The 576716-nt window shown below is 38.1% G+C and overlaps 9 protein-coding genes and 2 long non-coding RNA genes across 28 annotated transcripts in view; 4 read left to right on the top strand and 7 right to left on the bottom strand.

Moving 5' to 3' along the window:
- Positions 1 to 39415, bottom strand: part of LOC103029182 (striatin) — a 54120-nt gene extending 14705 nt beyond the window's left edge. For 3 of the 6 annotated variants that reach the window (XM_007230162.4, XM_007230164.4, XM_007230165.4), the window contains exons 1-5: positions 39009 to 39415; positions 16674 to 16777; positions 12230 to 12303; positions 9929 to 10007; positions 6051 to 6212 (exon numbers count right to left, since the gene is read on the bottom strand). In XM_007230162.4, coding sequence (XP_007230224.3) covers positions 6051 to 6212; positions 9929 to 10007; positions 12230 to 12303; positions 16674 to 16777; positions 39009 to 39227 — 638 coding nt within the window. In that variant the 5' untranslated portion in view covers positions 39228 to 39415. The remainder of the gene's footprint in view (positions 1 to 6050; positions 6213 to 9928; positions 10008 to 12229; positions 12304 to 16673; positions 16778 to 39008) is intronic. The other 3 variants (XM_007230161.4, XM_007230163.4, XM_007230166.4) reach the window with 1 other exon arrangement.
- Positions 39416 to 40373: 958 nt separating this feature from the next.
- On the bottom strand, positions 40374 to 68197 carry heatr5b (HEAT repeat containing 5B). 3 transcript variants are annotated; one of them, XM_049472150.1, is made up of 36 exons: positions 68121 to 68197; positions 63764 to 63967; positions 63373 to 63584; positions 62657 to 62765; positions 62333 to 62482; positions 62008 to 62179; positions 61386 to 61543; positions 60758 to 61055; positions 59548 to 59703; positions 58491 to 58741; positions 57741 to 57852; positions 56994 to 57146; positions 56655 to 56754; positions 56282 to 56395; positions 55274 to 55433; positions 54886 to 55061; positions 54595 to 54700; positions 53939 to 54129; positions 53529 to 53688; positions 52893 to 53082; positions 52461 to 52630; positions 52035 to 52182; positions 51748 to 51927; positions 51355 to 51609; positions 50513 to 50694; positions 49691 to 49759; positions 48131 to 48310; positions 47036 to 47276; positions 46581 to 46814; positions 46324 to 46451; positions 46088 to 46232; positions 45264 to 45536; positions 44037 to 44261; positions 43747 to 43898; positions 42922 to 43135; positions 40374 to 42384 (listed from the first exon to the last, which is right to left on the bottom strand). In XM_049472150.1, exons 2-36 carry the CDS (start codon positions 63887 to 63889, stop codon positions 42077 to 42079), a joined length of 6198 nt encoding a protein of 2065 aa, XP_049328107.1. In that variant the 5' UTR covers positions 63890 to 63967; positions 68121 to 68197; the 3' UTR covers positions 40374 to 42076. The 3 variants fall into 3 exon arrangements, with proteins under 3 accessions (XP_049328107.1, XP_049328106.1, XP_049328108.1); XM_049472149.1 differs by lacking the exon at positions 68121 to 68197 and adding an exon at positions 65927 to 65999; XM_049472151.1 differs by lacking the exon at positions 68121 to 68197 and adding an exon at positions 65927 to 65999 and having other exon boundaries at positions 60806 to 61055.
- Positions 68072 to 83692, top strand: ltb4r2a (leukotriene B4 receptor 2a). The gene is made up of 5 exons (XM_007230158.3): positions 68072 to 68192; positions 75417 to 76085; positions 78495 to 78695; positions 78967 to 79010; positions 81425 to 83692. The coding sequence occupies exons 2-5, from the start codon at positions 75426 to 75428 to the stop codon at positions 81741 to 81743; spliced, it is 1224 nt and encodes a 407-aa protein (XP_007230220.3). The 5' UTR covers positions 68072 to 68192; positions 75417 to 75425; the 3' UTR covers positions 81744 to 83692.
- A 4927-nt stretch (positions 83693 to 88619) lies between these two features.
- ltb4r (leukotriene B4 receptor) lies at positions 88620 to 97373 on the top strand. Of its 2 annotated transcripts, none has more exons than XM_007230156.4 (4): positions 88620 to 88708; positions 92188 to 92718; positions 93408 to 93666; positions 94549 to 97373. In XM_007230156.4, exons 2-4 carry the CDS (start codon positions 92225 to 92227, stop codon positions 94924 to 94926), a joined length of 1131 nt encoding a protein of 376 aa, XP_007230218.2. In that variant the 5' UTR covers positions 88620 to 88708; positions 92188 to 92224; the 3' UTR covers positions 94927 to 97373. The 2 variants fall into 2 exon arrangements, with proteins under 2 accessions (XP_007230218.2, XP_007230217.2); XM_007230155.4 differs by having other exon boundaries at positions 93402 to 93666.
- Positions 97374 to 111259: 13886 nt separating this feature from the next.
- On the bottom strand, positions 111260 to 163879 carry LOC103026719 (sodium/potassium/calcium exchanger 2). 5 transcript variants are annotated; one of them, XM_049472450.1, is made up of 12 exons: positions 163786 to 163879; positions 159284 to 160261; positions 141231 to 141269; positions 138861 to 138969; positions 136078 to 136092; positions 128103 to 128153; positions 123718 to 123798; positions 123264 to 123346; positions 116546 to 116680; positions 116372 to 116461; positions 115610 to 115776; positions 111260 to 114765 (listed from the first exon to the last, which is right to left on the bottom strand). In XM_049472450.1, the coding sequence occupies exons 2-12, from the start codon at positions 160121 to 160123 to the stop codon at positions 114516 to 114518; spliced, it is 1860 nt and encodes a 619-aa protein (XP_049328407.1). In that variant the 5' UTR covers positions 160124 to 160261; positions 163786 to 163879; the 3' UTR covers positions 111260 to 114515. The 5 variants fall into 5 exon arrangements, with proteins under 5 accessions (XP_049328407.1, XP_049328409.1, XP_049328408.1 ...); XM_049472452.1 differs by lacking the exon at positions 128103 to 128153 and having other exon boundaries at positions 163786 to 163878; XM_049472451.1 differs by lacking the exon at positions 141231 to 141269 and having other exon boundaries at positions 163786 to 163878.
- A 19317-nt stretch (positions 163880 to 183196) lies between these two features.
- On the bottom strand, positions 183197 to 186788 carry LOC103042284 (alpha-2 adrenergic receptor-like). The gene has a single exon (XM_007230299.4). It carries the CDS (start codon positions 186638 to 186640, stop codon positions 185315 to 185317), a length of 1326 nt encoding a protein of 441 aa, XP_007230361.1. The 5' UTR covers positions 186641 to 186788; the 3' UTR covers positions 183197 to 185314.
- A 15886-nt stretch (positions 186789 to 202674) lies between these two features.
- Positions 202675 to 234098, bottom strand: dok7a (docking protein 7a). 3 transcript variants are annotated; one of them, XM_015606429.3, is made up of 13 exons: positions 233979 to 234096; positions 233829 to 233874; positions 229442 to 229657; positions 226845 to 227045; positions 224819 to 224938; positions 223140 to 223232; positions 221671 to 222512; positions 218185 to 218233; positions 216950 to 217495; positions 214640 to 214728; positions 211202 to 211271; positions 208873 to 209025; positions 202675 to 205038 (listed from the first exon to the last, which is right to left on the bottom strand). In XM_015606429.3, exons 1-13 carry the CDS (start codon positions 234030 to 234032, stop codon positions 204899 to 204901), a joined length of 2619 nt encoding a protein of 872 aa, XP_015461915.3. In that variant the 5' UTR covers positions 234033 to 234096; the 3' UTR covers positions 202675 to 204898. The 3 variants fall into 3 exon arrangements, with proteins under 3 accessions (XP_015461915.3, XP_007230210.3, XP_049328480.1); XM_049472523.1 differs by lacking the exon at positions 202675 to 205038 and adding an exon at positions 205077 to 206119 and having other exon boundaries at positions 233979 to 234098; XM_007230148.3 differs by lacking the exon at positions 216950 to 217495.
- Positions 234099 to 237991: 3893 nt separating this feature from the next.
- Positions 237992 to 261645, bottom strand: LOC103026220 (hepatocyte growth factor activator). Its single transcript, XM_022681931.2, has 14 exons — positions 261400 to 261645; positions 260401 to 260446; positions 259995 to 260088; positions 257678 to 257751; positions 256314 to 256454; positions 253295 to 253426; positions 253066 to 253176; positions 250393 to 250567; positions 249077 to 249174; positions 246766 to 247009; positions 244617 to 244756; positions 239901 to 240041; positions 239316 to 239458; positions 237992 to 238280 (listed from the first exon to the last, which is right to left on the bottom strand). Exons 1-14 carry the CDS (start codon positions 261466 to 261468, stop codon positions 238092 to 238094), a joined length of 1797 nt encoding a protein of 598 aa, XP_022537652.2. The 5' UTR covers positions 261469 to 261645; the 3' UTR covers positions 237992 to 238091.
- Positions 261646 to 272075: 10430 nt separating this feature from the next.
- On the top strand, positions 272076 to 274883 carry LOC111195153 (uncharacterized). Its single transcript, XR_007429537.1, has 3 exons — positions 272076 to 272561; positions 273678 to 273846; positions 274313 to 274883. It is a non-coding gene; the product is annotated as an uncharacterized LOC111195153 (long non-coding RNA).
- A 10327-nt stretch (positions 274884 to 285210) lies between these two features.
- On the top strand, positions 285211 to 286851 carry LOC111195158 (uncharacterized). The gene is made up of 3 exons (XR_002651495.2): positions 285211 to 285426; positions 285822 to 285893; positions 286634 to 286851. It is a non-coding gene; the product is annotated as an uncharacterized LOC111195158 (long non-coding RNA).
- Positions 286852 to 332032: 45181 nt separating this feature from the next.
- LOC103041974 (phospholipid-transporting ATPase ABCA1) lies at positions 332033 to 575682 on the bottom strand. 4 transcript variants are annotated; one of them, XM_049472171.1, is made up of 51 exons: positions 575546 to 575682; positions 566473 to 566579; positions 506753 to 506867; positions 496929 to 497022; positions 495854 to 495995; positions 494372 to 494499; positions 487874 to 488001; positions 486379 to 486576; positions 477741 to 477827; positions 476110 to 476314; positions 473206 to 473345; positions 470536 to 470652; positions 463170 to 463367; positions 454939 to 455135; positions 452389 to 452565; positions 440435 to 440657; positions 432252 to 432473; positions 425473 to 425677; positions 423725 to 423841; positions 423198 to 423369; positions 421469 to 421600; positions 419765 to 419904; positions 417130 to 417267; positions 413999 to 414201; positions 410901 to 410967; positions 410460 to 410662; positions 409221 to 409269; positions 408161 to 408265; positions 407969 to 408004; positions 407489 to 407631; positions 406013 to 406140; positions 405122 to 405220; positions 403340 to 403532; positions 391307 to 391401; positions 390853 to 390958; positions 388253 to 388327; positions 387498 to 387664; positions 383441 to 383618; positions 378706 to 378821; positions 376293 to 376437; positions 369866 to 369989; positions 369221 to 369350; positions 368008 to 368128; positions 361098 to 361160; positions 359638 to 359744; positions 355395 to 355536; positions 354182 to 354316; positions 349208 to 349311; positions 348269 to 348361; positions 333125 to 333368; positions 332033 to 332194 (listed from the first exon to the last, which is right to left on the bottom strand). In XM_049472171.1, the coding sequence occupies exons 2-51, from the start codon at positions 566499 to 566501 to the stop codon at positions 332096 to 332098; spliced, it is 6774 nt and encodes a 2257-aa protein (XP_049328128.1). In that variant the 5' UTR covers positions 566502 to 566579; positions 575546 to 575682; the 3' UTR covers positions 332033 to 332095. The 4 variants fall into 4 exon arrangements, with proteins under 4 accessions (XP_049328128.1, XP_049328129.1, XP_049328130.1 ...); XM_049472172.1 differs by lacking the exon at positions 440435 to 440657 and adding an exon at positions 435093 to 435315; XM_049472173.1 differs by lacking the exons at positions 440435 to 440657; positions 566473 to 566579; positions 575546 to 575682 and adding exons at positions 435093 to 435315; positions 523600 to 523761.
- Between the last annotated feature and the right edge of the window lie 1034 nt (positions 575683 to 576716).

Genomic DNA, 576716 nt, shown 5'->3' with positions numbered 1-576716 from the left:
TGTTGGTGCGTCAACTTTGAGTGACCGATTCTACATTTTGTAAGTATGGTTTGATGTAGACGACTGTCCATTCTAGTGTAGGTTCGTCCGACTTTGTCCTCTATGTCATGCAGTTTGTTAAAGGTTTTACTGTCCCATTCGGTCTGCCATTTGTTTTTGAAATACGCGAAGATCTGTGGATAGCTGTCTCTGGGAGGGATGGGTCGTGTGCTGATTCTGACTGCAGTGGATGTTCTGGCAAGTCGATCTGCTCTTTCATTTCCTGGGATTCCAATATGGCTTGGGATCCAGCAGTAGACTACGTCAAAGTCTTGATCTCGTAGTACTTTGTCCTTTCTCAGTATTTCTGTAACAATGGGATGGACTGTGTCAGGGTGTTCCAAGGCTTTAAGGCAGGATTTGGAGTCTGTAAAAATGATAAATTTTTTCCGGTTGCTTGTTTGGATGTATTCCAAGGCCAATAATAGCGCATATGCTTCTGCGGAGAATATGGAACTGGAGTTTGGTAGCTGTATACTGTGCTGGTAGTTTGCGCATGTGACTGCTGATATGACTCTTGTTTCAGTTTTGGAGCCATCTGTGTAGACTGTCATATGACGTAGGTAACATCCTCTGGTTTCAAGGAATAACTGGTAGTAGTCATTCGGGTGGGTGTTTTGCTTTCGTTTTTCTGCCAGTTTCAATATTATGTTTGGTGTTGTATACTCCCAGGGGGCTATGGGCTGGCAAGTCTGATTCATCGAATCCATGGGAAGCTCCAGGGCTTCCAGGTCCGATTTGATTCGAAGTCCTAGGGGTCGGATCTGTGTTGGTTTGGCCTCATATTTATTTTCGAAGCGATTCCTGAACGTAGCTTTGTAGGCAGGGTTTGATCTATTTCCATAGAGTTTAACAGCATAGTTCAGGGCCATTGTTTGTCGTCTTAGACGAAGTGGTGGTTCATTTGCTTCCACATATAAGCTGTCTATGGGAGATGTTCTGTATGCACCTAAGGCCAGTCTCAGGCCTTGATGTTGAATTGTGTTTAACGGACGAAGGTATGACGTTCTGGTTGCACCATATATAATACTGCCATAGTCCAGTCTGGACTGTATTAGAGCTCTGAAAAGGTGCCGGAGTAGGTGGAAGTTTGCTCCCCATCTAGTATTGGCTAGCACTCTTATTATATTCAGTGTTTTATGACATTTGTTTCTTAAGTACTGGATGTGGTGTTTAAAGGAGAGTTTTTGATCTAGGAATATCCCCAGAAATTTTGTCTCTTTCTCCAGTTTAATGGCTACTCCATCCAGATACAAGACGGGATCTGGGTGAAGTGATCGTAGTTGGCAAAAATGGTTGCATGTTGTTTTAGATTTGGAGATCTTGAACCCATTTTGGGCAGTCCACCGCAATATGTTGTTTATTGCGATTTGAAGTTTTCGTTCGATAGCTGGCATGTATTTTCCTTTGTAGCATATACATAAATCATCAACATAAAGTGAGCACATGATGTCAGTGTCCAGTACTTCAGTTACTTGATTGATTTTGATGTTGAACAAGGTTACAGATAATATGCTACCTTGTGGTACACCCAGTTCCTGAGTATGAGTTTCAGAATACGTGTCTTTTATTTTAACTTTGAAACGTCTGCCAGTCAGGAAGTTTGCAATAAACGTGGGTAGCCGTCCTTTGAGGCCCATTTTCTTCATATCAGCCAGGATGCCTTGTTTCCACGTGGTGTCATATGCCTTTTCAAGGTCAAAAAACACTGCTACAGTGTGCTGTTTATTCAGAAATCCATTCCTGATGAATGCTTCAATTCTTACTAGATGGTCTATCGTACTTCGGCCACGTCTGAAACCATTCTGAAAACTGCTGAGCAATCCATGTTGTTCCAGCACCCACACAAGTCGTCGATTTATCATTCTTTCCATGGTCTTACATAGGCAGCTCGTAAGCGCTATAGGTCGGTAGTTGTTTGGATCTGTGTGATCCTTTCCCGGCTTTGGAATAGGGATGATAGTTGCTTCCTTCCAACTGGTTGGTATATTGCCCGTTGTCCAAATTTCATTGATTATATGTAATAGTGTTTGGCAAGTGCTGTCCGGAAGGTGCTTTAGGAACTGATAGTGTATTTGGTCTGGTCCTACGGCCGTATCGTGTGCCGTACTAATGGCAAGTTGTAGTTCTTCCAATAAGAAGAGACAGTTGTATGGCTCATGATTGTCTGAGTTAAAAGAGAGTGGGCTTCTAAGTTGTTGTAAGTAGATTTTCCGAAATTCAGGGAGGCAAGTTTCTATGGAAGAGTTGTTCTCGAAAGATCTTGCAAGTTCGTCCGCTATTTCCTTTTCTTTTGTTATTATAGTTCCTTTGCATTGTAGATGTTGAATTTGTGGAGATCTGTTTTTGTTCTTCATGCAGTTGATCATGTTCCAGACCTTCTTTGAGGGAGAGTTCATCTGCAGTTTTGAAACAAAGTTTTCCCACGTGAACCTTTTGGCCGCCCTTATTGTTCTGCGAGCTTGAGCTCTGCTGATTTTTATTTTGATGAAGTTGTCCATAGTGGGGTGTTTGTTGAAATATTTGATTGCTTTTTTCCTATTACGAATAGCAGCTTTGCAGTCTTCATTAAACCATGGATTAAAATGTTTCGTATTTTTTGTTGTGGATTTGGGTATTGTTTGTTCAGCTATGTCTATGAGGGAGTTTGTGAACCATTCAATTGAAGGTTTGTCGTTTAGGTTAAGAATCTGGTACTGTACTTCACAGGAAGTACGAAAGGCTTGCCAATCGGCCCTTTTGAGTTGCCACTTTGAAGGTTTTAGTAGTCTTGTTTCGGTAGTAAAACTGATCCTTAGTGGGTAGTGGTCACTTCCACATTGATCATCCCAAACTTGCCAAGTCGTGTCAAGGAAGAGGTCCGGGGAACAGATTGTGAGGTCTATAGCAGAGTAAGTTCCATGTCCGGGGTGCAGATAAGTATTGTCCCCATTGTTTAAAAGACATAAACTTCTTGCATTCATAAGGTCTTCAATCATTCTGCCTCTGTTGTCCGTCTTCGTACTTCCCCATAACGTGTTGTGTCCATTAAAATCTCCCATGAGGATGACAGGAGAAGGGAGTTGATTTATTAATGCGTCCAAGTCTTGCTGTTGTACATGGATCACTGGGGGTAGATACATCGAGCACAAGGTTATTGGTTTATGCAGGGTCACTCGAATAGCTGTAGCTTGAATGACAGAGTTTATCATAATTCTACTGTGGAGAACATTGTCCCGGATCAGTATTGCTGTCCCACCTGTTGGCCGATAAGTGGACGGACCTGGTGATAGATACAGAATATACTTTTTGCAGGTTGCAATATTTTGTGCGTCCATTTGTGTCTCCTGGAGACAGAAGGCTATGGGATTCAATATTGCCGCCAATTGTTGGAGTTCCGGAAAATTTGCCTTGAAACCTCTGCAATTCCACTGTACGATATTAATGTCAGCTATCATGTGGGTAGAACATGCAATTGGTCCTTGGGTTTACCTCTGGGTGATGAGCTTCTGTGGCGTCTCGGTTTCGGGTCTTGCATTTCTACTTCGTTTGGTGTATCTTTTGGTTTGTTGTGTTGAAGAGTTGGTTTAGTTTGAGAGCCTGAACTCTTCCTCGATTTACTATTGGTTTCTGATTCCATAGCTTTGTGGCCAGAAGTCGTTTTCTGTTTGTGGGTAACCGTTTCTTGTGCACTTAAAATTGGACAGGGTTTTGCACCACAAACCCATGTTAAATCAGTTTGTGTGTCCACATTTGATGTGACCTTTACTGCTGCTGCGTAGGACTTCTCAGGACGAAAGTTCAGAGTTTGTTCTACAAGTCTCCTGGCTTCGAAGTACGGAATCTTGTTGCTGTGTTTTAGTTTCTGGATTTCTTTCTCTTTGTTCCATACAGGACAATATTTGGCAGCCGCACTATGGTCTCCATTACAGTTTACACATTTTGGGGGTTCCTTGCACTCAATTCCATGTTCAGGTTCTCCGCAGGTGATGCATATCGCAGCACTGTTGCAGTTTGTTGCTCCATGTCCGAACTTTTGGCATTTGAAGCATCTGAGCGGGTTTGGAATGTAAGGATCAACCGTTGTTTTTATGTATCCTATGTCCACTTTTTCAGGCAGATGTGCCCTATTGAAAGTCAAAATATATGTATGAGTCTTGAAAGTGTAGTTTGATTTTTTGATAATAATCCGTCTAACGTGTGTAACTCCTTGTAATGACATCTCGTCAGTTATTTCAGAGTCTTCCAGTCCGTCAAGTTCTCGGGTACGTATAACGCCTTTGCTGCTGTTGAGAAAGGGGTGCATAGTCACCTTGATCTTCACACCGGCGAGCTCCGTGGCACGGAGCAGATTGTCCATCTGTGCTTTCTTGGAGCATTCCACCAAAATTTGACCAGATCTCAGTTTTTTGACGTTTTTAACTGTTCCAGCTATACCAAGGATACCCTTGTGGATAGCAAATGGCGACAGTTTAGTAATAGGAGGATCTTGTGTCATGGATTCCAGCAGTACAAAGTGTTGGCCATCGTCTTTCAAAGTTAAGGGTTGATCCGTTTTCTCGTAGTGTAGGTCCAGGTCGATCATCCTTCTTTTAGCATTAGTTCTCTCCATGGTGATATATTGTTTGGTTCGCCATCCCTACTCCCCACCCACCTCGGAGTCCAACTAGGGGACGCACAGAGCCGCGGATCTCCAGCGGATGTGTGTCAGGGATATAGGGATGGTATACTCGAGCAGTCATTAGATGGTATGTCGCTACTCGATTGACCCTTCAGCCGACGCCTTCTGGTCTCACTGATATCCTGGTGGCATATCCGGAGTTTCCAGGGCAGGTCTCGACCAGCCGATTGATCAGAGTGGGCCACTCTGACCACCTGACTATGTGAAGTAGGAGCCAAAGTACCGTGTTGGGTTCTGGGAGCCGCAGCCACCAGTTCCCTCAGACACCAGGATCTCTTCCTCCACAGACACAGGTCGCACCTCACGGCAAACGAGGCGTCCCATTTTTCGCCTCGTACGAAAAGCAAGGGAGTGCTGAGAACCTATTCTATTCCGGGATTCTCACGGAAGGGGGGGGGGGGGGTAGGGGGGGGTATGGTTGTCCTGCCCTTGACATATCAGGATGCCTATGGTTGTAGATACCCTGTTGGCGTCAATTGGAGGATCAATCTAGGCACCTCTTTGGCTGCATCTGCTATCAAGAAGCAGAGCAATCTCCGGGAGGGCCGGGACAATAGAAGTAATGACAATGATAATCTATGTGTATTAGGCAGCAAGTGCACAATCAGTTATCAGGATAAGCATCAGCAGCCGGAGCCCGAGAGAGCACAAATGACCATGATTTCTCTGGGTGGGTAGATTGCACTCTTTCTCCAGATCACTTCTATTGTGATTCTGGCTGGCACAGGTGTCTGTTGGCTACTGTATTAGAGCTGGAGATCTGGCGCTTTCCTTAAAACATGTTGTCTGATTGGTGATACTGCTGAATTGGCAATATCTGGAAAGAAGTGGTGGTGTCGGGTGCATTGCAAGTGATAGTAGAAGTACTGTGGTGCTAGAAGTGAGTGGGTAGGTCAACTGGGCAGAAAAATAGATGCAGTTGTCATGTCAGTAATAAAGGACAAAGAGTGGGCTAATAGAGTTTCATCTACTACTAACATCATTTTCATTAATTTATAGCACTCACTATACTACCACTAGAATAGCATAGTGGATTATAAATCTATAAATTATATTATATATGCGTTTTGCTTCATTGTTTTCTTTATTAGTATTCTTTATTAGATGGTTTACAAAACAACTTATTAAAAAAAAAGAAATTAACCTTGACTTAAATGCAGCATTGGGAATGCTATGAATCAATCAGGTCTGTCTATTATCTGATTTACAGTATAATATAATTAATAAAGTTACTATTGGTGCCAACACCTCTCCAGTAGATGAGATTGTACCAGCCAAAACCTCAACATTCATCACTCTGTCAGTGACTGAGTCACCTACTTCCTCTTCAAGCTGATTGCTCCTGACTCACCCTGCTGTGTTAGCTCCCTTGGGTGCAGTGTCCGTCCCGTTAAGCAGCGGCTCCTGACCGGACCGATCACCTGTGCCGTCACCCGCTAAACCCAGCAGGGCTTTCACTCTCTGAGACTTGACGTCCAGAATTGTGTCCGTGTAGCCCACCTCCTGCAGGTACCTAAAGAGGCAGACAGAGGGCGCTGTGTGAGAGGGAAAAGCATTGAGCCTTTTCTCAAGCATCTGTTTGTGTCTCACTTGATCACATCTGTTTTAAAATATAAAAATATGAAATAAGTACAGTTGTGATGGGAATGTTTCATGAAATTGGACATGAAAGTCATTAAATTGAATTTAATGACCATTATTTTCTCTGGGACAAATGAATTACAACATATCTGTTATCTTTAATAGATTAAAAAGTGAAGGACCTGGTTTCAAGACTTGTTAAATCAATAAAAGGTCATAAATTATTAATTTAGTAGCGCAAAAAAGTTCTAGAATGTCTTTAAACTTCCTGCTAGTGATCACGATAGGCGACAGATGGAAGCTTCTCTGAGATCACATTAAAATGATAAAGCATTTAACCTCAAGAATCCCGTATCAACATGGTGGCGGTAGTATCATGTTCTAAGGCTGGCACACTGAACAAAGTGGATATAATAATGATGTAATACACAACATACTGTACAAATATACATTTTAAAAATTAATATAAGTTAAAAAATATAAATACACCTTCTTAAATGATAAATTTAGTGGTCCAAAAAGTTCCAGAATGCCTTTAAACTTGGTGGCTTGGATGGTAGCTTCTCTGAGCCCACATTCAAACGATAAAGCATTAATCTTTAAGAATTCTTTACCAACTGTTAAGCATGGTGACGGTACCATGATGTTTTCTGTTGCTTGTATATTTTACAAAATGGATATAATAATGATGTATATGATATTAGGGACTGAATGTTCACCATTACACTTATTAATCCCTTCGCAACTCTTTGCAGAATTACTGTACAGAGCACCATAGTTCCAGAGAAAACAGTTCCACTGCTTCACAGCCATTATTAACACATAGTGCTGATAGGTTCATCCATAGGTTGTTCTAGGTCTATACTATAGGCAATATCAATGTATAGGGTACAGGGCTTTCAAAACATCCGTGTCAGCAATGGATGCAACTTAAAGTAGCTGAATGCATTCATTTAAAAGGGTTGTATGTACAGTTCACGAGCTTTGGATAAAACTCTGATTCTTAATTTGTCAAAATTATGAACTTTCAGAGCCCTCTTACATCATAAATCCCCAAAATCAGACCTGATCTGTGAAGAAGGGAAGAATTTTTTTTCAGCTAAACGAGGTGCGACATCCGAGTGCTCGCAGTCCGTGTGCATCTAGGCTGTGAGAACATGGGGGTGGACTACTTTAACAGAGGCACAGCACACTAACAAAGATCAATGAGCCTCCCACTGCCTGTGTTTCCCACTCATCTCACGCCTGCGGTGCTGCACTCTACGGAAGCTCTAATTGGCTGGGGGGGGGAAAGGGGTGAGGGTATGTCACACAGTTGTGAATGAAAGGTTAGGAGTGTGTGTAACGGGCGGTGGAGTGTATGTCGTTTACACTGCAGCTCTACCCTGCCTGTGTGTGACGTACGTGTGTGAGGAACACATGGTGCTGAGAAGAAAGAATGTGGGCAGAAGAGGGCACTGTCGAGCCACACAGTAAACCTAGAGCTGTCTATAGTCGTGACTAATGTGGCTGATTGGATTGTTTGCTCTGTTTGTAAATAGGACAAAGCTCTTTCTTTAAAAGGCAGTGGCCTTTAAACCAGTCCTCAGGGTCCCTATTGTGGTTCAAACTATGTGTGGACTTGTTTGAGAGCCACTGATGGAGAAAATGCATTAGACTTCTGTTCATTCCAGTTTTAACCTTATGTAGCCAGAGAACCCTGACAAATCCAGGACTTAATGAGGTCTAGAAAGCCAAGTAGGGGGAAGCAGGTCTTTAGGGGTCTCTAAAAAGAGAAGTGTGTGTTCTAAGCTTACAGATGAAAGGAAATATTGTTTTTGCCGATTTGCTGAGGTTAAACATTACTGGCCCAACCATATAAGACCTGAGGCACTCCACAGACACAATTCTAAAGTTTGAAAGAAATGTAATTTTTACATACAATTCTGTAAAACCAACAAAATCACATAAAAAAACCACAAATACTTCTTATTTAATTTGATTGCAGTTTTTGGACAATGATTCTTAATAGTAACTGCAATTTTTTGAAGATTTCTTGAAAAACCAAGGAAAAGTAATGCTCTTTTGAACCCTCAATTTTTAATCTATTATATTTAAATGCAAATTAGCATCTCATTGCTGTCATATAAAAAGCTTGTATTGTTGCTCTTTATACTGGGTAAAAATATTTTGGTGAATAAACAATAGAAATAGGCTAAAATATATTTGAATATAATCTTTTGACACCTATGAAATCAGTTTTTATTTTCTTTACCAAATTGTCTTATTGTTTTCTCATGTAAATTTTTAGTCTTTGTTTTCAGAAACAACATTAAACTGGGACTGTATTAACAAAAATATGTACTGACAAGATATAGCTATAATATAACTAGATTATTTTCTACACTGTAGAAAAGGTGCATGCATACATTATGCGTACATCAACAGAAGTTTCACCACAAGAAGGCAGAAGTTGCACTTACAGGGGTGCACCATTTGAAAATCAGTGAAACACACTTGCAATAAATCCGCCCCAAACTTGCCTATAGCATCATGTGAATTGTATTCTGGAACGGAAGATTTTAGAGCTACGAATTACGTTTACACATAATTTTACTACATTATTAAACTGATAATAGCATACACCGTTACACCACCTCCAGATTAACACATCACTATTTTTAAACTGTAAAAATATAAAAAATAAAAAAAGGAGGCGACTTTTCCGACAGTCGTGTTCTGCCTCCTCCTGTCTAGCCGCCTCCTTTCTTTAACCCCACTGAATGAATGGCCAGGAAACTGCTTCCAGTCACGATGACCTAATGATCGTATGAACAGCACAGCAGCAGGTCATAACTGCTTACTGAACAGATCAGCAGGTCCTGGGGTCACTGTAAAGTTTCAGACCTGGAAATCCAGACGGTTAGTCTGACACAATAACTCACCATGCATACTTTACTGGAACTGGACATCAATAAGGTCAGCTAAAGGGCGGTAGCATTGGCCAGTGCGTGGGGGAGGGGAGTAAGGATGTTGTGACTGCGACAAAATCCCTGACCACAATTGTTAAAGCTGATGTTTTCTCCCGCAGTCATTAGATTTCACAATCAAATGCTGATCAAATCCTGAACGTTTAGAAAAGAATAGAATGAGAATAAGAGGGAATGTTTCTTTCTGTTGTTCTGCACTGGAGCTACCAGGCTAATGTGGCTAACAAGCAGCAGTGTGCTGAACATTTTTACAGTGTTAAATTCTGAATTATTATATAATGTTTTGCATTTCATTCTGTACAACATGGTGGTGGTAGTATCATGGTTTGAGGCCATATTGATTCAGCTTGACTCTTTAAAGGTCAATTTTTGTAATAGAGGTGTGTGAATGTGTGAAGAAGTCCTGACCATTGATTTTTCTGCCAACATAAAGACTTAGAAAAAACTTAGTACTAATAACTAACTCTACTGTACTAATAATCCTTTAACTTAATAAAGCTCAAATGGGACAAGTAAATAAACTTAATGTACTATCATTACTTTTATTGAAACTATTACACTCTGAAAGGGGCGTAAAGTAGTTGCTTTAAGAGCGAGCTTAATGGAATTATTTGTGTGGCAATTAATCGCCAGCTAAAACTTAATGAGCGTGAAAGGCCTGGGGGAGATTTGTACTCACTGCCTGAGCAGCTGCCGTCCTTGCTTCCAGGAGAGCTGGTTGTTTAGAGAGCCAGAAGTCTCCTTCTCGTTCGCCTCTTCTGTAAAACAAACAAGAACAGAGGAGGAGAGTGTGAGAGTGTACATATACACAGCTAATAATCCAATGCAGTAAACACTATCAAACATGTCTAATACACAAATATACAGTGATACAGTGATGATGATGATGTCTGGAGCATAGAAAACACTGCATTCCACTTTATAAACTAAATATATGGTGATGGTAGGATCATGGTTATGGACCAAGAGGGCTTGCCATGACTGACACAAATACTGAATATTACAAAGATATGGGCCACCCAACAAGACAATGACCCTTAGCACAAAAGCTGTTCTACTGTTTTAAATGGCTGACTAGAGTCAGATATGATAGTACAGCCAATAGAATAGGACTTTCTTGAGCAAAAAAAAACTAAACTTAAACAGATGTGGGCTAGAGACGTATAAAGTCCCCTCCTCAGCTTTGAACTGTGGATCAGTGATGGCTGATGATGGCTGTCAAAGCTCTACCATGGCTCTCGTAGTCCCCTGAAGTAAACACACTAGAATTTTGAGGACAGATCTTAAAGTGAAAAGGACGAAATGTTTCTTTACTTGTTCTCACATGCCGTGTTACGGTTCTAAGCAGCACATATAGAGCTTTGATCCAATGTAGCGCAACACATGAGCTGTCACACTGAAAACATGGATGACAAAAAGCTGTTGGAAAATACCGTGTTCCACTCAACCTGTATACTCAGAGAACTGATTAGTTGGCGGTAGAGGCGCCCCTCGCATGCAGAGATGACAAAGCCTGACTGCGTCACACAGCAGCCAAGCACACACACACACACACATAGACACACACACACACACACACACACACTTCACACTCGCTTTGATATCTCAATTAATGAGCTGAGCGCTGTGTGAGACTGACGGCTCTCTGAAGGCTTCTGGTGTTTTATGAGTGAGGAAGCCGGGTTGTGCTGATGACATGCAGATGAGGCCTCTGTATGTGTGTGTGTGAGAGTGTGTGTGCATGAGCGTGAGTGAGCGAGAGAAAGTCTACAAGTGTGTGTGAGAGAAGAAACACACACTCACACTGACTCCATCAGCTCAGTCGGGCCTGATTTGAGCAGGAGGTTTAAAGAGGGCAGGTGTAGAACAGCACACCCCCCCCCCCACATCTCCCACACCCCTCCCCTCCCCACGTCCTCATCAACACTTCATGCACTCTCAGAGAAAGCTGCCTTCATGCATACAAAGCAGTCTATAAGTGTGTAATAAGAGGATGAGTCTGATGGCACAAGAGACACTGAGAGGATATCACTGGATAAAAAGCAGGGATAGTGCTTGAATAGGAAAGCTTCCACAGCCTGGACACTGAGAAAGGCCCTGACGCATGTTGGAAAATGAGTCTTGTAGACTTCATTCTGGCCACAAATAGCCAAAGAGCTCTCCAACTGTTAAGCATGGTGGTGGATGGATCATGCTTTAGGCTTATGTCGCAATGTTGACAGTGGTACAGCAAGTGTTTCACTGATAGAGGTAAAGGTGGACTCTAAAGAAGAATTCTGTCTGTACTCTGCAATCATTCCATTAGAGTGTGCTTTGCTTCTTCTTATGTTATCTAATCAGCACCTGAAAACCTTAAGCTGCAAGCTGTGTCTTTCACATGGTCATATGGGAACTGTAGGGGATAGATACAGGTACGGATACAGATATTGAAGGAGCCTTCTGTCCGTACCCTGCATTAATGTTGTCTGTATTTGTGCACCTTTTCTTAAAGCTTAAAGATACAAACAGACAACTATTTTAAGCTACGAAGAAGAAACTATGGCAGAAATACAATTAATGGCTGTGCATCGCTTACACTGATACCTCTCCTAACACTCAACATGGAGTCTGTTAATAGATAACGGTTAAGCAGGAAAACACCAATTTCAAGTTTATTTTAAGATTCTTCTCTTATAGGTTACATTTAAATGATGTTGAACACATAGTTTACAAACATAGTTCCTCACTGCAGACTTTAAAATATTTTGTTATCTTCTGTGATCATTCCTCACCTTAACAGGCACAGTGGTAAAAACAAAGGTTAAAATAGCTAATAATGGATTGTGCTTGATCCATTAGTATTTGATGTGAGGATTTTAATCCAGATCCAGGTCAGGTCTTTTGTTTTTGCCACTGCGTTCTAAACGAATATATTAGGAACATCCATAAACTTAAACAATCAACTGCAGTCAAAAGGCAAATTAAATCAACAGAGACTTACCAGAGTCAAAACTTGGTGCCTTCATTTCACCCAGATTTAGCTCTGTTCCATATTTTAACTTGTGGTATTTTGCCCTGGAAAAAAATGTGAAAAAGACAGGAGAAAGAATTGAAAAAAGAATTGAATTACATGATCATCTTGTTTGTGCATGTGCTGAGTTACTATATATACATTTAAACAATAACTATCGTAAAATAAGGCCAAACAAAAAAGGATGTGTTTCATAAATGTAAGTCATGAGGTTCATACAATACGTTGTACGTGCATTCTGAACATCACAACTAAGAGATCAGACACAACCTGAAGAACTGACCAACCACTGGGCTGCCTAGAAATTCTATTAAATTCCATTTAAATAGGGAACATCCTGCATTCCACAGCCCGGCACAGCCTGGCATTCCTTTCTTCAGCCTATAAAAGGAAGAGCATGTTGCTAGGCAACCCAAACACCTCGACCGTCATCTTTGGGGTTGGGGTTGGATAAGGTGGGGACTAACAAGGTCACAAGTAACACCATAAACCCCACGAGTGTCTGCACCCGCCAAATAGGTGTGCCAATGCGAAAAAATTAAAAAGAAGGGAAAAAAAAAAAGAAAGAAAGAAAAATGTCATATATAATCAGGCTCTCATGGCCGTAATGAGAATGCACTCTATTTTCAGCTGCAACACTGACGTCAGCAGCATCAATGCCACTGATGTCTTCTGCATTTGCATTTGTCTGAAGAGGACGTTCTCCTGAGGGTGTGTGAGGGTGTAGAAAAGAGGAAACATAAAGGAATGAACTGAAGGAACATCACAAACACTCAGATAAGTAAGACATGTTAATGCATGCCTACTGGCAGTGGATGAATTACTACTCAAGCCATACAATCTCCAACCAAATTTAGATTAGATTTAATTCTACACTCAATACATTATATGAATAAAAGTAATGGTACACCCTTTCATTCACATTTCATTCAAAAAGGTATTAAAAAATATTTATCTTGCTTTTGTTGGAGTAACTCTCTGCTTCCCATCACAGGAAAGTTACTATTAGATTTTGTTGCAACACCTCATTTGATTGCATTCAAACACAAAGGAGCAGGATGTCAGGATATTGGAAGGTAGAGGCAGTACACCTGAACTGAACCCAGCCCTACCAGATATTTCCTGGTAATCACTGCAGTTTAACCTGCTCTTACAGTCATCCTTACAAAGGTCAACGCTGCTTTCTTTAACAAGGAGTGTTTTCACACCTGTAGTTTGTTTCTCTGCTCTGAATTGGATAACGAGTGTTTTAACTTGTTTTGTGTGTTTTCCCCTTAGGTTTCACATAATGAAAATGTGCAATAAAATCCACCACATGAGCACATGGTCTCCCTTTATTGGTCAGAGCTGTATGGGATGGGAGCAAAAATGTAAATACAAAAAAAAAAGGTCCTGTGCTTAGGATTAGCAAATGCATTAGGAATATAGCATGGAGCTACAGCAGAGACAGTATAATGTTGGGTAAAAAAGACCATCTCCTCTCACACAGAGTGCGACAAACCACACCAACGAAAACCACAGTCTGTTTTAACTGGACTAAATTGTGCCAGTTTGAGAAAGTGATTTGTAAAAAAAAAAAATAATAATAAAATAAAAAGTCTGTTAGCTTTAAACCTAACAGTGCCCCCAGGTGGTAAGTGGTCAAAATAAACATACGTTTAAAGAAAACATAAACGGCTTCAACACTGTCTCATTAAATAAAAATAGACAGACTGCAACACTTGATTTTCCACCCCTTACAATTAGCACAAAAGGCCCTAGTATACCAAACGGTCAGGTCAGTTTATATCCATTGTAAAAAGCTCGCGCAGTCAGATGCTTCATCCACAGAGGAAAGTCGGGACATTGTAAAGGATCTGACTCATGACTAAGGATGTGAAATCTGATGTCACCACACTGACAGACACCATTTGTTACCATAGCAATTGGTGAAATCAAGGTCAAAGCAAAATCTCTTTAAGACTGAGAGAGGGCTTTTATATGAAGAGATAGAGGCAGAATACAAAAACACACAAAGAGGACAGGACTCAATCAAAGACCGCTAGGGGTTGTGGAAAGCAGCAGACGTGCCATTGTTTTTGATAATGAAAAACTGATCAGTTATGTATCCATATTCACTGATTTTTAGCCAAAATACTGGATCAGCAATTAGAAAATATTCCCCAAATTTAGCCAATCAGAGCATATTCATTAGGAAAGGTCATTACATCAGTTCTGTGCAAGGCTCCTCTGTGACAGGATGTTGCAGTCCACTGTTTAATGGCCAGATGAGACTACTGTGATTGCATAGGTGCAGGCACTCATTAAAGCAAGGGCTGAACTTAGAATTAGACGGCTAGATAAAAGGAAAGATGAATAGATGGCTACAAGTAAAACAACAGATGGCTAGATAGCTAGACAGAAGGCTAGACAACTAGATAGACAGACAGATGAACAGAGAGAAATACAATACAGACATTAAGTGAAACATAATCACTATTTTAAAAAATCAATAAGTTAAACCAAAGCATTAAAGGTATTTTTGGAATAAAAATAAATAAACTACCATATCTCTGAATTTCTCGCCTGATATGCAGCATGTGTGGACAGGTGTGTGCATTTGTATGCAAATGAGAGGGAAAGTAACCGTGACAGACGATACACCAGTGACATCCATTGTTATTTTTGTCTTAGTGGTTGTTGGCACCAAGTTGAGGAAAGGGGACTAATTTCATGTTGTTGCTATAGTAACCCAGCAATCAGAACCATATAGTATATGTGTACAGTACATATTCCAAATATTTTCCTATATGACTAAATATAGGCTAGCTCTTCAGGAGTGTAACCATGTCTACAAACTAAATAAATTACATCTTCTAACACAGGATCTACTTTCCATCCAGCTGCATCTCCCACAAACAGTGTTCCTGCTGCTCCTGTTTCTGACACTATTCAGATTCATTTCAGTGTTCACTGAAGTCACTTCAGCACCAAGCCAAGGGCTGGATTATATATTAATATCACTATAAAATGCAATAGAAAATGTTTAAACTCACTTCCTATTTTATATACAGCATTTATAGGAAGGCTAAAATTTATATTACATTTTTTTTTTATTTTGGTTGATAAAATCCTATTCTGATATTGATAGAAACAGTATAAAAACCATGGCCTGTGGTGTATTTGCTGTGCTAGGCTACAGAAACTTACAGTGATCTGCTGTTTCTGCTTCATTGTACCTTCATTTGCTTAAAGATTACGGAGAATTTATGTTATTTTCAATCTCTTTAGTTCAGTCAAAATAAAATAAAAATGATCAAATAAAATAAAAATCTTTGATGATTTTATTTGTTATAAGGACACATGACTCTTATTATAAAGTAAACAAGAGGTGATTAGCCACGACGCAACCGTCAGTTCAGTGATACTGAAATTCTGAAAAACTGTGTTTAAATGTCATGTGATTGTTATAAAAAACAGTTACTTTTAAAAGTGTCTTTTATACTGTTTATATCGATACTAGAATTATGTTCTAAAGACCAAAATGAAAAGAATATATTGTAATAATTGTTTGTCCATATAATCTAGCCCTACAACAAGCAGAAGCACAAGTCAAAGAGGCCAAAAAAGAGTCTAGCTTCTCCACAAACGCTGTGCTTATACCATTAAATCCCTCTTAACTTCTGCACCTGTGGCTTCAAATCCCTGTTGATAATCCTCTGGTCTAAGGAGATTCTAAATGAAGCAGACAGAGGAAGTACTATCCCCTCCAGCACACAGAATATGGTGACTGCAGCTGATGGCACTGCAATCCACCAATCCAGTAACTGACAATTAGTTGTGTGAAAAAAGCGTTGTGAATCATGGTCTGGACCAAAAGGAGGGTTAATAGTTTCTGAAAAAATACAGAAAGATGAGGCAGGTTATCGCTGCCCATTAAACAATAGAACAGGTAAAAGCAAAAGGGGAAAAAAACCTGTTTTGCCAAAATAGGCACAACAGATTATGCTGGTGACTCCGTATCTATTGTAACTGTAGATTAACTCTTATTCTGCTGTATAAGGCACATGTACTCAAAGGGAGTCGGATTCTGGCACGGAGGCAGATTTTTGCACAACACCTGGAACAGCGTGCCAATATCAAATATAGGCAGCCATAGCTAATGACGAAAGAAAGGTAAACTGCAGTGTGAAACCAAAACTATCTAGACCAAATGTATATGCAATGCAACAAACACATAAACTTTGGTTCAGACTTCAACATCCTAGAATAAAACAGGAAAGCCTCTCAAATAATCTCTTTTTAAAAAACACTACGACCTGGAAAAACCACACCAGAAGGCTGCTTTCTTCTGTCATGTAACAGTAATGGTGTGAATGTATTAGTATATTAATTTAAGCAGCTGATGTGTGAAGTAGAGGGTGGGGGTTCTGACCTCTCCTGCTTCAGCGCATACTCCAGCATCTTTATCCTCCTCACCAGGTCCTTCTTAAGGTTCTCCTGACCCTTCCTCTCACCATGCAGGAAGGCAACCTGAGCCTGCGGACAGAGAAAAAAAAAACAATAGGTTGATTATCTTGATAAATACTGTTTAGAACATACAAGCACTGATCATTTGTACATTTATATTCAATTTAATACATCTTACACTAATCCCCAACACCGGTCTTGTTTTCAACTTTGTTCCACACACACCATTACAGAATATGCTATTAAGTACTGATGCCTGCTGCCTGCAATCAGTGGTAAGATATGAGTGTTTGACAAATACCAAAATGGTGAATGCAGCCGGAATTCAAAGCACAAGACAAGCTGCTGGAGTAGACAATCTAGCTGCTGGAGCTGAATCCCAGCACCAGGTGGAAACAGACCACCTGAGGTAGTTATTATCATTCAGTAATGACACAGTTCCTTTATTAAAGCTCGTCCTAAACGTCCTCCACTGCTGGCTTTCTTCATTACTGTACCTCCCCCTCTTCTCAGGACCATTCTCTGCATGACGCACACAGACTGACTCACACATCACACACAAACCCACATGCGAACTGCTCTGCTTTCACACAGACACACAGCACCCCGGGATGAGTCTCAGGAGCTGGGAGAGGATGAGCAGAGATAGCAGAATCAGGACAGGAGAACAGATCAGTGCTGTCAGAGTTGAGAAGATATTAAGCTATGGTGGAATTGACAGAGTAACTGTTGACCGAGTGACTGACTAGGTGACCGAGAGTCTAAATAGCAAACAGACTGACTACTGAACAGGGGTGCATTTACGAAAGCGATCAATCTTAGCAAACATCTCCTAAAGAGCCAAGCAAAACTTGAATGAGAATGAATAAGAACAAAAAACAAAACAAGAGCCCCTAAATCACTGCGCTCGCCGCTCAATCGAACCACAAACATTGATTCAATACTTCTAAATAAACAGTATTTATTCAATATTATGGCCAAAAAAAAACATTGAAATGTGATTATATATAATCTAACATATTCTGAAATTCAAATAACAAGAGACTAAAAAAAAAAACTACCTGAGCGAGTGAGGGATTGAGAGACTGACTACATGGGGGAATAACTACATGATGGACTGAGTTAGGGGCGGGCAATATGCCCCTAAAATAATATCATGAAATTTCATGGTATCTTTGCGATATGACAAAACACTGAATAAAAAAATATATATATTTCAAGAATACACTACTGCAACAAACGAAAGTTTTATTTTATTTTTGCATACAATATGATATGGAACACCTTTAACTGAGATATTAAAAAAACACAAGAATTTTATCAGATTTGTAACAGCAGTCAATGATCCAGAATGTCATGATACTAATAATGCACTTCAAATATGTCCATATATCCAGGATTAAAGTAAAATAAATGATACTGGACGGATATAATCTGTCTATAGTAGATAAGATATATAATGGGAAATGAGAACAGTGTGAATTTTTCTTTTGCTAAAAACAGTATCAAAAAAAAAAAAAGTAGTAGTGATGTGATAATTAAAGGGGGGTGATATGGCACAACATTTCAGGGTATAATATTGTTCACGATATTCAAATTAATTAACTGACTGATTGAGTGACAGAACAACTGCATGACTGAGCTCTTAGTACCTGAGAAATGAGCGATGAACTGAGTGATGAACTAACAGAGACGGCAGAGACTCAGACACTGACTATCTGAAAGACTGACTACTCAGGAGAAACTTCCTGAGAGCCTACTTGCGTCATTGACATCACAGAATGTGATGCATATTACAGAGACAAAGAAACTGACTACCTGAGCAACTGCACTACCTAGACTTTCACCATATTATAAGTGTGTTGGTTCCCCATTTGATCTCTGCCACACTAGGGTATTATAGCTATAAACATGATGAGAGTGCTTAGTATGATGCTCACACGACTCGAGGCTACGCCTTAGGCTACAGCGTAGGGTATACATCAGCGCAAAGGCAGAAACTGGCCTTAAGCAACTGACTGACTAACTTGAGCAAATGGCTCCCTATAAGACCCTTAGTAACAGACCTACTAAAAAAAAGGCCAATGATTTGCTTCACAATAAAAAAAAAAAAATAGACAACCACTCTGGAGTCAGACAGGGTTCTGAACCTATTACAGGGTGTCACCAACTGCCACATGGAGGCGATTACAATACCCCAGCACCACAGTGACCCAAATCATCTCAATCATTTGTCATGTTCACTTACAGCATCAAGGACATAATAAATCTTTGAGTGTGATCAAATGACTCAGCCTACCTTTTAATATCCCTTATTAAAATAACACCAGCTTTATTCCTCCCACTCTCTTCCCAGCTCACCCACCATCCTTTCTGTAACCTACCCACAGACACAGCCGCCTCACTGGGCCTTGTGCACCATCAATGTCCATATGTCCATTCAAAACACAGCAGAAACCAATGGCCGCACACCTTCATCATTAGAAGCGGTCTCAAAAGCACAGCAAAAAGCATAGCGCTAATTAAATCCTTCTCTCTGCCACTCAGTTAAAACAGAGCATTAAAACTAATCAACAGAGAGTCCACAAAGGAGGAGCACCCAGAGGCCTGAGCCATTCGATTAGCCGGAGTTATTGAGAGAAGGATAAGCTCCTAATAAAGCCTCTAGCAAGATAAGCCTTTAAAAGTCTCTACCAAACACACACACATCCTTAAACAAAGACACACACACACACACAAACACACACAGATTCAAAGCATTTAGGCATTTTATATCAGAGAGAGAGCTACCAATACTACTTGATTATATTCATTAAGAAATAATTAAATGCAATTATTTCAATATTTAAAACTAATAAACTAATACATATTGTATTAAATACCTGCAAGATAACAATTGTCTTTACCAGAGTAAGCACTCCATCATTTGATTGGCTAAAAGGTATATTGAGCTTAATTTTCCTGTAGCGGTATAGTGGTACAGAGCTTAGTTTGCACAGTGGCTTGGACCCCTGTATTTAGATGCTTAAAGAAAATATAAGCATTCAAATACTTCTTAAATACTGTTGGACTGTAATGATTCTACACAGAATCACACGCACCACGCAAAACTTCGGAAACTATAAAAAGAAGTTTCAGTAATTCCTTGTAATTCATGGTAAGGCCTGGTTCAGACGCTGCCGAAAGCTCCGTGCTGTCTGCGCTGAAGCCCTAGCCGTAAACAGAGCGCTCTCAGTTATGTTCTTCCGCTAACGGTCACGTATTAAGCAAAGCGAAGAATGTCTCCACATGAGGCAAGGACAGGACATGTTCTATTCCAGGAAGACACTGACTGCATTATTGAAAGAGAGTGTATAAGGGGCTCTCAGTCTCTTGCTCTCTCTCTCTTGCTCTTTTTCTGTGGCCCCACTTGGGAACTGACTGCCTATTAACAGCAAATTAGGACGGCCTGGCTGCAAGCAAAAGTTCAGAGACACCAGCAGGGGGTAGACTTCCTAATCCAAGCTCCTGCACAACCCGGCTGCCTCTACCTCTAAAACTACGCTTCTAGGTTTCATTCATTAGAAATGTGTATTCGAAACACTGAGGAACACGCACTGCTACATGCTGGAAGTCACAACAACAGAGCAGCAGCTGGATGATATATTGTAGAAACTGGATGGGAAATAGGAGAGTCTTAAGCCTTTTGTCTGTACTTTGTATTCAATGTGTCAGTATTTATGAATAGTCCCTGAAAAATAAAACTGGCAAATATGGCCTGGAATAGAGCAGTACCACTGCAAATCGTAGCAACAATGTAGCTAGTAATAGGTCAAGCTAATTGTTTACACTGTTTCCAGCCATTTACACTGTTGCCTACAATATAGTCCTGGGCAGTGTGACCAAAAATGTATATCAAGTAATTTTTAAGATTTTAAGGTTTCATAGCATATCACAGTATTTTTATTTTATTTATTTATTTATTTATTGCAAGACTTTACCCACAAAATTACACAATATATGAACAACAGACCTAAGAAAGAGATACGCCAATGTTTAAGTATTTAAAAGAGATATTATTCAAAAGCTCTATTGCACAAGTAAGGCACAAGTTTAATATCATTTAATATAAAAGTCATTAGAAGCATTACAGTAATAAAATCAGCCACAATTCACTTCTATCTCCAGTTAACAAACAAATTCAGTTCAGTGTGCATTAATATTATCCTTTAAGCTACAGTATTAATATGTTTAAAGGGTTATAGTTACTTCCTCATATCCAGAGTTTTAGGGAGTTTAATCTCTTGTGCTGAATAAATGGCATCTGGGCTCGTCTGCGGGACGAGACGAACGTTTGTTCAAACTGTGGTTCGATTGCACAATTCCATTGCTCACACTCCAGTCACTGTTGTATGTTAGCTTGTTATGCTAACTGGCTAGCGGTATCTAGTGAGCTGTGTGCTTCTTTGGCGGCGCTGTTTTACACTGTGTGATTCTACACGGTGCTCCGCAGCGCCTCTAGTGGTGTGTGAAAAATGAAAACCGGTTCTAAATTTCCTTCCGGTATACCGAACACCACTACTACATTACATTAAGAGGTCCTGCAATCAGTGGCTCTATCTTTCCTAAATTAACTCTGATGTGCTAAGGAAAAATCCTGTCCACATACTGCTGCTGCCTAAACAGCTTGCCTTCAGCACACAGATACAATGCCATGGCCAGCTGTGTCATGTTCTGTTACACACTACTTCTGTATGCGAAACTTAATAAATATGACCAAATGTTCCAGGTATTCTTTATCTTCACTTCATTTGTGCAACTGTTTCTTTGATAAAGGGCAGTAGTCTGAACTCCTACTGAAGATCCAAAGTTCTCTGGACCCGCCAAGCAGTAAAACCTCACAGGCAGTGGAACAATCCCCTCTAATACTCCATTTCCAATGCAAAGCTGGCCACTCCACAAACAAGGCCAGCTCTCTCCCAGAGATCATAAACACACAAGCGCACAGATGACTGGATTTGATAAGCAGCCAAGAGGATTCCACACATTCCAGCGTACAGGCAAATACACAGCGAGACGTGTGGGCGTGCAGAGAAGCCACAGATAGTGTATCTCAGTAAGGCCTGTCCTTATCAACATGTAGGGAAAAGAGAAGAACCCTAGAAGCTCTAGTGAACCTTTATGAGAAGATCATGCAACACATAAAGCCCCTAGTGATGCTGATGAGGAACTGGATTCCCTACTACTCAAAGTTAAACTCAGCTGAGACTGGCTGGATGGCAAAAGAGCAGTTAGTCAATGGTTGCTTAAACATGGTGTAGGATGTGCTGAATATGAACAGTATAGTAGCTTCAACCTTAACAACAATTGCCCTCCGTGGTCTAGTAGAAGCAACCAGTTTAGTTAATTTGTCCCCATATTCCCAACAATTACAGTGAGTTTAGTGAGTCTATCATCACCTAATAAACAATAGAAGAAGAAAATTAAGCAGTGTTTTGCCCAAATCTGACTCCCCTTTGCACACACGTACACTATGTAAAAGTATAAGCACAATATTATGTGATATTATGTGATTTTACTTATGTATCTACTGTTACTGTAGATTAACCCTTATTATAAAAACAGAAATAAAAAGAAACCAGAGAATAATGAATACGCTCATTCTACTGCGTGATGTGCACACCCTCGTGGGAGCCAGATTCTGGCAGGGAGGCAGAATTTGGTACAACACTTGGAAAGGCAACTTGCCAAATTGACAACATGCTGATATTAGACACATCCTTTCACAAACCACTCTTAATTAAGTATAAAGAGACATAGCCAGCATATGTGAGGACAACAGGACAGAACTGTAGTGGGAATCCTAATATAACTAGACCTAATAAAGTATATATTACATTTTAGATGTGAAAGCCTTCAGGTTTATAGAGACAATCCTTACATGATTTTGATAAATAAGAGCAATGATTAATTTGCTAACAGTGTCTTCATCAACCACAGACTCTATAAAAAACACAGCTTTATAAGTTAAGCATTGTGTTTCAGTGTGAAGCACCTTGTGATTCTTGCTTGTAACTCCCTGACTCACACACAATTAGTAAGCTACTCCCTGAAGGAGTGCTAGAAGCACTGGAACAGCATTCACTGCGTGTCCTTTTTAACATATCTTAAGGTGTGGGAGTCTGAAAGATTAGTGCATGTGACTATGATACAAGAAAAACACTGAAATATCTGAAACAAGTAACTTTGTTAATGGACATATACAGTTTTTGAAAAAAAAATAAGAGACCAATTCAGTTTATAAATTAGTTATTTTATTCGATAAACTACGGATAACATTTCTCCTAAATTCCAAATAAAAATATTGTCATTTTGAGCATGTATTTGCAGAAATGGCAGAGCTTTCAGACCAAACATAATGCAAAGAAAACAAGTTCATATCCATAAAGTTTTAAGAGTTCAGAAATCGATATTTGGTGGAATTACCCTTATGTTTAATCACAGTTTTCATGCATCTTTTAGTTCTACTCCACCAGTCTTACACACTGCTTTTGGATACAGGTTTTTAATTTGGTAAAATCACAGAAACTCATAATTTTTAAGTGGTCTCTTATTTTTTTCCAGAGCTATATTCCGGTATGCACAGGCATTGAAAAATATCTGTTTCTGTGGCTGTGTTATTTAGATGGCGGCTGGGTAACCTATGCAGATACAGTGCCTATCATGTATGCCATAAAACAAACATGGATGACTGAGGATATTTCGTAAAAAAGACAGCAGTAAAACAGTCCTAACTTGCAATGTTTTGGACTGTGGGAGGAAACTAGAGTCCACTGAAAAACACGGGGAGAACATGGAAACTTCACTCAGGTAAGGACTTGAACCCAGGATTCCACTACTGAGAGGCAAACAAGCCAACCACCAAGCCATCATACTGTCTCTTGTGAGCTCAAGAAGACACTTTTGGCTTCACACAAGGCTCACAAACTTTGTTTCTCAGGAAAGATACTGAGGCATAAACACTTTCTGGGGTTTGAAGAGATAGAAGTCTTGGCAACAGTCATCTAACAATGGTGCCAACAGACTGAATTGGTTTTATATTTTATGTATATATTTAAATCATTTATATGCGTCCATTTAACATGAAAAAATCACAAAAAGGAAAGGGCAGCCAGCATTGTCAAACAATGTTAAATAGGTTTAAACATAACGTAAAAAACTCTAGATACAAGAGACATTTCTGCAGATGTATGCATGTACCTACACACTATAAATGGAATAAAAAAAAAGCAATATCTAAAGCATCAGGAGCTGCATTAGCACCCATTTCACACCTAATAACTTTGTGATGTAGCTTTTAGAGCCATTAGATCACTTTCAACTATTGTGCACAACAGTGCTTTTCATACAAAACCACTCTGAGTTATTAAATAACACAGACACTATAAGGCCTTTTAAATCTGCTACTCCTTCATTAACGCAGTATCAAGGGAGAAATAACACATCCAGAGCTGTTCTCCATGTTCTTCATACACTCTGCCTCAGTGCTAAGAGAAGTAGTGAGAAACCGGCCTCAGGAGTGAAGAAGCAGAGCTGAGAGGAAGCAGCCTGGAGGAGGGAGGGAGGAAAGAACACGACACATTTTCTCTACATTCCGTTTCTACAGGGCTAAACTCCCTAATTCAGACACTACATCCAGCACTCCCACTGCTAACATCAGGAAATCTCACCCGCCAGCATTCCACAAGCTGAAGCAGTGAGCAATGAATCGTGCAGACTGCTCTGGTATTAAAGCAACGTTAACTACAGTAAAACTTCAGTATTACATTGATGGTACTCAGACTGCAATAGGGAAAACTAGGGATGCAATCAATGTTTGGTGACAGAAAATAATCAAAATATTGCTGAAAATTACAAAAACTATTGAAATCGATCGCTGACAAATTGATCCATAATTTAGTCATATTGCAGTGTTTACTGTAACATCAGAATTTTTTTTCAGACCATAGAAAAACATATAAACGATATTTCAGGGTATTTTTGCAATTACAATATTCTTGGTAATATAACAAAGAACTTATTTCCTAAACTGACCAAGATCCTCATTTGGAATAAAATAATAGTTTAACAAAAATGAAATAAAGTAAGAGCAAAAATCTACCTCATAATAAAGTGCATCCTATGTAATCAATGCATATAATCCTGCAAACAATTAAAATTAAATACAGTAAGTAAATATACAAAATAGTCTGCTTTTAAGGATATCGCAATTATCACAATATGGAGTTTTTTTTTTATTATCGTGCAAACTTTTTTGGGGGGATATTTTTGCATATTATCATGATATGGCACATCTCTACTCCAGAATCTATCGAGCCTACTCTGGACAGCAGAGACAGTTAACCACGTCAAAATAAAAGTCATTAATTTCAACAAATAAACAGGCCATGTTAAACTTTGTCACTAATACAAAATAACTCACTTTCGAAAAACTAGAAAAAACTATTTTCTGGAATTTAAGGCTAGCAAGAACACAACAAAAATAAAAAATAAAATAAAATAAAAATGTGCAGTTCACAGTCCTTCTCTACAGTTTAAATAATCACTTGCACTCTCTTTATTGTTCGCATTGTATTTTAGAATGTGTGAGGAAAAAACACAACTTTATAATTAACGTCAACCAATCATTTCTCAAAATCGTGAACTCGAGCTCCTCCCGGATTCATGTAATTATGGGTATAACTTCGGGAATTACAAACAATTACAAACAGCTTCAAAAAGGGAAAACACACTGGCTGGCATCCAACATTCTAGCTAACAGTTTGGCATGGTGAAGAAGCAGCCAGACATTAAGTCAGACTAGCTGGATTATAGACAAATCAAACGTCACGCTAATGAAGGGAGGCTTTCAGTCATCATAATCAATTTCTATATGAAGAAGATGCAGCAGGACCAGACTGACTGCATTTTTCATGGGTTTTCCTCGATCTAACACACCTGACTGAGCACATCAGGTAATTGCTGAGCTGATCAGCAGATGAACTGGGTGTGGGATTAATAACCACAAATCTAAAAGGTGGTTACTATGGTGGTTGCTAAGTGTAAGCAAATGCAAGTGTGGCAAGGAGACTGCTATGGTATTTTTAAGGCATTTGTCATGATATTGCTTAGTAGTTGCTTTGGTGTTGCTAAGTATTTGCTAAGTGGTTGCTATGATATTGCATATTGTTGGTATGGTACTGGATAATTTCAGACATTTTTCCTCCTATGGTGTTTTCATTTTGTTGCTACGGTATCTCAAGGGGTTGTTTAGGTGTTGTTGAGCAACAAGCTTAATAGAGTCTACAGTAAAATTAAAGGAGAACTCTGATGTAAAATTCTACTACTTTAAACCTGGATAACGGTGGAAAAAGAAATTTATCGGGGCAAATTATACTTGTGTCACCCAGTCTGAAGGGTGTTTGGGCAAACCGTTAAAATTTCTTGATCTCAGAACACTGTGGGAGAACAAGCCTCCAAACTCTAGCCTCCACTGAGCTTAAAGCTACAATATCAAAAAAGCTAAATCTGATTTTTCTGATTTCTTGTGAAGACTGAGAGTTAAACCTCAGTGTGGAACACCTGTATAACACAGAAACACCACAGCTTTGTTGTCTGTATATCTTGGGTAAATGCTTCTTTGCAGCTGAGCTCAGCCTAATAGAAGCGTGGCAGTTGTCACCCTGTGACCGAAGTGTGACTTCCAACTCCACTGAGACCTTCCTCCAGGTCAGACCACCGCCTGAGGAACACACACACACACAACACGCAGCCTGCCTGCCCATCAACCACACAGTGCATTCAGGCAGTCAGTGCCACACCTCGGTAATAAAGGCTGCCCATATCAATGTCACTTCCCTGTTCAAACAAGTTGCTGCCTTCAAAGCAGCATTCACAAACACTGCCAGCTTGTAGGAGATGCTGGTACAAAGCCAACGTAGAAGGGTGGTGAACTGTATCTGACATCTACTGTTATATAGAAACTATCACATAATAAACATGCCTCATATGATCGATCACAAATATATATATGCAAATATACAAAGTTCCCTTGTCCACTCCGCTGCACCAGCCTCCACTATTACGGTCAAATAGTGTGGTCGAGGTTTCCACCGGTCAAACTGAGTAAAGCGGGGTAACCCACTTACTGACCAGTAACCTTCTCTGAATTATGCAGGCATGGGTGCTTTATCTGGACCTTTAGTGAAGGCTGGAATTTGAAGTACTACTCCAGCTGCCTGTCCATCTGCCAGAGAGAGAGAGAGAGCGAGAGAGAGCGAGAGAGAGAGAGAGAGAGAGAGAGAAACAGAGGAAGGTACACATTTGGGAGAGGAGGGACAGTGTGTATTTGTGTGTTCTCCCACTAGTATGCAAAGCAGAGGTAGAGTATAATACTGAATCTGTTAATAACTGGACAGTGAAGGTTGTAGCAGTATTGTCATGATGCTATAGTAAAAGAGTACAATGTAACTGTAATCAGTAGATTAACTGTATAATCCTATATGACACCTTTAAAATCACGGACTTATATAATAAATAATAACACATCAAAAAAGAAACAGTGATCTACCAGTGATCTTGGAAGCTACTGTAAACATACTGTACATGATATTAGGACATATAACTGACTGTTAAGTCTGGGATAGTTCAATAAATGACTGGCATAGATTAGCATGGAAGCCTCTCTGGCTCAGACCATGCCAATTATTACCTTAATAAATGAGTTCTCAGTAAGGGTGAGAAATTGCCAGATTTCTATGCAATTCACAACCACAAATTGATTTCCTATGTTCAATAAACAGCCAGCAATCACTCTGCCAATATGTGGAATTACCTCATGCAGACACCCAGTGTAAACATAAAGGGAAATACAAATTCTTACAAATCCTTAGATGCAAATAATTAAGGACTTTGTGGCCATGTGACAATGTGAAACATTTTATGACTTCACTAAGCAAACTGTCAAATATAAAAAAATATAAGTCAAATATATAAATCTAACTTAACTTAATATTTGCATCTCATTTTTAAGCATTACAAAGACACACAGCAGCATCTATACTGTTCTTAACAATATCAACAATATATAGTATCGATATTTAAACAATAGAAGAAGAAAAAAAAACAGCATTGTTCCAAAGTTCGACTACCCATTGTTTGCACACGTCATGCAACAGTATGAGTACAAATGACTATGCTTGATTTCTATATCTACTGTAACTGTAGATTAACCCTTATTTATAAACAGAAATATAATAGGACATAATAGAAACAAAAACTGCAACTCCCAAAAACTATAAACTCTCTACGTCAGTATCTGCTGTGATCATGTATGTTTCTATATGTTACAGTATGTTACACATCTCTGCACCTTATCCTCACTATACATATTATTATACCGTATCGGTACTGCACTGTCCTGTCTTTTAAATTGTCTCATCTTTTGTATTTATTGTAGTGTTATAGTTTTATGTTGCATTATCATCACTCTTGCACTTTATATGGTCTATTGTTTGTTGTTCCATGTTGCACCATGGTTCTGGAGAAGGATAATTTCACTACACTGTGTACCTGTACTCAGATGTAATGACAATAAAAGCCTCTTGACTTGACTTGACTTGAAAAGCCTCTGACCATTACCTACATACTGCACTGCAAAACCAGTCATTTGCAGGTATCAGCTTTGCACCCATGTGGCCACTCTCCATTCCACAGCACAACATGACCTTAGTATCACTAACATAATGACTCATCTGCTGTTTTTAGGTAGAAACCTCCTCCTCCTCCTCCTGTATTAGTCTGAAAGGAAAAGGTAATGGCTAATGCTACACGGTTCCAGCTCTATATACCAGGCCGTAGCTGCTGGTCAGTCATGCTGAAGGAGGTCAGTGGGGAATCATTAGAGCAGCCAGACAGTCAGACGTTTACAGGCTAATGAAAAAATAATTGGCCTGCTTTGCAGTCGGACATAAGTGCAGTCCAGTGCTGCTGACCAATCAAATGGTCCTCTGCTTGACTTCAGACAATCGCTGAGAAACCAATCAGCTCTAAGCAAAACAGGTTCCACGTTTACATACGAGCATCAATCATGAACATAACCGAAGAGACCCAAATTGTCAACCTCAGCTAAAAGGAAATTGATTGAACAGTCAGAAACTAGTGGTGGGACAAAATATATCAATATATGTGGGACAATATATCTTACTGTTTTTGCTTGAAATACATTACCAACACGTGGCGTCAATATATATCAATATTTTATTAAAACTTTAGAGCTATCAACTCCTTAAGACTCGCCCCCAATTTGACTTACTAGTTAAGTTACTGCTTTATAATTCCAAATGGTGGCGCTAATCAAATGAAACTGATAGTAAGTTTGAATAACAGCAAGTTTCAGATTAAATTTTTAGGTGAGCCAAGGTGAGACATTCAACCTGTTAAGCATGGTGAGGGTAGCATCATTCCCAGGGAATCCCCAACTGATGTTTATTCTTATGTAAACAAACATGAGCACAAACAAATAAGGAAACACAATGGACAATATTGATGTCAGCAAAAAAGCATTAAATGTCATGTCCATATGTTGTACAATATTCAATAACAATATTTATCATGACAGGCTTGCTGCTAATAATGGTAGATATTTGACTAGTCAATCCAAATTCAAATTGATGCATAAGGATTTTTTTAATCACTCTGAACTGGAATTATAAATTTGTAGTAAAACATACTGAACATACAGAAATTTGCTGTGAAGTTAAATATTAAATATTCACTAAATATGCATTAAATATTCTGTCTTTTAGTACTTTAGTATATATATATATATTTGTTAAATTACACTATAAATACATTTTTATGTACACAAAACATTTTATATCATGCACAATCATTATGCACTATCGCTTACATAATAGACAAATGTTTGCAACATTTTTTTTTTCTGCTAAATGTTTAAAACTGATTACATGAAATAAATATGCATACATTTAGTGCAAAAATTTGTGCTAAAATATTTTGATATTATTTTATCACTCATCCTCTAGTCTAGACTCCAGCAAAAAAAATAGGTGTGAAAATAACCACTGTATTCTGTGTGATCAGTTCAGTTGGTGTGAGAAAGGAAGTCAATGTTAAAACCTGAAAAGTGAAATGATGCAGGCCTGAGTGAGTGATGCAGCGTGCGAGTGTGTGTGTGTGTGTGTGTGTGTTTGTGTAAAGGTCTTTGATGAGCCTGTCACAGCTGTCATGTTCACACTGCACTGCATTTCATAAGAGACTAGGCCACACACTAACCGAGCTCATTTCCTGTACACTGCACTCCGCCTGCATGAGCAGGGCTCTATCGACGTGCTCAGTCTTACGTAACGGAGCTGTTAGCCTGTTAGCACCTGCTGCTACATGCTCGCGTGCTCACACACGTAAACTCACGCAGTTCATCCGAGAGGTCTGGGTGGAGGATTCCCCGCACCTTGGGAAGTTTAGACATGGGCTTCCCGGGTTTGGGGTTCCTCAGGTTACAGGCGATGGGGGTGGGGAGGAGTGGGGTGGTTATGTTGGGTCATGTGACCTTCATGCATCTCTTCTTTCAGTTGGTGTGGCTAGTTTTGTCTTACAAAGTGGGGGTTAATGATTAAGAGCTTGGCCTACAGAGTAATAGATGAGATAGGAAGAAAATAATATGGTACATTGCTGCCATAATTAAAATTTTATGTTGCACCAAAAAAAAAGAAAAAAATACAAATACAGAAAAATACAGATATGGTTTCTGAACTCTGGATTGGTTTTTGATTATTGATACCACACTAATATTTACTTCCTCTTAAGTTTCAGAAACCCAGCCCACCAACAAAAGGCCTGGTCAAAGCTGACAAACCCTTGGAAACTTTGGAAGAACAAGCTTAAATAACACTTTGTTATTTAACAAAATAATGCAGATTACTACAAGATCCAGGCCTCAGATCAGGACCACAGCTTTTCCAGTGCCAGTTTTAGTAAATCCAAAGCCAATGGGAATCCTCGCTAGGCCAAAAGCTAATATTAGCTATTATTGATGCTAGTTTGGACCATCTCCTCTCTACAATGACATCTTCCTCATTAAACAAACTGGACTAAAAAAAGCTAAACCAATCTGGTTTAGATAAACATACTCCACTTTATCCTGTACCAGTAAGACTCGAGAAAGCCAGACCAGAGAAGTGAGTTGGTGCTATGTTAAAAGCAAGCCTGCTGTCTCTTTAGCCTGCTGCCTGCTAGTAACTATGCTCTGAAAGAATAAAACAAGTGGACAACAACACTATCTTATAGTGACAGTGTTTTGTAACAGTGCAAAAACTGTTTTATAGTTTTGTTTAGTTTGCTTCATCGCCCTCAAGTCTCCTGCAAAAGGAATATTGACATTTTTCTCTGAGACAAAACAACATCAGGATTGTAAATTGGCTTGCCAAACAACATTTGAGCATTTCTCGCTCAACCAAAGACAAATCCTTACTATTTTATCAAAAACACCTAAAATACTCAATAAATTACAACAGATACACAAATCAGCATCAGTCTCTTATTTTCCAAAATAAATACAGATTTTATAATAGCTGAAACGTATTATTACTTATTGCCACTATTCCCAGAAATAACAGAATTAACTGACTCAACATCAGTACCTGGCCTCAATCAAATCACATTCCCTCACTAATGTTCCAAAGTCTGGGGTTAAGCCTTCCTAGACAGAGTAGACTCTCTAATAATGTTGCTAATATCTAATTGAATACATCAGAACACACACAGTGTTGTGAAGCACTGCTGCAGCCTTGACTACATCAATAAGCATTTCAGGGAATTCGATCCAGCTAAAACGCTGACCACTCAACCCGCACTTCCTCTACCAGCCCTCCGGCTGCAGCCACTCCCGGATTAGTGACATCATCACCCCTGGAATAATAATAGGCTGCAGGAAGTGCACCCTGCCCGTGACTGAGCAGGGGGAAGCAGGAAGTGTGTCACTGAAAGGGTCCTCAGGCGTTAAAGGGACGAGCGAGGGGCCGACAGGATGAGGAATCCCCATCAGAGTGCAGGAAATCCAGCAGGTCTGTCTCAGCTATCAGAGCAGCCGTGCACTCTGTGTGTCTGAACATCAGTCTGCACACTAAACCTGATTAAACAGTCTGGAGCTCCACTGCAGCATCTGCTATTACTGCATTACTCCCTTCCTCAGCACCACAGTCACGTTACAACCAGAGAGAGAGAGAGAGAGAGAGAGAGAGAGAGAGAGAGAGAGAGAGAGAGAGAGAGAGAGAGAGAGAGAGAGAGAGAGAGAGAGAGACAATGTAAGAAAAAGAGGGGCAGAGGGAGAAAGAAGCATAGGGAGAGAGAGAGAGAAAGGTGGAGACAATACACATCAAAGAAACAGCAAGAAGTGAGAGACAAGGCGAGACAAGAAGTCAGCAAGAGAAAGGATGAGACAAAAAACGAGAAAGAAAGAATGAGTAACAGACACAAAGAAACAGAGGGAGTACAGAGAGAACAGCGAGAAAAGGTGAGACAGAGAGTCAGGAAGAGAGACAATGAGGAACACAAGAAGAAAAAGAGACAGCAAGACAAAGAAAGAAAAAGATAATGAAAATGCAGAGTAAATGACATACAGTAAGTCAAGGAGAGCCATAGATAGAAAGACCGTAAGACACAAAGGTACTGAAAGACAGAAAAAGAGAAATAAAGAGAGAGAGAGAGAGAGAGAGAGAGAGAGATGCAAAGAGAGAGCAGAGAGACACAGAGAGAGAGACAGTGAAAAACAGAGGCAGAGAAAAAAAGAGACAAGATGAGGGTTGATACTAGGAGAGAAAGGTAGTCAGACTAGAGAGACAAGTAGAGAAAAAGTAAGACTGATACAGTGAAACTAGGAGAAAAACAGAGAGAGAGAGAGAGAGAGAGAGAGAGAACAAAAGCAAGCAAAAATTGCAAAGTGAGAAAGTAGGATTTATATAAATGAAGAGATGGGAAGTGAGAGAAAGAAAAGAGCAAAGTAGAGCCTAAAAACAAAACAATGAAAAGATTGACAAAAGAAAGTCAGAGAGAGAGAGTGTGTGTGTCTATCTGAGTCTTGTGGTTTACTACTAGAGGAAGTGTTCAAACAGTGAGTGCCGCTCAGCTTTGCCGCCGAAAATATTTTTCGACGAATCAGAGGGGAGCGTTCTGTTGCGGGTTTTTTTGTATTTTGGTTGAGAGAGCGGAGGTGCAGAGACCTGTACTCAGCAGTTAAGCTCAACACCAGACTCAGACCATCTGACCTATTACTGCATACATTTACACTACAGCTCAGACTCAACTACTTAAAAGAGAATTTCCATATTCATTTTTGCATAATTAGATGTCTAAAGTGACTTGCAAAAACTCATGCGACAGGAAACTAAAAAAAAAAAATAGTTCACTTAAAAAAGTCTCAGAACTTTTGTGCCATGTACAATAAAAACGTCGCACTGAGCAGTGGGATGTGTGTGTGGGGTCTCCTGGTTGGACAGTTCTAGCCTGATTAAGTCCGTCGTGCTCATGGTCTCTACGTGACACGAAATTCAGATTTTTGTCTGTGCCACTACCAGGAGGATTTTACCCATACACCTTTCATGCCTGCCTTGTTTGGTTCAGACTTTTGTGGTGTGAAAGTGGCAAAGAAGCACAATCTAAATCATAGGACCAAAATTTGGTCTGACCAAAAGAAGTGGTCACAGTCCAGATCAACTGAACCATGGTCCGGTTCGTCTGCAGAGTGAGGTTAAGGCAGCCCAGACTGTGTCCCAGAGACGGCCCTCATCTTCAGGCTCAAGTTATTTGGTCAGCTGAGAAATTTGCTTAGTAGATTTTCGTTCCTAACAGAACTTAGCTGAAGTATCAGATTGAACATCTGCACTAAAGCTGTTAAAATAGCTCCTGCTGTGCTGCCATCAGCATGGCATTTTCATATTAATGCACTCTTCCTGCAGAAGTACAGAAGTGGCTGAACAAGGTGCATTCACTGAGAAACACTCCATCACCAAACAACAGCATCTGTATCCATATAATCAAGTTCCCATCACTTATTATCTCCAGCAAACAACCAAAGAAGTTAACTTCAGACACAAACAAGAAGACACAAACAAGGTATTCTTTAATATTTCATTTTCATTTTCATCCTTTACTGACTGACCCAGTGCTTCTAAGGAAAACTACTGAGCTCGCTGATTCACTGCTGTTCAGTATACTGACAATCAATTAAAAATGATAGAGAGAATATCTATATATTTTTAAGGTCCTAAAAATGTGCTTGTTCAAAAAATAAAAAATAAAACATATAATGTGACTATCAAGAAAAAAATAATAAGTAAAGTGATGTGATGCCAATATTGCACGTATATATCTGCAGATGCCAATATACAAATGTATAGCTTACAGAGAGACCAAATACCCTGCTATAACTTTACAAACTAAAAAAAAGTAAAGTAATAAAGAAATAAAGAAAGACAGATTGATGGATATTAAGCGAGACAGAGAGAGAGAGAGTAAAGCACTAAATCTGTTCATCTTCAGTAGAAGTTGAGTGAACGTCAGTGTTCTGAAAGCAGCTTCACTTCAGCACTGCTGTAGAGCAGGTGGGGGGTCAGTCTGGCTCCTCCACTTTCTCTCCCTCACCCAGTCATCCACCACCGCTGTTCCTCTCCTTCTATTCTGCTCCTGTTTAGAACACCCACTCGCTGGTATTTATACCCAGTCTCACAGGAACGCTGCACTTTTATCCTTCTTCTTCCTCACACACCATTACAGAGCTCCTGCTCTCCACACTCTTCCTCCTCACACTCACAGACTGAGCTCCTGTCCTCCTTCAGGATGACCAGGTCAGCAACCCTTCTCCACAGCACTCAATAAACAGCAACATGACAGAGCAGTGCAGGCATCCCAATACCAGCCAAACATCAGTCTGATGTGGCCTTACTCAGATTAAACTCTGATTAATATCTCAGTATCACACAAAATAGAATAGAGCTTCCATTTACAAAGAAAAAGACTCACAATGCACTTACGCAGCTCTAAATGCACTATATCCATTCAGACTATTGTCTGCAGCAGTTTAGCTCCACCCACTCACACTTAAGTTATAAGGAGTGTTTCAGCTCACAGTGCTGTGTGAACAAGGCACCAACCAGAACAGAAGTCATTTATATATATATATATATATCAGTCTTAAAGGAACAGGGAAAAAGCTGTGTTTAATTTTAAGGGATTAACATCAGGTCAGAGAGAGAGAGAAAGTTTAAAACAGAGAAAGACAGAAAAATACATAAGAGTGGGGAGAAAGACGAAGAAAAAAATAAGAAAAAAAAGAGAGAAAATGAACAAACAAATGAACAAAATCTTTAAAAATACAAGAAAAAAGCGAACAGAAAATGAATGAATGAATGAATGAATGAATGAATAAATGAAAGAGAAAGACAAGGGACAGAGAGAGAAATGAACAAAAACAAATAATTGAAAATGAATTAAAGAAACAAGTAAAATAAAATGGTTGAGATAATGAAAAGGAAAGAACAAATAAAAAAAGAAAACAAAAAAAAGAGAGTTGGCAGAGAGAAAGAAAACACTGAGACAATATAAGAGAAACAGAACGAAAAAGAAAGAAAGAAAGAAAAAAGGAGGGCAGTTCTCCTGCAGTTCTAAATGCACCAATTGTGATGTGATGTCACAAAGCATTTACATACAACTGCCTAACTAGCCAACAGCAGTTAAGCTCCACCCACTCACATGAAAAGAGGGTAGCTAATCAGAACTGAGGTAACAGTAAGATAGAGAGAGAGAACAGGTAGATAAATGATAGAAGTACAAGCAGACAGAAAGAAAGAAGGAAGGAAGGAAAGAAAAAGTTTTGACACACTGATTCTCCGATTGTTATGTCACAATGTATTTACGTACATCTGCCCAATCAGTCTATACAGCAGGTTAGCTCTGCCCACTAACACTGAAGACATAAGAAGTATTTAAACCAAATGGGCTTTTTTGAAGGAAGCAGAGGGCAGCCAATCAGAACTGAGGTATTTTTTATACATCAGTCTACATGCATACATAATACATACCGTAATCACATCAGTCTTAAGTAATAAATGAATTAATAAAGTGGGAATTGGATATGGAACAGAGCAGTCTAAATCTGAACTGAGATTTTCTGGCACATTTAGCAGTATAATATAGGACAGACTGAAAAAACAGGCCTCAGAGTGAAGGTCTGTTTTAACAGTCAGATTCAGCCGAGGACGGTTTAACCGGTCATGAAGAAAATTTCAGTAATATGCTCGGCCAGATTTTGGCTTTGTCTATCTAGGTTACGTCCATTACAGAAGAAAAACACATCCCCTTAAATATCCATCCCTGACTGTCCAGACTGCCTACAACAGATACTAAGCTACAGTATTCCTGTGATGACGGAAACGCCGGCCTGCACAAAGGAGAAAGTGAAACTCTGACGTCTGATACAGCTTCATGAATAATCAGCCTGTCCATCATACTGACTCATCATCAAAACAACTGTCCACGTCCTATAGCGTCCAGAACTGCACTAACACAACAATCTCAACAACAGCAGACACTATATATGCTTTAAAATAAAGTAACCAAACATATTAAACAATATCATTATCATTTTTTTGTATGTATTTCTGAATACTATGACCTTTATTCTGCATCAGTTAAATAATCAACAGGCAAATACAGTAAATGCAAATAGGTCCAACATACACAGAACGTAGATCGTATAAGACAAAAAAAAAAGAAAAGAAAAGAAAACAGCAGTATAATCAGAATAGGTATAATTTATCTTTTATATATTTTTAAATTCTTCATATTTTATGAATAATCTTCATATTTACCTGCCAATTTGAACGCACATCTAATGGATTTTCTTTTATTTTAATATTATTTAAAAAAAAAAACAATTTTCTCAAATGCACACATCACTTCACTCCTGGTTCATCTGAAGATCCAAGTGTTATGTTTAATATTTTCAGGTGCAGTTTTTTTTAGAATACAAATGGTTCATTGTATATAAAATCTTCCCATAAATCTACCTGCCCTGATTACACACCTCAAATCACGATAAGATTCTTTGTGGACAATATATCGTCCCAGAAATGATTGCGATAAACAATATAAACGTCATTTTAAGACCATTAAATCCCACTGATATAATGACAATAGAATAGCATAACAAAGCAATAATTCCCTTTTAAAGGCCACAAATACATTGGGAAATATATACTATATTCTTCACCTACTTGGTAAGTACATGTGAAGAAACACAAAAAAAAAAAATAGACAATATCATGATTATCAAATATTATTGAGGTAATGTCCATTTATTGCAAAATAAGCTGATAATGTAATTATCGTGACAGGCCTAGTAACACATGTACCATTGATAGCAGTTTTTTTTTTTATTTACAAGGGATGTGCCATGTTTTATTGTACTCAATCATATCGCCAACATTTTTGAATATCGTGAACGATCTTATACCCTGAAATACCGTGCCATATCACCGACCCTTAATTATCACATAAGGGTACTACTTTTTTGTTGTTTTTAGCAACAGAAAAATTCACACTGTTCTTATTTCCCATTACATATCTACTAGAGACAGATTTATTAGTATGATGACATTCTGGATCATTGAATTCCGTAAAAAATCTGATCAAATTCTTGTATTTTTTAATATCTCAGTTAGGGGTGTGCCATATCATCATATGCAATAAAAGAATATTATTTTTATTTTGTTGCAGTAGTGAATTCTTGAAATATATTTTCAATGTTCTGAAGAGTATCGTTATCGCACAAATTTCATGAAACATTGTGATATTATTTTAGAGCCATATCGCCCTCCCCTATTATTATTTACTGTACATACATGCAATTTAATTCAACCATCTACCAATACATATCAATATATGTGCACATCTACTGACCAATTTTAAACACTGAATCCATTCTGATTCATTACTTGTTACTGGTTAATGTTAATGTAGTTCTCTCATGGGGAATGTAACTACAGATTTACAGGTCAATTTGAGTATCTGCTGCGTGATTTCCATATCTGAAGTTTATTCATTCGAGTTTCTGATTTACCAATCTTAAGCTTAAATATTTCAGATTTTCTCGAGTTTGTTTAGAAATTGTTTCTTATTGATTAGGGGTGTGCCATATTGAATCTTACGCAATAAGTTTGCCAACATTTTTGAATATTGTGAATGATATTATACCCTAAAATATCATGCCATGTCATCCACCTCTATTTATCACATTATTACTTAGTGTAATATAGCACACCCCTAACTGAGATATTAAAAAAATATACAAGAATTTGATCAGATTTGTAACAGAAGTCAATGATCCAGAATGTCATGACAATAATAATGTACTCCAAATATTTCCCATATATCCAGAATTGAAGTAAAATTGACTATACCAGACATAAATAATCTGTCTCTGGGGTAGTACTTTTATTTCTTATTATATATCCAATATAGATTATATCTGTCAAGTATCATTTATTTTACTTTAATCCTGTATATATTTTTTAGTATCATGACATGTTGCAGTACTGTATTATTGAAATTTATATACACATTTTTTTTTATTCAGTGTTGTGTCATATCGCCAAGTGTTTCGTTATAGCAAAACTACCATGAAATATCGTGATATTATTTTAGAGCCATATTACCCACCCTTACTACTGATTCATTTGAACAGGTTCACTTACTACACAGCTTGAAGAAGCAGCACTTTTAATGGAAGGACTTTCGTCCAGTTTAGTGTAGAAACTGAACTGACTGCACTTTCTGAACCAGGTTTATTACTTAAACTCTTTGTGCTGGAATTTACTCTCTAAGCTTGTCTAAACTAGCAGCATTCCTCGCTTTAAAGCTGACAGACACCAGAGACCACCACCACTACCACAGATCCAGCCCTGCCTGAGAGATCAACTGACGTTAGCATTACGCTAGCTAATGTAGCGGTGGGTAATCCAGGTCCAGAAAACAAAAATCCATCCCATTGTTTTGGACCAACTGCCTGGGAGGTTCTGCTGCAGCTGAGCCGCCCAGGCAGTTGGTACAAATACATGGACTGGATTTTTACTTTCTGGACCTGGATTACCCACCTCTACTAACCAGCTCCACCACCAGCAGCTATCCAGTCCGCCCAGGGTCTGCTCTTTCTAAACACGATTTAAACCGATCTCTGGCCGCTAATTCACACCGTACCGCGGTTACTGACCTGTAACTCGGCCCTCTCCACCTCCCACTGCGCTCTCTCCACCTCGAACCGGGCCCACTCGTGCTGGAGGAAGTGCAGGATCCCCGGGATGCTGTACTGCGCTCTGCCCGCCTCCCCGCCGTCGCTGTCGGCCGCCGCTCCTCTGCCTCCCGCCTGCAGCAGCGGACTGCTGCTGTTGTTGTTGTTAAAGAAGACGCCGGGCCCTGCGTGCTCGTCCATGGCCGGACTCGGGCTGGGGCTCGGTCTCCGACAGAAGAGCTCCTCTACCCCGGATATATCTCCCTCTCTCTCTCCGCCTCTCTCTCTGAGTCTCTCAGCCGGAGGATCCGCTCACTACAGGCCGGCCGAGCCTCTGAGAGCAGCGCCGCTCAGCCGACGCTCCGCTCCGCCCACTCCGCTCAACAAACTCATTTTCTGACAGCCAGCTGTCACTCACTACCCGCCGGAGCCACGCCCACCGACACCCAACCGTGTGGCATGATGGGATTTGTAGTAAAACTATCAGTGGTTAACAAAACAAAACAAAACAAAAAAATTATTATAAATAAAAATGTGTATATATAGGCTATTTTTTGTTAATACAAGTTATACTCAAAAAATATGGAAGCCCATTCCCGCCACCTAAAATACCAAACAAATCCAACATGTTTTCTTTCCTCATTATTAAGAAAAAAGTACATTTTATTTTGAGATACTAAGTTGTTATTTTAAGATGATAAGAGGAGAAATGACTCAGTATCTCAAAATAATGACCTGGCATCTCAAAATAATAAAAATGCTATCTTAAAATAATGACTTATTGAGTGTCTCAAAGTACTCAAAGTAATGACTTTGTGTCCCAGAATAATGACTTAATGTCTTAAAATAAAATAAAAAATCTCACAATAATGACTTAGTGTCTCAAAATACTGATTTATTATCTCAAAATAACAAAATCTATATTAAATAAAAATAAAAATAATGAAATCAATTTACTTAATGAGAAAAATAGCTGCTGGATTTTTTTTTATTTTACTTTGGGTGTTTATGTCCTTTAATAGGATTCTGTTTGGCATCAAGTCAGAACGTTTTTCATTGTAGACAAAAGGGTACATTAGGAAAAATGGCGGATGATGATGCAAGTGTTGTAGCAACAGTGTTTGCATATCAGTGCTTCATCACTTCCTGATAGTACAGACCAGGTAAGTATATTAATAGATTGTTTACTAAACTGTTGATCTGCCTTTGTTTTCAGAGAGTATATTTCCAGAGCAACAAACAAACAAATAGCAAAGTAAAAGGATTGGGTATTATAAGTGTCAGATGCATGTACATTATTTTTTTAGACATGGACACACACACACAAATATGACCAAAACATTACAGTTAAATAAAACCTTCTTTATTTTTCAGATCAATTTGTCCACTTTGCCAACAGCCCGGATGTGACTCAATTTATTATACTGTGCAGCTCCACACTCAACATAAAAACCCCAAACAAACAACAATACAGGAACACATTCTAGACTTGGTGAATACCAAAACTTCACACTGTAACATGGTGAATGACTGTGCAGCTTCACTGTAATTGCTTAATGCAATGTCAAGTCTTCCTCTAAAGTGAATAAATTATCATGTGGAACTGTTTACATGCTGTTTTTTTTTTTACATAAACTATTCAAACTAAAGCAAAAACAAAAGCAACAAACAATATGGAGAAGAAGTAAATAAGAGGCATGAGAGAGATGCTCATCACATTTAATCCAGGACAGTGAATAATGTTAATAAAAGTCAAGCTAAATCCAAGTGTCATATTGTCACCGTCAGGCAAAAAAAATGTTCATGTTGCAAATTAAAAATTTTCAAAGAAAGTCAAAAAGTAAAATGTTCTATTCCAAGTTATTTTGGAGCATTTGTACTGGTCCATTCATCACTGTGTAGCATTTTTATTGGCTATTCCATTATTTTGGAGCAAAAGTATTAGTTCATGCAGCATTTTGAAGCATTTCTATCAGTTATTCATCAATCTGGAGCATTTCTACTGGTCCATTCATCATTTTGCAGTATTTACACTAGGAGGTTCATAACTGTAGAGCATTTCTATTGGCTCTTCCATTACTTTGAAGCATTAGTATTTGTTGAAACATTTTCTAACAGTGACAATATAAATGTATGTATATAGCAAATAAAAATGAAAAAGGTTAAAAAAAATAATAGTAATAATAAAACGACTTTACAGTATATCATAGCTTTCATTTTAACTGTAATTCTCTATGTACAACACAAATGGTACTGAATGATTGGTTGTTTTTTTATCATTATTGTTTCCTAATAAGAGTTCTATATCCAATGTAACAGTTACAAAATCGTCCGAAGTCTAAAAGCAAATTTCTGACAACTAATGATCTACTAAATAATGCTTAACTAAAAGGGAGTGTTTTAGCTGAGAAGAGAAAAGGAATTGTGTGATATTACAGCACATTTACTGTACAGCTCTGCCTGTTTTGGTCTTTACAGGATCCAAAAAAAAAAAAAAAAAAACAATGAAGAAAAACTGCTGGAATTGTCAAAAAGAACATTGATGCAATGTGACTTTACAAAAAAGGTGCTTCCATGATATTCGTTCTGATTAAGGTGCATTTCACAAGCTTTCCAGAAAAAAAATGACCACGACAGAATAAACTACATCCCTTTAACGGTTTCACTCGGACATTCACCAGCACACATGATTGACACGATGAAGCATAAACCCTGGAATCCATATTTATAACAGCATAGCTTTACCCCAACTGACACAGTCTCTGTGTAGCACACATTTAATTAAAATTTAACTGGTTTACTTGAATAAAAACATACATCAACAGAGAACTACATGATCTTCCCTCAAATTAACTGGAATTAATTCTAATGGTCAAGTTTTACAGAAGAGTGGTGAAAAATGATTGAACTCAATAAGAAACTGTATCATTCAACTTTGTTTCAATCATCATATTTAAAGCTTGTCCAAACTAAAGTTCAAACTACACAGTAACTTTAAAAGAATGCCTTTTTGAGATGAGCAAGGACAAGTCAGTTGAGAAAAGCTGATTTTAGAAAAAGCTGGTTTTGAGTTTGATGGTGGGTGTGGCTTGCACAGTGGGTTGGGCCTGCCTGGCCGCGGCCTTGGCTTTGCTGCTCGCCTGGTTGGCTCGGATGGCGGTCTCAAGGCGGGTCTTCAGCTCAGGTGCTGCTCCTATAACGGTCTTGAAGGCAGCAGGGTACAGGGGTCCGATGCGCATCAGATTCTGAAGGGCGAACTCATGCAGCCCTTTGGACGGGGGAGGAGCAGTGGAGAAGGCATTTTCATCCAGCAGGTAGGAGATCAGGGTGGGCACCAGAAGAGCCAGCAGCTGAACTCCTAGTATGGAGAATGTGAGGAGGAAATTCATATTGATAAGTTTAACAGCGTTAGAATTGTAATTAATGCAAGAGTCATTGCCTGCACCCTGCAAGAGCAGTACTACAAGATGTTCTTTCTTTCAATAGGCTTCTGGTTCTGTAAGATTTGAGGTCTATTCACAGTTAGTCCATTGTGGATTCTGATGGGTTCATTATCCTGTTTTTATCATCAGCTTTTTTTTTCGTCAGATAGTGTATAATTGATGTTGTATGTCTCCAGGCCTAAACCCTATTAAGCACCTGTGGGGCAGGCAGTTGTCTAACATCCACCAGCGTGAAACTACTCTTTCACGTTGTCCCATAAAAAAAGATATAACAAAATATTTAGCAGAAATGTGAGGGGTGTACTCACCTTTTGGGATATACTCTGTACTGTACTGCTAAAAAACATTAGTAGCAGCCACTTCAAATCCTGAAATGTGTCTGTACCCTTTCACATCGTTATACACTAGATAACAGCAGTAGTTATAGTAGCACGGCCGCAGCATCTACTCACGATTCTGCTCTTCTCCCAGGGCCACCAGGCCCTCCAGCACTTTAACTCCTTCTTGCACAGCCTGGAGCTCAGCAGGGGTCCCTGGCCTTGCACGCTCCGCCCCCTTCAGCTTCTCCACCAGCATAGGAGCCAGAGCGTGGATGTAGGGTGTGGAGAGAGCGCGGCTCGAGTGCTGGAACACGGAGAGGAGGAGCTGATAGCACCGAGCTTGGACCTGCAGAGGGAGAAACAGCGAGAGATGAACACACCAGACCACACAAGTTATATCACAGGTTGGAAATCAACAGAGCTTTGATTCCTATGACTAAATCCTAAAGCGGTCCAAAACTGTTCTGTAAAGGTTCTGTAAAGCCTAGAAGGCCGCCTACACTCGCTGCCTTTAGTTGTTCTGTTTACTCCTTTGAGGCACTGCGAAGCACTGAGTCAAGCAATCCCTACTTCCTCCCTAAGGCTCCATACATTGAATGATTTTAAAACAGAAGACTAAGGACCATACTATGGTGAAATATCTGAATCTCTCTTAATTCTCTTAATACATTATATGAGGCCAGTTTACATAGAGCTAACAGTATAAGCTTATATTATTTGGTAGCTACGGTAGCCTTGTATTTTCACAGTATGAACTTTGGACACCAATCATGTTAGCATAAGAATATGCTTATTATTTTACTTTTTCAGCTATGCCTACATTGTTGAATAATGCATGCATTATGACCATATCTTAGTGTTAAAAAACAGTGAATAAGGAACAGGCAGTTAAGACAATATCTAGACCAACACTTCAAACTGAGACATGGCTCTAAAATTGTATCTGATGCCACCTACCCAAGGGTCACTGGAGTTGAGAGCATTTCTGAAGCGTTCTATGCAGCCCTTCTGTAAGGTGGTGACCCCGACCAATTCAGAACTGGTGGACACCAAGAACAAAGTGATTGCAGTGAGCAGGCTCACTTCATCCATATTGGGCCTGGACTCATCTGAGGGTGTAACAGAAACATGAAAGGACATGACAAAGCCAATGGGATACATTCTGGTACTCAAAATAGCTTCAATACATCTGCAACTGTATATGGGTGGTGTGTGTGTGTGTGTGTGTGTGTGTGTTGTTGGCTCACCAGGTTGGGAGTACTCCAGCACAGAAGCCAGACTGCTCCTGACCAGGCTGGTCCACTGCTGCTGCGTTTTCTCCACACGGCCCAGTGGGGAAGTGATGATGGTCTTAATGCCCTGCAGGGCGGCTGACACAGGCAGAGGTACTGAACCATCGGGGGTTTTCAGGGCGGTCTCCTTCAGCACTCCACAGATGAGGAACAGGATTGTGGGCAGGATGGTCATACTCCCTAAACACATTGAGTTATTACAGAACGGGGTCAAGTTGGTCAACATAAAACAAACAGTACGATATAGATAAGTGCAAAACTGCAACAAATTATTGTGCAAACATACAAGTAGAACACTAAATACAATTAATACAGCAGACTATAGAAAATTAAAGACAGGACAGTGCAGTTCCGGCACAGTACATTCTGAACAAACAGGTATACACAATATAAATTACAGTAATGACAAGCTACTGTATTGATTTAAGTCATGTTACAGCACTACAAGTGGCAGTGATATAATTGCTTGTCAATCTCTGTAAATGTCAATCAATCTTATATTGCAGAAACAGGGTCTTGGCTTTCATTTACAGCTGACTAAAAAATAGAACACATTTGTGTTTCCAAGTAAAATTAACTCAAAATCAAAAATCTGATGTGGGGGTGTGTGTGTAGATGAGAGCTGTGTATAAATGGTTTTGTGTAAAACGTGATTGTAAAGAGTCACTGGGTTTCTAGAAAGGCGCTATAACTGTAATTCATTCAATTAAATTTTTTTGGCATTATTGCTGCCATCACAGAAGTTTTTAAATCTGAAAGCAGCCTGGATGGCCCTTTTCCTAACTGGCCAAAGCTAACTACACCTTTTATTTCCTAAAAAGATCTGGAATCCTGTTTAGCCACAATACTGTGTATTGAAGAAGGATTGGTGGCAGACAGTGGTTTATTTTGTGTTGCATTATGTTTTTATGCTATTATAAACATGCTATTTTATGCTATTTTCTTGCTAAGCCCTCTGTTGTGATAAAAATGCACTAATATCTAATAGCTAGACCTCCAAGGGTTAAGACACACTGCTGATTAACAGAGTGTGAGAGAGCGTGTGTGTTCTGTGGGTGTGCAAATCAAGTACGTGACAGGCCTGAGTGGGAATGTGTGAACCAGTATGTGCTGAAATGTGAGTGTGATTGTGTGTGAGTGCTGTGTGCATGTGTGTGTGTGTGTGTGTGTGTGTGTGTGTACCTGCTGGAGAACACAGTGCAGGCAGTTCTGCTAGGATGCTGATGGTGACGGCCACCAGGCGGTTGCTGTGCTCGGGCAGAGGCTGGGGTTTGGTAGGCAGGTGGCTGGGAGAGTCGCTGGCTTTGGTGTTGACCTGAGGCAGGTGACGCACCAGCAGAAACACCAGGAGTTCCATGGCAGCGAACACCAGAGACTTCCCTGGCTGCAGCTCTCCAGTGTCCCCTCCTTCCGCCAACACACTCGCCGACTCCTTCTCCCCACCATCTTCCACACCTGAGACACAAGAGCAGTTTACACCTGCCTCTGAGGTGTGAATGAAGATGCCAAAGCAGTGAGTAGGCAGCGACTTAATGTATAATCTGGAGCTGCTTATATATAATTAGTCAAGATGCAAAAACTATGCTAAAAACACACTGTGTTATGTAGCATTTTCTGGCAGCACTATTGTAACTTCTTCCTAACAAAGTCATTGGCATAAGAGCACTCTGAATGTCAGGTAACATTAATCCTAAAATGATTCCAAAAAATGCATCCAGGATTAACTGGTATTTTATAGGAATTCCAACGCAACCTCAAATACAATACAACATGCTTCAAAGTTACGAAGGTGTTCTTTTCATTTAAAAGCAGTTTTCTTTTTTGCAGCATATCTTCACTGATTGTGGCCATTCTGAATTACAAGAATATATTTGCATGAGGTCATTATTTGTTTAATGACCCAAGGAAAAATATAACAGAAATGCAGGGCAGTGGATGCTGAATGCTGGCTTTGAAACTACTAAAAAGGTGAGCCAGTGTAAAGGTGTAATACTGTATCTACTCACCCTTGGAGCTCCTGCGCTGGTCCAGGTGGTCTTGGGCTGAGCGGATGGTCTCTTGCACTACTGCAGTCACCTGCAGCTGAACACTGGGAGGGTCCCGGGTTAACAGCAGCCTGTGCAGCACATTTAGCAGCTCTACTGCAAGCAACTAAAAGACATAGATAATCAAATGTACAGTTCTGGCATATGCAAAATACTTTCGACTTAAAAGTATTAAGTTTAATGGCTCTCTTGGTCACCTGGTCCTCTGCGATGTGGTTTCGAGCCTGTGGAGTTTCGAGCAGCGTGCAGAGAGCTTGAAGGCAGGACATCACTCGTTCAATAGGCTCCTCAGGGCGAGGGAAGCACAGGAACTCAATACTGATGCCTGGGAGACAGCAGCAAAGCAGACTGTTACAATACACAAACCTAAACATGGATTATTAAAAAAGAACTACAGTAACTAAAGGGTTAAATAAATCAGACAAAGCTTACAAAGCCAAAAAGAAAGACGTACCCAACAGTAGATGCATTCTGTCTTTGGCCAGCTCATCAGGGTTTTTGATTGGAGCAGGTGGCCCCTGAGGATATGCAGGACTTGTAGTACCAGTTTGGGGCTCCTCAGGACCCTCAGCAGCTCCAAAGTCTGTGTTGCTAAGCCAGAGAGCCACGGCGTGCAGAATGGGAGCCCATGAGTTGCGATAGTGCAGACGTGCGGTGTCTATCGTCTCTGGAGTGTAAAAGGCCCCACCTGCAAACAGACACACAGACAGGTTTATTTTTTTTAACTTTCATTAACAGTTCAGACCTGCCAAACCTTTCCATGGTCAGAGTCATTCAGGAGAGACATACAGGAGCATTACATATCATCTACATAGGCACCACTATGCTGAAAATCCTGCAGCATTGTAAGTATGCTGAGAAAATCCCTATAAATAAATGAGAACATCCAGCAGAAGACAAAAGTCGTACCTTCAGGGGGCAGCTGGCTGGCAAACTCAGCCGGCAGGGTCAGCAGAGCGTAGTCTCTGAGAGCAGCCAGCCACAGCCGGCTCAGCGAGGGCAGCTCTGGCTGCACCAGCGTGATCAGGCTGTCCGGAGGCAGGATATCTCCTTCATCACCCATGTCCTCATCATCATCCTCACCGCTCCTCACAGGACGAGCCGGCCTGGACTCCGCCTCCTTCTTTATTTTCATAGCCACCACATACACCTGAGAAAGAGAGATTATATTACAAGTTATACGTTTAGCTGCCTAAAATATCTGTAAATTACTACAGTTATCATTATTATCATAATTGACTTTACAATATACACAATTATATGCTACACAATTATATAATAGTCAATTGTGTATTAAATATATTACCAGAAGGAAAAACATAAGCTAAATGGTACAGATATGGAACACTCAAAAATTGCCTGAATCTGAATCCCTTTAATAAACATGCATCCCTCATATTTTGAAGGCTAGATATACAGACTGATAGATATTTAGACAGATATTTAGACAGACAGACAGATAGATTGATGTTTATTTCTTTATTCTTATTATTTTCTACATTGTAGATAAACATTAAAGACATCGAACCTATGAAGGAAAGCATACATAATTATGAAGTCAAGTAAAAAAAAAAACATTAAAAAAGTGTTAAACAAGCCAAAATATATTTTATACTTTAAAGTGCCACCTTTTGGCCCAATCTTCGCATTATTCTCTTAGTCAGCTTTATGATTTAGAACTTGAGGAATGGTTCTCTAACTGTCTTAGAGGAATTCCTAGAGGTGCTGAGAACTTGTTACCTGCATTTCCTTCACCCTGTGGTTTATATGTAAGGTGTTTGAGAAGGCAAACACTTTTTTTTTGTCAACTACATACGTGCATATGATATGTGTTCCTTTGTAGATTTTAAGTATTTAACATTAACCTACAAGTAATAAGTGAAATAAAAATAAAAAAAAACAATTATTAATAAGGATCTCCAAAATATCCAAATGTTTGACTGGTATCATATGCCCCCATACGACAGGCAGTGTAAATATTCCTGATGTGTGTTCTCGTCTTACCTCTGCCCAGGCTTTGAGCACAGCCAGTTTCTCCATGGTGGTGGCACTCTCGCTGTACAGCTGGCTGGAAGAGCCCTTGCCAGCCTGCACCTTGTCCAGGGAGGACACCAGCAGATTGTGGACACGGCGGAGGTCGTTCAGGTCACTCACTACACCGCTGCCTATCCAAGCACTACACACCTACACAGAAAATATTAGAAGATGTGAGAAATGTTTAGGAGATTTGCAAACACCTTTATCACCAATGCGGAGTTTAACACACATTATGGCCAAATATATTTGGACACCTTGACTATTTATTGGATTTAGGCCTTTCAGCAACACACACATTGCTAAAAGGTGAAATAAATCACAGACATGCACATGCCTTCAAAGATGGGCACTGCCAGTAGAATGTGTCCTAATGAAAAATGTAGGGTTTTTAAAACCTATACTTATGCTATTTTGTTTCTCTGTACCCCACAGTGTATATGTACAAAGTTTGTATTACGAATATCTTTCCAAAATCTAACAAATGTCTGTTAGATTTCAACAGAATCACTCTCCTCTTGATGTCGAATGAGAGTAATGGTCGTAAAAGTGGGTCAGGTTTACTTCAGCATACATCCAGCCTCGCCCTCTCCTCGAGTCTGAGCAACGTTACAAGCTAAAGTTAAAGTTAAAGTTTGAACTAAATCCAGGGAGTTAAAGATAAATGCAGTGAGCTAAAGCTAAACCTGGTGAGCTAAAGCCTGCAGTATTCATCATATTTCTGTTAGGTGTTTTCTTTTTTAAAGTTGCTGATAATTTCATTTAAAATCCAGGTTTAGTATTATACAAAGCAAAATCTATATCTCAAAATGTGTTCCATGGGACTTTAACTGTGGTATTGTTACACCGTCAGTCAGTCTGCAAGAGTGTTTTTATTGTAAAATTGAAATGATTAACAGCAACAACTCAAGCATGAAACTGTAGATACCCAGAGCAAAGCACCAAGAGAAAGTGCTAAATGTGTAGTGTCTAACATTTTAAGTGATGGTCTAAAAACTTTTATAAAACAAATTATATAAACCAGTAGATACAAACTTAGACACAGGCTGTCCTATGGTGAGCAAAATCAGACAAGCCAAGACCTTGTAAACTGCGACTCCAGCCATTAGTCTACAAGTTCTCATCAATAAATCTACTTCCACAAGGGCAAGCAGAGACACAGCAATCAGCTAAGGTAAGAACATCTCCATTCCAGACATGTCCTCACTTAGTAAAAAAACCCACATATATTCTCTGCTCACTACACACATTTGAAATCACTCTGAAAACACAGAAAATAATAATGCCAGTTCTAAGAAATTGGAAAGTGCACTAAGCATGAGCAATTCTGTTTTCAAAGACTTACTCAAGCAATATTTACTGCGCTCTGATTTAGTTTGTCCATAAATCACAGGGGCACTACATAACATAACTTCAGCAGTGAGGGAAAGGCTGACGCAGAGCATTGCGCAAAAGAAAATAGTAGGACCTGTTTGGATGTGAGAGGATTGAATGGAATGTGGAGATAGAAGCTGCTGGGTTTGATCTTACCTGGCAAGCTTTGGCTGTGATGTCAGATGGAGTATCAGGAGAAAAGGCTGGTCGTAGTGCAGCTCCAACCTGAAAGGTAAAAGCAGAAAAAGTAAAATTGTAATGTAAAGCTAGACTAATATAAACATATATACTGAGAAAGCTACATGGCACTTTCTCCCAACATCACTCCTAGTGTAGTGTTGGTCAGCACAGGAGTCTGTTAATTGATGTGTCAGAGTTGGGGTCGTCGCACTTTCCTCTAGTGATGCTACATAATTGGCAGTTAAAAAAAGGAGGTCATATGACCAGGGATTGGGTAAGTGGTTTTCAACATTGAAGAGGGAATGGGGTAAAATTAGAAATAAGTGTAAGCAGTTACCCAGTAACACATCCCTTTCAAAGGTTAGTTGGCCCCATCATAAGTCACCAATGATGATATGCCAGCCATCTAAACAGGGAGCCCAAAAGTACACAGCTGGCTTCAATCTACTCCCCCTCATCACTCAGCATGATGCTAGACAGGGCAGGCATTTGTTAGCTGATGTAACAAAATTGGCAGTTCATGAGTTTGAACTTGGCCTTTATTGGCTCTTTCTGCCGGATTTATATATAACAGAGCTCTGTGGGGGTGTGGATGTGGAGGAAGCACTGAGGAAGATATGCAAATTAGACCTGTCGCTGATTTTAGGAACTAATCTGTCTATTGTTGGTCATTTCAAGTAACCCTAAAGCATAATTGTTTATTATGAAGGTTACATTTATGGAATTTATAAGACTCTCTTATGCAAAAAGTTTTCAAGTTAGGGTAGAAGGATTTAAACTGTTGCAGATTCGACTCACATTGGCCTGGTACTGCTCAAGGATCACATGACCAGGAAACTCAGGCTCCGGTACTGAGGCAAACTTCTTAATGATGTCCTCCAGGGCCTGCAGGCCGGCCATCCGTAGCTGATTACTGTGATCCGTGGCAGCCATGAAGGCCATGCGGATCAGGTCCGAAAGATGCAACACCAGCAGATCACCTGAGTTACAAATAATCAGACTGGTCACTGTGTAGTCAAAACATACATAAATAATACTCTACAGGACAAACGCTTATATACACTGCCCAGGAAGAGGTTTCTGCCCATTCACAGACTTCTTGCCTGTTTACAGGCCTCTGCCCAGGCACATGCTTCTGTCTGCTTCTGCCCATTCATGTGCTTCTTGTTTCTTCACTGGCTTTTTACACAGGCTTCTTGTCCATTCACAAGCTCCTTGTCCATTCACAGGCTTTTTGCCCAATCATCGGCTTCTGTCCAGGCAAAGGCTTCTTTCCCATTCACAGGCTTCTTGCCTACTTACAGGCTTCTTACTCAAGCACAGGATTCTGCCCAGGCACAGGCTTCTGTCTGCTTCTGCCCAGGCACAGGCTTCTTACTCGTGCACAGGCTTCTTACTCGGGCACAGGCTTCTTACTCGGGCACAGGCTTCTTACTCGGGCACAGGCTTCTTACTCGGGCACAGGCTTCTTGCCCATTCGCAGGCTTCTGCCTGCTTCTGCCCATTCACAGGCTTTTTATTCAAGGACAGGATTCTGCCCAGGCACAAGCTTCTGCCCAGGCACAAGTTTCGGCCTAATCAGATAATTAATAATTAAGAATAATTTTAGTAATTGTACAATAACATCTAGCTCACATTACCTTTAGGGTTCTTGGCTTTGGCGCTGCGGGCAGTGGCCAGATCAAAGTGAGCCTTGTCTGCATTTTCACACAGATGAATGATGCGACATAAGCAGTCGGCTGCAAACACCCGCGTCACCCAGCGGGGGGCAACAGAAGGCTTTGTTTTGTCGTCATCGCCCAGGCCTGTAAACATGGTGTCATCGTCCATCTCATCCTTCTTCTCAGAGTCTTCCTCCTCTTTCTCTACTTCAAATGCCAAGGCACCTCCAACTTCTGCAAAGTAAAAGAGAGTTAACTTCCTTAAGCCAATCAAAGCCAGATTCTTAACGTTAAATTAATTACAAATGACAATTACTGTAACCCTAAGGGTGTACTAGAAACAAAATAGCAATATGTGCAGTGGACAGATACCTGTGCTGGCAGCCAGGACATCTTTGCAGAGTTTGAGCCAATGCGAGAGCTTCTCCACAGCTAGAGAGGACAGCATATGGCCAAGTGTGTCATGGATGTCCGAGCACAGTTTTCTATCTGTCTCCCGGTCCAGCATGCCAAAAAGAACACCCTCCAAACCAGTCTCAGTGATGTTTAGGTCTACAACAAAAAGAAAAGATTTCAGAAGTTACAGTGAATAAGCAGGTGTCTCAACACATTTTTGTTCATATATGGTATATCTGCAATGTATGTCTAATGATACATACTGATAGTGGTGCTTTCTTTGCTGTCTCCAGCTTTCTTGGCGAGGCTCATGGCGTATGCACACACCTCGGCTGCCTCTCTCTGAGCCAACTGCCGCAAACATGCCACCGCAGCCCGACGCAGAAGCAGATGAGAACTGCAGAGGTGCACCTGCATCATACATAAACACACATACAATTATCATCGGCTTATAAAAGATACAGAAATATAATAAACTGAGCTTTATGCACATATAAAACACAAAAATCTAATCCACATACACACAGTTGTCATTATGTTCCAGAAAATATTTAGAGACACAGTTAAACACTCACACAATCAACTCATCAACCCAATCAACCCAGTGCAATTACAAACCAGCAAACACTTTCAATCATCTCTGCACTTCCAATCAGATTGCTATTTGTTAGAAGGAGCAGCAGGCTTACACAGAGGCAGGGCACCAGGCTAGATAAGTTGACGTGACGTGGGGCAAACATGTGCAGCTGCTGCAGGCAAGAGATGGCCGCTGCCTGCACCAGAGAGTCTGAGTGGTCCTGCATTATGGCACAGCCCACCAGACATGAGGAGCGAATGGTCGAAATTGTGGGACTGTTGCCTAGAGTATAAAAAAAAAACAGCATCTCACAGTCCAATCCATAAACTGTTATGCAAGATGAGAAAACATTATGAGAATAAATGGACTGGATATTTTCAACAATGTGGAAACCAACCTAAAAGACTAAGCCAGGTTGGAGGCTAAATAGGTTAAAGGCTAATGATGGGCAAATTAAAAAAGACAGAACAGCGAACCAGAGGAAAACAGGAAAAAAAACAGTATATGTAATGCTAAAAGCTAATGCTATTAAGCTGTTTGTTACCCTGTAATTCTGGGCCCACAGTGGTGATGAGGGCTCCCAAACAGCGGCCCAGACACTGATGCACCTCTGTGTGAGAGGGAGGCACAGTCAGGAGGAGGGTGAGCACCAGGGACAGAGTGGGCTCCACATAACCTCTGTACATCGGCCCACTGGAGTCTACAATGAGAGCCAGGGAGTGCAGCGCCCATGTCTGTAATAACACACAAACAAAAGGGCTTATGAAAAGGCCTTTTTTTTTCTTTCTTTGGACATATAGAGTCTTCCCAGTAATGGATTATTAATAGGGTAGATTTAGACCGCAACAACCATTTAGTTAGTATGGTAACTGCAAAAAACTGTTCACTTTCCAACAATATGATATTACCTTATTTATTTTTCTGGTTGATTTATTTCTGATAATTTATACTATTATATTTTTGATACCACCTATTTTTCACAGTACAACAAAATAAAAATGTAAAATCCAAAATTATACAAAACACTTATCCAAATTTTTAGCCAATAGGAATTAATATAATATGACCCACAGAATTCATCATATTGGCAGTGCTCTACAACAAAGCATCTGTAGCTTTTAAATTCTGTAAATCATGCAGGAATAAGAACACAATGGGGGAAAAAAATGCGAGATCTCACCTGAACCTCATGGGAGGTTCCGTCCTGAGCCAGTGCCAAGAGAATGCTCACACTGGTCTTAAGGTGCTGACCTGACCCGATGCCTCCCACGTATCGGTGCAGACAGCCAAGAGCCAGAGAGTGACCCGTTCTGGACACCACGTCCCGAGCTGACTTCAGTCTGTCAATGCAGCAGAATAATCTATAAACACTCTATAAACCTTTATATTTACTTTATTTTCTTATAATTTATTACATTTTTCTTATAATAGGGAGAATCAGTTCACAGACTCCACATCCTTTACTCAGTGTGAGCAAGAACAAAGCTGAAGCACTACAGTGCCATCTGCTGTCTGCACAAGCATTCTTCAATCTTCAATGTTGTGGGTTAAATGTTTCTGACACTGTGTATGAAACTGTGATGCTCTTACTTGTCAAAACTGTGCTGAGCCATACTGGCGATGAAGGTGGCTTCTCCTACAACCTGTGCCATGCGTCCCAGAGCTTCTCCAGCAGCACAGCGCAGGATGGGGTTGGGGTTATCCAGAGCACCCATCACCAAGGCCAGAGCAGACTTCCGCACCTCCTCCGGTCCCAGCGTGCTCTTATTTTCAGCTAGACCCTACACACACCAAAATACACAAATACAGATAATGACAGAAGGAAAGCATCGTAAGTGTCAACCATCAACAATTACATAATCAATAATGACCAATGACTCAGTTACATTAGCAGCCAAACATGCTCATGCTATCATACTGCCTCCACCATGTTTGACAGATAAATAAGCGTGACATTAAGTGGCAATAAGAGTCTCTTTATTTGAACAAAATCTGAATTTTGTTCCATTTGTATGTAGGTATTTCAGATGGTTTCTAGCTGTCTAATCTGGACATATTGTGAAGTATTTTCATTCACATGATTACCTCTTTTACTTGTAATGAACGGTTTTGGAATTACATATTGAGTTCCCATGACCAGCTACCAAATAAATCCAATTTCCAATTTTTTATTTATTTTTTTTAGATCTGACTTATAATATTATGTGTTATATGTAGACCATATGTACACAAACATAAAGGCTGACCTTTAGTGCACTGAGGACAGCAGTGAAGATGTTGAGTTGGACAGCCTGCTGTCTGACTCCTTTAGCTTGTTTGATGCACTCAGCAAAGTGGTCCAGCATTTGGAGCCTGAAAAACACAGCAGTCATTTCCTGGGCTAACAGCGTCCAGCTGACTGGGCATTCTTCTAAATCTAACATGGCACTCTGACCTTGAATAAAAGTTTATAGAACTTTTAAATGTCTCTGATGTCTTTAGAGTTTTAAAAAGCACAGACAGTTATAATATAAATAACAAATATTTAGTGTTCTCACCTATGTTTAAAGGAGACATGGGGGAAGACTACACCGAAAAGTGCCACAGATGCATCAATAACTGAGACACCCAGTGGGAGCGGGCCTGGGATAGCTTCTCCAACAGGAACTCGCAGGTATATGGAGGAGGGGTCATGTTCCAGAGCACCACTGCCTGATGCACTGTTAGGCTGCAACTGTATGAACAGTCATACATATATTAAAAACCTAGAAACTGCAGTTCAGAGGCTTTCAAAGCCATAAAAGGTTGTAGAGCATTTCAAAATCTGCTCTAGATCTGATCATAATCTCACAATTCTATAGACAAAAAAATAATAAATAAAAAAGATTACATTGCTACTATTATTTCTCATAAGCACGATGACTGTCAATACAAAAGAAACCTCACCTGGTCCTCAATGGATTTGTGGTCAGTTTCCTGCAGCCAGGAGCCCATGAGGACACTGTCATCATAGTGACAAAGTGAACGCAACAAGGAGGTGGTTGTGTTGGCTGAATTATCCGTCAGTGTAAACTCAGCCACCAGCTCCCTCAGAAGAGCACTGAAACTGCCTGTCATGGACATTTAATAATATTAATACTGAAAAAAACATTTTCCATGAATAAAAGAAAAGAAGAAAGAAGAAAAGTGCATCCCAATGGGATTAAATTTAGACAATTTATTTTAAATTGAACATTACAAAAATAAATGTACATCTTTTATTTGTAATCTTATAGAAAGCACTGCCTAAAATCTAAACTAGGCATCTAGTTGCTGTCTACCAGCATGAATTAGAAGGCAGCAGGTGGGATTAACACCATGGGCACACCCATGCTTTAAATGGCAGAGCTTTTGATACAGTTTATATATTTTTCCCTTTCCTTTTTCTGTAGAAAAAACAATATTATTTAATTAAAAATATTTAAAACTGACTTGAGAATTGTATAAAGCATTAAAATGTGTGTTAATTCTTGTATGTTCCTAATGCACATGCAATTCAAACACTGCAATAAAAATAAAATCACATTTTTAGACACAGGTCTAAGAAGACTTGGAAAGTTTTTTTATTTTGTTCATTATTATATCCATATAACATTTTATTTAGTGAGGAGGGCCCATTACTTTTTTTTTTACATTGTATTTATTTAGGATATTGAGGGAAAACATATTTAAACTGCAATAAAATAGTATATTGCTCTTAAATAGGGTGTCACTGCATTAAAAATTACTATTTATTTACCATTATATCAATAGAATAAAACAAAAAGATCTACAGTTATTGTGAGGGGTCAACAAAAGTTTACTGGGAAGCATCACCCAGTTTTAGTACCAGAAAAAAATTACAGTACATTTACAAATAAATACCAGCTTCAGTACCTGTTGATAAACACGAATAGAAATGATACTTAGCAGAACTTGCCTTCATAAGTCTTGGGCGGAAGCAGGGCCAGAATGTCGTAGAGTCTCAAACGCACCATAGCAGCACTGGCCTTTAGGTGAGCTCCATGTACCTTTATAACTGCAGGAATACTGCAAACAGCAACAATGAGATTTTACCACACACTGAAATTGTACAGCTGTCATTACAGTCACTACAACTGTCTAATGTATTCTGTATGCAGTAGTTCTTATCCTTTTTATCCCCTAGGTGTCTGTTTAAAGACATAAATCCAATTATGCAAAAGGACAAACACGTCCAAGTGAATCCAATGCTTCCTAATATCTGACCCGACAACCGTTTGACCTTCTTTACAGTTTACATTATCAGCTTAAAAGAACTGCCACTCACTGAGACATCATGGTCATGGCACATTCAATAGGAGTCATCAGCCTGCGGATCACGTCTTCAGTCAGCAGCTCGGGACAGTGAGCCACGAAGCTTCGCATGGCTGCCAAGATAAGGCCACAGGGGGTGGATTTGCAAAGGGGAAACCAAGCTCAGAAATGCTAATGCAGTTAACAGTGAGTAAAATGGAAGCTTTTGTCAAAGATCAATCACTTAAGATATGGCTGTTTTTTAAATAGATAACAGTATGTTGCGTAGTGTAACATAGTGGACTCCATATTAGAGTGTCTATTTAAAATAACTTAATAATGCAATTTGCAGAATTCTAATTAGCAGAATTACCACAAAGTGCTCCAGCTCTGCCCTCCAGAGTGACCTGCCAGGTGAAGGAGTCTCCTCTGGCTTTTTCAGCCTCCAGCTCTTTCTGCGACCGAGGGAACACATTCCGCCAGAGCAACAGCATCTTAGGCAAGTGGTAGCGCACCAGAGATGATCCTGCATAGAGAGAGAAGTGGTTTTGTTATGTCAGAGTTTGTTAGGTTAGTGGAAGATGCACTGTTGCCACTGGACCTGGCATAACACAGATGATATGCACTTGAGCTACAATGCTAAAGAAGCTAACAAATAATAGAAGCCTATTTCAACAATAAAACATAGATTTATAGACATAGACACAAAATTTTATCTAAATCCACTGTAAACCTACAGATATATTTTTCAGTGAAACAAATCATTCTTATTTTCTATTCCTAACCTATATATAACAAGCCCATATAATAATACCATTATCAGCCCATTAATTATTTTATTTTGTATTGGGTACAGTAAATGATATGATGCTACTACTGCTTAGCACAGTGACTGACTTTATAAATATAGTAGGTATAATACAGAATAATATACAGAGGGATTTTGATCATTGTATACAGTATTGAACAATTCAAGCTTAATTTATTTTTTACAATAGCATACACTATATGGACAGTGGTATTGGGACACCTGCTTATTGATGGAAATCAAGGGCATAAAAAAAATAATTGATCCTGCTGGAGTAACCGCCTCTACTACTGTAAGTAAAACATGACTTACCTAAAGTCATGAGGGCTCCCAGGAGCAGCCAGCCAGCCTGCGTTCGGTGCAAAGAGAGACGACTGTTCTGAGCTGCGGAACGCAACAGATCCTCAGCTATGCTGACCACCATCTAAAGTAAACAGATAAAACATGGGTCAGCTTTACAGTGCTAAGTAAATTATAAAAAATAGGAAAGATGTACAAGATGTAAGTGTGAAAATAATTGTTCTGTGGTTTAATTCCAGGACTTAATAGTCTGTGCTGATCAAGTTTTACCCTCTCATGTGTAAAAAGGCACAAATACGGCATACACTGATCTATTCTAAACCTGAACCTTCAAATATTATCCAGAAGATTATACTACCTTCAAATTAAAAAATATCATCTTGGCAACAGAAGCAGCATTGTACTGACTCACACTCATAAATAAAAGGAGCTGCTGTGTGGGTGTTGGTTAATACTGCTTAATCACTTCTCTGAGGCCAAATGTACAGTCTGATAAAGAGCACATGTGCTTTGAAAGATTATTTTGGAAACAATTAGTCAATTAAATAGAAACCACAAAACAGTGGAGGGCCATAATCACCAGTGAACAACCGTAAATCACTGCAAACTAAGTGCACTGAAGGAGTGGAGTGGAAGTGTGTTTACAGTGTTTATTATGTGCTTTCTGGGAATCTATTATCTGTAAACATACAGGAAATATGGCAATGGCTGTTCTTAACTTCTATCTATTTCTTTAGTCTGATAAACTAAAGAAAAGCAGACCTTGCCCTTGGAGTGGGGGATACCCAGCGGGCACTGGTACACTCCACCCAGCAGAGCAGCCATTGCGAAGCTGTAGCCGCTGACGGCTTCAGGCGAGCTCTTCAGGGTGTTGATGCGCTCGGCACAGCGGTCCAGTAGAGGGGTCAGCTGATAGGGCAGCGCCACGGCAACGCAGCGCAGGCACCACGCTGCTGCCAGACGGGCCGCCATGCTGGGGTGCAGAAGGACCGACGTCACCGTCTCCAACAGACCTGGAGGAACACACAGATAAATTGCACAAGATATTTCTCGTGATAAACCTATATATTATTAAACTGCTATAATATAATACTGTCACTCAAACATCTGACAGAACAAGATCAATATATAACACAATCATTCAAGCCATTCTGGAGCATTTTTATTGGTCCATTTATCATGAAATGTTGATACAATATAATAGGGAAGCCAGATTTGTATTTTTTTTAAGTTAAAAGTTAAAAGGGGCAAAAATGGAGATTTTTGCCCAAATATAATGCAAAATAACTGCCACTCATGAACTTTCATTAGAATTTTTTTTTTTGTTAAGAGGAATTAAAATTTATTATTGCACTAATATTTGTTACATGTGCATACATAGCTTTTCTTGAATTTAAATAATACACAAAATCACATTTTTTGTAGTTAATAAAAAGAAATGTGGCTAAAATTAACCCATTTTTGTTTACATGAAATTGTGGACCCCTACCCATCACATCAAGATGAACAATACGTATGATATGTACAACATGTACGAATATGCTAATTAACATTTAATTTAACTTAAAACTTAAAAAAATCTTTTTTTTTTTGCACTTTTTGAATTTATATTTTACACTTGAAGCAAGAGCATTTATCATTTTCTTATTGATCATACAGCTTAGAGTCCAAGGCAGCTGCATATGCAAAATAATTATATCAAAATATAATCCCTAATGACTCCCTAATGAAACTCTGGATGTGTTTTATGTAGAGTTAATGTGACACCATTACTAGTTAAGGGCTGGTGGGTATGTCTCTGTGTGTGTGTGTGTTTTACCAATAGAAGGCTCCTGTATGAGTGGAGAGGCTGTAGCACTGAGGCTCTGGACCAGACTGCCCAGTTCTTTCAGAGCACACACCATCACGTGCTGACTGGCCGACACGTCCGCAGCCCCACCCTTATTTTCACCACTGCTGTCACTGACTACCGCCTCTGTTACCACAGCAACGCAGAACAGCAGCAGCAGGACAAAGACATTTAAGGGGAAAAAAAAAAAAAAAAGAAAAGCAGATTTTATGTGACCTGAGTGTAGAAAATGTGGGATAAATAATATATATATATATATATTTTTTTTAATTAGCATCATTTCAATCATTTAAATCAGTCATTAGAGAGAAATTGATATTTGGATTATTCTGCCATTTAATTAGTTCATGTTGGTGTGTCTGGCAAGATAAGTTATAGACAAATTATTAGGGGATTGTTAAAAAAAAAATCCTCAATGTGATCTCAACACTAATAAAAAACACGCAAATATCTTTTGCTGCCTATTATAGCAATGAATAGCAGAATAATACAAAAATACCAGAAACAGAAAGATAAATTATCAGTTGATACATTTTCAGCTTCAAAGCAAATCACAGAGTAAGATGCTGAAAAAAACAAGATGTGCAGTCACTTCAAAAATGTCACCCAAAAAAAAAATTTAAGTATGAAATGTGGCAAGGTGATGAGCTGTCACTGGTTAATCTCCTAACTGATAAGTAGTTCTACTTACTTTTATCTCGTAGAACTGGTTAGAACGGGTCATAACATAGGATTAATAGTAAAAAGGAGGATTTCAGTGTTATTCTAACTTTCTAAACATTGTGACTTTCTAAATATAAATTGACCCTCTTCTACTGTAGACAGAAAGAGGATAGTTACATTAGTATAGCTATGCTATACAGTTAAAGAGCAAAAAATAGGCAATACAGTACATGAAAAGCTGAGAAGAAGAACCAGAAAATAGGTGAAAACCATTCACCTCTACATTAGCCAAGCAAGCTTGTTAGCATGCTTTTTATAAACTGCTTAGACTGGCCTATTGGTGACGGCACAAAACAAGCCACAGGAAAGTCAGGACAGATCATTTAGAGAGAAAAAATAAAGAAAACAAAACTGAAGACAGTAAGAAGCACTGCACCACCTCAACCCAGTTTAAATCAGGAAATATAATCAACAAAAAAGAAAGCACGTAAACAAACAGAAAACCTACAGTACTTACTCTGCAATGCTCTGAAACCGGATATTTCCCCCCTATTTTCCTCCTTACCCACTGCCCTCATCTGCTTGTTGATGGCCTGGCAGATCTCCTTGGCGGCAGCAATTTGGGCCTTCTCCCCCAGCAGGCCTCCTAGTGTGGCACGCAAGGCAAAAGAGACACAGCGGCGCGAGTACACTGCCTCTACGTGGGTCTGTGTGGCCCGAGGGTGAGCCACCAGCTCTAATACGTGTGACAGGAAGGTGGCAAAGTTCCTCTCCAGCCACTGACCGCCCAGTGTGGTCACAAACACTACATATGCCTGCAGGAAAAAACAAACAAGTTTAATTATTTAGAATATGGAGGAGCATTTTTTGAATTCTATAATTACATACTGTAGTATTTGTATCTGTTTCTCTGCATATTTTATTATCATCATCTTTCACCCTGTTTTTTAATGGACAGGCCCCCACAGGACCGCCACACAACAGCTATTATTTGGGTGGTGGATTATTCACAGCACTGCAGTGACACTGACAGGGTGGTGATGTGTTAGAACTTAATTCTGTTTTAATAAAGCAGTTCAACATTAAACAAACATTCTGCTATTATAAAACATCAAATATCAGTCATATCTCAACCACCGTCTGACCTGAGTGACTCCAACTCGGACTTCCCTGCTGACTGAACCTCCTCCTTTCAGCATCTCTCCTCCACTCTTCAGGAATCCGGAACCCCCTCGCAGAAAACCTGTGGCCATCAGCTCAAGCACCTCCTCCAGTGTGGCTCGCTTCACATTCTGACGCATAACTGACACATAGCAAACACACACACAAAAAAAATATGATCAATTCACACACTCAGATATTTAACGGGGATCTAAACAATAAGACATTACCCACAGTTAGGTTAGTCTCAGTAAGATTATTAGACATTATTGCAATTTGCCTTTCTTCCATTCTTCTAACAAACTCAATCTAATAGAGTCATGGGCCCTAAATAAAGTAATGGGCCTTAAAGGAATCATTTAATAATCTATTGCTTGTTTAATTTAAAATGTATAATATATATAAAATTCCTCCCACTACAACTAAAACATCACAACTGCTGTGTAACACGCGACTTGCCAATCCGACTAACCAGGCACAAATTAGAGTACTAAGTTTAAATAAATGTATTTAAAATCTTATCAGGTTACGATCCAAATACTGGTCACATGCAACGACCCCGTATAAGCAGGTGCCAAAAATATTATCATTTATCAATTTCATTACCTGCAGCCTGTTTAGGCAAGAGTGCAGTAGCCATTACAGTTCCCAGCAGCTTGGACACAGCCACGCGCACGCCGTATGTAGAGCCTTCAAGAGCTTTGAAGCACAGCGTGGCCACATTCTCCAGCTCTGTGGTCCACATGAACACCGCTTCATTCTGCAGCTCCAGCAAACACTGTAAGAAATAACCATGCCTCAGTACTACAGCTCCAACTATAGATGTTGAAAAACGGGGCAAAAAACCCTTGATCCTGAGAATGGCAACAAATAGATAATCAAATCATTTTAGCAATAACTCTGAACTCTTGTCTCAGAAGACTGTACTGACCTTAGCCACAGCACAGCGCACAGCCATGGACCTGTCAGTGAGGAGAGAGCGGGCATTCTTGTAGATATCTCTGTGGCAGGATGCAGCAGCACCACCCAGGCCACTGAGAACTTTCTGCAGGCTGAGGAGGATCTCACTGCGGCCCTGAGACTGGAAAAAGGCCAAATTTGTGTTTGTAAGTAGAATCTGTCTCTCAGATTAAGTGCAAACATCACTGTTCGATATCTAATCAAGTTGAGTGGGAATAAATCAGTGAATTTTGCGATTACTGGATCACTGGATAATGCTTAAGAGTGGATGTTAGTCTTTGCATGCTTATTTTACCTCTGCATTCTTCAGGGCTTTCAGAAGGTTGTTGATTGTTTCTGGAAAGGAGCTGCCCAGCATCCGGCCCATTCGCTCATAGAAGGCCCCAACACAAGCCACTGCAGCACTAGAAAAATGAAAATGACGGAAAAAAACGCTTTAGGGCAGCTGGCAGTGATAAAAATTCTGATTTTAAAGGACAAAAAAAATAACCATACCTATAAGCAATGTAAATAAGCTTTACACTTAAGCGTATATTGGTATGGTCCCAGTTCCAATAACAGAAACAGTTCCAATAACAGAAAGCTGAGGCTGCAGTTGGCATAGGCTCACAGACACTGGACATTTAAAGACTGAAAAAATGGAACATGATTGAATGAATCTCAATTTCTACTGAGGCACATAGATGGTAGGGTAAAGTCAATCCATGTGCCCAAACTGCAAGAACAGGTGCTGCAGCTGCATTGAACTCTTATATTCCAATTACTAAAGATTACATATTATCTTGTTCTGTTGAAATAAAAAGAGAAAAGCCAATAAAAAACTGACCTATGACATATTTTTCTGTATTAACGCTATAAGATTGCAACCATCCTTGTACGCACAAGCAGCCGGAAAGAAACAAAAAGTTACAGCACCACAACTACACTATTCAGGTGTGAAGCAACAGAAGTGACTGGAAATTGCAGATATATGCTGCTGTCTGAACAGGAAGACCGAAGTTGCAAACTCACAGCTTGGTGGGCAGATAGGCTGGAGTGTCATCCTTGTTTTTGATGATGTCATTGCACTTGTCCAACGTCTGGAAGACGGTGAAAGTGTCGCCGATGCTGTAGAGTGTAGCGAGGTTCTTAGCCAATAGCTTTCTCGTAGGGGGTCCAGGATTGCTGCTGATCAACCCAGTGAGCTGTTCCACCAGTTTCTTCTGCTTCTCCTTCACATCAACCTGTTCGAAGAGAGTTTTTTTTGGTGATCAAACCAAAACTATTTGGCTGATATTTATTTTGTTTTGTTTTATATGGCCAAAATTTATATAAAAGTATTTACTAATTTTGATAATTACTACATAATTCTGGTATTGGTAAGAACATAAAGGGCACAGAAACACATGATGTACAGTCCTACCTTATTAGCTGCTACGAGAACTTTATTGAGGAACCGAAGCCACTCGAATATGAAGACTGGCCTCTTGGCTTCTGTGATCTGGGCCAGGGCATCTTCATTGAGCAGGAGACTGTGTGCCAGCTCCATTAGTGGGCACTGAAAGCAGCCAGGGGGTCTTCTGAAGGCAGGTCTCTTCTACTAAGTGACTGCTTCACCTGAAATACACTGAACACTGATACACTGAAAACAGAGCAATGTGCAGCAAGAAAGAACCATAAGCTTAAGCTATCACTGATTAAGAATAAATGTATAACATTACAGACCAAGGTCTTTTGTTCTGTTCATCTGTATATATTTTTTTAAAAAGGTATTTTTGTTAACACTGTCAGATGCAATTAAAAGCAGTTAAAGAAAAAAAAAGTAAATGTACAGGAGACTGAGTGATCTTTAAACATGCAGTAGAGCTGAAGGTTTGAAAAAGGGGTCCTCAAGAATGTAGCTGACCTTGTAGATTTTTTTGCTTTTTATAAATATCTGATGATGGTGATGATGAATATGTGGAACACATTTTAAGCAAGCAGAAATTGTAGTAAATATTGTTCAAAACTTATTGTTTATTAATATATTAATACATATTATAATATGCCTTTTCATGTGATAAACATATTATTAGATATCAATTAAGCTGAAATGAACATCTCCTATCCAAGGACCACTTATTTTGTAGGCAATAGGCCAGCATATAAATTAATAAAAATAAATAAATAAACGGGTAAAAGAACCTTAAATGTTTGCAAAAAAAACCCATGATCATAAAATATTTGGTACCACTTTAAAATAAGACTACCTTTATAGAGGGTTTATAAATGGTTTGCAATTAGTTTAATAATGGTTACTAATTAGGTTGTAAATGCCTAAAAAATCATTAATAATCAGTTATAACACATACATAGAAAGGGCAACAATATAGATGGCTGTGGGTTCACTATTTGGCAAACAACAGGTCATTGTTGCCATTTCTATGTATGTGTTATTAATGATATTTAATTATTTATTTTGATTATTAATGAATTTTAAGGCATTTCCAACCTAATTAGTAACCCTTATTAAACTAATTGTAAACCATTTATAAACCCTTCATAAAGGTAGTCTTATTTTAAAGTGGTACCAAATCTTTGTTTTCTCATGAAATAAATAATTGTCTTATTGGGACATGTCTATTCAAATTCTCAAGAATCAGTGATATGCACTGCCTAGACAAAAAAAGGCTAATTGGCTATATTTCAAAAGTCTAATAGTCTATATTTCAGCCAATCAGTTTTAGTTTGAGCGGGCGGACTCCTCTAAAGTATAACCATGACTGGTAATAGTAAAAAACTTTAAAAATTCAAGTCTTTCCCGCGGTACAGTTTGTAGTAGTGATTTACGCATTGCCCACAGGGGATTAAAAGATAGCAAAAGGCATGTTAAGATGAGTTAAGGTGGGGTCCAAGTCCGGTGAAATTAATTTAATATATTTTTATTTTTGGAACTTCAGATGTCTGCATTATGAAGGGCAGGTTCCATACAGTGCAACTAAGCTAACTCTGACACTGAATTAGGTGTTACACTGTGTTTTACACACTATTTACTTCACCGTGACATCAACAACACTTATCAGGGGATACAGTTAATATTATAAGACAAGTAAAAACGACTCAATAGAAAAAAAACATATAACATTACAATACATCTAGCTTACTAACCGACGTCTCCAAACCGTAGCTAGGTTACCGCTGTCAGCTGTTAGCTAGTTAGCTTAGCTAAATGTTTATCTTCATTTTCTACAACTTAACTTCTACCATAAATTCCCCATTTAAAACATCATAAAATGAACACCTAGGCAGACTGTCGTCTCCAGTCACACACTGCACAAATATCAGTCTGAAACATGAGCTGTCAAACCAGCTAAACCCGCAGTATTCTCTAGATAAACGGAGGGTCAGCTAATGCTAAAGCTACAGTCAGCTAAGCTAAGCTATGCTACGAATACAAGCAGCAACACAAACCCGAAAAACTTCGCCTAATAATCTAAATTCAACCCGCCAACAGGACTAAACCGATCAACACCCGCTTTATAAATAAATACAGCTTCTAATATTCCAGTAATTCAGTAAATTAAGCGTTTAAAGTTTATAATATTACCTGGTGACAGTCTCCAGCCTCCAAGCTAACCCAGCTAGCCACCCCTGCATCAGGCAGCGTCAGAATATCAATAGAGTTCAGGCCTTTCAAATTAAGAGCTCGAGGAAAATATATTTTTGTTATTTCAGCCATTTCCTTTTTCTGCAAATAAATACTCTAAATGACAATGTTTTTATTTGGAATTTAGGAGAAATGTTGTCCGATGTTTATAGAATAAAACAACAATGTTATTTAACTAATTTTACCCAATTTTGTACATATACATATAAATAGCAAAATCAGAGAAACTGATTCAGATTTTTTTTGTTTTATTTCTATGTTTTAAAACATTTTTATGCATACACAATTACTTGTTAAACATAATATGATTATGTTTTATACTTAAGATTCTTCTAAGTAGAATTAAGTGGTAATTTTATGGAGCCACTAAGGTGATATCATGTTAAAAATTAATGCATGGCCACAACTTAAAAAAATGCATAGGAACGAGAATGTGATGATATGGAATGAGATTTAAAACGTGTGAATGACATAATTAAGTCGTAGCCAGAGAATAATAAAGCTTGCTTTTGTGTAAATTAATGTCCATGGAGAAGACTGAATATTACATCAAAGCTCCAATCCAAAGATAATCTTTTGTAGGAAAATGAATAGTGAATTGATTTCATTTTATTTTCATCTTGGAATGAATTATGTAATTCTTTGATTTGGTATTGATTTTTCCCAAAGTGAAGAAAGTAAGCCTATAATAGGGCATGCCACCAGAAGATGGAGACATTGTAATGGGCGACACCTTATTTCCATGCAGTTTTATGATACTGATATTGTCATTTAGAGCATTTATTTGCAGAAAATGAGAAATGGCTGAGATAACAAAAAAGATGCAGAGCTCTTTTTTTCATATTCATAGAGTTTAGAAATCAGTGTTTGGTGGAATAACCTTGTTTTTTACACAGTTTTCGTGCATCTTGCTTGTTCTCCTCCAACAGTTTTACACACTGCTTTTGGATAACATTAAAGCAATTTACATTGCAGTTCACCTTGGTTTGAAGGCTTGTGATTATCCATCTTTTTCTTGATTACAGAAGTTTTCAACATGGTAAAATTAAAGAAACTCATCATTTTTAAGTGGCCTCTTATTTTTTACCAGAGCTGTATATGTATATAACCCTGGAATCAGACAAAATGGAATGGAACAGAAATATAAAATATATTATTACTGCATAGAGTTCGAGCTTAGGTTTGTAATTTATTTTTGAAAACACGTTTTAAGGTGTTTAATGTTACAGGCTTGTTGTTGTCGCCCGTACCTAGATCTTAATCCACAGACTTTGTGGTTTTGCATTGTCTTGTTGAAAAATACATTAGAACCCCTAGACATGTAATTATATGTTGCTCTAAGCTCTCAGTGGACATTTCTGCATTTATGCTGCATCACAGAAGTCTAAGTCTACAACTACCTACACCATAACAAACCCCTTTTGGACTTGCTGCTCAGAACAGTTTACTTCATTACTATCTCTTAATTGTCCCTGTCCTAATTTTGATTGAAATGCAGGAATGGATGAACATTATAGAAATAAAGTTTAAATTTAGTTTTTTTTTTGCTATTTTACATACTGGCCCAACTTCTATTGATTATTCTTATCAGTGGCGAGTCTTTATATCTTTATACTTTATCTATAATAAATAGTCGTGCCTTGAATGACTAGACTTCCCTGTTAAATATTTTCCCTTTATTTGATTAAGTTACAGGAAGTTGATTGGGAAATGTAAAAGGATGAGATGCAGGTGATTCATTAGCCTCTGTGTGTTTGTGTGCGTGTGCAATCTTTACTATAAGGTTCCTCAGCGTATAGACAGCGAGTTGAGGCATGCATGTGTGCAGATAACATGTAAAGGGAAGAGATAAGGACAGATAAGGAGAAAGGAGAAGGAGGAGTGACGGAAACAGAGACTCCACCTATGCTTTCCTGGAGCGAGAAGCTGCAGTCAGAGAGAGAGAGAGAGAGAGAGAGAGAGAGAGGAGGAAAGTGAAGAAGGGAAGAGGACCAGATATGAAGGAGTATAAAAGATAAAGGGCCAAAAATGAGAGGAGCCTAAAGAATATTCCAGTTTAAAACAGGAAACCACTTTAACCAAGCAGAAGAACAGAAATAGAACAAACAGAAAAAAGAAGTTTTAGACACCTAACCTGACCATCACTTCCATGTGAAGATCCTTGGGCTTGTCCTTCTGCTTTCCAGCTCCTCTCTTTCCTGATCAGGTAAGAGCTGAAACCAAACACTTAATCAATCTCTTAAACTCTAAGGGAATTATTCTAAATGTTCCATAGTAATGTGGAAATAATATGGATTTTTTTTAGTTACTGAATAATTTACACATTGTAATATCTACATATCTTATTTATTAGACTTTAAACTATACTTGTGGGACCAGCTACACAATTTAAAGTGCTTTTAAACTGTCAGGGTTCTGTTTGGAACTGTTTTCTTGAAGAACGCTTGAAGAACTTTTTTTAAGATAACATTTGTGTAGCTTAAATGGTTTAAACATCCTGCTAGACTGTTGCTAAATTTGTTGCTATTATGGTTGCTAGGGTTTTCCTTTGGTATACCTGTTGTTTGCTAAGGTGATGCTAGATGGTTACTATGGTGTTGCTAGGTGGTTGCAGAGGTGTTTCTATTGTATATTGATGTTAGTAGCCGAGCTAAGATGTCAAGCAGAGCACAGGAACTCAGCTATAGTTTAGGCATGTACAAAATGAATGGGAGAGAATGGAAGAAAGAGTTTTGGAAACAATGACAAACAGATGAGTTCACGTCCGTATGGCTGTGGAATAGATAGAGGTTGGGGATCTGCTCAGAAGGAGTAAATGTAGTTTGACCTCATTAATGAGGAGACATGGCACTGATCTCTGAATGAATAGGATTTCTCGTAATGCCAGTTGTGGCACCCATATATGGACAGTTCTACCTTTCAACAAAAAGAGCGGAGGATAGTCAGCATGCTGGTAGGGAGGCTCCACCCCTCCCTGGGGAGATCTGAGCAAGAGCAGTAGCCATAACAAGCAGAAAAATCATGTCACCAAAATCATAAACCAAATGTTACAAACTGTTGATGAGGTTTTAATTAGATTTTATCAGTGAAGTAAAATATGTTGTTCAAATGGAGTGAGGGGATATAAGCACCCGGCCAAATAAACTGATATGCCCTCAAAGACTTTGGTATCAGTTAAGCAGAAGTAGAGTGGATGTGTGTACGTAAACAAAAATGAGTGAGATTACATGAGGACAAAAGGGATAAAAAAAAAAAGATTAAAAAAAAGTGTAGAAATTGAATCAGTGTGCAAAATCTCAAGGCTATACAAGGCCACACAAGAAATTTGAGGAAGAAAAAAATAAATAGGATAACAATGTAATTGCTTGATTTGTAAAATAAATGACATTTTTGATATTTTCTGTCACAACAATGCAGCAGACTATAGATTAGTTTTGAGAATTTAGCATACCCTATTTATTCATGATCACAGTGTATAGCTACATGCATGGAAAACTTTATTTAAAGAATCCAAATAACTTTTTTCTAGTATTCCGAAAAAGCCAGATAAATATTGTGAATGACATGATTTAAAACATTAGCATTGAATCGGTTTACTTTGTAAGCCACTGTATGGCTGGTTGTGAAAGACACCTTTCAACCCTACAGGTGTTTTGTGCAGACATGATAATTGCCTAGTACTGTTTGTAGACATTTTTGTACATTAAGCAAGTTTGGGTTCTTGAAAAACTCATAATTTAACATGTTATGTAAGCCTTCTGGAACATCTAAGGTGGATGAATTGTGTAAAGCTTGTCTGTTAGAATTTAAGCCAAAACAAATGATAACTCAGTTAGCTGTTAGCTATATTAATATTGATACACTCTAGTGTATCTGAACAATAGATTCTCTAGAATTTTTTTTCCTAGAATTTGTATTTCTGTAATTGTATTCGTATTGGTTTATCATTTTAAATAGACTATTTATTAATAATGCTAGTTGCTAACATCTCTTTTGTCCATGGTACGAGCAAACTTGACTATCTAAGCTCAACCAAACTAGACCAAAACACAAATCTGAAAGGCTTATTATTTTACCAGTAAGGCTGGAGAAAGCCAAACCAGCTAAAAAATAAGCTAAAATAAGAGCTTTTATAATGGAAATGGAGCATGTTTCATTCTGAGGTAAAATAAAATTGTTGTAAATAGACTTAAAAAAACCTAATAAGAGTCAAAAAGAGTCAAATACTTAATATTTCCACATCAATCAACTTAAAATACCTGCTAGCGAGTGTTGCTTTGAGTCTTTTGGAAGAGAGTGTCTGTAGTGTTTGTGTAAAACCTGTCTTTCATTGAAACGTCCTGACTTGTTGTAATATGCACAGAATGTGTTGGCAGAAATAGCAGTTTTTCCTATTGCTGACATCCCAGCAGTAATACTGTTAGTGTGGTTACAGCCAATATCTGTTGTTCAACTTGATAAATTAGCTTTTAAATGTTTGTTTAATTGGTTACTGAGGAAGTCTCAGTTCACCCATTCTCCACCACAAATCCGCTTATGGTAATATACTCCTGTATGTACAGGGGTTTACAGAGATTATTGCTACATCCTCCTCATAAACACACATTACCACTCTTCATTAAGAGCAGTAGTGAGTATATTAGCAATGTACTTCTTTTTTTCTTGCTGTTGTTATTATAGAGGGCGTGAGCGTCAACGGGTGTGTACACGCTGTCAACCACACACTGTATTTACACACGTATCTTACCCAAGCCTGTATTCGACTGTGGAATGCTCACATCTGGCCAACCGAAAGACCAAGCAACGTACAAAGCAAAGCTTAGTGTTTTTACACTTTACAAATCAAGTATGACACGTGTCTGGTTTTTAAAACAAGGAAAAAATCACAAAAAGATTTCTCAGCAAACAGAAAAGAAAATAACGAATAATACGTGTCTGATTCTCAGCTCTATTCAAGCCTGGTCTTGTCATCAGGGTGGAGAGAACAGCAAGGAAAACTTGTTTCCATCATGACTCCTACAGTATATGTACACACACACACACACGAACATGAATCTGTGCACTGTTAAAGCTCTGACCTCACACTGATTTAATTCCAGTGTTTAGCCAGTGTTAAATGATTCAGTGAATCACAAAATCTCAAATGCCACACTGAATTAATCCAGTGTTATTAGGTTTAGGTTTAATCCAATTAATTCAGAATCAGCTTATTTTTCACATAGAATAAAATGGTTTCTTTTTAGAAATGACTCATGAGTCATTCTGGATTTAAACTGACTGGAAATGAACAAGTATTTCAACAATATTCTGGTTTTAACATCATATTTTGACTCAAAAAATCTTGGTGAATTGGACATATTCAATGTGCCCAACTGAATCACGACCAAACTAGTTCGTTTACCTATATCAACTGTATATCAATTGCACTCGCCATAGTCAGACGTCAATCAGGCATGTTGTTTTTCACTTAAGGTTTACAGGAGGAACGCTTACATTTTTGTAAATAGGCTACTAAATATTCTTTGGATGCCTCTTCACACTAAACATTATGGGCCCTCTTTTAGGATCTATAGGGGAGCCGTCAAACGTGCAGCATGCTGTTTGATTTAGGTGTCAGTGTGTCTTTGCTATCTTAACAACGGGAAAAGTATGCCTTTCATGGCTCGAAACAAGCAAAAGGCATGTACTAATTATCTTAACCCTTGTGTGGTGTTCGGGTCTGTGGGACCTGTTTTTATTTTTCATTAAATGATACTAAAAAAATATTTTTTCTAACTCAAACTCATTGGCATTGGCTCATTTTTTGTGAAAAACATATATCAAAACACATTTTCGATAAACACACACTGTACAACCCCCCCCCCCCCCCCGCCCCCCCATTACCATTTATATTAGATACAGTATGTTTGGCCAAGGGCTAATAAACATTGCTTCATTTGTAAATTTGAAACTAAAGAAATGTTCTACTCATATCTTGAGTTTAATTCATTTTCTTTTTTCTAAAAAACTAATAAAAAAAGAGTAGCACTTTTTGAAAGGAATGTAACATAAGAAAGGTAAAGGGCAAATATTAACCATGTAAGCTGTTTATATTGCTTGCAATTTAGGTGAAGCAAGCATGTGTAAAGCATTTTAATGTAAAATTGCTTAATTTTGCTGAATTAAATACAAGGAACAAAGTAAACGAGTAACAAAAATATGAACACCACACAAGGGTTAATTAATCATGCGTGTGTGGTGAGACATGCAATAAACCAATCAGCGTGTCACTTGCCATTCCCTTTAAGAGCCAGGTGCACTCTGACTTTGGCGGATTTCTGTTTCAGATTTCTGTTGCACTGCTGTGTGTCCATGTGTGTGTAGTAAGCCGGAGTTTACGTATGTTGGGCATGTGCCTGAGTTGACAATTCACTGCCAAGACAGCAATGAACATCTGTTGACATCTGTATAGATTTTTAGTCAGTGGTCCACCTGTGTTTTTTGCTGCCAAGATAGCAATATGGCAGACCTCATTTGCAGACCACCATGCACTGGGAGTAGGGCCCAATGTCTGTATCATGACAGGTATCTACATTTGTGTCTATATTACACATACATAAAAAATATATCTAGCTTCTAAATCAAACTACAAACATACTGCTGTGTGACACCACAAGAAACACTGATACTGCAGAACCGCTGCTCATTTCCTTCCTCACAAACCAGTGCGTGCATGCGTGTGAGTGTGTTTACATGCTAGGGGCTCTGTAAATTCTCTTTTCTGTCATCAGATTTTTTGCTCATTTTTCAGCCCCTGTGTCACGCTGACAGCTCATCTTTTATCTCATTCAGATCCTCACTCAGACACCCTTCCTCTCTATTTATAATGTATATCTCTCTTTCCAACCCCAAATGGCCCCATTAAGGAGGAGTCTGCTTCCTTTCTCTGTCAAATCATGCTAAGCTAATGCCCCACAGTCACATCTATGGTCACATCTGGTTTGCTTAATTTTGTAAAGACCCCATCAGATGGTAATTAGGAGAGGGTCTTTGTAAACAGGCCCGATTGTGTGTGCTGCACAACAAAGCACACTCTATAATTAGCCTTCTCACCAGAGAGTGCTACAGCCTACTGCTTATGCTAACAGTGTTAATGAGGCTTACTGACCAACATTACATTAAAATTTATGGCTTTAGGCTAGCGTTAATGCTTTTATTTATATCAATTTACAACTACTTCTTATTCTAAAAGTGCTAATGAGGTTTTGTGTGCATTGCTGATGGTGTTTATATAAGTAAAAAATGACAAATGGTGCAATTTCACCAATCAATATCTTAACATTAATGGCAGTTCACTAATGCTCTTTTCCAGATCAATTTACAGGATACTTCTTAAGCTAACAGTGCTGATGAGGTTCTATGAGCATTGCTGATGGTGTTGCATTAATATTTATGACATTTGGCTATTGCTCTTATCCTTATCAACTTATATTTGAATCATCCCTGCTAAAAATTGTGTTCAAGGCCAGCTTTTGCAGCAGTTTCAGATACTCTAAGCTGGTACTTAATGGTTAAGGTGGTTGAAAAGCTGGTTACACATAACATAAACATAACCTATACTGGTAAGCTACCTGGTTAGGCAAATCTTTACAGTAATAATGTATGGTACATTTGATATTGGTCTTATTTTAACCTTCTTTTTATTGTTATTATTGTGGTTAAACAGTGTAGCACATCTTGTTTCCAGTTTCAGTCCCATAGTACATAGTTTTCTTTTTGTGAATTGCTGTAGGGACATATTTCAAAAAGACGTAAGGAAGTTCATGATTGCCGCAGGCTTTAAATCTCTTTCTGCTTCAGGAGACCTGAACTCACCGGGTAATCATTAAATCACTCATGATTCGAACCAGATGTGTCACACTGGAGAGAATAATAAAGTCTGCAATGACGTCCATATAGGAGGTTACCGCCATGTTTGGGCATAGCTTGGCCCTGGAGGAAACTGTTGTGAAATCCTACACAACATTTTAACAAGAGACTCAATCGTTATATTTTGATAGTTGATTGTTAGAGTGCTTTGTAGATTATTTTTAATAATTTACCCTTATTTTCTACCCATTTTGGAAGACCAATTATACAATCTCCATTTATATGAGCCTTCCCCTTCCACTGGCAGCACCACTGACACCAAGAGGGTAAAGCCAGCCACTGCTTTTCCCTGGCAGCCAGTGAACTCAGAGGTAAGCGTTGGATCTCCAGCTCTGATACATCAGCCAACAGACAAGTGCTCTCAGTACAGTTCTTTAGTGAGTACATAAATGTACAAATACTCTGCTCTGTCTAGGGGTTTCACTAGTCAACTACTTATTAAAACAAGTGTCGACAAGAAAAAATTGTCGATAAGAAACTTGTTGACTAATTGTATTAAAAAGAAGTCAACCAGTCGAAAGCAGCAAAAAAAAAAAGAACTCTGGAAGTGTAACGTTACAGATAGGAGTCAGATACTTGTGATAAAACAAGAGCAAAAGGAGACTTAACTAAAACATCAGAATCAAAAAAGGGAAACCTGAGAAACAAATAGACTCCAAAAAAGGCAGAAAAACAATACAAACAAAGTAAAAGGGCAAGCCAAAATTCTGAGTCAAAACCGTGAGAAAAATGCAGTCATACACAGAAAACACAAACTGATAAAGACCACTTTAAGCCCTTTCCATAAACAGCAGAAAGTGGTCCACATAGCTCTGCCAGTAAACCGACCATTTATCTTCTTTTGTCAGTGAGCATGTTTGGGAACTCTGTGATTCAAGCCTGCATGCTTCCAGCATGTTCCGCCTTACTACCATAAGTTTTAGCAACATTTAAGTCAAGTTTAAAATTATAGCATAATTTTGCGTACTGTAACATGTCTACTTTCCTGTTTGAGTGGTGCTAAATTAATCTCCACAATAACATTTTTTAGTTTAAAGACTAGCAAAGTAAAATCAAATCATAAAAAATGCAACACTACAGGTAAGGGATTTGTTTAATAGTGACAAGAAAAGCCTTTCCTTATGCACGTTGGTAAGGAAACTGAAGAGATTGGCATTAACCAGCTGTAAAGCCTTAAGAAACCACTTCTCAATGAGGATAACCGAATAAAACAGCTTCAGTTTGCTGGGAAGTATAAAGATTGGACTTTGGAGCAATAGAAGAAGGTCAGGTGAACAGATGAGTTCAGATTTACCCTGTTCCAGAGTAATGGAGCATCAGGGTAAGAAGAGAGGTGGTTGAAGTTATGCACCCATCATGTCAGGTCTACATTCACAATCTTATGTCCCCAAAGAATGAGATCAGCTGACTATGTGAATATACTGAATGACCAGGCTACCATCAATGGATTTTACATTATTATATATTATATATGCTACCTTTACCTTTATCTTGCACTAATATCTTAATGTTGTTCTTCCAGGTCATCATCATGGCATTAAACAACACAGCCATCACACAGTCCTCTATCACGCTCTCCATCTCTCCAGCATCACCCAACAACCTCACATCCTCCTTCCCCAACTATACCATCTTCACCACATCTCCAGCCACTCCCTCTGAGACCATCATGAGCAACAACAGTGGAGCTCTAGGAGGGGCCCTGATCCTGACCCTCGTCTTCCTCATAGGCGTTCCCGGCAACCTCTTCGTCATCTGGAGCATCATGGCCCGAACGCGGCGCCGCTCCATCACCACCACGCTCATCCTCAACCTGGCCTGTGCTGACGGCTCTCTGATGGCCCTGACTCCATTCTTCATCATCTACCTGGTCAGGCAGGGCTGGGTCTTTGGACTTGCTATGTGCAAGGTGCTGTTCTACCTCTGCTGCGCCAACATGTACGCCTCCATATTCCTCATCACACTAATGAGCCTGCACAGGCTTGTGGCGGTGGTGTGGCCTCGGCACCTGAGAGGACTGACCTCTCAGAGGACAGTGGTGCGGGCGCTGCTGGTGCTTTGGTTTCTGGCCTTAGCCCTGGCTGTTCCCGTTTTGGTTTTCAGAGAACTGACTCAGAGGAAGACTAAGGAGACAAATGTGACTGGCATAAAAAGTCTGGTATGCAGCTGTGAGCACCCCCAGCCACAATATGTAAGTTGAAAATGCTTATATAAAATATACAGTATAGGCCAAAGAAGCTATGTAAGAGGACCAAGCATGATTCTGCAATATTTTCCTTGATCCACAGTGTCATAAATAGCATTTTCACCCACAGTGAACAGCACAGAACAGCGGGTGGTAATAATCGTGACCAGTGGCATCTGCCTAGATCTGTCCATGCCAACATACAAGTGATTTTGGCAAAAATTGTATCTGTATTCAATGCAGACAGGCCCCCACACACATATCCCACAGGTCAGTGCAGTATTCTTTATTTGCCATAGGATTTGCATTGTAACTTGCCTGTCCTTAATCAGGTAAGATACAATAGCAGCCACCAAAGTTATGCATACAAATGTAAAATCAGCCACCACCTCTTTTTGAAGCAGCATTGCCGAGTAGCATCACAGTGTGTGCAGCGACTCGGTTCTGATACATCAGCTCACAGATGCCTTGTGCTGAGCGACATCACCTTTTGGAGAACAAGGCCAATTGTGTGCTCTCCCAGGGCTCTGGTAGCCAATGGCAAACTACATAGACAGGATTCAAACCGCCGATCTCCTGATCATAGTAGCAGTGCTTAGCTCGCTGTACCACTCTGAGCCATTCAAGTAATATTTTTTACTACTTTAAATTACTCTCAGTTTTTATTTATGTATTTTAAGATCTGTAATTAATCAACAAGCATTAAGCAACAGTGCCCACCATAAGAGCTGTCTCTTCTACAATGTATTAAACATGTTTTACTGTAAAGAGACACATTAAAAGGCATAAAAATGGATGAATTGATAGATAAGGCTCAATAGGTGGGTAACATTTACTTATTTATGCTGTTGCTATTTGTTTTATTCGCAAATGTTGACGACAGATAATCACAACTGGTTTGATTAGCAGCAGGAATTGTAGTAACAGTTTGCTAACCTATAATGTGCACAAATATGGAGGCGGAGCTTCTCAACAATAAAAAATTAAAAGTGGTCATTAACAGTCTTTCTCCAGAATCCTATACTTCACCTTTAAATGCCTTTGTGCTCAATGCTGACTTCTGGTGCAACACAGATATTGTCATTGTTATAGCTTTAAAAATAATAATTTTTAAACTACCAACTACCCAAAGGAATTCTGGACAAGTTTAACTGAAACATTTTCTTTGAACTTGCTGTTTCATGCCGTTTTTATATTTAAATGAGTCAATATTTATCATGTTGATGGCTGCTAAAAGATGACTGCCAATTGCCACTGGGCACATTTTTTTCTAGTTAATAAATCATCCTTATATACCATTTCACAAGCTAGCTCAGAGAAGCAGGATGAAATCAGCAGTTGTTGAGAAACAGATTATTGCAAGTGAAGGCAACCCTTTACCCTTTAAGAAATGTGCCAGTATTGGTAATCTACCTCAAAATCAAATATAGGCATATTTATTTTCATTAGAAATTAAAATAATGAGTATGCTTGCCAGCCATACAGCTGACCATGCTCTTTAGGAATGGGTATATTCCTAAAGAGCAGATATTATTTGCAGTGCAGTTTGTTTCAAATATTTTTACCACATTTTATTTTTATTAAAATTGTAAATATGTATTTTTTATTTGGACATTTAAACTATTAATTAAGATATTTTCAATAAAATATCAAGCTATATTATCATGTTGAAAGCTTCCTCAACGTAAGATATCACTGACATCACAACGCTTATACTGTTTTCTCTTCAAGAGACTACAGACACTTGTTGTATGTTCAGTAATTAATAATATTAATCTCACTTAATATTTATCATAGTGTCTCCATACTTAGCTGAGGTAAAGCTTAAACTTTCCACCCTGTCGTGGTAAAGTATCAAGGTGATCAAAATAATTTTAGAAAATCAAAATGTATCTTTGAGACAGAACAAGGTCATCATAAAGGAAAGCAGAGTTTTTTTGAAAATCACTCTTATATTCTATATTGTGAATCATGGGCATAGCTAGCTCTTTTATATGGCTACTCGATCAGCCCTAAAATTAGGCCCAGTACCCCTGAATATGAAAGCAGAAAAATGTGTTTTTGTTGTTTTTAAACAGAAGTATGTCTCTGATAAGCTAAGAAATGTTAAAATTTTGGAAAGTATATAATTTAACAGAATTGTAAAGACAAAAATACAATAGCAATACCAAGCACACACACACAATCATCGATCACTCTGCCCTCAGTGCCCCTAAAACTCTAAATTCTCAGAGCCAACTCACATTAAGCGAACATCATACACCCATAGCAGAAACCCTTGCTTTCAAAAACTACTTAAAAACCATGAATAAGTATTCACAGTTTTGCAGGGTTGTGTATTTTATTTTTAAATAAAAACATTTACATTTAATTTTCTCATAATACTCAGAATTCAGTAAGTTTTTCTTTCTTCAGGCTGTAATGCAGTACGGTATGGAGACGTTTCTAGGGTTTCTGCTGCCGTACGGACTGATTTTGGGCAGCTACATGTGCATCCTTCGCAAAATCCGCAGGACAAAGTTCAGAAGGCGGATCCGCAGCGAGAAGCTAATACTGACCATCGTCATTACCTTCTGCCTCTTCTGGCTTCCCTACCATGTCATCAACATGGTGCAGGTGTGTGTGTGTGTGTGTGTGTGTGTTTGAACGCATACACTCCTTCTTTAGTAAATTCACTCATCAAATTATGAGAAATATGCATATCACGATAATTATGTAATTCAATTGTATTACAGTAAATGGACATGACAATTTATGCGCTCCTCAATATTGCCTATGAAGTTTTTCTTAATGATTAGAAATTAATAATAAATTTAATATTAAGTAAATGACTGTTTAGTCCTGCCTGTTCCTGCTAATCATGATGAAATATGTTTTATACCCACAGGTGGTGGAGGCATTGTCTCCTGAAGGTTCTCCTTTAAAAGAAAAGTAAGTTCCTCTCACACTGCCGCACTGTTCTGACTCAGTATACCTGATAATGGTGTAATATACACTGACATGCCAAAAGTCATGGAACACAGCAAAAAGGATGAAATAATATGTTAAAATTGAGATTTATATGCTTATATTAGACATACGAATCTTAGTAAGAATTCTCAAAATAAGCTTAAATCTTAAAATCTAAAAGAACTAAATCCCTAATTGTCTATTACATATTTGGATAGAAGAATCAGAGTAACTTTATTTTCATTTTATGTGCTTATTTTTTAGTTCAAATGACCTAAAATAAGGCGGTAATTCTAAATTATACTGATTAGGAAAATTTGACTTGTTTTGCAGTGTATACTGAGTGCAGATAAATATTCTTTAGTGCTTGTAATTAAATAAACTTTAAATTGAATTTAAACTAAATATTATATTATATTATTAAACATTATTCTGATGAAATGCTGTCGCGAGACAGATCTGTCACCGCTGTGACAATAGCAGGGAGGATAAAACCACACAGTTTAACTGACTCCCGTCCTCAGCTGAAAATTCCTGGCATTAGGAATAACTTCCTTATTCAAGTTTCAGCAGCTTTCATGATTCATACCAAACTGTTATGAAATCCGTGTTGAAGATATGATGAAATAAAGAGGCAGTCTACCAAAATCCAAATAAATATACAGGCTAATTAATATACACTGAAATTAGTCTTTCAGTAATTGTATAGTTTAATCCTCTTTTTTTTCAGATTTATAGAATTTCTTTTTTTTTAACAAATATTAAAGACCATTTTCACTAATGTTGTAATTGCTACTGTTAACCTGGAATTAGTTTAAACTCAAATAAACTAAGTCTGTTTTTACGTAAAATTACACATTTCCAAACATTACTCGACTACTCTAAGTTGATGAGCAAGATGAACATTCGAACAGAGATCTTTGCGTTTCAACTTATAATAATTATCAACCTTACATAAAATTGTAGATCATAGATCATATTAACTGCCTGACCTCGTGTTGTAGACTGTAAGAGCAAGTTACTGTTTTCTAAGCCACTGTTCACTGTGAGTCAAAAGTATAGTTATCATGCAAAGCAATTGTTGTAACATAAAAACATCATTTAAATTAACTTACAATTTAGTCATAATAACTAAAAGTTTCAAGTCTACTTAACTCAAGTTTTCCGTAAACATTATTTTAAAAACTAAGAGATCGAATGATCACAAATCATCAAGTAAATGAAGTTGAATATCCTGTACAATTTAAATATGTTATTTTTTTTTATTCATTGTAAAATGTAACTGCACATAATGTATCTATATTACATAATCTTTGATCAGGATTGGTTGTTCAAATGATACATTTAATAAATTTCTTTAAAAAAAAAGAAAACACACATATAAAATGCAACAGTCTAATTTCTTCATACTATCATAACAGTGCATTCAGTGTATTCATAACTATTTTTTGATAGTAATTTTATGTAGCCTCAGCTATAGCTGAAGCTGTAGATGCATTATTCTTCAGACATCTGGTTCTTATCACCACCATCAAGAACATTTCTGACTCAGTATATTCCTCTGAAATCTTTGTAAATGACTCTGTTTAAATGTTAACTAAATATTTATTTAAGTAGTATTCTATTTCCATTTTGACCTTTATATCCACAGTATTATAGCTATAACTCCTATCTTGATCTTATCTGGACTTCTCTACCCCTCCCCTAAAAGATTAAAGATGATATTTCCTTTAAGAACTCATAACACGATCAGGATGTATCGTCAGATATTAAGGAAACTTGCTGAATTTAAGCACTGGCAGCTTTTGACAGAAGAGCTTTAGACAGTATTTTTTTTTTGAACTGTTTGGTATGTCACGGTAATCTAAGTAAGATTTAGCCTCATAATCTGTCCACCGCCATTCCACCAGTCCCATTTCAACATCCAGGTAGGTTGCCAGGTATAGAAAACAACAGCATGCAAACAGTGTACTGCAGCCTTGGAAACAGGCAAACTGACTATTTTTCTCCTGAACAGATCATCACTGAGCTTCAGTAAGTGCAGCAACAGTCTGTGTACAGCTGGGTAAGATAGATAGATAGGTAGATAGGTAGAGCTGAGTGATATGAAGAAAAAAAAACACAATATTTAAAGACATTTTTACAGTACATATTATTTATCGCAACATTTTGACACATGGAATGATTAAGCAATGACAGATATATAAAAAATGATATTTATTTACTCTCTCATGCATAGTACAACGGTTTTTATAACATTTTTCAGGCACATCATTTAATTAAACAGATTTTTTTATTGTTGATAAAATGTATCACAATATCCTAAAATATATAGCTCTATTTTAAATGTCCTTCTCCCTTTATTTTATTTTCCTTCTGTCTTCTCCTCACTCTAGACTTGGTCATATCTGGAGGTCTCTAAGGGCTCTCACATCCACGGTGGCCTTCGTCAGCAGCTGCATCAACCCCGTCCTCTACACCCTGGTGGGGAAGTCGTATATCCGGGCTGCGGGCGTGGCCTTCATGGCGCGTCTCTTCGAGGCTGCAGGCCTCGACTCCACATCGCGCAAAGTCCGCCAGAGCAGCCAGAACAGCCGGGACCGGGACAGAGAAAGGGCGGAGAGCGAGGAGCTCCGCAACAAAGAGAGCGACTCCACCACCAGCGGAAACACCAGCTCCAACATCAAAGTCGTTCCCATCACAAATGGAAAGTAGTTGAATGTGAAAAGCTAGTTACACACTTTCTTCAAAAAACAACAGGTTGTGAGATTCGCTTCTGCTGTCTATAACTGCGTTCTGTTACAGCAGCTACCTGTATAATTCTAATTAATTATGGGGATAGAAAAGCTTTACAGAACACTAGCAAAGTGGCGGAGGAAAGTGCCGGATCCCCAGCTCAGATACATCAGCTAACAGATGTCTGCGCTGACCAACATCACCTTGGATGGGAGTGATGTGGGGGCAAAGAGCAAGACAAAGCAAGGCCAATTGAGCTCGCTCAGACTCTGTCTGATGATGGAGAAGCAGAATGATGTGCGATTCAAACCAGCGACCCTTGGATCATCAGAATATACAATTTAACAAGAAAGGTCCTCCTAAATTAAGTATTTCTCAAGTTTAGATCATTGTAGTAATATTACAAGTGGTTAAGTAATGCCTTAACTAATTATTAATTGACACTTGTTAAGATGCTATTGAACATTACTAAATTTTAAGGCTTAAGAATGATGTAAATAATAATCAATCGAGACTCTAGATTAAAATGTGTAATGATGAATTATGTCTTATCTAATGTCAATTAATAATTACTTAAACATTATGTCATGAGTGATATTAATTAAAGTACCTTCACTTTAAAGTAACTGTTACCCGTTAAACATTTATGTACAGAGCTCTGGAAAAAAATAAGAGACCACTTAAAAATGATGAGCTTGATTTTATGATGCTTTGATTTTACCAAATTGAAAACCTTTGGAATATAATCAAGAGGAAGATTGATGATCACAAGCCATCAAACCAAACTGAACTGCTTTAATTTTTGCACCAAGAGTAAAGGCATAAAGTCATCCAAAAGCAGTGTGTAAGACTGGTGGAGGAGAACACGCCAAGATGCATGAAAACTGTGATTAAGAACCAGGGTTATTCCACAACAATAATCTTCATTTTACTTAAACATATAACTATAAATAGCACACTCTGAGAAACTGTTTCAAAAACTGAAGTGGTCTCTTAACTTTTTTTCAGAGCTGTATATAGCATAACTAGAAACTAAGGATGACACAGTACCACCTTCACTTTTTTGACTGTTTTTTTATGTTAGTATAAAGTTAAATTAAATAGAGCAGTTTTTAGATAAAGCATTCAGATTTTTGCCAACATTCTGGAAAGCTTTTCTAACCTTATTACTAAGTTCTACAGAGCTTTTTGATACATCTGCTATACTTGATATTAGTCCTATTTAACAATTCATTATGCCTCCTTTGGCCTCCAGAACTGCATGAATTCGTCTGGTTATGGATTCTATAATTGTAAATGGATCTATTTGCATTGCTCAACTGCTGGAAACTCTACCAGAAGAAACACTGCTCACACCCTCCCACTGACCTGCACTGCTGACCCCAAAGAGGAGGATTCCCTTGACTCATGCTGGTTGCGCTAAATTCCCATCATCCCTGTGATGTAAAAGGCTGCAAGGGACTTCAGATGTGATTTGCCTTATGTTATGGCCCGTCTGTTTGCTCGTGTGATTTTCCCTGATTATTCTATGGCTCTCTATTGTTGTCTTTGTATCCACTGTTATATTCAGTTCTCTCTACAGAAAACCCTGAGAACATCAGTATGTAAATAAGTAAATCACTTATTTTGCCAATTTTAACTATCAATGGATCACTATCTGATGCTAGAGACACTGGTCTGCCTCATTTAGATCACACATAAGTCACATAATGTATGGTATATAGTCGTGTACAGTTTGTGTGAATCTAAATTTCTGCATAATTTCTTAGTGGCTTCATTTCTGACTTTATTTCAGTAGAATGGAAAAGAATAGAATCATTGTGTCCAATTTAATCTGCAGTCACACTGTAATGTGACATTTCAGAACCTATGCAGACATTTTTAAACTTTGTGTGGAACATTAAAAGTAATGCTTCATCAGTCAAAAACTTTTTTGTTTCTAGTCTACAATGTAGTTAAAAGTAAATGCCTCGGGGATCCGAGTGGTCCAGCGAAATAAGGGGCTACTAATATGATTGGGAGATCGCTGGTACGAATCCCGTTCATGTAGCTGCCATCACCTACCGGAGCCCTGAAAGAGCACAGTTGTAATGGCGCTCTCTCCCCACATCACTCCTAGTCTAATGTCAATCAGCACAAGGCGTCTGTGAGCTGAAAAGAAGCGCTGGCTGTCTTCACATGTATCGGAGGAGGCATGTGCTAGTCTTCACCCTCCTTGTGTAGGGGCATTACTAGTAATAAGGGGAGTCCTAACGAGTGGGTTGGGTAATTACCTTTGTAAATTGGGGTGAAAATGAGTTTAAAAAAAGGAAATAAGTCATATGTGTGAGGTTCTGGGATCTGTGGGATGTTTAGAACAGACCAAGGCTGCCCTCTGTTGGACACTTATTAATTGGCACTTACTACAGATGGAAAATAACAATAATACAGTGTGTAAAATGAACTAACTGACAGTGAGAGCTAGCCTGGCACAATATTTTTTAGCTCCACTTATCATATAGAGGCAAGTTGTTGTTGTATAATTATAGTCTGAAGCCTGTTTGTGTTTCTCTGCATACTTTATAAATATTATTCATATTTCACTCTGTTGTTCAATAGACAGGACCACCACAAAGCAGATACAATAGTTTTTAATAGTGGTGGTGTGTGTTGTTCTGTTATGAGTGATTCAGACACAGCAGTGCTGCTGGAGTTTTTAAACACCTCAGTTGCACTGCTAGACTAAGAATAAACCACCAACAGCGTCCTGTCCTGTGGGCAGCGTCCTGTGAGCACTGACTAGGCACTAAAGGACTAGAGGATGACCAACTCAAACTGTGCAGCAACAGATTCAGAGCTTCTGTTTCTAATTTTACTTTATCTACAAGGTGGAGCAGCTATGCAGAAGTGTCTAATAGAGTGGAGGACAGTGAGTGTTTAAAACAGTGTATAAAATTGAATCCACTTGTACCAGCACAACACACACTAACACACCACCACCACCACCACACCAGTGTCACTGCAATGCGGAGAATAATCCACCACCCAAATAATATTTGCTTTAGCTGATCTGTGGTGGTCTATCCTGTGGGGACGTGAACATTGAAGAACAGGGTGAATCAGATACAGGTTTACAGCCTGTAATTATAGAACTACAAAGTGTCTCTATATGATCAGTGGAGCTGATAGATAATAGATAGATAACAGGCATGGAAGTTATCAGTACGTACACACACACACACACACACACACACACACACATACAAGCCCTACACAGTTTTGGCCGCTAGATGGCAGAAAATCCACAATCTTTTGGCCATATAAAAGAGGCCCCCAGTCTTCTTTTGTGTTTAGTTTCAGGTCTGGTCTTTTTTCCATTATCCCCAACAGGACCTCTAACATTGATATTCAAAGGTGACTTATAGAAAGAAACTCAATACAGCTAATATAAATATAATTTTATGTTGCCAATCTTACACTTTCTTTTTTTTTTTAAATACCTATTACTAAAAGCTAAGACTTAAGAGTAACATGTGTCAGGTAGCGAGCAGCAAGGAGATGTGGAGAGCGGATGCAATTGCAAGTATTTAATGAAACCCTAAAATAAACAAACAAAGAAAGAATTAAAAAACTGAAGAACCAAAAAGACACAGGAACATAGAAACAGCAAAACACAACATGGGAACACGTAACCTGACTGACGCTAAAATGTACAACCACAGACAAGGGACACTCAAACAAAGGAAACTATGTATACACATGGAAGGGGACAGGGAACAGGAAACACCTGCGACCGGGTAACAAGGGGCGGAGCTACAAATGAACACAGGTGAGCACAGAGGACAGGGGCGCAGACACGCAAAGAACACACAGGGCATGTGCAGGGGAAGGTAAATAAACAAACATGAGGGCAGTAAAAACACAGAGGCAGATGAGAGACACAAAACAGGATGAGACCATGACAACAAGTTTGATTCATCATGATTAATCACAGATTTTTTTTTTAAACTGATTTAAACCACTGAATTTATTATATATAATTAATATTACTGTACATTAGGGGTGGGCAATATTATATCGTATACAATATATTGTGACACAGAAATATCGTGATATTAAAAATCCATATCGTGATAATAGAGATGTTCTGTTTTAAAAGTAGTCTATTATTTACTGTGAAGCCCTAAGTGTTTTATTGTATAATTGTTTTAGTTTGCAGTTTATATTCATGCACTAAATATTCTGCAATATTTTTTGCTGCATTATATTATTTAATGCTATATTATTTATTTTGCCGCATTATGATTATGCTGTTATACTCTTATACTATATTTTTGAAATTAATTAATTATTTTTCTGTTTTCCTATATCGGCAAATATATCATTATCGCAAAAATACCCTGAAATATCGTGATATTACTTTAGAGCCATATCGCCCAACCCTACTGTACATTAAAACGTGATTGTAATATCATTTGTACAACCAGTAATTGGAGGTGAAGTGTGTTTTTTTATAAACTGCTCAATTGCATCAATTACATAAGTGTGTTTGAGTCAGAAGCTTTGATGTTCTTGTTCTTTTTTCCAAACGCAGGAAAGCATGTTGAAATGAGTGCCTGTGGTAATCAGCTGCATGCGTCAAAAGGGGCACACAGATTTTACGCTGAAGCTGATAAAAAGGTATAGTATTCTTGACTGTTGAATGTTCACAGTGAAGTAGACAACTATACAGATTATAATATATAGCAAGATAGCATATGGGTTATGACTAGGGGCGGGAATCACAGAGCATCTCACGATACGATATTATCACAACATGGGGATTCTGTGATATTTAATATATTGTACGACAATTCTCTACGATAATGTATGGCATCTGTGTTATTGTTAAGGAAAAAATACTCCTAAATACACCTCTCTGTCCTGACAATGATGGATGTTATTATTACATTCACGACCACAATTATTTCAGAACATTAGATCTATGTGATGGTACACTCAAACTCTCATGCTTGGTCCAAACTAAATCGCTGTTTATTGGCTGTAAGATTTACAATGAGTGTCACTGGTAAAATGTGGTCTAAGGGGCTTTAACTCAGGCAGGTTGTAAGGCGCGTGTCAGGTTGACCACGATGCTGCAGGATGTGGTGAATTAGAATTACTGCACATTCAGTGACTCTAGTGGGTGATGTCATACTGATTTTGCTGGGCCATGTCAGTGAGGCCACTGTCTTTCTGACTTTACTTAAAGATGACCAAGATAAGTATTCAAACTGTATTTAACTTGGAATAAATAACTATCGTATCTATTTTATTATTATTTATTATTATTATTTATTATCTTATTATATATAATAAGAGATTGGTACATTTATACATGACATGCCCCTCAAACACCATTTTGCATTTTCTGAGGAGATTTAACTTTGAGGTATTTGAAAATTAGTGGAAAAAATGCCATTAAGCACAAAAGCGTAGGCCACACCTTATTTAATATAAAATGTTTTATTGTTCAAAAACATTTTGGATGCACTAGGCTTTCTGTTTCAGCTGCATATATGCCTATTAAAAATGAATGTACTGTAGTGCAATGTAAATATATAATAAAAAAAAAAGCTTAGTTGGACATTTGGTTAGAGGTCTCTTCAGTTTTTGTGTTCGTGGGGGTTCTCTTAAGTGTATGTGGGGGGGCTGGGGGGGGGGGGGCGGGGAACGTGTGCAGGTGTGATGGATCGTGTATAAACCAATAGGGTGTCAGAGAGCTATATGCTTATACTTCTCTACATTCAACCACAATCAGATTTACTCTATCTGAATGGAAATATTTATCTGGATTGTTTTTTTTATGATGAGAAGCCGGATTAAAAGCAAGCTGAAATGAAATAGGAGCAACAAGGCTATTTTTAAAATGTAAGGAGTAGAAGTATAGATAACATATCTACAAAAGTAAAGAAACAAAGTATTTGCTCTTCATTACTTGAAACCTCTTCAACTGGCACAAGTTGTAATGAGCCTTTATGAAGTCTTTTGCATTAGCAGCATGTCAGTAGAGTTCTATGAACTTGTTTTTGTGGGTAGTGCGCCTTTATCTTTTACCTAACCCCAAAAACGTTATAAAACCACTGCAAGTTTTCTTTCTGCTTGATTTTCTCTTATCTGATCATCAGTTTCATATGACGAAAAACACACCAGAGACACAGAGGTATTTCAGGTGATTTAAATTAAGGTAATGCTCCGACAAAAACCTTTAATAACGAACTACTTTTTGTTTGTTTTATATAGAATAATAACATTTCCAAAGCATTCAAAATATTAGAATAACTATAAATATTCCATAATAATAAAATAATAAATAATAAAAACACGACTTTTTTTAAATCAGAGGCCACAGTAGCTCCAGTGTTTTTTTTCTCCAGTGTGTAATAGACAGAAACAGGGAAGCTCACACTCTGTGGTTATGGCTGAAAAGCAGATTGTGGCAGCATGTAAGCAGGATTTCATAAGAAGCTGCGTTTGCAATGTGATGGAAAGGAAATGCAAATATTGTGTGCTGGCACACAAAGCAGCAACACTGCAGCACAGAGCTGGGGTTTATTAATATACAGTATGTGTAGGCTGTCACAGGGTGAGTTTGAGGTTATAAAAGATAGAAATAAAAAAAATGGAATTTAAAGAAAAAGAGAAAAATAGAGGTATCAGCATTAGAATAACACTAGAAGAACACTGCAACTGTTACAGTTACCCCACTGGCTGATGTGCTCACTGCTCTGTCGTTCTTTCTTTCTCTTTTCCTGTGTGTTGTAAGATTAAGGATGTACTTACACTTAATGTTCCCCGGCCACCTTAACAGAGGAAGAGAGGGCAGGCTTCGAAAAAGTGAAACGCCAGAAAGACACGCCCACACAGCTGTTGAACATCCAGAACAAGTCCAGCTTCGTTCCACAAGGCAACCTTCATCTGGACAGGTAAGTGTTCTCTGTCTTTATATGCTTTATGTGCACATATTTGCTTCTGTGTACCTGTGTAGATAGATAGATACATAGATTAAATTTATTTCAATTAATTTTTTGTTGTCATTACACTGATACAGGGTTGTGCAGTACAACAATAAACTTTTAGGCTAAGTCTCCAGTGTAGTACAGGTAGGACAGATACAACAGTGCAAGGACAATGAACAAGACATGACAACAAGATGCACAGACAATCAGTACACAAGACAATTAATACAAGAAATAGAGAAATGTGCATTTACATATGCAAAAATTGTCACAATAAAGGATATAAATATAAATATTCATAAATATTAGACATACATATTCTTCCATAAAGTTGATATTTTTAAAATGCGTAAACTCTATACATGATAAACAAACGATGTCGTGATATACAAAACCACAGTCGCTCTTCTTATCTGATCTATCAGCTTTGATTGGTGAAAAACACGACAGACCCATTGACACATTGCTGCTTAACAATCGCTGCTTGATGCTTCAGGCAGTTCACTGTTTGTGTAATGATGGGCAGAATGTTAAAGCAGTGTTTAGCGTAAGAGTCATGTCCAGTAAGCCATGTCCAGGCAAGTTATTTAAATAAGATAATGCTGATTTTTTTATGTATTTAATTGAACAATGAATAATTTGTTTGAGGATATTAGGAACAATGCAGTATACTGCATTGGTTGCACTTTGAATAACTGTAAAGCTTAGACAGTTTAAATATATGAGAAATTCTGTAAACATATACTTCTCACTCTTCATTCATCTGTAAACCTTTTACAGCATCATAATTGTTTTCATTCTTTTAAATGACTACCTGAAAGTCACACCTGACTAACTTTGCAATATCTTTTCCATAATTAAAAGAATCTGAATGATATTGATAAATGAATAGGAACAAACTCAATATCCTAAACCAAATAAACAGTATCTATGTGTTTTAGAACTGCATCCTCTTGCCTTTAGTTATGTTAATATTGTCACTTTCCTGCCAACAAAATAAAAACTTCTAAAAAAAAATTCAAATGTCTTTTTTGACATGGTGTGAATCTGGCAGTCGTTATATACATTGATGCAGAATTTTGTAATGAATGGATCTAAATGCATTGAAATGACTTCAGAATAAAAATAAAACTACACAGACTTCTTTTGAAGGATAAGAAAGAGTTTTTCTTTTACTGTGAAGTTGCAATTTGGTGACACGTTTTGAATCAGTCTGTATGATAGTAACAATATTAATGTCAGAAACGTGCTTTGAAGATGACATATTATATATGAGTTCCAGAACACCATCTTAATCATAAGATCATAATAATTGGCATAGAGAGAGATAGAGTATCACGCTCACTTAACCTTTTTAGATACATCAATGGATAAGATGCTTTCAGGGAACCCATCTCACTGTAATTGACTCTTATTGTGGTCAGAAAACTATTCCAAATTTATTTATCCAAGTTTATTATACTATACTGACCCTTTTTAACCCTGTCTTTAGGCCTCATCCCTCCAAATCTAGATTTATAATACTTTATAATAGTTTTTAAAAATGTAAAGGAACCACACATAAATATATTGCGCAACATGAATATTTGATCCCCTGCTAATTTTGTGTGTTTGGCCTTTTCAAAGGCATGAACGGTCTATAATTTTTATATTAGGTTTATTTTAACAGATAGTTAAACGTTCAGTGTTCTGGCTGAGGCCAGGAGGGGCTCAATCAAGATTTTGTGGTACATGACCTCATTTCATCAGCCCCTCAATGTGGTCAAGTCTTCCTGTAGACTTAGCAGAGGAACATTTCCAAAACAGAATGATTTCCCCTCCATGTTTGACAGTAGGGATAGTGTTCTTGGGGTCATATCCAGCATTTCTCTGCCTCCAAACACTGTGAGTTGAGACGATGCCCATATAGATGTTCATTGGCAAACTTCAGACGGGTCTGTACATGAGCCTTCTTTAGCAGAGGGACAGCAGGATCTCAAAGGAAAGCAAAGTTTGTAACTAATGTTTTTTCTTGGTGACTAGTCTCCCAGTTCCCTTGAGATCATTAACAAGTGCCAACTGTGTAATTCTGGGCAGACACCCATAATTCACCTTTCACAGAATCATTCTTACCCCACAAAGTGAGGGACCTCTTGCATGGACCTCCAGAATGAGGGCAGTTGACTATTTAGTTTTTCTTCCATTTTAGAATTATCGCACAAGCAGTTGTCACTTAATCAAATACAACTTAATTTATAACCTTTAATTAATATTTTGTTGATATTCTGTCTTTTTCTGTTTAAATTAACCTACCATTAAAATTAGAGATTGTTTAAATCTTTGTAAGAGGTATCCTGTCTTTGATGCATCATGCTAGGATGAGTCAAAAGCTATTGTGTAACACTGAATTGGATGTAGAGTTCAGTATTGCATCACAACCTGACGCACAATTGTCAATATCCATTTCCACACATCTCCAGTAATTAGTCAAATGGAAACTATACTGATATGCCACAAGTCATTGGACAGGAAGTACTAGGAAGTACTAGGAAGTAGTACTATTACTATGTCCCATGGAAGCTAAAGAACACTGCACTGACCTATGGGATATTTGTATGGGGAGTCTTGCATTGACTGTGGCTGTGATTTCTGTCTTTTCGAATGGGCAAATCTAGCCAGACACCACCGCTCACAATCATTACCACCCACTGCACTGTCCATTGTGGGTTGTAATGCCTTTTATGATGTATTGCCAGCACACACACTAATGTGGATGTTCCATTAGTCTAGCACCAACTTTCAGGAATCAAAAAGTGTACATTATTTTAATTCACTCCACCTTGCCATTAATATGCTGGCCAGTGTTTAACCTCACTCACAAGATATGATGATGAGGATGTTTCCAAGCCATTCCCTGAGGTAACACTTCATGACCAATTTACATACAGCTATTCCATGACTTTTGGTATGTCTCTGTGCTGTAGTTGGTACTTTTGTATAGTAAAACTCTCATCTTGGTCAGAAAACTATTCCAAATGTATTTATCCAAGTTCATTATATAATACTGACACTTTTTAACCCTGTCTTTAGGCCTCATCCTTCCAAAATCTTGGTTAACATGTTATAAGACTTATGTTATAAGGATTTGTAGAAACCCTTCATTCATCCAATAAGCAACATAATTATTTGATCCCTTGCTGATTTTGTAAGTTTAACCTTTACAAAGACATAAACAGTCTATTATTTTATAGTAGGTTTATTTTAACAGAAAGTTCAGTGTTCTGGCTAAGGCCAGGAGGGGCTCATTCAAGATTCTATGGTACATGACCCAGATCATCAGCCCCTCAATGTGGTGAAGTCCTCCTTTACACTTAGCAGAAAAACAGCCCCAAAGCAGAATGTTTTCACCTACAATAAAACTCAACTAACACATTTTGCTCATAATCCTTTCTTTTCTTTTTCTTTAGAAATAACAGATCAGACCCTCCCTGAGAAGCAATCCAAATGGCCTCCCAAGTCATGGGCACAAACATCACAAACCCCGACCCATGTCATTTGGTCTTGGCACATAAGAGTTCCCGTTACATCGGGATAGTCATACTAGTGCTAGCCTTTGTGCTGGGTTTTCCAGGCAACCTCTTCGTGGCGTGGTCAGTGCTCTGCCGGGTCAAGCAGCGCTCCGTCACTTGCCTCCTGGTGCTGAACTTGGCGGTGGCCGATGCGTTTGTGCTCCTTAGTGCCCCCTTGTTTCTGCGCCTGCTGGCCGTGTTGAATTGGGAGTTCGGAGATGTCATGTGCAAGACAGTGCACTACCTGTGCTGCGTCAACATGTATGTGTCCATCTACCTCATCTGCCTGATGAGCCTGGACCGCTGGCTGGCTGTAAGCAGGCCGTTTCTGTCTCAGAAAATGAGGAACAAAAGGACCATCTACATGGCCATGCTGGGCATCTGGATCATGGCCTTTTTATTGGCTTTGCCTATGCTGTTCTACCGCAGGTACGTACAAGTATAGACTTCTTTCTATGCTTTCTGTCTCTTTATTTGTTTGTGTCCAATTTCTATGCATCATTTGTGCTACTACTACTAAGACTCACAATCCTAGCTGACTTTGAGTGGTCCAGCAGACTTAGGCCCTGCCACTATGATCCAAAACCCAGTTCAAGCTATTCGCCATCAGCAGCAGGAGTCTGAGAGAGCTCAATTGGCCTTGCTCTCTCTGGGTGGGTAGATGGTACTCTCTCTTCCCACATCATTCCCAGGTGATGTCGGTCAGCACAGGCATTTGATTGCTGATGAATCAGAGCTGGGTCGCTGCACTTTCCTCTGAGTGTGCTGGCTACCCATTACTGCTACGTCAATAGCAGCTTGAAAAGAGACAGTGGCTGGTTTCATATGTATCAGAGGAGGTAATTGCATTATGTATGGTACTATATAATCATGATATAAGTGGAACAAATTATCTTTTTATCTATTGTATTTATTGCAGTTATTGCTGGGACAACATATAGTAGTTATCATGACAGTCCTATGGTTCATTATCCAAAGCACAACACATCATCTGTCAAACATGGTGTAAGCACGTTACCTGGGGATGTTACCAATATCACTCAGAAAACATTCTACTAAACAAAATTTGTTAACTGTGAACCAATTTGTCTCTTTCTGATCCTTTCCTCCAGTAACAGAAAACTGAAGAATACAAACGTGACTCTTTGTATGCCGCTCCATTCCAACTATGTACATACAGTCTTCCAATACCTGTTTGAAACGCTCATGGGCTTTGTGGTGCCATTCACCTTCATCGTGTCTTGCTACTCCTCGGTAATCTGCCGACTACGCAGCGCCATGTTTCGCGGCCGTGTGAAGGGCAGCCTCCTCATCCTCCTCATCATCAGCGCCTTCTCCATCTTCTGGATACCCTACCATCTGATCAACATACTCGAGGTAAGAGCTGTGCAACATAACATAAGGGTATTAAATAAAAGAGTTTATTCTGCTTTTAAAGGATCCTACTGTATCCACTTTCAGGAAAGGCTTTCCACTAAGGCTTCCTACTAAACTTAAACTGTTATGGTAGCTAAATGTGTGAATAGAACAGTATTCGTCTAAATTAGTCTAAATTGCTAAATTTGTAAAAAGAATAGTAAATGTTTGTCTAATTTGTACTGCTGACGTAAATGTATTATTAGAACAGCATTACTGAGGTAAATTCATTTTTGCCCTGAACCTCTTTTGCTAATGTTCACCATTCACTTTGGATAAAAATGTCAGCTAAATGCTATGTAATGTAATGTAAAATGTATGACTAAACGTCCATGTTTAGGTAGCTACATTTGTGAATAGAATAGTAAATGTATGTCTAAGTTGCACTGCCTTTTTTGTATAGAATAACATTATTAGTACATTTATGTATAGAATAACACTCCTGAGGTTAATTAATGATTACACTTGCACTGTTAAGGTAGCTAAATGTGTGAATGGATTAGCACTGCTGAAACAAATTCCTGATGATTAGCACTGCTGGTGTAAATGTATTGTGCTTTATTGGTTTGTCTTCTGGGATATTAAAAATGTTAAGAGTTCAATAAATATTCTTAAATAGTATTTTGTAACTGACTGAAAACATTTAGGCTATTTAACTTAACTATTGGTAAAACAAAAAAGTGACAAATTTATTCAGTTTCAACCAAAACAAATATGTACATATTGTGTATGTTATAAACTCTATACTAATACAGATCTGGTATACTGTACCTGATGCAGTTAATCAGTGTATGGTAACTACAGCAACCCTCTTCTCTCCCTTCTTCTTCTGTCCTTGTCCAGGTCATCGGGGCTTGGATGGATGTTTGCTCTCTTAAACAAGCGGGGTTGTCCGCTCGCCCCAACGTAACTGCGTTTGCCTTCCTGAGCAGCAGCGTGAACCCAGTCCTCTACGTGTTTGCTGGCAGCTCCTACATCCGCGACGCCGGCTTCAGCTTCATGGCCAGGCTTCTTGAAGGCACCCACTCAGACCAGGCCTCTGTCAGAAGCAGGCGTTTAACTTCCACAGACAACTCCATCTTCACAAAGCTGACGATTAAAGCCGTCCAGAATGGAGAGCGGGCCAGGAACAAGAGCTCTGGAGACGAGGAGAAGACAAAGATGGAGAAGAGCTGTGTGGAGGAGGTCAATACCTTAACCACAATGCATATCACAGATTGACAATGCCCAAGATTACCATTGTACCACAGCACAGGGCAGGCTGCATCCTGTGCAATCCAAGCTATTATCTATTCGCCAAAAAAAAGGGGGCTCCTTTTGTGTTCTTGGTGCAGCTTGAAAATCAAACAGAAGAATCTGTGGAGAGACAAGTGGGACATCTTGAAGGAAAGGGCTTCTACCTGGAGCTTGCGATGTATTTTCATTCTCAATTTTCTGAGCTTTGTGACTTTTTAATTGCACTGTAGATTTGTTTTCTATGCGCTGTGTTATGTTTAGCATTTAAAATAGCATTTAAACTCATTGCCAGAAAACCTCAGAAGGAATCAACGGACAGGAATGAGCAAGATTGATTCAGAATGACAGTATGTCGTGAATCTGTGTAGGCACTGTGGTCATTGCCAAGATCAATTGTTTCAGCAGGACAATGCTCATCCACATACAGCTGCCACCTCAACATCTCAAAATGCTATGGCCAATCACATTGCCAGACCTTGTGTGGGATATCATTGGACATTCCAGTTAGTTTTCAAAGATTACAATCTATAAGACTCTGCTGTTATCCAGTAGAGATCTAGAAGAGAGATAGTCAGAAAAGCCTTTGTATGTAAGATTGATTGTACATCACTTCACTATTCCAACGCATGTTAAGACAGATATAACTGTGTCTACAGTAAAAAAAAACAAAAACAAGTGTAGCACTTTATCTGGATGGTCAATTACGGATCATAGATGCCTCATAGATGCTCACCAAACATTCAACCAACATTCAATTAAATTTCTTTTAACTGTAACATATACAGTATATACTATATACTGAATTTAAATTATTCTCTACGGAATCTAACCCTTTCTGTGACGTGCCGGTTGTTCAGTAAAGTAGTGATTCATTATATTCATAGGCGAAGTAAAATGTTTAATCATTATATTGATTTAAGGCCATATCGCTCAGCACTCCCTTGAATCAAGACAGCCATATTTCCCATACTTGTGGAAAGATGGAATGCAGTCTCCTTATTTAACCCATCTTTACACAAACACACACATAGATTCCCAGAGTCTTGGGCAGCCAACCTTTATATTTAGTTAAATTTAGTATTGATAAATCTAAGTATCACAATATTATGTTTTGTAATACTGTATTGATAGTTAAAAGCACGGTACACTTTAATTTAATTAATACCAATGCAAATATTGGTGTCAGACAGTGGTTCATTTTGTGATGTGTGTTTGAACCACAATCATTTTGTTTACTATCCCATTGTTCTGCCTGCATAAAAAAAGCAAACTTTTATTTTTAGTCAGATTTTATAAATAAACTCCTGGTCAAAAGTTTAAGAACTCCCCCATTTTTTGTCATTCATGTTTGTCATTTATATTCTTCAGCTTCAGTGAATATCCTGAAAAAAAGTCAACTTATAATGTCTTTGTCTCTAGTAAAGCTATGTTGGACAGATTGTGTTATTGCACTCTCTACCTCAGCATTTACACAACACTGCACATTTAGACTTTCATCAGAATGTGGTCAGTACTGTTTCCTTCAGCTTCAATATTCTTTTGAAACTGGAGAAAACTGGTACAGGAAGAGGTCTGGCTGACCCACATGGCAATGTCTTCAGCTCAGCCTAATGTTTGCACAAGTCTTTGTTTCAGCAGTGAAAAAAGACTGACACTGCATTTATACTGCTCCATTGCGCCATCAGAAAAGGACGCACAACCACAAGCCCCCTGCCCCCATTTCAGCTGGCAGCATGAGGGCGTTAACAACAGTGTTCCCTGTGTCGTCCAATTAAATCAAATGTGTGTAGAAATGTGTTTAAATGGAAAACAGTTAATAGTAAAACTTATAAACTTAATTAAATGATATATTAATATTTTCAAAACCCACCATAGACCAGATAATTCTCTGCCACTTTTCTCCACGCTGTACTATGTTGATCTGAGTCAGGAATTAAATGACAATCATTTTTCCTCCATGCCTTACTGGGATGTTTGAATATGGAACGATAGCTTCATACATTGTACTAAGGAGATATATCGGGCAAACACCTGCTCTTCTGATTATATAGTTGTATCGTGTTGAGACAAATACATTTATACAGTTTTAAAGTTCATGTCAGCTTTCCATTGCATCCCCCAGACTCGATGCGCAATGTAAATGCAGTGTCTGAAACTTTTGAGCGTTTATGTATGATAGTGTGTTAATTGAATAATATCAGTATAACATGTCAGTATATGTATCATCCCACCATGTTGTTGCTAATACTAAAATATCATCCAAATAAAGTGTTACCACACATATATAACAGATTATGAACGTTATAACACATATGCTGTCTTTTACTCTCATTTGCATCTATACAGCATCTAGTCTGATCATCTCAGCCCAGATCCACACTGTTACTATACTGCCATATACACCAGATATACAATAAAATATCATACTAATATCTTGTTGTTGCTGTTTGTATGTGTTAGTAGGTACACTACTTTACTAAACTGCTTGTGTCATCAATTATACCTGTCTGTTGAACAGGAGGAACTACTTGTGGTAGCAAACACATTCAATATAGACAATTCAGAGGAAATGATTTGCATCAATATGCAGATATGTACCTAAGAAACCACTAGGGAGGGGAAAAAAAACATCACATGCAATGAGACTTATTCTGATGTTTCCAGGACGTGCAAATTCAGTTAAACCACTTCCACCACAGAATTACTGCTTGAAGCTCATTATCATGGTTGTTTTCAACAAATAAACACCAACAGTGTTTAGCATGCAATGCTAATTAGATCATTAAAGAGTATACATTACACAAGGTACATACAATAACATGCCAAAGTCAACTCATTGGATGGCTTGGGAATGCCTACACCTGTATAATTTGTGAGGTGTTATCTTGTGAGTGAAGTTTGACACTGGCCAGCATGCTCATGGCAAGGCAATGTAAATGATCAGAGATAGTTTATTCCTGGTACACACTTGACCACGCTCACTGGGGGTTCTGTATTCTGTATTTTCTATGTTTAATGTTTTGCCTGATTCCACATCCAAAGTTGAATAGGAATATGCCATAGAAGGTGTTGATCTTCAATATCTGGCTACAATTGTCCATATAAAATATAAGCAACATTCAATGCAGAAATAGAAATATTTTTTATCAGAATAAATTAACAGTCAAATATAGCAGTCACATCATTTTCACGTCTTTAGCCTTGGCTGACAGCCTTATTCTGTATATTCTATCTGCACAGTTCATCAGCTGCTGTAGTTATTCATGCTCTGCAAGGCCTTTGATTTTCATTTCCTGCTACTTCCTGCCTTCAGTTGTATCTTCAGGAAGCCAAATGCTTCTGAATAGCATTTGATTGAATGATTGATTAAATACTCTTTTAGCGTTTGAGCCTGAACACTTCATTGCTCCTTCACTAGATTTTGGTCGTTCTAATGGATGCAGCATTCAGATATAGTTTTCTAATCTCTTCCAGCTAAATGTCATGGAACAGGAACTAGTATTGTATCCTGTGATTTTGTCCTTGCCCATTCAAGCTAAATTAATGCTGCACTGACCTGGGGAATATGTATTTGCTTTTTTTAGATGTGATTTCCAATTGATGACAATTCCAGCCAGATGCTGATGTTCATGATCATGACCACCCACTGCACTGCTGTTTGTCTACTACTGTGGGTGGTACTGCCTTCTATGGTGTATTCCTCGTACACACTTGACACTGTGTTAATAATCCAGGTATGTTAAATGCCTGCATAACTTCAAAAATATAACGTTCCATCCATCTGATACCAACTATCAGGCCTCACTCAAACTCAAACTGATAATCATTGATGCCTTGCAATGAGTATGCTGGCCAGTGTTTAGTCTAACTCGCATTATAACATCTCACAACTTATAAAGGTTTGGCTTTTTTCAATGAAAATATTAATTGGAATCACCAACCTCCGCGCTGTCCACTGTGGGTTATAACAACTTCTATGATGTATTACTATTCCACTTTGGATCTGAAACATCCCATCCACCTCGCAAAGTGTTTCTAAATAAACTGGCTGGTGCATTTAGCCTAATGGCAGTCTCGAGTACTAGAATTAGCAGCAGGAAAGACAGGGAGAACAGGAAGGTAGAAACATTTTTTTTATATTCAAGCCATACCACTAATTTGCTTATCAAACTAACCTTCTCCTAATTTTGCAAATGTCCAGTTCAGTTAGGTCAACATTAGACAACAGTGTTTAAATAAATGGCCTGTGCTGACATTCCTGAAAACACTGTAGTGCAATGATGATACCTGAACACTTTTCCACCAGGACAGTCGAGAGGATTAAAAAGAGTTTATCTTGCTTTTGTTGGAGTATCTGTCTCTACTGCAGAGAAAAGGGCTAAAGAGTGGATGGAGCCCCATCATTCAAGAGAACAGCAAATATCAGCCAATCATTTCTCCAGGAAATTACAGCTCTCACTTATTCCCAAAAAAACATCCTGAAATATCCTGCTATTATTAGAGTCACTGTTACCAGTGAATACAATCTCTCGAGTGTACCTTCTGGTGCTGAAACATGAAACAAAGCTCACATTGTTCACTCCAGAACGTGCTGCATGAATACAGTTAAGAGGAACAGCGGAGGTCAGGTTGAGGCCTGAAAGACCAAGAAAACTGGCTTGACACTGTTTTCTCAGCATGTTTAGCTAAACATGTTGGGGACCACATAACTTTTGGGTGGGACAGATTAATGATGTAGGGATCTGTGATTGGTTAGCAGGGCCTTGATAATGCCAGTTACAGTATGGTGGCAAATTGGCAATGTGGAATTAAGTATAGTAGATATAGCGTGACTTTCTGGGAGTTATCCTAGCAACGTTCAGTGTTCAACAATACAACAGTCTATTCAATTACCACCATTTTTCTTTGTTTGGGGTAGTTAGTTCATGTTGTTCGTGGGGGTTATGTGCAAGTGTATGTGATTGTGTGTCTGTTTATGTGTTATATGTGTTTGTAGGTAAATGGGATTTAGTTATGGTGTTTCCACTGGTTGAGTGTTATTTACCATCTTTGTGTTGGAGGGATGGATGGAGAGAGGATAAGGGGATACGGGAATATTATGAAAAGTCTTTCATGATCTCTACTGTTATAAATAGAGCTTGCTCAGGATAAATAGACAAATTATTCTGCATATATAAATATAGTTAACCCTTTTAAACAGATGTTCTACATGGTAGAGTGGTCATCTTAAGAGTCTTCTTAACACTGTAGTAAGTGGGACCATATGCTATCCAGGACAGTGTTCATTTCAACGATCAAAAACAACTTAATGACTCCTGTAGCCAGCATGCTAGCAATGTGCTTATGTTGGACAAAGTCAATAGAGATGTTAGTCAGTAACCTCCTTTTTGCAACTTATTATGAGATGCTTTTCACATCTAGGTCCTGAATTAGCAGCACAACAAACGGAAAATTAAACCGTAACCAGTGTAATGGGTCCAATCCAATGCAGAGCAGTAAAGCAAAGCAAATCCTATATTTAACTGCAGAAGACCTTCTACTGTGCAGAAATATTCTGATCAGAGACTTTAGTAATTAGAGAAGCTTGATTCAGTTTAATATGGATATACTGTATGCACAAGTAGAGTAGGATTATTATAACACTAATCATTAGATTTGTCAATGATTTGCCTTCAGTTTTGAGTTTAGAGACATTTACACAGAAAAGAGGCTGGTCTTGTGATTGGATATAACTTATTTGTCTATAAAGACTTATAGCAGTAAGGCCCACATCTGCCATACAATAGGTTTCCAGCTTAAATTCTTGCATTAACTTAGCTGTTTGTTATATATATAACAAATATATATATATATATTATATTATATATTATATATATATATATATATATATATATATATATATATATATATATATTCAGGTCATACAAGAACCGAAGAAAGTAAGATTTCTCAAAAAGCACTATAAATAAAAAAAAGAAAAAAAAAAAAGAACAGGATGCCGATTCCTTCCTGTGACTGAGTTCTCTAGAACGCAGCTGCTGGAAAGCTGTTTATCATTTGATTGGGATGCAAGTAAGTAATTCAGAGACTTGGCTCAGTTCCTGAGACTGATATTGCTTAAAGGGAATTTTGCAAAAAGCACAGCTATTGTGAATTTGCTAAGAGGTTCCTGATTGATTCAGCCAGCGTTATCTACTGCAGGGAGTTTGTTGTGGAAGATTCCATTTTAGGACATGAAATTAGGCCAAAATAAGCAGACATTGCTGACTTTTATACAAATACATAATTATTCAGATTAATGTGACTTTCTTGAGAATGCTTCATGCTACAGTGACTAAGGTTAAGACTCATTCAAATATTTTCATAGCTGTTAGCAATTAGAGATTCTTGTTTTTCATTGGACAAAACGATATACCTCTTCTGCACTGTGACCATCACTGTGAGTTGCAATGCCTTCTATGATATATACAGTATTACATAAGTGATACTATGGGCCGTGGAATGTTAGATGCCAGCACAACTTCAGAAATAAGACTCTGAAACATTGATAATTTATGTTGCATTGTCATGAGCATGCTGGCCAGTGTTTAACCTCTCTCAAAATGACAAATAACACCTCATAACTCATACAAGTGAGGGATTTTCCAAGCCGTTGCCTGAGGCAAACCCCTTATAATTACAAACTTACATGTTTACATGTCCCATGACTTTTGGCATGCCTGTATATTAGGAATACTAAACTAAGTCTTGGTCAGAATGCCAGCCATAGTTAATCCTACAGTATGTTAGAAACATTACTTTTTTTTTTATATTTAAAAAAAATCATACTGTGTATTTCTTAAGTCTTTGTGTTACGACTCATTTTGATACTTTTACAGATTTTTTAGTGGCTGGTTTTGACTCTCACCTGTGCTTTGTTTTTTATTGTATTATTTAATTTCTTCTATAATGTATTCCCAGTATACACATGGCATTTGGCACCCACTATCAGGCCTTATTCCAACTCCAGTAATTTGTGTTGCGTTACCATGAGCATACTAGCCGTTTTTCAACTTAATTCATAAGATAACACCTTACAACTTATAAAACTTATATGCAGATCAATGATCAATTTACATGCTACTATCCCATGACTTTTGGCATGTGTGTATTAAGAGTACTAGTCTTATATTATACTTTATGCAGCTAGTTAGTACAGTTTCAGGTAAACTCAGTAGCTCCTGTTCTGCAAAATATCTCCAAAATAAGTGTCTTTTTTATTCCATATATTTGACTGGATACATGCTTGAAAATAAAGGTGCAACAACGTGCTATTTCATTCATGCCATAAAAGAACCACTTTTGTAAGAAAGAAAAAAGGGAAAAGAAGAACATTTAACATGGTGAAGAACCTTTACATTAAAACCTTTCAAATGGTATTTATGTGCTGTGGGAGTGGGAGGAGCTATGATTGATGAGAAGACGTGAATTATGTATGCCAGTTTGTTCATATTCAACCACAGTAAAGAAATGGCAAAAACAGTACAATAGAAAAGATGATGTGGTTCTTAATTCCAGGCAGTAGCTGGCATTTGCTATTTGAGTGTTTTAGTGATGCTAAGTTATTAATAGATCATTTTTCTGCCTCCAAGACTTTAGAAACAGATCCTTTTAGTCCTATCAGTTTGCATACCAGACAACAACCACAACACAGATCAGATCAACAGATCAGACTTTTACTTGCTCATTTTTACTTTTTTGGGAACTCCTTGACAGGTGTCTTAATAACTAGGCAATAGCATTCCAGGTGGGTGTTAGGGTGTTGCTAAGTGGTTGTTAGTTGATTGTTATGGTGTTGCTAAGTTGTTGCTAGGTGGTTGTTATAGTGTTGCTAAGGGATTGTAAAGATTGAGATTTAGAGTGTGTGAAAAGCTGAGGATAAAGGATTTGTCGTCATTTCTCTTTTGTAGCTTGTGGTCTTCAAATGGGTTTTATCAGGTCAGAAATAAACCATAACACCATTAGATCTTTTTGGATCAATACAATCATTCAAAAAGGCGCCATCCTCATAAAGCTTACACGATTTACAGCGAATCCAAGCAGCAATTTACTGTAAATCTAAGACAGACTAGTGAGAGGGTTAATAATGGAACCACCAGCAATACCAAGAGCATTGAAAATGCATGCTTGTGTGAGATATTGTATGTTTAGTGATTCAGTGGGTTGTTCCTGTTTGTTCAGAAAAAGCTGAGATTATCAGAGATATGCTGTCATGCAAATTTGGGTTTTTTCCTGTTTTCTTCACACAATTCATCTTTTGTTCAGAAGTACAAGGTCAGGGAGGGGGAAGGCCTCTGTTTTGAAATATTTTAAATTCCATCGCACTGTCTAGGTGATCCAATTTCATTTCAGGAAAGGTGTCTAGCAATGTGGTCTACTAGAATCTGCATGCATGTGCCTAAGGCTTGTATTAAAATGAATTAAACAAAGTCCTGACCAAAAAAGTCCTGATTTTGCCCTATCTGACCTTTAAAGGAACAATCAGTACTTAATAGTGATCGACTGATATTGAGTATTTATTGGGCAATGCTGATGTTAATAAAAAACTTATCTTAATAATGTTTGCTTCAGTATGCGGGGGAGCCGCTGTGTGAATCAGTTGCTGTGCGGCAGAGTGAGTTGCTCTGGGTAACCAGTCATAAGGACAGTATGTGCATACCCTGTTCAATAATAAAATACACTAGTCAATAATATAAGTTATAACAGATAATTTCCCCATTTGTCAGTCTTTAACATTTTCCTTTCGTTTTTATTTGTTTATGAAAGGTGTAATACATTTATTTAGTTATAGTTCTCATTTTCAGGTAATACAGTTCTCGTTTTCAAGCCCTAATTTAGTGATCTACAGGTGAGACATCAGTTGGATTTCAGGGCACAAAAAATATGTGTGTCAGTTGTCATTCCTATTAACAGCCTGGTGCGCTCTGACTTTAGCTCATTGATATCTTAATAGCTCAGCACTTTTACGTGTCTCAGCAGAGGAAATGCCCATCGACGTAGATATATTCCTAAACGATGACGTTATTTTAATGGCGCAGGCACAAGGTGTGAAAATAGACCTTTTTTATAAGGACAATAAAAGCCCATTTCACATAGTTAAGACTAAATTGATCATAGACATCAAAAACTAAACTCATGTACCTTTATTGTAAAAATTATCAATTCATTCCAAAATACAGCTCACATACTAAAATGTATGTAAGAATATACAGTCTATATATCAAATATATTCATATATATTAATGAAGACATTAATATGACTGTAAATGCTTGTCCATACTGCAATAGTTGTGGTGATAAATTACTCAGCTATGGTTAGTGAACCTTACTGAAGCTCAGTGAATACCTGTTTAGAAGAGAACAGGTAACAGCCTGAAGGGCTGCTTGCAAACTGTTCTGATCTACATCTGGCAACACAGGATGTAAAATTTAAACTGCCTTAGCGCCCCACACCACTGACACTTCCTATTTGTTTGACAAGTGTCTACAGAAGCTTTTAACAAATCAGACATATCAGAATTCAGACTTGCTTGAAACACGAATGGATAAGTTCCCACATGGCGGAACTTTCCATTTCCTTGAGTCTCTGCCAGCGGTTTTTGTGTTTGATCTGAGGCCCAGTCTCTGACTGAGGAATTACTGTATTCAAGTCTCTCCCAGGAGTCTGTAAACTCCTCCACTTTCTGGATCTGCTGTTTTTGAGAGCCATCTTCTATTAACTCTATATAAAAATAGTTTTAAACCTGCGGGACAGTTTTGGTGACATTACATTTTGGTTGAGTTTGCTGACTGGTGTGGCATACTAGTGTCACATGACTGTCCAGCTGCTGTTTTAGCCATCATGGATGAATGGTTAAGAATGAATGTTCCGAAGGCAACTCAAGCCTCACTGGGCTACACTGATTAAATGTTTGTGTTAGATATGAATCATTTTGTGCTGGGTTAATTTGGATGCAAGTTGCAAAAGGTTAAAACCATTTTTTTTTCATTGTGCTGCCCTCAGGCCCTCCCATTGTACTGTAACTTATGTTCTGTTTTTAATAAATGTTAAATGATGTCTCTGCTATTGACTACTGAACTAAGGAGGCTCTGTTTACTGGAACATCAGCACATTGCACTTTCTAGCGTATCTTTGGTTAAAAGAACCAGTGGGGTATAATCTATGGAAGAAATTGAGTCAAACCAATCCTCCATTTCTTGTGTTAAACAGTATATAACTATAACTATGACGCTTATAACTATCCTCTATACAGACAGACTGCAGAAGGAAAGTAAACAGCAGAAGACGCTGACTCGTCTGCTTTAACTGATTCTGTAGATTATACACTCTCTCAGCATGTTTTTGGAGGTTTCTCTTGCTTTTGAGGAAATGAAACCAAGCCTTGCTAATGTTACTGGTTATTGTTTTTGTTCTTGTGAGATGTTGAACAATTTCATGTACACATACAAAAACAATGTCAAAAATATAAAAGATGGCACACTATATAAATCTTAGTTTTTTCCAGTATGTAAAATTTAAATCAGTAGTATTCCCCATTTGAATGGGGACAAAATAATCTAATTAAAGATATTGGTGTCCTAGCACTACCATCACTGTACTATCTAATATAACCATTCTAAAAACAGAGTGGTCAGGTAGTTTGCTGCCTCTAAATGCTCTCTAAATTTTAACAATATTTCAGAAATTAACACAGAAATTACATTTACATTTATGGCATTTACCCATTTGTAGTATTAGTATCCGTTTTATATGGCCAATGGAACCGCAGTCTCCCAGTGGTGTTATCCACTGCGCCACACCAACCACAGAATTTCACACAGCAATTTATTTTCATTAACTGGTAACACTTTACAATAAGGGTCACAATTAACAATACTTAAGACTGTAACAAACATTCTTAAGTGGTTAAGTAATGTCTCAACTAATTATTAATTAATACTACTTAATTAATACTATTTATTATATCTATTATCTGTACTTGCTGTAAAATTGGGAAGGAGAGTAACGTAATTTCAATTCTCTGTATGTCCTGTACATATGCAGTATTGACAATAAAACTACTTGACTTGACTTAAGATATTTATAAAACATTACTACTAATTGTCATGCTAAAGAATAGTGCAAATAATAATGAATTGAGACATTAGTTAAAAATGTTGTAATCATAATATATAATATACAATAATAAATATATAACATATAAAATCATAATATAATGTCTTAACTAGTAGTAACTAATATGTATTTGAGACAAATCTGTTCTAAGTACCGTTGATTAATGTCCCTTATTGTAAAGCGTTACCCATTAACCTGCATTTTCCTACTTTTCCACTTCTGCTCTGTGCAATTACACATTCTCTGTGCTCTGACTTTAGCAGAAAAATGCTCCTTGTCAAACCAAAGTGCACCCCTATATTAAAATTTCAAATTTACAGTCATTGCACAGCAGCACCAGATATTTTAACCTCTGAATTTAATTAAAGCAGTAAAAGGCTCTAACTAGTGAATAGGGCAATAAAAAGGCAGTGGTTTTTTATACTCAGATATAACCCGGATGACTCAAAGAGGAATTTAGATGCTCAAATGGTTCTGTTCTGTCTGACTAAATGGCTCTTCAGACTGGGGAACAACTGTTATATAAAAGGTTTCACTATTGTTATTAGACAAATAAACCAGTCTGGGTACTGTATAGAACTTGTATGAGGCTTTCACACAAGACTTTTTCTGTCCAGACAGGTTGCAGAGATCTGTCAAATGACATGAAGGCGTTTATTGCCCATCATATAAAAGCATTTAGAAGTTCTATAATTGCAGACTATAGTCTTGTATCTGTTTCTCTGCATACTGTATTATACTTCTTTCACCTTGTTCTTTAATGGTCAGGACCCCAAAGGACCACCACAAGAGCAATAGGTATTATTTAGGTGGTGAATTATTTTTAGAGCTACAGTGACACCTGCACCAGAATCCTTTAGTGGGAAGGTAACTGTCATTGACTGCGAAAAATTGAGATAGAATCAACACAGCTTCAGTGGTCTGATTGGAGTATGTTTGAGGATATTGGCTTTGTTTTAAGTGCAAAAAAATCCAATTGTCTTTGCAAAATGGCCTTTATTATTCTAAGTGGGACCTTATTCTAGACAATACCTTACTAAAGCTTAATCCCACTAATAATATTTAAAACTATTTTAATGTTTGTAAATGTATACCTTCAGATGGAGAAAAAGGGAATACCTAATTTTGGAGGTAATATATATTTAGAATAAATATTGATTGATTACTGATTGATTCAAATTAGTGTCAGAAATGTCTCTGACAGTACTGCACTACCACTATTGAACAGTAGATGTCCTGCAAGATCAGGTTTTGACAGTCTGGATTAAAAACATGTGCATGCAGTGTGCATGTAGCCAGATAACATGCTCGTTTGGGAACCTGCACATTTTGTTCAGGGTTTCCATGTTGGCCCATTCACATGTGAATGATGTAAGTAATGGACCCAGAATGACTTAAACATGGGACTCATTTGAGTTGTACACTACACATGGGATCAAGATGGGACCCATGTGCGATTAAGGTGGGCTATAATGATGGGGCCATATCTGAAGGCCCAACTTGGTCGTAGTATCAACAAGTACAAACCCACTCTGTGCTCACACCCACCTAGTCAATATTCCAGGCATGTGAGCCCACATGAACGTGCATGCTGGGTGCATGGATGGGTTAAACGTGGAAGCCAGATTGTGAGTGTAAAACCTAAGAGGTGGTATTAATGTAATGGCTGACCAGTGTCTAATAGAGTGGACAGTGGATAGAGTGTCACTGCAGTGCTGAGAATGGTCCACTACCCTAATAACGCCTGTGCTGTGGTGGTCCTTTGGGGTCATAACCACTGAAAAACACAGTGAAATGTATTTATTTACAGGGGATAATCAAAAATAATGAAACCCACAGTGCTGTATTTATGTTGCTAGCAAGATAGCATGTTGCTGCCCCCCTCTGGTGTGCTGTAAAAGTGCACTGAGCTGAATAATAGCACAGGCAGTGTTTTAAAATCATGTCATGAATTATGAATTATGAAACTATGTGGTTCATTCACTATATGTGATTCGATGGAAGCACCTGCAAGCCTTCACCATTCTAGTAGCATTGTGTGCTAAGATTATGGAAAGAGTCAGAGGTGCAGACATCCTAAACAAATTAATTATTTTAATTGAGAAAGCGTATAATAATGCACTATTATGTACTGCATCAACCTTGTTGCTGTAGTTAAGATGATCTGTCCAATATATATATATATATATATATATATATATATATATATATATATATATATATATATATATATACACATATACAGTACAGAGCAAAGGGTGGCTATTTTAAAGAAACTAGAATATAAAACATGTTTTTAGTTATTTCAGCTTTTTTTGTTAAGTACATAACTTCACATGTGTTCATTCATAGTTTTGATGCCTTCAGTGAGAATCTACAATGTAAATAGTCATGAAAATAAAGAAAACGCATTGAATGATGTAACCTTTGGCCTGTACTGTATATATATGGTAAAATGTAATATTTGTATGTTTATCGAGTAAACTGAATGTAACAATGACAAATACAACAAAAACAGAGGAAATACCTGAGCAACTTCCTAGATACCACAGCTGCCATCAGGGACACCATAGCAACTTCCTAGCCACTGCCTACAAACACCCTATTAACCACCTGGCAACTCCACAGAAACCACCTGCAATACAACAGCAATCAGTTAGCAACACCATGAAAACTACCTGGAATACATTAGTAACCACATAGCAAGTCTTCACTTTTCCAGATTGTGCTGGTAGATTGTGAGCTAAGACTATGGGTAGAGTCAGAAGGGGTGAAGGGTTAGACTCACTTGCAGACTTCTTAAATAAATGCATTATTTGTTAGAGAGAAAACGTCTATCCTCCATGTGAAGGTAATGAGTGATACTTATGCAAGGTAATGATAAATACCTGAGCAACCACCTAGACACCACAGCAGCCATCAGGGATAGGACAGCATCTTCCTAACCACCACCTAACATCACCAACACTCTTGTAACCACTTTGCAACACCTGCAATACCACAGCAATCAGTCAGAAACACCATGAAAACCACCATTTGGTGCATCTAATATTTTAAGACATCACTTATTTGCATTTATTTGATAATGAAAGCAAAAGTGTCCATAAACAACAGCAGTTACAGACAAGAGGAAACCACACTTTTAAATATTATATTGACCTTTATTTATTTTATTACATCCTTCGCATTTATACATAGACTGTTTCTTTTACACAAGTTATATGCTCATATCTGTATATGTATATATGTACACTTTAAGTCAACTACATGAACACCCCGGAGGTGTGACACTGACGTGGAACACTGGGCGTGTGAGTGATGAATGTGTGGGCTGTCATTACCGTCTCTGTGATGAAGAGTGAAGGGAGGGAGGACTTTGTGCAGCGTTCCTCTGCATTCCACATTCATGCTGAGGAAAAGACTTGCAGCAGCAGAGCGGTTTCACTCAGGTCCCTTTTCTAAAGCCGGATGCATTGAGAATGCAGAGGGGCTCCTCTGCACACGCGCAGGCAGGCAGCTGGCCGGGTGACATTTTCCAACTCGCCTTGATTTGCAGGTGATGGATTGAGCTTGTCACCTGCACTTAAAGGCACCAGCAAACTTGCATCAGCCAGCGGTGACTCCATCACCTTCGGGGGGGGGAAAGTTCTAGCAAGTGCAAGTCAGTTCTTTCCTCATATCCTCATATTAAATCCTATAACTGCACGGGTGAGTCAAAGTGACTTGGTGAGATGCAGTTGCATCAATTATTTATATATATATATATATATATATATATAGTATATATATATATATATATATATATATATATATATATATATATATATATATATATATATATATATACTATATAGTATATTCCATCTTAAAGGAAAATGCTTTGGCAGATGGTGTTCCAGCTTTAGATTTTCAAATAGGAATATAGATGTGTGACACATTAAACTGGTAAAGAATTTCATCTGAAAAACAGTGGATACTTGGTTGGACACATTCCCCCACTGGACAGATCAATCTAACATGGTTGTCTTACCTAATGTCATGTTAAGGTGTAGTGTATGGGGTGTCCACATTCTAGGATCTTCTTTAGTGATCATCACATAACATTAAGATGGTTAGACATGTTTCCTTCACAAGTTCATTTTCATTTTAGATTTGCTGAAAATCATTGTTCAGCCACATGTTTTTTTTATCAGGAACGTAAGAAAATGATAGTGTAAACACTCAGACATGGTGGACAGCAATTCCAACACATTTTGTAAACCTTATGGTCAATTTTCTGGGATTTGAATATGGTCATGTCAATAAAGCTTATTGAACTGAACAGAATTGTATTGAAAGTCACTGCCAAACTGTGGAGACATGAGGAGAATGAAAATAAATAAAGTTATGGTACACATACACCTGTTGTACTTGAAAAATTTTCAGTTTCATGTGTCATACATCTACCTTCCCATCTAAAAACTGAAGCTGAATCCAAGATGGTAACATCATAAAAGGTGACAAACAGGTTCCCCCCTTTAGACAAAGCTTGTGCCTAAAATTGGAAATCACCATCTGCCAAACAAACCATTTTCATCTCATATGTGTGTTTACTAACCCTTTAAATAAATATATATATATATATATATATATCAAACCTTAATTGCTTTTTCTACACATCAAATGCAATATATTACATGTGTTTCTCTGAATTATAAGTTAAATAAGAAAAAAATAAATAAAATAAACCCAGACGTGCAAAAAGAAGAGCAAGCTAAACCTTCCAATCATACAAAACGTAGTGGAAAAAAAATGTAAAAGGAGAGAAGGAGCACTTGATTATTATGGTAAAAGGTGCAGGAGATATAAAGGAGGGTTTAACAGTAAAAACAAGTCAGTACACAGTCTCTGTACACTTCCAAGAGGCAATGTGGTTTTTAAAGCCCTCCATTTGTACCATAATTACACATTCCTGTACAAAGAAAACATTAATGTCAACCCTCCAGTTAAAAAAAATGCCAATGAAAATGTCTATGTACAAGTATAGACGTGTACAGTACATCTCAGCAAATTTAAGACTACCTGACTGCTTCTAATTGTAATATTATATCTATACTATATATATACTATATATATATTGACTGTATTTACAGAAGAACTTCCAGCCTTCATTAATTAATGCATATAGTGAATCTCATCATTGCAGTTCAGTGTCCCTTTCCATGTCCAGCCCAGGAGCCGTGTCTGTGTGTGTGTGTGTGTGTGTGTGTGTGTGTGTGTGTGTGAGTGAGGAGTCTATACTAATCTCTGTACTGAAATGTGAGTGGACTGAGTCAGTAGCACTAAGACTATACCATTGATTAGTGAATCCATATCATTGAATTCTGTACAAGTCTGTAGCAGTGCGAAGGCAATCAGTGCCACTGCAGACTGTATCACTTACTACACTCAGTCCGCACAGGTCAGTCCAAACCAAAAAAAAAAGGTTGGGAGACTGTGAGACTCTCAAAATAAATAAATAAATAGATTTCTTTTACAACATGATTTCACACAGAAACATCCATATTGGTCAATTGTTTCAATTGTTTGTCTCTAGCTGTGTTTTTTAACCACCTACTAATAGAGCTGGCGAATGAAACACACAAACAGCCTGGCCATCATCATATTATCAAAGAAGAAATCGGAAAACTGCTAAATGCTGTTAAAGAGAATTCTGTTCTTTACATTTTTATTATGTTTGTATGTAGATTAGGCTGTAGGTTAAGTTTAGGTTAAGATTAAGTTTGGTTATAGCTTAAGGATGTACAGAAAAGCTAAGTTAGGAAAAGGGTTAGGTGTAGATTGAGGTCTAGTTTATTTTATTAATTTATTAGTTTTTTTGTGTAGGGTAAACTGTATTAAAGTGTAGATTAAGGTGTACATCAAGGTTAGGCTTTGGTGTAGATTAAGGTGTAGGTAAGGATCAGGGTTTAGATGTAGATTCAGGTACAGATTAAGGGTTAATAATTTAGGTATAGATTAAAGTGGGTGTAAAGGCTTAGATAAAGATAAACAAAGTACATTTTGCTTGGTTTCAGTAACACTGGATCAGTTTCATCCGCCATCACTTGTGGTGTTTTGTGTTTGTGTTTTCAGAGAAATGCAGACACACCAATTTACAACGGTGTCAACTCTGCTATGGTTTGACTCAGCAGCATAAATCAGCCTTAAAGGTTATCATCTGTATGTAATTTCTACCTTAACTAGAGGTCAAATTTGCTCTAAACAATGTGAATGGAAAAGGAGTCCATTTAAAATTGACCAATGTGGATGTTACTGTGAGATCAGGCCGCAGCAGCTTTGAATAATTTAATATATAATGTATATCATCATGAGATTAAAGCAATATGCACAATCTCACAATCAATTAGGCCACATACATGTACATGAATGTAATGTTATGCATTTCTGAAACAAGGAAAAAACCTACTTCTAACATGTTTTTATTGAACTCGCCAAAATCCACCGTTCGGAATACACTGAGCGCTCCAAGTACGATCCGAGAGTATTTAAGAAGATTATTATTGCACATAGCATCTTCTGCTGAGGAATGCAAGAGAGTACATATCTACAGGCTAGTCTGACACTGAGCTATGCCTAGGAGCATCTATTTAAGCCTTTTTCTGCTATTTGTTATTTGTTTTTTTTTTTGTTTTTTTTTTTTATCCAAGGGAATGATAAGAATGGTTTTCCCTTACATATATAAGAAGAGTTTTTTTCTCTCAGTATCTGAAGAGTCTAATCTAGGTTAACTGACGAACAGTCAATACGTTTGATAAGAATAAGAATGATTTAAAGGATGGGAGGTGGGAGTACTCAGTCAGTACTCACAGTTTGTTCAGAGTTTTTTTTTTCTTCTTTTATGCTTTTGGCAATACTGCGGTTTACCTACCTATCTCTACCTACCTACTATATCAACTGCTGGAGCATGTAAAATTGCAAATAAGCGAAAAAACAATCAAAAAAATAATTTAAATAAGTAAATAAATAGTACATAAATACATAATTAGATAAATTAACATTGGTGCGACCCTGCGCATGTTCCAAAATCCAAAATGTCATCCTGATTCCAAATGCAGCCTTCTTCAGCCAATCTTCATCTACAGAATCTGAGGTGATCCCTGTCACCTGATAGTGTTGAACTCGCAGTCCATGTGTTTGTGTGTGTGTTTTCACAAAAGACAAAAGTTGAGCCACAACACCACAAAGTGTTCAGTGAGAACATGAAGAAGAGTCGTCTTCAGCTGCTGCTGTTCCAACCACTGAAAGTTTGAGGGGGGACCACTTTGATACAGGTGCGAAGAAAAGTCCCCCAAAAAAAGTTTGAGTTTTTTTCCAGAAGCATCGGATTCAATGAATCAAATGCAGTGCATAGCAAATCTCACACATTCCAATTCTCCATCATTTTTCCTGGATTAAAAGTAAGCCCCTAGTACTGAGCAATATTGCTTAATTCCGATAAGATCATTCATGAAAAAAAGATATAGATTATGTATATTTTTACATAATTGGGACTTTTAGTTTAACTACTGTGTTGAGCACAGTAGCATCCTACATTCATTTAATAACTGAACATCTATTGGCTTTCACAATTTTGATTAATTTCAAAACTGACTTTGGTAAAAAGAACTTAATAATAAAAGTTGCATTGACTGTATTCTAATTAAGCGGACAGATTTTATTTTATTTCAGGATTAATTTATTTATTTACATGTATATTTTTTAAATAAATATTTTCCCTCTAATTTAGCAGATCCAATTAACCCACCCAACTCACTAACCAACATCATTAGAAGGCTGAGGGCAAGTGGATGTGAAGACAGACATCGCCTCATACAGCAGCATCACTAGGCAGTCAGTATGCTTTGAGGAAAGCACCAGATCCCCAGCTCTCATACATCAGCCAACAGACTGTTAAATTGCTCTGTAACGGCCAGCATCACAACAGTGTTTCAGAGTGATAAAGGGAGACAGCGCCATCTACCCGTGCAGAGAGAGCATGGTTGAATGTGACCTGGTTCTCTCAGGCTCTGGCTGCTGATGCTGAAGCAGCATGACCCAGGATTTGCACTCACGGGCTAAAGTATTAGTGTGCTAAGCCACTCACAATCTGACACATTGCCCAACACTAGAGGCAAACTTAACTTCAACTGAAGAATTCCCACCTTTCCAAAACCAACAAGTACTAAATGCAGCAGAGCCAGCATCCATAAAGAAGAATCCTCCCGAGAACATCCGCTCCTACTGATTAAAACGCCATGCATGGGTGGTCATCAGGTAACGATGCAAGGTTTACATAGACATGAACGAGGCTTCTGAAGAGGATGGTTCACAGGCTTATTGACTGTCCGTGAACAAGTATGTGTGTGTGAGTGTGTTTGTGTGTGTGTGATTGTAAAGGTCAGATGGAAACGGGGCAGACGATGATTTTGTCCTCCAGCATAACGCTGACCACCAGGAAGACGAGGTACAGGAGGAACATGATGAAGCCCAGCAGCTTGCTCATCTTCCACTTGCAGGCCGCAATGGAGATAATGACGAAGAGGAGCATGAGGAAGAGCAGCACAATGGCACAGAAGAGCCCATTACTGCTCACCACTATGGGCTTCAAGCCGTTTATTAAAGAGTACAAGAGCCATGGGAACGGTAACCTGGGAAACACAGGAAAGCAGAATCACCTGAAATGTCTCACAACGATGGAATGAAGCAGCAGTTTACCACTCAAAACAATGAACAACTAAGAGTTTACAATTTGACTGGTACTACTTTTTAATAGACCACCCTTGCGGTCTATTATAAGAGCTTAACGTGTGTATTAATGGTGTTAATGGGCAGCGATGACCTGCAGGTTCCAGAGAATGAGCCCACATATATATGTACTGTTACTCAGAGGCTCAGAAATATCTGGTTAATGATCTTCCTTCATGTGAGATTGTCCTTCAAGTCAGTGTTTTGTAGGTTCCATGCTTGGCCATGGAAACCCATTCATTGAAGCTCTCTACACTCTGCTGTTTTTAAGGTGATCTTAAGGCCATGTGAAGTTTGGAGATCTGTAGTGGCTGACTCTGCTGAAAGTGTGGAATATTTAGAAGTAAGGACATTTCACGACTGGACTTGTTGCACAAGTAACAGCTCTTGAGAGTGACCAATTCTTTCACTAGTGTCTGCAGAAACAGTCTACATGACTAGGTGCTTGATTTCATACACCTGTGGTCATGGACATGGACGTGATTGGAACCTGAGTTTAATGATTTGGATGAGTGAGTGAATATGGTGTATATTGTATACCTTCACATTTTAAGCATTATTTATGGTAATATTGCAACACAACTGCAAAATGTTCACTACTGGTAATGTTTACACCAAAGCTGCTATTTGATGTTAATATGTAGTAATAACAATTTATTTATACCAATTAAAAAAACTAATTCTAAGACAAGCAGCACAATTGAATATTATAATAATATTTTTCATCATCAGATGAGACTTTCTTACCCCACTGTAATGTCAAAGATGTTGGAGCCTACAGAACTGGACACAGCCATGTCCCCGAGGCCTTTCCGTGCCACAATGACACTGGTGATAAGGTCCGGAATGGAGGTTCCAGCTGCCAGCATTGTCAGACCCATAATCTCTTCTGTGATGCCGATTGTCTCACCAACCTACAGCAGATACACCAATATATTCTTATTTACACATAATATAGTGTGTATATCTCTTTTAAAAAATACATTATTTTATCGTATTACTAATTTAATGTTCTAGTGACTCTGGAGAATATAACATACAAAAACGTACACAGCACTGAAGCAAAAAATGCAGTACTGTTACAACAGATGTTAAGATATTCTATATTGGAGATAAATTGGTGATATTGGGCCGATATAATTTGATATAACTTGATATGTCATGTAAAATGAGAACAGTGTGAACTTTACTTTCATATTAATCAAGTTGTAGCATATACTGTGTGTGTGATGTAACTATTGCACATGCATCTGTTGTAATGACAATATTGAAATAATATATTGTGCAGCCCTAATAAATGCTCTTTGATTTGAGATAGTAAAATCAAGCATTTAGGCTGCAACAATCACATAAACATTTACTGGAAAATCCTTGTGTGTCTGAATAGTGGAAACCAAACTGTAAATTATCTTAAAAGTCAAAGATGCCTACCACAGCTTGTGGAAATAAGTTAAATAAATAATACCGATTAGGCACTTTACTGTAGTGTCTAGTCAGTATCACACATACCTGGTGAGCCCACCACACCATCAAATAGGAGAATGCAGCGATCCAGCAGATTGCTCCCAAAAACGTGATGGGGAAAAACTTTTTGGACGTCTGAAGAAAACAATGAAAACGTAATTACACACTTTTGCATCACTCTAGTGAGACAAGCCCTTGTGCTCCCTCAACACAACTCACGGGTTTCCTGACATCAGGAAGCGTGATCCACAGGGGAAAGACAATAGGAAGGATGAAGAGGTACGTGAAGCGCTTGCGACACGTCTCGGGCCAAGACAAGCTGAGAGGCTGATCATCTTCTTCATCTTCTTCACCCTGTAACAGAACAGGTGAAAAGAGCCTGTCAGTGTCCAGACTGATAGCTACACAGTAGTAACATAAACCTATCTGATTAAAAATCATTTAATTAATCATTTGTAATTGAGAAGTGCTTACATACAAACACGCATACACACACACACACACACACACACACACACACACACACACACACACACATTCACCCTGGCCAATTAGAGTGCCGTAAATTCCTCTGAGATCAATGGGCACTTGTCCAAACAAGCCGAACACACAAGTGCTTGTGTGAAATACTTGTGTGTGAGGATGTATTGTGTATATGTGTGTGTGTGTGTGTGTGTGTATATGTGTGTGTGTGTGTGTGTGTGTGTGTCTCTGGTTTGGTAGAGCATATGATATGCTACAGTAAGGACACAGGGGTCCCACTGAGATGATCTGTCACCTGCTTTGTCGTACCCTTGGAGATGAGAGTCACTGAAACAGAGCAAAAGCAAAAGCACACACTATTCTATCTATGCCCTGTCTCACACTAAATATGCAGACTGTTCCTCTCTCTTCTTTTCTGTCTGTCTCTCTCTCTCTCTCTCTCTCTTTCTCTCTCTCACCAACACAATTCATTTTACACAAACACGCTGTTCTTTTCACTGTCTTCCGCAGAAGAAGCTGAGAGTTGTCAAAAATAGGTCAAGTGGCTGGAACAGTCACTACAAGGGCGGCTTTGACAGCCTGTCTGTACGTGTTCCCAAGAGTTTTCTCTCTTTCTTTCACACCTCCGGTACAAAGCTATTTTCATCTAACATTTACATTTAAATGAAATTATGTGTCGAATTCATTGTACGTGTTACGTCTTGCATATTTTGGCAAGCTGCTTTATCCCAAAATGCCACCAGAAATTCAAGCCGTAACTCCACGTTTTTGTGTCTAGTGTCTATCCTAGATGCCTCAAAGCCCAGCGAAGTTGATGCTGCTTCTGGATGTGGTTAATCTGAGACTTGTGTTTGGCAAAGTAAAGTTTTAAGAAAAACAAGCCATTACCACATTCTTGCTTGTAAAATAAACACATTCTAGTAAATATCACAGCTACAGATCTATATAGTCATCATTGTGTGATGGCCTATCTGAGATGACCTCAGGCCCGGAGAAGTTGATGCTAGTTCTGGGCATAAGTAACAAAAGGTTTCTACTGTATATGGCACAGTTATTTTTAAAGAAATGCAAGACTAAAAAACTAAATTTTGCTAGTTAAACAAACAAGTACTAGTAAATTTTAAATCTACAGATCTATTAATCCATTCTGACTTGTCAAACTGCCAGAATGACGTGAAAAAAACAAAAAATTTCACTCCACACCACGGCTACAAGAGCTTTCTAAAGAATATAGTGTAAAAGCTATGAGTATTATGTTTGTTTTGAATGAAGGCTGAATTAAGCGTGGATGGGTTGGCAGTACTTGAGCACTGTGCCAATCTGTTGAGTGTTGCTGTTGTTTTCCTGTAGGACAGGTGCGCTGCTCCTAGCAGCTCATTAATGGAACTGCTGAATCAGAACAGTCAGCTAGCTGTAACACAGCCTGTGTGTGCCTGAGCACGTCCTGCCTACTGATTACTAACAGTATCTAGTCCTCGCTAAGCATACTGCAGAATGACTTGTGCCTTCTGTTCGCTGTGAAATGCGTCCAAAATGTCAGCACAAAAAGAGCTGTACATGTTGTTTAGCTACAGAGCACTACAGAACAGACAGTATGAACCCAGGGTATTTTATGTTTTGTCTGCTGAACTCAATTTTATTTATTAATATACATCCATTCCTACATTTCAAAAACACACTTCAAAAAAGATGGAGGCAATTTGGAGTTAGAGAATCATCATTTAGAAACAACTAATAGAACTACAGGAGCAAATAATGACTTTGGCAAACCTAGGTCAAGCTTGACAGTACAAAGTTTATTGTGAATCAGAGGCCTTATGTTAACCATGTCCAGAAGTGATGTCAACTTCTCAGGGTTTGGAAGAATCTGGGATTGACCATCACACAGTGGACACATGTACTATGGTCAGACAAAACAGAATTTTTTTTTTTTTTTTTTGCTCTGTGCTCTGGACCAAATACATAAAGTGCCATACATACTGTTATCGGCAAGAGGCCCAAAAGCAAGAGTCTGCAGCATAGTGCAGCATTAATGCAAAAGTGTATATTGAGACCTTAAAGCAATTTATGCTGCCTTTAAGATGAAATTGATTTCAGGGTTCTCCATGCATTATTGAATAAAACAATATAAAACCACACACTAAACATATTTCAAAGGCAAGAATGTGGTAAAAGCAGATACAGTTGCTAAACTAGGCATCCTATAGAATGGACATTTTAAGTGTTTTAAAAAGGAATGACAATAAAACAAACTGGTACATGTATTGCAGTCCTGAAATCCAGGAATGGCTTTATATTAACAAATAAAATGTTAAAAGTTGAGCAGACAAAACATGAAATATCTTTGGTTTATACTATTATTTCGTGGCACTTTACAATGTGGTTTGAAAGTTTTAATGGTTCTTTTACCCCTCATTCACTCTGTCAATAATATGTATGCCTCAAGCTGCTCTTAATTTAATTTCATTTAAATTTCATCTACCAAATCAAAAAGAGCCTTTAAAAAATATAGAACTTTGAAACTTTCACTAAGAGAAAAATACAGCGAATCTAATCTCTCTTGGGCAGACTAAGAATTAAACAAAGACTGAAAGAGAGTTTGATTGACGCTCATTGAAGTGGATTAGCCCTGTAATATTTTTATACATGTTTTTCTCCTCTCCTGAGTGACTGACTTGAGGGCTCTTTTTTCAAGTAAAAATAGCTGCAGTTTGAGCTCAGAACATCCTGCTGTTTGTTTCTTTTTTTTTTCTTGTGACCTTCAAGCTGCTTTGTGGGGTGTGTGCGTGATCAGGACATCCACCAGGAGGAGCAGAGTAATTATCGAGCCGGTGCGCTCTTAGACACACCTGCAGGTGCAAACACAGCGTTGTTACTTCCTGCCAGATGCACGCAGGTGCACTGTGGGATGGCGGGGTGTGGGCTGCTGAAAATAGATCCAGCAGGAGTGTGCCAGAGAGGAGAGCGAGGTGTCAGCAAAACCTCACGCCCACACACACACACACACACACACACACACACACAGGGAATAGTCTCAACAAAAAATGGACCTCTTCATTAAACCAATACAAATATATTAAAGTACAATGATTTGTCTACATTTTTTCTATTTAAATTATATAAACAAGCTATTACTACTATATGTTTGCATTACATTCTACACGCAAGTGTATCCAAAACAGTATGTTGAATCTGTTAAACGTGAATATGCTAAGATTAGTCATTTACTTAAATTATTTAACACTCAAGAATTTTGCATTGGTATAGTGCATCTAAAAAAACTCACTATTTACTATATAGTGTACTTTATTCTGCCATTTCATACTAGTAGCCGAAAATGTACATTTTTTGTGTGCACTGTAACAATTCCCATATATAGCCTATGAACAATATATTCTAGAGGAGAAATAAGAGTGTTGTTTATAATGGTGTATTGTACCATGATAGTGCTATATGGAGTGTTCTGGACTTTTACATATAGAGGATAGAAAATAGAGCACAGTTTTGTATACAGCTTTGGTGTCTGGATAGATTGTGGGTTGATCAAACGCAATTCAGATGGGTGATATTGTGCCAATCATAGTTTAGCATTAAAATTTAAGTGGCATATGTATACACTTAGGTCAAGCAGACCTGTGTCTGACTACGGCAAGTGCAAATGATACATAGGAGTTTGAAAGTGCATTTCTAGGGAGGAATTTATGTCCTATAGGCTAACTTTCCTTATTTATTTATGTTTCACTATCCATAATTAAATTAAATTTGTTTGAAGATTTTGTAACAATATATAGCCTTAACTCTGTCCTTTTACTCCTGTATCTTTATTTTGAGCCCTACAGAAATATATGTGAGTGTGCGTTCACTGTTTATATTTTACTGCAGTACACGCTGTACCATAGAGCTCATGGGGGAATATATGAAACTAGGGGGAACAAACTGTACCTTGCTCTACTGTCTGTTCAAAACAAATGACATGAAAACTAGCTTTATGCACCTGGGAGTGTTTGCAGTGTTTTCCCACTACACTGAACTCATACTAAAGTATAAACTAAGCTGATTCCTTAAATGAACTAGGATTTTCTGTTCAGACTTAAATAGAACACAGTTTGAATGTAAAGTATGGAGCCCACAGAGAAGTCCACCACTACCAGTGATTTGTGTGAGGAAACACAGGGAGCTCCATCAGACAGCTATTACAGTAGCTAACGAGTTGGAGTCACTGCAATGAGAGAATTGACTTCAGTATATTACAGGATACTGAATCCAGTAAGACACTTGTCACTCTCTGCAGCTCTGTTTCCTCTCATTACCTCTGTCAACTCCACAGCCTGATCGTAAAAATGAGTCAACAAATCTTCTTATAAAAAGAACTTAGAAAAGTTTTTTTTTTTTTTATAAAATTATGCTTAACGTCTACCCTGCTTTAGAAATACACGCTAAAATTTGATTGTGACATTATGTTTCCAGACATGTAGAAGGATATGTTTGTGGAATATGTGCTAATGTATTAAATCAGAGTAAAAGATCTCATTTTATTCAGTAAAATCTGGACATTTCTATTGGTTCTACTGGCTGCACGAAATACATTGTACTATATTGTTTTAAAACATACATGATTATTACCAGATGACAGAGATCAATTTTGTACAGCATTGACTTTTTTTATGTGCACCTAATCTGATCAATGTGTTTATAAGCACTTATAATGAAACAATGGGAAAAGTAGTAATTCTGGTAATGAGATTGTTACTTTAAGTGGTCCGAAAACGAAAAAAATAGTATACTGAGTGCAAAGTTGTTTTTAAAAAGCTTATTATTAACTTTTTATATTGCAAAGTGGGAAATCAGAGTATGTGTATACATGTGCTAAAAATCTAGCTCTCTTTTTTGAAATTATAGTAATAAATCTTTTTTTTTTTTTAAAGAATGCTGTGTACATTCTTGTTTACCACTTAAATAATAAGACAACATCAGAAATATGATTATATCTGGATTATTGAGAGTAAAAGTACAACAGTGAAAACAGGCTTGTAAATATACTATATGCGTACATTTAGCTACAACTTAGTTATACTCTTTAATTACATAAAAATCTATGAAATTTGTAAAACAAATAGTGTTTAAATTCATTGCCATTGCCTAGCATTATCTGGAATACAGAAAACTGGATACGTTTTCATTTACATATTTTGAATTTTAAAATATACTGTAAAACTTAACTAACATGCAGTTTCAGTGTACAGTCTGTATCAGTGCACTCTCCACCATTAAAAAGTGCTAGGAGGGAGTTTCATTTGTCTGGATTGGAATGAGGCCCATCTCATCTCTGTGCACAGGTTCAGCACTCACGCTCAGCCTACTCACACTTCATCAGTAGAGCCAGACGACCCATCTAAGCTGCAGTGTGTGGCGTGTACGTGTGTGTGTGTGTGTGTGTGTGTGTACGTAAGGAGCGATTAGGCATATGTTGTGTATGAATGGCAGTGCACATAAACCGATGCCGTGTTTGAGTGAGCTGGAACTGAGCATGGTTGTCGGCCCCTCATGACCTGGTTGTCTTGGTGACATTGAGAGGGCACTCTCCCTGCCTGCATGCAGACTGGGCCATCTGTTCTACTGGCATCGTGCTGTGCCAACAGGGGGCAGAGGGTGAGGGCTCTTCATCATCCAAACGAGAGGGAAGCAGGGGAGTTTGTGTATTTGTGATTTGTGTGCATGTGGTGTTGGTTGTATTCGTGTTTATGTTACATAAATCAGTAGGTGAAGAGTTTGCGTTCCATTGAGGACGAAGTGTAAAGTCAATAAAGCACATATGCACATATACAGTCATGGGAAAAATATTAGGACACCCCATGAAAACCTTTGTCTATTTAAACATATTGAGAGATACAGATAAACCTGTGTGTAATAGACATATTTTTTTGAGGAAACTGTTTAAACACTCCATATTCTAAAAGTATTCCTCCTTCAGCTGAAATAACCTCAATTAGATGCTTCTTATAACTTTCTATATCTGTCTAGCAACCTCTGAAATTGTCTGCAAGATGTTTTTCCCACTCCTCCATGCAGAATTCTTTCAACTATGTGATGTTCAGCTACAGTATAAGGTCATACATATTGGGACACCTGCTCATTTACTGTTTTTTATGAAATCAAAGATATTGAAAATGTATCCAATGGAATGCTTTCTAATAGATTTGGAGCCCTGCTGTAAGAATTTAATTTATCTTAGTGACAAAAGTGATTCTAGAGAGCCTAGTTACACTTCTCCACAGTGGTCTCAATTCTAAGGGGCTTTATATACCTGTCTAGCCTGTGTATGGCATTAGGTTGCTCTCCCCCAGACACACACACACACACACACAGACACACACACACACACACACACACATGATTCTCTGTCTCGCTGTTAAAATGAGACTGTACTGTAAGTATTGTAATTTTGCTGACTCACCGTGTCGCCCTCTTGCCCCGCCGTGCCATTCAGAGGCGGAGTCACTTCCACCTCCACATTGGAGCTGTTTGGAAGATTCTTATCTAGTAAATAAACACAACACCCAGTCAAAACACAGTCATACTCCAGCAGATGTGTAAGTGTGTGTGTGTGTAAGCGTGTGCTGTAAGAGTGTGTGAATGTAAGTTTTGAATATTGATATTGCTGTGCACAAAGAACATCAAAGTAAAATGCTGTGAATGGCAGCATGCTGTTTGAGTTGCGTTAAGATGCTAATATGGTAATGTGGATCTGTTAGCATAATTGGTCTGTCGGAGCTGATATGTGTGTCTCTCTTTGATCAGTATGAGCGAGAAGCAGAAAAGGAAATTCAGAATATTAAAACTGCAATGGAAATCGGTATGGATTCTACAATGCTAGTTGTAAAAGGAGCCTGGCTAACTGTTTAACTCACCAGCCACTCCATTGGCATCTTCCACTTGGCACTTCTTTTTGGCAATTTTGTGCAGGATTGAGGCCTTCTCACGGAACTTTCCTGTAGGGTGCAGAGACACGGTAAGAGTCAGAGTTTGTTTAGAACACCAGGGCTGTTAGGAATGTCCGAATTATTCTGCATTATTAACTTATTTAATACTTAGGCTTATGTGTTATTAAAACTGAGATATTATATAATTTTTTATTATTTTAGGATAACAGCCCCATAGATGGATTTTTTTAGATGATATCCTCTATTTGATAAATAAAGGCTTAACTAAAAACTCGGTCATCTCAGATTATCTCATTAGAGCCAAAAGAAGTTGATGATGCTGCTGGGCATGGTTAACATAAGGATTCGGCTTCACACAGTAGAGTTTAAAGCTGCCGTTGCAAAGTAACTGCCTGCTGTATTCCTTGGCAAAGGTTTTCCAAAGTAATCTCTTGCACACGTGGTTCCATCACTTATTGTTGAATAATTTATCTGAACAGGGCAATAATTATCTAAACAGGGCATGTGAAATGCAAAAGAACCAATCCCGTTCTATTTTGTTCTCCTACTTCTTGTTTTGGAGTGTAATTCTTTCCTTTGGAAAAGAGTTACAGGGGGAAGGGCCAGTATTTAGCCTCACTCATTGCATAAATAATACAAGTGCGGGCAATTCATGCTGTAGTGTTTCCTGAGGTAACACTATAGAGTTACTGACACTTTCCCTCCAGAATATGCAAAGATGTAATTATTACTTACTTACATATATATTACACATAAATATTCTTGTTACACTTTGACACAAGTCTTTTATGATGGACACAAATATATTTCAAATGGACACATGTTTTAGTAAAAATCTTATATATAAACCCATTGTACGAGTTCAGGTCAAAGTCAATAGCAATGATAAGTTCAAAACTTACTTTGAATGTTTAATCAGCTGTTTTATTTTTGAGTGGGAACACAAAACTGGTTTGCATAAAATTGACACGAGGGAAGGGTTAAAGTCTGGAAAATGTGTTTGTCCCAGCGAGTGCATTAGCACATTTCTATTGATGGAAGTGATCCGCCTTCTCTTTGAGTGAAGTCTGTGTTTTTTTTTTTCCAGTAGTGAATGTCCTGACCCATCACTGTGTATGACCTTCCCAACAAAATCATTAATTGTGATTGGCTCTCTGCCCACCCTGCTGTCTGTTGCTATCGGCAACCGCCCCAGCCAGCCACTCTATCCCCACTGACATGCACATCTGCATCACATGACCTTTACATCTCGTGACCTATTCATCACACGTCCTTGGGTTCATATGACTTGGAAGCATCTGCGGGATCAATCTGAGGAAGCTGTGGAAGGAGGATCTTCTAGGTTTTTTTTTTAAGAGGAAGGAAAGATCCAGATGCTTTCAAGGTTATTTGGAGGTGAGTTCAGGAACTCCAGCTAAAACACATCCCAGTGGGTCAAAGCACGAGCGATAGGCTGTGTGTAGCGTGAAGCTCTTAATACTTACGGAAAACAGGAGTCAAATGTAACTAACTCCATTATTAGAACATGAAAGACGGCATGGTGACGAGGAGACGAGTTAAAATTAGAAGCAAACGGTGGCCTTTTCTCTCCAACATCAGAGGGAGCAAAAGCAAGCCGATTTGTCATTCTGCTGGCTGTGATGTGAGTCTAACTCATCCTCAAAGAGACTAAAGCAATTCCGCCATAACCAGACGTCTCAGAACTGTTCTTATTGGATTAGAACGAGAGAGAGTGAGAGAACGCGAGAGAGAGAGAGAGAGAGAGAGAGAGAGAGAGAGAGACGGAGGGAGAGAGAAGGGAGGGAGGGGGAGGGATATCATTATTACATTAGCTCCGTGTTGCTGCTATTGCATAACTCCTCCCAGAATGACTCACTGTTCTTCGCTTCAGTGGTGTGACGTGCATTTCTCACTTCTGTGTGTGTTTCCATGTGTGCGAGTGTGTTCTCGGCTGTATGAGTGTGTGTGAGGGACTTTTCTGCAGCTTCCAAACACAAGCTGATGCTGTATGATTTTACTAACTGCACTTTTCAAACACCCTAATTAAGGATACATATAAGGCTTGAACGTGAACATGCTTTTGATAATTCAGAGGTAAGGGTTTCTCATGCACAATCAAGTGTTTAATTATACAATTTATTTTAATTACACAATCTAATTCCGTACAACCCCAAATTTAGGAAACATTTCAGAAAATATTTTAATATTTTATATTATGTTTTATATGATCAATTTAATTCCATTCATTAATATACATCGATTCATGTATTTCAAGTAGGGTTGCAACGGTATCAGATTTTCACGGTATGATAACCGTCTCAGAAAATACCGCGGTATCACAGTTATCACGGTATCACAGTTTGTTACATATATTATTAAACTGACCCATAAAGAAATTACAACAAAGGTTTTTTGTTCAATTAACTATTTATTGTAGAAACCTGGAACAATTATAATTTAATGTCTCCTTAAAAAAAAAAAAGCTGTACACCATCAGGTGAAGGAAATTAGTTTTTCCACTACTCTTAAGGGCATTAAGAGTGTATATAAAAAAAAATATATATAAATATATAATATATATATATATATATACACACACACACACACACACACGTTACACACATTACATGTCCTCTAAAAAGTAATGGTCCTGTATTTAAAATATTCAGTACAATTATTTAAGTTTAAATTATTTAATATCTGATAAACTGAGCCTGGGTCAGTGTCTGATCAACAACTGTTGTAAACGTCCGTTTTACTGCCAAGTTGGTATATAAGCAGATACTGCAGAAAGAGGGGTTTTATTTCTGACATGATCCTCACAATAGAGATTTCTATTTTAAGGCTTTCACAGCGAGTCTGGTTTTAACATATGAAAAACAGGCACGTCAGAATTTGAAAATGAAAGGCATGTAAATGAATGGCGTCTTTTACATCCAATCCGGCCAGGACCTTTACACGGACACGTGAATCCGTCGTAGCACGCACTTCACGCCTGTACCTGCGTGCCCAAATTTCGGATAACTCAGCGCTTTTGCGGGCGCTTACCGCATGGGTTGTGCACGACTACAAAGAGATTTTATTTATGTTCAGATTAAAATTATAAACTAAACACATACTTTGCGCTGCACGGCGGGGTGGTGTTCTCGGAGATGGGAGAACAGGTTTGACGTATGTCCACCTTTAGCTGTGACTTTACGTCCACATTGATTACAAATCAGATAACCATCCTCGGGTGTGTTCGGCGGGTATCCGAAATAGTCCCACACTGCTGATTTTAGTTTAGCTTTTTTTAAGGCGGACGGAGATAATGTTTAGTCTGATGCACTTTCTGCTGTTCTCACCGCTGTGTGCTGAGGAGCTGAAGCGGAGCAGAGTTGCGCATGCGCGGGTGAGTTTCTCCGCTGGCTTGCGTTTTACCGGTAATAAGCAAACACACACGGTATGATAACCGTGCATTTTAATACCATGGTATACCGTGAAACCGGTTACCGCTGCAACCCTAATTTCAAGCCTGCAACACATTGCAAACAAAGTTGGAAAATTTGACAGCTTATAATGTTGTCATTCCTTCTTATAACATTTAAAAGATGTTCCAGATTTTACTGTATCCCATCCTTCCTGCAGACATGTATTACTGTGTGCAAAAGTATATGGCCATCATGTCTATTTTTTTTTTTTTAAAGTTCTGGAATACTGATTCATCTGACCACAATACACTATGTTTCCACTGTGTAATGGTCCATCCCAAATTCCAGAATTGTTTAATTACCCAAATTCAACTTTCTTGAAATGTATTGCAGGTCTGAAATGAAGGTAAATTAAATAAAAAGAATGAAATGATGTGGTTTTCGTGCTGTTTGGGGTTGTACATAGTAATAACATTTTAAAAAAACATCATGATAATGAGTAGACTGGGTCTTGAATGATTCAAAGGTAAGGGTTTCTCATGCAGAATCAAGTGTTTAATCATTCTGTTCACCTATATGATCTAAATCTGCAGAAACACTCATACAAACCATAAAACAAAACAGGGAAAATGCAAATCTCACACTCAAAAAAAAGAAAGTATTGAGAAAAAAAAAAATTAAAAAAAATACTTAAAAAAACATCACGAAAAAATGGTAAACGGACACGATTTGCACTTATGTTAGTGAAATCTCACCAAGAGAGGTCTTCAAAGCAAGATAGCAAACAGATGTATTCTCTTTAACACACACATACACACACACACACACACACACATACGTGTACATGCACATATACATACACGCATACAAACAAACAGCATAAAGAGGGAAGAAGTGAGGAAGATGAGTACGAATGGAGAATCTACAGAGATAAGATCTTACCTTCTTCGGTCATTGAGTGATAATATTTTAGCTTGCCATACGTCCCCAGCTCTACAATATCACACACACAGAGACAAGTGTAAGGCTACACACACACACACACACACACATACAGGAGGTGTGAGGCACACACACACATACACACACACACACACACACACACACACACACACACACACACACACACACACACACACACACACACACACACACACACACACACACAAGCACACACAGAAGAGGCGGAGGTGAGCATGGCAGAGAAACGTGACATGGTTTACAGGGAATTTCTCCCGGTAAGCCAATCTCACCAACATAAGTGCAAAAGACAGGGTCAAACCCAACACAAAGAAAACCCACACCTTCCCACACCTTCCAGAACATGAAAGGTGAGTAAGTGCATGCTCTCCAGGGTAATCCCCCCGTAAAGAGTGGGTGAGAGACAGTGAGAATGGAGACAAGGCTGCAGTACAACATTTAGTAATCGGAACACATAGACACAAAAGTAGGCCAGTAGAAATACATCTCAAAATAAAGAAACACAACTTAACCCTAAACGCTATATACACAAAGATATTCATGTTTTTATAAAGTAATTGTTGCCGGTCTTGTTTAAAAAATAGAAGATCCCATGAAAACCTTTTCTTCTCTTTTTTGCGCATTCAAACATTTATACAATTAATCTTGATATTTTTTTGTTTAAGTTTCTCCTCAGTTTAGCTGAACCAATTAGCCCGCCCTCTCATTAGAACTGCCCATATCACTTGCAATGATCCTGGTACCAAGAGTGTGAGGACTATGGATGCACTGAAATATGAAACATTTCTGGCCAAATAAAATTATACATTTGACCAAAGGCTGAATACCAAACAGCATATTTCAGTTAATTTATGCAAGTAGAGTGTAAAAATGAACTTAAACCTGTCGTTTTGCCAGCTTTCTCTCTAGGGGTAAAGGGAGGAGGGGCGAGTTTTGAGACTGCCGCTCAACAAATCCTAACATAAGTGCCATTGTTCTATAAAGAATGAAACAACGCTTGTCCCTATTGAGGACAAGCACATGTCTCCTCCTCTCCTCTAGAGTTTACTCAAAATGGATGAATGAAGAAAAATATTAGCTCTGCAGATGGAAACATCTTGTTGCTAAAAAAGTAAACAGAGAATGACCAGACTGGCTGGAGCTGACAAAAAGGCTACAGTAACACTGCATTTACACTGGTCTGCTGTGGAAACGAACAAAACCTTACTCACACTCTTTAGCTGTCTGCATGTTTGTGTTAACAAATACGTTTTCTGTCTCATTTAATTGAAATGCTGCCCTGAGTAATTAATAAAACTGTTGATTTTTAAACAAATGAATATGTTCAAAATGTGCTATGGTTTGTAACAGGACTGATGGGGCAGAAGTTATTTGCATCGATTTTTCCATAGGATATTTATATCCAACTACGGATTTTCACACATTTTCTTATTTAGACTCTGAATTTTGAAGGGATTTTTTAAGTGTAAATGTGTGGACCTTTGAATTGCTGTTATTATTATGCTTTCTAAGAAAAGTTATCAATATGCTGCCATCCATTTGAATTTGAAAAAAACAGACTTGCATCATACACCGCACATCCACGCACACACTAACACACCACCACCATGTTTCACTACAGTGCTGAGAATAATTTACCACTTAAATCATTCCTGCTGTGTTATGATCCTTCAGGGTCCTGATTATTAAAAACCAGGGATAAATTAAGATAATAAACAGAATGAATGTTCTACAACAGCTACAACAGCTGGTTTCACTGCTGTCATCCAAAAACAGGAAGCCGAGGATGCAACGTCCACAATATTACCAAAACCGAAAAAAAAGAAGGGAAATACATAGCCTAGCCTGGCCAAAATCTGCTTCTGCTGAAGCACAGCATGAATTCATGGACCCAACCAGTCCCATGTCAACAGTCCAGACTGGTGGAGGTGACGTAATGTTGTGGGCAATGTTTTAGTAACACATTCTGGGCCCATTAACACTAATCAATTATATTTGGGATGCCACAGTCTTGCTGATTGGTGCATCCTGTTATGACCACAATTTACCCATCTTCTGTATCATGGCTACCACCAGCATAATGATGCATCATGTCACAAAGCAATGTTTCTCAGAGTTCAGCGTTTTTCTGTGGCCTTTCCAGTCACCGAATCAAGATTCAATAGAACTCCTTTGGGATGTGGTAGAACAGCAGATTCAAAGTATGAAAGTGTTCCGAAAAAATCTGCTGGAACTGGGTGACGCAAATAGGTTAACATGGACCAGAATCTAATCTCAAAGGAATACTTTTGACATCTTGTGGAATCCATGCCATGATGAATTGAGGCTGTGTTGAGAGCAAAGGGAGGTATAGGATATAGGAGTATAGTGTTCTTAATAAAGCACTCGCTGAGTGTTCTAATTCTGTGCACTCTTTACCCTTTCAATCTGATATGCATTTACTGATATGAGCGAATTACAAAGCTTTAAACTAAAGCAGATTTAGGTTTTAATTCAGGTCATTACTGAAGTAGTTCCTCTGAGTAACCTCTGTACACTAAGTGGCTTTGATTATATTACTTTTTTATTTGATATCAGTGGCAGGCTGGGAAGTTTTCCTCACTTGGGTGCGATACAGGCTGGTTAATGTAATCAAAAACACCAATCTTTACAGGTAATCTTATAATAAAAAATCAATACTGTGTGTGTTTTTCAAAATCAATACAGTATTGCAAAACAAAGTATATATCTTTTTTTCTTACACACCTAAAAAACTGCAAAGAGAGAAATGAAAAAAAAAAAAAAAAAAACAAGAAGTCTTCTTTCTTTTACAGAGACCACCATACCTCAAAGGGTTAATATAAAGCAGACTATAAAGATCCCACAATCTGTTGCACAATCCGAGTAAATGAATAGAAAATCCCATACATTCTGTAGCATATTGCGTGTGTGATCTGTGTCTCCTGTCCTTGTTAAGGCAGTGACGTTGGTGACCTTGCAGAATGACCTGTAGAGTTGCTGTCACAGGCTGCCCCTGAGGCACAAAGCTTTTAACATTGATTCAGCCAGGAAGGGAGATGTGTGTGTGTGTGTATCTGTGTGTGAGCGTGTGAGTTTATGTGGACGTGTAGAAGTGATTACGAAACGGAGACCCAGGCAGGGAGCTATCATATGATTATTGGTGTTTGTGTGTGTGTGTGTGTGTGAGGGTGGAGATTTCTCTTCTGTGTATTTATATGTGTGTAAATGTATTTGGGCATGCGTGTGTGTGTCTGCTTCCAAAATAGACAAACAGAGCACCAGTTTGGGGGGGTGTCAACAATAAAGATCAATAGGCACTATGCAGCAGAAGGCCAGGGTGAATGGGGCAATGCACGCACATACACACACACACACACTAAATCACTCACACACATAATGTGTATTGTCTGATTTGAACTATATGTATATGATATATATATATATATATATATATATATATATATATATATATATATATATATATATATACACATACCTTTGACATTTCACTCCATGGCTATAAGGATGTAAACGTGTGTGTATGTGTGCCAGAGTGAGCTAGATACACAGTCTGTGCGTCAAGACCAGTCTCAACTCATTAATCGTAAGGGACTCGACACCAATTAATGAGCTCCAACAATTAATCAATCCTGGTCGGCCACAGAGACTCTCCACATGAACAGAACCACACACCATGGACCCTCATTTCTCAAGCTTCTCAGGGAAAGATCTATTTCTTTACTTCTTAAGCTCTAGAATGGGAAAAGTACTGGGACACTTGTTTATTCACTGTTTATTTTGTTGGAGTAACTGTCTTTACTGTCCACAGATTTTTTTTTACTAGATTATAGAGCAGTGCTGTGAGCATTTTATTGCATTCATCGACACAAAAATATGATTGAGGTCAGAAAAAATAATTGGGTGGAGTACCATCATTCCAGGGAACACATACACAGATAACATGTCTATGTGTAGTCTATACGGACAGTCCAAGTGGCAACCAGATGGTTTTGTACACAGGTTCTATATAGATTTATATAGATGTCAGTAACTGGCTCCATTAGGGTCAGGGATAGGATCCCACAGGGGCTGTAAACTGCACAAGGCCTAGACAAGATTAAGGTGGTCTATAAGGAACTGGGTTCCAGTAACAATACACACACAAATCCACATGGAACCCACCTAAATAACTACACACTGATAGTGCTCAAATCTAACACTAAACACACTGGTAAATGAGCTGAGTCATATGTTTTGTGTCCCATAAATCCATAAGATCAGAAGTCAGAACCCCAGCTCTAGGTGCAGATGAGGAAAGACATTAAATCTCATAATACGCAAAGCATAACCTGAGCTCAGTATGGATTTCTTACTCAGAGAAATTTGATGCTTACACTCTAGACTGCCACTGCTGGAGGCAAAGGCATTACAGACAGGGGACATATTGATAAAGATATTTTTTGACACTAAAGCAAAATGGTCCTGAGTCTGCTACACTCTCTTAAATGTTCTTTGAGTGATGCCATATTAAACCATAGTAGTGTTACGCATACTCATTTTAGAAAAACAATTTCCAGAACTTTGCCAGGACATTTTCCTTGATGTCTACAAAGCATTATATGGTACCATATCACTGCTTTCATGCACAAATGCTGTATCTTAAAGACAGCAGTCTTACAGGAGGAGATAAAAGCCTAGGCTTTTAATAACATAACTTAAAGACCAACAAAAGAACAGACAAAATATGTCATCTCAGTGCTTTATCAGCTCCTCGAGGCTAATATACCTAGCATTAATTTTCCTAGGGTATTTTTAGTAAGTTTCTTATTATCCAAGAAAATCCCCTAAATTTAAAACATTCAAAAACATTTCTTTCTGAAATAAAGTGGTCCTTCTAATGCCTCATTTAAAGAACTATTTGTGTAGCAGATTTTACAAGTGTACAATACAAAATCAATTAAATGTGCTGTAAAATACAGCCAAAATCTTCAAATCAGTTCAACTGAATAGGGTAATATCTGTTTTAGAAAGGCATATCTTCTGTTGCACACACAGCAAATTTGGCCAGTAATAAAAGAACACCTTTAATACTGAGTCAAAATTAGCTTTAATTTTACACTGAACATTGTTTCAACATTGCTAATTTGCTGTGACCAATGACACAAAACCACAACGCTAAACTGAACTGAACAAGCGACATGCTGGACACGGCGTTAATTAGCGTAACTGCGGCTGAAATTATATTTAGTTTGTTACGTGCTTATTAGTTTGCTGCCTTCTAAGCTCGTCATGGAAACAGACCATAGTTTGGTTCATATGATGATTCATCACCCACCCTCCCAAATCCCCCGCTGCAATCTGCTTCCAGTCTTTTGATAAACGCTGGCAACTCTGCGTGGTGTACACACAATGGCAAGTAATTAACATTGATTGAACCAATTGTTCTAAACCTCTATGGTCATGCACTGTCAAGCTTTTGGCAGAAAGAAGCCCCCTTAAATCATCTTTTATAAAATACTTTATATAATATACTTCTCTTCTGGTTCAGATTGTTTTTTTTTCTTTTATTTATTTATTTGTATGTTTGTTTCATTTGCTTTGTCTTTTGTCCTCTAGTTTGTTTCCAAATCTCATGCCTCTATAGCCTATAGGGCCTCTCCTTGGTCAGTGGACAGCATCATCAGTCTTAAAAGGTGAAGGCCAGGCCAGCACAGCTATAGATCACTAAATGTGCTCCATTCAGCACTGTCCGGCACTTGAGTGCGCTTGGAGGACAACTGACAGGCTAGGACACTAGGAACTGTCAGGATGTAACAACTGTGCTGAGTAATCGGACATCTTTGAGAAAAAACACACAGTGAATATTTACACTGATTTATTTATCCTCACTCTATCGTCACAGCAAGGGCTGGTGATTTAATGCTGTCTCCTGCAGAGCAGCTTATGTGTATTTCATAAATTATGAAGCAAATCTCATTTAATCTGATCCCAGAACCGTATTGAACAGCTAAAGTGTAAGGTCAGGGTGAACAGCTGTAGAGAACAGTCATCTTCAGGAGCTACAGCAGGGAAAGGGCGAGCGAGTGCTGGACCAGCAGTCTACTAAAAGAAGCGTATTTAAATCTGCATCTTGAACAATTGAATTAAATGTATCCTGACTTACCTAAACTTGAAATAATTAGTTGCATGATTCATAAGTTTAGGTGCTTTTTGTGCTTTGAACCTGTGCAGTGGTGAAATTTGTTGCAAAATAAATATTGAATCAAAGAGATTTGAATTTATGGATCTAAACTAAATACTGGATCTTAAACGTTTAAATCTTTTTTTATTATTATTATTTTAACAGTAAATTTCATCACCTATCAGGGGTAGCCAATATGGCCAAAAGTGATATAACAATATCACTTCTGGGCATTTATTTCATAACTATGGTGATATAAGAAAAAAAAATGTAACAATTTTATGAATGTACTACTGTAAATAAACAAAGGTTTATTTTATCTAAATAAACCAATTTCATACATTGAGTAGAAATCTACACTCTAAAAACAGAGGTATGATATGAGTACTTTTTCTTACTCAAAGGTACACTCTTCATAATTGTACCCTCAAAGGAATAATATTGGTCTTTACAGGGTCAGGTCACAAGTTCACAAGTTCAAAACACAAAATGATTTGATAAAATACAGATTTATGAATTATGCTAGAGCTGCCTGATTTTGGAAAACAACCTTTGTTGTTCTGTGAAATACATTGTAATATAAAAAAATGTAGGAATTGTACTAGATTTCTCCAGAAATCAATAATCCAACATGTTTTGATTAATATTATCCTCTGTGTATCAAAGTTGTAGTTGGAGTAAAATAAATAATATTGGACAGATATAATCTGCCTATGGTACATACACTCTAAAAAACGATATGAGTACTTTTTTTGTACTCAAGGGTACACTCTTCATAATTGTACCCTCAAAGGTACAATATTGGTCTTTACAGGGTCAGATTTGTTCCCTCTGAAGTACAAAGTCATTTCTAACAGCTGTAAGTACAGATTTGTACCATTTATTTGTCCAAAGGGTACATTCAGTATTCTGTATCACTGTACTAATAAACTTTATATATTTTAATTGCACATTTTTTTATTTAAAAGCCAGACAATTTTTTATTATCAAGTTTTTGAGCCATATTTAGTTGATGATAATGTTTATAATCTTTATAATCTTTACTGGCACAAAAATATGGGTACAAAAAAGGACTTTTACTGAAAGGTACTTTTTTGTACTACAATATAAGGTACAGCCCCAGCGACAAGCTATATACCATTTTAGGTACAAATCTGTACTTACTTTTCTTAGAGTGTACCTCACTAAAAGATTGCAGATTTTCTATTTGTATAAATACAGTTTTAGCATGATATGTATAATTTAATCTGCATAACTTGGCATTGCATATTTTGTGATTATACTCATTGTACATGCAAACATGATGCGATGCTGAAACAATAGATTGTGCAGCCCCTAATTTTACCTTTACATTTTGCAAATTTATCAGTCAGGTAAATCAGGTAAAAATCAGGTAAATTTAATTCAAATATTTATGCCAGCTGTCAGAATCCATAGTAAAACTGATGGGTAACCAGCACAGAGATAAAGAAGGGAAAAAAGGCCAGTGAAAGAGACTAGATACAAACACAGACAAACCCAACGAGGGACAAATGGCATCTGTGGTGATTAGAGAGGACACTAAAGGAGGGGGATAAAGAAAACTAACAAATACTTAAAAATACAAATGAAATGGACCAAAAATTATTGGACAGTTATTAGTGAGGACGAACAGGAGCACAAGCCTCACTGGATCTTCAGTCAGACAGACAGCATTCGGACAGGGAGGGGGTCAGGGAAGCTATGATGACAAGATTTAGAGAATAACTCACTCACCAGAATCAGCAAATTCTGAGGAAATAGTAGACAGACAGAAAGGAAGACAAAGAGAGACAGGAAAAGAGGAATAAAGAGATGAAAAAGACTATATAAACAGGCAGAATATGGTTCAGCTCAGACGCGAGGTCGAGAAGACACTGCAGAGTTTGGGGTCAGCACATCAGAATGGAGGCTTCAGGCTCTTTTATATGAAGTCTGGGAAAGGCTTTCTTAAGATCAATAAAACAAAAGACAATCCTATATTCAGCAACCATTAGTTCTTTCCGTCTGCTGCTATAGAAGTCAATTTTTAGTGGTGGAAAGCTGTTAAAGTTGAAAACTTAAAAGACTGCAGCCTAGTTATATACACACTATATGGACAGAAGTATTGGGACATCTGCAGCAGTGTTTCCATCATCCCATTCTAAATTCACATGCATTATTAAGGAATTGATACCCACTTTGCAGCAGTCTGCCTTATTCTCATCTATGCCTACATTGAGAACTTCCGGTAACACAGTCTGGTGCGATTTATTCATATTGATTATAACCACAGAGACAATAATCATACAAAATGAGCATTATGATATGCTCAGTTGGAGGGAGCCACAATAACTGGAAAAAGGTACTTAATTTAAAACATCCAACCAAACGAAGCCATTCATACATTTGCTCTTACCAATTTTAGTTTTAGGTCCAGCTCACTGGATAGTTGGGTTAGCATAGATGGCTACTTTATAATCAGTGTCCACAGTAGTAGATTACTTTAGACTGCATTCACCTTACATACAAAATGACCATAAACTATATGAAATAAATGTATTGTAAACTCAAACAAATTAAAAAGAAGTAAGCTCTTAAATGTAAAAAGGTGAATAAGATGCAGGTTTGGAGCTTTGTTCTTTCTAAACGTTTCCACCTATTTAGAGATACCATACAAAATAATGGTGGAATAATTAGGAGGGAAGACATTTTATCAAATGGCATTTTATAATCACATATTCTTTCACTAGTGTTTATAAAGGCAGACTGCATGGACAGGCATTTGACTTTATACACCTGTAACAAAACCACTAAAAAAGAAACTCCTGAATCCACTTATCAAATGGTGTATCCCAATACTTTCATCCTTATAGTTTTTTATTTTTACATTTATTATGTTAAATGATCACCACTAATCTATCTGGGTTAATCCATCTCTCTCCAAATCCATATAAGTATTTGTTATTAAAATGTGGAGGAAACTTCAATAGAACTTGATTGCAGTACTTAAAAGACCAGGGAGAAAATGAATCCTTCCTCTACATTTGCCTGATGCAAATATAACAAAAACCCACTGGAATAAACAATATGAAATTTTTCATATCATATTTATCTGTTATTCTTTATATCATTTTTCATGAGTTTCATGATGAATGAACCAACAGAATGGACACTAAAATTGAGAAAATTGTTTTGTACTGTTGGTAGGACCAATTGTATCATTATTGCATTTTGCATTGCATATCTAACAAATACTGTAGATAGGAAGTGTATGCATAGCATCAAAAATAAAATACCAGCACATACAGCACTTACAATTAAACCATTACCCAGACTGTCCACTTTATTAAAGCCACTGTCCATTTCATCCAGAGAACCATGTAGTTCTACAATTACAGACTGCAGTCCATCTGTTTCTCTGCATAATTTATTATTCTCCTTTTACCCTGTTCTTCAATGGTCAGTACCCCACATGACCTGTTAGTGTTAGTGTGTTTTGTGCTGGTCTGAGTGGATCAGACACAGCAGTGCTGCTGGAGTTCTTTCAGTGTCACTGCTGTATTGAGGACAGTCCACCAAGCAGAAATAAATAGCCAACATCATGTGGGCAGTGTCCTGAGATCAGCATACTTTCAGCACTGATGAAAAACACAAACTGTGCAGCAACAGATTCAGAGCTTTTGTATCTAATTTTACATCTACAATGTGGACCAGCTAGATAGGAGTATCTAATAGCGTGAACAGTGAGTAAACACAGTGTTCAAAAACTCCAGCAGCACTGCTGTGTCCATGCCAGTGTCACGGCAGTGCTAAGAATGATCCACCACCCAAATAAAACCTACTCTGTGCTGTTCCCGTGGAGTCCAGAACGTTGAAGAACAGTGTAAAAGGAGAATAATAAAGTATACAGACAACAGCTAGTTCTGTTTTAACTACAGAACTACAAATTGCAAAAAAGGAGGCTGTGTTAATAAAGTAGCTAGTCGGTATATATATCTTCATTTATACCACTTCAACACATCTTTTTATTATAAGTGTAGTACAGTATAATGCATAATACATATAATGAAAAATAAAATATTTTCCATGGACAGTCCACAACACAGCTAAGTCAGCATGAACAGTATCATAAAAATAATTAATCTTTCTCCAGTCAACCACTCAATGACTTTTAAAACTATTTCCCAATGAATGGCACACAATATATATATATTAAAACATGTGCATGATATTTTTGAAAAGTAAATATAAGCAAATTTTACAGAAAAAAGCAAAAATAAAAAGAAGCAAAATGTGACGTTAGATAGCAAATAAAAGGTTAATAAATGCACATAGACTCATCCATACACTTCAAACTGTGGTGTTGCCCTAATCTTTAATCTTTTAATTATTTGCTTTGCAAAATGAAAATCTTTTAGATTTAGTTTGATTTAGTTTGAGTGTTCACACAGAGCTTTTTTATTTTAATAATGTGTCCCTCTCATATCCAGTAAATAAAATGGTGTATGTGTGTATGCATGCGTATGAGTGTGTGTTACCTTCGCTAAGCGGATCTAGTGTGTGGATCATTAGCTGGAAGATGCTGTTTCTCATCAGGCTGTTGTGCAGGGAGGCCGAGCTGCCCCCTCGCTGCAGTCGGGGCTTGGCCTACGACAGGAACAGAAGAGGTGAGTCAGTCAATCAGAACACTCTCTGTGCTTCGACAAGATAAACAGTATTATAGAATACATCAAAATTTGATTCATCTGAGCGTGGAATGCTAAACACATTCTCTCTCTTCTCTGAAGCCTGTTTGGAACAGGGGGCTGGGGTTAGGGGTTGAGGTTGTGGGGCAGGGTTTGGGGCCAGCTGCTCTGTGCAAAGCAGCTCTGCCTTCCAGGTTGAGTTAAGGGCACCTTTCAGCTCGCCACCATGGCAACATGTCAGCGCAATCTGGAGGAGTCAGCTGCACCGGCTCAGTCAGGTGTGTGTGTGTGTGTGTGTGAGGGTGAGTGTTTGTGAGCAAGAGGCAGTTAAAATAGTTTGAACATCATGTTTGGCTATAGCTCAGATGAGGACATTCTGAGGGTAAGACAGTAAAAGCTATTCCTGAATGCAGGGTATGTGATACAAATGACATGAAAATGTGAAATATTCAGAATCATTTTTCCACACTGAGTTATGAGTCATGCTAAATGGCTCTTATTTTTGGAAGTCTGATGTGTAGTTAAAAAGGTTCAGTTACAAAAAAGGGGAAATAAAAACTAATTTCCATTTAAAAAAGAGAGGAAGAGGATTTATGGTAAATGTCCACTGACAGCTTCTCACTTTTTAAGGGGTGTGTCTTGAAGTTGTGGATTTAAAGAAGTAGAGAACATTAGACGTTCATACGTTTATTTTAATTAAATATTTCAGTAAACTGTGATAGCTATTAAAATATTTCAAGTTTATTTTTTGTCTATGGCCCTCTTAACTTTGCCTGTGTTTTTAGCTGTGCTCAGCTATAAATATGGAGATGCTCTTAATTGGCTACACCCTGCAGCAGAGATAGAAGAGGGTTGTGGCAGCTGCTGTTCTCTATATGTGCTAGAGAAAACTAGGGGTGTGACACATCATATCGTACACAGTATATTATAAAACAGTAATACTATCATTTAAAAAATCTGTATTGTGCTAACAGCATTATTCGGTATTGAAAGCAGTCTATTTTGTTTTTGTTTTGCCACTTATTGTAAAGTTTTGAATATATTATTATTTATCACTAATTACATGAAAGAACACTAATTACATAAAATAAAACTTCATGCTGGTGAGATATAACTGGGTTGCAGTGAAACAGGATAACAAGTACAAACTGTTGTTAAACAGCCCACCTCCACTCACCACCAGTATTCCAAAATACAGCACTTTTAGCCAATGCTCCCAACAGGCTTACAATCCCAGCAATATGGTGTCACCAGGAGAGCTACCTGAAGGTACTGTGTGTATCTTTTTCAGTGCCACGTTTAAATGTCAGGGCTCTCAGACTTGTACCAATGAAGTGTGGAGCTAATTTGAGCTTAATAATGATGTAAAAAAAAGAGATTTCTTTGAATATAGCCCATAGCACTAGGATTTTAAGCCTGTTGGGAGAATCAGCTAAAAGAGCTGTATTTCAGAATGCTGGGGGTGAACAGAGGTGGTCTATTTGACAAAAAAAATCACTACAACCTAAGCCCATTTCACACCAGATTTAACATTTATTTTGTTGCAGTTGTATGGTCTTGACATAAACTAAATATTTTTCAGTCCTTTTTAAATCAGCAAGTTTTTTTGGCAAGGGGTACTAATGATTTGGCTGGATTTGCATGTACTTGCATCAATAAAACTAATTAATTTTAAAGCAGAAATTTTGATTTACTGAACAATAACGGAAATACAACAAAAACTTTTTAGTGTTTGCCCATTCTGGTGTTTTCTTACCCTACTGAGCATACAGATTTATCTTACCATCTTACCAGATCCATAGGGAGGCTGGTTACAATAAAGAGGATGTTTCTTGTGATATGATTTGTCTGGTTTAAAATGCTTACATGGCAATGCACATTCTGCAATGTAAGTATTGCAAATGTGTAGATTGAGATGACACTGCTGAAACAATTGTGTTATGATAAAACATTAGAAAATACAGTAGATACAATATTCACATTCATGATCAATAAACACTGATGCGCTCAGAAAAAAGACTTTTCAACACTGACTTATGTAAGCAAGTGTGAGCCTTTTTTTCTAAATCAGATCATGACTTCTTTAATCATGAGGTCCAGTATTATGATACGAGTTATTTATGGCTCAATACTGAAGATATGGAATTCAATGTTACACATAACACAAACATTATAGGAAAACAAACACATTGCAAACAACATGCAGACATAGACTGGACCTACCGAGACTTTGCTCTCATCATCCACTGCCACTGGACTAACCTTTACAAAATTAATGATAAAATAACAGAAAGAGAAAGAAAGAAAGGAAGAAAAAGAGAAAGAGAGAGAACAAAAGGCCAGGGACGTGAGACGAGAACAGGCAAACACTAGTGCTTACACGACGTTACAACACCAGACTTAAATACATACATACATACATACAGTAAATACAAGTAGAAACAAACACAGTACAAATAACAAAAAATAACAAATAGTTTACTTTAATTTGTAATTAGAACTGAAATAGTCAGGTACCCTAAAATTACATTAAGCATGTCAGTAATGATTAAATTTCATACGTTTTAAAGAACATTAATGCCACTGTTACTGTGTCGTAAAGAATTTGCTACTCAAAGCAAAAATCGTTGAATTCAGAATATTTTTTTTGGCGTGAAAGAACATCCTGCCAACTTTGAAGCATGGGGGTGGATGAATCATGCTTTGGTGATGTGTTGCTACCAGTGACATTGATCATTTTGCCTGGGTGAAGGGAGGAATGCTTTTCACACTTGAGTTTCCAACTATATGAACAAAGAGTCCTAAATACAGATACAGATATGGAAAGAACCAGAAGCATATATCTGTACATTCATTGCATTTGTTTGTGCATGTTCGCTGAAATCATATGAATATGAAAGGAATTGAACAGAACTAATAGAAATCATGGGCTAGCCAGTATAGCCAATAGTTCAACTTTAATTTTACTAGCATATATTCTTGTTTAAATTGTATTATACTAATGTATAACTAAGAATATCAGTGTATTGGGGTGTATCTGCCCAGTTGTGCCCAAATCTTCTCATACAACTGTAGAATTGTGATGTTTTTTTTTCTTCTGCCATGTCATCAATTCTCACCCGTGGTTAGCAAGACCATTTGATGGCCTGAAAGCATCTCATCTCTTTCCTAAATGATTAGACACCCAGATTAGACACCAATCAGGCAATTTGTATGATTTAAAAATAGACTTCCTTGTTTATCTCGGTAAAGTCTGTGCATTTCTCCTGTAATGGTGAGCAAAAGATAGAGCATGTGATTTTAGATTAGCACTAAGTGCTACATTAGCCTATAGCCAGACTTACTAACAACCTCAGAAGGTTCTTCCGGGCAGGTTTTGAAAGGAGCAAAATCAATCAGGCTCTCTTGACGCAGCACCCCAAACTATTGAGCTGCAGTGTCTCGGAAAGGGTGAGATGCTCGCATACATCATTAAATGCAACGCTGTAGAAACATGCCTAAAAATACACCGGCCCATCAGAAACCAGCAAACCACTACATTCCCCAGCTTATCCATTAAGCAGCGAGTAGGTGGAGGAAGGTTTTAAAGCTATGCTCAGCAACTGCTGGGTGGAGGATGATTTTAGACCTATGGTCAGCATGATAAGGGATAAAGACATTACGCTTGGCTATGAGTTGCACTGCCCCATCAATCTCCAGTGGTATTGCCTTATTCTGTGTTTGTTTGTTAGTTTTTAGAGAACATGTACAAATACAAAAACTCATCTTGGGCAACTTGATCTTGTTCCCCTCATTGAATATAGTGTGTAACACTAATTATATCCACTGGGTGGCAATTCCGTAAAAGAATATCACTGTCTGAAATTTTCAGATGTAGTTTTACTTCAAACTACATGGAAATGTAAGTTCTACAATCAGGTATATTAGTTACATTTTTTGTTACATGGCAAAAACATGACAACAAAATGTATCTTGTGAAAAAAAGTTGCCTGCCTAGGGTAAATTAGCTCCCCACAAACACGGCACAAGATATTATCAATCATATTTCCTAAAGATAAATATCACGTTTCCTTGCTGTAGTAAATTTTATGTTTTATATATATTACATATATTCAAAGCTCATTTTAACGAGTACATTTAGTTTTTACATAATTAGATTTGAGCTACTATAATAATAAAATAACATATTTTTTACCATAGTAATTATAGTTGTACCTCACTGAAGAACCATGTGCATTGAATAGCTATAGCTAGTGCTGTCTACAGAGGTAGATAGATAAAAACATAGCATTTTACATGTATCTAAAGCTTTAACTGAAAGGATAGACAAACAATATTTTTCCACATTTTATTTAGCTTTGTACAGTAAATCTGATTATATTTGAGTTCTAGTGTAATTCAGTGAGTGTTCGGTAATATTGTTTAGTTCATGTCTAGAATTACCCTTACTGGGCCAGTCAACTGTTTAATGTTTGTATGTCTTAATGTTACTGTTAAAGGGTTATAAAATCATTGAAATAAAACATTAAACCTTAATACCCATGGTAAAATATAGTCTAGGCCAAGGAAAGTTCTTGATTTTCCACCTGCCCCTCAAGGCCTCTGCAAACATTGTGTGGTACGTAATTGTGGATATTAAGAGGGACGAAAATGGACACATACAACAAATCTGGCCACTTGCTAATTAGTGACCTGATTTTCTTGAAGCAGAACTAATTACAGGAGCTAAGGCACTCATCACCAGTGAGGCAGCTTAGGACCCTAAACATTCACCAAGACAGAGCTGGCTCAAACTGCGAATCAAAGAATAGCTCTTATTACTCTTATTAGCTCATCAACTTTCTTGCTGTTATTAAAAATTAGATTAATACTCTTTACATAATAAGACATGAGCTAGTAGTACTCATTGGTACTGCTATAGTGCCATAACTATAGCTGAACCCTACTGAAGAAAGATGAAAAATCTAAAATCTGTGCTTTACTGTCTAAACCACCTTTCCATGACCCAACATACATACTGTATATGCAATGCGTTTAAAATGATTAAGAACAAAGATTAAGAAGTAATGATTAGTAGTCAGTACGCCTTAAATCCACAGCTACTTATAGGTCAACCTGAGGTCAACTGAAACTGGCCACAGATCTGACAGGCATGGTCTCAGGGTCACCTTGAGAATGACGTGAGAGCATAAACAGAGCAAACAGAGTGTGGGTGGTTGTGACGACACACTGGGCAGCTGAACGGGCATTTCGTCAGGTCCTCTGAGTGAATTCAGTCATTTTGATAATTAGCACTTCACAGAGCTCATTACCGAAACCTGATTGCAATCAGCTCTTTTTCAGTCGCTGACTGTGCTTAAGCTAAGACCCCAAGTCACTCACACACACCCACATCCACCCACTAGTACAGAATACCAGCTTTATCAGCTACCCCAGTTTGATACAGACTGTTTTTCGATATGCAGAAATAACTGGAAAAAGTAATCTCAGATAAAACCAGGATGATACAATTTTCTGTAGAATCCAGCTAATAAATAAATGTAGTCTGCAACCCACAATAAGTGAACTTCCATCAAAAAATACCTCAAAAGCTCATTCAAAGCTAAAATATCCCTGCTGTTCTTAATGTACATTGATAAAACATCTTAATTGTGCATTTCTGTTGCTGTTGCAGTTCTGGGGCACTTCAGGATTTCACATGCTTAGATTTTGTTGGTAGAGGAACCAAAGTGCAGTCAGAACCTTTCAATAATACAGTAGTGATGACCTTATGAATAATTTTCACTGACGCCAATATTATATATTGAGTTAATATGATGTGAATGTGCTGGTATGGTGATTTAATTTTGTTTTTGTATACAAATTACAATGTCTGAACATTTTTGTTGATTTTAAAATGCTCTTTAAAACTATGCAATTGCATTATTATTCTATTATAAAAGGCATTTATTGCAGTCATTTCTGGGGCAATATATCTGATTCTTATAAACAGAAAGCAGTCTTGGTAAGTCTTGGTATGGGCTTTACTGTTTCCCTTTGCAACTGGGGTGCTGCTAATGGCATTGATGCATGGGCTACTGTGGAACTGGAGATATCCAAATAACAAACTCAACCTTTATCTGCTGACTTTTGAATTGTATACCAAAAAAACAGAATTAGAAAAAAATAGATCTAGTCAAACTAAAGGAGAGCATGGTAGATAAGTTCTGACAGTACAGCTACATCTTCTCACCAGAGAGATCCCTAAATTACCCCAAATTAATGGACTTTAGTTGTATATTTCTGAGCATTGATAGGCCTAATTCATGTGGTTCAAGTATTTAAGAAAATGTGCATATTTTATATACTGTATGTATAACAACAACTTTGGTTCTGGAGAACACTGTGTCCTGCAGATTTTAGTGTTTTTGTTCAGCACCCAACACACTGATCAGCTAATTTTCAAGCCTGAGTTGAAGTGGGTGTGTTAAAGCAGCAGGAGGGGTACTTCAGGATCAGGGTTTGGAATCATCAAAATAAGAAACACAAAAAGGGCTTATACTGTTTGGAAAATGTTTGAAAAAAAAAGATACATTAGCTTGTAGAACTATACATGTAAGATGAAGAGGCAAGGTACAGTACATAACAGGCAGTGAATCCTATATGGTTTAGGCTGTCTGAACATTATGTTCTTTATGTTTATAGTGTTTTGCCCTATTCAGACAGGATTAATTTTACTGTGAGGTGGGGTATACTATTTACTGGTGATTTTACTCATGCCCAAATGCATCCTGTATCATTAAAGAGTCCAGCCTTTTACCTTCTGTAGTACAAGCCACAAAAAATACTTAGGTTAATTTAATCGCATGCAAATCTGAATGTACGTTTGACATCTTTTTTCAAGTAGGAGGTGTTCAGTTTTGTTTTGCCTTCAAGTTTGTCATTAACCACATTTACACCTGGTTACGTATGAGGGTTAAGTGTAAACACACACACAGTGCATTTAAACGTGAGACACATTTGAGCAATATGTTATATTGGTGTAAATGCATCCATCGCTCCAAGACGTATTCAACTTAAAAAACATCTTCCAGTTCAAACGAAATACAGTAATAAACTAGTAATAACTGCAAAACTGAATTTGCATATTCAGTTCAACACATCTGATTTCAGTCTGACAATTGTAAATGCATGTGGCTATAAACCTATACAATCCAGATCATAGCCACATGAAGAGACCAGGTGTAAAAGGGGTTATCATGAAGCATAGTTTAAAGCCAAATAAAAATATTCCAATAATCGTTTATCATGACTATAATGTTAGTCTAAAACACTAGCAGTAGTCACAAGACGCTGTTTGCTGTAGATTGTTTGATTGGTAAAGTATTTTCATTTGTTTAAGGTGACAGGAGTGACAGGCCATAAATCAAATGGCCACTCCCATCTCAGTCATTCATGGGAATTGTTTATCTCAACCATAAATAGGTCCTAAATTTTACAGACATTCTGCAGCAACAATTCTTTACTTCATCTCCCTGTGTAAAACTAATCCGGTCTGAATAAGGGATTTTGTTTCAATCCAAACACAGTACACTGAAGAAAATCTCCATTTACATTTTGAGTTATTCAGACCACATCATTCAGTCTTCCCCATCATTCAGATTCAGAACACCCATACACAAAAGACCCACGTTTTCAAGAAAAGAAAGAAAGCCATGTCCTTGGTGCATTGCCTGTACACTGCTTACTACATTAGCTAATCCCCTCATCTTTATAAATAGCTCACATCGATTGGGCCTCGAATTTCTCTCTCTCTATCTCTGTCCATCCCTCCCTACTGTCCTCACCTTCAGCCAGCCATCACAGGTGACCTTGCTTGAAATCAAATTGAGACAAGAAGGATTTCCTTACACACACAAACACACATACTTAGACAGAAGTGATGGGACACACTTTGTGAAAACTATTCATATACTTGTGTTATAATGTGTGTCTGTTGAACACTGTTGTCACTATCATGTTAGTGGTTGATGAAATGTGGTCAATCATGCACACACAGCTTGTGTAATCTGAAAAATGCAATCACTGTTGATTGCTCATTGAACAAATGAGTCTATATTATTAATACAGATTTATGAACTAATTCAATCTCTTCACTTTTTGTCTAGTTAATGATTGCTCATCTTGCCAACTAGGGCTAATGATTATTTTGGTAGTCGACTAATCTTATAATTTTTTCGATTAGTCGATTAGTCAACGATTATTTCTGCCACGTCCTCCTTCTTTAAAAACGATAAAAAGAGCTGAACATGACATTTTAAAAGCCATTTAAATATCCAGATGTTGTTTAAACGTGGGAAGTATTGATATTTAGCGATTAAATATGTAATCTGTTGTGTTCGGGCACTTCTGGAGACACAGACTACAAGATGAGTGTAAACTGTGTGAGTGAGCCAGTTACCAATCCCCCATTGCGCTTCTCTATCTTTCTAATATAAAGTACCACAGCAACCACCATAATCCACATTGGACTCCCAATAATCACCCAACACCCCCAGTAACCACTAAGCAACATCATAACTGACTGAAATACCACAGCAACTGACTCACTACACTGCTGCACCCATCTGGCATCCACTTAGCAACACCAAAACAAACACCTAGGATTACATAGCAACCACTCTGGAACATCACAGCAACCAACCTGCGATATCACAACAACCCTTAAGAAACAGCATGGCAAGAACCTAGTAACCACCTACAGAATCTACTCAATACAGGTGAGATTATTGACATAATTTTCACTCACTTTATTTGGGGTGGCAACAACATAGCATCCACTTAGCAACACCATGATGACCATAAACTTTCCTAATTTTTCCTAATCTTTTCCAATTTATAAGTAGTTTTAACTAGATGAGGATGAGTTGTAAGACCTGGTTCCTCCTAAGGTTTCATCCTCCAGCTTTGTGAGAGTTTTTTTTTTTTTCACTACTGTTCTCTTTGGTTTGCTCACTTGGGGTAACACGCCTATCTATTTGGTTTATTTTTGTCTTCTTCAGTATTTCTATACAGCCGCTTTGGTACATCAGGTTGTAAAAAAGCCATCACAAAAAATGACTTGTCTTGACTTGAACAGGATGCTCTGGAGCAACACATTAGCATAGTGAGTGCCTAAGAGGTATGAACCCCAGCTGAGGAACAGTATTCCCTGGAGTGATGGAGTTCCATCCAATAATTAAGAGATGCTAATCAATCATCCAACACCCTTCCCTGACCTCACTAATGTTCCTCAGGCTCAATACAATCAATTCCTCTTAGCAATGTTCCTACATCTTGTGCAAAGCCTTCCCAAAAGAGTAGAGGTTGTTCCTGCAGCGCTTTTGGAAAAGAGACAAAACCATTAATACTGAACAATGACTCTTAATTTTAGACCATGTTGCAGAGTTTCCACTAATGTTTTAAGTAGAAGCAGCAGGTCTACATCCTGATTTGTGTAGCACTGCTGTGGTAAATTGATGATAACAATGGCACTGCTGCGGTAAATTGATGATAACAATGGCACTACTGTGGTAAATATATGATTACAATGGCACTGCTGAAGATAATTTATGACAAACAACAGCACTGCTGAAGAAGCAAGATAGCAAGCTAAATGTCTGTTTAGAAGAGCACTATTGGGCTAAATTTGTGACTTGAATTGCACTGCTGATGTAACTGTATGATTAGAATAGCTCTACTATGATAAATATCTACGTAGAATAACATTACTGAGCTTAATGTATGACTAAAAATGCACTTCTGAGGTAAACCTATAACTAGAATGCCACTGCTTAAGTAGACAACCAGCTAACAGTGTGACTAGAACAGCACTGCTGAAATTAATACATGATTGGAGTGAACAGAACTGCTGAGGTAAATGTGTTATGCTCTGTGGGTTTGTCTGCTAGAATTTAAAAATGATAAAATCGTAAAAGAATTACTTTGTATTTTACTTTTCTAATTTACTTTTGAAAAGCAAGACAAACATTCGTTTTGTATTAGTATTTGTAATAGTTTAATTTATTATTTAATTATTTTAAAGGTGAAAAACTGTTTTCAGCCTGAACAAATGTTTTATTGTACAAATATTTTAATTTTGACCAATGTATGCCTTCTGACTTTAGAGCAAATGTTTAACAAGTTAAACTAGTTTAACTAGTATCTACAAACCTTTAGACATATAAGGTTGTTTTTCTCAGAAAGGAGAAAAGCCTTCTCCTGTACTACACTTTCCTTTAATTGTAAGTTCAGAATGCTGTGTAGTCCAGGATTAGACTAGTCCAGTCCTTGTCTACCAAATGGTCAGGTTATACATTCTGTCAGTATATGGTTACTGATACCAGGTTTAAAGGTCGATCTATCCATGCAGTGTTTTAGCCCTAGAGCTTAAAATATCCAGCGAGAAGCTGCAGCTCAAACTGCACATTTACATTCATCACTCAGATCTTTTTATGATGGAGATGAGCTCTGACATTGACACAATGATTTGGAATAACTGTAATTAAATCCAACAGACAGCAACTGCAGGCACAAACGCTCACGCACACACATGTACACACACACTGAAGTAAATGAATGCACTTCACACATATGCAAAGGTGCACTCTTACACAGCTGCACACATACAACACGCACACACACACATTTAAGTTACCACGGTGACAGGCTTTAATTAAAAGCCAATTAACCACTAAAGAATCACAAATATATAGACATTTAGAGATCGTAACAATACGTCGCTAAACAAAACAACTAACTGTGTCTTAGACAAATATATACTGGAATATCTCCTCATGGCCAACATATGCAACAACTTCTATGTTTTTCGAAATCTAAATTTATTTGATTTTAGTTATAGATAAGTAAGATTCATTTAAAATAATAAAAATATTAAAATATTGTGGTGCTCTTTTTCTGTGGTCTGCAGGTCTGAACGGTTCCAGGCACAGAAGGTAACCGTTCCAGGGGCTTTTCCGCACAGATTCAAAACAGAGTGCTTACAAAAGATGAGTATAAGTATGAGCATAAGTATTAGGATGGTTTAGGATGGTTATTTCCAGTACAGAAAAGGGCGAAAGATCATATGTGCTCTGTGGAAAACCCTGTAACGCTTAACGGCCTTCTGGCTCCAGAAACTCCACTTCCAATATAGCACCTTCCTTCCGCTTATGCTCCACACCAACCACACCAAGCCACAATTTAAGGGGATGAAAACTTTTGCAAGGCATTCTGCTCATCATAACTGTACTCATAAATAAAACAACACTTACACATTTGATTTGTCAAAGCCACATAATCTATATGTATTTGAATCTATTGCAGCTCTGTAGAACATAACCCTAATCCAATAAGACAGCAAAATCTATGTACATAAAATAAAAAACGTCTCAACCTAATCTACTCTATGTAGGCAAAATAATCTATGCATATAATATATCGATGTAATCTACACTAAAAAAAATAAAATGGGATCTAGGATGATGCAAGAAAATAATCCATGTCATATGATGGACTGCTGTCCACTGGTTCGGCCATACTGATGAATGATACAGGTCTGCCGTCTGGTTGTAGTATTATGTGCATGATTATACATTACCTAGTATTGTGATTTTCTGTTCTCAGAATGTGAATCTGCCCATGAAAGTCATAATAAATTCCCAATAAGCTGTAGAGGTACCACAAAAACACGCAGTGCACACAGAGCACTACTGAAACTGAGGAACACTCTTTTAAACTGTGATAAAACAAGCCTGATAGGACTATAAATCACTAGTCGTCTACAACAGTTGTTTGTGTTAGATCACAGTCACCAGCCGTAAGCATTTATTAAGGGATTATGGGGATTATAATGATCAAATACACTCACAAAAACACAACTGTGCATAATCTTACACTTCTCTTGGCTTCAGTATACTAACATAACATCTCAAAAAACTCTCTCTCTGTCTTTAATATAGGTAGGATATATATAATATCTACAGCTCTATGCAGGGACATCTGGCATAGTGCATTGTTACACACCACATCTGCATGTGTAGCTCCTTAAATATAGTCTATATCAAATTAAATTATTTATCATTAGCAACCTGACGCTTCCTTCTGGGTGCAACTGTACACAAGGAACACTGCTCAAAGATTACAGCACACTGCAGTAGAAAATAATTATTTATATAATTATTTTTACTATTTTCAATAAATTATTCTTTTTGCTCTGAAGAACATAGACTTACTGTTGTTTACAGAACAGCATGCCCGACAGCATTAGTACTCCAGCAATATGAAGTGCATGGGTGATTGGGGGGGTCTTGAAATCCTTGGATTTAGGCATAGATTACTAGATTACTTCAGATTATGAGAGTCATGTTTCTTTGTTGCTTGCAGAACGGCATGCTATAGCATACACGGTTCAGACAAATGTGTATATGTGTGTTTTGATGAGAGGGCAGAACTGCCAGAAGCTAAATTAGATCGCTCATGCTTGATGATGAACAACAGAAATGCTTCACAGCTAAATTTAATCAAATAAGGTAGCTGGCAGAGAATAACAGGCAGTCAATGGACTGCTCTATGGACTGAGTCAGTTGCACGCTGGATCACTCTGTGGATGAAGGCAGTAATCCTGCACACTCACCGAGTCACATCAGGGTTCCTGAGCTTAGAATAAACAAGAGGCTGCACGCCTACAATCAGAAGATTTAACCAGCGACATCAAAAAGTTTGGGTATCAGCATTTGCTTGACTCTCTCCCTCTAACTATATCTCTCTCTTTCCTTCCTTCCCTCTCTCCCAGTGTCAAGGTCATTACAGCTGCTCAGCCTTCTGCTTCTTGTCTTATAGGGATATTCACATGAATGATGAAATTATAAGGAAAACCTTCAGTAAAATGTAGGTTTAATGCTAGTGGTGTAAGATATGGACAAAAATATAATGTGAGATAATGCTGTTAGACAATATCAATGTGGAATACAATCAATTTTAGGTTCTTAGGGTTTTTAGCACTTGGCTATATTTTCCAGGCTAAGAAATAGGGTGCATTTACTGTGGTCATCAGTCTACAGCCTTACTCTGCCTCGCTCTGCCTCCAGCCTAGTTACATCACATGTAGGATTTGCCTAAAATCTGAGTTTTAAGTTGTTAATGCAATGTTATTGCAGCTCTTTTAAGGTATTAATCGTGCACATTTGTTTACAATAACGATAATAACACAATTTATCTTACAGTCGTACGTAAAACAACAACTAGGGCTCCACAACATTGAAAAAATAATGATGAATTAGTTCTCTTTTCTGTGATAGATATTGCCATGTTAAAAAACTCTAAGGAATTTTACATAGAGTCAGTGATCCAGCATGCCACATTATATAGGTATAACCTGCCTTACGACATGGAAAAATATAGTGTAAATGTAAGGAGCAAAGAAAAATATATTAAAATAAAAAGTCATGATTTTGCACATCCTATGATATGACTATTGCAGATGGCCCAATTGCAATGATGATGCTGAAACAATATCTTGTGAAGCCTTAATATCAGCAGTGATTATTTTATACTTTATGATACAAACCTGGTGGTCAAAGCGCCCATCCCCCCACCAGCCTCTTCAAAGGGTATCTCATTCTACCATAGAAACACTGTCAGTGAGAAAACTTCAAACTACTTCTCAGTGAATATTGACTATTTTTGTACTGTTTATAGGTCAGAAACACTGTTTCATAACAGCACTATTTTTGGATGCTTTCACACCTTCCTTGTTTATTCCAGAGCATCTCAGATTTTCAGTTTGGTCCAAACTTGAAAAGAAGTTTTGAAAGGTGCAAGGAAGCAAGGGTTGAAACAAAGAACCAAAAACAATTCATTTGCTCTGGTCTGAGTCAGTAAATTAGTTTTTTGTTTAATATGGAGCAGTAATATTGTGGTTTTAAAAATCCACATCAAGATAATAGCAGTATTCTGTATTAAAACTATTAAAATATTAAAAGAGCTATAAATTCTTATGGTATACATTTTAAGCACACGTAATGAAAGCCCTAACAGAGCTCTAAAAAGGCTTTGGCTTACAAATTCACTTTACACCCAACTATTTTATTTATCAACCACTGAACACATTCAACACAGCTGAGAAAAAGAACGGCCTGACTTTCTCTATGCTCTTCCCCTTTGCATGGCCTTTGATTCAATTTCTTTATGTACTTAGACTAAATCCTGATTTAGTTAAAGCTTTACAGTACAGCTTTCACAGATCATATCTCCAAAACTCATTTCCATCTCATGTCACGAAGCAACCTAAATCCATTGGGATAATCAGAGCGGCAGCGTTAAATCTCGCCAAGGAAGATCCTTCTCATGATCCGGCAGAATCGCTATACGGTGCTGGGATACATACACACTAACACCGGCAGTATTTTAGCTAAATAACATTGTGCCTGCATCTTAAGCTTAAGCTTAAGCCCCATGATCTTAAATTAAATTTATTTTTGTTTTCAAAGGGAAATAAATAATAATCGTAATTTGTCAAATGTGGCATTTTCCCTATGACTGCAAAACCTATTTTTTGAAGCACATATTACAAAGCTACAAAGCTCCATAGGAGCCTTCTACAGGCATATACATGATTCCAAACCAGAGGCTATTAGACTAGTAACAGTCCCATTTTATGCTGGAGCAGTGAACCGACATACTATGATGTCAGATGAACTTCATTGACAATCGCTTATAATTCCTAACTGGGCAGATTGATACCCCTGTTTAATTTACATGGGTTAAACTGAGATGATTCAATGTGTAATTTTGTCATTATCATTATGGTTCAATTATTTTAACAGACCCACAAAAAGTATTTTTTTTGCAAACTAAGAACATTTATGCCACTTTATGCCAAGTTAACATGGTACTGTATTTAGCATTGTAGTAAAATAAACTGTGTAAATGAATAGTGAATGCTTCTTCTGTATTAATGAAAGAAAAAATAAAGAAAATTGCTTTCTTGCACATGTGCACACTGGGATAACAATGCTGAAACCATATACTGTGCAACTGGGAACTGAAAATTACTGGAGAGAATATAAATTCAGCGTTGTTCTACAAGACCCTGAGTATCTATAAGGATTTTTTTTTTTGTCCAAAAGTAGGACACAATTTTTTCTGCTTAAGCCAGGGTGGCTGCTCTGGCATTTGACATTGTTTAAATAATCCTACATGAGCAGAGAGGGATGCACAGGAATAGCTCTGCCGACCACAATCCCACTGTTTCAGGGCATTATGTTTAAATACATACTTAAATACACACTTTCTTCCTCAAGATGGACTCTACTTCCATTATTCTTATAAGAGCGCATTATGAACACCACCACACATTCCTTCACACTAATCCTTCCCTTAATCCTGCTCATAAATCTTTAAAAAAATGTAAACCAGTAACACTAACTGTGTTAACAATAATTCAGTTCATAACTCTAAGCACATCTCCATCAAATGACCAATCATAAGGGTTAAAGGCAAAATAAGACGTCTGTCACTTGGCATAACTTCAACTTTATGTGTTACATACTCAGCACACTCATGAATACTGGCGCCTCTGAGCGCTCCCGTTGTCCACTCAGCAAGTGATGTCATATTCGTCCCGTGTACAGGACAGTTCAGTGGTCAGGCAGTTGCGTGAGAGATTAACCACTGTTCAGCACAATGCCTGTGCTTCGTCACTTTCCACACAATTACATAATATTGTTCGTAAGAGCTGGGCAAACATCATCTCTGAAAGTAGTCTAGTTCACCCCAACCCTAACAAAAGCTTTATTTTTTTTCCCTAATTTTTTTACTTTTTTCTGGAGATCATTTACATCCGACTATCAGACTGTTGTTACTTACATGTGTATGCCTTTTTCATTTTTCGTGAGTGTTAGTTAGAATTTGCACAATAAATGACAGAAACTATTTTTTCATTGCTTGCTTGGTTGTTGAAGTTACATTTAATTTCTCTATCAATCCACATAGTTAGATCTTTATCTATTACTATAGATAAAGACAACTTTTTATCTTTTTACTAGAATATAACTCATCAGTTTCATGGCGGTGCAAAAATATTGTCACTGTCACTCTAGTTGCAAGTTTAGCAATGTGCTATATTTCACTGAAAAGCATAACAAGCAAACCCGGACAAACCAGAAGTAAAGACACCCCTTTCAGCATTGTCACTGCTATGTGTGTATGCGCAAAGTCACATCGCAGGGCGTACAATATCATATACAGTGTCATCATATTCTTTTTTTTTTGCTGCTCAATGCAAAAGTTGTACATTTTTTCTTGCTTTTTAAAAAATATTCTTATGTTCCATTATTTATTTAACCAATATTAGGGATGCATTGAATATTAAACAACCAAATTAGGTGAAATGCCTAAATATTTAATACCAAATACTGCCATTTTCTTTTAGAAGCAAGAAAAAATACATTTATGCTATTTAATTTATGCAGTGGTAAAAGAAAAGTTACAAAAATGCTTTAAATGCTGGTAGCAGTGAATAAAAAAGTGGATACTGCTACACCATATTCTGGCACTAACCAAAGCAAAGGATGGACTAGCTATATCTGTGAATCTTCTAAAGTGGACTTTTGTACCATTTCTATCTAAAAAGTAACAGCTTTAAAATCACGGTGATGCTCCACTGACGTTTAAAAGAGAAAAGCGGCTTTATCATTGCTTCTACATGCTTGGAACACTACTAAGTGCAGCACTATGTAAGACTGCAAAGTGTTGTGTAACCAGATTCCGATTTGTGTAAAATACTGTAATATAACTCTACTGGAATGGTTCACATGCTTTTTTTTATTTGTGTATATCTTAGCTTTAAAACACCTGTGGAAAGCACAAAGTGTAGTGAAAGTTAACTCCCTACCTATTGGGGAAGGGAGTGAATAAAAAATGCCAGATTTCACATAATGCTCCTTTAAAACGCTTAAACTAAATAAAAAAAGAGCTCAATACAATATCAATATCTCTTCTTCTTAAAGTTTGGTGAGTGTATATTGTAGAGTCATGCTGAAGTGTTTTTATTGATATACTTGAATTCTCTGCCATTAAGCTGCATTACATTAAGGTCACGTGACTGAGATAGACAGCAAAACAGATCATGTGACTGAGACTGATTAGGTATAAGCCTTACAAGTATTTACTTCCCTGTGCCAGGCTGTTTAACAGTCTGAAAGCATTGCTGTTGATATAAATCATCTGTATTTACATAAAAAAAAAATCTTGTTGTTGCCGCCAGGCCTCCTACATATTCTGTGAATCACTGCAAACAGCTCCAAGATATGCAGTGAAGCACGCTCAGCTGAGCTGCAGACTCATGTAGAATGTTTAAAATTTAATAAAATATAATGAAATGAATGACTGGTTGATATCTGTAATGGTTGCTTTCTTGGTTTCCTTAATAAAAGTTTACCCTAGTCCTTGTCCTGGACTCGACAGTATTCTAATAGGATTTATTCCTTGGCTTCATCACTATCTAGGAACCATAGCCTTCGGGTCCTATTAGCATTGCATTTAATGTAAGCTGGTGGGTAAAGTCGTACCTTAACATGCTAAACAAGGATGAGTTCCCTCTGTTCATTTAATCATATAATTAGGATATAATTATGCAAAATCTGATTCAGGATCAAAGGTCTAATTCTTATAAGCCAGACTGAAAGGTCTCTAATTGCTGAATGAGACCAAAATCATTCCATGCTTCAGAGCCAGGTTAAAAACAAAGGGACTGTAGGTAGGATTCCTATAGCTGCAACTGAAAATGGAATTACTATCATAAATGCTTATTTACACCATATAAAAACAGACGCAGAAATGCAGTGTGGTGTTTCATCTGTGCATTACAGCATACTACACAAAAATGACTGATAAGTATATATGTGCGTGTGTATGATTGCGAGTAGTGCTGTCTAACCCACTAAACAAACCGCTACCTGTTGCCAGGCAACATGGAGGGGTCGACTCTTTGGTGTGCAACTTGTGTTGTTGGAAATGTAGCACATAAAAAATACCGGGTGAAATCCCACACCAGAGCAATATCACCCTTGCAGTACCATTCTAACATTCAGGTCTTTTTATTTTGCTGTGTCACCGTAATCTGTCAGTACATCACTTTGTCACCCTCTCACTCAATCACTGCCAGATGGCTGTTCCTGAAATAGACGTATATTAGTGCTGGCTGGCATTGGCAGAATTCAATTTAACTCTATTATATATATATATATATATATATATATATATATATATATATATATATATATATATATATATATATATATATATGACACTGTGACATATATCACATAATATTAAAACCTGCATGTGCAATTGCAACTGTACCTCTCTGTGTTCAGTTACATGTATATATATATACATATATATATATATATATATATATATATATATATATATATATATATATATATATATATATATATATTTATATACAGTGAGTCCAAGAAGTATTTGATCCCTTGCTGATTTTCTTCGTTGGCCCACTAATAAAGACATGATCATTCTATACTTTTAATGGTAGATGTATTCTTACATGGAGAGACAGAATATTAAAAAGAAAATCCAGAAAATAAATCTAAGGAATATATATTAATTGATTTGTATTTCATGGAGTGAAATAAGTATTTGATCCCTTAGTATTCATTAGCAGTTCTGGCTTTTACAGACCAGTTAGACACTCCCAATCAACTTGTTACCTGACCTGAAGCCACCTGTTCTCACTAATCACTTGTGTGAAAAACACCTGTCCACAGAATCAGACAGATCACACAGATTTCAAGTCTCCAACATGGGTAAAACCAAAGAGCTGTCACAGGACCTCAGAGTCAGAATTGTTGACCTTCACAAAGCTGGAATGGGCTACAAAAAGATTAGTAAGGTGTTGGATGTGAAAGTAACAACTATTGGTGCAATTATCAGAAAGTTTAAAGAGTATAACATGACAATCAACAGACCTCGGCCCGGTGCTCCAAAGAAGATTTCGCCTCGTGGGGTGGCAATGATGCTGAGAACGGTCAGAAATCGTCCTGCAACCACTCGGCAGGAGTTAGCAAATGACCTGAAGGCAGCTGGGACCACAGTTTGCAAGGAAACAATTGGCAACACTTTGCGCAACAATGAATTCACATCCTGCAGTGCCCGAAAGGTACCCCTGCTGAAGAGAGCACATGTGGAGGCGCGCCTCAAGTATGCCAATGATCATTTGAAAGATGAACCAAGTTATTGGGAGAAGGTTTTGTGGTCAGACGAGACCAAAATTGAACTTTTTGGCCTCAACTCCACCCGCCATGTGTGGAGGAAGAAAAATGCTGCCTATGACCCCAAGAACACTGTGCCCACCGTCAAGCATGGAGGTGGAAGCATAATGTTTTGGGGGTGTTTCTCTGCCAAGGGTACAGGGCTACTTCACCGCATCACTGGGAAGATGGATGGAGCCATGTACCGCACAATCCTGAGGGACAACCTCCTCCCCTCTGCCAGGGATCTGAAAATGGGCCGTGGTTGGGTCTTCCAACATGATAACGACCCTAAACATACAGCAAAGGCAACAAAGGATTGGCTCAAGAAAAATCACATTAACTTCATGGAGTGGCCCAGCCAGTCGCCAGACCTCAATCCGATCGAAAATCTATGGAGGGAGCTGAAGGTCAGAGTTGCCAAGCGACAGCCCACCAACCTTCATGATTTAGAGAGGATCTGCAAAGAAGAGTGGGCCAAAATTCCCCCTGGTGTGTGTGCTAAACTTGTGGTTAACTACAACAAACGTCTCACCGCTGTGCTTGCAAACAAAGGCTTTGCCACTAAGTATTGAGTGTGTTTGGCAAGAGGGATCAAATACTTATTTTCCTCATTGAAATACAAATTAATTAAAATATATTCTTTAAAATTATATTCTGGATTTTTGTCTTGATATTCTGTCTCTCCATGTTAGAATATATCTACCATTAAAAGTGCAGAAGGATAGTGTCTTTATTAGTGGGCAAACGAAGAAAATCAGCAAGGGATCAAATACTTCTTGGACTCACTGTATATATATATATGTGTGTGTGTGTGTGTGTATGTATATATATTGATCAGCATATGATGAAGCACATGGAGCACGGTAATGGTGGGAAGAAGGGAGGGAATGGAGGAGACAAGAGAAGAGGTCTTGATGTAATGTAAAAAAGTATGCACAAAGGATGTGAATGTGAATTTCATGCGGTTGGTCTTAGACTCACCTTAGGCGGGGCTTCCACCACCTCTACAACCTGATTGCGGTTTATCAGACCCTTGATGAACATCTCCACTTGACCATTGTACTTCATGAAGATCACGTAGCAAGCATAAGCCGTCAGCAATGCGATGCTCTCCCAGTAGCTAATGTAGTTGTCCAGGAAAAAGACGATGAGCATGATCAGGCCTAGGATGTAGAAGGACACGTCCCGGAAGAGGGGCCACCACGTCAGGTTCAGGATCTCCTTTGAGAAGACAGCGCACATCCCAATCACGAAGAGGATGTTGAAGACGGCTGACCCCACGATGGTGCCAATGCCCACGTTGCTGTGTGAGATGAACACACCAATGACAGAGGTGAAGAGTTCGGGGGCTGAACCTCCGGCGGCCATGAAGGTGGCACCGGCTACATCATCGGAGATGGCCAGTTTTTCGGTGATGACAGTCAGAGCAGGGACGAAGAACTCGTCACAGACGATGGCCAGGGCGATGAACATGTAGAGCATGCCAATCATGTGCAGCACCACCGCACCCCTGCGCCTCTGCTCCAGCGAAAACAGGTCCTCTGGATAATCTCCCTGGCTCTCATTGGCCTCAGCCGATGCCGACCTTGGCATGGCCTGGGGCATGTCTTCCGAGAGGTTACCATTGCCATCCACCTGAGTGGAAAGCAGTGTCCTGTGAGGGGCGGGTCCCTGCAACTCCTCCCACTGGGAGGTCGAGCCCCATGAGAAGAAGGCACGGAGGGAGAAGGGAACGGAGCTTATTGCTAGGAGGCCGAGGAGGAGCGTGAGCACTCGGGCGGGTCGCAGCTTCCTCCGGACGCATGGCAATCGCTGACCCATGGCGGTACACTCAGCAAGTAGACTGTGTCAGGGCGTGCCCGGCAAACATATCACATACCATACATGCTGCTGTCGCTGTGCAGGAAATCAAGCGAATCCAGATGTCCTTCAGCACTCCAGTGGCTTCCTCATAGTAGCCTGGATAATGACACCAAACAAAACAAAAACAAGGGGAAATACGGGGTTATTGCAATGCATTGCTCAAATTTAACAATGATTACAATTAATCAACTTGCAATGCATACCTACTGCATGTAGGATATAAACTTTGAGGTAACCTATTAATCTATCTGATCTGTGTTGTGTGTTTACACGACTGAGTGTGTGTGTGTGTATGTGAGAGAGAGAGATAGAAAGAGATAGAGAGAGAGAGAGAGAGAGAGAGAGAGAAAGCCCGCCTGCCTGCGCAGGCCCACGGGAAAGTCTCTCAGTGCTGACTGGCTCCTGTGCTCAGCTGTGTCTGCACGCTCAAGGTCACTATGGAACGATGCAATGTCAAAACCGCCCCCGACCGAAGAGATTAAATGCATCCGACGCCGTTCATCCCAGATCCAGCCATCCACATTATTTATGACCTCAAGCTCACACACGGTTCCTACGTGTCACCCATAACCGACTGCGACTCCAGTATTCAAAGCACCTTTTCCAGAGGCAAGCAAGCAGACAGGTGCTGGGTAGGTTTCCAGGGGTGCAGAAGCACGTCAGCCCTTCTGTGTTACTGTAGAAACTGTTCACTACGAGCTATTATTAGGCTTTACATTAGGCATCACTAGGCTCTGCAGCAAGGGGACGAAAATTGCGTTTTCAGACCCAGACAGACCCAGACACACAGCCAGACTCTCAAAAATCAGCACCCACATCACATCTTGCTCACGGTGCACAAAAATACAAACACATGCCTCTGTCAATTTTTACTCCAGAACTTTATGATTTCTGAAGCTAAATATAATAACAAACATTCACACTATATTTGACTCTGTGTCAGTCATTTCATAATAGTAATATGCTTTGAAAAAATATTTTTTCTGAAAAAAAAAAAAACTCTACACTAAAGAATCAGCACTAACCTATGGAAGCCCATTTCCGCCACCTGAAGAAAAAAAAACGTCCTCAACTAAGTCATAATTATGAGATAGAAAAGTCATAATTATGGGATAGTAAGTCATAATTATGAGATAAAAAAGTCATAATTATGAGATAGTAAGTCATAATTATGAGATAGAAAGTCATATTTTTTTTATCTCATAAATATGACTTACTATCTCATAATTATGACTTTTTTATCTCATAATTATGACTTACTATCTCATAATTATGACTTACTATCCCATAATTATGACTTTTCTATCTCATAATTATGACTTAGTTGAGGACGTTTTTTTTTTCTTCAGGTGGCGGAAATGAGCTTCCATACTAACCTGAGCTTTAATATACTCAGTGTATTAACTTAATTTGTTAATAAGGTAATTTGTTTGTTTATGTTATCAGTGGGAAATTCATACACAAGCCAGCATGTGACAATAAAACCTGTGTCCTAAACACAAAGATAATGATTTCTCAATTAAAAAATAACAAAAAAATTAACCAGCATTAACCTGAGCTTCAACACTTAGGATTATGTTTTTGGACATTAGCCTAGCCTAATGTTATTGAGACTATACTTTCCTGTCAGTGGAAAATCTCTATTCAAAATTCAAGTAATTAATCCCTGCCTGCAAAACTGATCCTTAGTAATGCAAAGGTATATTTAATGTGAAATAGTTAGTAAAAACATTGTGTTAAAACCATCATCTCAGAATCATGAAGCCAAACCCAATGAGAATTCAAAGAGAAGAATTTCTCTTCTGGAAAATAAACATGAAAATGAAATGTTGTGACATTAAAATCATGTCCTGAACACACAAAAAATACGCTTTAAGCTAACTTTCTGTTTCAGTTTTAAACTGCACTTGACTGCATTTAAACCGACCTGCTGTTTCCATTTCCAATGCACTGAAACAAACATCAGAATTTATTTATTCATGCACATTTTACGTTGATTCAACACTGGTTCAATAATCTGGTTTTATACTTATATGCATTAAAAAGGAAGTTGCAGAGTTAGACTGTTTAAGAGAAAGATGCCCCACCCATCACACAATGTTGTCTACTTTTTTGTTTTTAATATTATTGATAAAACATTATAAAGAGGATTCGCTGTTAATGTTTTCTCTACATCGTTGTCACAACCTTATTATTACAGTAACATTGACTGTGTTTAGGTCATAAGAATAAGTAAAAAAAATCCATTCAGTCATGCTCTATTATTCATTTCCTAATAAGAAAAGACGGCAAATACTTTAGAGAATACGGAATTCAACATTGTTAAATGTACTTACACCGTTGTCAAAAATGTAAATGTGTACACACCATGCCTGATTGCGGTCACTCAGCCCATTTTACAAAATCACAGCCAAGCTATTTTGAACAAGAAAAAACGTTTTTCATATGCTTTTTGTCCATTTTTAAGGATAATCAACATCAGAAACGAGTAGAAACCCTGTCAAAAATGTAAAATGAATGTAGTTTAAAATGAAATGAAATGAAAGGTAATTTATTTCCATCATCAACATTGAAAGATGTACCGCAATCAAAGAAATTAATATTCACTCCATGTTGTTTGCCATCAGTGCTATCTATCAAACTCACAATTTGTGTTGACATCAAGATGTTATATTACTGATTCAGCAACTGTTTAGCAGATGCCAGCATTAAACATTAGAAAGAGTCACAATGTTGTCTAACGTTACTTTTTTTGTTTTTAATTCTATTGCTAACAAGTACAAACGTTTTTCGCGTCGTCTTTGCATATTTTCAAGGACAATTAACAATAAACGGTCAGGAACGAGTAGAAACCATGTCAAAATTGTATTGAAAAGCCATTCAAAGCCTTTAAATAAACATTGATTTAATGTCAGTATTCCAATAATAACTGAAGCCTTTTAGGCAATGTCTGTTAAAGAAATGGTTGTTTAAAGGTTGTTTTAAGGTCGTTTTTTCCATCGTCAACATTGAAAGATATACCGCAATATAAGAAATCAACGTTCATTCAGTGTTGTTTGCTCTCAGTGATATCTGTCAGACCAAACGTCAAAACCACCATTTGTGTTGACATCAAGATGCAACGTTAGACTGTTAAGCAGACGTTGTCGAGTTTATACATTAGAAAGAGTCCGAGCCAACAGACAATGTTGTCACAACGTTGTCTACTTTTTTGTTGTTAATACTATTGCTAAAACATTATGAAGCGGTTGTGCTGTTATTGTTTTCTCTAAACGTTGTCACAACTTGACAACTTTACAAAATTCCAGTCAGGCATGCTCTATTATTCATGTTCTAAGAAGAGAAGACATCTAGTAAATATTTTAGAGAATGGTTAATTCAACGTTGTCCAAACGTTAATGTGTTAAACCCAAGTGTCTGAATGATCTGTACGTTTCTAACGGTCACTCAGCCCGTTTAAAAAAATCACAGCCGAGCTATTTTGAACGAGCAAAAAACGTTTTTTGGACGTTTTTGCCCATTTTTTAAAGGATGATTCACATTAAACGTTTAAATGCGAGTAAAATAAGTATCAAAACGTATTAAAAGCACTAAAAACACAAATAAAGGCAGATAAATACCCGGTTTATTTGCTGTACAGGAGCTCGTCAGTCAGTGCTGGTTTGAAATGAGCGGTTAAACCGGTCACTGAAGGACAGACTGTTCTTATAGAGGAAAATAATAAAAATTAAAAATAGGGATAAACAGCTTAAATTGATAAATTATCAGATAAATGTGAGGAAAAATGAGTTAAAATGTGCCACAATATTATAAATACTAAATAAATAAAACAAAACTCCCAATCCGTGGAGTCTGCGCTAGATCCAGGTCCGGACAGTAAATATCCACGCCGGGATTTCTCTTCAACTGCCGGCAAGCAATGCAGAAGAGCAGAGCTGCAGCGCCGGCCGAGCAGTCAAAGCGAAATCGCGGTGCGAATCGTTACTTTCCGGACCTGGATCCAGCGCCTCGGATCAGGAGTGAAGAGTTGCCGTTACTCACATCCACAGACCGTCAGCAGCAGCAGCTCGTTGGAGACCCACGCTCGCGCGTCCTGCCTCGCGCGCCTCTTGCTCGTGTCCGGATGGTGAGGGCGATGATGATGATGAAGATGCTGATGATGTTTGGGGGCGGAGCTCCGCAGCGCGACACGTTTTAGAAGAAACAGGGAGTCCGAATCGGGGTATCGAACCGACTCCTTCGCACTTTAAACGATTCATTTTGATACGGTATTTGTGTACAGGTCCGTTTGGGGCTAAACGGTCACTTTCAGGTTCATTTCTCAAAGAGAGTCGATTCGGAGCAGGATGATCCAGGATGATTCATTCATATCTATACAAAACGACTCGTCTGTTCAGTTTCCGAGAGTCGATTCAGTGACTGAATAAGAAATAATTGCTAATTAGTGGACTTCTTTCTCATAAGGTTCTATTAAGTAGACATTAATGATTCACTGGTCAAGTGTGCTTTATTCTCAGCATCTCTGTCATAAAATGACAATTCTTATATTTATCACATATAAATTAGATTTAGCAACTGATTCAATTATTTCTATTAGATTTAGCAACTGATTCAATGATTTGTATTTGATTTTGCAACTGATTCAATTATTTATATTAAATTTAGCAACTGATTCAATGATTTGTATTTGATTTAGCAACTGATTCAATTATTTACATTTGTTTTAAGTGCTGACTAAATTATTTAGATTTGATTTGGCATATAAATTATATTTAGCAACTGATTCAATTATATATTTAATATAGCAAATGATTCAATTATTTACAATTGATTCAGTGATTTATATTTGATTTAAGAACTGATTGAATTATGTAGCAAATTATTATTTATATTTAATTCATAAATTGATCACACAAAAACTGTTCTTTAACCTGCGTCACATTTTCTTGTTACATGGATCAATAGAAATTGCCAGAATGACCTGAAATAAATAGTGTTTACATTGATTCCATTTATCGTTAAGAAGGTTTTATCTCTCTCCTGTAAAATTGGTGTTTTGGAAATTCTCCTGTACAATTGGTGTTTTTCATTGGACAGCAATGTTATGACAGTTGTTGTAGGTATTTAAAAATAGCAATGGTTTAGGAGGATGGTTTACCATACAGTCCAGCAGTAAAAACAACCAGAAACAGTCCTAATTCAAAATAAAGAAAATATTGGTCGAAAAGACAAAAAATGGTTAACTTTTTAACTGCCTCAAATTGTAGAGCATTTCTAGCCAGCTTTCTGGACTAAAATGCAGACTAAAAAAAGCAATAAAACTCAATAATAAGACTAAATAAGCATGCATTATTTATAGCCTGTACCATAAATTATAAATGAGAAGCAAACTTTATATTATTGTAAAAATATCATCACTTACTAATTGCGGACGAGCCCTGAATCGTGACATTAGTTCAGTAAAAAAAAGCTACTAAAATAAAATCACACCTTCTTATTCAATGTTTTAAAGAAATCAGTGTCATGTATCTGTCCAAAACATTTTGTTAACATCAAGCTTTAATAGTAGACAGATCTCAATTTTGACTTTGATATTGTATAAACATTAGAAATCTGTAGCAGGTGAGTTTTGGTCTGTAGCTCTTAAAATATTGGAATTTTGCATTAATATAATGTTGGTATGTTTAGAAGATGTAAATTTTTGGTTATTTATTATCACAATTTAAACAATTGGAAACTGTATCTTTTTCTAACTGTATATTTTTTTACTTTTTCATAATAGCACACATACACAATCTTAAATTGCTGTGAAATACTAACAAACATGCACACACAAAGTAACATTTTAAACCGAATGATTCAGAGAAAGTAATAACTTTTTCACATGACTCACATAATCCACAATCATATAGCATAAAGAATCAAAATAAATTATGGAGAAACTTGAAAATGACTGTACAATTCAGTGAATCTTTTCCTAATCAAACCGTCGTTCCTAGAGTCACATACACCACACAAACTTCAATCACTTCGACACACACATACACACACACACATGCACACACACACACACACACACACACAGATTTAGAATAAAAAAAATCAAATAAGAGTGAATCAAAATTCTTTATAAAAAATTTAATCATCACTCTTATAATAACACACAGCCAACAGTCTCTTTGTCACGCACATACGTAGATTTAGAATAATAAAGAATCAAATCAGAGTGAATCAAGGTGAATTCTTATGAATTCACTCTTTTAATAGCACACAGCTGTCAATCTCTTTCTCTCTCTCTCTCTCTCTCTCTCTCTCACACACACACCTCTATCACTCACAATAAACATACATTCTCATTACATAAACCTCACAGATTCCTACATCACTCATAACATAAACTCTGACCACTGTCACACACATACTAACAAGTACACTCTCTGTCACTGTCTTGTGAAAACACACACACAAAGCACACCCACACACACTCATGTCTCATTAAAAGAGGCCGCCTGATGGACGCACTGATGAGCAGATAAGATCTGAACGAGTCAGGACTTTTTTACCACTGTAGCATTTTCTCATCCATCAGCATTAACCTGCTCCTCTCTCTCTCTCTCTCTCTCTCTCTTTCTGCTCTCCACTATGCATGAGTAGGTGATGATTCATGCTATTTGATCATCCTGATTCTGATAACTAGTGGGGAAATGTGTCAATGTGTGGGTGTGTGGAATGGCCACTGGCAAGTTTTCCCAATCAGATCAGCTGTTTTTTTCCACAAAGGGTTTGTTCGGAGGCCCGGGCCGCTTGTGGAAAAGGACGAGTCAGTCATGAGACCGCTTTGATTTGGCTCAAATCCGTCCAGGAACAAAACAACAGTGACTGACCCCACCACACACACACACACACACACACACATAGACACAAACACTCACACACCCAACTAACGCCCCGCCGGCTAAATCCGGCTTTTGTGCTCCTCACAGCTCAATAGATCAGTCAGCATCAAGGCGGGGGGCAGCGGGCAGTTTTGTGATGGTCAGTTCTGGTAAAGATAGACAGAGTCCTAAACTTGCACTATAATCACACAGTTCTTGCAGGCTTTTGCTTTGTGACATGGTGTGTCATCATGCTTGAAGTAGCCATTACCTATGAGATGGGTAATCATAAAGGGATGGTCATGAAGGGATGCACATGGTCAGCAACAATGCCCAAAGTGGTTGTGGCCTAGATTGCATAGATTGTTTACACAATGCAGTTTGGCTCCGTGTTCTAAAGTTATTGGCACCACGTTCTGACCCTATCATCTGTAGTTAGGTGTCTCAGCACAAATCTGTCCAGATTTACCTTTACTAACTGCAGCCTCAGCTTTCTGTTCTTGACTGACGGAAGACAACCCTGAAGAGGTCAAGACTAGGCATACTGTTTATTGTAAGATGCTTTTCTGCTCACCCCACTTGATCAACAAGGCCATCAGGGCTATTTACCTCTGCAGAACTGGATGTCACTAGATGTCTTTTTCCTTATTGCACCATTCTGAGAAAACTCTGGAGACTTTTGTGCTGAAAATCCCAGAAGATCAGTTATGCTACACCACATGGGCATGTTATATGGGGACAGGTGGCTTATTTTTTCCTCAGTGGTTTGAGTGATACGATTGCATATGTTTTAAATATGTTTTGGGTGTGTTTACACGTGTATTTTTACGTGGCTTGGTCTTATGCAGATATAATCTCGATTCCTAAGAAGACAGGAATTTTTGGAATTAAGAGATGAGGTGGGTTCCAGATGGATGGGCAGATAGCTGTGCGGACACTTGCACTATAATCACACAGTTCTTGCAGGCTTTTGCTTTGTGACATGGTGTGTCATCATGCTTGAAGTAGCCATTACCTATGAGATGGGTAATCATAAAGGGATGGTCATGAAGGGATGCACATGGTCAGCAACAATGCCCAAAGTGGTTGTGGCCTAGATTGCATAGATTGTTTACACAATGCAGTTTGGCTCCGTGTTCTAAAGTTATTGGCACCACGTTCTGACCCTATCATCTGTAGTTAGGTGTCTCAGCACAAATCTGTCCAGATTTACCTTTACTAACTGCAGCCTCAGCTTTCTGTTCTTGACTGACGGAAGACAACCCTGAAGAGGTCAAGACTAGGCATACTGTTTATTGTAAGATGCTTTTCTGCTCACCCCACTTGATCAACAAGGCCATCAGGGCTATTTACCTCTGCAGAACTGGATGTCACTAGATGTCTTTTTCCTTATTGCACCATTCTGAGAAAACTCTGGAGACTTTTGTGCTGAAAATCCCAGAAGATCAGTTATGCTACACCACATGGGCATGTTATATGGGGACAGGTGGCTTATTTTTTCCTCAGTGGTTTGAGTGATACGATTGCATATGTTTTAAATATGTTTTGGGTGTGTTTACACGTGTATTTTTACGTGGCTTGGTCTTATGCAGATATAATCTCGATTCCTAAGAAGACAGGAATTTTTGGAATTAAGAGATGAGGTGGGTTCCAGATGGATGGGCAGATAGCTGTGCGGACATTTAACGTTTCTTAAGAAAATCAAATACCCATTCATTGAGTTAATTTAATTCCACTTGTGGTATGTCTGTATATATTCTGTTACTCTGCATTCAAACTAAGTAACAGCCTGTAACAAAACTCTTCTGATATAAACCCAGCGTAAACAGGTTGCTCACTTGAGCCCTCTAGTGTATGAAACTGATCTGATTCAGAAACTCATTTCTGATTGGATCTAAATCAGCTTGATCCTCATTGTGATTGGCTAACGAATCAGTTACAGAAACCCAGAATAAAGTGGACACGAGTTATCAGACAGCTGCATTTTACACACACACACACATATACATGTGGATAGTGGTATGTATATGGGGGGAGGTAGTGGATTACTAATGGGATTATGAAGGACTAATCCAGCTCAGAGCACACACTGAACACAGAAACAGATTAGATGACACAGATACGCACATAAGCATGCGCACACACACACACACACACACACACACACATTTTGCGAGTGCAAGTTTCTCTACTTAAATCTTTGTATTTCTGTATTCACAGATCTGATGGGACTTCCCACCCGCTGCTAAATCAGCTCTGAATCAAACAGAACCAGGTCAGGATCAGGGGTCAGCTCAGATTTGATTCCAATAAAAGCTTTACTTCATGTCAGCCTCAGGCAGATGAAACAAGGTATAAACAGACAGACAGACCAACAGGCATCTAACATTTAAAGCACTTTTCAGTTTGATCTGTGTTCAGAATTTCTACTGTTTAATGTTCCTTCGCACTTCACTGCCCATGTAGTTGGCTCTCAATCCAATCTCAGGTTTAAGCTCAGCACCTATCTTTTTCATTATAATGTAACATAGAAGCTAAAGAATGCTGCACTGACCTGTGTGAGGAATCTTCTGCATTAAATGTGGAGAGTTACTTTACTGTCTGTTTTCATGGACAATTCTAGTCAGACACCGCCCACTGCTCTGTCCACTGAGAATGATAATGCCTTCTTTGATACATTCCCAGTACAGATGTGACACCGTGGATTGAGGAATATTAAATGATTGATCTCACCGGCACCTGATTGGGAAAAGCAGGATTTGTTGGATGTTCTTGTGCCAGTGATTCTGCAAATTCTACACGATGGTCTGGGTGGTCCTCGATCAAGATCTCAACATCTCATTCTTGGGAAAATGTTTCTCTTTACATTGCCTGTACAGGAGAAAAATGACTGTTTGAACATGTAAACCCATAATATTAAGGTTAATATGATGCACACTGCTGTTTTTCTAATGAAATTCTCTACCAGTTTGACGTCACACACTTATCTCAGGTGTAATCAGGTGTAATCAGGTGTAATTGAGGAATCTGGCCCTCCAGTAACAGACTTACCCACTTATACAGTGAAGACTATTTCAGTCTGGACCGATTTTTCAACAAGGCACAATACAGAGTCGATCAAAACAGACATCTCATACATACTGTATATCAGTATATTTTAAAGATGAGACAATAAATACCTTCTAAGGCAAAATAATCAAAATAAAATGCAATACAAATTAATAGGATTATTGGCCTTTTGTTTGGACATTATTTGTGATGGGATAATACATCATAACAGTTATCTCTCTGTTGAAACTTGTATTAGGACTGTTTATATTATATAATAAATAGCCTACATTATTTTTGCCATTTCATATATGCAGAACATTATATTTTAGTTTAATATAACTTTTTCGACCTATTTTAATCCGTTTAAATGTTACTTTGGATTTAATGGTAATATTTGAAAACAGTCCCTGTTCTTATTGGTTAATCAGTATTGTATTGTAATCATTATTGGTTAAAACAGTATACAACTTTCTTACATTTGCAACAATCGGTCAATGGAGATATGCAGTTTTAGGTTGAATTTGCAAGTTTATGTTAAAATATTTTTGATTATACTTTACATAACATCTCAGACTGTTACATCACAAAAACAGATTGTGAAATCACAAAAATAGATTGTGACATCACAAAACAGACTGTAACATCACAAAAACAGATTGTGACATTACAAAAACAGCTTTTTACAAAACTAAAAGCAGAATTTTTTTAATGTGAATTTTCGACATTGAAAATGTAACCATGTTTATTTAGATATATTTTGAGGAACAGAAGCAGAGGCCTTTAAATTCATTAGATTTGATTTAACAACTGGTGTTTGTTAACTGTGCCTGTTTAAAATCATGACTGTTGCTCACTCTCTCTTTCCTCCAGAGGGGCAGAGCTGTGGTGATTGGGGCAGCTGTGGCCTGCAGGGTGATTCAGAGTGACGCTCAGGGTGCTGACACTGTGTTACAGTGTGAGGAGATGTCAGATATTCTGACTGGGCGTGAGAAACCTTCACATTTTAATGAGACAATGAGATGAGGCTGTGAGATGAATCTGTATTAGCCTCCAACACATGACTAATAGAGACACTGTGTGATCTCAGCCAAAGTCTCGGGTACTGTTCATACAGTCCAGAGTCTGGGCACTGGACCACATCATTACTTTTTATTAATAAAAGTTTTACAGGTAAAACAAATGATTTTTAACTTGTTTTTATTGACATTTACCCAGCTAACAATTTTTGGATAGTTTCCTGAATGTTACATTAAACGTTCTTAGAATGTTCAACCTGTCAAATTTCCTGAATGTTTTTAGAATGTTTTTAGTTAACATTTTTAAAAGTTTTGTATTTTTAGAGCGGAAGACGAGCCAAAAGAGTCTTAAAGCGGCGAGAGTGCGCAATTGTAGCGCAAAAGCGAGCCAAAGAGTCTAACAGCTGAGAGAGTGCGCAATTGCAGAGCGGAAGACGGGGCAAAGAGTCTAAAAGCTGCGAGAGTGCGCAATTGTAGAGCAGAAGACGAGCTAAAGAGTCTAAAAGCTGCGAGAGTACGCAATTGTAGCGCAAAAACGAGCCAAAGAGTCTAAAACCCGCGAGAGTGCTCAGTTGTAGCTCAAAAACGAGCCAAAGGCTGTGTCTCAATTCAGGGGCCGCATCCTTCGAAGGACATGGTCTACGAAGGTGTGTCCTTTGAAGGATGGGTAGGCTGCGATGGCAGTACTGAAATGGGACAGTCTACCCTACGGAGTATTACCCGCCACAACCAAAGTCAGAGCTGAGACATGAGCCAGAGATTTAGATTCTCGTTTTGCTTCAGACCACAAAATACCAAATTAATTAAGTCCAGGTTAATTAACTGTGTAATTACTTAAATATTTTAAATGTGAACGGGTGGAACTGAACATAAACAAATAAAAGGGCGTTTGAAATGAAGTTGGAAAAAAAGCTGCGAGAGTGCGCAATTGTAGAGCAGAAAACATGCCAAAGAGTCTAAAAGCAGAGAGAGTGTACAATTATAACGGAGAAAACGAGCCAAAGGGCACCTCAGAGACTATGAGGTAATGCTGAGGGAGGAGAAAGTACAGTTCAGTACAGTATATACATCAATCAAGCATAACATTATGACCACCTGCTGGTTTCTACACTCAGTATCCATTATTTTAGATCCACTGATCATTGTTTGGGTGGTGGGTCATCCTCAGGACTGCAGTGACACTGGCGGTGGTGGATCAGAAACATAAGTGCTGATGGAGTTTTTAAACACTGTGTTTTAAACACTCACTGTCCACTCTATAGCCCTATTCGGACATGATTAGTTTCTAAGGGGGTCCTGGGTTAATTTTAATTAAGACGTCCTCTGAGAAAATGACAGGCTGAATTATTTACTGCTTTTCTCTGATCTCCATGGTCATCTGGTAATTTTAAGCCTGGGGGATTAGTTTCTCGGGGGAACGTCTGTAAAAAATATTTCACACTTCTACTCTGTGATAAAACTCTTGCATCCAGACTGAGATGGAAAAAACAGGAGGACCAGTCAGGTTTTTGACGTGACATCACGTTCAGTAGCTCCTCCATTTCCACTCGCTGTTGTGGTTATGTGGATCTCTGTGGAAACACGCACCCAAAGTGTAAAAATAGCTATTTCATTAAACGAGAGGTCAAGAAACTCAGTGATGTGGATCCAGACGGGACTGAAATTACCTTACGACGTCTGAGAAAAACACATACATGATAATTCCGGACGGGAATAAAATCACAGAGGACCCCTCCATAAAAGAGAAAATTACCCCAGGACATCCTCTAGTCCTTCATTAGTAATCACAGGATGCTGACCACAGGACACTATTTATGGACTATTCTTTGTCTTGCAGTGACACGGAGGTGTTTAAAAACTCCAGCAGCACTTTTTTTGTTGTGTCTGTCCCTTGTTTAACAAAGCAATAAAATACTAAAACGACACATAGAAAAAGATGACTCTTCCAGATCATTCTTGTGAAGAGAAGAACGTAATTTAGCAACTGTCAATCACAACATCGGCAGAAATTTAACTTGGTTTGGTTCCAGTCAGCATGCAGACGTGTTCAGTTCTGTCCACAGCTCAACTAATTTATCATCACTAAGCACTGATTTACCAATGCGATGCTGCTATGATAATAACTATAAATAATATTATAAATCATCATCATAAAAAATATTATAACTATCTGCCTTGGTTTGACTTTCAAATGTGATGCTCAAATCTGACCACCAGATGGCACCTTTACACAACTAATAAACCAATAGACTTCAGAAGTAAAGAACCATGAACTGTTTGATATTGAGGTATCAAACAACATATTAACATGACCTCATTTATTTTTCTTAATCAATGTCGAGATATCTTTTTTATCCACCCATTAATATGATTAGCTGTTATGTTTGGATGATTAAATATTTATGTTTTATTTATTTATTATAGGATATTTACAAATTGTTTGTATTCCAATTACAGTGTCTAAATGTATTCTAAATATTGAAAGTCTTGATCCTCTTTAGAAGGACGTAATTGCATTAGTATTGTATTATATTATCAGTATATTAGTTGCATAAAATGGTCCTAAAATAAGAATAATAAAGTGTATAGCAATTAAATAAAAAATACTTATCATGTTATTGATATAACATAGTTATTTTTTTTATTTAATTATTGAAAAGGAATCGTACAAAATACTTATTTACAAATTTCTTCAGTAAGTATTGTTGACAAGCTATACCGTAGTCCAGTCTTACCTACCTAGCTATATATACCTATACATATATCCCCACATAATAAAAATACATATACACATACAGGCTTAACAGGTTTTAATGAATGTAATATATTATTTATGTCTTCAACACCTCAACCTTTTCAAACACACATTTTTTTTTCTGAGAAATACCCAAGTATTTGATTTTAATCATTTTTGTATTAACAGTTTTTGTGGTTTTATAAAACATATACTCATATATTATACAAATTCGATGATATAATGATGATATAAAAGAAGCCCATATTATATGATGGTTATTTCCAAGCTTTCTTTATATGAAGTGTGATGCTGTACGAACACAAAAAACATTATTGTTGCTCTCATGCGTAAAACTTGTCCAGGTGAAGGAAAAAAGTTTTTTAATTCCTCCTCTTTAACACCGCTAATACGCATTTATGTTCTTCTTCCAAACAAAACAATTTTAGCCCCGCCAATCAACAGTTTTAATTACGGTTCTTAGCTTTTCTGGAAGAGCAGCAGCCGCTGAGTGATCTGTGGCTGAGTACTTTCACAGCTCGAGGTGTCCAGGCTGCCTGAGAGAAAACGAGCCTGCCAGACATGATTCATAATGTATAATATGTATCATTTTCACACATGAAAAATGGAGTGTGAGAGAGTGGGGCCCATAAAATCATGGCACAGGCACAAAAGCACATTAAGTCAGTATATCAATAAAACATTCAGCTGTGAAAAAAGCATGTTATATAACTCATCAAGCCCTTTTTGTTTGTTAAAAAACCTACAATCTACAATCTTTTAAAGGAGGCTAAAACATTGTTTTGTGGAAAATATTTTTCATAATGGATTTATACACTTTTATATTTTTTGTGTTTTTTTCTTTACAATATCTTTTTTTAGTTTTTAGTTCATTTGTTAAAAAAAAAATGTATACTGTATCTTGTACCATTTCTGGTTATTGACTGGTCCTAAAGAGTTTAAATGGTGAAAGTAAAGGGTAAAAATGGTGGTGTTCAAAAATGATATACACTAGGGGTGGACAATATGGCCCTAAAATAATATCACGATATTTGAATATTGAATTAAATAAAAAAATAAACAAAATATTTCAAGAATACATTTTATTATTGCATACAATATGATATGGCACACCCCAAACTGAGATTTTATCAGATTTGTAACAGAAATCAATGATTCAAAATGTCATGATACTAACAATGAACTCCATAAATCTCCATATATCCAGGATTAAAGTAAAATGAATGATACTAAACAGATATAATCTCTGGAAAAAAATAAGAGACCACTTGATGAGTTTCTTTGATTTTACCAAATTGAAAACCTCTGGAATATAATCAAGAGGAAGCTAAATGATCACAAGCCATCAAACCAAACTAAACTGCTTGAATTATAGCACAAAGAATGGCATAAAGTTATCCAAAAACAGTGTGTAAGACTGGTGGAGGAGAACATGATGCCAAGATGCATGAAAATTATGATTAAATGCAACTTTATGAAAATGAACTTGTTTTCTTTGCATTATTCGAGGTCTGAAAGCTCTGCATCTTTTTTGTTATTTCAGCCATTTCTTATTTTCTGCAAATAAATGCTTTAAATGACAATATTTTTATTTGTAATTAGGGAGAAATGCTGTCTGTAGTTTATAGAATTAAACAACAATGTTCATTTTACTCAAACACTCAAAAACACAAATCAAAAACACTGATTCAGAAACTGAAGTGGTCTCTTTATTTTTTCCAGAGCTGTATATCACGAGAAATCAGAACAGTGTGAAAAAGTAGTACCCTGATGTGATAATTAGGGGTGGGTTTCAAAAATGTTGGCGATATTATTGCATACGATACGATACAATGTGGCAAACCCCTATAAAACACCCCTTATTTCAGAGAAGTGTGTATACCAAAAAGGCTATAAAGTGAAGGTTAACATTCCTGTATATGTGTAATGATGTGTTCATTCAGAGTAAACCCAAAAGAATGTATTGATGTATTGTTTATAGTGTTTATATGAAATCTATCTATTCTGCAACACTAAAGGTGTGTTATATTGATATTGACCCAAATAAAGGCTTATTTCAATAAGTTCAATATACCAGTCACACAGAAACAGCTAGCGCTGCATCACATCAAAACAGCAGCCGTATGAAGCCACATTATGCCCTGGACCCTGTCAATCCCCAGCTGACCCTGCTGAGGGAAACAGCATGATGCTCTCTGCTGTTACACCATCAGCTCACCTCAAAGAATGACATATTTTCATCTGCTGAAATGCAGCTCATAACAGTTCTGCTATAGTGCAGAAATCATAAGTTTACTTACAAAAACCTTTAGCATATATTATCTATAGGAATAGAGTGCAGAATCTTAGCGTCTGTGTAAACGTTCTGCTGTTTGGAGGGAAATATCAAATATATATTGAATTACATGCAAAAAGATTTGACTGGTCTGCTCCAAACTAATCATTAATGTTTCCCCTGAGCAAACCTTACTGGACATTATAGAGAACGTGAAGGAGAGTTTCCAGCAGGATCATACAGAGGATCGAAGCTGTGGAACAATGTCCTGAATAATCTAGACTTACAGCTCTGGAAAAAATAGACCACTTCAGTTTCTGAATCAGTTTCTCTGATTTTGCTATTTATAGGTATACGTTTGAGTAAAATTAACATTGTTGTTTTATTCTATAAATGGCAAACAACACTTCTCCCTAATTCCAAATATAAATATAGAAATGGCTGAAATAACAAAAAAGATGCAGAGCTTTCAGGCCTCAAATAATGCAAAGATTCAAAACAAGTTCATATTCATAAAGTTTTTAAGAGTTCAGAAATCAATATTTGGTGAAATAACCCTGGTTTTTAAACACAGTTTTCATGCATCTTGGCATCATGTTCTCCTCCACCAGTCTTACACACTGTTTTTGCATAAATGTATGCCACTCCTGGTGCCAAAAATTCAAGCAGTTCAGTTTGGTTTGATGGCTTGTGATCATCCATCTTCCTCTTGATTATTTTCAATTTCCTCTTGGTAAAATCAAAGAAACTCAGCATTTTTTTTAGTGGTCTCTTATTTTTTTCCAGAGCTGTATAAATAGTGAGTATGTGAGTAGCCTGGACTAGCTTAGACTAGCCTTACTAGAAGTCTTATCAGTTGGTGTTGGTGTCATCTACTCTCTGTCCTCTCAGCAAGCTTCCTCTACCCCTTTTCCATTCTCCAGTTTGCCTTATTTCAGCCTTTTTGGCATTTTTTAAGCCTTATTTTCATATTCCTCTAAAGCAGGAAGTGTAGTCATAAAAGACTTTCTGAGGGAGGCTTGTGGTACGTACATTTTTGGAGTGCAAATGCAATAAGTCAAGATTTGTGCTGAACTTTCATTGGTTAATAAAGTCAAAGGTAAATATATGTTCCATTCCATTGAAGTCTTAACCCAACTTTAACATTGTTAAGAATGGTTTGTTAAGAATTAACAGTAGTAATCGAATATATATCTGATACTTATAGCACAATATATATATGAAACAACAGCACATCTTGTTGAGAAATACTTGCAGTGGTTCTGATTGGATGGTGACCTTTTAGTGTGCATCCACACTTCCCAAATAGAGTAATATATTGAACCTAACAGAATCAGATCAAATACAATATGGCTGGATGAAGCTCCTCACTCTCTTTCAGTGGTCTTAGCTGTGTGGGGTTCTTGGAATTGAAGAAGAAGAAGAAGTAGGTCCAGGTTCGGTTTGCAGAGTGTGAGCAGATGGCTATATTTTAATAACGCAGAGTAAAGAGCGGCTGCAGCCAGGCCACTTCACTCCTTACACACACACACACACACACACACACACACACATACTCAGTAATAACCTGAGTGGAGGCTCCAGACGCTGGCAGTAAATCAGGCAGTGGCTGCAGCTGTCGTTCGCTCTAAATAAGGGAAAGATGGACAGGGAGGAGAGTGACCGGAGAGTGGCCCATGCATGGCCAAGACAGAGAAAGAAAGAGAGTGAGAGAAATATAGTGCAAACTCTACCTCCCTACTGTCTCATTATCTTAACCTGTCATCATTTTACCCTTCCATCTTACTCCCACCTACACCTGCACTCCGTCTCACTCTTTCACAACCAGCTCAAGACTTTCTGTCTGTCTGAAGAGGATCTCACCCTACAGTTAGTGTATAATAGAGTGTTTCCACAAATAGAGTGCATTTTTATCTCATCATAAATAATCCATGTTCCATGATCCATTTTGACCTGATCCCAGTCTGCCACATCTGTAGCATCTGTACAGGTTAGTGAGAAAATGATTGTCCACAGTAATACGCTAGGAATGCATGTGGTAGTGGACAGTAGATATTTTGTGCAATGGCATTTTTGAATATGCCTACATCAATGTAGAAAGCGACAAATTAAAATCGTAAATTACTTTCAGTCATTTTTCCCAGGCTAAGAAGTAGTTTGATTGGGTCTGTGTGTGTTCACTGGGGACCTTTACCTCGCTCTGCCTCCAGCCTTGCTACGTCATGTGAGCACTGCAGTCTGCAGTGTGAAGGGCTCCTCCTGTTGCTCATGTGGGCATGTGGGAAATGCAATTTGAGTTTGCAGTTATTCGGGGTGTTATCGCAGCTCTTTCATTACTGTCTCCTGTTTCTCTGCATACTTTATTCTTCTTTCACCCTGTTCTTCAGTGGCCAGGACCCCACAGGACAGACCACCACAGAGCATTAGGTATTATTTGAGTGGTGGCTCATTATTCTCAGCACTGCAGTGACACTTGCATGGTGTTGTTGAATGAGGTGTTAGTCTATGTTGTGCAGGTATGAGTGGATCAGGCACAGCAGTGCTGCTGGAGTTTTTAAACACCTCAGTGTCCTGTTTGTAGTAGAGGTGGGCGGATCGATCCAAATATCGATAATATCGATACCAACGCTGGTATTGGTATTGAGCAATACTTGTGTAAAAATATCGATATTCAAGCTTTTTTCTCTGCCGCACGCACTGACTGCTTCGCGAGATTCACCACAGTCTACTCTCTGGTCTCTTGTTGTTGCACATGCGTCACATGGCTCAGCAAAGCCAGCCAAACCGCCACGCAGGTAGGCTCAGCCTGGCCCCGCCCACTCAGCGCTCTCCTCGAGTCGACACGCCTCTACCTCAGGAGATTTGTGTTGAGTGATATTTTTTTACACTCTGTTTATTTAAGAAAAACTTGCATTTGAATTGCACTGAAAGGAAGACAATTCCTTATTTTTTTTATTGTTTTTCCAAATGACAATTCTATTAAAAAAAAGAAACAAAGAAACAAAGAACTAGAAAAGATGTCTAGTGAGGGGAGAATTTTTATTTTATTTTTTTATATATTTTTTATTTATATATTTAAACTTTGTTTTGTTACTGTTCCATTGTTTCTAAACAAAAAATGTTGATTGTGATACTAAAGTATTTTGTTATCAATGTTTGGTGAAATTATATCCTAGGTTTTTGGATCATTTGGATCTATAAAGCTTAAATATTAAAAAGTATCGGTATCAGTATCGATATCGGCAATACTGGCCCTGCGTTTACTTGGTATCGGATCGATACCAAAATTCCCGGTATCGCCCACCTCTAGTTTGTAGACTATTCTGTGCAGCAACAGATTCAGAGCTTCTGTATTATAGAACTACAAAGTGCTTCTATAAGATCAGTGGACATGAAAATGAATAAAGGGAGTAGAAACAAGAAGATGGTCATAAAGATGTGCTTGATTTGTGTATATTTTGCATGTTTTTTTGTTTTTTAAAAATGAATGGTGCCAGGAGTTTCAGTGTATCTTTCAATTTACTTCTTTCTTTCTTTCTTTCATTCTCTCTCTCTTCCCCTCTCTCTTTTTCTCTCACTATATCGGTGGTATGATTGGATTTGTGAGGCTTACATGCTACAGGCGCTCGGAGAGTTGGCGGTACGAAGTGTGTTTCTGACATTAAACTGCTCACAAACAGAACAATAAAAGCTGCTTATGAGAAAACACCACTGCCACTGTTTACCCATCCTAGAAAGCATTACAGCTTGGTATCTCTGTCTATCTCTTATCTCCCTTTCTCTTTCCTCTCTTTCTTTTTCTCTGTCTTTTTCTTCCTACCATGCACACATCCACAAGCAGGGCGACGGATGTATTGATTGACCATCAATTAATTATTAAAATTCAATACTCTTGAGTCATCTGACTACTGTTAATGTACACCCAAACTCAAACCACTCAAATATCTGTGGTGAGAACAGATATATGCTAAGTGTATGCTACTGTCAGAATGCCAGAACATATCTCATTGACATGCACTGTTAGAAATGCTAAAGAGCTATTGGCCCACTTTTGTAGATAGGATTTTTAAAAAAAAAGTTTAAACGAAGGGGACAAACGCCTTGTTCCTAAAGGATTCAGAACGTCTCGGAGCGAAAATATCTCTGATTAGAGGTTTAAATCTGGCTCAGAAATGGGGCACTGCTGCAAGAGAGACTATAGCATTTAAGAACACACACATAGAGACACAATTCCCTCCTGACCAATTCACCCCTGGGATCATCAGCGTTGACATTGTGATTTACAATGGGACCAATGTCTGGTCAAGCATTTAAAAGAAAATGCTCTATTTATCTGGCAATGGTTCAAGCAAACACACTTCAAAGAAGATTTCTCCATATATATAGTCCAGTTAAGTCAGTAAAGAAGCTAAATAAGGCATTGAACCTTTCACATTTTGAGATTGTTCATAACTCCCACTCCAATATATTTAAACTCCTACTATATCACAGTTAGTTATGATCTTGCAATCTGATTGGCTGAGAGGCCTTCTATACCTGCATTTTCCATTTGCTATTTGCCTTAATCAGTACCAAAAAGTGCACATAACTAGTTGACTAAATGAAAAATGGAGAACTGTTTTTTTTATACCAGATACCATCCTCATCCCACATTAATACTGCCCTCGTCCAACGTTGCTAACATTGCTAACGCTGTGCCAGCAATGCCAGTGACCAGGCTCTGACAATGCCGGTCTCAGTAAATGTTATGTGCCAAACTGTTTCTGTGTGGAAAAGCCACAAACAATGTTCCCCTCCATGCTTAGAACTGTTCAGCCCTGCAGTAGAAAAGTGGCTTTTGACTGAAATATCTCATGATATGCCTTTATTGCTGCCTGAAATGCAGCAATGGCAAAAAACAGTCTGATGCATTCTAGAGACGCATTCTATGAGTGTCAATGTCAGTCTGTCCTACTAACATTTAACATAGCAATGACCAGGAAGCAATCTGATTGGCTGAGGGGCAATCTGTTCCAAACCAGTTCATGTATATATCATTTTATCGTTTTCTGAGACATTGTAAGGTTACCAAAATCTCACAATAGGCCTGTGTGTTCACTGGGGGCGAATAGGAAGCAATAGGAAAAGTAATCTGGAATTCTATGAGAACCAATATCTCACAATAATGGTACTCCAAAGTAGACATTGTACTGTAAGAACATGTCAGTCCATCTTACTAACATTTAGCATAGCAACAACAGGGAGGCAATCGGATTGTGAGAGAGGCGTTTTATGATTACTAATATCTCAAGTTATATATTTACCAGAAACTTCACAATGGCCTGAAACAATCTGATTGGCTGAAAAGCATTTTTGTAGTGCCAACATCTTTCTTTTGTAGTGCCGTTCATTCTATTCTACTCAGTTTTAGCTTAACCACAGTCACATGAAAACATGACTGAATGACTAAGAGATGTTTATGATTGCCAGTATTTTATGATGTGTATTTTCCTGCAACCTAGCAATGGCTAGTAAGCAATCTGATTGTTTGAGAGGCATTCTATGCATGTCACAATAACAGCATTGTGAACTACTTTCTGTATGTATCAGTCAGTCTTGCTAGTGTTTAATGTAGCAACCAGAAGTCAATCTGATTGGCTAAAGGCATTCTACAAGTGCCAATATTTCCTAATAACGACACTCTAAAGTCGACCCTGTCCTGTGGCATGGATGATTGGCTGAGTGGTGTTACATGATTGCCGGTATTTTACGGTAATGACACTCTGCATTAGTCTCTGTAAGTATCAGCCCTTCTTACTTTCCTGCGGCTTAGCAATGGCTGGGGAGGTAAAAATAGAGTAAATATTAATAGACTAGTGACAAAAAAAGATTAAACTTATAATAAATAAATGAATACTGTGTCCTACCAACAAGCAACACAACAAAACAGCAACAACAAACCCAAACACTTGCATTACAGGACTGAATAATACACAAGAAGTCAAGCTATATCACAGCTATTTGTATGGCCTTTGGGCCACAGCTGGGCAGGTTAATTAGCTGATTTATCTGGATCAGGTGTGTTATTGCAGAATAAACACTACAATAAGCAGAACAATGAGTTCTACAGGATCTGTGTATCTGTAAGAGCTGTCTATCACTGTCTTGAGTGTGTATTATTATGTAAACGTAGCCATTATAGCCAGTATATACAAAGACCCGTCATAACGTTAGTAGCACTACAGTGGCATCTATCCAGGAGTGCATATATTAGGCAGCAAATAAAGAGTCATTTATTAAAGACAAAAAAAACCGAAAATGAATATTTCTAAGAATCTGAGACACTTTGATAAGGGTCAAAATGTGAGGCCCTACGGCTACAACACCCTGAGAAACTTGCAACATGCAAATACTACACTGTAGACTCCGCATAGACTTGGTACAGCAGTATGAACCAGCCATTACAGGCTGCCAACATCTTGATGCCAGGTATGCTTCAAATCCTTGGTCAAATCTGTTGTGGTGGCACAAGGGGGACCTACTGACTATTAGGCGGGGGTTGCTAATGCTATGGCTGATTGATGCATGTATCTTGGGAAATTGGAATGCAAATAAGAACTAACACTACACAAGATACCACTAGGACAAAATGTAGCTTATGAATCAATGCCAAAGTACTAAATTAGCCCTGTCGCCTTCAGTTGTCAAGTCAGTGTGACTGAATAAACTGCCGTGGACTATCCTTGAGTAAAAGGAACTGAACTGAATAATAATAATAATAATAAAACTGCCATGCCGGGCTCAAGCAACTACATGGATCCCTCCACACACTACTCTTACTACCCTCCTCGTTTCTGAGCAATTGAAGTTGAAAAATAATGAGCAACACATGACTCAGCAGAGCAGTCCACATCCAACACAAATGGTGCACCTGTCAGGTTAAAGTTACGAACCACATCCTATTCCACATTGAGTTTCTTCATCTTGTTCTTAGTTTCTTTGGGCCTAAAAATAAATAAATTGATTAATTAATTGCAGAAATAAGCTCACGGTAATCTCCAGCAGGACAAGCTGCACATAGAATGTTATACTTTTTATTTCATACAGCTTCTTCAGAGTTTACATAAAAAATAAATCTGTGACTTTTTTTTTTTACACTTAACACTGCAGTAGAAACACCAACAGGTCCACCACTTTGCCTCATTTCTGCTGCTCCATTTTTGATTTGCCTGAAGCTCCAGGCTCTACAACAGCTGGAGTAGAATCAAAGCCAATCAAAGGTCCAGTGAAATCTGCGGCGAGAAAATGCAACACTTCTCGTTCGCGTCGTGACCCTGTTCACGTCGGGCAGTCTTAGGTGGAGCAGCAGTCTGGTCACTCATGCCCTGGAGCCTGAAATATTCCAGTCGTCCTCTTCTAATGCTCTGTCTGACTGTTTAATATCTCTCCAAATCAGAGAAGTCAGAAAGATAAAGAGCAAGAGAGAAAGATAGATGGCTTTGCTGCCTCGGGCGTACACCATCAAAATGGTCTCGAATGTCAGGATATTCTTGAAAAGTTCCAAATGTCTCCATTACTGTAGACTGACCTCAGATCTTTAGATCTATAGAAAGATCTCATTGAGATGATTTAAGATTTTTTTCTTCTCAACCATAATCTCTCGGAGTACAGCAACCTGCACATTTCATGGTTTTCTGCTCTACCAGGAAATAACATCAACTGAAGAAAGACTTCTTAAAGCAACAGTCCTTTAGTTTTGGGGGTTTGGGAATTTAAAGATCTCCTAATGCAGGCTAAAGTAAATTTTGTTGATTTTGTTCATTTCTGAAATAATGTCAAAACGTACAGAGCAGTTACATCAAGCAAACCAACCAGACCACTTTGTTATCAGAATTAATATGTTAGACTTTGCAGGAATGTGTCAGGACACTGATACTATTAATTACACTATTGTGTCCCCTCCCAACTGAGGAGAACGACTGTTTCAATTTAAAAATGGAAATCTTAGGGACTGCTGCTTTAATTAGCTCATTTTTGTCAACTGATGGACATTAAAGCAAGGAAATGCAAGAAAAACACCAAAATGTTCAGGGAAAATAGACTCCAGAACCACTGCCTTAAAGACATGCACTGCAAAAATGATATATTTGCAAGTGAAAGTATCCAAAATCAAGCTAAACTGTCATGAAGTGATTTAAAGGGGAAGCCCTAACTTATTCTTCCCTAGTTGCTCAGTTACTTTTTTTGTGCACAACATGAAGTGAAATAAAACAGCACCACAAAACGTTGGTGTAAAATGAAGTCTCTGGAGCAGAGTTTGTTTTAAAAATGATTTTGTTTTAATTAATCTTGCAGCCTTGCTGCAGCCTATCACATTTTGACAGAGCAAAATTAACATATTTTTACTTTAGCAATGTAAAATGTTATAATAAACTGAAAAAGGAATAAAGCTAGCAAACTGCAAGCCTTTTTAAACATTTTTGCTGTCAAATCAAATTAATCCACTGGATCAATTACATAAAATCGAATTATAAATATCGTTAACAGTTATAAAAAATCAATTTTATTCTGATGCCTGTAAAAATATTATAAAATCAGTAGACAATACTGATTGTGTTTACTTGCAGTTTATAATCTGATTAATGTGTTTCAGTGTTTTGTCACTATCTTACAGGTGCTGTGTTAAACAATCCTCACTTATTTTTACTACCAGGGTCTCGTTTCCACTCATGCACAGACTATGAAATCAGAAAAAAAACTGAATTCATTCAATTAAAATAGCATTACTGAGCTAAAATCCAGCTATTTAGACAATTTTTAGACCTTACTCTCATCTAACAAATTATGCTGTTTACATGACTAGTTGAATAATGAGATAAGTGCAGTGATCAATATCTAATCAGATTATGAAGTGCATGGAAATGCACTCAATAAGAAATTATCTTTTTTTTTCAATTTCTCAAAATGAGAACTCTTAGCCTTATCTACTACATTTAGGATGGTTTCACTTGCCAAGATACCTTTTATATTTTTGCAGCGAGTCCTCCAGAGCTAACTAAGAGTCTCCCAAGGGATTTCTTTAAGGATCCGTATAGATTAGTATCTCGAAGGTTACTTTTCTTATTTTTTCCCAGAGTGAGCAGTGGATCTGGAGTGGTCTAGAGTGATGTCCTCCAGAGACAATACAGGGTTGTTCATCTAGAAGGACTTTTTCCATGGTGAGCAGAGGATCTTGTGGAAGGCTCTCCTAAAGTCCTGGTTGAAGATGGTGTAGATGACGGGGTTGAGGGAGCTGTTGCAGTAGCCGATCCAGAAGAAGAACTTGAAGAGTGCGTCTGGGATCTGGCAGGCTTGCCTGCATATACCGTACATGCTGTAGCTGAAGAAGAATGGGAACCAGCAGATCACAAACACGCCCATGACCACGGCCAATACGAAGGTGAAGCGCTTCTCCCTCACCTGGGATGCTCTTCTCTTGACACTGCTGCTACTGGTGCTGCTCTTCCTGCGGCCACTCCTTTTTCTTCTTGAGGAAAAAAGCTCCCTGGCCCTGCTGCCAGCGCGGGACGTCCTCCTCGGAGGCTCTGCTGCTGTCCCGCCAACTTCTGGACTGTCCATATGACTCCTGCTCGGGGTAGGATCCCTCACCTTCTGACCTTTGTTCTCTGATGAAGAAGTGACCTCCGCTTCTTCGTGGCTTGGCGACATCCTAGAAATTCCCTCTTTACTCTGCCACCCGGGGATAGTCACACTCACACAGTGTCCATTCTCCCTGTCTTCTCCTTGTCTCCCCACCTGTGTGGCTCTGCTGAAGCCGTTCTCAGTCTGTGTGGGGGCGTCCAGGCTGTGCTTTTTCTTCTCCGACATGGTTCTTGTTCTAGTTTTGGCCACTTGATAAATCCTAATATAGACAAGCACCATGATGAGGCATGGCGCGAAGAAGGATGCCACGCTAGACGAGAGGATGTACCAAGTTTCGTCATTCAACTCGCACTGCGGTCGCTCTGACCCCTCCGTCTGGCTGCTGGCGGACAGGAGGGGCGGTGAGGAAATGACGGCGGACACCAGCCAAACCATAAGGATAACCACTTTGATGCGGCGAGGTGTGCGCTTCAGGTTGTACTCCACGGCTCGAGTGACAGACCAGTACCTGTCCAGGCTGATGGCGCACAGGTGGACGATGGATGAGGTGCAGAAGAGCACATCCAGTGCCAGGTAGGCGCCACACCATGTGCTGCCAAACAGCCAATAGCCTGTAAGTTCATTGGCCAAGGAAAAGGGCATGACCAGGGTGGCCACAAGAATGTCCGCAGTAGCCAGGGACACCAGGAACAGGTTTTGAGGAGCTTTTAACGCTCTGCTGGTCAGGACAGCGATGACCACCAGCACGTTGCCCACCACAGTAAAGAGGATGAGGAAAGTGACCAGTGCTGCAAGACTTGCCGCTGTAGCCGAAGAGTAAGGAGCCCCTGCGTCCCAGGAGGAGTTGGGAGGGCCAATGCCGCTCCCATTTGGCCCCTCCATTCTTTATCCCTTCTTTCACATTGGCTTCCTACCTTGGATGCATTGGATGCAGCGCATGGAGCGTGGAAAGCTGGAGGGTCCTCTGGCATCAGGCATCAGGCAGCTCCGTGCGCGCTCGGTGCGCCTGCCGTCTCCAACTCGCTCCTCTCTCGCTATTCTCGCTTGTTTCCACCCGTTTTCCGGTAAGCCCCGCCCTCCCGCGCTCTGACTGGCTGAGAGCAGCAGCTCGCCTGGCGGGAATGGATGGAGCGCACCGGCGAGTGGAAGAGCAGGCAAATCCGAGCACTGGTGGGCGGGGCTTGCCGGAATACGGGTGTAAAATGAGAAGCGCGTCTCCAAAGACGAAGGTGGCGAAGGTGGGGGTGAGGAAGAACGATGTTATAGCAAAACCCATCCACTGGATCTCTTTGGAAAGGGAGGAATGGGTCTAGATCTGGTCTTTAAGGCTGCTTATAGGCTGAGTTAGTTCAAACAAATCTGTCAATCAATCAGAGTGGGTGGATCTCTCATAACTTCCCTGCTGAAAAACCCAGGAACAGACCAGCTTAAGCTGGAAACTTTATTTAGATTCATGGTTTAAGCTGATGTTTGATGGTAAAGGTGGTTGCTAAGCTGGTCTTTGAGCTAAACACATACACAATGGTGGTAACCTAAGAAGGTAAGCTGACCACCTTTCCTTTAGGTATTCAGTTAATAATTAAAAGAGGAATGAGGAACATGGTTGCCAATAGATCTTTTATCCTCAATATGATAGTTCTTATTAGTCACTCAATGTGATGAACTTCTATTCAGGGGAAGATCATTCAAACATGATAATCCAACACTTTGCACTAAAGAAAACAGAAACAAGCTCTTATGACCTACAAAACTGTGGCTAGGCAGTAAACCAGTATATACAATATAACTGAACACCCAAGTAAAGGTAGCCCCGATGGGCATGACTACACACTGATGGTGTGCAAGGGTTGGGGATACATAATGCAAGTCACCAATAGGAAAGATTGTGCTTGTACTTGCTGTGTAATGTGCTAAGAAATGTTAAGTAACCCCATTTTACAGCGTAACCAATCAGGTTGACTAGCATGACCAACATGGTCAAGCTTTATCATATCATGTCCACCAGTTTGGTCAGGCTGTTCATGCTTGTTTTAAGACAGGGCTACTGGTTCCACTAGGCTTCACTCTGTATTTTAAACTAAGTTGTTATTCTAATTGTTATGGTAAGCATGTATTTGAAGGGCTATTTGAATATAAATTGAACATGCTTAAATCTCTCTGAGGTTGAGGATGAGTGCTTCTCTTTGATGAGAGACAGAGGCCTTTAGTAGAGCCTGTTATGAAATAAAAGGTTGTATTATTTGACCACTCTTTGCTTTGCTGTGGATCAGTGTGGATTTCTGTTTTTATGTTATGTTTTATTATGTTTTTAAGCTACAACACACACACTTACAGTAGTGGGTTAACTTGTGGAAAATCTGTCAGCCTTTGTTAAAAAAAACAATTTGTATTATATTTCTTGTAAATGATCAGGATTTGTTATCAGATCTTTATATTGTTCATTATGGATCAGTTTGGAGAGTTTTTTCCTCTGATCCTCTCCCCTGCCCATTCCCCAGTCCTAGTGCCACACCCCAGGTTGCCAGGTATGGAACGTCATAGAAAGCAAACACAGCATGCTGCAGCCTCTGCATACTTCTAAAAAGCTCTGTTACCAGAGACAAAGTAAAATATGAGAAAATACTGGCAATGCTTTTGATAGATGAAGTCAGATTAGAGCCCAGAAGGACTACAAGACAGATGCATTCTAGATGCACAGCTGAAACGTTTTCTCCCAAACAAGAGAGCACTGAACTTCAGTTAAGATCGGAACTACTATCATGATCTAAACAGTGGCGAAACTGAGAGCCTGCAGATTTTTACTACCACAACAAACAGCATAACAAAAATGTACAATATAAACCAAAGATTTTACTCTATACTGGCTCAATTTTCTATGAATTTAAGTGTGTACAACTTGGCAACCCACATGTCTTTATGTCTTGAATGGAGGGGCAGAAAACTCTCTCCAGTGTTTTGAAATTGGATTCTGGTAGCTATTTTACACGCTTGCTGTCATTTAGTACATATTGTTCCCTTTAACCAATGTAAAAAAAAAAGTGTGTGTGTGTTTTTGTGTGTGTGTGTGGGCTGCGAGCAGGTGTTCATGCCACCATCAGACACTTTGACATTCCTAAACTTGTCCTGATGTCTCTCTGGCTCCTGCAGCGTCGTTTCTCTTACATGCTTGGAATAAAGAGCATGGGGCCTGAAGTACACAGCTACTGTGTGTGTGTGTGTGTGCATGCTGTTGAACCCTGCAGCACAACAGGGATTCAAAGCAGACATGACAGGAGGGGACGCTTACCTATGGGGAACTGAAACGGCTTTCTTTGGTCTGCAACAGTATGCGCTGGAAAGGTTAATAGAAAACACTGCACTGCTGTGTTAAAATACTGATAAATGTACATCAATAATAACATTATTAGATGTAGACAATATTAGATTAGGTTCACATTTGGACAAATTTCAGGCTAATCTTTTAAGTGCCACAAAGTGGATTTATCGAAGTTTTTAAATAAATGCATTTAATTAATTATTCAGTTACTTTAAGTTGCACTTATTGCTGATACAAATGAGCAAATGCGTGCATATACACACACACACACACCTTGTCTAGTCCATGTAGAGAAGTACTGCCATAGAATAGCAATCTCTCAGGTGTTTTATTTTTAGTCCCATTGCCACACTTGCCTTGCAGTCTGCCTACTAACACCGATGTAAAGAACAGGTGGTTCTAAAGAGCTCACTGAGCTACAGCATAGTTGTGTAACAGGTCGCCACCGTCACAACAAGTCAGTTCATCAAATTTCTTTCCTCCTCGATATTCCACCATCAACTGTGAGTGGTATTATTAATTATTAACGCTCTGCTGAGTCAATATCTGCAGAGTTCCACACCTGCTGTTAGAGCTATCGGCAAAGTGAGGACCAAACCCATATGAATGCCTGTGGATCAGTACCTGTAGGAGTAATGTGTTGGTGTCCCAATATTTTGTCCATAAAAGCAGAGAAGTGTCCTTTGCATTTTCCCGTACGCTGAGCATCTGTTAGTTTTGTACACAGCAAAGGCCTTGGTTCTGATATCATCCATTGTTGAAACACTCCACAGATATCAATGTTAAATCTGGCAAAAAAAAACCTGGAAAACATCTTTCATCAGGAAAACAAACAAACAAAGAGTGAAGCCTCCGCTCACGCCCACACAATTATTGCTCATCAGATCTGAGCCAAGGTCAAAACTGCCAACTGGCTTCTTCATAGTTCTCACAAATAACAGCGCTGATTTAAACTGCGGGCCACTTTGTGCTCCAGGAAGTATGGTAGGTACACTGACTCTTGTGATTGATTCACCATTATAGCCCATGGCAGTTGCGTGCACAGACATTTTGTGGGGCAAGTGCTCAGGGGCGAAAAAGAGCACTTTTTTGTTTTTTGATGTGTATGTTACCTGGCTGGTGGGACACGGGGGAGAAGAATCTGATGCTGTGCATGCTCAGGTTTTCAAAAGATCATTTCAAACCGGCCTTAGTAAAATCTTAAGAATCATAATATAAAAAAAACCCCCAAAAAACAAAGTTTTAAAATGGCACTTTGGTTGATAAAGGGCGGAGTTGGTGGTGCTTTAGCACCACCTGATGTTTATGTCTGCACGCCTCTGGCCCATGGCATATAATTCACAGTAGTAGAAACAGGATTATGAGGTTTTTAACTTTATCTATACTTTGTACTTTGTAAAAAAGTAATGATTAGGGACAGAGACATGCCAAAGTCATTGGATAGCAGTAAGCAGTAATGGATCACAAAGTGTTACCTCAGGAGATGGCTTACTAATTTTGAGTCCTTCTGCACTGAATGTGGATGTGATTTCTGTGAGTCGGTTGTCTGTTTGCATGGACCACTCTAGCTAACCCACAGGTCAGTGCAAAATTTCTTGACCTTTCTTGCAACAAGGCAAAAGTCATAACTTGTGGCATATCAGTGTATTCATCACAATAGAGATTAAAATGTTAATAATTCCATTAACCACAACTTCCAAGTTAAAGAGTTTTACCAGAAAGTCTTCGCTGGATAGAAGAAACAGTGACTCCAACAAAATCAGAAAAAAAAAAATAAAAAATAGTACCCTTGTACTTTTGTGAAAAATAATCAGCATGTGTCCCAATACTTTTGTCCACTTAATGTACATTTCGAAAGGGAGTACAGATGCACCCTCCGTTTATTTGAGGTCAGTTTAATTTGCTGCCGCTGCACTGCTGTCTTTGATGCATGTATTTGATTCCTAATACGGTCAGGTTGAAGTTCGCAGCTTGTGAGATGTTACATCAAACGTTCCATCAGAGCGTTTAAATAGAGAACAATCCTTTAGCCAGCTGGTCCAACCTACATGACTGTGCACAAACAACACACACACACACACACACACACACACACACACACACACACACACACACACACACACACACACACGCTGAACGACCCACACATCATTACCAAACCCAGTCAGCCTCAAATAAACTCATCTCCACCATCCGACTCCATCAGTGTTCGCTTCACCGTAATAAACCCAACTATTCCTGACGGTAATTTAAAGATTAGCATTAGCTGGCTAATGACCTTAATGAACCAAAATTTAAATGTTTCATAACTACCCCAAACTATCAGCATTGTCAGCATGAGCTGGACACACACACACACACACACACACACACACACTCCACACTGGCTAAGTCTCATGGGCTGGCTCTGTTCCTCACAATTATCTACTCAGAGTTGAGCATCATGCTAATAGGGGGCCATTATTATTATGGAAATTACACAGTGCTCCAATGATACTAATAATATGTACTGGAGGCCTTTATCCAATGTGGAAAATAATTGTCTTGGAACAACATATCTGACCTCAAGTGTGAGATCATTAGATTATGCAGCTTTCTTAAAAGTTTTTCTGTTTTATTTTAAAGGATCATATCTTACTTCCTTGCGAAAAAAGAATAGAAAAAAGAAACTAGCTGCAAACAGAAAGCATGGGGTTCAAGCACTATTAAGTAAAGTCGGGTAGAATATAGAGTCTCAGGGTGCTTTCACACCTCCCGTGTTTGGTCCAGACTTTGTGACCTTTCAATTTTGGGTGCGAAACAAAATAGCAGGTGTGAAACCACATGCCATGAACCACAGTCTGCACCAAATTATCTCTCAGTCTCCTAAAGGGTTCAGATTTCAGAAGACCAATTAATGCAAGTCCGGACATGCTATTATCAAGTATTCATCAACAAAACAAGAAAAGGAACCAGTGTTGTGCCAAAATCTGACCCCACTTCACAGCAGTATTTGTGCAAATGCATATGCTTGCATATCTACTGTATCTACTGTAACTGTATAATATCATATTTCCTTTAGCTTGAACTAAGAGGCTTGGCCAACCCCTAAAAAACAACTCTAGAACATTATCCCTACTCAACCAAACTTTGCAGATAATATTCTTCTGGCAATCACCAAAGCCAGACTCGTCCAACAGACTGCGAGATAGGAAAGCCTGTTCCACAGAATACTGAACATGCTATAGTTCCTAAAGTCTCCTTTTTCCCAATAATATCTATCCCAGGTGATGGTGAAATATAGTATGGATAAAAAAAATAAAATTAAAAATGACTTGTTGCAGATGTGACAACTGAATTCACTGATTACAAGGCATGTCCCAATACTTGTGTCCATATTTTAGTGTGTATGAAGTAAACTTCAGTTTCAAAACATGCTGAATAATGTTACTTTACACCAATGTTGCACGTTAGACATACTGCTTACATTGTCAATGTGTTCATTATGTTAGATATACATTTTTTAGCTGAGATTGTATTGTTTATGACATTTGCACAACACAAAAAGTACCAGTACATACTGTATGTGTGAATTTGTGTGTGTGTGTGTGTGTGTGATGGTCACTACTGGCTCTTGTTCAACCGAATTACTGCACTGGACTTCATTACACTCCATCTTGGTTTTGTTGATTTGTATTGCGCCTTATGAATCATAGATTTCTGTCAACTCCTCTCAGTGCTTCATCTGAATAACGGCTCTGAACAAAGAGCTTACACAAACTAAAAGCACGTGAAGATGAGAAATTCACACACACACACGGGCACACACACACACACAAAGCGTGTCTCTTTCTCTCTGTGTCTCTCCGTCTGTCTAATAAAGCACTCTGGTGAGGGATAATAGATCACGCTGGCGGTGGCTGGCGCCGATGCTACTGATGTCCTCCCTCTGTGGAGGAAGAGCAGATAAATTGGAGCTTGATTGCGATTGCGTCACTGATTAACCTCTGCAGATAAACATCTTATTTAAAGCCTTTTAATGGGCCTGAATCACCAAATAAGTCTGTGAATGTGGCGGGAGCCGGCAGGACCCTGTAGAAAAATAGCCCATTTACAGGCTTCACTGTCCGCAACAAGCGCTGTGAGATAAGTGACGGTACCTCAAGCGCATCTTCTGTTTCAGGTCCCTCACTCAAGTGCGGTTTTTAAGTAGGCCACTTCCCTTTACTGCTGCCGGACTCTGATTTAAAGCCAGATTTCAGACTGGTGAATTGTAATGGATGTGATGATGTTCTATATGATAAAGATAATTACAAACAACAAAAGAGAAATAAAGAAAAAAACTGAAAGATTAGACAAGAAACCTTGTGTATTTGTTTTCAGAGTAAACTTCTATTGTTGACATAATGTAAATCTGCCAGTGGTGCATTAAAGTCAACATTTCATGACGACGGAACCAATAGACATGCTCCAAAGTTGAAAATATTGAACGTTTTTTTTTTTATTTCTCCTAACAGTGGTGATATGACTGCATAAAGTGAGTTATAATAAAACAAATGCATGCGTCTATGAATAATAACACATGCATTTGTAGCAGGAGTATTATTTTTTTTCCAGATTTTTGCCATGCAAACCTTTTTGCTATGCAGTAGTATATTAAATTATAATTAAACCATGAAGAACCTTTATTTTTTATTATATTTATCACTAAACACTTAAATTAAATGCATCATTATATCTAAAAAGCCCTGTGTCAAATATGGACTCGTTCAAGTTTCTGGGATCCATCATTTCCCAGGACCTGAAGTGGGAGCTCAACATCAATGCCATTTACTTCCTATGGCAGCTGCCTACCACAAGAGCTGCTGGCCACCTTCTACACTGCTGCCATCCTCTGCACATCCATCACAGTTTGGTTTGGGGCAGCCACAAAACAGAACAAACACAGACTACAATACACAATTGTGAAAATAATTGGTGCCCACCTACCCTCCCTCCAGGAATTGTATTCTGGAAAGATCAAGAAGCGGGCAGAGAATATTATTAAAGACTCCACACACCCTGCATGCACTCTCTTTAACCTTCTCCCCTCTGGCAGGCTAGACACAAAAATAGCTTCTTTCCCATGGCGATCACTCTTCTGAACTGTTGAGTTATCACCACTTTGGCTATTTTCATTTGCACTATTACTGTTGCAGTTTGCCATGGGATATTATGTCATGTTTTGTATATATGTATTATTATTTTGTATATTATGATGATTGTCTGTTTGCTTAATGTATAGAGAATTATATATAATGTTAATATATAATGTATAGAGAATCTACAGAAGACAAATTCCTTGTTGAACATCAGGGAGTCACCTTTAATTTGCTAAATTATCTCCCAGAAGAAGCAAGAATCAAAAACTGAATGTTAGATATGGTGGAATTCATCTAAAACAACATTTGGAACACAAAAATGTGAGTCATTCTCTCTCTGTTTCCAACTGTCAACTCCAACTGCAGAAAAATTACAGACTACAGCCAACTAGCACACGCTCAGCTATACTAAAAACTACAGAGTTAAGATTTAAATGTCATTTTTGAACATCCCTTTATTGGATATATCTGAGACATGGTTGATTTTAGCTTCAAGGTTTACTCAGGGTAGCCGAGTTTTTGCTCTGTGATGGGTAGAATATGATGTACCTGCATGGCAGAAAGAATAGTGGAGTGTTCTGTGGCCTTCCTTCGGGGACCCACTGAGCTCTCTCAGTAAATGAGAAAGATGGAGATACAGGGAGGAATGTAAGCAGGGGAGTTTGAGCCTGTGCTCAACTGTAGTCAGTGCAAATGTCACATGGCTAAAGGCTAAGACCAGTGTGAATGCTGAGAGAGCAGAAGAGCCAAGCCTACTATGTGCTCTGGAACAGCATGCCAATGTAGAGGCCAGATTTACCCGAATGGGCTGGAATGAGAAGATCCATGTATTTCAGTTGTCCAGTGAACGGTAAATCTTATGCATGATCTCCAAAGCCCTATTCCCGAATGGGAATGGGGTTTTCCAAGGAAAGGTGGAGAACTGTAATTATCACCAGAGTTTCCATGATCAAATTATTTTTGTCTCACTAAACATAAAGGGCATTTAGAACAAAGAGAGTAAGCTAATATATGTAGAGTATAACAACACAATACACTTTTATAGGATGTCATTGGTACATCATAATATTCATATATGAGATTACCAAACCAAAAAGCACCAGCAAAATTGCAGAGCCACATATATATTTAAAACTAAATATAACATAACTGATCAAAATAATCCATGTATGATGATGTCATAAGAAAATCACATCCAATCAACAACTTGCAATTACAGTGTGCTCTGAAAACTGCCTACTGTAACAAATGAGCTTTCTAAAGACTTAAGGGCCTCAACGTTGCTCATTCAAGCAAGTTCAGAGCTTAAGCTTTCAGTGTGTGCTTTCTTCTGAATTTTCTGTATGAAGATAACTGTCTGCGTCTCACCTTTTTAACACACACACACACACACACCTCTCAAACTGTCCACTGCTCCACGTGTGCAGCATGAAGGGTTGAAGAAGAGGCAGTCGGAGGTCATCATTAAGAGGATTAGCAGGAGGTCGGGTGCAGGAGCCTGAGATTTGAAGCAGCAGTAGCTGATTTCGGACTGAAGGATGTGAGGAAAAGGGCACCATTACTACCCACTCTGTCCCCCGTCTCCATCCATTAGACTCAGCAAAGCCTCAGTCCAGCTTCACACTCGCTAATGTTCCAGAGTGAGGAGGAATATCTGCTGCTCTCAGATAGAGAGAGCTGTACAGTACAGAAGTGAGAAATGGAGGAGACAAAAGAGGATAGACAGAAAGATGAGGATAGAAAAATAAAGAAATGAGAGTGAAATTGAGGAAAGGAAAGCTGGAGGAAAATGTGAAAAATGGGAGAGAGGAGTAAAAAAATGATGAAAAAAAAATAAGAGGCAAATAAAAGAAATGAGAAATGAGAACTTCCGACAGAAAGAAAAGAGACAAAAGGGTGAAATAAAGAGACTGAAATGGAGAGTGAAAGAGATGGAAAGAAGGAGGTAGCAGGACAGCCAGGAATGAAGAAAGAGACAAACAAGAAGAGATAGCAGAATGAGGAACATTACAAATAAAATAAAAAGAGAAACAGATGCAGATGCAAAAATTCTGACAGAAATGAGAAGAAAAAAACTCCAGAAAAGAAAGAGGAAATAGTAAAATATTAAGAAATAGATGGAGAGGAAAAAGAAAGGTTAAATGTAGAGAAAGAAATGGGAAGAAAGAAAGGGGAATGTGAAAGGGAGAGCAGAAAAAGAAAGAAACCAGAAAAAACATCTTTCTCTTTCTTCTTTCAGTTTTCTCCAAGATAAAGAAAGAAGGAGCGAGAACTGAGGAGAGAAAGAAATGAGAACAAAGAGTAATAAGAAAAGGGAAAGAGAAAGAAATTGAGACAAACTAAGATGAGACAAAGAGGAAGCAGAGAAAGAGAAAGAAAAACACTCTACCAGAGAAAAATAAGGGGAAAGAAAGAAAAAAGTAAAGAAACACATTAAACAAGAGAAAGGGAACAATAATTTTCAGAGAAACAAATGAGTACAAAGAAAACTAATAAAGGAACAGTGATAAATTGAGAGAAAATGAGAACACATGTAAAGAATGAATGGTGATAACTGGGAAGAGATACAAGAGAACAAGAGTAAAATAGAAAAACAGAGAAAAAATAAATGAGAAGAAAGGGTTAATTTGGAGATGAACAGATGACGAGAAATAGGAAGTGAGAACTGAGGAGAAGAAATGAGAAAAAAAAGCAAAAGAAAGAAACTGAAGTGATAAAAAATGACAAAGGAGAAAACTGAGAGAGTACAAGAGAAAGATGGAATGTTAAGTGAAAATAAAAGAGAAAGTCAGAGAGAAATAAATGTATAGATGGAGAATAAGTGAGAGAACATGTGAGAAAAAGGGATGTAGGGAAGTATAAAGAGAAGGAGAGAGTAAGAAAGTGAGACTGGAAGCGTGAAAAAAAAATCAGGCTAAAAAATATGTTTGCAGTGAAGCCAGCATAGCACATTAATCTATAGAGGAAGCGGCTCTGGCAAGCAGTCCATTATGCTGCATATGATTAAGTGGTCATTTCATTTAAAAACGGGCAGAGGAAGGAATAGCACGGAATGAGGAGAGAGTGAGTAATGCCGAGAGCTGCTGGTGATGCTGGAGTTTGGACGTATGGGAGCTGGAACAGTCTGTCTGTGAGCAGACCACAGCTCTAGTAACCCTCTCTATGGTACCAGTTAATGCCTACAGGTGTACCAATTGAATTGGAAAGAAATGCAGCAGCGCTGAAATTGAGAAAGCTTCCATAGACTCAACAAGCAGCATTCCCATTTACACATTCACAACTCTCCCTCGTCTTAACAGATGTACCCAATCCTCTCAGATTGTTTGAGTCAAACGCCGCCACTGCAGACCCCTTTCAGACGCACAATACGGTGGGTAATGAAGAAGCTGCGGACCTCCACTGACATTCATTTACGCAGTAATGATCCGCCTTCACGACGGCTGCAAGGGAGACCGGTGCATAAGCTAGATTATCCACTTGTACACAAGACCGGCTTGTTATAGAAATTGTGTTTGCTTCAGAATTCAGCAGCCGAGCACTCTGCCGCATACTTGGGAGTGTTTTCAGAAACTGAAAATAGCTGCTATGTGTCACATTTAAAACAATTATGATCACATTCATTCACTTATACTTGTGAAATTGATGTTATGAATTGATGTCTCTCTCAGAATTTCAAAAAGGTTTTCACAGAAATGTAAAACAGCAAATACTATCCAACCATTTATTTGGAATCTGGAGAAATCCCTGTGCACAAGGGACAAGACACACGGTCAGAAAGCACTGGATGATGGTGATCTTCAGGGCCTCAGGCTGTAGTGATTCTCTACTGTAAATCACTGCAAAGGCTCCAAAACACTTCCACAAATCATTACTGTCTGTGAAAAAAAATAAAGATTTCTGTCAATTCTGTTGTCCTTTCTGAGCCAAAGCTCCTTTAAAATGGACTATGGCAAAATTTAAATGGGCAAAATCAAAATTTAAATATATAATATATTACAATTTCATGTGTAAATTCTCCAAAGAAAGGAGGGATATAAACAGCACCAGTATTAATTCACTAATTCATTTGGGATACTTATAATCAGAATCGAGCTTCTTTAATGCTTTTGCGGCTAAATGTGATCCAATATTCACAGCAATGTTCCAGGATCTACTGTAAGACCGTCAAAGAAAAGAAGATTCTATTTCCTATACACACACACACACGAGCCATAGTTGACTCTGAAATTGCCTCTTTATTTCCCTCAATATTTCTCTGTACAGTGTGCTTCACACGCTGTGCATGCACCATGACAAGCGCTAGGCTATTTCAGACTCAACCCATGACACTACTTCTGGTGTGAGTGGAAAAAGAGGCACAGACTAAAGTGAGAGAACATAGAGAAAGAGAGAAAAGAGGCTGATATACATGTAACGCGATTACGCTGCTCCTCCCTGACTAGGCCTGTGGGCTCAACTCAAGAAGCAGGGAGACTGCAGGAGAGATGAGGCTTGTAATCGAGTTGCGTCCAGCAACAACCTGTGACGGCCACACTTACACACACACACACACACACACACAAACACAGCAGTGCCAACATTACACACTCACACGTTCTGGCTCTCTCACAATCACTCGCGCAAAAACAGAGCTGAATTTCAGAGAATTCCAGCCTTCTGTAAGCCAAGACATGTCTCTCTGCCACTGCCTGTTAGTAAAATGTGTCAAGGAATTCATCTAATAAGAAAAGAAAACATGTTCGCATATTATTGTAAGGATAGATTTGAAAGGAATTCATATTTTAATTGCTCATTATAGTACAGAAGACAGTCACTCCCTGTAAAAATCTTCATTCGTCATTTTTGCCAAATACTATATAAAAAATAAAATTGTCCGTATAGTATAATTTGACTGAATCTGGCTGTTGTGCTTCACATTGTGTTAAAATTACATGAGGAAAGGACTTATAGACACTCCAGCTCCGAAGTGACACTGACATGCCCTATGCATGTCATGTGACATGAAACTAGTATCGAGCCTTCCTGACTTTTGCCATGTCTCAGGGAAGCAGGACGTTCCACAGGAAGTTCTGCTTTAATATACATGTGGGGGCTCCTGCATTGAAAGTGGATGTGAATTGTGCTGTTGAGTATCTTGTCTGTTTATACGGACAACTCGGTTCAGTCGGGCCTTCTTAATTATTACCACACTCACTGCCTCACTCCATTAGCATGATGGCCAATGTTGAACTTCTCTCACAAGATAAAACCTCACAACTTATACACGTGTGAATGATTTTTTAAGCCATCCACTGAGATAAAATTCAGGATCAATTACCTACTATACTGCGATACTCTAACTTAAAGCAGGTCAGTGTAAGTATTAACACCGGTCTACCATTTAACCCTTTTGTGGTGTTCATATTTTTGTTACTCGTTTACTTTGTTATTTGTATTTAATTCAGCAAAATTAAGCAATTTTACATTAAAAATGTTTTACACATGCTTGCTTTACCTAAATTGCAAGCAATATAAACAGCTTACATGGTTAATATTTGCCCTTTACCTTTCTTATGTTACATTTCTTTTAAAAAGTGCTACTCTTTTTTTTATTAGTTTTTTAATAAAATGTAAAAGAAAATAAATTAAACTCAAGATATGAGTATAAAATTTGTTTAGTTTCAAATTTACAAATGAAGCAATGTTTATTAGCCCTTGGCCAAACATACTGTATGTAATATAAATGTGTGTGTGTGGAAAATGTGTTTTGATATATGTTTTTCACAAAAAAATGAGCCAATGCCAATGAGTTTGAGTTAGAAAAAATATATTTTTTGTATCATTTGATGAAAAATGAAAACGGGAACACCACACAAGGGTTAAATAATAATTTAAAAATCCTACTTTGGGTAAAAACAAGCAAAAGTAAAGAAATGATTCAGCTTACACTAAAGAATGACTTTATTGATTAAAATGTGTACTAAATTTTCACTGAATAAAATATATTGATTTAACGCACACATGTTAATCAAGTAAAAACCATTCAACATGTTTATTTGTTGGACTAGACACAAAACAATGAACTTACCATCTGTTCCTTGCTGTATCTATTATGCAGAAACCCTTGATTTTACAGACCCTACTCAAAGGCTTCATAAAACCTAGGTACGTAACATAACATGCTCATAAATACTGCTGACATTTATAAGACTAAGTCTATACTGCACATACAGCTGTCTGCACAAGAATTCAGAAATATCAATGAGGTACGAGTGACTTATGAGTGCATCATAAATGTTTTATGAAGCAGTTAAGTAGCCACTTAAACTGAGTGTTGCCAAGTACTATCCTTTCGAGTGGATGCAGGACCTGCTGAATGAACGAAGATACATGCACCGGGCTGCTGATGAAGCACTGTCCAGTGTCAGGCGGGACCGGGTGCGTCAACACATGACAGCTAAAGACAGATCAGCAGCCCTCTGAAGTTTCAGAGTTGCTCTGGTATCTGACATCATTGCCACTGACCCCAGGTTGCCATGGTGACCCTAACTCCCTCGGGCATGTGCGTGAGAAACAATCAGAGTACAAATGCCAGCCGTGTCACAGTAATGAGAGGCCTGGAGATTGCCCTAAACAACCAGCTCCACATCCTGAACGGCTCCTCACTAAACACATCCTTCGGGACAGGCGGAACAGGGGACCGATTCCCAAAGGTCTGTGGACGGAGAAGTCGGCAAAACTGCAGCTTATCTTCCTCTCCAAGAAATCTGCCTACATTTGTTGCAGACAGTCTGAACCAAGACATTTCATTGTTTTGTCTGGTGAACTTAATTTCATTTGTTAATATACATCCATTTCTGTATTTCAGACAAGCAACACATTCCAAAGATGATTTCTCCATATACAGTGCATAATATCATTACACAAAAATAAAGGGGAAGGGTGCAAGTCTAAGCTAAGCCTAGTCTAAGTCTAACATGTGATCTCTGATCCCATTGACAGCACTGTATCAAGAAAGATCATTCAACAATAGGTGACAGAACCACAGTTAAAGGGATTACTGGGCAAAATAGTCAAGCAGCCTGCCAGGAGTTATATTCACAAATGCCACTTACAACTAACATTACTCTTCAGAACTGAGGCCATATTTTAGCCTTATTTTAACACAGTAATAATGTGTATCATGGTCAGACAAATCAGCAGTCCAGCTCTCTTACATTGATGCCATGTGACCAGGACTGAAGGCCTATCAAGATTATTATCAACTACCATTTCAAAAGCCAGGGTCTGTTATGGTATGGGGTGTGTTTAAATTTTTTTTTCAACAAGACAGTGCTTTCTCTTTTATTATTTGGGTTTGTACATATCAAAATATATTTTCACAAAAATATATTTAAAAGACATAAGAGAACTAGCTTATCATCATCAAGCTTCTTTAGAATATCTAGACTCTGAACATACAAAAAAAATCTGATTTTTCCAAGTAACAAATTGGATTTGGAATCGGATACTACTAGAGTGTCTCGACATGCTGGTCATGCAAAGTAGATTAAGATATCAAAGAATTAAATATTTTGTTAAAGTAATACAATATATTCTTAAAGTTAACATTTTTACTTATTATCAAGAATGTAGTTATCACAAAAATACAAAAATATTATGATATTATTTAAGGGGCAAAGATGGATAGATAGATAGATAGATATACATTGAAGTCAAATACTGATTACAGTGCTCTTTAATTAAAATATACTCTCTGTAATTAAATGTAGAGTTGGGCCAAGCACTGATAATATCCTTAATATGCTTATTTTTTGATATGATAAGCTATCATGATATAATATTGTCATGTTGTCCAACTCTATGCATTATTCTTTGATACATCACCAGCATGGTTATGTAGTTATTAGAATCGACTTATCAAACTTATTAAAGTTCCTTTAACTCTAAAAATATGTAATATAATTTGATAACCTTAATCAACCCCTAAACTTGAACTTAAAACTAAACTTAATTTTTTACACTCTTTTAAATAAAGTCCATAAAGTTAAAAAACCTGAAGCCTGAACCTTTGTTCAGTTTTTTATGTCAATCTGGTTCATATAAGAATTCATTACTTTGCTTTTAGGACTGTGAATACATCTTGTTCATTCCTATATATTAACTGTGACCTGTTTAAAAACAACAGCAAACGAGTCCTTATTCAGAGCAAAATGATACGAGACAAAGGACATCATGCATTCATAATGTCAATAATGGAATACCCATACACAGTGCACTAGGCTTGTAGGTGTGCTCTGACTCATAACCGATGTAGCGTGCTGCAGCGCCTTCATTTTTATAACTGTTATTATCTGTATCTGAGGCTAATTATAACGAACTGTTTAACTTATTATCTCTGGGAGGAGTCTTCACAAACGCAGCCAGCGCTAGCCCACTCAACTCATATATAGGCAGAAGTCTGGAAAGCAACCATAAACACACAAGGAAAAGCCAACAGAGACTTTCACAATGATTTAACAGGATTGATATGAAATACATAAAAATACACTAAAAAAGAGAAAAAATTAAAGAAACTAAGACATTCTCCTGCTTGCATTGCCATAAAAACACGGCATTGACATTGACATAACAATTCTGACTGGTTTGAGGTGGCTCGTAGTGCATAAATCAAAACTGGGCCGAGTTACAGTACCTTTCATGTGCATGTTCAAACCCTGGCATAAATCCACCGTATCAGGCAGAGGATCTGAGTCCTTCCAGGTATGGCATGGCATATTCCAAGCACGAACTGGGCCCCTTATGTATCAAAGCATCTTGGAGCTCCCTGTGCAATTTGACACTGGCTATGAATTCCACTCTGGATGATAGAGCAAAAGCTGTACTGGCCTAAAGGACACAAGCAATAACATAAAAACACCACATCTTTACTGGAGTAAAAATACATCTACTCAACGGCTTAGAATAAATACACAATTATTTGTTTACTTATACACAAATACACAAACTATAGAAAAAAAAACTCCAATCAAAGCAGTAGAACACACACATCTTTATAATGCCTCCAAAAAATTTAAATGCCACCTCTAAGGTATATAAATACCTAATATTTTAAATCTGGTTATGATCACCTAGAAATACAGTGTCAATATGTTTTTTATCCACATAAAAAAGTATATATATATATATATATATATATATATATATGATCAGGAGATGGCTGGTTCGAATCCTGTTCATGTAGCTTGCCATCAGCTACCGGAGTCCTGAGAGAGAACAATTGGCCTTGCTCTCTCTCTGGGTGGGTGGATAGTGCTCTCTCCCCACATCACTCCAAAGGGTGATGTCGATGTGTAAATTTGGGAGAAAATGGGATAAAAAAAAAGAAAGAAAGAAAATAGAAAAGGGCCTGGCAGCATTCTGTACAGATCCGGTTGAACACAGAAACCAAATATTTTAGGTTGCCAAATATTTTGAGCATTCCTACACAAAACAGTTTATTTCCTTTTACAGACTTCTTCTGTGGGCATCAGTTATTTTATGTTCAGAGTACCGTGGTTGCTTTGAAGTCCATTGCTGCATGATTGTTGGTACACTGTTTAAGGAGTCATTAACTGTACAAAGCTCCCCTAATAATCATAAATTAAACTATAGCCCTAACAATCGAGTTAAGATTTAAGATCTTTGTAAAAGTATTTCTCTAAAAGCTCAAGTCTCTGGAGATACTCCTACATTTTGCCATATAGAGATCAAATTATCTTCTACTTAATTAACTGTTCATTGTAACAGACATACATAAACCAAATATAAAAACCAAATCTTCACCCAATGTTTAAAAAAATACACTTACAAATATATACTTTTGTAAAAAAAAAATCACAAAGCACTGTCGTTTGTAAGCTGCAACAGCTCTGACCTATGCTCCGAGGTCTACGCAGTTTTGCCCAGTGGGTGATCGTTATTGGGGCTGATGCCGCCTAATTGAGCCATGTGTTTGCAGCTTTGATGTGGTGTGTGAAGCATGTAGTATTTGATTAAGGAAGAAGAGTTTCCGTGTGTGCGTTTCTTTATGTATCTGATTAAGGGTGAGTGGCGTATGTGTGTGTGCGTGCGTGCGAGTGTGTGTGTGTATTTGATTAAGGCAGCGAAGTGGAGTTGTGGGAGCGACATTAAGGAGATGCTGCAGGGCACAGAGTGTGGGGTGACTCAGCTATAATCAGCCATGTTCACACAGTCTGTGTCCACAGTTCTGACACTCATATTATCACACTCACACTCACCCACCCACACAATAAACCACACATTAGCGCACTCGCACTACTACACTATCCCCGCTGATGAAAGCAGACCTTCTGCAGGGGTGGGAGGGTGGGGGGAAGCCACTTACAGTTACACACTACCTCCATTCTCACTAATGTTAATTTCCCTCTAACTGTGGTCAGCTTTGGCTCTGTGAGGAGCTCACAGGCCGGTCCTGAGATGAACAGCCAAATGTGGCCCATGCTTCTGGATGCAGTGGATCGGTAAACGCAGGCTTGTAGTGTAGTCCAAAGCAGGAGAAGGAGGAAAGATCCTGTTGACCAGAGCAGCCCGACTTCTGAGAGGAGAGATTTTTCCAACAGCCTCCTCTTTTTTTTTTGTACTCGCTGTCTCTGAGCGATGTCATCACTGTCACTGTGGTGAAGAGTGCTGGGGTAATTATTATAATGGCGAAGAATGATGACATTATTGTGGTGCACCTCCTCTTCTCCACTGTTCTAATCTCTGAAGTCCTTCCTCACGCCCCAGGGCATGCTGGGTTCCCACTCTGTGAGCTGTCTCTGTTGCTGTGATGTCAATCTGAGCGTATTTTGTAGAGCCTTTTCCTGCAGAGAGAAGACCCAACACAAATACAGTTGTTATTAACAAGAATTGTGTTAATATTAGTGTGCAAATGTGAAATATCTTTACTTTGGCATTTTTTTGAATCTGTATGATCTTTAGTATTTGTATCATCAGACCTTAGACACTGTGTATCAGCCACTAAATTATTTTATTTTGGGCTTGGGGTTCTTTGGGCCAGCCACTGAGTGACTCTACATTATAGGTTAAAGGCTCTTGGAACTAAATGAGTCAATATTAGATTTGGAGGTTTCCTGGGCCAGCCACTGAGTGACTCTACATTGTAGGTTAGAGGCTGCCTGGGCCAGCCAATAACTGACTCTACATTGTAGGTTGGAGGCTCCCTGGGCCAGCCACTGAGCGACTCTACATTTGTAGGTTGACAAATGGATGACTAACTGTGTTTGTGAATTTCAGAAGGACTTTTAAGAAGTTTTGGGTGGAAATGGTTCCTCTGTGGAATTGAGCTGCCAGCCTCTTATTGGCTGGCATTGTGACCTTTAGTATTGGGAGTGCTCTCATTGGTTGTTTTGTAATCATGTGTGTTTTAAAAGCTGGAATGTTATTAACTTTTGTCTTTTAACCCTGATGAAGGCCTGAGTGCCGAAACATGTTGGTTATTCTTGTATTGCTAATAAATCAGAAATTCTCCAGTCAACAAGTGCTGCTAGTTTTTACCATTTGTTGACCAGACAATGAGTGACTCTACATTGTAGGTTAGAGGCTGCCTGGGCCAGCCAATGTCTGACTCTGCATTGCAGGTTGGAGGCTCTCTGGGCCAGCCACTAAGTGACTCCACATCTCAGCTTGTTGTTACAATTTATTTATATCCCCCCTTTCCCCTATGTAAGTGTGGCTAGAGCAGTGAGTTCAGCTGATATGATTGAATGGTGAATGCACAACTGACTGAATGAATGAATGAATGCTCATCACTGAGCTACGATTTAACCTTCCTCACATCAGCTAGCAATCACTGCCTGTGTGACGCAGAGGAGCTGTTTCAGCGACGTTCCTCACCCCTCTGTTCCACTACAGCTGCTGGCAAGCTGCAAGTACCATGAAACCCTAGACGCGTAGTCAAGGCAACAAATGGGGGGAATACGATTACAGATAAGTGGATTCCAGTGATGCTTTTGAGTATGAGAGGGGGACACTTGCACAACATGGCGCAATTTTTCTGCACTGATTAAACTTTAAACACCTGAAAGAGATAGGCTGTTCTCAGTTTTTCCATGAATACAAAACTATTAGATCAGGCAGACAAAAGTTTGGTATTTTAAGTTTGCTTTGTTAGTTTTGTGCTGGAGAAATAAGGCTAATGCAGCTAATAAGTAAAGGAAGCTTATATACATAGTCATTAAAGCAACATTATGTAGAATTTTACTTTAAAAAAGGCTTTTAAGTAGGGCATGTAAGAGACAAAAGAGTCTCTACTGTTGCTTCTTTGGGCTCGGCACGCCAGCTACAGCTTTATGTAATTTAAGAGAACGACCAGGACAATACTTGTGAGAACTATCGGAAATTATGCCTTATATTAATCCTGTAATCCTGTAATATTACTTAGCCACCTCAGTACATAAGCATATGCTTATGTTTATGCTTATTTAGAATACTTTTTCTCCACTGTTTCGTAATGCCTTCTATGGCATATTTCCAGCACACATGTGACACTGTTGCTTGATGAACGATCAATTTACATACTGTTCTCTCATGATTTCACAATCTCACAATACGATATCATCACAAAAACGCTCCCCACGACAGTTGTAAACTGTTCTTCATGCCATCTGTTTACTAAGGAGGATAACATACTTCTAAATAAGAAAATACCAGGAATTATGCATTTATTGTTCTCAGAATTTAACAAATAATATTCTTCACTGCAGGTTTACCCTATTAATTTGATTAGTGCCACTACATAGAGTAATGAAGCAGTAACTTTAGTAAGTCTTAGAGACAAAATTGATATATTGACACCATAAAAAAAACATAATATGGCAAAATTAATGTTTTGTCCCAGTGTACTTAAAAATAATCTTCATAGCTTAAAACACTCATTTCAAACCCTTCCAAACTTTTGACCAGTTCTTTTGCTAAGTAATCACTCTTATAGTAAGAGGTCCTTTGAGGCTTCCCTAAGCTTTCCCTTAAGCCTTTTGTGTTTTGTGAGCACTACTTAACATTGTTCTGACTCAGCGTTATCACTCATTGTTATGCATGACACTGGTTATGCATTTTATTATTAATGAATCCAGGATGAGCACTCATCCAAATGAAAAAACATGAACAACACCCACATATGACAATGTGATGCTGATTTTGAGAGACAACTTGATTGGTAGCTCATACCTGAGGGATAAGCTGTTTATAACTTCTGTAATGAAACTGCAGTGAATTTCTTGAGTTTCCAGAACATTTGCCTTTGTTTTCTGCATCAATGTAACCCCCTCTTTGCATGAATATGTTAAATAAGCCAGTAAGACCAAAGTAATGGAAACATGTATCATATGTATCACATCTGTTTAAGAAATGTCAGAGCTCTCGGCAATACATCACTTAATGTGAACAATCATTAAGCGCTGACTGTGTATTATCAGCAGAGAGCTCTGTTAACATCTCTATTGAGGCTTCTGTGATGCTGATTCAGCATGTATCAGATGGACACGCCATTAGCTAAGTAAAAACGAATCCCCTTAAAAAAACATGTCAACAACTGAAAAATGGCTTAGAGACCAGCCAATATACAGTGGGTTTGAAAGTAAATGATGGATTAAATTAATTAATAAAAATGTTTACTTGCATTTTTAAATTTTCCACTAATTTTCATTAAAACAAATACGATGTAAACAATATTTTACATGTGTGGAGTTTTTTCATATAAATCTTAAATATTAAACATCAAACACTGCTGTCTTAATCAAAAACATAAATGAGAATTGTGTCAATTACAAAAACCCTAAAACAGTTTTTGTGACAGTCAATCTTCACTTACTACATTTACATACCCAACCCCACCCACTAGAGAAAGCCCTCCTTTCAAAAGCTATGCCCAAACAGTAAAACTCATTGACAGCTTAAGAACAATACAATGTTGTTGATACTGGAGAGCAGCTCATCACCACGAGACTCCTGCTAGTTGTGAGAATATAAGTTCCTATGAGAACCAGAGGCTTTTCCTGTATCAGTATTTATACAAGGGTATTTCAAAGTCAGCATGCAACCTCTTATTACAAATATAAGAGGTTGCATTAACTGTTCAAAACAAGCTGAACCTAAACTGTTTATAATTTAATTACTAATTAATTTTTTTTGTAAGCCTTATTTCTTCAGCTTGCTAAACCCGCTATAAGGACAGCAACTCTGCGTAGTGATAGATAAGCTAGGAATTAGTGTCAACCAATTTCCAGACCAAATATGCCATCCACTGTTAATTCAGATCCATATATCCAAATTATGTGAGTTTCAGAGTTGCAGTTCCTCATTCTACCACAAATACTTGATAAAAATACTAAAAATACTCAATAAATGCATTCAATGGTACTTTTAATCATTTTGCAGGATTTACACCACACAGATGAAACAAACTGTTAGTTGTTACATATCTGTGTTAGGCAGAGTTCACATAAGGAAAAGTCTATTTCAATATGTTTTAAAAATCAGAGGTTCATAATTTATGTAAATACATGCAACTGATTATTATTTCCAACCTAAAGACTAAAAATACCAGCAGCTCTGTTGGCAATCAGTGTTCTCCTCTTTAATAAGCGTGTCAGTACCAAAAATCTCCTGTTGAGAGGTGAGTCATCATTATTGCTTACCCCTGATGGTGGTGCCATGCTCCTGCAGCTCCAGCTCCATGTAGTGCAGCTGCTTTTTAGATGTTGGGCTGACGGGAATATTCACATATGTCACTGTGTCTCCTTTCGGCCTGTCTATCACCCCAGAGCCCTCAGGTGGGAACACAAATACTCCTGCAAACACAAACACACCCTGCAGTTACGTGCTAAAGAGATCTCTAAAATCTCCAAATTACAAATATTTAATGAATTTAATACTGTATGTATTGTTTTGCACAAACTGAGAAACAACTAGTGTCATATTTCACTACTGGTGTTTCCAGAAAAATGCTGCTCATTTCCAATAAGCTTTTAAGACACACTGCTTTTAAGGACTGTGGAAACCTTATAAAAGGTGGACAGTCATGGAAACCTAACAAATTAAAACCACTTATCAAAGTCTTTGTGTTTCGAAATGAAATTAAATTCGAACAGAACGGGAAATGCTACCTAGATTAAGCTTGCTGCCATGGACAGTGGCTCAGTGGCTTTGCTTTAATGGCTTATAAACAACAGCTCAAGGCTGACTGCTGTACGATTATCCCATTCAGTCATATCAAAAGTCTTCCACATAATATTTTCAATTAAAGGACTGCCACCAACACTTCTAAATTTAGCATGCCACAACATTATATAGACAAAAATATCAGGACACCATCGTATTTAATGTTTTTCACTAAATACAGGGTACTAAATAGAGTTTATGGTAAAAAGGTAAAAATGTTATGGTAAAAATATCGAATATTTTCACAACACATATTTATCCTGATACTTTGACATGCAGAAAAAAAAACATCAGTAGCAACAGATTGTTAAAAACTGCTACTGAAATTACACAACACTAATACTGTTAGAATTATTTTATTCAAAATCTGCAGTACCAGTATCCTTTATGAACTGACAGTAACAACAAAGTTCTCAAACAAGTATAAAAAAATAAGAAAAACTCACTACAATAGAATAAAATACTGTCATATCCCAGCTCTATTGTCTCTACTGTTCAGGAAAAGCTTTCCACTATATTCTGGAGCACTAATGTTTGGATTTGATTGCATTCAGCAACAATACTGTTAGTAAAGTCAGGATATTGGATGATCACCACCCCACCTCATCCCCAATTGCCAAAGTGCCCCCCAAAAGCATTGGATAGAGGACCATTGTTCCAGAGAACACAGTTCCATTGCTCCATGGCTCAATGCTCCTCTTTTATACAGTGTACTAATTTGTTTACTAATTAATACAGTGTATTAATAAAAACAAATGTTAACTATAATAAAGGTTGAAAGGCAGACAGAAGAACTGATAAAGAGAGAAGCAGAAATGTTATGTGGCTTTCACCATGACCATGACTCATCTATACTAAGCCATTCACTGTAGTAAATAATTGGAACAGGTCATACATGCGGAAACTAAACTCTAGTACATTATATATCAAATTGGCTGCACACATCATTAAAGCGTAACACAACAGTAGGCAAAAGTTTCACGATCCTTACCATCCACTGCGCTGTCCACAGTGGGTGGTAATGTCTTCTATGACATATTCCCAGCACACTGTGGATTGACGGTAAATGCTTACACAAATGTGTGGCATGGAAATGGAATGTCACATCCATCTGACACCCTCTTACCAGTCCTCGCTGGACAGTGTTTAACACTCACAAAATAATACATAATTCTGATGTTAAAATTATATTAGCCCTCTCTTGTTAGCTCAACTAATCCCACTTGTTTTTTCTTGTCGTGTCTTGACGACAGCATAGTTAAGTATTGCCAGTGCAAAATACTTTGTCTGGTCTATTCTCTCTCTTTTTTTTTTTTTTTGAGTGACAGAGATGATTCTCTGGTGTGACAGGAGGTGCTATGTGGGTGCAGACTTATGGCGCACTAGGGGAGTGGGCAGCACCTACAGGTCTCTTTTTATGGCTTGACTGATATTAATGAGTTTAGCTTACAAGTAAAAAAAAAAACATCTTATTTAATCACATAATGAAGACTTTCTGTAGAGTTTAGAGCATATGCTAAAATGTGCAATCTTTGTGGCTTACTGACTTTTTTTTGTTAATACTTTTTCATATGCTTTCAGAAATGTAAAATGGTTTTCCCAGATTTTCCAAGCTTCCCCAAGCATTTTTCTTTAAATATTGTACTGTTGGCGGTATATAAGTGCTGATATATGGATACATATGAAAGGAGCTGTGGTGCTCAGGTATAATAAATCACAGAGAGACTTATCAGTCAGACAAGAAACCATATTTACATGTTAAGTGAGTCTCCTTTCTACTGACACAGAGGAAAAGTGGTCGCTCACCTTCAGTTTCCTGAGGGCTCCTCTGCTGCCCGCAGCTTCCCATTAGCTCATATCGGCTCTTCTCCTCCACCTGAAAGGGAGATGCATATGACCTTTGCATAGAACAGAATACTGTGTGCTGCATACATTTTCACCTGTATTCTGCTCTGCTGACTGAATGAGTAGAGGGTGTTTATTTAAAGCACACCTTTTAATAATCCACCATAATCAGGGTTCAATTTTATTAAATATCAGCCTAAATACTGCAAACTGGTATTTCAGATGGTGCTAAAATATCTTTAGAGATATTACTATTATATGATGAAGGCACTTTAAAAATACTTTTAAAAATATAAGTGCTTTGGTTATTAGTGCTCACACATTTTTATCACAAACATTTTTGTAGATTGTGGCCAAAATGTTTATTCTATGGTGTCATTTAAAGAACCTTTTGTAGTTCTTCAATGGTCAGGACCCCACAGGACCACCACAGAGCAGGTAATTACTGCAGTGACACTAACAGGCTGGGGGTGTGTTAGTCTTATTGTCTTGTGCTTGTACGAGTGGATCAGACACAGCAGTGCTGCTGGAGTTTTTAAACACTGTGACCCTCCTACCTAAAAAAAATATTCTTCGGTTTCAGCTGGAAACAAACCTGTTTGTTCTAACCTATTTATTTCGGTGGAAATGCACAATGGTTAAAAATTAAATGCACACCAGAACGTAGCCCGATTAATTAGACAGTAAGTATTAATCAAAAAAGATGGTGTAAATGCTATGGCTGATATTGTATGTGTATACATATACAGCTCTGGAAAAAAATAAGAGACCACTTAAAAATGATGAATTTCTTTGATTTTACCTTATTAAATACTTCTGAAATATAATCAAGAGGAAGATGGGTGATCACAAGCCATTAAACCAAGCTGAACTGCTTGAATTTTTGCAGCAGGAGTAAAGGCATAAAATTATCCAAAAGCAGTGTGTAAGACTGGTGGATGAGAAAATGCCAAAATGCATGAAAACTGATTAAAAACCAGGGGGATTTTCAACAAAAATTCAACAAAAAAACTTTTTGAATAAGATTTTTTTTTACATTATTTAAGGTCTGAAAGCTCTGTAACTTTTTTGTTATTTCAACAATTTCTCATTTTCTGCAAAATGCTCTGAATGAGAATATTTTTACATGGAATTTGGGCGAAATGTGGTCCGTAGTTTATAAAATAAAACAACAATGTTTATTTTACTCAAACATAAACCTAGAAACTGATTCAAAAACTAAAGTGGTCTCTTAATTTAGTTTTTTTTTCCAGAGCTGTATATTACACATAAATACTACTATCATTATCAACAACATCAAACAACTAACTGTTAATTATTGGTGCCCAAAATATTCCACGATGATCCATCCCAAATTTGCATAATTTATCGAGATAAGAGGCACGGAGGAAGTGAGGGAGGGACAGACGGGGCATCAAAGTGTGAAGTGCATAATAGCAGTAGATGAAAGATGGAGTGTGAGTGAAATGCTGAACTGTAATTAAATTAACAGAGGGAGCTACTCGGGTCCACGCTGATACACACCCACACAGGGCCATTAGGAAACACCACTCCACAGTTAATATGTAACCTGTCTGCACAGGCACAAGCTAAACCACAGGTTTCTAATGTAATAAGAGGTTTACGGTGCGTGTTCATTGAGCCTGTTACAGGGAGGGTGTTTACCAAAAAAAAAAAAAGAGAATGAAACAAAGAGAGAGAGAGAGAGAGAAATGTATTGGTATGAGAGGCTTCTTTCTTTATGACTCTGTCTTGTAGGAGGGTGAGAAAATCTCTGTCCAATCTCTTACACAACACACTCTGCTCAAAACACTGGGCTCAGCACAAGCTTTAACTAGCTTAGACATTTAGGAGAGGACAAACATATCTCTCTCTCTCTCTTTCTTTCTCTCTCACACATCCTGTCTGAAGTGCCAGACCCTTTATTTCACTTGGTGTTTGATGAATAAGACAGCAGCTTGAATGTCAGGATAACAAGACTGAGTAGTCATGATGTTCTTGTCTTATTACTCGTAGGTAGGTAACAAACTGCTGTATCTTAAAATAGACGTACCGTTTGGATTCTACGGTCAGTTTAATTGTCTATTTACAAGGTGATTAAAGAGTATTAATAAATGGGCTGAGAACATATTGATAAAAATGAGTATATGTAAGGAGTATATACTAGTGCAGGGGTGTCCAAAACTTTTTGTTGTTGGGGGCCAGAAGGAGAAATATATTTGAAGTCACAGGCCACAGACTCTGTAATAAAACAAATAATGAAATATACCAATAAATAATACTTTTTTTCTGATTATGTCACTTGCAGACCATTTTACTTGACTTTTACTTTATCTTTGACAGCATTGTGTGAACTAAGATTTTTCAAATTGATATTTAATTTCATGGTGTCTCTTAATATAAAACTCCTTAATTACGGCAACTTTTAGACTCTTTGGCCCGTTTTTCTGTGCTAGAAATGCGCACCCTCTCCGCTTTTAGACTCTTTTGCACAGTTTTTCTGCGCTAGAAATGCGCACTCTCTCCGCTTTTAGACTCTTTTGCCCCGTTTTTCTGCACTAGAAATGCGCACCCTCTGCACTTTTAGACTCTTTTGCCCCGTTTTTCTGCACTAGAAATGCGCACCCTCTGCGCTTTTAGACTCTTTTGCCCCGTTTTTCTGCGCTAGAAATGCACACTCTCTCCGCTTTTAGACTCTTTGGCTCGTTTTTCTGCGCTAGAAATGCGCACTCTCTCCGCTTTTAGACTCCTTTGCCTGTTTTTCTGCACTAGAAATGCGCACTCTCTCCGACTCTTTGGCCTGTTTCTGACACCTAGCATTCAAACTTTGAATCTCACATTATAAAATCCTGCTTAACAGCGGGCCAACTTTCATTCCATTTCTAAAATACTTTATTTCAGTGATTTAGTTCAAAATGTGCAACTCTATATATTATATAGATGTATTCCACACAGAGTGATCTATTGTAAGCGTTTACTTCTTTTATTGTTGATGATTACTGCTTACTGGGCAGTGTGCCAAGTCCTGCTCGAAAATGAAATCTCATTTTCATAAAAGTTGTCAGCAGAGGGAAGCATGAAGTGCTGTAAGAGTTTCTGGGAAAACTTGATAAAACACAGTGGATCAACACCAGCAGATGACATATCTAAAAAAAACCTTTTCAATTCCTCTTTTTTTGCAAATTGTAACTCTTCCACTTAAGAGTAAAATCTATCATAAAAGGTTTTTATCAAGGTTTTTAAAATGTGCAAAAACTCAAAACAGCAGAGAGAAAATGGACAGGAAATCCATTGTAGGTTATTGAATTTTATTGTGTCTCACTATGTGGAGAACAACATCTGAATCAATGGCACTAACTGAATGAGGGTGTGTATTACAGGGTTTTACGGGAGCATTACCTCAGAGCTTCTGTCTGTTGCTCGGCCTTCCATGATCTCATAAGAGGGATCCATCCGCCCTCTCTCCCCATGACTTCTCTGCTTCTTATCTGCACAGAAACAAGAAAGGTCTGATTGACGTTAAATATGCACACAAACAAATGACAAGAGACAAATAAAGTTTTAGTTTAGAGTAAAAGTTTATTATTCTAATTATTACCTTATTTTTAATGTTAGAGCTACACACACTTTCCCTACACACGAATAGAGCTAGCCATACATAAATAGAGCTAGCCATATTCTACCTACACAAGAATATAGATCTACCCACACATTAAAAGAGCTACCTAAGCTCTATGCACACATAACCAGAGTGACCAATTCTTTATCCACACATAAATAGAGCTAACCATACATGAAGGGAGCTAGCCATATTGCACCTGCACAAGAATAGAGATCTACCCGCACATAGAGATCTACCAACAAATAAATAGAGCAACCATAGCTCTATCCACACATAACCAGAGTGATCAATTCTTTATGCGCACATGAATAGAGCTAGCCATACATTTATAGAGCTACCATCGTCTATCCACACATAAACAGAGCGACCAATTATTTACCTCCACATTATTAGAGCTACCTATACATTAATAGAGCTACCAATCTTCTTTCCACACATACACAGAGCAACAAATTATTTACATCCAGATGAATAGAGCTACCCACACTCTACCCACACATGAATAGAGCTAGTCATACATTAATAGAGCTACCCATCGTCTGTCCACACATGAACAGAGCCACCAATTATTTACCCACACATCAACAGAGCTTCCCACACTCTACCCACACATGAGTAGAGCTAGCTATACATTTATAGAGCTACACATTGTCTATCCACACACAAACAGGGATAGTGATGCTCTATCCTCACATGGACAATTCTCTATCTACACTTGAATAGAGAAATCCATGTTATACACACAAGTTAAAACAAACATGTTTAACCCGCACATGAACTGAACTACGCATGCTCTACCCATAAATATGTTCTTCTGTAGCTATGTGTGCTATGCTGGGCATCTCTTATATAACACTGGCAAAAATCCCGTTCACGCTAAAAAAAAAAAAAAACTGTAGCGCAAAATGTTTTTGGCCCTAACTTTTAAGTGGGCTATCACTCCAAATGATATTTCTTTTTTTTCATGTGAGTGAAAGTGCACACTGGGATAGGAAAGATCTGGTACAGTACTTTTTATGTACGCTTATGCTTGACTAATGCTTGAAACAAGTATCACTTTAATTTCGCATTAGGCTGCATGGGACCTTTGCCAAACTTCCATGAAGCTTGTAACAGCTGCTATGAAAGAGAGCATCTGTAGGCGGAGGAAGCACAGGTCTATCAGTGTTGGCTATTGACCCACCGATAGACCTTATCTATCTAGTGGTTCCACGATCAAGTGTCATGATCAGCTTCTCGCTCTCCATATTTCGACTTTTTCATGAGAATGTGAAAAGCAAACACTTATCCAAGATTAGCACGCTGGCTCTGTTCAGTTTAATACATGCAACCCCTGATCCAAGGCTTGAGATCTGTGGAAAGATTCAGCTAAGCCTAGTGCCGGAAGAGAGCTGGAACATTTGGCTGTGAATCTGTGGGTTGGTGCTTCAGATGGCAGAGCTTTCTGGATTGCCCAAATGTTTTAGCCTAAGTGGTGCCATTACTCAAAACTGAGCTTGCCACATACCCCCACAAACACATACTCACACACACACACACCAACTTGCACTCACAAGCACACACCCATAGGTGCATCATCTCCATCTGAGAGTAGATATTAAATGCATTACTACACATCAGGGAGATGGAGGGACACCAAAACAGTGCAATCTCTCTCAGCCCCTAAACCCCGTAATGGCTTTACAGTCGGAGACTCCAGGGCACAGTCCTGAAATAATGACTATGGTGACATCATCCTGTTTCCCATATTCTCTTTTAAGTCTGATTATCTCGTTCACCCACACCTTCAAAACAGCATGAGCGATAAAAAAACACACTAACAATCGATAGAGCTCAGAGAGAGAAGAGAGGGGGCACAGCAGGAAGAGGACACAGGAACAGGACAGGAAGGAAACAGGGCACGCATGGAGAGAGAGAAAAAAGTCTTTTCATTATTAATGTTGGAGGGAAACAGAAGGAAAGGTTGAGGAAAAGTCTTTGAAGCAGGAAAAAGGAGAACAGGTTGGGTCCTTCACTATTTAACTCTCTGCTTGAGTAAAGGAAGGAAGATGTCCAGTTTATCCGGAAGCTTGTGGCTGATCTCTTACCTTCTTCTGTGGCTTCCTTATTACTGATGCTGGTTTCTGGCTGTTCTGAAGTTTCTGGCTGGATCAAGCTGCTTCTATTTTCTGGAGGCGTGGCCTTGGGCAGCATGCAGCCACCCTGTCCTTTCCTACATTGCAGGCAGTTCTCATAGATTGATGAGTGAGAGGCACGGTGGGAAGGAGTGGTGTGACTGATGGTGGATGCAGGAGATGTGGGTGATGCCAGAGCTAATGCTAACATTCGCTCATATTGGCTGGTTCTGACTGATCTCTGGTTATCATTCCCCGGGGGACAATAATGCCCCGGCTGATGAGATAACAGAAGGCTTGGTTTGACTGACACCGTGTCAGATTTTCCTGGGCTATAGTGCACCAGAAGGTCATTCAGGCTGTCCATATAACTCTCAGGGCTTCTCTCCTGCAGTGTTTGATTAGTCTCTGAACTTTCACGTGGCAGGTCCTGCATGCTGGAAGGTGCAGAAGACTCTGTTTCATGCTGTTTAGTGGGACTCTCCATGGCATCTGTGTTGATACTGGCTGATTTTTTACCTGCCAAGATAACATCTAATATTCTGAGAGAAGCACACAAAAATGTCTACATATCTGTTGCTTTTATATGTGGAAAAAAAAATAAATAACCCAGACATTTGAAAAAAGTATGTGAACCCTTGAAATCAACAGTTGGTTGATCTCCCTGTTAGCAATAGCCACAGGAAAGCACTTCCTGTAGTCCAAAAATGCTAATACTGAACTCTAATTAGCTTTTTATAATCCAGGCTCATTTAGATGTTCCTTTAAAAACTTCTGATGCTAACGTTTGTGGTCAGAACACAGAAAAGACAATCTTCTGCTAAATCTTTTATGAAGGTCATAAATATTTCTGCACAGTAGACTAGAATCTGCTAAATTCTCATGATAATCTTTTTGTAATCAAACACATTGCTAGAGATTTTGCCTCTCTAGTAGTTAGGCAGCTGCTTAGAGGAGTCTATAGGTGCAGATTGTTGGGGCATGACATGAGTATTTATAAAGCCCTGAAAATTGCATCACTTGGCCTTTTATATAAATAAAGACTGTAAACTTTATATGATTAAAAATATTAGAGATTATTAACATATTCACAGTAAAGAATGTTGATGAGGGGTGCCCAAACACTTTAATGCCAATGTATGTCTTGCTAAAACAATTTGTCATATAATTGTAGAACCCAGATGACTGCTTTATTAAGGATGTCTTACCTGGCACGCCTGGTTGTAGTGTAGATCCTGACTGAGGAAATGGAGCTTTCTGTTCCAAGACAAAAAACAAACAAAAACTCAATTTATTCTCTTTATATATAAAATCTTTGCATTTAAAACTAAAATGTGTGTTTATCTTTTATACATCTGGCCACATGCTGATTCCCAAACACTGCTAGAAGGCATCACTAGGCTGCAATAAGAAAAGCCCTCAGCAACAGCCCCAATGTATGATTTCAGTACCAGCTGTCTGTTTGAGGGTTATCATTTTAATTCTTACAGGATGATTTTAGACAGAGAGAAAAGGAAAAGCTTTAGAGAAGTGAAACAAGTTGCTCATCATGCCACTTTTAATCTTTCATCTAACACTCAACACCTGCAGTAACAGCCAATCACCACGGCAATGAGTCACAAAGAAATGATAGCATCAAAGAGCCTCACACTTTACACTGTCTGATCACATAATTTCATAAGGGTGTACAGCACTTTGTTCCTGTACTAATATCATTTAATCTGCATTGCTGAACACAAAAGAGTACCGACTGAGAGCAGGAAGGGGGGTTGGGGTAGGAGAGCGGTACTTCTTTATCTGCATCTTCATTGTCATCCTTAAATAGGGTGGCATCACAGCGGCGGTATCTTCAAATGTGGAAACTGGGATTCAAATACATTATCCTCTACAACCCTGCTGCTAAAACAGCTAATGAGAATGAAAAAAAAAACAGAAAGACCTTTTGGATATGTATTAGGAGGTTACTATTTGTACTTGTATTATACCAATAATATGATATAAATTTACGGTGCTACATAACTAGAGAAGTTCATTTCCTGAAGGAAAGTAAAATGAACAAGGGATGGAAAAACAACAAACAGATTAGTAAGGATCAGTATAGTTGTAGATTACAGCTTGGGGGGCTGACATAAAACAAAAACATACAAAAAATAATTGGGAGTGAATGGGACAAATTATTTTTAAAAAAGGAGCGTGAGCTGGTATAACTCAGGAAGTTTGTGGCTGTCAGGATGCAGAAACTCTATGGCTTGGACATGTGTGGAAATGAACGTGAATGAATAGGAATGGGGGAAAAAATGAGAGGCTAAAATAAAACAGCAAATAAACAAGTATGGGTCAACATAAACTTGAATTTCTTCTCGGGAGCCTGCCCTAAAATTGTATATTACAAATGATGTGAATCGGTTAACCAGAATCCCACTGATTCTTTAAGGAAATCTGAAACACTTGAATCAGGAGTTTTGCTGCATTTACACTGATCCACTGCAGCAATGTAAATGAACACACTCCCTTCTTCTAAGGCATTTTGTCATTTAATCAATTACTGTCCAACATCGAGAGTGTTCATTAAGCACTGATGACATCCTTGATATGCTTTAGAAAGTTTAAATATGTATAAATATGAGTATAAATATGTGGAACATTTTTGTACTGCTGTTCTTATTTATCATGGAATGTAAGGAGTGTATTATCAATATTCCAGAAACCAAACATTCTCTCAACTGGATTCCCTTTTACCCCTTTAAATGTCTATTCAATTTCTTTACTAATATTAGAATACTAAGACACAATCTCTGCCTTCTCTACTAGTCTACATAAATAAATGTGGGTTAAGCTGTCATAAACCAGAAGGCTACTGACTGGAATCCCAAGTGTGTGCCCATTGCAGATTCTAATGCCCCTGTCCTTTGAATAACTTTGACTACAGCAACATGACACTCAGGCCTGATTAGGTACATCTGCGTAAGGGCCAATCTTTATTAAATGAAGGCTATAAATATGCAAAAGTAATGTGGACTAGTCTTGCTAATTCACAAAACAGATAATGTTAACTGAAGTATGAGCTGTTAAAGTTAAAGTTAAACACATGAGTTCTTGTTATTATTCATTATTATTCATTGCTGAGTGTTGGGGTCAGAAGCTGAGTCAATGGGAAGAGGGTTCAGGTTCAGGTCAGGCAGAACGCAGCATCACACACTTGTGGAACTCTGCCAGCATAAACTCTGTGCAAGTAACAAGGATGGTGAGAATACTTGTGGGGTCAAGAAACGACACTATGCAATAACAAATTACAGAACGACCACAGATTTAAACTCTGTAATTCTGGTGATTGCCTGCTGTATTACTGATTTAAGCTTAAGGAAATAATGTAAGAATTGTGTAAAGAATGGTAATTTTGTAACATATCTGCCACAGCCCCCTAAATAATCACTTAAATACTGTACCACTTTTAAAGAATGCATTTAGCTCCTTTAAGATCCACCCACTGCATACACATACACAACTGTACTAAGACACAGCTTGTCTAGTCCCTGTAGTGATGTACTGCCAATAAAATAGGTGCCTCATCCAATATTTTTGGGATGAGTTATCATCCAACATCCTGATGTCACCAACGCTCTTGTCGCTAGGGGTGGGCGATATGGCTCTAAAATAATATCACGATATTTTAGGGTACTTATGCGATAATGAGAAAACAGAAAAATAATTAATTCATTTCAGGAATATAGTATAAGAGTATAACAGAATAATCATAACGTGGCAAAATAAACAATATAGACAATATAATGCAGCAAAAAATATTGCAGAAAATTTAGTGCATGCATATAAACTGCAAACTAAAACAATTTTACAATAAATACACCTAAAGCTTCGCAGTAAATAATAGACTATTTTAAGACAGAATAGCCCTATTATCACGATATGGATTTTTTATAAGGTGTTTTATATACTGATTTTATAAGGCGTCCCAATCGTTCAGCCGGTCCCACTTTATAATCATATCTCTAATAACTGTGTAGTTAGACATCAACAATCCATGGAATACCAGTGTAACTAGTGGTGAAATACACTCTGTTACAGATGTATTACATTTGCATGTATGTGATTGTGTGTAAGTACACATGAGTATCAACATCAACACCTAAAGAGTAGAGTAATTACACATGTCAGACTGTGTGGAATAGGTTGTACATACATTTTTATTTCAACAGATCTTGGTAGTAATTATTTCCAGACCTTGGTAGTAATTATTTGGGCTGTGATTATTTTTGAATAGTAAATATTCATATAAATGTTATTGTGCGAAAATGTACAAAATGTTCTGTTTATGTCTAACTGTGTCTGACACTGATACGCATGTGTTACGCATAATTAATCTGTAACAATATGTACTTCACCAGTAGTTACACTGTTATTACTTGAGTTGTTATTGTGTAACTACACAGTTAATAGATATTTATTATAAAGTTTGACCTTTAGATCATATAGTGTAAGTACACATTTTAAATAATGCAATCTAATTATAGACAGAATTATTTTAGTGGGAGGGGTGACCTATAAAACTAAGCAAAAGATATTTAGTAGATAACAGATTAATCATAATTGTGTAGTCTAAGAATTATGTTGATAATAATACTCCACTATACACTTGCTAGTGCTAATTAGTGTGGACTGGGATTGCTGGGATTTACCTTCAAGCCTCCACAGACAGGGCAGGTTGTGAAGAGTGATCTGGAAGCAGCCGGAGGAGGAGAGCAGATCAGACACTCAGAATGTGTTTCTGCGCAGGACGCTCCCTGGCACCCCTGCACCACTTTCTGGGTCCCTTCTGGCCTGTGATTGTGAGTTAGGAAGAGGGTGGACTCTCTGGGAGAATTAGGAATGGAAAATGAAGCAGCTGAGGCTTCAGTCTGCTCTTTAACGGTTTCATCAGTCCGTTCTCTGGATGTAAATCCTGCGGGTTCCTTAGTGGCTGCTCCACTCTGCTCTTTGCTCTGCACTGTAACAGAGCTTCCTGGGGGCTCCAGAAGGCTTCGGGGTGTGTCATAAAGGTAGCGGAGAGAGGAAGGAACCTGGTACTCATGGTTGTGGCTGGTGGGGCAGGTGCAGAGATGTTTCTCAGGGTTAGAAAGTGATGGTAGGCTGAACAGAGAGCCATACTCCTCTTTAGGGCTCCCTATGTCTAGGCTGCCTGTGTAGGATGAAAAACTTCCAGAATAGGACGAGTGACTTCCTGTGGCAATGCCACTGTCAGAAGAGCCCTGTCGACCTATTTCCTGAAGCCTTCGTGAGCAGGAGGGCTTAGAAGGCACTCTGGGAACACCTGCTACGTTGACTGACAGTTTATCCTCTCCATGAGAGGCAATTCTAGATGCTGTCGTAAAGGACGACTCAGTTGATGTGGTTGGAACAGGCTCCGCCCACAGGGTGAGTCGGCTGCCAATGCTGGAATCCGAGTGGCTGGTGTCGGAGTTGTCGGAGGAGCCAGAAATGCTTCGATCGTCTCCAGCCACTGAAGAACTGAAACTGGATGCTAGCAGAACAAAGAAATAAAAGAGAATCACATTAGAGAAACAGGACACAGTTACCTTCAAAATTACTTAAGTTTGCTAGGTTAAGGTAACAAAATAAATTGCTCATGGGGCAGACATCAATGACTGTTAAGCAGTGATTGGAGGAGAACATAAAAAAGGCCGTAGAAATGCTTTGAAAGGCTTGTAGAAATTACATCCTGACTATCAATTTAAACCAGCCCAGTAACAAAAAAAAGATCTTAAAAGCTATTTATTACTTTATTACTACACTACTTTATTAACAGCTAACAGTGTGCACCGTGCTTTAAACCCTACAGATTGAAAGGTGTACATCACAAAAAAAGAAAAACTCTCTCTACACATGGCAGGGAGAGAGGCAAGATAATAATAAACAACAGAGTTTTTATGACAGGGCACAGATTGCTCATATAGTTGGTAAGCTCTCTGGAACAGAGCATGTTACAACACTCTTCTTTATCTTAATGATTAAACTGTGCAGATCACTAGTGGGATTCCCCCTTTAATAGATTGTTAATAACCAACAGGACAGAGAGCATAGATTACATGAACGGAAACACACTCATCTCCTAATGAGAGTTTACAGTAGCATTATGGAAGGCAGATACCTGTGCTGTGAGACAGCAAACTGAGCCTCTTTTCCAGCTCCTCAGCCTCATGGTTAAGCCTCTCTTCCACTGATGCTGCAGTAGTACTTGGCTCTGAAAAACAAACAACCAGACATATAGGCTAAGAAAACTGATCATTTGAACATTAACATTAGCAGAACATTTACTTACTCAGGCCAAGACTAATATAATGATCTATTATTATGCACTAGCTTCTGCAAGAAAGACCCTGTTCCAGAACGACAGCATCAGATTACTAATTAAAGCTCATTAAAGCTCTTTGTTCCTTAAATAGAAGCAATGGAAAGGCATAAACATGAAGCACCACACCAGTATTATTTTTTTTATTTTTTAGCTTTTGTTGGAAGTAACTCTCTGCTGTTCAAAGAATTCTTTTTATATTTGTAATAGATTTTGGAGGATTTGGTTGCAATCGGTAATCAGGGTGTTAGTCAGAATGCTCATTCCAAAAACTGAATGAAGCACCATCATTCCTAAACAAATAAAATGTATTTATATAGCGATTTTACAACTTCAGGTAGTGCTTTTTCACAGCTTTACAGGAATCTAGCAGCGGGACAAAGAGTCAAATAAAACCTAATTTTACATATTTTACAAAACATATAACATGGAAAAAAGTTTCACACGGAAAAGGATTAAATTTTACCAAGTAAGTTTAAAATACCATGCTGTCACAGCATGTGTTTATAATCCAGCATGTGTTTTATTTATAAACCGGGTTGTTGCTGCAGTACACCTCAATGTTTGTCTAGCATTTAAAATACTATTAATAGGTCTAACATGTGGGAAGCATGGCATGCAGCCAGAGTTAGCAAACACACACAAACACACACACACACACATTAGAGAGAGAGAGAGAGAGAGAGAAGGGGAGAGATAGAGAGGCACTGTTGTTCTTTCAAATGTTATAAAAGCAACTTTTAGAAAACTTTGATTAAAAAATAACTAAAGTCAACACACTTTTATTAAAAACACTAAGCGCAAGGTCAATCACCTGGGCATTATTTATTTACTTCTCACCTAATGCTGATTTACCTTAATATCAATGGAAGTACAACCTGAGCTTTTTAATATAAAGAATAATGTTTGGACAGTAATAGCAAAGAGAGGTGGAGGGGAAGAAGTGGAGGGTATAACATGTCCTACTAGTGATTAAGAGTGTCGAACACTGCTCGTATGAACTGTGACTGTGCTCACCCTCCCTCCCGTACAAATTCCACTATTTATTCTCTCTGCGAGTGTAAGAATAGGTGATGAGCTCAGCTCTGATTGGCCAGGCCGAAGTGTGAGATCAAAAATACCCACAAACCTTACCAGGCTGATGTCGCATTGCTCGTTAGCCACTAACGAGGCAGCCAAACAAACTCACAAGCACATGACCTATAACACCCCGCAGCAAACAGGCGAAGATTGAAGCAACACGAGTCAGGGGTAGAAAAAAAACGACATGCAGAAATCCCACCAGAAAAAAACCCTACAAATGACCAAACCATAAAATTCTGCATGCATTTACTATATAATTAAGCTATGATTTATAAAATGTATGATGGATGAAACATGGACAAATATGGACTTACATATTTTTTTTTTTTTTTTATTTTACTGTTAAGTTGCCATCACATGGATTCATTCATATGCAAATACACACACACACAAACCTGGCAGCAGTGGTTTGAGTCCAAAGGGACCTCTGGAAGGAGAGAGGCCACGCACGACGCAGTCGAACAGAAAACTGATCTGTTCCCCTTCAGCACAGGACAAGAAGAACACACCAGCCCCTACACACACAGACACACATACACACAGATAGATATATCATTTAAAAATTACTTACATATTTGTGCCATATATGAATTTCTCTAAGGGTGTTTTCAAACCAGCAGTATTTTAGTGCAGTTAAAATGGGCTTTGTGCGGTTTCTTTCGGTGTGAAAACAGTAATTGCACTTGGGTACAGACCATAACAACCAAACCGAGACAAGCAAGAGGATCTGGTCTTAGTCTTGTCTCAAATGAACTCCAGAGCAGTTTGTTTGTAGTAGAACCATCACCTATCAAGTGTACTCTTCATGTTTAAATGAAAAAGATTTAAGATTCAGGTGCAGTTTAACCTGATTTATTACCCTGATAATTATTATAGCTATTAACAAATGCTAGCTCTGCTGCTGCTCAATGCTAAATGGCTCTAATCCTGAACACAGAACCTGCTTCTCTGACCAATAAGCAGAGACATTGTGCCCACTTAGTTTGTTGTAATGCACTGTTGCACTTTGTGTGAAACCAAACCAAACAAAACCATGGTGTAAATTACTCCATTTAAACCAGAAAAATAAACAATTTTTCTCAGGTAAACTGAGCCTGCAATGTATTTGCTAGTGTACAATGTGTGACTGTGTGTGTGAGTGGGGGTATGTGTATGAGTAGGTGTAATGTTTAGGTTCACTCTCAACAGCAGAGTAGTATGTTTGATGGATGTGTGATGGGAGTCCCCCAGAGTGGAGGTCACCAAAGTGACCCATCCATCAACCTGGCAACCAGACCACCCACAACAAAAAAGCCCCCACCTCACTAACCACATGATATAAACACAGAAAAGCAGGATACACAAAGCAGCAGCAGCATCTTTTGTAGCATGTGAAGCATTTAAATTGTGTTACTGTCCTGTAAATACACACATCAACTCTATTATCCTTGGAGATCAATTCTACCCATCCTGCACATGATCAAACGACCTGCGCTGTAGCTGTGGGAAGCTGCTCAAAGATTAGTCAGAGGGATTGAACATCAGAGGGCAGCACCTGTCCTGCTTACATACCACACACACTTTTCTAATCACCCGTACATATAACATCACCACATATAGCATAAGCAAAAATGTCCAGGCCACATTTACTATAACTGTAAAGATCCATTGATAAGATGAGTTACATATCCATATAATATAATATTTGACGTCTTATAGTGCAAATAAGCTACTAAAATTGGTTTAATAGATCATTTAAACGCTCAGACATTTATAAACCATAGGCCAAATAAACCATAATAAAACTATGAAAATATCTCGTATTAATATTCCACACATAACACAATCATAACCATCTTACAAGCCACATAAACTATATGCAATAAGAAAATGTACATAAAAACTACTCTATATTTACTGTAAGTATCCTGATGAGTCACTACTCCTCCAGGTGCTGTGGAAAAGATGTGTGGCCAGTTAAATCCACCTGCACATCAAGATGTCTGAAGTTCTACACATACCACTCATACCACACCACTGATACTTATTCACAGCCACACATACCATATTTAAACCTAACCCAAGCACACATTTCCAAACTGTCACACCACTGACCTTTCACAACTAGTCCCTTCAGCATGTCAAATTTATTAGACAATAAATGACCTATACTGTCCAATAGAACAGGATTATCTTAACTGACCAAACAAGTAAATATAGTCAAAGTTTAACTGTAGCTTTAATTGATTAATACAAGGACAACATACAGTATAGTACACGTATTCCACTAATTTGAATGGAACCAGCAGGCTAGAGAAAAAAAACAATCTATCCTACTAGAAATGTAAATATACTATCAAAGCATTAATTATGCAAAAGCACATTGATTCATTGAGTATAGACAATAAAGCACATTGATTCACTGAATTCATCCTTACTCACAGTAACCACAGCGAGTCCCACCCTCAAACACGAAGCCATTGGTCACTGGGCCGTATCTCCGCAGGTCCAGAAGATTCCACTGGCCGATGATTACAGGAGGGACGTCCCTGGCGATGACCAGCAGGCTGTTGCAGAAATGAAGCGTAGCAGGACCACTCTCGAGTTTAGTGCCAGGCAGAACAGTAACGTTAAAACTGTGAACTGAGAAACGTAAAGAGACAGAGAAAGAAAGAGACAGAAGTTTTCAATTTGCTGCAAGAGACTGTTATAATATGATTCAACATGTGCTTACAAATTCCCCTTAAATCAAAGCAGAACACAGACACACACAAACTCACAGACTTCACACAATTATGTTAACCTACATTACTAACAGTTTCATGTGCTAAACAGACACACAGGAGTTGACTAAAATCATGCAAACACAAATTGTAATAAGGATTGTGTTTTGTATTTAGTACCAGGGCTAATTTCTAACATCTGTATGAGTGTATGAATATATATATATACAAAAATTGTAATTCTTAAAAAAAAAAAAAAAAATCGTTCAAGTCAAACGAGCGCTGGGGTTAGCAGCTAATGCTAATGATGGTACACCAAGCCTTCCTGCTGGAGAAACCTTACTGAAAACTGACCCTTATATGCTGTCCATCAGTAGAGTGGCTTTACTGCTCCTTTATACCTGACTGGTAGAACTAATAAAAAAGCACCAGTTATAAAGCACGCTGTAGGATTTTAAGTGCGTCTTATAGTCCAAAACACATGTTACTTTTTAAATCTAAGCAAGGTCTGAAAATCTAATTAGGACACTCTTAACCGGACTATTTTAAAATTTGTGAAAACAGACTGTGGTACTGGAAATAGGCAAGCAGCATTTAACTCAGCAGCCACAAAATGCTGACAAAACACTTCCGGAGCAACGCAGAAACCAAAAGATTTAAATAATCTTCATCATCTAGCTGATGTGTATTCATATTAAGTTTTGTCATTATTTGATTTCTCTTTTTTTTTGCTTTTATGTGAAGGCATCTGCCACTTTATAGTAAGTTTTAAACACTAAACATATTACACCTATCTGAGATTTCCATTTGATGTGTCTGTGACTAAATCATTTGTGTACTGTATTCTGAGCCAGTATGTGGAGTGTGTATGAGGTCAGGTAGATTGATGGAGAGCTGAAGCAGTGTGGGCCCGGTTTAACCTGTCAGCACTGAGTTTGATACAGATTCATGAAGGATCGCAAATCAAAACAAAAAGGCACCCACACAAACAGAATTATACACACACACACTGTGACAGCAAGCAGGTGACTTCAGAGCATGCCTTGCCAAACACCTCTCAGCATGACCACCCCCCACCACCCACCACCCAACAACACACACACACACACACACAAACACATACAGGTCACATTGGGGTGCTTGCTTTGTAGATTTAATGGGACTAATGGCTGGAATGCCCCATTCAAAGCCACACTCTTCAAAGTACATTAACAAAAAGGCAACAGCAATGTCTATTTTCTAGATACAAACTCTAGATCAGTGCTTATGGGTGCCAGCTCTGCACAGTTTAATCTGTTTATGTCTTCCATCATTACTAAACCAGTTTAATTAGTTAAACCGGCCTAAACTATAATAATATGCAGAACTTTGGGCTTTGTGTTTCACACTGTGTTTGGATGTTATTACTCACCATTTTGGGGGGCTTAGGTGAGGTTCAAATTACATATTGAAGTTTCTCACAGCCTGTCTCCTATTTTTAAGCAATACTGTCCTGTGTCTACTGTGCTTTCTTATTTTATTTTATTTTATTAGCTTACATTTTAAGAAAAACATATGGAATCGTTTGTGCCGTTTTTTGGGCTACCATGAGGTTCAGATTGAATTCTGTTGAGCTGGAGTCAAGTTTGTTGGGCTGCAATCGAATTTGTACAGATCAACTCCAGCTTAGTTTGGAAGAAAATCCATCAAGTTATAGCTGAGTTCAGAGAGAATTTTGCCAGGCTAAAACTGACCTCATTCACACCTGGCCCCTTCATGTGACTAGTATCTGGATTGTGTCATGGATTTTTTTTTGCCAGATTTGTTGTCACTCAGCAATCAAACGTATCTTTGGTTAATCAGACTAAAATCTAACTGTTGTGTATTGGTTTCACTGCTAGGAGTTTTGGTTGTTGAATGTGGCAAATCGAGCTGAAGTGAGGATTTTTTGTTCTCCTCCAAGCGTGTTTAGCACTCCTGATGCTGGTGGCATTATGTGAAGGCAGGCTGTAATTTCAGATAATGTATAAAAAATAGATGAAATAGTTTTTTTCGTGCTTTAAATGGGATTAAACAGAATGTTGGTGGGTTAGCTAGGCTTGGGCAAAGTTGTGTTGGCTTAAAGTTGAGAACAGACAAAATGTTGCTTAGCTGCACTCATTCGTCAGACTAAGTTCTACGGTTCTTGCATAAAATGTCAATGGCCAGTATGGCATGCTCTTCAGGTAGATTTAAAAGTGCAAGTGGAAAAGCATCTCTAACTATCAGGTAAAAGATTTTATGTTAGTTCAACTGTACATAGTCTGTGACTTGGCCACGGCACTTCATTGTGCTCACCTTCACCCAGGTGGTAGTGAAGCCGTAGATCCCAGGGCAGAAGGGCGTCTTTACTGTCAAAGCCCAGCTGGACGGTCTGGTTTAGACACAGAATGGTCAGTGTAAAGGCCACTCCTTCTCCACTCGATCCTGCCTCCAGACCGCAAATGTGTTCCAAAACAACACTGCTCTTCTCCTTCGCTCCACGTTCCTTAGACACATGCAACACCAGGCAGTCTGTGGGAGGAGGGGGGTAAGGAGGTTGGAACAGACGGGACGGAGAGGGGGGGTTGCTAAGGTTTAAGACAGGCGTCAAACATTCCTATTGTTAACACTCTCAGGAAATGCAACTGAGCAAACATCAGTACCCTTTAATTCCTTCACCCACCGCATCACATGTATGACCATGGACAGCTGGCGCAACAGTTGAATCAACATAATGACCTGTGGGTTCTACCATCACACACCTACCTACTGGAGGACACACTCAAACACCACAAGCTTCACTCTGCACAGAGAATCAAGCATGCCACTCCTCGTACTCTAGATGCTTCTAGAACTCATCACTTAAAACGACTTTTACTTTCTTATAAAGTTAAACCTAGGCCTTTAAAAGGTACTCAAAAATCCACTGGAAGAACATTTATTTTTAAAAGTGTCTTCCCACACCCAGAAGCACTTGTTAGGTTTTATTTATTTTGAGATGTAGCACAAACTGTCTCTTTAAATGGAATACAACACATGATCTAAAATGGGATAGCCTGATAGTTCTGAATGGGGAACATGATAGTACCAAATAACTTACACAAATATAAAACTCCAGAGACTCACTGAGCCACACCTCAACTAACATTGACACATTGAGATGCTGACTAAACATAACTAGTAAAATATTATAGGACTGTTATTAATAACTGAGGTATGCATATAACCCCATAGGTTTCTATTTGAAGACTTAAATCTTTTCCTCAATTTAATAACTCAATCACTCAATGTTATAATCTGTCCAATAATCAGTTTCTTCAATTTTTATCATTTGTTCAGCTTATGTAAAAGGGCACACTCTAGACTAACAGTTTATAAAATTAAAAAACATTAAAAAAAATAAAAAATAAAAAACAATCAACGGAAATGATTGTTAAAATTAGAGCATCATTTATTACACTGAGGGACAAATTATGTTTTTGTTATATTTAAATATTATTTATTATATTATACTGAGGAAACTATTTATTATATTGAGGAAATAACTTACTAACTTCAGAGCAAAATGTATTAAATTGAAGAAATTGATTTCTTCAAATTGAAGGATTGTTAAACTGAGGAATGATTTATTAAACTGAAGAGACAAACTATTAAACTGTGTGTACTATTTATTAAGTTGAGGAAATGGTTTATAAAAAAATATTTAAAAGGGCACATAAATTGAAAGAAATACTTGTTAAAAGAAAGGAATTATTAATATTAAGGGAAAAAAGTAAAGTAACATGGGAGGACAGACACTTTATTAAAGGTAGGGTGTTTAGAAATGTAGAGAATATTTTAAAACTGATGGAACAGACCGTTAAACCAAAATATATTAAATTAACATATTAATTTATTAACCTCTTAAACCCTGTAAGTAAGGCCACACTTCACAACAACACTGCTACCAAAAGTAACAGCAGTTTCATCAGTATAAACAAATACTTCATAAACAGTAACAAGACCCTGATTTTGTATAATGTTACTAGGCCTGTCAATTTTACATTATCGACTTATTGTACAATAAATGAGCATGACCTCAATAATATTTGATAATTTTGACAATTTTGAAATTGTTTATTGTGTTTAGTAGGTGAAGAAAAAAATACAATATATGATTATTTCAATTTTTGGTTGTTTTTAAAATGGTAAAACTGCTTTGTTATGCTGTTCTATTATAATTATGACAGTTAAATTTAAAGGTCATAAAATTAAAATAAATTTGTTTATAGCCATAATTTCTGGAACAATAAACCTTCCACAAAAAAAAATATTATCAGGATCGTCTTAAGTGTAACAAAATAAAAAATCTAACAAATATAATATAACAACAAAAATCTACCAAAAAACTAACGTGCAGCATATTTGGTGCATGTAAACGGCAAAAAAACAATTAAAAGTAAATACAGTACATTGCAAAACAAACACAAAATAGACTGCCTTCGAGAATACCACGATATGGAGCATTTTTATTGTGTACGATATGATATAACACACCTCCAAAGAGATTGTACATCTTTACATATAAAAGCTGCCAGAATGAATCTCAGTAAATAGACATTTACAAGGAGGTTATGTTTGCACCATGTGTAATATAAAAGCTGCATGTAAGGTTGATGTAAAAACAAATATATATGTAAAGGAAACAGGAGCTTAACCATCACTTTAATATGGTGCTGTCTGGCAATGGGAAGAATTGAACTATAAAAGTCAGTCAGAAGGGAGACTTATGAGACTGAGAATAACCTAAGGTTAATATCTAAATAATGTTTTTCTACTCTGATAACCTACTTCAGTGGTTGTGTAGTTAGCTTACTAACCTAGCTGTTACATTTCTCTGAGGGATGACTCGGGTGAACTTTCTGTTCAGACCTCTGACAGACATATCAAATTCAACTTTGTCAGTTGGGCCAAATATCAAATTCCACCCTGCTTTCTACAGAGTGTGCTGCACGGGGTACAAAATAAAGACATCTAGACCAAAGTAGTGCACTGTTTAATATTAGGTAAATATCATAAATAACACTATTAACACTACTAAATAAAAGAATATAGTACTATATACAACTGAATATGGCTTCTGTGATTAAAGAGTGCAGGAAACAGGGCATTAAATACACATTTCAGCATTCAGACACTAAAGTTATAATCTGCAGTTTCCAGTATGGATTAACCTTCAGTATCCTTCATGGATTAACCAAATCAATCCAGTATGGAGTAACCTACAGTATCCTTAATGGATTAACCTACAGTATCCAGTACGTAGTACAGTATGGAGTAACCTACAGTATCTTTTTGCATTAACCTACAGTATCCAGTTTGTAGTACGGTATCCAGTATGGAGTAACCTATACTATCCTTATGGATTAACCTACAGTATCCAGTATAGAGTAATCTACATTATCCAATATGAATTATCTAGCTACAGTATCCAGTATGGATTAACTTCTACATTATTTAGTATGGATTAATTTGCTACATTATCCAGTATGATCCCCTAGCTACTGTATCCAGTATTTTGTACAGTATCCAGCATGAAGTAACTAGTTACAGTATCCAGTATTTAGTACAGCATCCAGTATGGAGTAACCTACTGTATTCAGTATGTAGTACAGTATCCAGTATGGATTAACTAGCTATAGAATCCAGTATGGAGTAACCTACATTATCCAGTATTGATTAACCTGCTACAGTATCCAGTATGGAATAACTAGCTACAGTATGTAGTAACCTACAGTATCCAGTATCGATTAACTTGCTACAGTATTTAGTATAAAGTAACATACAGTATCTAGTATGGATTAACATACAGCATATATTATGGATTAACATACAGTATCTAGTATGGATTAACGTACAGTGTCCAGTATGTATTAACGTGCTACAGTATCCAGTATGGATTAATTTGCTATAGTATCCAGTATGGATTAATTTACTACAGTATCCAGTATGGATTAACTATCTACAGTATCCAGTATGGATTAATCTGATACAGTATCCAGTATGGATTAACTTGCTACAGTATCCAGTATGGATTAATTTGCTATAGTATCCAATATGGATTAACTTGCTACAGTATCCAGTATGAATTAACTATCTACAGTATCCAGTATGGATTAACTATCTACAGTATCCAGTATGGATTAATTTGCTACAGTATCCAGTATGCAATAACTTGCTACAGTATACAGTATGGAATAACTTGCTACAGTATACAGTATGGATTAACTCGCTACAGTATCCAGTATGTATTAACTATCTACAGTATCCAGTATGGATTAACTATCTACAGTATCCAGTATGGATTAACTATCTACAGTATCCAGTATGGATTAACTTGCTACAGTAACCAGTATGGGATAACTTGCTACACTATCCAGTATGGATTAACTATCTACAGTATCCAGTATGGATTAACTTGCTACAGTAACCAGTATGGAATAACTTGCTACAGTATCCAGTATGGATTAACTATCTACAGTATCCAGTATAGATTAACTTGCTACAGTATCCAGTATAGATTAACTTGCTACAGTATCCAGTATGGATTAACTATCTACAGTATCCAGTATAGATTAACTTGCTACAGTATCCAGTATAGATTAACTTGCTACAGTATCCAGTGTGTATTTGGTTCTATAACGGGACCGCTAGCTGAGCTTACCTGCCACAGGCGAGGGTTTACGGAGGACGACCCAGCGGCTTTTCCACTGTAAGCAGAGAGGCGAGAGTTAGCTGGGGGAACTGTAGTGACAGACTGATTAGAAACCGGTTATAAAGTCGTGTTTTCCGGCCCGCTGGATCGGTTGTGTACCTTTTTTCCGTCTCTGAGTTTAACGTGTCCCTCTGCGACCACCGAATCCGTCATCTTCACTTCATCCTTACCGAACAGCTGCGCGCGCCGCTCACTTTCAAAAATAACCGACAGCCGACGGCGCTCACTTTATCCACGCCCGCATTCAGGCAAGTCCCGCCCTCGCCGCGCTACGATTGGGTGTACATGTATAGTGGTACGCGTTCTAACCAATCACAGGTACAGATTTGGATTCCTCTAGCGAATGACGGCGGGTTTTGTATGAATACAGGTGGAGGAAACAAATTTCTAATAACTTAAAATTAACGTAAAAAATATATATTTTAAATAATTATTAATAATGATTAATAAGTATTAATAAAATTAGGCATGTCACAGTTCGATTTTTTGTGTGGATAATATATGATATATATGTTTTATGCAATTTTAAGAATATACTGCAACAAAACAATGAAATAAAAAAAACATATTAGTGTTTTATTTTGTGTAAACATATATTTTGCATATATTTAGTAGAAACAAATATTTCAGAAACTGTAACAAAACCCTGCTTTTGTATAAAATGATAATAGTGCAATAAAATACAAATATAAAAAACCCAAATATTATGTAACAACACATTTATACCACGAAACTAAAAATACAATAAATAGCAAAACAAATATAACATAAACTTTTAAGAAAATAATGTTAAACAGCAGCAAAACCTTTTGACAGGCCGAACAGACAGGTTTTATACAGGAGTTAACTCTACCAATAAATGCTGAGTCTCATTACTTACTGGTGCATCCTGGGAGTTTGAGTTTATATATACTGAAGGGATTAGGAGGTGTAAAATAATTAAAGATACAGTGTAACATTTTTGCTACAGTATTCAATTCAGGTTGTGAGGGTGAGAAATGAAAATATTACATTAAATATTATTAAAGTTTTACACCCAATTTTCTATTTTCAAATTTAGCCTCAAAGTTAAGAAAATTGAACTGATACACACTGACCCTGCAGTTAAACGACCCGCAGGTGTAGCTAATTAACTCCCCAGCCTGGAGAGAGAGAACAGTTTTATTTCAGTAAGTAAATCCCTCTGACTGGCTTTAGCAATGAGCGCTGAAGCTAATATGTTAGGCAGTGTTCTGCTCCCTGAAGCTTCCAGTAAGTAGCTTCTCACACAGCTCAGCTCTTTTAGCTAGCGTTAGCTATTGTAGTTCAGCTTTAACACTCAGATAAAGAAACGACAGCAGGTGGAGAAACTCGACTCAAGCTCCTGTTTTTACTGAAACTCTAAAGCAGTGTCTGTGCTGCTGAATAACTTATCAATATACAACCAAACAATTAACTGTTAAGAAACAGTAAATATTAATATTAAAGGTATTTTTCAGCTGATCAGACAAAATGACATTTAATCCAAAAACCTGATTATGATTAAGAGAATGAAGTGTCATGTGAGTGATCTTGTTTGGGCTGACTCAAGTGTCTGAAACTAGTGAGTTGTTTCTGGATATTTGACCTGAACTGTGTATGTGGGTGAGTGTGCAAAGGACAGTTAGGCTGACACCTCAAAACTGAATGTCCAGTATGTAGCATGTAATGCAGAAGTCAGCGCCTAAGCAGCAGAGATGAGGCCGGAGGACACATAGAAAACAGTAGTAATCAATAAATGATTTAACTTAATCAGTTAGAAACAGTTGCTGAGGAACCGTTTAACTGACCTTTGCACAGTATGTATGGGTGGGATTTTGGGGATATAAGGTCTTGCAAATGTAAGGATCATTGAACTTCTTCTACTGAAACTCTGTCTGAGTGGAAGGGGTTCCCAGAGCTCTGTTGTAATAAATTGCTAATTTGCTGAAGATCTAAGTATCCTGTCTCTCTATCAACTCTACTTCGGGCTTCCATCAAAAGAATCAAGGGGAACGCACTGGAGCAGTTGAGGGTAGTGCTGTTTTTCCCAACATAACTCAGCACCAATCCCAGTTTCCCAACACGTAAATACAGCGTTAGCATTTATATCTCATTATGTGCTCGTCTCATAAATACCACAGTACTGCCACCTTTAAGCTATTATCATTATAGTGGTTGTCATAAAGAATCAAGTGTAAATGATGGAAATATTAATAAATGTGTGTCGTGGCTGAAACGTGTGAATGGAGATGGAGATGTCGAGTGTGTGATGCATAGAAATATCAGGATCCTGTGGAGTGATATTGTATAGTATTGTAACATAATCAGTTTAGTATTATTATTTAAAACTAGATAAACCATGGAAGCTATACTGTATTCAATTAGGTTGAATATGTCAGGTGTAAATGGTGTAAATACTTGTAAATACGTGCCAATATGAGAAAATGGCAAATTCTGTACTTCACTCTGTAATAAGTTAAATGTGATGAAAGGATCATTTTTCCACATTTATATTGCGTTTATTACATTTATTTTTCAAAGATAACAGCCACACTTCTCTGGACATCATCAAAATGTACTTTTTCATTTAGCAATGTTGACTAGTATATAATACTAATTCTACTACTACTACTACTACTACTTATATATTATTATTATTATTATTATTATTATTGGACAACTAATAACAGTACTTATGACAGTAATAAACATTGCAAATTGAGACATTAGTTAAATGAGTGTAATTTTATTATGCCTTAACTAATCAGTTAATAATTAAGACGTTCTGTGGTAAGTATTGTTAATTAATTTACCCTTATTGTAAAGTGTTACTATTATTATTATTATTATTATTATTATTATTATTATTACTTACACACCCCCTGGCACTGAGACCACTATGGAGCATTGAAACTGTAGTCTTTAAAACTTTAGTGCTTCTTTGTTGGGGTGAATGTAACATCCTGACCTTACTAATGCTCTTGTCTCTGAATGCCATCAAATCATCACAGAAATACAATGATCTAGTAGAAAGACTTCTCTGGACAGTAGAGACAGTTACTCCAACAAAAGCTGAATTAACTATTTTTAGTACACTTGGTTTTGGTAATTTAGTAAGAAACAATAAACAAGCAGGTGTGCCATTAGTTTCTTTTGTTCTTTTCAGAATTTTATATAACTTATTAATATGGTAATATAAATAAAATGGTATAATTGTTCATATAACTATTATTTTTTATTATTATTCCAAAATAGTGTCCTCAAGCAAAACAAGAGAATGAACAAAAATCCATACAGTGTATCACATTCATCTGAGGTCACCCAGATACACTGAAGAAAAATGATGCATAAAATTTACTTAAAAAAAACTTTTGCAACTTTCTACATTTGCTTTTTTTAAGTAAATTTAATTTTATGTAAATTTAAGTAACTTCAACTCGGTTTTAAGACTTAAATATCACATAGAGTAATTAAGTAAACTGAACTTCAGTCAATCCTTTCTTTAAGTAAACTTTACTTAATTTCTGCATACAATACTACCTAATTACAATTACTTAATTTATATTACTCAAATAGTTTATGATCCAGTTTATGATATTATAATTCCTGAAATGTTAATATTTTTAGTTAAAACACACATATTACACTGTCTTAACTTATGGATGGCATGTAATACAGTATTTTAGTATACTAAAAATAATGTATTACATGCCATACATGTGTTGAGACAGTGAGACTTGGTCTGCTTACAAAATAAATCTTTGAGAGTATGTAAATATTTGAATGTGTGTTTTAACTAAAATTATATATAAAAATATTGTATTAATTAAGTAATTGTAATAAGGTAATATTGTATGCAGAAATTAAGTAAAGGTTATTAAAAGAAAGGATTGATTCAGCAATAATAAATGAAGTAAAGTTTACTAAAAGAAAGGATTGAAGTTCAGTTCACTTATTTACACTATGCAACATTTAAGTATTGAAACCAAGTTGAAGTTACTTAAATTTACATGAAATTAAATGTACTTAAAAAAGCAAATGCAGAAAGTCAATTTTAAACATCAATTTAGTTGTATTATGTGTAAAATAAAATAAAAATAAAAACACTTGTTTTGAAGATTTACTTCACAGAATATGTCATTAATATAATTTATTTAGTCATAAAGCATTTACATATACTCACAGCTCTTTTTACAAATTCACATAGATATGCTATAAAAGTCCTTTGTTTTCAGTCTTTTTTTTAGGTCTAATGATGTGGTTGATCCAGCCGGCATATTTGGGTACTTTGGTGTAGACACCTGGTTTCCCTGATCTTCCACATCCATCACCCCAGCTGATGATACCATACAGAAAGCTAACACCGTCCCGCACACATGCCAGCGGACCACCCGAGTCTCCCTGCACAAAACACACACACAAACACACACACACACACACACACACACACACACACACACACACACACATATATACATTTTAGCAAATATTACATTACATTTAGCAATACTCTATATATAATATATAATGTCTACTCTATGAAAAAATTGTCTCTGAGATGTTTAAAATCTATTTAAAAACAGTCAATCGTCTGAAATATTTATAAGGTCCATAGACATACAAAATCTACGTCACTATGTCACAAAACTTTGTCTCTTTAGTGACCTATTAATCATTTTCGTTCATTTTTTAAAATCATTCATGAACATCTAAAGTAAACTATGGAGGTATCTAAGGTGGTTCTTTGGTGACCCAGTAACAACAACAATAAAGGTCTAATATTCACTACAGAAAAGGATTAATTCTATAGTGAGATAAAAATAATGTCTATTAAAATCTAAAATTAGGTGGTTCTTAGTATTAGTATTCTAGTCTATAAATGTCTATAAATGTCTAATATCCAATATAAAATGTCAGTTCTTGGCATCCCTGCATTTTCAGCATAATAACTGTTTTTAGATAGTTATAGCATTTTTACAAGCATGCCTATCCTTTATTAACAGTCTGGTCAGCAGGAGGAGCTGTGTACTCAATAACTAAATAAATCACAAACTTGGAAATAAGAATATCATACCGATCCTGGCTAATCACGTTCGGTATACACGTCTGATATTGTGGTTTATGCAATTTATTTGAATCTATTCCTGATTCTGGTCCACTGCCGGCTCAAATCCGAAACTGTGCTACATGTGTCCACACCCCCGTTTGCCTAGTATAATATGGGAATTGCCCAGAGCCGCTTGTGGCAGCACCCTGGTTGCAGAGAATAAGATGGGAATTCTTGTCGGGACGATTTTTCATGCTATTTATCTGTGCAAGTTGATGAATCAATACCAATATATTTTGTTTTGCATTTTTTTAACAATTACTGCTTTTCCCTTAATATTGTTTTATTATTAATATGTAAAGTAATAGTAATATGTTAAGATCTCATACCTGGCATGCATCCACACAGGTGTCACTTCCTGCGCACAGCATCCCTGGCCTCACCTCTGAACCGTACACTTCTGGAGCCGAACACTTCTCATATGGGATGAGCTTCACCATTCCTTCTCTCAGGTCAGAATATGAATTTGCCTCTGATACACACACACACACACACACACACACACACGCACACACACAAAAACACAAAAAATATTATTATTTTAATTAAAATTCAGTGGGGTTATACACTAAAAGTCATGGGACAGCATTCAGTAATTTAATCATGAAATGTTTCTATAGAGGACAGGCTGGGAATGCCAACCCCTGTAAAAACTGTGAGGTGTTATCTTGTGATAGTGGGTGTCAGATGGATGGGACATCTTATTTCTGAAGTTATGTTCGATCCACAGTATCACATGAGCGTACATCTGGAAAAATGCTTTCAGGAACCAAAGTCATATGGCAATTAAGATAAATTTATTAATTTACAGTTTTTGCTATTGTTATAATATATATACACATATTTTAAATTCTCCAGAAAGAACAAATGTATGTCATAAAGGGTAAATAAAAGTACAATAATGAAATACTCACTCTCTTGCATGTGTCCCCAGCCTGTGATGGTGCAGCATGTGTAGTCAGGGAACATCATGAACCTATCTGGCAGACAGATGGGCCGAATGAACTGAGACTTGCGAGCACAACGTCCATTCACCTTCTTTAACTTTACCAGTACTGTCAAAGCAAAAACACACAGATCTGATTTAGAACAGATTCTCATACATGAGAACACAAATCCACATGTATTCACTTGAATTAACCAGCTGTAAGATTGTACAGATGCCTCAGATGCCTCCTCTTATGTTTAATTTAAAACTATGTTCTAGGTTTTATTAGTGACGCAATGTTGCTGAAACAAATATCTGGCAACCAGCTGATTTCAGACATTTGTATGCAACAAAATCCGTTTTTTTCCTGACCTGGTTCTTGTGTGGATCCCTTAACTCTATCAATTCTGCCAGTATATACACTGAGACCCATAAGTCAGAGCACAGCCACATAAGCGAACATTTATGTTTATGTAGGGGTGTAACAATACAAAATCATTTAGAAAATCATGCTTGTAAATCATGATTTGTTTTGATGAGGAAAAGGCAAAAAAGCGAACCAAACAAACAGTACTATTAACCTTAACGGGATAACACACCAGATTAATAATATTAACTAATGCTAATTCTTGTAATTCTTTCTCTCTCTCTTTTCCACTTTCTTTCTTTCTTTTTTTCTCTCCTTTCTGGCTTAAAGATAGTTTATACTTCTGTGTCAAGTCAACTATACTTTGCGCTTCTTTGTCTGTGTGGTTCAGCAGTTTAACTGCAAACAGTGGCTGTGTGCAGCTAGAAACACACTAGAGGTTTAGCAAACCAATCACATCTGCAGGTGTCTGCATTGTGTGTCACACAGTTACACTTTTAGAGAGAGGTGCACCATGCTACACTATAGACTACAGTTTAGGGTACGTGGCTATGCATTAGGTATGCTTAAAATGTGGTGTAGATTCGGCACTGATGTATATATATATATATATATATATATATATATATATTTTTTTTTTTTTTTAGTGCATCGATTTATTTGTTAATGATAGTTAAATCTGGAATATTTTATATAATAATTGCTGTTGAGCTTCAAGCTGTAGCTGTAGCAGTGTTCATTTCCTTCTTTAAGGCTTCTGTGTTCAGGTTTCCTCATGTTTAAGAAATGCTAACACTGTCCATGAACTGTTTTTGCAGATCACTAAGAAAGTTTAATTCAAAAACCATCATAACTACACTGTGAAATTAGAAAGTAAAAAAAGGCTTTAATCTCTCATTTATTTACATGAATTGGTTTGCTAAGATGAATTAAACATTTCAAAAATATTGTTGATTAACGTGATTAAATTTTTTTTAGCAATTGAAACGACTTGGTTTTGAAGAAGTTGTATTTTAAACTGACAGTTGCGCACCTTTCAGTTTGTTCCATCTAGAGTTGTATAATTTTGTGTGAATATATTTTGCATATATTCATATTTTGACTGTATAACAATCTCATCATTCAGAGGATATAGTGGTTTACAGGAGAAAAATATTCACAGAACAAAGCATATAGAATTTTAAATATTTATTTCCCACAAAACATGATAAAGGTTATTTTTTTGGAAAATCCCATTGCATTTTGCTATTATAAATACCAAAATATATATGGGCATAATGAGGACTATAGAATGAGGCATTACTTTATTCTGCCCTTTCTGTGGCAAACTGAGGTTTTATTCTCCAGCAAGACAAGCATACCATTCTACACCAATAGCAGACCTTGGCTAAGACTCCTAACTCTACATTTTAATCTTACTTGTGGATGAGAGAATCAGTCGAATGTCATAATTGTAAAGTAAGGCTAGAAATATACTTGCATACTTGTTGCATTTCTTTTTAAAAGATGCACACATCCATTGCGCCAAAAGAATGCACAACAGGATACACATGGCAGCCATCATGCTTACACTAATGTTTACAGCACATATACATGAATCTCTAGCCTATAGTAAGTATAGTTCTTAGGAAAGACTTCTAATGTTACATCTGTGACAAGATTAATCTGTACATTTCCCTGGATAAGAGTGTCTGTAAATAAATATCTAAGCCCACTTCTATTGTGTTGTTAAAGCTGTCTCTACACCGTTATGCTCTAAAAGCTCCAGCTATGAGCCATCAGCTCAGCACATAATGGACACTTAAGCAGACACTCAAGTCAAACAGTCAGAACATTAACATCACTTATACGTCTGTGGTTTGGAAAATGATTTTATTTGTAATCGAATCATCATTTTCTTTATAGCATCTTGCTCTGTAAACATGCGGCCTGCTGGACTACATGTGGGCATTCAGCCAGTCTCTGCTTCAATTCTTTGTTCACATCTCATACAGAACAAAAAGGCTGCAGCTGCTGAAAACACATTTTCTAGAAGCATTGTCTCCTGGTGAACTATTAATAAATCATTATGTTGCAGTCACACACTGTTCAGCCAAATGGCTGTTTACATTCTACACAGCAGGTTTAGCGCTTTATATGTGACAAGAGAAAAGAAAAGTGAAAAGAATCCACAGCCAGCAGTTTAGCAAAGTCAGTGTCACTGTATGAGTGCTGTTAGGTCTTTTCTTTTCCTCGCCATGACTTGCTTTGTGTCTTAAATCATCAATTTAGGTACAGGTGCAGACTCAGTGAACTTGATTTTTCAAACTCTAGGGGGTGCACCAGAATGCTGTATCAGTGTGGTTGTTTTTTTTTTCTGAATCTGACTCTAATATTTGTGGAATCTGTAAAATAAATGCACATTGTTAAGGAGCAGACTAAAGACTTTTAATACCACTAACTGGATACCCCTCTAAAAAAGTACTTTTAGGTATTTTCTTTGTCTTTGCCAAGACATGGTATCTTGTTTGACTTTTTAGGTTTGTACTGGTAATGCAAAGCTAATCAACTATGGGCTAAATTTCTAAGTGTTTTAAGAAAGCCAATTGATGTTAGATCTGCTTTTTAGCACATCTAACTGGATACCCCTTATAAGAGTGCATTATTCGGTCCAGTACAGTGAGAATAGGATACAGCAGAGCCAAACCCACAAAGCAGAAAAAATTTGATCCAGACCAAATTTAACCACCACTAAAAGTTATGCAGCAACCAGAGAAAAAATGAATTAGTTTCGGTCGTTTTCCCCCTTGGTTGAGCTCCACAGTGCAGGGAAAAAGAGTGGTATTGCCAGATTCCACAGAAACAGGTAACCCCCTGGCATAACTACTGGAAATTCTCATTTATAAATGAGGGAAAATGTTATACTGCACTGCCGTTACTTTTTATCATTGTTGTAAATCTGCAAATCTGCATTTCTGATCTGCCCTAGTGAGTTTTATTACATCTTATAGGTTATGTTTTAGCCATTACAAGGAAAACAATAAAAACTGGCAGAGACATTCTTGGCATGAGGAATGCAAGTATGGAACGCCTTGTGGCTCAGTGGAGTTTACAAGGCTACTAATTATTATCAGCCAATATTAAGTCCAAGAACTTTTAAGGGCAGTTTCCCAGACTAGGATTAAACCTAGTTGTAGACTATATTTTCTTTTCAATTCAAAATCTATGTCTAATTAATATCTGAATAGCTGGCAAAACGTGTGTTTACCTCACAATGAACATTTCTAAATTATACCAAATTGTGTCGTTGTCCCTTCCTGGTGTCATGTGACTCGTTCGAGTTACAAGGTCTTAGGTGTGAATGGGGAGCAGAACTGTTAAATTTGATGATTTGGGTTCAATTCACTCATACTAGCCACTGGTTATCTAACATGGCACTTCATGGCAAAGAATTGTTGCTCTCTACAAAGAGAGCCTACACTGTAAGAAGTCTGCTTAGGCCCTCAAACTGAGCTACAGGTTTTCCAGGACAGCTTCCACTCAGGACAGGCCACACCTGTCCACAGGGTCGATCAAAAAGGAGTTTAGTCCATGTGTTTCTTGTCATATTCAGAGGTTGGCTTCAAAAATACTACACAGTGATTAAGCCTAGTTGTAGACTAAGCGTAATCCCTATTTGGGAAATGTATCGATTATAGTCACACAGTTTGCTAAATATAGGCCTACTGTGCTTCCAATTAAATTTACTGTAATTTTTTTTTATAGTAAATCACATAAATTTAAGTCTTTGAATCTCTGAGAACATGCATTACTGATGGAAATTGCATAATGTCTCTTTATGGCAGTTCTGTGACACTTTTAAGACAAAAGGCTTGAAGTGAATGCAATTCAATATACTGTAGTTGATATCCAATCCCACAAAAAGTGCCTGGAACAGCTTCTAATCCTTTCAGAAACCACAAAAACAAATCTGTTTAATATTACTTAACAACTCAATGTGGTTTGAGGCATGTGTGTGATGGTTTAAGCAAACTTCTGAATCCAAACATGTCTTGGCTGATGGACTACATTTGGGGCAATTGTCACTTTATTGGCTGAGCCCTGGCTTTAAACAAACACTCGGATTCTTTGATGGTTATATAGTAATGAAACATGAGCTTTATCACTGAAGTGGGGAATGGCATTAGTCAGAGAAATGGAATGAGAGAAAAACGTAAGAACTGAAATAATGAAAGTGCTCGTGTATGAGTGAATGTATTTTATGCGGAAGAAGGATTCCTTACAGGCTCTTGCTGTTTTGCTTGTATGTGTGAACTGTGTGAGTGGATAAACTACATTTTAAAGTTCAGTGCTTACCGATGTCGTGTATAGTTGGGTTGAACTGAACGTAGTTGCGGTAGAAAATGTATTTTTCTATGCCAAAGGCTCGAGTGTTGGGTCCTGTATCATTGAAGAAATGCTGGCCGAGGACTACACGCACTGATGACTTCAATGGACTGAAAGAAATAAGAGAGAAAAAAGGGGGATGATTAGAGGCATGGTAGGGACAAAGTGAGAGATGGAAAAAGAGATATTTTTTGTATTTAAATTAAACAGAAATATCATATAAATCATTTTCATCAACTGATAAATCTAATCTAAACAACATCCACACATTACACATTTTCCAAAACACAAAATAAACACATATGTTACACACACATAAACCTAAACATTTTAAACATTTTAACACTAAATCCCTTTAGCAAAAGCTAAATATGTGTCATCTTAATTCTAATCTAAACCTAACCATAACCATACTAGCTCTAATCTTAACGCTAACCTAGCAACAAAATCTTTACTGTACTTAGTGACCTACATCTAATCCCAAACTTAAAACTACACCTACACCTAGCCATAACCATTCTAAATATGAATCCCCAAACCCTAACCCTACTGTCTCTAATCTTAAGCCTAACCCAAACCTAATCATAACAGTAAACTCAGTAACCTACACTTAAACCTAACCATAAACCTTTTAGCATTTCAACACATGGACTCTAAACCCTTAACCTTAACTCTAACATCACCAATTTTAACCCTAACCTAAATCTAATCTAATCTAATCGGTAATCAGTAACCTAACCATAATCCTAAATTCAGTAACCTATGTCTAAACTCACCACACTAACTCAACCCCTAACCTTAACACTAACATCTCTAACTTTAACTCTAAGCTAAACCTAATCATAACAGTAAACTCAGTAACCTATGGTTAAACCTAACCATAATCCTAAATTCAGTAACCTATGAATAAACTCACCACACTAACCCTAAACACCTAACCTTTACCCTAACATCCCTAATCTTAACCCCATCCTAAACTTAATCATAACAGTAAACTCAGTAACCTATGGTTAAACCTAATCATAGTCCTAAATTCATGTCTAAACTCACCACACTAACTCTAAACCCCAAACCTTAACCCTAACATCACTAATCTTAACCCTAACCCAAATCTAAACCCAACCATAACCTCACTGCCATACAAAACGCTTACTCTACTCTATTAACTACACTAAGTCTAATCTTAAATTAACTTAAACCTAACTTTGATCCGAACCTCAGCAACCAAAACATTTAACTAACCCTAACCATACCCTTATAAACCAACACCTACAACTCAACCCAGCCTACAATCAAACATAGCCCAAACTTTAACCCTTTTATCTCTTGGGTTAGGTAACTCTAACCTGAGCCTCAGTAGTCTACATAGAATCAAACTTTCTGTTAGTGATCATGATTGACCACAGATGGTAGATCTGAGCACACATAAAGATAGTTGGTTTGTCTGAGCAATAACTGGATTGACCAATACAGTTACAACCAAGGGAAAATCCAAAGACTTGGGACACTCATAGTTCCCCTGAAACAATTTGACAGTCCGATGAAATCACTAAAAGCCCAATATTACTTTGACATTCATGCCTAGGATGAGTGTACGTAAACTTCTGACCACAACTGTACATTTAGATAAGGCTTGACTGTTTTAAGGGCTCTGTTTATTTACATAAGCACAGAAACTCATCTGGAACATCTGAAATTGGGCAAAATGCTCACAGCACCACAGTTTACATTTACAAATTTGTCATAGACTCATTTGGAAGTCAAAAGTCATGCAACAGCAGTATGTAAATGGAAGCGCTCACACTTGCGCAAGTTGTGAGGTTTTATCTCCTCAATCCACATGTTTGTGGAGTCATGTTTGTCCTGAGAATACGTGATGGAAAACATTACCACCCACAGTGGACAGTGCAGTGGGTGTTAATAACAGTTACCGGAGACATCTGACTAAAATTGTCCATGTAAAAAAATCACATATGCATTCAGTGCAGGAGCCCCACACACATATTCCACAGGCCTTTAGCTTCCATGGGACATGGCAAAAGTCATGGGATACGATAAGGTTCCTTAAGTACTAGTATGTCAGTGTATTATGTCTGTAGCTAAACACACACAGCCATACTTGCGTAAGAAGCAGTGAGCGGCGGAAACGACCCAGCAGGATGAGACCAGGCTGCCGGCGCAGAATTCCTCACCGATGTACAGCGCTGCCATCCAGGGGTGAGAGCCAGGCAGCGACGCCGTCCCACCCATAATCCGCCCCCGAGTTACACGCTTCGCATGCCTCCGCCCACAGCCTGCCGTGGGACCCGGCGCAGAGGTTGGAAAGGGACTCAAGTCTAAAGCCTCAAATACTCTGCGACTCGCTTTGGGACAGAAAGAGAGAACAGAAGAGTCATTTGACTGATTTGAATTGATTCTGATTCATTATAAATGATTCAGTGCCTCATGAAATCTCACATTCATTTCAACTCTATTAAATCAGTCTGATTATTTAATTTACTTAATATAGAAATCTGATTATAGATACTTTTAAATATTTTAAAATAGCAGTTTTCTGTTTGTTTTTACAAAAGCATGTCAAAATGTTTCATTCTAATAAGGATTTTTTCAATAATGTGAGATATGGCCATATCTGACTGTGACTACACTGCCATGCCAAAAGTCATGGGACAGCAGGATGTAAACTCAGCATGAAATGTTGACTTGAAACGGCCCACATGTGTACAAGTTGTGAGGTGTGATCTTGTGAATGAGTTTGAAACCTGGACAGCATGCTCATGGCAAGGTGACGTAAATTATTGAGTTTGAGTGAGGACTGATAGTGAGTGTACTGGAAATATACTGGGAAGTGGTAATAATTGTGACTGGCAGCATCTGGCTAAAATTGTCCATAAGAACAGACAAGTTTTGCAACACTTTAATATGCTGATATATTCTTACATTTCATTTAAGAACCTTTACATTGGCAAATAAGCTTTACATTAAGTGAAGATCATTTAATTTATTATTTTTTACGGATTTTTTCCTCTGCCACTTTTCTTTAACACAGTCTGCCATGCTGTATCTCTCGGCTTGCTGTGTGGGCGTGTCTGTAATGTTTTTTTTTGTTCAGTTGAATCAACAAATCAGTTTTGAATTAGGCAAATACAATTTTTTTCATTCAGTTGCACAGTCCAGTTGCTGTTTTTAGATGTAGTTTAGATTTAGTCGTTTGAAAGGAACCCGTGTGAATTTTATGTAGCTGAGCTCTGCTGAACTTTTTTGCCGTTGGGCGAAGCTGCATTCAATGCAACACAACATCAATCATACACCACAGCATGCGGCAACTCTCTCCATTGAAATGAAAAGGTTGCGCTGAGGCTTCAGTGTTAGTGGACATTTATTTAAGTTAAATTTAATGTATTAATCAAAGTTAATATTAAACCTTACTCTCTATGCTTTTGAATGGTCCTGCATACAAGTGCATTTAAAGTAGATTTTAAAAACCTCATGCCTTCAACCAGTTTCTTTTTGATTTATTACCGTTACATGTTCATTTTTATAAATCAGCACTCAGACAGCTGGGTGACACCCCAGCAGCCAGGAAGGCTGAGGAAAAGACGCTTACTGAAAATATTTCACTTTAAATGTCAGAAATCATCAACTTGAAGACTTTCCAACATGCGATATTTTGAGGCAGCTTGCTAGAACAAGTCCTTGATGAGGGACGATTTCTGCAGAACGTTTTCTGTTTCTGATGTTTGTGATTGTGGACAAAGAATGGAAGTCAAGCATATCACAAACATATCGGTTTTCATTCATTTAGTAAAATCCCTCACAGCTGGAGCTCCAGGGGGATTACTGCAATGCTTTTTTAGTGTTGGTTCTGGAGTGTGCGATTGTATATGTGTGTGTTCAACTCTTTTTGAGGAAGTTATTTCACGTCTTATCATGTGGAATGGGTTTTCAGTTTTCATACCTGAATATGTTAAGAAAGGGTGCTTTTCTGCTTTAATGTTTCAGGGGATTTTTGCTTAGAAACTTTAGCAAACTATGACAATTCAGTTTTGCAGTTATTTTGTCTATATATTATTCTAGTCAAATTCTACTGTACATTGTAAACACACTTTTCATTGGTAAATGACAATAATGGGGGGTTAAGATTTCTAAACTAATTGCAATGTTCAATAATTAGGGTTTTCTTTTGCAATTTTAGGCCCAAACAAATGTTTTTTTTTTCTTCTAGTTGAAATATATGAGCTTTATAGGACCAGGATTGTAACATTAGCTAAGGTAACTTTGCCTTAGTTTTTTTTTTTTTTTTTTTTACAAAGACTGGCTGCCTTTATCTGTGTGAATAATAAGTTACATGAGATTGACTGTGGCTCTTTGTGTCTCAATAATGCTAAATGTATTTACACCGTCCTTCTGAAAAGTTTATTTTTACTTACTTGGTCCTCTGGGGCAAGAGGTCACATTACAGTATTCCCAGGAAATTGCTCCTTTTTGCAACATGTAGCACCATGGCAGTTTGTCACCATCAGGATTCCTGTGTTTCAACCATAACCTCAATCAGCAACCAGTATAATGAATCATTCTCAAGTGTGAGAAGTAACGCTACTTTTAAATAAATTAAATACAACTCCAAAGTATGGAAAATAAATAAATACAAATAAACACATATAAATACATCAAGAGCAGACAGTATGAATTCCAGATATTTCATGTTTTATCTGCTCAACTTTAATATTTTTATTTATTTATTTATTTATTTATTTATTGATATATCAATTCTTGCATTTCAGGCCTGCAACACATTCCTTTGAAAGCATTTACTGTTTTTTTTTTTTATGTTGTCATACCTTCCTGCCCTTAACACTTAAAATGAATTGTGGAACTTAGGATACATCAGTCATCTTGCCACAATACACATTTCAACTGTGTGATATTTCAGAGAAGTTGATGCCACTCTAGACATGGTTAACATAAGAATTCTGTTCAGCACAGTAAACTTTTATGTGGTATTTGTAAATGTAATTCAGTATTGTGGTGCTCAACACAGGCTTGCCCAAGTAATCCCTTGTCCATGCAAGCCATCTGTTAGGCTCATTCTAACCTTTTTCTAACACTTATTCTGTTTGTATGCACATTCCTCCCAATCCCTTAAATTATTTATTGATATTATGAGAGATATTCAAATCCCTTTTAATCTTTCTTTAAGGATCATTGTTTTTAAATATTTTTATAATTTTGTCAGCAAATTAGGAATCTCAAGCCTTTCATGGATACTGCATTAGTACCATATCGTGATTATGACTACTTCTTGATTACTATAGTTTTTTTTTTTGTTACCTTATTACTAGCCCTAAATTGCCAGCATTCAATTGTTTGGGGGGATGTTGCAAGCCTAAAAGGCAGGAATGGATGTACATTAAAAAATGAAATGAATTTGAGCAGATAAAACAGTATGCAGTATTGAAAACAGTTTGAGCAGTATTTTTTATACTGTCCCTATTTATTTTTATGATTTGGGGCTGTAGATTATTGTATTATTTTATTACTTTGTACCATTTTACCCGAACAATGTCCAAATTTGGCATTTCATATTTTATGATAGAACTCATGATAACACATTGTATGAATGTATCCATCAGATAGCAGGAGTATATTTTACTAATTATGTTAATATAAGTATCTTTACTGGTTTGAGTGTTCTGCATCAGACCTGGTCGGACTAAAAGCTTTCTGAGATGCGATATGGTCTTACCTGCAGAAAGAGTGATCCCCCAGCCCTGCTAGTGCAGTGTTGGGGACATTGTTCACGGTCAGCTCATCATACAGCAGGTCAGAGTTCCAGGGCAGACACAAAGCGCCGGAGACTGTGGTGTTAGCAGTGCCACGGTAATGAACGCCCGTGTCCTTGTAGCACGTTTCATCAGGCCCTGAACAAACACACACAAACAGGTGAACGTTACAACTAGAGCAATAATGGAACTGACCTCGCAGGCCCTCTCGGTGAAGGGGGCCATTAAGCAGAGGTCTGCTACTCAGTTTGTGCTTGGCGGGGCCTGACAGAACACAGTATTTCTGCCCAAAACTTCACATCCAACACTGGGCTTGAGTCAGGGCTTGGTTTGCTTTGTAATTAAAGTGATTTTTCGTGTAGCAGATTTGGTCTCTCTCTTTGTCTCACAGTACAGAAGACCTCTGAAACATGAGGAATGGGGTAAACAAGGCCCTGAAAGAAACCAGGGACGAAACTCTACACTGTGTCAAACACTATATCAGTTTCAGTCACGTAAATTATTAGAGGAATAGGGTGAATCTGTAGAAATAATGTTCCTCATTCCAGAAATTAATTCAAGTTGCAGCTGCAACAGCAGCAAGAAGGAGTGTTATTAGCGAGGGTAATAGCTAATCAAATTGAAGTGGACTTTGTAGGCCTCTCACACTTTTAATACACATTTCAAGGAGCCAAGTTTAAGTGTCTAAGCTTTTAACCAAGTTGGATAAATGCAGAAAATGTGACAAAATAGAAGCTTTAAACAGTAAAACTTAAACAATGGTGGGCTGTGGTAGAGTGGTAGAATTTTCTTGTGGTTTTAGGTGAATTGTTGTTTTATATTCATAATTGTAAAGTACTTTTGAAGAGCTGCAGAACAAAAATGAAATGATGTACAATGAAAAAGAGTGGTAAACTTTCACTAGATGTGCATTTAATTTGTGGGCATCAAAGAGCCATTACCAATATGTGGGAGACTCACGAAAAGTCTGTGAAAGGTGGGATGTCTGACACTGTGCCCTTTTATATATGTTCAACAAAAATGTATCAATAATAAAGGCAGTTAAGTTACTACAGATGTGTTCAAACTGATGTTTCTATTTGTATTTAGACACTATAATACATTATGTGCAATAATTTGTCTCCGTTAATGCATGTGACTAGATGTTGAGGTCAGGCCTACTAATTGGGTCTGACAGTAATGGATACAAATCTGGTTTGGGCTTCAGTTTAAATCCCATGAAGACCTCTATCCTTACGCCAGATTCACACTAGACGATTTAATCTATGATTTTTGAGCTGCCAACTGTTTTTAGAGGTGGATAGATTGGAGGCAAATTTTGTTGGCTTGGCATTGGGTTTGTGGCTGTTTGTAAACTGCTAAAAGATGTAATCCAAAAGCTTGCTGTGTGATCGCAAATATCTCTCAGGTTTAATACCTAAACCTGTAGGTAAATCTAAATCCAGTATTGTGAAAAGTGTTGTTAATGGAAGTAAGTGCAGTTACTCTCTGCAGCCAAGGAGAGCACAAGCAAGGCAGAGGGTGGAGTCATACATGCTCGTGTTTCTCCATTTTCTCATCCATATTCTTTTCTTTTTTTTCTGTGTTTTCGCTGCAAATCAGCAAACTTTTACAAACAGACTCATCAAGATCAATAAGGCGTGCAAAACAAAACCACTCAAAGATTTCCAAAAAGACAACAATACAAGTTATGTAGTGTGAAAATACAACAATCTGATGTCACTGCCCAGGAGTTAGCTTATGTGTTAAAATAACTGGCCTTAAATCAACCAGCAAGTACATTTTATTATTTATTTTCTTATTTAAATTTTAAACCTTTACCTTGATTTTTAACTTTTATTCATAATATTTTGTTTCTAAATTATCAAATGAATGTGACAGAGGAACTGCTATTTATAACACACTAAATGTCTGGAAATCTGGAATACCACTAAGGACATATTCCAGGGGCTGTGTGATGTCATCAATCATACATATTGGAAAGTTAACTAAAATGTTAACACAAATTTACTTCCAAAACTAGGCGAAACTGTACATTTGACAGCTCTGGCCCCCCTATGAGGATACTGCCTTACATCTTTTGTATTTCTATCTTGAATGGACCATAGCTTATTATAGTGACTTCATAGAACCATACTAATCTTAAAATGACAGCCTGTAAGTTTTTGGTGAGAATGTGTAATTGGACTGAGTATGTTAAAAAGTACTTTTTAAGTCTCTTTTTAGAGTGGATGAATCTATTGCACATCCTTTTTTTCCTTTTTAATCACATAAACTCTCTTTAGTCCCGATTCTGCAATTTCTTTGGTTTAACAATGCATTAGTGAGCAGATGAAGACTGATTTTGCCGCTCTGAAGTCCTCATGTAGTAGCAGTACATTGGCCTTGAATCAGCACCAGATAACTTAGGTAACCAGCAAAATCTGCTTTAACCAGAAAAAAGTCCCATGGTCGACCAGATCCCTCTGTTTTTAGAATGATTATACAGTATGTCACACTACTACTTTCAATATAAAAGAAAACATCTTAAGAACTGCTGCTTTAGCGGCTGACTATAAGTAAGGAAGTAAATATGTAGGAAATTACTACTCAAATGACCTAAGTATGAAAACATTCCATTGTATTTGGGTACTTACTGATACTGCAGTGTGCTCCACTGTATCCCATTCTGCAGGCGCACACCTCTTCTCCTGTGGCTTCAATCACTCTGCAGGTGCCATCATTCTGACAGGGATTATTCTGGCAGACTATGTGGACACACACACAGAAGAAAGTAGAATAACTGAACTACTCAGAAAAGAGAGTGGGGGTCTGTTTGTGGTGGAGGGGGAGGTGGGGTGGTTATGTATATATGGAAAATCTAACCTCTGTATCGTACACGCTCACAGGACACCCCTTCTCTTAGGCACCTGCACAGCTCCACATTTCGCTTGTGGATTCTTCCCCACGACTCCTCGATATCATAATACCTCAGGTGCAGTGATTCATAGCATTTACCTACCAATCAGAACCAAGAACACTTGATGAATTACTTCTCCACCAATCAAAACAGAGAAGAGACTTGGAATCGGTTTTACCATTGAACACAGTTCAATCAACACAGTTTTTCTCTGAGATCAGATGTAGTAGATCAGTCAAGACACAGTTAGAAAAAAAATGAGCAAATATATAAATCAGTTTCATTTTACATTAAAACTTAAGCTCGGTAAATCTGATCAGTCTGTATATAGTACTGAATCATGTACTGAATCATATTAAGCAGTTACTGATTCATCAGCAACATTTACAGTAGACACTGAATCATTTCATTAAAAAAAACACTGAGTCACTTATTCTGTAATAAATACTGAATAATTTACAGCAGATACTAAGTAATATATAATATGTACTAATTATAACAGTTATAGTAGACGCTGAATTATTTATAATATGTACTAAACCATATGTAGCAGTTGCTGAATCATTTATAAAATATACTGAATCGTTTATAGTGGATACTGAATCGTTTACATTTTTTTTTTTTTAATACTGATTGATTTATGTATATTAGTTACTGGTTCGTTTATGGTTTACACTAATCATTTATAGTGGCACCGAATCACTTATAGTAGCTACTGAATCCTTAAAAATATGTACTTTACCATGTATAACAGTTACTGAATAATTTATAGTGACACTGAATCATGTATAATAGATACTGGATCATTTAGAATCATTACTGCAGAAAATAATTCACAGTAGTTGCTGAATCATTGATAATACATTTATAATACTTAATTATTTATAATACAGTATGTACTAAACCAAATGTAGCAGTTACTAAATCATTTGTAGTGATACTGTATCATTTATGACAGATACTGAATTGTTTATAGTGGGCACTAATTCATTTATAGCAGTTGCTGAATCTTTTATAACAGATACTGAATCATTAATGATCATTATTACAGTCAATAATTTATAGCAGTTACTAAATCATTAATATTGATAATCACAGTGAATAATTTATAATAATACTGAACCGTTTATTATAGAAACTATATGATTATAATATTATAGACACTGGCATATTTACAGTAGATACTAAATCATTTATAGTGGATAGTGAATCAATTACAGTAGAAACTGTATGATTATAATATAATAGACACTGATGTATTTACGATAGATACTGAATCATTTACAGCAGTCGCTGAATCATTTACAATAAATACTGAATCATTTATACTGATAATCAGTAGATATTGAATTGTGTCTAGCAGACAATGAATCATTTCTAGTCATACTGAATCTTTTAAAGTAGAAACTGTATGATTTATTATAGACACTGAAGTATTTAGTGAAGATAATGAATCGTTTAAAGCAGTTACAGAACAGCAATTACATTTACAGAAAGTACTAAAGCATTTATGCCAGGAAGTGAATCACTACCAGCAGTTATGGTATTATTTACAGCAGATACTGAATTAAAAATAGTAGTCTCAACACAAACTCAACATAAGTCTAGGATTTAAAACAAAAAGTGCAGTTCACACTGTGCTCATTTTATTTAGTTTATATCATTCTGAAATGAGATCCAGCATTTTGCCCACAAGCTACACTATGAGTAAGTCTTATCAAAGAAAACAGCACGTAACAGCATGATCTTATAAAACTGAAACTCAAAGCAGATAATTAAAAAAGAACACGGCTGATCTTGTCAAACACGTGTGAAATTCCTCAAATTATAGACATAAACTGAACCCAGGTGTTCAGTTTAACTGAACACTACTCTGAAACTGTCCTATAAGGGAGACAGGCTTGAGGGCCTTTTCTTCAACAACCAATCAGGACACATGACTGACATTTCTCAACCAATAAAAGCGTAGGGTCAGATAAAGGCCAGAGATAAAAGCTTAGAGAGAATCATAAACAAAAGACTATAAAAGGTGAAACCTGATCATTAACCTGATGAAAGAGAAGGAGATAATGGGGCATAATGAGCATCTGTACAGAAACCTGCTCCCCACAGTCCAGTCCCCAATGTTAAAGTGACAGTTCAACAAAAAAACCCTGAATTTAGTCGATTAGATAAGAAAATATTGAGGTTTGGTTTTCTACATATTTGAAGCTAAAATAATAATGCAGCTAACAAGCTAAAAAGTACACATCCTATCCTAGCAACACTATCTAACATTTTAGCCTTAAACTTTTTAACCAGCTTCAGAATCATGTTGATGGTGGAGCTGCACAAAACCTCTCCTCAGAATTATGTAGAATATTAGTGTAGAATCATGCTTTTTTGCTCTACTGCCTCAGTCCACATGATTATTTCACTCCACATTACATAAGGGGTACCCACTATATTCACTGCACGCCACTGGGTTAATTCAATAATATGTGGCCAGCAAATGCCAAAGTGCCTTGATTCATGGCAGCAAAGCATTAACACATTAACATGGCTTTGAGCCTTTCCCCCAGCCCCTGCTAGAACATACAGAAAACATGTGTCCACCATCCGCACGGGTTAGCTTATTACTCTACTATAACGAGCTAAAGGATAAAAGTGATACCAGCAGATGTGTGCAAGCAAAACCACAGTAAGTGCCTCATTTTGGTTTTTTGCATCATTTGTGATTAGATCACCCTGGATGCATGTTAAGGCCAGGTGTGAACAGGTCCAAAGATAAAGGAAAACTAGTCTTAAACTGAAAGTGATTTGTATAGTGGGGAATTCCCATCCAGAACCTGAATTCTGAAGAACTATACCACAGGATCACCCTTTTACACACACTCACTTTTACTTACACTTCCTCAGTACAGATCAGTTGTCTTTTTCGCTGGAAAAGAGGTTTTAATGTATGGTGGGTGTAACGGGTTTGGTGTGTAAGTGCAGTTCACTTACTCAGCTCACACACAGGCCCTGTGAAGACGTCCAGACACACACACTCAAACGTTTGCAGGCGGAGTACTGGCATACACACACCTCCATTCTTACACGGGTTTGGCTGGCACACTCTCTGGTCTCTCTGAGAGCTGAAAACCTCTGAAGAGAATAAGAGAGCGAAAGAGAGAGAGAGAGAGAGAGAGAGAGAGAGAGAGAGAGAGGTTATACACTGGAACACACTGGCCTGCCAAAAGTCATGGAACATAAAACTAGTGTCTAGTGTCTGATTGCTTTTCCCATGGAAGTTAAAGAACGCTGCACTGACCTGTGAGGGTCCTGCACTAGATAAATGAATAAAATCAAATTGTCATTCTGTAGATACAGGACTTTGTAACAGAAACAAGACACAGTTTCATGTTGCACAAAGCAGTTGGACTCAGGAGGCCTTGATCATGACATCATTAGTAAAAATGTAGATATCTGGTCTGATAGCTGCATGTGCACACCTGCGCTCGTAATAAAGTACACATACCGTGGAAAAGGTACATTAATCTGCATCTGCCTGCTCGCATTAACTCAATGACTCATCTAAACACACTGCAGAAGGAGTTTACATCTCTAACTTTACTCACACCAACCGCCACGCAAACCCATCGCTCACGTCCTCACAAACACAAACAAACCCGCAGCCCTGAGTAATCAAACCAGAGTCAGGCTTTACACTGTGAATCTTCCTCAACTTCAGTCCTTTTAAAGCTAATTTTATGTGTTTTTATATTTAACTCATTCTACTGGAGATTTTTGTGTCTCTAGCTTTTACAATAATGTTATGTTTGAAAATCTATTATTATTTAAACATTATATAGTAATTCTATAGTAATATGAAAAATTCCAGTTATTTAAGACATGCATTTTAAATTAATTATATAGAATTCTGGACAAAACGATAAAAGTTATTGTCCACAATATGATATGGACAAAAGTATTAGAACACCTGCTAATTCATTGTTTCTTGTAAAATAAAAGGTATCAAAAAGATGTGAAAAGAATCTGACTGCATTCCTCGACAAAAGCATCATTTTCTGACATATTTCTACCATTTAAACTACAATAATGTATTAACAACTGTTAAATATATAATATAGATGACAAATAGTATTATATATAAATATATACATTTTTAAAACTCTTTATTTGAAATTATTCAAAAAATCTTTAATTAGTAATTTTGTGAATTCATTAAAAGCTTTTAGATTAAGCAACTTAGCAACAATGTTTCAAATATAATTTAGTGAATGTGATTTAACATGGTTTAATGCCACCAAAAGGTAATTTTGTATAAAAAAAAAAAAAAAAAAAAATTAACAGAAAGGTCTCCTCACCGTTAAAGAGGCGTGGGCGTGAACTGCAGTAGCCCCACTTCTGGTCCCGGTCAAAGTTGTGTGTCAGAGAGCACCTATGAAATCCACACATAAACAAACATAAATAAATAAACAGAACAAGAGATGAGTTTATAAGAGAATCAACAGATCATCTAAACACTGGTAAGAACTTGGTTTATAACAAGAACTTTCCAAATCTCAAACCTTTACTGTAGGTATGAGGTTCTGGCAGCTTGTGGTTTGGCTTCTATACATTTGATTTGAAAGTCTGTGTTGAAGATAGATTTGCCATATTTTCCCCCCATACATTTTTCCTCCTTTTTGCAAGATTTTATTGCTTATTTCGATTATTTCTGCTAATTTAGTTTCTAAGTTGAATCTTTGTTATATATTAAGAATATGGTGACTTTGGCACAAGGTTTGGTACTGGTCTGTCATTTTATGGGTCATTTTTATTGGGCCAAACAGCTTTAGGTGGTGATAGTTGGCTTCTATACCAGAGCTGAACAGGACCTTCACTAGAGAAACAGTGAATGAATGAATTAGACGTTGTCATTGTAAGCTTTGCCCACATCTGTTCTGCACCAGTAATGCTCAGCCTGGCTCTCCAATACCCTGCTTTCCACTGTAAAGCTGTCCCGTGTTGATTATTTTACACTACCCCAGATACTATATATCTAAACATGTGACTGTTTTAACCTTTAATGGGCTTTTCACATCTCACTCTTACTTTTACCAGTTTTCTTATTGTTAAGTTATTTACTATACTATATTCAGTGTTGATCAGAGAAGGATGGGGTTCCTCCCGAGGTTGAATAGAGAGTAAGGGAGTGTTTCCTTTCCACTGCCTTCTTTAGCTTACTCAGAAGAGGCTTGGGTCCAGATCTCTGTGAAGCTGCTTTATGACAACATTTGTTGTGAAAAGCACTACATAAATAGATTTGAATGGAATTGATTTGATTTGAACAGATGCTTCAAACACTTCTGCTTCCAGCACATCTGCTGAACATCAGGATATGGAGCATGTGAGCATGTGAGCAACTCTTTCCGACTGCAGGAGCACACCTAACTCTGCCTGATCCCTTTAGATCACTGTAGACTCCTAAAAATAGAAATAAAGCTCGTATAATTAAGAGTTCTCTTTTAGCAATGCCACAGAATGACTACTTTTGGTTGTATAACAAAGTATTGTTGTAAAAGAAAAGAACCTTTTACACTGGCAAAAGATTTAGGACGGCACTGTGTAATGAATCATTAAGTGTTACTTCACCTGTATAAGTTGTGAGGTGTTATCTTGTGAATGAGGCTGAACTCCACAGTTTCACATGTGTATCAGAAATACATCACGGAAGACATCACCACCCACAGTGGACAAGGGATGTCATTAGAACTGATACTTCAGTACGAATTTGAATTTAAAATTGCTAATATCATTGCAGAATCTGTATTCTCTTTTACTAAAAAGAGGCCAAACTGCTGCAGCCATTATAGATAAGCCAAAATATGCATTTTTTCTCCCAAATTAACAAGCAACCCAGTCGTTATTCTGAAAGAACTTCTTTAACACCAGAGACTACCAATTTTGAGGGAGAAAAACCATCATTATTTCCGTGGTTTAATCTATATTATATTATATTACAATGCTAACACCTTGTCTGTACCTTGTAGTCTAATTGGGCATATTTGAATTGACCAATCAAACGCAGGCATAAGTCATTAAAATCCAGATTAGCAATGGCTAGAACTGTGTGTGTAAACAGACAAGCGACTACTTTAGCTACCATGGGAAAGGTCAAAAGTCATGGGACATGATAATATCCCATGATTTTTGGCATGTCAGTATGTAGCCACTCCTCTAAACATTTAAAAGATTGTATCTCTTTTACAATAATGTATTTTAGGAAACTGAAAATACTTCTTTGCAAGAACTCTTTGAAGATCCCTCTGATAAACAAATCAAACTCATTTCATATCAACACCACAAGAGCTGAGCTATCTCAGGGGTCAGCAGTGACACACAGACACAGACACACACAAAAACACACACAAAAATACACACACTCTCTCTCTCTTTACGTCAAAGGTGCCGCCTGAGCATGGAGGTACCTCACTGTGATAGTGGGTGGACCCAGAATGTTTACAATGACATAGCAACCATGTGTATCCAAGAGTTTCTTCTGCATGAGTTTGCATGAAAGTGTGTGTGTGGGAAGGAATCAGTGTGTATGTGTGTGTGTATGTCACTGGGTTACTGAGTGTGTGTGAGTGTGTGTGCGTGTGAGGGAGAGGGTGTCATGTATGGCATGTCGGAACTCACCACTTTCTGCTAGAGCTCTGTGAAATGCAGTGATGATAAACAGTCCCACCCAGCCGGAACGGAAACTTGCACTCCCTCCCATCCATGGTGAACACTTTTAAACACACACACACACACACACACACACACACACACACACAAAATGAGTTTCTGTGTTACTGACAAGATACAAATCATGGCTGCCACTAAACTTCCCATATGTAATCATTAACACTCATTAGAAACAAATAAGTAACAGACCATGGTTACAAAATTCTCTCACAGACACAAACACACACACACACACTGCAAGAAAGAGAGAGAGAATTTATCACTCCATCAGCACTAATGCATCCCAGAGAATCTTCCCCTACAGAAACACATCCTCTCTCATTAAGAGAGATCCAGAGTCGCAGGAGGCGCCTACCTTTTTGAGGGGACATCTGAATCTCCAGACCAGGAGCCTGCTTAATCTGTGCAGAAGAGAGAGAGAGAGAGAGAGAGAGAGAGAGAGAGAGAGAGACAGAAAGAGTGACAGAAAGAGAGACAGAAAAAGAGAGATATATAATAAGTAATACTTTTTGGTTTAAAGTCCGAACAAACATTTGAAGAAAGAGAAAGATACGTAGAAAAAGAGAAACAATAATAAAGTAAAAGTAAAAGAAGGAAGGATAAAAGAGAGGACAGAAAGAAGGAAATGAAAAGGAAAAAAGTAAAGTATGGAAGGGAAGAAAAAAGAGAAAGACAGGAAGCAAAGGAAAAAAGCGAAGAAGAGATTAAAAAAGGAAGTACCAAAAGGAAGGAGTAAGAAAATAAAGAAAGCAATGTAAAGAAAGGTGAAAGAAAAGGGACAAATAGAAAGTAAGAGAAAGAAGGGAAAGAAAGTGAAAGGTAGGGGAAGGATAAGGAAGAAAAAGAAAGGAAAAGGACGGAAGGGAACAAAATGTAAGGTAGGGACAGAAAAAAGGAGTGATGTAAAAAGGAAAGCATAAAGAAAGGAAGAGAAAAAGGAACAAAAAAGAAAGAAAAGAAAAGAAAATAAGAGATGGAAGGAGGAATGGAAAAAGAAAAAAGAAAGGAAGGTAATGAGAAACAAAAAGATTTGAAGAAAAAGAAAGGAACATGAGGAAAAAGGAAGTACAGAAGGAAGAAATAAAACAGAAGGGTAGTAAAAACGGGAAGAAGGAAGTAAGGAGGAGAAGGGATGGAAAAGGAAATGAAAAAAAGAAATGCATGTAAGAAAGTAAGAAGAAAAAGGATGGATAAAGTAAGGGAAGAAAAAGAAAGACATAAGAAATGTAAGTTGGGAAAAAATAAGGAGTACAGAAAGGGAAGGAAGTAATAAATAAAGAAAGTGAATAGTAAAAGTGGTGTAAAGTGTGGGGAGGGGGACAGTGAGGGTCCACTACAGCTTTAATCCACCTACCGCGCAGCTCCGCAGCATCAGCGCGCACAGCACCACACTCCACAAGCACGCGCGCTCGTGGACGCGCATCTCCTCCGCTCTACTACAACTTTACCCAGGGTACTCACACTCCAACAGCGTGCACGCGCTCTTCACTCTCTGAGAGAGAGAGAGAGATAGAGAGAGAGAGAGAGAGAGAGAGAGAGACTTTTGAAGCTCTTTATTTAACCATTGTATAAAGGAAAACAGCACGAGAGGGATGAGAAAGGTAAGCACGTGTGAGAAAGAGAGAGAGGGAGTTACCGTCTCCAAACTGAGTTGCGTCATCTTTCAGTATTAAAAAGACGGAAAGAAAAAAAGAGGGAAACCAGCCTGTCAGATACTAGCCTATCAGACACCAGCCTATCAGATACCAACCTATCAGACACCAGTCTACCAGACACCAGCCTATCAGACACCAGCCTATCAGAAACAGCCTATTAGAAAACACCCTATCAGAAACCATCTAATCAAAAACCAGCCTATCAGAAACCATCTTATCAAAAACCAGCCTATCAGAAACAGCCTATTAAAAACACCTTCTCAGAAACCAGCCAGCACCAGCCTATGAGAAAGCAGTCCATCAGACACCAGCCTTTCAAAAAACAACAAATTAAAAACAGCTCATCAGAAACCAGCCTATCAGAAAACAATCCATCAGAAATCAGCATATCAGAAACCTGACTAGTTGTGTTCTAGAGGGGTGTAAAATTAAGAAGAAAGCCTTCCCTTGACAGTAGAGACAGTTACTCCAACAAAACCAGAATCACGTAATTTCAGATTTTGGAAAAAACAATAAATTGGCAGGTTTCACACTACTTTTCTCCATACAGTGCATATTCACAAGTCCTTTAATTTGAAAATACTGCAAAGCGTGCACTAGATAATAAATATAAAGGTATATTTACCCATCAACGATTCCTGTTGGCAATGTCCCTCCTTTGAAGTCACCTAGGCATCTTCTCATGAACACCCAGACAATACAGACAATGCCTTTAAATGAGAATGAAAAGCCTGTGATCATAACCTTTGATGCAAGATCTCTGGTAATCAGATATGCAGTACGTCACAGAGACATAGATTACGTAATGTGTCCCTGGCCTGAAGAGGGTGAAACCAAGGCATTAATCATTCTTACTCCAAAACTGTGGTTTAGGGTGAATAAAAAACAAGCTTTTTCAACTAAGGTAAACACACTTCACCCACTGCCTCTATTAGCCTAAGGGGTGCCTAAGTACTCTGTGATTAGCACCATTTTTATTTGTTATATACATGTAACTTCTTTGGCTGCAAACTAAAAAAACTCCCTGCATGTTATAGGAAAACTAATTAACAGACAGATTTGAATAATTAGTACAATTAAAGCTGATTGTTCAGTTCATTCATAAACCAATTTGTGGTGAGGAACAAAGCAGGATTTATCAGCATACGTAAAGACACTGCCTCTGCCTCTGTTTACTTAAGGGGAGTCTCAGGGCTCTGTTCTTGTCCCCTTGTTCTTTGTAACATAGCTATATGTTACTTCCTTGGCTGCTCATCTGCAGCCACGATCTCAGCTTTCATTGCTATGCTGATGACAGATATATGGATGCAGTAATTCCACTACCGATCCTCCCAGGCACTGACAGCTGTGCTGAGTGATAATTTACCTAAATCAAACAACTGACGTCTTAGTAGATTCCAAACATGCATAGTGTACAGCTTTTAGTTGATATAGGTGCAGGTATTGTTAGGTAAACTTGCTCAAGCCATTTAAATCTAGCAATACGTGTTCTATACAAAATGCTTAAATTATCTTGAAAAAGGTAACATAAACTGGGGAAATATCACTTCTGTGTAGTCCGTGTTCTGTAGAAACACAGCTCTGGAAAAAAATGAGACCACTTAAAAATTACGAGTTTTTTTACTTTACCAAATCGAAAACCTCTGGAATATAATCAAGAGGAAGATGGATGATCACAAGCCACTAAAGCAAGCTTAACTGCTTGAATTTGTGCACCAGAAGTGGCATAAAGTTATCCAAAAGCAGTGTGTAAGACTGGTGGAGGAGAACATTCCAAGATGCATGAAAACTGAAAACCAGGGTTATTCCACCAAATAAAAAACTTTAAGAATATGAACTTGTTTTCTTTGCATTATTTGAGGTCTGAAAACTCATTTCTAATTTTCTGCAAACAAATGCTCTAAAATACAAGCTTTTTTTTATTTGGAATTTGGGAGAAATGTTGTCCGTAGTTTATAGAATAAAACAACACTGTTCATTTTACTCAAACATTTACCTATAAATAGCAAAATCAGAGAAAATGATTCAGAAACTGAAGTGGTCTCTTGATTTTTTCCAGTGCTATATGATCAATATCTCTCCCTTAACTCTATTAACATAGCAGAAGGTCTTTAATAACAGAAACTATACAATCAGACAATACAATCCGTTCATATTTCATCCATTGTCTGTCGTACCTTTGTCTCTTTTCCCTCTCTTCTTTCTTTCTTAAGTAGAGTTGGGAAACTTCAGAGCCCTGAACAAGTCAGGCCTTCCCCCTGTGTGAGCATGCAACCCCGGATCAAAGCGCTTGACTGAAATCCATCCCCTCACAGCCAAGGTGTGTCAGGCGTTTGTAAAGAGTGTTACTTATGCAAGAAGCTGTGAGGAATGTGAGTGAGTCTCTGCGGAGGTGAAGCGTGAAGAAATGGCTAAGGTCTAAGGTTAGGTGCTTCTGTGAGATTACAGGCTTACCTTAAGTGTTATTAGACTGAAATACTTCACCCAGATAAACGCTAGACGTAATATTTAGGTATTAATGTTGAGGCGTATTATCCACCTACTAGGCTACTATGAATGATTCAGCATCTACAGCTATGTGAAGAATGTAGTTATGTGAGTGTGGAATGGAAGTCTGAACCTGCTGACGCTGACTTTCATAATCGTGTCGATAGCTGGTGAAATGATGGCATAATGTTGAGTTTTTACACCACATACAATATGCCTTGTACTATATATATATATATATGTATCTACATTTTACAACTATTTTTGGCCTGTTTTTTAGCTTGGCCTGATCTCTTCCAACTCCAGATTGTTTGGCACCCTTCTTTTGTTCCTGTGATACAAATACACCCAACCAACCATAAAGCAACCACCTAGGACACTACTTAAGCAAGCATCTGGGATGCTATAGCAACAGCTTTTCTAGTTTATCACGTACAGTTTAATGTATATACAGTTCTTGAAAAAATTAAGAGACCACTTCAGTTTCTGAATCAATTTCTCAGATTCTGCTATTTATAGGTATATATTTGATTAAGATGATCATTTGATGAGCATTTAGAGCATTTATTTGCAGAAAATAAGAAATTGCTGAAACAACAAACAAGATGTAGAGCTTACAGACCTAAAATAATGCAAAGAAAACAAGTTCATATTCAGTGATGTCAGTAACGCGTTACTTAGTAACGCGTTACTCTAATCTGACCCGCGTTACTATTTCCAATCCAGTAATCAGATTAAAGTTACTTATTTAAGTCACTGTGCGTTACTCTCTCTCTCTCTCTCTCTCTCTCTCTCTCTCTCTCCACCTCATCTCCTCCACACACACACACACACACCGCTCCCTTACCCATTCCCCCTCCGCTCTTCCCCAATCACACGCGTCTCGCTTTCTCCCCTGTCTCTCTCTCTCGCGCTCGGCGTGTCTTTAGTTTCCGCCCGTTTTCGTTTTTCGCCAGTTCTTTTTTGCGGCCGCGTCCCAATTCACTAGCCAGGGCAGCGGTCTGCCACAAATTTCCGTTGCTTTAAATGAACACTGTCAGAATTAATTAATTAATTAGGTTATAATGTTTATGTTAAGGCGGCGGGAGGTGGTGTCTGCAGCTGCTGAAAGTAACTAATAAAGTAACTTGTAAAGTAACTTAGTTACTTTTAAAATCAAGTAATCCATAAAGTAACTAAGTTACTTTTTAAAGGAATAATCAGTAATCAGTAATCGGATTACTTTTTCAAAGTAACTATACCATCACTGTTCATATTCAAGTTTTAACAGTTCAGAAATAAATATTTGGTGGAATAACTCTGTTTTTTAATCACAGTTTTCATGCGTCTTGGCATGTTCTCCTTCACTAGTCTTACACACTGCTTTTGGATAACTTTATGCCACTCTTGGTGCCAAACCCAAGCAGTTCAGCTTGTTTTAATGGCTTGTGATCATTTATCTTCCTCTGGATTTTATTCCAGAAGTTTTCAATTTAGTAAAATCAAAGAAATTTATCATTTTAAGTGGTGCCTTATTTTTTTCCAGACCTTTATCTGCAAAACCAGTGTTCCATCCTGGTTCAGACACAATACATAAAATCCAGAATATATGTCATTACTGAAAAAGGGCTGTATTAAACATGGCAAATTTGCACTAAGAAGCCAATAGTCATCGAACAACAGTTTGTAAATTGATCATGAGGTGTTACCTCAAAGATGAGAGGTTGAACACTGGGCAGTGTGCTCATGGCAAGGTGATGTGAATTGTTGTAGTGACAGCTGGCAGTGTGATGGATGGGGCGCATTTCATTTCCAGTGGAAAAAGTGGTGCGGGCATGTACTATTCCACAATCCACAGTGTCACGTGTGTCCCGGGAATACTACTTCATTTAAGGCCAGACTTTTCCATAGAAACACAAGTGAGATTTGGCAAAAACATCCACATTTAAAGCAGAAGCCCTCACAGGCATATCCTGCAGATCAGTACATCTCTTTAGCTTGCACAGGCCATGGATAAAGTTATAGAACACAATACTAGATACTTGCAACTATGTGTTAAGACTAACCCCACTATATGGCTAGGTCATGTGCTTTAAAACAGTGCTAACAGTTTACAATTCAAAGGTTCTTCACACTTAATTTTCTTTCACAAAAATGTTCTTGATTAGACCAAAAACAGTTCAGAATTTCTCGTAATTATATTATTTATTTAATGAACCCATTGCTCATAGAGTTTGTCTAGTTCCTGTAGGGTAGTATTGGCAATATCATCTAACATACTCAATTCACTCACACTCTTGTAACTGAAGACAATCAAATTCCCACAGAAATGCTCACAGTAAAGTCTAGTAGAAAGCTTTCTCTGGACTGTAGGTAAAGTTACTCCCACCGAAAGCAGGATAAACTCTTAATAATCTTTTGGAGCGCTTGATTTCAGCGAATGAGCAGACATCCCAATAATTTTGTCCATATATGAACTAGAAATGGTTCATGTCAACGGGTTTCTTAATATAATTTATGACACTGATGATTTTTCCACTTAAACGACAAGTCTCAAAGTGTTTCGTCACTCCTTGCTCCACTCCCTGCACTTTCTCAGAGACATCACCACCCCATTACTCATCCAGCTGGCCCACTCAGGTGAAGACTCCCGCCAGCTCTCTCCCATGAGATTCCCTCAATCCACCGCAGAACCGTTTTCAGCTTGTGATTTCCTTTAGGCCCATTAGTCCAACTATTTACCCCATGTTTTGGAGGTAAAAAACCAAGAAGCAGAAAACCTGAGAGGAGAATACCCACTTGGGAATGTCTTCCAGGTTGGTCAGACACTAGAGGATGCTCCTGAGTGAGTCCAAAATAAATGGGTTCATATTGTTCTCATTTCCTCAACACAGAACAGCATCAGAAGTTTCAGCAATGTAGATGTAATATTTAAAGCTTTTAAAGTCCAGTTTAAAACCTTTCAGACTCTTTATGCTGTGGATGTAACTCCAGCAGTCAGCTCACAGTAACAGTAATGCAGCATCTTTACTGCCTCAAAGCCTTTTTACTTTAGAAAATGAAAAAAATATGTGTTTTCTTTGGTTGTATGGCTTTTTTTTGTAAAAAATAATATTTCACTTTACAAAATTCAAGGAATATCCTGGCTAAGTGAATAATTACTATTTATTATTTGTGTTTTTATCTGTTTAGCTCCCCTGAGAGCAGACGACTGTAATTAGGGTTGCCCTAATTCTGTAAAATAAGGAAATCATGCTTTATTTGGCATTTTTTTTTGTTCTGTATTTCTATAAATGTCCATTAAATGTCTCAAACATATCAACTCTAAATCTATCTGTAATAAACAATTTCCTATCTGGTTGTGCTTTTGCCAGAAGATGTCAGTGCATGGGGCAGAGCTTATTTTAGTAGACTATTGTGCTTTAATTCATTGTTTAGGATATTGAGTTTTTATTTAGAATAGCATTTTGTTTAATTTACTGTTTTAAACAGTTAATTAAATTGTTTATTGTTTTTTTTTATGTTTTAATTATTTAACGAATTTTGGCCCTCCGTTGGATTCAGCTAATTGTGTGGCAATGTTTTTTTTTCGCTAAAGCAATTTACTTACTAAACTATATGGTTTTCCTAATAAAGTGCATTTACTGTATCTTCTGACAAGCTACAAAATATTATGGTTTGGTTATGTTTATATTTCTGAGTCAGAATATGTATATGAACTGTATTTTAGTGGTTGTAAGAAGAGAACAAAACCAATAGATGTTCATTTTTTTTATTTTATTAGACCATGTTAACAATGTTCACACTTGGAAAAGTACAGGGAGCATTTAAACAAGGTGCATTTTTCGTTGTTTTTACACTTAAGAAATGAAAAGAAGAAAAATCTCATTATTTTTTACTATATTTTGTGAAAAAAAATTTAATCATGAATGGAATTGTGAGCAGAGAATATTTATACATCCCTAAAGGCTATAGATTTTAGACCATATCCGCTTTGGGTTTAAAAAAAACGTTTTGCAAAGAAGGGAGAGAGAAGCTGGGCCAGTCTCTGTCTAACTGTAAATGACTCCAGATATGAAAATAAGTCATAGATCATAGAGTCTAATCTTGGCAAAATATAATGAAATGGGCTCATTAAGCAAAATAAGCCAGGCCAAATTCATCTACGAGATTTGGTATAGATGTTATCGCTGGTCTGGGCCAGATTAGGACCAGAGTAAATTTGCTATCAGGGTCTATCCATCCTCATTCACTGAGGACTCACTCACAGGCTGTCTCTAGCGGTTAGCAGTCATTTTCTGATATTTTGACAGTAAAAGGAAGCGGGAGAAAAATTGCAGACAATTATTGCAGCAGGTGACTGGAGAACTGCAGCTTTTAGGGCAGAATTAGCAGCTTAAACAAACACATGTAAAATATTATTCTCATCATATAAACAGTGAAAGAAGTAAATAAAATAAATATATACAAATAGTACAAAACAGGTTGGTATATTAATATTTTGTGTACCTGTATCTGTATCTGTCATTTTCATAAAATTAACATATAATATAAGGCATCCCATATAATACATAATACATAACATAATATAGTACACAGCTTATAGTATTAGTGTTTAATACACAACTGGGATGCAGCCTGACTCCTAATGAATAATAGAACGATAAAATCTCACAATCAAGTGTGTCCTCTAGTGGTGAATCACTGTGGTGCATGTGGTGACATTATTAAAAGGCTGGATGAGACCAGACCAGTGGTGTAACAAAGCCAGATTTCTCAGTGAGGCAGGATACATATGTACAATCCCAAATCAGAACAGGTTGTGACTGTGTGGAAAATACTTCGGTTAATTTAATTTTAAGTTAATGAACTTCTATTTTAAACAGTGCTTTGTCGATGGGTGATTATAGTAATTAATTTGATATAAAAACATTATCTACTGAGACTTTTATGCGCAAGGATGAGCAGGTTCCCCCATCCATCCATTAAGAAGAACTAGTACACTGGAAAATATGTGCTTAGAAAAGCTGATATAAAAAAAGAAGAGTATGCCGATTATAAATAAGGGCTATACATAGCAATAAATTACCCAGAGGAGGGGAAACAAAGTACAGTTTTTTTTTTTGAGAAATGCTTTTTATATTATTTTTTTCACTTAGCAATATAACATTTTTGTTCAAAAATAAAACGTGAATCTGTTTGGACAGTTGTTTGTGTTAAACTAGGGTTACAGAGTCTCACTTCTGGCCTGGGTTGCACCAATTTTTGTCTCTTCTCTTTAGTCCTTAGTTACTACTTGTTAGTTTTAAACTATCCATTTACTAAATCTGGTTGCACTATAAGTGTGTAAGTTTTGTGTGAAACTCTACATATACAGAGATACAGAATGCCACTTTTACATGACAGAAACTAATGTATGATGTCGGTGAACATGCTTTGTTTCTATATATATTTAGAAATTAAATTAAAATTAAAATTGAACAGAAAATTGTCACAGCCTTATCAGCAGATCCTTTGGTTTGATATAAGACATAATAAATATTTATATAAAAAGAACAGCTCTGTGTTTTCAGAAATATTAATCAAAAGGATGTATGGCAAGACAAGTTTGTTAATTAACATAAAAATAGCCTGTCTCCATCACCCGACAGTGAAAGTAATTTGTTCATGTAAATATTTAGTAGCTACTAGCTCCTGTGTATACAGTATATACTAGTTTGTGTGGAACAACCTGTTTTAATTTAGTATATAATTAATACATCTGAGTTTAATAAACCCTTACAGTAAATACAGTAGCCTACATTTGAACTTATGCACAGATAGTGCATAACTAACTTGATTGAAACGAGCATTTTACAGCAGGACACAGGACACAATTTGCAGGGCAGGGACTGAGAAAAGCTGAGCTAGCGTTAGCAGCAGTGGATAACTGCGGCCCTGGAGGGCTTCTATCCAGCACAGTGATGTAATGTAAAACTGGGGAAACCACCTAAATGTTCCCAACCCTGCAGCTTAAGTGTTAAATCCTCTACTTTTGCCTCCGTACTTCTTACGAAGATTTTTTTTTGTTGTTGTTCTACCATTGTGTATAATTACACTGTAAAAAAAAAAAACATTTTTTTTTACAGTTTTTCCAAGTAAAATTTTACAATATTTCCCTGTATTTCAAAATGACAGGCAAATGGTATTAAAATGACAAGAATAAACTGTCTATTGAAATGAGTCATGTGATTTAACATAAAAAATCTGTGTGAATAAAATACATTAAATATCTGTTTTTTAACAAATTTTAGATGACAATTCGAACAATACTAACTGTAAAAATAAAGTCATATTTTGTGACAAAAATAGCTAAATTTTCTGTATTTTTACACAAAGTTAACATTTTAAAATGCAGATATTTTAGTAAAATACATATGCAATACTGTTATTAATTAATTTGAAAATGTATAATAGCAAGAAATTTTGTAGGCTAATAAAGAAACATTTTGTAATTTTGCAATTTTAACCACTATTTTACATAAATAAACTGGAAAAAATATGGAATTTACTACAATATAAAACTTATTTGTTAGTATTTGTGATTTGCTTCAGATGTGTGGAGTGTTAAAATCGAGATCCAGTGTGTAAAACTTCAGGTTTATTATTTTATAATGAATTACTGTCCTATGGAAATTACAGTGTAGAGTGATCCCAAGTGCCAACTAAGAGATAATAGGAAATGTGTTTTCTATTGTCTAATAAACTATTAAAAAAAGAGTGTTGGTTCTCATTTTCTGGTTCTCACCCTGGTTATCTTGAGTGTTTGAGTGTTGCCCTGGCTGTCAGTCTCCCAGGGGTTAAATTTAAATAATGTCATAATTTCCTTTGGCCATGAAAGTTATTGGAACACCTAAATTAAATTAATTGGATGTGCGAGTGAATACTAGAGGTGGGTGATGTGTCATTATTTCAACATTAAAATCTTCAAAATCAAATAAAACTTTTTTTCTGCTCACCCTGATTAATAACCTCAAGACCAATCGGACGTAAACATTCCTCTCAACTGCAAAAGTTCAGTGTAACAGTCAATCAACTGCAAACTTTCCCTCTAGTATTCACTCGCCCATCCAATTAATTTAATTTAGGTGTTCCAATAACTTTCATGGCCAAAGGAGTACAAAACCAAGCACCTAGGCATGCAGACTGATTCTACAAACATTTTTGATTTAATAAGTTGCAGCGTGTTGAGAGCTTCATGGAATGGGTTTCCATGATCGAGCAGCTGGAATTAACTGAGATCTCAATTATTTGGATGGGTGAATTATTACTTTTGGCAATATAGTGTATAACAGGGTTGGGTAATCTAACCCAACAGTTTCAACAGACAATGATGACTATGCCATCATGAAGCTATCACCTATAGCTGACATGTCACCATTTGCTACTCCCAGGTGGTGGTGATGAAGCTGAGTTTAAAAAAACCTTAGCTAATGATAATTTAGCAAATGCTCTCTACATCACTGCCATGTACAGTTATGTTCACAACCCAAAGCTCCAAGCCTATTTTTACCATTTTTTTACCGCCTGAAATTACATACTCACATTTGAAGGCTTATCACTCTAATATTAAATAATTTAGAGTCAATTCTATAAATTAATATCACTTAGAAGCCTTCATTTAAGACACTTTAATTATTCAATTGAACATGTAATGGCCAAAATATGGTAAAAACCAGGAAAACTTTTAGGCGCTTTTCAGATTTTCTATTTTTTTATTTTATTTCCAGACACATAAAATGAACTATTTATACAATTTGAACTATTTATACAAAATGAACTATTGGAACAAGGGTTTTGGCAGCTCTACATTGTGCTATAATGTGTTTACAATCATCATATAAAATTATAAACTGCTACCTTTTACTGGTCAGATTTTATTGTGATCTGAAGCAGTAATGGTATTTTCTTTCTCCAAAGGACTGAAAACTTTATAAGAATAAAAACTACCACTTTAATAACTCATTTTGCAGTAATAAGGCTGTTTTTGTGTGATCTACTCCCATACAAACAGAAAACCGCAGTGTCTCTTTAACAGAGCGCTTTCTGCAGAGTGAGAAGTCTCTGAGAGAGAGTCTCTGTGCCCAAGCAGCCCCCGCCCCTCCTTCCAGCTGGCTGAGCTCGACACCTGATTGGCTGACAGGCCTCATTTGCATATCCCCACGTCCAGTAGAGTCTGCTGAGTAATCTGACACCGGAAACTCGGCGATGCGTCGAATAAAACGCTTTTAATAAGGAGTTAAAGTTAATATTAATGTCTTTCTGCCTGAAATGATTTCAAGCACTGATTCGATATAAATGGGGATTAAAGGAGACTGGATTGACGGATTCTCTTAAGTTTGGACTCGTTTTGAAGGTAAGAGAGTGGGGGACGCGCTGGTGGGGTTTGGGGGGGGGGGGGGGGGGTGGGTGGTGTGTGGTGTGTCCTGAGGTAACCCCAGATCAAAACCCAAGCAGGTTTTAACTGTAAACACGCGCTCCGACGCACTCTTTCAGCTCTAATTCAGGAACCGTACACCACAGTTTCGGAATCCGGAGGGGCAGACGGTTCGAATGGTGTATAACATGACCGCATCCGACCAAATTTGGACGTACGATAAACGCAAATATGAAAGATATGAATCATAACTTTATGAAACTAGGCATATTTCGCCATAAATGTTTATTTTCTGAAAGGAGATACTGCTAAATAGGCTAGATAACTGAAAAGCAGAGATTCTAAGCTTTAAAATGGTATATTGGGTGTCTATATTGAGCCTATAATTGTTCATAACTATTCATAAACACAGCCAGATATGATTTTTCATACATTTGTATGCGTGTTAAGAGGTTAAAAAAAGTAAAAACACATCTCAGAAACTTGGCTGTGTTCACAGGTAACCAAATCAGTACAACAGTGACTCCTTAAATCTATCTGTGCTCACTGCTCAAACATGCCTGATTCATTGGTTTAACTAGGTTTGAGAGAATCGATTCAGTGATCATTCAATTTATTGTCCTGAATCTGTTCTTTGATTTTAATGGACATGCCTATGGTAATAAATATTCATTTAGCTAAGGAGTCAATGTTGTTCTGATTTGGTTCTCTGTGAAAAGGGAGCTGATGGAGTTTCTGAGATGTGGTTTTGCTCTTTAAAATAGCTTATTATATTTAATAACAAAGATAGAAAGTTGGAATCAGTTTTTTCAACTATGCTAACTACATCTAGTGTAATGTCCCCTTAAATGTTTTCAGAAAATATAGCGGTACATGGAAGTGCCTCACCATTTCTTAAATACATTTGATTGTACAATGTTCAGTTTTGAGAAGTTCATAAAGTATATTTTAACATATTGAGTGAAACGTAAGGTAAAACCTAGGATATTGTCTTCATTGTGCTAATGTGATTATCTATTTTTTATTGTGGTCCTTTGTCAGTCATTATGTTAAATCTAATAGACTGTCACTGTATTTTTCTGCTGTGTACCAAAGGGAGTTCTGCCCTGACATCTGAACACTTCATGGTTGCAGTTGATCAGACCATCGTAAATGGAAATCTTACAGATTTTGGCGATGCCCTGGTACTGATGTTTGCAACATACTACTGCCTCAACATCAGTTATCCAGCAGAAATGGCAGCAACTCTGGAATTCTTGCAGAGGTAAAACAATTTTATTTACAGCGCTTGCCTCTCCATCCATCCACCTGCACACCCACATGTCCGCCAATGCATACCTGCATGCATCTATTCATGCATCTATCCATAAATGCATAACCACGTTCATCCATCCATCTAATCAGGCCTATACAATGTGTTCATAAGGTTACTGTTAAAAGGACAAGCATAGCAATGGAGCAGAAAACTGTCAATAATGGCATTTATTTATATTACATGAAAAAGGCTGGCACACATTGTGTATGATTTATCTTAATGCATGTAATGTTCATGATTGTAACATATGATAAATTTATGATCAGTGTTGCCCTTCCATTTCATATTGTTTTTAAGCCGTAGTGTAAAGTCAGTTAAAATCTGGATCAGCCACAGTATTTGTGATGATCAAAACTATTCATAGCACTATTAATCATTTGTAGCACTACATTCAAATGTAATTGTTTCTTAACAGGTGCCTTTTCAAGATCAACCCGGACAAGGGGAGCAAAGTGGAGAAAAGGGAGTCCAAGAAAACACTATCCATCAATCCCAAAGTTCTGTCATTGATCACCAATATTGCAGACTTTGAATGGAGAGAGTAAAAGGCATCTCGCACAAATTTTCAGAGAGACACATGGACACTGACACACACGTTGTAGAGAGTACAACAAAAGCAGGCACCAGTTTTTTTTTTATGTTAAGTTTTAAGACAGTTGCCTGTGAAAAGTATAAAAAAGGATATGCATTCCGAGCATGTTTGATGGTTGCCCTTTTTCCTTTGGTTGGAGTTCTTTAGGGGGATTATGTTGATTTGTTGGGGCTTATGTGTTGTATATGCGCGAGTTGAATTTTTTTATTCACCCTCCTGAGTTTGGAGTGAAGGGTGGATGGCCCAGCTTTGTTTCTCTGCCACCTGTGACACTATAGTATTTTACATTTTTTCTAACTGATTAAAAAATTCTCACTATTTTTCACATTGATATTACATACAAGTGGGTCGGCATTAAATAACATTTTTATTGTTGCGTAGTTTATAATTACTATTTCTTTTTTATTATTATTGTATAGGTGTTATTTGACTCATTGAGTCTTATATTTTATGTATAAGCAAAAGCGTTGTAGATAGTAAATTTTTGGCCTTAAAAATTATAATTATAAAAATATATATATATATTTTTTTTTTTGATGCTACAATTTAAGACGGTTGCATGTGAAAAGTATAAAAAAAGGATATGCATTCCGAGCATGTTTAGAGTTCTTTAGGGAAAATTATGTTGATTTGTTGGGCCTTATGTGTTGTATATGTACGAGTTGAATTTTTTTATTCACCCTCTTAAGTTTGGAATGGGGGTGGATAGGGTTACTGCCAATGGAGCCGCTGCTCAGTGGGAACATGGCCCAGCTTTGTTACTCTGCCCCCTGTGACACTATAGTATTTTACATTTACAGAGTGGGTTTTTGGCCAACAAAAGCAGGCACTTTTTTTTTTTTTTTTTTTTTTACATTTTAAGTTAACATAAAGGATATGGAAGCCATTGTTAATTTTTTTTTACTAAGCTGAACAAAGAAATTGTGTTTTGTACGTTTATAATTATAATAAAAATTTAAAAAGGAATCAATGAGTATTGGTATAACTGTAACTGTGTATTGTGAAATATTTTCCAAATATTATTACAGGTAATTGCTATTACTACACGTATAACATTTTAGTTCATAACTTCATAATTTAAATGTATCACATTTAGAGATGGAAATTGCAGTTAATTCTTGTATTTGAATAATAAAAAAAAAACAAAAACCTTGTAATATGTCTGACCGCCATTTAAAACTTGGGCTTTCGTAAAGTAATTTTTTAATGTGTATTTTCTGTAATAACATATTTTATTTCTGTAAAAAAGTGCATGACACTTTTTTAAGAAATAAAATATGTTAAAAGAAAAACATTTAATGTAATTAAAGGGCAATTTCTTGTAAAATTACAATAATAGACGTTGATTACAGTAAATACAATAACTGTTTTTTACGGTTTATGTATGTTTTAAAAATTACACAATTCTTCTGTTTTTTTACAGACATTTTCTGGCACCCCTGCTGCCGGAAAATTACCGTTTTTTTACACTTTACACTTTTTTTTTTTTTACAGTGTATGATTAAGAAGACAGAGCTTTTTAATGAGCACTTACTCTCCTAACACCTATCCTAACACCTCTAACAAACTAACTACTTCTAACCTGATTTTCTTCTTTCCCTAATTTCCTCCTCTATCCTACTTTTTCCCCTTGGTCTACTTTAGATGGTTTTGCCTTGAACTTTTTGTATTGCTAATGTACATCGTTACTTGAAAGTCGCTTTGAATAATATGACTCATTGATATGAATCACTGAGTGAATACGAATATATGAATTTGAACATGGTTATCCACTGAATAAGAGATAAAAGGGCCCTATTTTCATTCTTTCTAGCATTCTTTAGGTGAGCCTTCAACTGACTTTGGCGGATTGCTATGTTAACAGTGCAGCTCTTCTGCACTTTTCAGCAGAAGAAACTGACCTGTAACAATGTTTTTTTTTTTTTTTGTATTTTGTTTACTGTAGATGTAAAATTTGGATCTGTGCACTGCTGTGTGTTAATGTGTGTGTGTAAAGAGCGGGGGTGTGTGTGAAATACCTGCGATGCCAGAATAGCAATAAATGTCTGACGGTTTTATTTGTTAGTGTGTGATATGTATGTAAGTTTGTGTGTGTGTGTGTGTGTGTACATGTAAGTATGACTTTGCCTAGATATGGATTGGTACTCTGTCCTGGGTAAATGCTGTAGTGCCCGATGCAGTCCTTCAGGTGGACGGTTGTTTCCGGTTAAGAGTACGCTCTGCGCTATTGGCTGATGCTTCTCACCGGTATATGGATGAGTGATAAGTATGAATATGTGTGTCTAATATGTGTAAATTGTAAAAGCGTCCTTGGGTTTCTAGAGGGCGCTTTATCAGTTGAACTCCATTCATTCATTAATTTACTGTTTAGGTCCTTACCTGTGTCTTCCAGACCACCACGCCCATCCGCGTAGATATATTTATAAGCACCTTTGCTAGTTTAATGATGCAGGTGTAAGGTGTGAAAATAGACTGTTGGTGGGGTGTAAGATAGCAATGAGCATTACGACCGTAGGACAGGACCCCACAGTCTGCTATATGCGCTGCAACTGTACTATTGCACTTAGTGCCCCTGTGTGTGGTGCTACAGGTGTTTCCAACAAAATGTTAAAATTAGAAGATTCCTTATAAACTGGCTACTTATCAGGTATGTCCAAGCGTTTCATTGGTATTGCACATTAGGGATTTCCCCCCTACACAGTTCTGCCTCATCCTCGACCTCCTTTGTCATTGGTTATTGTTTTCCATAGAAAATGCTTCATGGGAGCAGACCTGTTCCAGGCTTTAAGCAGAGGGAACAGGGCCTCAATGGGAAATCCCCCAGTCCAGCTGATGTGTATGAACTGCAGTGTTATACTGACCTCATGTGTTCAAAAACAGGTTCTGCAGAGTCCTTCATCTCAGCACCACCCACACAGCTGGTGGACACACTTCTCTTCACATACTGATAAATGGAGCGCCTAAAGGTACTCATCACAAATAAGATCTTTCCTATTTATTTTACAGCTTATACCTCTTTGTAAAATTATCAGTCAATAAATCAGTATACCAGTATCTAATATTAATAATTTAATGCAGTTTTTTTTTTTTGTTCAATGCTGGTTTTCCCCTATCCACACACCTTTTTCATTTCCTGCTCTGGATTTCAGCAGTACTTCTGGTGTAAATAAATAATTACACATGCAGTTCTTGGGAAGTAAGCACTCTGGGTGTTCCCCATACACTATAGAGAACATACTGCCAAATCAAAAAGAACATACTGTTTAGTTTACGCAATATGTGGATCTGATCTGATCTTTTTTTCATTTTCACCCTTATTTTTTGGGTAATGCTGATTTTCCTGAGTAAAGTGAGGGAATTCCCACCAGTTACTGGGACAGTAGGCTTGTCCACCGGGAGGACACTTCCAGAGTGTATAAAAGCACTTTGACACTCTGATTATGATCATACAGTCACACACAGAAACAGATACACAGAGAGAGTGACAGAGAGAGAGAGAGAGAGATTAGGCTAAAGCTACAGAGGGTCGGGTTAACTAAGGTAAGGTGAATCCGTTCATACAATTGTGCTCTCAAAGCTACCGATTATTTAGTTTCAAATGATGATTTAATTGATGTCTTGTGAAATAGATTTTAAGGATATTAGCCTAAACATAAAAAACAATCTGTTAGATTAATCATTGATAGTAAATACAAATTATTATACAGATGGTTACTGAATAGTATGTGTTTAGATTAATAAGACTCAGCATTCAGTTGCTACTGTAACTACTACTAACTACTATCATTTATTTAGTAACCATTAAAAATTATTGTGTATCTTTTATGAATTATTTTACTTCTAGGTATTTTTCAGTAACTAGTATGAATTATTTAATAATCAATTTGATTGTTGAGAAATCTAACATGGATTATTCAGTAACTAGTATTTATCATAAACAGCTATGTTGTACATAATTTCTATGAATATTCAATAACCAATAAAACATTTCTGTAACTAATACTCATGATTCAGTAACTAGTTTTAGTTTTTCAATAACTGCTATTAATTTTTCAGATAACTTTTATGGACCTTCAATCACCAGTAAAAAAAAAAAAAAAAAACATTAACTGCAATACATTAATCAGTAACCACTATGAATTATTCAGTTACTATATTCAATATTAATCTTCAGATAACCACTATGAATTATTCAGTAACTATAATTAAGCAATAATTCCCAAGAGGGAGTTCTATAATGTGTAATATTGGCATAGATCAGCACCGCAGTGCCAATATTACATGTTATAGCACAAACCTTGAGTGTATTATTGTGATTGTGATACCACAGGTCCATTATCGCCGTTTATTGAAATAATTTGAGTTAAAGAGGACGAAAAAATACGATCTGTTTGAGTATAAAAACTCTGCAAGTTAAAGTAGTTCCATTGCTGTTCTGTTTGTAGTTGCGCTGTTACCTGTATGTGGCAGAGTAATACAGTAAATGGAGAGCTTCGGTTACAGTGCATTACCGGCTGATAATGGCACTCATAGAACGCCTCTCAGCCAATCATATTGCAGGGTTTGGAACTAACTGTAATATAATCAATATCAATCTTCAGATAACCACTATGAATCATTCAGTAGCTAGTAGGAATTGTTCAGTAACTCAAAAGTAAGTATTCAAAAACTGTGACTAGTAATTAGTTTAGAATTTTTAGTAAAAAAAAAGATATTCTATAACTTCTGTACATTACTCAATAACCACTATGCATTTTATTTAACACTGTGACTAGTAATTAGCTTTTCAGTAACAACTATGATTTTTTTTTAGATACGTTTTTTTATCGATTTTAAGTAACCAGTAAAAACCTATTCCATAACTACTATACATTAATCAGTAACCCCTATAAATTATTCAGTAACTAATATAAATTTTTAATTTTAACTGTATTTTTTCAAAAATGCTACAGATTTTGTAGATAATGACTATGAATATTCAGTATTATTCTGTAACTGCTATACGTTTTTCAGTAACTATGATATTATTTATTATTTAGTAACCATTTGGTAACTATATATGAAGTATGAAATCATATGTGTTGTTATATTATTCTGTAACTATGATGCGTTATTCAGTAAGAAGTATGAATTGTTCGCTAACTGAAGTTTTTTAGATAACTACTATAAATGTTTAGGATTTATTATTGAGTATCTACTACAGATACAGATTTTATTATAAAATGTATGAAAATCTCATTTGTTTTCTTGTTTTATTTTAGTATCTCTTAATTGATCTGTATGTACTAGTAGTGATGATGATTAGTGGTAGGAATTTATGAAATGTATGCGAGTTCTGAGCAGATGTCACACAAGACTTTGATGATGAAACTTCTTCTAGGGAAAAGAGAGATAATTATGTTAAGCAGTCTTGTAGAAACACATCCTCTAAGCTCCCGAGAAGTGATTATGTTGCCCACCAAAGGAGGTGGAGTGCCATATTACAAACTGTACATAGAATATATGGTACTGTACTGTAACAGTTGGATCTGTATCAATATATCATTTAATATTTTGTGTCAGTGGCAATAGTAGTTTAAAATGATCTTAACACTGTGTAACAATACCATCTTCAAGATTTACACTGAATGAACACATTATTAGAAATATAGATGAAAGGCAAATCTTAAATCTTCAATTTAAAGCACTTTTTGTACATTTTATATAGTTTTATTTAATGTGGGGATGTTTTTTGCCATGTCCACAGTGTGGCTTGGTTAAGTTGAATAATTATTTTTGGAGCTTAAATATTACAATGTTCACTCTTTTATAGGAACAGTGTTATTTTGTGTAATTCATTCAGAAAGAAAACCAAAATACTGTGATTAAACTTGGAAATATGATATCTGTTTAGTCTAACATATGATATAATATGATATAGTCCAAAAATACAAAGTCATTTCAGTCATTTAAATGCCAAAAGGCATAATATTATGAGAGATTATGAATGTTTAAAAGAAAAAAAAAATTATAAATATATAAAATAATACATAAATGTATAGATTTGGTTCTCTAAAGACAGCAGCACAGACTGTCTGAGGTCACAGCCTTATCGCCTGTACTTTATGACTTACAGTAACTTAAGTGAAGAGATAAGAGCTTTGTGTAAATGGCTGTTCTCCAGCAGCAGGCTCAGCACACACTCATGCATTAATATTTAGTGAGTATGGTGTGTGTAAGTGAAGCAGTGCTGAAGCCGGCGTGGTGTAGATGTGTCCCAGTTGTAGTGCGTTTGGTGATTCACTGGCGACTGGACTCATAAACGGGACAAAAACGTGGAGCTCAAAGTACCGCACGGGCATGAGTCAGGGCGAGTCACTGGATGGAAGGTCAACCCGAGACGCTGAATAAACCCACAGTAAGCAGAAACACTTTCAGCGGAGCTTCATTTAGACCAAAAAAACACTGTTTTCCTTTTTCCCACCATGAACAAGTAAATCCCAGCAGACATGATTTATTTAACATGTCCAGAAAATCTACTGCTTACAGACTACAAGGAAAAAGTCATTAAATAATAAGAGAAAAATATGTGTAATGTGTTCATTTACACACAGATTCAGTTTATTTTTATGACATATTATATTTTGTACATTGTCACTGTCCAATGAAAAGCAAGCTGGACAATGAAACTGAAACACCTGGTTTTAGAGCACAATAATTTATTGTCCCGACAGACCGTTCTGGTGGAACCAGGAGAGTTGAGGTGCACATTGAATTCTGCCGTGATTTGATCAGCCATGTTTTTTGGATACAATCTGGGTTAGCACCCGAACATCCCTTTCAGACAGCTTTCTCTTACAGCGTCCACAGTTAATCCTGTTGGATGTGGTTCGTCCTTCTTGCTGGTATGCTGACATTACCCTGGATACTGTGACTCTTGATACATCACAAAGACTTGATGTCTTGGTCACAGATGCGCCAGCAAGACGTGCACCAACAATTTTTATATACATATATATATATATATGTAAAGAAAAGTTGAAAATTCTGTTTTTAATATTATACTGCATGCTGCATTTTTCTAACGGGCACCTGGTGTACCGCTTTAGAATGTTTTGTACCACAGTTTGTGAATCACCTTTTTTTAGATCATTATGCTGTTGTAGAAGCTTATAAAAACAGATTTCATCCATGAAGATTGTTTACGCAAACAACGCTGCACACTGAAACGGTGCACAACCTTAACCTGTCTTATGCAAGTTCTTGGCACACATGGGATTTTGATTTAGTTCCTTGGCTCCTGAGCAGTGTATTCTACATGAAAGTTTTCCTAGACTTCAAGACCTCACCTGAACAGTTAATTAACATCCTACACTACAGAAACGTCAATGAGATTTTCTCATTTTCTCATAACATTTTCTCATGCTATCTGCTTTTCTTTTATTTTTGCTCATTCTCAGGTCTTTGGACAGTTGCTTGGAGGAGCCTATTGTTTCTTTTAGTTTTAGCACAAGGTTTAAAGTGTGTGAGAGGCTATACTAATTTGTCTAATTTGCTAATTAAGTTCTTAAACATTAGTGCTTTAGCAAAGGGTGTCCAAACCACTGAATTAGACTTTATTTGTTGCATCATAATTACGTAGTTTACCAATAACTCCTAATAGTAGCTAAATAATTCACAGTAGATGCTACATAATGTACAAAATTTACTGGACAGATTAACAACTAAATCTACCCAATTATTCAGTAACTACTCAATATTATTCAGAATCTACAGTGAATTATTTAGTAAGTAGTATTTTTTTTAAATTACTTTCTTTAATTACTCACTGTCTACCATGCATTCTTTAGTACTTACTTTGGATTACTTGTGTCTTCTGTGAGTTCTTGTACTGTTGAAATATATACTTCCAGTTACTCCGCAGTAATAAACTACCGGTACTTTGATTTTCTTAAACTACTATGAATTACTGAGTACATACTATAATTATTCCTGAAGTATTGTGTATTATTTAGTTATTACTTAGGGTTATTTAGTATGTACTTCAAATACAGCATTTACGATAAGTTATGCAGTGTCTAAACTATTCACTAACTACAATTAATTATTCAGTGTCTATTAAAAATACTATTTTAGTAAGTTCTACAACATATTTGGTAACTACTGTAAATCATTTAGTATCTTCTTTGAAATACTTAATTTCTATTTGCAATTATTCAGTATGCACTAGAAATGATTCGTAATGACTTTGAATTACTCAGTGTGTATGATGTATTATTCAGTATCAATTGAATTTACTCATTTATTAATCATTCCGCAGTAACTAGTAAGTACAGTCATTTTATTTGGAACATTTCTCCCAAATTCCAAATAAAAATATTGTAATTTAGATTTAAATAATGCAAAGAAAACAAGTTTATATTTATCACGTTTTAGACGGCCAGAAATTAATATTTGGTGGAGCAACCCTGGTTTTTAATCACAGTTTTCATGCATCTTGGCATGTTCTCCTCCACCAGACTTACACACTGCTTTTGGATAACTGTATGCCACTCCTGGTGCAAAAATTCAAGCAGTTGATTATATTCCAGATTATATTCCTCTTGATTATAATCCAGAGGTTTTCAATTTGGTAAAAGTCCATAGGGCTCCAATGAAGTTACTCCATTAACTCTAGTACTGTTGGTACCAGTTGTACTGTATCATATTTTTCTGAAAGTATTTACTAATGGTTCTTATGCTGTACGTAAAACTGAAATCTTGTTAGTGCTGAGTAACAGTTAAAACGCCCATGGTGTGGCTAATCGTTTTTTTTTTCAGGTCAATGAAAAGTTGAATTAAAAGGAGAGGTTAGAGGGCGTGGGCCCTCGTGTCAGGTTTTGACGGAACGTGTTGTGATTGACATATCAGCCCCTTATTCATGTTTGCAGTGTAGGAGGAGAGTCCAGGTGTGGTGGTTGCTTTGCTCTGCCTAGGAAATTACTCATTAATGAAAGAAATAAAAGGACAGATTTAAACACAGCATTAGATTAGGCGGTGTAGTGCTGAGACAGTGGTTTTAGGCACTCTTGGAGTCTCTGCAGAGTTGTCTCACACACTTACTCATCTTCAGAAGTGCTTGAAATCAGCACATAATGAGTGGAGTCAGATGTGTTTGCGTAGACTAGTGACTCTGCTGGATGTGAACTGGGAACCAGTGTGCTTAAAATAATTACTTCAGCACATTTCAATCTTCTGAATGTGCTGTAGTGTTGCTGTAGCTACAGTATGTTACTGTTGTTTTGATGCCGTTCCTAGTACATAAAATCCTATCCTATCCTACTAGTAGTAGAAGCCGATGAGCAAGTTTAGAAAGTGGCACAGTTCAGTAGTTTAGCTTTTGGCTATGTTGTCATTTATAACACACAGCATAGCTTCTGCTCTGTTAACATTTCCACTGCCACTGCTGCCACACTGTTAGTTAGCACTGCTCATTCTTGAAAAAGCACAGCTGAACTTATCCTGTGCAACAGAGGAAACTCTTGGTCTTTCTTTTCTGGGGCGGTCCTAATGAGTGCCAGTTTCATCATAATGTTTTTGATGGTCTTTGCGACTGCACTTGAGAACACTTTCAAAGTTCTTGAAAGAAATTTTGACAGACCTACATTTCTTAAAGTTTTTTTTTTAATTACTTGGTTGAGTAGTTCTTGCCATAATATGGATTAGAACATTACTCAAATAGCTCTATTCACTGTATACCTGTAACTCTACCTCTTCACAACACATTAAGAGGCAAGAAATTCAAGTAATTAACTCTTGACGAGGCACAGCTGTGAACTGAAAGCCTGAATTCCATGTGACTGCCTCATAAAGCTGACTAAGATGTGTAAAACTGATCATCTAAGCAAGAAGCTAAAATATAAAACATTTTCTGGTTTTATTTAAAACTTTTTGTTTACTAAATAACTTATAGTTTGAATGTTTGAAGTATTAATCTACAATGCAGAAAAGTTTTTAAATAATAATAAAAAAAACTTTGAATTTAAGGTGTGTCCAAATGTTTGACTGGCACTTTTGTTAAATTGCCACTAAAGACTCAAAATTTGACTTTTCTGTGTGTCAAATTTGGTCTGTTTTTTATTAGGCTTGATAGAATGTTACATTTAACCCCAGTTAAACCCAGTTAAATGAAAGAACAAACTGTAATTTATATTATTTTATTATCCCCCCATTTTCGTTTGAAATAAGATTGTATTTTTTTATATTTTCCATTCAACATAAAATAGAATTATTTAAATGCACTTTTTGTTTAATACAACAAACAACTACTACTATATGTCTTTTTGTCTTTTGGCCAACCACAACTTTTGCACTTTGACCTTTTGAAATTTGAAGTTTAGTCCCTGCGGTTATAATGAAATTTTTGCAGTATTCAAGTTGTTCTAAGCTTTTGTCCTTAATGCAATTTTCCCTTTTACATTACTTTAACTTTTATACATTAATTAGTTTTTAAACAAAGTTATTTTACACTTTTACTTAAGTAAAAATCTACAGAAGTATTTTTAAACTCTATAAATCTATATTTCTACCTGAGTAATGAACGTGAAAACTTTTGACACCTTTGCACAAGACCAGGTCAAAAGAGCTGGGCTCCTCCCTCTTAGCTCCTCCCACGTGCAAGATGCAGATCAGGAGAGGGTTTTCCTCGTCTTTAAACTGGAAAATCTCGCTTTCGTTAGAACACTATGGCTCTGCTGTAGGATGTGAACAGGCATGTCTGCTGCAGATATACTGTACAGCGGTGATGGGTTTATTATTTGTTTGCGTGGGACTGCAGTGTTTCTTTTTTACAGTTCTACAGTTCTATCTCTGACTTTGGATTTGTATTATTATTGTTCAGACTTAAATATTAAGGTGCCTCATGACTGGAACAGTTCTGTGGATATCTGGTTTACAGTACAGTGATCTACACCTGGCTGGTGAGTTGAATCAGGCTGGTAAGAGAAAAGGAAATTACTCATCTGTGCAGGACGTCAGTTAAATTTAGAGGAAAATCAGAGAGAAGAGGGAAATACAGAGTCAGTACAAAACAATTCTGGACAAGATTAGTACTGAGTCACAGCAGAGCTGGTAGTGGTAATGCTGAACACGCAGCAAATCTGCCTCCGCCAGTCTAGACCAAATTCCAGTGAAAGCAGGTTATGACTCAAGACCCTCCTGAGTACTAATGTAGTCAAAGAGAGAGAAGGAGTGAGTGAGTGTGTCTGAGAGAGAGAGAGAGAGAGAGAGAAAGAGAGAGAAAGAGAAAGAAAGAAATACACTCCCTCAGTCAGTTACTCATTCATTTACTCACTTCTACACTTTCCTTCACCAGCCTGGAGCTCCTCATCCACCCTGCACATGGATTTAGAGCCAGCAGAGGAAACTAGAAGTGGACCAAAACCCTGTAAGTAAAACCTACTCAAGCTCATCAGCCAGTGTGATTTACAATGTTTAATCAAGATTAAATCAACTTCAAATTATTTTAAACTGTATACAAATATTATTATTTTTTGTTTTTGAATGGGAACTGAAATTGGAATATATATATATATATATATATATATATATATATATATATATATATATATATATATATATATATATATATATATATATATTTTTTTTTTTTTTTTTTTTTTTTTACTTTTTCTGGCCTAATTATTTGTTTAAAAAAAAAAAAAAAAACGTTTCCTCTACCGGAAACAAACTCGCTATCCAATAAAAAAAATGTATCTCCAAAAAAAAATAAACAACTTTATATAAGAGAGATAAAACCTTGAATTAAATTCAATATGAAGAACGTTTATTTCAGGTCATTCTGGGGATGTTTGATTGGTCTCAGTGTAACTGAGAGTTTGTGTGTTCAAACTGTAGTAAACTAAAAATCAACAAAAATGGAGATACTTTTTTTATTGGACAGCGACAATATACAAAGTTTTAGCTAAGTTTAACTACACTCAACTACATGTTCGAAACTTTTATTCATGATCAAATCAACATCATATCAAGGTTGAATCAACACTGAATTATTGTAAATAAAAGCTAAACAAAATATAAAAGGAGAATCTAGTTTTTAAAAAGGGAACTAGAAAACATTTTTATTCTTAAGGATTTTTCTTTTATTTTTTTTCTTTTATTTTTCAGAAAATTTCATGAACGAAGAAACTCACATTTTATTGTTATGCTGAGTCTAAATATGTGAAGAATTATTCTTCTGGAAACAAGCTGAAATATACAGCGATGATAGAAAAGTTTAAGTAAAGCCACTACATGTTTAATCATGTATTTATGGTTGAATCAAAATCATGTAAAGGTTGAATCAATGTTGAATTATTGTCAATTATATGCTAATAAAAAACTAAGAAGAAAACTAGAATTTTTTTATTAATATGAATGTTTAAATTTTTACCAATATAAGAAAAAATACACATTTTATTGATATAAATGTAAATATGTGAATACTTACTCTACTGGAAACAACTAAATATACAGAATGGATGAGAAGTTTAAGTAAACTCACAACTGTTTCTACATTAAATTAAGATCAAATCAACATTAAATTGTGATTTAAAAAAAAGATGAATCAGTGTTGATACTGTAATGAAGATTGTAAAAAGAGTTTTTCACTTTCCCGTCATTTCTTTCTACATTGTAATATGTTAAAAAGTAGTTTTTTTCAAAGACTTAATCATTGTAAAGACGTTGGTTCTAATTAAAACAGGGAACATTTACTTTCTGATCGAAATTTCATACATTGCTAATAGAATCATAACAATAATCATATATTTTTTAAGACAAATGCATTATATAAAAATTGTAAAAAGAGTGTTGGTTTATGAGTATTAGTATGTTATTTAATTTTTTTTCAGTATTAAAACTACAACTGACATTATTTCAGCCACATTTCAATGTTAAAGTTTGGCCATGTGTCAGCTGGGTACACACTTCTACATTTATTCTGATCCACCAGCATTTCCTTCCAGCATGTCGCCGTCCCGCCTCTTACTCAGCCAAGCCGCCTCAGAGAACACAGAACATCTGCTTTTATTAGATGTGGGACCCATATTGACATCCACAGGGAACAGGAGAACATGGGCTTGGAATGACGAGATGGCAAGATGTTGGCATAGCTGTTTGCCTTCACCCTGCTATGCCTCCATATTGCCATTTTTACACTTCCATTCTCAGCAGATCACCTACAGAAAACCACCAGAGTCTTCAGCCAGGCTGGAACCTTCATAGTAGGACCACCAATGAGGTTATGAGGTAAATTTTAACACAAGTTTTGTTTACAATTGTGTTTAAATTAAATTGTGTGAAGGTTTTATTTTCTTGTTGATGTAGCTTCTTTAGGAATATTCACATATTTAATGTTTACTTAAAACTTATTCTGTTCTAATGCATATAAATATATTGTATGTAGTTTAAACATCCTCTCTTGCGCTTTAAGTGAACCAGTGTTGAAATAGTTTAGAATTGTTTAATTTTGCGCTTTTACTGTAAATAAATTGGTAATTTCACAGGTTATTGTATAAAAAGCTAAATAAAGTGTTTAAAATTAAAATCAGAAGATGTATTGTTAAAAGGTTTCTAAAAGGGTTCATCAGTCTCATAGTAAAGTAGTTTATAAACTATGTAATTTTGTATTTATACTGTAAATATACTGGTACTTTTACTAGTTAAATTATTTTGCAGGATATCAGAATGAGGATTGCAATTCGAAAGTTAATCATGTGTAATTCACTACAAATATTCTTTACTTCACTGGTAATTTTTTTTACTTAATACATTTAATAAAAGTAAAAAAAAAAAACCTTAATATCAAACTAAATATTATTATATAATATATTGTATATTATTAGTGCTTACTAAAAGTTACTTACTGTAAATAGTTTTTTAATTCTGTCATTTTGTACTTTTATTGTGAATATACTTGAACTTTTAACTGGTGTAATTATTTTACTAAATAGCTTAAATAAAAGCTTTAAAAACTAAAATAAAGTGCTAAAATATATCAAAATACATACTGTTAAAAGGTTTTTGAAAGGACTTAAATTCCTCTGTTACTCACAGTGTATTAATTAGTTTATTAACTATGTATTTTTGTATTCATGCTATAAATATACAGTATTTTTTTATTAGTGAAATAATTATTTTCACACAATACCTATATAACTAGTGAATTAATAGAAAAGAAATCCTGGACAGTAAAAGCAAAATACAAATTGTTAAAGAGTTTCTAAAAGGACTGTAAATGTAATTCAATTTTAAGAATTGTAATGCTTCAGTGTAAGTGAGTGTAAGGTTTTCCAGTACATTACAATAGCTATATATTTAAGCTAGTAGTCAGTATGTGTTGTTGGTCAGTAATTTTATGGATATGTTGGTTACATTCTCTGTGAACTCTAGACACTGCATGGATTTGACTGGTTCTAACAGCAGCTCACCAGATTTACTTTAATAAAGGTCTGCTTACATAAACTAGCTTTTAGATGGGAAATTAAACTGGAAAAAAACGTTTTTATAATTACAAAATATAAAAGGCTTAATATATTTTTTAAATATTGTTGATTTTTTCCAAATATAGGACAAGGTGGCACATTGTACCCTATGTGAGAACCTAATAAAATCACACTTAAATTATGTATGGAACTTTTAATGTTTAATAATGTTTTCCCTGTTTCAAAAAGTGGTAATACTGAAGCATTAGCAATAAACTCTAATACTAAGACTTATATTAACATTTTGGAAATTTGTTTCCACCCAAACAAGATAATTTTTCTTCTTAATTTTTAACTGAATAAATATGTTTGACACATTTTTAATGTCTAAAAATGTAGAAATAATTGATTGAATGTAACACAGCATTGTTAACATTGTTATTCAAGTACATTTGTTTAGAAGGACGAACCTTATGTACAGGACAGTTTGGTATGTGAATGTTTTTGTTACATTTGTAACATTTGTGTGTACAATCTTGTACTTAAAGAGATTGTTCTGTTTTTCCGTTTTTCCAAGCTTGTCCAAAAATGCATGTGTAAAGCATGTCCTTATGCTTTCTGACTTTCTGACTGAGTAGTAGAATTGTGGGCAGTAGTGCATGTAATCCTGCTTTAATTGCGCACAAAAATCGTAAAACAACATGCACTAATGTTCTATATGTTGTATAAATAATAATAAATAATAATAAATAAAAATAATAAAAAATCTAATGTAAAGGCTTCTCATGAGAGTAGAGGATGTTACTCTGTGAATAATTGTGTGTTAGTAAATCACAGACAAAGGCCTCCATCCCCAGAAGCTTTAGACATGTGGGCATGGATCTGAAGGATTGTAAGTTTAAACCTCTGGTTCAAATCTCCCAGTCCTCAGTATTCACAGGTAAAGTTCACTTAAAAAAAAAACACATTAAATGCTGATGGTTTGTTGTGCCACAGATGGGCTACATGCAGAGCTTAAATTCTGTTCTTTTGTGCTGCTGTGGAATGACTATAGAGGATAATCTTAACCCTTTAACTCCTTTACAGGCAGGGATTTGGGTCAATTGTCGGCCTGACAGTACACCCCTAAACCTTAAGGATTTCTAATTAAGCATTACATAAAAAGCTGTATCTGTAATAGAAAATATAAATAAATAATTTAAAAAATCTTAAAATTGGCTCTTTCCTGAGCTTTATTTTAAAATCAATATTTTTATGTCTATATTTTCAAACCTGCAGAATTTGGGCTGATTCTTGTTACTGATCTGTAATTATTAAGTGGAGTAAAGAGAAAACAGGCAGCTTTTCCAAGTGTCCTGTAGGAGATTCCAGAATGTAAATAAGTTATTTTACTGCAGAAAAAGGGTTTTGTATCACCTACACCTGTAGCCTGTATATGGAGCAAGTCATTTTAAGGGGTTAATCTTACAGCTGGTAACACACACACACATCATGTCTAAGCCTTATCTTCCAACAACTGACACCCCTTTGTTGTACTATGATGTTTGTGCAGTTTTCCATATCTAACACAAAGCGCTTAACATATTTCAACAGGTTGGGGCAGAAAGGTGGTGGTGGTTGGGGTTTTGGGGGGGCAGAAAGGTGGTGGTGGTTGGGGTTTGGGGGGGCAGGGGTGGTAATAATTAATGTTTGTATTTTTTCTGTGGTTGGCACCGGGAACAGGGTTATAAATCAGAGAACAGGCACACACACTTCCTACACTCACACAGCTTTGTCTGTTTTTATAAGTACTCTTAACGTATGCATTAATTTGCCTTTATTGTCATGTCTGCTTTACTACCGTACAAATATTTATAAATTTCCTTTCTTACAATATTATTTACACATCATTTTACTTGAGTTACTATATTTATCTATCTTTGACAGTGTTATGTAAACTAAGGTTTTTCAAATTGATGTTTTGGATGATAATGTCTCTTAATATTATACTCCTAATTAGGCAACTGATTCCTGATAAATTAGCTATCAGCTAGCTTAGAACCACATGTAAACAGGTGCAAAAAAAAGAAACTTGATTCCAAACATCAGGTACCAATCAGAAACCCCAGCTCTGGTTCACATGCTACAATATGGAGCAATATGTGAAGGTATTGTAGTGGTAAATATTGATCTTGATACTGTTATTCTGAACATATCTGTACCTGAGATTATGAGATATGAAGGTTGAGATTGAGCTGATGATTCTGAATGACTGAAACTGTGGGAAATGATTCTCTTTGTGTTTTGATTTTGGTTGTGCAGTTGCTCCACCCTGAGGGTAAAACTAACAGCCTGCTTTCAGCTGGTCTTCTTTTTTCCAGTGAAATCACTTTCAGCACTGTCATTGTACAAATGTGATGCTCATGTTTAGTCTTGTTCTTTAGCTCTGGGTGTTTTCTTATCTGAAAAATATTAAAATGTAAGAAAGGTAAAACAATTAATTATACACATTTTATTAAAATAAAAAGTGTATTATATTATATTAAACTCCTATCAGATTATAAGGTAATAACCACCAGTGTAATCATACAATTCATTGCCATTTTCCTGTCAGAGAAGACAAATATGGACAACATAATGTCTCTCAGAGGTAAAACCACCATAGATGTAGTGCCTTTGCTGGCTGGTTACATTATGATGAGTAGCTCCGCCCACCCCCATATATTTCAGTTTCATATTAGCGTAGAAGTGGGCTCTCTCCCCAGTCCCTCTGCCAGACCAAATATCGGACACTGTGTAGATGTATGAAACAGGATGAATTTTTTGACAACAATCTCTACAAAAAACAGAAGAAAATGGCAGTTAAACAAAAAAGCCTTCAACACCTTACTTTTCCTCAGAGATAAATACAAATAATACTAGCAAACAGAGTTTAAAACAAATGTGCTGGGTTAGACTGATCAGGATGCTTTTCCAGGTCATCAAAGAGGAGGAGCCTAAACATCTCTTTCTATAAGATCAGGCCTCTACTATCTCTTTTATAGAAAGTGCTGCATGCTGGGAAATAAACATATACAAAAACTAGTAATGTCAATCGATCAAAAAATGTATCTGAAAATGTACACCTTTTCTTTTTGATAATAAGTATTTAAATGTTTTTTTTTGATTACCTACTGCGGATTCAGCATGTGAGAAGATGTTTTTTGACTTTTTAATCTTTTAATCTTTAATCTTAAGACTCATAATCTCTGACAATTATAAGGAAATGTGGGCATGTCTACTATTTTAGAATTCCAAAACGTTCTTAAGAATCTCTTAAATGTTATTATAGTCATTTATCAGGGTTCAGGAAGAATATGCTTGTGGCTATTTACCTAGGTTTGCTTTTAACAAGAATCCCCAGGCTGCAACCACAACATCTCTGTTATGATAATGATGATAATTCTTTATTCAGCCAATTCACATAAATCAAAAACACAAAAAAAGGCTTTCAGGCTGCAGGACTTTAAAATACACATTACAGAGAGTCCAGCCTTCAGTCTCCCATTGTTGCTCCTGCTCGCTTTTACTTACAAAGTCAGTACTCCTTTACATGAATAATAAAGGGTGATATGGCCCTAAAATAATAGCACAAAATTTTAAGGTATTTCTGAGATTATTACACTCTTGGCGATATGACACAATCAGTCGCTATTTTAGTAATTGTATTAATTCATTCAATACTGAAACAAATAAATGGTATATTATTTTTATTTAGTTTTAAACATTCAGTAGGAACAAAAAAAAAATCTGTCAACTGACTATTTTGTAAACAACAGTAACTTTCCAAGACTTAAACAATTATAAAAATACCCGCAAACAGCAAACAGCAAAACAAATACAAAATACACTAATAATGCTGATTAGACAGAATGCTACTATTATTTGTTTTAATCTGAAGATGTTTTTAAAATATTACCATATTAACATGAGCAATACGCATATGGCACATATTTTTGACATACTTTTGAAAAAGTGTCGTTTTTAAAATAATCTGTCATTGTTTCAGTGCTCCAATACATAAGATTATCTTGGCCTCTTATAATTATTCCCCCTAAATTTTATTACTGGAATTTACAGATTTTAGAGGGATGCACAGTTAAAAGTTCAACAAATAGCTATTGAAGCCATGTTGGACTATTTTTATAGACTTCATGATCCTCCATGTTACAGAAGTACGGTGGTTTAAATGATATAAAATCAATATTTCAAAAAGTTACTATTTTTACTATACAGTAATATGCTGTAAACTTTCTTAACAATAAACTAATGTAATGTTACTTTCTTTGATTGGCAATTTTTTGCTGTAAACTTACAGTGAAATTTGCAATACATTTTTTACAGTTAATCTATTAATGGGTGATTAATACATTTTACCTGTTACACTTGGTCTTTAAAGGGCAGATGTGTTTTACTGTACTGGCTTGTGCACATTCCACACTGTTCAAACTGAATATTTCCTCCCAGGCTCCTCTTTTGTTATATATTTAATGCTGATAGCTTCAATGAAGGCATTTGGTATACATTGGGAATGTGCCAGAGCTGTTCATACAATGTTATTACATCTGTTTCTAATAAGCTAGATGTTTCCAAGGTGTTGTTGCTGGTTGCCTGTAAATAAAATACTTGAAAGTTCATAAAACCTATTTAAAATAATAATAATGAAAAAATGAATCGTATGGGGGAAAAAGATCTTGTTAGTTTGTGATTCGATCCTATATGGAAAGTAATTGATAATGTTATCTTTACATCACATTCAAAATCATTTACATCAAGGTTATTCATTGAATTTATTTTACACAACATAAACGGTGATCAATGAAACGTTAGCCAGACCCGTATTGTAAAATACAAAATAGTGATTCTAAAGAATTCTTTCTTCATATGTTTTACAATTGCTCATTATCAAATATATTTACAATTAAATGTACTGTTTATAATACAATAGTTTCCTCACTGAACGAAGACATGGATGGCACAGCAAACAACAACACATATATTCCACCACAGATATATTTCTAAATGCCAAATATTCAATTTATCATTTTTTTTTCAATTAAACTTACTACAAAAACTACAGTTTTCTTTCCTGCAGGTTCTACTCTCCTCATGTTGGTGGTTCAACTTTAAAGCCACAAAACAGCTAATCATTAATTCATGGTTATTATTTTAATTCATTAATTTAATTCATACCAAACTCCTCTACTCATCCCAAAAGTACAGTACAGAGCTGTGTCATTCCAGAGAACAGAGTTCCACTGCTCCACAGCTCAATGCTGACTGTTTATAACCCTCTAGCTCATACCTGGCATTAGACATGGTGCCGGTAGGTTAATGATTATCTGCCCCAGAGAGTTCTAATCTATTGACAGTATTTCTCTACAGGGACTAGACATGCTGTGTGTACTAAATCCGAACACACATTCACCTACAATTATAAAGAAAAGCAAACTAAAATACAGCTGACTGCAGAACAGCCTGACTGCAGAATACCTTCAGCATGTTGCTAAAAGTACACATCACATGTTTTTGACAAATAGCAGCTTTAAAGTATCCTACAGAGATGTGTGTGTGTGTGTGTGTGTGTGTTTGTTCATTAACTCTCAGTGGTCAGACTAAATGGATTTTGTTCAGGTGTGTGTAAGAGTCTCACAGCTCATCCTGAGCCCATCGACTCAGCCTGATACATCTGGCAACCGCACTTGTTAATTTGTCCATTTGCTCCAGCTGTGAGCTGCTTTCAGCTGGGTTGCCAGATTGATCAGTCCTGCTCAGGTGGGGGATTTTGAGTAATTTTAGCATGGTCATAAAATGTTCACAAGCCAGAGGGTGCATGAAAATACATTTTGTGCCACTTCTCCACACACATACACACGGTGTTGTGCCAGTTCACATTTAAAATGAACTAGTTCAATGTTCAGTTCATACTAATGAACTAGTTCACGCTTATAGTTCATAAAAGAAATAAACTAGTTTACGTTAATTTGTTTTCTTTTCTTAATAAATAGGCTGCTATTCTTTTTCAGTTGATCCACTTTCTACCCATCCATCACCAGCCTAAAATCATTGCTACTCCCTAAATAAATATCATACACAACAAATCAAAACAAATAAAATCAGATTTATTGTATATTTATTGAAGATTAGTAGAGGTGTCCATGTGAGATAAAAAACTTGTGTGCATGATCCTACTTAATATGCAAAAAACAAAATATATACAACATAAAATACTATTTAAAATGCAAATATACATTTAACTTACGATGCACACAAAGTTTAAGCACTGCATACAGTTTGTAAAGCATTTTAAACCTTTTTAAACTCAGTGCCCTGCCTGTATCTCCTACATCAGCTCAACAATCAGCTCACAGTAGCAGTGATGCTAACGCCTTTACTACCCAAATCTGTTTACTGTATAAAAACATATAGGTAAGTTTTAGAAAAATACATCATTGTACAAGGAATATCCTGGCAAGGAGGATAGTTACTAATATTACATAATGTTTAGCGAACGCTTTTATCCAAAGCTACTTACAAATAATGATGTCAATTAGAAATAAAGGACATAGAAGTATTTTGACAAATACTAGAGGATACGAGAGTAGCCCCTTAAAATCCTCCCTGAAGTATTAATTTCCTTATTTATTGAAAGTTGTTCATCAAAATGAAATTGTCTCAGAATGTTTATTAATTTAGCAAGTTTTTCACAGAGTGAATATTGTATTGAATATATGTCGAAGTAGAAGTCTTCTTTAAATGAGGCATAGGTCGGACTTGTTTTGTTGTACTTTTTCACAACAAATAACACAAGTTTTCCATTTATGACCAAAATGGTTATAAAATAAAAAGAAGTAATGTATTTTGTTTGCAGTGATGAGCTGTGATTGGCTGGGCGGTTCATGTGCATTTCAGATTGCTACAGGAAGAGGGCGCTCTCTGAAAACGGGTGGGAAAAAAACACAGGAACACCTGGTTTAATTATTTAATTATCAGAGTGTGGGATAATGGCAGGGTTCTCTGTTTGTGAGGAAGACCGAGCCGCAGAACCTGAGATTAAAGGAGTCTGTAAAACCCGCCTCGACCTTCTCACTGGACCGGGAGCGAAGGTTTGGAGCTTTATCTTCTATACGGGTGTGATTTTAGCCTCAATTAGCTGCTCTACGGTCACACAGACCTTACTTTAGCGGCTAGCATGTTAGCGGCTAACCTAATTAGCGGTTCACCTGTTACCGGAAGCCTGTTAGCGGCTAACCCAATTAGCGGTTAGCCTGTTAGCGAGTTATCTTGTTAGCTAAAGTTATCTAGTTATCTGGGTTAGCTAGTTAGTTAAGTTAGTTAAGTTAACTAAGACTAGTTAAGTTAACAGTCTCTCAGATCTAGTTTTTATCATCAGTTTTCAGGTTAGTTAGCACAAACAGCTGTGCTTTCTTATTTTTTTCTTTAGTTGTGTTTAGCTTAACAGGTGAGCTGAATGTTTTGTTTTATTATTTTTCAGTTAAACATTTTTTATTTAGCTTAATTTCAGATTGATATACAGAAACCACGAAAAAAGACAGAATTAGTAGACATTTATTTATTGTTTAGTGATGGTTGACAGAGCCATGACATAACATAAAACATAACAAAAGAAAGTTTGTTTTTAAGTAACTTACTTCTACTGCACGGCTCACAATAACACTACCAAAACACCTAAGCGCTTTGTTGACATTATGAATATAAACATGTGGTGATCTGTTGTAGCCCTGTAAACACAGGGTTTGTGTAGTTTACACAGATCCCTGACCCAGATAATACCGTATACTATGGTAATGTTTTCACATGGTATGTAAAAAGTGAATACAGTGATGCACTCAGGATGTGTACTATGTCACTTGGGTATTTTATGAGTTAAAGTAAAGGGAAAAGTGCTGTAAGGATCTTTTCACAGAGGCTGTCCATTGATCCACAGTGTTCTTAATGCTTGGCGGTTTATTCTACTATAGTTCATGCTTAAGGGTAAATGTTTATCTGCTCTAGTGGGGTCCTATTCTATTGGCAGTACTTATGTACATATACTTATGTAATTATCCTTGCTGTACATAAAGCAGTTGATTTAACTTTTTTTTTTGATTGGATTGCATTTTATTTTTTTAGAAGATGTAGAATCCAAAAGTCATGATTAGTCAATGTCATTTCAGTTAAGTAAATCTTTATAGTGGAATGTTGATTTAATATACAATGAATAACTGATTGCTAACTGGCATTAGGTTAGTCTATATTTATGCTTTTATTATTTTGAACCTAAACAAGCAAACAAACTGATTAACTTATTGTTTTAGGAAGAAGGAATTTTGTTTGGAGTCTGTTCAACCAACCGTCAGCCGATCAGCCTTTCTACATATGCTGCCACTGCCCCAGAGACGTGTGGGTGGATGCCACAAGGTAAGCCTGTGGTACCTTTCATTCTTTTGGCCAGTCATGTTGTCATTCTGCAGTTTTGAGTGATGCTGATACTAGAAACTTTTATATCTGAAATCACTGCTGTCTTGTCTTTGTCACATTTCATAGAAAGTAAAATTTTTCTAGGTTTATTTTGTCATATAAATTTGATATACATCAATCCATTGAGAAATGTTGTGTCTATTTGTGTCAGTTGCTAGGCTTTTGCTATGTAGTTTTTATATTGTTACTAAGTGGTTGTTAGGGTTGTTAAGGTTGTAAAGGCGTTGCTTGTTTATCACTGTGGTGTTGCCAGGCAGTTACTATAATGCCCCAGGTGGTGGTTGTGGTGTTGCTACATGGTTGCTAAGCGATTATGTTGTTGCATGTTGATCATTATGGCGTTGCAAGGCAATTACTATATTAATCCAGGTGGTTTGTGTGGTGTTGCGTGGTGGTGCTGTGGTGTTTCTGTGTGGTTGCTTTGTTGTTGATATGTGGTTGCTATGTGTGCAATGCACATGTTTAAAGTGTGAATGTAAAATATAACAAATAAGCAGTGTAACAGAGTCAGAATTGGGCAGATTTGTTTTTCATGCGTGGTAGAACTGCTGAATATTCTGAATTTATATTGATATACGTGGAACCAAATGTGTTAGCTGAATGAAGCCTTTTTAGCACCTTTTTTACGAGTTTGTGCTGAAATCAAGCATTTTAATGAAACTTGTTTTGACGAGGGAACAAATCTAGGGTTTAAGGAAAGATAAGTAGGCCTAGAAATACCAAGGTTATGAACCGCATAAAAGGTTTGATATTTTTCACTTTGGAGCAATAAGTGAGGGTGTTTTTTAGAGCACGGTATCAAAATTTAAAACCAAAAAGGCACCATCCGAAATGTGCCACGTGCAGAGAGCACTCTTAGAAACGTGGAGAGCGCATCTCTCTCTGTCTCTGACTTTCTGTCTCTCCCCCCCTCACATGCTACTAGTAAGTTTGTTCCAACAATATCCAAAAAGATGGTAGCCTCTCATGGGGACAGTATGAGAATACTCATGTGTGCTGTAAAATAAATATGTTGTGTGAAAATAATTATAGCTTTTTGTATATTTTTTTTTTTACAATTTGGAATAATTTATTTTTATATTGTATAGGTATCGAAAAATTCAAAACGATACCCAGCCCTAGTGCTTTTACTCCGACTTTGTTTGGTTTAGACCAGAATAGCAGTTGTGAAAGGATTATTGGATACAATTGTGTCAGTCCGAAAAAGATGCTCTTGGTTCAGTTCAACTGAACCATAATTTAGTCTGTAGTGTAGACATATGTTTCTAGATGGTTGAGGCATGTTATCACCCATTAAACAATTTCATGTCATGAAAGCTGCACCTCCTTTCAGTCGCCATGCCACGCCACACACCTGACAATTTGTCTAACCATGCAGGGGTGTGGACACGATGACAACAGGGCATAGCACAAAGAAAAATGTTCTTTATTTTGCTCTAATCTAAATTGCAGTGCAAAACCAAAACTAATTATACAAAATGTGAACATATGTGGTTTGGTTTGTGGTCCAGACTTTCAGGTATAAAACTCTCTAACACTTTGGTTTTGGTCAGGGGTTCATTTTAAAAACAATTGTACAATTAGTCAATAATAAATAAAAGAAATCACTTTAATGAAGCACTTTATGGATGATTTTTCACTTTAAATGTTATGCCAAAGAAATTAGTCAGAAAATGCAGTACCACCGTCTCCCAACAGATGGCACTGTTTCATAACGTGTGTGTGTGTGTGTGTGTGTGTGTGTGTGTGTGTGCTGGCTGCCAGGCTGGGCAGCTGGATTGTCTCACCTTCATGACATGCTAGTGTGTATGGTGGCATGACCCTTGACCTCTCGACCTCAGTCTCCTGGCAACAGCAGAGCTGGTCACAGACTGGGATACGAGTGACCATCTGTGCAGCAGGCACCTGATCAGACAACACACCAAATACACACACACACACACACACACACACACACACACACACACACACACACACACACACACACACACACACACACGCACACACAGCCTCTTCTTTCTTTCCCTGTGTGTGTGTGTGTGTGTGTGTGTGTGTGTGTGTGTGTGTGTGAGCGTGCGTGTTCTTTCTTTCCCTGTGTGTGTGTGTGTGTGTGTGTGTGTGTGTGTGTGTGTGTGTGTGAGCGTGCGTGTTTGTTTGTGAGTGAGTGGCATCATATTATACAAACACACAGGAGCAATAAATACACACACTTCTCCACCTGCGCTCCTTAAACACACACTCTATTCCTCTCTCATTCCCTCATCACACCCCTGCTCACACGACTCTCTTCTTTTCTCATTTTCTTTTTGCCATTTTTATTTTCTTCTCACCACACATTGTCTCGTTTTATCTCACCTCATCTTGTCTTTTACTTCTTTTCTCTTCTATTCTGTGCTCATTTTCTTTTTTACCTTGTTCTTCTTTATCTGTGCTCATTTTCTTTTTCTCCTCTCTTCTTTTCTCACCTTGCCTCACATTGTCTTGTTTCATCTCACTCATTTTGTCTTTCTCTTCTCATTTGCTCATTATTTTTTTTTCTCTTCTGTGCTATTTTCTTTTTTCCTCCTCTTTTTCTCTCACCTTGCCTCACATTGTCTTGTTTTATCTTACCTTTTTTCTTTTGTGCTAATTCTTTCTTCTGTTCATCTCTTTTGTGATCATTTTTCTTTGTTTTCCCCTCATCTCTTTTTCTCTCACCTTGCCTCACATTGTCTCGTTTCATTTTACTGATTTTGTCTTTTCTTCTCGTGCTCATTTTCTCTTTTTTGTTCTCTTCTCTTGTGCTCATTTTCTCTTTTCCTCTTCTCTTCTGTGCCCATTTTCTCTTTTCCTCTTCTCTTCTGTGCCCATTTTCTCTTTTCCTCTTCTCTTCTGTGCCCATTTTCTCTTTTCCTCTTCTCTTCTGTGCCCATTTTCTCTTTTCCTCTTCTCTTCTTTTCACCTTTCATTGTCTTGTTTCATCTCATGCCCTTCTTTTCTGTGCTCATTTTTTCCCTCTGTTCTTCTCCTCTGTGCTCATTTTCTTTTCCCCACTTCTCATCTTCTCTCACTTTGCCTCACATTGTCTCATTTCATCTTACCTCTTCTCTTGTTTTCTAATTTTCTTTCTGTGTTCATTTTCTTTTTCCTCTTTTTTTATCTCATCTCACCTCACATTTTGTCATTTCATCTCTTCTCTTCTCTTCTTGAATATTTATTTCTCTTCTTTCCATTTTCTGCATCTTCATTTTTAGCTCTTCTATTCTTTTCTCTTCTGTGCTCATTCTCTCTTTTGTTCTTTTCTTGTCTTGCCTCGTCTAACCTTATCTTGTGTTTCCATTCCAGTTCTCTTCTCTTCTATTTGTTATTCAAAACAGGGAAAACTGATAACAGAAGAGAATATGTGCCGTTAGAACCAGGTAATGCTGTAAATGAGCTAAATAAAGCAATTCATAATTTGATTAAGTCAATGTACAACTAATAACTCATTTAACTAATGTCTGATTAATAATACATGATTTAATAGACAAACTAAAAGAGCTGCATGCAGAAATTCTTTTCCAAAGGTTCAGAATCCAGTTCTTATTTTTCTTTAATTTATTTTAATACCAGTTGTTTAGTATCTCATTAGCATCCAGTATGTAATAATTATTTAGTATATTAGAATTTATTTCCTTTTAATAATTTAGCTAATACTAACTACCTATTTAGTACCTAATAATATAGTACCTTCAAATTGCTAGTACATAGTCATTGTTTGGTGTGTACTAATTATTTGTTAATTAGTATTGATTTAATATCTACTAATTTACTACCTTCTAATCTACGTATTACTCAGTTAGTATTTAGAACATTATCATTAGAACATATAAACTAGTGTCTTCCAATTATTCTGTACATTCTGGATATTTAGTATTATTTATAAACTTATTTCCTGCTAATTATTTGATAAATAGTTCTAATTATTAATTATGTAATCATGTAGTATCTTCTAATATTTTATCTACTAATTATTACTACTTATAATTTAAAAATGTATTTATTATGTACTTATTATTTAGAATATGCTGTAATTCTAACATAAAATTTTTAGTAATATTTATTCCTAAATATTGATTATGTCCACACACAGATATTTGTGGTTAAAAAGTGTTCAAAGCATTTAAAGGTTTAAAAGTTTTCATGTTTGTATGTGTAACTGCTGCCTTGGCTAAAGAGCTTTTTACGTTCCTCTGTCTATTTTTTTTTAGTAAGAGAGCCGTGTGTGTGTGTGTGTGTGTGTGTGTGTGTGTGTGTGTGTGTGTTTGCGTGTTTGCAGGTTATTCTACTATTAAAATAGGAAATTTCTGTTTGTACTGTGTGTGTGTGTGTGTGTGTGTGTGTGTGTTTGTGTGAAAATACGATGATAATTTATCTGAGTGGTGCTTTTGTCCGGCAAAAAAAATCCCTATTAGCGCTGATGAATAAGTTCAGTTCATTTGTAAATGGAGCCACTTTGCTGTAAATGTCACTAATACCTGTAAACATTATCATCAGGGGACCATTTTGGCCTTTTTTCAGCTCTCGAGTAAATTTGTGACACAGTCGCTAAAACCTCTCAGTTCAGAGGCCTTACTGACTGCGCTGTAGTACTGTGTGTGTGTGTTCCTCCAGCTAATGACACTCCAGTGTTATTCACACAGCACACCCTGGAGAGACCACAGGAGTGTGAAAGCATCAGCGGGGGAAAAACTAATGAATTTCAAGTGCTATCACACCTTTATTTATTTTATATTACAGATTATTAAAGGGAACACATTAGGTTTAGGGTAGGCTTTGGTTAAGTACTGTTAATGTGTTTTATAACCTAATTTCCATTTGACTGTTGCATATGGTCAGTTATGGTTATAGTAGAAGTCAATAGGCAGGTGCTGCAGCACACTTTTTTCAGCTTGTTTTGAGTGTTTTGAGAAACTTTACATTTCATATCAGTAGTGAGGTTGATGTTCTTGAAACATTGTGAGCAGATTACAACAGATAAATGATTTGTAAAAGGTTTTTAGGACCCTACAAAATAATGCAGACAAAAGTACAATAAAGTAATGGTGTTTATATACTTATTTACTGCTTTCAGGCCTCTGAGAGGATACCCTGATGTCTGGATTTCATGAACAGTGGGGATGTACTTAAAACACTGTAAAGACTAGAGCTGCATCTAAGGATTATTTTGGTAGTCGACTAATCTGACAATTCTTTCGATTAGTCAACAATTAAACAGAAAAACAGCTAAACATGAGATTTAAATGTACAGATGCTGTTTAAACGTGGACTATACTGATATTTAGTGATCTGTTTGTGATCTGTTGTGTTTGGGAACTTTTGGAGACAGACTAAGTTGGGTGTAAACTGTGTGAGTGAGCCCATTACCCATCTCCCATTGCGCTTCTGTCCCCAGCACTTTGTGTAATGCAGTACTGATAGAAATTAATGATTAGTCAACGAAAAAATTTGTAGTCGAAAAACTAAGATAATCGACATTGTCAATCAATCAATCACCCTTTATTTAAACTCTGAGTACATTGAGGGTGGCCCTCATTTACAATGCAGCCGAGCAATTACATAAGTAAGGGATTGACAGAAACAACAACAACAACAAAAGTAGATAGAATAAAATAAGTAATAATAAAAAAACATAAAACAAATTATAATTATAAAAAGGATAATAATTGAAAAACTATTAAGATATAAAACAAATAAGGTAAAAATAATAATTTAATAGTAGGAATCATAAAATCATAGGTAAAAAAAAAAGGTAATAGAACTAATAAAAATTCAACTACAGAGATATATATATATATATATATATATATATATATATATATATATATATATATATATATATATATATATATATATATATATATATATACAGTATAAATAAAAACTAAAAACATAGAGTAAAATATAAATAAGTAATACCTATAAATAATAAAAGAAAATAAAGAATCTAAACAGAAAGTTAACTAAAAATAAAAAATAAAAATACAGAAACTTAAAACATACCAAAGACCATAAAAAACTAAAATGATTATAACGACTAACTGTTGCAGCCCTAGTGAAGACATCTGAGAAGTTGGACTTCTAGTTGGTTTCTAGGTCCCTATGATGTTATTTTATACTCATTTACTACGTTTCAGTTGTTTTATTAACCTATTAACATCTTTCAAGCCACTCTGAGGACATCTTAGAGGTGTGGTTTTGTCAGCAGTGGGGATTTTCTTAGTGTTTTAATGTGAGGATATTATAAAAGAGGTCCCTAGAAAAGTTTCTAGGACCACACAAATGAATATCTTAGCAACATTTCATTCAAACTTTTATTCTATTTTCAGTCTATACTGGTGACATTCTAAATACTTGGTATTATGAGTGATTAGGATATTTCCGAAACAAAAAATAACATCCATGTGACGTTTAGAACCTTTAAGTCATGCTGAGGATGTTTCAAAGTCATTCTTTAAAGAGTTTCTAGCACCCTACAAAAGGGTTCATGTTAAAGCCATTCTGGAGACACTGTAAAGATAAAGACCACCTCAAAATAATGTCAAAGTAACTGTGTTTTTTACACCTATTTACAAATTTCAAGCCATTCTGAGGACACCATAAAGATGTCTCTTGAACGGTGTGTAGGACCCTACCAAATAACGTCCGTATAGCATTATTTTATGTGTCTATTTACAATTTTTAAACCATTCTGATAATGTGAAGATGTCTCTTAAACGGTTCATAGGACCTTAAAAACTTAGAAATTGTTCAAGGGAAGCCTTTTGTAATATCTTTTATCTTTCATTATTTAGAACGTATTTGCTACTTAAATAAATTTGTACAGATATCTTGAAGATGTAATTTTTAGCCCGGTTGAAACAGTTATGTTTGTGGCTTCAAACCTGGACCAAGAGTTTAAGGGACTCAATCCATCTAAAATTTGAACCAGAAAAATCCAACAGGTGTTCCTCATGTAAATGCAGGTTTTAGCAAACTGTTTACAGTATTTGTTTTGTACAATTTACACAAAGCAAATGTTCTAATCTTAATTACACACTTGAAGCACACTTGGAGGGGAGCATGTAATGAAATATGAAAGAGAAGAAAAACTTGAGTGGTGGTCTTAAAGATACGCTCGCTCGCTCGCCTTTGCCAAGCGCCTGTTGCCATGGCAACCTTGGACCTGTCAGTCCGCTTTTTCCTTCGGGCTGTCAGAACATTTGGGAAGGAAAACACCAATATAGAGAATGGCAGGGATTTGTGTGTGTGTGTGTGTGCGCGTGTGTGTGTGCATGCTTGTCTATCTTCCTGTCTGTCTATGTAGGCCAGATAATGTTGTGCTGAGAGAAACATATACTGTAGTTGTCTTGACTCCACACACAAAAGATATATATATATATATATATATATATATATATATATATATATATATATATATATATATATATATATATCACACACACACACACATACGCACACGTATATGCTTACACTAGGGCTGCAACTAATGATTATTTTGGTAGTCGACTAATCTAATGATTATTTTTTCGATTAGTCGACTAGTCAACAATTATTTCTGCCATGCTCTTCATCTCCAAAAAACGATATAAACAGCTGATTTAAAAGGCAATAAATGTCTAGATGTTGTTTAAACATGGAAAGTACTGTTAGTGAGTAAATATGTAATCTGTTGTGTTTGGGCACTTTTGGAGACACAGACTAAGTTGAGTGTAAACTGTGTGATTGAGCCATTTACCCATCTCCCATTGTGTTTCTGTCCTCAGCACTTGTGTAATGCGGTACTGTTACGAATTCACGATTAGTCAACAATTAAATTTGTAGTCAACAAATTTAAATAATCGACATTGTCGATTATATCGACTAATCGTTGCAGCCCTAGTTTACATTATTTTCACACATGGATTGTCCAGACCTTAACGCCATTGAGACTCTACCATCATCAATGCAAGTTCTTGGTGAAAAAATACAGTTATCCACAAGCAGTGTGTAAGACTGGTGGAGGAGAACATGCCAAGATGCATAAAATTTTTTAATAAAACCAGGGTTATTCCGCCAAATATTTATTTCTGAACTCTTTATGAATTTTATGAATATGAACTTGTTTTCTTTGCATTATTTGAAGTCTGAAAGCTCTTCATCTTTTTTGTATTTTTTAGCCATTTCTCATTTTCTGCAAGTAAATGCTCTTAATGACAATATTTTTATTTGGAATTTGGGAGAAATGTTGTTTGTGTGATGGGTGACGCTCTTTGGTGTGCTATTTCAACAGCACAATGCTCGTCCGTATACAGTTGCTGTATAGACTTGTATGTACTTTCAACACTCTACCCCTACTTCTAAGTCTGTTCTTGCAAGACACCATTAGGAACCTCTACAACACAATGCAAAGGCATCTGGCATTACACATGCATCACATACCACTTCTGTATGTGTAGCTCGATAAATATAGCTTGTATCAATCTATGTTTTTTTTAATCAGTCTTTTGAAGACTTACACATAAGTACAGATACGTTTTTGACACTTGGGCAAAATATATTCCACATGTGTCGTATGTGCTTGCAGAAAATATGAATTAACTGTCAGCGGCAGAAACTCTTTACAACGCAGTGTTTCTCGCTCCTGAAAGCAGAAATCCATTTCAGCATCCACGTCAGTGCCGCTCAAATGTTCTGCCAATATGAAATTTCATGAATCTATCAGCAAAACATGCCTTTCAGACCAAAAAGCAACATCTAGAGAATGTGAAATGGATGGAAAGAGCCAGAAAATAAACATGAGAAAGTATTTTTTTTCTCTCTCTCTCTTACCACGGTATCGATCGTCTATCTTTCACTCTTTGATGTGCTGTGTTGCTCTTGAGACAGATAATAGAAGGTTGTTTTTATATTCCATTATAAAGACTTAGATTTATCACTGCCAATCCATTTGCTCTTGTTTTGACAGAGTATTAAAAGTGCACTATACCTTATTGAGCACACACACATACACACACTGCATGCATCCTAAGTCACTCACCAGTAAGTTGCTGTTGTGTACCTAGCGTTTATTGGGACAAGTGGGTTTACGACCTTCCTCAACTTCTTTCTCTTTAAGGTCCTGGCAGGTTCAGGGGTAGAAGGTCTGTGTGACCATTTCAGCCTTTATCTACACTGATATGCCAAATGTCATCCATATGACAGGAAATAGATTTTGGTCATTTGATTTTTGCCATGTCTGATGGAAGCTAAATGATGCTGCACTGCATGTGGAGTCTTCTGTGTTTGTTTGTGAATGTGAAGAATGTCATTTCTACTATAGTCTCAGTTTCTTCAGTACCACTTTAAAATAAGACTGCCTTTATAAAGGGTTTATAACTGGTTTACAATTAGTTTATTAATGGTTACTTATTAGGTTGTAAATGCCTTAAAAATCATTTATAATCAGTTATGACACATACGTATAAAAAGCAACAATGACCTGTTGTTTGCCAAATAGTGAACCCACAGCCGTATGTATTGTTGCCCTTTCTTTGTATGTGTTATAACTGATTATTAATGATTTTTTTTTTTTTAATAATTTTATTTCTAATTTTTCCCATTTTTCTCCCCAATTTACACGGCCAATTACCCAACCCACTCATTAGGACTCCCCCTATCACTAGTAATGCCACAACACACCAGGAGGGTGAAGACTAACACATGCTTCCTCCGATACATGTGAAGCCAGCCACCGCTTCTTTTCGAGCTGCTGCTGATGCAGCATTGCTGAGCAGCCAGCGCGCTTGGAGGAAAGCACAGCGGCTCTGCTCCGGTACATCAGCTCACAGACGCCCTGTGCTGCAGACATTACCCTAGGAGTGATGTGGGGAGAGAGCGCCATCTACCCACCCGGAGGGAGCAGGGCCAATTTTGCTCCCTCTGAGCGCCGGCAGCTTGATGGCAAAGCTGCATGAGCGGGGGTTCGAACCTGCGACCTCCTGCTCATAGTGGCAGCGCCTTAGACCGCTGGACCACTCGGCGCCCTATTAATGATTTTTAAGGCATTTACAGCCTAATAAGTAACCATTAATAAACAAATTGTAAATCATTAATAAACCATTTATAAAGGTAGTCTTATTTTAAAGTGGTACAGTTTCTTCTTTTGGGTGTTTCTAGCTGTTGGTTATGATTATTAACACTCTCTGCGCTGCCTACTATGAGACTGTGGATCAAGAAATTTTCATAAAGTGTCCCTCATCTATCCGGTTTAATATTTAAAGTCAAACTGATCAGGTGTAGGTGTAGTTATTACATTTTCTAGACTTTTTTGGTTTAATCATGTTGTAATTTTACATTTCTTAATACAGTCCACCATTTCAGGGCATCATAATAATTCAGAAGGCTTCAAAAACTAAATGATTTCACAGAAAACATTGCTACCAGTCCTCTAGATGGATAACACCCACTATTATTTCATTTCAGAAGTTGTGCGGGCATTTAAAAATAGGGGTGGGACAATTTTTTTTTATTGTGATGTATTGTTTTCATTTGTTTTTAGTTTTCAAAACATTTTGTCAAAAATGTATATTTTAATTGAAACATAGGCACTTTAAACTCTCTAAAACTTGTCAGCTCCAATTTGACTTACTGAAGTTACTGCTTTATTACTCCAAATGAATTGCGTAAACCTGCTGTGAAGAATATTGGTTATTTAATTCTGTGAATCAAATGCCAATAAATCCAATACATTTAGATGCTGTAAAGTATCGTAGAGAATAGGGCTGCAACAATTATTCACTATAAACAACAATGTTGGTTATTTAAATTTGTCGACTACAAATTTCATGGTCGACTAATCGTTAATTTGTAACAGTCCTGCATTACACAAAGTGCTGGGGACAGAAGTGCAACGAGAGATGGGTAAATGGCTCACTCACAACTTAGTCTGTGTTAGGTCCCAAACTCAACAGATTACTCACTAAATTATTTTAGTACTTTCCACATTTAAACAACATCTAGACATTTAAATGACTTTTAAATCTCGTGTTCAGTTGTGTTCAGTGCATTGGGTAGTAATGATTGTGACCGACTGTCTGTGTAAGAAAACAAGCGACTCTGGCGGAAATCACGTCCACTTAAGGTAGGCTTTGATGTATACAAGCCAATGTGTCTTTCACAGTATCACTCCTACGCCCTTGTCTCTGAGCAATGGAAGATGATCAGCGCACACTTAAAAATAAGTGAGAAGAACCTTTTGCTAGCTGTAAAATATTATTAAATATTATTTGTGCAATGGCTATGAACAGCCACGTACGCTATTGATAAATATTGCTTCCTTCACATGCATATGAAATGAGTGACATCTTATTCTTAATCCATAGGGTTAAATACAAAGTCTGCCCAATCTGTACAGCTAAAGCAGCTTTAACTGTTCTGGGAAGGCTTTCCACAAGGTTTAGGAGTATGTTTATGGGAACCTATTCTTCCACTAATGTTTGTAGGAGCAGTCCGCATTTTTGGGTTTTTGGTTGATTTTAATGAATGATTTGGATGGGTGATTATTACCTTTTGGCAATTACAAATATGTTTTTTAATGGACCCAAGACTGGTTCTTATCTATGAACATCACCAGAAGGACCATTTGTAGCATCTTTATTTTTAAGAGTTTAGGTGGGCAGCTGTATAATGTATTGTTTACCTGTGGGATGTGCTGGAATAACAAGTCTGATTCTCTGTGGCTCAACCACACACACATACACACACACACACACACACACACACAGACGCACACACACAGATACAGAGACGCACACACACACCCTCCTTGAAGTGTGAGCTGACTGTGTGAAGCGTTTCATATTTCATCCTCACACACTTATCAACATCATCAGCCACCATTTACTCTGACTACCACACACACACACACACACACACACACACACACATTCATTTCAGTCCAGCATAGAAAATACGATCGCACATGCACCCCAAATCAATATTATTTATTCAAAGTGTAATGCAGGTTAAAACAGCCAGCTCCAGGTGTAAATCAGCTCGATTCATATTTCACTCACAGATTAACACACATTAATCTCTCTCTCAGTATCTCTCTCTCTCTCTCTCTCTCGCTCTATCTGAATATGTGAAAAATACTCTGGCACTGTTTTTCCTCACTCTTTGAAACAGATCAACAGGTATCATTTTTTTCTTCACTGATGAATTTCATCCTGCCTTTCCTCCGCACTGAATCAATATTAATCACCGCCTCCATCCGGGAGCAGGCCGATAGTTTTTTAATAGCGGGCGCTGGAGCTAAAGTGAGCGGCGTTTTAATATTACTTCACTTTACTGAGGGACGAGTCGTACGGCCATTAGACTCTTGCTGGCGTTCCTCCAATCTAAAAGAGTCTCTGCCCTGGCCAGTAACAGTGAGTCATTTAGAGCTTTTAGTCTGGACTGAATGAACTCTCGTTTAGTCCAGAGTTCAGACTGAGACTTGTGGGCAAATGTGTTTTTCCTCTGATATCTCTGAAATTCTGAGATAAACAGGACTAATCTTTAGGGGTTTACCCGCCAAGGATATGTTTCTTATTTGGGAAAGTGTTGTTCAGCATAAAACAGGCAATTTTTGTTAAATGATTGACTTTTCTGAAACTGTTCTAACCAAGCTTCAGTGTTAAGAAGTTAAGTTAGCATTAGCATGGCTAATGTTGTGGTGTTTCACAACAACTTGTTTCCGTGTATAGGTTTGTATCTTTTTTTTTTTATCACATTTCAGATATGTAGGTCTTTATTAGTACGGTCAGGCGATTAAATAAATACTCTAATTACTTGCTCTGTTGTTTAATTAAGTAAAATTTTTGCTGAAAATAAAGACCATCCATGTTGTTGAAATGCCATTAATTGTTCTGTCCATCCAGCATCAGTGTAGTAAATTTAAGATTGCCTAATTTTCTACTTAAAATTTTAATATCATTTTTAAAAATGGCATAAATAAAATGCCTGTTGGACATATTTCCACGTTAAACATGTATATACTAAACCTCATGTTCCCATATTGCATAAAACAAACGTGTGTGTGCGCGTTTGTGTGTGTGTGTGTTTAACAGCTGTGCCAGAGTGAAACAAATGCCCTTCTTGTGGCGGCCATATTGCCCAACTGCCAGGCACTGGGGCCACAGGGTCGAAAGTGCCAGGCTGAAGGTCTTCAGAACAATCTGTTACCACACACACACACACACACACACACACACACACACACACACAGCCATTTATATACCTCTCACTGTAGGCCATATGGCCACAGGTCCAGTGAGGGTCTCCCAGGTGCAGAGATTATTATGGATGGCCTGTAAGCTCAGACAAAGAACAGCTAAAAGAGAGAGAATGATTGAGAGATAGAGAGAAAGAATTAGAAGCATTGAGCAGAACTGCCGCTGGGGGTTTGGAGAAGCGATGCAGCACATTGCCCATATTGCCCTGGGCCATATTGTTGGTACACACACACACACACACACAGATCTGTATACACAACCAGAATAGTAGTAAGATGCAGCTCTGTGGCAGCCTGTGTCTGGCTGTGTGTGAAATGTCAGTGTGTTTTGGAAGAGGAGATTTGTTTGGGTGAAGCTGACTCATCTGCAGCTCTTTACCACCTTGCATGACCAGAGAGGGAAAGAGAGATCCTTCTGAACTCACCACAGTAATTATATGATGATGGTACTGACGATGATGATGATGTCTGCCTTTGTCTGTCTGTCTGCTTATCTGGGCGTTTGCTATTCTATCTACACTCATTGACTATGAATAAACAAACCTCAGCATTCATTTCTGTCTCAGGCAGATACACAGTACTGCCAAAAGCATCCACTGGTCTGCATTGCGTTTGATGATGCAAGCCTTGGATGGAGCTGTATGAAGCTCTCTGCACTCTACCCTCAACTGTTCTTGAGCTAATCTGAAGCCACATAAAGTTTAAAGCTCTGTAGTGATTGACTCTGCAGAAGGTTGGTGACCTCTGCTCACTGTGTTCCTCAGCTTTTGCTGGATCCGCTATCTAATTTAATGTTGCATACACTACATAACATTACTTTTGTTCCCAGACGCTTCCTCTTAGTTTATAATATCACTGACAGTTGACTGAGGAATATTTAGTAGTGAGGACATTTCTGAACTGGACTTGTTGCACAGGTAACATCATATCACAGTACAAACGGTAAAATTCACTGAGATCCTGAGAGTAACCCACTCTTTCACTAATGTTTGTAGAAGCATTCTGCGTGTCTAGGTTCTTGGTTTTATACAAGTCTGACCATCGATTTTCTCCATTTTCTCCTTCTCTCCCTTCTGTCAATTTTTCCTCCTCTCTATCCACCACTCCTAGTTTCACCTTTCTATTTCTTTCACCTCTGAACGTCTCTCTTCTTCTTTTCTTCTTCTCTCCTCTGTTCCCTGCTCTTTCTCTCCTCCCCCCCTCTGCTCTCAGTACTGATGATAGTGAGTGGGATTATAGCGCTGTGGTTCTGGCGGGGCTGCAGGCTGTTTGGCGGACGCTTTGGCTTGTAGAATTTGGTGCTTGGTGGCTTTGGCTGGTATAGCTGTGTCTGGCTGGGTCACATGGGGTCAGGGTTTATGCTCCTCTTCCCTTAGTACCTGGCTGACCTTTACCACTCCCTCTGACAGCACTGACCTAGCCAAGCCTGGCAAGAAAGTGTGTGTTTGTGTGTGTGTTTGTGTGTGTGTTTGTGTGTTTGTTTGTGTGTGTGTGTTTGTGTGTGTGTGTTTGTGTGTGTGTTTGTGTGTGTGTTTGTGTGTGTGTGTTTGTCATGTGTTCCAAACTAAACAATGCCATACTGACCTGCAGGATATGTGTGTGAGGTCTCCTGTTTTAAATGTGGATATGAGTTGCGTGTCTGTTCGCATGGACAATTCTAGCCTGACACCACCAGTCACAATCATTACCGCCCACTCTGCGGTCTATTGTTTAGTTAAAACTATTGGCTGCACTGCCCAATGTACTGCTCTGTTTCATCTTAATCCACAAGCTTTTAAAAAATGTGCACTAGTACTCCTGCCACAGATCACCTGAAGAGACATAGGATGAAACTTTGGGAGTCTTGCAGCATTATTTTACATTATTTTAGTTAGGATGTTGTGTAAAACATAAGTAAAAACAGATATAATTATTTGCAAATTGTTTTTAACCTATATTCAGCTGAATTGACTATGAAGAGAAGATATTTAATGTTCAAACAGATAAACTTTATTCGTTTTGGTTTATTTTTTACAAAGAAGTTGGGACAGGAGCAACAAAAGACTTGGGTAACTTAAGGAATGCTCAAATAATACCTGTTTGGGGATAGATGAACAGGTAAATTGAAAACAGATGCGTCATGATTGTGTATAAAGGCAGCATCCCTGAAAGGCTCAGGTGTTCACAAGCAAGGTTGTGGAGAGGTTAACCACTTTGTGAATAACTGCGTTCAAGTAAATAGTCCAATTGTTTAAGAACAATTTTCAATTTGCAGTTGCAAGGAATTTAGGGATTTAATCATCCACAGTTCATAATTTCATTAAAAGAAAGAAGAAATCTCTGCAAGTAAGCAGCAAGGCAGAAAACCAACATTAAATTCCTGTGACCTTTGATCCCTCACACGACACTGCGTTAAAAACCCACCTCATTTTGTAACGGATATTACCACATAGGTTAGTGAACATGGCATGAGTAACTTGCACATCTTTTAGGCACCATTATTGCATTACATACGGGTTTAAGAGCAACATATGCTGCCATCCAAGCAACGTCTTTTTCAAAGTAAAAGAGTCTGGCCTGCCTGCAGTCCAGACCTGTCTCCTATTAAAAATGTGCGGTGCATTATAAAGCCCAAAACATGACAACAGAGACCCTGGACTGTTGAACAACTGAGTTGTGCTTTAAGTAAGTATGAAAAGAAATTCACGTACAAACCTTCAACAATTAGTTTCCTCAGTTCCCAAACGCGTATTGGGTGGTGTTAATTATTGGGTGTTGTTAAAAGAAAAGGTGATGGAACACCGTAGTAAATGTGCTCCTATTCCAACTTCTTTGGAATGTGTTAAACACATTAAAGTTTATCTGCTTGAACATTTATTAACTTCTCTTTGTAGTCAAGTCAATTGAATATAGGTTGAAAAATATTTGCAAATGATCATTTTCTGTTTTTATTTATGTTTTACATAACGTCCCAACTTCATTGGAATTGCTGACAATATTGTTAAAGTGTGTATTTGGTTGAAATGTTTGCATGCAACTGTTTATAGGACATGCGTGTGTGTGTTTGTGAGCGCCTTAGCAGCACAGAATGAGGCCTAGACTGCCCTTTTGCCTAAGCCTCTAAATCCAGCCAATTGATAAGAGTCCCTATGTTGCCAAAAAGCTTTTTCTCTCTCTCTCTCTCTCTCTTTCTCTCGCTCACTCATACACACACACACCCCGATAAACCAAACTCTGCTCCACCCAAGCCAAAGGCCACATTAGCATTTTACAGATATATAAAACACATGACATTTAGTGGCCGCTCGTCATTCACATGCGCACTCACACACTCACACACACACACACACACACACACACACACACACACACACTGATAAATGTAAAATAAAACAAAACTGCAGCGCTGCAATTGAATGTAATAAACTTGAAACAATCTAGATTATAAGCTAAAAGAGCTTCAGGGTTTTTGCTTTTCGTGGACAGTGTTTGAAGTTCAGGCTGAGGTTCAGCTGCTCCTGCCGCATTTCTGAAGCAGGTTTTTGCATTAACAAAGTTTTTGTGAGTTGTGAAAATACCTAAATTTGGCTGGGTTGAGGTGGAACAAAGTGTACTACACAAAGTGTAGGACAAAAAAAAGTTGTTTTTATTATATAAACATTGCCACACCCAGTTATACAGCGTACCATTTCATTAGTTTAATTTGTGTTGCGTATAATTCAGTGTATACACAACAATCAGCTGCAGATACACTTATTTAAATGTTTGCCAACTACTATATACTCCATACACTGCCATATTCTTCCTATAGAACCCAATACTACCCTATACTTCCTTTACAGTACTCCTATATTTAGCAGTGCAAAAGATACGTAAACAATAGATAGTGAATGAACTACTAATGCAAAATAGGGTAAAACTATAAAAATAGTGTTATAGGCATCAGAAACAGTGTGTCCATAGATGGAGGCGTGTCCACAGAGTCTTTAGTTTGCTGTGCTGAGAGGAAATGAACAGTCTTATGGCCTAAGATATATGCAGATATTTGGAGTGAATTATTACTATCATGACATTCTGGATAATTGACTTCTGTTACAAATCTGAAAAAATTATTGTATTTTTTAATAAATAAAATGTAATTTTCATTTTGTTGCAGTAGTGTATTCTTGAAATATTTTTTTTAATTCAGTGTTTTGTCATATCGCCAAGAGTATCGTTATCGCAAAAATACCTAATAATATCGTGATATTATTTTAGGGCCATATCGCCCACTCCTACTAACCTGTACTTTTATGTGTGATGCTTTTGTCATTATCTTTGTGCTAGCCTAGTCCTGCAACCCCTTATGAGGATAGACAGAACTTTTCTCCTCATTCTTTTGATGTTATGTCATTAGGACAGACATTATTAGTCTGTTTTCCACTGATTTATGTACATATATTGTTCAGACATTTAAAACCAAGTGTCTATCTGTGTGTGAATGCAAGCGTGGAAGGTCAGGATGGAGTCAGATTAACTCAAACTACAGACTGCATCTCTACTGGAGTCCATCACCAAACCCCCCTCTGTCCATCCTTCACTCCACTCATCCTTCTCTCACACTCCCTCCTTCTTCTCTCGCTCCTGCTGGCAGGCTTATGGCTTTCTTTAGCTGAAGCCCATTAGACAGCAGGAGGAGAGAGACACTCATTATTTCTACAGCACTCTGCCTCTCTCCCTCTCTATCTCTCTCTCTCTCTTTCTCTTGCTCTCTATCTCTCTATCTCTGGGGTCACCCACGGCAAAAGTTGAACACCCTGAAAGTGAGGAAAGACAAATGAGCTCAGAGTGCAGAGACAGACAGACGTGGAGTGGAGACGTTACACTTCGGGACAGATTTAAAGTAACAGAGTTTTAAAGTTGTTTTAAAGGAAATGCATGCAGGGTCCAAACCTGCAGGACACTGAACACTGATAAAACTTTCCAGGAGGGTGCTAATTGTCCACAGACTATAATTACATCGCGAGTTTAGTTAAGTTTAGTTTATTTAATTTTGATTGTCAGGAACACTGCACATTAATCAACATTGCTGTAAATGTGCTAATTTAGCCCATTTGGCTCATTTTCAGCAGTGGTCCCTGGACAACACTTAATTATGGCAACTTGATGAATGACTATTTAATAACAACAATATCTCATGGTCACATATACAGAATTATGCTAGGTGTTGAGTATTTTTTTGTACTGACATCACCTGATCAAACAAAGGTTATTGTTTTTAGATAAGCATAATTTTAAGTAAGCTGGAATTACCTTATTTCTTTTAAGTGTTTTTTTTTTATCAATGTTGTATGTTGGGCTTGTTTTCTGTCTTCTAAACTAGCTCAAATGAATGTATTATATCCATGCTTTATGGATGAAGCTCCACTAATAACTAGATACCCAAGCAAGGCAGTCTTTTTACTGTTGCCTGTAAAATCTGATGTCCACCTATTATTAGTATAAGTGACTCAATAACCACATCAATTTATTACCTATTATCACCCAGTAACCAATTCCATCAATAATGACCCAATAACCGTCTTACACCTTTACCTATCAAGACCCTACAAATATTCACACCAATTAATTCACACCTAATAATCATCTCCACCAGTGTGGACCAATAATCACCTACAGCAATTATGAGCCAATTAACATTTAAACCTTAATTTGACCCAATAATCAAGTTGCCTGTTACAACCCACTAACCACCTCCACCAAATAATATCCAATAACTATCTTCGCCAATTATTACCCATCATTTATCTCCACCAGTAATTACCCATGAATTCTCTCCATTAATGATAACTTGATAAAAGTCTTCATGAATGACCCAATTACAACCTTTACCCACTATGACCCAATAACTAATATCTCCATCAATTATAACTAAAGATCTTCTTATTATAAACTAATAACCATTTCCAATAAATATGACTTAATACTCACCTTTACTTGCTATGAATCAGCAACCATCTCCATCAGATGACCCAACGTCTTCACCTTAGCACCTCCACCAATGACCATCCAGATCAACCAATAACGACCCAAATAATGATCTTCACTTATAACAACCCAATTACCACTTCCACCAATAATCAACCAGCTGTAATTGTGCTAACACTGATATTGATACATTTGACACATCCCACGCCCCTGACATTCATACATATTCCTGTAACTTTCATCTCCACTTTCAGCCAGCTGTTCGAAAATGTATGTAATGAATGAATTGATTTGCACCTTCATTTTCTGTGTTGATTTATGCGTTGATAATCTCTCTGAATTATTACTTAAGAATTTAAGATGTAGCCTTATTTCTATTTTAATATATGTTACAGAATATCGCTCTGTGTCTTGGACAGGGATTAAGCGTAGTCCTAGACTAAATATTCTTTTTAAAGGAAAATCTTCATTAAAAATGCTGTGTAGTTCAAGACTAGGCTTAAAGGACCAATATGTAACGTAGTATTTTCAGTAGTAAATAATAAAATTATCAGGATGTATTATCAGATATTAAGGAAACATGCTGAGTTAAAGCACTGGCAGCTCTTGTCAGAAGGGCTTCAGCCTGTACTTTCCTATTTCCTGTATTTCTCCTCTCTCCTCTCGCTCGTACTCTCCGTTCTCCACCTCTCCTTCTAGTCTAAACTTTGTGTATATTCAGCCTCCTGAATTTGGCAACCCAAATAAGCTTTGCATCCGGGGAGGGGTGGGAGGGGCAGACTACTCTATGTGATGTTTTGAAATTGGGACTGCTGTAACTATTTCACACGCTCGCATTCAGTTCCTACAGAATGTACCTTTAATCCCTGTTTTGGAAACTGCTCCTATGTGTTTGTGTCAGAGGAGCAGGCTGTACAAGCCTTTGTCTTTACGTGTGTGTGTGTGTGTAAGAGAGAGGGAGAGAGAGAGAGAATAAGTGTCCCAGAGGAGATATTAGAGCGAGTAATGAACAGAAAACACACATCTGGTAAACGAAAGGCAACCAGTGTCCTACACAGGTGTGAACCATCCATTACTTACGTACAGGGGGTCTTTTAGTGGGAAATACACTGACACACTTGTGCGCGCGCACACACATAATGCTACAGCATAACCGAAACCTTTTATCTGCTGGACAGCCATCTGTCCATCCCCCCTGGAGAGAAAGCAGTGGCCTGTATTTATCTTTGCTGATATTTAATATTTGTTGAAGCACTCTGATCTGTGCAAATGTTCTTATGTAATGAATCGCATTCAGTCCTATGTGAAGTCATATATGCTCCTGACTATTACCTCAAAACATTTAATATGTAGGGCTTATTCCACAGTGTGTTCCACAGATTTACATGCCTGCATTTATTAAATTATAGCCTTTAATATTTATGCAGCTCAAAGTTGGCTCATATTTATTGTTAAACAGAACCGGTGCTCCAAAGCAAATATATAGAAATGTTTAAAAAAAAAAAAAAAAACATACGGAATAATAGTGTTATAGGTGTGAGCAAATGTGTTTTATAGTTTTTAAATTAGGTGTGCAGGTGTGTTATATTGATGTGGTGTGTATGTAAGAGGGGTGGAAATCGCAGGGCATCTCACTATATAATATAATCAAAATACTGAGATTCTATGATACGTAATATAATGCAGCACAGTTCTCTGATACGTCACAGTGTCTGTGTTGCTGAAGAGAATACAATACTCTTGATTGTATTATGGATTTGTTGGTGTCAGTTTAACAGAATTTGACGACCAACCCTCTTCCCCAGAGGTTTACCCTATTTATTTGATTAGCGCCACCAGGTGGAGTAACGAAGCAGGAACTTTAGTAAGTCAAATTCAAATTAAGGGGCAAGTCTTGGGTAGTTAATAGCACCTATGTCTCAGTAAAATATCTAGTTGGTGTGTATAGGTGGTTTATTGCTGTGTTGGTGAGTGGTTTATTGCTGTGTTAGTGTGTGAGTGGTTTATTGCTGTGTTAGTGTGTGTGAGTGGTTTATTTGCCGTGTTACTGTGTAAGTGGTTTATTGCTGTGTTAGTGTGCGTGAGTGGTTTATTGCTGTGTTAGTGTGTGAGTGGTTTATTGCTGTGTTAGTGTGTGTGAGTGGTTTATTGCTGTGTTACTGTGCTTGAGTGGTTTATTGCTGTGTTACTGTGTGTGAGTGGTTTATTGCTGTGTTACTGTGTGTGAGTGGTTTATTGCTGTGTTACTGTGCTTGAGTGGTTTATTGCTGTGTTAGTGTGCGTGAGTGGTTTATTGCTGTGTTAGTGTGCGTGAGTGGTTTATTGCTGTGTTACTGTGTGTGAGTGGTTTATTGCTGTGTTACTGTGTGTGAGTGGTTTATTGCTGTGTTACTGTGTGTGAGTGGTTTATTGCTGTGTTACTGTGCTTGAGTGGTTTATTGCTGTGTTACTGTGCTTGAGTGGTTTATTGCTGTGTTAGTGTGCGTGAGTGGTTTATTGCTGTGTTACTGTGTGTGAGTGGTTTATTGCTGTGTTACTGTGTGTGAGTGGTTTATTGCTGTGTTACTGTGTGTGAGTGGTTTATTGCTGTGTTACTGTGCTTGAGTGGTTTATTGCTGTGTTACTGTGCTTGAGTGGTTTATTGCTGTGTTACTGTGCTTGAGTGGTTTATTGCTGTGTTACTGTGCTTGAGTGGTTTATTGCTGTGTTAGTGTGCGTGAGTGGTTTATTGCTGTGTTACTGTGTGTGAGTGGTTTATTGCTGTGTTAGTGTGCGTGAGTGGTTTATTGCTGTGTTAGTGTGCGTGAGTGGTTTATTGCTGTGTTAGTGTGCGTGAGTGGTTTATTGCTGTGTTAGTGTGTGTGAGTGGTTTATTGCTGTGTTACTGTGCTTGAGTGGTTTATTGCTGTGTTACTGTGTGTGAGTGGTTTATTGCTGTGTTACTGTGTGTGAGTGGTTTATTGCTGTGTTACTGTGCTTGAGTGGTTTATTGCTGTGTTAGTGTGCGTGAGTGGTTTATTGCTGTGTTAGTGTGCGTGAGTGGTTTATTGCTGTGTTAGTGTGCGTGAGTGGGTTATTGCTGTGTTACTGTGCGTGAGTGGTTTATTGCTGTGTTACTGTGTGTGAGTGGTTTATTGCTGTGTTACTGTGTGTGAGTGGTTTATTGCTGTGTTACTGTGCTTGAGTGGTTTATTGCTGTGTTACTGTGCTTGAGTGGTTTATTGCTGTGTTAGTGTGCGTGAGTGGTTTATTGCTGTGTTACTGTGTGTGAGTGGTTTATTGCTGTGTTACTGTGTGTGAGTGGTTTATTGCTGTGTTACTGTGCTTGAGTGGTTTATTGCTGTGTTACTGTGCTTGAGTGGTTTATTGCTGTGTTACTGTGCTTGAGTGGTTTATTGCTGTGTTACTGTGCTTGAGTGGTTTATTGCTGTGTTACTGTGCTTGAGTGGTTTATTGCTGTGTTACTGTGCTTGAGTGGTTTATTGCTGTGTTACTGTGTGTGAGTGGTTTATTGCTGTGTTAGTGTGCTTGAGTGGTTTATTGCTGTGTTACTGTGTGTGAGTGGTTTATTGCTGTGTTACTGTGCTTGAGTGGTTTATTGCTGTGTTAGTGTGCGTGAGTGGTTTATTGCTGTGTTACTGTGTGTGAGTGGTTTATTGCTGTGTTACTGTGTGTGAGTGGTTTATTGCTGTGTTACTGTGCGTGAGTGGTTTATTGCTGTGTTACTGTGTGTGAGTGGTTTATTGCTGTGTTAGTGTGTATAGGTGTTTTATAGCTGTGTTGGTGTGTGAGTGGTTCATTGCCGTGTTAGTGTGTATAGGTGTTTTATAGCTGTGTTGGTGTGTGAGTGGTTCATTGCCGTGTTAGTGTGTATAGGTGTTTTATAGCTGTGTTGGTGTGTGAGTGGTTTATTGCTGTGTTACTGTGTGTGAGTGTTTCATTGCCATGTTAGTGTGTATAGGTGTTTTATAGCTGTGTTGGTGTGTGAGTGGTTCATTGCCGTGTTAGTGTGTATAGGTGTTTTATAGCTGTGCTAGTGTGTGTGAGTGGTTTATTGCTGTGTTGGTGTGTGAGTGGTTTATTGGTGTGTAAAGGTGTTTTGTAGCTGTGTTATTGTGTGAGTGGTTTATTGCAGTGTTAGGGTGTAGAGGGGTTTTATAGCTGTGTTAGTGTGTGAGTGGTTTATAGCTGTGTTAGTGTGTGAGTGGTTTATTGCTGTGTTAGTGTGTGAGTGGTGTATTGCTGTGTTGGTGTGTGAGTGGTTTATTGCAGTGTTAGGGTGTATAGGGGTTTTATAGCTGTGTTAGTGTGTGTGAGTGATTTATTGCTGTGTTGGTGTATGTGAGTGGTTTATTGCTGTGTTACTGTGTGTGAGTGGTTTATTGCTGTGTTACTGTGCTTGAGTGGTTTATTGCTGTGTTACTGTGCTTGAGTGGTTTATTGCTGTGTTAGTGTGCGTGAGTGGTTTATTGCTGTGTTACTGTGTGTGAGTGGTTTATTGCTGTGTTACTGTGTGTGAGTGGTTTATTGCTGTGTTACTGTGTGTGAGTGGTTTATTGCTGTGTTACTGTGTGTGAGTGGTTTATTGCTGTGTTACTGTGCTTGAGTGGTTTATTGCTGTGTTACTGTGCTTGAGTGGTTTATTGCTGTGTTACTGTGCTTGAGTGGTTTATTGCTGTGTTACTGTGCTTGAGTGGTTTATTGCTGTGTTACTGTGTGTGAGTGGTTTATTGCTGTGTTACTGTGTGTGAGTGGTTTATTGCTGTGTTACTGTGCTTGAGTGGTTTATTGCTGTGTTAGTGTGTGTGAGTGGTTTATTGCTGTGTTACTGTGTGTGAGTGGTTTATTGCTGTGTTACTGTGCTTGAGTGGTTTATTGCTGTGTTAGTGTGCGTGAGTGGTTTATTGCTGTGTTAGTGTGCGTGAGTGGTTTATTGCTGTGTTAGTGTGCGTGAGTGGTTTATTGCTGTGTTAGTGTGCGTGAGTGGTTTATTGCTGTGTTACTGTGTGTGAGTGGTTTATTGCTGTGTTACTGTGTGTGAGTGGTTTATTGCTGTGTTACTGTGCGTGAGTGGTTTATTGCTGTGTTACTGTGCGTGAGTGGTTTATTGCTGTGTTACTGTGTGTGAGTGGTTTATTGCTGTGTTAGTGTGTATAGGTGTTTTATAGCTGTGTTGGTGTGTGAGTGGTTCATTGCCGTGTTAGTGTGTATAGGTGTTTTATAGCTGTGTTGGTGTGTGAGTGGTTCATTGCCGTGTTAGTGTGTATAGGTGTTTTATAGCTGTGTTGGTGTGTGAGTGGTTTATTGCCGTGTTAGTGTGTATAGGTGTTTTATAGCTGTGCTAGTGTGTGTGAGTGGTTTATTGCTGTGTTATTGTGTGAGTGGTTTATTGCAGTGTTAGGGTGTAGAGGGGTTTTATAGCTGTGTTAGTGTGTGAGTGGTTTATAGCTGTGTTAGTGTGTGAGTGGTTTATTGCTGTGTTAGTGTGTGAGTGGTGTATTGCTGTGTTGGTGTGTGAGTGGTTTATTGCAGTGTTAGGGTGTATAGGGGTTTTATAGCTGTGTTAGTGTGTGTGAGTGGTTTATTGCTGTGTTGGTGTATGTGAGTGGTTTATTGCTGTGTTACTGTGTGTGAGTGGTTCATTGCTGTGTTGGTGTATGTGAGTGGTTTATTGCAGTGTTAGGGTGTATAGGGGTTTTATAGCTGTTAGTGTGTGTGAGTGGTTTATAGCTGTGTTAGTGTGTATAGGTGTTTTATAGCTGTGTTAGTGTGTGAGTGGTTTATTGCAGTGTTAGGGTGTATAGGGGTTTTATAGCTGTGTTAGTGTGTGTGAGTGGTTTATTGCTGTGTTACTGTGTGTGAGTGGTTCATTGCCGTGTTAGTGTGTATAGGTGTTTTATAGCTGTGTTAGTGTGTGAGTGGTGTATTGCTGTGTTGGTGTGTGAGTGGTTTATTGCTGTGTTTGTGTGTATAGGTGTTTTGTAGCTGTGTTATTGTGTGAGTGGTTTATTGCTGTGTTGGTGTGTATAGGTGTTTTATAGCTGTGTTAGTGTGTGTAAGTGGTTTATTGCTGTGTTAGTGTGTATAGGTGTTTTATAGCTGTGTTAGTGTGTGAGTGGTTTATTGCAGTGTTAGGGTGTATAGGGGTTTTATAGCTGTGTTAGTGTGTGTGAGTGGTTTATTGCTGTGTTACTGTGTGTGAGTGGTTCATTGCCGTGTTAGTGTGTATAGGTGTTTTATAGCTGTGTTAGTGTGTGAGTGGTTTATTGCTGTGTTGGTGTCACACCAACACAGCAATAAACCACTCACACACTAACACAGCTATAAAACACCTATACACAGTAACACGGCAGTAAACCACTCACACACCAATGGTGTGTGAGTGGTTTACTGCCGTGTTACTGTGTATAGGTGTTTTATAGCTGTGTTGCTGTGTGTGAGTGGTTTATTGCCATGTTAGTGTGTAAAGATGTGTTATAGCTGTGTTACTGTGTGTGAGTGGTTTATTGCTGTATTAATGTGTATAGGTGTTTTATAGCTGAGTTAGTGTGTGAGTGGTTTATTGCAGTGTTAGTGTGTAAAGATGTGTTATAGCTGTGTTACTGTGTGTGTCATTTATTGCTGTGTTAGTGTGTGAGTGGTGTATTGCTGTGTGAGTGGTTTACTGCTGTGTTAGTGTGTATAGGTGTTTTATAGCTGTGTTAGTGTGTGAGTGGTTTATTGCCGTGTTAGTGTGTATAGGTGTTTTATAGCTGTGTTAGTGTGTAAGTGGTTTATTGATGTGTTAGTGTGTGAGTGGTGTATTGCTGTGTTGGTGTGTGAGTGGTTTATTGCTGTGTTTGTGTGTATAGGTGTTTTGTAGCTGTGTTATTGTGTGAGTGGTTTATTGCTGTGTTGGTGTGTATAGGTGTTTTATAGCTGTGTTAGTGTGTGTGAGTGGTTTATTGCCGTGTTAGTGTGTGAGTGGTTTACTGCTGTGTTAGTGTGTATAGGTGTTTTATAGCTGTGTTAGTGTGTGTGAGTGGTTTATAGCTGTGTTAGTGTGTGAGTGGTTTATTGCTGTGTTGGTGTGTGAGTGGTTTATTGCAGTGTTAGGGTGTATAGGGGTTTTATAGCTGTGTTAGTGTGTGTGAGTGGTTTATAGCTGTGTTAGTGTGTGAGTGGTTTATAGCTGTGTTAGTGTGTGAGTGGTGTATTGCTGTGTTGGTGTGTGAGTGTGAGTGGTTTATAGCTGTGTTAGTGTGTGAGTGGTTTATAGCTGTGTTAGTGTGTGAGTGGTGTATTGCTGTTTTGGTGTGTGAGTTGTTTATTGCTGTGTTAGTGTGTGAGTGGTGTATTGCTGTGTTGGTGTGTGAGTGTGAGTGGTTTATAGCTGTGTTGGTGTGTGAGTGGTTTATTGATGTGTTAGTGTGTGAGTGGTTTATAGCTGTGTTGGTGTGTGAGTGGTTTATTGATGTGTTAGTGTGTGAGTGGTGTATTGCTGTGTTGGTGTGTGAGTTGTTTATTGCTGTGTTAGTGTGTATAGGGGTTTTATAGCTGTGTTAGTGTGTGTGAGTGGTTTATTGCTGTGTTACTGTGTGTGAGTGGTTCATTGCCGTGTTAGTGTGTATAGGTGTTTTATAGCTGTGTTAGTGTGTGAGTGGTTTATAGCTGTGTTAGTGTGTGAGTGGTGTATTGCTGTGTTGGTGTGTGAGTGTGAGTGGTTTATAGCTGTGTTAGTGTCTGAGTGGTTTGTTGGTGTGTGTGTATATGTGTATGTCTGGGCAATAAAATCTATATGTATATGTAATAATATATTATCACCTTATAGTTTGCTATATGGAAATACTCATCTTCATATAGGGAGATATGTATGTTGTATATTGCTTTTCTGTGTGGGTGGGAACAGCAGTTAGTGAATAGTAATCATTGGGGTATAAAAACCTCACAGAGCCTTATGGGTTGATAAATGTTCATATTTATATCAGTAAATATCAGATAAATAGTAAATAAACTACACATATATAGGCTGTTTAAGAAGCTCTAGTGCCTACAGCTTCTTACCCCACACACTAAATCACATCACACAGGTCAAACTTTATTCCCGGAGGCGTCAGTAATGCCAGGCTTAGAGCTTTAAAACCCCTGACTCGACTCATCCGCCAATCATCACGTCCTTCCTGAGCTCAATCAGGTGTGTCAGAAAAGAACGACATCCAGCTCGGCAGCGCTGCACCTTTAGGTCACATATCTGCTGAATCACTGCAAACACACTGTAGAGTATGAATAGAAATGCACTCACTTTTTGGCCATTTTATTTAAAAAAAACAAACAGGAGATATAGAGACTGTAACTCATCTAGACTTTTAAAAAAGTGTAAAAAGCTGCTACAAAGAATTATTCAAGTGACAATACAGGAAAACACTTCTGATTCTATACAGAATAATTTTTGCAAGGGAATTGTTGTATTTTAATTGCTGCTGACTCAGACTCCTGCTGGCCAATGGGAGTCCTGTCTGAAGAACTGGAAGGATGATCTTTTTAAAGCAGGAATTCAAGATGGCTTCTAGAGAGAAAGAGGGGAGTGTTGTCACGCTTTGTGCTGTTTTTAGTTTGGTTTTAAATCTCTTATCTTAGGAACTACTGAGTTGTTGGGTGTTTTGCCTGCATGTTCCTAAGTTTGTTTTAATGGATTTTTACTAGTGATGGCAAAAGTGGGGCTTTTGGGAGATCGAATCAAATGAACTAAGTGATTCAGAAAAAGGTTAAATCTAGTCAGACGTTCAAATCATTATACAACACAGTGACATCTGATGGACATCTGATCAGACACAAGCCTTGTCTTCAAGTTCAAAATGATCCCAAACAGCAGAGCTAGGTCTTCTTTCAGATCCTTCCATTTTACATATGCTAATTATTTAACAAATTATGAGCAATAAATAATAAAGCAATGCAATGCGGGAGATTTTTCTCCACAAAAACAGCTCAAACATCTTTGCATCTCTTTTAAAACGTATGAGGGTGTGTCTGTGTGTCACGTCTACAACAAACACAGTTCTGAGATCAGAGATCAGATTTTTCAACTGATTTAGAAACATTTGGGACAGAACATTATGATCTCAGATCAGCTGCTTGCACTTAGCTGCAGACCAAAGCACGTGAAAAGATTTAAAACAATTAAAAACTGTTTGACGTGACAAAAAACCTGTTTTGTGATGGGTGCGTACTTATTTCGTTTTATCGTGGACTTTGAAGCCGTGTATCGCAACACTGGAATTCAAATGAATCAGTTCAGTGTTGAGTTTTACTCTGTTTTCCATAAAACTCAACTTCTTCTTAACTTGTTTTTATTAGAGATTTGGTTGCTAGTGTCACCTGGGGTTTCAGACAGGTAATACAAGTGCATCTGTACATTCCACACCACAAAAACTCTGCTCTGTTTAGTTTCTCTAGGAAAGAGAACAAGAGCACTGTCTGATGTATTTTGGTTATTGGCCTAGCTGTTTCTTGCTTTCTTTGCTTATTTTACTACAAAACGTGGGATCATAACAGAAATGTGTCTAGTGTGAAGGGATCTTTGTTACCCGTATAACCTTATTTCATTTTCAGATATCCAAAATTTTCAAATCCATACATTTCTGTCTGTTTACTTGATGTTTCAGCTTTGGTCCAAATAACTCTTTTTGAGTTTTCAATGTTTTTTTTTTTATTTTATCTGAAAAGGTATGGATCTGATAATTAATTGAAATTATTTGAAAAACGTAAGAGATCACTTCAGTTTCTGAATCAGTTTCTCTGATTTTGCTATTTATAGGTTTATGTTTAATTATAATGAACATTGTTCAATACAATACAGACAAAATTTCTCCCAAATTCCAAATAAAAATAGTGTTATGTAGAGCATTCATTTGCAGAAAATGAGAAATGGCTGAAATAACAAAAAAGATGCAGAGCTTTCAGACCTCAAATAAATCAAAGAAAATAAGTTCATATTCATATTCATATTAAGAGTTCAGTAATTAATATTTGGTGGAATAAACCTGGTTTTTAATCATAGTTTTCATGCATCTTGGTATGTTCTCCTCCACCAACCTTACACACTGCTTTTGAATGACCTTATTCTACTCCTTGTGCAAAAATTCAAGCAGTTCAGCTTGATTTATTTATCCTGACTAAAGAACTCTTAAAGTGCCCTTTAAGTGGGTTGTGTCATGTATCCTTACAATGCTGTGTTAAGAATATATCATATATCCCTCTGGTGCCATTACTAAGAGTTTTTTTCCTCTTTCTTTCAGAGCTGTTGGTGACATCGCAATTGGATGGAGGCAAAGCAGGCCAGAGGTCAGAGGAGGCCGATGGGGCAGAACAGCAGTCAGTCCATTCCTCCTGAGAGAACTCCACACCAGTAGTGCTTCCATCTAAACCACCACCACCAGACCCCTCAAAGTGAAAAGTCAAGAAAACAAAGCTATCAGGTAAGAAAGCAGGAAAAAAATCTACCTCGATACAGAAAAAGAGAAATATCTCCAGCTAAGAGCTTCATCCTTCAAGGTGAAATGTGTAGAGTGGAAAGCAGGAGAGCAGAGAGAGAGAGGAGATGGAAGGAAAAAAAGCTGAAAAATGAGGTGAAGAAACTGATAAGAGGACATGAGTAGAAGGTGGAAACTCAACAAAAAAGGAAAGGAAGGGTAGAAAGGGAAGAGAAGTGGCGCGCACTGGTGCGACTCTTAGAGCAAATAAAAGGTGAGATTTGTGAAATGAAACTCCCCGCGGCGTAGACAGTGTGTGTGCAAATGTTTAATCATGTGTTTCTGCACAGAGCAATCTGTAGGACAAACACACATCAGGCTTCAACGAGGACACGACAGCGAGGCATGAAAAACTGCAGCATTTAAATGAAAAGTAAACTGTGTGTGTATGTGTGTGTGTGTGTTTTTAAAAGTGCTTTGTGCAAGTTATTACACTAACATTAATGGAGCTATCTGTGCTCCGTCTACAAATGCATTTTTCCAAGCAATCATTGCCAGGTTGGACAAGCTTTAGAGAACACTGCGAACAACCCATCCCAATCATCCCAGAAACTTAATTACTCAGTTTCTGTCCAATCAGGATCTCTTCTGATTAGTTAGGACTTCAGGGGTAGAACTGAAGGAACAGAACTCTAGAAATGAAGCTCATCAGGCTATCACTGCTTGATGTATCTAGACAGATTAGTCAAACCCAATTGGTTGGGATATTCAGTGGGTGGGACCACTTTCTTAATAAGACACCTTTTTCAAGTCCTTGAGAAGTTATAGGTACATCACTGAGTGTGAATACGAGTAGAGATCTAACCAGGATTTAATAAGGTGTATAAGACATGCATAAAAGTTTCTATGACCACATTCATAGCACTTTAAGATGCATTGAAACACATGCATAGCCTGATTGTAACCATATTTATTATGCATTATGAATCTTGATTTATATTGCATCATTAGCTGGGTTTATATTATGTTATATGTCTGGGTTAAAATCATATCTTCCTTAATAAGCCATTCCCATGATAAACAGTCTGTCACTTTATTTGCAGTGTATAAATACATGTTATAGCTCATTATGCATTAATATAAATAAGTTATTGTATTTAACAATAGTATAAATTATAAGTGGCTAAATGTAATTAATTAATTAATAGTAGCATGGGTCAGTGTGTGTTTATAAGAGTTAACCGATTTATAATAATATAATAACTATAATTTATTAGAAACAAACCTTATATTGCATTACGATTACATTCCATAATGCATAATAAACATGTATATAATGTGTTATTCATTTTAGAAATATATATAGCCATATTTATAATGCCTTATGGATGCATTATTATGAACGTGTTCATAGAAAGTGCAAATGCTAATATCTGTTGAAAGCTTTGAAACTAAACTGAACTTCTTAGGCTGGGAACTGAACAGCCAGTCATCTAATACGTTTAGAGCTTTTTGAAAGCACTATGTAGTAACCATAAAACAAGGACTAACAGCACGTTTTAGCTTTTAGACAGACGTATATATTCATTTTATGATAAAGTTATTAAATTAAAGCATAATATTACTAAATGTAGACAGATAATTGAATAATTAGGTGGTTCTTTCATCCTGTGGAACATACAGCTTTGGAAAAAAATAAGAGACCACTTCAGTTTCTCTCATTTAGCTATTTATAGGTATATGTTTGATTAAAATGAACATTGTTGTTTTATTCTATAAACTACGGACATTTCTCCCAAATTCCAAATAAACATATTGTCATTTAGAGCATTTATTTGCAGAAAATAACAGAAAAAGATAACAGAAAATGATGCAGAGCTTTCAGACCTCCTAAGTTCAGAAATCAATATTTGGGGTTTTTAATTACAGTTTTCATGCATCTTGGCATCATGTTCTCCTCCACCAGTCTTACACACTGCTTTTGGATAATTTTATGCCACTCCTGGTGCAAAAATTCAAGCAGTTCAGTTTGGTTTGATGGTTTTTAATTTGTTAAAATCAAAGAATCTCATCATTTTTAAGTGGTCTCTTATATTTTTCAGAACTGTGTGTAATATGTCTTGTTTTTTTATGCATTAAAATTTTCCATTTGGAATGGCCAACACAGAGCTAAGTGCTAACACACTTAGAATCCATTAGGGGCCTTAACAGAAATAACCATCATTGTAGGAGGTTCTGACATTTGCTGCCCAGACTTAAGGGTCATCTAGTCACAGTTTGCTTTAGAAAAACCTACACCTGACCCATCCTGCCTATGTGACCTTTCACACACATACAGAATCCAATTTAAAACCAGTAAATGTAGGTGTTTAGATAGAGAGACAACTTGTGGGCTGAGTGGGAGTTTCACCAGTGTTTTTTAAAACTTGTCCAGCATACAACAGAGGGTAATAATTGGCATAAAAGGAACACATCTGTGTACAGAGAGCATGGACAGGTCAATGTCTTTGCCAGCAATCATTTTTGATTTGACATTATTACATACAGTATAGAATATTACAGTACATGTGTGATGCAGAATAATTACATACAGTTCAGTGCAAATCCCTGAGCCACAGTCAAGCTTAAATATAATGTACATTGCATGTTAAATTTGGAGACACTTCGCCTTTTAAATGTGTTTTATATTAAATTTGTAGAGATTTAACATAAAGAAAACAAAAATGTATACAGTTTTCCTTAGTTATTTATTCAAATTTAATATTAATTAATATTATACAATATTTAGAATCTACAAGCCAAGCATTGGCTTCTTATTTGGCACTTTTTTTTAACTAGTGCAGATTACAGGTGACAAAATGTCTTTTTTAAATTATTATTATTATTATTTTTTTTTTACTTATAGCATCTATGAGTTGTGGTCAGTGCATGTTTATTTATATCCTTAAAGTATTTATTTTACCATTTTATTTTAATCCAATCCAAAAACTAGACATTACATATGATCACCATTTATAATAATAAAATTAGTGTTAGTAAAGAAATGACCACACAATCCGAGATCTTCCATGATTCTCCACACTGTCCTGCACATAGTAAACATAGAGCTGAATTAATGCTTAATTCTAGAACTGCACATGCTAAAAAAAAACTTAACGAAAGCTGGAACATAAAGCTACAAAATACCTTTGTGCCTAAAGTAGTTTGAAGAATTATTACTTTGTTAAAAGTTGTTTCAACCGGAGTAAAAGCTTATAGTAACAAAAGGATAATGAACATGTTTTATGCTAACAAATCTCCTGCAGGTATGTGACTCTAAATAAAAACACACAGTCAGGTGTAAAATTGTAAAAAGGCAAGGTGTCTCCAAGTTTGTACAAAACAGTAAAAAAAAAACAAGAGTCAAAACTGGTATCCAGCCAAATATCCAGAAAAGAGCCTATGAGCATTTGACAAAAACTTTAGATTACTTTCTAGCTGAAGTCAAAAGTAAGTTTTAGAAAAGAAAAGAAAAAAAAGTATCACAAACACAAAGTATCTAAACAGTGCAAAGAGGTAAACATTAGATCAGTATGTATTGCTAGCATTTCACATTAGGACAGTATCAAGGGTGGGCAATATAGCAAAAATATACCATCACAGTAGTTTCTTTTTATAATATTGATCAATTTAGAAAATTTTAAGTTGGGTAAAATGGACCAGCAAAATCAGTTTAATATGACATCCAATCAGATAAATGTTAGTATGCAGCTATTAAAAAAGTTTTTTTAAGACCGCTTTGATCAACAAAAATGTGCAACAATAATAATAATAATAATAATATATTCAAAGTACAAATCTGGAAAAATAAATAAAATAAATGATGTAATAATGGTCAGACATCCAGTCAGATAGATGTTACCATGTAGTTAATGTAGCTACAATAAAGAGAATGCACGTCCAGTCATGTAAAAGTTACTTTTGTAAAGTTGGAATGGGCAAAAAGCTGTGCCATTTGGGGAAAATAACTATTAAAAAAGGATTAAGAGGAAAAATTGTGAAAACAAACAAGTAAAACAAGATTTTATAAAGGGCTGATATCCAATCAAATTGATATGTACTATGTAGTATGAACTGATTGTTGTTTATAGGTCTGTAAATCTGTTTTTATTATTGTTAATACTTAGTATATACTCCACAAGCGGTGTAAATATACGTTTATCATGATAACCATTATATATCGCTACATTGCCCATCCCAGACCCTACGTAACTGTAGTAAATGGATGTCAGTTTTGTGTTCAAGAGGAGTGACTTGTGGAGTGACTTGTGGACCCTCTGATAACGTGTGAACTGGTCCATATAAAAGTGATATTAAGGCTGATTGGCTTTGAAAGCTCTTTCAGACCAGGTGATATGTAAAGATCATATCTTCATACACAGCAGCTGATCACAGATGCATTTACATTCATGATTTACAGTTTCAATAGAATGTATACAAACAGTGTTAAATAAAAATATATATATTTAAAAACACCAGAGAGATTAAAAATTATTAAAATAACTATTTCCTGAGAGCTTCCATGTAAAAATTTATTTTTTCAGGAGAGGCCTTGAGGTTATTAACTAAGTGCATAAAAGGTGTGTGTGTGTGTAGCTGTGTGTGTGTGTGTAGCTGTGTGTGTGTGTAGCTGTGTGTGTGTGTAGCTGTGTGTGTGTGTAGCTGTGTGTGTGTGTAGCTGTGTGTGTGTGTGTGTGGCTGTGTGTGTGTGTAGCTGTGTGTGTGTGTAGCTGTGTGTGTGTGTAGCTGTGTGTGTGTGGCTGTGTGTGTGTGTGGCTGTGTGTGTGTGTAGCTGTGTGTGTGTGTAGCTGTGTGTGTGTGTGGCTGTGTGTGTGTGTGTGTGTAGCTGTGTGTGTGTGTAGCTGTGTGTGTGTGTAGCTGTGTGTGTGTGTGTGTGTGGCTGTGTGTGTGTGTAGCTGTGTGTGTGTGTAGCTGTGTGTGTGTGTGTGTGGCTGTGTGTGTGTGTGGCTGTGTGTTTGTTTTAGCATCTTTGCATCTGTATCTCGTCGCTTGTATCCACCGGGTTCTCGTACACACCGTCCTCTGCATCGTGCTGCTGCCGGGCAAAATTCACAAACACCTTAGGGAAAGAGAGTGAGTGAGTGAGTGAGTGAGTGAAAGTGAGAGACTTTGACTTTACATTTCTTTTTATTAAATGTACCGAGCGAGAGAGTGAGTGTAATGAGTGACAGATTGAGTAAATGGTATTTATGTAATATTTATTCATTTGTTAATACAAAAAGGCGACGCTTATACACGTATCAATGTGCGCGTGAGACATTTGGGGGACAGATTTGTTCATGTTACACACAGGTATAGATTTACATTTGTAAATGTGAACTGTCAAGTTAGCCAAATCCGATCTAAGCAAAAATCTGATTTGAGCTTGATGTGGCTTGTAATGTGAATGTAGCTTTAGATACAAAGAGAGAGACAAAAAGAGTCTAAAGATTATCTTTGTGTTTAGTTATGTCACTCATGGATGCAGGACCGTGTGTGAGTGTGCGTGTGTGTGTGTGTGTGAGTGACAAGTGTGAGGATGACAGTTGTATGTGTGTGAGATTCAGATTAATGATTGTTTAGATTCCGTAGTGTTTATTGGATGAGTACTGAGGCAAAACACATTGTGGAAGGACAGAGACTGCAATTAACCTCCAACACACACATATACACACACACACACACACACACACACCATTATTTCTGTTCTTTTATACATTTTTTTTGGTAAACAATTTTGAAAATCCTCAGCAGCCAGAGAACTGATGGTGTGTTTATCTGTATGCTGTGCGTGAGTGTGTTTCTCTCCTTTTATTTTTCTTATTGTTATCTCTGGGGTCTCTTTCCCTCCAAAGATAAGAGGACAACTGACCTTTTAGAGCTTGCGGGAGACACACACACACACACACGCACACACAGAAAAGTAAGCAAAACAAAAATCTTAAGCTTGATTTGTGCTGGAGGTGATGTTGCCATATCAGTAAAGTGTTTGTGCGTGTGTTTGTTGTACCTGATCCAGTGTAGTCTGAGAGACAGAGTAGTCCTCCACTCCCAGTGCATGCTGGTTTTTGCTGAACTGGTTGAACATGTGTGAGAGCGCTCCCTCTGTGTATGGGATCTGGTACTGCAGTGTGTTGTGGTGTTTCTCCTTCAGGACGCTGCCGGGAAACGAGCGACTCACAAAATCCTCCACAGCGCTCAGATCAGTCGCACCACCCTGCACACGCACAATCACCGTGTAACCATCTCCAAACCTGTACACAACACACACACATAGAAAGAGACGTCATTTATATCTACATATATATTGTATTAATACAATACACACATGTACACTTAAATTAGCCGGAAGCATTCATTTCAAACATTTGGTGGTTGCACACAATTAACACATACGTACATATTGTCACCCGTGTATTGAAAAAAACACCTCCATTTTTGCCTATTTTTAGTTTACTACATAATTTAAGCACACAAACTGTCCTTTACACTGTATCAGAATTATCAGAAAGTTGATTATGAATGAAGGAGACTGAACTGGTGACCTTCCGGTCCCAATCCCACTTCTATAACCTTTAGGACATCTAAATTGACCTCATGTCTACTGATATGCACTCGCATGCAAACACCGACTGACACACGTTAGACTTGTTACTAGTTACACAAAAACACACAGTATCATCATAATATTCTATCATCCTAGTTAAGTTGCACCACCCCCCCCCCCAAAAAAACCACATGATTACTCATTATATTCACTCAGCATCCAAACAATCGAACCACAACACAAACATCTCTCTCTCTCGCCTAGACACTCTCATACACAATTCTAATCACACATCAGAGCAACTCAACCAAATTATGCCAAACATCTGTGCAATTGTGTGCGCTGTGGATGATCTGGAGAGCAGACTGTGGAGAAGCAGCACAGTGAGCATACGGCTAAGTTTAGCATCTCTACAAGCTCTTTGGCGGTTCGCTATTACTGTTCAAAATAGCATGTGTGTGTATGCACATGATTAGTTTACTGTAATGTGAACTCTAACGTAAATTATGTGACTCACTAAATGATTCTTCAGGCAACGAATCAGTAAATCAGCTGGGACTGGAGTGCCATGCACCTCTGAAGCCTAGAATTTGAGGGCCTTGCTTATGGGCCCAACAGTGGGACTGTGCTGGATCACACACAGCCACTTGTCTTTTTGCAGAGAAGTATTGCCAATACAATAAGACTCAATTAGATAAATAATGAATCCTCTCGGTGATTGTCCAACATCCTAAACATCTTAAATATCCTGACCTTACTAACGCTTCTGTTGCTGAATGCAATCAAATCCTCGCAGCAATTCCTAATCCAGCATCTCTAAGAAAGCCTTCCCTGAACAGTAGACAGCCCTTCCATTAAAATAAGAAATGTTAAACTCTTTATGAATGCAATTGATTTATTAAGAAATTGAATAAATAAGCACATGTCCCAATACTTGTGTCCTCAGTGAACAACTTTATAACCATAATAATGTGCATATTTTAGTGTGTGTGCGTGTTTGTGTGTGAGGATGCTAAACTGTGGTGGGGGAACCGTGCCCCTCTTGTTATTTTGTCATTAGAGCTCTCAAGACCTGCTGTTTTCTGCTTAATTAATCCCCTAATGTTTTATTTACTCGTCGAGATACGTGTTAGGAACAGTTAGAGCGTTATGCTAGAGGAAGCAGGACCTATTAGGCAGTGCCCTGTGTGTTTGTGTGTGTGCTAGCAACAATGTGTGTCAGTAGCTTTTAATGCAGTGGGGTTAGCACGTAGCTGCTCCTGGTGACTGGACGATGGCTGCAGGGTTTTAGTGGCAAAGTGACTTTTCCTGTTTTAATTCAGTCCCACTCATCCTCATTATCATCCATATTCAGGGATTTTGTTATCTATACTCTGGCTTTTGTTCTGCCCCACAGGAGAGACAAATATTGTTGCTAATCACTTCAGACAAGAAAGCATGTTAGCGGCTAATTTTTCATTTCGAATTACAGACCATATGCTTTCTGCACCTTCAGCTTTTATTTTCTAACCTTCAGAGAAACAGCAGTATTTCTGTAAGCAACAGCTTTAAGTGACGGGGATTAGTGCTGTCACAGCAGACAGGCGTTCTAGTTAATGCTAATAACTGGAGATGTGCTAGCTTTGTAGAACTAGCCTCAGTTTTTATTGCCACTCCTGTTTTAAAGAGGCCAAAATTACATGTAAAAATTGTTATTAAATGTTAAAAAACTTGGATTACCTTGGTTATAGATGCCAAGCTGTTGGCAAAACATTTGCATACAAGATATGGACAAAAGTACAGGGAGACAACCGCTAGAAATAGAAAGGTATGCTGACCAAAATCCAACGACTGTTTAACTTTATAATTCTACCATTGTTGGATCTGTTGGATGGTTTTGAGTAATGATGTTAATAAACCAAAATGTAACATCTGTTTAATGCTGGACCTTGATAACACTGACAAACTGTTGTGTTTTGAAGGAAATGTAGTTTTGTTTTCTAATTAAAACGTCAGTCGTTTTTTAGAATTAATTTTTAATTAAAATTCTGTGCAACAGTGACATCTGGTACTTGTTGTGAGTGAATAACACAGATTCAAAAGTTACAGAATTACAAAAATAAACTTTATCTTTGGACACATGGCTATTGTACAAAAAGCATGCACATAGGTATTGTGCCAACCAATGTCAAAGCATGTAATCTCAAATAGCCACTATATATATATGGACAAAAGTATTGGGACACCAGCTTGTTCATTGTTTTTCTTAAAAAAATTTGTATATATTGTTGAAGTAACTCTCTCTGTGGAAGATTTTCTACCAGATTTTGTTAAAGTATTGCTGTGAGTATTTGATTGCATTCAGCAACAATACATTAGTTACGTCAGAATGTTGAATTATCACCATCCCACCTCATCCAAACCTTAGAATATCCCTCTAGCCCACAGCTGCCATTAGGCATTATGCCAATGGGTTAATGTTTATCTTCTACAGACAGCCCTATTCTATTGGCAGTACTTCTGTAGATGGACTAGACAAGCTGTGTTACATCTGTTACATGCATTTAATTTGATTTGTACTAAATTTATATATTACTAATATCATTTTTATCGACTTTAGGACACAATGACAGAATTGATTTTTAAGCTGTTGTGCAATTGGGGTCCTCTAAGGTTGAGATCCATAGCTGAACTGTGGTGGTCAATGCCTGCTGCTGTCAGCCGATTTCAAATTAGTCTGACCCCTCTAAAATGATGTCTTACCACCACCCACGACCCCCCGTCTTTCAGAAAACAAATAGTGTGACTCTAGTGAAGGTCATTCACTCATGCTCCAGAGAGCAAGGTCAGGGGTCCCAAGGTTCCAGCAGGTTGAGACTCTAATCTAGCAGACCAGTCATCAGTCTGAAGCAGGTACAAGTGGTTGTGTGTGGTTGTGTGCGTGTGCGTGTGTTAGTGTGTGTGGTTGTGTGCGTGTGTTAGTGTGTGTGGTTGTGTAAGCGTATGTCCATATTAAAGTGTATTGTATCAATTGTGTTCTGATTTAATGGCCTCTGCAAAGTGAATGTCCGCACAGTGGTCCAAATTTTAGACAATCTTATTAAACGCATCCCCTGTACTCAGCACTAGTGAACTGCATTAAAGCACTTTGCAGCTTTCCGCTGTGAGTGAAGAGAATGCGGTAAAAGAGTGATTTGATTGGTGAGGGACAGGCTTATGGGGAGTTTTTACTGGACGGCTTCTGTATTCGTGTTTACTTAGAGGCTGATGTAGGCGGGGCCATAAAAGCGTTTATGTTTATAGAGTGATTCATTAAGATGAGTCAGGATCAGACACAGTCTGAAAGAGACTCCTCTGACTTTTTAAAACACTGAAAGTGTGTGTGTGTGGTGTGTGTGGTGTGTGTGTGAACACATGCCCCAGTAGGAGAATAAGGGTAAGAGAAGAGTGCAATTTGTTCAGATCTGTAGTAATTATCTGGGTAATAAATCCGGTTAAACTGCACCTGAACAGCCGTTTAGCTCAAACATGAGGGAGTACATTTTATTGTTGGGTTGGATCGAGATCTGATCACATTCTCAACTCTTTCATGCATGCTGAAACTGACCAATCCAAGTCTGCAAACTAAACAGAGTCTGTTTTAACTGCGCTGAATAGTGCCAGTTTGAAAAGGTTAGAGTATAAGAGCACAAACAGGGAATGTGGAGGAGAGTTTTATTTGGCCAAACAGGAAAAATACAGATAAATATAGCTATGCATAATGCCTACGACATTTTGAAGACTCACCCTGACCCAAAAAGCCCTCTCTCCGAATTTCCCCTCAGAAGTACAGATGGATCTTGTCTAATAAAGGACGAAACAGTGTCGAGGTGGAGCGAACACTTCAAAAAACCTCTCCACCAAACCATCCAAGCCCAGACAGCAGCTCAGCCTTGAAGTTATCGGCCCTCCGTGCCATCCCGGGCCTAGACCTCCCACTCTCCCACTTTGAAGTGTCGTCTAGGCTTCTCAAGAACAATAAATCCCCTGGAGCACTCCCGGCTTCCAGCAAGCCATCCATCGCTTCTCCTCGGATGTGTGGAGCGAAGAACACGCTTCATATAAATGGAATCCGGGTCTTTTCTGAGCCGCTTGCAATTGCGAGTCTACAGCTGATGTCCGGTTCAATTCACTGTGGTGGTGGACTGAGGATTATCCTTCTTTGGAGATGCTGGAGAAGTCCCTGGGGAAGATCACTCTCCCTACACCATACAATGCCCTCACATCCTGCTGCCAGAACGTGTAAATGAATTCCAAATGGAAGAACAGAAAAAGCTCTAGTCGTAAAGTCGACTGACTGACTCAGAGCTGGCCAGTCTACAGCACTAAGAAGCAGTAAGGAGAACCTATTCTAGTCATTGTGGACCTTCACAAATATGCAGTATATATCTTCTTTGGACTGTCAATGTGCAGCTTGACTGCACCAAGGAAATTACATAGCATTTGTTCAATAAAGAGATGATGTCTGAGAGGATGATGGAAGAGGCCTTTGAGGTTTTTCGAAGCAGTTTGCTGGAAGGGTGCCTATTAGGACTGCTTATGTTTGACTGTGTTCACTTTTCTATTGACCCAGTGCACCTGTACAAGAAGGCCAAAGATAAAGGTGTGGTTGGAAAATGGGTTATGGATGATTTTACTTTGAACTTTTACTTTGAGTGCACTTGTACACCATGACCTACTGTATTTAGAGACTTTAGAAAGAATTGCTTAAGACCTCAAAGGTCTATCTTTGGGGTTTCTTGTCAGGTAGTCAATGCCTTCTTCAATCATCGGTCAATTCAAATGATTTTGACTGCTTAAAAGCGGTCATGCAGATTGGCTGTCCAAAGAAGCTGAATAGAAGGGAGGCTAAAAAGATATGTATAGAGGGTTTGTGTTAAAGTAAAATGCTACAATGATGTGTGCTGGCACCTTTCCAACTTATAAACTTTAACCTTTTAGGTTATGTTGCAGTTAGTGTTTGTCTAGGACCCTCATGGAGAAGCTGAGAGCATGGTTGACATCGATTTAGATTTTTGCTCATTGTGGTCATTAGTCTGTCTTCTGGTTTAAAGTAGAAATCTGTGAAATGGATTGTAGAGAAACATGATAAACTTGTCAAATAGCTCATCTATTTACCCCCAGCATTTGGAATTACAGTGCTTTGAGCTGATGCTCCCAACAGGCTTACAATGCTCGCAATAGGGGCATAGCGGTGCCCATACTGAAAGAAATGGCCATTTTTACACCATTAACAAGCTTAAAGTAGCTCCACACTTCACTGCAAGAAAGCCCTGATATTTAAAACGAGGCACTGAGAAATTACACAGTACACAGGTAACTTAAAAGTACACAGGTAGTTTATTAAAAACTGTTTATACACACAACCTTCAGGTAGTTCTTTAGTGTTATGTGGATATTTACACTATTAGCTGGAATTTATGTATTTCCACTGAATTCATTTTGCAATCGGTTCCCCATCCTATGTTTGTAGTAGTCAGATGATTTATTGTGATTATCTGAAAAGAACAACCTGAAGGTAATGTGTGTATACACACAGTATGCTTTTTTATAAACTACCTGTGCACTTTTAAAGTTCTCAGTGCCTTGGTTTAAATGTCAGGCCATCTGAACCAATAAAGTTTGGATTTACTTTAAGCTTGTTAATGATGCAAAAGTGATTTATTTGCATGAGCAACACTATGCCCCTATCACTAGCATTGTAAGCCTGTTGGGAACATCGGCTAGAAGCGTTGTATTTCGTTATGCTGGTTTTGGAATAGGGAATTCGGAACGAGGGTGGGCAATTTAACAAGTTCATACTTATCATGTTTCACTACAACCCAAGGCCATTTCACACAAGATTTCTCCTGGCCTTGCTTCTCCCCCCCTGTAATGCTACAATAGTGTAAGCTTTAAAGTTAAACATAACTATCTGCTAAGGGTTTTTTTTTTTTTTTAAAGCAGCCTTCCTACTATCAATGATGATGATCTTCTGAACCCAGGAGAAAGCATAGCCGGCTTATGAATGGTAAGGATGCAAGCTGCACAAGCCATGAAGATGTAAGATGTCCTTATGAACATAAAACATGGCGACATAATAGAGGACACCCAAAGTTCTGGTCTTTTCCCAGACTGCGCCTCCAGCGCATTGTGAAAGTGACCTGTCGCAGTCGTGCACTGAGGAGAATCAACCGCAGGATGCTCTCCATCACCATCCAGTCATACCCGGGCTGCAGAGGACCGCCCGGCAGGCAAGCACGGTATGGTCAGCTACAACTAGGTCACTTCTCTGCAGGGGGGAGAGTGCTAAGTCCGACTGAAGGAAAAGCCACTGAGCATATGGGGTATCTGCTACTATGCTCTAATCCATCTGGATAGACTGTCTATGTCTCTGGCTTGCCTGTTCTCTCTGTGGAGGTTCACATTTTTTAGACTTTATAGTTTATAGAGTAAGTGTGAGTAAATAGCTTGTGAAATGTAGTGAAAGTCTCTGTCTATAAGAAAGAACTTGAAAGTTTTTTTTTTTTTTTAACATTTTGCGATTGCTTGTTAAACAGCCCATAATTATCGAAATTTATCATGGAAACAATTTGCATTAACCCTTATGCTGTAAGTCAAACTGACCCATTTTAAGTATGAAATATATATATTTTTTATTTGCTCAACATTTTCTGTAGGGCTTAATCAGTGTATATATTGTAAGGGGAAATTTTCGATTCCTAAATGCATTTTGCTTAACAGGTGCATTTTGACCTCATAGTAAGCTTCCAGTAAAATTCCATGTTATAAAGTTTGCATAAGGTTTGATCTCACCTTTCCCTCATGTTGTCCCAAATTTGTCTGTAGTGAATGTGTTTCTGTTGCTGTTTATTGATGCTGATTTATGTCCGGTTAGCACAAATGCTAATCCAGCAAGCTATCTAGAGAGACAGGCACTTTATTTTCCTCCAAACTATCGGAACAGCATCGCTGTACTGAAGAGCCTCACTCACTCTCACAGTCTCTCTCACATGCATGCACACAGCTGATGACATCTCCTCTTTCTAAGGTAGGTTAGAAAATGCTGCTACACTTTATTTAGTTTCCTCCATTAAAGCTCCCAGTTAAAATCAGTTAGTTAGCACATTATAATATTACAATATTCTAATTCTTACACAGATCAGCCACAACATTAAAACCAGCTCTGTATATCCATTTCACTGGTCAGTCAACTTTACAATCACCTTGTTTCTGCGATCCTTGTAGCTGATTTTAATGGTTTTAAATGTTTTTTCAGTACATAGAAATAGTTTTGTTCCTTACATTTCGAGGTAAAATGTAAAAAGTAAGTATAACACTGATATTTACACCATCAATTTTATATATGAATAAATGACCCACAAAACACCTGGTATCTTCATTTCGTCAATTTTATTTTATATGACTTCATTAATGGTATAAAAGTGTTTAATCTGCTTTTGTATGAGTAACTTATTGTCTTTACTTTACAGGAAAGGCTTTCTACTAAGTTCTGGAGCATTGCTGTGACTTTGATTGCATTCAGTAACACAGTAATTCAAGTAAACACAATTCCACTATCAGGGGCCTTGCCCCCTCTAGCCCAGGTAAGCCTGATATTATGTATGATGCCAATAGTTTCATTTTAATTTGCTCCAGAGTGTCCGAATCTAGTGGCAATATTTCTCTACAGAGGCTAGACATGCTTTGTTTGTCAGGCATGGGTGCAAATTCATCTTCAGTCATTACAAGCATAGGGCGTCCACAAACATACGTAGACAGTGATATGGTGTTAAAGTACCTGTTTTTTTTTTCTTTTTCCTAGTTGTGTTTGTATAAATTAGTGTGTATGTGTGACAAGCACCATCCTAAAGGTGGCAGCAGAATCTAACAGTGAAAGAAAGGGATAGAGATAAAGAGAGAGGGATGAAAAGGGGAAGTGAAGGAGTGAAAAGGTAAGGTGATGTAATAAGTGATGGAGGGGAGGGATAGGAGGATACACAGGAATGGCAGGGTGACGGCATGTTCCAGCAGCCCCTGCTGTGAGAAACGCGCACACCTCACATCAAGCCTGTCTTGACAGGAGGGGGTAATGAAAAATATTGTAAAGCTACAATTTCGTCCCCACTTCCTTCTCCACTGCATGCCACCTGCTAAAGCAGCGCACAGTAGCGACAGAGCTTTATAACATCCTCCCCTTTGACACAATCATGCACTCATTACCCCTCTTTCCTACTGCTCCTCCCAACAATAAACGCATCTTCCAATATGTTCTGCACTTATTGTCTCCTGCAACTCTGTTATACTGTTCATTTATTTCCAGGTACAAGAGATCCCTTCATTTACTTCATTACCAGGTAAAGCAGTTGCCATTTGGCACCATTGTTTCTTCCAGGAGAGAGAGGTGAGTGGGGGGGGTAGGAGGTGGAGTGAGGGGGTGAGGTGAACAGAGACTAATGGGAAGGAGGGAGTGAGTGAGTGAGGTGTTATGAGGAGAGAGAGTACAGGGGAGGAGGGAGGGGGGAGAGAGAGTACAGGGGAGGAGGGAAGGAGGGAGCGAGTGAGCGAGGTGATGGGGAGAGAGGGAGTACAGGGAAGGAGGGAAGGAGTGAGTGAGGTGTTGGGGGAGAGAGTACAGGGAAGGAGGGAGGGAGTGAGCGAGGTGATAGGAGGAAAGAGAGTACAGAGAAGGAGGGAGGGAGGGAGTGAGAGGTGTTGGGGAGAGAGTACAGGGAAGGAGGGAGTGAGAGAGAGAGCGAGGTGTTGGGAGAGAGTACAGGGAAGGAGGGAGGGAGTGAGTGAGGTGTTATGAGGAGAGAGAGTACAGGGGAGGAGGGAGGGGGGAGAGAGAGTACAGGGAAGGAGGGAGGGGGGAGAGAGAGTACAGGGGAGGAGGGAAGGAGGGAGCGAGGTGATGGGGAGAGAGTACAGGGAAGGAGGGAAGGAGTGAGAGGGGAAGGAGGGAGGGAGTGAGAGGGGTAGGGGGGAGAGAGAGTTCAGGGAAGGAGGGAGGGAGTGAGAGAGAGGGGTTTGGGAGAGAGAGTACAGGGAAGGAGGGAGGGAGTGAGTGAGGTGTTATGAGGAAAGAGAGTACAGGAAAGGAGGGAGTGAGTGAGAGAGGTGTTGGGGGAGAGAGTACAGGGAAGGAGGGAGGGAGTGAGTGAGGTGTTATGAGGAAAGAGAGTACAGGGAAGGAGGGAGTGAGTGAGTGAGGTGTTATGAGGAAAGAAAGTACAGGGAAAGAGGGAGTGAGTGAGAGAGGTGTTGGGGAGAGAGAGTACAGGGAAGGAGGGAGGGAGTGAGTGAGGTGTTATGAGGAAAGAGAGTACAGGGAAGGAGGGAGTGAGTGAGAGAGGTGTTGGGGAGAGAGAGTACAGGGAAGGAGGGAGTGAGTGAGGTGTTATGAGGAGAGAGAGTACAGGGAAGGAGGGAGGGAGTGAGGTGTTATGAGGAGAGAGAGTACAGGGAAGGAGGGAGTGAGTGAGAGAGGTGTTGGGGAGAGAGAGTACAGGGAAGGAGGGAGTGAGTGAGAGGTGTTGGGCAGAGAGAGTACAGGGAAGGAGGGAGGGAGTGAGAGAGGTGTTGGGGGAGAGAGTACAGGGAAGGAGGGAGGGAGTGAGCGAGGTGATAGGAGGAAAGAGAGTACAGAGAAGGAGGGAGGGAGTGAGAGTAAGCGAGGTGATTGGGAGGGAGTGAGAGGTGTTGGGGAGAGAGTACAGGGAAGGAGGGAGTGAGAGGTGTTGGGGAGAGAGAGTACAGGGAAGGAGGGAGTGAGTGAGAGAGTAAGTGAGGTGATTGGGAGAGAGAGTACAGGGAAGGAGGGAGGGAGTGAGTGAGCGAGGTGTTGGGAGAGAGAGTAAGCGAGGTGATTGGGAGAGAGAGTACAGAGAAGGAGGGAGGGAGTGAGAGTTGTTGGGAGAGAGTACAGGGAAGGAGGGAGGGAGTGAGAGAGGTGTTATGAGGAAAGAGAGTACAGGGAAGGAGGGAGGGAGTGAGTGAGGTGTTATGAGGAGAGAGAGTACAGGGAAGGAGGGAGTGAGTGAGAGAGGTGTTGGGGAGAGAGAGTACAGGGAAGGAGGGAGGGAGTGAGTGAGTGGGGTGATAGGAGGAAAGAGAGTACAGGGAAGGAGGGAGGGAGTGAGAGAGGTGTTATGAGGAAAGAGAGTACAGGAAAGGAGGCAGTGAGTGAGAGGTGTTGGGCAGAGAGAGTACAGGGAAGGAGGGAGGGAGGGAGTGAGAGGTGTTGGGGAGAGAGTACAGGGAAGGAGGGAGGGAGTGAGTGAGGTGATTGGGAGAGAGAGTACAGGGAAGGAGGGAGGGAGTGAGAGTTGTTGGGAGAGAGTACAGGGAAGGAGGGAGGGAGTGAGAGAGGTGATGGGGAGAGAGAGTACAGGGAAGGAGGGAGGTGATGGGGAGAGAGAGTACAGGGAAGGAGGGAGGGAGTGAGAGAGGTGTTATGAGGAAAGAGAGTACAGGAAAGGAGGGAGTGAGTGAGAGGTGTTGGGCAGAGAGTACAGGGAAAGAGGCAGGGAGTGAGAGAGTAAGCGAGGTGATTGGGAGGGAGTGAGAGGGGTGATGGGGAGAGAGTACAGGAAAGGAGGGAGTGAGTGAGAGAGAGGTGTTGGGGGAGAGAGAGTACAGGGAAAGAGGCAGGGAGTGAGAGAGTAAGCGAGGTGATTGGGAGAGAGAGTACAGGGAAGGAGGGAGGGAGTGAGTGAGGTGATGGGGAGAGAGAGTACAGGGAAGGAGGGAGTGAGTGAGAGAGTAAGTGAGGTGATTGGGAGAGAGAGTACAGGGAAGGAGGGAGGGAGTGAGTGAGGTGATGGGGAGAGAGAGTACAGGGAAGGAGGGAGGGAGTGAGTGGGGTGATAGGAGGAAAGAGAGTACAGGGAAGGAGGGAGGGAGTGAGCGAGGTGTTGGGAGAGAGAGTACAGGGAAGGAGGGAGGGAGTGAGTGAGTGAGGTGTTATGAGGAAAGAGAGTACAGGAAAGGAGGGAGTGAGTGAGAGAGGTGTTGGGGGAGAGAGTACAGGGAAGGAGGGAGGGAGGGAGTGAGTGAGGTGTTATGAGGAAAGAGAGTACAGGGAAGGAGGGAGTGAGTGAGTGAGGTGTTATGAGGAAAGAGAGTACAGGGAAAGAGGCAGGGAGTGAGTGAGGTGTTGGGGAGAGAGAGTACAGGGAAGGAGGGAGTGAGTGAGAGAGGTGTTGGGGAGAGAGAGTACAGGGAAGGAGGGAGGGAGTGAGTGAGGTGTTATGAGGAGAGAGAGTTCAGGGAAGGAGGGAGAGAGAGAGGTGTTGGGGAGAGAGTACAGGAAAGGAGGGAGTAAGCGAGTAAGCGAGGTGATGGGGAGAGAGAGTACAGGGAAGGAGGGAGGGAGAGAGAGAGTACAGGGAAGGAGGGAGGGAGTGAGTGGGGTGATAGGAGGAAAGAGAGTACAGGGAAGGAGGGAGGGAGTGAGCGAGGTGTTGGGAGAGAGAGTACAGGGAAGGAGGGAGGGAGTGAGTGAGTGAGGTGTTATGAGGAAAGAGAGTACAGGGAAGGAGGGAGTGAGTGAGTGAGGTGTTATGAGGAGAGAGAGTACAGGGAAGGAGGGAGGGAGTGAGTGAGGTGTTATGAGGAAAGAGAGTACAGGGAAGGAGGGAGTGAGTGAGAGAGGTGTTGGGGAGAGAGAGTACAGGGAAGGAGGGAGGGAGTGAGAGAGTAAGCGAGGTGATTGGGAGAGAGAGTACAGAGAAGGAGGGAGGGAGTGAGAGTTGTTGGGAGAGAGTACAGGGAAGGAGGGAGGGAGTGAGTGGGGTGATAGGAGGAAAGAGAGTACAGGGAAGGAGGGAGGGAGTGAGCGAGGTGTTGGGAGAGAGAGTACAGGGAAGGAGGGAGGGAGTGAGAGAGGTGTTATGAGGAAAGAGAGTACAGGAAAGGAGGCAGTGAGTGAGAGGTGTTGGGCAGAGAGAGTACAGGGAAGGAGGGAGGGAGGGAGTGAGAGGTGTTGGGGAGAGAGTACAGGGAAGGAGGGAGGGAGTGAGAGAGGTGTTATGAGGAAAGAGAGTACAGGAAAGGAGGGAGTGAGTGAGAGAGTAAGTGAGGTGATTGGGAGAGAGAGTACAGGGAAGGAGGGAGGGAGTGAGTGAGGTGTTATGAGGAAAGAGAGTACAGGGAAGGAGGGAGGGAGTGAGCGAGGTGATGGGGAGAGAGAGTACAGGGAAGGAGGGAGGGAGTGAGCGAGGTGATGGGGAGAGAGAGTACAGGGAAGGAGGGAGGGAGTGAGAGAGGTGATGGGGAGAGAGAGTACAGGGAAGGAGGGAGGGAGTGAGAGAGGTGATGGGGAGAGAGAGTACAGGGAAGGAGGGAGGGAGTGAGAGAGGTGTTGGGAGAGAGTACAGGGAAGGAGGGAGGGAGTGAGTGAGAGGGGTTTGGGAGAGAGAGTACAGGGAAGGAGGGAGGGAGTGAGAGGTGATGGGGGGAGAGAGTACAGGGAAGGAGGGAGGGAGTGAGTGAGGTGTTATGAGGAGAGAGAGTTCAGGGAAGGAGGGAGAGAGAGAGGTGTTGGGGAGAGAGTACAGGAAAGGAGGGAGGGAGTGAGCGAGGTGTTGGGGAGAGAGAGTACAGAGAAGGAGGGAGGGAGTGAGAGTTGTTGGGAGAGAGTACAGGGAAGGAGGGAGGGAGTGAGAGAGGTGTTATGAGGAAAGAGAGTACAGGAAAGGAGGGAGTGAGTGAGAGGTGTTGGGCAGAGAGTACAGGGAAAGAGGCAGGGAGTGAGAGAGTAAGCGAGGTGATTGGGAGGGAGTGAGAGGGGTGATGGGGAGAGAGTACAGGAAAGGAGGGAGTGAGTGAGAGAGAGGTGTTGGGGGAGAGAGAGTACAGGGAAAGAGGCAGGGAGTGAGAGAGTAAGCGAGGTGATTGGGAGGGAGTGAGAGGTGTTGGGGAGAGAGTACAGGGAAGGAGGGAGTGAGAGAGAGAGAGGTGTTGGGGAGAGAGAGTACAGGGAAGGAGGGAGTGAGTGAGAGAGTAAGTGAGGTGATTGGGAGAGAGAGTACAGGGAAGGAGGGAGGGAGTGAGTGAGGTGTTATGAGGAAAGAGAGTACAGGGAAGGAGGGAGGGAGTGAGCGAGGTGATGGGGAGAGAGAGTACAGGGAAGGAGGGAGGGAGTGAGCGAGGTGATGGGGAGAGAGAGTACAGGGAAGGAGGGAGGGAGTGAGAGAGGTGATGGGGAGAGAGAGTACAGGGAAGGAGGGAGGGAGTGAGTGAGAGGGGTTTGGGAGAGAGAGTACAGGGAAGGAGGGAGGGAGTGAGAGGTGATGGGAGAGAGTACAGGGAAGGAGGGAGTGAGCGAGGTGTTGGGAGAGAGTACAGGGAAGGAGGGAGTGAGTGAGAGAGGTGTTGGGGAGAGAGAGTACAGGGAAGGAGGGAGGGAGTGAGCGAGGTGTTGGGAGAGAGTACAGGGAAGGAGGGAGTGAGTGAGAGAGGTGATGGGGAGAGAGAGTTCAGGGAAGGAGGGAGTGAGTGAGAGGTGTTGGGCAGAGAGAGTACAGGGAAGGAGGGAGGGAGTGAGAGGTGTTGGGGAGAGAGAGTACAGGGAAGGAGGGAGGGAGTGAGAGGGGTTTGGGAGTGAGAGTACAGGGAGGGAGTGAGTGAGAGGTGTTGGGCAGAGAGAGTACAGGGAAGGAGGGAGTGAGTGAGAGAGGTGTTGGGCAGAGAGAGTACAGGGAAGGAGGGAGGGAGTGAGAGGGGTTTGGGAGAGAGAGTACAGGGAGGGAGGGAGTGAGCGGTGTTGGGCAGAGAGAGTACAGGGAAGGAGGGAGGGAGTGAGCGAGGTGATGGGGAGAGAGAGTTCAGGGAAGGAGGGAGAGAGAGAGAGGTGTTGGGGAGAGAGTACAGGAAAGGAGGGAGTGAGTGAGAGGGGTTTGGGAGAGAGAGTACAGGGAAGGAGGGAGTGAGAGGGGTGTTGGGGAGAGAGAGTACAGGGAAGGAGGGAGGGAGTGAGTGAGGTGTTATGAGGAAAGAGAGTACAGGGAAGGAGGGAGTGAGTGAGAGAGGTGTTGGGGAGAGAGAGTACAGGGAAGGAGGGAGTGAGAGAGAGAGAGGTGTTGGGGAGAGAGAATACAGGGAAGGAGGGAGTGAGTGAGTGGGGTAATAGGAGGAAAGAGAGTACAGCGGAGGAGGGAGGGAGGGAGTGGGGTGATAGGAGGAAAGAGTACAGGGGAGGAGGGATGGAGTGAGGTGATGGGAAGAGAGAGGGGTGAGGAGAGAAGTTAAAGCAGGAGGGAGGGGAGCAGGGAGAGGGAGGAAAGAGAAAGGGAGGAAGTTGAAAAAAAGTAGGGTGGTGTGAACAGGAGAAAATGACTGAAAACAAAAAAAAACAGAATTGTAAGATGAGTGCTGAGATGGAGATGAAGAGAGAGAGAGGTCAGTGCTTCTCTCCAACAAGAACCAGACAAACACTTACCGTGTTTAGGAGTTTTGGTGCTAAAAAGATAAAACATGGACAAAAGTATTGGGATATCTGCTCCTTCTTTCTTCCCTGAAATAAAGAGTTCTTAAAAAAAAAGTATTTTCTGTCTTTATTGAAATAACATTACAACGTGGGTCCCCAAACACAGGACACACACCCACCTGTTTTTGAGGTGCTGGATGCTGCCCAGACACTTAAACTGACCATTGACCATGATCGCCATCCTGGTGCACAGAGCCTCACATTCTTCCATACTGTAAAGAGAGAGAAAGAGAGAGTCAGATGTATAGATGCATAGATATATAACAAGAAAGAAACAAGTGAAAAAGTGAAATTAAGAAAAAGACAAACAAAAGAGACAAAGCGAGAGAAAACAGACAGAGCGATAGGGACAAAGAGAAATAGACAATGATAGGGATAGCAAGTAAGTAATAGAGAGTGAGTGAGACAGAGATCCTGAAATAAAGAAAAACAGAGGAAACAAGAGTGATGACAATAAAAGAATAAATAAAGAACCATTACAAAAAGAAAAAAGATGACAGCAAAAAGGAATGAATGAGAGATTGTGTAAGAATAAGAAAGATAGAGATGTGATTACTTGATGAATAAAGAAAAGCATGTCCAGCACCATGCTTCTGCAGCACAACACACACACACACACACACACACACACACACACACACACACACACACACACACACACACACACACACACACACACACACACAGGCTACAGCATACCATTCTGTATGATTTAGGGAGTGTAGCCAAACAGACAGAAGATTACTAAAGCATTACTAATGACTGTGTGTGTGTGTGTACACATTGCAGGGTGAAATTGTTAAATGGAACATTCTTGGGAACACCTGGTGTGGTTATGGACGATTAGGGTTCTAGGTTGTGTCAGCATGCAGAAGAGATAAAGTGATCACATCAGGATACACACACACGCACACAGACACACACAGCCAAAGAGCATGACCTCGAGGAAAAGCTTAGTTACAATTAAGGCTTAGGGATTAATGTTTTATCACGTGCAGATACCCTGTGATGAGAAGCACCTGTGCAATGTCTGTGTGTGTGTGTGTGATGAGAGGCACCTGTGTGAGGTGAGGATGACTGAGCGTCCCTCTTTGATCACACTGAGGATGCAGTCCCACAGGAACCGGCGGGCTTTTGGATCCATTCCTGTTGTTGGCTCGTCCTACACACACACACACACACACACACACAATTACTACTTTCTACACTGACAAAATCACATTTAATACATTCACAAGAAGACAATTTCATGACATTTCTATTGTATTACATTTAACATGATGTTTAAAATAAAAACTTGTGTTGTAACTGTTTGGTTGTATTACTTTCTACTATCTCTAAAAATGCTTAAACATAGATCAAATGTCCATTTCTTTATAAAAATCATGGTGTTCTAATGTTTTCACATTCTTTTTGTATATACATCTATGGGGTGATGCATGTCTATAGTTGCGGAGGTCCTGCTGGAAACAGGATGTGATGTTCTCAGCATGAACGGCCAACAGCCTCTTTACTTCTGAATTATGAACAAAACACACTCCTGCAGTTTTTTTTTCCCCCAGTAAAACCTAAAACTCGCTTGTTTTGCTGTGCTGGCTGTGCTGAGTCACTCTGGGGCAGAAACAGTGATGTGAGTAAGCAGGATAGATTTACTGCTTCTCTCTGGAATCATGTACAAACTACACTCCCTTAAGGTATTTTCACTAAACCAAACTATTTCAAAATCCATCTCTATAGCCAGAAGGGGGCGCTAGAGGACCAATCAGAGTGTAACACAGTGTCAATGTGAAATGTGATGAACATTACAGCAACACCAACAACTAAGCATGTTGACAGAAGAGGACTGTTTGCTTAATTAATTCAGTTTCAGTTTAAATGAAACCAGTTTTAACCAACTGCAAAAGTACATAAGCAGCAAAAGGCAAGCTTGCACTATGTTTTAACAAGAAAGAGTCCCACGTTTACACAAAAACACAAACACCATTAACTATTCTCTAAACTGCAACATGCATGTACCTTCTCTTAAACTGCGAAAATTCTGTGCTTCCCTTATATTTTAGTTTTTCTTCCACATACAAAGTGAGTTTATTGATCTATATATTTCTGCATAGATTACTGAGTAATTAGTAGGAAAAACAATTGGTAAGTACTCAATTCTTGGTTGATACTGAATACCTGGACTAGAAGAGAACATAACTTTGTTAAAATGCATGCACACAGACTGCCCTTTCCCACCGAGCTTCAGTGTTAAGTGTCAGTGTTCAGTATTGCCTACAAGCTTTGCTAGCATTGCTGCAGCTTTGTTAGCACTGCTAACACCATGCCATTAGCATTGTTTCCACATGGGTAACTTGGCTACTGTGCCATTAGCATTGCTACTGCACTATTGGCCTGCAACTGTGCCACCTGCCGGCCTTGCACAGCATCACTACTCCAGTGTTAGTACCAAGCTGTGTTCCTCAGGGCCTTTCACAACCAAAGAGTCACATGAAACATTATATGCATCATATTTTATGCCACTTTATTAAAATAAAGAGCATCCTTTTTGTTGAAATGCCACTGGTGCCTGATTTTGATCTTGGTAAATGATTATTAGTAGATACTACATAATTGAAACTTAAAAAAAATGCTTACTAGAGCCTGGAAAATGACTTAAAGGCTTAAACCAGGTGTGGAAATGTTTTTCCATGATAAGGTTAATTTAAGCACGAACAAAAGTAAGTATATATACTCCTGGTCCACCAAGTACTTAATCTCTATCCCCCTCAACAAGGTAAGCCACACACTGTGGGTGCTTTGATGGCATTTGGAAGCAGGAAGGAAGCAGCCAAAACCACTAAAGGGCAAGATTACCCATCAACAACATGTCCTTACCACGTCTCACATCACAGAGTGTGACATTTACAACCAGCCAACACACACACACACAGACGTCCACCTCGAGGCTGCTCTGTCCAGGCATGATTACAGGCAGTGAGTCATACACAGCCAGACACCCACAGACACACACAACTCCCGGCCATAGGATTAGCATCACAATGCCTGCGCTCAACCTGCGCTCATCCCACGCTGGCCCAACGCCACCACTGCAGGATTAACCCTCTCACCAGGCCTACGGTGCTTTCACACACACACACACTTTTGTATTACTGACCGTGTGGAATGTTTTCACAATTAGAATTTAAAAATTACAACCAAACTTCTTAAAGTTCCAGAATCTGTAACTAAATCAAAAATGAGAATCAGAACAGAATTACAAAAAGAATCACAATAAGAGGATCACAAATAAATATCTTTTTTGTCTAAATAAAAGTAGTACAATTAGTATCGGAGTGAGAACTAAACTATCATTCAAGAAAATGATGAAATAAATCAAATAAAATTAGAAAATATAATTAGTACTCGAATAAAAGTGTAAATTGATAAAAAGATTGGAATTTAGTAGGGATGCACTGATACCAGTTTTTTGTACTCGCCAGTACCGATACCTACTTAGAATTAAGTTATTAAGAGCATTATGTAATAGTGTAGTTGTTAGCGTAAAGCAGTATTTAAGAGATTGTGCTTAGATATGCTGTGTTGGATGTATGAACTCTTTAACATAAAGGTGGTCTAACATCCAATCTGGGTTCAGTTGGTTCTGTATAGCTGAGCTCAAGATCTACAGGGTCTTAGCAGCAACATGGGGGAGGAAACGAGGCGCTCCAGAGCTCTATTAAGTGCGGTTGGTGAGTATGAGGACGAGTCCATTACCAGGTTATCAGGCCCAATACAGATACCAGTATCATGCATGCCTAGAATTTAGAAACAAAATTAAAATGAGAAATAGAAGCAAAATTAGAATTAGAAACAGACTCAGAAACAGAATCTAAATAAAAATGAGAAATTAGAACAGAATTAAATTGGTTTATCTAACATAGCAATAAAAGAAACTGTAGGTCAGGGAGTTGGCTTTCTGCACAACACCGGTTCTTTTTTCTACTTTTATTGTGTAACAGGTGACAATAGCCTGCCTGAACTTCCTGTATTTGAAAATCTGAAAAAAGAGCTTTTACACTGCAAACAAACTGGTTTATGATTCAGTTTACCCGGACCACCTCCTTCGGTCTTGACCCTCTTTTGATAATGTAGGTGTAAAAGCACCTGTAATTTGAAATTTATTTGGTCTCCACCAAGGTTAACACCCACTAGAACATTCACAAATTCAGCCGATCTCTCTCTCTCACTTACTCACACACACACACATACACACACACATACACATACACACGCACCAGCATTTGGCTGCAGTCAAAGTTTGACTTTTTTTCGTAATGAGCAAAAACATCTGAGATCAAACAGCAGTGCTGTCAAACTCCACACAGCCGACACACTCGCGCACATCTTTCTCTGAATTACAGATCGGACTCCGCGAGAGCCGGGCCATCAAAGGACATCCTTCTAGGACTTTGTATCTTAGTTCTGAGCTGGAACGCTGGCTAAGCACGTTCAAACTCGTGTTTGTCCATAACTGATCTTTTATGGAAAACAGCCAGTGCAATCACACTGCCTAATCTCATCTTTAATTAGAGTCCTGCAGAAAGACGGTCCGGAGTATTTGGTAGATTATGCGGCGGGATTACGCTTCTGCAGAGCCGAGTGGGTCCGAATGAGATTTTAAGCCCCGCAAACAGCGAGATGTGTGCTTTAAATTTAAAACACTAGATTGGGTCACATCCGATATCACATTCAAAAACGTCCCTGACCTCTATTCTTTCTTCTTTCCCTTCGTTCCCTTAATTCTTTCTTAAGCCATCAGGGAATTCAAAGTGTAAGAATGTGTGGGAAAGAAAGAGAGAGAGAGAAAGAGAGAGAGTTTGTGTGTGCTGCTTTGAGTTTGAAGGAGGATTCAGTTCACTCGGTCTGGACAATAATTGCTCCATATATAATATATATACACTTATGTAAGGACAAGGTACATACTAGTCAGGGGCTGACAAAGCTGATAAATCAGCCCATATTAAAGTCCCATTGATATGGAAACCCCACCAATAATGTATCTTAACATCTTTTACATTCAGAAATGTGAGGCTAATTGTAGAATAGGTCATTTATAGTAGCATAGGGGAAAATGTCCCAACTGAAATTAACAGCGTAGAGCTTAAAATCTGTTAATCAGGTTGTTTGCTAGAGTTACTATAAACTGTTGTCTTTTTTCAATTTAGGATTTTCAATTTTCAATCTGTTTTCAATTTAGGAAATCCTTTCACAATTCAATGAGTATAATAATACTCAGTATAATAATTATAATAAAGAATACACTGTTTAATAAACGGCATCATGTGATTCTTACAATGTACAAATTTCTAAAAGTAATACATTAATTATCTGTATTTTTAACAGCCTTTAGATGGCAATTTTAATACAACTTTTAACTTGAAAAATGTTAAAAGTTTTTTGTTTTTTTTTAAATACGCATAAACTAAAAAGTGTCAACAATATCGGCAAAAATTACTGTCACATACAGTTTAGAACTGCAGGAAATTATGATTTTATTACAGTGTAAATTTAGTTAAAAAGAAAGGAAGTTTTGTAGTTTTGGGAAGATTTTTTGGGGGGAATTTTTGGTAGTTTTTAAAAATCCTCATCATGATTGATACTATGCTTCTTGGTCTGTGTCAGTAAGGGTTTTCTCCATTTTAAAGGTGCCATATAACATGTATAAGCTGCATTGTTTATTGAATATTATAGTATTATATACCGGTATACCAATCTTTGTTTATTTTAATGTTTTTTGTAGTTTAAATATTTTAAAGAAACAGTGCGCATGTAAATGTACAGTAAATATATATGTACCGAGTTTTATTTTGACAAGAAATGAATGTATTTAAATTAAAAGGAACACTTCTGAGAGTTAATTTAAACTAAGGTGATTTTAAACTTCAAACCAAACTTTAGACCAAAAATACACAAATGTGTGTGAATTATAAACATCTTATTGTGAATTAATCTAAGAGAAAGAGAAGAAAGTAATGGGTGTTTGAGTGTATTACCAGGAAGACCACAGGTGGGCAGCCAATCAGGGACATGGCTGTGGACAGCTTGCGTTTGTTTCCTCCACTGTAGGTCCCAGCAGACTTGTTGGAGTATTTCACAAGACCCAGTTTCTGTATGCCCCACTCTGCTACCTGTGGAGAATAAGAGAGAGTGTGAGAGAGAGAGAGAGAGAGAGAGAGAGAGATGCTCATTTCTCCACTGAATTGTGGTGAAAATGTGTGATGGAAAGGGAGATGACCATTTCATTCAATCATTCTTCCATCCATTCATTCATCCAAACCAGCAGGATGTACAGCCAAGATGCCTGTTTGATGTGTAAGAGAGAAGCTAATACACACAATTATGATCATGCCCATGATCCTGAAGATCTACAATTCTGCAAAATTGACCCCTCTCCCTTAATCCCACACACCTGATCCAAGTAATTAAGTCAATGCAGTCAAGGTCTGCAGGGTGTTCGATGATCACCAGGACCAGAAATGAGCATCCCAGCTACAAAAGTACCAAATTTGATATCATGCAGAACCACCATGCATGTGTTTTTCTCAGACGTACTCTTCGTACTCTTCATAAATAATACATGCTGGCATTTATCATTCCTCTGGGAATACGTGATGAAAGGCATTACCACACTGAGTGGACAGCACAGTGATCACGATGATAATGACTACGCAAACAGACAATTCCATACTGACATACAGTACAGTATCTATAAAATCCATATGGGACATGATGGGAATGATCCACTATTCTGTGTATAATAACAAATCTGCATGTGTGTGTGTGTGTGTCCTGTCACAGGGCAGCAGAAGCTTTTCAGTGAAGCTGCTGGCTTAGAGTTTGGAGCAGGAGCAAGGTGGCACCAGAAGAGACAACCATACAAAGGGGTACTCCTGCATGTGGTGTGTGGTGTGTGTGTGTGTGTGTGTGTCAGTGGGCATTTCGCCCAGGCAACTCTGGCCACAGGATCAAAAGCTGATGTGCTGAGAGCAAAAACACACATACACACTTTCATCTCATTCTTTCTTCTGTAGAATAGACCACCACACTCGCACACACACACACAAAGAGAGAGAGAGTGAGAGAGAGTGAGAGAGAGTGAGAGAGACAAAAAAAAGTCAAAGAAATCACAAGTTTCACTCACAACCTTATAAATTCAACACACACACACACACTGGACAGAGAGAGTGTAGGCTCAGGTTGAGTTACCGATGCGACCTCCTGCTCTGGAACTCCCCTCAGCCGAGCGTAGAACTCCAGATGCTCTCGCCCAGTCAGCAAATCATCTATAGCATCAAACTGAGGACAGTAACCCATGTTCTGATGAACCTGACCCATCTCCGTACGCATACTGCAGAGAAACAGAGAGAGAGACACTCATCTCATACTGTATTCTGTAATTCAGTATTACAATAAAGCATAATCAGGAGAGCACATTCTACTCATTTATTTTGACTACCGTAGATATAGCAAAAATACAAAGTAACTACAGTAGAATGTAATTCCCAAGCAATAGCTAAAAAATATATATATAGAGTATTGAACTCAGCTGATATTTATATTTGTTGTTTTATTCCTTATGTTATTCTGTAAATCCAGCATCTTATTCCACTTTTTTTATCCTATTTAACCCAACTAATATATTCACCCTTTTCCATCAATCCTCATCTATCCATCTTATTTCATCTGTCTTTTTCCATGTATCCTTTTCCATACACATTATTCTACAGATCCTAATCCCTGTGTCTTTACTGTTTAATTCAACTTTATGGATTATTTTATATGTCCTGTTCCATTCCAGCTATCTTATTCCATCCAGCCCATTCTGTTCATCCCTCTACATTCACATCCAATTCTGTTTTCTATTTACTCCACTTATTCTTATTCTATACACCTACTCCACCCGTTTATCCAGTTCCACCCGTCTTATTACCTTCTTCCCGTTCCATCCACCCAATATTTCATCTTGATCCATAACCCCATTCTATCATATTTCATTCTGTTGCTTCTATTTTATTCCTTTTATTCTATTCCATCTGTCCATTCTAACCCATCCATCTTATTCCACCCATCCCTCCATCATTTTCTATTCATCTTATTCATTCATCCTTCTTCACCAATTCAGTCAAATTTTGTTAATTTATTTTTTTATTCCATTTATTCTTTTCTATCCATCTTATTCAATACATATTATTCCATTTTCTTATTCTATTCATCCACAATATTCTATAGATCATATTTCATCAATCCCATATTCCATTGTTCCATCTAATTTTAGACATCTAATTTTAGACATCATTCATCCCATCATTTCTGTCTCATCCATCTTTTTCCTCCCAATCATCCAGTTCCATCCACCATTTCTATCAATCCCATTTACTATATTCTAAAAATTCTATTCTATCCATCTTATTCTGTTTCATCCATCATGTTCCATCCTGTTCAACCGTCTCCACCCTATTCAATTCACACAAACTTCCCTCTCTCCTTCAGACAGAACTTGTGAACTCTGAGCTGTGTATCAGTATCTGTGTGTGTGTATATGTGTGTGTGTGTGTGTGTGTGTGTGTGTGTCTGTGCACTCATGCCTCAGGCCAGTTCATTCCCTGCTGGCTCACAGTTCATACACACCCAGCCCAACCTCACTCTACCTCACACAGCGCTGCTCAGCCAGTGACGGCAGAACCATCTCAGGCGACAACTTCACACAGCCTCCTCAAGACTCCGATACACAGCGTCTGCACGTGTGTGTGTGTGTGTGTGTGTGTGTGTGTTACCTCTCCAGTAAAAAATAAATAAATAAAAAGGTTCCGTTAATGTGATGAAGTGTTGAACTCACCCATAAGAACACACACACACACACACACACACACACACAGGTCCAAAGCAATGAACGTTTGTCAGTTTGATGTGAGCACTGGCATCACACAGCAGTGAAATTGGGGAAATAAACTCTTATTCAAACAAAAGCACTCTCTCTCTCTCTCTCTCTCGCTCTTATTTTCCTTCATTACTTTCCCTACAGACAGTCACTCACTCAACCACAGCTTGCCTTTAACAAGCTCCGGAAAGACCTACGCAAGAGGGAAACGAGCGCAGAAGAAAGACAAAGACACAGACAGTGAGTGGAGGGGAAGGATGGAGAGATTTAGAATTCATCGCCGTTGCCGTGGGGTATTCAGGGGTGTGTGTGTTTGCTCGTTTGTTGGGATTCAAAGCTCTGTTCTGTCTCGACACAACATGGACGATGGAGCGGAGTGTGTGAGCAATCGACCAAGAAAGAAAGAAGAGATAGAGAGTGTCAGTTTGATGCGTAAAGACATGATTTGTCAGTTGAGGTGATTTAAATAAAGAATTATGGGCAAAAGTATTCCCAATAGACCTTACCAATAAAAAATCAAGTGTATTAAAAATAAGAGTACCTTGCTTTTGTTTCTATTTCCACTAAGGCCTTTAAAGGCTACTAGATTTTGGAACATTGCTGTGAGGATTTGATTGGATTAGAGATGGGAGTTTATTTTAATTTAGTGAGCTCAACACCTCAGCTCATCCTAAAGGTATTAGATAGAGCACCATCATTCCAGAGAACACAGTTCCACTGCTCCACAGCTCAGTTATCAAACTCCACAGATCAACAACTCCACAGATCATCACACCAGCAACTGAGGCAGTATGTTTTTCCACAGCAAAGACAGGTTTGATTCGCTCTCTATGAAGCCCACATACTCAAACCCAATCCTTTTGCTCATGTCATTCCAATGAAGCACCCACTAAAAATCACTCAACTAGGCAAAAAGTCTTCAAGTGCATCATAAAGGTGTGTCTAGTAGGGCTAAAACGTTTAGTGAAACGTTTAGTTAGTAAAAAAGGGGCGAGTGTGAGAAAGAGACATGTCCTGAGCATCCTGATTGGCCACGCCTTATGCTTAGTTGGCCAATGAGGTTTCAGTGTAGGTGGGACTTGCAGCACATCAGAGAGCGGGAGTGAGAGAAAGAGCAGGAGAGATGCGTATACAGTGTAATAGCAGCACTGTGTTCATTAAACACAAACAAACACATTTACCTCCACAATACTTTACAGTCTGTCTTTGCTAGTTCTGTAAAGTTTAGACACTGACTTCTATATTACCCATGGTGAGTTACATTACTGCAGAGAGCTATGTATAACTCTCTCTCTATATATATATATATATATATATATATATATATATATATATATATATATATATATATATAAAACAAGACTCCTAGAATCTCCTGAAAATAACATCCGGTCTGTGTGAACGTTTCCTATAATATACTTTGTAATTTTTAGTTTAATAAAGGTACGTAAAACTATCAAAATGTACTGCAAAACTGGTCTTGGGGTCTAAATGTTTAGGTCTCCTCACCAGTAGGAAGTACAAATGGAGGAGACGACAAAAAATAATCGTGACTAATCAACTAATCGAATAAATAATCAGCAGCTTCGTCTAATAAAATAGTCATTAATTGCAGAACTAATGTCTAGAAGTCAATGATATCTCACCAAGAGGCACACTACCCCAAATACAGTCGCTGATTTTTTTATAGGGCAGTGGGAAAACACGTTTACACCCTCTTGCGTCAAAACCCAGACTCTAATCAGACCACACCTGTAAAGACATTTTACATATCTGCCTGTGACAGAACTGCACACCCAGTTTTGCAGCGCAGCAATCCAAGGTGCATTATTTTTATTTAGTCAATAAGTGTGTAAATATGAGTGTGAAATGGTGCTCCATCTAATACTTTTGGGATTAATTGGGGACGAGGTGAGGTTTTAATTATCCACATTCTGAACATTTTAATGGTCTTTATGCTGAATACAATCAAATCCTCAAAAAACTTCAAATTGTTAGTAGATGAAGCCATTTCTGGTCAACAAAACAGATATAAGTCGTTTTAATATCCTTGATTTCAGACAAAACAATAAATGAGAAGGTGTCCCAATACTTTTGTCCATATAGGTATCAGCTAGTGCATTTCTAATCTTGGAGAGAGAAAAATAAATCAGTCTCTAATACTGGTGTGTGTTATAGACAGGGTAAATGCCTTAACTTCAGTGAAAACTCGTGATTAGAGACATCCGCCACAGCTATTCCAGTACTGCCATGGCAACACAGCAGCATGAGAACAGCATGCACTCCAGCTGCACGAACACCATGTCTGATCCTTCCATTAACGACTTCAATTTACAGTAATAATTGTGTGATTAATGTCACAAATTAGTTCAAGTGTGAGTATTTAGCCAGAAAAAGTGCAGAATTTCTATTATTTCTATAATTCAGAAAAAAAAAGACAATGCAAAACCACATGCTACACCCCCACCCCCATATTTAATTTCTTTCCTTGTTTTATTTTTTAAACTTATAAAACATTTAAGTTAATATTTTAGGTGGTGTCAGATATTGAGTCACTATATTTACACTTACCTGTATCCATTGAGGAAAGCTTCTCCTCCAGATGCTGTAATATCTCCAGTCAGCATCTTAAACGTGGTGGTTTTCCCTGCCCCATTTATACCAAGCAGACCAAAGCACTATTACACACACACACACACACACACACACACATTTAATAAAAAGTCACAATAATAAAATACACACAGGCCCTGCGCACACAAGTTCACAAATTAAAAATCCCACATTATGAAATGTTTAACAAAATACATATACACCCAGGTTTATTAATGGAGGTTCAACTCCTGATTAATACTGTTACTACTCAAGTCATGTTTCAGCCTTAAAGTTTAACATACATCAGTCTTACAGACTGAATATTAGTAGAGAGGAGAAAAAATGGAGAGAGAAACAATGAAGAAAAGTAGGTAGGAAGTAGGTAGGAGGTTTCAAAGAGAGGAAGGAAGGATGGAAGGAAGGGAAAAAAAAGAAAAGAAATGCTGGAAAGCCAAATGGATTGATGGATAGAAGGAAGGAAAGAATGAGAAAAGAAATGAAGTAGGGGAGACTGGAAAAAAGAAGTCAGAAGAAGTGAGGGTAGGAAGGAATGTAAAAAAAATGAAGTAGGAAAGAAGGATGAAAGAAAGATAAGACCAATAAAGGAAGAAAGAAAAAGAAAAACTGCGAGAGAAGAGAGAGGGACGAAAGAAAGAAAGAAATAAACAAGAAAAAGAAATTGCGAAGAAAATGAGGGAAGAAAGGACAGAAGGAAAAAAGGTACAAAGAAAGAATAAAGAAAGAACCACAAAGGAAAAAGAGTAGGAAGAAAGAAAGGCAGAAAGAACAAACAAAAAATAAATTAATACATTAATTCTCACTATAACATATTATGATGGAACAATTGGTCTATGACTCGGATGTATAATATTGGGATCTTCTTGGTTACACTTACTGAGAGACCAATCAAAAGTTTTCCTATGATAAAACTCGCAGTAATATGATTTAATAAAACCTTTCACAGGTCAAAGACTGTATCGTCTACTGTAATGTAGTACACGTTTGGGTCCAAAAGAGGGGGCTAACTTTTTTTACCTAATTTTTTTTTTTATTCTTGCATGGATTTTTTTTAGCAACCACCTATGTCTTTCTACCATCAACTGTCAAACATGAAAGCTGCCTCCATCTTTATGGGAATCAAAACAATTTGTTTCAGGCGTCAACAGTCTCGACTGAAGACGGGGAAACAGCTGGCTGTTCTTGTGTTATAGCAACAAGAGCTGCTCTATCAACTATAGACTAATTGGAGCACTGAACATAATAAACACAGGATATGTGGTTCAAAGCTAATTAGGACACAATGCAGATAGAAGGTGTGAAGACTGATCAGGTGTCAGCAGGGTCACTGCCATTACTGATGTTACTGGATTCATCAACCCAGAAGCATGCTAACGGCAAATTGTTTTTTTTTTCCCCCAGAAAAGCCTCTCACTGACCTCAGCAGCAGGTACACCGACACAGATCCTGTCCACAGCTGGAACCGGCATACCAGTGTACACCTACGGAATGTGAACAAAAGAAAAGAGAATTTCTGAGCGCTTAGCAAAAGCATTTTTCATGGAGTAAACAGCAAGGCATGCTTTCCCCGCACAATGTGAAAGTTTGAGCGGACCACTGCAGCTCAAAAGCCCTCCATCTTAATAAGTAAGACAACGCTAGATAATCAAATCCAGGAGGCATCTGTGAGCCTGAGGGCCAGAGGCAATCGTTCAGGATTTAGGCTCTCTCTCTCTTCTAGAGAACGCTAAGCTGACCTTTACTTATTGGGTTTAGCAAATCATGTGACCGGCGTGGCGGTGCTCTGACATCATGGTGTCTCTGTAATATTCACATATATCATCATAACAGGGTCATTATGGCACTGACTGGATCAGGCAGGGATTAGGAAAATGTCCAGGGAACAGAGTCGAGGAGAAAATCCACTGTAATGCAATACATGCTTGGGTCCACCTGAGGGCAGTGACCTGGGTTTTGAAAGTTGCCAGAAATTTCTCATTTTCCATGTTTTCCACATGTTTTTTCTTCTTCTGTATTACTCTCTCAATCTAACCTTACCGGGAACTGATAAAGTCAATGACGAAATCCACTGCAATGTACAGTAGTGCATGATGGGTCCACTAGGGGGTGCTTACTTATTTTATAAATCTTTCTAAGAAACATAATGATTTATTCAATTTGTACTTTTCTTACTTTCTATCCTTCCTGTGAATTTAGGTCTATGAGGAAATTTACTCTAGTGTAGGACAGGTCTAAATCCACTAGAACTGTACATCTACAGTATTCAACAAAAGTGAGAACACCAATCAAACATCCTTTCTGCAAATATTTTATTATATGTCTTTTGATGAAATAACACTATAGTAATGAAACTTGGATATAATTATAAGATAAGAGTTGTCAGTGTACAGCAGCTTGTATAGCAGTATAGATTTACTGTGTTTGGAAAATACCTCTACAAAAAGACATTAATGTCTAAGTAGCTGGCAACACAAGTGAGTACACCTCACAGTCAACATGTCTAAATTGTACCCAATTGTGTCGTTATCCCTCCCTGGTGTCATGTGACTTGTTAAGAGTTTCAAAGTTCCATGTGTTTAAGGAGCTGCCCTGTTAAATTTGGTATTTTGGGTACAACTCTCGTATACTAGCCACTGGATATTTAACATGGCACCTCATGGCAAAGAACTCTCCACAAAGAGACAGTATATCTATACTGCCATACAAGCTGTGCACTGACTACTTTTAACCAAGTTACATCCAAGTTTAATATCTATAGGTGTGTCCAACAGAAAGAGATGATATATACAGTATTTGCAGAAATGTGAGGAAAGTACTAACTTTTGTTGGATATTATATTCTCTCATCTCCTAGTTCCTTGCAGGAAATTGAGCATATGATGAAACCTATTGTAATACAGTGTGAGTTTCAGTTCCTTCCTTGGTCAGGGTGCTGGGTTGAGTTGAGTTGGGGGGCAGATGTGGGAAATTGAGGGTAGTAATCTAGCATTATTAGCTTGGGTCTATTCAAGAGGGGGCACATTTTCTAACACTGCCAGCAACATCACCAATTCTTTGACTTTGTCATGTTCTCCATGAACTAGTTATCTTCTTATCTCCTTATGTCCAGGGAGGGAAAATTTACTGTAAATGTACTGTAATAGACTACATATTTGAGTCCACCTGAGATTTCTGAGTAATACCCTAGTTTTTCAGTGTTTTTCATGATAATTCTGTTTTATATAATCTAAACTTAACAACAAGGCAAAACAATCGATAAGCTAGCCACATTAACACATTAGTGACCAATCCACCAGTACAGAATTTACCCCTACTATTTACAAACAGCACATCAGCTTTTTACTGCATGTTTGTGGGCAGTATATAAGCTTAGCTCCTCAGCTAACAACTTAGTACATATTCCACCAGTAAATAACTAACAAATAGCAATATCTGCTTTTTATTAAAGCGGTTAGCCTCATGGAAATGTACTTGCCATAGCTAGCTACAGTCTTTACTAATGTAGAACTTTAACAACTTTTTTCCCTGTGCACTCAAGTCTACAGGAAAATCCATTGTAATGTAATACATGATTTAGCTCTATTACTGTTTTCCATTCTTGCATTTCTAGCATCTTTCCAAATTAATTATGCACATTCTACTGGAATGTATTGCATTGTGGGTCCATTAATATTTTTTCTCTTTTCTTTCCTACTTCAAGAATGGAAAACGTCTGTTATAAATGATGGTGCAACATTCAGTACTTTTGGGATGTCGCTGAATGCAATCAAATCCTCACAGCAGTGCTCACAGCAAAAACTACTAGAAAGCCTTCCCTGGACAGTAGATACAATTACTCCAACAAAGACCCTTGATTTCTTTTGAAAAAAATCAATTGAACAGGTGTCCCAATACTTTTGTTTACATAGTGTTTATCAGTATAACTATGGAGCACACATAATTTCTTTTCTGTTTCTGTTTTTTTCTCTCTCTTTCGATCTTTCACAGAGGGTGATCTTGAGAGTGAGCAGACTGACAAAGTTTAGAATCCTAATGCTGGCTCTGAACTCCAGCTCCCCGCAGCTTTTTTGGAATTTTTGTTTCAAACAGACTTCTGCAATTTCTTCACTCCGACCCAACAAACCTGAACTCGTATTAAAGCCCTGGAGTGGAAACATCAAACAAAGAGAGAAGGAGGAAGACTGAGTGGTTTTAGGAACAGAGTTAAAAGTCCCAAATAACAGAAAACAAAATTGTCCTTTGGCAGAATATGTAAACTTGGGAATTTTTCACGGTTGTTCCTGGGGGTTTTTGATTCGAAACACTTTAGCTTGGAAACACGGTCCAAAAGAGTTCAGCCAATCAATCAAAATAGACTGCAGCAGTTTAGCTCCTCCCATTCCCATTGAATAAGAGATGTGGAGTGTTGTTCTTGTTACAGGAGTTATCTGAGTAGAAGATGTGGGGTAATGAGTTAACGCTGCACTGTTCTCCACTGTCTCTTGGAATCTTAAATCCTGGAATCTTAAAGACCAGCTGGTTAAGCCTGGTACTCTCTGAAGCAGATAAACAAAAAAACCCACTGGCTCCATGTCTAATACCAAGCACAGGCTTTACACATATAAAGCCTCCCAGCATTGAGACCGGTGTTCTCTGGAATGATTGTGATCCATCCAATACTTTTGGGATGAATTGGGAAGTTGGGAAAGCCTTATGGACAGTAGAGATAGATACACTTTATTTAACAATCTTGATTTCAGAAGAAGCACAGTATAGTGGAACTGTGCAGGTGTTGCTGCATAATAAAACACTGCACCACCACACAAGAGAGTTCTCCCAATAGTGCCATGCCAGTGGATTAAAAATGTGACGTGATGCCCTATAGGGACAATCACAATAGAATAAACTGTATTCGATGGAACAAGATAAAAGACGCACCTCACAAAGATGTCCAAAGTGTGCCCCTAGCAATCTTCTTACAGCCTAGGGCATCTTTGTAAAACACAACAATTCTTTTTCTCTCATCCTCAGAGAGTTCTTTGCCATGTTGAACGAGTCACATGCAGTGCTTGTGCATGTGCTTATTTTATTTCTTCGTCCCTGCGCTCCAAATAGTCTTTCTTTTGAAAATCTCAGTTCACCACTGAGCAAAGCTATGAACAATTCTTTCAGAAATTCTTTCAGAAAGTTTTCCTGATCTTTAAGACCTCAGCTTGACCTTCTCTTCTTCGTAACTAAGCTATTCCCAGTAACAGAAATGGTGAGTATGTTTTATATTCTTCAGAAGACAGCCATCTCCCATCAGTGAAGTGTGTTTTCACTGTATGTGGTAAATGCAGCCAGTCGGGCTTGGTTTTGCTGTGGAGTCCGATGCCCTCGCGGACATGGAGTGGGCTGGAGATGAGCTGATGGGATATGTATGTGATGACACTTCCTGCTTAGGGCCCTAAGTGTGAAACATCTGCTCACAGCACCCGTGCTAACGATCAAGGGCAGTGTGCACGATGATGTGTGTTGTGTGTGATAGAACACCTTCCATTCCTCGTCTTATCAGAGCAGATACAGCTGTGCACACACACACACACACACACACACAGATCTTGTGTGCAGTGTTGAGTAGACGCAGCTGGTAGTGAGAGGCAGCTCTGGGCTGCTTGCTAAAGCTAATCTGATTCGGGTCTCCGCAGGATGGGCTGATTATGGAGCAGCAGTGGGTCTGTAAGGGGCGTCGCCCCGACGGGCCTCAAATCAACAAAAATCTGCTTCTTATCCGAACACTCGTGCTAATACAGAAACATGTAACACTTGAGAATTGCCGCTAGAGCTGTTTCAGGATGGGAGAGATCTGACTTCAAATTAGCTTGGAAACGCATTAGCTTTCTAATTAGCATGAGATTTACCTTGGGCCACCTCATGAAATCAGTCACTATGAAACAACACAGTCTGTTCTGACCAAGGAAACAAACCAATAGACTGATTTTGTGCAAGTCTATTATATTAGTTTTTATGATTTTGCTATTTATAGGTATCTGTTTGAGTAAAATGAACATTGTTGTTTTATTCTATAAACTACGGACAACATTTCCCCAAATTCCAAATAATGTGAAATGGCTGAAATAAAAAAAGATGCAGAGCTTTCAGACCTCAAATAATGCAAAGAAAACAAGTTCATAATCATAAATTTTAAGAGTTCAGAAATCAGTACTTGGTGGAATAACCCTGGTTTTTATTCACAGTTTTCATGCACCTTGGCATGGTCTCCTCCACCAGTCTTACACACTGCTTTTGGATAACTTTATGGTACAAAAAATGTAAGACGTTCAGCTCGGTTTGATGGCTTGTGATCATCCATCTTCCTCTAGATTATATTCCAGATATTTTCAATTTGATAAAATCAAAGAAACATCATTTTTAAGTGGTCTCTTAATTTTTTCCAGAGCTGTACTTTTGTACTTTATGTCTAATAATCATTTCTGAAACGTAGAAATTTCCTAAGCTAGGAAGGCTTTGTGCTTGGGCCCAGAAGGTCACCAATTTCATGGCCAGCAGGTACCCTTAAGAAATGTATGTAACCTGCGACTGTTATCCAGCAACTGTGGTGGCAGCCCACCAACCACTGGCCAAGAACTGTAATGCTTTTCTGAAATTAGCCTTTCCCCATTCTCACCCAGAAGCTAGCTAGATTCCTTTATCATAGTATGCTACCTTTGCTGGGAAGGAGAAGGCTGAAATGTGCATCTCTCTGAGTAACATGATGTGTAACCCCACAACCTTTAAATCTGCCACTTCTCAAAAGCCATGGTCTAAAAGAAGTCAGTAGAAAGTGCAGTAGAAAGTCGCTGGTTAGGCCACTTAAGTCGTGACCTGAGATAGAAAAACAGAAGGTCTGATCATTCTTGGGAATAATCTTTAATCGCCAAGAATGTAATCGATGGCCAAGGTCCCTAATGGCAAGGAACCTAATTCAGCCTTCCCAGAAACAAGGTTAGCTGGCCACCACTCTGGATGTGCGTTTTTTCTTAGAATGTTTAAGAACCATTGGCCATTGTCCTTTCAAACTGCCACTTCTCAAAAACCCGGTCCAACAGATAGAGAAGTGTGCCTGGGCCCAGAAGATCACTGGTTCAATCCCCAGGAGCAGAATCCATGGCAAAGCTTCCAATGAGAAAGGAATTTAACCCTCAATTGCTTTACAGGGATTGAGGTGGCTGCCCACCACTCTGGGTGTTTGTTTTCGCTGCCCTAATCACTAGTGAGTGCGAGTTCACCATCATGAGTTGAATTCTGTTGTCCTGTTGTGCAATGGCAATCCTTCCTGCAATTGAGTTTCACTATGTGTGTCAAATATAAATTCTCCAGTACTGCAGAGTATTTGAAATACTGTTTATCCTGTTTATCACTGACTACAAGCCTTTGTAAGGCATCTGCAGTTGTTTTTGTTGAGACCAGGTGAACCACAAGTCCTCAAGAAGTATACCAAGTCCTTAAAACAATGGCACCAGACAGCTAAAAATCATTAAACATGTTTGAAGGGGAGTCTTAACTAATTGTGTCAAATCAGCTAACAGACACCCGAATTGCCTAGCATCAGCCAGTCAGAGTGAGTTATGGGTGGGGAACAACAGCTAAACCTGGGATGGTTAGGGAATCACCAGGGTTCCAAACTGTTCCATTTCTTGCTAACAGGAGCAGCGCTTAGACAGTAATAGCACTCAGCAGCCCTCAGGAACATTTACTGTGAAAAGTGTAGCCTAGTATGGCAAAACATCTCTCAGATTGCTGTCTGGTGGACTTGGCATTCTTTACAAAACTCTTTTTTTCTCAGAATTTTCTCAAAAGCGTTTAAAAAAAAAAACATTCTTCAAAACAGATCTTTCAGTGCAATACCCCCAAGCCTTTGGAATGCAATCCATTTTATTTTTAAACATTTTATTTCTCAACACTTTCACCTCCCTCTTTCCTCTAGTCTTTTTACTGTCCTCAGTTTTACAACATAATTTCTGTTTATTGAGCTATGTGAGCTAGTACTTGTGTATTTTACAATACTGTACAGAAGTAGGTTCTCCATCAAGGATGTAACAAACATTTCAAATTTGTTGTTGGCATTTAATATTCCACAGTCCACATTGTAACATGTACAGTGGGAATACGTCATAATTAGGAATTAGCACCGACAGCGGAACATGTTGTGGGTGGTAATGATCGTGGCCAGCGGCTTCTGACTAGAATGGTTTAGTTTAAATGATAAAATTCATGTGACGGAATGCTAATAGACTAGCAGTAATGCTACATAATGGCTGTTTTTGATTGAAGCCTTAGAAACATGAGGTGAAAATGAAAGAAGAAGCACCTTGGTGAGGTCACAGATCCGGAGCAGGTCGTTCTCCGCTCCACCCTTGTGCACTCGCTCACGTTCCCGGGCAACGTCTTCATCCTCCTGACCCAGAGAAACAGGCAACCCCTTCACCAGCCTGTAAAAGAACAATAATAGAACAACAGATTACAACTTCTATATACTCCTAATAGAGTCTCCTCCAGAGGTAGCCTTTCAAATGCGGCCAGTGAGTGAAAGTACAAAATAGGGGTTTCTATTAAAGTGGCCAGTGAGTGGATGTACAAGATAGGGGTTTCTAATAAAGTGGCCAGGGTACTGTAGTCAGATATAGCACAGTACTTTTCTACACTATTGCTGCATGAATAATACAAAAAAAAAAAACATATTGTGACCATATTGCTAATGTCATATCATATGCCCTAAAACCCCAGCACTGAACCTTTGCTGTGATATAGTTAACATCTTCATACATTTTTAAGAGTACATAATTTTGTTGGTTCTTGTGAATGCCTTGATCTTCCAAACACCAAATGAACATCTGTGAATGGCCAGGAGGCTCACACCACTATAGCAGCTCATTTGCATGGTGTAAAGTCATGCATGTACATTATGTTCTAAAAGACAATAAGCGTATAAAATGATAGCCTAGATAACCTAGCTTTATATGGACCACAGATTATGAAATGTTGAAATTACTTGGCTAATATGCTTATCAACATTTGTAGTTGTGTTCACTTACCTAGCTAAATTTAGCTACTCATTAGATGGAGCGCAGTGATTACCTGTTTAGAAGAAAATTTGCTAGCTCAACCTCTGTCTTGTAGTCCTTCTAGGCTCTAAACTGTCAAAGCTAGCTATTAAAAACCGTGCACATATTTCCTCACATTTAAGTCCTTTAATAGCTGCAGCAAGCATTTTTTGCATGGTTTTGTGTTTCATACCTGGCAACCTGGAGTCTGGAAATGGGACTGTGGAATGGGCAGTGGAAGGATGAAACAGATTTTCTCTTGGACAATTCAAAGATTAACATACTGGTTGAAGCAGTGCTCTAAATAAATGCTGTGCATAAACTTAGCATGTTTTCTTATATTTGATGAGTTATATATGAAATATATAATACTTATAGGTGCTTTAAAAAATGTAAATTAAACATGTACAGGTTCTTCTGTGTTATCCTGGTATCTGTATAACATTGCTCACCATATTTCCGAGGGTATTTCACACTCACCCAGGCTTCCAGCAGAACTTGTACTGGATAAGAAGCGTAAATCCGAACATCACCACCCCCTCAATGGCCATGGCGAACAGATTCTTCCCCACCATATCCCAGCCCAGAGGGTCCTTAAACCTGTCCTCACCTGACATAAAGAGACACAGAGACCAACAGAAAGACATGAGAGATTAGGCCTCAATGAAACTCCACTTTATACCTTGCCATGAGCACGCTGACCAGTGTTCAACCTTACTCACAAGATAACACCTCACAACATAGAGGTTTTATACAGGTGCTGGTGTTCCTAAACAACAGTTTGCATACTGTGGTCTCATGAAATTTGCCATAACAGTGTATAAAAAACTGAAAAAGCTCAACAGCTATAAGCGTACCTTGTGTTGTAGAGCCAATGCAAATCTGCCTCTGCTCATTTACCTTATCTATCTTTTACTAAACGCACCCCCCCCCCTCCCCAACTTCCCACCCATCTCTTCATGGATAAGCGTTAGACTTTCTTTCATCTGTGGCCTTTTTTCCCAATCACTCCATCCCCTCTCTCTGTCTGTCTCTCATCCTTTCTCAAACACTTATAGCTAAATATATCTGAGATCCTGGCAGCTTATCACTCTCAAAAGCCGGTGTGTGTGTGTGTGATCTTACCCAGGCTGCTAAAGAGTGTAGCCATGGCCTGGTTTTTAGCCATGTCGATGAGTCCTCGGCCCAGACAGAAATGAGGAAAGATCAACAGCACCTGCTTCATAATGTCGTTGATACGAGTGATATTCTGCAGAGAGAGGAGAGAGAGAGAGAGAGAGAGAGAGAGAGAGAGACGAAAAAAGATGTAAAATACAGTATATTTTAATTTAATATTCATATATTCACACATAGTCTCCTGTGACATAATCATCTCCCAAAGTCGCCTTCACGTTTCATCATTTTATCCCATTTCTCCCCAATTTGAAAGGCCATTTACCCAACCACCCTCACTAGGACTCCACCTATCACTAGTGATGCCCCAACACACTAGGAGAGTGAAGACTAACACATGCCTCCTTCAATGCATGTGAAGTCAGCCAGCACTTCTTTTCGAGCTGCTGCTGATGCAGCATTGTTGAGTAGCATCACAGCGCACTCGGAGGAAAGCGCAGCGACTCGGTTCTGATACATCAGCTCACAGACGCCTTGTGCTGATCGACATCACCCTTTGGAGTGATGTGTGGAGAGAGTGCCATCTACCCACCCAGAGAGAGCAAGGCCACTTGTGCTCTCTCAGGGCTCCGTTAGCCGATGGCAAGCTACATGAACAGGATTCGAACCAGCGATCTCTTGCTCAAGCTCTCTGTCTCTCGCGCTCAATCACACATTAATGACGCATCTGCAATTATTTATAGTCGAAGTTGTCAATTACGTCGAATAATTGTTGCACTTCTAGTGTAAATACACGCACTAAATAAGTGCACCAAGGAGTTTTGGAATCAAACAAAAGTTTACTTTTAGTACCCTATTGGGTCACCTCTATAAAATATTTAAATTATTTTTATTATTATTATTTTTTTTTGCATTATTCTACTAAAAAATGCAGCTTGGAAGCTCTTCCAACACAAGGCAATACATGGCTGCAGGATATCCTACACACATCACTGAGCTGTTACTGTCCCTCGTATCACTACTAGGGGTGACCAACTGTCGTATGCAATAGCTCTGCAGATCATCACACCAGCAGTCGGAGCAGTCTGTTGCTGCACAGCAAATTTAAGATTAAAGCACTCCATTGTCTCTAAATGGTAAAAATGTCTTTGAATGCATTGTAGAGCTATGTCTAGTAGTCTATCAGAGCCTTTTTTAGGGTAGTGGTCCCCCTTGCAGAAAGACCCAATCAGACCACTCCTGTAATCAATAATATACACAATTTTGCAGCAATCAGGTGCATTATATATATATATACACATAATATACACCTTAGCAACCACCTAGCAAAACCATATAACCCAGCATGAACCACTTCACCTGCACAGGTATTCTGTTTCCTTTAGGAAATGCACTTTTCTACGTCTACTTTCTTTCACCATTCTTTTTATTCTTATTAATATTATTATTAATATTATCATCACCACCACCCCTGGTAAGGTTAGGGTGCCCTTGAGCACTGTTAGAAAACCACTCTCTGATGTATCTGTGTAATTTTTTTCTCTGTCTCTTTTTTCCCTTATATTTTGTCTTGAAATCCCAGCGGCCGGAGGACGAGTCACAGGAGGAATGTAGAAGGCCTGTGTGTGTGTGTGAGTGTGTGTGTGAGAGAGAGAGAGAAAGTGTGTGTAGGAGGAGGAGGAGGAGGACTTGGGGAAATATGGGTCGAGTGCCAGAGAGATTTGTCCTTCTCGGGAGTGTGTGAGATGATTTATGAGTTTACCATGGGAACTTAAAGAAAGTGTCCCCGGTTCCTCGGCAGGGTTCGAGCCCCTCAGCATTGTCTCCATGACCACATCCTCACAGAGCGAGGGCCGTGCTGAGGTGTTTGATATCTGGTGTTATTCACACAGACTGCAGCTGAGTTATGTCTCAATCCCCAGACTTCACCTCAGAGACACCATCTGGCATATACAGTATACACCATCTCTCTTTCTCCATTCTTTTTTTACTTTCTCACTTCTCTTTTATTCATGATCGCTCTCTCTTTCTCCTACTCTCCCGCTCTCTTTCTCGTCTCTCTTTCTCCTGTTTTATCTCTCAGTCTCTTTTTTTATCTTTGTATCTCTATCTCTGAGTCTCTCTATCGCTCTCTTTATTTTTTCATATTATCATTCTCTATCTCTCTCTTGGGCTTTCTCTCTCTCCTACTCTCCCTATCTCGTTTTCTCTTTATTTCTTTGTCTCTATTTCTTTTTTGGTCTCTCTTTTCATCTCAAAATCTCACTCACTCTCTCATTCTTTCTCTCTCCCTCTTTTTATTCTTTTTCTTTCACTCCCTTTATTCAATTTCGCTCCTTATCTCTCTCCTGTGTCGCCTCAATCTATGAGTCTCTCTATCTCTCTTTTTCTCTCTGTCTCTCATGGCTCACTCGGTCTATTCTTTGTCTCTCTCTCTCTCTCTCTGTCTTTATTACTTTATTACTCTCATTTTTTGTAACAGTTAGGTGCAACACAAGCAGGCTAATAGTAAAGAAGAAATTATTGCCTGCACAGAGAGAGAGAGAGAGAGAGAGAGAGAGAGAGAGAGAGAGAGAGAGAAATAAATAGTTTTTGTCTTAAAGTACTGGGCTCTATATGCTACAGTAGCTAGACATACTTGTATTGGAACATCAAAATCTCATGATTATCTGACTATCGAAAATTTCTTTTACATGCCAAATATTTGATTACATAATGAGTCCAGGAACAAGTCTCTATTGACATAATATAGTCTAATCTTACAGTAGCCAAGTAGCAATGTACTCATTTTGTAAATTTTAACAAAATGTGCCCTATGTGAACTTATCCTGTAAACTTTGACTTGTCATGTACTTATTTACTTTACAGTAAAGTTTTTTCCAATCCAGGTGCTTATTCTGTAAACCTTTCCATAAGTTTTGAATTCTGCCTAATGATACGTAAAACATTGTTTTCTTTATTTTATAGTAACCAGATATCACTGTACTCACCATGTACATGTTGACTTGTACATTCTGTATTATTTATTTTATATCTATGTATACAGATATCCATGTTTTTATTTCAGAAACTTTTTATGAGTCAACTTCCATCCATTCAAAAGCAAAGCTGGTCATCATTTTGAGGCCAACAAAAACATATACATTTTTATGTAGCGCAGGATGTTCAATTTAGACCAGAGTTTATCAAGTTCAACTGTCCTGATGGTCCAATTCATTTCCATAAAGCCTCTTTCATTAACATTTCTCAACTTCCCTGTAGCAACCGCTCCTAAATCAACCAAACGACCTGGCTGGAGTGTGTGTGTGTGTGTGTGTGTGTGATCAGTCACAAATTCGCTCTGTTTGTGTCACTGACCTACTTGCGAGCTGGTAGTCACTTTGTTTTAAAGTGGCAAGTTAAATATTATGCTAATGTAATTACTTAAGCATGACACGCCCTTCTATGCATATGGACTCGGACACACACACACACACACACACACACACACACACACACACACACTTTATGCATAAGCCACAGGGGATCAGTCCTTGTCCCGCTGGAGTGTGTTTTCTCTCTCTCTGCAGGGTGTAAAAGAACTGGGACACACACACCTGCAGATATGCTTTACACTTCACATTAATGTTCACACTCTCGTTCTTTCACAAACACACACAATGACAAAAGAAACGAATGAGCCAAACACCACTGAACGTGTGTCCAACCAGACTATGAGTCTACAGAAAGAAAATGAGAGAGAGTAAATACAATACATTTGTGTTTAATATTATTTACACACACGGGTGTGTGAGCATTGTCCTGCTGAAAAATGGCAGCTGAAAGCCCTCTCCCGCTCACACACACCCCCAAACAGTACTATTAAATTAAAATTAAAATTAATTTGCACATCCATGTCAGTGATGCGTGTAGAATAAAATTAGCTTACTGCATTTCATAATTTCCCTATAGTATAAACCATTTTAAACTTTTAATTTCTAACCTCCTTCAGACAGCCTGAAACTTTTTTTTTTCTTTTACCTATTTATGTATTTTAGTTATTTCACAGTTTTATTAATTTTATTTCCTGTTTTAACTTTTTATTTTATCCCTACCATTTAATTTCTTTATCATTTTCATAATTGTTTAAAAATATTCTTTTATTTTATTTACTATGTTTTTTATGTCCCTCTCCTGCAGTAAAATGAGGGTTTCACTCCAGAGTGAAAATAAAGATTGCTGATTAATTAATTGAACAGTTTTGGTAACAAAAACAGTAACTTACCAAGACTCTGATTTTGTATAAAAAAATAATAATAATGACATAATGATGTAACTAAATAAATACATGTAACATAACAAAAAAAAATTAACACAACACGGCAGAATATTTAGTGCATGCATATAAATGATTACACAAAAAATCCCTTTAAAGTAAATAACAAAGCAAATCAAAATACACTGATGCTTCTAAAGTAGAACACTGCTATAATCACAATATGGATTTTTTAGTGATTCTAGAATTACAATAATGCTATTGTGCGCAAAGCGATACGGCACACAGTGTTCATTAAAATAATGAAACCTAAAGCATATATAGCCAAATATATAGATTTTCCTTTCAATTATCTTCTCTCGAGGACCTCTGGCCATAAACAGAATAAAACAGAGTGAGAATGAAAGACGGGGAGAAAGAATGGAAATGGAAATTGAGTTCTGATTGTGCTGAATGTTGGTGTCACCAGAGAATTATGCATCAGAATATCTCCAAAAATTATCATAAAAATAATAGAAAAAATGTGCAGAAAGTCCGAAACTCAGTGGCGGAATACTAAAAGCGCAGAGAGAAAGAGATTCCTTAATGATTCCTCTCCTCTCTGTCTTTCTTCTCGTCCCTCTGAGAGTGAAAGTGTAAATGGACAGAGTGTCAATAAAGCATGAGAAACCTTTTCCAGCAGAGAGAGCGATCGCCTCTCACTTCCACTATAAAGGCCAGAGAGGACTTTGACCCTGCAGACGAGAGACAGAGAGAAGATTCCGGAAAGAGATATTTCAGGAAGAAAGAGAGAGAGCTTTACCGTCTGCATACAGAACGAATCAATAAAGTGCATGTCCAGCGTCCACCCGGGAAAAAAGTTCAGTCCAGCTCCGCAGAAAACAGCTCCAAAGCTAGGACTGGGTTCAGGTCTCGACTGTGCCACATGTAGCTCGTGGCCAGAGATTCAGAGGTTAAGAAGAAATGGTTTTGAAACATTTTAGAATAATTCTGAGTGTGTTTGGATGTTCAGAGCCGGGGTCTATGAGGATTTGGAGAACTCTTCTTTATTAGATACTGAGACTAAGAAAAGAAAATGAATACCGTTGTGTATATGCTGTAATGACCTGGGGCATGATGAGGCTGAGGTCTCCTGCTGTAAATATAGATGTGCTGTACCATTTTCTGGGAAAACATCGCAATTACTTTGGACTTGATATAACACAGTAGCCCAACACCAGCAGATGATCATGTCCAAAATCAGTGCAGTGTTTTCCCGTTAAGTCTTACAGCACTTTATGCTTCCCTCTGCTGACACTTTTTACGGAGATGCAGATTTCATTTTCCAGCAGGACTTGGCACACTGCCCACACTGCCATTCCTATGCCATCCCCTGAGGTATATAACACTTTATGATCAATTTACACATCATCGCCCCATGACTTTTGCGTATAATGACATTTCAGTGTAGGGTAGGGTGTAGTGTAATAATGTAGGTAATTTTGACGTAATGTTGAAATTTGAAATTCAGAGTTGGAAATGCTCAACCACAATCATTAGATCATACTTATTACAATACACGCCTCATTTACAGACAATTAGTGGACAGCAAGTTCTCAGTAATCTGTTTGGGCCAATCAGAAATAACTCTAATCTGTTAGGGGTAAGTGTTCCTAATATACAGTTCAGTATTGGACTAAATCAACCTGTGTTCTGTTTTTTTTTTTCTCAGATAGTAGGAATACTAAAAAAAAGTTTATCCTGCTTTTTGAAGAAAATAACTTCATAGTCCAGGAAAGATTTTATACCTGATTGTGGAGCATTGTTCTGAGGATTTGATTGCATTCAGCAAACAGAGAGCAGTTTTACAGGGTGGAGCAGAGATTACATTATTCCAGAGATTACAATTCCACTGCTCCACAGTTCAATACCAACACTATGACATTGTGGTGCCAATAGGTTCATGTTAATATTGTTCAGAGAGTCCTATTCTAATGGCAATACCTCTTAAGAGGGACTAGACCAGCTGTATGTGTGCAGTTGCACATCTGTGCAGGAATGAGTTCAACTTATAAAAAGTAGCTGAATGAATTTGCTGGAAGTGGTGAACATCAGTGGAATACAAGTGGGTATATATTGAGTGAGTATATGTGTGTGAGTGTGTGTGTGTGTGTTTGTGTGTGTGTGTGTCCACTTGTGACTAACCGGGTCATCGAACAGCTCCATGACGAAGGTGGCGACGCTGCCGTTGATGCCGATGAAGAGGTTGATGCAGGTGAGCACCACGTACGCTGTGCTGGGAACACTGAACAGGAAGGAGGCAGGGTACATCATGGGAGTGATCGACCAGCTGTGAATACACAGAACAAAACCTTAGACAGAAAGCAGGACATTCTAAAATTATAGTATTTATCACCAAATAATCTATTTATAAACTGACATGACAAAAGTAATGGGATAGCAGTATGTAAACTGATCATGAAGAACTTTCTTGTTTAGTTCAGCTTTTGGTAATTAATGTTTTTTTCCCTTTAGATGAGGCTGCAGATGCAGGGGTAAACTGAGATGCTGGTGCTGCTGTTTGCCGACTGCATGCAATAATTTTAATAATCATTGTGGACGGTGGAGTGGGTGGATGCCAGTGTTTCAGGGAGCTTCCGTATCTATGTTACCTTCTGACTCACTTCCTTTAGTTAGGCTGTTATATTCAGATATCGAGTCATTAGCCATCACTCTGATAATGTTAGATATTGTTTGTTCTCCATAAATCCAGCCCAAACTAATTCCATCTGATGGAAGTCTCTGGAATTAGCCTTTTCATCAGACCAGTTACCCACCACTCAGACTAGTTGCCCACTTTCCACTACTGATTACATCCAAGTTTACACAAACTCTTAACTACAAATTTTCTAACTGCTTCCACTGCTGGTGTGTCTATTTGCCTGAATATATTAGACCCATTTGGATGTATAATTTGATTTGATTTGTTTCTTCAATCAGGGAACACTTGCACATGTCCACGAATCAATTAGTTGTGAGGTGACTAAACTGTGGCCAGCTTGTTTAACATAATTGGCAATGTGAATTACTGGAGGTAAAGTGAGGCTTAATAATGGGTGCCAGATGGAGTGGCCATTTAGGTTTCAGACCACAATGTCATATGGACCAGGAAAACAGCATTACCACCCAGTGTGGACAGTGCAGTGGATGGAAATGATTGTAACCAGTGGCTTCTGGCTAGAAGCGACTCTGGCAGAAATTATATCTAAGTCCAGTTTAGCATTTTTTTAGCGTCCACAGGGGATAGCAAAAGTCACAGAACCTGATACAAGCTCCCATCCCATAACTTATGGCATGTCAGTGTATTCTACAATAATAATGTATTCTTCAGTCACCCTCTGCTCTTCTACTTCCACTTCAACTTCTCGACTGCAGACCACATTCTTATTTTCCCAGCTTTGCACCAATCAGTTGATTTCCACTTGCTTAATGCTTTGTCTAGCAATGATTGATTCATTTTGATTTGTTCTGATTTTCCCAGCCTTATAATGGCCTGCTTGACTGGCATAGACTCTGCTTATAGCTTCAGCTTGACAAACATCAACAGTAAATGCAGACGTCCTGTCTGGAAGCTGCTCTGTAACTTTCTTTTTTAACTCTCCTGTGCATATTACCAGTATATATGCAATTAAAACGGTCTATTTATATCTGGCCAGCTATGTACTAGAAGTTGAGTTGGACCAAGTTAAGTCAGAATACAAGATCTATACTGCCTGGAGATCCCTGAGGATCGATTTGAGGATTTGGCCAATTCCAAAGCTCTTCTATACTCTTAAATGTAAAGAATCTATTAAGCGTTTTTTAAGTGATGCCACGGAAAAACCCTGATGTGAAAAAGTGAAAAAGCTTTTGAAGGATTAAAGAAGCTTCACTTGATGTACTTGAGGGTTCTTCATGGATTTAAAAGTGCTTTCCTGTGGAACTATCACTTGTAAAATGTAGTGAAAGGTTTAAAATAAAGATATACATATGTATTATGTTTCCATTATATTATGTTTCTACACACATTGTCTATTTAATCATATTTAAACAGCTTCGCTGATCATATAGGAGCACTTTGTAGTTCTATAATTACAGGCTCTAGTCCTGTATCTGTTTCTCTGCATACTTTATTATTATTACTATCCTCCTTTTGCCCTATTCTTCAATAGCCAGGCAGTGACACTGGCAGGGTGATGGTGTATGAGGTGTTCGTGTATTGTGCTGGTGCGAGTAGATCAGATACAGCAGTGCTGCTGGAGTTTTTAAATGTAGGTATCAGAGACAGATGCTCATCTGTTGCTGCAGAGGACGCTGTTGACTGGATATTTCTGGTTGGTACAACACCAACCAAAGTAAGTGTTGAACAGGGTGAAAGGAGGATAATAATGTATGCAGAGAATTAGAAGGACTACAATCTGTAAATATAGAACTACAAAATGTTCCTTAATGGTACTTGGAGCCTATTTAACTGACACTTAAGAATCAAGAAGGAGATGTTAATAAAGTGGCTTTTCTGTGAATATAATTTTGATTGTAAGTTTATTATAAAAGTCTGCATCTGGTCATCTAGACTCACCCATAGAGGATCAGCAGTAAGATGAGTGCAGGCAAGTTTGGAGGAGACACATATGATTTTTGTTGGAAACAGAGGAAGATGATGATGACGATGAGACACGGCACAATGTAGTTACACTACAAAAAAGGAAACAATGAGGTGATCATTCACACACAGTCACACATTATGATGAATACGTTTGAGAGTGAAGCTTCAAAAGCATAGATTTTTAATATAAATTATAATAAAGTCTAAGGGTATATAATGATTTGAATAATGTCCTAACAATCATAAATAAATCAAATTAAACTATTGCAAACTGTGGTGAAATTTTAGATTGTTTGTCACAATGCACATTTTTTAATAAATCATAATGAAATAACAAAAGATAAAGATAATGCAAAGTGATGATTTAAATTGTTTCATTCAAAAATTTTTTTTTAACTAAATCACAATGGCTTCATGATGTTCTAAATCAACTAAATCAACTAAAATAAATCAAATCAAATCATGTTAAAGTTATATGATATTATATTTTACATTCACAATAATGTTTTTAAGAATAATTGAGTTAAGCTGAACTTTGGTGGAGTTTGAGAGGTCATGATGCACCGACCTTTTCTCTAATAAATCATAATTGAATTAAATCTCTTGCTAATGATTCACTGAATCAACTGCTAAAATTCAAAAGTTGTAGTGAAATCTGAGATTTTATGATAGACTGAATCGTTACTTACAGAATCAAGTTAATCACTATAAAATTAAGCTAAATGTTTATTTCTTTCAAGTTGCTCTGAAATATTTCTTAAATAACGTAAGGTGAGGTAAAGTTTTTAGGTTTCATGATGCTTTAAATTGTTTCTTAACAAATCATAATCAAATTGAATCTGTCTGCTCTGAATAGGTAAAGACAAAAGAAAGGTAAACATTTTAGATTTTAAGACTTCCCAATGTTCTTTAATTAATCAAATCAATTCATAGCATTCATTTTCTGAACCATTGCTTTAAGAATAATTTTCTAATGAATCAGAATTCAACCAAATTGTCATGAACTGAGGTTGCAATTGTATAATTAATCATCTCTGTGCTTCTGTTCAAGTACTCCCGTACACAGCTTGTGATACACAAACACACAACTGAAATGCATGAAATTGTGGTGAATTCTAACATTCCATAATGCTCAGAAACCTTACCTAAAGGATCATAATCTAAAGGTCAGTTGTTGTTTTTTTAGGTTTCATAATGCTTTGAATTGCTTCTTTAAAATTGTATAATCAAACTGAATTAGTCTGCGTTAAAGTCCAAGGATTTATGATGCGCTGAAGTATTTCTACAAGATTGACAACTGAATCAAATCAAAGCAAAGCTGAATGTATTGCTATACTCTGAATATTTCCTTTAAGAATCTTAATTAAGTTGAACTGAACTGTGGTGAAGTTGGAAATGTCAAGATGCTCTAAATCTCTGTTTTTTTTATTATTATTTTTTTTTTTACTAATGAATCATAATTGAATCAAATTGTTGCGAGGTCAAAAATGTACGACCTACTCAGTACATTTTTCACTAAATAAAAACACAGCAGTGTGTCAGGCTGTAGCAGATAAGCGTAATTCATGTGTGCGTCGGCTGAGCGCTGACCCGCTCGGATGGCTGCGGGGGAGGCATGAGAAAGCTCTGTTCAGTGTCTCTCTGAGCAGAACCGTGTCTTCTCCGGCTAATAAATGAGAAGTCTTCTGAATAGGATTGTGAGCTGAATCAATGGCTTTTTAATTAGCCGTCTCAGCGCTTCTTTACAATCTTCCCCGACCGCCCGCGTCCATCTATCCTCTCAGAGCGCTGAGGGGGCACCTCACTCAGGAAGGGGTTAATTGGATATAATCCGTAATTGAAGAAATCTTTAGCATGTTTAAGCAACGTGTAGCAAATATCCATGTGCAGGACGTGCGCTCAGTCTGCAGTCATTTATCACAGGGCTTTACTGGGGCGGGCGAAAGGCTGAACCTGGAGGGATCAAAAGCAGTTGACCCACCCATGCTACCTTACATACGTACATGCTCAGCCCACCAATGCCTTCCTTCATAGCTATTGCTGCTGCATTAGACAATATACATTTTATGTCCATATATTTGTGGACAGCTCTTCAAATGAACCCATTTTCCGACTACTTCAAGTGAATATGAACTTATTGGGACTATGCATAATGCTAAACATGGGATAGAATGGTGTACAGCCCCCTCAGCCAATTCTGTTACACGAGCCAAAAGATGCCTTTGTAGGTTATTACCATTGTAGGTTAGCACCTATAAGGGAGGAGGGATGGTCAGCCTGAAAAACACACTGTCCCAACTGCTGGTGTAATGATCTGAAGGGAGCCATTGCATATGACAGTCAGTTACACCTAGTAGTGATACGAGGGACTCTTAAAAGCTGCAGCCGCTATCAGCTTCTATCTGACATTTTTCAGCAAGATAATGCTTGCCCACACAATGGTTCAGCAATGGTTTCCCAGAAATGTCTTCACCAAGTCTCAACACTTCCTTGGCCTGTCTGGTTGCCAGATTTATTGCTGGTCAAGCATTTGCGTGACAAGATGAGATGCCAGCTAAGACAACTTATGAGTGTTGAGCATGATCTATAGGCCCAGCTGCAACATCTGTTGGTAAATGCATTACAGGATACAACATAAGATCCTGTTGGAGTCATGGAGGTGTGCAGGTTCCATATGGAATCTAGGCTAGAGGGAGTCAATCAATAATGCAATGTCAACCTATGTACAGCTCTGTAAAAAAAAAAAAAAAAAAAAGAGACCACTTGATGAGTTTCGTTGATTTTACCAAATTAAAAATCTCTGGAATCAGACCAAGCTGAACTGCTTGAATTTTTGCACTAGGAGTGGCAAAAAGTTATCCAAAAGCAGTGTGTAAGACTGGTGGAGGAGAACATGCCAAGATGCATGAAAACTGTGATTTAAAACCAGGGTTATTCCACCAAATAACCCACGTAGCGATAAAGGATTTGGGTCCTCACAAGCATACAAATACATATACTCCTGCACACAGCCCCATACCCACCAGCGGCTGACCTCAGCTCATCTGCAGAGGGAGAATAAAATATTAAAACGAGGAGCAAATGGCGATGGCTCACGGCTAAATCCGTCTGACTGCTGCCATAATGATACTTCACTGGCAATTTACACACATGCACACACACACACAGACAGTCATGCACGCGCTAAATTACCTGAGAGATGCCTTATGGGCAGTAGGGAGATGGTGAAGTGTGTGTTTGATAGAGCTAGATTACTCATAGAATTCTCATAGACAGCCAGGATCTGACAGAGGCTTCTTCAGTAAACACTACACACACTCACCCACACACACACACACTCTCTCTCTCTTCCATTACAGATATGCAGGGGAAGGTGAGGGCAGTGTCTGTGTTTGTGTATATGTATATGTATATGTATGTGATTGTGTATTGCAGTGTTTAGTGTATAGTATAGTGTATAGTTTCTTATACAGTGTGCATTGTGTATATTGTGCAGTGTGTATTGTTTATTGTACTGTATGCAGTGTTAAGTGTATAGTTTAGTGTATATAGTGGTGTATAGTGTTACTATACGACATAGCATGTGGTATTTATGGTATACTGTGTATTACACAGTTTTTAGTATTTAGTTTACAATTTGTACTGTAAAGTGTTTTGCAGTTTGTATTATGTTTATATACTGCCTAACCAAACAAAGGTCACCTCTATATATAACTAAGCAAATAGGTAAGAGTCTCCCATTGGATAATTACTGCATGGGTGATTATGTTTCAGCCGGAAACAAGTTATTTAACCCAAACTGATGCAGAGAGTAGCTTCTCATTGTTGAAACAACCATAACTGATCCTTCGGTCATGGGAAAGATGTTAATCTGTTTAAGAAAGGTCAAATTATAGGTATTCATCAAGCAGAGAAACAATATCTAAATAGATTACTGAACTATCATATTTTTCTCACTATTAGGCGCTCCTAAAATCCTTTAATTTTTTCAAAAATCACTAGTGCATATGTATGAAATTAGACCATAAAATAGACATTAATTGACAGTGCTGTGTAGTCTTAAAAAAAAGCACCTTTCAGTGAGGCTAACCGGCAAAACAGCTTCAATTTGCTAGGGACCATACAGATTGGACTCTGGAGCAATGGAAAAAGGTCATGTAGTCTGATGAGTCCAGATTTACCCTGTTCCCGAGTGATGGGCGCATCATGCATTATGCCTAATGCCTACAGTACAAGCCTTGGGGGGCGGTGCTATAATCTAGGGTTGCCGCAGTTGGTCAGATCCAGGTTCAGCAACGTTATGTGCCCAAAGAATGAGGTCAGCTGACTACCTGAATATACTAAATATAGACCAGGTTATTCCATCAATGGATTTTTTTCTTCCCTGATGACATGAGCATATTCCAAGATGACAGTGTCAGGATCCATGGGGCTAGAATTATGAAAGAGTGGTTCAGGGAGCATGAGATCATCATTTTCACACATGGATTGTTCACCACAGAGTCCAGACCTTAACCCCATTGAGAATCTTTGGGATGTGTATAGTATTTATAATACAGTATGGTGTGTTTAGGGTGTAGAGTGTAGTGTGTAGTTTAAAATATAGAGTATAAAGCACAGTTTGTGTATAGTATTCATTACACAGTATGTTTTTTTCAGTGTATGTGGTGTGTAGTGTTTATTGTACAGTGTGCTGTGTTTACTGTACCATGTCCCAGGTGAAGTTTGCGACCCAGTAACCTGCAGGGTTCACCCCGCTGACGAACTGCAGGTGTTTGGCTTTGCTGACACGCTCCTGGATGAGGAAGAGGACAAAACTCGCCGGGATGAAGGACATGGCGAAGATGACGCAGATGGACACCACCACATCTGTGGAACTGGACATCCTGGAGATGAGACAATATTGATAAATGGATTTAGAGATGCTGAGGTAAGCAATGCAAACTCACACATAGTCACATGGTATTAAGTCACATGGTTAAAGATCATATAGTTGATTTTTTTTTTTTACACCAAAGTGGACCTAGTCCAGCAGTCAAGGACATTAACAGTACATGCCAAACAATCATTTCAACTTTACTGAAGCTTTTAGACCTTTCTGTATTCAATAACCAATTTATTAGTCAATTGATTGCCCAATTAACTAATCACTGGGTCGGGGGTTAACATATTGAGTTATGAAGTAATGAATCTTACAGTGTACATGCTGGTGTTTTTGGTATGAAACACACTTTGCAACTTTGCACTTTTCATAGGAGTCAGGAAAAAAACAAACAAAAAAAAAAACAGAAATGCCTGAAGGATCCCAAACATGACCTTGACCCTTTGAAGGCATGGAGGCCCTACAGTCACCTCTGAACCTGAGTGAGATTTTTTTTTCTTTTTTTTTACAGCAAAAGTCAAGGTTCATGCCTTTATTGACCTGCTCTCTGTATGTTCACCCACTGCTGGCATTCTCCCATCCATCATAATGACATTTAAAAAATAACGTCTGGATCAACAGTGACCTTCTTGCTGGTTGAGATCATTCAAATCAAGCCCTGACTAACTTGGACAGGAATTAATAGGAGGTTGTTGAAGCTGGGAAAACTCTGAACAGCCATCCAGAAAATTCTATATGGCTAAATTTGGTATAATTTCAAAACAAGAAACTTGGGTCTAGAGATTTAAGTGATTTAGAGATTTAAAATAATAATAAAAAATAGTTGCACCCAGAAGGAAGTGTGGGTTTCCACTGTTATTATGATCACTTATATGATCATAATTCATCATATTCCTATGAGTGGGCGAATTGTTCAGGCAGCGTGAGTGGCAGTGAGATAAGCCATGAACTGGTGACTGGAGGGCTAAGAAAGCAGGCAGCGAGCTACCTTTTTAGTGCCATCAACTACTTTCATCCACGCTTCAGTTTCCTCCAAACTGTGAACACAGCATCACTGTGCTGAAGACTCTCTCTCACAAAAAATCCATATATATATTTTTACCATTAACATATTTAGTAAGCAACTGTTATACTTTAAGAAGCACACGCAATATGATACAATTTAATACTTTTACATACCATTTTTATGAAAAAATGGTATGTTTTGATACAGTTGCAATAATAATTAAGAAATAATGACATTTTTTTGTTTTAATAGAGACTTGGATGTGTCTTTTTTACTGCACTGCCAAAGTATCAGATCAAGACTCGATATCAACAGATACTCAAAATTAAAAGACTTTGAGGTAGAAAAAAATAATAAAAATGTGATCAGGACATCTCTACTTTTTTTCTCATTTACGGCTGTCTGTATTTGCTGGTCTTATGTAAGGGGATATCAAAATCAGCCCATGTTTCTTATTTCACTGATACACTTGGACAGGATTCTCTAGCTGAGACAAACCAGTGGTAATGAATTTCACTGGACGAGGGTGTTGAGTGTGTCTAGTTCACTGTCCAACCTCCGGAGACTCAGATCAATAGGCTAGAAGGTGAACTCTGATCCAGGACCAGTGGTCTGGGCTTGTGCTTTATGAATGCAGGAGTATGTTTCTCTCTCAGTCTCTCTCTCTAGCTCGCTCTGCCTCTATACCTCCCTCTGTTCACAACTCCCCTACTGCTGGACTTTGATAGATCTCTCTCACTCTATCTCGTTTTCTCTCTCTCTCTCTCTCTCTCTCTCTCACTGTCAGCACTCTCTCTCTATCTCCTTTTTAGACTTTCGCTTACCTCCCTCTGAGATGCCTAAGGGTTCTTCACACACACACACACACACACACTCTCTCTGAAGGTCAGTGTGCTGCAGCGCTGTTTTATTCATCATTAATGTGGATACAAGGCAAGAGTGTTGATCCCTCAATGAAATTCTCATTAGGTAACGGGAAAGGATATGGCCAGTTACCCATACACACACACACACACACACTCACAAAACACACACACACACACCGACCCACCCATGCCTCCAGCGCTGCGTCTTTGTCTCTGACACAGACCCCCAATACGTAATGATCCATCTTCATTTACAACACAGTGCTGTCAACACACCCTCACACAAGGTGGGCTCAATTAAGCGTGAAAGCATGTACACCACACACACACACACATACCACACACAGACACACACACACACACACACACACGTACGTGCTACCTACAGGGATATCTCCATATTAAACAAGCTCCCATACTAATGTAGGCCTGCATTTATCAAAGTGGGCCGGACGCAATCAGGCCAGCAGCCTGTGATGCGCTTTAATATGCTTTAATATCATCAGCCCACGGACGTGCGGTCAGATACGCCTTTATTTAAGACCACTGACCGGCAGCACGGAGCAGGTAACCTTGACCACCAGAGAAGAATGGAGGCCAACTAATGAACTAATAACCACTGTGGGTATAGCACACATGCCCAACCCCCCACCCACACACATACACCTCCACAACACTCACCCACACACATATATATAGAGCAGATGTAGAGCTGTGAGATTTTAGAACTCACAGATAAAGGTCAGGATGAATCTTCATAGAGCGATGTATGAGATAACCTGATTGGCTACTTGCTTAGCTCTTTATGCTGTAAGTATATTGGTAAATACCTACAGTAAGTGAGAGTGAGAGTACACCAATCACATTTCTGTAAATATATATATATATATATATATTTTTTTTTTTTTTTTTTTATGGGACAGGACTTTAGATATGACACTTTGATATAATGTAAAGTAGTCAGTGTACAGCTTGTATAACTGTGTTAATGTGCTGTGCCCTCAAATAACTCAACCCACAGACATTAAATGTACTAAATTGTGCTCAAAGTGCCAATTTTTTGTGTGGCCACCATTATTTTTCAGCACTGCCTGAACTCTTTTGAGTATGGAGTTTATTTTTAATGGATCTTCGCAGGTTGCCACTGGAATTCTCTTCCACTGCTCCATGATTACAACATTACAGAGCTGGTGGATGTTGGAGACCTTTCGCTCCTCCACCTTCTCTTTAAGGATGCCCCCCAGATGCTCAAAAGGGTTTAGGTCAGAAGACTTGCTTGGCGTGTCTGACACCTTTACCTTTATCTTCCTCTGCAAGGCAGCTGGAAGTTTTCGTCTTATATAACTTGGGGTCGTTATCGTGTTGGAAAACTGATCTTGTCAAACCACAGAATATGGTTCCAGTTATCCATGCTCTTGAACTGCTTATCTTTAGCAAACAGTTTGCAAACTTTTTTGTGCATCAGCTTAAGAAGAAGCTGCCTTTCAGGACAGTGCCATGCAGACTAAATTAGGCACAATTTGGCCATTTTCACTTAGGGGTGTACTCACTTTTGTTGTCAAACATTAATGGCTGTGGGTTGAGTTATTTTGAGGGCACAATAAACTCACACTGTTAAACAAGCCTCACACTCACTACTTTACACTGTAGCAAAGTGTCATATCTTCAGTGTTGTGCAATGAAAATACATAATAAAATATTTACAAAATTGTGAGGGTGTACTTACTTTTGTGAGATACTGAAATTACTAAATACCTATAATATGGCATGTGACTGGTTAATAAATACACTGACTGAATGAGATACATGTGTGATATAAACACTATATGGACAAAAGTATTGGGTCACCTGTTCATTAGTTGTTTCTTTCTAAATAAACATTATCAAAAATAAAAGTTTTAACCGGCATTTATTGGAGTAACTTTCTCAAAGATACATATAGGAGTCTCTAATTGGCTGAATGTATACTCTTCAGTACGTAAAAAAAACTCCTGATTGGCTGAATACTCACAAGGCAGCAGACATCTGCTGTTTGGTGAGGTTGAGCGGATGGTTAAAGGCTGAGATGCCGTAGAGTTTTGGCTGCAATCTGGATGGAAGACTGGCTCTGAGGATGGCGTTGGAGGCCACGTTCAGGAAAGACGCTATCGCGTGCCAGCCCTGGTTATAGAACCACACCTAGGAGAGGAGGAACCAAGCAGAGAGACGGGAAGGAAGAGAGTCGATAGTAATTAATATTTCCAGCTTCCTTACTCCTAGTAAATTGGTCATTATGCTCTCTGTGTTTCTCTCATCATCTAAAACCAGCGTGAGATGGAGAAAAAGAAAAATAGAGGGAGGAAAAAAATAAGTAAGAGCCTAATTGACCAGGCAAACAGAGGGACGGAAGAAGAGATGAACACAGAAATGAGGCCCACCTCCCCACTGGCAGTACAGCTCTAATTAGTGCTGCTCTATCTGCTGTGCAGGACCTCCTACAAAGCTCTAATGCTACATCACACACCCACGATGTGTTACTGTGCGTGGTTTCAGGATGTGTGTGTGTGTGTGTGTGTGTGTGTGTGCGTGTGTTTGATGTTCAACCCTATTCAGCAATTCTTCAGAGTGTATTACATATCTCCAGCCTGCTCCCACAAGGAAAGTGACACATTTGCAGTAATCTAAGCTATAAATAAGAAAGTATATAACACAATTAAGAGGCATTTAAGCTGCTAAGCAGCATCACCCCATGCAGAAAGCAGAACAAGAGGAATAGCTGCTACTTACTTTCACATTATCTTTTGTTCCCAGCTCTATCAGCAGTGTTTCCAAGTCCTGGAAGACCTTATCAGTTATATTACTCTATAGAGAAAGATAGACATAGAGAGGGATGGCAGAAAGAACAGGAGAGAGTAAGATGCGGGTAACACATGAACATGATACATCATACAATCAGGTCACCATGAGAAATAAGAGAGCACTTTCAGTTTCTGAATCAGTTGCTATGATTTTGCTATTTATAGGTATACGTTTAAGTAAAATGGACATTGTTGTTTTATTCTATAAACTACAGACAACATTTCTCCCAAATTCCAAATAAAAATATTGTTATTTAAAGAGTTCATTTGTAGAAAATGAGAAACGTCTGAAATAACTAAAAAGATGCAGAGATTTCAGACCTCAAACAATGCAAAGAAAAAGAGTTCATATTCATAAAGTTTTAAGAGTCAAAAATCAATATTCAAAACACTCAAACCAGCCACTTTATTCAGCAGCAACTGTACACTTACAGCATGTGGCCAAAGGTTGAGGAAGCTATGGGGATTTGTACAGGATGAAATGGCTATGTAGATATAGGTGTGTGTGTGTGTGTGTGAGAAGAGGGGGTATTAAAGGCTAGTCTGTGCATCTGTCTGAAACACACCGTGATGGGTCAAAATCTAACCTGACACACTGCCTCCCTCCCCTGTGATTTCACATGTCTGATCTCCCTGTCTCACACACACACACACACAGGTACATGTGATTTAAATGCTAATATTGGAAGCACCAGGGGCTCAATCATGTATACATGAGGATGACCTAAACCTCTCTTTCTCTCTCTCTTGCTCTCTCTCTCTCTCTTGCTCTCTTTCTCTTGCTCTCTTTCTCTTGCTCTCTTGCTCTCTCTCTTGCTCTCTTTCTCTTGCTCTCTTTCTCTTGCTCTCTTTCTCTTGCTCTCTTTCTCTTGCTCTCTTTCTCTTGCTCTCTTTCACTTGTGGAAGGAGAAAGAAAGTGAGGGAGACATTACATAAGAGAAAAGTGAGAAAGAAATAAAGAAAGAAAAGCAACTGTGAGAGAGATCAAGATATAGAGATATAGAGAGTCAGAAAGGAGCGAAGGAGAGAGATAGAACAGCAACAGTGAGAGAGATGGAGAGATGAGAGAATAAAATAAAAGAAAAGTGTGAATGAGAGAGAGACAGTTAAGATATTATGGGCCTTGGGTAAGAAACAGATTGAGAAGAGTGAGAAAAGCATGCGAAAGAAATGAGAAAGGAGAAAGAAAGCAAGAAAAAAGAGAGGAAGATCAGAAGGCGAGAGATAGATAAGGGAGAGAATTGCAAAAAAAAAGCATGCACAAGAGACTAGTTATTTTTAAGAGTCAAGTTATTTTAAATCTTGACAGAAAGAGAAAAGAGTAAAATCTGGAAAGAAATGCAACACATTTCACAAGAGTGTGAAAAAGAAATAAATGTGTAAAAAACAGCATGTGTGAGAGTGAATGCTAGAAAAAAGTAAATAAAGACTAGAGAAATTAAGAGAGACAAACATGAAAAAAGATAATAATGAGATATGAATAAGAAATAAGTAATGAATAAGAAAGAGAAAAACAAAACAGAGAGAGAGAGAGTGAGAGAGAAAAAAGTGCATGAGAAAGAGTAGAGAAAGCCCAAAAGTTGGAAAGAGAAAAGAGCAGGAGAAAGTGAGATGGAGAGAGAGGGATCAGGGTGTGAGTGGTGGACTGTGTGTTTTGACTTGAACACAGTTATGAATAATACATAACTGATAAACATGAGAAATGCAGTGACCTCGTGAGCAGCAGATCAGAGCCCCTTTCAGTGCAGATTCCATTAGCGTCCACTTTCCCAAAACCCATCTTTCTTGAATAATAACGAGCTCCTCCAGGCGATGATGACGGCGGTACAGTGAGCGCGAGCGGATGCTGCGTCTCGAGGAGACACGGCGGCGTCTCCAACCACTCAGCTGTCTGTATTTTACAGGAAGAAAACGGAGCCCTGTCCAGGAAATTCCGATCCGCGTCCCCGCCTGGCCCTGAGAGCACTACTCCTGATTGCTGTGTATTCTTGTGCAGAAATTCTGTATTGATTTTCGAACACTCAGGTCACACTCAGAGAAAATCTCTGAAATTGCACTTCTCCATGCTCTAATGGCTGCACCACTTACTCTCCGAAAAGCATCAAATGATCTTTGACGAACATCTGGAATTGCTGGGTCGGAAAGCCGTGTATGAAAGGAACAGATTTCTCCTTTTCTGAAACGAAGCCCATCAGCCAAGACATGCTTCGTGTCCAGTTTCATCTTCTGCAGTTTTGCATCGAAGTTACAAAGTTAACATAGCTAACCATTAATAACAGCTAATTACATTTTCATTGGGAATAGGTGTGGTGGTGCAGCAAATCATGGCACAGTATCTATATCTTTAAGGTAAGCTCTTGTGACAGCAGCAGCAGCAGCATGTGGATGAGCATTGTCCTGTTGGAATAGTGCACTTCATGAAGGCCTGGGACGACTATCCACTGGATGCAGCTATTTATATTATTTGACGATGAGTTAACACGGACAAACCTTTACAAGACTTAATGATGTGCATAGAGTTTGAGATACCTGGGTGGAGTTAAACAGAGCCTTGAAGTCTGAAACAGCTGCAATTATCTCCGACTCATTCAGCATGACCTGAGAGTTCACTCCTCCAACAGATATCCCTCCATAACTAAAAATCAACAGAGACAGAGAAATATTAAAATATTGGTCATGCACAGCCACAGCCACCCAAAGAATATACAGTTTCAAAAAACATCCTGAAAAGCTTTTTCTTATAAGGGTGGTGAGGGTTATTCTTTGTGCCAAAGTCTCAGGTTTGATATGATTATAATATAATACTCTTTCATGTGCTCAGATGTTTGATGTCTGATGCAATGCCCTTTTATTTATAGAGCTCCACGTTTATGATTCTTCTGCTTTTTCCTGACAGACTTTCCTTTTACAGCTTTATCATCCCCCCAACATCTTACTGAAATAGATTATTAGGTGGTCTGTAATGAATGCAATGCACTGTTACCGAATTTTTCCAGACTTTGCATACGTCTTCAGCAGGAAGTCGGTCATGTTATAGCTAGTGAGGTTATGAAGAGTGTCTGTCGTGCTCTGAGTTCTCTGTAAAGAGAGAGAAAGGAAGGGAGAGAAAAAAAAGGGGGAGAGGGGGGTTAATATTAAATACAATTAAATATTGTAATAAATAAATAATAAAAATTAAATACTGTTTAAATTTCACACAGTTCATTGAAACAAATTGAGAAATTATTTTAAACTGTAGACTCGAGGGATGGTCATGTGACTTTTTTTATCCTAATCCAGTTAAGTTTTTATTTTTTTACCAGAGTGTTCACACGTAGTGTCCTCAAGATCTGTCTAACTGCATGCTTTGCTTTGTGATAAATCAGCATTCAGGAAAGAAAGGAGGCTAAAGATAAAGCTAACACACATGCACACATTCTAAAAAAAATCAAATCATAGCACATTCACCCACTATAGAACAGTTACTTAATATCGATAGTCAACAAACAATAACAGATATCAGTCTGGAGTGTGTACCATTACTTTACATTTGGTAGAATAGCCCTGGTTTTTAATGTTGGCATGTTCTCCTCCACCAGTCTTACACACTGCTTTTGGATAACTTTATGCCACTCCTGGTGCAAGAATTCAAGCAGTTCAGCTTGGTTTGATGGCTTGTGATCATCCATCTTCCTTATGATTATATTCATGAGGTTTTTTAATTTGGCAAAAACAAAGAAGTGTAATTTTTAAGGGGTTTCTTATTATTATTTTTTTCAGAGCTGTATGGGATATACACTACTGAAAGATAGCATACGGTCTCAAAAAAACAACAAAGCAAACAAACAGAACACAGAATCAACCTGAGATAGACAGCAGATGCAGAGGGAGACATAGCTATGGAGATAACAAACACAGGAGATGACACACAGCGGCGCTTTCCCTTCTTTGTCTCATCCTTTAATTGCTAATTTGAGCAGAGGGTGAAGGGGGACGACCTTTAAACTTGTCATAATTGGCAATTAACGGATCAGTAAGAGGCTCATCACCCTTATACATGCTCACCTACACACTGTGTATGGAGGCTAAAACTTTTCTGTGTTGACTCGGGTGTTCTTGGAGTTCAAGCTAATTAATGATATTCATATATGCAGATGATGCAGAGGCGCTGCTCAAAACTCTGCTGGTATAATTAAGAGAATCTGTGTCCCTTTACGATCTCACACACACACACACACACACACACACACATACACTGCACAGCTTCAATTTTACCACCCTTGGCTGGTAGTAACGCATATGTATACACAAAAACACAGAAAATCCATAAAAATGCAAGTATGTGATTGTGTGGCAGCGTCAATATGCAATCATTTGTCCAATATATACCATATATGAACATATATGGGCAACAGAATATTAGAATACATGCTTATTCACTGTTCATTCTGAGTATTAAAACAGTTTATCACCCCTCTTATGTTGAGGTAACTGTCTCTACTGTTTAGAAAGGTCTTTCTACGTGATTTTGAAGCATTGCTGCGAGGATTTGATTGCATTGCAGTGCTCAGGATGTGAGGTTGGAATGTTTGATTATCACCACCCTATATCATCCCAAAATCTGCATCTCATCCCAAAATATTGGATGGAGCACCATCTTTCCAGAGAACACAACTCCACTACTACACAGCACAATGCCCGGGGGCTTTACACCCCTCTAAAATACGTCTGACATCAGGCATGGTGCCAGTAGTTTCAAATGTATTTACTTTCGACTGTCCTATTCTATTGGCAATACTTCTCTAGAGGAAGTAAATAAGCTGTGTGTTTGAGCATTACACATCTGTGTCAGCAATATGCGCAACGTAAAGTACAATGTACTGAATGCATTCATCAGAAGGGGTGTTCACTAACTCCAAGTGGTCCAGCAGGCTAAGCACTGCCACTATGATCAGGAGATTGCCGGTTCGAATCCTGTTCATGTAGCTTGCCATTAGTTGCTGGAGCACAATTGGCCTTGCTCTCTGTGTGGGTAGATGACACTCTCTCCCCTCATCTCTCCAAAGGGTGATGTCCACAGCACAAGACGTCTGTGAGCTGATATATCGGAACAGAGTCGCTGCGCTTTCCTCCAAGCGCGCTGTGATGCTGCTCTGCAATGCTAGCTTGAAAAGAGGTGGTGGCTGATTTCACATATATATAGGAGGTCTTCACCCTCCTGGTGTTGGGGCATCACTAGTCATAGGAGGAGTCCTAATGAGTGAGTTGAGTAAATGGACTAGTAAACTGAGAAAAAATGGGAAAGAAAACCCAAAAAACTTTTGAATACATATCTCTGGGTCACACTCTATAGCTCCACCCACCCCTCAAATTCACATTCACATGTAGCCCTGAATAGATTCTGTCGCAGGAATGGTCCAGTACTGATGCTTTAGGCCTCACTGGGTTAATATGCGCTTGGACCTAAGAACTGAAGCTTGCAGCTACTTTACACTGTTTTTTTATTTTATTTGCATCATCCATACTGCTCCAACCTTTTGTAATCTGGGGTTGTATTAAAGATATAGAACAACGTCCCCACACCCAAACAGAAACTGTCTCTCAGTAATACATGCTTATTTGAAGCTCACAACAGATTTTTTTTTTAGTCAGAAAGAAATAATCACAGATGCGGCGGCTACTTATTATGTTTGGGAAAAATGATAGTCACAAATGACCAATAATAACATTTCATTGTTTATCGATGATTCATTTATTTATTTTTTTTGTTTATAAGTGAAGTACAGTGCAGTGCAGGAGTTATTCACACAACATTCATCGTGAATGTTCATTGTTTTTCAGTGATTAACACGTCTTGTCATCTGGCAATATAGCAGTAATATAGTGCCATGTGGCATTTAAAAATTATGACTGCATTACAAAACTGGGACGGTGTCAAATTTCTGTTTCATGTTGAACCGCCAAATAAATAAAAGTATATATATTTAGGATGTGACTGTGAATTCAACTCCCAGTTACATACACATACTGTACACACCCTCCTGCTATAGATTTGATAGATCTGTTTTATAAAAGATACTGAAATTTGTTGTAACCTTTTTTTTTTCTATTATGGATTTATGGTTCTACCCAGGACTAGTACTGTAGTACTGAGTTCCTAATTAAGTGCCTAATGAGTGTACAAGCATATACATATACATATCCAGAATATGGAGAAAAGCATTGGGACACCTGCTTATTTATTGCCTCTTCCATAATCAAGATCTTAAAAAAAAAATAAAAATAAAAAAATCACGATTTGTCAAGAAAAAGCTTTCTTTTAGTTTGGATTTGAAGCATTGCATTCAGCGAGGTTATTCATAACAGTGTGGTTATTCATAACAGTACTATATCTCAGGTATCTTCTTATAAGTATCTGAGAGGCTTCTAGGGGTGCGCGATATGGCCCTATAAATATTATCACTATATTTCATGGTACTTTTGTGATAACGATACTCTTGGCAATATGACAAACCACTGAATTAAACAAATATTAAAAGAATGCACTACTGCAACAAAATGAAAATAATTTTTTATGATATGATATATGACATTAAATGGCACACCCCTAACTGAGATATTTAAAAAAATAGTATTTTTACAGATTGTAAAATAAGTCAATGATGCAGAAGGTTATGATACTAATAATGCACTCCACACATCTCCATATATAATATATATATATAATCTGTCTGTAGTAGATATATAATGGGAAATGAGAACAGTGTGAATTTTTCTTTTGCTAAAAACAATAAAAACAGGAAGTAGTCTCTGATGGCCCAAGAAAATATTTCTCTGTGGAGACAATAAAGTAAAATCTAAATCTAAGCAAGACAAGAGCATTAGGATGCTGGGATGTTGGATGATCACCACAGTCTATCTCTCTTTAACACTAAATCCCCAACTCAGTTAATCCAAAAGTATTGGCTGGAGCCCCATTATTTTGAGAGAACAGTTACAGTATATGGTCTCAACGCTGTGGGAACTTCATATTTATACTCATCTAGTCCACGCCTGGTATTAGGCATGGTGCCAATTGGTTCATATTCATCAACACAGTCTACAAACATATACTACTAGTATGAGTCATAGAGTCTGAACAACACACACACACACACGCACACACACAGATAGACAGAAACACACAGATGCACTCAGAGAGGTATAGGAGGGTACAAGAGTAAGGCTAATTAGAAATTACCATTGTTTTTCAGTCACATACACACACACACACCTGCACACACACACAGGTGCGTTCTGCCACCTTAGAAGGTTAATTGCTGAAGTTACTTTTCTATGTGCCATTGCCATGGAAACTATGATTTTATTAACAAACTTGTGCTGCCTATCTGTTTCCAAGGACATGAAATGTGAAAAAAGAGAGAAAGAGAGCGCTAGTTCCTATGCAGAGAGTGAAACTGAACATGGGGTTTTCACAGGTACAAAGTCTTCACTGTCTTTGTCATGCATAAAGGATTCATTCTTTCTTCATATGATTGACTCCAGGATGAATTTACTCTTTACGGATTCATTTTCTCACACCAGCAAGTGTCCTCAAAGCACAGCTGAGAAAATCCCACGAGCGAGGCCTGCATATGAATCTTAGCATCTGAAAACATCCTTTCAAAAGGCGGTGTGAGTCATAATACTCATCATCATGCTCTTCTATAGGACATTTACACATATAACCCACACTGTCTGCTATCCATCAACTAAAGAGACACATAATGCACCCTCAAACCTAGTCTGAGAATTGGTGTTTTAACACAAATAGACTGCAATCTGGTGGAAGCATTCCTGACAAACCTCTGCAGCTTGTGGACGAGCATTATCCTGCTGAAAAATGCTAGTTGGAAGGCGAGCACATATGTCCATTGGATGTCCTGCACATATCACTACTAGTGTTGACCAACTGTCATATAAGATGGTCCCCAACAAGAGTATCACAATAGCAGCTGGGGTAGTGTGTCACTACACAAAAAGACTGAAGGGCTCACTATGAGGTTTCTAACCCAGTGTCTAATTATACCCCAACTGTAATCAATTTAGTTTATACGAGAATCAGCTGATTTGATACAGCTTGATATGGCACTGATATAAAAAAAAAAAATAGCATCACATTTAGAATTGTAGCGATATTCTATCTTTTCAATCTTGTTTTTAAGAGACCCCTTAAAAATGATGAGTTTCTTTGATTTTACCAAATTGAAAACCTCTGGAATATAATCAAGAGGAAGATGGATGATCACAAGCCATCAAACCAAGCTGAACTGCTTGAACTTTTGCACCAGGAGTGTCAAAGTTATCCAAAAGCAGTGTGTAAGACTGGTGGAGGAGAACATACAGAGATGCATGAAAACTGTGATTAAAAAACAGGGTTATTCCACCAAATATTGATTTCTGAACTCTTAAAACTTTATGAATATGATCTTGATTTCTTTGCATTATTTGAGGTCTGAAAGCGCCGATTTTTTTTTTTTTTGTTATTTCAGCAATTTCTCATTTTCTGCTAATAAATGCTCTAAATCACAATATTTTTTATGTGGAATTTGGATGAAATGTTGTCCATGGTTTATAGAATAAAACAACAATGTTTGTTTGTCTGTAACTGTATAAAACAAATGTATTTTATATAGGTTTGCATCTTGATCAAGGAACACTGTTAATAAGCATCAGCCCTGACCCCTACAATTTTGAAGGTTGGATCATTAAATAGAACATACACATCAAAATAAGCTAGAGGATCTCGTGCCTGAAGCTTTCAGACTCCGCAAAGCTGGAACCTGCAATCTGTGACTCCTCTCCCAGCGATTGTGTGTATACATATGTGTGTGTGTGTGTGTGTGTGTGTGCGTTTAATGAAGTTATGAACCGTTGCTGATGTGGCCTAATTAAAGCCCCTGTGGTGCTTTCTGAAGTCCCAGACAGACAACTTTGTTCATCCGCGAGCAGATGACAGCGCAGAGCGTAGCTAGCGCTCTCTCAGAGCAAACACATCTTCTCCAATCTCACCAACACCAAAAAAGACGCTTCCCCTTTCGTCTGTGTGAGAGATACCCTCTCCTCACAGAGCCGCGTCTGGAGCAAAGTCGGTCTAGACTTTGGTAAATGTTTGCTAACTGGGTCAGCTGCCTTTTTCGCTACAGGCAAGGTTCCAGAGGAGAGAAAATAAACTGGTTTGGAGTGAGAGCGTGTGAGAGTGCGTGCGAGAGAGAGAAAGAGAGAGTGAGAGAGCGAGAGAGATAAAGAAGCTGCTCCACTGCTAAGTTTACACTTGTGAGAAGTGATTAGCATAGCCAGGCTAATGTAGGCTAACGCTAGGTTACGTTGCGCACAGCATGAGCTTCCCGCTGACGGCTCAGGGCTTGTCACACTGCTTTTTTATTTTTATCTTCTCAGAAATTTACAGAAATAGCGGAAGCCTTGCTCTCGATCTGAAAAGAGAGTTTTTTTTTTCTTCCTGTGGTGCTGTTTTGTGCTAGCCGTGTTTATGAGATGCTATCTGCATATCTCAAAGCTAGCGTTCGGCTAATCTGCATATCTCTAAAGGGAAGCTTCTGGAAACGGAATGTCTGATGTGTTTTACTTTTGTGTGCGTTTTACTTTTACTCAAATCATTTTCCATAAAGAGGTGTGAAATGTTCAAGGCCTAAAGCTCAAGGCTAAGTTTTGTTTAATGCTAAAGCATTAGCCGAGGAGGATTTCGTACCTATGATGTTCGTCCGCTGCACAAATATGTATAAAATATCACAGCAAGTATCGCAAAGCCCTGTGAAGGCCTTTGAATAATTTGAGAGAATGAAAAACAAAAAACAAAAAAAAAAAACATCACATTATAAATTTATCATTACAAACCGCCAGCGGATGCTTTTAGCTGACCCGCACATGGAAACATGTTACATTACAATGCTGCTTACTAAAGGGCTCCACAACACTACTGTAGTTTTACTAGCATTATAGTCGAGTCACAGACCTTGTATGATTTTCAAAACAAAATAATTACAAAGTGGAACTTTATATGATGAGAAACTACATGTACTAATATTTAACTGTACAGGAACAGTCAGTAGTATTTACAAGAAGGAAACTCAAATGAATGGGATATTCATTCATATATTGTAATAAAGTAAATGAAATATTTAGCCTGTTCACCAGACTACACAATTTTTAAACAACTAAACTTTTTAAAATCACAATTACAATTTTTTTTTTAAGTTTGAAATTAAAAGCATCAGAAAAAGAAAATAAGTGTGATTCACTGTGATTAATGTTTTTGTATTATTTTTATATCCTTCTGATAGAATAGAAACCTATACATTTATTAATTAACTATGTTATCAGTCAGTCATAATACAGTAGTCGGATTTTTCTTACTTTGTGCAAACCCTTAAGGACAGACTGTACCTGTACAATTTTCAGTCATTTCCATGTTCTTTTTATTTCAATAATTAATGAAAGATAAAAGCACTAACTTAGCTTATTTAGGAACTTTCATGAACAATCCTCTCAGAGCTTCTAAATGACGAGTAGTTTGAGAGCTGACAGTGTCAGCTCTTATTTAAGAGCTATGACTCACTGAAAAGTCCATCACTAGTCAGTTTCTTTAGCTTTGAGTTTTACACTTTCAGAGCATGTTTGTAACTGGGGCAAAATTTGCAGGAGACATTTATATCAAAAACAAAAAAAATGCATTAGCATGAGTTTGTATAAAACTGTATTATAGCGATTCTTCTAGTAAAAGCTGCCATTGTCTTCCATTGTTTACTGGTTGTGAATCCTAGATACCACAGAAAGCCAATCCTAACAGGACAATTTTTAATATAATGGTTCAAACATCTAACTAAAAACAAGCATCACTGTTCTGATTAAAAATACACTTGAAATTTTAATGCCACAAACTATCATGCCTTCTCTGAAGACCTAGAAGGCCCTAAGGGTTCCCCCCTGGTGTAAAGCCAGATAAAACACAGATGTTCTTTGAAGACACAGAGAGCCCTGAGGGTTCCTTAAAGGTGTAATGCTCTCTTCAATATAATTTTGAAAAGAAAAAAAAGTACTCTGCCCATTCACATGTTTCTTGTCAGGCACAGGCTTCTACCCCATTTACAGGCGAAAGAAGAAAAGAGAGAAAAAGACAGTTATAGACATCTGCCCATTCAAAGGCCTCTTAACACCCACATACTTCTGCCCATCCACAGACTTCTTCTTCCCACCCACAGGCTGTTGCCCATTCTCACGCTCCTGCACAAGCTTCTACCCATTCACAGGAATAGACAGAAGGAAAGAAAGAGAAAGACAGGTACAGACAGGCCCAGCCACAGGCTTTTGCAAAGGCTTCTGCCCAGCCACAAGCTTCTGCCTATTCACAAATTTGCAAAGACTTTTGCCCATTCTCAGGCTTCTGCCCATTCAGAGGCTTCTGCCAAGCCACAGGCTTTTGCAAAAGCTTCTGCCCAGCCTCAGACTTCTGGCCATTCACAGGCTTTTGCAAAGGCTTTTGCCCATTCTCAAGCTTCTGCTCATTCATGCTCATTCAGAGGCTTCTGCCCGGCCATGGGGTTCTGCCCGTTCATAGGCTTTTGCAAAGGCTTCTGCCCATTCTAAGGCTTCTGCCCATTCACAGGCTTCTGCATATTCATAAGCTTTTGCAAAGTTTTTGCCCATTCACAGGCTTTTGCCCATTTTTGCAAAAGCAGAATTCTGAATATCTCAACATCAAACATGAAACCTAATTGACATCACTATAACATTGTAATCATTTACATATAACCATCATTACATTTACAAATATAAAGTTTCTTTACGTTCCAACAAATCCTTTTTTTTATCATATCTTGTTTGGTCTCTCTCTCTCTCTTTCTCTTTTTTCTCTCTGGTTCATTGATCAGGCTTCTGCACTGAGTGCTTGGGTGGTGTGTTAGGTTATGTGTGTGTCGCTGTAGTAGTAATACTTGATAAAGCATTAGCATTGATTTCTGCACCGGGGCGCTCAGTCCCTGACTCAGCATTTATAGCGCTTAAAGGAGAATGAGAGGGATGGAGATGGGGAGGAGCTTGGGCAGATAGAAAAGACCTTGCTTCTGAAGGATAAAATCAGTCCAGAGAAAAAAACAATGAGGGAAAAAAAAAAAAAACTTTAGATCTTCTGCAGTGATGGACACTCGCATGGTTTTATTCTTGGCATGAAAAAGGAAGATTTGCATTTTACATCAAACTATGATACAACATCAAAGAGAACGGCTATATTTACTGCTTATATATGCTCTCTCTGTCACTGATTTTCTCTTTACACTGAAAGAATAGGCTAAGGTCAGAGCTGCCAAAGCAGAGCAAGAAACTATAATGTAGTTTTTGGGCCACAGAAGAGTTTTATTAATAAACACGGGCATATGCTATAATTTTCCTGGAGACAGACAAGTTTTATAAAGTGTCATTGAATGTGACATGGTGCCAGAACAGTGTGACAGCCAACAGATGGTATGCTTTCTGTAGTGATACTGTCTAAAATTATGCTTCAAAAGCCTAATTTCTGCAGGTGCTAGTGATTTAGTTTCACTGTATTAAGATGCAACTGTATTTTAAAGGGCATTTAAAATATTTTTTAAATGTTTAACGTTATACAATAATATTGGGTTCTTGCATGTTTTTTTTCTGCACAACAAAAGAAGGATATTTTAGGCTATTTTATTTTTCATTTTACAACATTATTCACAGATACTCTGTTCTGATTCTCTCCAGTCATGTCTTTGCAATATGCGGTTCTGCATTATGCTGTTGAAAAGTGCATGAAGGCAACATACTCTAAGCTTTCATTTTAACTTTCTGCATTAATGCTGCATCACAGAAGCATTACAGTACAATGACAAATTCTGACTATTGGACTTGTTTCTGATAACAGTCTGTATGTTTTTTTTTGTTTTTTTCCTCTTTGATCCGGAGCACACAGAATCCATTTAATCCCAGTATTTGATCTAGAATACTAATTCATCTGACCACAATACACACTTCCACTGTGTGATGCCTCCTTCCAGATGCTTCTCGGCTCAGTGGTGCCACTTCTGGACCTGGTTAACACTAGGGATGTGTTTAAAAAAAATCGATTCATCGATGTAAATCGATCTTCATTTGAATGATCAGATATTGATTCATATAAACCCAAATCGATCTTTAGAAATAGCCCATTTTCCCCACCCTCTGGCTGGGGTGAGCTGGAGGCTGGATTACAGGAGTCGCACTGCGGGGAGTTTCTGTAAAAATCTAAGAAACTTTCTTCTGTATTTTCAATCACTGTTGCCTATGTTTATCAAACTAGTACATTTAACACTGTTTTAAATTGTTTTCCAGCGTTGTTTTCACCTGTAATTTATTGTAAGTAAGACCTGACTGGCTACATCAACCATTAGCTTAGCAGGTTAGCCAAATCACTGGTTAAGCTAATCCCCCTTTAGCCGGGAATTTAACTACATTAAATGATATTAAAAAAAGAATGTAACTGTTGTGTTAACTCTTTATAATATAAACACTAATATTTTTATAATGAAAGTTTGAGTGCTTCTTGTATAATTGCAACATTATATTTAAACTACAATTTTTATTGTAACTGAAATTTACCTAAATGAATCGAAATGACAAGACTACACCTCACAACTTACACAATTTACACACTGTTATCCCATGACTTTTGGTATATCAGTATACACAGATATTTGGACTAAGGGATCTGGTGGCATCCTAAGAGATAGCTTCAGTGATTCTAACACAAACATTCTGGAGCAGCCTGAGACTAAATAACAGGGATATCTGCTGTGGAATCACTTCGTTAATTGGGTTCAACAACTATGCAAATTCAAGTCATGTCCAGAAATCTCCTTTTGAGACCCTGCATCTATTATAAATAAGGCCTGTCTAAGAAAATGGACTAATTTGATACCAGAGGAACGCTCTACTCTCAAAGCGTGTACTGCAGTCCATGGAAAACACTATGTTCTACATAAAATGCCAGTGTTCTGCATCTGCTGATCATGTACACAAATTAACCTTTTACACCTAGTGTTTCTTTTTCCGGCAAATTGCCGAATAGAAAACTGAAAATAACTTTAGGACACATGATAAACGGCTCTGTCTTGATAAAAAAAATACACACATACACACACACAAAAAAAGAAAAAATACAACTGTGGAAGGTTGAAAATAATGACTGGAGAAAAGTACTGGGACACCTGCTCATCTGTTATCTTTCTTATTATTGTTTAGAGAAGACTACTGTATTTTTAGCACAAAAAGGCTTTCAAAAAATCGTCAGTGCGCCTTATAGTCCGGTGCACCTTATGTATGACTTATCCCACTAAGTTTGCAAGGAGCAGTAAAGCCACTCTGCTGTAGTACAGCATTATAGATTGGTTCTAAAGTTTAGTTCTCCAGCACCGAGACTTGAGACTGGAGCAGTATAAGCATTATCCGATAACCGCACTAAGCGCTAGTTAGCTATTTTGCAGTTCAGAGGTAAGGATTTTTGGCCTGAAGCCTGCACCTAACCTCGGCTAGCACTGCTGTAGCAGAATTAGCATTAACGGCTAACTACGCTAAGCACTAGTTAGCTTTTTCGCTGTTTTGTACAAACAAGTTTCTTTTTTTATCTGCTCCAGAAGGTTCTATTCTACCAGCAAAACTTCTCTACAGGGACTAGATGTGTTTTTTTTTAGTGTTTGCACATTTGCACGTGTGCCAGCAATGGGTGCTGAATGCTAATACTTAGACAAATAGCATTTTTCACAACAAACCCAAGTTACATACATACAATGTATACATCAGAACCTCCATACGTTACTTCACAATGTAAATAGGCACTTCCACAAAGCCACACACTCTGACCTACAGCCTGAGTTTGCTGATACTTCCTGCAGAAGTTTGAGCTGCTGTGCCCTGAGCTTCAATTTAAGCTTAGCCTTAAACCCTGGCGATAAAATCCAAAATCTGGGTTTGCCAAATCATGACTTACCCGAGGTGGTGGTAATCCTCCAGCACCGGGTTGGCAGTCTGGCAGCATGATGTTGCGCTCGGGCGTGCTGCACTGGCAATCCGGCGAGGGGTTCTGCATGGTCCAGTTACCATCCTGAAAGATCTTAAGGATGGCGGGGTCCACGGCAGGAGTGGACCAGTCTGTCGCTCCAGCAGGAACACATGGATATTTACTGAGAGAGGAAGAGGCAATGTGGTCATTCTCAATTAAAGAGTCACACAGTTATCTTCAACAACAGCATTACAGGATTAGTTTTACAGGAAGAAGCTGTAGAATGTTAAATGCCTGAATTTAACTGGTTGACATTGTATCATAATTAATGATTATTGGCCCTGAAGGTAATTTTTGGAGCTTTGCAATCAATACCAGACTTTTAAACCTAGACCACATATCAGAAGTTGGGGCATTTTTTGGGAAGGTGATTCCCAATATGTAAAGCTAGCCTTTTTTTTGTATATTTTTTGTCCTGTTGAAACGTCCAATTATATTCAATATTTACAGCAGCTTTTCATTTGAAAGTTTGAGGTTATGCTAAACATTCGCATTCATTATTCCATCCACTCTCAAAATGCTGTCCATTCTATCCCAGAGAATGATGCTTCCACCACCATGTTTTACAGTTAAGTAGTAAAACAATAATTCATGCCATGTAGTCTTGCTATGAGTCCACTAGCCAGTGTTTAACCTCACCTACAAGATAACACCTTACAACTTATACAGGTATGAGTTTTCCCCACAAATGCTGGCATATTTGTTATGTTGTTTTAACGATGCAGCGATGACTGCCAACTGCTCTGGGCATGGGTGCTCAACAGATGAACAGTTTATTTGTCATATACAGTACATACAGTAATCACACATGGAACAACTAGCAGTGCATTTATGTTCGCTTAGCCTAAGCGAGCAATGTGACATAACTGCGAAGAAAGCAAACAAAAGCAAATGTGGTGCAGCGACATGCGGTCTCATTTAACTGGAAGCTGGGCAAACTCCAGCGATGAAGGCACTATATGACAACACCTGATTGGTCAAGAGCGTAGACAACAGGCAAATTAGACCTCAGATAGTTTGCTAGCTTGTAAACTTCATTTTGCAAGAAGTATGCAGAGTCCCTAAGACTTTTTTAGACTATTTAATACCACTCAGAGGCAAATATTGTAATATACTCTTGTAGTGTGGTGGCCCTGTACAATTTAAACCCCAGGTATATAGTGTGTGGAGCAGAGACAGAAGCAGGAGAGTCGCCATACAGTTATGGAGGGTAGGACCCGAGTGGAGAGCAGGCAGAAAGCCTGAGGAAAATAAGCGGAGAAAAATAAAGAAAGGCTCAGGAATGGTAATTGAACCGACACGCTCAGGTTGCTGTGCGAGAAACCCGAGAAAGGAAACAGCTTGAGACAAAAGGACAGGACTGGAAATGTACAAAAGATAAAGGGAGCTCAGATAGCAGCTCTCAAATCCCCCAACCAAAAACCCATACTGGATACTAGAGGCAACGAGGAGAAATGTCCTGTTGTTGTGGTTTTGTGTCTACTAGAGTAAACCTAATGCAGATAGAGTAGAATTAAAGCAGATTACTAACATTAATAGAGTAAAGTGGTTTGGTTATGATTGTAACCGGCAGTATCTGGCTAATGAGTGTGTGATGGTAATGTTTGACAGCAGATGCAGTGTCACACACACCAAGTGTGTAAATGCACTGTGAAACACTCATTTTATCACACACACAAAAACACACACAGGCATTTTGGCAGAACTCACGGTATAGGGTTGCTCTCCATGCATCGTGTGCCAAACCCTGGCTCATTCAGGAGGGAACGTGTCACACTCGTCACCGCTGCCTCTGTCGGCCTGTCAGTACTGTAACACACACACACACGCACACACACGCACACGCACGCACGCACACGCACGCACACGCACGCACACGCACACATGCACACGCACACATGCACACGCACACACACGGCTGAGTCAGAGAACTTCTGTCACAGTCAGGGCTATGGTTCTAATCTCCTCATTACTGCCTGCTGTTTTCACAAACACACACTCAGCAGACTGGATAAACACACACACACACACATAGCATCAGACTTGGTAAATACTACACACATACACCTACACACATTGGAAGAGGAAGCAAATGGATTGACCCCTGGAAAGTTAGACCTGTGGTACAACTTAATAACCTCTTAAACACACACACACACACACACACACACACACACACACACACAAAATATCATATTTCCCCACTTTTACAAATGCCTACATAATGAATACACCAATAGAAATGGTTTAGAATTACAATGCTGTTAACACCCAGGCAACCTCCCAGGATACCTGAGCAATAACCTTACAACACCTTAACAACTCCCTGGGATACCTAAGCAATGATCTTTCTTGGATATCTGAGCAAGGACCTGGCAACCTCCTAGACACCTCTAAGAACACCTAAGCATTGACCCTGCATCCCAATCTTTAGTATCTACCAAAAACATATTTTATGCCTTTACTCCTGGTGCAAAGATGTAAGCAGATTCAGCTTGGTTTGATGGCTTGCGATCATCCATTGTCCCCTTGATTATACTCCAGAAACACATCATTTTTAACTTTTTATGATTATAACTTTGTGTGTGTGTTTGTGTGTACCTGTAGAAAGTGTTCTGTGGTTTTCCATACATCCACGGCTGCAGTTCCAGACTGGGATACTCCACAAACGGAGGCACGATCAGAGAGAAGATCAGAGACAGACACACAAAAAATGCTGGCAGGACCACCTACACACACACACACACACACCCACACCCACACAAACACACACAAACATTAGACACATTAGTTTTTAGCTTCTTTCACTTGTTTTCTAGCCTTAATCACACACTCACACTAATATACTGTGGCTGGCATACAGTATACTTATTTCTGTTGTTTCGGATAGTAAATAACTATTAATATTAAGTTTTCCTTCAAAACAAACAACATAAGATTACTTAAACAGAGTCAAATTAAGCACAACCACCTACCAACAGTTAATCAGCACACACATTCTCAGAAATGCAAAAAAAAAGTGCTGTTAGCAGTGGCCACACACACACACACACACACACACACACACATACAGCAGTGTGTGTTTGTTTTGGCTGGGATGTAAAAGGTTTTGATTAAACACTTTCAAACCGCACCAGTGTCACCCCACCTTCCACCCATCATTCATCTCTCTCTCTCCTTCTCGCTCTTCTCTCCTTCACTTGCTTTCTCTCCACATTCTGCACATTCACACTCTCTCTCTTCCCTTTTCTCTTCACCTCCTCAAATTTCCAACTTCCCTTCTGTATCTCCCACTCTGTCTGAATTAATTTTTCTCTTCTTCCTCTCTATTCTCTCCCTCTTCTCACCATCTCATTCTTTCTCCTTTCCTGTCTTCCGAACCTAACTTTCCTTGATTACTTTTTCTTCCCATCTTAACATGTTTCCCTTTATATTATTTCTCCTCCTCCGTCATCTCTCTCCCTCTTTCTATATGCACATTTCTCCATATCCATATCCTTTTTTTCTTTCTCCCCATTTTTACTTAATTTTCTTTCCTTTCTGTCTCACTTCTTTCACTCCACTACTGCTTTTCTGTATTTTATCTCTCTCCTTTTTCTCTTTTCTCCTTTATCTCACTTGTCTCGTTCCCTCTGTCCTGTCTGTCCTCTCTCTATCTCTCTCTCTCTCAGTTGGAGGAGGGACAGGGTTTGAGTAATGTGAATGTATGATGGCTGAGGCTGCTGGAGCTGTACGTTCTGCAGTCGCTCACTCTGAGCTTGATTAATTACAGCGGCCCGTCCAAAGCTCCGCCGAAAAATGCAAATGCGGCTGGAAGAGAGAGCCTCTAGGAGAACCGACAACAGAATAATGAACAAGGGGACAGAGAAAAGGGGAGGAAGAAAAAGGACAATAGAACATCTTTCCCCCTCGAGACAAACGCAGCATGACAACTATTGTCCCAGTATAGTCTTTAGGCTCAAACACAGGCAGGAAATGAGAGCAGGCACAGAGAAATGTGCTGATTTAAGTGTGTGGCTGTAATGTGCGCGCACACGTGTGTGTCTGTGTGTGTGTGTGTGTGTGTGTGTGTATTACCTGGGCGATAATTCCTTTCCTGCTTCTCCGAGCGTGATGAAAGCGCTTTATGAACAAGGCCAGAAACTGATGTCTGATTAGAGGCCAGCCGCTCATCACGGACGAGCCTTTACCGTTCAAACACACGGACTGATGCTGATCATCTGCAGAACACACACACACACACACACACACACATACATAATGTGATCATTAATCACACACACACACACACTCCTTTATTTGATAACATTCTATACCAGTGACCTCATAATCAACGATCACATAATTCTACAGTATACCAATGGCCTCATAATCCATGACCTCATAATTCTACAGTAGACCAGAGATCTCATAATCTACAATCTTATGATTCTAAAGTATACCAGTGATCTCATATTCCATGGTCTCATTGTTCCTAGGTAAACCCGTGATTATATAATCTATGGCTGGATCAAGTGACCTGATAGTCTACACTTGTAACTGTCCTTCAGCACATACCTTCAACCCGATTTAAGAACCTTCCTTTCTTCTTTTCTGCAAAGAGATAATGATAAAGAATAGAAAGTAAAATGCATATGGTGGAAAACATTGTAAAAAAAAAAAAAAAACAAACAAACACAAAAAACATGTAGTTACAGATGTTTCCATGCATGTATGTGTGTGTGTGTGTGTGTGTGTGTGTGTGTATACCGCATTTGGAAGATTCCTTCTCTTTTTGTTCCATGGCTGAACTGATGCTATGTGTCCTGGACTCTCTGGAGCTCCTCTTCCAGTCTCGCACCAGTGTATTTTTATCTGAACACACACACACACACACACACACACACACAAGTTCAAAAATTGTGAATCAATGTTCACGTTTTTCTTTGTGACCGTTTTTATATAACTTATATTCTTTATTTTTATAATTCCATACTATCCTTAAAATACTCTTATTTGATGGGTTACAAATCTGCAAGTGTAATATATTAAAGACCACTGTGATAAAACATTAAATATAATTTGTTTTATTATAGAAAATTTGTTTCAGAAAATAAACATTTTGTTTTAAATGTGCATTTGCCTTAAAGCCACAGTCTGTACGTTTTGGTAACTAGGTGATTTAGAGACCTCTCTGGAGAATCATGTAGAGGAGTGCTTTTAATGCAGGTTCTAATCTAAATAACGAATTGTGTGAAATTCTGTTTTTTTTTTTTTGTTTTTTTTGTAGAGAGCAGTTACATCTATTAAAACTACCAAAATTAAAATATTAGGCATTACAGAAATGGTTGTGTCGGGAAACTCCAATAACCAATACTTACTGCTTTTAATTTAAAAGAAAAACATCTTAGGGACGGCTGCTTAAAAATAATTTACTTTTATTTTATTTTTACTTAGAAAACCCATAGAATCTTCTTTTGAACAGGGTCACGCAAACCTTTCCCAGATACTGCATGACTATCTGAGTGAAACACGGTAGATAATATGTAATCATCCAAAGGCCATTCATTTACACCACACAATTAGGGAAAAAAAAGCACATGCTGTATCCTCTCAGCCATGAAGGTTTCAATCATATTTTTGTACTGGCCCTGAGCAGGCCAGTATTTTGGACCAGTCTTATGAAAATAATCATGTTTTATGCATTATTTCAGCCATATGCATATTTTTCAACTCCCGTTTCTCTGTTATTATTATTTCTGAAAGTGGGATAAAAATATCACCCAGCATTTCTGCTCTGAGAAAAAAGGTTAGAAAAACAGCTGTTTACCATTAGATTCCACATCCACGCCCGTCTCCTCCGCCACCTTCAGAAATATCTGTGATATGATAATATAATAAAAGTGATAAACATGTAAATAAATGTTTATGAGAGTTCTGATAAATAAAAAATACATTAGTCATAACTGGTGTTCATTTATTAATTGGCCAATCAAGAATGACCTTTGAACAAGAGTGCAACAATGAGCAAATACATTATAATCTGATTTATGCAAATGCATTACTAAGCATCCACATAGCAACACCATAGCAACCACTACATACACCATAGCATCTTAGTAACCACCTCAGAGACCTTAGCAGCACCTTAGCAACCACCACAGACAGCATTGCAGCACCTTGGCAACCACGTAGCAATCACGGCTTAAAACCATCCACATCTGTACTATAAGTTGTGAAGTGTTATCTTGTGAGTGAGGTTGCACATTCCCCAGCGCCAACGTGCCTATGGCAAGTTGATGTGAATCATCCTGTTGTGGGTGCCAGATGTATGGGCCATTACATTTCTTTTTTTTTTTAATTAATTTTATTCTAAAGTTTTCTGCCATTTTCCCACCCATTAAGCTGCTAGGCAGCTGTAAACCCCTATCACTAGTGATGCCTCAACACCAGGAGGGTAAAGACCAGCACATGCCTCCTTTTATACATGTGAAGTCAGACTCTGCCTCTTTTTGAACGGCTGCTGATGCAGCATTTCCAAATTGCATCACAGTGCACTCGGAGGAAAGCGTAGCGACCCAATTCCGATACATCAGCTCACAGATGCCTTGTGATGAGCGACATCACCCTTTGGAGTGATGAGGGGAAAGAGAGCACCAGCACTCCACCCAGAGAGAGCAAAGACAATTGTGCTCTCTCAGGGCTCTGGCAGCTGATTGCAAGCTGCATGATGGGGATTCGAACCAGCAATATTCTAGCAATCATCGTGGCAGCACTTTAGACCGCTTGACTACTCGGCACCTGGGCCATTCCATTTCTGAGGTTGCATGGACATTTTAACAGTCTTCAATCCACAGTGTCACTTAAGTACCAGGAATACATCATAGCAGGCAATAATACCACCCACAGTGGACAAGGCAGTGGGTGGCAGTGATTGAAAAGGGCTGTGTGACTGGCAGAAATCACATCTACATTCAATACAGAAGGGGACACACATATCATATGGCAGGTGGCAAGTCAGTGTGTATGGGACATACTGTATGGAAAGTGTGTGTGTGAGTGTGTGTACCTCCTCCAGGCTGGTATCTGAGATGCCGTAGCTGCTGATCCCCAGCCTCTCTTTCTCCAGATCCAGTTCTTTGAAGAGTGAAGCAAAGCTGCCGTCTTTAGAGCCGGTGTAGGGGAGGATGTACACCAGCTCCTGACCTAGGACCTCCAGAAACACAGCTTCTGGAACGTGTCGGCGCACCAGTGCGCTCAGATCCGCTACATCTGAACCAGCAGAAAAGGAGTGAGACCAACTGATTCACCGCTACTCTTCCTCTGAGTGAGTGAATGTGTTCGGAACTGTTACATGTAAAGCTCCAAAAAAAGATTTCTATAATAGTTTAATTTCAAAACTATAGTTAGTTTTATTAGCTAATAAATTCCTTTTTATAAAATGAAACTATAAAAGAAATGTTCGGGAGTGATTCAGTGAGTGTGGTTGTGAGTGTGATTGGATTCTGACCTGTTGGCTCCTCACTGCTGAGGCTGGACGAACCGATTCCTTCATCTAGACTGAAATCATCACATTGCTGTAGAGAAAAAAAAAACAATGCTTTACACTGTGTGAACATTTCATTGTACATTTTTCATAAACTTACATTCAAGTATTAAAGTGACCACAAAATCAAAGCTATTGTATTAGAGAGGTGAGATTTGGTTTAGAGCATTACACAATAGTTTAGGTCATTTTTTCTTTTTAATATTCCAAGAACACCTATTGTACTAGAGTTAAAAAGGCACACTGTTGATAGACTATCAAACAAAAATGATCCACTGTAAAACAAGTGAACAAAGTAAATAAAGCAAAATGTGAAAATTATCTATTGAATAATGAGTGAGAATGGTTAAATGAAGTAACAAATGAGGTGACGTGCCAATGGAGGATAGTAATCTATGGAGTGACAAATTGTTCATAGTGAGTCAAGTGAGATTTGTCCATAAAGTGACCAGAATAATTGTTTATAGTGTGACAAGTAACAATAGTACATCCATGGTGTGACAAAGGATAATTTTTCACAAGTGATTTATGGACAAGTGAGACTTGTCTAAATTAACTATTGTCACATGAACACAGAGTGACATGTGGGACTTGTCCATGGTGTGCCCTTTGTCAACGGAGTGAAAAAATGAGATCTGTCTATAGAGTGCAAGTTAGAATAGTCTAATCCTTAGACTATCAATATAGGCCTGTCACTATAACAATTTTTTGGGAACGATATTTTTCTCAGAAATTATTGCGATAAACAATATTGTTGGCATTTTAAGACTTAATTTATAATATAACATTGTAACAACATTGTATGTTATAGTACATTTTTTTATAGTATGTATTATATACACATACGCACTGCAAAGTGCGGAGGCAGGGGAACCACGTGTGTGCACAACACCATGACGTAGATACCCGGTCTGTTCCAGCTGGCACGTGTTGAACCAGCATAAAGAGCCCATAAAGGCAACATATGTGAGAATATATGTAAGAGCATTTTGTAAGTGCAAACATAAAGGACGATATCACGATTACTGAAATGATTGAAGTCATGACCATTTATTGAACGATAAGTCGATAATGTAGTTATTGTGACAGGCCTATATCAATAGAGAATTGTCCATCAGGTAACAACTGAAAATTGCTCATTGGAGACAAATTAGAATTGTCCACAGAGTAATAAAAGTGAACTGCCCATAGGGTGAAAAGTAAAAACTGTCCAAAAAGTGACAAATTAGAATAATCTAAGAGGAGAAAAGTTAAAGTAACTTAGTGAAAGTATTCTGTATTACTAGAATAAACCTAATCGTGATCAGCAGTCTGAAAATCTTTGGCCTGTCAGACAGTGGTGGGGATTGACTGCGACTAATGCCGGATAGAGAAAGTAGAAGTGAAGTAGACTGAGGATGAGGTCACCTGTGTGTCAGCAGTGTGTGTATTTTTCTTATCATCGACTTTAGCTTCATCTCTTAATCAATAGGGAGTTAGCCATTAGTCATGATGCAGGAGCAGCTAAATGTCAATAGGAATCTATCAGGCTGCTGCTTAATTGCATTCAGATAATAAGAAGCCCTACATCACAGTGCTGCCTGAGATGTTTCATCACAGTTAATACTATCAGACTATAAGTCTCTTGGATGTTTCTTTGTGAGATTATTGGGAAAACTTTGCAGGGTGAAGTTGCTGAGCGAGGCTGGCGGTTCATATCCCCAGCTGCAAAAAAAAAAAAGCTGGCGGATTTTAGCACAACAACAACAACTGTGTGTCAAAAAATAACCCTTACACTCTAAGCAAAAATCATTCTACAGTATAGAAAATAAAGAACAGAGCATTTCTTACATTTTCTTTGACGTTTATTTTACTGCAGACAGTATAAACCCAAGATACCTCATGATTTGTTTGCCCCACTGTGAAACATGGTGGCGGCAGCATCATGCTGGTGGGATGCTTTTTTTCAACAGGGACAGGGAAGTTGGTCAGAGTTGATGGGAAATACAGGGCAGTCTTAGAAGAAAACCTGGTGGAGGCTGCAAAAGACTGGAGACTGGGAAGAAGATTTACCCTCTGCCCAGCCAAAGTCCTGATCTACATCCTATTGAGCTTCTGTGGGAAGACATGAAAATTGCTGTTCACAGATTCTCTCCTTCCAACCTGGCTGAGCTCGAGCTATTTTGCAAAGAAGAATGGGCAAAAATCTCAGTCCCTAGATTCGCAAAGCTGGTAGAGAAGAGAAGTACTCAAATTCTCTTTTGTTTGATTAAAACTTTGAAAACCCCTTCGTATTTATGTGCTACTTTGTGTTGATCTCTCCCTTAAAATCTCGTAAGTTCACTATTCCAAACAGAAGCTCTATGTTAACCATGTCATGAAGCAGCATCGACTACTCTACACTTGGAGGCATCTGGTAGGAGTGACTGTCAAAACTGTTTCTCTTTTGAAGACTGCCATCATTACAAAGTGCTAAATCCTTTACCATCACAACTCCTTTATTTTTAGGATGCATTGCAGGCCTGAAAAGCATGAAATATCTTGGGTTAATACTGTCTGCAATTAAATAAAAGTCACTGTAAATGCAAGAAACAACTTTTCTTGTTTTAGGGTTGCATTTACTAAAGAGTCATCAAAGAAACATTTTAAAAGAGCACACTTAAAAGTGGGAAAGCTGTTTTTGCAAACTGGACCATTAAGTGCAGGTAAATTGAAGGATAAGGTACAAAAACACTGGTCAGAAAACATTCCACAATTATTTGGTGAACCGCTTCATTAGACATCTACTGTTACTAGTATTACACACAATATGCAAAACAGTGTGTTTACTTGATCATCATCTAAAGAAAGCATTTGCTGTACTTCTTAAAAAAAAAAAAAAAAAAAAAATTGTCCTCCATAATCCCCTGACCTAAACCTGATCAACTGAGATAGTGATAAAAGGGTCATGCTCATTTAAACAGCTAGAAAGTATTTTTTAAAAAGTTTATTTTTAACACTCTACTTACTAAAAAACGTTTGGGATTAAATCAGGCTCGGGATCATAAAGACTGAAGGATTTTGCTGCTCCTTGAATACCCCACCTGTTTGTTCACACTCTGGTGCTTTCTGGCCCCTCTCTCCTGATTGGCTTGCACAAGTGTGAGGTAATATCCACTGCCATAGGTTTTCTTCAGGAAGAGGGATGAGCCACAGCAGCACACGCGGCCGTGAGAGATGATCGCAATACGGTCACCCAGAATATCTGCCTCGTCCATGTGATGAGTGGACAGAATGATAGTGCGACCTGGAGGACAGAGAGACAGACAGACAAACAGGACTACATCAGATTTTAGTTTTAATCTGTTAAGGTCTGTATCTTGCTCCATTCAGAGAGTTATTCATGCTCACTGTACTGATCTCCTTTGTGACATTCATATACAAACACACACACACACACACGCACCCCAGAGAAAGGTGTAAGTGTGAGTGTGTGTGTGATGGTTGTGGTTAGCAGGTTTGATTTATGATGTGTTCTATCAGAGAGCACAGTGATCGATCATGGACAGGCGAAATGCCACACTTTTTTGGGCGGGCAGACGCACACACACAAACACACACACACACACACATACACACACAAATATATATACACACCTGTTTCCATTAATGACAATGTTTTTTCAGAGCCCTGACTTCAGGTAAAGAAAATATATGGGTGTTCAGTAGTCTTTTAGAAGCTCTTTGATTACATGCTTGTTTGCAGAATGACAGACACACAGACACACACACAGACACACACACACACACACACACACAGACACACACACAGACACACACACACACACACACACAGACACAGACACACACACAAATAAACCCTCTCCTCACCGCAGAAGGTGTTTCATCTGAATTAAGTCGATGAACAAAATGCATTAAGAGCCTCCAGCAACATGACCACTAACAGTGTGTGTGCATACAGTATATGTGTGTGTGTGTGTGTGGTCTGTTCCGACACCTGTACTCTCTACACTTCCATTAAACGACTTTAAGACGAGTTTAAAGTTTATGGAAAGCAGAGCTAGGAAAGAGCCCGTATTCTAAATTTTCCATTAGCCTACAGTGAAGCAAACAGTGGAGATGATGAGTGATTTTCATTACTATGAATGCAAAAAATAAACTTGTGTTCTTGAGAAGAACATTATTGACATTATATCTTGATTAATAGCTTTATTAAACGATAGTACTGTCAATTATAACAACACTAAAAGAGAGCATTAGGAACAGCTTACTCCCACAGGCTATTCATACTCTCAATCAGGCTATCACGTAGGAATATCCCTCTCATACACACACATCACAAACGTATATATATTTTTTTTCTTTACCAAACTTTAATAAACTACCATGTCTGCAGCATTGCCTGTTTAGGTTAAATTATTATATAGTTAATAATATTTTAACAATAATTTTACTTAATATTACTTAACCATATCAAGGTAAAGTTTAAGCTGTCGACCTCGTCATGTTAAAATATCAAGGCATTTCAAGTATTTTAGAAAATCAAAATGTATCTCTTAAAGAGAAACAAGGTCATTGGGAATAACTGAAAATGTTTGCAACTCTAGGTCAACCATGTTTCCACAAATTCTCATAAACTATTTCCTGACAGTTTCCTCAGAGTTACATAGTGCAGTTATCAGTGTGCTAAGCCTAAAGTAGCAGCGATAGATAACAAATAACAAATTAGTGTTTAGGTATATAAGCTGACCTGAGGTGATCACATGGTTCAAGCCCAGACTAGACAAGTTTTATAAGTATGTTATCAGTGAGTGATTATAGGGTCATTACTAATTTAGAGCAGAGTATAATGTATTATGGCTACGGGTGATTAGGCTCTGGTGGTGAGTCCGCACTGCCCCTCTCATTATCAGGTCACTTACTCTTCCTCCTTGGCCAGAACTGTGGCCAGAGCTGCAATAATGACCTTTTTTTTTGGTGACGCTGATAAATTTCATCACTTTTTTTATTACTGGAATAAATTAGCCTCCGCATGGAAAACATGTCCATAGAGTGCTATCTTAATTTGCTTATTGACTTTTAAATGCTGGCTTGGCAGCACATCTGTTTCAAGTGAAATGATACCAATCATTGCTTGGATGCTCTCGCTGCTTGCTTGCCTGCAGCGACTTAGCAAACGATCCCCCATGAACTGCGCCAGTCAATAGGGTGGAAATCCATATATTCATTAAGAGCAGATTGAGAGTTTAGCAGCTTTATCTGCAGCGGCATTCAGAAGAAATTAGCTCCAGTTTCCAAAACCAACAAGCTGCTAAAACAAGCTGTTCAAACATGCCTACCATGTCTTACCTGCAGGGGTGCCATCTATTGTTAGAGCTGGTTCTTACAGAGACATGCCAAAAGTCATGCGATTGTAGTATGCAAATATATATATATATATATATATATATATATAGGTACCTATCAAGGGGAGGCATAAAAATAAAAATTTGATTTTACCAAAACCTGGATGATCACAATCCATAAAACCAAGCAGAACAGCTTGAATTTTTACACCAGAAGTGGCATAAAGTTATTCAAAAGCAGTGTGTAAGACTGGTGGAGGAGATCATGCCAAGATGCATGAAAACGGTGATCAAAACCACGATCACTCCACCAAATATTGGCTTCTGAACTCTTAAAACTTTATGAATATGAACTTGTTTCCTTTGCATTATTTGAGGTCTGAAAGCTTTGCATCTTTCTCATTTTCTGCAATAAATGCTCTAAATGACAATATTTTTATTTAGAACTTGGGAGAAACATTGTCTGTAGTTTATAGAATAAAACAACAATGTTAATTTTACTCAAACATATACCTATAAATAGCAAAAACAGAGAAACTGATTTAGAAACTGAAGTAGACTCTTAATTTTTTTTTGTGCTGTAACTGGCAGCAAGAAAACGGGTAAAGAAAATGGGTAAGCGTAATAAAATGGGTCAATTTTTGATTGCTTTACATCAGAGTCTGATCATCAAGACTGGCGGCTTCTGGATAGAATTCTCCATGCGAAAAAAGACAAAAAACATCCACACTCAATGCAGGTGCACAGAACAGTACAATTTTTCTTACCTTCCAACAGACTTGGCAAAGGTCATTAGGTATGCTACTAATTACTTTTCCATGACTTTTGGCACATCAGTGTTTTAAGGTACTAAACACTTCAGTACTGACCTTGCTTATATTTAAGCAGCAGCTCCCAGATTCCTCTCCTAGCGTACGGATCTACTCCTGCTGTGGGTTCGTCCAGGATCACCACACTGGACCCTCCAACAAACGCTATGGCAACTGACAATTTCCTCTGCATCCCACCTGTTCACAATCAAAAACAGATTTAAGTTTAATTAGATGCTTTACTTATAATAAACCATTGGGTGCATTGCCGATGTACTTTTACTGCCAAATGCTGCTGTTACTGTATACAGAAACAATTAGACTGAGCCATTTCATATAAAATAAACATCTCAATCATCTAAACTTTCTCCTTTTCTCCTCTCTGGCTGGGGTAATTGGGTTTAACTGGGGGTGAGAGAAGGCCATGGAGAATGGGTTCTCTTTCAAGTTAGCTGCAGGCATGAGGAAATGAAATTAAAAAGACTTTTTAAGACTTTTTAATACCACTCAGCGAGAGAACACTACCTCAATAACAAAATAGAAAAAGCACACACCACCAATATTAAGCTGTAGAACAGTCCAGGAAGTAAGTATAGTAAACCTATGATCCTGCACTGTCAGACAAACCAATGTTTTCAACAAACATAAATTAATAATTTTGCAATTTCATCTACTTTCGTCTAACGTGCCTATACAATTTGGAAAATAAGACTTTTTTGATTTTTTAGGACTTTTTTGAGACAGATTTAAAGACATTTTATGAGAAATTAAGGCTTTTTTTTGCTTTTAAGACTTTCTAAAAATCTGTGGACATTGTGAGCTTTCTGGGTCTTAGAGTTCTTCTAGAGGTTTCTTCTTCTCATTCTAGTGATTTCCTATTGTCTTGCCACTGCCGCCTCTGGCCTTTTCATCTGAGACTCGTACTTTGATCTCAGTGAAGCTGCTCTGAGACAATGTTTTTAGTTTAAAGTGCTACTTAAGTGACCTCAATCTTGAACTTCAATGTGAATCACTTTCACAAGTGCTTAACTACGATGTAGAAAACTGAAACAGAAGTCTAGATCTTCCTGCTCTGGTTATATCTGGTTTATAGCTGCATAAGGCTGATCATTGATTTGATCCATGGAGTGGCTGCACCTTACAATTTACAGGACTTAAAGAATCAGTTGTGGACGGCTTGGTCCCATAGATGCCATAGTGCACATTTGTGAGGTCCTGAAATTTTAATTTGTCATTTATTCGGCTGTTTGTTTGGGACAAGAGGGATCTACACAATATTAGGCAGATGGTTTTAATGTAATGGCTGATTAGAGTGATTACATACATTACTTTAGAGGATATTAGAGAGAAAACTCATATTCCAGCAGAAATTAGGGGCATTAAAAAGAGTTTAATCTGCTTTTATTGAAGTAACTGTCTCTACTGTCTGATGAGGTCTTTCTAGTGGGTTGTGTTGCATTGCTGCGAGCATTTAATTGCATTTAGTGATGAGTACGATGTTCGTTCAACGTTCAGTTGGATTGAATGATCACCACTCCACTTAACCCCAAACCCCAAACTCATCTCATCCAACAGTATTGGAAGAAATATAATCATACAGTTCCTTATATAATTAATAGTATAAATTCAGCCATCTAGTTCATTCTTGTCCTTTGACATGATGCCATTAGGTTTATTTTTGTCTGCTCTGGGTTCAACTAATACATTCAGCAAATATAACATAATAAATCTATAATGTCTGTAACATTACTCCAAAACGTACAATTCTATTAATTTTCATTCCTGACGTCTTGCGCTTATCTTAATTTAATACAGTTTAAAGTTTTGCATAGAATGCACTTTCATATAACCCAGGAATGGACCCTTCTTGTCTTGACCAGATTATTGGTCCAGTGATGTCTTATTCCTTGGGCGTTTGTGTAGACCCCTGCGCCTCAATAGCTCTATTGGGCGTCCCAGTAAATTACATAAACTACTTAAATCTAACTATGAATTAAATGTTTTCATCTTTGATATCTCAGAGACGTTTACTTTTACACTAGAAATATTCATTGCCACCTTCAGACCTCAGACCTCATGTGGTTATCTGGCTACTACCCTTTCTGAAAATTGGAAAATATTAAATTTAAACTAAGAGGTTCAACTCTCAAATTTGACTGACTTCCACTATTTTAACCAATTTCAAAATTTGTCCATAAACTGACTAATTTTTGAGGGCCTCTATCTTTATTTATTTAACTAATCGATCAAATTGTGTGCCTACCATACTCATTGTTACTTTTACTTTCATTACTATTATTTAATATTTTTATAAATATCATTTTCTATACACATTTGTATGTTTTACATTTAATTTCATTGTTTTGCTTAAAAACACTACTTATGTCTTCTAATTTTTTTGTGTTCTCATTAGACCAACATAAACAAAAATGTTGTTTAGGGGGAAAATGGATGTTGACATTGGATGTTGTTTTTGTTATTATGTGTACTGTAACTTAATATAATGTCTAATAAAAATATGTATAATGTATTAAAAAAAAAAAAAAAAAAAAAAAACATTTTTAATGCCTAAAGTGGTTATTCTCGCTCTCTCTCTGTGCTCTCTCTCGCTCTCTCTCTCTCTCTTTGCTCTCTCTCTCTCGTGCTCTCTCTCTCGCACTCTAGCGCTCTCGCCCACTCACCCACTGTGCCATACCTGAGAGGTTCTTGGCAAGCTCCTTGCGCTTGTGCGGCAGTCCCACATCTTTGATCATCTGTTCTATCTCCTGTTTTACCTCCCCAGAGCTGCGTCCCTTCAGACGGGCGTAGAAGTAGATGTGCTCCTCCACGGTCAGCCTGCAAAACACACATCCATCACAGACTCGGCGGGGCATAATGGCTCGGACGCTGCATATCAGGATCCATCTTCATAAAGCATTCCGCACACGCTGCTACAAATCCAATGCGTCTCGTGCAGTGGCGTAATGCATAATGCACGCAGAGTTTTTGTCTGACTGCAATAAATGAGGCGTGAATCCAATAAGCAGTCAGGATTTTGGTCATTAAATAATGGCTTCTTCAAGCTGTATGTCAGGCATGTAGTAATAACCGATTCCTGATACTCTGCGTAATTGAAACGTACTGTTTTAGTAAAGCGTACGAAAGCATTGCAAACGCTTCAACTACGGATTGACCTTTAGAGTTATTACTGACCTACCGATGTAAATTCAATTCCTATAACATCATTATTTAACCTCTTTGACCTTAAGGCACATAAATCAATTCCACATTCATTAATATTTATCCTAGAGATTAGTTACTTTCATTATATTTGATAATATAATCCCTGATTCTTCATAGAGATTACTAAATAATAAGATTGTACATTAATACATTAATAATAAGACTGAGTTTACTCTTCAGATTAAGGGGTAATAATGCATGATTATATTATTATAACATTAATAAGAATGTTCAACTATATTAATGTCTTGCATTATTTGCTGAATATAATCCAGGTGTTTATTTACATGTATTAAAATTTACAACTGGTCACTTGCAACTTATTTAATAAAACCTGAAATAAATTAGCTTTTTTTCAGGTATAACGTCTCCATTTACTCAGTTTCAGCTGAGTTTAACTTTAATTAAGATTTGACATTTTTTTTTTGTTAGTTTTTTAATTCAATTCATAACATTGTGTCAGAAATTCATGATGAATGCACCAGTACAATTGCTCAAAAATTAAAATCAAAATCTTTTTACACTGCCGTATATTGAAATTTAAGATTTTTTCTTTACCTGTTACCATACAAGATATAAATATGATTTTATTTTAAAAATCTGCAGAACCCAAAAAGATATAGTATACGAATATAACAGCTGTTAACGTTTAGATTTAGACACATTACTTTCAGCTCACAATTGCTTTTGATAAATTCCTTAGTTCTACGTATATATTTAGATATATTTAGGCAGATTTACATTTGGCCTACACTCTCTTTAGTTATAAAAGAACAAACCCTTCATCCCTGAACTTTAATTTTTTAAATTTTAATATGTAAACCTGCAGTTATTTACACTGTTTCATGATTTAATCATAATGAATGAAAAAAGGTTGTAAAGTAAAATAAAAGTGCATTTATTGTTGTTAAAAAAAAAAAAAACTTAAAAAGTGAATACTTTATACTGAAGTTGTTTAATACTAGGCCAATTTAACTCCTACTTTAGCCACCATTTCAGCTAAGCTACAATGTAGTAACTCAGTAACACTAAAGTTATCAGTTGGTATTTACTCTTTTTTTCTGCTGAACTAAAAGAAGAAGAAGAAGAACAACAACAACAAACACCTTAACGTTCGATTCCGAACCAGAACCCCTATGCTGGCTTGTCCAGCGTGAGTCTGACCTCTGCTACTCACTCGTTAAACAGGACGTTGTGTTGCGGACACATGCCCAGCTTCTTCCGGATGGTGTCCATGTCTCTGCGGATGTCGAAGCCGTTAACGTAAGCTGTGCCAGACGTGGGGGCAAACAGGCCGGTCAGAATTGACCTAAAGGCAGCAAAGGTCAAACATAACCAACTGTCAGACGACCACCGAGTGCTTCAGAGCATGCTTCACCATTCCTTCACTCCATCAATCTCAATCACAGCAAAAACTGATATCCACACAACAGATCCAGAGAGAAGATGAAGCTACAAGTCTCACACAGAGGCAGGCTTAAAGGAGGCAGAACATATTTTCTGAACTAAGAGAAGTGGACAAAAAACAAAAAGGGTGATATAACACTGCTACTATAGCAACAGGTGACAGAGGTCATGGCATTAAGTACCTTTTTTTTTTTTTTAGGTTAATTAGATGGTCTGGAGTAGATACTGAGTGTGTGTGGGTGCTTGTTATTAAATGACAATCTATTATATTTATTTATATTTATATTTAAATGCATTCAAATAAAACAGTACTGTACTGTTTCTCTTACACATCCATAAAGCTGGTTGTTGAAATGACCTATTGATGGTAGAAATATGGCAATAAATCTTATACAAAGGCTTAGAAAAGTATTCATATCCCTTGAACTCACTTTTTTTTTTTATTTTAAGGGATAAATCAATACAAAGTAGCACTTAATTGTGAAGTGGAATGAAAATGATACATGGGTTTCTAAATCTGAATCAAATACAAATCTGAAAAAAATTGCAAAAGTATTCAGCCAGATTACTCTGAACCCCCTAAATAAAATCCAGTGTAATCAGTTGCCTTCAGACGTCACTTAATTAGTTAATAGAGTCCAGCTGTGTGTAAAATTAGTCTTAGTATATATACACCTGTACCTGGATGGCCCCAGTGTTTTTTGTTTGTGGAGTTTTGTGAAGTTTAAAGTAGGGTTAGGTTATAAAAACTAATCCCAAGCTTTGAGCATCCCCAGTAGCACTCTAGAACTGCAAACCAGCCAAGATACGGCCAGCCACTCAAACGGACAGATCGAGCAAGGAGAGCACTAGTCAGAAAAGCAGCGAAAAATCCCATGGTCACTCTGGAGGAGCTACAGAAATCCACAACTCGTGGATTTTTATTTTATTTATTTATTTTTTTTCCACAGGACAATTATAAGTATTGCACTCCACAAATCTGGCCTTAATGGAAGAGATGAAAAAGCATTGCTTATAGAAATACATAAGAAGTGCTGTTTGCCACAAGCCATTAAGGGGACAAAGCAAACGCTGAAAAATTTGCTGTGGTCAGATGAGACCAAAAATGAACTTTTTGGCCTAAATGTAAGTATAAAAAAAAGCACCATCCTTATCCTGGGCTTATCTTTAGCAGGAACAGGGAGGTTGGTCAGAGTTGATGGGAAGATGGATGGAGCTAAATAAGCTGGAAGAAAACCTGTAGGAGGCTTTGAGACTGGGAAGTTGATTCACCTTCCAGCAAGACAATGACCCTAAACATACAGTCAGAACTACAATGGAATAGATTAGATCAAAGAATGTCTTAGAATACTTCACACTTATGTGCTACTTTATGTTCGTCTGTCACTTACAATCTCAAAAAAATAAATACATTTTAAATGTGTGGTTGTAATTTGACAAAATGAGAAAAGAAAGATGTTTGTGAAGTTCAGTACATGTGTGTTTGCTCTGTAACTCACATAGTGGTGGTTTTTCCGGCTCCATTGTGTCCTAAGAAAGAGGTAATGTGGTCCTGATAGAAGTCCAGGCTGAGTTTATCCACAGCCAGCTTGTTTCCTGTCTTGTAGACCTTCACCAGGTTCCTTATAGACACGCCTGCCTTCAGACCAGTAGGGGGCTTTTCTAGATACCCTGTAAGAAACACGTTTTATTTTAATTTTTGTTTATTTTATGGTATAGATGTGGGCAATATGTCAATATTTCTTTGTATCAAGATTAAATTATGTTAGAGCATTTCTATTGGTCTTCCTGAAATGTGGACAAGATGTAAAAAACATTACGTAAAAAAAAAAAAAAAGCGAGAGTAGAGGCGTAGAGTTTAATGAAGGCTTGAAGAGCCCTTTTTTAAGGGTTTTGAGTTTTTTATCTAGGAATAAATGTAATAATTTTATTAAACATTTCAAGGCTAAAGCAAATCAGCCACAAGATCCCGATTAATACTATTGTATTTTTTCCATAGTAACCTTGGATAAGTGTGTATGTGTACCATTTTGATCTTCCAGAGCATCTAAAGCATCCGGTTCTGTGTCAGAGCCCACCGGAGTCCCACACCAGTAGGAGGATGTGAAAGGAAAATACCACGGCTTGGGTATCCCATATTGCCCTGTGGAAGAAGATGGGGTAGATTAAATGTAAATGACAACCCTCTTTACCAACGCCAAGTCTGAGTTGGCAATACTTTGCAAAGATGCAGCGATACGAACAGGACTAAATACAACAAAACAGATTTTGTTTAACAGGTGCACTAAATCAGTATTCAGGGGAAGGTGATCAAAGAAACCGTGAAGGAATACATTTGATCATAGTTTGAAATGACAAAGGCAGAAGGGAGACCAGGACGCGTGACACACACAGATGCCTTTATATCTGAAACAGTTTTTTTTTTAACTGGAAAAAAACAGCCAAAAAGCCCCAGCAGATTCAAAACACACCCGCCAGAGTTCTCAGGAGAAAAGAACACATCATCCCCCTTTCTAAATCCTTGGTTACACTGCCTACCTGGGTGTCACAGACTAGGCTTTAAAAGGGACACATTGTGACAAACACACTTGTGTACACACTTTCTGAAGCACCTACAAACCCAAAAACTGTGAAATACTGTAAGACCAGCCAGTCATTTTTTTATGGATTGAGAAAGTCTAAGTAAGAAACCAGCATTCAACATGCCTTTAAAATCTGGTTTAGCCTCCGAAAAAGGTACGTTAGGAGTTTTTACTTTTTCCACCACTTACTATCTTTTCACAACAACATAAAGCATTATGGCCCACATGAAAAAAAGAAAGAAAAATCTATATTTTTTGCTTATTTATTTATTGTTTTTTATTTTAGTTTTTAGAAATAAAAAAAAATGCTTTTTTGAATTTATTATGTTCACATAAAGTTTATAGTTTGAACATGATTAAGCATTTGGTTTATTGGTTCATAATTTAATTAATACAGTATTTATTCTTCACTTTTTCACTTTTATGATTAAAGCTGCTTTCGAGCCACACACTTTGGGATGTATGAAGCAGACATGAAATTTCTCTGTCTGAAGCTTAGCTGTGGCATGACAGACATGCAGGGTCATACAATACAAAGATGAGCTAACCTGCTGTCTTCACATAGCCAGGACAAACAGCTCTGGAAGAAATAAGAGACCACTAAAAAAATGAAGAGTTTCTTTAATTTTACCAAATTGAAAACATCTGGAATATAATCAAGTGGAGGATGGATGATCATAAGCCATTGAAACAAGATGAACTGCTTGAATTTTTGCACCAGGAGTGACATAAAGTTATCCAAAATCAGTGTGTAAGACTGGTGGAGGAGAACATGCCAAGATGCATGAAAACTGCAAATAAAAACCAGGGTTATTCCACCAAATATTGATTTCTGAACTCTTAAAACAAAGAAAAGAAAACCTGTATCTTTTTTTGTTATTTCTCATTTTCTGTAAATAAATGCTCTAAATGACACACACAAAAAAAAATCTGATTTCAGCTACTTCAGCCCGGTAATGTGAGCATAGCCTTAGTCAGGACTGGTCAGTTAATCTTGCCTAGGATAAAGAATGAGTGATTAACCACTATGCTGCTTTTTTTAAAAATACATTTCAGCACTTATTTTTATACTTTCATTCTGTACTGGCACACTTACATTTAGGTTCATCACCACTGTTAAACATTGTCTTTATGTCAATTAAGATATTTTTAACACCTGAAGATTCACCCATCACTGTGTAACTGTGCTCACCTGGAAACACGTTCTCGATGTACCAGGTCAGGATCCAGTACATCAGAGTGTCGACCAGCATCATGACGATGGAGACAAAGAAGCTGTAGGGGTCGTCCTCCTGAGAGCTGACGAAGATGTTGCTCCACTGGATGCCCACCCCCTGCTCCTCGTAACGGGCGAAATTCTCACAGCCGTAACCGAACGCCACACACGACAGCAGACTCTGCAGAGACACACACACACACACACACACACACACACACAGTCACACTACCTGTCAAAAGTTTGTGGACACGTTGACTTCATCTGAAACCTGCAGAGAAACGTGCACTGGTGTGCAACTTCATGATCGGAAGAGGGAGGAGTGTAGGGTGGTATGCCACCAATCCTACAAGTTTTAGAATAATTTTAAGGTGGTGGATGATGGTTGTCAAAAAAGTAGATATTTTTGACATTTATTCCAGAAATTCCAAATGCCTTGCCCTGACACACAGAGTGGCTGCATATCGTCGCTGTCTAATGAAAAACAAGTATCTCCAAAACAGCAACTTTACAGGAGAGAGATAAAACCTTTAAAATTAGTTTTTTTTTTCAGGTCATTTTGTCTGTTCAAATTATGTGGTAAACTAAAGATCAACAAAAATGGATATACTTGTTTTTCATTAAGATCTTTGAGTGATGCCATAAAACAAACAAACAAACAAAAAAAACTTTCAACAAATCTCGTTTGATTCCATAAAGAACCACATTTTTATTTTGATAATCTCCATGCACTGAATGAGCAGCAGTTAGACTGTAGGGACACTCGAAAGCTGTGAAATTATTTACATTAAAAAAAAAATAACAGCTCTAGACTCTACCAGCTCAGAGATATGTGCCGGATATCTTAAAGCCACATGTTGCCTCTAATGGCAGGGCTTCTATTTGGCATTTTTCAGCAGGATAATGTTCACCAACACACAGCAAGAGCCAGGAAGCAATATGAAATATGTGTCCACACCCAAATTTTACACTTTAATTCTCTAATATAATTCAGAATATAATTTCTCCAAATTAATAATCCGTAATGTGTAGCTCTCAACTCTATAAGACTCATGACTCATGACCCATGACACACACACACACACACACAGTCACAAATGGTGTACTGGTAACCAAACATACAGAAGCACTGGCTTCAACCACACACAACATTTCACAAGGTGCATCCCAAGGACAACACAGACACACAAACACACTTACACACACACACACACACACACAGGTGTCAGATGTTTAATTGTATTTTGAATGCCAGCAGTGTTCTCTCTGTAAGACACACACACACACACACACACACACACACACACACACCCCAAGGAGACCGAGTCATTAATATAAATGTAAATGATTCCCCTCATTGAAATACAGTTTTATGAATATGATCAAAAACAATAGCAGAGGAGCACCAACAGAAAGAGAGAGAGAGAGAGAGACAGAGCAAGAGAGAGAGAGAGAGACAGAGCAAGAGAGAGAGAGAGAGAGAGAGAGAGCGAAAGAGAGCGAGAGAGAGAGGGGAGCAGAGTACAAAAAAGAGATAAAAAAACAAATGAGAGAGACAGAGAGAAAGAAAGTAAAACATTGAAAAAAGAAAGAGAGATAATGGAAAAGAAGGAAAGACATCAAGACAAGCAAAGTGAGCAAAGAGATAATGAGAAAGAATATAAAAAAATACATTTTTAGAAAAAAAAGGAAAAAATGAGAGGTAGAGGGTGAGAGATAAATGAGCAAAAAGGAGAAGAAAAAGAAAATCAGAAAGAAAGAAACAACAAAGATGGAGAGAGATGAAAATGTGTGGAATAATTAAAATAATAATAATGTGTGGAGGCTGATGTGTTTTTTATTAATGATGCTAAAAAAAACCTGAATGCTAACACACACACACACACGCACAAACACACAAAAAACACACTGCTCATTTTCTCTTGCTGTATTACTATTATCTCTCACTCTTTCTTTCTCCGTTTCTCACACACACTTTTACTCTCAATATCTTATGCACTATGAGACAACTCTCCTTTTCCATCACTCACACACACACACACACACACACACACACACACACACACACACACACACACACACAGTAATTGCGACAAGTTGTGAGTGACGCTGACAGCAGACACTGATTTGTCTCTTACTCAGATGAGCAATGACTCACTCAGCCACTGACATCTCCCACTGAAATAAAGCACTTCTCATTAACACACACAGAGCTCAGCCAGAGCATCACCTCACACTCACTCACACACACATATTAATACATATAAATATGCATTTTACAAAATGTATATTGGTCCATTTATCATGAAATTCTGACACAATAAAAAAAAAAACTGCCAAATTGTAATGAATAGTCAGATACCAACTTCAATCACCCTAAGGGATAGTAGCCTGTTCCTCATGAACACTGACAGTAGCAATGACCAGTAATATTCTTGGGTTTGGGTACTGCAACTGCCTTCTTCAAGTCCCATCAAAGAGGTTCTCTCTAAGGGTTCAGGACTGTGCAGACGACTGTGCCAGCTACCAGAATCTTCCAGGACTACTTCTGGAACCAATCCTTAGTGGACTTATAGATATGCATGTTTTACATATGTGTCCTGTTGGAAGATACACTGATGCCAAATTTTCAGCTTAATCAAAGAGAAGATCACTAACAATGAGGTAAAACTTTGAGGTATGCTTGTTAACACTGTTCTGCTGGAGGTTCCTCACAGAAGACTTGATGTTTTCTCCAAGAATTTCCGGAAAATTGACTGAATTGAATCCACTGTGCCCCCCCACACGCTGCAAGTTTTTCCAGGGCCAGAATAAGAAATTCGAAATTCAGCCCCACACAGTCAAGCTTTACTGTAGGATGGACTTCTTTTCAACATGTTGCTTCACACACACAGTATTGCTGTTCTACAGGGCTGAAAAGTTCTGGTTTTGTTTAATCGCTCTACAGAACAAAATCCCAAAACTTCTGTAGATTGATGAAACAAAACTGCAACTTTTTGGGTATGTTGGGTTCAGCTGAAGGTCAGGAAGATAGAGAATAAAGCATATACTGAAACTCTCTGTCTACAGTGGAGCATGGTGGTGGCTTTCTTTAAGGAAGCTGGAGCTTGGGCATAATTAAGCCTTCTGGTTTCAGAATAAGTCCTGGAAGATTCTGAAGGGGCTGTCACAGTTGCCTGAAATGAATTCCATTGAAAATCTTGGGCGGGATTTGAAGAAGCTTACAGCATGCAACGAAAAAAGTCTTCTTATCTAGGGGTGCTGTTAACTTTTGATTTCTAAGGCTGGTAACTATTTATTAAGTATTGTTTTCTTCTCTATTCAAGTAATCAATTCTAGATAAGTTCAGCACAACAGTTAAAATGTAAGCTAAAATGATCAGAAAAACATATTCTGGTTTATTTAACACTTTTTTGGTTACTAAATAAATCAATATGTTTAAAACATATGGCAACACACACATACACACACACACACACACCCTCACACACACAAGTCCTGTGGTCATCATCAGTAACACACACACGTCGCATCATTAGACGACAGAGTGATAAATCTGCGCTGCCGTAACGAGAGTGATACGTCAGTCTTAATGCACCACAATGGCAGTCGTCAGACTGTAAGGAGCTGACGGACAGGCACAGGCACACGCGCACACACACACACAGTAATTGTGATGCACACTGTTTGCAGGCATACTGTGATGAAGATTAAAACTCTCTCTCCAGCTAAAGGACACTCCAAAGGATGAATAAGCAGTACACGAGATAAAGGTCACTTCAATGAGTCGCACAGAGAGAAAAGCCACTATACACCATTTATTACTGTTCTCTGTCTCAAAGGGCAAAATGCTTCCGTATTACTCTTTATTTTGAACAATAGCCTCCGGGCTGACCGCGCACACACAGGAGTCACGGCTGGGTTTCCTCTCTGCTTTGTTGTTACACTGACATATTAACCCTCACAGCTACTGAATGGGGAAACACTGTATTTGCATAGCATAATATATATATATATATATATATATATATATATATATATATATATATATATATATATATATATATATATATATCAGATGCTCACGACTAGATTTAACATATCCAACTCCTACAACTTACCTTTTTAGCACACTGCACCAAATAGAAATAGAAAACGTGGTTCATGTTAAGCAAAAAAGTTACGGTGTATAACCTCGAGATAGCAAAATTAAACTCCCAAAAGCTGAAGGGTTTCTCAGCTTATCTTCCGTCAGGACTGCGAAGAATAACAGCGGCCCTGCAGAGATTTACAGGGCAGGTCATTACCTGAGCCAGCGGGCCACAGGAACCACCCTCTGTTCTCTGATATTACATTGAAAATTAGCGATATGAGCTCAAAGGTGGACTGAAGTTTTAATTTGCTTGGCTCTGTGTAAACTCCGCTGCACAGGGAGAGGAATGAATGAAACCAATATCATTTTTTACTTTTTATTTTTTTTGCAATTTCATATTCTCTTCAAATTATTCATAGTGCCTGTGGGTAGGGGGCAGCTGATGAATTGATTTGGGTGGTCATGAATCCATAGAAAACCTTGCCTTTACTAAAGAATCCTAGAAGGACCCTGTTCCTACGGCATTCATTATTCATTATTCTTTTTACAGCCAGTGATGAACAATAAATAACACAACTCAGATTTCTGCAAAACTCAGAATGCAGTTATGTCTTAGACACGCAGATACATACAGTAAATTACTATAGGTGTGCTCTGTTTAGACAATGGGTCCCACAAAAAAAGGGGCATCAAAAAGAAAAGTCCTATAAAAAGGCTCTCAGAGGACACTTTTGAGAAATGTATATCTTGGTGAGAGATCATTGACTACTAGACATGCCTCTACAATACATTCAAAATACATTTTGCTTAACTGACAGACTTTGAAATGGGTGGATCATTGGACTGAAAGAAGCACAGTGGTCATTTCACAACAAATTGCCAGCTTTGAAATCAGTGAGCCAGCTACTGTCCTCTTTGTTTGATTGCTGTCGTGATTGATAAATCTGGACAAACTGCTACAAAACTGGACCATATCGTTTTTATCAATTAATCCAGGTTGTTAACCATCGACTCTCTCTCTCTTACAGACAAAGGTTGCTAGGAACCTGGGTGTTATGGTTGATGACCAGCTCTCCTTCACGCACGATGTGGCCTCAGTTGCTCGATCCTGTCACTTCACGCTTTATAACATCAGAAAAATTTGACCGTTTCAGACGCAACAGGCGTACATGGAATCACAAACTCTTTGAAATATCAGGATATTTTGAATCAGTATCTGGTGGCCTCTGCTCGAAAGCTGAAGATGGGTCACCACTGGGTCTTTCAGCAAGACAATGACCCAAAACATGCGTCCAAATCTACTCAAAAATGTCCATCTCAGTCCCCAGACCTCAACCCATTAGAAAAGCTGAAGATAAGAGTGCACAGGAGAAGACCCAGGACCCAGGACTTCTCTGTATTATCCCATCTTGTGAAGAGCTATAGGAGAAGATTAAACGCTGTCCTGTTGGCAAACAGAGGTTTTATAAAGTACCAACACCAGGGGTGGCAATAATTATGCCACATCTGATTTCATTTAAAAGATTTATTTCATAATGTGTGTTTTTTTTTTTTTTACCATCAAATAAAGGCTCTTGAATTAAAGCTTAGATTTTACTCTCTTTTTTGCATTGTTGTCCTATATTATTTAAAAAATAATAATTTAAGAGAAGCCAAAAAACACTTTTTAACCAGGGGTGCCAATAATAATGGAGGTCGCTGTACAACATACAACAGTCAGTAACCCCTAGTAGTGACACGAGGGACACTAACAGCTCAGTGATATGTACAGGACATTCTGGTTACCTCATGTGTTGCCTCTCACAAGGTTTCAATACTTCTATCAGTAGTCAGCCCAATCACCAGATCACTGAAAATTGAGCTTGTATTGGGTAAGCATATATATATATATATTTTTACTTTTTAGAGCACTTCTTTTGTGGATGAGTGTGTAACAGTTTTGCCTCAGTCTGTTTTAATCATTTCTACACCTCTAGATAAAGTAAGCTGTTCTGCCACCGAACAGATCTGAGCATTCCACCATGATCCAACCTGTATGTTTACAAACAGCATGACACAGTCTATAAGTCACAGCATGTAAGGTCACTTTCTCAGCACACTGCTATGGGTTACCATAGGACATCTGATCCCAGCCAAAATGAGAAGCTGCTTAGCAATGCAGGTGTGATAACGCTGAGAATCTGATTTTGACCTTGTTGTGATTTATTGCTAATGTGACACCTGTAACACGGCCTGTGTGAACCGCTGCTCCACAGCTGGAGTTTAGATCAAGCCCTGGCATATGGAGAGCAGGAGCAGCTACATATTGTTACATTGTGGATGTTAAAAGTAGGGCTTTCTAATAAAGTGTCCAGAGAGTGGAAGCACAAACTGTGTGTTTCTAATAAAGTGGCCAGTGTATGGGGGTACATAGCAGGTGCTTTAAAAAAAAAAATTATAATAAATTGGCCCGTGAACGATCTTTTCACAGGAAAATATGTTTCTCATCTCCAAAAAATAATGCTATAAAAGCACTGAGTGAATTATTGCATTAATAAAAGTGGTGATCTCAAACTCAGGAACTATAACAGGAGTTCTGTGAAAAATTATGACTCAATCTGCGTGAAGAGACACAGACACTCTGTAACTCAGCCTACACACACACACACACTCTTTCTCTCACCGTGGCAAGTTTGGCTCTGAAGGTGATGACGTCCCTCCAGGCTTGGCAAAGGACGTGGGGCAGGTAGAGCAGGAAGTAGATGAGACCCCCGCAGGCCGCCGCCAGATTGGCTCGTGAGAAGAAGACGCTGATGAAGAAGCACTGCATCACTGTGGCCATGCAGAACACCAGCAGGAACACGAAGATCACCGACGGGTCACTGTACCTCAGAACCTTCCCATACTGCAGAGGAATAGAGAGAGAGAGAGAGAGAGAGAGAGAGAGAGGGAGAGATGCACAACAAAAGAGATAAAGGGATACAGAGAGAGAGAGAAACAAAGAGAATGAGAGAGTAACCCTGCATTCACACTGGCAGGAGACAAATCGACATTTTCCATCAAAGTTACTTGATTTGTAGCCGCAATTGATCAACAAGCAGCAAGCAGCAAGAAACAGGACTACAGAGCAAAAAAAAAAGTTTTCTTGGACATTATTATGTTGAGGTGAAGCAACATTCTAAAATGGTCCTCATTTTCTTCTTTATGAACTTCAGGTCCCGCCAGCATTTCTATCCTATGTTGAAAAGTGTGATGATAAACATAGAAGAAAGTCTTACAAGCATTCTTATCCTGTTGTATATGAGGCGTCTTTGCACAAATACGACTATTAAAAAATAAATGATCCTCATGGAGAAGCTGTAAACCATCAGAAAGGGTTAAAACACAAAATTATCAGACAGACAGACAGACAGACAGAAAGAAAGAAAGAAAGAAAAGCACAAACAGATAATTAAAGAAACAAATAAAAAGAAAGCAAACAGATAATTAAAGAAAGAAAGAAAAAAAGAAAGAATGAAAGAAAGAAAGAAAGAAAAGCACAAACAGATAATTAAAGAAACAACGAAAAAGAAAGCAAACAGATAATTAAAGAAAGAAAGAAAAAAAGAAAACAGATATTAAAATAAAGAAAGATAGAAAGAAAGAAAAAATAAAGAAAAGAAAAAAGAAAGAAAAAAAGAAAGAAAGAAAAGCACAAACAGATAATTAAAGAAACAAAGAAAAAGAAAGCAAAGATATAATTAAAGAAACAAAAAGAAAGAAAGAAAGAAAGAATGAAAGAAAAAAAGAAAGAAAGAAAGAAAAAGAAAAAATAAAGAAAGGAAGGAGGGAGGGAGTGAGAGAGAGAGAGAGAGAGTGAAAGAGAGAAGAGGGCTGTTGATTAAAAATACTCATTGGAGATGATTAGATAAGACCTTGGCATTGTGACTCTGTAGGGGGGGGCTTGTCTGTGTGTATGTTTCCGTGTGTATTCGTGAGTGTGTGTGTGTGTATTCGTTTGTGTGTATTCGTGAGTGTGTGTGTGTGTGTGTGTGTGTGTGAGATGTGAACATTATCAGTGTGATGCAGCTCTCATAAGGCCGTGTCTGAGCTCCAGCTCATTAACCTCCCCATTACAGAGCCACTGGACACTTCTAACACTGGAGCTCTGCGGCGCCGGCCCGCTGTCAAACTGACCCCAGAACAGCTGGAGCCTCATAAATCCCGCCCAGAGCGGGGGAACTCGCACTGATCCCAGAGCAGTGTTACCTTTCACATCTCATCTCACACACTGTCCGTCAAAAGTTCCTCACTCCATGCTTTACAAAAGTACTATTCATTTATTATTGTAGTTCAGAGATAACTATTTATTAGAGGTTACAGAATCATTCGGAGGAGAAATTTAACTCATAATAAATATTATGCGCATAGCATTATTCAGTGATTAGTTAATAACAAAGGTTAGTTTGTAATAAAGAATTTGTAATTAATTATATTAATTATTTGTAACTATTTGTAATTATATATTATTTGTAACTAATTATATTAGATACTGAATAATTAATTATAGCTTCTATACAAATAACAGTAGATACTGAATAATTCATAATTATTGTGTCTTACACAATAGGAAATTTAAATATATTTTGAATAGTTTTTAGTGTTTAATAAATAAGCTATATTATTTACTAAATAATTTAGTAGTAATAGTAGATACTGAATTGTTTTCAAAAGTTGAATAAATTATTGTAGTTACTAAATAGTTGATACGGCTCTGGAAAATAATGAAGAGACCACTTCAGTTTCTGAATCAGTTTCTCTGATTTTGCTATTTATAGGTATCTGTTTGAGCAAAATGAACATTGTTGTTTTATCCTATAAACTACTGGAAACATTTCTCCCAAATTCCAAATAAAAATATTTACAATATATTTTTACATTTACAGCATTTATTTTCAGAGCTTTCAGACCTCAAATAAAGCAAAGAAAACAAGCTCATATTCATAAAGTTTTAAGAGTTCAGAAATCAATATTTGGTGGAATAACCCTGGGTTTTAATCACAGTTATAATGCATCTTGGCATGTTCTCCTCCACCAGTCTTACACACTGCTTTTGGATAACTTTATGCCCCTCCTGGTGCAACAATTCAAGCAGTTCAGCTTGGTCTGATGGCTTGTGATGATCAATCTTCCTCTTGATTATATTTCCAGAGGTTATCAATTTACACAATAGTACTAAACATAACTAATTGGAGTTACTTAATTCATAGCAATTAGTTTAGAAATCTGTGAATAATTTTGACTTCTTTAGAACAGAGTTAGTACTCTGAATGATTACATAATAATGAAGAAATTCCCTTTGAATTCCTCTTTAATTGTTCTAGCGTGGAAATGGTAACATGTCTGCTGCTTGTTGAATTAAACTGAGCTAATTTCCTCATTAACTTCCTCGGTTCCAGCGCTGCTGGTGAGCCGTTTTGTGCCTGCTGAGCTCCAGTGTTTAGAAAATGGCCGCCGTGAATCAGAGTGAATCAACACTAATCACCTTGAGGATGAGCGTGAGGAGGAGCGCGCTGACGCTGAGCGGGATGAAGCTGCTGACGGTCCAGCTCATCCAGTAGGTGGAGCTCTTTAGGCCCATCATCCGCACTGTCTCCTTCAGACGCGCCTCCTTCTCCTGAACCACGCCCTTCACTATCAGAGCTACCGAATAAATCCACGCTAAAGTCATGTACAGAGGCAGCGAGCGGGACAGGGAGCGCAGGAACCTACACACACACACACACACACACACAGACAAAACACACAAACACATGTACACACAGACAAACGGCTACAGATCTTCATAATTTGGTCTCTGCATGTCTCCAGCTTGGATTTAAAGTAAAACAAACGAGATACAATTAAAGTGTTGACTTGTAGAAGTTTAATTCAAGTGGTTGAAAAAAACTACTCTATTAAGTGTTCAGGAATTACAACCATGTATCTACAAAGCCTCTTCATTTCAGGAGCTCAAAAGCACTTGGACATATGAACTTTACCAGAAATAAAATGTTTATTTTTAATACTTTAATCCTTTGTGTGGATCCAAAGCCTGGTTTTCACCCATTATGATGTTTTGCAAGGCAATTACAGCAGCAGCCTTAAGTTGTTGCTGGTTTGTGTGTCTTTCTGCCTTTAGTTTTGTCTTAAATTAGTATAATGATGCATAAACGAGTTTATATCCGATGATTGACAAGGCAACTGCAGAATATTCCACTTAATTACCCTAAAGGTCTCAATCCATTGTTTTTTATTCATTTTAAAATGTCTAGATGTGGTCTCTAGTATGAATGAATGTCATGTAAGCTGTTTTTTTGTGACTGGTGCTTTGACCAGTGTTGTGTCGAGTTGAGCTGCCTTGTCAGATCATGCTTCACTAGAGTATATTTAAGGTCTCAGTAAAATGTGTAATCAACCGGAGATCCAATTTAAACCTATAATTGCTTACACAAGATAGCTGACGCTAACTAGCTGGTGTAAACAGAGATGCAAGCTCTTTAGCTGACAATGTTGGATCTTTTGCAGCCCGGGTTCAGCTCTGCCTGTGGGCGGTACCGAGCCAAGGTGAACAAGACCATGAACTCACGGGTTGACGTGGACATGGTGCTTTACCTGATCGAGGCTTTTCTTTTCTTTGCTACTGCAGACAATAGAGGTTAAAGAACAGTTTCATGTGAAGCATGCACATACAACTCAGTGAGACCTACTGTATGTCACAAAAAAAAAAAAAAAGAGGATTTTAGCAGAAGGAGACCTTTAGAAATCTCCTGGTTTGCTTTTGCAGTATGTTTCGAGTCACTGTCCACCTGTACTGTAAGTATCATCCCATCAGTCTTGCTGCATTTGATTAAATCTGAGCAGTAAGTGAATCCCTGTTCACTTCTTTTTATTTGTCACATCCTTAATAAACACTAGTGACCCTGGAAGCTGTGCACGTCCATGCCATCATATTACCACCACCATGTTTAACAGAGCATGTAGTGTGCTTTGTGTCAAGCTATTCTGAGCCTTCTTCCCATTATTCTGGTAGAGGTTGATCCTAGTTTCACCTGGGCAAAGAATACGGAATAGAATCTGTTTTTTCTATTAATGATGTGCACCTCGTGATGAACTGTCTGTATTTGCTCTCATCAAGACTTCTCTTTATGATAGACAGACTGAGGTACGGATGCACCTTCTTCCTGCAAAGTGCTCTTCACTTGGGTGGATGCTGTCATGGGTTTTTCTTTAGCATGGAAAGCATTTTGTGATCATCCATCACTGTGGTTTTCCGTGGATGTCCAAGACTTCAAGTTCTTCAAGTTTACCACTGCGCTCTTTTTACCGCGACTGTATCAAACCGTTAATTTGGCCAACATCCTAACATTTCTGTTATCTCTCTGATGGATGTCTTCTTTTTTTAGGTTTCCATATGCAAACCTAAAAAAGCCCATACAGCCCATAGAATAACTTTTGAGATAACTTTTGATCCTCTGAAAAGAAAAGGAGGCTTTGTAGATAAATGTTAGTAATTTCTAAAGGCTTTATAGGATATTTTTGTTTAAGACACTGAGTTAAAGCTGAATGTATACTCTTCTACAACATCTAATTTGTTTCATTTCAAATCCAATGGTGTGGCATGCAGAGCCCAAATCATGAAGATTGTGTCACAGTCCAAATATTTATGGACTGTATACTGTATATGTATAAGCACAGCTTTCTGTACTAATAAGTAGACTCTTAATAGCATTTATTAAGCCCATTAAACTATTTCACCTTTTGACTCTCGGCTCCTTCCTTATGCTCTTATGGAGTTTCACCTTTTGAGAGCATTTTTTCCTCCCAGTGCTTCTACCTCTTACTCTTACGGAACGTTATTCCTTTTGTGCTAATAGAGAAGCCACACACGGTCGTCCATTACATCCAGCGTAATAATATTGCGCACAGAGGAAGACACAGCGGGTGTGTGTTTCAGTTCAACAGCATCACCAGCAGACACAATAACACTCTAAATCAGCATGAAATTGTCTTTCAGAACTCGCTCACCACCCACATACACACACCAACACAGACGCGCACACACATGTTCCCTCGGAGCCAGCACGCTAACTCAATTTAGCCTGATTAATGTTTATAAATGGCCGATTGGCTAGCTGGGCCCATCATGCTGATGAGGGCATTATCATTCCTCCCACCACTGAGATATGAATTATATTTACTGCAGCTTTCTCCAATTAAACTGTGTAGAATTGATTTAGGGATCCAAATGAGGGAGCGTTTTTCTATTCGATTCCAGTTAGAGAAGCATTCGATTTGCAAAGAAATGATTTTAAACAAGGCCTAATAATTCATTAGACTGCTTATTTAATGAAAGAGAAGAATAGTGATGTCCTCCGCGTAGGAGAGAGAGTCAAATAATATGCCATCAGAAAGTGAGCGACGGAAGAAATGTTGGAGAAAGCTAATCAAGGGGCTAATGTGGCCCTACATTTGAAGAGAGGATATGGATTTGGACGCAGCCTGTCACTTCCGGCCTCTGCGACACTCTTCCGAAATTCGCTAAGTGATTTTTCCCACTGAGTGAAATGTGAAGTTGATTTTTAAGACAGGTGCCACAGCATTGCTGACCTTGAGCTCGGAGATAAAGGGGAACAAAATCCAATAAACCTGTGAAAAATTCATTCCAATTACAAAGGACACCTTTGAAAAGTGATTCATCTCTCCCGGGAAAAGCCTTCGGCTGGTTGTCCGGAGATGAAGCCGACTCCGGTGGGAAAACTCTTGCAGAATTACCAGTGGAGATGATGCTAAATCAATAACAAACTTTACAAAGCTAAAAAATACAGCACACCTGTTATTAGTGATACTGATTGATAACGCACTCATAAATGTATAAATACAAATAATAACTGTGGCTATAGCTGATATCAATCAGAGACTGTGGAAAGCATGAATGATGTGGTACTGTTTCCTTCCATTCTATAGAAATAAAGCCAAAATGTCTTCCATGTTGTTGAATTTGCAACCAGAGTCTGTCCTATAAGTCCTACAGACACTGCCAGAATGTTCTACTCCTACTTTTGGTAAACCCACCTCCTTCTCAAAGACCAAGCATTTTACTTGCCCATCCACAAGTATCCAAATATTTTGGCTTCCCATTCCATTGTTTTTTAAAAACTCAGTTTGCAGTACTGTCGTGTGGACAGGTAAAATGGATGTGCATGCTTGCATACTTCTGGATGAATCTAAATTACCTCCAAAGCACACTAGAGCTCAGATTTCCACATATAAGCACAAATATATACAGGCTCTGTTTAGATTTAGAATCTAAATTCCATGACAACAGTATAGTACACTACACTGTATAGTGCCTCACTTATCTTCCTTCTTCATGATGTTTTTTTGTCTCTCTTTATGAGGTACTATCACTAACTCAGTGCTAAGCATGCTCATGCAAGCAATTTAGTCTCTAGTCTCTTTCTTTGTTTCTATTTTACCCCATATTCTCACCAATTGGACGTCTTGGAGAGAAAGACTAATTGTGCTCTCTCTGACTCCGGCTGCTGATGCCGAGCAGCGTGGTATTGGATTCAAACTGACGATCTTCGGATCATGGTGACAGCACTTTAGTCTGCTGAAGCACTCTAAGCCCCAAGAGATGGAAGCATCTTTTTAGGAATATTTAGAAATGTGCTGACAGTCTCAGACTGCCTTCACTGAGCTTATAACACAGAAGCAAGGTGGAATTGCACAGCAAGTGTAATATTGGAACAGTGCTAAGTTTATGTAAATTCCACTGCAACTGCAAGACTGTAAATTACTTAATTGAATAATAAGATACAGCAAAATAATATTTTAAAACTGATACGTAACGTGGGGGACAATTAAAATGTGCTAATCATCAGAACACATGAACATGACCACAGTTTTAAAGGCATACATTCTCTGAGGAAATTTGTTTTTTTTTTCAATTTGAAACTGTGAAAGAAAAGTTTTTTTAGAGGAAAATGTTTCTTGAAGCACCGTTAGCTTGCTTGAAGGTTCCTCAAAGCGTTTTTAAACTGAAGAACCCTTAAAAGTACCCGAAGAAGCGTATCCTTTTAACAGTGTGGAACATCATCCCACATTCTCACCAGCAGCAGTGCTTTTCTCTTCCGCTCTCGCTCAATGAACATTTCCAAAAGCAACAATAGCTTCTATTGCAGCCATTTACCACTTGGAAAGAACACAATCCTTTAATGAAGATGAAATAAAAAGGCTTTTAGAGGGAGCCACAGAGGGCAAGGAGGAGGAGGAGGAGGAGGAAGAGGAGAGGGTGGGAGCAGGAGGGATTCGTAAAGGGGGTTGATCACAAATGGGTTATAAATGCTTTAAAACCACGCATAATCAATTAGAATAATTACCCAATTCAGAAATCGGGGGTTCAGTCGGTTCTGGCCTGATTCGCCGCAATTCCGCATTAATGTTGCCGTAATTATTTCCTCGGAGAAACAGGAGCAACAAACCCACAAAGCACCGCCACTTCATGAATTTATGACTGCTCAACCTGAACGCTTATTATTTTTCCCCCGATGATATTAAAAACGGCATCTATTATCCGCTCTTTCAAACAATACAAATCTGATGAATTCCAATTAACCTCCATTGAGTGTTACTGACGAATACATTATCCGCTTAGCAGAACAAGCCACTGTTGTCTTTACTTAAGCGGCAGGAAACGAGTCACAATGCTCTGCGGTCAGTGCTTAGTGATTTGGTGTTTGATTGATTAGTTGATTCATTGATTAAGTTAAAAATTAAGAGGCCTTGATTGATTGATTGATTGATTGATCATTGACTTTCTTGTGGACGACCCATCCCACTGACCTTGACCATCACGCTGATGAGCGCACAGGGAACGCTCAGCAGCACCATGTTCTCAGTAAACCAGGCCAGCCACAGTGGTCCGTTCTGGACGCCCACGACCCGCAGGACCTCCTTCAGTCTCAGCTCCTTCTCCAGCACCAGGCCTTTGATGATCTGACCCACTGAGTTCATGAAGGCCAGCACCAGGAACATGGGCAGGATGGTGGAGATGGACGCCACAAAGCTGTTAAAGGGGCATCAGAGGGAGTTACAGTCCAGATCTCAGTGACGTTAAGCTGAAGGCGAGGAGTTAAAGAGAGCTGACCTTAGATCAGACCTGCAGGTAATGTGGTTATTTCAGTGCTTAGTCCTTATTGCCTATGTATCTGTGCTCAGTACACATTTACCTCAGCATTCAGTTAATTTATTTGAGTATTTATCTCAGTGTTCAGTACTACTAGAGTTCACTGCATATTTATCTTAGTATTCAGCATGTATTTAGCGCAGAATTGATCAGTGTTCAGCATTTTTTAACTGTTGCTTACTGCATATTTATCTCAGTATTTAGTATGTATTCAGTACAGATTTATCGCAGCTCATTTCTTTTTCTCTAGTATTCAGTACATATTTATCTCAATATTCAGTACATATTTATCTCTGTCCTAACTACATATTTATCAGTATTCGGCATGTATTTATCTCAATGCTCAGTACTTATCGTAGCGCTTAGTAGGTATTTATCTCAGTGCTCACTGCATATTTAGCTCAGTACTCAATACGTAATTATCTCAATGCTCACTGCATATTTATCTCAGTTTTCAGTACAGAATTATCTCAATGCTCACTGAATATTTCTCAGTATTCAGCATGTATTGATTTCAATGCTCAGTCGTAATCTCAGTGTTCAGTAGGTATTTATCTCAGTACTCAGTATTTATTGCAGTGCTTTTGTACTCAGTATTCAACTCAGTACTCTGTAATATGCATTTATCTCAGTACTTGTTTAGACCAATGCTCATTACTTATGTCAGTACACCATACTTCTGTTAATTCATTCTTTGTTATATATTTATCTCAGAGCTTATTGTACCACCAAACCCTGGCCTTCTTATATTATTAGATATTTTTAGACTTGTTATGCATCACTATCCTGTACATCAATATGGCTGTAGTTTCACATGATGCTTCTCAATCCCTCCTTAGCATGCTGATACACTATTCCCTGCGGCCCACATTTATCTGCTGGGTATGATGTATGGCCTGATGCTGTTATGAAACAATAACAGTGGATTAAACTACCTTCATAAAGTCACGGAAATGTCATGTCAATATCTACACTGGATCTACTGTAACAAAGTGCTGCCTTGGCTCAATTACCTTCTTCCCCCCCACACACACACACACACAAACACACACACAGACACAGACACACACACAAAATGTGTGCACACCCTTCATGTCACATTTACCTAATCTACTCATCTCCTTTGATCACTTTCCACACTCTTTCTTTTTCTTTTATGCAGTACCTTTCCCATTTTTCCTTTCTTTACGAAAAGTTCAGCACACCACCTCTTCAGAGTCTTATCAATTTTTATGAATCTTCTTGCATCCAAATAGTGGCTCTGATTTGATGCTTTAGCAATCCTATCAGCAATTCTATCAAAGTTTTTTTTGGCCTGCCAGGCCTCCACTTGACCAACAAACAAGAAACAGATACCTGAATATGACAGTATTTTTTTAGAATGCTATGCAGCTGCTTAGAGGAGCCCATGGCTGCTAGGACAAGGTTTGAGAAACCAGAGTATTTCTAAAGCTTTGATTTCAAATAATTTACGTCACTTGACTTTAAATCCTAAAAATGACTGCGTTAAAAGTGCTGGATACAGTTCTGGGAAAGGATTGGTAACATTCAACATTTGGAACTCAACTTTTGAGCAAAACAAACACACTTCTCCCTTTAGAGCTCCTTCAGAAGTGCCGCCAGCCAATCAATGCACAAGTATTACTAAGGTAACAACATGGGGCACTGCATCCAAAACCCTGCTGAAATGAATTCAGATCAAGGCCAGCTTCAGATGGTCTAAACATGATTTTCGACGGTTAAGGTGGTTTAAAAGCTGGTCAGGTAAAAACAATATACACTATATTATGCCGGAGGACCAGCTTAGTCATGCTAGCAATCATGGTTGATGGACATACAGCTCTAAAAAAAGAAATTAAGAGACCACTTCAGTTTTTGAATCGGTTTCTCTGATTTTGCTATTTGTAGGTATTTGTTTGAGTAAAATGAACATTGTTGTTTTATTCTATAAACTACAGACAATAGTCCTCCCAAAATCCTAATGAAAATATTGTCATTTACAGCATGTATTGCAGAAAATGAGAAATGGCTGAAATAACAAAAAAGATGCAGAGCTTGGGATGTTCTCCTCCACCAGTCTTACACACTGCTTTTGGATAACTTTATGCCACTTCTGGTACAAAAAATCAGCAGTTCAGCTTGGTTTGATGGCTTGTGATCATCCATCTTCCACTTGATTATATTTCAGGTTTTCAATTTGGCAAAATCAAAGAAACTCATCATTTTTAAGTGATCCCTTATTTTTTTCTTAGTCCAGCTGGTATTGACGATTGACCAGCTTGGTCCTGCTGGTCATGGTGGTTACCCAGCATGGTTAGGCTGTGTCATAGACCATGTAGAGCAACTAAACCATTAAAGAAAAAAATATCTTATGCTGGTCAGGAGCTAAACTGATGCCCCAGCTGAACCAGAGCTGTCCAGTCTTCATCTGTTTTGAATTCTAGTACAACAAAGAACAATGTCAGCGACTGAATTTTACCCTTGAAAAAGACAAAAAAAAGGTGAAATAGCTGAGCAGAAAGATTATTACTGTGGGACTCGGTAATGGCGCCTCTGTGACTGATTTTAAACGACTATTTATTTAAAACCCAAATTTCAATCGATTAGGTACCATTCCACCATGAAAGACTTGGACGGCTTTTAAAAATATCTTGTGCCATATGGGAATCCTACGCTGTATAGACGGTGATGGACTCACACACACTGTCTCTCGCTCCTGCTCTCAGTTCGTTTTAAGGTGTGATTCCTTTCAGGAGATGAAATGCCGCCAATTTGAGGAGCCTCTGCCAAATGAGTCTCTGTGGCACTGTGTGTTTCTCTCACTAGTGAACAGATGAGAGTAATCATGAAGACTTCTTTCACAAAGACACAGAGAGAGAGAGAGAGAGAGAGAGAGAGAGAGAGATAGAGAGAGCATGTGTGAGAAAGAAATAAAGCTAAGGTAGAGATTGCGAGGTGTAGGTCTGGTCCAGAGGGAGGATAAAACAGTTAAATATTGGCACTCACACACACATGCACACCTCAAGTTAATTGTAGATTAGAGCAGGCCCTCAGAGACACACGGGCTACTTAACACACCCTGTAGAAGTAGTTGCTTCCATTATAAACTGTGCTATAAGGTGCTACTGTACACACAAACAAAAGCTCACACAACAAATTAATGTTTATCTGTTGTTATTGTCTTTAACTGTGAGAACTCAACAAATATATCAGCTGGGCAGTACATACTGGCTGTTAGAGATGTCTACACGGTAACTGGAGCTATGAAAATCAACTTAGTGTAGGTGTAGCTGCATAGTATAACAGTACACAATGACTCCAAAGTACGTATTGGGTAAGATAAAGATAATAGGTGGTTGGTGATTGTTAATTTTGGGGGGGGGGGGGGGGGGGGGGGGTACAGAAGAGGTACAGTTGGTATATAGTGAATACAGTAAACATTTAAGAACTTTGAAATTATCCTTCGAAGTGCAGTTGCAACAACTATCGAAAACGTCATGATGAAACTGGCTCTCATCAGGAATGCTCCATGAAACGAAAACCAAGATTTACCTCTGTTGCACAGAATAAGTTCATCAGATTTACCAGCCTCAGAAAACGCACTTTAACAGTACCCCAAATAAGAGCACCTAAAGGCTTTCAGAAACTGCTGATCTACTGGGATTTTCACCCACAACCATCTCTAGGGTTTACAGAGAATGATCCGAAAAAGAGAAAATATTCAGTGAGCGGATACAGTTCTGTGGGTTCAAATGCCTTGTTGATGCCAGAGGTGAGAGGAGAATGGCCAGACTGGTCCGAGCTGATAGAACGACAACAGTAACTCAAATTACCACTTGTTACAACCAAGGTCTGCAGAAGAAGAGCATCTCTGAACATCAACACGTCCAACCTTGAGGTTGAGGTGGCTGTGCTACAGCAGCAGAAGAACCACACCGCGTGCCACTCCTGTACCTAATAAAGTGGCCGGTGAGTGTACGTGGTTAAACTGCAGGGTGACACAGACACACCATCGCATAGAACACAGCACACAACAGCAAAAACCACGCCTTAGACAAAAAAAAAGATAAACCAGTCTTAATGTTGGAGTGGTTAAGGGACAGTGGAGATATAACGTGGGAACTGTGCTGGAAAATGCATGAATAGGGCTTAAGCAAGTGTATTGACCAGAGGAAGACGTGTCCTCCCTTGTAAGTCTTGGTTCCTCCCTAATTTTTTTTTAGCTATTGCTGATCTCTTGTCCTGTTACTAGATTCATTTAAAGTTGCCTTGTGGTCGTTTTCTTAACTAAAACAAAATACTGGTCTGTTTTTTCTTTAGAATGAACTGTTCTATAAGAAATGAGAACTGCTGAGCTCTGAGGATGAGGCGTATTTGTCTAAAACTCATCACACTGATGCGCAGCTTCATGTTGAGCACAGTTTAGGATGCGTAGGAAAAGCAACGAGAGCCGCCTGATCTTAAATTACATTTAAAATTCAGATCAGCCATTTCCTCACCTGAGAACCAGAACACCACTGCGTGTGTTTACACATCAAACAACTGAATGCAACTCCAATTACATACACACTCTCTACTCTCTCTCTCTCCACTCATTCTATCCATCTGCCTCTCTCACTCTTTCTACATCCATTCATTCTCTCTCTCTCGCTATGCTTGTTGTATAATTTATGAATGGAGGGGGCTGTTTTGGAGTGTTAATAATTGATGCCGGTCCGGCAGTGTCCGCCAGGATTTGGAAAGAAAATGGCTGAGGGAGCAGGAGGATTGTTGGGTTTTATGCCCCCTATTCATCTCCTTTGATCTCTCGCTCTGTCCCTTTCTCTCACTCTCTCTTTCCCTCTTTCTCTCTCTCTCTCACACACACACACACACACACACATACATACACACAGAGGATCAAGGTGACTGTTGTTTGGCAGTGTCCAGTAAATGAAGAAGGCACAGAAAACACAGAGAGAAGGGAGAGATTTGTTTCTCATTATCAGTCTTATCCATCCCTGACTACTTATCTCACCCTTTGTCTCTCTCTCTTTTTCTTCATCTCCCTCTTTCCACCTCCCTCTCTCCCTGGGGAAGGGGAGGTACTGGTCTAAAATAACTCAAAAGGCACAAAACAGCTGAAATTATTCAGCTAAAAAGCTGAAAGCGACTGTGTGAAAAGTTAACGACAGAATAAGCACTGTATAAGCATGGCTGTGCCATATATCTATCCTACATATCCATACTAGTTAGTGTTGCTGTATTGACTCTCTAAAACAAATAAAATTGATTTTATTTAATAGTAATAATGTGAAGACTGGTGTCAGAAGTGGTTCATTTTGTTTTGTGTTTAAAACCATGGATTGTACTTTGTCTTTAGATTCAACTGTTCTGATTGGATAAAATGTTTTTTCTAAAATGTAATAAAAAAACAAAACAAATGCAATAAAAAAATAATTATTGGTAATTATACATGATTTTTTTTGTAATATTTAATATTTACCACACAATAACACTTTTTTTACCCAAATGTACAAATACATTGTTGCAATGCAGAGAAATAAAAAAAAACCCGGGGGTGGTCCTGATGAGTGCCAGTTTCATCATACCATTTTTGATCGTCTCTGTGACTATGCCTAAGGATACTTTCAAAGTTCTTAAAATTTTCCAGATTGACTGACATTTTCTTTCCTTAGTTAAGTAGTTCTTGCCATAATATGGATTAGAGCATTACTTAAATAGGACCCTTCACTGTATACCAATTCAACCTCTTCATAACTTTACAACTGATGCTCTCAAACACATTAAGAGACAAGGAATTCAAGTAATTAACTCTTGAGCACAGCTGTTAACTGATCTACTCACTAAAAAAAAACAATGTTTTTCCTTTATAGTTTGGATGACTTTAGTATTAATCTACAATGCAGAACATTTCAAACCAATAAAAAAGTGCCTTATTTATGGTGTTTTTAAACTTCTGACTGGTACTGTATAAACTCTATATATTGGTAAGTTATAAAGGCAGAGTTTTCCTTAGTTTTTCTCCACTTACTTGCACCAGTTCTGATTTCTAAATATACCAGTATCTTCTGGAGAACATGGCGTAGCTGTGGTGTTGTCATGATAGCATTTAGCCCAGAAAAAAAAAAAAACAGAGGGCTAGATTATTAAATTTCAATTTAGAAACGACATTTTTTTTTTTTTACTTTTTAGACACACTGTATATTTACTACAGTTACAAAATCACTAGGACAAACAAGCTAGCACAAAAAGCTCTGATAAGTAAATGGGAATTTTAAAGGTCAAAATGTCCAAATTTAAAACTGAATGTTTGCAAAAGGAGTTTGAGTCAATGTATGGCAAGTAAAGATTAGCTCTGGTACATTGAGCAAGAGGATACTTCAAATGCTGTACAGGTTAGCGCAAACAAGCTAGCATAAACCAGCTAGCATAAAAGGTCTGAGAAACAAAGTAGGCATTTCAAACCTCTTTTAATCTTCGAATCACACGACCCCCTATACTTCTCAAGTAGCAAAACTACAGAAAATCAAAAGTTGGTCAAGAGCTTTTTCAACCACAGACCTTGAAGGCAAAACAAATGTAAATTTAGCACTGTTGTCAAGCGGTTAGTTGCTAAGCATTCTATGCTTGTTTCTAGCTGGCAACAAGAACGTGCAGACTGCAGCTCCACTTCTGTTTCGGTCTAAAATAAATCGGTCACACAGTGACTACTGGTCTTCTGGTCCATTTCTCTTGGTTAAGAAGTTGAATTTTTATTTTTTTTATTGAGGTCACTGGCTAAAAATGTGGGCACCTGAGAAGAGCAGATGAAAATTTAGGGAAAAGTTATTAGCCTTGTAGCTTGCGTGAGAAATAATGCTGCATTCAATTTGAACTGGGAATTCAGAATTTACTAGTTTAGAGCAGGAATTTTTAACTGGAACGCTCCTACAGGTCAGAATTTCAGTTCAGAATCCAAGATGGATGCCCTCATATCAACAGTAGTTAAAGCAGTAGTATTATACAGCTTATTAGCACTCATACAGTAGTGTTTCAAAAATCTGTCTGTGAACATGCTTACATGGGGTTTAGATGCACAAAATAATAAGTAATGCATTATCATTGACTAATATAGCTAACCTGGGTCAATGCTAACATGCTAACAATGGTAGCTGTTTAATTGTAATAGAGTAAAAAAAAGTCGGGTGTGGCACTATTCCCAGCTTTAACTCGGACGTATGCTAAATGGATCAAATACATTGCTACTTTAGTAGAACAACTGGTTCTCTCTACTTTACTGGAGTAATTATTTTTCAGACGACTTTTTACTCCTACTCTTTACATTTTTAAACAATAATCTGAACTTTCTACTCCTTACATTTTAAAAACACTCCCATTTAATTTCAGCCTGCTTTCATTAAGGCTTCTCCTCATTTAAAAAAAACCCTATCCAGATAAATCTCTCCATCCAGATAGAGTGAATCTGATTGTGGTTGGATGTAGAGAAGTATAAGCATATACCATTCTGACACCCTATTGGTTTATGCTGTAATCCATCTCACCTGCACATGTCCCACCCCCACCCACCTCCCCCACACTTCAGCAAGAACATAGCAGACATATGTAGCCTAGTATAAAGATGATCTGTGCAGAGACTCAAGAGAACTTAAGCCAAATATCCCACCCAAGCTTCTTTAATATATGTATGTTGTACTAAAATACATTCATTTTCAATCAGCGTCTATGCAGCTGAAACACTAGAGAGCCTAGTGCATCCCAAATTTATCATCATCATTTTAATATAGCATTATAGTCATTATGACTTTTAGAAAAATGTGTTTTGGGGAGGCGTGGCTTAAGCTTTTGTCCTTAATGCCATCTTTTCTTCTTTCTTTTCTATACTTTTACTTTTATATTTATAGGCAGTTTTGAAACCAGTACTTTTACACTTTTTCCTAAGTAAAAAGCTTGAGTTGATACTTCAACATCTACAGAAGTGTTTTTAAACTCTATTATCTGTACTTCAACCTGAGTAATGAATGTTACTAGAGTTACTTCTATTTTAGACTCAATCATTTAAAAAAAAAGTAGCTTGAGTGGTTAAGAATTATTTTTCTGGTCACAAACGGTCAAAATCAGGGTCAATAAGTCTTAATGCTGTGCTCATGTGCTAGTTGGGAATATTCTTCTGCCCATTTTCTACTTAATGACAGAGAATTGGTTCAAATCTACTTCTAAAGAAACTCGCACTAACTAAGGACTCGTTCACAATTTGTCATGGACAAAAATATTAAATAGCATTGTATGTTAGTGCATTTCATTTAACCACTATGAGCTAGACAGATAAAGGAAGATAAAAGTCCTCTTGTCCACGTTTGTGGGTAAAACTTGCCGTCTGTCTGTAATTAAGCTAAATTAGTTAATTATATTATTTATTAATGTAATTTGTGACTTAAAAGGAATGTAACTGGGATCTGGCAGGCAAACACATAAAAATGTATCGCTGTCATCATGTAGCTAGTTGCTAAGCATCCACATGCATGTGGTACTAACTTTACTTCACTTCAGTTGTGGACAATTTTTTTTTCTCTCTTGGTAAACCAGAATTACCCATAATTCTGTGTTTACAACATGTGTGCCTTACGAGAGAATAGCCAGCCAGCATCGTTTTAACACTGAATTAGTTGTTATTCATTTGGCTTGTTGCAAAACAGCTTGTTAACTAGCTGTCTGCTGTTTCGTCTCTTTTTTCGGTCACAAATATCAAAAGGGAGGCTGTCCAGTTCGTCTCGCGTGACTATAAGAACTGGTTGGCTGTGTGTTCACAGGTAAAATTCAAAGTACATTTCTGAGACATCCAAATATATTGGACTGGATACAAACTTGTGGGCATTTTGTGGGTAAATGAAACTTTGCCCCTGCTGCCTGATGAGCGTGCCGGGACCAATCAGACCATGCTGCATTCTGTTCCAGTTTCGAGGCTCCTCTGTTCTCATCATTGAGAGGCTCATGACAGCTGTAGCTGAGACCACCAGAAATGAGGTATGTGGCAAATTAGTCTCGATTCATTTGGATCCAGTACAATTTCGCTGCCGAATTGAGCGGCACGAATCCATTTGTTGCACTCGACATGCATAATTGAAGAAGGCCTGATTCGGGGTGCTGAATCCTACCTTGTCACAACCTCTACTGTTACACGATTCGCCGTAGGAGAGTCACTGACTTTAAAGGGCATGTGTCATATACTTTCCATGTATCTTATTTTGTTCCCCCTGAGGTCCAGTGGGAGATTAATGTACCAAAAATGATCTAAATTTCTTTTACATGGCTGACTCTCTTTTTTTTATGATTACCCATATGGAAATATGACATACGGCAGCATACAGATTTCAGATATATGAACATGTGAACATGTATTTGAATTCATGTAATTCCCTCCCTTATAACCAATATGGACATTATATGGAGATAAATTTCAGCAATACACTGTATCAATATATACAAGCATTCAAGCATGATTTGCCAAGGGTCATGGGGCAGCAGCATGTAAACCGATCATGAAGTGTTGTTACCTCAGTGGACGGCTTGGGAACACCCACACATGTGTTTGCAATTGTGAGGTGCTATGTTGTGACTGCAGTTGAACACTGGAAAAGAAATACCTTACTCATTTGGCACCCACTATCTGGCCTTTCTGATCAGCCCCACTCACTAGATAACAGCTCACAACTTAAACAGGTGTGGACTAGGGCTGCACAATATATTGTTTAAGCATTGTCATCGCATTTAAATCAAACATGTCATGTTGCAAATGTTTTGATTCTTGACACAAGAACTACATACACAGCTTTGTCTCTGTGTCTGTGTGAGTGACAGGCTGCTGCTACCTGCGCGAGAAGTGTGAAGGGGAGGGGGAGTGTGAGGGGAACAGGAGTAAACAAGAGATAACCGCATGGCCTCCATCCACATGGCTGAACACGTGTGTAAACGCACAAGTCGAAAGCTGTGCACCTCAGTACAGAACAGTTTTGCACAGATATTTCCAGTTACAGCTGAATTCACGCTTTTAAACCCAGCAAAAAGGCTATTATTTACCTTTTAAAACGCCATTTAAATGCCAGATTAAAGGCCCGATTACTGTTGTATTGCGGTTTTCCTTGGGTTTTGAGTGCTTGGCACTGACTCAGCTCTTGATCAGTCCGGATGCGAGACCGAGAGCGGGTGGGGGAAACGGCTGGTGACGTCATGGGCCCTGGATTGTTTAATATCATGATATATATATCATTGAAAAAAGAACATTTGCAATGTAATTTTTTTTCAATATCGTGCAGCCCTAATGTGGACATTTCCAAGCCATGACACTTTCTGCAAGTCTGTGAATATTGTCTCCATTTTATACCAAAACAGACATAAAAATGTATTTTATGTGATTTGGGCCCTTCTATTTGCAACACATTCACCCTATCTGATGTTATACCACCTCTTTTAGAACGTGGCTCCCAATGCTTAGAAATCAAGGTTAGGGGCAGAAAAGCATTGAGTGAGATCTATAAAACATGACGCCGAGTTACAGCGTGATCAATAAATGCATTATCATCGGTGCCTGATGCAATGCAATCCTGTACTAATATCTTTATAACACGCTTTCAGCACCACGTCAACAACCCCTCCCACCCCACCAACACCACCAATCCTTCCTATCCTGTCTCCCAGACAACCAGATGGACTAAACTGCTGCAGATGGGAAAACAAATACAAAAAAGAAAACAGACAATGGATCTTTGTTTCATTTCAGGTGTAAATAGCATCCGTAGCTTCAATTAGTGTGACATTTGCCTTAGTCGTGATTTAGGAAGCACACTGAGCTGTGATGAAAGCAGCGATATTGGGCTTTAGCTGCAATGTGCCACTGCAGTTTTTACTAAGAGCGCTGTTTGTCGGAGCTTCCAGCATTTTAGCAGTGGAAGCATTTAGCATTAAACTTTAATATTAACTATTGACATTTGTATAAGGCTCTGGTGTGCAGTAATGGCAGGGTCTAGGGATTGTAACAGAGCACAAAATTAGAGTGCAAGGGCAATAGAGAGAGAGAGAGAGAGAGAGAGAGAGAGAGAGAGAGAGAGAGAGAGAGAGAGAGAGAGAGAGAGAGAGAGAGAGAGAGAGAGAGAGAGAGAGAGAGAGAGAGAGAGAGAGAGAGAGAGAGAAAAAAAGAAAGATGGAGAACATCCTCTGGGTCTCTTTAGTCAGAATATGCATGAACAGAACAGATTTTACTGACTTAATAAGTCACAGACCTGCAGCCATGAACCCAAGATATACATGTTTTGTATGGTCAACCTCTTTTAATTTGGTAACGTACATTCATTCTGGCACTTCAAGCCTGGAACGCATTCCAAAAAAAGTTACACGCAATTCTAAAGCAATCCCTTGCCTGTGTGGATTTATCAGCTATTGCTAAATGACTGTTCTGATGCAATGATGTACAAAGGATCAGAGGTCACAGGTATTTATCTTAGGCTTTCATCCCTGGCCTTTATGCACTGAATTTTTTGTTAATTGCTTGAACTATTTAATGATATAAATGCCTAATTCTATTTTTCTTTGTCTCAAAAGAATATTTTATACTCACGCATCGTCCACATAGCACGGGTAAGGCATCTGCTGCACAAAGACGCCCAGAGTTTCTCGGATGCCCGTCTGCGCCCGAACAATCCCGCGGTCCAGCATGTCCTGCAGGTACACAAAGCCTCCCCTCACATAGCGCAGGTCATTAAAAGGGTTATCTCGAGCAGACGGGGACCAGGACCTGAAAGAAACCAGCACAAGAGTCCTTGAGCATGTACAGTATGTGTACACAGAGGTACAGATATGCGGTTTATTCAGAGGGAGCACTGTAGGGCATTGCATCTCATTTACTTCAGTGGGTTTTTTTTTTTATTCTCATCATTGGAAGGGCACTTGATCATGCTTGTTTACTTGGAAAGGAACTCAAAAAAAAAAAAAAAAAAAAACATATTCTGCACTGGTGGGGCTTTCAATAGGACACTTTCACACATTTTCAGAAGGTCATTTTTCACTCTACTTTACAGGAGCACTTAATTGAGATCACTTCAAATTTCCAATAAAAAAAAATGAAATACGGAGTAAGACACTCACTATAATCCGAAGATCACTGGTTCGAACTTCAGGTCATGCAACTTACCTTGGACTTAAGCCAAATGTGCAAACTAAGCTTCTTTAATATGTTGGCATTGCAACTGTAATCATTTACAATGAGCTAGCGCATCCCACAGTTTTCAACATTAACATTTTAATATAACATTATAATCATTATGGCTTTTAGAAAAATGTGTTTTGGGAAGGGAAGGTAGTGCACTATAGGATCCTGTGGTGCAGCCTAAGCTTTTGACTTTAAAAGTAATTTTAGGTGAAAAATTGCATTAATAAGTTTTGAAAGCAGTACTTTTACATTTGTACTTGATTAAAAGCTTGAGTTGATACTTCATCTTCTACAGAAGTATTTAAAACCCTTGTATCTATACTACTAAATAATACTAAATAATTAATGGATGTCAATACTTTTAAAACCTTTGAGAATTTCACACATAATGGACATTAGTATAGACTGATCTGGTCAGGGTACAACATTAGCTAACAGGATAGCTTTAATCTTACATAAGATTATTTCTTAAGCTGGAAAACTTCAATTTTATTACTAGAAATTCAATTCAGTACCAGGTTTTGCTTGTATTCGGTTTTCAAAAGGTCTACAATGGAATTGGTGGTTTAAAAACTGGTCAACCAGTGGAAAATAAACCCAATGCTTGTGACCAGCTTAGCTTATGACCAGCAACAGTTTACAGTGTGTTATCATTTGACTTAATTTGATTCATTTGGATGAACTGGTCTATGAGCACAAAAGCTAATGTGCAGACACCTAATTTAAATCAGATTAATTGAAACCTGAAGAACAGAGAATTTGAATCTGAAGGAAAAACACCTTCAAGTGGTTTGTTGCCCTTGGGGCCAAAGGGGCTGCTGAGAACCTCACTCCTCACACCACCAGCTTGCCTTCCGGGAAGCCAGTGCTGTCCATGGTGCTGCTAACAGAGCATCTGCATTCAGCACTTTGTTCACCACCTCCTGTCACAATCTGGATCTGGAATGGGTTCTGTTTCAGGGGGGCCACACCCTTTAGACTCGAATTCGGTGATATTGTGTGGAAAAAGATGATATTAACCTCAGGTTCTTAATATATCAGTTTTTTTTTTTAAGAATCGAATAATAAACATTTAAAGATATTTTTTTAATTCATTTAATTTAATTCAAGTTTTGTTTTCAGGTTATCTTTGATATCTGATACTAAATTTAGCAGGACTAAAAACTACAATTACATACTTATATATTTTATTTTTATTAAAGCACAAGTATATCTACTGAGATCCCCCTGCAGTTTTTATATGTGAATCTTGATTATTTGTAATGCATTTAATTGCAAATTAATTTGATTAAGGAGAAAATGTGTTATGGGCTGCCTTTCTGAATAAAGTCCTATTTTTTTTCATTTACACTTTAATTCCATAAATCCCTGTCCATTATATACTGGCTGCATTAAATTCACATACAGCCAAAGGAACTACCGTATGAATCTACTATACTATAAAGCTGAATTCAAAAACTCAATTTTGAACATTCCTCAGGAAGGAACTTTGAAAGGAACAAAGACTTTCTACATTGAAAGAGAGAGAGCAGTCCGAGGAATAACAAGCCTATACTGCTTTTGAAATGAAAAAGGTCAGCCAGTTCTATTTCGCCTTCATTTTTGAGTTGCAGGCAATAATATATGGCTCCCTGCTGTTCTACACACAGACAGCCGTTCAAAGGTTTTAGAACTGCTGGTCATATTAATAGTGAACTGTTATTGTTTTATCTGTTGTTTATTATTCTATAGATGTCGTATTCAGTGCTTCAACTTTTTGGGAACAATAATAAGTTAATAAGTTAAAATGATAAATAGTAAAAGGCAACTGTGAATCTGTTTAGAAAAATGCTGTTGGATGGATGTTTCTGGTTGGTGGACTATTCTTAGTTCAGATGTTTAAAAACTCCAGCAGCACTGCTGTCTGACACAATATACCAGCAAAACCCACACACAAAAAGTGAAAACATCTCAGCCTACCTGTCTTTGATCTTATCGGTTCTCTCGGTGTCCTCGACGTCCATGCGGATCTTGTATCGGACCAGCGAGGGTTCACCAGAGTCAAGGTCAGTGAAGACGACCCCGGCCCAAAACCTCTCTTCATCCAGCAGCTTCAGAGCTTGCTGCACAAGCAGTGATTCGCTGGAGACGCCTTCAAACTTATCCAGATCAAAACACTGCAAGCACACACACACACACACACAAACACACGTACACACAAAGGCCTCTCTCAGTGGTGGTGTAAAACATGAAACTTACAGCAGAGGCTGAACAATAAGAACAGAGAATAACAAAGTAGCTGGATGGACAGGTGGATAGACAGACAGATTGATGGATGGACAGAACAGCCCTGCAAACCTGAAAGCCCGTGGTCTTGTTTTTATTGCTTTCTATATTATCTCACCAAATACAAAGCTGACATATGCTTGACATTACTAGTCTGATGGGCAGCAATGGTTTTTTTGTTGTTGTTGTTGTTTCTTGTTGTTTTGCTGAAGGATGAAACCATATAAAGCCAAAGTTATTACTGTTAATAACAAAAAAAATAGTAGAAAATAGTAAATCCGTCTTTCATGTGATAAAAGGCATTATCACCTACAGTGGACAGTGCAGTCGATGTTAACAAATGTAACTGCGGGTTCACAGAAATCACACCCACAAGAAATGAACAGAAATCACACCCACATCTAATACAGGAGGCCCTACGAACACATCCCGCAGGTCAGTGCGGAATTCTCCTTAGCTTCCTCAGGACATGGCAAAAGTCATGGGACACAGTACTAGTTTCTGCACCATGACATAAAATGTCAATGTATGCCAAAGGTCAAAACATATAACATATAAAATAGGGTGTATTGTTCTTGTACTGTGAAACACATTGCAAACAATGGACAAAACCAGATGGCAAAAGAAAGAGGCAGCAAGTAAAAAAAGAACAGCTGAACTTCACATGATGGGCAGAAAAGACAAGCAGTGTTGAGAGCACATGTTCAGAAATGGACAGAGAGAATAGCAGAACAGACGGATAGACGAAGGGATGGACTGATGGATGGATATGTGAGGGAATAGGTGGACGGACCGAGGACCACAGCTCTGATTTGTAGGTCCATGGGCTAGTCTCATCTGTTTGCACCTTCGCCTCAATCTGCTTTAATGAGCCGTCATGGCTGACAGGCCTGGGCGGGGGCTTAGCAGCTGCACTGTGTGTAATGAATATCAGACAAGACACAGTGCAACTAACACACACACACACACACACACACACACACAGCAGACTAAGACACGGCTCTACAACATGTAGTAACTTTTACTCAAATTCACTACTTCAGTATTTCGGTATACATCCAACTGTCCTGTTGTAATTTTCATATTTGTGAGATGAGTGTACATGAATGCCACAATAATCTTTATAAACTTTAGAAGTGGGAAAAACTTTTACAAGTTATGAGGCATATCAGCATATCAAAGTTTATTGGCGGGAGACAGGAAGAGACTTAAGAAACGGATAAAGAAGGCCAGATCTGTTCCAGGTGTCCCCTCGACCCGGTAGAGGTGGTAGTAGAGAGAAGGATGATGGCTAAACTGTCATCCATGACTGACAACAACACTCATCCCATAAAGGACACACTGACACCACTTGAGAGCATCTTCAGCGACTGCCTGCTTCAACCAAAGTGTCTGAAGAAGAGGCATAGCAAGTGCTTACTTCCTTAAAACCAGCACTTCTCCGAGCAGAACCAGCGCTGCTACCAGTCGACCTCACATACATACAGTGTACACACATATAACTAGATGCAGAAAAACTCAAATGAGAACACTGGAGTTACACTGATCCACATTGGTCTCAATGCTGGGGGGGTTTAAACCTCTCTAGTCCACAACATGGCATTAGCTCCAGAATAATAAAGACTCCTACTCTATTGCCAAAATTTCACCTCCAGCATTTGCACATAAGATTAAAAGCAGTTTTTGGACACGTTTGATGTTTTTGAACATGTTTGATGTATGGTGTGCAGGTCCAGTGTGCAAAAGGAGTCACTATTTTTTTATTAGCACAGTTTTACACCAATACAGAAGATGCTGTTTTCCACTGTGACAGATCTCCTGTGAATAGGCTGTGAATTATCCATTCTTCCTAACCTAGACTTGCATAAACTTATCCCTGGGGACAATTTAGACTGTGTTATAAAACCAATCCATGGCCATTCTAGCTTAAAAATGGCCTCAACATCTAAAAACAGCTTGATCTTTGTCCTTTTTATGGAGTACAATGGCTGTGTAGATCCCTAGTGAACACTCCTTTACTCTATTAAACCTTTTTCCATGTTTTTCTCCCCAGTACATTGATTCAGCTCCAGTATTGATTACTTTTCATTAATATAGAGCTCTTTGACTAAGTCACCCATGTCGGCTATCTATCCATACTCATGTTTAACCACGCTCCACTTTAAATGAATATGATGCTCATCCTGTTCCAGAAGGATTCTCTAAAGTGGCACTCGATCCCCTGGAAACTCTCAGCGGAATTGTTTTTAATGTCGCTTTACATGTAAATAAAGCTAGACATTTATTAATTGAGGATATTTATGGCAAATCTTTCCTCAAGCTGCTAAAATCACACACAAACATTTAAATCAGAGCTCAGTTCTCTTGTTAAACTCCTAAAAATAGTGTTCTTTTCCTTTTTTTGTTTTATCAACTACTGTTTTAATGACAGCGACAATATGGTGATAAATATGGGGTCGATTCGTGACCGTTCAGCTCAGGAGACTCATGGCTTCCAAATTAACCACTCTGATTTAGGTCTCTGTTGGTAAACTAATATTACATCCCAAGGACAATAAAATTAAAAAATATATATTTGTTGTGTATTACACCTTGCTGTCTAACACAGTATAACTTTTATTTGACGAAAAGGATGCACATTTATTTTTGGTAACTAACACAGGTATTACTGATATCTTTCGCACCAAGTCTGAAACTAAAATACTATAATGCTGCATTTATTTTTTTTTAGGGAATCAGTGTTGTATGAATTTAAAATAAATTTTTAAAAAAGGCTGACCAATCAGAGCTTTAAGTGTAAAGATGGTGAAAGACATTTGATCTAAAGCTATTGACCAATTAGACTGGGATTATATTTTCTGCACTGAAAATCATACAAAATCATTCTTTAAATTCCGCTCTCTGCTCAAGCTTCTACCAATCAGTTTCTAACATTGTATTTTCCATTACAACGTGGCGCTCAGTGTCCCTGATATTTTTTGCTGGATTTATTTGACCTTGAAGTTAATTTTAAAACCTTATTTCGAGGCACTTTGGATAACATTGGATTCACAAAGTATTCACAGATTTTTCATTGTGTACTTTGCTTTCACATCAGTGTCCCAATAAAAAAAAAAGTTTGCCCCTGCTTGGAAGCAGCATTAAAGCTGCAGAACTGTACTGTACTTTACTTTGGTGAATCCAAAGCAACTTTAAATTATGTTTCTGTTTATTGGGTAAAACAATGTCAACTTATTTTCAATCCATTTACTTTCTTTTTTACATGTTTTACACTGAGTTAAAATAATGAGTGCTATAATTATGTCACAATGCCAAAAAAAAAATGTGTCAACAATGACACTGATAGACATCTAGTTCTGTTTATTATTTAGCAAATTAATTTGAAAGCTTTTATTTTATAAAATATAAAAAACCTGTCAGAAACAATTCAATGCGCTGAAAATAAACAATTAAAAATATATATATTTTTCTTGCAAAGTAAATTGTTTATTATGACCCACCATTTGGTCTATGGAGTATGTGGGATTTAACTTCAGCTGGAGTTATAAGATTTGGACCTTTATGAACTGGTAAATTTAGAATAAAAAGTGAGAACTAGATTTAATTAATAAACAAGCAATTTAGATACTAAAAACAAGCACAACCAATTAAAAAATGCCATGTTCCTGATCTTATTATATTCAAGACCAACGATTAAGTTTTAGGATTTTGGTCATTTTGTGATAATGATTGATACACTAATACTTTTAAATACAATGTGAGAATAAAACTGTGGATGATTTAAAGAAAAAGTTACAACAATGAAATAACACCACAAAAAGCACCTTTTTGGCCTAGGTCAGAAAATTAACCAAACAAGATTTTATTTTAGGGTTTCACAGGAAAGGGGGCTAAATACTTTTGCATGTCACTCTATTTATATATTTTTTTTTTATTTATTAAATTTTTAAAAACCATGATTTCATTCCACTTTACAATTACTGAATGTGCTACTTTGTGTTCGTCTATCACTTAAAATCTCAATAAAATACAATTTTGTGGTTGTAATGTGACAAAATGTGAAAAAGTTCAAGGGGTATGAATATATTTTGCAAGCCACTGTTCTTGTGCCTTGCAACACATGCACTGATGCTAAAGTTAAAAATATAAATTAACAGTGTAAAATCGCCAAGGGATAAAAACACTACTGATACTTGTAACGGAAGTAAACGTGCAATTAGGGATCAATTAGACACGGTGCATCGGTAACTACGGCCTTGGGTGCATTCGTACTGCCAAGGAAACACGGTCTTAAGAAACACTGCGTTAGCCCTGTTATTCATACTCAGCCTCCCCAGAGAGAGTGTGTAATGACCCGCAGTAACGTGTGAAATCAGACAGGGACCAGGCCGGGCTCTAACAGAATCCTTCTCTAGAGGCGTGTCTCCTGCTCTTCCCACAAACACACGTACCGTCCCCAACCGTGACATACTGTGCTCCGCATCCCATCAGAGAGGCACCGCCGCTTTCAACACGCAATATTTGTTTTGGTAACCACAGGGGGCATAGCCTTAAGACATGAGAAAGAGAGAGAGAGAGAGAGAGAGAGAGAGAGAGAGAGAGAGAGAGAGAGAGAGAAAAAAGAGGGGGAAAGCGAGAGAGCGAGCGAATGTGGCTTCCAGACACAAAGCATTGCAGGAAGCCATACAGCTTCAGCAGGAGAGGTGTGATATGGTAACGAAGCGATGGCTGGATGCTGTGTGTCAGTGCCGGTGAGACGAGCCAGCGTGTCCTGGCGTGTGAGGAAACAGACTGAGTATTTTTTTATCCAGAGCTCCTTCACAGGCAGCCAGCACTCCACACAACAAAGCTTTTGCTGCAAGGTACACATATACATAAATATATTGAGGTCATGGACTTGGACTGACTTACTGTAATATTGTAGACTCTGGGCAAAAGCCTGAGAATGGGCAAAAGCCTGAGAATGGGCAAAAGCCTGAGAAGGGGCAAAAGCCTGAGAATGGGCAAAAGTCTGAGAATGGGCCCGAAGCCTGAGAATGGGCAGAAGCCTGTCAAAGGGCAGATGCCTAAAAAAGGGCCAAAAGCCTGCAAAAGGGCAAAAGCCTGAGAATGGGCAGAAGCCTGTGAATGGGCAGAAGCCTGTGAATGGGCAGAAGCCTGAGAATAAGCAGAAGCCTCTGAATAGGCAGAGGCCTGTGAACGAGCAGAAGCCTATTATGGGCCTGTGAATGGGCAGAAACCTGTGAAAGGGCAAAAGCCTGTAAGTGGGTAAAAGCCTGTGTCTGAGGCTCAGCAATATAAAGCCTCATATATACAAAAAAAACGTTGTTGTACGTTTTCTAAATTCTTACATTGTTACTGTAGTAATATGCATTTACACAAATTATAAACACACACACTCATCACAAATGCTCAACAGCATCTCTCTCACTCTCACACACACTCAGCAGGAGTAGTTAATCTACATCTACACCAACACACTGAGCAAAAAAATATTCCTACACCGACTCTCACACACAATTTCAAAATACATGGTAAACACACACTGAAAACTGAACCACCTCAGGAACTATGTTAATGTTCTTCTTCCTGTGTGCGATAAAAGATAGTGGTTTATGAATGAAGATATCCCAAACAATGCCCTTGAAATGCAAAGTAAAGAGAAAGCTGCATATGTTAGATGAAAAACATACAATATTCCTTTCTAAGAAAAAAAAATTATTCAAAAGAAAGCAAGGTTGTTTTAGGCTGTGTGTTTTCAATGGTAATCTATTTCTAAAAGAATATATGAACAATAAGGGCTTCTTTTCATGCACTGCACTGTATTACGGCTATTCAACTTGCAGCCATGGTCATAAGAACAATAAATACTGCTCGCTCAATGATCAGGGCTATCAGTCCACCAGGATCTACAACTATCTATTTCAAGAAAAAGGGAAGAAAGAAACACAGAATTAAAAGCAAAGTAAATGAGAGGGATGGAAAAGAAGCAATAGCCAAAGACAGAGAGATACAGAGAGAGGAAATTAAACAAAAAAGAGATTTTATTCCTATGACTCAGCCTGCAGAGTGAATTGATATATCTAAGGAGCACATACTGTATCAGTAGGAGGTCTTAGAGGTTTGCAAAGGTCTGTGTATGTGTGTGTGTGTTTATATAGGTGAACAATTGAGTGGTGAAATTGAACTTCAATTCAATTAGTCTATTCTGTTTTTCATAGTGTCCCCGTGTTTCCTGTTTGTAGCTTTTAGCAGGGGGGGTTGGGTTTAGAACTTCTTTCATTTTCACCTCACGGCCATTCTTCACATGCTTAATGAATCGCATAGAACAGATGTTTTATAATACATAAGCATGGTAAATCAGAAAGCTCACTGACACTGATCCACACCATACATTTGTGTGGAAAACATGACAACATTTAAAATGCTTAAAATCTAACATTTAAAATAATTTAAAATCAATGGTTGTGAACATATTTACATATTTATATAATACGGAGGGATGGTGGTAGCATTACTAAACACATAAAACATCTTAAAAATGTCCAATTAAATATAGAAAATGTAAAATGTAAATAATAGAATATTTGTCACATTTGCAGGCCTCCCTTCTGTCCACATGTTGACTAATGACTACATTTCATACATTTCATTCACTTTTCATACATTTCCACCTGCATTGGAGGACTTAGTCAATGACCGTTTTCACAATCTGGGTCACCCAATTTCTAGAATTACTTTCAACTGTTTGTAATCAAGACTGTGTATAAATATATGTCTGTTTACCTTCTATCTTTGCGAAGTATTGCTTACCTAAGCACTACATACTGAGTGTTTTCTCTTGTGTTTTCTCTGCCTGTTGCTGGAATCCCTTATAGTTTTAGCCCTTTTGCATAGTGTATCGCCAGGTTATCAAAGGTTTACATAGGATGACCTATTTCATATAGATCAATTATTATATGAAATAATATATGAAAGGAAGGACAAATGACAGATCAATAAAATTGTGGAAAGTATAAATCTGAATTTTATGTTGTGGCACTTTGAAAAAGTACACTTTGTGTACTTTGAAACCTTTCAAAAATCATTCCTAGTTTGGCAGAGCTCCTGTTCTAAATATTTTAATGTTAAACGTGCTATTCCCCTTGATTAGATCTGCAGTGGTTTAGCTTCTGAAGATCTGCTGCCCCACAGAGTTCATAACTACCCCTGCTGCTGGAGAGCTGCAGAGTTAGGATCATGCTCCTGGACATACACTGCCCTGTAAAGTTTGAGTGTATTTCAATGTTTTCCCTGGTGATCTACCCTGCAGAGCTTAGAGTCAGCTCATGAGGATCTGAAATCAAACAGGGGGAATAACAACTGCCTTGGAGACATTCAAGTTAATGTTGTTCTTCTAGATGAAACTTCTCAGTAGAGTTGACGTCTTTTTGTGGCACAGTCTTTATTAATTCCCGCCTGCAGAGATGTCAATCTACTTTGCTCCTGGAGATCTACTGCTTTGGAGAGACTGGATTTAACTTTTTTTAAGGAAATCTGTTGTGGCACAGTATCAAACTCTGCTCATGGAGAGTTACTGCTCTGTAGAGATGTCAATCAACTTTGCTCCTGGAAATCTATCGCTCTGCAGTGATTTAACTAAACTTAACTGTCAGAGATCTACTCGCATGCAGACTTGATCAGACCTGGCCTTGACCAGTGTAACAGTAAGAAACTTCGCACATTTAGATCTATAAAAAAAAAAAAAAAATCTGAATTGCATATCTGAAGATCGACAGATCTACAGGAGTTTGTAAAAGTTAGCATGAGCGGTACATTAGCTCAGAGAAAATCCTAAGCTCTAGAGAATATAACAAAAGGTCCCTGAGGCATACGGAACACATGGCTGCAAAAGAGAAAGTATGAAATTATTGAAAGCTACTGACCCCCATGACCTCCTTTAGAAGTCTAGCTGCCTGGCTGGTGATGTTAAAGATGTTCCTCCAATCAAACGATGGCATCCCCGGAGGTCGGTCCTTCTCTTGCCCATTAAAAAGAAAATTGCCGATCAGCGCAGAAGAGAGTTTGGCTCCACTAAGCTGCTGGTCCAGAGCTGCTGTGAACACTGGGTTCTGCAGGAGAGTCTAGATTAGAATAAAAAAATAATATTAGCAAGCATTTCAATAAGAGAATCAAAACAGCATTTTTCCAACTATTCCAGATTTAAACATCAAGATAACATTGCTGCCTTAACACATTAAGTATAAGGCAGGTGTAAAGCTTTATGCAGTCAGGTTAGCAACAATAAGTTTCAGTAATTGGTTAGCTACATTAGCCATATAGCTTCACTGTAAATTTAAAAAGTAGAGAAAATCAGAAAGAAAGTCCTCTATTTACAGTGTATCGTGTTTACCAGAAATACATTATAAAAGGCATTGGGTGGTAATGATTGGCATCTACGTAGAATTATCCATGCAACAAACAAGTGACTTAGTCAGTGATTACATGCACTTCAATACATTATTTAGCTTTCATTAGACATAGAAAACGTATAAGAACTAGTCATGGTACTAGTTCCATGTCCTACTACATTTGGCATGTTTTTAAGGATGTATAAAACATGGTGCTTTCATTCTTGTTGGATGCGCTATGTTTTTTTTCTTCGCTTATTTAAAGCTTATTATTTTTTTATCCGTTTTTACAAGTAAAAATAAATATGTTACCTATCTTCCTAACCTATCTTCCTAATCTATACATTACATGGTTAGTTGTCTTATGCTGGGGCAAGTAACACAAGCTGTGGAAGGACGCCTGACTGCAGTTTTCAGCTTAAAGGGAAGGGGGGTGTTTTATTATCTTGATTGGGCAACAGAGAGAGAAAGAGAGAGAGAGTAAGAGAGAGAGAGAGAGAGAGAGAGAGAGAGAGAACACTGCAAATGATAATCTGCCCTAAAGCAGAAATAAATGGTCACTCTGGAAGAATGAAAGACCTTCTAGCACTCAGCAATCTACCACAATTTTTAACATCATTATAGTCCGTGTGCTGCTTACCTCTCTCTCCGTCTCTCTCCCTCTCTAATCAATTAGTAACATTAAGCTAGATGGCACTGTTTCTCTTCAGCGTGGCTTACTACACTGAACACACACACACACACTTCCGTCCTCTTGCTTTTTCTCAACTCCGTCCCCTTGTTCTCTCCTTTATCATTTCCCTTCACATGTGGTATAAAAGAACCTCTGGATACAGCAGTGCCAAGAATACACCAGCACCTTCTTTCTCTCATGTGTATACACTCACACACACACACCTGATTTACAGCAGGAGCGTTCCAGCTGGCCGTGAATGAGTTAATGAAAACATGCTCATTTATATGCAAATTGCCCCGCTGTTTCAAGTGTGTGACCCACAATATGAATGTGTGTGTGTTTGCGACTGAATGAGCATAATCATGTAGAACAATGCCACAGTTACCTAATCGCCCCTCCCACACACTAATACACACACACACACACACACAATCACACAGGTGTGAAGGGACCACTCCTGTCATTTCTGAGCTGATTAATGAAGCCTGGGGCTGATCCATTATGAAGGTGATCACATTACGAGATGACATCATGCTGAAGTGTGTCTGTGTGAGCGTCTGGAGGAGTTGCTCCACAGAGAAATCTAAAGGCAGTTTATGCAGAATAACAGACTTACAGCATTGTGTATAACTCTGAGAAAGATGACGCTTTGTTTATGTTGATTTATTTATAATAACAAGTGCCATCAAATGAGCCATTTATTTATCACTCAAAGCCATCTGTATATATAGTAAATACAGACTATTATTGCAGAACATACTACTGCACTGGAGTACACTTACAACATTACACGGTAGTGTATAGAATGATACTGCTTATAATGTGGTATTGTATGTTGAGTTTTTTTTTTTTTTTGAGTGTAGGGACTTTGGAGACTTTTCAGATGCACTCTTAAAACAAAGGGGTATGAGAATCACTGGTAAGAAACCCACAAATGTAAATATTTTCCTTGTCTATATTTGAATGTGTTGTTTTAATGTTTTATAGCCAAATTTGTCATAATAAGCATAAGTAGTTTGTCTCAGTAGCTAGCTAACTTTCCTGTTCCACCTTAAATGGTGCAACAGACAGCAGGGGCTACAGCACTTAAGGTGGAATGGACAATTAAAAAAACATAAAAGCTAATCAAAACCAATTTTAGCTCCCCTTTACAGAGAAATTAGAAATTTGACAATAATAATGAATTTTTGCACCATCTACCCCTTTCAATGCCATAGTGTTAACTAGTTAACCAGCAGCTAGGTTACTGAACTCTAGCACTCCTGATGTCGTAGCGGGTGCTTGAAGGGTTGTCCCAATTCTTAGGGGGAAGATTTCACCCCTTCCCCTTCCCCTAACTTTGTTCCAACTTTGTTACACTCGAAAACAAATGGTAGGACCAAGGGGTGAAATGGGATTGGGCCATATTGTCTTAGGCATCAGGCAGAGTTTTAATCACCATTTTAATTTCATTTCCTTTTAAAGTCACCAATACTAAAGGAAATGTTCTAAAAATAAAGCCACAGCTGTGGTCTCTATGGTATTGTCAAATGTTAAAAGCTGATAATCAGCACCACTGGCCTTTACAGTGCATTTAGTGATAAGTGTAGACCGCATATTCAATTTCTTCAGCAGGACCTTTCAAAGATTTGGTTTAAAGCATGAAAACGGCCACATTTAGTAACTTTAATCTCTGTTCATTAACACAGCAAAGATAGAGCGAGATTGCTGGTGGAAAATTTCCATCCATTAAACTTTTCATTATTCTTCTGTAACAGTGGGGAGGGAAAATATGCCTCTATCAAATATCAAACAGGGTTTTATTACTGCGGGCATAGCTACCTGCAGAACTGCCCAAAATAATTAAACCAGACAGAGAGAGGTGGAGGTAGAGAGAGAGAGAGAGAGAGAGAGAGAGAGAGGTAGTGGGAGAAGGAGAGAGAGAGAGAAAGAGAGAGAGAGAATATTCACAGGAGAAAATTACAACAGAGGGAATAGTCTCACACATCTGTGTAAAGGTTACACTAAGGGTAATGAGAAGCCAGGCGATGAGCGCAGATGACCATGTTGTCATTGGCAGAGAAGGACAGCAGTGTCACTACATGACATTTCAGCCAATGAGACATCTGCCTGCTCATCATGTGACACTTCACAGCCATTCGAACCCACTGAGGCACCACTCAGTGTTCTATAGATAGTAGTTGGAAAAGTTAAAACTGCCATTGTGTTTGCATATAAAGACCACTTTATTAGAAACACCTTGCTGGAGTACAGTTAGAGACTGTGCAGCCAGGTTCTGACTATAGAGCTACGATAGCTGAACACTTTGGACTGGGAAACTGACCACTAATTAACTAAGTGCTAAATTCAGTTATTACTGAAAATTACTGTAAATTATAAATCTATAAGTATAAAAAAATAGAAGCTTCCAATAAAATGTCCAGTGATTGGAAGTACAACGTCAAGCTGTTTCCAATTAAAGTGCCAATAAGATGAAGCACAAGGTAGGCATTTAGAATAAATAAATAAATAAATAAAACACAAGTTAGATGTTTCTAATAAAGAGGCCAGTTTATAGAAGTACAAAACAGGTTTTTCTAATAAAGTAGCCCTTAAGGTGGATGTTTCTTTTAAAGTGGCCACTAAGTGGGGAAAAAAAGACGAGGTGTTTTTTTTTTTTTTTTAAATGGCCAATGAGTAAGTACAAAAGTAGGTGTTTCCAATAAAGTGCACATTAGGCTGCAACTAATGATACTTTTGGTAGTCGACTAATCTGATGATTATTTTTTTATTTTTTAAATTATTTCTGCTATGTCCTCTCTATCTCTAAAAACGATAGAAAGAGCTGAACATGAGATTTAAAAGGCATTTAAATGTCTGACTGTTGTTTAAACATAAAAAGTAAATATGTGATCTGTTCTGTTTGGGCACTTTTGGAGACACAAACTAAGTTGAGCGTAAACTGTGTTTCGCATTGCGCTTCTGTCACCAGCACTTTGTGTAACGCTGTAAAGTTTAAAAAATAACGATTAGTAGACAATGAAATTTGTAGTCGACTAATTTAAATAATTAACATTGACGATTATATCGACTAATCACTTGCAGCTCAAGTGCCCAGTGAGTAAATGTAAGTAGTTGTTTCTAATAAAGCGGCCAGTTTGTAGAAGAACAAAGCATGTGTTTTTAACAAAGTAGCCAGTGACTGGAGATACAAAGCACAAGTTCTAAATTAATTAGTTGGACAATAAGTGGTAGCACAGATTCGGAGTTTCTAATAAAGTGGCCAGTGAATCAAAGTGCAAAGTAGGGGGTTTATAATATAGTGACCAGAGATTAAAACCACAATGTAGGTGTTTCTAATAAAGTGGCCGATGAGGGGAGAAACAAAGTTGGGGTTAATAAAGTGGTCTGTCTATAAAGTGGAACCACAAGGTAGGTGTGTCCTATACTGTGACCTTCTGGCGATTTTATCTGAAACACCAATAAGTGCACTCAGATTCTGCTGTGCAATTTATTAAACAATAGAAAGAGTAGGACCACCATCGACCAAATAATGCTTTAGTGGTTGTCCATCCTCAGCACAGCAGTGGTGCTGGTAGGACAGTGCTCAGGGTAGCATGTGGGGTGTGGGTATGTTTGTATCAGACACAGCAGAGCAGCAGGGTTTTTACACAGCCTAAACTATCCAGCCAACAAAGGTCCTGACCACTGATCAAAGGCTGCAGGATGAGTCAGTGAGAGCACACAGTGTATGAACCACAATAACACCAATGTTCCTGACACACTCATACCAGCATCACACACTACATTACAAACAAAAAAGAAAAGTTGGGAGAGTCTGGAACTTTTAAGTTGTTTTTTTCATTGCAGAGAGCATGAACTCAACATATTAATACACATTTTGTCTTGTTTGGTCATTTCATTTCATTGAATTTCTGGCCTGCTATACATAAAAAAAGTTAGACTGATCTGAACCTACGCAAAAAAAATTTGGGCGACTACTGAACCCTTTACCCTGTTTATATTAAATATGCCCTGGTCATTTCATGTACCTAGTATCTGGATTGTATCCTGGTGAGATTTGAACCACATGCACTTATAATTGGTTGCCAAAGGCATCACTGGTTTGTCAGACTGAAAGCTAACTGCTGTGTGGTTGTACTGGGAGGAGCTTCGGTTGTTGAATGTGTCTTGGAGAGACAGATGTGTTTATACTGTTCTAACAAGTGTCTAAAATTTATATGAGACCTGAAGAGGTTTGAGCAATTGGATTTGTATTCTGGATGTGTTTACACTTGCATTTCTATGTGGTTTGGCTGTATACAGATATAATCCAGATTTAAGATGCATTTGGCCTAATGAAAGACACACAGTCCACAAAAAAAAAAACACCAATGTGAAGGTGGGAACTATTTACTATGTACTGTAATACACTGCTCAAAAAAATAAAGGGAACACTCAAATAACATCCTAGATCTGAATGAATGAAATATTCTCATTGAATACTTTGTTCTGTACAAAGTTGAATGTGCTGACAACAAAATCACACAAAAATCATCAATGGAAATCAAATTTATTAACCAATGGAGGCCTGGATTTGGAGCCACACACAAAATTAAAGTGAAAAAACACACTACAGGCTGATCCAACTTTAATGTAATGTCCTTAAAACAAGTCAAAATGAGGCTCAGTATTGTGTGTGGCCTACACGTGCCTGTATGACCTCCCTACAACGCCTGGGCATGCTCCTGATGAGGTGGCGGATAGTCTCCTGAGGGATCTCCTCCCAGACCTGGACTAAAGCATCCGCCAACTCCTGGACAGTCTGTGGTGCAACGTGACGTTGGTGGATGGAGCGAGACATGATGTCCCAGATGTGCTCAATCGGATTCAGGTCTGGGGAACGGGCGGGCCAGTCCATAGCTTCAATGCTTTCATCTTGCAGGAACTGCTGACACACTCCAGCCACATGAGGTCTAGCATTGTCCTGCATTAGGAGGAACCCAGGGCCAACCGCACCAGCATATGGTCTCACAAGGGGTCTGAGGATCTCATCTCGGTACCTAATGGCAGTCAGGCTACCTCTGGTGAGCACATGGAGGGCTGTGTGGCCCTCCAAAGAAATGCCACCCCACACCATTACTGACCCACTGCCAAACCGGTCATGCTGAAGGATGTTGCAGGCAGCAGACCGCTCTCCACGGCGTCTCCAGACTCTGTCACGTCTGTCATGTGCTCAGTGTGAACCTGCTTTCATCTGTGAAGAGCACAAGGCGCCAGTGGCGAATTTGCCAATCCTGGTGTTCTCTGGCAAATGCCAAGCGTCCTGCACGGTGTTGGGCTGTGAGCACAACCCCCATCTGTGGACGTCGGGCCCTCATACCATCCTCATGGAGTCGGTTTCTAACCGTTTGTGCAGACACATGCACATTTGTGGCCTGCTGGAGGTCATTTTGCAGGGCTCTGGCAGTGCTCCTCCTGTTCCTTCTTGCACAAAGGCGGAGGTAGCGGTCCTGCTGCTGGGTTGTTGCCCTCCTACGGCCTCCTCCACGTCTCCTGGTGTACTGGCCTGTCCCCTGGTAGCGCCTCCAGCCTCTGGACACTACGCTGACAGACACAGCAAACCTTCTTGCCACAGCTCGCATTGATGTGCCATCCTGGATGAGCTGCACTACCTGAGCCACTTGTGTGGGTTGTAGAGTCCGTCTCATGCTACCACGAGTGTGAAAGCACCACCAACATTCAAAACTGACCAAAACATCAGCCAGACAGCATAGGTTCTGAGAAGTGGTCTGTGGTCCCCACCTGCAGAACCACTCCTTTATTGAGTGTGTCTTGCTAATTGCCAATAATTTCCACCTGTTGTCTATTCCATTTGCACAACAGCAGGTGAAATTGATTGTCAATCAGTGTTGCTTCCTAAGTGCACAGTTTAATTTCACAGAAGTTTGATTTACTTGGAGTTATATTGTGTTATTTGAGTGTTCCCTTTATTTTTTTGAGCAGTGTATAATTTAAGTTTAATGTTGATTGTAAAACTTTTTTTTGTTTAAGGTTCGTTCTTCATGCTAAATAGCCTATGAACCAAGTGCATACTTTATTCAGGATTACTATAATCGAATATAATTGATTCTGACATTCCAAAATCAATGCATCAGCAGCTGCAGATCGATGTGCTGTGATGAATGGATTTGTCACCTGTGCTAAACAAGAAAAGAGCGGTAAAGTGATTAGAATAGATCTTACCCTCAGGGTGTTGATCTGGGAGCTGTTCTGGAAGAACTTCCAGATTTCATCCTCATTCTCCAGCCAGGCATCAGCCAGCAACTGCACTTTACTCAGAGCATCGAACGTACTGTTCGCCTACACAAACATAACACACACACACACAATGAGAAGGGAAGTGCACACATAGATTTTTCTATTTCTTTACGGTTGGTGTTTTTCTGTTTGTTATACTATTATCCTTTAGAAATCACATATTAATCTTGCCATTTTAAAATCATTAAAATGTTTAATTGTAAGTTAGACAATACCCTAACAAGCCAAAAGCCAATATAAGATAATGTGCAAATTAATCATGAAGTGTTCGCTCAGGGGACAGCTTGGAAACTCCCACACCTGTATAAGTAGTAATTTGTTGTCTTGTGAGTGAGGCTGAATACTGGTCAGCATGCTCATGGCAAGGTGTCACATGTAACAAAAATACATAACAGAAGCCACTACTTCCCACAGTGGATGCCGTGAACTGTGTGAATGGTAAAGATTGTGACTGACTTATGGGATAAGTCACAGGACATGATACCAGTAGTTATAAAAATGTATAATTTAAAGCATTGTTCTGCAACTCATCCCAAAAGTACTGGATAGAGCAAAATCATTCCAGGGAACACCGAGTTCCACTGTTCTACAGTGGGAGCCCACATCTGACATTAGACAATAGGTATTGTGCCAATAGGTCCAATTCTATTAGTAATAAGTCTCTAAAGGGACAAAAAAACGTTGTGAATCTGTTTCAGCAATGTTCACAACTTAAGTGTAGATAAATGAGTTCATTAGAAGAGGTGTATGCAATCTTTTGGACACATAGTGCAGATTGAGATCAGCTAAACCTTGATAGGTGTAATCTCAGTAACACTATCCTTCACAGAGTAAAACACTCACTCATATACAAGCACACACACACACACACACACACACACACACACACACAACATAAGCATTCTGCTCTGTGTGTGTGTGTGTGTGTGTGACGAGCATACAGTGTGAGCTGTGGTTCACAGTGTGGTGTGAAGAAACATGTGGCGAATAAAACTCTCACCCCATCACCACACTCAACCTGAAACTTTATGCCTACTTAGCACTTACTTTCTGTGTGTGTGTGTGTGTGTGTGTGTTTGACTATGACTAATCTGAAGGCATAACCAAGTGCCACTCACTTCCTTACTCACTGTACCCCCAGGGAGCACCATCAGTCTACCTCCAGGGGTGCAAAATTATCTCTGTTTACTGTGTTCACACCGCACACACAAGCACACACACACAAGCACACACACACAAGCACACACACACAAGCACACACACACAAGCACACACACACAAGCACACACACGCACACACACACGCACACACACACGCACACACACAAGCACACACACAAGCACACACACAAGTACACACACAAGCACACACACAAGCACACACACAGCAGTGGGTGCATATACTGATCCTCATTATGTGATACTCTGGCTTGATCTCACCTTTCACAGTTTGAGGTATGAGTTGTGTGTGTGTGTGTGTGTGTGCGCACGTGTGTGCACGTGTGTGCGCGTGCGTGTGTGTGGAGCACTTGGTTCATTTAAAATACACATTGATGCAATGTGAAGTAAAATGGTCACATTCTGTCAAAAACTGATAAAAAAAAGGGCAAAAATGTTTTGTAACAGCAAAAATATCTAATTATAACATGCAGCAAATTATATTATTACATACAAATATTAATACTTATCTACACACAAAAAAACACTTCCAATGTTTTTATATATATATGTATATTATTTGTGTTCCTTCATAGTCTAAATGACTTCAGTATTCATTATAATATATACATACATATCTATATATATCTATATCTCTCTCTCTCTCTCTCTCTCTCTCTCTCTCTATCTCTCTCTCTCTCTCACTCTCACTCTCACTCTCACTCTCACTCTCACTCTCAATCTCTCTCTCTATATATATATATATATATATATATATATATATATATATATATATATATATATATATATATATATATATATATACTTGTTTCATACATTGTAAATGCATACTGAAGTCATTTAGATTATGAAGAACCACAAATAATCATGTAGTTACTTAAAAATAGCATTGTTGACTTGCGCTTTCTGAGGCTCTTGTTCTTCCTTTCCTGGGGTGGTCCTGATGAGAGCCAGTTTCACCATAACGTTTTGGATGGTCTTTTGCAACTGTTCTTGAGGATACTTGAAATTAAGATTCCTGAATTTTTTAGGATCCTACATTTCTTAAAATATTTTTTTTCTTTACTTAGTTGAGTAGTTCTTGCCATAATATGAAATAAAACATTACTAATGCATTACCAAATACATTATCGAATGCAGCTAATTCCATCTATATTATAATAATGAATATAATTATTGTATATTGTTACTGATGCAACACATGGTATTTGATTATTATTGCATTAAGCGATTTATTTATATGTGAGATACATATGGGCTTTATTATTGCATATAGCAACTGGCTGATGTGTAATTCTTAGGAGTATATTATGATTAATTATGTATGTAATACAGATGCGGTATTCGTATTAATATGACTAAGCTGTCAAAAACAAAACCTGTGTTAGTGTGTATTTGTGAATGTTGTTGATGGTACCTGTTCCATAATCCGTCGTGTAAAGGGCGTGTCCGGTGTGTACAAGACCCTTCCTTGCAGAAGTGGGCGGAGAGCTGTCCAGAAGAGACGCAGAGAGGGTGTGCCTTTCAGCGTGTTCACCAAATTCAGACAGAATTCACCTTGAGAGAGAGAAAGAGAGAAAGAAGAACTAGAGAGGAGAACATTTTTTAATCTTTTTTTTAAATATTCAGTCCTTTTAAATATTCATGAACATCCTTCATGAATATTCATGTTTCCAGTGCTGTCAATTATTGTTAAATTGCAGGTTCATCTGTTTTCCTTGTCTGATCAAACAGTAAGAGTCACAGTATGAAACTGAAACGAGTGGAATTCTCGCACCGACAGCAGAAAAGAGCAGTAAAAAAAGAAAATCACGAGCGTAGCAGCAGAGAGCCATTCCGAGTAATGAATATGTGATGAATATGGGAATAAAAGCGAATAAGATCCAAAGCATTTCCATCTGTGTCCACAAGTGGCCCTTTAATGTTTTTATTATCTAAATTCAGGTGCCTGTGATTACAATATCTCTGGAAGCTCTCATTTATGATGAGAAGAAAGCCGCGCCGGTGGACCATTTGTCCGCGTGTTATTGATATTTATGAGAACATTTAAAATTCTCAACTTCTTGTACCCTCACTCTAAATTACAGGTTATACAATCCAACACTCTGGGCTATTTTGAATCAGCCACTAAACAGGCCTGACCTGCGACTGCACTTTTACATCTGACAGCTCAGATTAGTAGCTGTCACATACAGAACAATGTAATGTATCAGCAGCAGCACAATACATCTGTCTGCACTGAAAACAGAGCGAGTGGACGCAGAATAGCCAGCCTACGCACTGCATATACAACTGAACAAAGACCAGAAAGAAAAATCAGCTGTGTCCAATTCATTTTCACCCACCAGCCTCTTACAGTGCAGACCGCTTTATACTGGATTCTACTGAATCAAAACTGTGCTTATACGAAGCATGGAATCAACGCAAATGGAGCAGCAAACTAGCTGTTTCTAGTACAAAGCAGGGGTTTCTAATGAAGTGGCCAGTGGGTGGAAGTACAGGCTGAGTAGGTGTTTCTAATAAAGTGGCCAGTGAGTGGAAGTACAGGGTAAGTAGTGAATGGACGTACAAGACAGTAGGTGTTTTAAATAAACTGGCCAGTGAGTGGATATACAATATAAGCAGGTGTTTCTAATAAAGTGGCCAGTGGGTGGAAGTACAGAGCGAGTAGGTGTTTCTAATAAACTGACCAGGGAGTGGCTATACAAGGCAGGGTTTCTAATAAAGTGGCCAATAATTAAATAATTAAAACCACAAATCATGTGGCCACTGAGTTAAATTAAAGTAAAGGTTTTTAGTAAAGTGGCCACTAAGTGAAAATACGAAATCTTTTCCGATAAAGTGACTAGTTTCTGTAAGCACAAGCTAGGTACTTCCAAAAAGTGACTTGTTGGCTATTTTCCAGAAACACCTTCAACATATTGTTCTTCATATGTTTATCATACAAGCAAGCAGGTGTTTCTAATAAAGTGGCCAGTAAGTAAGTGTTTGGAATAAAAGTGGTCAATTACTGTGTGAATCTGATTTAGTGTGTTTGTTTACAGTCACCTCTCTGATTTACTGTGATTTGCCGGGTGTGTTTGTGTTTACGTGCAGCGCCGGCGTCGCTGCGGTGCTGTGCAGTCCTCTGGTGGAATATCATTGGGACAGAGCTAATTAGCGGCTGTGCTATGCAGTTCTATTAATTACCTCTTCTCAGAAACTCTAATAAACAGACTTTCCTTGCGCTCCTCAGCCTGAGCCTTCACCCTGCGGAGGATTTGTGTTGCTTGGGTTTCACAAATTAACAAAACAATACTGTAGCAACACTCCATTCAGCTGCTTTCAGCCAGCGCAAGGTCCTCTGCTGCGTTTTTTTTTTCTCATTTACTTATTTATTTATTTATTTATTTTTTGCAAAATTATGGCTTGCTGAGTTCAGCTTGTGCCAAAACAAAACAGGATACAGTTTGGAGAGTGGGCTTTGTGTGTGCGCATGAGTGTGCTAATGTCCTTGAATATCCCACAATTTATTCCTGATGCTTGATGATATGAACAGCACAATCTATATAAAATAAGGTGTGTCCAAATCATGAAGAAAAACTGAATGCTGGGTGTTTTTGGAAGTACTCTGGAAAATTGTTTCAATATTTAGGGGACAAATGAGACCAATATATATATCGTTATGGTTTAAAGAATAAGAGTTATGTTTTGCTATTGCTATTAATGAAACAACGAATCCTGTGCTATGCCAGCAAATTCTGCAAAAAAATATTAGGATCTGTCCCTGAGCTGGATCTTAAGAAAACATGGCTCATGCAGCAAGACAATGACCCTACCAAAAAGTCATTCTACAAAGGAATGGCTGGAAAGGAAGAATAAAAATTAATGTTTTGAAATGGTCAATGCTTGACTTTATTCCTAAAGACCTGAAGCAGCAGTTCAAAGGAGCTAAAATTTCTCTAAAATGTTTGTTTGTAATTAACAGATATGTAGTAAAGACCAAATCTAAAATTACTGTCTCATTTGTTTGATTAGGTTCTACTTTTATACATACAATTTATGCAGACTTATTGAGAATTCTGTAGGGTTCTCAAACTTTCAAGCTCCACTGTTCAGTGATAAAACCACTGGAGCTACATTACATCAGCTGAAGATGTATCCCATAGTTTTGTATAGTAAAGAGCTTACCAAGAGCACACTACACACACCATGTCGTAGCACTGAGGCAAACCCTCACGCTGTCACGCTTCTAAAATCCACTCACTACGATCTACTACCGGAAGCTTTGAATGAGAGTACAAACACTGACTCGTGTACAGTGCACTTCACAGGTACTTACTGGAGTTGCTGTGGGTTGAGTTTGATCTGAGTGTGCTTGTGGACAGAGTTGGTAATGAAAGAGCTGGTGTGGAGCTTCTGCTGTTGTTGGTGGAGTTGGAGCCTGAATTGCCACACATCAGCTGAGTCAAGCTACCGAAGGGATTCGAACGAAAGTCCAGATTGTTGGCATCACTGAGTAAGCCTGACGTCTGGAACTTTAAGAGCTGGGAAAATAAAAAAAGAGACAGTTGTTTTATGAGATATGTCATAACTTCTAATAATAAAAAAAAAACATTGTATGCACTATTAATTATTGAATTTACTTTTTAACAAAAAAAATGCAACAAAATTTTGAATGAAGCTAATAGATGTTGCAACTGGGCCTGTAAACCCTGCTGAAAAATGCCAGTTTAAAAGGCCCTGACATGACATGAATCACATGTGGCCACAGGATATTCTGTATATATTGCTTAGCTATTAGTATTCTAAGTATTAATACTAGGGGCATCTGACTGTTGGCTATGGTGATGACAGAACAGGCTCCTTCCTACCTGCACTCACTCCTGAAGGCTTACGCTACCTCCCGGCCGCTGCGCTCCTCCAATGAACGTCGCCTCGCTTTGCCAAACACTCACGCAATCCAGACTGTTCTCATACAGAGTTCCACAATGGTGGAACAAACTACCTTCCACTACCAGATCAGGAGCGTCTCTCACTATCTTTAAGAGACTCCTGAAGACAGAGCTCTTCAAAGAGCACTTACTCTCCTAACACCTCTAACACACTAACTACTTCTAACCCCATTTCCTTCTTCCCCTCCTTCACTTCTCTATCCCTTTATTTCCTTCGACCTCCTTTAAGCCCTATCTAAAAGTGGTTTATCTTAATTCCTATTACTTTTGTACTTCATTATTGTAAGTCGCTTTGGACAAAAGTGTCTGCCAAATAAAATGTAATGTAATGTAATGTAATGTAATGTAATATGTTGGCCATGGATAGCCAGATCATCACATCAGCAGTTGGAGCAGTGTGTTGCTCCACAGCAAATATCAGATTAAAGTTTCCATACTCCAACCCATACCCACGGCATAGCACCACTAAAAAGGTGATGTGGCTAGCTTATAGAGAGCCTAAATGGAAATTATTAGATTACCCCTAACAAAGTATGTAAACAAGGCAAAATGTCGAAAATAAGCACATTGTAGAGGCTCGTCTAGTAATCCACGATCTCTCACCACAAGGTAGACTACCCAAATGTATCCCCTTAGAGACTAATTACAGGGCCGAAATAGGGCGGGAAAGAACTTTTATTATCGCGTGACAGAGCCAGGTGTCTAATAAGACTATACATGTATCCATTTGCATATATATCATATCCGAGACATAACTGCATAAAAAAATCTATGAAGTCATTTTGCAGCAATATTGGGTGTTTTATGTCTTTTTTTTATTTTGTTAGTGAGTGTAATTCGTACTAATCACTAAAATATAGGACTAACAAATAAAAATAATGTTTTGACACTTCATGAGCATATTCAAATATTACTCTTAAAGCCACAACACGGATGGCCTTATGAAAGAAGACACCACTCTTTCCTCTTCAACTCCTAATCAAATATATTCAAACAGGATTTGAAAAATGGAACTCACCTGGCTGGCCACAGGAGCTGCATGGAGACTGGTTTTTGCCAGCAGCACAGACGCCTCAGCCGGGTTTAGATTCAGTGCTAAAGGAAACTGAAATGAGGAAAAGAGGATGGTGTTATTCATGAGTTAAATTGGATTTGGAAGGTAGTGAGGGATGCTGGTGCTGCCCCTGGCAAGCTGTCACCCAAGGCTATTGCCAGGAGTATCAGGAGCAGCTACTGCTAGCAATGGCTACACATACAAAGCCAACTCACCCAGGTAGAGAATAAAGTACACATTCATTAAACAAGCAGATTATCAAGCAATGCATATAAACAAAAACAATTAGCCATATAGCCATACATTCTCATTTATTAAACTCTAAGCTCTGGGCACTAAGCTTCTTATTGGCTGGTTGGTTATGTGTCTGTGATGTCAGATTAAGGGGTACAGTCCACAGACTATGCTGATCAAGAGCTGGTTACCTTTTCAGTACAGGATATGTTTTCGAACAACCAGACGAACTGATCTGTAACCCCCTGGACCATTAAAGAGCAGCTAGGATGAGCGGGATTTTTCAGCAGTCGGAGTGTACAGAAGTACAGCATCTGCTGTATAATGTGTTTGATGCAGTCTGTGAGGGCAGATTATGAATTGCATGGTTTAAGGATGTTAGTGTATTGGACCCCTGAGCAGCAGAGTCAGTGAGGATCTGAGTTATTTGAGCTTGCGGAGCGATGCAGGAACATTAAAACCTTCCTAATGTCCCAGGTGGCCTATTATTGAAGCACCAAAGCCACAGATTGTTCATTCAATCCCACTGACCTTGGAATCCAGAGACAGAGGAAGAGAGTGAGAGAGGAAGAAAGAGAAACAAAAAAGTGAGATAGAAAGAGAGTATGTGAGAGAGAGAGAATGCAATAGAGAGAGAGAGTGTGTGTTCATACTGCCGGGGATTCTGGCTGTGTTTAGGCTTAGAGCAGGATGTGAGTCTGAGCTAAAGTTTAAGCTTCTTTATTCAGTCTGGAGAGCAATAATACACACCCAATTTTACCCCTGGCATTCACCCACTCGTACGCACACACACACACACACACACACACACACACACACACTACAGGGGTGTTGGTGTGAAGATTAAAGCTAAAGCAGTATACTCAGAGCAACATCAGTAGATTTGTGTATACAGTATGTTTGAATGTGTGTGTCTGGTAATATAGTTGTACTAAACGTAAAGTAGTTAAGGGCTTCTATGGTATTCCCGATTACATTGCTAAGTAGACACTTGTCAGATGCTACACTGTAGCAAGGTGATAGCTATGGTATCCTAAGTGGTTGCCTAAGTGTTGTTGATGTTGCTATGGTGTGGCCAGATGGTTGCTGTGGTACTAACAAAAGCAGTGTAAGCTCAGATCAAGATAAATAAATCTGTGTGTATAGTATAATTGTGTGTTTATGCATTAGTGCGATTAACGTTAAAGCATTAATGCATTCAATTTTTCTATTCACTTATTTAATTCAAATTAATCAAGTTGTCAAATTTTACCCAGACTTGCCTTAATTCACTCATTTTACAGAGCCTGGTGGCAAACTGATTTTTTTACTTTTCCAATGTTTTCTCTTTATTACATGCCGCTACACTAGCATTCATTTAGTCCATGAAAACCTTATTGTGTTCCTGTGATGTGATGTATGCAACTTACTTTAACAAAGCTAACTTCAGAGACTTTGGAATTATGTTTTTTTAAGCTTTGTCCCAATATTAACAACAATATACTGTATCTTGTACCATCAAATTCAGATCATCCTATTGTAATAGCACTTATAGGGTACATTTAATTAAAATAACCCATAAATAAATGGTATAGTAGGAAGACAAACTCAGGACCATCTGCCTAATTTGTGAAGCTTACAAAAATCACCACCCCAGGGAATACTGTATACTGTAATATAGGGCTGCAACTAATGATTATTTTGGTAGTCGACTAATCTGCTGAAAATGTTTTCGATTCGTCGATTAGTCAGCGAATATTTCTGCCATGCCCCTCTAATCTCTTAAAATGATAGAAACAGCTGATCATGAAATTTAAAAGGCATTTAAATGTCAACATGTTGTCTAAATGTGGAAAGTACTGATGTTTAATGAGTAAATATGTAATCTGTTCTGTTTGGGCACTTTTGGAGACACAGATTAAATTGAGCCATTTACACATCTCCCATTGCTCTGCTGTCCCCAACACTTTGTGTAAGGTGGGACTGTTACAAATTCATGATTAGTCCACAAAGAAAATTGTAGTCGACAAACTTAATTGATCAACATTGTCGATTATATCGACTAATCGTTGCAGCCCTACTGTACTAATGTTTAGAAAAAACTGTGGATACTGTCCAACTCTAGCTAACATTCTACACGTCCATATACTTATAGACTCGATTATGCAACCTCAGAAAGAACGAGACAAATTGTACTCTCTCAGACTCCGGCTGCTGATGGCATGCAGCATGAACTAGAATTCGAACCAGCGATTCATGGATCAGAGCTGCAGCTCCTCATGGTCCGCTGGACCATCCGAATGTTCGTCTGCTTTATGTGTTGGCGCAGGAGTGTGTTTAGGTGCTATTATGAGCCTCATACAGACACAATGAGTCAGTCTACAGCAGACAACATAAGCAGCTCTCTCTGAACTGCCTCTCACACTCACACACACAGTAGGCTATAGTCGCTAATTGAATAGTGGCCTATTACCCTGGCACTTCCACAAATGCGGCTAGCAGGGCAATAACCATTCCACATTTCAACAGCTTCAGAATAAACTACTTAAACCCTGCTGGTATTAGAAGAAAGCTACCGCAGGCAAGCGCTGCAAATAAAAACTGCCTTTAATCCCCCGTCCGCCTCTCAGAGAGACACATTTGCGCTCATCAACGAATCGCTCCCAGATATGCGTTCTTCTGGCTAATAAAGAGAAAGTGAGATGTGGAGATCAAGGCTCCATTCCTTTTTATTCAGCTGAACGCCAGCGCCCATCCATCAGTGGCCTGTGCTCCCAGCCAACTGCAATCTGATCTGACTGATCTGAGTGATTTAAAGTACCCATATCATCCAAAATGTGATTTTCCTTACTTTATTGAAATAAACGACTTCACTGCACCATATAAACACTTTTAACTTTCTGAAGTCTCCAGTTCATACGGTAAAAAGACTGTAAATAATTAAAATAATTAAGAGGAATTTCAGTTTTGGGTGCGAGCCATCATTCACAAAACAGAAGCTTTATGTTGTCCAAAAGTGCCGTTGATTTCTGGGATGGGCTATAAGACAGTGAAAATGTGCACTGTGATCAGACGAATCAGGATCACAGATCTTTTTTGGAATAAATGAAAGCTGTCAAAGTCAAAAAGGACGATCCACACTGTTAATGCCAGTATCAAGTCTGAAAATAAGGATCTGTTTGTGTCAGTACATCTCTGTAGTGACAGCATTAAGTCAGAAAAGTACAATGAGATCTTAGAGATACATCTATTCCAGGAACATCTATGCATTTTTCAAGAAGACAATGCCAAACCACATGCTGCACCCATTGCAAAGCCATGGCTGCAGAAGAAAAGAGTATGTATACTGGACTAATTCAGGCACACAGCTCTGTGTATCCAGCCTAACAGAGTTTAACTCCACCCATTCATAGTGCAGTATTGTTTATTTACTGAACTCTAAGTTCTTTTTTTGAATCAGGGTAAATACAAGGCAGCCAATCATATTATAGTTTATTAAACGTACATGTATTTTAAAGGCACAGTAACTAAAATAACCTGTGTAGTTCAATAAAGGACATAAAATAATCTACACAAATAGACTGAACCTTATGAAACATTTATATAAAATGGAAAATACATTCTTAAAATGTTTTTTTTTAGACTGGGGTACCCTGCTGTAGAAAGTTCTACATGCTGTAGAATTGTGTATATTGTGTATATTGAGATCATTCACATAAAAAGAAGGTTAATACAGTACATAAAGCTACACAATATTATAAACCGCACTTTTATTAGACAGAATGAATAAAAATACATGCGAAATGCCTGCTCCTTAATCTAGCAGATGTTTCCTAATGATACATCTAAAGCAGGGAGAGCTCTGGTGGAAACCACGAGGCCGTCCACGTCCTGGCATGACATGTGAATTGAGCCCAAATTGAGAGCTTGTCCGTTGGTCCTTGACATCTGGAGCTGCTGCCTGCTGCCTCTGGGGCAGGGATTTAGAATCGGGGCAGCAGCGGAAGAAGCCAAAAGAGAAGACGCGTCCCTCCGGATGCCCAACCAGCAGAACGTCAGTGTTAATGAAAGGATCTGCTGGCTTGCTGCGTTCCCACCGAGAGCAGAACAAACTTCTGAAGCATCATCTCTGCATAAAAAGCGACTATTTTACTGCCAACCTGAAATGGTCTTGCTAAAAGGCTTTAGTACATGTAAACCTTGTTTACTTGCCCATATTTTTGCTCATTTGTTTGTGAGCATGATATTGCCATGGGGTTGTTTTGGACATGGGTATTTTTACTGGACATCACCCACGTTTAAATGGTTTGTCCTGTAGGAAAATGCACTCGATTTATAGGCTGACACAGTGAAACTGACTTTTTAACTACAATTCTGAGATGTACGTGCTGTACTTCATCATTTCTGCCCCAAAACGGTCCATTATCTTGCTTGGAAGAAGCACTAAATCCCCCCGCGAGCACGCGAGGTGCGCAGCGCACCGATTAATCCACCTGTGGAACTTTAAACATGAGGATGAGCTGTAACTTTTGGATCAGCACAAAAATCACAGTGCGATTTGTAATATTAAAAACATAGGTCTATGTCACAGACCATTTTCTTCAGCCACACCTGACAGCGCGTCAGGAAAGCAGTGGGAATTCTCAGCTGGCCCGAGTTCGGGCATCGGGTCAGCTCGCGTATGCAGAACTAGAATATTATTGTTATTAAATTTCCATTCTTTTAAAATGACTTTTATTTCTCCAGAAGAGACTTAAGACTTGACTCGGACTCGTGACCAAAGACTTGTGAACATCTCTGCCATACAGACACAGTTTGTTCCAAGTCTGGTTTTCTCAGTACGGTTATTTAACCATGTCTGCAGCCACAGAAGCGATTGGTAAAAATGAATGACTATTGTTGGTATGTAAAATCACACAGTGAACATCAGGGAAATAAATGAAATGCACATTTCTACTGCTCTTGAGTGAGTGGCTAAGGTATAGTACAAAAGAGAAGCTGCAAATTTGTATAGAGCTTTTTCCTCAAGTAAATCTTTAGCTCTCCCACTTGACTGATGTCCTGTGGAGAGAACACAGTATTTCATGGTTTGACGGGTCAGGACGCTCTTTGCCTCCACGCCCCGAGCTGACCTGGAGAACTCACTTCAATCTGCACTACCTCTCAACCACACAGAACAAAGTGGTCTTGTTCTGATCTCCTGCTGTCCATCGCTTTCACTGTCATTTACGCCTTTCTCGTCCTTCGTAGGATTTCTGATCGAATCCGATTCCCCATACCTAACTGAAGACTAGGGTTTTAAAACGATGCTGAAGGAGAACTTTTCTGAAGAAGTTGCTGTTTTAGATTCACAGTAAGTTCAGTGAGGGCAGCAAGGTTTTTTTTTGTATGTTGAACTTTTTATTCCATGTCAGGTCCAACCAACAAAATGTGCATGCCTGGGTTTATTCCCTTGTCAATTTCAAGTCCATCACTGGTTGTTCTATCAAGCTTGCCCTGCCAATCTCAACAACAATGTTTTGATGTTTTTCTCAAAGTAAAGAGAAGGGTAAGAAAGTTCTGCAAAGCTTATGCTTGACCAGAGAAGTTTGCAGCTTTACCTTGACACTTGGAGGTTCACAGAAAGTTTTTACTTAAAAAAAATTTGTAAAACTGTGGCAGTTTTCCACTGCATGGCTGAACGGGTTAAAGAACAGACCGGCGGTAATCGGCGACTTTTCCACAAAATTAAGATTACGAACTGGGCAGAGTCTGTTTTTCCCAGCACTGTTAGCAAACTATACTTGGGGACACAGAACTGTTCGTTCATTAAAATTAAAAGGGTTTAAGAGTCAGGGATCTGTCTTATGTCTAACCAACATATGCCAATGTGGTGGTAGCGACATGGGACAAGCCCCAAAGCCACCATGCTAACGGTATGTTAGCAATGTTGTATGAGTTCAGTCACCAATATGGTAACACCGCAGTATCAGTGTTGACAAGGCAGAGCACACTTCTAAGTCCTACAACACAACATTTGGCAACACAGCAAATGAAGTAAAAAATATATATATATATATATTTTTTTTTTTTATATAAAACTGGGTTAATGGAAGTCATAACCCATAAGTCTATTTTGTAGATTGGGCAAGCTATACTCACAGTTTTTGGACATCCGTAAGAATAGTTGTCACAGTTTGAAAGGTGAAAGGCTTTGGTTCTTGTTGGATGCGCTATGTTTTTTCTTCTTTGTGCCTTTTCAGAGCTTGTTCTACAATACTAGTCTGTTCCATGATATGTAGTATGTCAGTGTATGACTTTTTGAGTTTTTTTTTAAAATAATTCTTGGTTTCTAAGAATGTTCTCGTGGTCTAAAGTTCTGTACTCAGTACTCATGTAGCGATCTACATGGGACTAATCCATGTCAAAGCAGGCAACTGTTGTTGGCCATGACATGCATAGAAGTGGTGGCTGCAGAATGGGGTGAAACTAAATTATTTTCTAAGGAAGAAATAAACAAAAAAAAAATGTTTTTATTTTTTATTTTAGAAGATTCCTGTAAAATCACAACAAAATGTATAAGCTTGTGTTAGAACCCACAACAATACAGTTCTGAACAATACAGTTAATGCTCTTTGAATAATCAATCTGGGAAGTTTTCTCAATGTTCTTAGACTGTTTTTATTTAACATTTTTAAATGTTCTGCTAACATTATTGCTGTAATGTCATTTGTGTCAATGTTATAATTATATAGTTTAGTGAATGTCACTTTTAACGTTTTCATAATGTTAGTATTTGTGTAGCTGGAAATATTATGTAAGAAACATTCTTATAATGTTGTGATGCATAATACCATAACTGTCCTTTTCCACAGAAGATTCCTGTGCTGGGAACACTTCGAACGATGTGCCAGAAAATGACCAACATTCCTGAGGTTCCTGAAAAAATTCAAACGTCTCAAATTCCTTGAAGGTTCCTTTTCTCCATATACATCTCAAAATCGATCAAACCAAGGAAAAGCTTCTTATGGCAGAGTGTCTCCAATGACTCTTACTCTTTCTGGGATGGAGGATGAATGGCTGCTTCTGACCTGCTCCTCAAGTCGCCCCAGTTCCTCATAAGCTCAAATGGCCTTTTTGCCTCTAAGGCAATGTCTGCCTTAATCATTTATTTAGTACAGGTCCTGACACACTCACAGACTCACACAGAGGCACGTACGAATCACTCCCGCAGACACCTTCCAACACGACACCCTTTCATCTTCCCGTCTCTAAAGTGCCGAAAAAAGAATGTGACAAAAACTCGAAGGTCTAGTCAACCTGTAAAGAAGCAAAGTCTCAGGAAGATTTTAAATATCGCAAACTTATATAATCAAGGAACTCCTACTTCACAGAGATCTGGTCCCATAAGCGGATGCTCTTTTGATACCAGCCGATCAGGACTTTGTTTTTGTCGGGAAACCTTAAAAACAGCAGCTTTAAAGAAGAAAGAAATCAAAATGGGTTTCACAGCTTTGACCTAAACATCACATAGACTTCAAGGTGTTGTGGGTTTTGGCTCACAGAGGCACAGAACATTTAAAGGTGGCGGAAAAGAGCGTCGACTTTCAAGCCCTCAGTGAGAAATTTTCCATAAACAGGCGTACAATCCGGAACCACGGGGGACGACAGAAGTGTTCTCCATTGAGCGATGTTGAAACAGTGTCACCTGAAACCATGCCCTTAATTCACTGTATCTAAAACTTTAAATGAGTTTAAAGAATACCATCCACTTTAAAGCACACTTTTAAAAAAAGAGTGTCTTATCTTCACTGAGCGGAATTAAAAAAGTGTTAGATGTGATCAACCAAAGAAACATTTCCTTTGATTTAAGAGAATTGCCTTTTTGGTACAGACCTTTTTTCCACAGTGATGTTGCTTTTTTTGTTTTCATAGATGAAAATGGTCACATTATTAGAAAGCCCAGTCTAGAAGGATTTTAGGATCAAACTGTGGAACTACAATAAAGTGGCCACTGAGTTTTTGGGTTCCAGTTGGTACCAAATCTGTTGTGTGTGCATTTAACCTTCCTAGACCCACATTGTCAAGTGTGTACCAGGAATACATAACATCAATAGACAGCATTACCGCACACAGTGGATTAAATATATTCAAGGCTTCATGTGGCACAGAATAGTCATGGAACAGGACATTAGTTGTGGAAGTGCGATTACACTGTTTTGTGTTTAAATAATAAATGTTCAGCTTTACAAATAAATCTTTATAATAAAAATATGTGTGCAGAACCTTTTAAATTAATTTATTTAGCTTGTTTTTATGGAAATAAAACTGGTTCCTCTATGGCATCACTACAGGACAACTTGTAAGTGTTTCCAATAAAGTGGCCAGTTATTGAAACAAGCTTACTTACCAAGGGGACTAGATTTCTTTGGTCCACATTCTGGACGAAGGCCTCTCTGGTTTGCTGAAGCTGATTGGTTGTCAGGGAGCAGGTGATGTTCAGGAATTCCTGTCTATGATTGGTTGAGTTGAACACTAGATAGCGATCCACTAAGGTGGAGCTACACAACGCAGAACGGAGGTCTGAGTTCGTTGAGAGAGCAGGCAGCTGCAAAGGAAAATGATTGGGACAGAATTATCACATTGTTCTTATGTAAAGTCATTAAAATAAAGGTGCTTTAAATAGTTCTTAGAATGACGTCATATAAGAAATCATTTTAGGTCCCAAAGTGATGTGCAAATGGCGAGTTGCAGCCAAAAAAGGTACCAGCTATCCAGCTTCCCTCAATTTAGAATCCCTATTTTCAGGATATACTTATTTTTGAGCCTGCCAAGGCTTGCTCACCCCTGACATTTCTAGAAACGGGTCTGTATATAGACCATATACAATTAGATCATGTTACAATGTTGGCCTTCATCAAGCCCCGTGAAGATGTACACACCTGACAGGAAACACCTGACAGTCTTCTCAACCATCCTCAAGCATCACAGATCAATTTGTCATACAGACATAAAACGAGCTGACATTTTCTGCCCTTTAAACGGCTTGTTGTTTCAAAATATCTGAAGAGGAATGACTTGTCTACAGATCAAAGCAGGAGATCTGACAGCCTCAGACTGATCTGTGCATCAGTGATTAAATAAAAAAAAATGAAAAACAATAAAAGTTGCAAAAACCCACGATTATGGTTGAGTATGATCCCAGAACGAGTTTTTGACATTCTCACGTAATCTGTGCAACTGAACTGAAATAGTAAGAGAATGGTTTTTATTTAATGGGCCAAGAACTTGGAACTGTGGAAAGTTCACAACTGCAGAAGAAACTTTATTCTAGCTACAGTGTACAGTGTAGCAACAGATTTAGAGCTTCTTTCTCTGAAGGTGGAGCCGCTACTGTAGGTAGGAGTGTCTAATAGAATGGAGTACAGTGAGTGAACAGAGTTTAAAAACTCCAGCAGCATATCTCATCCACTCGTCCCAGCACAACACACACATCATAACACATCATACACCATTTAGATCACTGCCGTCTAATAAAAAACAAGTATCTCCTTTTTTTTTTTTTTTTTGACGATTTTTAGTTTTCTACATAGTCTGAACGCAAAAATGGGCCCAAACACTGTGTCAAAATCTCTTGAATAATGGACCAATAAACTTTCTTAAAAATTACATGAAATAAACTCTTTCTACATTGACTTCCATTGAACATCTAGAAGATTTTATAAGTTGCTAAACAGCAACAATATATATTAATAAATTAGTAAAATATATATATATATATATGTCTCAAATATGAAAAAGAACACAATGCTTCTTAGCTTTTAGGTTTACTCAAACCCTCTATTCTCTTTCACTCACTATCAGTGTGTGTGTTTCTGAGTTTGTCTGTGTTTACTGGACCGTACCTGATTGAGTCGGACTCTCACACTCATCAGTCTCTGGGCTGTTTGTGTTGACACTGACAGGTTGCTCCTCAGGTACTCGGAGAACGTCTCATTATCTTTTAGCACGCTGCGCAACGGAATCGATCGACCTGCAGAGACAGAGAGAGAGAGAGAGAGAGAGAGAGACAGAGAGAGAGAGAGAGAGAGACAGAGAGAGAGAGAGAGACAGAGAGAGAGAGAGAGAGAGAGAGAGAGACAGAGAGAGAGAGAGAGAGAGAGAGACAGAGAGAGAGAGAGAGACAGAGAGAGAGAGTAAATTTATGGGGACTGTGTCACTGCTGTACGAAACACAGTTTTAATTTATCAATGACAAGTTACTTTCACCCCCAGTCTTGCTTCAGTGTTTTCATTGCTGAATTTCAAAGCCATGGCACAGCCACCTGTCACACAGCTTCCAAAAGAAAGTCTTAAATTCCTAAAATTGGTAGCATTACAGTAAACAGACACATTCCTAACTTTAATAAAAGTCATGCCCCATGCCTTTTATCTTGTCCCATGGAAATTATATGTGTAAACGTGATTTAACCAGGTTCATTGCTTGTTTGCATGGAAAATTTTAGCAATCTAGATCATTACCACCCACTGCACTGTCTACTGTGGGTGGCAATGCCTCCTATGTCTATGCATTCACTGCACATACTTGACACTGTGAATCGAGGATTGCTAAATGTCCCATTTAAGCATCCCATCCATCTGGAACCCACTATCAGGTCTCACTTGTTCAAAATCCAGTAATTTGCATCATCTTGCCATGAGCCTGCTGGCTAGTGTTAATACTCACTCACAAGATAACACATAACATATACAGTTGAGGCCGTTTCCAAGCCATTTAATGAGGAAGACTTCATAAACAACTAACGTACTGCCACCTCTCATGACTTTTAGCATGTCTCCATATGTCAAGATAAGGGAAATTAATCACGATGTGTATTCACACATTAACATTTTCCACAGCCCCACTAGTGACCATGCTGTGGCAGACTGATTACATAAGTTTATTGGTTTAAATCTGTGTATGATATGTAAATTTTCTGACTATACTGCATAAAGCATTGATTTTATTCTTGCTGGATGCTCTATGTTTTTTTTTTTTAACCCTTTTTGGCATTCTTTAAAAGAAAAAAGAAAAAGCTGGTTTGTTCCAGATTCTTATCGTTTCAACATTTTATAGACACCTGTATGTTTACACTTAAGATGCCTTGCATGCACACATCTGATCTCATGAGGACATCGATGCCATCAATCTCATGATGCCAACAAGCTCAGGGAACTAGTGAATGAAAAAAAGTGGCGTTCTCCACACAGAGTCTATAATCAATTCGATTTACTTATAAAAAAAGTGTATAGCTGTTTTATTAAACAGTACGTTCTTGAAGAGTTCTTCAATGGTTCTTCATTAAAGGCAACTGTTCTATAACGGCTTATGCAAATGTTTTGGCACTCCTGGCGAAAGGACATGTTTAATAATGTTCCACTGTGAGTACAAATGAATAAGTGATTTCTGTATCAGAATCAGACTCACTGTAAACATGGCATTTTCTTCTATCTTAAAGAACAGTAAGAGGCAGTGGTGACTTATTGATTAGAGCACTGGATTATTGATCACAGGGTTCTGAGTTCAATACCTGGTTTGGCTAAGTTGCTACAGCTGAACACCTGAGGAAGGAGCTTATTCTCCACTACTTTAAGGCTGCCAATATAAATATGCCTCATTTTAAAATATTGCCAATATAAAACGTTCATTTTAAAATATTGGCAAAATATTAAATATATAATATTTAATGTTTAAAACAGACTCTAGAACCATGACAACTCAAAGAACCATTTGAGTGCATTAGGATCTAAGAATTAGTGGTAGTGGTGTATGATTTGAAAACAATTATTTTGTTTATTTTATTATACAACACTAACTTACCAAGACTCTGAATTCGTATAACATAAAATATTGTACATAATGTACAAAAATAAATAATGTCACAGAAAGTAATAAAGTGCAGAACATTAGTGAATGCATATAAACAACACAAAATATATATTTAAGCTTAAATTAAGATTGAATAACAAAGCAAAATACATAACAGACCCCTTTTAATAACATCCCTCATTTCGCAATATGGATTTTTTGTTATATTTCAAAAATGTCTATATTCTGTTGTACGATATATTATAGCACACTCTAATTGGTGGAAAACCTTCTATAGATATTTATCTGTATAGAGCTTTCAAACGGCCGTACGTAGCACCAAAACAACTTTAGTACTCTCTGTTTATTAAATATTAAAATGGTAAAAGAGTTCAAATACATTTCAGGATCACTGTACAGGCTGTGATAGCTACAATCTGACACTCAGCCAAATGTGCATTTAATGAAAACTGAAGCAAAAAGTCATCAGCGCAGCTAATTTTCACTGTGATTTCAAGCTCAAAATTGGTTGATAATTAGTTGCTGCAGCATATGAGCGTTATCAAGCATGTCAAACATTCACAGTTAATATCCACGTACCAGTGGGGCTGTCTTTTATTATGTTATCCAGTTATTGTCTTCTGATACAATGCCCTTCTGAATAAAGTTGGAGGTGTGCATTAGTTGTGCCGTGCAGTGTGTGAGTGTGTGTGTGTGTGTGTGTGTGTGTGTGTGTATGTGTGCAGTGAGTGAGTGGGTGGATGGTAATATTCAGATGGCTATTGAGGGAGATGCTGAGGCTTATTAAACACATGTTAGTCCTTTAAAGAGTCGTTGGGCTGTAATGAAACCCACAGATTCAGCCTCCCCCAGCTACCCTCACATACTGTCTTCTATTACTGCCTTTATGGGGACTTTCTGTTTGCCTGCTTAAACCCGTTACATGCTAAAAAAATATAAAAAATAAAAAAAATAACAGCATTCCATCACTGTGGGGTAGCTGTAATAATGTGTGTGTATATAATTATATATATTTTTGCTAATCCTTCAGTATTATACTGCTTTAACACACAATGCCACAATATAATGATAAATAAATGCATAGTAAAACTAATAATACAAAGTTTCACACATGCTGGCTAATACTAAAGTGCTTAATGACAAGAAATTACAAACTCCGTTGGGAATTTACAGCTTGGGGGGGGGGGGAGTGACATCTTTAATTTTACCAAATTGAAATTCCTCTGGAATATAATCAAGAGGAAGATGGATGCCTTTAAAACAAGCTGAACTGCTTGGATTTTTGCACCAGAAGTAAAGGCATAAAGTTATCCAAAAGCAGTGTGTAAGACTGGTGGAGGAGAACATACAGAGATGCATGAAAACTGTGATTAAAAAAAAAATATTTAAGATCTGAAAGCTCTGCATCTTTGTTATTTCAGACATTTTTAATTTTCTGCTCTAAATGACAATATGTTTATTCTGAATTTGTCCGTAGTTTATAGAATAAAACATATACCTATAAATAGTAAAATCAGAGAAACTGATTCAGAAACTAAAGTGGTCTCTTAATATTTTCCCAGAGCTGTATATGTATAAATAAATGTTGTATGCATTTCAGATGCATTGTAGACTGCACTGTAAAGTACCTAGATTTTAAAAATATTTATATATTTATATAAATACAGTTCTTTGTGTTTATACATTTGTGTTTAAAGTGAAATACTAGTAATTATACATAAAAGCATGGATTTACAGGTATACATACACACTAATGATCCAAAGCTCTAAACTATAAAAAAAATATTGTGGTATGCAAATTCTATATTTGTCTTGTTTAAAATATACATTGTTTCTAAATATAACTTAGAATGAAACAGAAACAGGGCAATAATGAATATGTAAAATAAAGAACTTGAACAATTATAATTTATTAAAATATTAAAATGTGATCAACTAAAGCACAAATGAAGGAGAGTTCCAAAGACTAAAGCTATAACTGAGAAAAACTACATTTCCACTGGTAACTAATGCCAGAATATACTGGGAGACACTGAGAAATTAATAGAACAGAAACTTATAAACTTATATACTTATAAACACAGATGCTGAAAGCCAATTAGGCTTCTTTAGCAGAGTTTGCTTAAAAAAGCAAGTTGCTTACAGCTTTAAGTGTGAATAGGTGCATGTGTATTCTTTTTTAGCTCAGTTTGGGGAAAACATGTCCCTAAAAAACCCAGAACAACAAAAATACAACAACAAAAAGCACAATACACTAATTAGACATTTATTTTGCTAAACAAAAATGTGTTCCCTTTGGCATTAAGTGTGTGTGTGTGTGTGTGTGTGTGTGTGTGTGTTTAAATGTCCCCACAGCAATCTACATCGAGACGTTCAGTACCTACAACAATGCGAAACAATAAACATGCATATGCAAACATATTCACACCCAACAAGCCAATTAGGCCTTTCTGTGTGCAAACACAAAAAATATGTAATTAATGGATTTAAATGTGTGTACATAGTATATCTGTGTCTTTGCTGAGGGCATTACTCACTCACAATAGAGTAAACAACACATAATTCATGTGTTAAAAAAAAAGTGGCACGTCTGTCTCCACCTCTGATCTACTGCAAATTTAATATGATGAACAATTCTAGGATTCATTTCTATAAAACAGAAGGGAATGGAATAAAGTTATCCATGTTTTCTACAGTAATTGATCCAATTATGTTTAGCATGTGGCTATATACAAAAAAGGTTAATAGAGGCTTTAAGCATTCTGCGTTCATTTGTGTTCTTTTAATGTTAACAAATAAATGACAATGATGTAAGAGAGTGGTTTTATTAGTGTAGCTCTCATGTGGGGCTGGATCAGTGTTAATAAAGCATAAAGCCGTGTTTATATAAAATGCTGTGTTTTGTTGACTGTTTACTGTTTTGTGTTTTTTAGGCCTTTCAGTTTGTCTGCTAATGATGGTCAGTTATCAGTCAAAAGAACTTGCCAAAATGGAAAAAAACCAAAAAAAAAAACCCAAAAAACTTACTATTGATATTTTTAACACAGCGGCACTGCATAGAACTGAAAGCCAATTAAGCCTTTCATTTCACATTTTTGAACAACATCCAAAACACACAGCAAATATGTGTGTGTGTGACTAAATATGTGTGTAATTGAAAACAGACTGGATAGATGGATGTCTCAGAGAGATTTGCAGATAAACGAGTTTTGAGCTCAGACCAAGCTGTCCAAAATGTCACCTGGCTGAAGTAACAACACACACAGACACAGACACGAACACACACACACACACACACAGACACACACAGACAGACACACACACACCGTCTCGCACACCCGCGCACACGCACACACAGGCCTCTGTCTGAACTGTTTGGAGCTAGATTGAAGCCGTCCCCTCAGCCTTTAATCATCAGAAGAAGCTACCGCAGCACCATCTCGCTCCTTCTTTCGCCTGTCCTGTCCGCCCACTCCTTATTGGTCACCTCCCTCTGGGTGTGCGCTCCCATTGGTCGCTACCTTGTTGTCGTGTCGCGGACTGCGTGGCTCGTTAATTATGCGCTCTCAGATCCCCTGATGAATTTAATCTTGTAAATTACGAGCTCACGACCTCCAGAATGCAAATCCAACCTGGAGTGCTTGCCGGGAGTCCGACATCGTGGGCCGCTTCCGCCCATTCGTAAATGAGGTCTCTGAGAAATCTGAATATCATTAGACTGAATTAGCCTAACGAACACAGCCGAACAGAAGGATAAACGGTCCGCCACTCCAGATCAAAAATGACTCCATAAATTAGCACGCTGTGGTCCGAGGAGGGGGTCATTACTCTCGCCGCGTTCCCCCGACTCTCCAGTGAAGGCCACTCTGCTGTTTTTTGTGTGGTGACATCATCAAATTACATCACTTTAAAACATGAACCAGCAAAAATTACAAAACAAAGCAAGTCAAAGCTTTTTTTCCAACACAGAGGGAAACCCCTACCTTGTATTTCCACTCACTGGCCACTTTATTAGAAACACCTTCTCCTGGCCACTTTATTAGAAACACCTTCTCCTGGCCACTTTATTAGAAACACCTTCTGTACCTTGTGCTTCCATTCATTGCCAACTTTATTAAAAACACCTACTCTACGTATGCTTCTCTTCACTGTCCGCTTTATTAGAAACACCTCCTCACTGGCCACTTTATTAGAAACACCTACTTTCAGTAAAAGCTGATTCTCTGTAAATATCCAGTGAGTGGTGTAAGCATGTGGTAGTCATAGGAACGAGCAGAAGCTATTAAGTCACACCCAGAAGAGCAGCAGAAAATGGATTTTAATGGAAAGTTTTGTCCAGCATTGACAAAAGCCTTCGGCCAAAATGTTTCTCCTTTCATCTTCTCATATAAAGAGAAATCCGTTAAATGCAGACCTTTGATATTGGATTCATGAATACGACACTTTTATGGAGGACATGCCCTCCTGTGAAATTGCCCTGCTGTCCCCTAAAATAAAAGTCTATTGCCTTTCTCAACTGCCCTACTCTTCCTTACCGTTGGCTTGGTTGGACGCCTGAAGGACGGAAGTCCATTGGTTGATATCACCAGACAGCAGTTTGAGGTTGGAGAGAAGGGCAGGGTCAGCCAGAAGCGTCTGAACCTCAATCAAAGCCTTCGAAAGACTGAAACAGAGAACATAAATATACACCAATCAATTATTACATTATTAACACCTCCTTCCCAGACCGGATCAGTTTCTCAGGGGTTCCTGGGGTAACTCACATCTCTGAATTTTGTCACCTTAACAAAAATAGGTATTTGTCCACTGCCACGCACTGTATTTACACTTTGGGCGGGCGTTTCCACGGAAATCCACGTAAACACAACAGTGGAAACAGAGGAGCTACTGAACGTGAAATCATACAACCAAAAAAGTCAAAAGAACTCACTGGTTTAATTGCAGTCCGGATGCAAGAGTTTTATCACTGAGTAGAAGAGTGAAATATTTTGCAGAGATGCATGAGAGAGTATGCAGAGAAACGGAAACAGGTCTATAGTCTTGTATTATAGAATAATAAAGTGCTTGTACATGATCACTGGAGCTAAAAAAAAAATGGTTAATGGAAGAAACCAGGAGGTGTATAGCAAACAGAAAAAAAAAATAAAACGCATTATGTAAGAAAGAACTTACATAAATAATAAAATGAATATTTAAATCCAGTTTGTTAATTATCCCTTAAGCACAAATCTTCCTTCAGCACTTTGCACTACTGTTTATTTGTTACTGTACACACTCAATAATAACAAGAAACACTTGCTATTTGCATAAAAATGGAGGCAATTATATATTAATCCTCAGCACAAATGGAAATAATAATGCACTCTCGAAAATGTATATATCATAGGTAGGCATTATGTGAAGCTTTTCTTGTCTTGTAAGGACATGCTTAACCAAGGATTTTTAATAACGAAAGTAATTTCCACACACTTAGAGGTCTTTTATTAGAATTATAGCAGCTGTGTGCTTGAAGCATTCTGTAGGCTACATTTACATTCACAGGCTGAAGTGACTTAAATCACATTTTTTACACATTTTTTAATCACATGCATTACAGCTACTTTTGCTATGTTCATTCATACTGGCAGCTCGAGTTCAAATTTTGTCTTAATCTGACACAGATCTCATTTTTTTTAAAGTCACTTTGGCTATGTTCAGATCCGTTTTCTGAATCAGATTTTTGGCATATCAAGACTGTAGACTGTTTAATAGGCTGTTTTTTTAATTGTCTGGATAATAAAAACATTACTATTTTAAATCAGATTCAGATTAGTACAGTTGTCCATCTCAGCCTGAACTCTCTGCACAATCTAGATTTAATTTAAGAAAAAAAATCTGATTTGTCTGCAGTCTAAACATAGCCTATTGTGTGTGGTCCTAGATCGGATATGATCAGGTAAGAATCTAGAATAATAAAAAAAATGCATGTAGGCTAGGCTTAACTATATAACAAAAAGAGAAAAAAAAACTTTACTCACATGGAATTGTTGAAGTTGTTGACCTGTCCAGGTGCTTCTCCAGGAGTCGGCTGACTGAGGCAAGGGTTCTGGATGTTGCACACCATTCCCTGAACCCATGGGAGAATTCCTGCTGAGGGCATGGGCTTGTTGGAGTAATGGCCTGTAATAGAATACAGATGACTTAGGACAATGAATACCTGATAGTCATTATCTTACAAATACAAATACCTGCTTTAGCCAGACTTTTAGTTAGTGCTAATGAAGATGCAGATGGTCCTGATGCCTGGGGCTCGCTTCTTTACAGGCTAAAACTTAATTCGTTCAGCTGAGAATGTAATGTGAGAAATGTTCTAATACTGTTTTAATAACCATTATTAAATAACATGTTTTCAGAACGTTGCTGGAACATCTCTTTTAGCTGGCTTGTTGCTACGGTGTTGCAGATGGCTGTGAAGGGGTTACTACTTTGTAGCTGCTGTAAATTATTTGGTTGATTGGGTGTTACCGGTGTGTTTCCTGTAAAATTTGAAGGGTGTCAAACATTCCATAAAAGCCTGTTGTTATGAAGAAACAGCATATGGCATATTATACAGCAGTATCATACACTGATGTGTGTGGATAGTAAATACAATGCCTATATTTATTTGCATTATAAATAAATACTGTGTATTTAGTGTAACCCCAGGTTCCCATCACCACCACTGTAAATAAGAGCAAGGCCTATATTAATCCTGAAGCAACCCTGAGACACCAAACCTGCCTGGCTGATTGATTATGGTTGTGGTAAGAGAAAATAAATGCGTATATTAGATTTTGGGCCAACGTTATTACTTTAAAAGAGCAGACGGACTCGCAAGTAGAACAGATGCATCAAAGCACGTATCTCTACACTTTGCCTTACCTGCTATTCTCTATGGGTTTAACGCTGCATTTGTATATTTTGTTCACACAGGCATAATGAATTATAGGAAATCTGATCACACATCATTAGTGTTTTGGTTTATTTTCAGCGCTTTGAGGATAAAAGTGTTATGTAAATAAGCTCTTCATTATTATAATTATTTGAAGTTGGCTGAAACCAAGTTGTACTTACACTGGCCTTTGTAGGTGGGATGGTTGGTGGATCTCACCCAAACCAAAATGAAGAACAGAAATAGAGGCCATACCAGCTCAATTACCAAGCGCAACTGTGGAAGAGGGAGAAAAACACAGAGGAAGATTAGTGGAGTTATTTTCTGTTCTTTGCACATAGCCACTACAGAACAACATACTGTTTTTCAAAAATAGCAGCAAACAGTACTGTGAACTGGACTGAGAAACAAAAAAACACACACACACAAAAAAAAAAAACATAATTGTCAGTTTTCTAACCCTACAAAGACTCCAATATGTTATGGAATATTGGTTATTTTCTGAAGAAACTGGTTGACTTTTTATCTGTATTTTTTTAGCCATGAATATAAATGACCTTAAAAAACTGCAAAGAAGGAACTGCAAAATATCTTTAGAAAAAATGTAGTTTGGGTTTAGGTTAAGATGAAGGCTAAGTTTAGGTTTGGGCTGAGGTGCAATAATTTGAGTTGATGTTTAGGCACAGGTTTGGTAGGTTAAAAGTAGGTTCAGGTTGAGTTAAAGAAGGTTAAGTTTAGGTTTAGGTTTAGGCTGAGGTTCAAGCAATACAATTACACTGCTTGTTTTGTAAAATTTTCAGTTTAAATTGTTTTTTTTTTTTTTTTTTTACTATTCCAGGTTGTGTCAGTACTGTCTACATATGCATATATAAGGGTCACAACACATTTACCACATGTCTTACCAGAAAAATTGTAGGAGAAAAGAAGTTGGCTTCTAAAGCAGGATATCATCATACAATCATCATGGACTCATGAAAGAACCACCTAAAGAGCTGCCAGTGCTGACCAAACCTTGGCATGGAACAGTACAGAGTCCACTGGCGTTGCTGTTTTGCCAAATGCATACAACCTGTCTGCCATGTACTCGAAGAAGAATTGATATATTGAAGTTGGCTGAGGTGAAGGTAATGTTTATGGCTGGGTTCAAGTGTCAGTAGATTAATCTTAAATTTAGGTGGAGCTGCAGGTCAAGTATAAGTATGGAATATGGTATAGGCTACGCTTCGGGACTTGTTAGGTTTGGATTAAGGTGTGGGTAACGAAGCTCGTAAGACTGAGCAATTTAGCAACAAACTAATTCACACAATTGCTATTTTTACATCATAGAAGAATACAATTACTCAACAAATGCATTTTATGGTACCGTAAAGGTTTTTCTTTTGTTTCAGAGGATGTCAAAAGACCTGAAAGCTATTTACATTCAGGATTCACACTCAGGACATTGCACATTCCTCGCATGTTCTACCAGGGGGCTAAATGTTTTACCAGCTCCTGCAATTAGTATACATAAGAGAGTCCAGTCTAATAGGGCTTTCCACAATTGCAACCAGACAAACAAGGACCTGCACACCTGCAGACGCTCTTCGAAACCGTGATTAAGCTGCTACGAGAGACCTTCCACCTCGGAAACGCTCCCCGCAATCAGAGCAGAGGCTTTAATTGGTAAAAAAGCAGCAGTGTGAGATGATCTGGCAATGATATAGTGATCAGTGTATGCTGCAACAGACCCCCTAGGGGCTCACGACTGGAACGCTCTGCCTTTCAGGCAAGGTGTACTTTATTTATGTTGAGGGTGATACTGTTGGATAAACAAGATGCAAGGGGCCACTCTGGGTGTTTAACCCTTAATACTGAGAAAATGCTGCAATTTAATCTCATTGTTTTGTATACAGTCACCTTTTATTGCTACTATGAGGAAACGTTTTTAGTAGCTTTATGAATGTGTGCATGCATTTACTTACAAAATACTCCAGTGTATCCAACAATAAAGGCAACTGTCTAAACTTTCTTCAGGAACGGACCAATAGAAATTCTCCAAAATGAACCAGAAATAAACTTTTTACACAATCCCTCCTCTGTTAACCCACCAACTTATCACATTTTGCTCAAACAATTTTATCTTTAATTGATTGCAGATCAATTTACAAATGTGTCAGCAAGCTAAATATATTGCTAATGATGAATTAACGTGTAAAATTTATGGAAGATCTAAACACACTACCTCAAAAAAATAAAAAATAAAAAAACGGACGCAGATGTCAATGTCAACCAGAGTGGCGGGTAGGATTCAAGGATGAACAGCGTGAACAGCTCCTCTGAAGGAAGGCATGAAACATCCCGTAGGGATTAACAACATATTGAGAGTCCATTCATGTGGAAACATGCAATTAGTGACTGCCTAATTGGTGAGAAACGACTGGAACATGTCCAGAAAAGCTTTAGTGAAACTGTCCTCTTCTGCCTACAGATATGAAAGATAGCCAAGCAATAGAACTAAGCAGAAGTCTTTGGCACATACAAACATTATGTAACACCATTTAAACTGATATGCCACATATCATGGGACAGGAGCTAATATGGTGCTCCATAAATTTTGTCTTGGAAGTTGAATAGTTAGATGCATTGACCTGAAAGATATAAATACGGGCCTTCTGCTTTGACTGTGGATGTGATTTCTGTTTGCCTTTTTTTCCACAGACAATTTTAGCCAAATGCCACCAGCCACAATCATTACCACCCACTGCGTCCAAAGAATGGTAATCTGAGCCTTCCTAAGCTATCCCCTGAGGTAAAACTAAGAGAGTTACATTAGAACAGTTGCAGGTAAACATAACTACAGTACAATGATCTTGTGAGCTAGTCTGAATTACAAAGCTAGGTAGCTCAAGTTTTCTCTTAAAAAAAACACCAGCCAAACTGCAGTGTTACTGCTAGCCAGACAGCCAGAAGCATAGTGGTGGCTCACTGATACTTTGGAGCTGCTTTGCTTCCAAGCCAATGATTCCAAGCATACAGCAAGCATACACCAAGACGTGGTTGTAAAGTGCTTGCTAGGACTCTGGCTGCTTTGGCAGTTGCTGTGGTATCCCAGGTGTTACCACATGGTTACTATGGTACCCCATGATGATGTTTGGTTGTTGATGCTTTAAATGTATTTGTATTGCTGTATTATTGGAAGGGTGCCGCATTTTTGCACCCCTTTCATTGCTTAGGGGAAAAAAAAAACACAAAAATCAACTGCTATTTAGAAATTTGAGCACACCTCACGCAGACAGAACGAACAATCTAGAAAATTCTTTATAGAAGATCTAAAGGTTAATGTGGCATCTGCCCTGCGCTTGATTTAAATTGGTGAAGATCCGATAGTACAAAAAGATGATGTGCGATTGCTTTTGCCCCTAAAAGCCTGATGGTACCGTCTCTACTTCGATTACTTAATATAATTCAGATTCCATTGTCAAACCAATGAAATCGCCACCATTTTCACACCTCTGCTGCCTGTGTTACTCGTCCCCCTCTAGCTGCAGACTTCCTCCAGCAGACACTTCAAGCCTGGATCTTTAAACCAATGATGTTTGGCTTGTTGACAAACTGGCAGATGTAATGGAATGAGAGCGGAGACGAGCGCCGCTGCCAAAAGCGAGTAGAGCTCTATCTCCAGGCCCGAGCGAGAGAGTGGCTAATGGAGTTGTAAGCGCCGAGACTCTTCATCCTCTTCATCCTCTCAGTGCTGATGTTTTTGTCATCTACTGGAGAAAGCTCTCCTCTTTCATCTCTCCCCTCTTCTCTTCTCCTCCCTAATCCCTCCATCTCTCAACCTGCCCGCCCCGTTCTGTGCAAAACTCCCCGGCCGGGAGAGAGGAGAATAGACAACGGAGAGAGAGAGAGAAAGCTAAGATATGCTTACCTGAGATTTCATTTTAGTGCCATAATTAATCTTAATAAAAATGCAAAGTTGCAATATTTTAAAGGGCCATATTATGCACTACATTTTTTCATAATTCAGCACGTATATGGAAATAAAGCTGAAAAAACAGTTTTTAATTGTTGGTTTATGTGGTGTTATTTTATCTAGATTCTTCCTGCAAACAAGTCTTAAGGTGTGCACCAGTACAGAGTCTTCACACATCCTCTGTATTGGCTGAAGGTTAAAGTTTTAAAAGGTAAGTACTCTACGATATTCATAAACTTTCCTGCATTAATCCTGCCATGACAGACCTTGGCATCTTTTGGAATCTTTACTGATAACAGTCTGGATGGTTCTTTTTGTTTTTGGTCTAAAGCTCACACTTTTCATTGCTCACACTTTTCAAAAGCTCTGGAATACTGATTTGTATGACCACAATACACATTTCTACTGTGTAATGTTCTATCCCAGAGGCCTCTGAGACCAGGGAAATTGCTGATACTTCTGGACATGGTTAACAAAAGGGTTCTTGCTCCTCAAAAACTCTGACCCCAACCTAACAGCAGACAAAATAGGAAATATTTGGGGTCCATACTGTCTGCAATTAAATGAAACTCACATATAACATTAGAAAAACACTGTTTTCCATAATAACCCAGTTTTTTTGGACTTGTGTTAGTACATGTATCTCCTGTCAGGCTGAATATCTTGTGATGGCCACAAAATGTATACGGAGTAGTTTCTACAGAAACCAAGGCATCTGTACAGTTCACTCTCCACTGCACAGGAAGCTAAACAGCAAGTGATACGATTGGCCTACTTTGACCCCTTTTAAAACAGTAAGAAGACTCAGAGTCTCATTTTCAAAATATACTGTCAATGCTCCAGAGCCTCTTAATAATTCCTTAATGGAGACTTCTTTCTGTGCCATAACTGACCTACATTTATAAACGGTATATGGTAATTAATGTTATAGTATGATAAGAACACCCACTTTATACTTGTCTACTCTCAGAGGTTTTGTAATTTATAATGAATGGGTCAATTTGGTCAAATTGTTCTGTCATATTTTTTTTTCTTTGAAATGTCACTGTAATAAAGCTCAGTGAACGTAAATGAACTTCATAGATTGAAATGAAATGCTATATGAAAGAGAGAAAGAGAGAGAGAGAGTAAGTGCTCTCTCTCTCTCTCTCGGTCTCTGATACACACGCAGGCTCTCTGGTGGGGTGCCCTCTTTATCGGAGAGCAGGTCGTACAGCTCTCAGCAGAAACACCTGCTGTTACTGTTGCGGTCTGTGGAGAGCAGCTCCCAGATTGAAACCCTCCTGTACTTTTAATGCCACAATCAGTATGCTTTTATTATCAGCTCATATTTCAATGAAATAGGTCTACCGTGAATAAACTGGGCCCGAAAATTAATTCCTCAAAGAATAAAGCTCTAATAAAATCTTTGACTCCTGAACTGTTTCACAAATGCTGTTAAATTCACTACATTAGTCACTCTGTGAACATTTGCCAGCATCTGAAAGGCTAATTAACAAAAAAAGGCCCCCAAAATTGATCAGAGACTACTGATAATGGGTCGTTTTTTTTAAAAGCAACTAGTACCAACCAGGTACAACAGAACAGAGAGGATGTTAAAGTGGTGATAAGATTGCTATGGAATTCCAGGCAGCTATGTTGTTGCATATTGGTTGCTTGGGTGTTGCTGGGTGGTTCCTAAGATGTCTTAGGTGATTGCTCAGCAGTTGTCAAATGGTTGCTTTGGTACCCCATTTTGATGCTTGATGTTACAAGAATATTTTGTACCAGTGCTAAGTCTGAAGGGTGCCAATACTTTTGCAAATGGTCTAAAACACTGCCAAAACACTGAAAACAAGCCATTTACAAAAGCAACTGGTACCAACTAGATACAACAGACATAACAGAGGATGATTTAAAAAGTAAATGCTGGACTGAAATCATATTTAATGAAAATAGTTACTATAGTGGTTGCTATGGTGTCGCTAAGTGTGCCAAAATGACTATAGAATTCCAGGCATCATTTATGAAGTATTTGTTGCATAGTCTGGGGTGGTTACTATGTTTTCCCTGGTGGTTGCAATGGTGACTTGGGTGGTTGCTGTGGTACAACATGTTGTGTTACAAGTTGTATTTGCATCACAGTTACATTTTACTCTAAGAAAGTTTTGATGGTTGGGTGTTTAACTGTGCCTCATTATTACATTACATAACATAACACAACATTACATTACTTAGGCATTCCATTTATTCCAATGGAGAAAAAACACAAAAAAAACATTGTATTTACAATTAATGGACCCAATCAAAAAGCTGCATAAGTTTAATTTGTACAGTTTAATTTCATTTTGACAACTCCTTCTTGGTTTTGAAGAGTGTGTGTACAAAATGTCATGATGTCATGATGAATGGACCAATAGAAGTGCACCAAACTGACTTGGAAAATCTTTTCACATTGACTTCCATTAAAAGCTAATGCTGATTGGTGCTTCTCCTGTACACACATCTATCATACTGCCATATGGAGGCACAATGTATTCACGGACGCTGATCAGCAGCCAATAGCTTCACACATCACATACACACACACCCCTGCACACCTCACCTCACCTGACGACTTCTGCCAACATCAGTAACCATTAACGGCACAACCTGCTGCGGCCTACTGTACATCATTAGGAGTGCATTAGCCAAGTGAGAGACAGAGACAGGTGAGCAGCAAGTACAAGATAGCTAACGGAGCGGGCGAGAAAAGAGAGCGCAAGAGAGAGAGAGACAGAGGTAATGACTTGAGCTTCAGGGAATCTGCTCTGCTAAACACGCTAAAGTGCTAATAGGCTTTAATATGGCCTCGAACCCAAATCATTAAAGATACATGTGGCCAAATGGCGCCTCTGGCAACGGCGCTCTGAGAGCAACAGGAAAAAACAGCAAGGCTGGACTTTCATCAGAGAACATGGAGTCTGTGTGCTGCTGTGTGTTCTCTCTCTCAGATACACACACACATACACACATACATATACACACACTCGGAAGAGCGCATTAAGAACACAAATATGCTCTGCTCCCCATGGAGCCCTAGGCTTTTAGGCTCGCCCGGCACAAGCAGAGTTCACAGCCAGTCCTTCTGTCCTCATCACACCCACAAAACAATGTTACACAGAAAGACAAAAGCACCAAATGGCAACCGGAAGGCTGTATCAACCGTGTGAGCTTTAAAAGGGACTGTATGCTATATTTAATTCTTAGAATGTGTGTTCAATTAATGTAGCAGAAGCCTTGCTCCTGCTTTACATTAAAGTGACAGTCTGCAGGTTTGTTTAATGGCTCATTCTTTCCTTATTTCTTTCTGTTGTTCTTGCATTTTCCATTGTATGGCTCTACATTTCCCTCCCTCACTCACTCTTTGATTCTCTGTCAACCATTCTCTCCTTACATCATCAGTTTTTGCTGTTTCTTTCTGGCCTTTTTATTTTTTTCTGACTTCCTGATATTTTATGTTAAAGATTCCTGCTCTACCCCCCATCCCAATCCTGCCCCCAGCACACACTCACTCAGCATCCTGACCCCCCCACTAATAAAGTACTGAAACTCTGCACTACAATGCACAAAGTACTGGTCCCTTCCAAACGGACTTGCACTACACAACACCTGCACTACTGATATACTTGCACTGTCAATACGCACTTTAATTCCACTTAATTAAACTGTGAACTTTAAGGACTTACGCACCCATTCACTTTACCAGCCTTAAGCTATATACCATATACCGTATTTGCACTACTGTTATTTACTATTTTTACTGTCATTCCATCTCAATCACCATCAATATTGCACTATTGTCTTACGTATGTTTATTGTGTCTTGCTGTATTGAACATATAGTGTCTCCCACTCTTTTATATTATAATTATATAGCTATTTTTACTTATTTACTTATATTTATATATCTATTCCTCCCCCACACCACTGCACCTTGTTTTTGTCTCATGTATGTCTATTTGTGTCCCTGCTGTATTGTGCACATAGTGTCTCCCATTCTCCTTTATTATATCTATTATCTGTACTTGCTGTAAAATTGGGAAGGAGAGTAACGTAATTTCAATTCTCTGTATGTCCTGTACATATGCAGTATTGACAATAAAACTACTTGACTTGACTTGAACATGTTCCAATCTGGTTATATGCTACTATCAGCAAGTAGTGGGAGGGGCCTCCTTGAGGGGGATTCTGATAAGTGTTGTACTTTCCTGCTCTGACCGTCACAAAATTTAAACAGCCTCACACACAGTTTGTCAATGAATTCAATTCATAACCAGTCATTGTGTGAGGACCCAGACCAGATCAGGGCCCCAGCCCCTGTTGCAACGGGCCTGCTAAGGTGCAGTGTGTTCTGACAGCTTCTTTCTTGCCTTTAATTTATGTCATCCCCTTTCATCTTTCTTCATCTCTTACTCTTTTCCCTCTCTTTTGAACAGACCTGCATTTCAGGTTAAGAACACCGTGCCAACTGTGAAGCACAGGGGTGGATGTACAATGTTATGGGTTTGTGTTGCTGTAAGTTGTACAGTTTTCTGTAGTGTTTTTTTTTAAGGAACGTATGTAACAGTGTATTATGACAGCTTTTTTTGTCTCTCAGTAGCTGCTCCAGGGCAGAGCACCACATGCCTTTCAAGATACCACCTCACACGTCTGTGCCCATTTTGGGAGTTGTAACTGATCAGCTCAGTGATATGTGAAGGACATCCTGCATCCACATGTGTTGCCTCTCATGGCAGGTCTTTCTACTGGCATTTTTCATCAGGGTAATGCTCACCCACACACAGAAAGGGTAGTCCAAGAATGTGTTTGCCAGATTGCAAGAATTCTTAAAAGAACATTTCGGTCACACAAGGCCGAAAAAATCATGTTTGGGAAAAAAAGTTAGCAAAACTAATAGAAGCATGTTAATCTAACTGTTAAGCATGGTGGTGGATGTATCATACTTTGGGCTGATGTTGCTCCCTGTGGCCCTGTTACACTGTAATACGTTATATCTGAAGGTAGTTTCAGCAGGAACAGTGTGTTCTGGCAGCTGGGAGAACACCACTGCACAGTTAGTAGTTTGTACCGCAGAGAAGGACGAACTGAGGCTGGTTCAGCAGAGCGCTGAGAGGCAGAATATCTCTCAGTGTTAATGAGAGTGACTGAATCTCGCCTCACTGAGCTTTAACACTGGACCAGTTTGTTTAACACCACTGATAATAAAGAGCAGTGGGCCATCTATGTGTGTGTGTGTGTGTGTGTGTGTGTGAGAAGGTGAGGCTTTTTTGCATTAGCAACAGACATCTGTTCTATCTTTTTTATATATATATCTCTATTATTTTTAAATCCTCGCTGATTCTTGGTCTCTCGGCCATCCTAATCTTACTTTACATACTTTGCATCTCTGATTCTCTGTTCTACACTTCTCAGTTTTTGCTAATTCTTTCTCTATTTATTTATTTTCTTTATCATTTTTATTGTATGTCTGATTCTGATATTCTCTCCTTACATTTTTTTTGTTGTTTTGCGCTCTCTCTCTCTCTCTCTCTCTCTCTCTCTCTCTCTCTCTCTCTCTCTCTCTCTCTCTCTCTCTCTCTCTCTCTCTCTCTCTCTCTATCTATCTCTCTCTCTCTCTCTCTCTCTCTCTCTCTATCTCTCTCTCTCTCTCTCTCTCTCTCTCTCTCTCTCACTATATTTTGTGTAAAGAACAGCTCAGCAGCTGTGAAGCATGGGGGTGGATGCATCATGTTTGAGGTTGTGTTGATGCTGGTGGCACTAGGGAGCAGTGTATTACGACAGCTCCTTTTTTTCTTTCTTTGTATTTTTCCATAATTTACATTTCTCTCTACACCTGTCATTATCTTCTGACATTTCTCTGTATTTGTCCATCTTTTTCTGCCCGTCTCTAAGCAGCTGCTCCAGGGCAGGAAATGCCACCTCTCACATCTCACACTACTGCGCCCATTCTGGGAGTTGTGACTGTACATGTGTACAGTGAGTGAGTGTGTGTGTGTGTGTGTGTGAGAGAGAGAGTGAGAGAGAGAGCGCGTACCTTCTGCCTCTTGCGCAGAGTGAAGTTCTTCCACAGCAGAAGCCGGAGCTGCGTCAGGAGACCCATTATGTGGAGCGGTGGGGTGTTGTTATGACAACAGCAGCTGGCGTTATGCCTGTGGAGGAAGAGAAGGATGGAGCGGTGAAGAAGGGAGGAGTGGAGGGTCAGAGTATCGGGCAGTTTCACTCACATCACCCCTGACCCTTTCACTTATCTCACACACAGTTCTTAAGCACATATGGTACCATTTAAATGATAAGTATTAAATACCTGATATATTATTCATAACTACTTTAGAGATATCTAGAGATTTCTTGTTGTAAGAGGTTGTTCTAGAGGTTTTTTGAAATGAAGCGAAATTTATTAGGCAACCATATTTAAAACTAGCAACATCCAACCAACACCTATATGATACATTAGCTACACAATTAAATTAGCTCATGTTAGCTCATAAATGTCCCTGTAAACAGTTTCATTTAAATTGATCTACAAGTTTTTTGGCAACATTTATAGCCATGTAATCATTAAATTCACAAAAGTTTTTTTAAGCTTTTCAGACTATCTATGTAATTTTTTTTATCATCTGAAAAGTTTACGCTCTTATAAACTGATGTACATATGCAGACAATTAATGCTTCATGTAAAGTTTTGTTTTTTTGGTTCACAGAAGCTATTAAGGAGATCCAGTGGCTGCAGCTGGGCTTATTATAGAGAAGGTGTTTGAGCTTGCTGTAAAACAGGCATACTATTTGGCCAAGCTCACTCTGTTGGTTTGTGTCTCTGGCTTCTTTAAACTTTGGTTTTAAGTTTTTAATTTTAATTTGCCACTGCAGCAGCTCTCCCCTATGGCTTGGTAATTTCTTTAGAATAAACAGAACCAGAGCAATTATGATATGTGAATTCTAGATCTAGTTCCTTCTATAGCAGACCTGGGCATTGTACGGCCAGCGTGAGATTGTTAGTAAATTAGAAGGGAAAGTAAATCTCTGAGTCACGCGAGCCGTAATAATCAAAGGGTTATTATTATATTACACCACTAAATTCTTAAATATATCCTTCTCATGTATTCAATATACATGACATTACTGTATCATTTTGGATTAATGGGAAAGCAAACCTAGGGAAAATCTATTTTCAGTAGTTCACAAAACAGATTAAATCTCTTTTGTACTGTCCTCTGCATTTCCACATCAGCTATTAAGCTTGACTTTAATGCACTTTTTCCCAAAACTGCCCAAAACAGGCTAGATTTCTCTCACTAAAAAAAACTGAGGTAGAACAAACATACAAATGCATGTATTGCATTTTTTGTGTAAAGTTAAGTGATGCTGGTCTTTTAAAAAACCTGTGTATAGTTGTGTAGCTGATAGTGCTGCTAGTTTTTAACAATAATATTGCACATTTTCAAAAGATTTTATGTTAACATAAATGTTCATGAGATATTTATATAATTATGTGCTCAACATTTGCTGTTTTTTTATTAAGTTAAAATGATAAAACGTGCTATTTTATGTCAGGTTGTGGTGCTAGTCAAAATAATGCAAAATCCACCACATTTATTAAATAATGACATAATCCACAACATTTTATTGTATCATTGTAATGTTTCATTAACTGTTTTTTTTTTTTTATATAAAAAGGGTTATTATACATGCATTATAGGCCTACAGTATATATGTATTGGGCAGAACCAAGCTAAGTACATTAGTCTGGCCCTCTAAAAACATTGACCCGTTGGAAAAATTAATTGCCCACCCCTGTTCTATAGACATCATAGTGAACATAGTGAGGTTTGTTACCATGGCATCAAAAACTAGATTAAACCATCTGAAACCAGCAAAAGTTGGTCTTTAGCTGGACTTTTCAGCAGGGTCAATAGTTTCTGCATTAGGGATATTAATTGAGTAATAAAATGTGGCATCAATGAGTTTAACAAAGTTATTTGGAAGTTTACAAAACAGCATTTTCACATACCTGCAACTTTAAAATTGTCTTGCAGTGTTTGATGAGTGGTTAGACAATAAAGCTTGACTCGATTGGGCAAAACAAATGGCGTTATTAATCGAAACACAAAAAGAAAGCATCTCCTTAAGCAATATTGAGGATTTCTCGCCTCGGGCCAGACGCATCTGTAAATGGCTGATGACTAACGGTCAATTAACGAAGTATGTCGCCTAATAGACATTGAATTGGCAGAGGAGGCAAACATCAGTAAGATGGTAATGTGTGTCTGGCTGTATTGGCATCTGGTTCTGTTTATTCCCTATTTGTAACAGTGGCTGTAATCTGGTGGCACGTTTCTTATTGGATTGTTCCTGCATCAGACACTTGTGTCATTTACCTCATGTCATCATTATAGGCCGGCTAATGACACTGCCCAGCTAATCTCCTCCAGATAGAGTGTGTGTGTGTGTGTGTGTGTGTGTGTGTGTTGGTGAGAGACAATGCGAGAGCGAGTGTGTGAAGTGCAGGGCTAAGGGCCGAATAGCTGTTGCTGGAGGCGAAACTGCTCAGTAATGGCAGGTTTTTCATTTGATATGCTCCATATCCTGCGTGTGTTTGCATTATTTACAGCTCCAGCGCTGCCGGCGAGCCCAGGAATGCTCAGGTGTTCGGCCAGGTGTTCTGAGACAATAATGCGCTCTCAACACGGCCCTTAATAATGTGAAGCACAGCTCAGGTAATGATTACAGTATTGTTAGCAGCAGCCCTCAATAACGGAATGAATAAAGCTCAATTTGTTCTGGACATAAGCAAAATTTAATGGTTCTTTTGTCCCAAAATCAACATAATGTTCCTTCGGCACAGGTTGTATTACGATCTAATATAAAATCTCATCTGTTTTAGTTTCTAGCTTTCATCAAAAAACAAGTTGCACTCAGAAGGAATTAACTGAGAGGAATGAAACTTTGTGGATAGTCATGCCAACAACATTACGTTGATAAGCTCCTGCAACAGGAGGCTCTACATTTTATCAAAACACACTCGGCTCACTATTCCAACAGGACGATGCTGGTCCACATACTGCTGCCATATCAAGAGCTTGCCTTGAAACACTATGAAACTATGCCATTATGTGAGACGCTTTTAGACACACCAGCAACCCCTAATGTTTGAGAATGTTTAAGCTGTATTTATTGTTTCTGGTAACCTTCATCTTTCTTCCAAACTGTGTTGCAATCACACACTTCCGCCTGGGAAGTAGGACAGAGGTGGTTCAGTGTTTACAGCTCTGGTTTATTGATCACAAGCTGCTGGGATTGATATACAGTTCAGCTAAGCTGCCACTGTTGGGCTGACCGTTGGATTTGACCCTGGATTTCTTAACAGGGATATGTTACAAAAGAATTTTGTTGGACAGCACAAGAATAAATGACAATTTAACAATTTTTGATTTCTAATATAATTATTTTTTTTCTGTCTTCTAAATCCTAAATCTTATATATAATCTTACTTTTGTATTGCATGAAAAAATAAAATCCTAACAAACATAGGTGAATTGTAACTGAAACATGCAAACAAACAAAAAAACAAAAAAAGTAAATAAGAATAAGATGTGAAGTTTAACCATTTCTCATGTGAATAGATAGGTCCTGTAGGACCTACACTTAGGAGAGGCAGTCTAACAGGCCTGACGTAATTAGGCCTCTGTAATCAAATCCTTAAGTGTGACTTTACAACCTTAATAGTGACCTGCAGGTGCATTTAATAATATGATGGCTTAGGCTTTGGCCTTGTATATACATATTCATTGCTAAACCATGTGCATTTCTCTAGACTAATAATTTTCATGCTTTTTAGCCAACTATGAATGAACACAACCACAGAGATTCTACAGAAACAGCTCTAAAAGGCAAAGGAATATACAGGTCTGGAAAAAAGAGACCACTTCAAAATGATGAGTTTCTTTGATTTTACCAAATTGAAATGATGGATGATCACAAGCCATCAAACCAAACTGAACTGCTTGAATTTTTGCACCAAGAGTGCCATAAAGTCATCCAAAAGCAGTGTGTAAGACTGGTGGAGGAGAACATGCCAAGATGCATGAAAACTGTGATTAAAAACCAGGGTTATTCCACCAAATATTCATTTCTCAAATCTTAATAACTTTATGAATAAAAAACTTTTTCTGAAAGCTCTGTATCTTTTTTGTTATTTCAGCCATTTCTCATTTTGTGCAAATAAATGCTTTAAAGGACGATATTTTTATTTGGAATTTGGGCGAAATGTTGCCTGTAGTTTATAGAACAAAATAACAAAGTTCATTTTACTCAAACATATACCTATGAATAGCAAAATCAGAGAAACTCTGATTCTGGTCTCTTTCTTTTTTCCAGAGCTGTATATTAAAAGTTATTACACAAGTATCAAAGAAGTCATGAATAAGTTTTATTCATAAGTTTATGAATAATAGGTTTACATCCCAGCCAAAAACTACATAATTTCAAAAAAGAAAAAGCAGTTGAAAAAGAAGAAGACAAAGACGAAGTAGAAGACTAAGAACAAAAAGAAAAATAACAAAGAAGACAAAGAAGATGAAGACAAAGAAAATGAAGAAAAATGAAAGTAGTAAAAAAAGAAAATAAATTAAATCTGATTTAACAATATAATTCACAGTTTAGCAATGTGCACCTATAGTAAACAGCCTGCACATGTTTGGCCTAATACACACTGATGCAGGCCTGCTGTATCTACTGTACATCACAAATGTATATAAACTAACCAAATCAAACTTCCAATATTAATATTTTCTGTTATCACCCTGCAAGTAATAGTTTTCACCTGACCTGCCTTTATAAGAAAGTAGCTGTTGTTGGTTGCTACGGACTAAACCTCAAAGGAATGGGGGAACATCCCACAACGGGGAATGTGTGTCATCAACTGGGAATAATCTAATAGTCATATTTTATTTTCATGCATACATCTAGCTTAGCAAAGCTTAAAGACACAAATATCATTAGCCACCGGGCCAGCGGATGGTCTCAGTGCTCCAGGCTCAGAAACATGAAATTATAATTCTCCTCCTATCCTGAAGCGTTTACACTCTGCGCTGAGTAAACTTCAATGGGATTGTATTGTCATTAGTGTAGCAGCCACTGCAAAACAAATTTGTCTTCAATAAAATGACAAAATCCTCTTAATGAAGAGCCAGAAATGACATGCAGGATGAATATAGTAATTAACAGGAATGTAAGCGAGGTTTGATATTAAAGGAGAACCAAATTGAGAGGATTTGATGCTTCTTCTCTTGTTTATTCTGAAAAACAGAAATTTGCTGGTTTTCATTCAAGTCAGAGTAAAAAATACAATAAATCACTATACAGGTTATTTCTGTAGTTTTTGAATAATAATAAGTAAACCATGATTTGTACACTAAACATGTATTATTTATATTAACTGAGCTAAAGATAATGTTTATGGGAAACATTATTCTTAACTTCTTTTGAATGTTGAAACAAATAATCAAATGTAGTGCTTTCAACTTCATTTAATTTGATAAATATAAATATAAAAAAAAGTTGGTTGGAATGGAGTTAATTTAAAATTAATTTAGAGCTTGTTATGATGTAAAAAAAAATGGGTGGTCAGCGTTAACAGGTGATATATGACAGGTTTTATATTTATAATATAAAATATGATACAAAAGCAGTTTTCAGAAAAGGCTAAAACTCTAAGGTTCAAAGATGGGAAGTAGATCTCCAACTGGACAACAAATGCAACAAATGCATGATTGAGGGGGAATGGTGCGAATGCTTTACTGTCAGCACTTTTAAAATGTGTTGCACATGTTGTAATGTGATATACAAGAACAACTTTAAACATACCTGTTCTATAAAGTAAATCGACTCCAAAGTTGCAAACTGTACTTATTTAACCCTATTCTCCCAGAAGTCTACATCCAAGCCAGTAACGATTGTACAGGACAAATGTGCTAATTAGCAGCACGTCTTTAATAGGCAATTTCTGTTGTTTTAAAAGCAGAAGGTGTTGCTACAGAAGAGGAGAGGTTGCTCCTGGTGTGTGTACAGTATGTAGTGTACCAGCAGCCCTGTCTTGGATACCTCAGAACCAGGGCTTTGTGTGTGTGTGTACTGCTGTTTTTAATTGGCACTTGAGGGAAAGCTACACCATCTCCAGATCACATGACCAAAAAAAAAAAAAAAAACACCTACAAATGTTCTATCCGTCCATCACAGTCCACAACAGTTTAACTCATCCTACAGCACCCACCTCTCAAAGATCCAGCCCCTGACTGTTTGCCCACGTCTGACTCTCTGAGTGTTGGAGTGAGTGAGCTCTCCGCACTTTCCAGCTAAAGCACCTGATCAAAGCTCCGAGCCCGAGCTTTCTACAAACAGTTCAAACTAACCCAGTCATTTGAAGCCTTGACTTTTCTCTTTTTTCCCGCCTTTTGAAGATCAGGAAGCTCCACGACAAGCATGTTGGCCTTCAGAAACGACTCTATGAGTGTTGTAAGCTCCTTAGAAAGAAATCACTCAGAGGAAAGTGTCTGCTTCCCTCCACGTCTACGAGACCTTTAACAATAGTGATGATAAAATGTTTATACTCATTCTTTTATTGATGGAAGATTCCCCACAACATAGTCTTTGTCACTATTTGTCAGCACTATCACAATGTTTTATAACTCCTAGCACGGCATCATTCATCTAACAACAACAACCTACAGTGCATAGAAATATATACAGGCTTAAAGTCATGGGATAGCATGTTTAAGAAAGTTAAACATGAAGTTTTACCCTAGGGGACGGATTGGGAATGCCCTCACCTGTATAGATGTTATATGTTAGACGTTATATTGTGAGTGAGGTTGATCATTGGCCAGGGTGCTAATGTCAAGGGAATGTGAGTTTTTAAGGGAGATTGCTTGAATGCTTGAAACACTTTTGGAATGTGTTTCATATGTCATATTGTGTAATAAAAGAACCAATTTTGACTTTACAGAAACTTTAAGTTTATGCTTTTTCAGTAAATGAGATTAGCAAGTTTTGCAAGTAAAGAACCTTTTCTAAGTTCAAAGTATGTGGACAGCACAGTGGGTGGTAATAGTCATTATCTTCATCGTGACTGGAAATAATGACTATAATTGTCAGTTCAGACAGAGAAGTAACTCCACATTCACAGCAGGAGATCAGACATGCATATCCCACAGGTCAATGTAGCACTCTTGCCTCCATGACACGTGGTAAAGAGAATGGGACATTACATTAGTTCCTACAGACCAGAATCTAATGCGACACTTGTACAGGTTTGATTGTTCAGGAGATTTTTTAAGTACACTGTAAAATCGGAAGCAGTTATGCCAGCATGGACCAGAATCCCAAAGGAATGATTTCAGCATCTTGTATAACCCATGCCATGAAGAACTACTGCCTTAAAGAAAGAAGTGTTACAGCTCATTCTATATCACCAATACAGAATGACACTAGAATAAGAATGTTGCACCAATTGCTAAAAAAAAAAAAATAAAATGCACACACTCAAACACAAACACACACAACTTGTCTACTCCCTGTAGAAAAGTACTGCCAATAGAATAGTACTCTCTGTAGCAGATAAAGCAAAGAAACTGTATCCTCTAGAATGACCGCACTCTGTCCAGTACTTTTGGGTGATTTGGGAACTATAATGAATATATTAGGGGTAAAACGTTTCGTTTATTTAATTAAAAAACTTGAGTGCAGTATTTTCTTAGTGTTCATAAATGCACGGCCATGAACTTACTGTTTTATTAGTCTTATTGATGTATAATTAGACCCAAGTAGTCCAAAATGTAAATAAACAAAAAAAGCTACATTTTTAATACTTCTGTTATCCCAATTATTCCACAGGTATTTTGAAGAACATCCCCTGCCCTGTCGGCTCGGTGGTAAAAGAATGCAGCACGCTTATCCAACTGACAACGTCTCTGCTGTTCAGAAGCTAAGATGCACAACACAAAGCCAATGTTTTTGCCTTTTTATTAATAAATATCCTATATTTGATACTTGCAAGAAATTCAAATTTGAAAGTAATGTAATTAAATGTATTTTTACTTGTGGTATTTATTTCTTTATTGTGTTTAATTTATTTGTATTTGCAATTTTGTAAATGTATGTTGTGAATTTAAAAACATAACTTATCTATACAAGGAAACCAATTGGTCATTCATTATTAAATGAATTGTCTTGTTTTTTTTCTCTTGTATCTTTTTTAATAGCAAAAACATAGCAAAAATGTTTTATACGATTATGCGATTAATCGAATCGAGTACTCGATTACAAAAATAATCGATAGCTGCAGCCCTAGAATATACAATGAAACAAACAGGAGGCCCGATGCTTTTGTGCTTATAGCGTAAGCTGTTCCTAAATACTGGGAGTATTGCTTTAAAGACGCTATTCAGTGCTTATGTATTTGTTCTGAAATCCCTGCGTAGGCACAGACAGCATACCTAGCCATAAGCGTCAATAAAAATTGATGCTTGCAACTTGTAAAGCTGAGATTGGCTGACGTGTTGTTTTGAAGCAGTGCCGGTGGGAGGACGCGAGTGTGTGTGTGTGTGTGTGACAGCCATCGTGTCCTGCTCTTCCACAGGGCCTGGTAATTGTCTCCGGTTGCTCTAAATATTTCAGCAGGGCATCAGGCGGGACACGGCGCTCCGAAAGCAGAACACGGCGCTGGAAAAATGGCCGACACAGGAACCACAGATGAAATATGCAGAGGGTCATTTCCTATTTATAAATCACATACTGCCACAGCCGCGCTCAAATACGAGCTCAGCTCTAATTCCACGATTCAATCTCCACAAGAGCATTCACACACACACACACACACACACACACACAACCACAGGCGTGCTTAGTTTTTAATTTTAGAGGGTAATTAAAAAAGGATGATGGAGATTAAGGTGTGCGGGTGGGCTCTGGAGGAAAGGTCAGAGTGCAAATTGAAGTGTGTGGCAAGATCGCTCGAATTTGCATCCGCAGAAAGGACGGGAAAAATAACAACCGCGGCTAAAATGCATGAGACCAAAATACTCATCAGTGGGGTTAGAGGGTGACGCGAGTTCCATCTGCTTGTGAAAAAACAGCCTAACAATGCCACACTGCCAAAGTCATGCACTGCTACCACACCAATATTTAATCTTATTTTTGTGATATGAAAAATAATAACTTCATCTGCATGCCTTAAAGGTGATATATCTAATATTTTAAACATTAAAATTGCAGCAAACTTAAACTGTACAAATCCTTCTGCAACAAAAATAGGAAAATGTACTGCCAGTTTCACCACCTAGAAAAAATCTCTTATTTTAGAAATTAGAAAAAAAATAAAATAAAAATGCATTAAGTAAAACATTAAAACGTTTAAACATTAAATGAGAATCATACCAATTTCTTATAATCTTATAAAAGCGTTACATAATTAATGTGAGCTCATAGCTAAGCTATGGCAGCTATCAAAGACCCACAAAACCTACTTCTGTGACATTAATTTTGCTTGTGCAAAATTTGCAATTAGGCAAATGAAAACCTGGGAAACTGAATGGTATAAATGTTCAGTTTTTCACAGCCTGTTCACAGCATACCTAATCTTTATCTACTAGTTTAACTTTTGAAATAAGCTTGCCAACTTTCTAACTAAACATTAACTAACGTTAATTCTGATTTCAAATACTGAAATTCTAAGAAATTCAGTAGAACTCTTAAATCTTGATGTTCATTTCTCAGTCATTCTATAATCATTTATAGTTGTACTTTATTCCGTTTTTTTTTATACCAAATGATAATAAAAAGAAAAAAAAACTGAGCAGAAAGTGAGGCCACGCCTCTTCTGTATGTATGGTTGTGAAGTAGAAAAAAAAATAATTTCCAGCACATTATACTATTTTTCTACCTAATATTTCTATTTAGAATAATCCAAAAACTACATAACTGCACCCAATAACAATCTTTTACAACCTAATATTGGCAATATTAGCCTATATTGGTAAAGAGAAGAACGGTTAATTCTGAATACAAAAGGACAAGCCACCTATCTAAGTATTAAGATGAATCGAGGACGTCTTCTTTAACTCATAATGATCCAAAAATATACATTAAAATACCATCCTAGGCTGCCTGAAGAGACCTGAAGCTTGGCCCTTCCAGTCTCCTGACCTGAATATCTTTGAAACTTTGTGGATAGACCTCAAACAAGCTGAGCAAGCAGGACAACCTAGAATATCTCTGGACTTTTATCTGCTACTCTAAGTATGCACCAGCTGTGATTCCTTTCAAAGGGCATGAGACAATTTCCTTGTAAGGAATCTTATGTAAGGTAACCAAACTTTTATAGAGGCAACAGTTACTATGTTGCTGTGTTTTTTGTGTGAATTTTTTTTCTTACTATATTTTCTAAGTTGGACTACAACTTGAGCTCAGGGGTATCCTTGTCCATTGTACTTTTTGTGTGGCCTGTATTCAACCACCTCACTCACAAGATAAAATCTCACAACTTGTAAACATTATAAGTGTGGGCAATTCCAAGCTGTCACTGAAAGCAACACCTCATGATTAGTTTACACACTGCTATCCCATGACGTTTGACATGTTAGCGTCTGTTATCTCTGTAACATTATGAGTGTTACAAACAAGTGTAACACACATACATCCTGTGATAAAATCACGTATAGCCCTGTTTCAGATAATCAGGAGTAAGCTTTAGCTGAGAACACACTTGAGTAATTCTAAAATGAATGAAGATAATTAGGAATGAATAATGAATAGTCATTATAATGCTAATAACAATAATAATAATAATAATAATCATGGACCCTTATAATCATTTCCAGAATGCCTTTGTGAAGAGATTAAATTTCAAAGAGCACAATAATGACAGATGATTACTGTATAATTAGACCATTACAGTAGTTTCTAACCAAAGCTGCAAAAAATAAAAATAAATACAAATAAAAATGATTGTTTAACTTTTCCCTGTAATTTGGAGATACATATTTGCTTTTTTTCATAATTAGTATATCTTAGTATATTTAGACTGGGTTCAACATATAAGATTCAGTGGTATTCATTAGTGAAATGGTTAATTGTAGATAATCTTACCCACTTTATACCATACCATAACATGCCATACTCAATAGGCAAGTATATTGTGTATTGGCAAAAATTTGTTGATAAGATACATATAACAATACAGAGGTTACAGTTCAGTACATGGTGCACTATTGTGATACTGCAATCAATGCAATATTACAATTGCTTTAATGCAATACTATAAAAAAATAACAGTCATAGTATAAAACACACACTAACATTTATAAAATCTGGATAAACCAGAAAACAAAATATCACCATACGATACAATATAGAAACTTTCGTACACCCCTATACCGCAGCACTGGGCTATTCCACTCAGATATTCCTGCACAGCCTGTGCTTTACCTGCTCAAGCACACCTGATTCCAATCGCCTCTTAATTACCAAGTTTAGTAGGTCAGCTGAACTTGTCTTAGCCTGACACGCAAGTATTTCAGGGCATGTTGTTTGTAAGTGAATGACTCTTCTTTTACAAACAAGAACTGCAGCAGACAGAAAAAGCATCATAAACATTATTAATAAATTATTTATGTTACGAATAAAAGAAGCACACGAGTTTTGTGCCTCAGTGTCATCACGTGACATCAGAGTATTTAGACAATTAAATGAATTTAACTTTACTGTAAATTCAAAGCAAATATACAGGCAACTGTAAAATTTACAGATATATACTGGAAGCCAAGGTTGTCAGTATTTTATGTATAGGATAAATTAACTGTTACATACACTACTGTAAAAAGTAAAAAAAAAAAGATAATACATTTATTTAAAAGTATGTATAAGCTGTAAATATACCTTGCATTTATTTCTTTTACAGTAATATACTGTTAAATTATATTCATATTATGCTCATTTTATGTTCTTAAAGTACTCACAGCATTCAGAGTTTCCATTAATTTACTGTTTGATTAAATCACAGTAGTAACTCTGCATAAAACCTGCATGTTTTGCCTGATTCTCTGTCGTGTTATCACATTTCTGTAAAGCTACTTTGTCACATCAGTTGTAAAAAGCGTTATCAAAATAATAAATTTGATTTGATTTGATAAAAATGACAAATTGCTAGTGACCACAGCTGCCAGGGCTTAATGTGATTTTACAGGAGTTCTAGGCCAAAGTCTTTGCAACACTAAAGTGACTCAATGTCTGCATTGAGAGAACTCATAAGAATATGGTTTGATTAAACTATATTGAACCACTGTGAATAATCTCAGATTCAGGCTCAGTATGCTTCTCTAGAACAGAGCATGTCACAGAAAACCTCTCTGAATGACTTAGTTTACAGCTCAATTTAATTACCAGTACTAATGCATGTATTCTGAAAAACTGGTGGAGTTGCCCTTCAATAAAACCTCAGTGCTCCATAATAAACACAGGTACATCACTATAATAGTCATCATTACTGTTTTACAGCTACTGTTTTACAACACTGACGCTAGTGCTGTTCTCATGCTAATCCTGAGCTAGCATGATTCACATGAAACCCGCTAAGCTTTACAGCAGAAGAAACATAATTCCCTAAATCCATCATTCCCAACTTCTTGATCGCGTTTATCTGTATTTTCAGCTGTTGCTTATTCTCCTCCGCCACTGAATGTGTGCCAGATTCTCACGTTCGGTCTCGGCTTGTGATATTGGGGCTTTTCGGAATTTTCGTGGAGCAATAGCGTGACCTAGCTTAGCGGCCTGCCACTCACTCGCCGGCCCGTGTGCGGCTATTCCGCTTGACTTTTCGACATTTCAAATTTCACACATTTTCCGTCAATCACGTAGGCGCAAAACGGGCTATTTACTGGTCGCGAAGCACCAGCGTGAATGTCACAGCTTGTCACGCGATTGTGGAAGCGCTCAGCTGTTGGTGCAGTTTGTTTCTTCCTATGGCGTGACCCTTCAACCTTAAAACTACACACTGATCTCCACAATTTTCCACTGAGATAAAATGCTCCACGCTGAAATGGAAGGCCTGCTCTGAGTGCTGCAGGCCATTATCTGTGCTACAGATGGTCGTTTACAGTTCCGCCTGAGTACAGACCATAAATATGTGAGCCTGTGTGTCTTAAAACTCCATATATATAACCACAGTGGGTAAATCATTAAATCATTACAGTAACAGATCAGACTTCACTCTCTCTCTCTCTGTAACTCTGAGTCTTTTTCACTCTCAAACACAAACAAACACACACAACCTCACTTATGTTCAAAATAACAGGATTAGAATTAAATTAAAAAATAAACAATTTAAATAATAATAATAATAATAATAATAATAATAATAATAAAACATTGTTGTTTCGTTCTATAAATTACGGACAACATTTCTCACAAATTCCAAATAAAAAATATTGTCATTTAGAGCATTTATGTGCAGAAAATGAGAAATGACTGAAATAATAAAAAAGATGCAGAGCTTTCAGACCTCAAATAATGCAAAGAAAACAAGTTCATATTCACAAAGTTTTAAGAGTTCAGAAATCAATATTAGGTGAAACAACCCTGGTTTTTAATCACAGTTTTATGCATATTGGCATGTTCTCCTCCACCAGTCTTACACACTGCTTTTGAATAACTTTATGCCACTCCTGGTGCAATAATGTATAGAATTAAACAACAATGTTCATTTTACTTAAACATATACCTATAAATAGTCTTAAACGGATTGTTCCACCTTACAATAAACAGACAACCCTATTTCTACCCGTTTAAGGTACTGTTACTGTGAGCCATACAGTAAAATACTACAAACTAGTACATTACATTTTTCCATTTTAGTTGAAATAGCACAAAACAGCACAGTCTGACTGTTCTAACGGTAAAGATAAGGTGCAGAATTTACTGTTTTTAAAATCTCTGAATATGAGTGGACGGGCCAAAAAATACCTTGTCTTTGAAGACTATTACTTGTACAAAGCCCTGTGTGTGTTTGTCCAGTATTTTAACTCTATTAAATTTTAAGAACAGGTTTAAGACTCAAAATGTTTTCAGAGCTATGGTGATTAAATCTGTGTCTCAGACATTCGGCAGCATACTTATAAATATTTGGTGTAATAACTTTCTGTTAGAGAGTTTTTAGAGGTTCAGACGTCTATATAATGTTACTTAGCACAACAGGCTTTATTTGTATTACATTTTCGTCCCATTTAACCAAGAGTTTACAAAATGATTACACATTGTGGTTAGCTGTAAAAAAAAAACAACAACAATGGAACCCTAAACACCAGTTCTAGAATGAAAGGTCTGATGTAGTCCTGCAGTTCAGCAGGGTATAAATAAACCTGTTTCTGCTGCTTTGTCTGGGTATCTTTCTGTGTGCTAGCCTGGCTAATCCAAAACATCTCATAAATATAATGTGAGTGTTAGCATTAGCTACTTTATCATTGTAAAGAGCAGAGAAGAATAATAAGGTAAAATAAGGCTGACTGCAGGGAAGCCTGACCGCAGGATACACTCAACATGGAGCTAAACACAAACACAACCTCACTGTGACTTCCTCACCTGTTTTACAAAATAAATAAATAAATAAATAAATAAATAAATAAATAATAACCTCACCTTGGCATTTCCTCCGTTTAGTTAATAACTCAAAAATGTCTCAACGCACCAGCAAAAAACATGTAAAGCTAGATATAGAGATAGAAATAAATCCTACCATTTGTATTTACTGCAGTGTCCTGGTTTTCCAGTGAAAAACACTCAATAATAATCACTCCTTCATACTTTCTTCCACAGGAACTTTCTGTGACTCTTTCTCTGCTTCATTTCTCAGTTCCTGTAGTTTTATCCAGCAGGTGTCTTAGAAGATCTCTGTGTTTCTGAGTTTCCCTGCCACTGTTTAAACTCCAGCTCAAAGCTTGCTATCAGCGCGTGGCCCTGTAAACAATGTTTGAATCCTTTGCTTCGATTCGGTATTCGGTTCACGAACCGATTCACCCAATGAGTCGACTCTACACTTAACCCATAGTGAGCCCAAGTTCCTCAAAGTGCCCAAACACCATAAAGCACACAGTTAACAGGATAATTCACCAAATAAGAGCAGATTTTAAAGTTTAGTAAATGTCTCCTGGCTTCTAAAAGAAATTGAGTGAATCAAAAAAACGAACTGACTCTTAGGTTCTTTTCTTGAAATAAAATGATTCATACTAAAATAAAAGTTTTATTTTTATTTATTTATTTATTTATTTTATTAACTAAAATAATACTAACACTACTAATAATAATAATAATATTTGCATCTCATTTTAAGCATTTTAGGCAGAGCTAATTTTTAAGTTATTATTAAGCAACATATTTCAACTTTCAAATTTAAATTGTGTTAAAGTGTAGTTATTCTTTAAGACTTATTTGAGTAGAATCACCTGAAAATAACCTCTGGCAAGTGTCACTGTTTTCCATAATCCTTTTTTTATTTTTATCTTTTCCTGTAATTTCATCTGATTCTGAGTTTTTATTTCTAATCCAGTTATTAATTTATTCATGTGCTCCTCAGCTAAAATTTAAATGAACAATAAAACAGTTTAAAATACTTTGATGATGAATGCGTTTATAGGCAATTAATTTAGATAAATTAATAACAGCACATAATTAGTTGGATTCATTTTTAATCACCTTACAGCACTATTAAAAATACAAAAATCTGTGAAAATGTCACTTTACAAGGACAATACTGCTTACAAACACTGTCACCTTAAACCGCACTGAGACACACATTATCTTGTACTGCTCTTTTTCCATTATCATGCTGCTATAGTAAACCTGCAATCTGGACTTTTTTGTGTAATTATTTTTATCTATTTTGTTCTATTCTGTGTTTTATTGTATTCTACTTTGTATCTATTTTATTTTGTTATCTTATTTTATCTATACATCTATTTTAACAACAGCTCTTGGGTGTAAACTGGATCGCGAGATCACAATTTCATTCCACCTCATATACCACATGTGATGCGAAAGACAATAAAATCTCCTTAAACCCTTGAATCCTTGAAAAAAGGATAACGAATATAATCTTTTGTTGAATAGCCTGCCTTCACTCACCCTCAGCATGCCAAAATACAGTACTTTTAGCCGATTTCCTAACAGGCTTACAATGCTAGTGATAAGGGCATAGTGTTGCAAAGACTGCAAAGAAATCACTATTTTTACACCAGTAACAAACTTAAAGTAGCTCCAAAACTTCATTGATAGAATTCTGAGGGCCCTGACATTAAAAACGAGGCACTGAGAATTTGAAAGTGCACAAGCAGTTTATAAAAAACACTGTACCACAGAATGTATTTTGCAATTTGTGTCTTATTCTACCAATGAAGTCTTGCCTCTTAGCTACGTAAACAACAACAAATGGCAGCTGTAATGTAAATTTTATCATGAACAGACTAAAATAAATTAATAAAATACCAGAAAAAAAACAACTTTTGTTTATTCACTTTTCATTGACCGCAACAATGCTCAATCAAATAAAGCATGTGGTATCAGTGAAGAATGATCTTGTGATTTCAATGTATACTTGATAACAATATACCATGTGCTGTATATTACAGAATACTGTTAAAAAAATTGGCGCAGGTTTACAGGTAATCCTGTAAACAATCAGTTGAGCTGAAGTTGGATATGAGTAGCTGTGTAAATTCTGACAGTAGCATCAGAACCACACAGTGAACTCCTCCATACAGGAAGCAGATCAGTGGACTAGACACCATCCGCCGTTCCTCCAGCATCATTTCCAGCTCAGTGTGAGAGAGTGTACAGACTCACCTGCTCTAAAGACTGCGGATGTTTTCCACTGGCGTCAGCTCCACATTATCCTGCTCCTCACGCACCTCCACACAACAGCAACAGCCAAATAGAACACAGTCAAAGTCCTCCTGAGCTTTATAGTGTGATCCCTCCTACTGTTACTTGATTTCCTTCTCTCTCTCTCTCTCTCTCTCTCTCTCTCTTTCAGGCTCCATCTATTGAACTACTTCGAACTCTCTCCTGTTCCCTTTTACCCCAGACACCACTGCATGCAAATAAGGCCTAGAGGGATTGCCATAGAGACTGTGTGAGTGTGTGCGCGTGTGAGTTGGAGGCAGGTGAGCTGCCAGTGTGCTGGTGTGTGTTACACAAAGCAAAGGAGACCTGAAGCAGGTGGTCAATTACCTGACCTCAATGCAGGTGTGTCATTGTATATGCACACATAAATACATAGCCTATATACACATGCCAGTAAATTAATAAATTGACCATTAAGTGTTCCTTGTTTCTTGAAAATACCCACACCTATTATATATAAGTTGTAAGGTGCTATCTTGTGAGCAACATGTTTTTTTTTTATCAAGGTTGGAGTGAGGTCTGATAGTGGGTGCTAGATGGATAGGACATTCCACTTCCAAAGTTGTTCTGCAGGCATTTAACAGTCCTCAGTGTACATTCTCACAGTTTTTACACAGGTACTGGGAATACTGTTTGTTATAGAAGGTATTACCACCCACAGTGGACAGCAGGGTGAGTGGTAATCGGGCTAGAATTGTCTACGCAAACAGAGAAGTGAGCTATGTGGAGAAGAGGAACTGTGTTCTCTGGAATTATGGGGCTCCATCGAATACTTTTGGAATGAGTTGGGACAGTATGGACAGCTACTCTGAATTACTGTAAACCAGGATAAACCCTTTTTAAAACCTGTGATTTCTGAGAATGAGTGAATGAGCGGGTGTTCCAATACTTAGTGTATGCACATATAGTGTATATTTATTTATGATCCCTTGACAAAAAAAAAAAACAAAAACACAAGCATGAGTCAGGTCCAGCCCTGCTGAGTTAATGATCAGCTTAGTGTTGTATCTTCTCTGTAGCAGTTAAAGCTTTGATAGGTTGATGGCCTGAGAGTTAGAAAGAAAGAGAGAAAGAGAGAGAGAGAGAGAGAGAGAGAGAGAGAAGGAGTTAGAGAGACAGAGAAAGGGTGAGAGAGACAGAGAGAGAAAGAGAGTGAAAGACCAAGAGGTTGAGTACATGTGAGAGGGAGGGAAAAAGAGAGAGAATTATAGAAAGAGAGAGGGTGAGCGAGACAAGGAGAGAGAAAGGGTGAAAAGAGAGTGAGGGTTAGAGAGAAAGAGAGAAAAAGAGAGAGAGTGAGCGAGAGAGTGTCATTAAATTTACATCTCCTGGACATTTGATTTGTTTGGCGCTGGCAGAGCTGAGATGAACTATAGCTTGCTTTCAGAGCCATTATATCCACCTGCATTAAAGCCATTAAAGGCAGTGAAATCCACAGTTTAACACACAACCTCCAGCACTTCCTTCCCCACAGCCGCGAGTCCGCCGGACGAGAGGACACTGACACCCAAACTCTGCGCAGAGGTCGCCAAGCAAAGGTGGCACAGTCATAAAACGCACCTGTTTTACCACTACCATTAAACAGAAGGCCAAACATGTACGAGAGATGGAACTTTAATGGCACAGGTCAAGGCTGCACTGAAACACTGTAACACACACTCACACACACATATGCAAAAACGTCTGCAACATGCTGAGTCAGTTAGTGAAAGCTAAAGAGCTACAGATGAGTCACAGTAAACATCAGTTATTAGACATGTACTTTAGACTGTCTTTGATAATCGCTGCTGGGTCATTATCACTATACTGTGCCTTTTGGCCTTCAAAGATTAAAAATATGACTTAAGACTTACAGTAAGATTTTTTTATTCTTAAGAATATATATTTATCATATTTATAAGACATCAGCCTACACAGAAATCATATTTCTACCTCCTTTAATCCCTAATCATCTAATCATCACATGGTAGTTGTTCATGGTGGCCTCGTTCGGTTTCATAATATAACATGTACCATTTATTTAAACAGTATAACTATCTAGTACAAAACAGGATAATGTCAGTGATTGTATGAGTAAATAAAACAACAAATATAATGATAATGTTATAATAATGAAATTATTAGCCTATGGGTAAAAATGCTGATCTAAGATCATCTCTCATCAGCTGTCTAACAGAATTCAGTAAACCTTAACTGACCCTGGAACAGCATTCTTACGCCAAGAAGTTTGATAAGTATGGGTTTTATTTCCTCTCACATTGATCGCTGCAGTTCACTTCTCTTTGATTTTTTTAGTAACTCTGCTTGATTACCGTACTTACAAAACTCAGCTGCTAGGGTCTGTACTCACCAATCACACTGCACACATTACTTCAGCTTCATTGGGTGCCCATTCTTTCTGTATTGAGTACAAAACCCTTCTGCTGAGTTTAAAAAGCCCTGCATGCTCTAGCGCCTTCATACTTCAGTGAACTTACTCATCCTTACTTTCCCTCTCCAACCCTTCCATCCTCTGGCTTTTGACTTCTGGCTACCCCAAACATTAAAGGACCAATAAAGATTAGATTTTCTGTCATAACAAAGGAAACATGCTGACGGGAGTTTGGCAGCTCCTGTCAGCAGATCTACAGCCAGTATTTTCTCATTTGAACTGTGCGGTATGTCACAGAAATCTGTGTTGGATGTGACCTCCAAATCTGCCCACCGCCATTCCCCCAGTCCCATTTCTACGTCCAGTGTTGCCAGGTCTAAGACACAACAGCACGCAAACAGTGTGCTGCAGCCATGGAAACAGACAAGCTGGCTATTTTTCTGCTAAAAAAGGTAATCACTGAGCTTTAGTAAGGTTTCTAGCAATAGCTAGGTAATTTACCACCACTATAAAAAGGCATAAGAAGGAAGGGCATCTTGAGGCAGTACACTATATCCAATGTGTGGAAATTGGAAAATTGAAATATGTATGTATTAGCTAACATACTCAGTGTTTACCTCTGCCAGATTATGCTCAAAATATACGTAAGATATTAATTATTGAATGAGTTAACCTGTTGTTTACTACTGAAGGGCCCATTTGAGATCATTTAGGCTCATTCTGGCCTGTTCAAGCCTGCCCAGGAAATCTGGGCCTGTAGGAGTAAACGTAAAAGAGAGTATTTACTGAAGGTAAATATAATGGATATATTGATCAAAGGAATCTTATATTTTATTTATTTATTGAGAATTTCTATAGTAAATATGTTGAATATGTTTTAAAAATATGAATACTTGTCTTTAATGTCTATTTCACTAGGGTGCTCTAATGGCATCAATCAAGACTGAACAATAAGATCTTAAAATATTCGTACATATATGACTAACAGTGCATCACTATAAATTTCTAATATTTGCTGCTGACGCTGTTTTGCCTAATACACACAAAAAGCGGTCCTCACTTTTCTTCTTCTGTGAGTATAATTAAACACAGCCATTAACAAACAATTTAAACATTAATTCTTCTTAGGACAAGAAGATTAATAGTCATAACAGTAAAACAGAGAACAGGGACTTTACTCGCGCACGGCATCTTAAATCGATAAAGTAATTTCTCTTAATTGTGTATAATTCAGGTATCTTCTGGAAAAGCGCTGATGTATTTTCATTGTTAATTGTGTTGGGTCAGGTGGTTTACAGGGTTGCGCTGGAGCGACTTATCAAGACGATGAAGCACCAAATGATCATTAAAGCGAGAAAAAGAGAGAGAGAGAGAAAGAGAGAGAGAGAGAGAGAGAGAGAGAGAGAGAGAAAGTGAATAGAGCCACACAGTCAAGTTAATAAGGGAGGCGATGTCTTTACAATAATTAATTACACCCACATCTCCACACAGGACAACACAACCTCAGTTACGAGTTTCATTTACGCCAGTAAAAACACCCAATTAACGTAATACTACATTATATTTCTCCTTACTGTGACAGATTACTTCAGGCCCGTTTAACGCTCAGAGCAGTGTTTCACTGCGTCTTTATAGTAACGTAAAGGATGCAGTATAATACCTCCACAAGAATAACATGTAATTAAAAACACTCATACAGACGGTAATTAGCAGAGTTATTGGAACTTCATTGATCAAACAATTAAACTTAATTACGTTTTTTGCTTTCCTTCTGTAAGTCACTTTATCAGGAAAAACACCCAGCTTGTACTTTTACTCACTGGCCATTTTATTAGAAACCCCCTAACAAACAAGAAGCTCAGTGGTTTAAAATAAAGCTGTAGGACATCACTCCTTTTGCATCTCACTCTTCACACGCCCAGACCAAAGACAATTCCAGCCAGGGGGTTGGTCTGGGCAGCGAGGTGATGTTGGAGTAGATGGAAAAAGAAACTGTAGTTCCGACGCAACTGCTTGGAAATTTTCTGTGTTTATTTTTAAAGCAGTTTCACACTGCACAGCTGTAGGTTCTGGTCTGAAACATAGGACCTTCTTGCTGTATTTACTTTTTTGCTGCTGCACCAAACAACTCTGGTTTGTTGGTTTGTTTGTGCACATTCTGGTGCATTTAGGTTTTTTCACCTGTGTGAAAACAAACCAAACTGTGGGGAAAAACACTCCAAATAAACAAACTCTTTAACTGATTCAGATCAGAGAAACGAACTACAGGTGTAAAATCGCACTTAGTCTTGACTCAGACTCAGTCAGCCTGTCTTCATTTCAACACAACTGATAGATGAACTTTTGAAGTCACCTGTAAAACAGACTGATCTGGACAGTTTTGTCTAGTAATGGTTTTCTTTTTACATTTCTACTGGAATATTTACTGACAAGCCAACAGTAATGGGATAGGAACTAATGTGCCACTGATCTTAATTATAACCACAGAATGTACTGCCACTGTGGAAGGTAATGCTTTTTATGACATATTACTTGTGCCACAGTTGATTGAGCAATGTTAAAATGTGTTAGGTGTTCCCAAGCCATCGCACATAACAACACATAACTTACCTACAAACTGCTATCCCATGAGTTTGGCAAAGCCAGGTCCAGTAAATACAAAAAAAACTTGTTTGTACATGTACTTATGAGCTTATAAACAAAGTGCTCTATTCCAGAGAAACATACCAGCAGATGTGCAAATTGGTGAATAGGTGTCTAAAGAATTCTAGAACATTTTTACATGAAACTGTAAGTAATACACTGCCTGATGCCTGAAACACTTTCATACAAGTTTTGAACACTAGATTAAACATTTATTTTTGAGTTGTAGTCATGGCGAATCCTCCCAGTCTTCCCACGATCCCCACTGTAAAGATATCCAAGTTGGTAAGTACCTCCACAGTGCAGGAAACCACAGGCCTGATGTGCACTACTGTGTGCAAGAGACGGATTGTGGGGGAAAAGCTTCAGACGAGCTGCCCTCCTTTGGGTCAGGGCACTGTCCAGATCTTACACACCTACAGACACACACACACACACACACGCACTCACATAGACTCACATATACTCTCACACACACATGACACTGTCTCCCTTTCCCATTACTGCAGATATAAAAAGCAAGGGGAAGACTCCACAATTACTACCCGGCCGGGTCAGAGTGAGAGAATGAGAGCGAGTGAGAGGGAGGGAAGGAAGACACAGAGCAGAGACATGGGTAAGAAAAAGAGGTCGAGGGTTGAATACCGCTGGGAGTGGCTCTCTAACTCTGGTTCACTCTTCCTCATCCTCGCCCTTCATCCCACTGCCCAGCACGGCGCGCTGAAGCGCAGGGTGCTCAGGTGCTTGTTACCAGCAAGACAGCTGACACACTCTGGCTTAAATTAGAGATCCAGCAGCCGCTTCGGCTCTCCGCACCCATTTCTCTCCCTCTCTCTCTCTCTCTGACTGTCTGACCACTGGACTGACCACACTCCACACATTCCCCTCTCCAGACTCCTGCAGCTCCACACACTCTGTCTCGCTGACCTGGAAGACAGGATGGAGCAGGAAAACAATGGAAAGCGTTCGGAAGCACCGCATTTCTTAGCCCCGGCCATACGGCTGAGTATGGATTAGCGAGTTAACAACAGGAACAAGTCACGCAGGGTCAGCTTTCGTCCAGCTCACTGAGGAGGCTGAGGTCTTCTTTTGCTTTTATCAAATTCCAGGCTAACTGGCTGCAACACTCAGTGCAGTTGGAGAAGCAAAAGTACATCAAATCAAATCAGGTAAGCTTACGGTCAAAAGTTTAAGGTTAGAACACCGCACTTTCAGTGAATAACCTGAAATGGTACAAAATCCAGAGAATTTAAATGCGTTTCAGGAAATATGGTTGGTTAACAACTTAAAGCTGGTCTGTAGAATGGTAAAAAAAGAGCCTTGTTTTGTAAAAAAAAAAAAAGCCAATTTACAAAGTAGTAGTCTGTAGTAAAGCAGTGCTGGAACAGATCTTGTTACCGCACTCTCTGCTGCAGCATTTACACACTTACACGCAGCACATTCACACTTTCATCATATTAACTAGAAAAGACATTGAAACACAGAGAACTCTGTAAAGAATAAGTCTTTTCTTCAGAGAAATTACAGATAAAGTCAGAGAGCATTGAGTACCGTTTCCTACACCTTCACAAGAATCTTAGAAAATGATACAGGAAGAGGTCTGGCTGACCCACATGGCAACAGTGCCTTTAGCTTAGCTTAACTTTGGACAAAGTCTTAGTTTCAGCAGTGAAGAAATGAGTTTAATAAAATAAAACAGCAGCCTGTACTGGACCATGTAGCATTACTAGTGGACTACTAAAACAGGGGCCGTTCTATAAACTTTGACCAAACTTTGAGTAAAAAACCCTCTTAATAGCAGAAACAATATGTACAAAAGAACAGGTAACCCAGAGAACCCAGGTAATGCTATAAACACTTAATCTACGCTATAAACATACTGATATGTGATATCTTGTGTAGTGAAACAGGTGAGATTAGTCTTCACGCTTCTGTACCTCCTCCTGCTGGGCAGGTGTGATAACACATAATAGCTTAGGTGGGTGGAAAAAAATTAAATTGGATTCAGATGATGGTTGATCATCCAGATTAAAACATCTATTAAACTGATCAATTCAGTGTGAAGTTTGGTAAAGCTTGGTTATACTGGTTGACTGTTTGGCTTGGCAAGGTGAGCCCCCCCTAAATCCAAACCACAATAGACTCCTGTGTTTCCTTAGTGTCTACTCTTTTCAAAGACCTAAATTAAGTAAATCTAGCTATTATGCAATATTCACTAGCAATAAAAATGATAAGATTGTGCTAATACAGCTTTGAGAATTATTCAGTTTGGTAAATGCAGTAGCTTCATTTGATATTACTTTTATATTAGAGAAGTCTGGTACAAGAAGACTGAACATATTTACTTTAGCATGATATTATCTGGGATGTTTATTAGCTGGAAAATAGAGTTGGCTCCAGATGTCTTGATTTAGCAAGCACATCTGGACTGTGTTTAGCTCTATGACTGAATAAAGTGAATCAGAATGGAGGCATTCCCTCTCGGACATGCCTCTGTGCTTATTTAAATCATGAAGCATGACCTGCCCGCACTGCAAGCCAAACCAAACGGGCCGTTTCCAGTTCAGTGGTGCAACATGTCTCTGAGATGCTATCTCCAGAAAACCAAGAGTAGCTGGGAACAAGACCGTGACCTTTTGGTTTGTGGTGTACGGTTCACTGACTGGGCATGGTTACACTGATTGCTGTTTTAGCCACCTTGTGCTTTAGCAAGGTTCTTTCAAATATTGGGCTTAGCAGTTTACCTCATGGAAAAGGCACGTATTTGCAGGTTAAATCAATTTCTTAACTTTTAACAGCTGATAAGTGAAATAGTAGCCAATCATTTTGATAAGAAGACATTTAGGGCAAACAGCCTATTCACTGTGGTTATGATGTTACAGTCGGAGAGGCTTCAAGTAGGCCTAGGTTGTAGGACCATAGCAGTGTGCAGTCCATATTTGAGGGTTACTTCCATGGCCACAGGTGTATAAAACCAAATACCTAGACATGCAGACTGCTTCTACAGACAGTAGTGAAAGAACGGGTCACTCTTAGGAGCTCAGTGAATTCCAGCTTTGTACCGTGATGAATGCAAGGCCAGTCGTTAAATTTCCTCGCTACTAAAAATTTCCCATGGCCGAGCAGCTCCAGCCAAGCCTTACATCACCAAACACAATGCAGGCGAGTGGATACTTTTGGCAATAAAGTGTAAAAATACATAAAAATATGCATAATACACCCATTTACTGGGCCCTTTTCAGTTTTTTTTTAATCTAAAATTGATCTAATTGATGGCCGACCATGTTGCTTAATGATAACCGGCAGCATCTGCATCTTGCTAATCTGTAGGTAATTTAACCTGAATCTGCCATAATTGCTATTGTTATCCAAGCTATGCTACAGATACCATAGCTGTGGTGCTATCAGTGTCATTACAATGTTGCCAGCCAAAGCAGATGTCTCTTCAAGCTAGCAAAGCCCTGATTCTTACATGAATGGCCTGTCCACTATTGTCCACTACACTCACAGAGGCATGAACAGAGCCAGAGTGGGTATTGGTGCCATCTGCACAAGGAGGACGGATGCCAGGAGATGAAGGGCGCAGAAAAAGGCACTTGTATGAAAAGGAACTGCGCTAGCTCTCACAATATTAACAAGTCTCTCAGGAGCTGAAGAGGGGCTAACAAAGTGTGCCAGGCTGAAAATAAGTGGTTAACTCCTCCCAGGCTAGTGAACTGGCAGGATTCAGACCAAAAAAAACTAAAAAAAAGGACAAACCAGACAAGCCTAGTTTTGCATGACCGCCATTGGTTGCATTGATTTTTTAATGGCATTTCAACAAAACACATAACATAGATATCTATTAATGGTTCATGTACCATTAAATGTTATGCAGACTTGGTAAATGACTTCTGTCTTGCTCTTAAAGCCTTAAGATATGAACCAATGACGTACAGTACTCTGATTAACATGGCTTGTGACTAATACCAGGGTAGTGATGATGGGTGAGGCAAATGTTGTGTGAATGATGATTTATGCAAATAAAGTAGAACAACCTAGCTTAAAGAAAGAATGCATTCATCAGTCATTTATTCAGTAAGTCAGTCAGTGAAAGTTCCTCCTCTAGGCCGGAGATAAGAAAAATGTTAACAAATAAAATGTTAAAATTGTAAAAAATGGCATGACAAGCTCCATTGTGCTCACATATAGAAATGGTGTTCATGTTTTTGATGGGCAATGTTGTTTTTACAGCACCAAAAGCTCAAAATCTCTGAAAGGGGGTTATCATGACCTGACACAAAGCTAAACCCGAAGAAAGGCAATGAAATGCCGAGGCATTCAGTGTCCTGTCAAACCTCACCAGTGGCTATTGTGGCCATTGAAAGATTCCACTGACAGGCTGAATATAAGCACACTCAGTGAAAGCCCAGCAAGTCCTGCTCTGAACTTCGCTGGAGACTTCAGAAACTCGCTCACTTGTTCTTTTCGACTACATTCACAGCTTGAGTGATGTTCCAGACAGTAAGATTGCCTCACATTTAGGAACAGTTCTTGGCAGGAAAGTAAATGAAGAGAGGCAAAGTGAAGAGAATGGATGACTTGGGCTATCTCTGTCCTATCTTGTTTTTCATGGCTGTGGGAAAATGTCTAAAGACGTTTTTGTGCTGTGATTTAGGTGTGATTAGGACATATTGTGCTCTACCAAAGCATGAGTGCTGTGTAGACAATCTATGTGCACATCTATGTTCACAATTTTTAATGTAGTCAGTAGCAGGAGGAAATGACTGTCAAACTACCATCTGTGTCAGGCCATACAAGTGGACAGCCATCAACTTAGGAAATTAGAAACTTGGAAAGAGATATAATTAGTTCTGTTTGGATTTATGGAGTACAGAACATGTGAACAAATTATCAGAGTACAGTGTATTTAGCAGGTCTGGCTATAGCAGCCTTACTAAAGGAAAAGAGCCAGAAGGTAACATAGACAGGGCATCCTAAAAAAACTGGCCTCCATACACTCCACCATCCACATGCCTCAGTGATCTCATGCAAGTGGTGGGATGACAGCAACACGAGTTTACTATAAATCCTTAGTATTTTCTATTCGATAAACCTTTTTCTTTGGTTCAGAGTTAATGAAATCTGTTTCTACCCAGAAAGATCTTTCAACTGTGATTCCACAAAGATGTTTCCACTGTGTGTTGGTCTAGCCTCTGTATTCTGCTTTGTATACTGAGTGTTTCCAACTGAGAGAGCTTTAGCGCTTTTGGTTGTGGATGAATTCCAGCATCTAACTTTACCAGATTTTCACTGAAGTGTCCGATACAAAATACTTTTGCTGCACATTTTTGCTGCATGAATCCGCTCATCACGGCACATTTAACTGAAATAAATGTAATTTTGCTTTTGGTTGATTAGCTCCAGTCTTAGCATGTTGAATAGCTGCGCCTTCTTCTCTACTTACATCTGGCCTTCAGTGTTGTCGGTGCATTACTGAGCCGTTAAAACTCGCGCCAGTGTCCAGCTTCCGAGCTCGTCATCCAAAACACCGTCCGGTTCGGCAGACTCGAACGCCTCGTCCACTAAAAAGTGAATCAAAGCAAGCAGAACGAAGCGGTGGCGGTGGCGGCGGCCAGCCAGTGCAGACCCCAGACTCTCTGCAAAACTTTCATGTCCAAATCGCTTCCCCAAAGTGCGGCCTCACGCTGCTCGGCAATCTTCGCCTTTCAAAGCGTCAAACTCTTCCGCCATCTGCTTCTCAGATGAAAGAGAGCGAAAGATGAAAAGCAGAGTGGCTCTCTTAGCATTTTACTTATTTATTTATTTTTTTACCTCCCCCCACAGACATCGAACCAATTACGGCCAGTTGGAGGGACTGGCTGCAGGAGAGGCGCCCGGCTCTGAGGTTTGAAGTGTCAGGCCGCTGGATGCCCTCTCCACAACGATGGAACCTTAATCTGGTATTATTTTGATTGCATCGACCGTCCTCGCCGCCGGCCCGAGGGCTGCAGATTTAGACTTACACTGCAAAAATAGATTCTATTACCGCCATCTTACAGGTTCACTGTCTGAGATACTGTCTGTGAGGACTGAGGCAATGCAGCGTACAGACTAAATAAAGATACTGGCTAAAAGACACTCCAGTAAACTCCAGTGGAGTTATATTTTTGCAAGTGAAAACAAATCTCAAATCTAATCAATATGCTGTATCTCTGGTTACGGGGTTGTTTTCGATTTTTCAACACCATGTCCAGTAAAAGCATTGCACTTACTGAAGTCAATGACAAGCGGTGCATTTTTCTGGACATTCTGGAGCTCCTGTATAAATAAAACCTTAAAGGAATTGTCTGGTGAAAAATGAAACATATACAATTTCCCACTTGACCCTATTGAAGTTGATTAGTCAAATTTTATTTAATTGGTTTTGAACTGTGCAGCCTAATAATATTTTCCCTAAAACTACATCTCTTTATTGTAGTAACACAGACTGATAACATGTTTTAGGACACAGCATTATTTATACTAATCAAAATTGATAAAAAATCCATTACCTCACTGTACGGATACAAATATATTAAATTTGGTTACATTTTAGGTTAAATTATTACAATGTATATAGCATACTGTCTACATTTACATTACATATATCATATACTCATACTGTTCCCTGTGGGTCATTTTCACACCTGAAAAATTCCTGACCAAAGTCTGGAACATGTTTCAAGTGTTTGTTGTATATATTACATTTAGTACAGTTAGAATTGTTTTTACACTGCACTACAGTTTAGTGGCTGATGAATTAAATACTTTTTGTAGTGGGGTGTCCGTCTGGCACTGGCATGTTGTCAATTCAGTGAGTTGCCTTTCCAGACATTGTTCCAGAATCTGCTTTATTTCAAGCTTAACAGATTGCCTACAGATTCATTTTGATTTTGTTCATAAATAAGGGTTAATCTACAGTTACAGTAGATACAGGAATCACCAGCATCATCTGTCAGATTTCAACATGGCGCCAGTTCTTTTTCATTTTCTATTGTTTCGTGGATGATGATATCCTGCCCCAACCAGTCATTTATAAGCTTCAATCAATTTCATGTCCACTGGTGTATAAAATCAAGCAGCTAGACATACTGCAGACTGCTTCTGCTAACATTAGTGAAAGAACAGGTCACTCTCAGGAGCACAGTGAATTCCGGTGTGGTACTGTGATAGGATTCCACAGCCAACTGTCAGTGAGTTTATTAAAGTGTAAGTGTAAGTGAAACAACTTGCTCTCAGAATAAAATGGCTTAATGTTTTAACAAACTCCATGAGGTCTACAGATTAGCTCAGGAAATGTGTAGAGAGCTTCATGTAATGGGTTTTCAATGGCTGAGCAGCTGCAATATAGTGTACATATATCTATATATGTCTTTAGACTCATTTACAAAAAATAATGTGTCCATATGTCCAATGGTGCAATTGTCACTGTCTACATACTTCTATACAGTCTTTATGATGGCACAGGTTCCACTAAAGGGAAGTTCACAGGTAGACGTTTCTGACAATAATGTGTCACTGGTGGAGGAGGATGCAATACAGTACTATAGTACTTTTTTTCTACCAAAAAGCTAACAAAAAAAAGATTCGTCATGTTTTGCTAAAACTGTTGGCTACACTGCCACAATTTTAAGTGGTACTGCTGTAATTTGTCCCTATCTGTGAGCTTTTAGAAAACAGGCACTAATATGAACAAAACAAACATGGAATTTGGGAAGAAGGCTTTGTTCATATCCTTATCTGTATGTAACAGTGAGTATAAATGAGCATTTACAGGCACACAGTCATGAAAACTACTGTTAAAAAGACTTGTTAATGTAAGTACAACGGCAACAACAGGAGCAATGTGGAGCAGGAAAAAAAGTATCATTCCATTCAAATTCTGCTCAAGTAAAGCTCTCAAATGTTGCATCCTGGGGGAAGTAAAAGCTAATCAAGTACAACGACTAAAGTACATGCAATCAACTGGCTGCTTCCAGCTGTATGTCACACACAGCAAACATGTCTGAGATGAAAAGCCGATTACAAATTTGTGCAAATATGCATTTAGGGGAAGAAAGTTACGTCTACACCAGTACGACTCGCAGGCGCTTTAATTGGCTTTTTAATCATTAAGAACAACAACAAAAACACAACATTCCCTGTAATCACCTTCCCAAATATTTATACTTCTGATGTTCTTCTACGAATGACTGTGACATCAAAATCCATCAAAACAGTCATTTCCTCTATTATCCCCACATTTGTTCAAACAAAGTCCTTATCCTTATATTAATTGTTCAAACAATGAGATGAATTTTGTTCTTACTTTCCCGGCCTGTCAATCTTACCCCAGACCTCCTATGCATACAATATGCCTCTAATACACACACACACACACACACACACACTCGCCAGGCATCTCTTTTGCTGTGACTTATCACACTCTTTTAAATATGAACTAGAAACCAAGGTTGGGTGATACAACTCTAACTTCAGAATATTGGATTCTTATGTGAAATATATCACAATATTTAGCTGTTCTGAGATAAGGAACAAATATTAACAAATACACCATCAAAATATAGCTCCTCATTTATAAAAGCCACACAATACCATGCGTACATACATACATAGTTTATCTTCTTTTCAGAAAAGAAGTTTTTTCAGAAAAGAGTTTCAGAAGAAGCTTAGATCTTTGAAAAAAAAAGTCAGCTATGTTCGGTTAAACATCAGAACCACATAACTGTCACAAACCAACAAGCTCCATCTGTAGACAGATATTGAATTTTAGTTGGAAATTGACTGGGCATTAAATTACATACCTGTCAAAAACCAACAGTGGGTTGACGTCAAACTACAACATTAGACGAACACTGACTTTGGGTTAAAAATCCAAATCAAATCTGTCAATAAAAATGCTGCATCATGTATTTTGACATAACGCTCCAACATCAGACACATTTTACAACAATGGTTTGACATGGAGCCCCATTGTTAGACAGGTGCTGTATTTTATTTGGAAATCAATGTCCCATCCTTCAGAAACCACATCATGTTGAGATCATGTTGGAAATCAAAGTCACATATCCATGAAATAAGAGCCTCCAAGATTGCACAGACACTGAATTCAGATGATACATTTTGGTTGAAAATAAGTCACTGATAAAATCAATCAAATCTGACTAAAACAACAATGGTTTGACAGGCTTGGGCTAGATAGATGGTGTAAAGCCCTCCAGCATTGAGCTGTGGAGCAGTGGAGCTGTCTTCTTTGGAATGGTGAAGGTCCATCCAATGCTTTTAGGATGAGTTGGGGGGATTGTGGATAAGGTGGGGGTGATCATCATCCAATATCCTGACTCTGCTACCTCTGGCTCTGTAGCTGAAGGTGGTCCTCACTGCAATGTTGATACAAATCTAGTAGAAATCTAATATCTAATGGCTTCACTATGTTTAACAGTATTGTATAATCGTGTATTGTACTGGAAGTATTGAATATACCCATGATATACTGTACCTATCATGTGTAACCGGATGTAATGTATCATGCTATTACACTGTATTTATGTATTTATTAATTGTTGAGTCACAAACTCTTTCAGTATTTCTTGGTCTAGTTTATCAGTTTAATGGTTCATCGGTTGGTAAGTTGCTCTGGGTAGGAGCGTCGGCCAAAAGAGTAGATGTAAATGTAAACACAGCAGAAGATTTCAAACGCTGCTTTCCTCCTTTGAGAACGGTGCGGGGAGATATGAAGATCCACTGTAGAATGTTTAAAAAGCAGAGTCCACAGGAGATCTGACCTGCTTCTTTATCTCTGGAGGAAAGACATACATTTCATATGGCATTAATGTGTTAAAAACAACCCATTTCCTGAACACACACACATACACACACACATACACTGGATGTTTTATGAATTCTTTATGGGTTTTTAGAGCCAAATGAACATGCCAAAATAATACAGCTGCTGGTTTTTGTCAAATGTTTAGATTGAGTATATCAATAGTATATCAGATCCTTAATTAATTAGGTCAGAACCACTATAAAAATCCAATGAGATCTCTCTTAAGCTTCTAGATCATTTAAAATAACTGGTATGAAAGGTGGTGAAAGATGAAAAAAAAAAAAAAAAAATCACACACCTACGACCAAAAGTGTACTCAGCCTCTTAGAGGCACCTACCACACTACTGTCCTTTCCTTTACCCTTTTTTACAACCAGTCAATGGCCAGATACTATCAGACTATAGGTTTCTATTTTTACGGACATGGTCAAAGAAGGAAAGATCAGACAGTTCCATTCTTCTTCACAGCTTGAGGAACAGCACAGAACTTAACATCAGATATTCCCGCTATCCAGACAATTCCCCAGTTACACCTCATCGCCAGCAAGAGACTTCGCTCCCCCGTCAGTCTTTCTTTAGTTCAGTCATTTCTTCCAATCAAGGAGACGAAAGGAAGAAACCTAAATTAACTTAATACCAATCTTTTGTCCTTTGAGGATCAAATCAGATAATGGAATCTCTCTCTGCTCAGTTAAAGTGGGAGAGAAAAGGGATTGGAAGGTTTGCTCTTCTAAATGGCATTTTTCTCTGTCTTTCATGCATCTCTTTTGGGTCAATATCTAATTACGGCTTAAATGCTAAGATTAAGAGATCAAAAAAAGGAAGAAGAAGCTGTTTCTACCATTTCTGGGCACCTTGAGTTCAGGCTTGAACATGAGAGAAGTACTGATATACAGATCAGTTCCCACCATTTTTTATTAACTATTTTTTTCTAAGTTTTGTAAGTGATCCTTGGTCAGCACTGTGACTGGAATTTAGCATTTGTGTATTCCATGTTATTAAAGGGCCCAGACAACTCTTTTAGATTTTTTCATTATAGTAAACATAATGTGTGTACACACCGGAGTTCTTCAAGTGTTCTACAGTAAAGCCAAACTAAAATGTTGAATCACAACCCTTTTAATTCACCCTTGACTGCTAAATGGTTTTGGGCCTGTTGTCTAGCTGTCTAGGACCTGTAACTAGAGTCTGGCTGGGATGCTATGCTATACAGTTTCATTAAAACAATATTATCCCAAGTGGCTGTAGCATATCCTTGAAAGACTTTCAATAGTGTGAAGTAAAGGTAAAGCACAGAGCCAAGGTATGCCATGATGCATGTTGCATTACTATGTGTAGTTCATTACACATTGCTATTTATAGGTATATGTTTGAGTAAAATGAACATTGTTGTTTTATTTTATAAACTATGGACAACATTTTTCCCAAATTCCAAATAAAAATACTGTCATTTAGAGCATTTATTTGCAGAAAATGAGAAATGGCTGAAATAACAAAAAAGAAGCAGAGCTTTCAGACCTCAAATAATGCAGAAAACAAGTACATATTCATAAAGTTTTAAGAGTTCAGAAATCAATATTTGGTGGAATAACCCTGCTTTTTAATCACAGTTTTATGCATCTTGGCATGTTCTCCTCCACCAGTCTTACACACTGCTTTTGGATAACTTTATGCAACTCCTCGTGCAAAACTTTAAGCAGTTCAACTTGGTTTGATGGTTGTGATCATTCATCTCCCTTTTGATTATAATCCAAAGGTTTTTAATTTGGTAAAATCAAAGAAAGAGTTTTTTTCCACATATATATATGGAGCGAGAGAGAGAGAGTGAGAGAGAGAGAGAGAGAGAGAGTCAGTGGTTCAACTCATCTGTGATTGCAACCTCTTGCTCTCACTCTTGTTCCTAAAGTGGTGTTAATCATTTATTGTGTGATAACATGTTAGATCTGACAGCATTACAAAAAAAACATACACAAAGCATGTTAACCTAAAGAGCTTGTTATTCACCTTCAAAAATACGGCAGCAGCAGCGATTGAGCTCTAACCCTCTTCACTTACACTAAATTATATCTAGCCCACGCTGCAGTATTTATAATCATATTGAACATTTGAAAAACGCTCTCATAATAATTTGTAATAAAATAATAAAGGAGAATTGAGCCTTTAAAGACCCTTTATACACTCCTTTATTTTTGCTACAGTATATCCTGGTCAGACTGAAACTGGTTGATTTCATAACCAGATTGGAATTCAAAAATACAGATATAATTGTTTTCTTTGCATTATTTGAGGTCTGAAAGCTCTGCATCTGTTTTATTATTTCAGTCATTTCCCATTTTCTGCAAATAAATGCTCTAAATGACAATATTTTTATTTGGAATTTGGGAGAAATGTTGTCCGTAGTTTATAGAATGAAACAACAATGTTCATTTTACTCAAACATTTACCTATAAATACCAAGATCAGAGAAACTGATTCAGTAACTGAAGTGGTCTCTTATTTTTTCCAGAGCTGTATATACTTATTAAAAAACAACCCTGTACTGAACATAAAGAATTTGATTTATAGGAGTAGCATTCACATGTCTATTACACTATAATCTCGGTGTTTAGCATGTGCTCTTATCCAGAGCGACTTACAAGGTTATTCATATTACAGAGGTGGGCCAATTTAGTGTTAGGAGTCTTGCTCAAGGACTCTTATTGGTGTAGCACAGCATAGTTACCCACACCTGGAATTGAACAGCAATCTTCCACATGGTAGCACACTGGCAGGCAGTGGTGTTATCCACTGCACCACACAGAGTGACAGCCTAGATCTAATTTAGGTCTAGATTTTATCCATAGTCTAAACAGGCATAAACTACATAAAATCAGATTTTTGCAAATCATATCCAAGCTATTCACTTGGAGGTGGTTTAAAATGAGTTGTATGGACACCCTGGACACTTAAATCTGATTTCTTTTCTGTCATTCACAACATCCAGCCTCATAAAATCTAGAGAAATAGAAGTGTGCATGGGTTCCAATAGATTGCCTAAGGTTAGTTATTAATGCTGGCCTCAGTATACAACAGCAATCTACACAGGTACAGTTGTGATGTCCAGACAGGCAAATCCAATCCGATCACTTGCAAAAAATTTAGATAACATATCTTATCTGAGAAGCAAATCTGATTTGCCTGCAGTCTGATCACATCCTTGAACTCAACAGCAGTGGCCATAACTACACCCTACTTGATTATTCCCCCAGGCTGCCAGCGCCCCCTATCTGCATTTTTTTCACTTCCCTTGTTTATTTTTAAGAAAAAAAAAGCCCATAAAGTGTGTACATTTTGTGAAGCGACGCAACAGCTGTTGAACACTCTAATAAAGCTTTCAGGTTGAGTTAAAGCTCTAATTTGGTAAGTACACACTCACGCTGTGTGTAAAGGGCCACTGCAGTAGGAGAGGCGACGAGTTAAGAGTGAGGCTATTAACACCACCACCATTCTCCATCATCCAGCACTTTAGCATCGCACACGCTTTCCGACGCACACACACACCCACACCCACACACAAACGCGCACACAGACACGCATTACAGTCAATTAAAATAATTGCTTAATCAATTGTTTGCCGCAGTCCGCGTGCTGCGCAGAGGTCAGAGAGAGGGAAAGAGAGACTTGATTGCGGCCCTAATTAGCAAAATGAGTTTCACCTTTCAGATTATTTTAAGTGATGGGGCTCCGCCGAGACTGCACTGTTTATTACCTGTGAAGGGAAGAAATTATAGGGCCCATTTCCTACAATTTTTATTGTTGTTTTATACTCCTTTCTCCCTGGAAGTTTGCTTATAATGTAAGTGTGGTTTTATGTTCCGAAAAACAGTCATATATCAGGTTTACATGAACATTCTCTAACCGCTGTTTATCCCTTTAGATGCTCTTCTCTCTGTCACTACAAATAGGGGGCGGTCCCAGGGCTCCAAACTAACTCTGCCCTGTTATTTGGGGTGATTTTGGGTGATATTGTGGCTTAAGTGGTTAAATATGAATAGGAGTTATTACAATGCTCAATATAGAGGTGGACAATATCAGTATCAGAAACATACAGTACCAGTCCAATTTTGGACACACCTTAAGTTCAGTGTTTTTTTCATTATTGAAAATTTTCTGCATTTTAGATAAATAATAATTAAGTCATCCAAGCTATAAAGAAAAACATATGGAGTTAAACAAACCAGAATATGTTTTAGATGTTAGATTTTTGCTTAGATGACAGTTTTGCACAGGATTTTCTCTATTCAGCTTTATGATGTAGAGTATTTTAACTGTTCAGCTTTCAGTTAACAGCTGTGCTGAACTTCAAGAGTCAAGAGTTAATTACTTCAATTTCTTGCCTCTCCATATGTTAACAACTTCTGATGATCTCCCTGACTCCCACAGCAATGGTAAGCAGGGAAAACACTATTTCCCACATTTAAGTCAAATTATATTGGGTAAAAAATCCATTTTTAAGGATGAAAATATAATATAAATGCAGAATTGGGTTATTCTTACCAATATTCATGCTCAGCTAATCATAAATATATAAAATACATACAGCTAATGACACAATGTAATTATTAAAATAGATGTAGAGATTTATTTTCAGCAACAGCTGGAATTCATGCATTAATTTTGCAATCTGTTCTCCTATCCCACCTATTCGTTCGTTCTCATCAGTTGACATATCGTGACTTAATTTTAAAGGCAGCAGTGCTGGAGAACTACATGAAGGTACTGTGTGTATAAGCTGTTTTTTTTAAATAAACTACTTGTGCACTTAAAGTTCTCAGTGCCACGTTTTAAATGTCAGGGACCTCAGAATTCTATCAATGAAGTGTGGAGCTACTTTGAGCTTATTAGTTGTGTAAAAACATGCAGGTTTCTTTTGCATGGGTGGGCTATTGGACAAAAGTTAATACTCATTTTCATTTTACACTACAGGCCAAGTCTATTTCACTCCAGATTTCTCATTCATTGAAGTTAGGAATGACATCAAGTTGATGAGGTTCCAGTTAAACTTAGTGAAAGTTAGCGAAAGACTGGTTTGACAACTGGTTTGACAATCCTTTACTGGTGTTTTATGTTAAAGCCAAAGTATGTCCTAGTTTGTTTTGTGTGTATTGTTTATTTTATTGCTAGCTTTATCCCAGATTAGCATTGTTAGTCAATACACACAATACAGCACATCTGAACACCAATAAAACATGTCCACAGACAGAAGTTGTACGGTAATGTGTGTACGACTAATTTGATAAAACACAGACATGGTAAGAGTAGTGATCTGTTTAGTTTAAATCACCATATTTTTTTAAAAGCACATGTAATCTACCCAATCCTGTTAATGTGATCATAGTTGTACATGGTTATACAATACAAAAATAGAAGGTACTGTATGCATGGCTAAAATACACAGTATGAATCCTATACCTTATCCTTACTACAAATAGTTCAGTCTAAACTGCGGTGGGCTGAAATTATTCCTGCATCTTATTTTCCATATATGAACTCTGTGGACCTCTATAAACGTCTGTACAGACAAGTTCGAGCCTAGTGAGAGTGTTTTGCTATTGACCTACACCAGTTTCTCCCACAGGATCTTTTAAAAAGCATCAAAAAATTCTAGCTGGTGTGCAGTTCACTTTGCTCAGCTTCCTGTTAAACTGCCTTCACCTCAAGAAATGATCGCTGCTGAGAAAAAGCCTCGTTTTTGAGTAATGTCACCCAAGTGAGGGATCCGGCCCTGTAAGGACGCTGGGTTAGCGCAGTGTGAGCTGCCTCAACACTGCTGTGATGGCTGTTATTGAGCGGCTGTAGGGGGAAGCTGGGATTCTGTGGAACATTAAGTGTAACTGGCTGTTTGGTGAAACTAAATGGGTTTATCTTTATCCCTCTGGGAGCACATACACACTCAGACATTTTCAAATACAGTACAAATACATCCTGATGTAAACACGGAAATCTTCAAACAGGCAAAAAGTAAATAGCTGCTTCTATTTGTGTAAACCAGGGAGTTTTTTTTATATATTTTTGTATAGTTAAATTAGTACATGGATCATGCAGAGATCAGTACATGGAACTGACAGCAAACAGGACCACAGCATGCTGCTACCACCACCATGTTTAACAGCTGTTACTAGGTTTGAGTTGAACTCCTGTCCATATGATCAGCTACAGACTTTAATAGTGAGATTAAAAGTTTTAAATTTAGAGCAGAGGCTTCTTTCTTTAATGACAGGCTCTATGTACATAGTGATTTAAGACTCTTAGGACTGTAGACTGGTGTTCCAGCAGCTTCAGGCTGTGTGAGTCCCTATGCCACATTTGGGCTCTTCAAGGCCTAGATAACAATAACTTAAACTAATGTGCAGCTGATTAAATTGAATTTTTGAGAATCTGCCGTTTGGAAATGGCTCCAAAGACATTCCTTACTGGTATGAATCTTTGAATTTCAGATCTGCACTGAGCTCCTTGGACTTTCCTATTATATCATGTGTCTGCCATACTTCATACATCAGAGTATGTTTTTAAGGGGTCAGGATATTAACACAAACAGTGGGAAAGTAACAGAAAGATAAGATAGGAACAAACACAAGATTTTTGATGTTATTCCCGGTGTTTTTGTTTGTTTTGTTAATCTGTAGTTGTGTGATTTACTGTGAGTTTTTTACCCTCTTGGTGCTGGGTTTTAGGGTGGATAACTGTCTCCACCAGTGAGCCACCATTATAAGAAAAAAACACTGCTCATTGGTGTTTATTTCTCTCTCTCTCTCTCTCTCTCTCTCTCTCTCTCTCTCTCTGTTCAAATATCATTGTCAAATGGGACTATGGTTTGGTTCTAAATTGGTAAAGCTGTAGTCAATTGGTTTTTATTCTGATCACTGACTTAATAGATGATTTAGGAGGTCTTATTGACCTCGGCACCTTAAAAGACATTTTGGAACATTCAGCACCACCAGAAATGGTGATGTAACACAGAGTGGACTAAAGAATAAATGCTACATTTATTTACAACCTATTTTTTTTTTACATCTGCAGACCCAGAGTACATTATTATCAAGACAATTGGGTCTTTGCAGCAAAGTTTCCAAACATTAGGAAGGTGTTTAAAAAACTTAAAATTACATATTACTTTTCTTTTTAAAAAACTCAGAATAAAATGTATTATTAGAGATCTAAGCAGGATTGCAGTGTGAAGTGTGATGCTTTACTCCTTGTGTGTGAGTTGTGGATTATTATTTTTTTCCTCTGCCTCATCTCTGCACTCCTTCATGGTCTTCTTAAGACTATTAAGAAGCTCTTCAGGCTGTTCTGGTCTATGAATCTTTCAGTGCAGAGTAAATGTGTGTATGCACTCCTGGCAGTGTAAAAGCACTTACAGAATGCTGAAGCAGTTGCTCATCTTTTCAATTACAACGAGGTTCTTCTTAGCATGACTCAGTGTCTGCTCTAACTGGACTGTAGAGCAGCATTGTTTCTTAGACTTATGCTGACTTTTTATAACATAGATATTTGTATAATAATTGAAACATTTATATATTATATACTAAGACACCTATAATACAGGAATTAACTCAACCACGTCACCTTGTAATAGTGTTATAATGTTAACAGTGCAAGCCATGAATTATATGAAAACTTTTTTTTCTGAATCTGAAAATATTTCTAATGACAAAAATGTAAATGTGCAAAAAACAATAATAATATCAGTCCTCTATTGTTGCTGGTCTGATGAATCCTGGCATTGTCATCTTGAAATATGCCCGTGCCATCAGGGGGGAAAAAAAATCAATTGATGGAATAACCTGGTCTATATTCAGTATATTCAGGTAGTCAGCTGACCTCATTCTTTAAGCACATACTGCTGCTGAACCTAGACCTGATCAATTGCAGCAACAACTACAGATTATTTACTTAGTTAAATCCAGGTGGAGACTTTTTTTGGCCAGACAGTATAGACATTGTTTCACTGAAAACTAATGTCATGATAAATAAAGCTAAATCAGCTACAGTTTTAGAGTGGGATGCTTTTAGATCAGCCTTTAAGAATTTAGTATCAGTCCAAAGGCCAAATGGCTAGCAAACTTTCAGTGTTTTAAAAATTCAATATTTGCAAAAAATCATTAAACAATTAATCTCTTACAGCTAAAGTTAATTACTGTTTTTCAGCTAGTTTTTTTAGATTGAATAATAGCTAAACTACTCTGTAATGCCTTGTCATTTTGTGGTAATTTTTGTTTTAATCTGCTTGTCTGAGCAACTCTTATTTTACCTGCCAATGTCAGTCCAGCTGTTCTGCATTCTTATTTGAAAGCTTTGCTTTCATATCCCTTTGTTCCCTCCGGATAAGATGTTCATCTACCACCTGTATGAAAAAGTACTCTCTGAGTTACTGCATGTCTACTTTCAAATAGATGAATGAGCGTCCTCAGCAGAAAAGGTCAGTGAATAATTCTTTGCTCTCCTTTCATTCAGCAGTTTTTTGCACAATGTTCTCTGGAGTTCTAAATGTTCTGCTGAAGGCTATTTCAATATAATAGCATGAATACATGCAGTACTCATTTGCTTAGTTACATAATTTCATTTACCTTGATGGTGAAAATGACAAAGAAAAAGGCATAGTAAATACAGTACAGTATGTTTAACAAAGTTATGTGTGCAAAAAAGATATATCAAACATCTTCTTTTACTTACAAACATTAAAGGTGCCCTAGAATGGAAAATTGTGTGTATTGCAGATTTTAAACACTGCTGTCTCTGTCTTCAAAAGAAAAATTGACATAACCAAAACAGGACTGGAAAATCTTATTGCATTAACACCCCCTCTAATCAAAACAGTAAAATGTGTCTGTGATTTCAAAAGAATATAGTGTTGTTAATAGTAGAGGGAAGAACATCTCTCCCAATGGTAATACAGGATGCTACGCAAACCAAACCACATGACTGCAACTTTTCATGAGCCAGTGTCCACAGAAAAGGAGCTCCAACTCAGTTCATGGGAAAGCAAAATCAAGCAAGCAAACACAGTCCATGATAGGTTAAAAATATGCACTAACCACGTCTCCTACTTCGAAAACTATCTGTAAACTGCATACTGGAACTGAACAGATTTCAGAAAGGAAAAGTGTACTAAAGCACATCAGACTGAGAGGATACAATAAAAAGGCAACAACACAAAATGATTTGTTAAACATCTTGTGCTATGATTCCTCACTATGCCAAAGCAGAGCTCTGATAGTTCCATAAAGTATTTGGTGAGAATTTCAAATCCAAATATACAAAGAGAGAACTGCCCTTTTTGGTAATTAGTACTCAATAAATGCACTCATTACCAATATTTCTATAACACATCGATATGTTATTTTTGTTTGTAATTTTTTCCCATTTCTTCCCCAATTTACAAGGCAAATTACCAAACCCACTCATTAGGATTCCCTCTATCACTAGTGATGCCCCAACACCATAAGGGTAAAGACTAGCACATGCCTCCTCTGATAAATGTGAAGTCAGACACTTTTAGGCCTCTTCTTAAACTGCTGCTGATGCAGCATTGCCTTGGAGGAAAGCGCAGCGATTCGGTTCTGATACATCAGCTCACAGATGCCTTATGCTGCGGACATCACCCTTTGGAGTGATGTGTGGAGAGAGCGCCATCTACCCACCCAGAATGAGCAAGACCAATAGTGCTCTCTCAGGTCTCTGATAGCCGATGTCAAGCTACATGAACAGTATTAGAATCAGCGATCTCCTGATCAGGATTTGTTTGTATCAGTCTGCATTGTTAACATTCATTGTTCCTGGAAATCCTTCTTTTCCAATTAACAATACACAATTTAACAATGAGTGTAAATATTAATGTAAATACTCTCTATGACTATGTGATAGAAAAAGGAGCTTACATTTTCTTTTTTGATGACATGACCTGTTTTATTCTAAGGCAACAGTGTCATAAACATGGTTGTTAAACACTGTCTGAGAGCACGTTAAAATAGTTAAACAGTATTATAATGTATTTATTTATGCCAAAACTTACTTTAAGAGAGCTGTAATACTCTGTAATTAATTTACAGTAAATTACTATTCTTATTATAAAGTAAAATGCTGTATTCTTTCTTCACAGTGAATTGCTATCATAGTACAATCGTTTATTGGCAACTTTTTAGCTGTTAACTTGCTGTAAAATTTACAAGACACTTTCTACAGTGTGTTTTATTGAGCTTAAAGTAACATTAAAACAAATTTGGCCATAATAACAGATGTCCAGAACTTTCTGATGTCTTCATAGCATTAATGCAAATAGCATGTCTGAAGCTGTGGGGTTTTATACAGACTGATACAAAAGAGCAGCCAATTACGTTATTTTAGAGGGAGGAGCAGAGCGTTGATTCTGGATTGCTGAATAATAATGTAATAATAATCTATGACTAATAACAGCTTGTGAGCAACAACAGGGCCGGACAATAAACCTTGTCACTTCTCTGATTTGATTTTCTAGGACAGAAAAATGACAGGCTTGGTCAAACAATGAAAACGAAGCAGGCGGTGTCCAGCCGGTTGTGTTGCCTGGAACCCGTTATTGTATATTCTGTGTCTGGTTATGGGCTGTAATGACTATGTGTCAGAATTTCATTATAGAACACACTGACATGCATACACTCACACACACACACGGACACACACACTCATGTGGCACATTTGCACTTTATGAGCCCACAGGCCTCATTTATCAAAACACAAAAGCGCATGCAGTCATTTCCACCATACTCAGAAGTAGCCCTGCACTCCTGGGACAAGCAAATAAGCATTTTCTGCAAACAAAATACATATATATTTTGCATTGCTACATTTTTTATTATTAATATTTTAAAAGAATGGTTCAGCAAAAAAAATCTAATTTGCACAATTTGTCACTTACCCCAGATGTAGTTGATCAGCCATGACATGTATGCTGTCCAAATACAGCAGCACTGGAGCTACAAGACTACTGCAGCTAACAAACACTCAAAAACCAAAAAGCCAAAAAATATCCATGCCCACATGCCCCTCATCAAGGCATAAAATCACATAGACTCATTAATGTGATTTTGGACACAGTATGAAACATATAATTAATGTGTTGTATGTTGTATGTTTAATGTTTTGCTAACACATTTCTGTATCTACAAAATAACAGAAATATGTAGAATATGCTCTCCTTTAGCAGTTCTTTTCATTATGCTGACACATTTCACTGTCTGGTCTATAGACACTTTCCCCTTGATCCGTTTTTTTTACTGGAAGATCCAACATCATTCCAGTGATGAAAGGAAATATGAGGAATAATGAATGGCTCCAGATGAAAGCAGTAGTGTTAAAGTCACATTAACTCACAGCCCTGTCGAGTTTGCCCTCACATAACACAAGTCCTTGTTTGGAAAGTCCTCACAAGTGCTAAAATTACTGCTGGACAGATTGATTGGCGTTTTGGAAGGAGCGCTATTGATTAGCCAGGACCCAATCTTTCCTAAGTGTCCCCACACTTCAGTGACATGACAAGCTGTCCCCTACAGCGTCCAGCGTCTGACCGGAGTCACCTCAAAGTATTCACTAAGCCAATAATATACAAGATGATTTTCCTTTTGGCCAAATGTACTGGATCAGACAAGGCTGGCTTAGAGGGTGACGTTTGCTTTTTCAGTTCTGCTTCTACAAATATTAGTGAAAGAATGGGTCGCTTTCAGGAGCTCAGTAAATTCCAGCGTGGTTCCACGAAAGGATGCATCACCTGTGCAACAAGTCCACTAATTAAATTTCCTCTCTAATAATTATTCCACAACCAACTGTCAGTGCTATTATAACACATTGGAAGAGACTCGGAACAAAAACAACTTGCATCAACTTAAAATAACAGAGCAGTGAGTCAGTCACTACAGAGCTCAGTGGCCTTCAGTGGCCTTCAGATCAGAACAGTAGAGCATAGAGAATTTCATGGAATGGGTTTCCATGGCCAAGCAGCTCCATCCAAGCCTTATAGCACCAAATGCAACACAGCCGAGGGATGTTTCTTGGTACACACATGACACACACAAAAAGAAATGTGTTAAATACCCACAATTTGAGAAATGGAATGTTTCATCCATTTTAGCACCCAGAGGCTCCCCTACATCTTTTCACCTTGCCATGAGCATGCTGGCCAATGTTTAGCCTCACTCACAAGATAACACCTAACAAATAACGCAGGTGGGGGCTTTCCTTCGCTGACCAATTTACACTGCCAATCATGCTATCCTATGACTTTTGACACGGCAGTGTACACCCTGGTGTAATCATGGGTGTAGACAAATTAAACACTTTTCGTATACAGAATATATTTTATGCTTCACTATCCCTAGCAGTAGAAGAAGCTTAAAAGCTTGTCTAGAATCGATAAAATCAGTATGTGAGGTATACACAACCTTGTTTTTTTGCCTGGTTTTCTTTTTATGGTGAGCTCCTGGTAAGGAAAGGAAGGAAAGAATTATTACTTCTGCTATTATTGCCTAGATTACTGTAATTTGACTGCTCACAATAGTTAGGAAGCCATAGTGAAGTGTGTGATTAGCTACAGTAGTCTTTAGTGTAACATCTGTAGCTCATGTTTGATCGTCAGCTAAGGTTGGCAATTTATTTACAATAGAGCGAACGTAGAAAAAAAGCTGGTAATGTAAACTTAGCTAGCTGGCATAAGCCAGCAGATTGTGTTGGTGATGTGGTGACGATGTACTAACATTATCATTATGTTTAAACCTAACATAAAAAATAATCGACACATACTTACATTTTAAACTCAATTTTGGTAATCAGTGGTTACTTATCAACATTTTTCTAACATAGGGCATATACTCCTGAAGTAGACCTTAATTTTGACCTGTGAAGTCTGAAATTTTATGGATTAAGTCGGAGTCAGGTTATGTAATGTGTTTTGGGATTCAGGAATTGGCCTATTTTACAGCTCTGTTTTGTTTTTGCTGTTTTTTGCTGGAAGGAGGAGATTTACAATATGTCACTTCTATTATACCCAATTTTAATCAGACCATTATTTAACTACACCAAATTAAATTCAGTTTTTAATTACAGTGCCCCTTTAAAAAACTACAGGTGGGTCCCGATTATCTTAGAAAGGTGGGTCCAAATGACACAACCCACCATCAATTCTCAACAAGTGGCAATTTCCTCAAACAAGCACGAGATCAGCAACATAACCTGACTAGCTGTGTGACAGAGCTACAGGATAGGATCTGCGTGAACCGTCTCCAGACAGTCAGGATACTGTATCTACCTGAATCAGCCAAAGGCCCTGATTGTATGGGACTGTTACAGTCTCATTTCCCAAGATAGATTGCATCTTTGGCTGGTCATACCATGGAAATCAACCGCTGCCATCATATATACGACGGCAGCCCCACAGCCAATGCCCAGAAGCCGTGCATGATTATTTGTCGGCTTCTGGGATATGCAGTTAGGCAAGCCATTCTGAAAGGAGCTCGGGAAGCTCATCTGATCATGCATGGCGATGTCACTCTGCATTTATTCTCAGACTACAGCTCTGCTTGGGCGGCGAATAGGAGAAAATTCACCAGAGTCATCAGAAGCCTCCAGGCTGTGAGGTAATATTCATTCCTCATTTACCTGGTGATGCTTCAGACTGAGCACAAAGGCCAAAAGCTGACCAATAGCTGACCTTCCCTAAACGTTCCTAAAGGTTCTGAAAGATTTTGGGGTTTGCTGGACTTAGCTTAAACATTTTTTAAACATTTTAAATCTTAAAATATTTCATAATTAATGTTTATGTCTGAATGTTCTATGTAAGGCAATGGTGCATAACAGCCTATGCTGACTAAGACATACTGGATGCTAAATTGTGAATTTCTTACGCTAGTTTGTTATGGATAGTTATTATTTTCATCTTGTTCTGCAATATGGTAAATCCTTGAAAGAATTTTCCTTTAAAACCCATATACACTGTGATAGTTACCCTTTTTGATATTTTAATTGGTTTCTGGGGACTCGTTGATGTAGCCCAAATCTGCACCACACCATAACACCAGGCCAGGACAAAAGTAGGACTGAACATGTCTAAGTGGAGAAGTCCAACAAATCCAAGTAAATGGTTTGAAAGCCTGGTATCATGTTATGGAGTGCAGTTTCATACGATACCAGATCATCTGTGGTCTTCATTACTTACAGGGATTTTAGCAGCCCAAAATTTTGTAAATAAGGTTCTGCAACCAGTGCCTGACTATTTCTGAACACACATTCTGGTGCTCTATTCCAGAAGGACAACGCTTGTCCACATACGGCTGCAATCTCAAGAGCTTGCCTTGAAGACTTAGATACTAAGCCATGGCCAGCACTACCAGCACTCCACCCCTACCCCAAAATCCGCAGGGACTGCATGAAAATATTCTTGCTGCATGGGATGGGATATCACAGGACAGCATTAGGAACCTCTACAACTCTATGCTAAGATATCTGGCACGCCCTAAATCAAAAACGACAATTTACATCTCGTCTATAGATCACTAAAATAGGGTCCTGAATGTTTAATCATTTATTGTTCCTGGTAACTTACATCTTCCTTCCAAAAGTATTGCAATCCAACATTATAATGTCTTCGTTTTTGACCAGTTTCTGTCCACCAAACAATAGTTTGGTTAAGCTAGTGCATCTGAGCTTTCATAGCACTTTAATGCAGTTTCAAGTAAGCAAACAATGATGTAAATATGCAATTTGTGGTTTAGTAAAAGCTTCCCTTACTTTTTTTTTAGCAACATAAGCCTTGTAGCTTCAGTGCTGAACATAAGAAGCAAACTTCAGATGCATGTTTCAGCTGATTGACTGCATGTGGTGTACGTGGAAAATGAAGTAAATTAGATTTTTGGGGTCAAACTATGGTTTTAATGTGCACACACAGAGGGCAGAATTAAGGAAATGTTTCATATTTGAACTGCACAATATTTCAGAACTGCTACCACACCGGCAGCATTGATTTTTAATACTCTTGAAAAATTACAAGATTTTTTATTTGGCAGTAAGTGAGTTTAAAAAATGAAATAAATAAATAATAATGGAAATGCGTTTATAACACAGAGAGTAAGACATACAGTGTACTGTGAATATTTGGTCATTTATATTGAATATTATAATGCAACATATATCTTACAGCTGGAAGATAGTGTTGATAAAAACAGACGTGCGGGTAAAAGAAGAATGGTGTGATTTTCACTGAGATTTCCCTGAGCTTTTGTCTGACTGGGAGGAATAATTAGAACAAAGCAGATCTCACAGGAGCTGTGGATATTTGTCTCCATTGCCAGAGAAAGTTCACATCATTCTCAATCCTTTTCCCACCTGTCGATCTGTTTATTCGTCTCTCCCTCTCACATTCTCTTTGGCTTTCTCCCCTATTGTTGTCTCACATCACATCTCTCATCTACTGCCATGATTTGTAATAGGCTTTAAGACAGCAACCTCTCTGAGAACTCTTAAATTCTGTCTGAGAACCTGGACGTTCTTATTCTTCATTAGATCACAAGAAAATTTCTAAAAAAATAATAAACAGTACTCATGCTGGTATAGTCCTAGTTTATATATACATAATGACAGAACTTCCTATTTTTTTCTGGTATTTTGTTGTAAAAGAAACAGTCAATTTAAGTGCAGTCAACATTAACAGAATAACATACACCATTAATCTGGAAGCCTATTTTGGCCCTAATTGTCTGCCCTGATTTACACTTTTAACAGAGCCTGGTGATGTATAAGCAGTTTTAGTGGAGTCATTTTAGAAGCATTTAGTGGCATTTTCTTAGGTTCTTTACACTACAACTGCTGCAAAAGTCAGCATTTAATTATGTCTCAGGTAGATTTGTAAATGGTTACAGGTGTGGTCTGATTAGTGACTGGGTCTTTTCACAAGAGGACTACTTTTGGGTAGTGTACCTCTTGGTGAGAGACCGTTGATTGCTTGAAATGCCTCTATGAGGCACTTAAAAAGCTTTTTAACCAGTTTACCGACTTTAAAACAGGGCACAGTGTACAGGACACATAGAAACAATATGGAGGTGACAGCTACAATGTTTGAACTAACATTTTTTTTTTTTTTTATGTAAACTATATAGTATAAATGGGCCTATGAGCTATAAATGTCTAGAGTTCTGTTGTATCTCTGTACTTCTTTCTTTTAGTTTTTGGAAGACGTGATTCCTCTCATTTCTAAAAGCACACAGTGTGTTTCAGCTTGCTCATTAGTGGCTGCACACACCACTCTTACAAACTGCACTGGGAAATAAATCTGAATAGAAATTTCTACATTTCCAGTTCTGCAGTTCAGTGTAACCACTCTGCTTAGGCTTTCTCTCTCCTTTAAGACTTCTTTGAAAGTCAAGTTAACAAAAGAAAGCATCACAGCCGCACTCAATCAGAGAAAAAAACACTTAACCAACTTCCAGTCTCCTGCAAAAATGACCTCAGACTCAAGTGGATGGATTTTAAAGCTAAAAGAAGGTCCATCCTTTTCACTTTCCATCTGCCCACCTCCCACTCGCTTTCCTGTCTAAGAAGTGTTAAGCGCGAGAGATGGACAGCAGATAATACATCATGTTCTGTCCAAAACCCAGAGCAAAACAGTACCTCAACTACTTTAATGGGAACTTTTTTTTGTCACAATGTCAGAAAGGTCAATCAGCCAATCAGCTCATTCTGTCCTGTTTTTTAGACCCGTCTTGCCACTGAAGCATGAGCTGCCATTAGTCTCCCCGTGGCACCTAATTTTCACGGGCTGGAGGATGTTGCTCTCCAGATGAGGTCACCTCAATCAGCAGACTTATAATGCTAGTTTTCAGTCTGACGAGGGCAGATGAACATGCAGCCACCGCCAGGAGCTGCCAAAATACCACGTAAAATACACCCTGCAAATTGACTACTGTTGCTGCTGCTCACCTTTGTTAAAGTTTTGAGTTGCTAAAAGAGTGCAAGAGAGATATACAGCACTCATTCAAGGACAGACATACACATGCATTTGTTGACAAACTGACTTGGGTTTCACAATGATACACAACAATTCATTGTGTATCATTCATTTGGGGTAGAGTACCTCATGGTGAAAGATCTTTGACTGGTAGACATGCCTCTACAACACAATCAAGGACATTTTGCACAGTTCTGCCCAGGTTTTAGAAAAGTAGAATGTTTGTTTCAATTAATTGCATGCCATCTATTTGGGATCCAACTATGGTTTGGTAAGAGTAGGGCGGCCTTGAGGTGCGTACTTAAATCCTGCCTCTGCTGTGGAGCAACATACCACCAACTTCCAACTTCTGGTGTATCATTGCATAAAACAGTCGGTCGCCCCTAGTAGTGATAAGAGGGACACTATTAGCTCAGACATTCTGCAGCTACTGTTGCCTCTCATGGCAGGGCATCCAACTGGCATTTGTTTGCAGGATAATGCTCACCCACACACTGCAAGGGTTTCCAACAATTGTCTCTGCCAAATTGTAACATTCCCAAGGTCAATTTACCATTCATGGTACCAGGTGGGACACCAGCTTTGGCAACCTACAAATGTTTAGCAGAATCTACAGGCCAAACTGCAACACCTGTAGGCAAATGTGCTGCAGAATGGCATATAGAACCAAGTATACAAATATTCCTAGTCAGACATTGGGAGTTTATTATATGTAAATTAGCTCTGTAGCTGAAACTGCTGAGAAGGGCAAAGTGTGAAATGTACTGTATATCGCAAAGAGCAAACATTTACATTCTTAGTGAATATTAAACTTTTCTTAGAAAGACTTGCAGAAGCACAGTTTTACTGTGAGAGCTGAAGGATGGGATGTGAACTCATTACATTACATCTGCTCCCACTGCCCTGTCCTTCCACTGACGATCTGGGATGAGGCAAATATTTACTCATCTCAGAGACAGAAAGAGAGAGAAAGTGAGAGAGAGAGAGAACTGAACTGGGAGAGTAAAATAAAAGAGAGAAACAGAAATGTATAATCGTTTAAATGTTTTATATTTCACAACGTTTCTACCTCATCCTCTTATAAACAAACCAACAACTGTTCAACAGAAAATAAGTAAGTATTTCAACCAAAGAGTCATTTGAATTGAGAGCTGATAAGCATACTCAATGATGAACCCAGCTATCAGACACTGGTAGCTTGGTAGCTTGGTATCTCACTATTAGAAAATGCCTTCTTGTCTGACTGACCATTGAAAGAACCAGTGCTACTAGAACCAATGCTGCTAGATCAAATGTTACTAGCTTACACATAAGCTAGGATGTCAAGAAGAGGTTGTTCAAGCAAAGATTAAGCTGATATATCACAAAATAAACACACTTCTCTTTGCATATTCAAGTTAATTTAGGAGCATGAACTGCACAGACGAATGTCAAATGTAGGTCACGTTAAAAAATTATAGTGTAAACAGGTCATCAAAATAATCTGAATTTACCTGTGTGAGCCTACGGATGCTTTCAGTTTGATCTGGACCTAAATAACAGGTGTGTAGTGTGTTGTGAACCATAGTCTGGACCAAAGGACCACCTTTTGGTCAGCCATTTACCACCCATTAAACAATACAAGAATGCTTGTGAATCCTTTATCTACTGTTACTGTAGATTATTCTGCTGTGTGATGCATATGCACTCAAAGGGAGCCAGATTCTAATAGGGAGGCAGAAATCGATACAACACCCGGAAAGGCAACTCTCCAAACTTACAACATTCTCCAACCCAATAAATGTCAAGTATAGGGAGACTCCACCACACAGGTTATGTGAACAAAATGTAGCAAAATAATTATCGGGGGAGGAAACCAAATTAGGCGGACTAAATGTATACAATTGAACAAATCTTTTATCCTTGGTTCAGACTCTGGTCTGGACTTTCAGGTGTGAAAAACACCTTAAAAGAGAGAAAACTCACACAAGGGTAAAAAAGAGAGAGAGAGAGGAAGAGAGAGGTTCCTGGTTAGAGCAGTTCCTAAATGAACCCTTCATCTTGAGCATTCACTGCAGTGCCGATGGCTTGACGAGACCAGACACACACACACACGTGCACGCACACACACATACACAATGCCACTCCGCCTGTGTATTGGATCTGTCACCCTCCATTGGCTGAGTGCTGGGCCAATGTCAAACTCATTTCTGCTGCACTTATATTCCAGCCTGACTCGTGCAAAGCTCTTCAGCAGCAAAGCATTGATAAAACACCCCCCAAGCACCCCCCCCCAACACACACACACACACACACACACATAAATACACACACGCTGACAACACAACACTCATCCAAGCCAGAGGCACGGGATTAGCATATGCATCCCAGCTTTAGCATCTGCATCCAGCTCATACATAAACATCCACGTGTTCGCTGTGTCTGAATAACGGGATAAACGTGTACGGTGACAGCATGTACGAGCGGCGTTTAGCCAAGGTGATTATTATGAAACGCTCTGTTCTTTAAATCCGGACAGTCACACCTTGTGCTGAATAATGTGCCAAACTGGATAAAACAAACAGCTGAACTCTTCTGAAATGCCAAATGAACTTGGGCAAAGATACTAAGATTAAAAACAGCGGCCAACTGTTGGAACGGTGGGGATCTAACAATAAACTGCATGACATGGGCACTGTACAATCTAGAGATTATGTGGCTAAAACTGAAAATGAACATGGATGCAATAAATGCAATTTTTATTTCAATTTTTATCCCACATCACCTTTGGGACATTGTCTTGTAGGGATGGCATTGACATATTTCTATGGCCCCAGCAACTTATGTGTTAGGTGTTGGATCATCATGTTTGGTTAAGTGTTGCTGATTGGATCATAAATGGCCACAGCAACTTAGGGAGAGTAAAGTATAGGGAAAAGCAATGGGAATGTATCTTCTTCCTGTATTATGTTACTATTAGAAAGGCAGTATCTGCAACAACAAAAAAACACATCCAAAAGTGCACTTTGTCTCTTTTTGACAATCTTTAGGGCAAAATAGTGACACATTTGTATCCATGGGAGCACCAGGTGCGTGGTTGTCAGGGTGTTGTTGGCTGAGGTTGGCCTAAATCCACCACTGATATGTTAAAAAATCTAAGCTCTTCTACAAATCCCTCTTAATGCTTTACCTGCATTTTCAGCAAATTTAGGGTTTAACCCCCTGTTGAGAACATAAAGTACTGTATCACCAGAGTTGAGAAATTGCCACCTCACACGCAGTAGCTATTACTTAGAAAGAGCTTTCATAAATCCTTAATTAGGACTAAAACACTATTATCTATCTGACTATTAAATAGGTCAGCCACCTACAATTAAAAATCAGGTTTGGGGGAAAAAATTGGGATGGGATGTCTTGATGACAAATGCATGGACTTCCCTGCAAAAGATGTCACCTTGAAGATTGCATATGTTGCTCTAAGATTTCAATGTACTTTACTGAATTAATGCTGCTATCACAGAAGTGTACAGACACACACTTGTACCCTTTTGGCTTGCTAATAAAAGTATTAAATGTCTTTTTTGTCTTTGGTCTGAATCACACAGTATCCTTTAAAAAAAAAAAAAAGGTTAAATACAGATATGTCTGACCACAATATATTGTGTTTCCACTGGATGATGGTCCACCTCGCGCCTAGACATGGTTAGCAAAAGGTTTCTTTCGTTGTTGTTTTGCTCAGTATAGTAAGGGTTTTCTGTAGCACTTCTAAATGCTGCTCCATGTTGGAGAGCGTGCCAAAGTTTTTCCAAAGTTATTACTAGTTCATGTGGTCCAATTAGATATTGCTGAATGATGGTTCTAAATGAAGTGCTACCTGAAAGTTCCTTGAATTGTTTGAAGATATCATGCAATGTCAATTGAGAAATATGCAAATCCCTTCCACTCTATCTTTGAGAAACACTGTTTTAATAATTTAAAATACATTTTACTAATGTTCTCAAGCAATGCTTTATAAACTGAAGATCCTCGGCACATCTTTGGACTCTCGAGACTTTCATCTATACTGCCTTTGTGTACATTAACTAATTGAGATTTCTACTGATTAATTCCTCATGAAATGTTTATACAGTATAGAGGGTTGATCATTTAAACGTTTCATCTTAATGTTTTTTTTTTTTACTTTTTTTTTACACCCACAGTAAAGATTTAAAAGAACATCCTTAGATCTATTGTAGCAAAATCTTATATCTCTGAAACATCTGGCAGCTTTACAAGAGAATAAAAAATAGTAAAGTTAATGTAATGAGAATTGTTTTGATCTATTCCTCATGAGCAGATGACAATTTTAAATAGTGTTAAAAAGGCTGTTCTGAAGAGTAAGGGTAGGTGATTTAAATGCTATTGAAACTGATAAAAATCGAGGATATGTAAGATGAGTTTCGCAAGAGTCCAAACAGTAACTCCAGTAGTGCTTATGATTTTAGAGAGGGGTTTAGTAGCAGAATAATGAAATCTCTGGAGTAGAGCTTTTTTATTGCTAGCTTTCAGACCCTCCTAGCACGGCTCTCCTTCAAAACATAACCATAACCATTAAGCATGACCATTACAGTGTCCTATATATCACCCCTTTAGCATGCGCATTAAAACCTAACACTTTGGGGGGATCGTATTGGACACGTTGTTTCGGGAGACGGATCCCGACACGGCGTTCAGAGTTTATCTTTGACGAGGCTTGTTCAACTAAAGATAAAGCAATTCGAGCAGAAAGGGAAAGTAATTTGGGGGCTCAGAGTGTGTATGAGTGTGTGTGTGACTAAGTGTGTGTGAGACTGTGTGCAGGGGAGCTATATGCAGCGTCAGTACAAACACAAGCTGTGACACACTAGCCCTGCAGTAATCCATTACAGACACAGATAACACAGCCTGGGAGTGCGGGTGTGTTTGTGTGTGTGTGTGTGTGTGTGTGTATGAGTGTGAGTGTGTGCGTGTGTGTGAATCTCTAAGGACGTGCCAGACTGATAACACATGATGAATGGTGGCTGAATCTCTCGAGGACTAAAGTCTAATAGCCAAATGCGGCAGAGTAAAATCTGCGTTGTGTTTTGGGGGATAAAGGCTAGAACGTCTTTGGCAAATGCTGATTACTGCCAGACACACTGGACACACACACACACACGCACACACACACACATACACAAACACAAATACCTGAACTACCAATGCTACCATCTAGAAAAACTATAGTATCCATTTAACAATCACCTAACAATGCCACCTAGTAATTATTAAGCAACACCAAAGCAACCACCTGGGATACTACAGTAACCACATATATGAACAGCCTCAATGACAGTCTCAAAAAAGTCCAGTAACACCTGGGATGCTTTAAAAAACATATAATAAACTGTAAAATCATATTACAGCCACCTAAACCAGCTAAAGTCCAGGCATACACACATGCACCTGAAATACCATTACATCCTCTAGTACGACTATACCATCAGCATGTTATTTTAAAGATGTCTATCAATCACAATTTGGCTCTTCTCAAAGTATCTTAGATTCTTATGCTAGTCCATTTTTCCTGTTTTCCTCCTTACAACGTATCAACTTCTTGAATTGACTGTTCATTCACTGCCTAATATGTAGGTCCCATCCCCTGACAAGTAGCATTTGATCTATATAATCTATGTAATTTGTTGTATAGTTCTATGCTAGGCACCCTATTTGCCATATGAGAGACTCAATCAATTTTCCATCTGCCACATGATAATAGTGTTGAGTTCTTTCATACAGAGATAATGGAGGGACAGGTGGAGTGGGGAGCAATTTGTCCACAAGTGACCACAAGCCATTCTATATGCTTTTAACTGCTGTAAACGATGCGCCGCGTGGCGTCCTTTAGTCTTTGGCTGTGACCGTAATGGATCCCTATTTGTGTTTTAAAGCACCATCGAGTATGTCGCCAATTTTTTTACTATTGCCCACGTAATAAAACAGAACTTCAGAGTGACTCTGAGTCTCCCACAGTCTCCCACAGTCCACTCGTAATTTGTAGTGAGCACTGGAGGTCATTACATCAGCTGAATGTGTGCTAAAGTGCACTGCTAGTCTCTTATTGCTAAGCAAGAGAGAGAGAAACATTACATTATGCTGAGACAGCCTCTCTCAACCCTCTAGAGAAATAGTATAAGAAACAGAAATTAGATCAAATATACACCCAATTTTTTCTGAAAGCACTGACCGGTAGCTGCAAGTCAATGGACTAAGAATTGCATACATATATGTCCTAATTACATTTTGCTGGATAACTTTGAAGAAATCATGTTCCAATGTTCCAAATAATGTTTAAAACTCTAATATTGTTTGTATGACTATGGGATTCAGACTAACTTGCAGCTTTTTGATGAGACATTTTTTTGATAAAATATTTTTAAACAGAATTTATTTGTCTTTATAAATGTATATGGTGCAAAACGTTCAGCATGATGAAACAAATACATTAGAAACAACAACATATACCACCACCACATCAACCACTTTGCAATACCCTGGTGACCACCTGGGACACTGTATCATTGGCTTAACAACCACTAAGCACACAGAGAAATCACCTAAAATACCATATAGCAACCTCATAGCAACTACATAGCAACACCTTAACAACCACCTAGCAACACTATAGCAATCATTTACAAGACAAGACAAGACAAGACAATCATATACACTATACTTGTGCTAAGCAGCATACGGAATTTGATGGAACCTATGAACATACACACACACATTGAGTATATTCAGGAGTACAGTGAGGGTAAAGGGCCCAATAGTGTGTCTCACAACCTGGTCTCTAACCACTGAGCCACCACTGCTCAAACACCCTAACATCAGAGCAATTACTGGGGATACAACTGCAACTATCTAAAACAGAAATTATGGGGCGCAAACATTTCTGCATGAAACAAAAGCACACAAGACAGCAGTAACTGTGATTGGTCTGTTAAGCTGCAAAGCGACATATCTACACAAACTTAGTAAAAAGTATGTATGCATTATTCACTATGGTGTGGTCCCCTGTGCAAGCTACTACTCGCTCAATGCAAAAGTACAGGTAGAAAGTGTAGGGTGGAGGAGCTTAAAGCAACAACATAGTAGACAAGATGTCACCAATAAAAAAAAAAACGCCATACATGTACAATCATTGCAAACCGACTAACCACAGAACACAAACACACAGACAGACAGACAGACAGACAGATATAAAGTATAAAGTATGAACATTCCCCTAGGCAAGGATTCAGGTTGCCATATCTCATGCAACAGAAAAGCACATCAGTGGACAAACTGACCGCAGCAGACTGAGGGAATGAAAAACTGACCATATGCATTTTGAATGTGTGAATTACTGCAATAGTCTATGAAGTCATTTCACTACAGGCCGGCTGAACTGGGAGATGCAGACAAATATGTAGAGGATTCATAACTTTATAATTCTCAGTTGCATAATGTTAAGGTCATCATGTTTTATATGCTATTTGAAAATACCCAGTGTACATTTTGTGGCGAATGGACTAACAGTCCATAACATATACAAAGTATACAATTTAATGCAACAAATTTTGACAAATGTATAAATTGATAACACACTGCAATAAAGGGATATTAACTAATCTCAAAGTACATACTAATTGTGGGATATTGCTGAATTATTAGTTATGTACGTCCCATGAAAGCTAAAGAATACTGCACTGACCTGAAGTACTGTATATGTGAATGGAATTTTTGCTCAATTGACAGAGAATTTACTTATTTTCTGCCAGGTCTAGTCAGATGTCAACGGGCATGATCGTACCACTCATTGAACTGCCCCATCCATATGGCACCCAATATCACTCAATAACTATAACTTTAATAATTCATGTCGCTGCCTTGCCATGAGCACACTGACCATTGTTCATGCTCATTTACAAGATAATACCTCACAACCAATACAGTTATGGTGTTCTCAAGCCATATACAGAAGTATTGGATGGACCACTACCATTTCAGATAAATGAGTTCCACTGCACAACACAGAGTGATAGGGGGCTTTATATCACTCCAGCCCACTCCAATTAATGCTTCACTTTTTTGAGGTAGTTTGGAACTTGGAAACTTGGAACTTTGAGATAATATCTACTATTAACTAAGATTATTAATAAGCTCCTAATTTCAATATGTGGCAAAGTTCAAATGATATAAAATAGATTTTAACTTCACATCTTTCCATAAGTTACCTATGTTTTACATACATGCAGTACATCTTACACAGTAATTCATATTGTTAAGGTCAGCAATTGTCTGTACACTATTTAAACATTAACACCAACTGTCCTTTACAGTGTGAGACCATGTCGTCATCAGTGGACCAATAAAAAATCTTTAAACTTACCAACCAGTCTAGAGAAATCAGGTCTATTTATAATACTGGTAATATACAGTGTAATTGAATAGAGATGCAGCATGTTCATATTAATTGAATGTAAAGGGCAGTCTGTGCTTTAGAACTGATGTTTCATTGTGTCTGGCTCTTGTCTCTAAGAATGGTTCATGACCTCAGCAGCGAACATCAGAGGAGTAATGAGAACAGACAGGAAGGATGTACAATACGTTACTGTAATATTCCTCCTGGGTTCTGAACAAGTTGGATTTGACTGACAGCGTGTTTCTGCTGATGGACACGTACAGATGCAGCAACTGCACAGCAGCTGATTCAATCGAACAGGACATGATGCAATCTGGGCGTTGGGGGTGTACAGGTAAGATACATGCACACAAAAACACAATTTATATGATTTTATTCAGGTTTTAACTTGCACATGATTGTGTTAATTTATTGCTACTTTAATACTAAGTTATGTGTAGTAGGGGCTTTTATCTGTTTTAGGTTATGGTGGATCTCGAGGCATGTTTTGAGTCGTGATCCTGTTAAAGAAGCTATTTTCAGCTTCTGGTAATTTGTGCTGTACCTGTGCAATATGCAATTGCCACTGGCTGCAAAATCAAAGTGTGATACATCCACCACCATGCTTCACAGTTGGCAAAGTGTTCTTTTCATGAAATATAATCCTTTTTTTCCCCTTATGCCTTTGCTTCAGGGGGAAGCTTGGGAATGCCTATTGCTGTATAAGTTGTGCGTCATTTTCTTGTAAGTCGGAATGTTGGCCAGGATGCTCATGGACTTAAAACATTGATTATCGGACTTCGAATGACAACTGATTGTGGGTGCCACATGGTTGGGACATTCCATTATTGAAGTTGTGAGAGTATTTATCATTTAATAATCCAGTGTACAGCTTATCGGGTGGCAATGATTGTGACCGACAGTCACATTCATATTCAAAGCAGGTGGTCTCACATGCATTTCCTACAGGTCATTGCAATGTTCTTTAGATTCCACTGGACATGTCAAAAGTCATGGGACAGTAAATGTAGTCTTAGTGTTATTTGTATACTCTCTTGCCTGCCTGGAATTTGCTACTATTACAAATCTGGAGCACTCTCTGCCTATTGGTCAGCAGGCTGAGAGGTAAAATCACCTTCATCATTAATAAAGCAAGACTGCTCTACATGTACAGGTTGTTGCTCAAACTACTGACAATACATCTTACGTGGCATTAAGGGTACACAACACAAGGCTAAAACCCGGCCCATTCCAGACTCCTGACTGGCTCGCCCCTCTTCATGAATTTTGATTGATTTGTGGGGCCTGACTTCATGAATTTTGATTGGCTGCCATTTGACTTCATGAATTTTGATTGGCCGTTATCTGACGGGTGTTTGCTCGGTGATGGGTTGTGTCCCCGTGGGTTTTCATGAAACAGGAAATGAAGGCTGGCCATGTTACTGCTGCCCGAACACCCACTGACTGAACGCCTATACAATTCCCTTTATGCTGCTATTTGGGTCTTTCCATCAGCAGCTATAGAATTTGTCAGTGAATTTTACTGTGGAAAAGCACAAGCAGTTCTTGGCCTCCAGTGATGACGCCCTAGAGATGAAACAGTGTCTGGTCATAACACATTTAGATATGAGTTTCAGTTTAGCTCTAATAATGATCTAATATTCCTGACAATAAAAAATAATTTGGGTCAATTTCAGAATAATGTGCCTTTTGCCCTCAAAACTTTAAAGCATCATTTATTTCATCATATTTATAAAGGTTTCTACTACACAGAATCCATATTTTCAAAGCGCAATCAGTGTAAAACTTTAGTTTTCACTTTTAATTTCCTGTCATGAATGCATCCACCCTGTCACCCTATTAAACAGTAAGAAAGGTTAATGAAAATTGGCATTTGATGAAAACATAGTTGACCTAGACCTTGAGTTGGAAAGTTTAAAGCATACATGGTGGCCTTGTTCTGTTTCAAAGATAAAATCATTTTAATTACTTTAATATTTTACCATGCCGGGAGCTTTATATTAGCTAAGTATGGAGACAATATAAATATTAAAGGAAAAATAAATTTTAATAATTATTGAACATGCAGCAAGTGTTTTCAGCCATGTGGAAATGAATCAAGAGTTCTTACATTCTTAAAAGTACGTTACAGTAAAAGTTAACATTCCTTTCTATTCACAATAATGTGTTCATTCACATTGAAAAATGTGTTGTTACACAGTGTTTGTATGAAATGTAAACACCCATATCGACCCTGTATATTTTTAAAGGTAAAAGTAAAGTGTCATGTTTCTCTTAGCAATGTTCTGAAAGAAAAACATCCTTTACAATTTTGGCACAGAAACCAAAAAATCTGCAGAGACTCAACCTGTTGACACTCAATGTAAATCATGTAAAAGATCAGGCAAGGCCAAGGAACCGTGTTAACATCAGTGAGGCATTCACTGACCGGTGGGTAACATTAGCGTATTCCTGCTGTTTCACACAATCAATAGGTCAGCATTGGTTTGTTAACTTACCCTCGGGCAGAAAGCACTCTGGATTCCATCGTGTTTGTTTTTGCAGGTACTGCAGCGTTGTTCGCCTAGGAAACCATGCACATAGATGAATCTAGAGGGAGGAGTTTCTGCAAATATACAAATAAGAATATGTGTAAATGTAATGATCATGTATGTGATGTCAAAACTGTACAATTGTACCACATCTCTTGAAAACTGTAAAACATATCTTCCCATATATGCTTGATTGCCTACAATTCTGGCTCCTGCACATACTGCTGAGCAGTTAGTGTTCCTCGTTTCACTACTAGGGGCAACTGACTGTTGTATTTGATGGGTTCCCTGACCATCATACCAGCGCTCACCATGAGGCCTCCATACACAAACCGAACGCTGTTGAATATCCAACATAATGTGAATTAATTGCCAAAGATGATACAGTTTCTCATTCACAGCACTATTTCAAACAAAACTCACAGATGCAGGTCTTGGTGGCAAACAATTAATCGAAAAACAACCACAAATCATCTATTCTTTAAGTCCAATGATGCCCACTCTCTCCAAGGCTGTCAACAGGGCAAAATGTCAATCTTTCACAAAGAGGTACACTAGTGCGCTACCAAAAAGTATACTCTCAGAGTCTTTTTAAAAAGCACTTCGATTAACATTTCCACTAGTAATTAAAACAAATTAGACAAAGTGAGTAAAGAGTTATTTGAAAGCAGTTAGTTGTTCGAAAGCAACTGTGGGCAGGAACTGGACTACAGCACCAGCATTACAAGTGATATTTTTCCAGCTGAATCTTACGGCATTTTAGCTGACCCCTGAATCTGATGTTCACACGCTTTGGAGCATTATCTTCTGAGTTTTGCTTCAGGCACATCTGGTCTGGAAGAGACCTTGACTGCTTTGAAATGTTTGTTTTTGTGTGTTTTGTCTCCAAGACGTGTCTTTCCAAAAGTTAGCACTTTATGTTTTGGAAGTGTGTTATATTGTATTTTTTATTATTTGTATTATTTCTTTCCTGGGATGTGGGCTAGGAAGGTTCTATGTGGGGATAGACTCTGAGTAGGTCTGTACATGTTTTGTTACTGGGACCCAGCTGGGCTTCCCAAATGGACTCTATTGTTTAAGCCCTCCTGGTCCCATCAGTGACAGTGGTGGGCATCCATATGATATAAGGTCAACATGGAACCTATGGACAAAGCTTACTCCACAAACATTCCTGACTATATAAAGGTGTTTCTGCACACATCTGCACTATAGGCTGATTTGTTAGGAAAATCAAACACTGTATTTTTATTTACCCTTGATAAGCAAATATATGTGCATTATCTTTTCTAAAAACACAACACAAAACAAACAATTAAGATATAATCCACTTTCTTTGTTTAAACCACTGTGTGATAGATTATTATTATTTTAAAGTGTTTTATTATTTGTCTTCTCAGTCTTAATGCTCCTTCAGTACATACTTCTGAAGATTTGGCTGTTTAATTAGCAATAATTAATAGGCGTACCATTTTATTGTGCTGTACTCTGAAATGTAGTGATTTACAGTGGGTACCAGTATGCAACCTAAAGAATCACCCTGATCTCTGGGAATCAAAGGTCATCACACTGTACTGGCAGATTTACAAAGTTCTACAGCCTGTAAACAAATTAACATTCGCGTCATCAGATCATCCATTTTTAAACAGCACTGCTGGGAGCTGTCTATCCACTTCAGAGAGAGCGATAGAGAAAGAGAGAGAGCTGGAAGGATTGAGGAAATTGGTGCTGGAGGGAGAAAAATGGAGAAAAAGAGAAATATTTATTTAAACTGCCCAAAATTTCAACAGTAAAAAAATCATACAAAAATGTCCAGTATCCACCCAAAACTGGAGTCTCTTTCTACATTCGAAAAACTTTGATATAAAACCTAAATATTGAATCTGCGAAATTCACCAAAAAATGTAATAGAAGCTCAAAAGTAATTTTGTTTTTCTACCCAAAATTCTAAACTGCAGAAATATCACCAAAAAAAGGTTTACTTCAAACTTATCTATTTATATCTGGAATTTATTTTACTTATCAAAATTAGATATTTTACACAAAATCTTGAAAAGTTACACACAAAATTTGACATTCATATTTTACTGTGCAACATTTAAAAGCAAGACAAGTTGCACTCTTATTCCATTCTTTTTATTTCTAAATGTCACACAGGCCAGACCCAGGACAGAAACTCGTAGATTCAAATTATGAAGTTTATTACTAAAGAGACAAGGCTTACAAAAGTAATGAGGGATAGGCAAGGTCAGTAACAAAATGGCAGCAAATATAAACAACAACGAAGATGGTAAAAGAGGAGTCAAAATATGAAAAGGTTGGCAACAGGTAACCAACAGAATGAGCAAGGCAAAAGATGAACAGTTATACAAAAAAAATGCTAACAAGAAGGCAAATACAATAGAATCCGTCGTAGAAGAGCTAGAAAAACTAGATTCAATACTCAGCACTAGGCATAGCAAACTGAGGGCTATTTTTACAGGGGAAAACAGGTGGAAACAATCAGTAGTTTAGAGAGCAGGAACATCATAGCTTCTTGAAATCAGTGGAGTGAGGGAAGTACGGTGTGGGTGCAATTATATGGGATTTATAGTTTTTTTCACTGTCCAAAAATCTAAATGGTCTATGGAAACTTCATTCAAATATTTAAACAACACATAAAAACATTTACATGAAAAATAAAAATTTCACTGCACAAAATTCTAAATGATACAATGGTAGATATCACCTAAATCACTCAATATTTAAAAAAAAACTCACCTATTACCTATAAGATTATTCTAATTACAATGTGGGGTTTATAAGAATTAGACCGTTCAGAACTACCATTCAGTAGTCTGCATCAATATCACTTAAATTCTTCAATTATCAGTATAAACGAGATTCCACAACAAACAATAAAATCAAGGAATTTATAAAATCCATTTTTATTTCTTTCTCCCCCTTTCCCAGTAAACAGCATGGGGTGGAGCTATTATTTAATACAGTGATCTCCTCAGAAACAATAAACGAGCAGGAGTCCAAATACTTATTATACTTCTGTCAATATAGTGCATGTTCCCATAACGAGAAAAGCCATTGTCATTGGTGAATGTCAGAATGTTTGTGAAAACTGTGTAAATAGGTTTCAGTAAGAAATGGTAACACTTTAAAATAAGAGTCCCTTAATTAACGTACAACACAATGTTTCAACTAATTGTTTTCATTATTATTAATCAGTACAATGTGTTTTAAAGTAATTTCTCAATGCATTACTATTCATTAAAATGTAGTAATGTATCATAATGTTGTAACCAGTATAATTAATAATTAGTTGAGATGTGACTTAACCATTTATTAGTGATTATTACTGTTGTAAGTACTGTTAGTTGTGACTTATTGTAAAGTATTATCAAATACATTTTCTCTTACGAAGGACTTGTGAATCTGAAGAACCTTTACTTGAGGTAAATGTTCTTCACCAGCTGAAGGGTTCTTCATACACACTCACTCACCTCTATAACAAACACGTCTCTTTACACTCTTTACATAACCAAAGTGGTGCTTCTATGGCATTACTCAGAGAACATTTTGAAGCGTTGTAAGAGTGTAAGGTCCCCTGCTGACCTCTGATGATGCAATTTCCAACAAAATAAGACATCTTAAGTACCCAGTAAACAGAGACAGCACACAATACGTTCAGATCTGAGTCACAGAAAGTTTCTGAAGTGTTGCTAAACAAGCTGTCTGCACTCGTGCTCGTTTCTTTAGCATTCCTGAAGTGAAAGAGAAGAGGTCATGATCGTCATTATACGCGAGAAGGCCAGACCCAGGAGATCTGCACGAGTTGCGGTCGTCCGGCGGGATGATTCATCCTGCAGGAGTGAGCGTCTGCCTGGGTGACAGATGAATGAGCGTTAATTTGAGAGGGCACTGCGCCTCTAAATAAAAGCATGAGAGCTCGGGGTCCCGCCCCTTTCCTTCAGCTGTCAATCGAACACCACTCTCTCTGTTTGGGCTGGAAGAGTTTCATGCTGAATGTAAAAGATGAGTCATACTGATGTTGGGCCACAGCTTGACATCACTCAAGGGTGAACACAAACACACACACACACACACACACACACACACACACACACACATACACACAAATAATTGAGATAAATGCAAAAACTTTATCTCAAATATGCCAACTTTACGGGTGAAGGATAAAACTTTCTGAACTTTCAATGGAAGTCAATGTAAAAAGATTTTATTTCAAGCCATGTATGAGCATATTGGTCCATTCAGCATGAAATTCTGATGTAACTAACAACTGCCATGTTTTAATTATGTGAAAAAAAACTTAAACTTAAAACCAGCAAAAATACAATGTATCCCATGTCAAAAGTCATAGGATAGCAGTAAATGTTTAATATATTGATCATGAAGTGTTACCTCAAGGTAACAGCTTGGGAACACACACATTTAACTATCCTACTGATGTGTGTTTTGGGAATAATGTACATCATAGAAGGCATCAGCACCCACTGTGGACAGCAGCGCAGTGGGAGGTAATGATCATTAGAGGTGTGCCAAAAAATCGATTCACATAAGAATCTTGATTCTCATTTACTACGATTCAGAATCGATTTAAAATGTCCCAAAATCGATTCTGAGGGGCGGGTTTTGGACTGATTTTGGGCTGGGTATTTTTGTTGGACCTGGCAACCCGCTTGTCCCTTCAAACCGAGGTCTTCCAGACCCACACAGAGCGTAGTAGGTGTTTGAGAATCACCGGTAAGATGGCAGAACAAGCACTATATTACCTTAGATTAACGTGTAGTTTTAATGTTTTATGGCAGAATGCTTCATAACAAGCATAAAAAAGATCGCTAGTAGTTAGTTTCAGTAACTGTTAGCTAGCTAACAAGCTAACTTTCCAGTTCCACCTTAAATAACGCTACAGGTGGCTGCGGGCTGCAGCATTTAAGGCGGAACGGAAAAATAACAATAAGCTAATCAGAGCTAATTTCAGCTCCTCATCACAGAGGAATTAAGGAATGGACAATATGAATTAATTTCTCCACCTCCTGCCCCCTTTCTGAAGAAATACAACGACCTTAAATTAACTAGTTAATCAGCAGCTGCTCCTGAACTTTAGCGCTCCACTGCTATCATCACATCAGCCCAGCAGCGTCACCTACACACCACCGCTAGTAGCCTGGTAATAAAGCAGTGTTATTTATTATTTATTTATTGTTCATTAACGTCATTGTGATATCCCAGTGATTCCTCTGTCACTGAGGACCCACATTCCTGCACATTTTATTGTTTTTGTAACACATTACTTGCTCCAGGACCAGTGTATATTATGGAGGGTTTTTTTTTCAATAAGATTCATAAGCCAGAAGCAGAAATTTTTATAATTCAAATCGTTTTGAATCAAAAATCGATTTTGAATCGAATCGTGGCCCCCAAAATCGGAATCGAATCGAATCGTGAGATAGTAATCGATTCCCACCCCTAATGATCATGATCAGAAATGTCTGGCTAAAATTTACCTGACAAGGGTGATTCTAGGATCAGAGGTTTAGGGGTGCTGAGCACTTAAAAGTAGATGTGCAAAAAAAGTGCAGAAAAGTGAACCCAATGATGAACCCAATAGCGCTAGGGACAAAATATCTCCTAAATCTGCCCATACAGCTCAGAACTAAAACTGTACTCCTCTTGTATAAATACATACATCATGGAAAGTTGGAAAATTCTCTCTCATCATCTTTGAAATTGGCAAAAATTACACAGCACTCCGGTAATGTGAAGGTTGCTGACCACAGTTTCCACACAGTGAGGGTGAAATTTATACTGTGTTGATGGCCCGTCCACTTAAAGTTGACATTTCACTTGTCGGACTGTGAGCACATATACACAAATCTGAAATGAGAAAAAGATGGCTTAGCACCATTAATATTCAGGGTCACTGCGATCCAGACTGGTATTCGTATCTGCTCTGTCTCTGTAGGCCTGCAGATTTTCTGTGTTATTAAGCAAGGCCGGGAAGGATACAGCGCTTCTTCTTATTTATTTCAAATTGACATTTCGCAGACTTTCATCTCCGAGGAGCCGCGTCATCTTCCATCTTGCAGAAGAAAGAAATGAAACGCCCAGGCTGTGCGAGAGTCAGTTAGAGAGACGGAGTAAACAAATGTAAAAGCATTCCATTTAGCCCTCAGACGTGACCAGGTGTGCCTCGGAGGTCTCCAGGTTTAAGTAAAAGCACTTAGGACATTCTGGAGATGAAAGGAAAAATCCAGCTTGAATCCCTGTCTCACACACTAACACTGCATGCCGTAGAAGTGTATAGTGTCAATAGTTTCTCTTTCTTCTCTCGCTTTCTTCATTTTCTTTCTTTACTTTTGAGCATGGGCGGCACCACGCTCCGGGGTTCTGAGATTGTGGGTTCAATACATGCTCTGTTTGATTGTGTCTCTGTTTGTGAGTTTGTCTGTGTAAGTTTCCCTCCAGGTATTCTGTGACTTGAATGGGGAACTGCCCAGGACAGATTCTCGTCTTGTGTCCAGTGTTTACAGATAGGCTCCGGACCCGCCGTGACCCTGACCAGGACTTGCATCAGTATGATCCTTTGAAGATTTTTAAAGCTGAATTTTCTGGAAAAAACATAGACTCAACCTAAACTACCTGTACCTATACTTAATCTTATCCTCCACCCAAGCCTCAGTCTAAACGTATACATCTAAACCTGAGCTTAACCTATACCTACATCTAAACTTAACCTCAGTCTGCTACTTAAATCTAAAAGTATTCTCAGATATGTATAAAGTAATTGAGTAAAAGTACAATTGTTCTTTAAATACCATACTTACTATAAGTGGAGGTACTAAAGTATTCCACATTTTTGTACTTAAGTACTGTAAGTAGTTTATTCTAAAATGTACTAAGTATTGAAAGTAAAAGTACAGTACAGTACTGTGTTATGTAGTTATTACAGAAAGCAGTGGAGAGCTCTGAGCGCTAAAGGCAGAATGGGAGTAGTAGTAGGTCTTTTTTATTAGATTTGCTCAGTGATGAGAAGCTTTATCAAACCCAGTGACAGTGCCATTTACGGCTTTTAAAACATTTTTAGAACTGTAACAAGTAACAAAACAGTAGTTTTGAAGCAGTTCTACTTCATTGCTATACACCTCTGTGTATCTTACCCCCAACCTACACTTAAACTTAACTTACCCACACCTAAAACTAAACCCAAAAATTACCTACACATCAGCCTTAACCTCAACCAAAAACTAAAGTTAACCTACACCTAAAACTAGACCTAAACGTAATCTACACCTAAACCTAAACTAAACTTAACCTGCACCTCAACCTAATCTTAACCTACACCTAGCCCCAAATTAAAGTTAACCTACACCTAAAACTAGACCTAAATGTAATTTAGGTCTAGGACAAAATGTAATAACTCAACCTAAACCTTAAACATAACCTACACCTCAACAAAAACCTAAAGTTAACCCAACCTAAACCTTAAATTACACCTCAACTTGAAACTACGCCATACCTAAGCTTTAACCTAAAATTACCATACAGGTTTACATAACCGTAAAATTACTCGACATATGGCCTATAGCCAAACCTGTCCTACATCACAGGATTTTCACCTGAATCTAGCCTAAACATAATTTACATTAAATAAATATTACCTATATGTATTTTTTTTACCACTTCTGCATACATTTGTGTTCATTAGTTCCTTCCTAAAAATATAATGGCCCTACCTGTGGATGGGAGCTCCTTTCGTAGATTTTAAAAAATATTACAAATGTCCTGGTATACTATTTCATGTATAAATTTATAAACATATACAGTGATGTAATTGTATTTTTAATGCAATATATCTGTGTAAATGCTGTATTGTACAGCTCAGGTCTACACATGTACAGTATGTATGAACTAGAAACATCCCAAGGTCAGAGTGGAGTAGCTACCGTGCAGCTAAGTGCTATTGAGGATGGCGCTACATTACTACACTTTGTAAATACACAGTTACTGCTACTACTCTTTACATTTATACGATTTATGTATAGAATAACATTTTGCATTATTGCAGCAGCAGTGAGATTTATAATAATAACCTTAGAGTTTAGATGTGATATTGGGCTTTTGACCAAACTACTCATGTTTATAAGATATTCTGTAAATATGAGAAAAATTTAGAAAATAGTCACTTCACTAGAAACTTCCATTTGCAACTCATCTGCTGATGCACAGTTTGTATAAGGGAACCAGTGCAGCAAGCACTCTTTAGCTTCAATGGGACATGGCAAAAGCCATGGGACACAATACTAGTTTATCAGTGATTTGCTTTCGATATGTTACAATGTATTTATGTTTTTTTGAATTATAAATGTAATTATATTTACATTCTACTTTCATTTTTTATTGAAAAGTTGGAGTCATGTTTAATTTTGTTCAGGTATAATTGATTCTTTAGGACAACTGATAACAAAATACATTACATAATAATGTAGTATTTGTATATATTACAACCACTAATATGGTCTGAATGTAAAGTGTAGAAGTGCATTTCAACCACCTGGAACATCTTAGCAATTACCCGGTAAAACAGCCACCAATAACCATCTGAGCAAAATAGTTATACCCATTTAACAACACTTTTATAACCACAAGGGATACCCAAGCAACCACCAGGAATACCATATTAACTAGAAATCAACCAATATTTTTTTTTTATGCCAATGTTGATATTTAGAGAGCAGATGTGGCCAATGGCCAACATATATCACAGATATTTATACACAACAACAATTTTTTCACTTTTATTATCTGCACTGTCCTGCCATTTATTTTACTGTTTTAAAATAGCTTTTTACTCTTAAGTGACTTTTTAATCCAGTTTAATCTGTTAAAAATTAAACACATTTAAGTTGGGAAAGTGTGAGGTGTAAGTAAATGAGAGGCAACAGATTCTTATTTATAGTATTTAAAACAAAACACAAAATTTGAGTAAAATACTGATAAATTAAACGTGCAGTAATATTAATCTTACCTTCAGTCAACCAGTGAATGAGTCTGATAAGAGAAACCCTGGCCCGTGGGAAAGTAGTTCTTTCCAGTGTAAACAGTCCAGTTGAAAGGTGTGAAAAGTAGATTTTGATGATGTTCAGAGGAGTGTGGCTGACATCTATGATAAAAAATGTAAGAAATTATCCTTTCTTTATGTTTAACTTGTGCAATTTTACTTACAAGTCATTAAGACTATTTTTACCTGACCTGTGCATTACAAATGTCACCATTTACCTATCCAGTGAAATGCAGCATAGCTTCCAAAATTTAGCTAGTTCCAATACTAAACTATTTATTTTACAATACTATACAAAATTACTCCACAGGATTCTGATGTTTACATACATCACACAATCAAAATTTCCATTATATTCACACATTTCAATCATGACACACATTGACTAATATTTCCATCATTTACACCTGATTCTTTATGACAACCCAAAATAATAATAGCTTAAAGGTGCACTGGTACTGTTGTATTTATGAGACAAGCAAATAATGTGATATAAATGCTAATGCTGTATTTACTGGTGGGGGATTGGTGCTGATTTAATTCTTTGGTTGGATTTAGCAGCACAGACACTGCTTTAGAGTTTCAGTAAAAACAGGAGTTTGAGTCGAGTTTCTCTACCTGCTGTCATTTCTTTATCTGAGTGTTAAATCTGAGCTACAGTAGCTAACGCTAGCTAACCTAAAACACCTTAGCACCTTAGCATCTTAGTAACACCATAGTACTCTTCTCACAACACTGACACCTAGTAACTAACTGCAACATTTTAGAAACCACCTGAAATACATAGTAAATTCACTCCAAGCATCACACTAGCATCACAACCACCAGAATAATAAAGTATGATGTGTAATTAGTAATATTTTGATACTATTGAATCATTAAGCTATATCTCATGGGTGTGCGTGTGTGTGTGTGTGTGTGTGTGTGTTTGTTTATCTCCTAAGTCTAGTGTGTGTTTGGTATGAAGAGAGGTTGACTGTGAGAGAGATTTCTGTTTTTTCTTTGTGAATAAATAAAACAAAATAAATGTAAATAAATTGCATATTTTGGTTCCGTATTTGATTGAGTCATTCGTTCCTGTTGTTTACTCTGTTCCTCTCAGATCTCCCGACCCAATCACACCAGCTGATTTACACAC

The sequence above is a fragment of the Astyanax mexicanus genome, chromosome 25, assembly GCF_023375975.1.
Source record: "Astyanax mexicanus isolate ESR-SI-001 chromosome 25, AstMex3_surface, whole genome shotgun sequence".
Taxonomy (NCBI): domain Eukaryota; kingdom Metazoa; phylum Chordata; class Actinopteri; order Characiformes; family Acestrorhamphidae; genus Astyanax; species Astyanax mexicanus.
This window is presented reverse-complemented; position numbering and strand designations above follow the sequence as displayed.

Excerpts from the sequence above, each read along its gene's own strand:
- LOC103026220 (XM_022681931.2), bottom strand. The coding sequence starts at position 261,468 with ATGCGCGTCCACGAGCGCGCGTGCTTGTGGAGTGTGGTGCTGTGCGCG. Across the intron at positions 256,455-257,677 it reads ACGCCCACGCCTCTTTAACG|AGGTTTTCAGCTCTCAGAGA; the intron begins GTGAGGAGACCT and ends TATTCTCTTCAG. Across the intron at positions 247,010-249,076 it reads CTCTTGCCCCAGAGGACCAA|CGAGTCGCAGAGTATTTGAG; the intron begins GTAAGTAAAAAT and ends TCTGTCCCAAAG.
- LOC103041974 (XM_049472171.1), bottom strand. The coding sequence starts at position 566,501 with ATGGAATCCAGAGTGCTTTCTGCCCGAGG. Across the intron at positions 470,653-473,205 it reads CACGACGGATTATGGAACAG|GCGAACAGTACGTTCGATGC; the intron begins GTACCATCAACA and ends ATGTTTGTGTAG. Across the intron at positions 383,619-387,497 it reads CAGCAGATGTCTGCTGCCTT|GATGTCCAGTTCCACAGATG; the intron begins GTGAGTATTCAG and ends TCTCATCTCCAG.
- ltb4r (XM_007230155.4), top strand. The coding sequence starts at position 92,225 with ATGGCCTCCCAAGTCATGGGCACAAACATCACAAACCCCGACCCATGT. Across the intron at positions 92,719-93,401 it reads CCTATGCTGTTCTACCGCAG|TAACAGAAAACTGAAGAATA; the intron begins GTACGTACAAGT and ends CCTTTCCTCCAG. Across the intron at positions 93,667-94,548 it reads ATCTGATCAACATACTCGAG|GTCATCGGGGCTTGGATGGA; the intron begins GTAAGAGCTGTG and ends GTCCTTGTCCAG.
- ltb4r2a (XM_007230158.3), top strand. The coding sequence starts at position 75,426 with ATGGCATTAAACAACACAGCCATCACACAGTCCTCTATCACGCTCTCC. Across the intron at positions 76,086-78,494 it reads AGCACCCCCAGCCACAATAT|GCTGTAATGCAGTACGGTAT; the intron begins GTAAGTTGAAAA and ends TTCTTTCTTCAG. Across the intron at positions 79,011-81,424 it reads GGTTCTCCTTTAAAAGAAAA|ACTTGGTCATATCTGGAGGT; the intron begins GTAAGTTCCTCT and ends TCCTCACTCTAG.
- heatr5b (XM_049472150.1), bottom strand. The coding sequence starts at position 63,889 with ATGGAGCTGGCACACAGTCTCCTGCTCAATGAAGATGCCCTGGCCCAG. Across the intron at positions 59,704-60,757 it reads CGGTTTCAGAGCATTGCAGA|AGGCGGTAGTCAGTGACAGC; the intron begins GTAAGTACTGTA and ends CTGTGGTAACAG. Across the intron at positions 43,899-44,036 it reads GCTGGAGTACTCCCAACCTG|ATGAGTCCAGGCCCAATATG; the intron begins GTGAGCCAACAA and ends TTACACCCTCAG.
- LOC103026719 (XM_049472450.1), bottom strand. The coding sequence starts at position 160,123 with ATGGGTCAGCGATTGCCATGCGTCCGGAGGAAGCTGCGACCCGCCCGA. Across the intron at positions 123,347-123,717 it reads AGATGCCAATGGAGTGGCTG|ATAAGAATCTTCCAAACAGC; the intron begins GTGAGTTAAACA and ends TTTATTTACTAG. Across the intron at positions 115,777-116,371 it reads TGGTGTGGTGGGCTCACCAG|GTTGGTGAGACAATCGGCAT; the intron begins GTATGTGTGATA and ends TATCTGCTGTAG.
- dok7a (XM_015606429.3), bottom strand. The coding sequence starts at position 234,032 with ATGACGGATTCGGTGGTCGCAGAGGGACACGTTAAACTCAGAGACGGA. Across the intron at positions 227,046-229,441 it reads TCACTACCACCTGGGTGAAG|TTCACAGTTTTAACGTTACT; the intron begins GTGAGCACAATG and ends TACGTTTCTCAG. Across the intron at positions 222,513-223,139 it reads TTTGCTGTCTCACAGCACAG|CATCCAGTTTCAGTTCTTCA; the intron begins GTATCTGCCTTC and ends TTGTTCTGCTAG.
- LOC103042284 (XM_007230299.4), bottom strand. The coding sequence starts at position 186,640 with ATGGAGGGGCCAAATGGGAGCGGCATTGGCCCTCCCAACTCCTCCTGG.